The 541,516-nt window shown below is 54.8% G+C and overlaps 4 protein-coding genes and 1 pseudogene across 5 annotated transcripts; 1 reads left to right on the forward strand and 4 right to left on the reverse strand.

Moving 5' to 3' along the window:
• Positions 1 to 6,979: 6,979 nt before the first annotated feature.
• CACNG3 (calcium voltage-gated channel auxiliary subunit gamma 3) lies at positions 6,980 to 97,334 on the reverse strand. Its single transcript, XM_066383426.1, has 4 exons — positions 96,498 to 97,334; positions 16,862 to 16,945; positions 12,744 to 12,884; positions 6,980 to 7,974 (listed from the first exon to the last, which is right to left on the reverse strand). Exons 1-4 carry the CDS (start codon positions 96,706 to 96,708, stop codon positions 7,463 to 7,465), a joined length of 948 nt encoding a protein of 315 aa, XP_066239523.1. The 5' UTR covers positions 96,709 to 97,334; the 3' UTR covers positions 6,980 to 7,462.
• A 32,855-nt stretch (positions 97,335 to 130,189) lies between these two features.
• Positions 130,190 to 462,132, reverse strand: PRKCB (protein kinase C beta). 2 transcript variants are annotated; one of them, XM_066383413.1, is made up of 17 exons: positions 461,777 to 462,132; positions 460,765 to 460,796; positions 304,709 to 304,791; positions 280,948 to 281,059; positions 277,482 to 277,610; positions 231,089 to 231,245; positions 227,928 to 228,062; positions 222,134 to 222,230; positions 212,252 to 212,398; positions 189,309 to 189,482; positions 172,488 to 172,579; positions 170,297 to 170,359; positions 164,721 to 164,859; positions 161,030 to 161,110; positions 160,632 to 160,739; positions 155,204 to 155,344; positions 130,190 to 130,372 (listed from the first exon to the last, which is right to left on the reverse strand). In XM_066383413.1, the coding sequence occupies exons 1-17, from the start codon at positions 461,944 to 461,946 to the stop codon at positions 130,220 to 130,222; spliced, it is 2,013 nt and encodes a 670-aa protein (XP_066239510.1). In that variant the 5' UTR covers positions 461,947 to 462,132; the 3' UTR covers positions 130,190 to 130,219. The 2 variants fall into 2 exon arrangements, with proteins under 2 accessions (XP_066239510.1, XP_066239509.1); XM_066383412.1 differs by lacking the exon at positions 130,190 to 130,372 and adding an exon at positions 135,767 to 137,332.
• LOC136403983 (RNA transcription, translation and transport factor protein-like) lies at positions 406,416 to 407,416 on the forward strand. Its single transcript, XM_066383427.1, has 2 exons — positions 406,416 to 406,658; positions 406,692 to 407,416. The coding sequence occupies exons 1-2, from the start codon at positions 406,474 to 406,476 to the stop codon at positions 407,239 to 407,241; spliced, it is 735 nt and encodes a 244-aa protein (XP_066239524.1). The 5' UTR covers positions 406,416 to 406,473; the 3' UTR covers positions 407,242 to 407,416.
• Positions 462,133 to 522,544: 60,412 nt separating the features above from the next.
• CHP2 (calcineurin like EF-hand protein 2) lies at positions 522,545 to 525,572 on the reverse strand. Its single transcript, XM_066383428.1, has 7 exons — positions 525,376 to 525,572; positions 524,978 to 525,050; positions 524,790 to 524,870; positions 524,519 to 524,649; positions 524,068 to 524,129; positions 523,635 to 523,757; positions 522,545 to 523,445 (listed from the first exon to the last, which is right to left on the reverse strand). The coding sequence occupies exons 1-7, from the start codon at positions 525,440 to 525,442 to the stop codon at positions 523,392 to 523,394; spliced, it is 591 nt and encodes a 196-aa protein (XP_066239525.1). The 5' UTR covers positions 525,443 to 525,572; the 3' UTR covers positions 522,545 to 523,391.
• A 6,015-nt stretch (positions 525,573 to 531,587) lies between these two features.
• LOC136403982 (UBX domain-containing protein 8-like) lies at positions 531,588 to 533,158 on the reverse strand (annotated as a pseudogene).
• Between the last annotated feature and the right edge of the window lie 8,358 nt (positions 533,159 to 541,516).

Below are 541,516 nucleotides of genomic sequence, written 5' to 3' on the forward strand. Positions count from 1 at the left end.
GGGGTGAGAGTTGGGAGGAAAAGGTAGTAAGGGTTAAGGCTGTCAAGATATTTACTGTCGGGAATTGACGTACGTGATCGTGATCGTGGGGCTCGCTGGGCACACCCGAAATCCACGGGGCAGGCCGTGGCGGGGTGGGGGGCGTCCTGGAGGGGCAGCAGGCGGTGGTGCTCCCGTCCGTGGGGCAGCAGGTCCGTGGCTTTCAGGGCGGCCTCCGTTCTGACCCCAAACACTTCACCTGATGGCACCAGGCCCACCCAGGTGACTGAGAATCAGGCGCTTGACTGACTTACGGTCAGCTGGTTGTGGATGGCAGCAACGCCATGGACCAGACTTCTTCCCAGCAACCCCCAGATCAGCGCGGAATGGAGGAGCCGGGCCCCCCGCCTCACGTCGACCGGCACACTGCTCCACCAGCACTTGCTGAACTAACGCACGGTCACAAGCTAGCGTTCACTGAGCAGTCAACAGCTGACCAGCATGGTGTCTATCCATTTGCTTACCCTTCCCAACAAACTTTATAAAGTCAGTCTCACCAGGACCCCAGGACCTGTGTCCCACCTCCGGGACCTCAGTGCTGTTGGCCGGTCAGTATTTCCTCTTCTCCTTTCCCCGGGCAGGTGGCTGGTTTTCCCATTGCTGTCCCTTCACATCCACTGTAACCACACAGCTGTTTTGTTTTCTTTTTATCAATGAATTATGAGCAGAGAAGACACGGATCCCTTCCAGGTGGCAACGTGTTTAAGAGTCAGTTTATCACCTTTCTTTTCTCCTCGTCATTGTGACCAGCAATGTCCGGACAGTGGAGCCTCTACCAGCTTGGGACTCCTGAGGGGAGGGGGGATGGGGGGGGGGAGGCAGCGTGAGCAAGGCCCCGGCTGACCACACTGAGCACGCAGCATGGGTTTGAAGCTACGGATACTTGGGTGTTGTTCCCCCCCCCCATAGCCCACTTTATCCTGATTACCCCATGTTATAGATGGAGACGGTGAGGCACAGAGAAGTCGAGTGATTTGTCCAAAGTCACACAGCAGGAAACGGGGAGCCATCTCTCCTGCTCACTAAAATGAGGGCATGTTTCAAAATGAATGTGAAGCGATAAAAAAAAAAAGAGAGAGAGAGGGAGAGAGAAGCCTTTGCCATGTCACTGGCTCCTCCATCACGATCATTGAGTTTGCATCTCATTTGCCTAATTGAACAACTTTCTTTGACTTGTCGTTTGCTTTTCTGATGTTCTCGTTTAATAATAATAAAAAAATCAAACGCTTCTTCTTTTTTTTTTTTTTAAATCGCTTCATATTCAGTTTGAAATATCCCCTCATTTTTTTGTGAGCCACCCATATCGGTCCTTGCTGTTTAGGAGTCTGAAGAGACCCCGGCTGCCATCTTTTTTTCCAAGGCTCGGTCCTTCGTAGCTTCCCCATCCTTATACTAGTTCTTAATGTGGAGCGTCCCCCCCCCCCCCAGCTCCCCTCCCCCCCTCACCGGAGAGGCTCGGCAGTGTCTGGGGACATTTCTGGTTGTCACCATTCGGGTGGTGGTGGGCAGAGGTCAAGAATGCTGTTAATTCATGCACAGGTCACCTCCCCCTTCCCCCCAAGATAGAGTCACCCACGCCCAGATATCAGAAGTACCGCTCTGGAGAGGCCCCTCTGCGGCTGCAGGGAACCGCACCTGCGGCCTGGCCGGCTTCCTTCCACGGTTTGCACCTGGAGCCTTGGCTGGGTTGCTCTGAGTTAGTCAATTAATTAAGTGCACACAGCAGGGGACGTCAGGGCTGGGACCGGTCTTCTGTTTGACATTTGCCTCACCCATCCGGAGGAGGAGGAGGAGGAGGATGTGGTGAGAACTCCCCGCTCCAGCGAGCGCTGACACTTCACCGTGCCAGGGAGGGAAATGCCAAACTCCTGGTGACAAGCCGCGGAAGGATCTCGCCAGGCTGTGCGCGTGGGCCGGGGACTTGCCGAGCAGGAGCCTCCGTGGAGGCAAAGGCAACGGGCCGCGCGCTTGGCGGAGCGTCATCCGAGCTCTACGTAGAGGTTGGGAGAGGACTGAGCAGCGGGAAGCGGAGGAATAGGAATGGGGTGGCCCCAGTGAGTGACTCCCCGGCTTGGTTCCCAGACGCCCCTGAGCGCGCTTTCTCGCCGACGATGCCAGGCCCTCGCGGGGTGCCCTTGGTCACAGGTCTGGGTGCTGCTGCTCCAGCCAGCTTTGCATTTTCGGCAGGAATACAGACCCAGTTTCCCCAGATTTTATCATTTCCAAGAGAAACCAAACATCTTGGATCTTAGGTGAAACTTCCCGTATTTTTTCCCCTAACTTTTTTTATTTTGATATAACATCAAGCCTATAGGAAAACAATGATATGAATGGTATAAAGAGCTCCTATATCCTTCACCCAGACTCACTGGTTGCTAACATGTTGCCCCATGGGCTTTATTATGATAAGTTCCCTATGTTTATAAACCAGCTACGGACCGAGCTACACGAGAATGTGAACGGGCTTTTTGGCCCTTGAACTCTCAGCGGGTGATTTCTGAAACTCAGGGTCGTGTCTGACAAATGTCTCAAGAATCTCCACACGGGGGTGGGGGGGGGCTGGACACGGGTGATTTTACATTTTCCTCCACATGCTGCTAACGGGCAGCTAGGGCTGAGAACAGCCCGTCTTGGTCCCTCACGGTCACTTCATTCCCTTTATTGGCGGCTGGTTTAGGGGTCCACACCTGACCCTGTTCTGGCCAGAGAGGTTAAGGGGAGAGTGTAATGGAGTGCTTCTGAGACAGGTCTCTTTCCTCCTGAAGACCCAGGAAAGGGGCAGCTCTTCCCACTGGTGTTGCACCCGGATGTGATGGACGCTGGCCTAAGGGTGGGAGGCTAGAAGGACGGGGAGACGTTGGGGTCCTTAAATTCATCTTTGCACGACTACATGAACGAACCTCGAGGACCCTTTATCCTGAGGTTCCTTTTGATGGAGGATGTGTTTTCCTCGCTGTAGCTGCGTGGTGGTGATGACTCGTCACCTGGCAAAGGCACACGCCTGGCTTAGAGGATGCTGAGTGTTCCCGCCATCGACTCTCTAGCCCCAGGTGGGCGGCGCGTTTGGTATTTCCAACCCCGGAGTCCAGATGGTACCATGTGACTCATTCTCACTAGTTGAATGTGACACGGAGTGGGGTTCTTCTGGGTCAAGGTGATGAAGGTTTGGTGCCTGTTCCTTCATCTTCTCACCGCCACCCCCCTCCCCTTCCCTCCGTCTACTCAGGTGGATAAGGTCAGGGCCACCCTGAAGCCACGAGATGGCAGGGGGAGGCGGCTGGCTGCTGGGGAGGAGGGGGCTGTGGGACATCCGGACAATGGGTTTCACAGCTGTCCCTGCCTCAGAGGTTAGGATCGAATGAGACAGAGGACAAGGAGCTCATGGCGCCTTTCTTGGCAACCACGGGGGGACCTGGTGAATGTGCTTACTTTTGGACGGCAGTTTGGAGGACTAGGCTGACCGGGATCCTGTCTGACAACTGGGAGTGGTCATATTAATATTTATTTATTTTATTTTTATTACTTTTTTCCCCCGAAGTTAGAAGCGGGGAGGCAGAGAGACTCCCGCATGTGCCGGACCGGGATCCACCCAGCATGCCCATCAGGGGGCGATACTCTGCCCATCTGGGCTGTTGCTCCATTGTGGCCAGAGCCATTCTATCGCCTGAGGATGGAGGCCATGGAGCCATCTTCAGTGCCCGGGGCCAACTTTACTCCAATGGAGCCTTGGCTGCAGGAGGGGAAGAGAGACGTAGAGAGAAAGGAGAGAGGGAAGGGGGGAGAAACAGATGGGCACTTCTCCTGTGTGCCCTGGCTGGGAATCGAACCTGGGACTTCCACACGTCAGGCTGATGCTCTACCGCTGAGCCAACCAGCCAGGGCCATATTAATATTTATTTGATGCTGCCAGCTAGGTCCTGCTGAGGACTCTTCAAGTAGAGGCACTCGGAGGGCCCTGTGCCCAAAGCCTCACGAAGACCAGAGCTAGATGGTACATAAGTGAGGGTCCTCCTGGGTGTCAGGGCCTGTTTATCCCCTCCAGCTCTTCAGCCTTTGCCGACGGGCTCTGTCCCTTGGTTTCCAGGCCGACGTCCGGCTAGTCCAGGCCCTGGGACCTTTCTCTCCATCCTCCCAACTCCCCGGATGCCCTGCTTTGACGGACGTTCAGCTCCCAGTGCTGCACGCTGTTCCTCCCCCCCCCACAGGACTCACCAGCGACCCGGCCCATCTCTAAGGTCGGTGCCTCGTCACAGGTCACAGGGCCGGGAGCCACTCTTCCCAAAGCGCGGGACGAGATTACTGGACGTGGCGCCCGGCCAGGCACTAGAGAGCGCCAACCCTCGTAGAGAGAAAGTGCTCCGTCTCCAGGTATCCTTCGAGCCTCTGCGTAAACCAAGGGGCGTGTCTTCTCTGGTGTGAGGGCACCTTCAGCATCTTTCTAGCATTTGGCTTATATATATATATATATATATGTCCTGCTTACCAAGAGCAGGCAGCTGGCCCTCGGCTCCGAGCGGGCAGCAGCTAGAATATGGCGTGGTTGTGTGTATTGTATTTATTTTCCTGGTTACCATTCCCCCCTTTTATTTTGTGATAGAGACCCGGGGGGGGGCAGATAAGGACAGACAGACAGGAAGAGAAAGAGATGAGGAGCATCAAGTCTTCGTTGCGGCACCTTAGTTGGTCATTGATTGCTTTCTCATATGTGCCCTGACGGGGGGGGGGGGGGCTTCAGCCGAGCCAGTGACCCCTTGCTCAAGCCAGTGACCTTTGGCTCAAACCAGCAACCTTGGACTTTAAGCCAGCGAGCTTTGGGCTCAAACCAGCGACCATAGAGTCATGTCTATGATCCTATGCTCAAGCCAGCGACCCCGCACTCAAGCCGGATGAGCCCGCGCTCAAGCCAGTGACCTCGGGGTTTTGAACCTGGGTCCTCCGTGTCCCAGTTTGATGCTCTATCCGCTGTGCCACCGCTTAGTCAGGCTCCAGTCCCCTTTGGATAAGGGTGCTGTCAAGCTCCGTGTCAGGGTGTATTTATTCAAGTAGGAACCAAGTCGATTCACAGAGACACAGGAGGCAAATGCCCGTCAGTGTGGATATAACACTTCGCCAGGGTTACAGTCCCGTCACAGAGGTCCGGAGGGAACCAGTCGAGTTAGGAAGTAGAGGCGTGGGCAGAGATGCTCGCCCTGCTCATTCGCTCCTGAGACACCGGCTCCCCTCGAGCCTCTATGCCTCAGCCGCCAGAATGCGGATGGTAATTCCCGCCACGCCCGGGACCGTTCTCAGCACCCGGTGGGAGAATCTGACGTGTGTGCGTGCCGTTCGAATGCAGTGGTCCTTCAGTGTTAGGATGAATTTTTACCAGCCTGTGCTCGACAGTCAGATTCGCCGTGTGAGGGTGGCTTCCTAGGACTTCTATCCAGCTGGGGGCGGGTGAAGTCTGGGTAAGTCATGTCACCGCTCTTGCCTCAGTTTCCCCCTGGGGAAGCGGGAGACCGCTGGGAGGCTGAGGTGATGTGATTGATGGGCGCACAGTGCCAGGGCACAGCTTGGCACGCAGCAGGGGGCAGGGAAGCGTGAGCTGTCGTGGCCGTGACCCTGCCCCACAGTGACCTGTGAGGGGGCTGTGCCACCAGGGCCGGGAGGCAGGTGTCAGCAGAGGGGACAGCGATCTTCCTCCACTTTTCTTCCGAACCCCCTCGGAGCCTGTGCGAAGCACACCCCTCTCCCCAGTACAGATCCCTTCCAGCGCTGCCGCTGGCTGTGGGTCGAATGGTGCCTCGCACTGCCCCCCCAGATCCATATGTTGAAGCCCTGGCCCTCCAGTGTGATGGTGGTCGGAGATGGGGCCTTGGGGGGTGATTAGGGCTAGAGGAGCTCATGAGGGTGTGTATGGCCCTTGTGATGGCCTTAGCAGCTTTGTAAAAAGAGGGAGAGAGAAGGCACACTCGCCTCCTTTCTGCCATCTGAGGACAGAGACGGTGGCCATCGGCAAGCCTGGAGAGGGGCCCTCATCAAGAGCCCAACTGGCCAGCACCCTGATCTTGGACTTCCAGCCTCAAGAACTATGAGAAATAATTACCTGTTGTGAAAGCCACAGCTGGAGCTGACTGATGCTATGCTTATTTGGTCTAGAATCTATCCAAAAATTTATACATTTATACCTCTATATCTATATCTATATCATCTATATCTAATTCTATAGCTAAATCTATATCTATATCATCTATATATCTATATCATGTATATCTATATCTGTAGCTATCTATATATGAATCCATATGTATACACACACATATATAACTTACAATATGCTAATCACTCTTTTTTTTAATGTTTTTAAAAAATATTATTTATTCATTTTAGAGAGGTGAGCGAGGGAGAGAGAGAAGAGGGGAGGAGCAGGAAGCATCAACTCCCACAGGTGCCTTGACCAGGCAAGCCCAGGGTTTTGAACCGGGGACCTCAGCGTTCCAGGTTGACGCTCTATCCACTGCGCCAGCACAGGTCAGGCACAATATGCTAATCATTCTACATGTGGTGTTTTATTGAGGCCTCACGACTCTAGGGAGGAGAGCTCCCTACCGTGTTCCCTGTGAAAGAGGAAGAAGCTGAGGCTGGAAGGTTGGGCGGAGTTGCCCAAGGTCCTAGGGCTACTGGGTGCAGCAGCCCGGTTGTTTGGGAACACATGCTGGCCGCCAGCTGGCCTGGGGGTTCAGGCGAGGGACACGCCAACTCTGATATTGGTGAGGATCACCTTGCTGGCCTCCAGAGGGGAAGGGGGACCCTTCCTGTTGGCCCCAGGGTGGATGAGCAAAGGTCCGGCTTCCTGTTCAGCCGCAGGGCGGAGAGTTTGTGCGGGAAGTACCCGTAAAGCAACAGAACAGCTCAGCCCGGTTGGTTACAAGGCAAAACCTTTAATCACATGAGTGCTTATTACATTAAGCTGCTCCGGGGCTCAGACAGCTTTGATTTCTGGTCATGTTCTTTCCTTTGTTTTAAATGTATTTAACACGAAAAGGTGAATGCCTCCTCAGGACCTGAGGATTTGTGAGTGGACAACAAGGACAAGTGTCTGGGGACCTGGGGACCCCCCCCTCCCCCTCAAGCCACCGCCTGTGACTTGGAGCGAAGTCCTCTTCCAGGGAGGGAAGAACGGGGGGTCCTAACGGTAAAGAAGGAGAAACACGGGGCGCAAACACACGGAGAGGAACGGTGTCAGGGGGCGGGCTCAGAGGTCCGGGCGGCACAGAGAGGGCGGGGACCCGGAGGGTGAGGGCGGAGCGTGGGCGGGGGGCGGGGCTTGAGTCCATTTGGTTTCATTCTTTGTAAAAAATAATAATAACCATCATGAGGACCATGCCATGCAGCCTCAGAGACGCCCGCGCCCTCCCCGGGGCCGCGAGGGCCGGAGGGCGGTTCAGACGGGCGTGGTACGCCGGTTGGCCAGGTCGTTATGCAGCGACTCCTTGAACTCTTTGGGCGTGGAATTGTGGAACTGTAGAAAACCATGGTCCCGGTCCGAGTTGAGGAGGGTCCCCATGGTGATCTTGGAGGGGTCCCGGGAGAGGGTGAACATGGAGATGTCGGTGGAAGGGATGGTGTGGAAGCCTTTGCCGATGGGCGACAGGTCCCGGGACCTGGGCTCGGTGGAACGCGAACTGGACCGCCGCCGGAACCGGTACCGGTAGGGCGGCAGGCGGGCGAAGGTCGATTTCTTCAGGAGCTCCGAGTGGGACTTGGCCCGGAGCTGCTGATGTTTCTCGATGTAGATGTGCACGGCCACCACCCCCACGATCTCCGCGATGATGAAGGAGAAGGCTCCGAAGTAGAAGGACCAGCCGTACGAGTAGCTCTTCTTGGAGTCCCGCTGCCCGGGGTCCCCGGCGTTGGCCGATATATACACTATGATGCCGATGATGTTGCTTAACCCTGAGAGAAAGGGAAAAGAAAAGGAAAAAAAATGCATCTTTTATATATATATAACCTCCGAGGTTGCCGTCGACTGGAAGTCTTGAAATATTTATACAGAACGCATGCGCTGTCGACAGGGAGAGAGAAGGATGGGTTTGTGGCTGGAAATCCAAGCCGGCTGGGCTCTTCCGCACGGTCTGCCCCTTGGGACCCGCAGAGTTCCGTCCCAGGGGGGTTTGCCTCCACCTACAAAAGACACCCGACTCCTACAGCAAGTGCACAGAACTCGGAACACCTGCCTTTCCCCTGAGACACAACCCGCTCCGTTAAAACACCACCTTCGGCAGGGAGTCCCGAGGACGGTACAGTGAATGGGGTGCAGGTCCCTCGCCATTAGCAGGAGGGACGGACGTGTCAATGCCATTGGAGGAGAAGGCAGGAAGGGGTCTACCGGAGACACGGATACGAGGGTTCAGGAGCCAAGGGAGAGAGGTGAGTAAGCCGCTGCCCTTTGAGCGGGGTGACATTCGAGCGGAACCCCGAAAGTTGGAGAGGGGTGAGCCGCCCCGAGACGCAACACTGTTGAGGGTGGAGTGTGCGAGGAAGAGTGACTTCCGGGGGCTTTGGCGGGACTAGGCGTGACTTCCGGGGGCTTTGGTGGGACTAGGGGTGACTTCCCGGGGCTTTGACTGGACTAGGGGTGACTTCCGGGGGGCTTTGGCTGGACTAGGGGTGACTTCCGGGGACTTTGGCGGGACTAGGGGTGACTTCCGGGGACTTTGGCTGGACTAGGGGTGACTTCCGGGGGCTTTGGCTGGACTAGGGGTAACTTCCGGTGGCTTTGGCTGGACTAGGGGTGACTTCTGGGGGCTTTGGCTGGACTAGGGGTGACTTCCGGGGGCTTTGGCTGGACTAGGGGTGACTTCCGGGGACTTTGGCGGGACTAGGGGTGACTTCCGGGGACTTTGGCTGGACTAGGGGTGGCTTCCGGGGGCTTTGGCGGGACTAGGGGGACGTGAGTGGCATCTTGCGCTGAAAGCGGGGGCAGCAGAGAGGACAGGTGTAGAGGAGAGATTTGGGCACACTGGGTTGGGAGTGCTGGTCGGGAGTCCGGCTGTCGCTGTCCAGTGGACATGCGAGGGCCGGGGCTGCAGCGTGGGGGCGCTCAGGAGGCGCGGGGAAGGCACCCCCCTCCAGGGTCTTTATCTGCACGGGATGAGATGCTGCTGCAGGCTAGCTGTTGTTGGAGCCTCGGGAATTGGGGAACACGAGGTTGTGGTCCCCGGTAGGCACGGTCTGCCAGCTTCGTGTCCCCAAGTGTCAGTGGAATAAATAGCACAGGCAGTAGCCGAGGGGGCCGTGGGAGAGGAACTGCTTCTCCAGGGAGTGGCGAGAAGACACAGGTAGAGCCTGGGGTCCGGGACGGTGCTCCCGTCTGACCCCTTCCCCACATTATTGCTCTCAAGGCGAAATGTCTCTCTTTGTCCTTTTGCCCCAAGGGCCTCTGCGGGGCCTTGAAACCAACGGTGGCTCCGAGAGCTTGGTACCTTTGCTGGCATTTTCCTCGCCTCTCCCGAGTCGGACCACCTGCAGGAGCGTGCTCAGTGGAGGCTGTCTCTCATTCCAGTTCCAGGCACCAGTTGGTAAGTAATCATTTTCAGTGGCCTCCTGAGTCTCGCCTCCATTCCGGAAGCACCCCCACACTCCTGCTGGGGATCCCCAAGACCTTACCACGGCCCAGCAACCAGAAGGTTAAAGCCTGGCCTAGCGGGGGTCCCCCCGCCCCCGGCCTCTGCTCCTGGGCTACCCCTCTGGCTGGCTGGTGTTCATATACTAAGGGCATGAGAGTGATCTCCAGCCCCACACCATCTAGGACTTGCCCCTTGAGGTCAGGGCCGGGCACTGCTTCTACCCAGCGCCCCCCGCATCACTCTTCACTGAGCAGGCAGGCAGCAGGTTCTGGTCCCCGAGCGAGTCCCCACACGGGGCTGGCACCGGCGGCTGCTGGGCTGCAGCGCCCCCTTCCCATACGGAGCGGTGTCTCCCCCTGCAGGTGGGCACACGCAGTACTCTTATGTCACCATGGACGTGGGTACACTAAGGAGGAGAGAGCAGAAGTCACAGGGATTTCCAGGACTCCCTCTGCTAGCAGGGAGATGGGTCAGGTTCGGGAAGCTCCAGATGGAAGTCTTGCCGGAGTGGGGGGTGGAGAAAAGTGCAGAGAGAGGCTCCCACGTCAGACAGGTTCAAGGAGGCAGGGGCGAGGCCAGCTGCCGCCGGGTCCGAGGGCACTCGCCGCGCATCGGGCGCTGCGCCCAGTCTTCGCGTGCGCCATCTCGAGCCATCATCGCAACAGACCCTCTTTAAAAACTAATCACCGCTCTTTCCCAGATGAGGACACAAACAAAGGCACAGAGGAGGTAGGAACGTCCTCAGTCCACGCAGCTAGGAGGTGGCGGAGGTGGGATTCGAACCCAGGACGGCCCCTTAGCCAAGGGTGTGTCTAGAGCTCGCCAACCAGGCTTCAGGAGAACACACGGTCAGGGAGACGTGGCTTCCTCCCTGCTACCAGCCGGTCAGCCCCCGGAGGGGCGGGAGCTAGTTCCGTTGTGTTCCTGGCTACAGCCCCATCCACCCAGCCCAGAGCCTGACCCGCAGCAAAGAGCGCAGGGCACGTGGGCGGGGCCCGTGGGAGAAGCGAGGGGGCACGAGAATTCAGTGGGACAATGTGTCAACTAGCAGCTGCGGTGCATCGAGCGGTGGCTGTGGGCCGGGCAGCTCTGGGCACTCGAGGCCAGCACCTTTCATCCTCTTTTAACAGCCTTCAGACGGAGAGAGCCACTGTTTCCCCCATTTCTCAGATGGGGAAACTGAAGCTCAGCAAGGTCAAGAGACTTGCCCGAGGTTGCACAGCTGGGATGTCATCGGGCCAAGGTTGGCTGCAGGCAGCCAGCCTCTGAGCCCGTGCCCTGTAGTATGTCGCTTAGTGCCTGGCGCAGAGTAGGTGCTCGGGAGAGGGGTGTTGAGTGCTGATCTGAGGTCACAGACCCTTAGACTAGCTGAGCCAGAAAGAGCATCGGAGAGTGCTGAATCTTCCAAAACGCTCATTTCATAGGTGGAAAAACTGAGGCTCTTTGGCTCCCATAGGATCAGTGGGGGAGCAGAGGGGGGGCTAGGATTTGTCCCCAAGCTCCTGGCCCCTCCTGAGGGCTTCCACCACCCGTCCCTCCTGTTCCCCAGCTCCCCCCTGGGAGTATCTAATCGGCCTGACATCTCTCGCAGTCCCTTTTGTGAGAAGAAAGTTGCTGGTGACACACTCTTCCCTAACAATGCCCCCAGGGGACAAAATAATGATCTTCCCCCGTCTAGGAATCCCGCCCGTGTCAGCACAGCCAACCCCCCTTCGGGTCAGTCGGAGGAGCTGACTGGTCAGCAGGCCTGGTCGGGCCACCAGGGGCACACGCGCCTCCAAGCAGCACAAGTCCCCTGAGCTGGTCAGTTGTGACCATCTGTCCACACAGAGCATAGCCGGAGTGGGGCCACGGTCACTTTGGGGGTGACCACATCCCCGGGGCAAGGCGGCAGCTTTTATCCACCATGGTCTGCGGCTGGAGCCGGTTCCCGGCGACCCCGAGCGGGAGGCGGGGGTCACTTCCTCAGCCCCCAGAAGAGGGACCGGCGGGGAGGACGAGAGAGAGGTCCCGGAGGGGCCGGGGCGGCACCACTGCTGCCCTTCCAGAACTAGAAAGCGACACTCTGTGTGCTTCATTCCGCCCGCCTGCAGCAGCCCCACGAAGTGGGGAGTGTTACTACCCCCCACTGGCCAGCTGAGGAAACCCAGATGCAGGAAGTTGGTCATGTTCCCGAGGCCCCACAGGGGGAAGCCCGAGTTCACACCCAGGAGGGTGAGCTGCCCTGACCCACCGTTTTATCCTCTTCCCCCTCGTGTTCCCATCCCGATAAGTAGTCTGCCATCATTGGGCGAAGCTTGAAGGTCATCCCTGAAGACGCAAGTCCCCTTGTCCCGCCCCCTGCCTTGTTCTCGGCTCTTCCTAAAGCATTTCGTCCTGATGGCCGCGACCGGAGGGCGGGGTGGAAGGGATGAGGCGCGGAAAGGGAATCCTGGGGGAGAGAGAGGAAGATGCAGGCAGCGGAGGAGCGATGAAGACGAGGGGAAGAGAGAAGGCTGAGCGGGACCCTTCCTTACCGCGGCCTCTCATCCTCCTGACCACCCTGGGCCACCTTTGTCAGGGCTGCCAGGGACCGGCCCATCTCCCCTGACAGCACCTGGTGCTGCTGGTGTTTATCTCATTCCTGGAGACTCTTTGAACCACAGGAAGGTTCGAGCACTTGAAGAGCTGTGAACAGCAGTTAACCGGCAAATACGTACCTCAAAGGGCCAGAGACAGTGTATGAAGAGGCCCTGTGGACCCCTTTCAAACATATGGACCCAGGTTCTCCGGCCACGCATAACACACACAGCTCACGCCCCTTGCCCCTGTGTGCAAGCGTGGACGCACACTCTCATTCATCCATCATGCCTTGTCTGAGTGACCTCGCCACACTGCTGTTCCTGTCTTTCCCTCACGCCTCCTCAGCTGGAGCAGCTGCCAGCACCTCGGGTTCTGCTGAAAGCCCCTGGACCTTGTCTCGACGTAACGAGTCGAGAACGTTTCCTTGTTCTTTCTTCGGAGGGAACCCTGACTGGCACCGCCTCCCCCCGTGGCCCTGGCTGGGATTGGCGACTGTGCAGATCCCGGGGCGGGGGGCAGGGACCCGGCGCTCACCTGCAGAGACGAAGAAGATGCCCGCGCTGAGGATGACGTTGTGCCGGCTGCGGTGGAACTCGCTGGCCGCCACGCAGAGCCCGCCGAAGAAGAGCAGCGTGACGCTGAGGATGGGGAAGACGCTGGAGGCCCTCACAGCCCCTGCGGGGGGAGGAGAGCGGGTTCACCTGGTGCCCGGCCTGGCCTGACCCGGCCCGTCTCTGGACCTGCCGGCCGCAGGCACGGGGACGCCCGAGGGGAAACCAGCCTGTGGGCAGGGACAGAGCCTCTGTCTGACACGGGCATGCGACCAGCGCCGTCGCCCGGGGGCCCAGGGCGTGGGCTCCTCTGCAGCCACCTCCTGAAACTCTTAATCATGTTAGCTTTAAATCTGTGTTTTAGAAGGACGTCTGATGGGCCGGCGCAGCCACACTGGGGTCTGAGAACCTCGACTCATGGGCGTCCCCCCACCCCCACCTCCCCTTTCTCTTGGGATGTGTCCTCCGTCGCCCACATCCCTGCCCAGCCGGTGTGCACGGCCACCCTTCACTCTTGGTGGGGGCTGGGCGCGGACACAGAGAGAATCAGGGCTGGGGGCAAGCCCGGGTCCCCTGTGAGGGTCTCCTGTGGGGGTCCCTGTGCAGCAGGGGGTGTGATATCAAATAGCAAACATAAGACACCTGGCCAGGTTGTGAGAGAGCTGGCAGAGGAAAGAGAAGGTTTGCTGTGGCCCCTTTTGAACCAGGAGCTCAGGACTTTCATTCAGCACTGGGCCCTGCAGACCTGTCACCAAGCCTGCCCCGGGGACCCCGTCAGACCATGTGCTAGCTGTCCACATGCGTGTGGACTCTTTCCCCGGGGACCCTGTCAGACCACGCGCTAGCTGTCCACATGCGTGTGGACTCTTTCCCCGGGGACCCCGTCAGACCATGTGCTAGCTGTCCACATGCGTGTGGACTCTTTCCCCGGGGACCCTGTCAGACCACGCGCTAGCTGTCCACATGCGTGTGGACTCTTTCCCCAGGGACCCTGTCAGACCACATGCTAGCTGTCCACATGCGTGCGGACTCTTTCCCTGGGGACCCCGTCAGACCACGTGCTAGCTGTCCACATGCGTGCGGACTCTTTCCCAGGGCACACCGGCATCTGCCCCGTTCTGGGTGGGTGTGTACATCTGAAATGTGCAGCGAGGAGTAGCTGTTCTCTAAGGGGTTGCGGTAACCGTTTGGTGACTGGCTGGTGGCCACCTCCACTCTACGTCACCGATGCTGTCTGGGCAGATGCTCACTGGTGACGCGTGTCTGCCTCACACACCGGATGGCCGCTGCTGCCGTCTCTTCCAGTCAGCTGGTGTCCACTCCTGAATTTGTTTTAGCACAGTGAACACGGCTGGCTTTGGAACCAAAAGGTTGGATTGACTTCCTTGCCAGTTTCTCCTTCCCAAAGATGGGAGCTTCGGACCGGGGCGGGGGGCTTACTGCGGTGTAACTGCACCCTCGGCGGCGTCTGGGCACGGCTGGCCACGCCCTGTGTTCTGTTATGGGGCAGCCCTGGTCCCCAGGACCCGTGAGAGAGTACACCTCTGCTGATGGCTTATATGTCCCTCCCGACAGCGCAGGAGAAGGACGGAGGGGACGGCAGAGCAATCAGCATGCACAATCCCCCTCCACTGCAGAGTGGTCACATCAGGGACCGGCATCGTGGACCCAGGAGGCCAGAGACCCCGGCAGGAGCATGCCCCTGGCCCTGTGGAGTTGGGTGGGCAGTTTCCCCAGCAGGAAATCTGTGTGCTGGTTTGAGGTCCCTTCTGAACCCTAGCCTGGCTCTGTGGCGAATGGCGCAGCCTCGGTGGACTGTGGGGTGGACCCCCCCCCCAGCTTTACAGAGGAGAGAGAGAACATTTTATCAGGAAAAGCAACAGCCCGCTCCAAAGAACTTAAAATCAGTTTTTCAGGCTGTGAAAGAGAAGTCGCAGTTCCGTGTGGTTTCCAACAGTGCATACATCACCAAGTTTCATCGAGTAGAGAAGAAAAACAACTGATGAGCGTTCTGGAAAACCCCCCACGGGGTATGACTTTAAAGTCCTTCTCGTTCGAGGGGTTCCAGTAATCTCTGTCACCCCGAACTTCCGTCAAGACGCATCTCTAACAGTGGCTTTTCTTCCCTACACCGAACCTTCTTAGGCTGCGGCAGAAGTGCATCCTAGTGGGTGTGTGGGTAAACCCCAGTGCATCCTAGTGGGTGTGTGGGTAAACCCCAGTGCATCCTAGTGGGTGTGTGGGTAAACCCCAGTGCATCCTAGTGGGTGTGTGGGTAAACCCCAGTAAATGGATAAGGGCTGAAAAGAGATAAATGGTATGTTTACGCTGTAAAAATTAGCTTAAATATGACCGTTTCTTTCCGATTGATCCCCCTGCCACCACGTACATTGTTACGTGATTAAAGGCTGGTGCATACCCACAGCCCATCTGCAGACTGGCGAGATGAATAGAGCTAAAAACGATGTTGATTGTAAAAAGTACTCTTTTTTTTTTTTTTTTTTTTTTGGTATTTTTCTGAAGTGAGAAGCAGGGAGGCAGAGAGACAGGCTCCCGCATGCGCCCAACCAGGGTCCACCTGGCATGCCCACCAGGGGGGTCCATCTGGGGCGTCGCTCTGTTGCAACCAGAGCCATTCTAGTGCCTGAGGTGGAGGCCATGGAGCCATCCTCAGCGCCCGGGCCAACTTTGCTCCAATGGAGCCTTGGCTGCAGGAGGGGAAGAGAGAGACAGAGAGGAAGGAGAGGGGGAGGGGTGGACAAGCAGATGGGTGCTTCTCCTGTGTGCCTTGGCCAGGAATTGAACCCATTACTTCCACACGCCAGGCCGATGCTCTACTGCTGAGCCAACCATCCAGGGCAAACGCACTCTTCTTGAGTGATGAGTTACACCCACAAATCTGAATAGGACCATTTCTCAAAGTTTATATTTTGACAGCCTTTAAAAAAACCCAAAAACTACATTTCACACTCCCTTCTAAGACAGGGTGGGGCAGAGGTAGGTTTACAGCCATGAGTGTGCAAAACAGTTGATTCTTCTATTCACAATTACTAACTATTGTACTGATTTCCCTGTGAACAACTGTGCACCTGCTGTGCCCCACCCTGTGTAGTCAATGCCTCAGAGTTCTCCTTCCAAAGGAACTGGATCCATACGGCCATCAAAGACGTTACATTGGACTCAGAGTAAACCCCAAGTCCTCCTGCGCCTGGGTTCGTGCCAGGCCTGTATCTGCGGCTGGATGTCCCTGTGGCTCCTCTCATGCAACAGAAAGAGAGCTCACAGCATGGCTTCGTGGTGACGGGCAGGGCCTGGGGCTAAATGTGTGCTTAGCTTTCAGGACCCTGTCCCTGTTCCCCACCCCCCGTCCGATGGGTGCCACGATGGTCTCGTTTCCGACCAGACAAGGAAAGTGAAGAGAGGGAGAGCGGAAGCCGTGTGGCCCCAGGTCCAGCCGGGTGGGCAGGGAGTCCGTGGGGAGGAGAGGCCCGTGCTGACCAGGACCCGGAGACCTTGCTCGAAGCCGCCCCACTTTGCGGCCTCCCACATGCTGTCTTTGCGACTGTCCCTTGTTGTTTCTGGGTGATGGCCTTGGGCCCATCCTGTTTGGACACTGGCCCAGGCCCTGCCCCAGTAGGGTTGGAAGGGTTAGGAAGTCATGGAGCGATAAAGCGATAAAGCGTAGCTTTGTGTGTGTTCCCTGCTCAGATCACACCCCTCAGGACCTCTCCCATTAGCACCCCAGCCGCTCCAGCACTTTTCCTATTAGCACTTCAAACAGGAGGGTGAGAACTTGCATTCCCACGAAGGAAAATGCCCGTAAATTCCCTCCCAGCAGACAGACGAAGAACCTTTTAGTTTTGACGCACGCAGGCAGACAGACAGACACCGACTTCTCCTCCTATTTCTAGTTCCTGGAAGTGAGCAGCTCAGTTATCAGCACCGCTTGGCGCGGCCCCTCACGGCTCTTTCGCACGTGTCCGTTTCCAGGGGTGGGGACGAGCAGCCTCCCACTCAGACGCAGCGGGGTGACCACCCCCAGGGCTCCCTCCCCCACGCCCCCCCACACACACCTGGGAAGACCCGAGAAGGGGAACTTACGGAGAAGATACTCGGCCGTGTCCTGCTCGTAGTCAGCATCTTCTGGGAAGTGATCGATTTTCTTGCACACCCCTCGGAAAGCCCCTGTGGAAACCAAACGCAGTCCTCAGCGGGGGAGAAGACGGGGTCTCCGGGGGCCCAACCTGGCCCTCACCCACCAGGGGGAAGACCCATCCCCAGTTCTTTTAGGTCAGGGGTCCCCAAACTTTTTACACAGGGGGCCAGTTCACTGTCCCTCAGACCGTTGGAGGGCCGGACTATAAAAAAAACTATGAACAAATCCCTATGCACACTGCACATATCTTATTTTAAAGTAAAAAAACAAAACGGTAACAAATACAATATTTAAAATAAAGAACAAGTAAATTTAAATCAACAAACTGACCAGTATTTCAATGGGAACTATGGGCCTGCTTTTGGCTAATGAGATAGTCAATATGCTCCTCTCACTGACCACCAATGAAAGAGGTGCTCCTTCTGGAAGTGCAGTGGGGGCCGGATGAATGGCCTCAGGGGGCCACATGCGGCCCGCGGGCCGTAGTTTGGGGACCCCTGTTTTAGGTTATTTATTTATTTTACAGAGAGGAAAGAGAGAGAGAGAGAGAAGGAGGGAGGAGCAGGAAGCATCAACTCCCATATGTGCCCTGACCAGGCAAGCCCGGGGGGATTTGAACCGGCGACCTCAGCGCTCCAGGTGGATGCTTTAGCCACCGTGCCACCACTGGCCAGGCCCCATTTCTGGTTATTGCAGGACATGCGTCGGTTGGTCCACCAGTATCTTTCTCAGGGCACAGAAAGAAGACCAGTATGGGGTGGTGTGTGTGGTGTGTGTGGGGGGGCTGATTCTGTTTCCCAGCTTTTGCAGTATTCTGGGGCTCATTTAGAAGAGCAAAGAACTGTGAAGCAGAGGCACTTGTGATGAGGACTGTCTTCTCTTTTCCCTGGTTTCCCAATTAGCCTGAGGAAGCCGGGGAGGGAAGCAGAGTCGACAGATGTCAGTGACCTTCCCAGCGCGCGGACGATGAGACCCGGGCGGGCGCAGCACGTTTGCTTGTGCTCACCCGGGGTCAGGAGTGGCACTGGCATGCCCGTCAGGACCTGCCCACTCCCGGGTGTCCATCCCAGGCCTCCCGGGAGGAGCCCCGCACCCCACCCCCGCAGCCAGCTCGGTACCTGGCACAGGACCCGCCCCTGCCCCGCCCGCACCGGGACCGCAGTTTGCGGGGCTCTGCGGTTGGCTGCGGGGCGGGGCGGCTGCGGGGCTCCCCCTTGGGGCGGCGCAGCGCCAACCACACCGCCGCATCTTGGGAAAACTGACTGTCGGCCTTTCACTTCCTTTTCTCTCTTCAGCGTCAGCTTGACTTAAGTCGTTGTGGGTGTTTGATATTCGCTGTGGGTGTTCGTTAACTACCCAATTAACCCGTCTCTGGGGGCAGCGAATGGCTCCGGCAGTTCTTACACATGACAAACAGCTGCGGGACTTCTCACCGCAGACATCGCGGGACTGGGCGCGCTTGCGAGGACCCCCACCCCCATCCCACCCACCCACAGAGGGTGCCGGGCGGCAGTGCCCGACAGCGGACAAGGTTTAGAATCACGCGGGGCCAGGCTTTTACTGTAAGAATGAAATAAAGTGAGATATGACGAGATAGTTTTTTATTTTTGCATTCTCCAGAGGAGGAAACCGAGGCTCCGTGCGTTCAGCTGTTTCTTCAAGGACAGTGCTCTAAGTGACGCCAGTGCTCTAAGTGACGCCCTCCAAGCGCCCGTCCGCCTCTGAAGTTCCTAACCATCGTTGTGCATTGCTCTTCAGCAGGTTTTAGAGTCGGAAGCAAAGTCCTTTGCCAGGTGACCTCCTGATAGCGTTGTGGTCCATCCACTGCTATCGAACGGGACCAGTGGCTTTTCCACCAACCGTGCTTTTCCCAGGGTATCCATCAGGGGCCAGAACAGCGCAAGGGCAGTGGCTGTGGGACCACCTATTGGGAGCTGTCTTAACATCCTCCGACAGAGATCTCACGAGACGAAAAGGCTCAGCTGAAGACGTAAGGCAAACCCTACTAAAAACAGACCAGTCAGAAGTGGGTGGTGACAGGGACCTACAGGCAGTGCCTGCACCTGTGTGTGTGTGTGTGTGTGTGTGTGTGTGTGTGTGTGAGAGAGAGAGAGAGAGAGAGAGAGAGAGAGAGACCTGGGCCTTCCCCAAGGCGGCCCAAGGCGGCTTAGAACGAGCCAGGACTTAGAGCCGGCAAACACCGTAGCTTCCAGAGAAACACCACCTGGCTCTGGTGGTCAAAAGTGGCCCACCACCTGTTTCCTTCACGGTCCATGAGCTAAGCATAGTTTTTTGTTTTTGTTTTCTTTTTTGCATATTTACATGGTTGGAAAAGAAATCAAAAGAAGACCATTTTTTCATAGCGTGTGAAAATATATGTATATATCTTATATATATACATATGAAATTACAATTTCAGTGTCTGTAAATAAAACAGCGTGGAAATATAACCGTTCCCGTTGGTTTACAAGCTGAGCTGCGGCGGAGATGGCAAAGCTGAAGACAGCCCCCTGTCTGGCTAAGAAGGCGTTTGCTGGTCCCTGGTCTACAGATTTCTGTCCCACAAGGGAGCACCAGGTCTGAGAAGGCAAAAGAGAGCCCAGGAGAGTCTGGGCCTTCCTGTGGCCCGAGAGAGAATGGGGGGGGGGGGCGTTTCTAAAACAGATAACGTCCAGTGTCAAGGCTTGTGGAATGGTGTGCGTATTGCAGTGGTCTCCAACCCCTGGGCCACGGACCGATACCAGTCCGTGGGCCATTTGGTACCGGTCCGCAGAGAAAGAATAAATAACTTACATTATTTCTGTTTTATTTATATGTAAGTCTGAATGATGTTTTATTTTTAAAAAATGACCAGATTCCCTCTGTGACATCCGTCTAAGACTCACTCTTGATGCTTGTCTCGGTCACATGATACATTATCCGTCCCACCCTAAAGGCCGGTCTGTGAAAATATTTTCTGACATTAAACCGGCCCGTGGCCCAAAAAAGGTTGGGGTCCACTGGCGTATTGGGTTTTTTTGTTCTGTTTTACTTGTTTTAATTTTTATTGATTTTTTAGGGAGTGGAAGGGAGACAGAGGCAGAGAGAGAGAGAGAGAGAGACAGACAGAGAGAGAGAGACAGACAGAGAGAGAGAGGGAGGAGACCTTGATCTCTTATTCCACTTACTCGCCCCGCCGTTGGTTGACTCTTAGATGTGCCCAGATTGGGGAACAAACCCGCAACCTCGGCTGGTCATCGGGACAACGCTTCTCCCAACAGAGCCCCCCCTCCCCCAGCCAGGGCCTCCTAGGCTGTATTTTTTTTTTTTTAATGGAATATGTTTCTGCAATTTAAAACTGAGGATCTGTCACACGAACGCCTGATCTGCGGCTTCCCTTTCAACAAGGAGACGTTCCCCGTTTCCATGCGGTAACAGGGCCTGGCCGGTGGGGGCGTCAGCAACCCCCCCACCCCCATCCCGGCTGGGCACGAGAGCCCCAGCCAGCCGGCCGGGGTCTCCACCTCGGCCTCCGTCTCTCGAGGGGGCCCATCGCCTCCCCCCTAACCCGTTTCTTCTTCTGCAAAGTGAAGACTGGAATAGTCCCTTCGTGGAGCTGTCAGGAGAAGGAACGGAGACGGTGAGGGAAGAAGTCACAGCACCCGTCTCCGTTCTCAGCGTGTGAGGCGTAACTCGAATCGGGCGGTGACGTGAAGTGCTCGGGACACACCGTCGTCCCCGGCGCGTGGCGGGAGCTTCGTACATTTTAGAGACGACCGCCGTCGATTTCAGTAAGCGTTTTAGGACCAGAAGAGCCAGATGGGAGCCGTGTTGAGATTTTTTTTAAAAAAAGCGGTAGAAAAGGAAAGAGAAGCAAGGATTTCCCCCGAGGATGACTCCTCGCTGGAGATGAAGCTGCCGGTGCCTCAACTCACGCACCGTGGGAAAGGGAGCTGCCTTGGCCGTGCACCCAGATGAGGAGCACGTTGCTGGCTCCCAGAAACAACCACGGCTTAGCATTTCTGGTCCGTTTCCTGTCAGGCTTTTTCTCCTCCTGGGCTTTCACGTACAAATGGTTTTTCTAAAACTGGGATCACACTGTTCTTCTCAATGACACAGGTCTCATGTGTTTTTCCTCCTGCAGCTGTCGATCTAAGAAAAACCGGGTTGGGGGCGGACTTGGTCATGAACCGCAGAGGACGGAACAGAGAGAGAGGCTGGCAGTGGAGACCTGGCCAGGGTGGGTGGGGTGAGACCGGGAGGCAGAGGCGAGCCCCGTCCTGGCACGGCTGACCGAGGAAGAGGAACAGAGGTGGTGGCCAGGGGGACAGATCCAGCAGTTATGGGCCAGCGGTGACGGGAGCCCAGGGGCTGGGCACAGCTGACCCCAGCAGCCCGGGGACAAGGTTGAGAATGGGAGACAGACATTCTCTCAAGTGTTGAAGTGTCATCGCAGAGACTGGCTTTGGGGTGACAGCCACTTCACCCTGAGTAGAGACGGCAGGGCAGATGGTTCACCTTGATGGCTCAGACAACGGAAGAACACTTTCTTCATATGTATGAGGAAGGGCACCTCCTTTTTATTTTTTTTATTTTTTTATTTTCTGAAGTGAGAAGCAGGGAGGCAGTCAGACCGACTCCTGCCTGCACCTGACCGGGATCCACCTGGCACGCCCACCAGGGGTTGATGCTCTGCCCATCTGGGGTGTTGCTCTGTTGCAACCAGGAGCCATTCTAGTGCCTGAGGCAGAGGCCATAGAGCCATCCTCAGTGCCCGGTCCAACTTTGCTCCAATGGAGCTTTGGCTGCAGGAGGGGAAGAGAGAGAGAGAAAGGAGAGGGGAAGGGTGGAGAAGCAGATCGGCGCTTCTCCTGTGTGCCCTGGCCGGGAATCGAACCCGGGACTTCTGCACGCCCGGCCGACGCTCTATTGCTGAGCCGACCGGCCAGGGCAGGGCACCTCCTTCGTAAAGGGTTAGCCTTAGAGGTGTTCCCTTAGAACCAAGGATGAGATACAAATGCCCACCCCCACCAGCTCAGTTATACACAGTGCTACAAGTTCCAGGACACGAAGAAACACTACAGGACGAAGAATTATAAGCAATATATTATAAAAAAAAAAAAAAAAAGACAGGATGAAATGGTTGTTTTTTTCTAGGTGATCGAATAGTTGGTCTACTTGGGCAGCTGAATGCTATTTCCTTGAAGAAAATTTTAGAGCGAATGGAAGAGCTCAGTGAGGTGATTTCTGGTAAGATATTCAACCACACAATAAAGCTGTGGTGATGAAGTCATGGTGGCCCTGACATTGAAAAATAACATGTCCTAGGATAGTTTCTCAACACAGAGGAATATGACAAAGAACACCGGAAGCAGGTCATTATCCCGTATTCAGATAACCCCCGTAGCATGAGAAGAATATATATATATATATATATATATATATATATATATATATATATATATATATATGAATAGATCTATGTACACAATCAGAAAATTCAGTCTCCATAGAAAGGCGGAAAATGAAAACTGAAAGCATCTCCCTCATCACTAAAAAATTCTCTCACCTAACGAACGACTTACGAGAGCGATTTTTGTGAACTGACCGGTTGAGTGACATCAGCGTGAAGCCGAGATCCGCGGGTTAATTGAAAGGTAATCCGAGTAAGAGAAGCACAGTGCTTCCGGCAGTGTGTGCGGTGATGAGACAGCCAGTGAGCGAGAGAAAAACTCAGCGGCTCAGGGTGTTAGAGGCTCACGGGTGGCCGGTCGGTCCCTCCGAGGCAAGGGGTGAGGAGGGGGATGGGGCCCCCCGGAGTGCCGGTCTGGACACGGGGCCGTGGCCGTTGGTGGGTCCAACCCCTGTCCTCCTTCCCCCCTTTCTTTCATCCGACTCTCTTCTCTTCCTTCCCCCCGAGCTCAATACGCACCCACCACCCACCGTGTGCCAGAGCTATCGTCTGTCCTGAGGACTTACCCGTGGCCAAGACAGAGAGAGAGTCTGGTCCTCAGAACTCACACTCTCGTGGGAAAGAGAGTCTGACTGGCGGGTAAATGAATGGGACCCCTGTGCTTTGAAGGAAGCACTCACTGCGCACTGGGTGAGGGCCGATGGTGGGCATTTGGGGGAGGGGAGGCTGGGTGGGGGCACTGGAGCTCAGGCCTGAACACGGAGAAGGAGCCAGTGGTGTGCGGAGCCAGGGAAAGGGCTTCTTCCCGAGCAGGGGCGGCCGCCGGGGCTGACGCTCGGAGGTGAGCGTGGCCTGGCTGTTTGAGGAACAGAAGAAGTGAGATCCGTGGGCAAAGGGGCCTCTGGTGGCAGTTTCCCCAGGCCCGGCAGCGGCCCTCCTCACGGTTCCGTCGGCACTGGGGACCGTGGAATATTTAGGACGTTGGATTGCACGAGGACCGAGGTCAGTTCTGTCTCTTCCTTGCCGTTGGGGTGGCCTTCAGGACCCATGTGGTCCTGAGCGGCTTCCCCACCAGGGAAGGGGTGGGGGGGAAGTCTGGAAAATGGAACGTTCACGGTTTAACTCTTAAAACCCGTGTCACAACACGTCCAGGAAAAGTGGCACTTCGAAGTTCCGGGGCTCAGGCTCCAGTCTGACCCCAGCCTGGTCCTGGGACATGGCCAGCAGCAGTCACCGAGGGGGGTAAGGCTGTTCGGCTGTGACTTCTTCCAAGCGAACCAGATCCTTGCCGTCCGGAGGGAAGAGAGGCCGCCCCTTCTGCAGCAGTACGTGTTTGACCTGTAGAGGGGTCATGTGGCACAGTGGTCGCCGCACAGGCTTTGGGACCCTCAGGCTTGAGCTTGACTCTCTGTTCCACTCGCTCCTGGGTTGGCTGAGTTCCTAATTCCCCTGAGCCTCGATCTTCTTCTCGCTAACAGATCGATAAGAGGCCCATGGTCGGGAGTTTTCAAAGAAATCGTTCTCTGGTCAGCTGTTTGTTCAGATGCCCTCCGTGCGGGTCTTCCTCACAACCCCACAAAGCTGGCACCGCTATTGGGCATAGAGCCCAGTGTGAGGAGCGTAGGTTCTGGGACCGGACCACCTGGGTTTCGGAGCCGGCCGTGCCAGGTATGAGCTGCAAGTTACTTAACTTAGTGAGCCTTGTTTCTCCCTCTGTAACCCGAGCGTGACAGTGGCATCTAGCTCACGGGGTTTTCTCGTGAGGATTAGAGGGGCAGTGTTTGCCGAGTGCTTTAGAGCGACGCTTAGCACATGGTAAGTATTGTGCGAGGGCATGTTAATTTGATAAGTACACTTATTGAGGGGGAAACTGAGGCACAAAACCCAGGTCTGTCTAACCCCAGAGCCTGAGCTCTGAGAAGAACCCTGTGGATCATCTAACACAGCGACAGGGCACCACAAAGAGGTTAACAAGGAACAGCTGTTCATGTCACTGCTGCTGCTATTTTTGGGCTTGGGGGTGGGAGGGCCCCAGTGGGCATCTGGAGGTCGTGGTCTCCTGTCTGAACCCTCGCAGGGACACACACACAGACATGCAGACCTCGGTGTGCGGGTGCTTGCGTGTGGTGTGCACACGTAGGGGACCGCGGGCAAGGAGCCCAAGCAGGCGTCACCCTCCGGCAGGAAGAGGCTCCGACCATCTGCGACGCCCAGTCTGGGCAAAGGCTGGGCAGAGCTTTCCTGGGTCATCCAGAGACGGCTCTGCATCGAGTGTTTTCAGCCCCAAGTCGGAGCTGCAAGGCCTGGGGAAGGGGGAGTGTCACCCAAGGCTCAGTCTTCCCACGTTTGTGGTCTTGAAGGGAGACCTTGAATGGAGGGGGGGGCAGCTGTACCCCGGATGTCCCTCCTCCAGTGGAAGGAGAGCCTCTCGGTGGTCTTTCCGGAGGGACCCTCCTGTGCACAGCCCACGCTGATGGTCCTGGGACAGGACTGGCCGGTTGTGGCACCAGCCGGTCCTACAAACGGACACTTCTTCTGAGCGGTCTCTGGATAGTGACCACGCGCTCAGAGTGAGTGGACAGCCCCTCACCGGCCCACCCAGCCCCACAACGGTGCCCAGAACCTGGCTCAGCCCACACAGGTCCCGGCCTGCCCCACACGGTGCCCAGAGCCTGGGTCAGCCCACACAGGTCCCAGCCCGCCCCACCCAGCCCCACAACGGTGCCCAGAGCCTGGCTCAGCCCACACAGGTCCCACCCAGCCCCACCCAGCCCCACAACGGTGCCCAGAGCCTGGCTCAGCCCACACAGGTCCCACCCAGCCCCACCCAGCCCCACAACGGTGCCCAGAGCCTGGCTCAGCCCACACAGGTCCCACCCAGCCCCACCCCACCCCACCCAGCCCCACACGGTGCCCAGAACCTGGGTCAGCCCCACAACGGTGCCCAGAACCTGCCCCACCCCACCCAGCCCCACACGGTGCCCAGAGCCTGGCTCAGCCCACACAGGTCCCAGCCTGCCCCACCCCACCCAGCCCCACACGGTGCCCAGAGCCTGGCTCAGCCCACACAGGTCCCAGCCTGCCCCACCCCACCCAGCCCCACAACGGTGCCCAGAGCCTGCCCCACCCCACCCAGCCACGAGTCCCGCTGGGGCACCCGAACTCTCGGCTCCCAAGTCCTGCTCAGAGCCCCCCATCGAGGCTGACCGGAGACCAAGGCCCTGGGTCCAGCAATCAGCAATATAGGCCTTTGTGTTAGGTCCCCATAGCGATAAATTTGCCTTCAGAAGTCAGGAAATGGTAAAATAGATAAGTTTCTCAATGCCCCCGGGTGTTGGGTTAAAGCAGGCAAAAGTAACCACCTGACCCAGGGACGTCGGGTGCCTGGGTGTTACTCACAGGAGATCTTTATTGTCAGAGGACAAGGACACCATGACGCACGTGCTCATGTGATCTGCACGTGGACGGAGCAGGGATGGAGGGGACGGGGAGACGAGTTGGAAAATACTGACGATGCTTAGTCCCCCCCCCCCAGATGCCCACTTCCTCGGGGCGCCTGGGATTCTCAGAGCTCTCCATGTGGTAGGTCTAACTGTCCGGCTGAGCTGGAGAACCATAGCTTCCCAGTGAATCCACTCAAAAAGAGGAACCCTATTTCACAAAACAGTAATGAACTTCCGAGATGTGCTTCCAACCTTATCTTGGAAGTAGAACGACCACTTGTCGAAACATGTTAATGTTGTCTTATCTTCTCTAAGGCTGTGCTATGGTCAACATAAAGGGAGGCCATGCTGCTATTTTACGGGAAGGGGTCATCTTATTAATTTTTTTTTTTTGGATGAAATTACGTGACGGTCCATCCACTAGGTCAGTGGTCCCCAACGCCTGGGCCGTGGACCGATACCGGTACCAGTCCGTGGGCCATTTGATACCGGTCCGCAGAGAAAGAATAAATAACTTACATTATTTCAGTTTTATTTATATTTAAGTCTGAACGATGTTTTATTTTTAAAACATGACCAGATTCCCTCTGTGACATCCGTCTAAGACTCACTCTTGACGCTTGTCTTGGTCACGTGATACATTTATCCATCCCACCCTAAAGGCCGGTCCGTAAAAAAATATATATATTTTTGTATTTTTCTGAAGCTGGAAACGGGGAGAGACAGTCAGACAGACTCCCGCATGCGCCCGACCAGGATCCACCCGGCACGCCCACCAGGGGCGATGCTCTGCCCACCAGGGGCGATGCTCTGCCCCTCTGGGGGGTCGCTCTGCCGCGACCAGAGCCACTCTAGCGCCTGGGGCAGAGGCCAAGGAGCCATCCCCAGCGCCCGGGCCATCTTTGCTCCAATGGAGCCCTGGCTGCGGGAGGGGAAGAGAGAGACAGAGAGGAAGGAGGGGAGGGGGTTGGAGAAGCAAATGGGCGCTTCTCCTATGTGCCCTGGCCAGGAATCGAACCTGGGTCCCCCGCACGCCAGGCCGATGCTCTACCACTGAGCCAACCGGCCAGGGCCAATTTTCCTTATTTAATGGCTGGGTATTATTATTTTAATGTTGGATGATCCAAATGAGGGTGAGGTGGTCACCATAATCACTTTCATGCTTCTGAGAGTCTTTCTAACCCTGCCTTGGGGGGCAGTACTAGTCAAGGACTCGTCTGGTTCCCAGAGCACAGAGGTTGTGGCGGGGGCTCTGGGGAGAAGGCTGTGGCCTCTTTGTCTCTGCTGCTCTTAGCTGGGCTCTTGTTAGGAAAGAGAAAAAGCACATTCTTGGGTCCCCTCCGTGACGCACCGACTTCGCTGGAGTCTGAGACCCTGTGCTCTCTGTAGCAAGCACCACAGGGTACCAGCACCGTGTTCTCTAGCCAGGTGGACACTCGGTCAGTCCCATGCCCAGAGAACTTGGCTCTGGGGGTATTTGAGACTTGGCTGGAAGACAAGGTGAATCGAGGGGGTTTGGAGGGTTTGCACAGAGGGATTCCCTCTGATTTAGATCTGAGGTTGAATTCATAGGAGACATGTTTGCGGTCCCTCAGCAAGTGAGCATCACACGACCCTTGTCCTTGGCCTTCACGTTCACAGGTGCCAGCAGGCTTTGGTGCCATCCCCAAACCCAGCTCTGCACATGGTCACAGGGACACGCCGACACGCATGGTGCAGCTCGGAACCGGTCTGTCCCTCCTCGGCAGACCCTCTGTTTGTCCTCTTCACCCCCCCGTAAGTAGCATGTAAATGGCACGGTTACACTATACTGTGGGTGGGTGGGGTGTGCAGGTCAAAAGATTATTATTACCTTCCATAGGTTTTATTTTTTAGAGCAGTTCTAGGTCCACCACCACACGAAGCAGAAGGTGCAGAGATTTCCCGTACACGCCCTGCCCACACGGACACAGCCTCCCCCACAACTAACGTCCCCGCCAGATGGTGCATTTGAGACAACGGAGGAACCCACACGGACACATTGTTCTCACAGAAAGTCCGTCGTTGACATTAGGCCCACTCTTGGTGCTGTCCACTCTGTCGGTTTAGACAAATGTATCCTGCCATGTACCCATCAGCACAGACTCCTACAGACTCATTTCACTGCCCTCACGATTCTCTGCGCTCTCTGTGTCCATCCCTCTGTCCCTCCCAACACCTGGCCACATTCATCTTTTTTTCCTATCTCTATTGACTTGATTTTTTTCCAGGATGTCATGTTCGTTGGAACCACGCAGTTACGTATGTCGCCTTTTCAGATAGGTTTCTTTCCCTCAGTCCGATACATTTCAGGGTCCCTCCCCCCCCATGCCTTTTCATAGCTTGGAAGCTCGTCTCCTTTGAGCACCGAGTAACAGTCCATTGTCTGGGTGGACCACGTTTATTTATCCATCACTTCCAGAAGACCAGCTTGGTTGCCTCCAGGTTTTTGTAATTATGAATAAAGCTGCTATAAACATCTGCATGCAGGTGGTTGTGTGGACGTTCAGAGCCAAGCATTTGGGTAAATATCAGGGTGTGGGACTGCTGGATCATATGGTGAAGAGTATGTTTAGTTTTGTGAGGAAATGCCGAACTGTCTCCCTGTCCCGTTTGGCATGCCTGCCAGCAGTAAACGAGAGAGGGCTCCTGTGACTTCATACCTGTGTCAGCATCTGGTGTTGGTGTTCCAGATTTTGGCCATTCTAGTAGGTGTGTAGTGGTATCTTGCATTTTCCTGATGATGTATGGTGGGGGCCATCTCTTCAAATGCTGACCTACCACTCATGGGTCTTCTTTGGTGAGATGTCTGTGACTGTCTTTGGCTTATTTATGAATCATGTTGATTGTTTTCTTGTGGCTGAATTTTTAGTTCTTTGTATATGTTGGCTAACAGACCTTTATCAGATGGATATTTTGCGAGTATTTTCTCTCGGTCTGTGTCCTGTCTCCTTGTTGTTTGTTTTAGTGAGAGAGAGAGAGAGAGAGACAGAAATAGAGACAGAGACAGACAGACAGATAGACAGGAGGGGAGAGAGATGAGAAGCATCAACTCGTAGTTGCAGCACTTTAGTTGTTCATTGATTGCTTCTTATACGTGCCTTGATCGGGGGCTTCAGCTGAGCCAGTGACCCCTGCTCAAGCCAGCGATCGTGGGGTCATGTTGATGATCCCACACTCCAGCCGGCGACCCTGCACTCAAGCTGGAGACCTTGGTGTTTCAAATCTGGGTCCTCAGCATCCCAGGTCGACGGTCAGTCCACTATGCCACCACCTGGTCAGATTAGTCTTCTTGTTTTTTTGACACTGTTTTTACTAAGGTTATTTTTTAAACCCTAATGTGGCACTTTCTTTTAAAAAAAAAAATCCAAAAGAAGTGTTTTTGTTGTTGTTGTTGTTCTTTGTTTTTTAAAGTGGCATCTCAACTGATGAGCCATCTGGGCTCAGATTCCTGCCCTCGGTAAACACGTTACAGAATCGAATCCACAGAGCTGGAGCGTATGTTTAACCGTCTCCGGAAAGCCATGGTCTCTGACACTTTGTGCAGGCTGACTCCTCTCACCTGAGAAAGGGGAGAGAGGGGGCTCCCGGACCCCTCACCGGGCTACCCTGGGCCAGTCAGCTCGGCCAGGCACTAACAGATCTGCTCCCAAGCAAATTCATTCCGGGGGGTGGGGGTGGGGGGCTGACATTTATCCAGTGCCATTGACTCTCTCCTATTCATTAAGCATGGGCAGTTGCTATGGCAACCACGAACTGCACCTGACACCCAGGAAGAGTTCTGGCGTTTGGAGCCAACACCACACACGCTGGGATGCAGTTCTGCCCGGGAGAGCCTGGCGGCCTCCCTCCCGCCTCCGTGGCTCCCTGGCTCCTCCCCGGCCTCTGATTCCGAGGGGCTCGAGGTGGGGGACGGCCCCCCACCCCAGGAGCTGAGCGGTGCCCCAACCGAGCAACTGTGCATAGGTGATTTTGGAGATGGTTGTCTGAATAGGTAGGTATTGATTTAGAGACAGCGCAGTCGTGACTATAGATCTGGACATAAATATGTTTCAGGGAGCGTAAGACAAGATGGAGGTCACTTTCTTTTTTAAATTAAAAAAAAAAAGTACTGATTGATTTGAGAGAGAGAGAAAGGGAGAAGGACAGACAGACAGAAATATCGCTCTGTTCCCTGTGTGTGCCCTGACCTGGGATTGAACCCACAACCATGGCGTATTGGGATGGGACGCTCTAACCAAACTGACCTATCCGGCCAGGGTGAAGGTTACTCTCCCCAGTGGGCACCTTTGTGGGCTGGGGTGAGGATAGAATTTGAGTGGCAGAATCAAGGATAACTTTGGCCTTTTATTCTTTCTTTCTTTCTTTTTTTTTTTTTAAGTGGATTATGAATGAGTTTTACTGTTTTGGCTCCAATTCCCTATATTTTCAAATTTTAAAAATTTTCTAAAAACAGATGTAATATCTAAGAAAATGTGGAGCGGATCACCGCCTGGCAAGGGTTTGTGTTTTCAACAGAAACAGCCACGGAAGGGAAAAGCGAGGCGATGGGCGTGCGTCTGACAGGGAGGGACAGGCTGCAGGGGGGAAAAGGAGACAGACACGGGCACTCAGCTCGTCCTGGCAGGTTCCCCTGTGTGCCCAAGGGCGACTGACCAAGGGCACGGGCACTCAGCTCGTCCTGGCAGGTTCCCCCGTGTGCCCGAGGGCGACTGACCAAGGGCATGGGCACTCAGCTCGTCCTGGCAGGTTCCCCTGTGTGCCCAAGGGCAACTGACCAAGGGCACGGGCACTCAGCTCGTCCTGGCAGGTTCCCCCGTGTGCCCGAGGGCGACTGACCAAGGGCACGGGCACTCAGCTCGTCCTGGCAGGTTCCCCCGTGTGCCCAAGGGTGACTGACCAAGGGCACGGGCACTCAGCTCGTCCTGGCAGGTTCCCCCGTGTGCCCGAGGGCGACTGACCAAGGGCACGGGCACTCAGCTCGTCCTGGCAGGTTCCCCCGTGTGCCCAAGGGTGACTGACCAAGGGCACGGGCACTCAGCTCGTCCTGGCAGGTTCCCCCGTGTGCCCAAGGGTGACTGACCAAGGGCATGGGCACTCAGCTCGTCCTGGCAGGTTCCCCTGTGTGCCCAAGGGCAACTGACCAAGGGCACGGGCACTCAGCTCGTCCTGGCAGGTTCCCCCGTGTGCCCGAGGGCGACTGACCAAGGGCATGGGCACTCAGCTCGTCCTGGCAGGTTCCCCTGTGTGCCCAAGGGCGACTGACCAAGGGCACGGGCACTCAGCTCGTCCTGGCAGGTTCCCCCGTGTGCCCGAGGGCGACTGACCAAGGGCACGGGCACTCAGCTCGTCCTGGCAGGTTCCCCCGTGTGCCCAAGGGTGACTGACCAAGGGCACGGGCACTCAGCTCGTCCTGGCAGGTTCCCCCGTGTGCCCAAGGGTGACTGACCAAGGGCACGGGCACTCAGCTCGTCCTGGCAGGTTCCCCCGTGTGCCCAAGGGTGACTGACCAAGGGCATGGGCACTCAGCTCGTCCTGGCAGGTTCCCCTGTGTGCCCAAGGGCGACTGACCAAGGGCACGGGCACTCAGCTCGTCCTGGCAGGTTCCCCTGTGTGCCCAAGGGCGACTGACCAAGGGCACGGGCACTCAGCTCGTCCTGGCAGGTTCCCCTGTGTGCCCAAGGGCGACTGACCAAGGGCACGGGCACTCAGCTCGTCCTGGCAGGTTCCCCCGTGTGCCCGAGGGCGACTGACCAAGGGCACGGGCACTCAGCTCGTCCTGGCAGGTTCCCCCGTGTGCCCGAGGGCGACTGACCAAGGGCATGGGCACTCAGCTCGTCCTGGCAGGTTCCCCTGTGTGCCCAAGGGCAACTGACCAAGGGCACGGGCACTCAGCTCGTCCTGGCAGGTTCCCCCGTGTGCCCGAGGGCGACTGACCAAGGGCACGGGCACTCAGCTCGTCCTGGCAGGTTCCCCTGTGTGCCCGAGGGCGACTGACCAAGGGCAGGGTGCCCACGAGGCCTCAGCGCCGTCACCGAGGACGGCTGGGCTGGGCTTCTCTGGAGCCTCTAGAAACAAAGCCTCCGCTCTCTCACCCGACCGAGGCACGACGCGACTGACCACGGCCACCCCAGTCAGACGGTGTGAGTCAGCCGTGACTGACCACGGCCACCCCAGTCAGAGGGTGTGAGTCAGCCGTGACTGACCACGGCCACCCCAGTCAGAGGGTGTGAGTCAGCCGTGACTGACCACGGCCACCCCAGTCAGAGGGTGTGAGTCAGCCGTGACTGACCACGGCCACCCCAGTCAGAGGGTGTGAGTCAGCCGCCAGGAGAGGGTCAGCCCGGGGCTGGGAGGTCTGCGGTCCAGGCCCTTCTTCTTGCTCGGCGGACTCGCTGGACGGCGACGCCTGAACTGAGCGGACCTGAGCGGCTAGTCTTGCTCGGATCGGACCGTGCTTGTGACGACTTTGAAGCATTGCTGCAGAGCGAAGACCGTGTCCAATGGGAGGCCGCTGCCCAGAGGGGCTGAGCCGTCCGTGGTGAATGTGCCGTGCTTCTCTGAAGCCTCAGCGTTCTGGTTCCTGACACACCGTGCACCCGGGACGGAAGGAGCAGTGACGGCATGCCACCCGCTCCCAGTCCGAGTCCTGCCACCCGTTTCAGTCTTTGTCTTATATTTTTCTTCAAGTCCACTCACTTTCCTTTTATTTATTCATTTTAGAGAGAGAAAGAGAGTGACAGAGAGAGAAGGGGGGAGGAGCAGGAAGCATCAACTCCCATAGGTGCCTTGATTGGGCAAGTCTGGGGTTTAGAACCGGCGACCGCAGAGCTCCGGGTTGCTGCTTTATCTGCTGCGCCACCACAGGTCAGGCTAAATCAACTCTTTTTTTTTTTTTTTTTTTTTTTTGTGGGAGAGAGAGAGAGAGTCAGAGAGAAGGACAGATAGGGACAGACAGGAAGGGAGAGAGATGATAAACATCAATTCTTTGTTGCGGTTCCTTAGTTGTTGATGGATTTCTCATATGTGCCTTGACCAGGGGGCTACAGCAGACCGAGTGACCCCTTGCTCAAGCCAGCGACCTTGGGCTCAAGCTGGTGAGCTTTGCTCAAACCAGATGAGCTCGCACTCAAGCTGGCGACCTCGGGGTCTCGAACCTGGGTCCCCCGCATCCCAGTCTGACACTCTATCCACTGCGCCACTGCCTGGTCAGGCTAAATCAACTCATTTTTTAAAAAAATTAAACTTATTTTAAAAGGAGATTTTATAACCCGACTGTAAATGGGAAGCGAACCCTCCCGGCCACAGGAAGAAGGCGAATGCAAAACTAAATACAATGAAGACAAAATGATATGATTAAACCCAGCGAGAGCCTGTGAATTGAAAAGCAAACCACTTTCTTGCCAGATAGCTTATTTACTGCTTCGTCCAGACACCCGGCCCCAGCCTGGCAGATGTCACGAGAAGCCTGGGAGGGTGGGGGCTGTCGGGTCGCCCTCCTAAGTAGAAGAAAGGGGCTAGGTAACCCCCTTCTGTCTGGGATAAAGCAGCGTTGGTTTTCCATGCCTCGAGGGGCACCATGAACGCTGCCCTGGGTGTGGTAAAAGCAGCCTGAATTTGCCCAAAGCTACCTCGTTCCCACCTGCACAGGAAATCTCCAGAGCAGAAAGACCCTCGGGCAGTGGTTCTCAAAGTGTGAGCCAGGGGGCACCATTGCGCCCTAGAAGATTTCCAGGTGTGTCCTGTGATATTCCAGAGAAATACGTGCCTGTTGGGGACCAAAAAAACCAACAGGGTTTTTGGAGTTTAGATTTTTGGGGGACAGAGGTGTGGGGAATTGGCTGTGAGCTGACAGTCTGCCCAACCCCCCACCTCACTTGCCTGATTAGGTTGCAAAAGGCTGTTAAGCTGTGGTGCTGGATTGTGTACACTACCCGCCATGTTCCCCGGAAAGACTGGAGGCAAGTTTCTTCTATCCTTTGTTTGGTGTCAAGTTAAGATGATATGTATGGTGGGGGTTTTCTGCACTCAACACAATTAAGAGTAAAAAGAGAGGAATTATTCGATGTATTGACGAGGAAATGAGAGTTTGCCTTTCAAATAGATGCCCAAACATTGAAGAAATCGCTAGGACACATCAGGCTCACGTTTCTCATAAACACAAGAATGAAGATACTTAACACATTTGCTCAGGGACCTGCCGAATTTACTAAATCTTACTAAGAATGTTCTATATATATAAAAAGATAACTTTTTGTCGTTTTTTATTTTTTAACCCCTCTTTTTTTTTTTTTATAAATTCTAAAAAGCATAACTCAAAATATGTAACATAAAAATGTTTTTTAATGTCAGAATAAATTTAATTTTGTTGTATTTATTTCGTTTAATTACCATAAAAGCACGCTTGGACTTTATATATTTTTTCTTTAATATTTGATTTAATTATTATAACATATTTCTCAGAAAGTTGTATATAGTGCGCCTACAATGACTGTATTTGTAGGATTTTAAAGGCGCCTCAACTTCAAAAGGTTTGAGAAGCACTGGCCTAGAGCCTGGGTTGCTGGACACCTTGCCACTGTGTAATCGCCGGCGGGCAGGGTGCCAGGAGTTGATCTGGGCGGGGGCGGGTCCCGAGGAACTGGGCTCTGGGCTGGAAGTCAGCGCTCACTCATCCCCTTCATTCCAGAGAGTGCCTACTACGTGCGATTCCCCGTACCCGCCCAGGGGTCAGAGGATCAGGAGATGAGCAGAATCTCACCTTTGGGGTGGGGTAGGGGGAGACAAGGAACAAGGTCATTACAGGCACCGTGACGGCCAGTCGCAGTCACGGGGCGGGGCGGGGGGCGGTGAGGGACGCCTCCAGCAGGCCCCGCGGAGGAGCTGAGTCCCCGAGGCTGCGCTGAGCGTGGGCCAGCCAGCCGTGCTGAGGACAAGAGGGAGACAGCCTGCTGGGGTGACCAGCGAGCACAGGGCCCCACAGGCTGGAGGCCAGCCAGCCGCTCTGAGGACAAGAGGGAGACAGCCTGCTGGGGTGACCAGCGAGCACAGGGCCCCAGAGGTGGAGTACCTTCCTCCTGAGCAGTGCTTCTCACACTTCAGGGGCTGCCGAATCCCCCGGGGGCTCATTACAGTACAGATTCCCCGGCAGGTCTGGGGGCGGGGGGCTCACGCACATGCCTTCTAACTGGCTCCCAGGAGATGCTGAGGCTCTTTCTATTCCACTCTGCCCCCCACACACCCCACTCACAAGTGTCCCCGAGGGAAGCTTCCCACCTCCTTCTAGCCGCTGGTGCCACCGACAAGCACAGACACCCCCTCCCAGGGTGGTGGGGCGTGCAGTCTCTCCGGAGTCCAACCCTGCAAACACTCAGATGCCCAGAGCCAGGCTGTGGTCTCTCCGGACCTCACTCTGCCGGGGCCACCCGACTGACTGCTGAACAGAGACGAGGGGACCCGTTCTCTCCAGGGCTGTGGCCCTGGCTTCCTAGGTAGCCCAGCCTGGGTCCACTTTTATTGTCCCTTGGGAGCTGTGGCTCCTCCACTGTCCGCCTGTGGTCCCGGGACCAGCCCGACCGAGGAGCAAACCTGCCTCCCACCGCCTGAGTCCTGTGGGATGCAGGGTGTGTCATCTGAGTCCTGTGGGATGCAGGGTGTGTCGTCTGAGTCCTGTGGGATGCAGGGTGTGTCGTCTGAGTCCTCTGGGATGCACGGTGTGTCGTCTGAGTCCTCTGGGATGCAGGGTGTGTCGTCTGAGTCCTGTGGGATGCACGGTGCGTTGTCTGAGTCCTCTGGGATGCAGGGTGCGTCGTCTGAGTCCTCAGGGATGCAGGGTGCGTCGTCTGAGTCCTCAGGGATGCAGGGTGTGTCGTCTGAGTCCTCAGGGATGCACGGTGCGTCGTCTGAGTCCTCTGGGATGCAGGGTGCGTCGTCTGAGTCCTCAGGGATGCAGGGTGCGTCGTCTGAGTCCTCAGGGATGCAGGGTGCGTCGTCTGAGTCCTCAGGGATGCAGGGTGCGTCGTCTGAGTCCTCAGGGATGCAGGGTGTGTCGTCTGAGTCCTCAGGGATGCACGGTGCGTCGTCTGAGTCCTCAGGGATGCAGGGTGCGTCGTCTGAGTCCTCAGGGATGCACGGTGCGTCGTCTGAGTCCTCAGGGATGCAGGGTGCGTCGTCTGAGTCCTCAGGGATGCAGGGTGTGTCGTCTGAGTCCTCAGGGATGCACGGTGCGTCGTCTGAGTCCTCAGGGATGCACGGTGCGTCGTCTGAGTCCTGTGGGATGCAGGGTGCGTCGTCTGAGTCCTGTGGGATGCAGGGTGCGTCGTCTGAGTCCTGTGGGATGCAGGGTGCGTCGTCTGAGTCCTGTGGGATGCAGGGTGTGGAGCAGGAGCCTCAGGAGAGCCAGCCTGGCTGGGTAGCCCACTGGTGTGGAGCTCAGGCCCAGGACCCCGCCAGCCCCAAGTTCAAACCGGCCTCTGCTCCTTCTTGCCATTGCAACCTTGTCCGCATGTCTAAACATCTAGCTCTAAGGTTCAGTTTCCTCAGCCAGCAAGCTGGAACGCCCAGTGAAATGAGATAATATAAACAAAGCCCTCAGCAAGTCCCTGGTGGGACACAGGCTATGTGGGCAGCAATAATGACGATGGTCAGGACGCGGCCAGCTGGGCACCTGCAGGACCTTTTCAACCATGTGCGTTCATTGATTCCCTCGTTCACGCTCTGGTTCCAGCCGGGGAAGCTGGCCTGGTTTGTCAGGACGTCTGTCTTCCCACGTCTGTGATCTGGGCATGTCTCTCCGTGTCCCATTGGTGAGGACACTACCGGTCAGGGAGGTGGAGGGAGCGATTGAAGGGCCACCCAGTCAAGTCGCTGAGCTGAAATGTGAACCCAGCTCGGTGTGTTCCGGTTCTCCGTTGGGCTTGCAGAACAGGGCCTTGGAAGGTGTGCCACCCAGCTGGGCGGAACCATCACTCACTCGCAGGAGGGAACAAAGCCTGGGTCAGGTTGGCAGGGGGGCTTCCACGGGCGGGCTGACGTCCCGGGTCTCCGCTGGGCGGCTGGGAGACAGTCTGGGAAGGCAGCCGCAGGTGGATGGATCCGTGGTTACCCCAGTGAGCAACATGGCTGCCGGCGCCCTGGCGAGGAGGCAGGCCAGGACCTCCCCGCGGGAGCTTTGCCTCACGGTGGACGCACGGCACAGACTCACCGAGAGGGGACCTATTCCGAGCAGGTGGTACTGCTCAGTGGTGGGAAGCTCGCCAGAGCACCGGGGGTTTGGGCTGGGGCAGGAAGGAGAGGCCGAACTAGGGCCTCAGCCAGGGCGCTGATAGGGGAAGGCAGGGAGCATGTTTTAGGGGCGGGCACAGCCCAGGCTGATGGGGAGGGCTCTCGCCAGGGATTGGAGAGGACGGCTCTGCCTGCTCTTGATGCGGGGTAAGATGGATGAGGTCCCAAGAGTTGCCAAGAGCCTCTGGCTGGGGAAGCCCTCAAGGGTTTGACGCAGCCCGGCTCCCAGGCTGTGCGCCCTGGGTCAGTGTCTGACACTCTCTGAACTTCAGTGCCCTCCTCTGTACAGTAGCAATAGTGAACGGTACAACCGCCCCGGTGCACTGGAGCGTTAGATGAGGCCACGCCTGGAAGCACACAGCACGCTGTCCCGTGCAAAGCGCAAGCTCAGTCATGTTGTCAGTTCAGTGATGCTGGTGACGGCGAGGGTGGCGGTCAGAGTAGGAAGGCGCGAAGGGACAGGTGTGTTCTGAGCGCGGAAGGACACCGAGGAATCCAAGGGTCCCTGCCTTGAATTTGGAGAAAGAAGACCTTTCTCCCAAAACCTGAGACAGAGATGGGTGAGCCGCGGTCGGAGATGCGGTGTGAGCGGGCCGCGCGCTGAGTGGCCCGGCCTCGGGGAGGGTCGGGGGTGGCTGCTGAGTGACTAGGGTTACGCCCATACATCTCTGCCGGTTGAGAAGCGGCGGGGATGCTCAGTTAGGAGAGTGCCGTGCGGCCTGGGACGCTGGAGCCCCCGCTGGGGCGTCACCCCACGTTCTGGGTTGCCGGGGAGGGTCCGCAGCTCCCTTACGGGGCTGAGCGCCCAGGCTGCCTTCTCCGTCACCCCCATGGTCAGGGTTCAGGGCCCGCTGCTCCTCTCTCCTCCTCCCCATCGCCTACAGGGCTTCCTGACTGTGGAGGGAGGGGCTCCTGGACGGCATGCAAATGAGGGAGGGGGTGGGGGCAGGAGGACAGGGAGGCAAAGAGGAGAAGGGTGGGGAGGAGGGGGAGGGAGGGCAGGAGGACAGGGAGGAAGAGGAAGATGGAGAGGAGGAGGAGGGGTGGGAATGAGGAGGGGGAAGGAGAGGAGGGCATGGAGGAAGAAGAAGATGGAGAGGAGGAGGGGTGGGGAGGAGGGGGAGGGGGAGAAGGAGGGAGAGGGGGAGGAGGAGGAGAAGGAAGAGGAGGAGGAGGAGAAGGAGAAGGAGGGGTGGGGAGGAGGGGGAGGGGTGGAGATGAGGAGGAGGAAGGGGAGGATGGGAGGAGGGGGAAGAGGAGGAGGAGGGCAGGGAGGAGGGGGCGGCAGCAGCGAGAGCCCTTGCTGAACTTCCCGCCTTTCCAAGCGCGCTGCCACATGGCTGCTGGGGCGTGGTGGAACACAGGGACAGGCTGCGGCGGCCCACACACGCAGAGCAGTGCGGTGGCTAACCCGCCTGGGGGAGAGAACCGGCTCAGGCGGCGGGAGGGCCTGTCTCTAGATCTGTCCGCCGGGGCGGGGCTTTCTCCCTTGAGACATCAGGGTGCACTGGCGCCACGGTCGAAGGCTCTCACTCACCCAGGCAGTGGGTCTGGGGTCAGCCCCCACCCGGCAGGCTGAGGGGAAGCCACACCTCTGTGACAGGGCCAGCTTTGTGGGCTTAGGACTGGAGCCGTCTTCTAGGGTCCTCTGCTTAGGAGAGTCCCGTCCCTGGATTAATAACAGACCGAGCTCTCCGCCACGGCAGGGCCTTCCCCCCCTGTGGTTCCCTCTGCCTGGAATTCATTTCCTCCATGTTCGCACCCGGCTGGCTTCATCTTCCAACGCAGGTCTCAGCTCGAATGTCACCTCCTCAGAGAGACCCTCCCTGCCTGCGATGGTGGGACACGAGCTGATTCACTGTTTGAGGAGATCCTTCTCACTGCCCTGTGGAGACATCACGTCGCACAGCGTGCTCTTGCCCCACTTTTACCAAGCCCAGCGGGCCCCCGCACCCCTGGGGGGAAGCCTGTGGCTGTCATTTGTCTGCTCACTCAGCGGGCACTGCATCAGGAAGTGTGTGCAAAGCCCGCACAGACAAGGGACAGGCGGGCCTGCGGGAGCTAAGCTGGAAGCTTATCTGCTGGTTCTCACGCTGAAAACCTCTCACGGCTGGAAGTTTTCTAATAAGGGAAAAATTGTTCTAACGAGTGTCAGGAGGCCTGGGCTGGAATTCCGGCTCTGCGGCTTGCTGGGAGGACGCTGGGCAGGCGCTTACCCTCTCTGAGCCTCCCCGACGAGCTCACGGGGCTGCTGTCGGGAGAAGAAAGTGTCAAGTGTGGGAACGTTGGTTCACTGCCTTCTGCCTTCTGCTCCTACCTGGCCTAAGCTGGAGCCCTTTTATTCCAGGGGTCGGGAACCTCTCTGGCTGAGAGAGCCATGGACGCCACATATTTTAAAATGTAATTCCGTGAGAGCCATTCAAACGACCCGTGTACATTACACATTATCCAATAAAAATTTGGTGTTGTCCCGGAGGACAGCTGTGATTGGCTCCAGCCACCCGCAACCATGACCATGAGCGGTAGGAAATGAATGGATTGTAATACATGAGAATGTCTTCTATTTTTAACGTTATTTCTTTTTTATTAAAGATTTGTCTGTGAGCCAGATGCAGCCATCAAAAGAGCCACATCTGGCTTGTGAGCCATGGGCTCCTGACCCCTGTTTTATTCTTTGTTGAACGGCCTTAACTTTGTGCACAGTGGGGAGAGAACAGAGCGGGGGGTGGGGGTTCACACCCTGGCCCTCAGCACCTGATTCCACGGCTTTATCAGGCGTGTGACTTCACGCAGGCTGTTTGGACATCCCTGTACCTCAGTTTCCACATCTGCAGGACAACAATAACAACTCACAGAGCTGCTGTGGGCAAGCTGAGGACATGCGGTCAAGCCACCGGCCCTCGGTAAAGGGTTAAAATCTATTTGCTTTACCACAGATGATGTATTCATCAGCTGAGTGCTTATCACAGTCTCAGGCCTGGACCAGAAGGTCCAGAGAATAGAGACGCAGCCCAGGGACACGGACGGCTGGTGGCGATGACGGATGGGAGGGAACAAGGCCGTAGCCGGCGGAGCTGCCTCGGCCGAGCCATCCTCAGGGGCGGAGAGGGAAGGGGGTCCGCTGGCCCTGTCTGGCCACCACGGGCACTGGGCAGGCAGAGAGCTTAGGGACAGTCACGCCTGGGCATCAAGCAGTGTGTGTGGGGGTCTGCACCTCCCCGAGGGCGTGGACCGCGAGCGTCGATGGTATGGCAAGCGTGTGGGGGTCACTCACCATCTAACCCGCCACGTGTGTTTATCCCGTCTATACTGGCCTTCCTCTGGGTCCCTGGCTCATCTGTTTCTTCAAGCAATGTTTCCTGAGTGTCCACGAGGTCGAAGACCGTGCCCTCCGCCCGGAGTTTCAGAGGCAAACACGTGTGACCCCCCCCCCCCCACACACACACACATGGAGAGTTCAGAGGTGGGGGGAGGGGCAGACAGAGCAGCAAGCCTTTGCCCTCAGATTAGATGACCAACAAAGGGAGGTCCTTCTATCTCAGGCCAAGGGCTGCTGGAGGGATGAGGGTCTCCCCCACCCATCCCCACTCCCTGTGTTGAGAGATGCCACCCACCCCCAGAAGTCGAGCCACGATGCTCAAATGCAGAGAATGAGAGCCCCTGCCCTTCACCCAGCAGGCGGGCTAGGATGTCTTTCCTGGACACAGCATATTCCCGGCTGCATTTTATTGTTATATGTGGGGACTCCTGTTCTTCTAAGAGGTGCCGGCAGACGTGGAGGGGCTGGGACTCTGTCCCTCCTCTGTGTGCAGGGACTGTGCTGGCGAGGACCGGGGGCACACAGTGCCCAGCAGAGCCTAGGACTTCAGAGTGTGACTTGAGTGTTGTCTTGGTTCGTGTTTCCCAGGACCCCGACTCCCGGAGACGTGCATGCCGGATGTTTACCGGGTCGGATCCCGGGAACAACCCCCCTGGGGTAGCAGGGTGCCCTAGGGAAGCAGAACTGGACAGAGGGACGATGGAGCCGTGACGGGGCTGTGAGGTGGACTCAGCCGGTGGCAGGGGACTCTGGAGTGGGGCTGGCAGGGTGGAGATGTTCTGAACGAACGCCCACCTTGACGGGCCACCAGATAGGGTTGCCTCTGGGAAGGACATGTGACCGTGGCTGCGGCAGCTTCCTCATTCCCTAGGCGGTTCCCAGTGAGGAGCTCAGCTGTGAATAGGCTGTGTCAGCTGGAAGGAGGAGGGCTGAAAGGGACATCTTTATGTGTTTGTTCGTTTTGTATTTTCCCAAAGTGAGAAGCAAGGAGGCAGAGAGACAGACTCCCGCATGCGCCCGACCGGGATCCACCCGGCACGCCCACCAGGGGGCGATGCTCTGCCCATCTGGGGTGTTGCTCTGTTGCAACTGGAGCCATTCTAGCACCTGAGGCAGAGGCCACAGAGCCATCCTCAGTGCCTGGGCCAACTTTGCTCCAATGGAGCCTTGGCTGTGGGAGGGGAAGAGAGAGACAGAGAGAAAGGAGAGGGGGAGGGGTGAAGAAACAGATGGGCACTTCTCCTGTGTGCCCTGACTGGGAATCGAACCTGGGACTTCCACACTCCGGGCTGACGCTCTACCACTGAGCCAACCAGCCAGGGTCTATGCTATGTGTTTGTTTTTAATTTGAGAGAGAGTGAGCAAGAGAGAAACATCGATTTGTTGTGCCCCTTACTTATGCAGTCATTGGTTAATTCTCGTTTGTGCCCTGACCAGGGATCGAACCCACAACCTTGGCATATGGGGACAACACTCTATCCACTGGGCTACCCTGCAAGGCTTGGAGGGGGATCTCACTGGTGCGCCCCCTGTCACGCAGACCGGGGTGCCCATTCTGGCTCCACCACCTACTTGCTGAGAGACCTTGGGTGCGTGAGCCCCCAGGAGCCTCACTTCTATCTGTGAAGTGAGGCTGAGGCCAAGACGGCTTCCTAGGGCCCGTGAGGGGCTGCGGGCGCGTCCCAGCACGGAGTGTCGGACCTAATGCAAACCTTGTCACTTGTGGGGGGAAGCTCCTTGCGGGGGGGGGGACAGTTGAATTCTGAAGGCACTGTGACACCTCAGGCAGTGGTATGGGATGAGAGAGGTACAAAGGAAAGTTAATAGCCCAGGGGCGAGAAAGAGCCCTGACTACCGGGGGTCCCTGTCTTTTGGGGTCGATGCCAGTGCCCCCTTCCCTCTGTTCCCCACTCCTGCTACCCAGGACACTGGGACCAATCGATGCCTTTCTGCTTCTGAAAGTGCTGCTCCGCCCTTTCTACCTCGCTCAGCACAGCCGCCTCATCAGCCGGAGGAGGAGAAACGGGAAGGCCAGAAGGAAGGATAGGGACCCACGCTAAAGGCCAGAAGGAAGGATAGGGACCCACGCTAAAGGCCGGATGGAAGGATAAGGACCCACGCTAAAGGCCGGAAGGAAGGATAGGAACCCACGCTAAAGGCTGGAAGGAAGGATAGGAACCCACACTAAAGGCCGGAAGGAAGGATAGGGACCCACGCTAAAGGCCAGAAGGAAGGATAGGAACCCACGCTAAAGGCTGGAAGGAAGGATAGGGACCCACGCAAAAGGCCAGAAGGAAGGATAGGAACCCACGCTAAAGGCCGGAAGGAAGGATAGGGACCCACGCAAAAGGCCAGAAGGAAGGATAGGGACCCACGCTAAAGGCCAGAAGGAAGGATAGGGACCCACGCTAAAGGCCGGAAGGAAGGATAGGAACCCACACTCGCGTGGGGCAAAATCTAAGCCCCAGTCCAATGCGGAGACGCCCCGAAGGGCCGTGGTCACCGGGTCGCCAAGAAGAGCCCACTGGCACGATAATTCCCACACCGCCGAGAAGCGGGGACGCAGCAGGACGCATGACACCGGGTCGGGCACGGAAGAAAATTCACCTGGGTGGTGCCACCCAAAGCCTCCTCCCAGGTGGACCTGGTCAATGCTCCCTCAGGCGGCCGAGAGCCGGCCGAGGCCCCCCCCCCAGCCCCCCCCCCCTGAGCCCACCGTCTTTTTGTTGTTGTTCGGACTAGACAGTCCGGCCTCTGAGAGCCAGAGTCTTAGGGTCCAGGAAGCCTGGGCCGGGAGAGGACGGAGGAAAGGAATGAATCAATCGACCACTTAGTTCATTTGGCAAATCCTGATTGAACGCCCTGTAGTGGCCGGGCACTGCCCCAGCCACCGAGGTGACCATGTTGGATTGAAACTTTCCCCAAACCCAGTATGTCTCGTTAGAAGTCAGGGCGCATCGTGACCGGAAGGGCCCTGAGAGAGGCTGACAGGTCACCGTGTAGAGGTCAGGCTGCTGGTGACACCGCGTGCTACTTGTGCGATTCCACTGAGCCGTGGGCTTGAGGCTGCCCTTCCCTGTCTGCACGCCACACTTGAACTTCCAAGAAAGTTCAACAACTGAATCGTTCTAAGTATTAAAAAATATGACAGTACCCTTTCCCACGTGTAATTAGAAAGAAACAATCCTTAAAACATGTACAAAAGAAATACAACACAGGCTGACATTTTTCTAAGTCACCCGGGGCCGATGACAGCGTTGGTCAGTTTTGGACGAGCCGATCTTATTTTGAAAAAGGCCTTTGTCGCTCAAGCCAGTGACCATGGGGCGACCCCGTGCTCCATCTGTCCCCATTTTTGTCGGTCTGTCCCTGTCTGGCTGTCTGTCTCTCTCCCCTTCTCTCTCACTAAAAAATGAAACAGAACAGAACAAAAAACACAAAAGGAAAGGCCTTTCTCTTTCTCCACCTCCTACCTCGTCTTGCCCAAAGCACAACGAAGGGGCTTGGAAAACGGCAAACAAAAGCCAAGAGGGCCCTGTGTCCCTGAATCTCCCCGAAGCTGGAATGTGGCCCAAGGGGAGCGGCTCTCTTGCAGGCGGACGGACACAGCAACGAGGTGACTGCAGCTACAGTCCGTGCTAAACAGAAAACCAAAGAGGACAACGGGCCACAGACGGGGGACTGGGGGCAGGAAGGTTCCCTGAGAGGCTGACATTTAAGGGAGTCCCACACGATGAGACCAGACGGGCTTTCTAGGCAGCAGAAGGGCAAGGGTCAGAGACTGAACAATAGGCCAGAGTGGATAAAGGCCAGTCGGAGTGGCTGGAGGAGAGTGAGGTGGTGGGTGTGAAGCAGGAGAGGGGGGTGAGGGGCAGAGCAGGCAAGGCGGGCACAGTGGGCATGGCAGGCATGGTGGACACAGTGGGCATGGTGGGCGTCTTCACCCTTAGCTGCATCTTGCCTCCCCTCGGGGCGCTTTTAAAAGAGATACCAGTTCCTTGGCCCACTGTGTTCATTGGAGTCCATATAGAAGTGAAATCGTATGGTACCTGTCTTTCTCTGCCTGGCTTATTTCACTTAGCACAATGTTCTCCAGGTCCATCCATGTCACAAAAGGTAAGGTCTCCTTCTTTTTTACGGCTGTGTAGTATTCCACTGTGGAAATGTACCACCGCTTTTGTACGCACTCGTCCACTGATGGGCACTTGAGCTGCTTCCAGATCTTGGCTGTTGTAAACAATGCTGCTTGTTGCTGGTGGTGCTGGTGTCGGCCGATGTGGTATGAAGAGGGCGTTCTATTGAGTTGTACACTTGAAACCCATACGGTTTGATGAACCATGTCAACCCGATAAATGAAAACCCACATGTTTAGAAACCTTTTTTTTTTCTTTTTTTAAAAATCTTATCTAGAAAATTAAATTCAACAGGGTGACATTGATCAGTAAGAGGACATCGGTTTCACTTGAACTGTTGATGGTGTTGTGTGCCCATCACCCAAAGTCAGATCGTTTTCTGTCACCATATCATTGTCCGTGTCCTTCTTTACTCCCCTTTCCCCACAGAGATACATTAAAAAATAAAGAGATACCAGTGCCGGGAGCCCCCACAGCGGCATGGGGCGCCCAGGCCGGGGTGCGCGTGAACTCCGCTGGTAACCCCGCGTACAGCCCAGGGCGAGGGCCACAGATGGGAACCCCAGGTGCCCGGAGTTTTCTTAAACTTGTACGCGCGTCCCAACTGCGGAGGAGCTTGCTGAAATGTGGGTTTTGATGAGCAGGCTGGTCCAGGAGCTGCTGCGACGAGGAGGCCCGTTGGAGAGAGCCGGGGACTCGGCTGCGGAACCCTCAGCAGAAGGACAGCGAGACCTGCTGGGCGTGTTCCGAAGACTGCTCGTCCACGAGGGAGAGGACGGAGGCGCGGAGAGAGGAGCAGGAGGTAAGGGGTGAGGAAGCCGAAGGGGAGGCTGAGTGACGCCCTGGCTCTCTCTCTGTCACCTGAGGTCCTAGGGGCCCTGAGCACCGGGAACCCCGAGGGAGGTTGGAAACCGAAGCGGCCATCCTTAGCTATGTCGCTATACTCAGAACTACCCCCTGGGGGACGTACTCACCCCCCCCCCCAGGAATGACCTTCTGCCCCAGCTCTATGCCCCAACCACAGGGACCTCGGGGGCAGAACGGAGGGGCAGAGAGACCAGAAGAGCGCACAGTGGTTTTAAACTATATGAGAACGAGCATCTGTCGTCAGCCTTCTCTTAGAGAAGGCCACGCGGGCCACGTACCCAGGTGGATGCAGCGTGGTGTCCACGCGGAGGCCTGACCCTGCTGGATGGGTGAGGATGTCCCAGCCCCGGTCCCTGCCTGGGGGGGAAGCCTTCACACCAGACCCGGCAGCCCTGAAATGAACCGCCAGGAGCCAGCAGAGCAGAGGATGGGGCACCCCTTCTCACACAAGGGGGGGCGAAGTCCTTCTCCGCCCACACCCCCGCTGTGGCCACCGGGTGGGGGGGCGGCGGGAGGACACCACGCCCCTCCCAGCACGGCGCAGGCGCACAGAGAAGTTGTTGTGTCTCCAAGGCTCGGTGCCTCCCAGAGCGAATCCCCGCCCCTCCACAGAATCGAGATCCCAGCTTCTCCGGAAACTCACAATCCAGGCTAGAAATAAAAGTGAACTTTGTTTCCTTTCTTTTGCCCTGGCCGGATGGCTCACTCATTTGGTTAAAGCATTGCCCCAAAGCGCAGGGGTTGCTGGTTTAATCCCTGCTCAGGGCGCACACAGGAACAGACGGATGTCCCTGTCTCTTCCCTCCCCCCCACCTTCCCCTTTTGCTAAATCCAACATGTAAGTATAATTAAGAGTGAATGCTTTCTGCGAGACAATGCTTTCACTTGACCCAGTGTTATGCAAACATTTTAGTATGCGGGGACCCCTTTTCAATATGAAAAGATGGTCAGGGGCCCCCACATAATTGAATTGTTGTATTCTTTCTCTTAACAAGACAGTACCAAGATCCAGGTCCCAAACTGGGATTCCGAAGGCCATGCTTTGCCAGAGGATGTATTTTGGTAAGGTCCTACAATGGTTTAATAGGATTGACAATCATAGCCAAGATTTTTTTTTGTGTGTATTTTTCTGAAGTGAGAAGCAGGGAGGCAGAGACACAGACTCCTGCATGCGCCTGACTGGGATCCACCCAACATGCCCACCAGGGGGCGATGCTCTGCCCCTCTGGGGTGTTGCTCCGTTACAACCGGAGCCATTCTAGCACCTGAGACGGAGGCCATGGAGCCATCCTCAGCGCCCAGGCCAACTTTGCTCCAATGGAGCCTTGGCTGCGGAGGGGAAGAGAGAGACAGAGAGGAAGGAGAGGGGGAGGGGTGGAGAAGCAGATGGGTGCTTCTCCTGTGTGTCCTGACCGGGAATCGAACCTGTTACTTCCACACGCTGGGCCGACGCTCTACCACTGAGCCAACCAGCCAGGGCCTCATAACCAAGATTTAAAAACAGCTGAGTTCACACAAAGATCTAGATTCCTGGGTCCTTCCAAAAAATGAGAAGACCCGCCAACAGCAGGCCCACCTTTCTGTCACAAACACATCATGTGACTTCCACCAGCACCCCCCCCCCACTTCCCTGAGCATAACCCACCTGGCTCTGTTGGCACCTGATTTTGTGACTTGTGTCCTACAGTTTCAAGAGCCCATTTTTGACCCAAGAAGTCCTAGATCCGCAAGTTGAAAACCAAAAAAAAAAAAAAAAAAAAAAAAAAAGCTCTTTAGCTGGAGCTTAAAAGGACTTCGGAAGTAATTCAGATAAAAAGAGTTTTGTCATAGCTGGAGAGAGGACTCAGCAAAGTGAGAAGGGAGTGTAGAAATAACCGCAGCTTTTCCACCTGGGGCTCCTCCTTGATGTGAGCGGCCCCTGGTTCTCCGAGGGGGCGCGTTGTGCTCACAGTCCTGTCCGACTTTGATCTCCTCAGGCAAACGGGATTGCGAGTGCCTCAGAAAGACCGAGAAATGTGAGGCGTCGCTCTGTTCTGTGTGGGGTGCCCCCAACCTCAGAGAAACCCGATCAGCAGCCAATAGGTTCAGGGCATCTGTCTCCCCTCCTTGTTCTACCCCTGACCCACAAAAAAGAAAGCGCAGCAGCAACGTAAGTCAAGAGCCTCTAAAATGAAGGTATCTGCGAGCAGGGGGGAGGCTAGGAGAAACCGTGTGGAAACGGATTAGAATCGGAGACACGAGTATGAACTCGTGTTTGGGTTAATCCAGACACAAATAGATAAGATAGACATAATTATAGATACGTCTACTATGCCTAGGGGCTGGGAGGCACACAGCCATTTCCAGGCTCTGTCTTGCCAAGAGGTAGCGAGAAGCAACAGTTTTCTGGTAGCAACGAGCGCAAAAGCGCTGAGACCTGGGTCTCTAGTCCCGTTTCTCCAGGAAGAGGAACCGGGACGACTTGGAGCAGTGACTTCTCCCAGGAGTGGGGCCAGGAACCTGCAAGATGAGCCTAGAATAAAGGATGTGTTCAAGATACGAGCCGGTGAGGGTGCGTGTCCACGGGGAGACGGGAGCCGACGGAAAGCGGTCCAACTGGCCGGAGCTGGGGCAACCTGAGCAACAGCACCAACAGTGGCATCGTGGATTGCAATCCCAGGTGCCAAATAAACGTCAGCGAGCCCACAGTGATGTAGATAAACACATGCGTAAAAGAGGTCGCCGGGGAAGAAGAGACAAATCTCCTACACAGACGAATCCCAAATAACTTATGTAGCTTCTCCTACCTGCTCAGGGAGGGGGGCACCCCCCCCCCCTCTCCTCAGGCCTGGGCTGTGCACTTTACATCCTGGGAGGTGTCATGAAGAACATTCTTAAATGAGAGTGCTTTGGGGAAGGAAGGAAGGAAGGAAGGAAGGAAGGAAGGAAGGAAGGAAGGAAGGAAGGAAGGGGAGGGGGAGGGGGGAGGGAGGGAGGGAGGGAGGGAGGGAGGAAGGAAGGAAGGAAGGAAGGAAGGGTAGGGGGAGAGGGGAGGGAGGGAGGGAGGGAGGGAGGGAGGAAGGAAGCAAGGAAGGAAGGGGAGGGGGAGGGGGGAGGGAGGGAGGGAGGAAGGGAAGAAGGAAGGAAGGAAGGGAGGGAGGGAGGGTAGGGGAGGGGGGAGGGAGGGAGGAAGGGAGGGAGGAAGGAAGGAAGGAAGGGTAGGGGGAGGGGGGAGGGAGGGAGGAAGGAAGGAAGGAAGGAAGGGTAGGGGAGGGGGGAGGGAGGGAGGGAGGAAGGGAGGAAAGAAGGAAGGAAGGAAGGAAGGAAGGTAGGAAGGAAGAAAGGGTAGGGGGAGGGGGGAGGGAGGGAGGAAGGGAGGGAGGAAGGAAGGAAGAAAGAAAGAAAGGGTAGGGGGAGGGGGTAACTGTTGGGGAGAAACCACGTCCTCAGCCGGGACGTCCCTCAACATCAACAGGGAGGCCGTGGGGCCAGCCCGGCCCCTGGGTAGGCTCTGAGGAGAACGGCACTGTTGTGTGGTCCTGTTCTCAAAACCCCACAGCCCCCGATGTGAGTAAGCATCGGAAGGATACCGGACACAGCCCCACTGCGGGACAGCGGACAGTGTCCATACGTGGCCAGTACGTCTCAACACTGTCCAGGTCATCAAAACCATGGGAAGTCTGAGAAACCGTCACAGTGGAGAGGAGCCGAAACACAGCATGGGACCTGGAACAGGGAGAGGAACAGGCGAGGACTCAGGGACTCAGACCGGATGACAGGGTTGAATAGTCACGCATCAATATGGGTCCAGGTTTCCTCGGTTGGAGCGGCCGTGTCAGACCAGGGCAAGGTCTTAACTGGAGGTGAAGGAACCCTCTGGGCTGTCTTCCCAGCTTTTCTCTCAGTTGAAAGTTTATTTCAAAGTCTGCTTATTTATTTACTCAGAAATTATAGTTCCAAAAATCCCATCATAAGAAAATTTTATGAATAGGCGTCAGAATTTATTTACAGAGGTTTGTGTGTACCTATTGTTTTTCATCGGAAGCAAACGACATACCCAATACAAAGGGATTAGCTAAGGAGGTTACGGCACAGCACACAATGAAATACTGTCCAGCCCTTAAGCGAAACGATGAAACGTTTGTTGATGTAGAGAAGATGGTCAGAATGCTGTAATATATGATAAAGTACTTTTTGGTTAAAAATAAGAGATAACTATGTAGAATAAAAAAAAATGTGACTGTAGGTACTCGCTGGGGATGCTATCTGGGCTGAGAACATGAGGATTATCACTTGTTACTTGCAAACTGATTTTTACTTTCTAAGTTTTCTGTAGTGAATAATGCGTTGCTTCTATAGTAAAACAAGAAAAGGAAGAAAGAAAAGGAAAAGCAAGTTACCAAAGGCTAGAACCCTGCCTGTGGCCAGCAGACTCCAGTGCCCCTCACGGGACTGGACATGGACAGAGATGCCCTTCAGACATGGAGACGCAGAGACCTGACAGGTTCTGAGGTGTGCGTCCGAAACGGCCCGTTCCTAAGCGGCTGGGGGAGCTGCTGCCTCAGGAGCCACTGCGGTAAATGAGCCACAGGGTCCCCATTCAGAAAGGGATGTGCAAGCTTCCTCCCTGGCTATCCCGCAGATTTCTAAGGAAATCTATTGGGGGGCGGGTAGGGAGGTAGTTCAAGAAACTGCCGTATTCTGTCACACAAGGTTTAATCATCAGTACGAACCAGCCAGCACCAAAGCCCCTTTACATCCTGGGAGGTGTCATGAAGAACATTCTTAAATGAAAGTGCTTTGGGGAAGGAAGGAAGGATGGAAGGAAGGAAGGAAGGAAGGAAGGAAGGGAGGGAGGGCGGGAAGGGGGAGGGGGGAGGGGAGAGGGAGGGAAGGAAAGAAGAAAAGAAGAAAGAATGAGGGAGGGAAGGAGGGAGGGAGGAAATGAGGGAAGAAGTGAGAAAGGAAGGAGAAAAAAAGGGAGGGAGGGAGGGAGGAAGGGAGGAAGGAAGGAAGGAAAGAAGGAAGGAAGGAAGGAAGGAAGGAAGGAGAAAGGGAGAGAGGGAGGGAGGGAAGGAGGGAGGAGGGAGGGAGGGAGGAAGGAAGAAAGGAAGGGGAAGGGGAAGGGAAGAAGGAAGGAAGGGGAAGGGGAAGGGAAGAAGGAAGGAAGGAAGGAAGGAAGGAAGGAAGGAAGGAAGAAGGAGGGAAGAAGGGAGAAAGGGAGCGAGGGAGGGAGGAAAGGAGGGAGGGAGGGAAGGAGAGAGGAAGGAAGGGAGGGAGCGAGAGAGGGAGGAAGGAGGAAGAAAGCGATAAAGAACACCTGCCCAGGCCCTGAGGCCCAGGCCGGAATGCTCAGCCCAGGGTGACAAGCAGCTTCGGGGCAGGATGCAGTGTTTCCCTGTCTCCGGCCACTGGAGAAACCAGAGCTCTTTCTCAGCGCAGGGACTCCGTGGCTGACCACGCACACCAGGCCCCGGACCCTTACAGAGCTCTCCCATCACAGCCCCTCCCTGTCCCCCTCCGGCCAGCTTCCCTGACGGCTCTCAGCGGCGGTGCCAGAGGGTCTCCGTGTGTGCCGCCTGCTGAGCCCGGGGCTCGTGGACCTGCCGGCCTGCCTGGCACGTAGCAGGCTCCCTACAAACACGGGGAGTGAGTGAGTGGACAGACGCACGCCTGCCGTCCTGTCTGCCGCTCTCGTTTCCTCTCCGAAGTTGAGAGGGTGTCTCTTCCGGCCGGAGGCCTTGCTCCCTGGGACCCAGCCGTCCTCTGGGCTGCCAGTACCATGCCCCCTGAGCCTCTTCCAGACAAGCTTCGGCCTCCACTCTGGTATAAGCGGGGTCTGGTGTGGGGGGGTATGCCCCCCGGGTAACCCGTGCAGCCAGCACTGAGGGCGGCCGAGGCCCACTGCGCCCTCAGCTCCTGTCCTTGTCTGAGGGGCGGTGGCAGGGAAGGGCCATTTGCAGACCCTGAATGACCAGCAGACTTTGAACAAATGACGAAGTCCTCTCTGGCCCAGGCGTCACCTCCTGGGGACATTTGTGACTCCATAGGTACCCGTCCACCCCTCTCCCCTCTCCGATGGCAGTCTGAGCATCCTGCTTTTGTGACAGCAAGCTGATGGCACTGTCCAGACGCAGGCGTCGCCGCCATGTACAGCGAGGGTAGGAGGAGGGCTGACGCCTCACTCTCCACACTTCCGAGGGGGCGGGAGAGGGGAGACAGCCGGGGAGCCTGCCAACCCTACCCGACCCGGAGACAGCTGCTGGGCACCCCACCGTCCCCGGCACCCCCAGCGTCCCCCTCCGAGAGGGGTTCAGGCGTGTCCTCAGAGATAATAGCGGTGTCGTCCATCCTGAGCGGCTCCTTGGTGGCTCTTATCTCAAAAATAATTGATAAAAAAATTTTTTTTCTTGCACAGCTGGGTGTCTGGTGAGGAAGAGGTTTAATTTTGCGTCCTGCGGAGAAACCGTTGATGGATAGTTGTGGGCGAGCTGCAAGTTCAGAGGCCGCGTTGACCGAAGGAGATCAGGATGTAAAGTTCTGATGCTGTTGGGGCCCAACGGCCAGGTCACGGTGGGGGAGGGCAGTGCCGACCTGCTGGACAGATGTCACCCCCAGGGCGGAAGGAGACAGGACCGGAGTGAGGTCATCAAGAGGAAAAGAGAGCCATGGACCGGCGGGCACAGGGAGCCCCTCGCCTGGCCACCCCCAGGGCAGACTCGACCCTGAGTCTACGGGTCTGGGCGCCTCGCTGTGGCTTGAAGAGCCCCCTGCGGACCCTTCCCCGTCCCCAGCTTGTCCAGAAGAGCTTGGTCCCGGGAGGCCGTGCTTCGGATGCCGGTCCTGGCTCTGTCCATCGTCGCCGTGACCAGGAGGGTCACCTCGCTTCTCCCAGCCTCAGTTTCCTTCTCTGTCAAGGGGGGACGATTTCAACACTTCTCTCTTAGAGTTGTTGTCAGGATTTAAGTGAGCAATTATTGTATGAGATGTGCTCAGAACAATACCCGGCTCATAAATCACTCCGTCACATGACGTGACGAGTGTCAGCTGTTTTTTAATGACTCACCCCCTAAAGCAGGGGTCCCCAAACTTTTTACACAGGGGGCCAGTTCACTGTCCCTCAGACCGTTGGAGGGCCGGACTATAAAAAAAACTATGAATAAATCCCTATGCACACTGCACATATCTTATTTTAAAGTAAAAAAACAAAATAAAATGGGAACAAATACAATATTTAAAATAAATAACAAGTAAATTTAAATCAACAAACTGACCAGTATTTCAATGGGAAATATGGGCCTGCTTTTGGCTAATGAGATGGTCAATGTGCTCCTCTCACTGACCACCAATGAAAGAGGTGCCCCTTCCAGAAGTGTGGCGGGGGCCGGATAAATGGCCTCAGGGGGCCGCATGCGGCCCGCGGGCCGTAGTTTGGGGACCCCTGCCCTAAAGGACCGCAGCCCCCTAGGTAGAAATTGCTCGGTCTCTAGAGACAGCTCTGGCAGGGGCAGGCTGAGGATACATGCAGGACTTCCCTGTCCCAGGAGGCAGGCCAGGAGGCTAGACAGCAGGGAGATATATTCCGAAGCCAGCATCCCCCGGGGGTGGGGGTGGGGAGGGCACAGTGGGGGGGGGGCAGTTGTGACACACAGTGGACTCCAGAGAGCACAGCCAGGCTCCAGTTCCGGCTGTAGGACCAAGAGAGCTGCCCTGACCATTTGGACCCCATGACGCTCCCTGGAAACTTTGGGAGAGACCCAAGGGAAGAAACTGGGCTTCCAGCCCACCTGGCAGGTGGAGGTCCGAGGCGTGGCCCTGGACGGGGCGTTCCTGTGCACAGATGGCAGCGACCCACCTGCCTCCCCCCACGGGCACACAGGGGCAGTTAACCACCTTGCCCCCCTCTGTCCCCAGTGCCCGGCACCCAGAAAACACCGTGTCTACCCTTTGAATCCGTGAGTGCATGCGTGCACAGATGAAGAAGTGCTGTGTATCTCTCTAAACCTGTTGAGACCGAGGGTCTCATTTAATTTCATCATAACATGATCGCCTTAAAAAGTGTGTAGGGCAAGTCACCACGTAGGGCACCGGCTGGCAGGGGATTCTTTCCCGGCAAGACCCCGGGTCTCAGACCTCTGGTTGTTCATTCTGCTCTGGCGTGCTGCTTCTATGACGCCTCTCATTGTGTTTGTTTTGCCAGGAGTTGAGGACGATATGGTTCTATCACCATCAACTGCCTAGACTTTTTGGGGAGTTTTTGTTTTTTTGGAGTATAGAATGTCACTTGACCTCCTTGCCAAGCATCCTCCGGCTATGAAGGCAATTATCCCCTCCAGTGCCCTGGAACCTGGACGCGGGGCCCACCAGAGAGGGCACACTTCTCCCTGGCCTGCGGGCAGCTTTAATGAACAGCGCCGGGAACCCGCCGCTTGGGCTGGGGGGGGGGGGCGGGTGGCCAGCAGGGACGGGGGGGGGCGTGTCCCTTCATGCTGGCTCTTCCGGGGAGTCCTCATTCCCGAGCCAAGCCACCTGGAGGGGAGACATTCTGGTGTCTTCTTCTAACGTCCTCTCTAAGCGAAGACTTGGTGGACGAGCTCAGGGAAGCGATGTCACTCCCTAGGTCCGCCTTCTCACTCCCGCACCTGCTGCCCACCCGGCGCCTGGCGCTAGGTTTGCGGGGCAGCACGCACCTTTTCAGAAGCAGCAAATCTTCTCAGAAGGGAGATAAGGCAACAGCAGTTTTCGACGACAACACATTTCTGCCGCTGGGGAAGAAGCTGGCGGTCAGATGGATGGGGTGAGAGTCAAGAAGATTGGAAACCTCTTGATTCGAGAGTGCTTGTTTTTCTTTTCTTTTTTTCCCCACCCACGATGTTTCCTGTATGGCTCTCAGAACCAGAGGCAGAGTCCAGGGGTGACAGAGAACCCCACTTTCTAAAGCCTCCTTGCAGCAGGGACTCTCAGAAGCATCTGTTTACTGTTGAGGGTGCCACAAAAGTCCTATTATATAATCAGGGCTGGTTCTGTTCTCACTCAGTTACATGCTGACATACTTTATTGCGGGGGGGGGGGCGAGGAGGAGTGAAGAGCCCTATTGTTGTCCACCCTATGGATGAGGAAACCGGGGACCCTGAGAGGTCAGAGCCTCTGGCTCCAGGACTCACAGCCGCTGGTACAGAGGCAGATTCAGACGTTGGCCGTGCAGCTCCCAAGTCCAGGCGCTGACCTGGCTCTCGGGGGGCGGGCGCGGGCGTGACAAGGCAGCGGACACCAGAGACGGAAGCTCAACATTGGAGGGGCCTGGGGGTCACCCAGTCCAAGTCTTTTATGTTTAAAGAAGGAGATGGGGGGGGGAGCCTCCCAAGGGCACGACTCGTTCTAGGGCACAGGGTAAGTAAGGGGCAGTGCTGAGACTAGAGCGAAGATTTCGCTGTGCTCTACAGAGAAGACTTCAGTAATTTCCTGACAGACCCAGGCCCTGGCAGTTCAAAGGACGAGAACTTCTTGACTGAGGAGGGGGACCCATGGAGGGCCAGGTCTATGCAGCCATGGTCCAAATGTTCCCAAGAGCCGGGTGTCCAGCACAAAGCGCCCTGGACGTCCACATGGGGGAACAGGTGTTGCCCTTCTGCCTGCTGGCTTCCGGGTCCCCAGAGAACGCCTCGGCTTGGTTTCCCTTCCGACACACAGGTCTTCACGTCCCCTCTGTCCCCTCCACTTTCCTCACTCCATCTGGGGGGAGTCTAGACTCATCCGCCCCCCCCCAACCCATTTTATATTCTTTTAGGATTTTTGTTCGGTTTGTTCTGGGTTCGATGGTACCCATATTTCTTAAGACTGACTCAAAGGAAAAAAAAAAAAGCAGTTTGTTAAAATAGCTGCGTTGCTTTTAAACAATTTGTCCACCTACTCACTTTTTCTTTTCGGGAGGCAGAAACCGAATATAGATTTGTGGGAGAGAGAGATACAGAGGGAGCCGGAGGAAGGGACAGAGAGAGAGAAAGCAGGGGCGAGGGGCGAGGGGCGAGAGGAAGTGGACGGGCAGGGCAGGGACAGAGAGAGAGAAAGCAGGGGCGAGGGGCGAGGGGCGAGAGGAAGTGGACGGGCAGGGCAGGGACAGAGAGAGAGAAAGCAGGGGCAAGGGGCGAGAGGAAGTGGACGGGCAGGGCAGGGACAGAGAGAGAGAAAGCAGGGGTGAGGGGAGAGAGGAAGTGGACGGGCGGGGCAGGGACAGAGAGAGAGAAAGCAGGGGCGAGGGGCGAGGGGCGAGAGGAAGTGGACGGGCAGGGCAGGGACAGAGAGAGAGAAAGCAGGGGCGAGAGGCGAGGGGCGAGGGGAAGTGGACAGGCAGGGCAGGGACAGAGAGAGAGAAAGCAGGGGCGAGGGGCGAGGGGCGAGGGGCGAGAGGAAGTGGACGGGCAGGGCAGGGACAGAGAGAGAGAAAGCAGGGGCGAGGGGCGAGGGGCGAGGGGCGAGAGGAAGTGGACGGGCAGGGCAGGGACAGAGAGAGAGAAAGCAGGGGCGAGGGGCGAGGGGCGAGGGCAAGTGGACGGGCAGGGCAGGGACAGAGAGAGAGAAAGCAGGGGCGAGGGGCGAGGGGCGAGAGGAAGTGGACGGGCGGGGCAGGGACAGAGAGAGAGAAAGCAGGGGAGGGGCGAGGGGCGAGGGGCGAGAGGCGAGGGGCGAGGGGCGAGGGGAAGTGGACGGGCAGGGCAGGCACTAGGCCAGGCGCTCGGCTGGGGACACTCCTCCCTCTCTGCTTCCGATCCAGCTGTGACCCACGGCCAGGCTTTGTTTCTGTCAGAAAGGAACCCGGGGCCAGCTCCCTTCGGTCCTGAACTCACGGGTCCCTAAGCACGTCGTCCCGTTGACTAAAGAGAAAGCGGGCCCCTCTCTGGGTTCCCTACCTGGGGCTCCGGGGGGCCGGCTGCACTCGGGGTGGGGATTCCTGCTGACTGTGTGCCCCCGTCCCTGACGCTGTCCGTGAGGACCAGAGGCAAGGACGGCGAATGCTTGTTCCATCCCCTCCCTTCCGGGGCCACGCTTAGTGGCCACCTTGCGCACCCTGAGCGCTCTGCCTGTGTCCAGGGGCCTAGCCTGTCACCACCACCCCCTGTCCCCCTGTGTCCTTTACTTCCGCAATGACCACCCCTTACTTACCTGAGTCTCTCTCTCTCTCTCTCCCTACTGCTCACCCTCCACCCCCAGTCTGCCTCCCGGCTAAAGGGCTCCCTCCTTCACCGTCCCCTCCAGCCCCAGGCTGACCCCCGCTCACCCGCCACTCACTCCCGGTAACAAGAGTTAATTAACGTTTCAGTCGGCTCTTGGGGGGGGGTGCTCAGGGCCGCACACGTGATGTCGACAGTTCACGCAGTCCTGATCGCGGCCGCAGGAGGCTGGCGCTCTTACGGTCTCGGCTCTTCCTCCTCAGTGGGAGGGGAAGCCTGCCAAAGCCCAGAGAGGCCCAGCAGCCTGTCTCGGGTCACACAGCCGGTCAGGGGTGGAAGCGGGCCTTGAACCCAGGGCCGGCCGGCTCCCTATGCCACGCTCCTAACCACTAAGCCTTAATAATAAATAGCTCAGCCCTACCACACCCAGCTTTCACCAACACAACGTTTTCTAAGGAAGATCCTGACACAGCCTCTCCGCCAGGTCCCTGTCTCTATAAGTCTCTTGGTGGTCTTCTCCTGAGTCCCGAGAGCGACGGCTTCGTGGACCAGCCCTCCGCCTGTGCTGAGGGTACCACGTTTTATGGGAAATACCAGCCTGTTAGGCAGGGGGACGTTCCTACCTGATCTTGGTGCCAAGGACAGCGGTATACATATATACATCCACTCTGGAATTTATATATACATTTATAAATTTACATATCTATTTATAAATTCTGAAATGTACTTATTTGAGCTATTTCTTGAACACACTAAGTGGCCGGTGCTGTGATAGCCCCCTTCACAGGCGTTATTTCATGCTACCTTCAAAATAACCCCGTGGCCGCAACTCTTACGCCCTTGACGGTGAAGAAGCTCAGACGTGGTGAGACGGAGTCGTCTGCACACAGACCAATGAGCCAGACTACCGGTCTGCGAGCCCAGGTCTCCGACGGAGGGTCTTCGCAGCCACAGGTGTGAGCCCCTGGCTGGCCACACAGTCAGCCGGGCTTCCCCTCGCCGGGGGCGGGCAGGGGGTGGCGGCGAGGAAGCTGGTTCCCAGGAAGCCCTATGACCCCCCCACCCCACCCCACCCCTTAGCAAGAAGGTCGTTTCCGACAAGATGCATGTTCGGACTCATGCTGGGCTCAGTTCTGTCCCACTTTTTCTTTCTTTAACAATTTTTTTTTTATTTATTCATTTTAGAGAGGAGAGAGAGAGAGAGAGAAAGGAGAGAGAGAAGGGGGGAGGAGCTGGAAGCATCAACTCCCATGTGTGCCTTGACCAGGCAAGCCCAGGGTTTCGAACCGGCGACCTCAGCATTTCCAGGTCGACGCTTTATCCACTGCGCCACCACAGGTCAGGCCACTCACTTTTTCTTTCTTAGTCCAGTTTTAAAAAATCGGGCCTTTGTGTCTCATTTTGCATACCAGGAAATCACGTGCGTCCACTCTGGGACCGGGTGAGCATGCGCGGACAAGTGTATTTATCGCGTCTGCATTTTGAATGGCGGAAGGATTTCGGACGCACAGTAGGTCCTCATTAGATCACTGGTGATATTTGTTCTAACCCCCCCACCTGACGTCCTAGATTCTAAATCCCCTTCCCCTTCCCAACACGGGGCCTCCCAAGTTCTTAGCTACCACCCCGCACCTTTCTCGGCCAGCGAGGGGTCGCCGCCACGACGGCCGGTTTCCCCTGTTCTTGGTACTGTCCTAAGGCACGTGCAGGACTCCGCTAGCCCCACAGCCCACCCCCCGCCCCCGAGGTAGTTACGGTCCCCTTTTCCAGATGAGGACAACGGAGGCACAGAGGAATCAGGTCACTTGAACAAGGTTCCGTGATAGGAAGTCGAATCAGGACTGCCAACCCAAGGCGGTCCGGCGGCCCAGCCCGGTACCCGAACCACTGTGCCATGGCCCCCGCGGCTCCAGGGGCAACAGGCGGTCTCCCTGCAGCCCGAGAGGAGAGCCAGCTCGGCTGGTGGCAGAAGGGAGGCAGGGATCCGGGCGCAGTGGGGATGTGGGTGGCCGCCACAGTGCTCATGGTTGGGGCTCACAGACTCATCCCAACCCTCTGAGCTGCGGGGCTCCCCCGCTTGTCAAACCAAACCGGCTCTACAGATTTCGGCTTCCAGCCTGCCAGCTTGAAAGTCTCAGCATTTCAGCTGCTTCAGAATTATAAAAGCCTACAAATGTTAAGGTGCTTTTTTTAGAGTTAAAAAAAAAAAAAAAAAAATGTGTCTTTCCCCCCACCGCCCCATAGCAATCTGAAGGGATTTTTTTTTTTTTTTTTTTTTTTTTACACAGATTCTTGCCAAATGTGTATTTTTAAAGATTGAATTTGGCCCAAGACCAGAAGGGGAAAATTGGGGAGGAACAATACTGAGAAGGTTCTAAGGCACATCCGTAGAGGAGAGAAGGGAGGCTCTCTCATCTCCGCAGAGCCCCGGGGGTCTCCCGGGATGCACGCTGTTCATTTCAGCTTTCTTTCTGCCCGGAGGGACAGAGTGTTTCCTTCGGACACTGACACTTCCAGCTGGTTGGGTGGCCCGGAGGACATGCGGTGGCGGCTTGACCAGGGAAGATCACCCTTCCTGCATGGGATGCTCCCTGCTCTGCAACTGCCACCGAGAGCCCAGATGGCTCTTCGGTCGGTGAACAAAGTCACTGCATCAGGCGCCAACTCCATCCTGGCTAATTAAGTGTCTGGTGAGTGAGTGTGTGTGAGTGTGTGTGTGTGTCTCACAGATGCTCCCCAGTGTGAATCAGCTCAATCATCGTTTCGCAGCGTGTCAGCTTCAGATTGCAAACATCCACCGACAAATAGGAGCCCTGCTTCCTCCCAAGCTGGGGTGGGGGGGGGACCGCTCACAGGAGTAGGGAGCCACAGATGTTCCGTGGCGCCCGCCGGCGGTGCCAAGCGCACCCGGGCCGGGCTGGGCGGCCGCGGGACAGGATGCGGCCTCCGGCCACGAAAGGGTCTCCCACAGAGAGTCCGGCAGAGGAGGAAGGCACGGAGACAGGAGGGACGGAATTTGGTTTCTTCCTCCGGAGCCCTGGCCTTCTGGGCAGCTTAGCGACCTGGCATTCCACTGGGGAGTGGGCCGAGAAGCTGAATATTTAAATGCGAACAGCTGCTACCAAGGCCTCCCTCCCCCCAAGGCAGTGCCAGGGGAGAGATGCTTCAGAGGGGCCAGAAAGATCTAGGTTCAAACCGTAGGGCCAACCCTCCCTAACCGAGTGCCCTTGATAAGTCACCCAACCTTTCAGGACCTTGGTTTTCTCATCTGTGACGGGGTAATCATGGGACTTTCCTGTTGGGTTGCTGTGAGAATTAAATGAGACCGTGTTTACTGGCAGCAAATGCTCAATAAACAGTAGCTGTCAACCTCCTCCTCCTCCTCCTCCCTGTCATCCTCCTCGTCGTCATCGCCTCCATCATTTCTAGCTCTAGCCAAGTCACCCCGATCCTGCTACGTTCCATTTCCCTCTCTGTCCGATGGGCGTAACGATGCTTACTTCACGGAACTCAACAAACGTTTCTTAACTTCCAGCTCAGTGGCCAACACATAGGCCGTCAGCAGGTGTGAATTTATTTTCCTTCTCCCATTATTAAACCCCTACAACTTCCCTTTAAAATATAATCGAATTTAGTTATTGAGAATCGGCATTAGCCCAGTGTTACTACTACACACGTTCCCCCGGGACCCGTAAGCCAAGGGGCACGGACGTTGACCCGTCCCCAAGGAAGCGGTGTTCTCGTCGGCAGGAGAAGACCCCGGACAGGATGGTGGTGCCCCCCCTTCACCAGGGAGACCAGGGGGCTTGGAGGGTCTCAGGAAATTTGCTCAAGGATCACAAGGTGGTTTCCAACCCAGGTCATTCTGACTCCAGAATCCACACTTTTAAGCAGGACTATCGAGAAAATGGGGAAAGCGTAAAACCAAGTGTTCAACTTTCTCTTAGTGGCAGCAGAGAGAGAGAGAGAGAGAGAGAGAGAGAGAGAGGCAGAGAGGAAGAGAGAGAGGAGGAAGCTGCCTGCTGAGTTGGGTGCAGGCTCAAGCAAACACATCAACCTAGTGTGCGAGGGGGCCTGCAGGCTGACTCACTCACCGACTTCCCAGTTCCCTCTGAAGAGGTGAGGTCCTACCTGGAGCTCAGGTGCACTCCAAGCACCTTCTAGAAGACTATTCTCTCCTCCGCTGCGAAAGGAAGGGATTGGACCGTCCGGGGTGAACGTTCGGGTCACTTAGAGCTCCGGCAGCGCAGTCTCAGCCAGGCATCTCTGGGAGAAACCCCACGCGCAGTGGGACTTCTTGGAAACCCAGCAGAGCTGAAGCAAATCCTACCAAGACCACCTACTAGCCGTGAGACCTCGGGCAAGCGAGTTACACCTTCTAGGCCTCGGTTTTCATTTCTGTAAAGCGAGGATGGCAGTGAATGGGATCTGCCTCCCGCCTGGCGGTGAGACTGCACAGGGAGACGGGCACTGGCTCAGCCCATGGGGCGTCCTCCACAGATGGCTCTGTTGTTCTTTGTGCTGTTTCAGAGCAGTGCCCCTGGGGGTCAGCTTGGAGGTGGCGACTGAGGATGCAACTGACCATCCAGGGCGGGTTCTGTTTGTGCTTCCGACCCATTCCAGAGCGTCTCCTTTCAGAGAAAAAGTCTTTGAATCTGTGTGTGGGTGGTGGGGTGGGGCGGGGTTTTGTTTTAATAGTTAAGACATGTGCCTAGGCTCTGGCCAGTTGGCTCAGCAGTAGAGCGTTGGCCCAGCATCTGGAAGTCCCGGGTTCAATTCCTGGCCAGGGCACACAGGAGAAGCGCCCATCTGCTTCTCCACCCCTCCCCCTCTCCTTCCTCTCTGTCTCTCTCTTCTTCTCCTGCAGCCGAGGCTCCATTGGAGCAAAGTTGGCCCCAGGCACTGAGGATGGCTCCATGGCCTCTGCCTCAGGTGCTAGAATGGCTCCCATTGCAATGGAGCAACGGCTCAGATGAACAGAGCATCACCCCCTGGTGGGCATGCCGGGTGGATCCCAGTCCGGCGCATGTGGGAGTCTGTCTGTCTGCCTCCTCCGCTTCTCACTTTGAAAAAATACAAAAAAAAACCCCAAACCCCAAAACAAAACAATTACAATGAGATACCACCTCACACCTGTTAGACTGGCTATTATCAACAAGACAGGTCATAACAAGTGTTGGAGAGGCTGTGGAGAAAAAGGAACCCTCACTCACTGCTGGTGGGAATGTAAACTGGTACAGTCATCATGGAAGACAGTACAGTGGTTCCTCAAAAAATTAAAAACAGAAATACCACGTGACCCAGCAATCCTTTTACTGTATATCTACCAAAAAAAACAACAACAAACCCTTGAAAACATTGGTATGCAAAGACACATGTACCCCCCTGTTCATCGCAGCATTATTCACAGCGGCCAAGACATGAAAACAACCAAAGTGTCCCTCGATAGAGGATTGGATAAAGAAGAGGTGGTATGTATATACCATGGAATACAACTCAGCCACAAGAAATGATGATACAGTGTCATTTACAACAACATGGATGGACCTTGAGAACATTATATCGAGTGAAATAAGTCAATCAGAAAAAGCTAAGAACTATATGATTTCACAGATAGGTAGGATATAAAACGGAGACTCCTGGACGTAGGTCAAAGTGAACTGGTTTACTTGGGGGAGATGGAAGAGGGGAGGGGGGTAAAGAGGGACAAATATATGGTGACAGAAAATGATCTGTCTTTGGGTGACGGGCACACAACACAATCAACAGTTCAAATGCTATAGAGATGTTCACCTGAAACCGATGTCCTCTTATTGATTAATGTCACCCAAGAAAGGATGGAGTCAGACCTGCATCTATCGGCCGGGAAATGTGTCTGTGTGGACTCGGGCAGAGAGCGACCGCAGACTACTCCGGCCAGGGTGACTAAGTTTTAAAAATTGAACTACGTCTTACCCCCCCCACCCCCACCCCCACCCCAGCATGCACACGTGCACGTGTGTCCTCAGAGCGGAGAGGGCTGTGCAGGAGCCACAAGGAACTGTTAACATCCGTTACTTTGGGGAGTGGGGGTGGAGCAGGGTGTGTTATTACTTCTTTTTCTGCTTTTGGATAATTTCGCAGGTTGCTGCAAATCCATGTTACATTTATAATTTTTTTTGAGGAGAGAACTTCATCTTTATTTAAAGACGTTAGCAATAAATAAACGACGGCGTGCTGTAACCCGGCGACACTAGAGATCGCATCACGAAGGATTTTCTTTCTCCTCCTCCGCGTCCCTGTGGGCGGGGCCGTGCCTCTCACCTGGGCGAGTCTAAGGGCAGCACGGGGGTGGGGGGGCTCCCCGGAGGTCGTGCGGGGCGCCGTGAGGGACTGAGTGCGTGGCACTGCCTCGCAGCCAGTGTCTGGGACCCGACTCCTCAGGGAACCCCTTGAACTTGAAGTGAGTTGACACACAGAGGGGTCTGCGGACGGTGACACGCTCAGCTCGCCTCCCCTCCCCCCACGGAGCGACGCTCTTGAACTTCTCCTTTCAGTGGCTTCACCGTCGACTCGGCTAGGCGAGAGTCGAAGTGGCCAGCTAGCCAGTCACATCGGCAGATGACACTTCGCTGAGAGGCCTAGTGACTTTGCCAGGTGACAGCTGGGATCACCCAAGAGGACCTGTCCCCATGAAAACATGCCAACCGGAACACGGGGAGACTTTAAATCTGGGTTAAAAAGCCCCAAGAGCAAAACTTGTTGCTCAAAATGGCATTTGGCGAGCTGCCTTCAAAGAGCTCTTCCCAGCTTCTTAAAAAATACATGAAAAAAAAAACACCCACCAAAAAGAACTCAGGGAGCTGAAGATGAAAAGCTTAACAATTGAAGACTGAAAGATAGTTTAATGGCACGTTTTTCAAAGAAACGACAACGATAAATGCAGTAGGAGACAAAATCAGAAAATGGGGAAAAGAAAATAAAAGGTAGATAAAAAAAACCAACAACTATAAACAGTCACACTGTTCAACGTTATCCTAAAACATGCACACTCATCTATGAAGAGACTGATTTTCTAAGAAACAAAAATGACCTCAGAAAAGGGCCCGATGTAAACAAATAAAACACTACAGGAGCCCTCCAAGAATTATTTTCAGAAAGGTCCCAGGCCCAGGGGTGTGTAGGAAAGTGGCCAGGCTGCGTCTTCTATTTCAGAAAAAAACAACCCATTGTATCGAGCGATGACAACCCCGGTATCCAAACTGGACAAAAATCACATGCAGAGGGCGGCAACCCACGGACAAGCGTCCCTGAAAAATACAGAGACGACCCTCAATTTAACCTATTGACGTTTCCATTTTACAGCGTTACAGTATCAAAAAGGAAAATGCTTCCAGAAGGATTTGTTCCAAGGATGAATGATAGCTTGCTCATAAGAAAGGTATGAACCCAACTTCTCCTGGTAACAAATCATAGGAGAAAATGCTTGCGATCTCAATGGGGATACGAGAAGCTAAACCTCCATACCCAACTGAAATTCTCTTCTTAATAGTTTTTTATATTTTTTAGATTTTATTTATTTTTAGAGAGAGAGAGAGAGAAAGAGAAAGGGGGAGGAGCAGGAAGCGTCAACTCCCATGTGTGCCTTGACCCGGTCAGCCCGGGGTTTCAAACCGGCGACCTCAGCGTTCCAGGTCGACGTTTTATCCATTGCACCACCACAGGTCAGGTCCCAGCTGACATGCTTGTTTAACGAGCCATTGATAGAAATCATAGCATGATCAAGAAAACCTGTTGAAACCAATAGCCAACACCACAGCTTCTTGGTAACTTTGAAGAGCAGTTCATTTTAGGGGAAAGCAGAAATCACCCCAGGAGTTTGCTAAAATTAATTGCTAAGTTTGCTTAAACTCTGAGCTTTATCCCTAGATCTGGAACCACACCCTGAGAAACATGGTCTACAAGTGTTACAATTGCAGTTAGGAGCAAGGCATGGTGGTCATTAAGCGGCCCTCTTGTTCAACACTCTTCTGTCAGCCTCGGTCAAACAAAAGAGAGGAGAAAAAAATACGTTCTATTTATAATTTGCAGGGGACATGATTATTGACCTGTAAGATCAAATGAAATTAATTACAGTGCAGTGGGTACCAATAAGAACCTTCCAGCAGCTTATAGATACTCACAGCTTGATAACGTACATACCAATCATATTAACCACTTAGAACAATGTCCTGAAAAAACCAAAAACCATTAATGTTAGTGATAGAGAATATAAAAGCTAGGCACAGGCTGGAATGAAGAAAATGAACAACCACCGTAAAAAGATCCACAAAGAATCATTAATAAGTTAGAGAGAGATACTATGTATTAAATGAGGAAGACGGCACGTTCTAAAGATGTCAATGGCGCCCGAATCATGCCGTTGATTAAATTTTATTAATAATATTCCAGGTTTTGCTGGCCGCTTGACAGAATGGTCCAAAAATTCACTGGGCAAATCACGACCTGAGAACTGAGTTGTACCAAGAGCCTCAGGAAACGGTCTTAGTTCAAACCGCAGGAGGACAGGACCTCGGACATAGCACTCGAGATGAACAGGAAAGACTGCAAAGTCCAGGAAACAGATCCGGATCTATGATTCTATGTGTTCGGGAATTTCATACAAGGTCAAGGTCGTCATTCAGCTCAATGTGAATGCGCGACGTCCTGGTTCACAAGTAGCTTCATTGGCACTGTGGGCATTTCACACGGCACAGAGCGCAGGTCCTGGGAGTTTCCCTGCTCGCCTGTAACCAATGCGGGAGGGAATGCACACGGGGGCGGCCGAGGGGTGAAGCGTTCAGGGCGGCTGTGCCGCGAGCCCAGCGCGGGTCTCCGGCCGCGTCGCTTCCCAAGCGTCCACCAGACGCGAGGTGACATCACAGAAGGGGCAGCCGAGGGGTGAAGCGTTCGGGGCGGCTGTGCCGCGAGCCCAGCGTGGGTCTCCTGGCCCGTGTCGCTTCCTGAGCGTCCACCAGACGCGAGGCGACGTCACAGAAGGGGCAGGCGTGGGGGGGGGGTCCTGATCTCCGTCTGTCCCACTCTTTACTTGATGTTTGACCTAGAGCAGGGGTCCCCAAACTACGGCCCGCGGGCCGCACGTGGCCCCCTGAGGCCATTTATCCAGCCCCCACCGCACTTCTGGAAGGGACACCTCTTTCATCGGTGGTCAGTGAGAGGAGTATAGTTCCCATTGAAATACTGGTCAGTTTGTTGATTTAAATTTACTTGTTCTTTAATTTAAATATTGTATTTGTTCCCGTTTTGTTTTTTTACTTTAAAATAAGATATGTGCAGTGTGCATAGGGATTTGTTCATAGTTTTTTTTATAGTCCAGCCCTCCAACGGTCTGAGGGACAGTGAACTGGCCCCATGTGTAAAAAGTTTGGGGACCCCTGACCTAGAGCAAATTACTGAAAGAAATCCGAGCCTCTGTTTCCTCGACAGAAAACGGGGAACCGGCTCCCGGGTCCCGCCTCGCCCATAAAGCCATGAGAGAAAGGGAGGTCATTGACGAAAGCCCCCTCTAGAACAGCCAGGCGCGGGTGACGGTGGAGTTGACTCCACTGGGTGACGGCCGCTGAGCCTCCTCCCAGCGTAGGGTTCAGAGCCCGGGCTGTGGCAAGAGACCGCTCGAGTTCCTGGGGGGGTCCCAGCGTGGACCCCCTGCGGGTCTTTGGGAAGATGACTTCCTCCCCCTGCACCTTGGTCTTGCCATTTACCAGCTGTGGGTTCTTGGGCAAGTTACTTAACCTGTCTTTATTTTGGCTTCCCTTATCATTAAAAGGGTGATGACATCTCAAAAGTTGTGACGAGGAGTAAATAACACACACGCACGCACACACGCACACGCACGCACACGCGCGCGCGCCCGCGCACACACGATGCTGCTTTGAATATGCCTGACACACATAATAACTGGTAGATAGTGCTTGTTATGTATCATCATCATGACCTCTGGAGAGCGACGTCCCCTCTCTCCAAGCTCAGAGCACAGGACTCAGGCCTCAGCCAGTCGGCCCCTTCGGACCCCTAGTCTACAGTGATTGGCTCGAGACAGGGCGTGTGATCTAATCACAGTCCGTGAAATGCAACGAGACTTTTCCTTAGCGGGAAGGAAACTCCCCGTCTTATGGTGGATCCCAGCATAGGAGAAGATAGCGCTGAGAGCTGCTGTTGTCCATTCTGTATCCCTGAGTCTCTCATTGTTGAAGGAGCCCACTCAGGGTCCACTGTTGTTGGTCACATCTTCTCAATGATCTCCTCCACCCATGAGAGACTCAAGAACACAACAGCTGAGCCTCCAGCTGGACGGGGCAATCAGAGGGTCCTCACTCCCCTCCCCTGGAACATACATTCTGCCCACTGGTCCCACGGTAGGCGTTATTTCCAGGACAGAGCCGTGAGAGAGTGAGGTATTGTTGAGACCCTCTGGACTGACTACTGAGCTCAGTTAAGGCCTCTGTATAAGCTTTTAGGATTCTAGCAGGCAGGTACAGAGATCTATTTGTCTTGCAACCACCCAAGACATGCCTTGTAGGTAAGTTCCCTTGTTTAAAACACCGGCCACCTACCCATTTGGGGTGGTCTGCCTTTGTCTTCGGTCTCTCTTTGCCTGCCACGTACAGGGACCAGTTTACGCACCAACGCTGGTCACGACTCAGAAATGGAGTTAACCGGCCCTGGCCGGTTGGCTCAGTGGTAGAGCGTCAGCCTGGCGTGCAGAAGTCCCGGGTTCGATTCCTGGCCAGGGCACACAGGAGAAGCGCCCATCTGCTTCTCCACCCCTCCCCCTCTCCTTCCTCTCTGTCTCTCTCTTCCCCTCCTGCAGCCAAGGCTCCATTGGAGCAAAGATGGCCCGGGCGCTGGGGATGGCTCCTCGGCCTCTGCCCCAGGCGCTAGAGTGGCTCTGGTCGCAACACAGCGACGCCCCGGAGGGGCAGAGCGTCGCCCCCTGGTGGGCAGAGCGTCGCCCCCTAGTGGGCGTGCCGGGTGGATCCCGGTCGGGCGCATGCGGGAGTCTGTCTGACTGTCTCTCCCCGTTTCCAGCTTCAGAAAAATACAAAAATACAAAAAAAAAAAAAAAAAAGAAATGGAGTTAACCTAGAGGAAGCAGAGGAAAGAATGGCATGAGAGATAGCGTGCCTGTGAATTCGACCCCTGCACCAAGCCATGCCTTTACGATTCACGTATGTGCCTATAGAGTCCTCTCTCTCTCTCTCTCTCTCTCTCTCTCTCTCTATCTCTCTATCCAGCTAAGTCTATTAAAATGGGGTTTTCTGTCACTTGCAACTGAGTGGATTCTAGATGACGCAACAGTATTTGACCTCAGACAAAATGTTCCCAAATTCTCCGCAACAGATAGGCTCTTGCTGTTAACAGAAACTCTGCACTTAGTATATTTTTGGTCCTCAGTGGGGAGTCAATTATAAGTGACGATCCTTCATCTGGATGATGGGCATTTCTAAGGACGAAAACAGCACTGGCCTTTGCCGCATTCTGGTTGAGAGCACAGGGCTAGAGACAAGTCAAGAGCTTCGAGCCCGCGACCTTCACGCAGCAGCCCCGGGGCTGGAATGAAAATTAGTCAAAGCCGTCATTTCAAATTTCGAAAGGTCACCCTTTTTTTTTTTTTTTTTTTTTTATTATTCATTTTAGAGAGGAGAGGGAGAGACAGAGGGAGAGAGAGAGAGAGGAGAGACAGAGAGAGAGAAGGGAGGGAGGAGCTGGAAGCATCAACTCCCATATGTGCCTTGACCAGGCAAGCCCAGGGTTTCGAACCGGCGACCTCAGCATTTCCAGGTCAATGCTTTATCCACTGCGCCACCACAGGTCAGGCCAAAAGGTCACCCTTTATGAAGAGATTCTTTCATGTTCACCCCCCCCCCCCCAAAGCAGACGATCACTCAGCAATGGAAGGAGGAGGGCTAAAGTCACCGGTTAGGCACAACTCGCTTCCCGTGGTCCAGCCAACTCAACTGTGCCCAGTTAGATGGGCCGTGACCTCCTGACCCAGCATCCAGACCTTCCCCATCCACTCATCTGTCACGCAGAACCTCCCCGAATGACCCTTCACTGGTTGTCTCTTGTAGAATGAGCAGAGAGGGGGGTGTACGTGTTGGACTGTTTCTTGATCAAAAAGCATAGCTCTCCATATGGGAGTAATTAGCAAGACGTCCCTTCTGGGTTCTGAATCAGTGTGTCCAGTGGTCTTTCCTCTTAACCCCCCGGCTTCAGCTCCAGGGGAAGCTGCCAGTTTACATGTTCTCATGTGTTCTCACATGTTCTCTCCCTACGAACTTCCCTAAGGGACAAGGCATCACTGTCCATCCAAAGGCGTGACAGCCAGACGCGTGACAGCCACCTGACTTCATGTCTCCTCATCGTTGACATACAACCAACAGGAAATCATGTTGATTCCAACTCTGAAGCGTCTCCTAACGCCATGGCCAACGGCCCCACGACCTCCGCCGCCTGTAGGGAAATGTATCGTGGCTCCTGCATGTTTCTGCATTAAGGCCTTTTAACTGGCCTTCAGATATTCCTCTTCGATTCCCTAATCCGCTGTCCACACTCCAGCCAGGACGAGACTCAAAAAATAAAAACCTTAGACCTCCATTCCTGCTGTTTCCTCTTCCTGGACAGCCCTCACCCCTTTCTCTCTCTAACGCCCCTTCACCTTTCAGCTTTTTTAAAAAGAAAATTGTAGTTTTCCTTTTGTAAGATTCTTTCCAGCCCAGGGAAGTAGCTTGAAGGTTCAGGGGAAAGGCCATGGAGTCACAGCGTTTCAGTTCAAATTCTGTCTCCCATAACATATGTGACCTTGGGCTGATTCCTCAACCTCTCTGTTTTCTTATCTGTACAGGGGGGAAGGCAAGCACTGTTAAAGAATATCACAGGTGATCATATAAGTTACTTAACGTCATAGCGAGCACGTCAACAGAATGAGAAGACAACTCACGAAAGGAAGAATGTCTCCATCAAGGCTACATCTGATAAGGGGTTAATATCCAAAGTCAATGAAGAACTTGAACAGCTCAACACCACAGCAACCAAACAACCCAATTTAAAAATGGGCAAAGGACCTGAGTAGATACTTCTCCAAAGAGGACGTACAGACGGCCAAGAGACATGAAAGGGATGCTCAATGTCACTGATCATCAGAGAAATGCTAATTAAAACCACAAGGAAGTAGGTATCCCCTCACACCTGTCAGAATGGCTAGCATCAAGAAGTCAACAAACCACAAGTGCTGGCGAGGGTGTGGAGAAAAGGGGAGCCCTCCTGCACTGCTGGTGGGAATGCAGACGGGTGCAGCCACTGTGGGAAGCAGCGTGGAGTCACCTCAAAAAATTAAAGATGGAGCTGCCGTATGACCTAGTGATTCCACTTTCGGGAATTTATCTGAAGAAACCCAAAATACTAATTGAAAACAACGTATGCACCCTTTTTGTTCTCTGCAGCGTTGTTTGCCATAGCCGAGATCTGGAAGCAGCCCAGGTGCCCCTCGGTGGACAAGTGGATACCAAAGCTGTGGTCCGTTCCCACGAGGGAATACTACTCGGCCGTACAGAAGAAGGAAGTCTTACCCTCTGCAGCAGCACGAGTGGACCCGGAGAGCATCACGCTGAGTGACGTGAGCCAGGCAGAGAAAGACAAGTACCCTGTGATCTCACTCGTCTGAGGAATCCAATGAACAGAATGAACTAACAAACAAAACAGAAAGGGACTCACAGGACAGAGAGCAGGCGGACGGCTGTCGGAGGGGAGGCGGATTGGGGGGCTGGGTGAGAAAGGTGAAGGGGTTAAGCAAAAACAAAAACAAAAACCAATACATCACCTCACAGACACAGACAGCAGCGTGGTGATGACCAGAGGGGAGGGCCAGGGGAGGTAGAGGAGGACCGGGGGGATAAATGGTGAGGGAAGGGGACCTGACTTGGGGTGGTGGGCACACTGAGGATGTATCATAGAACTGTACACCTGAAACCTGTTTAATTTTATTAACCAACATCACCCCAATAAATTCAATTCAAGAATAATAAAAAAATAAAACATCAGCTCAGATCACACGACTCCTCTGTTTAGACCTCCGATGGCGGGTCTTCCCCTTCTCTCAGTGGGGGCTGCCAGCTCCGAGCCCTGCTGGCCTTTGGGGACCGGAGAACTCCCTCTCGTGGGGACTGAGCGTGCCTGACGGTGTTGGGCAGCCTCCTCTGTCTCACCCGCTGGATATCAGCATACCCTCCCACCCAAGGGACCCTGTCGCCAGACGTTGCCAGATGTCCCTTGGCAAGGGGAGGGGAGCAAAGTCAGCCTCTTTAGCATGAACTCTTTTTAAAAAAAAACAAAAAACTTTATTTATTGATTCCACAGAGACAAGGGCGATTCTCGTCCCGGGAAGGATGGGGTGGGACTCCTGAGATGTCATCGTGTGCACGCCTCAGAAGGGTAGAACTTAAAACTCATGAAGTGTTTATTCCTGGAACTTTTTGTTTAATATTTTCGGACCGTAGGTAATGACAAGTAGCTGACACCCTGGACAGCCAAACCGCAGACAAGGGAGAGACTACGGAGAGAAAGGGGAGCAGGGAATGGGAAGCATCAACTCGTAGTTGCTTCATGTTAGTTGTTCACTGCTTGCTTGTTGTAGGTGCCTTGACCAGGCAAGCCCAGGGTTTCGAACCAGCAACCTCGGCATTCCAGACCGAAGGCCTATCCGCTGCGCCACCACAGGCCAGGCTAGCGTGAACTCTGGACAAGGTGTGGTCATCTTTAAGGTCCTTCCGGGGTCACATGCTCACCCAGAAAGCCCGGCTAGGGGGTCAGTTCTACCCAAACCACACGGGCAGAGAGGTGAGCAGATGACAGGGCAGCACAAAAAGAAAGTGGGGGTTCTGTCATTCTCCCCTTATCAGTGAGGGGTACGCCTCAGGGCCCCCAGCGGATGCCTGGGACCGTGGACAGTCCCGACCCCTACACACACTGTGTTTATTCCTACACACACACAGAGAGAGTTTTCCTCGTAAGGAAGCGCTTACGGCTTCTCTTGGGCCTGTCCAAATTGTCAGAATCATTACGCTTGCACGTTGGGGCCGTTATTAAGTAGAATCAGGGTGACTTGAACACACAAGCACTAGGACACCATGATGACAGTCCGTCGGATAGCTGACACGGCTATGAAGTCACTAACGGTGGGTTGTGTGCACAGCCTTGTCACCCCGGACACAGGGGCGGTTCTCGTCCCGGGAAGGATGGGGGGGACAGCCTTGTCACCCTGGACACAGGGGCGTTCTCGTCCCAGGAAGGATGGGGGGGCACAGCCTTGTCACCCCGGACACAGGGACACAGGGGCGGTTCTCGTCCCGGGAAGGATGAGGTGGGACAGCCTTGTCACCCCGGACACAGGGGCGGTTCTCGTCCCGGGAAGGATGGGGGGGACAGCCTTGTCACCCCGGACACAGGGGCGGTTCTCGTCCCGGGAAGGATGGGGGGGACAGCCTTGTCACCCCGGACACAGGGGCGGTTCTCGTCCCGGGAAGGATGGGGGGGCACAGCCTTGTCACCCCGGACACAGGGGCGATTCTCGTCCCAGGAAGGATGGGGGGGACAGCCTTGTCACCCTGGACATAGGGGCGTTCTCGTCCCAGGAAGGATGGGGGGGCACAGCCTTGTCACCCCGGACACAGGGACACAGGGGCGGTTCTCGTCCCGGGAAGGATGGGGGGGGGACAGCCTTGTCACCCCGGACACAGGGACACAGGGGCGGTTCTCGTCCCAGGAAGGATGGGGGGCACAGCCTTGTCACCCCGGACACAGGGGCGATTCTCGTCCCGGGAAGGATGGGGGGGACAGCCTTGTCACCCCAGACACAGGGGCGATTCTCGTCCCAGGAAGGATGGGGGGGGGACAGCCTTGTCACCCCAGACACAGGGGCGATTCTCGTCCCTCCTGGGAAGGATGAGGTGGGACAGCCTTGTCACCCCGGACACAGGGGCGGTTCTCGTCCCAGGAAGGATGGGGGGGACAGCCTTGTCACCCTGGACATAGGGGCGTTCTCGTCCCAGGAAGGATGGGGGGGCACAGCCTTGTCACCCCGGACACAGGGACACAGGGGCGGTTCTCGTCCCGGGAAGGAGGGGGTGGGACAGCCTTGTCACCCCGGACACAGGGGCGGTTCTCGTCCCGGGAAGGATGGGGGGGACAGCCTTGTCACCCCGGACACAGGGGCGGTTCTCGTCCCGGGAAGGATGGGGGGGACAGCCTTGTCACCCCGGACACAGGGGCGTTCTCGTCCCGGGAAGGATGGGGGGGACAGCCTTGTCACCCCGGACACAGGGGCGTTCTCGTCCCAGGAAGGATGGGGGGGCACAGCCTTGTCACCCCGGACACAGGGGCGATTCTCGTCCCAGGAAGGATGGGGGGGCACAGCCTTGTCACCCCGGACACAGGGGTGATTCTCGTCCTGGGAAGGATGGGGGGGGGACAGCCTGTCACCCCGGACACAGGGGCGGTTCTCGTCCCGGGAAGGATGGGGGGGGGACAGCCTGTCACCCCGGACACAGGGGTGATTCTCGTCCCGGGAAGGATGAGGTGGGACAGCCTTGTCACCCCGGACACAGGGGCGATTCTCGTCCCGGGAAGGATGGGGTGGGACTCCTGAGATGTCATCGTGTGCGCGCCTCAGAAGGGTAGAACTTAAAACTCATGAAGTGTTTATTCCTGGAACTTTTTGTTTAATATTTTCAGACCGTAGTTAATGACAAGTAGCTGGAACCCTGGACAGCCAAACCGCAGACAAGGGAGAGACTACGGTACTGTTACCAAAAAACAGGAAAATGGGTGCGGAGCCGGCAAAAAGTATGAGCAGACAGGAACAGAGATCCCTGATGGCACCCCCAACCCTCCCATCTGTCCCCCGTTTCTCTCTCTCCCCGGAGCTGGCACTGGGGACTGGCCAGGAGAAATGTTTGCTCAGTGACGCCCCACTCGTCCCTTCCACTCCCCACATTCTCCACCGGCACCCACAGATAAAGGTAGATGCTAGCTGATACACTGAAACTCCCATCCACCAGAATGTCACCTCTGTTTTCCTCATACTCCGCCATGTCTCACATGGAAGGAATCTTGCCACCAAACCTCAGCCTTTTTACCTTTCTGTGGAGTCGTGGGGGTGGGGGGGAGCTTTGTTTGGTGTTTGTGAACAAAGACACAAGGCATGATGAATGGATCCTTCGGGCCCTGTCGGACTTTACATCAGCAGGGCTGCATTTTAATCAAAGGCGTGTCTTTCCGCGCCCCCTTAAACCTGGCCTTGCCTCCTGCATCCCGGGGACGGGGAGGCATCAATGGCTAACTCAGCTGCAACTAAAGAGAACTCAAAAGCAGAGTGACCGGAACCCTTCAAGGGACCGCATTTCATCTCTCGGTGGAGAAGAAAAGACAGGACTAGAAGGAAATCTTCTGAGAAAAGTATAAAAATACCTCCTTCAGTTTCTCTCTCTTCAAACTTAAGGCTTGTCAGCAGAATTAAAACCCGGCTAATAACAGAGGCTCTTGCATTTTTTGGTCTCAGGATGCCTTTACTCGTGTGCAAATTATTTTTTTTAAGACTTTATTTATTCAATTTTCAGAGAGGAGAGGAGAGGAGAGGAGAGAGGAGAGAGAGAGAGAGAGAGAGAGAGAGAGAGAAGGGGAGGAGCAGGAAGCATCAACTCCCATTTGTGCCTTGACCAGGCAAGCCCAGGGTTTCGAACCGGCAACCTCAGTGTTCCAGGTCGACGCTTTATCCCACTGCACTATCACAGGTCAGGCTCGTGTGCAAAATCATTAAGCGGCTGTTCATGCGGGTTACGTTGATCAATATTTTTTTATATCAGAAAAAAAAATGTTAATACTTATGTTAAATTCATTTGAAAATAAGGATAAACTTGATGGCATGTTAACATGAAGAGCATATTTGTATGAAAAAATAACTATATTTTCTACAACCAAAAAGATAAAAAATAAAAAGGCAAGAAGCACGGCATTTGTTTTTACGTTTTTATTTGCAAAGCTCCCTAAGTGTCCGGCTTCGTGGAAGACAGGCAGACTGCTCTCTGCGCGTCTGCGTGCAATCTACCGAGAAACGCTGTTTCCGTTGAAGTGTCTGAAGGAAACCGAGCTCAGACAGATACGTGGGTGGCAAAGCGGACTGTGGGAATGGCGTCTGAAGATGACAGTGGCTGGTCTTCTCGGCTATGACACCAACACTCGACAAACGGTAGTGTGTTCAAGACCAGCTGCCATGTGGAACCTGAAACTGATTTAATTAATTTTTCATGCTCTAGCACATTAAAATCTATCGTTCTAGGCCCTGGCCGGTTGGCTCAGCAGTAGAGCGTCGGCCTGGCGTGCGGGGGACCGGGGTTCGATTCCCGGCCAGGGCACATAGGAGAAGCGCCCATTTGCTTCTCCACCCCCCCCCCTTCCTCTCTGTCTCTCTCTTCCCCTCCTGCAGCCGAGGCTCCATTGGAGCAAGAATGGCCCGGGCGCTGGGGATGGTTCCTTGGCCTCTGCCCCAGGCGCTAGAGTGGCTCTGGTCGCGGCAGAGCGACGCCCCGGAGGGGCAGAGCATTGCCCCCTGGTGGGCAGAGCGTTGCCCCTGGTGGGTGTGCTGGGTGGATCCCGGTTGGGCACATGCGGGAGTCTGTCTGACTGTCTCTCCCCGTTTCCAGCTTCAGAAAAATACAGAAACAAACAAACAAACAAACAAAATAAAATCTATCATTCTAATCCACTTCAACTGACTCTCCACCCACGGATAGCTCTGTTGCATCATACATTGGAAAATACTGGTTCACTGAGTTACATACCAGGTTTCCAAATTGAGCGCATGTAACTACACGACGGTGAGAGAGAGAAAGAGAAGGAAAACACCCCTTGCGCACAAGAACAGAGAGAGGCAAAATTACAGTTGTCACTCGAAAGTTCGAATCTTATCTTTGGCCACAAATACCTTCAGCTGCATTCCTTGAAGTGACAGTCTCCCACAGCTCATTTCTGAGGAAAATGTCGGCCAGATCCTCAAGCCTGAAGAGCCACAATTTGCCAGCTGATTGTTGGTTCCGGTAAAATCAGTGTTTCACGGGGGGGGGGGGGGGGGGGGGGGGGGGGGGTGAGCACATCTCGCTTAGCCCACAACTTGGCCGCACAAGCGTGTGCGTCCGAGACCCACAGCGTGCATCGGCACGCAGACCACACGCTTTCCCTACGCTTCCCGTTTTGATAGCTACAGGATTTGAGATTTACTGAAACTTAATAAAGTTAACTTGTTTTTCCTTTTTTTTGTATTTTTCCGAACTGAGAAGCAGGGAGGCAGAGAGACAGACTCCCGCATGTGCCTGACCAGGATCCACCCAGCACACTCACCAGGGGGCAATGCTGTGCCCATCTGGATCCTTGCTCTATTGCAACCAGAGCCATTCTAGCACCTGAGGTGGAGGCCATGGAGCTGTCCTCAGCGCCCGGGCCAACTTTGCTCCAATGGAGTCTTGAATGCAGGAGGGGAAGAGAGAGACAGAGAAAAAGGAGAGGGGGAGGGGTGGAGAAGCAGATGGGCGCTTCTCCTGTGTGCCCTGGCCGGGAATCGAACCCGGGACTCCTGCATGCCAGGCCAATGCTCTACCGCTGAGCCAACCGGCCAGGGCCAATAAAGTTAACTTTTTTAACTGCCTCACCAAGGACTTTTCAAAGCGAACCTAAGGTCTCCTTCGCTCTGAGTGAGGGGTGGTGGTGCAGAGAGTCTGGGGTCACAGCCTCTGTTTGGGCCGGGGTCCCAGCAGCATGGCTCACGTTGTCCTTGTCTCATCAGTGCACACGTCAGTGCAATGAAAGAGGCGAGTAATCTTATTACTATGAAACAGTTCTGATGTTGAAGACCCCCATGACATGGTCTTGGGTGGGGCCTCCTCATCCCCCCCCCCCCGGGGCCTCCTCATCCCCCCCCCCCGGGGCCTCCTCATCCCCCCCCCCCCGCCACCCCCTCTCCTCTGGAGGTTGACAGCACACTTTGGAGACACTGAGCTATATGTACTGTATGTCCCCATGTATAAGATGCTCCCATGCATAAGATGCACCTTAATTTGGGGGCCTGAAATTTGAAAAAGGAAATGTCTTACATAAAGTGATTGAACTCAAGTTTTATTCATCATAAAATTCATACAACTCCTCATCATGAGCTCGGAATCGCGCCAGGCATGTTTTGGACATGGGACATGGGAGTCAGAACTCCCATCCATGAGCTTGTCCTCGTCTGTGTCTGATGATGAAACACCGTCTTCAACAAGGAGCGCAGAAACAAGCGCGGAAAAGCGGGAAATGCAAGTAAGAACACCTACTGTCACTGGATAAGGCACACTCAGTTTTCAGACCCCAAATTTTTTGAAAAAAGGGTGTGTCTTCTACCTGGGAGAATGCGGTAGACAAAACATCAGTGTTTAGGATCCTGGCTTTCAGGCTGAAAAGACCTGGGTTGACTCCGATCTCTCCCACGCCCTAGCTTGGCAAACTTGGGACCGCTCCCTCCTGTGAGTTTCGTCGGCTCGCAGGGAAAGTGAGCCTCAGACCCCGCAGGGCTCTTGGGGGGACTCAAGGGGATTAATGCGCTTGAGCACTCAGTAGACACTCGCTATTGCGGTTCCTTTACGATAATGGCTCCCCAGTGCGGCTCACGCAGGTTTCCTGGGGGTTCCCACCTCATCAGCCAATAGGAGAAAAGGCAAGCAACACACACACAGCACCACCAGAGACTCTGAGTGGGGTTTCCTGGTTGGGCCCCCACCCGCTGTGCTGACTCTGGGAGGCAAAGACTTGGGAAGTTACTTGGGGGACGAACAGAACGGGGGGGGGGAGAACCGTGGCCGGGGTGGTGAGTCTTTGCTGTTGGCAGAAGGCGCCACCGATGGGCACATTCTGTCTGGCTGTTCGTCACAGGAAGAGGGCAACGGCCAATGCCAAGGGAGGACCGAAACGTGCCAGGCGCGATTCCAAGGGGTGTGCAGACATGAACTCATTAGAACACAGAGGAGGAGACTGAGAACACAGAGAGGTTCAGTCATGGGGCCCAAAGTCACACTGGATGTGGCCGACCGGGGATTACAGACCAAGCCATCTGGCTCTAAAGGCTGAGTGTTTTTTTTTTTTTTTAAAGAACTGTGTATTTTTTTTTTAAGGGACAGAGAGAGAGTCAGAGAGAGGGATAGACAGGGACAGACAGGAATGGAGAGATGAGAAGCATCAATCATCAGTTTTTCGTTGTGACACCTTAGTTGTTCATTGATTGCTTTCTCATATGTGCCTTGACCGTGAGGCTACAGCAGACCGAGTGACCCCTTGCTCAAGCCAGCGACCTTGGGTCCAAGCTGGTGAGCTTTGGCTCAAACCAGATGAGCCCGCGCTCAAGCTGGCGACCTCGGGGTCTTGAACCTGGCTCCTCCGCATCCCAGTCCGACGCTCTATCCACTGTGCCACCGCCTGGTCAGGCAGGCCGAGTTTTTTTTAACTATCACATGGCACCAAGGAAGCAGGGGACAAAAATAAAAATAAATCAATGAAGGAGAGCTTTTGCAGAAAGTTCACCCCCCCACACACACAGAGCTTATGTTTTAAAAGTCCAGTTGGGTTCTAAAACAACCGGTTAAAGAAATACTTTGAGTTCATAAGAAGCTTCCGAAAAAACGAAAAGTGTCCCCCCAAAGCCACAAAAGTGCGACATAACCAGACATACAGCAAGACTTTGAAAAATGGCTTAAGTGTTAGAGGAATAGACTCCATTTTGGACGTTTTCCTTGGGATGACTCAGGGATTGTCACGGGGAACCCCCGGGGGGGGGGGGAGAAAACGTCACCCTAGAAAACAGGGTAGTTTTGCCTTAAACGTCATCTACATAATCGAACAAGGACCCCTCGTTTTCCAGACCAGACTTCAGAATTGATCTGTAGCCCCAACGTGGACGGCGGTCAGCGTTAGTCCTGGGGCAGAATCCGAATGGAGTGAATCTGGACAACAACAAAGTAAAACTGCAACTCACAGACGCAGGTAGGGGGAAGGGGGCGGGGGTGTGGACACCCTCGACCTATCCAGTGGGAAGCTAAGATGTTCTAGTCGAGGTAGATGGCAAAAGAAATGAAGATTCGTGTTATTTATTTATTTATTTATTTATTTTAGAAATTAGACAGGTAGTCAATGCAGAGGGCAGAGTGAGTGAGCTATATCCTCCCCGATTACGGCAGGAAGTCAATAGATGGCGAATCAAGAAATAGAGGATACAGTTCCTGTTTTTTTCTGATTTACTTATTTCACTTCGTATAATGTTATCAAGATCCCACCATTTTGCTGTAAATGATCCGATGTCATCATTTCTTACGGAGTGAGACTAAAGAGACATTGATAAGAGTGTGTGGTGGTTACGGGGGGAGGGGGGAGAGGGAGAGGGCAAGGGGGAGGGGCAGGGGCACAAAGAAAACTAGATAGAAGGTGACAGAGGACAATCTGACTTTGGGTGATGGGTATGCAACATAATTGAACGGCAAGATAACCTGGACATGTTATCTTTGAATATATGTATCCTGATTTATTGATGTCGCCCCATTAAAAAAATAAAATTATTAAAAAAAAAAAAGAGGATAAGCATATTATTGAGAGATTTGGATAGAGCCACCAGAAGAGCCAAGTCAGAAATGGTTAAAAAAAACCCACAAAAGTTTGCTGTGGGGAGTAAGCTCGGGTGTAAGGAGGCGTGAGAGGCGGATGCTGGCCAGCGAAACCCCTTCTCTGGGATCTGATGTTTTAGACAGCGTATGTGACTAAAAGCCGGAATACATTGGAAGATCATTTCTTAAAGCTTCTGATTAAAGTCTGAAGAGTTTGGACTCGAAGGCAAACAGATAACCTTCCTAATCTCTTCAATTTAGTAGAGCAGAAAAATAGGAGAACGATACATATTAGATACTTACTGGGAGAATATAGGGAGGGGGTACATTTGTAACTATGTAAACACAACAAATTAAAATCAATTAAAAAGGCCCTGGCTGGTTGGCTCAGCGGTGGAGCGTCGGCCTGGCGTGCGGGGGACCCGGGTTCGATTCCCGGCCAGGGCACATAGGAGAGGCGCCCATTTGCTTCTCCACCCCCCCCTTCCTCTCTGTCTCTCTCTTCCCCTCCCGCAGCCGGGGCTCCATTGGAGCGGGGATGGCCCGGGCACTGGGGATGGCTCCTTGGCCTCTGCCCCAGGCGCTAGAGTAGCTCTGGTCGCGGCAGAGCGACGCCCCCGGAGGGGCAGAGCATCGCCCCCTGGTGGGCAGAGCATCGCCCCTGGTGGGCGTGCCGGGTGGATCCCGGTCGGGCGCATGCGGGAGTCTGTCTGTCTCTCCCCGTTTCCAGCTTCAGAAAAATACAAAAAAAAAATCAATTAAAAAAATAAAAAGATATTTACTAAGCTGTCAGGAGCTGTCATTTGGGGGGCCATGGGAATGAGATTGTCCTGAAGGTAGAGGGGAAATCTTGCCTTATCTATTTTTGTTTTAAAATTTTCTATTGGAAATGTGGGGTTTTTTTTGTATTACTTTTATGTTAAAAGTATTTTCACTAAGATATACAATAGGAAAAATATGCCACTCAAAAGAACAGGACAAAAATTAAATTCCCAAGTTTTGTGTGTGTTTGTTTTTGTACAGAGAGTCATGTGTAAGTCACTCAATTTGTCTGCGTGGATTTCTAGAGACAGGTTATTATCCTGGTCTCCCCCCCCCCCCTTAAGGATTAGAAGCCGGGAGGCTGGATTCACGTCCACTCCAGCCCCCAGTGCTACGTAGGAGGTCACCTCTCCTCTGTGCACCCGACACGAGCTTTCTAGTGCGTTTGGCAAGTGGTTTTGGACAACCTGTGTGAGGCCGGGTAACTTGAGGACACACAGCCCTAAGAGAACATTTCTGTGACGAGGACCCTTCCCCTGACTACTCAGGACCCCACCAGGCTCCAGGAACATCCCACACTGTTCATCTGGGAGCACTCCTCACCACCTGCCTTACTCGGTTAGGAAATTACCAAAGACAGGAACTTGTCTCCTTTATTCCATGCTGAATTCTTAGCGTCCAACCCAGTGTCTAGCACATAGGAGATGCTCAAAGTACTTTTATTTTGGCAACATTTAGAACTCAAGAAAAAAAATAATTATGGACCCTCGTGATGCTTACTACTGTGTGCTAGGACTGCTGCTAATTTCTGCCTTTGTAAAGGGAGTTTTTATTGGAAAGAAGTCATGGGGGCCCTAGCCAGTTGGTTCAGTGGTAGAGCTCTGGCCAGTGTGTGGATATCCCCAGTTCAATTCCCTGTCAGGGCACACAAGAGAAGCACTCATCTACTTTTCCACTCTTCTTCCTCTCGCTTCTTTCTCTCTCTCTCTCTTTCCCTCCTGCAGCCATGGCTCCATTGGAACAAGTTTTCCCTGGGCCCTGAGGATGACTCCACGGCCTCTGCCTCAGGTGCTAAGAATAGCTCAGTTGCTGAGCAACAGAGCAATGCCCCAGATGGACAAAGCATCACCCCCTAGTGGGCCTGCTGGGTGGATTCTGGTTGGGGCGCATGTGGGAATCTGTCTCTCTGCCTCTCCTCTTCTCATTAAATAAAAAAAAAATAAAGAAAGAAAGATGTCATTGATCTCTGGTAAGAGCTAGGAATTGTGCCCCAGATTTAATTCTAGCATGTGGGAATAAAACTTGCAACCCCCAAATAAATCTCTTTGACATAAGGGGGGGAAAGTACTTATAGAGCAGGTGACACAGGCTGGATGTCCCCCCAAATGCAGACCACTCACTTCTCGCCTCCTAAGGATCTCTGAGCTGGGCCGGGGGGACCAGCACAGAGAAGATGCCCGTTCGGCCCGTGAAGGGTGGGAGCCTGTGAGTCAGGGAGGAACTGTTCAGCGGGACAATGGCTCTAAGATTCAGTAAGCATTAGAATTTCTACATTGTTGCCATTTTTTAAATCCACCCCCCCCCCCCCCCCCCCCCCCCCCCCCCCCGCCCCACAATGAGAAATACACTCCTGAAAACGGTCCGGTCCGGGCTTGTCTTCAGGGGAGAAGACAGCCGTGCTGGAGGGAGGGCGCTCCTCCTCCGCTGGGCCCAGTCTCAGAGAAGGGCAAGGGTGAGGCCGGCGGAGAGCTGACCGCCTTGCCTCGGGGAGCAAGGGACATCGCAGGACAAAGCGCTCCTTCCGCCAAGCAGCAGATAACGCAGGTGAGGAGAGGCCTCCGTCATGGCAAACTCGAAAGCCTGTGACTGCTGGGCACCGAGTCCAAGTCCTCACGACCTCCTTCAAGACCTTGCCCGCCCTGGCCCAGCACCCGCGGATGAGCCCCCAGGCCTGACCTCATCCCTCCTCTTCCACCACCCTGGCTTCCTTGCTGCTGAACACCCCAGGCACAGCCCTACCCCAGGGCCTTTGCATTCACTGTCCCTTCTGCCTGGAGTGCTCTTCCCCCTGAGGGCCACCTGGCTTGCTTCCTCACCTCCTTCATATTTGGGGTTAAAGTCACCTGCTCAGGGAACTCTGCCTTGACCACACTATTTACCATTTCACCCTCCTTCTCACTCAGCCCATCTCGCCGCTGTGGGACGGTCTGCAGCCAGTCCAGGGCGCTGGGCTAGAGCTCTCCACCTCCTAAGCCAATGGAATGTCACTGCAGCCGAGCCCCGGGGACTCTTAACTGGATAATTGTCTTTGGGGAACGGGGGCTGGGACCGAATTTCCTTTGGTTCAGACCTTCGTTATCTCTTGGAAGCCACCTTCCCGCGGCTTGGAAGCTCATCCTTCACTCACCACAGAGCGAGGAAGCAGGAAGGAGCAATTAGGATGCTCTGCGGCAGCACTGACTCAGATTAACATCCTTCCCTCCTGATTTGATCTATTTTTTTTCCTCTCTCTCTAAACACCTAGAGCCCTTTGACTGCGAGCCAGGTGTGTCTTTCGTGAAAAGCCGTATTTTGAAACACCGGCAGGTACTATTCACGAGTCCGTATTTTAAGGCATTTCAAGCTGATAAACAGTTCATTGGCTCCGCCGTCCTGTAATTGGCTGAGGGTGAAAAAAAGTTGCCAGAAATATGCACCTACATTAACCGCTCTGTGCCAAAACCAACTTCCACAGTTGACAGTAGGATTTCATCATAGGTGAGGAGATGGAAGACACCCGTGATTTTCTGAATTGCTCTCATGGAACAGGCGGGCGCTGCAGTTCCAGGCGGCTCTACGTGACGCCGAATCACGCACGCTGGAAAATACAGAAGGGTGGAGCTTCTGCTTCCTAAACACGAGGCAACTAAATAGCTATAGAATCTGAAGCCCAAAGAACAGACACAGGGTCTGCCGGACGTGAGCACAACGTGTCCACACAACAGGTACTTTCTTCTTCCCTTCCCCAAGTGGGCATCGGGGGATGGAGGTATGCAGGGAATTTTTAAGTGAGATCAGGAAATACTCCGGATAATCTTTGAGGAGAAGATGGAAAATAAGGGACGGAGAAATACTGTTGATGTTTTCTTTATTTTTATTTTAAATGAGAGGCAAGGAGGCAGAAGGACAGACTCCCACATGCGCCCTGACCAGAATCCACCTGGCAACCCCCGTCTGGGGCTGATGCTCTGCTTATCTGGGACCACTGCTCAGCAACTGAGCTATTTTAGTGCCTGAGGCGAGGCCGTGGAGCCATCCTCAATGATCAGGGCCATCTTGTTCAAATCATTCGAGCCATGGCTGTGGGGGAGGGGGGAGGAGCAAGAGAGAGAGAGAGAGAGAGAGAGAGAGAGAGAGGAGGGGGAGAAGTAAAGAAGCAGATGGGCACTTCTCCTATGTGCCGGGACCAGGAATCGAACCTGGGATATTTTCAAGACTGTGTAGTTAGACCACTTCGAACTACAGGCTCCTGCTGTAGTTTCCAACCGTTGTGGCAGGGGTCGGAGGATGCTCTTCCGAGGTGGTGTGTAAGCCCTTAAGAGCAGGAGAGCAATTGTTGGAGATCAGTACGGGTTCCTGGGAGCAGCTCAAGGCGATTGGATCACCCCAGGCGACAAATTCAGTGTCTATCCTTTGCACATCTACTATACAGCAGGCTCTGGTTTTTGGCTGGCGGTTCAGAAAAATGCGGTCAATGAAGAGTAGTTCGATGACGGAAAGGCATTTAATAATACTTCTCTACAATATGCAGATTCCAAGGTGGCTTGATGGTGTCAGGTCTCGCCTGCCCCAATTTGTGGATGGCTCAGGCCGGAGGCCACTAAGAACTAGGTCTGGTGGGTCCTCTGGTTTACTGTAGGTCTGGCGGGTGCTTGGTGGTCTTCAGCGACGGCGCTGGCTCTCTGAGCTTTGCGTGAGAATCAGGTAGCAGATCCCTGAGTCACAGAGTTACAACCAGGAGTCTTGACTCCCGCCTGACACACAGTCTAACACAAAGAAATCCAATAAACCAGGGGTCCCCAAACTTTACACAGGGGAACAGTTCACTGTCCCTCAGACTGAGGGAGGGCCAGACTATTAAAAAAACTATGAACAAATCCCTATGCACACTACACATATCTTATTTTAAAGTAAAAAAACAAAACGGGAACAAATACACTATTTAAAATAAAGAACAAGTAAATTTAAATCAACAAACTGACCAGTATTTCAATGGGAACTATGGGCCTGCTTTTGGCTAATGAGATGGTCAATGTCCGGTTCCATATTTGTCACTGCTAGCCGTAACAAGTGATATGACGCGCTTCCGGAGCCGTGACGTGTGTGTCCCGTGTCACCAGAAGTAGGATGCGGATGCATCCTGTGCTCCTCTCACTGACCACCAATGAAAGATGTGTCCCTTCAAGAAGTGTGGCGGGGGCGGATAAATGGCCTCAGGGGGCTGCATGAGGCCCATGGGCCGGGCCGTAGTTTGGGGACCCCTGCAATAAACCATGTGGCCAAGTTCAGTCCGCAGGGAGTGGGGCAGCAAGTTCCCCATTTTCAATGTAGAATTTGCCAGAATCTCCAACAGTGTGCTCTCCCACATCCAGTCAGATTCTTTGAGAAAGAAACTCTTCTCAATTCTAATGATTGCTGTTGCATTCTTTTTTTTTTTTTTTTTTTTTTTTAGTTTATATTTGATCTCCAGAGATGGTACTTTTGTTTGTTGCAGCCTAGTGCTACAATATCTACATCTTGTTAGTTTTTACCATTGCTTTTCCCTGACCTCGCTTTCTGGATTTAGAATAAAAATTGGCAACAGTTGGGATTATTATTATTATTATTAGTGCAGTATTTCTAGTTGTTGATTGGTTCGGAGCCAGTGACTGACAGTAAACTCTGACACAGGAGTGGGCGGGTTGAAGAAGAGCCGGCCCACCAGGCTTGGGGACTAGGTGTGGCAGTTAGGGTGAAGCTCTAGGCCCAGGTCCCAGCACTGCCACCAACCAGCAGATGGTGCCTGGGTGACTTGACTTCTCTGGGCCTCGGATTCCGCATTGGGGGGAGCAGGCCCACAAGCAGCATGCAGGGCTATGAAGAGGTTCCGCGGGATCTTTTTATCCAAGGACGTGGAGTGCAGTGTCGAAGGGCAGCACGGGTAGGAGTGGAATCCCAGCTCCGTCTCTTACTAACCATGCGCCTCTCTGGATCCCTGTTTCCTCATCTGTGGTGGAGGGGACGACAGAAGTGCCTACCTCCTGATAAGTCGCGAGGGTTGAATACGACCGGTCAAGTGCTTACTGGGCACAGCGCCTGGCACACGATAAGTGCCTGCTGCACACGTCAGTAAAGACTCAGGGTTTCGCCTGGAAATGGGCAGCCTCCGCCCGCCTGGATGATGATGACAGCTGGGCTCAGAAAAGGTGCTCGTTAAGTGTCAGCCTCTTCTTCTTTGCACTACATCCTTGTCACCTCTTTCTGGGATTCTCGCAGCCCACCCTCTCCTTCTACAGCTTCTTCTGAAGCAGACGTGAGGGTTCACATGGGTGTCGCACCTGCTCGCTGTCCCCAGGAGGAGGGCAGACCTACGCTGGAGGCAGGCTCCTCGTGCAGACCTACGTGCAGACCTACGCTGGAGGCGGGCTCCTCGTGCAGACCTACGTGCAGACCTACGCTGGAGGCGGGCTCCTCGTGCAGACCTACGCTGGAGGCGGGCTCCTCGTGCAGACCTACGTGCAGACCTACGCTGGAGGCGGGCTCCTCGCGCAGACCTACGCTGGAGGCGGGCTCCTCGCGCAGACCTACGCTGGAGGCGGGCTCCTCGCGCAGACCTACGTGCAGACCTACGCTGGAGGCGGGCTCCTCGTGCAGACCTACGCTGGAGGCGGGCTCCTCGTGCAGACCTACGCTGGGGGCGGGCTCCTCGTGCAGACCTACGCTGGAGGCGGGCTCCTCGTGCAGACCTACGCTGGAGGCGGGCTCCTCGTGCAGACCTACGCTGGAGGGGGCTCCTCGTGCAGACCTACGTGCAGACCTACGCTGGAGGCGGGCTCCTCGTGCAGACCTACGCTGGAGGCGGGCTCCTCCTGCAGACCTACGTGCAGACCTACGCTGGAGGCGGGCTCCTCGTGCAGACCTACGTGCAGACCTACGCTGGAGGCGGGCTCCTCGTGCAGACCTACGTGCAGACCTACGCTGGAGGCGGGCTCCTCGCGCAGACCTACGCTGGAGGCGGGCTCCTCGCGCAGACCTACGTGCAGACCTACGCTGGAGGCGGGCTCCTCGTGCAGACCTACGTGCAGACCTACGCTGGAGGCGGGCTCCTCGCGCAGACCTACGCTGGAGGCGGGCTCCTCGCGCAGACCTACGTGCAGACCTACGCTGGAGGCGGGCTCCTCGTGCAGACCTAGGAGGCAGTTCGCAGGGGCGTCTCCCGCCTGGCCGGGAGGGTTTCTAGTCTAGACTCTGCTGCTCATCTGCATCGCTGGGGGCAAGCCTCAGTCGACCCCCTCCCCACATGCTAGCCATATCCTGAATTCTCCTTCTGCTCACTCACCTCTGCCTTTTCTCAGTTTCCACCAGACCAGCTCCCCTGCTTCTGGCACCACAAGTGTCGAGGCTTCTAGGGTTTTGGCCACGCCCCTGCCTTGTACACACTGGGTTTTCTCTGACACGCCTTCTGCACCTTCCTGTCTTCAATCACCCCCTAAGTGTCATTTCAGGTTTCCCCTGCATCCTAAGCTCTATATCTGTAATTCTTAACCTTTTTTTTTTTTTGGAGTATGACACTCCCGCCATAGTAGCGCACATGCACGCATGTTTCTTGAAGTTTCACGAGCGTCCTAAACCTTATTAATGGAGCTACATGAAGGCATACCTCTATGTAGAGTCCCCAGACCAGCTGCCTGTGTGGTCCTCCATCTTGTCACCCTCACCCACCCAATGACGGTGCCTGACTGGGTCTGCCTTCTCTCTCTCTCTCTCTCTCTCGGGTCATTTCTTTTTATTGAGATCAAAACTGGACACCCCCCCCCTCCCAAAAGCTTTCTTCTCTTGCCAGTCTCAATGAATATTTAGTTCCTGTGTCCCCGAGCTGGGGCTGCCCTTTTTCCTGGGGACCCTGCGAGGGGAGGGTCTGTCTCGTGGATGGTCTTCACCCTCTCCATGTCTCAGGAGAGCTAAGTGAGAGCCCCCCAGGAGAGAAAAGAGGGCCCAACGGAAAACCCGATCAGATGATGGATCCACGATGACAGCCAGCAGCACAAGAACAAGACAAGCAATTGGACGGCCTTTCTCGATGCTCTTGAAGAGGACAAATGGCACCTTCCAGAGATCAACTGTTATTCTAGGTCTCTACCCACCTGTTCAGTGAGATGGGGCAGGGGGCAGGGAACTTCACTTCTCCTGTGACTATTGTAGGCTTTGCCAGCTAGACACCCGAATTGAGGATACCATGTAGGTATATATAGCTATGTAGATATATATGTATATATACATATATATACACATATATACGTATGTGTGTGTGTGTGTGTGTATTTCCACACATTCTTTACTGGCAATATTCAAAATCATAGATGCTAAAATTCAAGTCTTATTTTTATGTGTTGTGAAATTATTATGTGATATTATTTAATTTTTTTTTTTTTTTTTTACCATTTAGAAATGTACCAAATATTCTCAGCCTGCGGGCTGTACAAAAATAGGCCGTGCACTGGACATTGGCCGATGGGCTGCAGGTTGCCAAACCCAGAGAGTCATGTCTCACATTCTGTACAACGTTGACTCTTAAATGTCTAGAATTTTAGAGACAAAAGTCTGATGTTGTGTCTAACTCACCCTGTTTCTTTGATGAGTCTCTGATCAGTGGAGTATCAAGGTGTCACTCTTTGATCTTTCAACAGTTGATGTCTGGGCCCTCATTTCTTTGATGATACTTTGGGCAGGTTTCAGAACGTTCCAGTCAGTTTTGGTGGTTAACATTTCCAGTTGTGTATCTGACTGCAAAGTTATAGCCCCGATTCCCCCCCACACACACCCCTTGTTTCGGTCCGAGCACCTTCAGTGAGCTGTAGCCGGGAGCACGGATGGAAGAAAAGGCCACAGTGCCAACTGGCTGGTGAGGGTACCGAGCTCTGGTGTCCACTGTTATTGCTTCTGCAGCCGTCACTGACGGGCAGGACTCGGGGTAGCAGGGCTCTACTGGCTGACCGTCTGTGGAGACATCGGTTACTGGAGGGCCCTCGGGGTGGGGGGCTTTCCACAGCCCCTTCTTCGACGTGTGCTTCCTGAGTCTGGTCCAGCCCTGCCCACCCCCCACTGGCTCCTGCCACTAGCAGCTCATGGCCCCATGCAGCTGAGCCTGCCCCGTGAACATCTTTAGAAGGCCCTCCCTTCTTTGGATAGACTCAGTTCTAGACCAAGGGGCATGGTTTGGGGAGCTGAGCACGGGATGACCCTCGGCCAGCCCCTGGTCGACCCCTAAGCCGGGCCATCCTGGGCAAGGCAGCGTCCCCTTAAACATCGCGCAGCCCTGGCTAGGGTCTTCTTGCCTCGCGGGCTGCCCTGCTGAGTGGGATGCTGACGCCGTGGCTCAGGCTCAGCTACTCACCCCAGGATCCACTAAAACCACAGGACCTCCTCACCCCAAACAGACGGCGTCGTTCCCAGTCTCCTTCCAGCCCCGCTGTTTCCCTAACTTCCTTGCTGAAGTAGGCGCACGCGCACATGACCGGCAGTGCTAACAGGTGTAGACCACGAATGGCAGGCCGGTCTCTTTGTTTGCCCGGGCACCACCCTCCGTCAGGATGAACAATTCTTCTCGGAGCCATGGAGGAACTAGAAGCATGGGGCGGGGGGGGTGGGGGTAAGGATCGCGGTCTAAGAAAGCTACATCATTCCTCTTAGCAAACAGATACTGTCTACACGGCGAGAATCGAGGCTGCCGGTCAACCGCTAACGCAGAGGCGCGAAGGGACGCGGGGACCACAAAGAGAACGAAGCCGGAAAGCCTTGGCACTCATGACTGTTGTCTTCATAGCTGATGGGTGAGTACTCTTCTGCTCAGAGGTCAACCAGCCCCCAAGGTCTCATGGTGAGAAAAGGGGCGGATCCAGGTAAGAATTCCTGTCGACCTGACTCCAAAGCCCCCGCTGTCCGATACTCCCTGCTGTTTCTCATAAATTATTAAAGGTCCCTTTGCTCCGACACCGAAAATGTGGGCCGTGGCCAGGCCGTGGGGAGAGAGCAGCACGGGTGATCGGCAGGCTTCTCTCTGACCGGGAAACGGCGGGGGTCCCGCCGCGGGCCAGAATCTATATAGTTCTCAAGTGGTCAGAAACACCCTCCTCTGAAAATACGCAAGGAATTCGGGTCAGGTTTTACCCAGCGTGTCAAGTGAAGCAACCAGCAGAATGACCAAGCCGCTTCAGAAGAGGATGTCATTTATCTTTTTCAGTGAAAGTATCCTGAAGTGAGATCGTTCAGTTAGATAGAAAACTGATGAATGTCTTAAGAGGGTAGGCAATAAATCCACAACGTTTGCGTGTCTCTTCCCCTAATGGGAGGAAATCATCTGCATCTCTACGGAACAACACCACCAACAACGAAATGTATGTGCCTTCTCTGAAGCTTTCTACAAGTCAACGGTAGAACTCCCCACCTGGGCTTGCTGTCAGAGTCAGAGCTACATCGGGCCAAGCTCCATTTCCCGAGAGAATCAGAAGGCCTCCCCGCCCCTTAAATAAGCTGGTTAGACATCGCTCTGTGAGCACGTCAAAAGGACACACGCTCGTCATTTTTTGCCCCAACTTCTGGTTTTATTTTTTCACGATGCCCGCTGGTCACCCAACACCGGTTACCCAGCCGTGGGATGCGAATCACTTGTCTCTATTCTATCTAATCCAGAAGACACAACTTTACAGAAGTATTTTTAAGCCCTCCGCTTCCTGCGACGGGTAGAGTCTTAGAGTCAGACGTTAGGGGGGCTGAGTTGGAGACAGAAAGAAGAGGCCTCGGTCCTTTCTACCAGCCGTGACGCGTCTAGAGGGGAGGCCTCGGTCCTTTCTACCAGCCGTGACGCGTCTAGAGGCAAGATTCAAAATCTGTCAACAGCAGTCAGGCACAAGCCGGAGCCGGGTCCTCGCGGCCTTGCTGGGCCAGCTCTTAACCATTTATGTGAGGGGGTCTAACAGAGGGAAGCCCTTCCAGGAAGGGGGTGAACGGCCCTGTGGAAAGCAGGGTTTGAGCAGGGTGGGGTGGGGAAGAGACTTGGGCCAGGAAGTGTTCACCAACAGGTAGGGACATATTTTAACATCTTCATAACTTACATGGCTATATCGACACGTGTTGGATGAATGCTAGTCAGACTCACACCCTTACCCCATTCCATCACCGCCCCAATCCTGACCTGCTTCCCGGACACAGTCAAGGTCACTCCCCACGACCCTGCCTTGAGGCTCCAGCCGGCTTCTCTCTTCTGTCGGCCCCTTGGGGCTTTTTTTTTTTTTTTTTTTTTGTATTTTTCTGAAGCTAGAAACGGGGAGAGACAGTCAGACAGACTCCCGCATGCGCCCGACCGGGATCCACCTGGCACGCCCCCCAGGGGTGACGCTCTGCCCACCAGGGGGCGATGCTCTGCCCCTCCGGGGCGTCGCTCTGCCGCGACCAGAGCCACTCTAGCGCCTGGGGCAGAGGCCAAGGAGCCATCCCCAGCGCCCGGGCCATCTTTGCTCCAATGGAGCCTTAGCTGCGGGAGGGGAAGAGAGAGACAGAGAGGAAGGAGAGGGGGAGGGGTGGAGAAGCAGATGGGTGCTTCTCCTATGTGCCCTGGCTGGGAATCAAACCCGGGTCCCCTGCATGCCAGGCCGACGCTCTACCGCTGAGCCAACCAGCCAGGGCTGCCCCTTGGGCTTTGAGGGACAAGGAGGAACAGCGCAGGGGGAAGGGACAGGGGGAACGTCAGGAGGAAAGGAGGAGAGTCCTGAGGCGTTCTGCACCCTTTTCCAAGGGGACGGGCCGCGTTAGAGCTAGGGCAGCGGGCAGTGGAATGACCACTTGGCGCTGTTTTGAAACTCGTGCTGCCAGCAGGCCAGGATCTCCGTCCTGACGGAGTTTGGATTCTACCAGGGGAGGTAAGAGGGAGGAAACGCAGGGGCCCATGCAGGAGAAAGCCCCTAGCCCTGGGCGGGACGCAGGAAGCCGCTCGGTTGGCGCTGTGTCCTTCTCTCCCCGCGGTCCTCACCTCCTCTTTGCAGCTTTTCCCCCAGAAGGCTTCTGATCACATCAATAAAGCTGGAAGCCCATCTGGCTGAAAAAGTCAACCATCTGGAGATTTGGAAATATGGAGGAACTTCTCATGACTGGCTAATTTTTTTTTTTCTTTTTCAGTTTTCAGCCAGATGTTTGATGTCACCCAGCCCCATCTGGAGCAGAAATAGCAATGTATTGAAACTCTTTTCCATAATTTTAATTATTTTCCTGTCCTAAAATCCTAAATGAGCTGGGTTTTTTTTTCTCCCCCTTTTGTAGGGATTTTTAGTGAATTTAAAAAGTGATTATTGACTGATGAAGAGGAATTCGGTAATCAAATGTGAAAATATAAAGAAATTCGAATGAAAAAGGACCTTTCAGATCATTTCCAGGGCTCAAAACTGGCAGCCATGGCCCAAATTCAATTACAAGGCGAGTTTGATTTGGCTGACACCATGTTTTTAAAAAGTCGAATTAGTTGCCCATGTTTTGAAAAATCAAGAGATTTTTATATCTGGCATTTTAAAACTTGGAATATTGGGCCAAATTGGTACACACTGCCCCAGGGGAAAAATCAAGTTAAGCTGAGTAGTAATTGTCCCTCAGATGGACTTGTGCTCACTAATTTGCCACAGTCCTCAGCACTCTATATTGTCTCCACACTGAGACAAAATTTTAATTACCGTACTTTTTTATCTTTTGCAAGACAAAAAGAGAGAGAGACAGAGATAGAGAGAGAGAGAGAGAGAGACAGACAGACAGACAGGAAGGGAGAGAGATGAGAAGCGTCAATTCTTCATTGCTGCACCTTAGTTGTTCATTGATTCCTTTCTCATATGTGCCTTGACTAGGGGGCTACAGCAGAGTGAGTGACCCCTTGCTCAAGCCAGTGACCTTAGGCTCAAGCCAGCGACCATGGGCTCAAGCCAGCGACCATGGGCTCAAGCCAGCGACCTTGGGCTCAAGCCAGCGACCTTGGGCTCAAGCCAATGACCTTGGGCTCAAGCCAGCGACCATGGGGTCATGTCTATGATTCCATGGCTCCAGCCAGAGACCCCGGGGACTTGAACCTGTGCCCTCCGCATTCCAGGCCAATGCTCTATCCACCACGCCGCCTCCACCCTCCCTCTTCTTGAACGCCGTGCTGCTCTCCTCTCCCGTAACACTGAGTCCAGAGAACTGTGAAGCGCTTTCCTCACTCTTGCCGTTACCCGCCTAGTCCACACCCGCGTGGAAATCTAGGTTTGGGACTCCCTGATCTCATCTGAAGCTCTCGTTTCAGATTCAGGTAGACTGAGGTCCGAACAAGGAAAAAAACACGCGCAGTCCACGTAACTGTCCGTGACGGGCAAGCGATTAGCCGCTCGGTGGTCCCCACCCCCCGCGGCCGGTGCCGAGGTCTTTCCGCTTTCTAAACGCATCACTCTGACTGTCTCCAGGACTTCGAGAGTTTTTCCTAATGAGACACCACACATCAAACATGCTGTCATTCAGAGTCACGGGCCGCCACCGAGAACCTCCGAGGCTGGGGCACCACACCACCAATGCTTTGCCTCCCCCCCCCCCCTTAATGAGTCAGGCATTCTTCGTTGTGGTTTCTCAGTGTGGGTGTCTCTACATAGGTGGGTTGGGTTTTTTTTTTTTCTCATTCAAAGCATGTCCTTTGCTGCCTCCGAGTTTGCGCCCGTCTGGTGGCGCCCATGTCCCTGCCGACGCTGCACAGGCGTGCCACGCGCTCCAGGGTCGGGGGCACCAGACATGAGAACCCCCAGGCCTCTGGGCATTCTCACAGGCTCGTGTCCGTTCCAGCAGCAACCTCTCCATCAGAGATGGAGTTCATGTTCTCCAGCAAATGCTCTGAGAAGCAACCAGGCTTCGGTGAACTAACTGCTTATTGCAGGAACGTGACCTGGGGGGGGGAAAGGATACAACGTCTCCAGCCTCAGTTTCCTCAGCTGCAAGATCAGGACGATAACCATACCTCTACCACTGAGCGCCCTGATGATGCAAGTCAGTATTTTACAAGTCTTAGAACAGTCTTAGCCCCGAGTCAGTGTTCACAGAAATGACATTCTGGTGAGTGAGAGGGATGGAAACTGGAAGCACGCTGCTTCTCTTGCTGAGACGAGATCCCTCCTAACACACCTTGTCATTCCCGAGCCCACGGCAAATGCTCAGCACGTGTTGCTGTACTGTCATAAATGCTTGGAGGAATTTTTAGAAAATTCAGACTCCAGTGATCCACTGCAGACCTACAGAAGCAGAGAATCTAGTCATGGGGCCCGAGGATCTATTATTTAAAGCCCTTTTGTGTGTGTGTGTGTGTGTGTGTGTGTGTGTGTGTGTGTGTGTGTGTGTGATTCCGATGACTAACCACATTTGGGAGCCGTTGATGTATTTGATTATCTTTCTTATGCTTGAATAGGTTTGGTGGTGGGGAGCTCATCACCTCTTAAAGCTTCCCATTCTACACTGGATCCATTTTTATATTGAGGTAAAACCTGTTTACCCTTACCTCCCACTTCTAACCCCCTTGGGGCTACACAGAACATTTCAAATCTCTTTCTCACATGACAGCTCCTCAGATATTTGCAGACAGCTGTCATATCCCTGCTGAGCCTTCTCTTCTTCTGGGGAAAAAAAAATGGCTACATTCGCTCATGGTTCTTAAAAAAAAGTAACGATGAACTGATCCTTCTAATTTGATATCTAAAAAAAGAAGGTTCAAGACCTCTACCCCAACCCCCTAGTTATCTTTTGACACTTAACGGAGCAGAAAAGCAAATGAGGATGTTGAGGCTCTGGGAGAGAGGAGACACTGAACAGGAGATGGTTGTCCACCTTCACTCCATCAGAGCATGGGTCTGTCTATTGCATGCGTCTGCCCATGCAGAAATCAGCGGTGCTTGGCAAATTCCTTGGGCATCTGATGTAGTCAGTCCATGAAGAAAAATCTTGGCTTCAGTTTCAGCCAGGCCCATCTAGATGTTAGTCATGTGGGTGGACACATAGCTAAAATTTTATTATGAGTCATTAAAGTTTATGTATCTTACTGTATTTAATACTTCAAAAAGGTAAACAACAACAACAAAAAAAGTAGCCGGACTGAATTGCATGGAGGAAATGGCAACAAAGTTTCTCTGAAGAATTCACCTGACCACGAACATATCTCAGATTCATTCAGCTCCTACTTGATTCTAATCCTGACTTCTCACAGAAGGCCTGCGTGGGGCTCCCACTCCTGTACACACTTGTGGGCACAGGACATGATGTTGGAGAAAAAAGAAACCATCGGTGGAGAAATGCTAAGGCTTTAGGAATCTTAGGACCTGAAAAGGGAAGCTACAATTGGTGTTTCATTGTGCATTCCAAGGTCTAGTTCCAAGAGACAGAAAAATCAAAAACAACTGAAACATGGTCTACTCTTCCTATGTAGACATGGGTAGGAGTCTCAGAATTTTTATGCCATCCCTAAAATCATGTAGGCATCAACACATTCACAACAATCACAGCTTTGCAAAAGATAACTCAGTTCCTTATTGTCAAAGTAAGGAAGCAAATTATGAAATTACTCGAAGGTAAGTGACTTCGTCATTCCTAATCACACATGATCGCAAATGTTAGCTTTTTGTCAATGTGTAGGAAGGAATTACTCTAGAATTTCCATCAGGACACTGAATGCAGTATGAAGTTTGGACAGGGCTCACTGAAAGACCATCAATTCCAAATGAAGCGTTACCCAGATTCAATAAACTGAGGGTTGAAGAAGGTCACCACCGCCTTAGCCAAGGTCAGACAGACAGCGTGCAGCATTACTCGGGTGTTCTGACTTCATGTACAACAATCCTCCTGCCGTTCAAAGTGGTCCCTTTCCCACCTGGATTTCCCACCAGTTGCAAACTGGCATGGGAAACAGACTCAAGCGTCGTCAAGTCTTACAGCCAGGAGGGTAGGTGTTCAGAGTGTCAGAACATGGGAAGAAGGCCAGGGAATGAAGCAATATTCCACTAGCAAGTGATGTCAGAGCATGATTCCCTCAGCAGCAGACAACAGTGCAAGTTCTCAAGAGGCCCTGACAAGTGCCAGCCAGCGAGAAGGCAGGCATGAGGGACCACAGGTGAGCAGGGGAGAGAGAGCACAGAGGGAACCCGGGTTTCCTTACCCATCATTCTGACGAGCTTCACAGGTGCCCGAGAAGCCCAAGGGCACCCCCCGCTAACCCTCTCATCCAGGCCCTTCCTCTCAGCACTTAGGCTCAGAGAGCTCTGATCGGCTTCTCTATCCAGCCCTTTGCCCAGTGGTCACGAGAATGACTCCTGCTGGTAGTGGAGGAGGCAAGTGGAACAGTGAGACAGGCTCCCCACGAGCTGGACATCCTAAAATCGATCAGTCCTCTCCACTGTCATTGAGAGCTCATTCACAATTTTAAAAATTAGAAGCAACAAGGGACCATCCTTGGAGAATCGATGATGCAAGGATCATGGAAATCGATGTTTTGGTTTTGGGGGGTGGTTTAGGAAAGAAGACAGGTGTATACCCAATCCCGAGACTTTGGTTTTGATTCCAAAATAACAACATGTGTATTAATAAGGAAATTTTCTTAAAATGTGTGTGTGTGTGTGTGTGTGTGTGTGTGTGTGTGTGTGTGTGTGTGTAGGGATTCATATGCGTGAGTCTGGAACAGGTTGGCAATGGAAGTTCATGAAAATATCTAGTCAGACCAAACTCAGAAGAGACTGATAAGATTATGCTGAGAAATAAGGAAATAGCTTAGAGTGTATCATGCTAGGTCAGGGAGTCTCTCTCTCTCTCTCTCTCCCTTTCCCTCTTTCTTCCTCTCTCCTACCCCCAACCCTGAAATATAATTTAAGCAGAGCCAAAGACCCCCATCTCAAGCCAGATATTAAAGCAGTCAACAATATGCTTAGGAATTTCTGTGTAGGAAGACTTTTCTCAATTGCAGAAGCTGCCCAGAGTGCTGCAAAATGTAATCTCATGAAAGCTTATACCCAAAACGGTCAGGATCCAACCCTTCATCCCACACAACACAGCATTCTCCTTGCTGGGAACAGTCTGGACATCTGCACCTTCTCGGCAATAATTTGAACCATTCTTCCCTCTCACCCCCCCCTGCCCCCCCCCCCGTTTACTGCCTCGACCTCTCCCAAACCCCCAGTGGAACATCAAAATACCAGCAACTGGATCATTAGGCGCCATTGAGAGGAATTTGTAAATACCTTCTAGGCAGCAGGTCCTCCAGAGCCCCGAGTGTGTCATGACTTCCTCGTTCTTCCTGCTGGTTTCATTATCACTTGTAGATTTAGTCCTGCACACGCCTCTGGAATATAACCAGTAGTCCGTGCCCACCGCAATGGTCATTAAGCTAAAAGCTGCGAAGGCTCCCACAGTGGTGATCAACATCTGGATACCTCTGTCACACATCCTCATAATTCTTCATGGTATTCTGAATGGCTGGGGGTGGGGGGTGGAAGGGGAAGTTCAATGCCAGAGGGGGGGGGGGAAGAAATCACTCTGCCGCCGGGTAACCTAGGACAAGCTCTTCCAAACAGTCAGGTCTCCTTCGGTCGGCATCCACAGGGACTTTGGGGAACGCTGGGATTTCCTGTCTGGAGCTCTCTCCAGTTCCCTGGTTGGCCTATGGCCCTCGGGAGGGTGCAGGTTCCAGGGGGTTGGTCCGCATCATTGCTGCCTTCGGAGGGCCCCTGGGTTCCTTTCATTCCTCAGTAGCTCGGTTAAGATGAGAGTCCACGCAGGGCATGGCTCCCGAGCTGAGAGCTGCCAGCTCGGGTCTGAGATGTGCCTGGCTCCTCTTACAGCCCCGGGAGACTCAAGGCGAAGAAATCCAGAGAGGTGTGCGTGTGCGTGTGTATGTGCGCGCGCGCGCGTGCGTGCATGTGTGTGTGTGCGTGTGTGTGTGTGTGTGTGTGTGCGCGCGAGAGAGAGAGCGCGTGTGCTGGGGGTGAGGGCGGATGGCAAAAAATAGCTCTGCTGGGAGGCGAGTGGCTGCGAAGAATGTTCGCTGCTTCCCCAGCCTCCCAGGAAGGCTCTCTGCCTGCTCCGCACTCCTCCGCTCAAACTGGAGAGGGGACCGTCCTGGGGCGGGGGCCGGCGCTGTCCGAGGAGGGCAGAGGTCCGCGGTGCTGAGCGGACAGCTCCCTGCCCGGCGCCGAGCCTCCCTTCCCCTCGCTTGGCCTCGCCTCCGCCTTCCCAGCGCCCGAGCCTCAGGTCCGTGGTGCTGAACGGACAGCTCCTACCAGCCTATCACTCCCGCCGCGGCACCCCCACCTTCCTAGCGCCTGGGCTAGAGACCTGCTTAGGCTAGAGACCTGCTTAGGCTAGAGACCCGGGCTTCCTCTCCACGCCATCCCCCTCACCCCGCCCCCCGGGCCCCCATCCGGCCCTGCCCAAGCCAGCCGGCCCACTGGCTCTGTCTAGTCCAGCCCACACTGCGCGCAAAGTTTGGGGAGCCCGGGGTAGTCAGAGCCCCGCATCCGCTGCGCTGCAGCACACTCCTGTTCCTCCGCTCCCGCAAGGGTTAAGGAAAGGGGAAGGGGAGAGAAGCCCGCAGCACGCTCTGCTGCGCTCACAGCTGCACCCGGCACAGCGTTCCCCACCCCCCAGGGCCTCCCACCCCCACCAATGAGCTCGGCAAGTTTGCCTTTTGCTGCGGGTGCTGCTGGAGCCCACTGGGAAAGACCGAGTCTTCTTAAAGGGGCCTGCGACTCCATCCAGAGGACCGACGGTTCTATGGCTCACTTGGGCGGGCGCAAAGTGTTGTCACAGGCCGGCACATCGGTGGATAGTCTGTCCTAATTTGGTTCCCCACAAAACAAGCCAATATGTCTACCCTCCTTTCTCTGGAGGTCTGGTTCACACCAGGGGACAACGGGCTTAGATCAGACCCTGAACTACTCGGATATATTTCACCATGTATCCCTAAAAGACAGAAGTAGCTAATGGTATACAGACTCTGTTGAACACATACCAAGGATTTGGGGGAAGGAAATGGGTGTGAGATCTCTGAATATACCTCATATATTTGAACATTCCTACCTGGGGGAGGGTGATGGGTTTAAGAAGGGGGGAGTCACTGAAAATATCAGATTCCTTCTAAAGGTCCCTGGGAATGTTCATTTGTTAACATCCTTGACTAAGTTAGACCAGAAGGCAAGTCAAGTTAAGTCCTACTTTCCTGGTTCATCCAAAGTGCAAAGCCATTGCACACCCAAAGTTAGTGAGACTCTCCCTTAAAAAGAGTCCGTGTTGCCAAAGGATCAGCATTTAATCAGCTTTTTATTTCTGTGCGTTCTGGAATCTGCATGAGCACTCATTGAGTTAACTAAAAACAGCCCCTAGACTGCCTGCCCCCCCCTTCCTGCGGCCTGATGGGATGAAATGGGTACCCACAGGCCAGTGTTTGAAATCGAGGCTGCTTGGGTTATTTCTGTGGTCCCTGAGAGGTGCCCATAACCACCTGTCATGTTTGAATGTGGTTTGACTAAACAAAAACATAATGGGAGATAGTCACCTAGCTCCCGGTGCCGTCTCTGGCTGTCTGAGAGAGTCCACACAGACGGCTTAGTAGCAGCAACGGGTGGAATAGTTCTCCGTGCAGCTCACGACTTCTTGGTGACTTTGCTCCTTTTACTTTGGTGCTAAGGTCCCTTGAAGTGTACGTTCCCGGTATCTATAGATAGATATGCATGCACATGCACGTATAGATGCAAATATAGTCATGAGGCAATCGTGTTTGAATGTTTACCTGTGCCGTGCTCAATTTAATGACAAGTTCTGAGTCTGTTGTAGAAGTAAATCAGGCGTGTAAAGTATGTCCGTGCCTGCCCACAGGGGGTGCGGGCCACGTGAATGTGCCCGCTGTAAATGCGTACCTGTTTGCCTGTGAGGGTGTACATGCCTAGGCACAGGGTATACTGTGGGCTTGTGCACCGGTTTGGAGCTTGACTGCCGATGCGTGGGTTGTGGTTCACAAACATTGATTTGTGAGCAGGAAGTAGAAATACTAAAAAATTTGACACTAACTAAAATGAATAATAGGAGATGGGGGTGGGTGGAGAGAGAGAGGTGTACAGGGCCTTCTTTAAAGGATTTTCTTCCCTAAAAAGAAAACTTGCTTCTCAATTAAAAACAAAAAAACCCACATGGAACATGGAGGTGAAATTGGTCTTTCGTAGGCGGGGTTATTAAACGTGAAAGTTTTTCTTCCTCCCCGCCCCAGAAACGGAAATAGCATGAAATAATTAATAATGACCAAAACAGCCATTCCAGAAGCTGAGTTTTTTTTTTTTTTCCTCTTCCTTTTCTTACTTCAACACAGATGAGAAAGGTCTTTTCTCAAAGAAGCAGGGCCACATAGATAAGACATCAACGGGCTTGGGGTTGAAGGCGAGTGTGTGCCAATCGCTCCGCTCGCCAGCCCAGCCCAGCAGGAGAGAAGGAACAGCTCCCTTCTCCACCCCCTCAGCTCTGTCATTCAAACCCAGACGGAGGGGACGAGGGACGAGGTACGAGGGACGAGGGACGTTGCCCAGGAGGCACTGCGGAGAGGAATCGGGGAGCCAGGTGGGGATAGCCTGGGGTTGGGGGAAGGGTCAAGAGCTCACACCGACGAAGGTGACGATCGTGGGTCAGGATGTGCAGTGTCGCTGCAGGACAGGGAGGGGACCCTGTAACAGGAACGGAGATCCGTCCTGAGCCTTTGCCAGCCCTGGCCCAGGGCCGAGGCTGAGCTGATTGGAGTGTGGGTCGGTCTGAACCCGCAGGTGGGGCACGTCAGAACACCTGACCTCCGTGGGAGGGAGAAGGCGGGGATGCCGTCAGTCAGCTCCCGGTGACGCCTCCCCACTTACTTACTAGGGGGTGAGCTCATCGTTTCATTCAGTGAATGTGTGGGTGTGCGGAGCACGGGTGTTCAGAACCGGCTGCTCCAGCCCGCAGAGGGCTGTGTTTCGCCACTAGAGGGCTCTTCCGCCAGATCCATCGGGGACCCAAGAGACTCCGAGCAGAATCTATCCCTTCCTTACAGTCATTGATCCAGGCTTCCTTCTCTGTGTCTCCGGACCCCCTTCTCCGACCCCACGTGGGTGGCCGGAGACTGGGAGGCATTTTTAGACAGCTTAGAACTGACATCTGATTCTCTTATGTTAAGGCTTCCCCCCCCACCCCATTGGACGTTGACTACCTGCCTTTTTTTTTTTCAGTTCATCCTCCTAGAATCACCCTCATCTCAAGAAGGGACAGTCCGTCCCCACCACCACCACCACCAAAAGTGGTTTACGGAGGAGGACTGACAACCAACTCAATTCAACAAATGCCCCCCTGAGTGGCGACTATGGACAGGGCATTCTGCTTAGCGCTTCGGAGAATACAAAGACTTGGTCCCTACCGCCAAGGAGCCGGGTCCATAGTAGGGGATATTTTGTTAGTCCATTTTGGCTATAATAATAGCAGAACCTTGCTGGAGCGACTTTAAGAAACTGGGGGATTTGGTGTAAGGATGGGTCCGTGTTTTAAGAAGCCTTGGGGGGCAAAGTCACCGTCAGGACTCTGCCTGGAGCGGACAACCAGGGGGTAAAAGCCAAGGGGAGTCATGGTGGTCACTCCCTTCCCCCCAGGGCTGCCTGTTCTTATACTTTAGATGAGAAAAAATTGTTTTTTCCTTCTCTACTCTTCAATACTCAAGGTGTCAGCTGGGCTTTAAGATTTCATGTCATCTCTATTCAAAAGACTCACCCAGACGACACTGGGCAGTATTACTCCCACATAAAAATTTCCAGGAGAGACAACTGATGGACCTACCTTTGTGTCACCTGCCACTTCCCGGCCCGACCGGCGGTGTTCCCGGTCAGTGTCGCGCAGGATACACACACAGCCATCGGGACCGGTCCCCGGGGGTTGGGGAAGGAAAGGCCGTTCTCAGATCAGGAGCCCTCTCGACGACACCTCCTCTGGGTGGCGCCCACGGGCTCAGCAGCCCCACAGGCGTGAGGAGGCGCTGTGGCAGAATGTAGGAGCACACCAGAGATTTTTGGAAACCTCTGCGGGCAGCGGAACCGGGCTGGGCGCCGGTGGTACCGAACCAGCCTCTCACCTTTGTCTGTGCCCTTCTTCCGAGGGCCGCAGGTTAAAAGAGAAGAATTCTTCGGAGGGTAAAGGCACCCCCGTGGGTGTCAGTCAAGGAGATGGTGAAATCACCCAAGTCCTTACAAGTTCTGTTCCTGCTGCCGAGCCAAGCGGGGTGTCGGGAGCAGGAGGGCGCTGGGGGGCTGGGGGGTGAGCATCCCGACGTGACCCAGCGGACGGCCAGACACACTGTCCGCCGCTGATGGAGCGGCTGGCGGCTGGAGCACCTGATTGAAAGTTACAGAGATAGCCAACAGGTGAGCTGGAAAGGGTCTACGACTACCTCTAGAAACCCGACAGAAACGGAACTGCGCTCACCTGTGGGGAGGAAACCCGGAGTGGGGTCAGGACCGCTGCCTTTCCTTACAGCTCCCTTCAACCCTACTTGATTTTTTTTTAATTCAAATTCGTTTTTGTTAATTCAAAAACGAATGAAACCAGGGAGCAGCGTGCCACCTGCCCACCCCTCCCAGCCACCTCCTGCTTTTATTAGTGCAGAAATGCCGGGTGTGTCCCACGATTTATCCATCTCTCCCTCCGCCTGGAACGCCCTTCCCTGAGATAGCCTTCTTGGAAAAAAAAAAAAAAAAAAAAAAAAAAAAAAATTGAAACAATTGCTAATTTACCTAGAAGTCGCTGCCGCAGTTGTCACGGTTCTGTCCTTCGCTTCATTCACACCTGAGCTCAGTGTCCCCTGCTCGGAGAGCTCCCCTTTCACGGCTCCGTCTAAAATCACACTCCGCACAGCTCCCCGCCCCCCCCCCCCCGTCTTCTCACTCTGCTTTGCTTTTCTACGCAGAACTTCTCAGTACCTGACACTTTCCTCGGCACCTAGGCACACGTGTGCGGAAGGACGCTCAGATGTTGATGCGTTTATGTCTCCTCCCCATCCAGGGCACACAGGAATTCACGGGGACAGCTGGCTTGTGTTGTTCGCATCTAACTCACAAGACCCTGGAACCTCAGGGTGGGGGAGGCACTCAGTGAGCATGCACGTAGCCAAGGTGACAGCATAACTGACTGCGAAGTGTCCCCCGCTGTCACAGGCACTGGCACACCGGTAACGAGCGAGAAGGACCTTGTTCTTGCCCACCTGGAACTCGTGGTCCAGTGGAGAGGCCAGAGATCACTAAGAACTAAGAACAGCCGTGGCGGACACTGAGGCCTGGACCCCTCTCCAGGGGTGGTACACTTACAGCCATCACCGTGACCCTGGGACCCCCACTGTCTCCCCCCCGGCTGCCCTTTCCCGGAGAGAAGCTGCCTCCTTAGCCTGCAGTCCATGTGTGGCTGACGCCAGGGCACTGCCCTCCTGCCAGAGGCAGCCGCGGCCCACATTCTAGACCAGGGGTCCCCAAACTACGGCCCGCGGGCCGCATGCGGCCCCCTGAGGCCATTTATCCGGCCCCCGCCGCACTTCCAGAAGGGGCACCTCTTCCATTGGTGGTCAGCGAGAGGAGCATAGTTCCCATGAAAATACTGGTCAGTTTGTTGATTTAAATTTACTTGTTCTTTATTTTAAATATTGTATTTGTTCCCGTTTTGTTTTTTTACTTTAAAATAAGATATGTGCAGTGTGCATAGGGATTTGTTCATAGTTTTTTTTTTTTATAGTCCGGCCCTCCAACAGTCTGAGGGACAGTGAACTGGCCCCCTGTGAAAAAAGTTTGGGGACCCTTGTTCTAGACTCCTCCACGGAGCAGGCCGGCGCCGGACTTTCCCTGGGACCCTCGTCTCGTCGGTCGTGTTCCCTGCGGTTCTCACACGTTCGTGCGCACCGGGACCGACTGGACAGCTGGTTAAACAGCAGGTGCGCTGGGTCTGCCGCTAGGGTTTCCAGGGTGGTGCTTAACAGTGTCCGTGTCTAGCCAACGCCCAGGGGGTGCTAACGCTGCTCCTCTGAGACGTCGGGCTGCCCTTCCGTGGGCTGTGTCTCACGCTCCCTGCTAGACGCCACACGCCTCTGAACCCCTGCCTCAGCCTCTGCTTCAAGGGAACTCTGCCTGAGACGGCAGCAGGAGGGCTGGTAAACACTCCACCCGGGGCGGGGTGGGGGGGCAGGTCTATCGTCATGGAAGGTCACGGAGAGAAGGCTTCACAGAGGACGTTCCATTGAGACCGGACCCTTAAAGACAGAAAGCCACGTGAAGGGCCGGGCCAGGTGTGTCCCAGGCGGTTGGACTAGCATGTTCAAAGCCCTCCTACGTGAGGATTTTGAAAAAAAAAGAGGGAAGAAGCTTCGTATGACTGCAGGGTACTGTGGGGTTAGCGGGGCAGACCCTTCCGGCTTGAATATTTCGTACAGATAAGATGCCTGGTCATGAATACTCTTCCTGAAAATAGCAGAAGCCCGTTAGCTCTTGCAGAGAATGAGACTGCCAAATAATTCCCAAGCCGGATGGATACGTAGCCGCCTGTGACTATTAAACCCCTAGACAGGTAAACTGCTTACAGATCTCGGAGCCCTGTAGGAAGCCCTCTTTCCCACATTCACTGCAGATGAGTCCCGGGAGGAAGATGGACATAGAGGAACCTTCCAGAGGGCAGAGAGAAGGAAAGGAATAGATAAGGGCGTTCCTCCTTGTAGCAGGAAATTGCCTCCACTTTCGGGAGAGAAAACCTTTGAAATCCTGCCCAGCTGGGTTGGACAGTTTCTGTGAACTTGTGAGTGCTGTGTGTGCCTCCGTCTCTGTTTTTCAAAGGAACTCTGGTGACCAGGTGGCATCTGAGTTATTAAATGATGGGTGTGGCCCTGGCCGGTTGGCTCAGCGGTAGAGCGTCAACCCAGTGTGTGGAAGTCCCAGGTTCGATTCCCAGTCAGGGCACACAGGAGAAGCACTCATCTGCTTCTCCACCCCTCCCCCTCTCCTTTCTTTCTGTTTCTCCTGCAGCCATGGCTCCACTGGAGCAAAGTTGACCCAGGTGCTGAGGATGGCTCCATGGCCTCTGCCTCAGGTGCTAGAATGGCTCCAGTTGCAGGGGAGCAACACCCCAGATGGGCAGAGCATCGCCCCCTGGTGGGCATGCCGGGTGGATCCCGGTCAGGCGCATACAAGAGTCTGTCTGTCTGCCTCCCTGCTTCTAACTTCGAAAAAATACAATAATAATAATAATAATAATAATAATAAATAAATGATGGGTGTGCTGGCAGGCAGCAAAATTGTCTTTTTGTTTATTTTATTATTATATTTTTTGTATTTTTCCAAAGTGAGAAGCAGGGAGGCAGAGAGACAGACTCCTGCATGTGCCTGACCAGGATCCACCTGGCATGCCCATCTAGGGCGTTGCTTCGTTGCAACTGGAGCCATTCTAGTGCCTGAGGCAGAGGCCATGGAGCCATCCCCAGTGCCCGAACCAACTTTGCTCCAATGGAGCCTTGGCTGCAGGAGGGGAAGAGAGAGACAGAGAGGAAGGAGAGGGGGAAGGGTGGAGAAGCAGATGGGCACTTCTTCTGTGTGTCCTGGCTAGGAATCAAACCCGGGACTTCAACATGTTGGGGCAATGCTCTACCACTGAGCCAACTGGCCAGGGCCAAATCCTCTTTTGGTTTAGAGCAGAAGAAGACTCACCCAGACCTGCAGGACAGGGCCGCACACTGCCCAGAAACCCCGCCCTCGGAACAGGGCAGGTGGTGGGGCGGTCACTCTTCTTTTTGGGGAAAGGTGACTGTGTCCCTGCATGGAAAGACATTTGCTGGCACAGGGGTGAGGACTGTTGCAAAGACTTCCAGCTGCTTACCCGATCACCCCCATTTCTTTTTTTGTTTTTAAACTAATACTGTGGTTAAGAGTCCACTTTATCCGGTTGAAAGAGCATTATGTTTCTCCCAGCCTTCCTGGACGATAAGGGTGCCCTGAAACAGAACTCTGATCGACCACGTCTAACTAAAAGTTGCTTTCTGAACTAGCGCCAAAAGCTGGAAACAACTCAAGTGTCCGTCCACAGAGGAGGACTGCAAACACACGTGTCACGTCCACCCAGAGGAACAGCATTCAGCCGTAAATAAATAAGTAAATAAATGGCATTTGGACACAGGCTTCAATACGGAGACATCGCGCTCAGTGAATTAAGCTGGACACCAAAGGAGAACTTGTGGATGATCCCACTCAGATGAAATACCGGGAAATAAGCAAATTCCCAGAGAAGACGGAAAGTAGATGAGAGGTTATCAGGGACCGAGCGGAGCTGGGAATGGGGAGTTGATTGCTTAATAGCTCAGACACTGTTCGGTCTGCAGAAAAGTTTTGAGAAAGAGATGGTGGTGATGGGCGCAGAGCATTGTGGATGGCATTGCCTGCCCCTGAATTATACACGAAAGATGGCTAACACGGGAAGAGGGGGAGAGGAAGTTCTCCGGCCGTCTGTGACGTCCCCTGCAGGGGGTTGGCCGTCGGACATTGCCACACGCGTGTGCTTTGCCCCTCCCTCTGTTCCCATCAGAGGAGCTGGAGGTCAATCTGTCATCGTGTCACCCCTAAGGTGCCAGGTGCACGTTTCGGTGGCTGAAAAGAACATGAGATTGAAGACGCCCGAGTCTCTCGTGGCGTTAGGGCACCACCTCTCAGGGCCAGGATGGTGGATCTCCAAAATTATTGTTACCTGACCAAAAAAAAAAAAAAAAAAAAAAAAAAAGAAAAAAACCAGACTCCTTCATTCACTTCACCCCTGTTTGAAGTTCAGCCGCCCAATAGAATTCCCAGCTATGCAGATGGAGAGAGGGATGTGAGAGAGGCAATCTATTGGTCAGGAAGCTTCTCGGCAAGGTTGACAGACACCCAACACAACGCGTCGGAAATAAACAGAAGCAAGCCCCTCAGAGCGCAGGGCTCCAGAGCACAGGTGAGATGCCCCTGGGTGACCGGACCCGGGGCTGCCCCTTCTTGTCCCTGTCACCTCTGCTCCAGCTCCTTCCCAGCCTGCCTCTCAGGCTTAGCAAGAGCGCCTGGGCACTGCCTAGCAGCCCCGGGAGAAAGGGGACAGTTGTCTATTCACAGGTACAGTCCACGTCTTGGGGCTGGTTTCTCATTGACCCATTTGAATCAGGTCCACTTGAATCGATCGTGGTGGCCAGGAAGTGAGATGCCCTGATTCTCAGGTGTCCGGGCTATGTTTCTGTCCCCAGACGCAGAAGGCGGGGGAAGACGGGTCCCCCCTTCGTTTGTGCAGACGGTGAGCGGGTGAGGGGCTAATTCTTTACGGGAGTTTGAGGGTGCTCTTCCCGCAAGGGGAAGCGATGGTGGGAAGTCAACGCAACAAGGTGTGCGCGGCGCACGGCAGACACGTGGCTGCTGAGCGTGTGGGGCCTCCGGGCCGGGTTGGCTCATCCAGCAAGTACCTGTTTGTCCGTCCGTCCGTCTGGGAAGCTTGTTTGCCAGGCCCACTGCGTGCACGGAGGACACGGCAGGGTCACAGCAGGGAGCAACACCTACTTGCCAGGGGAGGGAGGTGGGCAGCGGGCATGTGACCAAACAAACAAAAAAAACCCCACGCAGGTCGTGACCAGAGCTGTGAAGACGATACAATTGGGTAAAGTGACAGGAGAGGGTGAGCAGGGTCAGTGGGACAAAGATGGCCATGGGTGGCGTGTGTCAGGAGGTGACCGAGTTGGGAAATGGCAGTGGGGAGGAGGGGCCGGCCCGGAGGGCAGGGAGAGCTGGGAACACGGACCCAGCAGAAGGGTCAGCAGGCACCAGCAGGCACCAGCGCCCAGCAGTAGGGTCGGCAGGCACCAGCAGGCACCAGCGCCCAGCAGAAGGGTCAGCAGGCACCAGCAGGCACCAGCGCCCAGCAGAAGGGTCGGCAGGCACCAGCGCCCAGCAGTAGGGTCAGCAGGCACCAGCGCCCAGCAGAAGGGTCAGCAGGCACCAGCGCCCGGCAGTAGGGTCAGCAGGCACCAGCGCCCAGCAGTAGGGTCAGCAGGCACCAGCGCCCAGCAGTAGGGTCAGCAGGCACCAGCGCCCAGCAGAAGGGTCGGCAGGCACCAGCGCCCGGCAGTAGGGTCAGCAGGCACCAGCGCCCAGCAGAAGGGTCAGCAGGCACCAGCGCCCGGCAGAAGGGTCAGCAGGCACCAGCGCCCAGCAGTAGGGTCGGCAGGCACCAGCGCCCAGCAGAAGGGTCAGCAGGCACCAGCGCCCAGCAGAAGGGTCAGCAGGCACCAGCGCCCGGCAGAAGGGTCAGCAGGCACCAGCGCCCGGCAGTAGGGTCAGCAGGCACCAGCGCCCAGCAGAAGGGTCAGCAGGCACCAGCGCCCGGCAGAAGGGTCAGCAGGCACCAGCGCCCGGCAGAAGGGTCGGCAGGCACCAGCGCCCGGCAGTAGGGTCGGCAGGCACCAGCGCCCAGCAGAAGGGTCAGCAGGCACCAGCGCCCGGCAGAAGGGTCAGCAGGCACCAGCGCCCAGCAGTAGGGTCGGCAGGCACCAGCGCCCAGCAGTAGGGTCAGCAGGCACCAGCGCCCAGCAGTAGGGTCAGCAGGCACCAGCGCCCAGCAGTAGGGTCAGCAGGCACCAGCGCCCAGCAGAAAGGTCAGCAGGCACCAGCGCCCAGCAGAAGGGTCAGCAGGCACCAGCGCCCAGCAGAAGGGTCAGCAGGCACCAGCGCCCAGCAGAAGGGTCAGCAGGCACCAGCGCCCAGCAGAAGGGTCAGCAGGCACCAGCGCCCGGCAGAAGGGTCAGCAGGCACCAGCGCCCAGCAGTAGGGTCAGCAGGCACCAGCGCCCAGCAGTAGGGTCAGCAGGCACCAGCGCCCGGCAGAAGGGTCAGCAGGCACCAGCGCCCGGCAGAAGGGTCAGCAGGCACCAGCGCCCAGCAGAAGGGTCAGCAGGCACCAGCGCCCAGCAGAAGGGTCAGCAGGCACCAGCGCCCAGCAGAAGGGTCAGCAGGCACCAGCGCCCAGCAGAAGGGTCGGCAGGCACCAGCGCCCAGCAGAAGGGTCAGCAGTAGGGTCAGCAGGCACCAACGCCCAGCAGTAGGGTCAGCAGGCACCAGCAGGCACCAGCGCCCAGCAGAAGGGTCAGCAGGCACCAGTGCCCTGCAGTGAGAATGAATAGGACTTGTGGAAGGACAGGAGGAGCGTGCGGTGGGCACCTGATGAACGAGAGGTCAGGCCCCCGCCAGGGAGGTCGGGGAGGGTGGGGTGGGGGAAGGACATGTGGAGCTACGGGCCTGGGAGGCAGAGTTTATTTCACCCCTCAGCTCTGGAGAGCCGTTGCACCATTTTAAGTAGGGGTGTGCTGTTACTCTATCTATATACTTTGGAAATTTTACTCTAGCCACGGAGTGAGTGAAGCCGCTCCAGGGGCCAGAGGAAGGACGAGGAGACGAATTAGGAGGCCGTGGCCTTACCTGGGCTAGACGTCCTGGCATCCTGGACCACGGCTGTGAAGGGAGGACGACCTTTCTCCTGGGGGCGGTGGGGACACTGAGAGGTTTCAGCTGAGAGAGACATGACCAGGTTTGTAGAGACACGTGTTTTTAGTGGCGCAGCAGAGCCTGGGCTCCACTCCGTGGGGTAGGAATTGTAGCAGAGACCAAGAAGACGGCAAGGGGCCTTGGCTGGTTGGCTCAGTGGTAGAGCATCGGCCCAGCGTGTGGAAGTCCCGGGTTCGATTCCCGGCCAGGGCACACAGGAGAAGCGCCCATCTGCTTCTCCACTCCTCCCCCTCCCCCTTCTCTCTCTTCCCTTCTCTCTGTCTCTCTCTTCCCCTTCCGCAGCCATGGCTCAACGGAGCAACACCCCAAGTGAGAAGAGCCTCGCCCCCTAATAGTCGACCTGGAATGTTGAGGTTGCTGCTTCAAAACCCTGGGCTTGCCTGGTCAAAGGCACACATGGGAGTTAATGCTTCCTGCTCCTCCCCACCTTCCCTCTCTCTCTCTATCCCTTTCTCTCTCTCCTGCCTAAAGCGAATGAAGTTGTAAAAAATATTAAAAAAAATAAAACTATATATATGTGTGTGTGTGTGTGTGTGTGTACATAGATATGTGCATTCCTATAGACGAGTGGGTAAAAGTAGGTTTACCATCGCCTGTGTGGAAAAAAAACGGGCGAGTCATGATTATTAGAGTAGCTTTATTAACTGGAAAGAATGTCACGAGGTAACTGTAGACCAGTTTTTGCCTGCCCCACCTGTATTTTTTATTATTATTCATTTTTAGAGAGAGAGAGAGAGACAGAAAGAGGTGGAGAAGGAGCAGGAAGCCTCAACTCCCACATGTGCCTTGACCCGGCGAGCCCGGGGTTTTCAAACCAGTGACCTCAACCTTCCAGGTCGACGCTTTACCCGCCGCGCCACCACAGGCCAGGCCCCGTCTGTCTTTTTGCAGAGAAACAAGGGAGAAAGGAGGACCCGTCGGATATCAGACGCCTGCGCCCCGTTGATTGAGCTGCCTTCTTCCCCAGAACTTTGTCCCGACTGTGTATTAGTTTTAATTAACTTTTATAAATTGCTCTATCATCTTTTAGCCAGCCTAGAATTCACATCGATGTATCCTATCAGATGAAGGTTTCATTTGGCTTTATTGATCCCTCCCCCCTCCAAATATATTAATCAATTGTCCCAGCAGCGTGGATCGGGTATCTCTTTGCCACTTTTATGATCTAATAAAGTCAGGCCCGTGAAAGATGGGCCCCGAGCTGTCTGCTCTATTGATCTACGTTCCAATACTTGCGCGCGCTCCGTGTGCTGTGTTCCTCGGTGAAACGCTACAGCTCATCTTAAAATCCGTATCCAGCGCGTCCTGGGGTAACTCTCCTCTAGCCAGTTGCCGTTGGCTATGTATCCTTCTCTCTGTCCAATTCGCCCCCTTCCCGCCAAAGGGAAGCAAACAGAACAGACTTCAGTCATCGTCTGGCAGGAGCGGGGGGAGGGGGCGGGGGGGGGGGCGGGTACTCCTTAGAATTGCAGGAACCGTATTTTTTTAGGAATTAGTGACTTTATTAACTAATCGTTCTTTAATTCCATTCATCTGATTTTGTTTTAAACCCTCGGTTTAGGAAATGGCTGTTGTTTCCTCATACACACACACACACACACACACACTCCGCCCTGACCCTCGGTTTAAACGTGAGGGAACTGCGTTTGGTTCCTCTTCCGTCCTACTCTCCATCACCGGGCTACTTTATATTTAAGGTCCCACGACACGTTGGAGGACGGTGTTTTCTTGTCGCTGGGATTTGCCCGCTTGCTAGAATAGCTGGACCTCCACTTCCTCTTCTGACTTCTTGCGTTGGACGCTTCATCTAACTTCCGTCTTCCTCTTTTTTTTTTTTTTTTTTCTTTTTCTTTCAATGAATGGAAACCACTGTGGCGGCCCTGCCCTCTCTGTGTCCCCCGCCTACTCTCTCTCTCTCTCTTCTTGAGTTCAGAGCCCTGCCACCGGGGCTGCTGCTCTGCGTCCCGCCCTGTCATCCTCCAGCTGCGGGAGGAGAAGCAGGGTCAGTCCCGACGGATGTGCCCTGGTCAAGGGGAGCGGCTCAAACCCTGGGTGCCGGCGGGAGGAGGTGCCGCTCCGGCCACGCCCACGGCGCAGCTGCTCACGCCCCGGCCACATGGTGGAGTCTCCCGGTCCACCGTCTCCCCTTGGTTTGCTCCGTGGAACGGTCAAAGCCGACCAGATTATGTCACCCACCCCCCTATATAGTTTTTAAAACGTTTGGATTTCTCTTTTTTGTAAAAAAAAAAAAAACGACAACAACACATCCACGTTCTTCACCTTGGGCAGCAAGGCCAGTGGGGTCAGCTCCTCTCTTCACCCTTGTTTCACACCCTGTTTTTCTTGTTCGCTTCAGGCTGGTCTCCGTTTTTTTTTGTTCTTTTTATTTATTTATTTATTTTTAAAGAGAGAGAGAGACAGTCAGGGACAGGCAGACAGGAAGGAAGAGAGATGAGAAGCATCAGTTCTTCACTGAGGCACCTTAGTTGTTCATTGATTGCCTTCTCATATGTGCCTTGACCTGAGGGGGCTCCAGCCAAGCCAGTGACCTTGGGCTCAAGCCAGCGACCTTTGGGCTCAAGCCAGCGACATTTGGGCTCAAGCCAGCGACCATGGGGTCATGTCTATGGTCTTGTGCTCAAGCCAGCGACCCTGCGCTCAAGCTGGTGAGCCCATGCTCAAGCTGGCGACCTCAGGGCTTTGAACCTGGGTCCTCCGCATCCCAGGCCGACACTCTATCCACTGCGCCACCGCCTGGTCAGGCTCTTTGTTGATTCTTGAAGGTGCCAAGTCCTTCCTAATGACCCTGGCTTTCCTCTTGGTGTTTCTGCTGCTGGAGGCTCGCCCTCCAGGGTCACACGGCACTGATGTCAGGTCACGGTCCTCCAGGCCGCGGTCTCAGAGGGGACCAGGGACAGCGCTGGGATTGCTCCCAGCTTCCTGTCTCTCGGCCACGGCTGTAATCAGCGATGCTGTTACTTACTTCCTTGCCTGCTTGCTCGTTTGCTTGTCACTCGGCTGCCACCCTGCAGTGCCAGACCCTCCTCGGTCCTCTTGTCCCAGTGTCCCCCGGGACCTGGCACGGTGTGTGGCACATCACAGGAGCTCAACGAATAGATGTTGGACCAGTGGCTCAGTGAAGCCAGGTCCTGAGCAGCCTAGCTGTGCACATCTACACACTTGAGCGCCCTGAGGTCAGTTCCACGCCCGAAAGAACAATGACAACACCATGGAGGTGTTTTGAGCAACCGACACAATGATTCAAGGGAGAGCCCTTGGCTCTCTCTCTGGCTCCTCCACAGCTCCCAGGGCCGTGTGAATTTTTTCTTTTTTTTAATTTAGTGAGAGGAGAGGAGGCAGAGAAACAGACTCCCGCATGCACCCTGAGCAGGATCCCCTAGCAAGCCCACTAGGGGGCGATGCTCTGCCATCTGGGGCGTTGTTCCATTGCTCAGCAACTCAGCTATTATAGTGCCTGAGACGGAGGCCATGGAGCCATCCTCAGCACCTGGGGCTAACTTGCTCTAACTGAGCCAGGGCTGTGGGGGGGAGGGGGAGAGAAAGATAGAGAGGAGGGAGAGGGGGAGGGGTAGAGAAGCAGATGGGTGCTTCTCCTGTGTGCCCTGACCGGGAATCGAACCCAGGACATCTACATGCCGGGCCGACTCTCTAATACTGAGCCAACTGGCCAGGGCAGGAGCAGCATACATTTAAAAGCACTGGTAGAGTGGAAGGTGTTGATTAGCTAAGATGACACATTGTAGGACTGGGGTCTATTCAGCTTAGAGTCAAATCAGACTGATCTTTTTTATTTTTATTTTTATTTTGACCAGGGCCCAGGGATTGATCTTTTTTTTCTTCTTTTTTTTTACAGGACCTAATTCACAGGAACTATTCCCAATGACAATCATTTGTTCACCTCTCTTGTTGTTCTGGGAACTGACTGGGGTTCGCTGTGTGGTTCTTGTCCTGAGCTCACCCTGGGGGCAGTGACACGGAGGCTGGGGGTTGGGTGGGGAGTCATCTTAAAGGCTGCCCTACTCACACTCACGTCATTTGTGGTTGATACTGGCTGGGAGCACCTACCCGTGACCTCGCTGTGGCCTGGGCTTCCTCACAGCATGGCAGCCGGACCCCAAGAGTGGCTGTGTGTCTCAGGACATGGCGCCAGGGGGAAGCCCGGTAGGTTGTCCTAACCCAGCTCTGGAAATCCAGAAGGCATTCCTTCCGTCACAACCTGTGCGTTAGAAGCTGGTGAATTCGGTTCTCCGACTTGATGGGACAGGCGTCAAAGTGTGTGTGGGCATCGTGAGACCACCCAACGAGTCCTACTGAGAGAAGGCCGATGTCTGGGACGGTCAGCGAAAGTGCGTGCCGCTGTCCCACGGCTCAGAGCATGTATGTCCGCTCGTCGGGGCCCCTCTCTCCTGCCAGGTGGGACGGTGATCAAGTTGGGGCGCTGGCTTTGGAGCCACGGAGGCTCAGACTGCCACCTACTCCAACCCCGTGACTCTGGGTGAGTTTGCTAACCTCTCTGGGTCCCTTCTCTGTGGTAAAAGTATCACCCGTGGCGAGTGAGATATCACCCCTGGGGAGCAGCCACCCTGGGGTGCTGACTACTCTGGGCCCCGACATCCTGCCCACGCCCGCGGCTGTTACAGACGCCCCGACTGGGCTGGACGTGAGAGATGCCCCCTTCACGGGTGAGCGCGGCGTGGGGCGGACACCTTGCCCTCGCCCGACTCACCACCAGGACCTGAGTTCTCTGCTCTCCTCGTGGTCCGTGCAGCTCTCCTGTGCGCCCCCCTGACGGCTGGCTCCCCGGCTGCTGGGGTGGGTGGGCATGGCAACAGCCCACTGCGGCCGGCACGCGGCCAGGGACTCGGATCTGGCCGAGTGGGCGCGGACACTTTCTCCCCAGAAAAGCTGCCTGAAGCACAGGCTTGGGGAGGGGACGGTTAAAAATAAAGAGTGGTCGTGTGCAGTTTTGAAAAACGGTGGGGTGCCTTTGATTCTCTCGTTTCGGGAGGGGCAGGGGGTCGAGGTGGGGGCGTCACTGTGCTTCCTGTCCCCGGAGCCCGGGTTCGTGGGCACGCCCGGAATCGGGCAGCTGCACCTCCTGCCTCACAGCCGTGGTCCCATCACCCGAACAGCTCGCGTTTCAGTTGCTCCTCAGGGCTTTGCGAACCAGCAGCCGTTTGTCCTTATGTCGTTTACCGCCCACAGAGATTTCAAGCGTTAGACACGTGGCACGCTTCCGGAAGCGGCCACTCGCTCTGGAGTTTTCCCCGGGGCTCCCCGCTATCTGTGACCAGCCAGCTCCTCGACATCAGCTATTTCCTTGGCTCCGACAGACCTCCGAGTCTGGTGTTTATCCCGCTGACTCCGGCTCTTCCTGCTCTCCCAGTGCCCGTGGAGCTTACACAGGGCGCGCACACGTGGTGTTCCCAGAACCACGAGCTCAAGTGCCGTGTGGGAACCCGGCCAGGGAGACACCTCCGCTCCCTGGAGATGTCAACTAAGGATTGGGGGTCAGCCAATCTACCCAGAACGGCGTGCCTCTGAAAGTGGCAGGGCTGTGTTTGAACCCAAGCAGGAGCAGTTGGGTGGCTCTCAGTTGGAAGTGACAGAAAATCCACTTGGAAGGAAGGGAGGGAGGGAGGGAGGGAGGGAGGGAGGGAGGGAGGAAGGGAGGGAGGGAGGAAGAGAGGGAGGAAGGAAGGAAAAAAGAGGGAGGAAGGGAGGGAGGGGGGAGGGAGGGAGGAGGGAGGGAGGGAGGAAGAGAGGGAGGGGGGAGGGAGGAAGAGAGAGAGGAAGGAAGGAAAAAAGAGGAAGGAAGGAAGGGAGGGAGGGAGGGAGGGAGGGAGGGAGGAGGGAGGAAGAGAGAGAGGGAGGAAGGAAAAAAGAGGGAGGAAGGGAGGGAGGGAGGGAGGGAGAAAGGGAGGCAGAAAAGGAGGAAGAGAGGGAGGGGGGAGGGAGGAAGAGAGAGAGGGAGGATGGAAAAAAGGGAGGAAGGGAGGGAGGGAGGGAGGGAGAGAGGAAGGAAGGAAGGAAAAAAGAGGGAGGAAGGGAGGGAGGGAGAGAGGAAGGAAAGAGGAAGAAAGGAAGGGAGGGAGGGAGAAAGGGAGGCAGAAAAGGAGGAAGAGAGGGAGGGGAGAGGGAGGAAGAGAAGGAGGGAGGAAGGAAGGAAGGAAGAAAGGAAGGGAGGGAGGGAGGAGGGAGGGAGGAAGGAAGGAAGGAAGGAAGGAAGGAAGGAAGGAAGGAAGGAAGGAAGGAAGGAAGGAAGGAAGGAAAGGAAGGAGAGAAGGAAGGGATTGAATGGCTCCGGTACACTATGCCTGGGTCCAGGGGCTAGAAATCCATCTCTCAACTCTGGTTCCCCGACATTTTCAGAGCAGCTCTGTCCTTGCGGTGACAAGATGGCTTTTAGCATCTCGTAGCTGAACACCTGTCCTCTCACCAATCCCGGTCGAAAAGACAGAGCTTTTCTTTCCCAATAGTTTTTTGTTTTTTTTAAATTTATTCATTGATTTTAGAGACAGAAGAAAGGAGAAAGAGAAAGACAAAAATACTGATCTGTTTCTGTGCGTGCCGTGACCAGGGTCGACCTGACAGTCTCTGCATATCAGGACCGTGTTCCAACCAAGTGAGCTACCTGGCCAGGCGATAGCTGTGTTTGTGTGTTTGTTTAATGCCAAGGACATGATGACTCTGGTGAGAATCAAGCCACTAGTCATCTTAGAGGCAGTCACATGACTAGATGTTAGGGGACAACACACACTTGAAACCCTGGGGTGCGATAGCTCCGCCTGAGCCACCGTCACTGAGAAGTGGGGGCTGGGTGTAAGTATCGCAGAGAATATGGGTGTGCTCTTTCCAGATGGAAAATGTCCATCACCTAGGCTAGCAGACAAGTTTATTGCCTGTCTCACTGGCTTCAGAGCTCTTGAGACTTTTTCCTTAAGAGTGAATAGGAGACCCTAGCTGGTTGGCTCAGTGGTAGAGCGTTGGGCCTGGAGTGTGGAAGTCCCGGGTTTGATTCCCGACCAGGGCACATAGTATATAGAAGCACCCATCTGCTTCTCTACCTTTCCCCTCTCCTTTATCTCTATCTCTCTCTTCCCCTCCTGCAGCCAAGGCTCCATTGGAGCAAAGTTGGCCTGGGCACTGAGGATGGCTCCATGGCCTCTGCCTCAGGTGCTAGAATGGCTCTGGTTGCAGCAGAGCAACGGCCCAGATGGGCAGAGCATCGCCCCCTGGTGGCGTGCCGGGTGGATCCTGGTCGGGCACATACGAGAGTCTGTTCTCTCTGCCTCCCCTCCTCTCACTTCAGAAAAAATACAAAAAAAAAAAAAAAGAGTGAGTAGGGAAACACTTTAGGGTCTAGACAGATCTGCCCCTACGATCTTCGCATCCAGAAGAAGGTGACTACAGTCTGGATTTGTAGAAGACACCTGTTGTTATTGTCTCCCAGAACCCGTTTTTTCCCTTCTTTTTACAATTACACCACCATTTTCTTCCAGGAAACCCCCCAATCACCCTGTAACTCAAGGGGACTGTCTCTCACCTCTACACTACGCCAGGGATGACCAGATGACCTGGCCCGGTAAATGTGACCTCTAGCTCCATGGCTCAGACAATTAAGTTAGAGATGGGTAGTTAAGCCAAAGCCAGTCAAGCTTAGTTCCACCACTTTTATTGGAACTAAACGTTCCTTTCTGCTGGTATGACTGAGCTCTGGGGACAGTGGCTGGCGCTCCTGAGGCCACCAAGGAAACGAAGCCACGGAGAAAACCCGGTGACGGTAGAGAGGGACAGCTTTCTGTACCGTATGAGTCTCTGAATCCACTTGTACCTGAAGCCAAACAACCCAAGACCTTTTCAGTTCCTGAAGCAAATAAATGATCGTGTGTTTTTATCTTCTGTAAATCACTCCAGTACGAAGTGGGTTTTGCTACTTGCATACTTAAGGGAGTCCAACCGACACATTTCATACCCAAACAGGGGTTGGGTTCCCAAAGGGAATGGCAGAAGGGTGCCCCTCAGGTTTATCCAGAGGGAGGGGGAGAGGGTACATGGTCCTCATGTTTTGGGGAGCTTGGTGTCTGAGGGCAGGGGGCCTGTGGAGTGTCAGAGAGGATCCATCCTCCACCTTGACCCTTGAGGCATTGCCCAGGTGTGGGGACTTCTCTTTGCAACCCCCGAGAGTTACTTCAAGGCTGATTAGCCATCAGTCCCTGTTCCCATTTATTCTACCTCTCTTCGCTGAAGCCGTTTTGGAAGAAACCAACTCCTGAACCTTTTAATGTGGGTCTGAAACACGCAGGCTGTAGGGCCCACAGATCTGCATTCAAGCCTTCACTTGGTCGTGTACCAGCTGTGTGACCTTGGTCAAGTTACTTGGCATCTCTGGAACTCAGTTTTCCCATCTGCAAAATGGGTTTAATAGTGACACCCGGCTCCTGCCGCTTAGATGAGGCCAGCATGAACTTGACAGGGATGGAAACCGATTCTTCACTCCATAGAAGCTCATTCTTGATCGAGCAGGCTGCGTTTCCCCCAGAGCGTGTAGTTCTGTCTGCAGCTCAGTTTGAAATCTCCCCCCTTGCTGTGTGGTCTTTCTCGCCCTGAACATTTTGAGGGTGGATATCACCACAGGTAACTGACACTATCAATCAGCGTGATGAGTGGAGTGCCGTCGTTAGGGACTTAGGCTTGGAAACTGGACTGCCTGGGCTAACACCCTTCCTGGGGTCATACCTCTGTAGACTTGAGCCAATGGCTCCATCTTTCTGTGACTCAGTTTCCACACGACACGGGGTGACAGCCTATCACCTGCCCCAGTGGGATCGAGTAGATTAATATTTGCAGAGTGTTTAGAATGGTGACTGGCTCAGGGGAAGGGTCTGCCAGGGCTCGCCCCCATCTATGTCTTTAATGCACGTCGACTACAGGTGTGTCCCAGCGGCCGCGGGCCAACGTGGGGCGGGGGGAGGGGGACGCAAGCAGCTCTGCGGTTCGGGACCAGGCTTCGCTGGGCTCTGTTTGCCCACGCCTTCTCGTGGTCCTTCTTATCTCAGCATCGCTCAGCGACCTACAGCCTTGTAAATGCACGGTTAGGCGACAGCTCTGTGGCCATGCCCACATTCTGTGTGGGCTTCAAAAAAGAATGTATGGGATTCATTAAAAATTTGTAAGGGCAGCCTACGTGAGCGTCTGGCTCTTAACACGTGCTGTTCTGTCTTGGGCAAGTTACCTAACCTCTGAGCTTCCCTGTCCTCCACGGTGCCAAGGAAGTGCCCACCTTGTGAGGGTTACAGTGAGTTACTGTCGCAAAGTCCTAGCATAGGGCTGGACACATTGTAACCACTAAATTAATATACTGTCAAGAGTTGTGTCCAGTTCCTAAATTCTGAAAATATTTATAGAAAGCCCCTCCCCAAATACCCTTAGAATTCTAATGAGAGAGCCGGAGACGTCTGCCCACGGATCTCGTCCATTATTAGAGCATTCAAGCTGGTCACCTGTGAAACGTATCTCTCAAAGGGGCCTATTTAATCTGCACAGCCTAGAGTTTCAAAAACTTACAATTCGTGGCTCATACTTAAAATCGGGACATTTCACAGAGAAGTCTAGGTTTCCGCCTCTCTTGCGGAAGGGACGAACGGGCATCGCTGGGCAGCCTGCAGGCTGTCTCCCGGAGTGGACGCTGTGGTGGCGGCTCCCTTGGGAAAGGGGTCACCGGGTCCGGAGCTCTGGCCTCACAGCGCTCCGTGTTTCCGCCCCCAGAACGCCTCGTGCGTCCGCCTTACCTGCCTGGCTCCGCCCACAGCGGAGACAGTAGCCAACACGCGCAGGAAACATTCTGTATTTCAGACACTGTCTCGTGCCATCTCCACCACAGTCCTCAGGGAATAGGGTCATAATCGTCCCCTCCCATCGTAAGGATAGGAAGGCATGGCTAAGTGACTTTCCACAGGTGTGCAGCTGACACGTGGCAGAGCCGAGAGCTGGACCCCCGGGCCCCGAGCCTGAGTTCTCACCACTGTGCCACACTCTCTCCAGGAACCCCGCGTGCTAACCTGCGGACGGTTTTCCAGGGTGGTGTCACTGAGACGGGAACATGTCCCAGGGTGTCGATACCTGGTTCTCACGGTCATGCTGGCCAGGGAGGGGGCACTTAGTCATGGATGCCCAGGGTCACGACGTAAGTCACTGGGTGTCTAATGCGCCCATTGCCCTCGACGTCGTCAGACTCACCTCTGATACCCAACGACAGGCCCGCTCAGATGATAAGCTCCTCGTTGAAGACACTGAACTTGGAGTGAGAGTTTCTGTCCCACCTTAGTGCCTCCCACCTCAGCCCCTGAGTTGCAGGGCATGGAGGGCAAACGCACCCCAGAAGCTGGCCCCTTCTGCTCACCCCGTGCAGCCACAGACTCCGCCCTCCCTGGATGGCTGTACTCACTCTCCAAAAAACACGCGGAGGCCCTGACTGGTTGGCTCAGTGGTAGAGCGTCAGCCTGGCATGTGGAAGTCCCAGGTTCGATTCCCGGCCAGGGCACACAGGAGAAGCGCCCATCTGTTTCTCCACCCTTCTCCCTCTCCTTCCTCTCTGTCTCTCTCTTCCCCTCCCGCAGCCAAGGCTCCATTGGAGCAAAGTTGGCCCGGGCACTGAGGATGGCTCCATGGCCTCTGCCTCAGGCGCTAGAATGGCTCTGGTTGCAACAGAGCGACGCCCCAGATGGGCAGAGCATCGCCCCCTGGTGGGCGTGCCGGGTGGATCCCGGTCGGGCGCATGCGGGAGTCTGACTGCCTCCCTGCTTCTAACTTTGTAAAAAAATACAACAAAAACAAAAACGAAAACCACACTGAGAAGGAATGCAAGGTGACATACCCCTAGGCAGGTGTTATGTGTCTTTTATTTATTTCTCTTTAAATGTGTGTCTCTTTCCCGATTCATATAAACATCTCACCATGGCCAGGAAGTCCCTGTGGGCCTCCGCCTCAGAGCCTGCTCATTAGTATTATTGGTTGATGAGACATTCCTCCGTTTTCTGCGCGGCCCGTCCAGCCAGATTCGGTGAAGCTTTCTTTCCTGAAGTCTGTGTTACAGAAACAAGACATCTCATTGCCCCTCCCTTTTTTTTTTTTGCCAATGAAGTTTGATGATAATATTTGAAGATGTTGTTTCCAAAATGCAACTCGCCTTTTATTCCCAGTCCCGAGGACTCACTCATCGACCAGCCAGTCTCCGGATCTTCTCAGAGCACGTCTGTACCCGAACGGTAGCTTTGGAGAGAGAAGCCCGACAGCTGCTCTCAGATGCTTAACATTTGAAAATAAACTCACGGAAGACAGGAGAGGAACAGATGCCCGTGAGTTCTGTCCCTTCTCTGTAGCGTCCCGTCGCTCTCTGCGGCGTGAGACATACAGCAGTTGGAGCCAACCCCGGGCAGGTGTCACTGTGAGGGGGAGGTTGTCCCTCTGCCCCAAACCACACAGAGCCGTGGCTGTCTTCAGGGGCCCCACAGGAGGGCTGCACCCACAGAGGGGGGTGGGGTCCTGGCTCCTACTCCCGGCTAGTGGGGACGACACCACGAGGTGAGGGGCTCAGTGGCCCCTGAGTCCCTGGCTGTCACGGTGGCCTTCTGAGTGTCTTCTCGTCTGGCTTCCTGGGACGGTTGGGAGAGAAGAGAGACTTCATCGCTGGCTGCACTTGCCTGGTCGCACCCCCCACCATGGAGGTCTTGTTTCCAGAATTATTACACTTGGGTCAACTTACCCATAACTGGTTCCGACTTGAGGCTACGATCTGCTGCTCCACACCGTGGGTATTATCTTCTTGGGGATGTTCTATTCTAACAAATGACCACCGACTGGATGGCTTAAACAAGGGAAATGTATTGTATCCCCTCAGGTCTGAACACCAGCAGTCCAGTTACTGAGCTGCCAGCAGGGCCAGGACCCCCCGGAGGCTCTGAGGGGGAATCTGTTCCTTCCTCTCCCCTGGCTCCTGGCAGCTGTCTGCATTCCTTGGCTTGTGGCCGCATCCCTTTTGCCTCCGTCCTCACACCGCCTTCTCCTCCGTGGCTGTGTTGCCTTTCTGATAAGGATACCGGTGATGGCATTTAGGGCCCACCCTGCCAATTCAGGGTCCTCTCCTCATCTCAGGATCCTCAGTTTAATGTGATCTGCAAAGAGCCTTTTCAATCTTGCAAATGAGGTGATTTATCTATTTATTAATTTATTTATTTATTTTACCAATTCCAGGGTTAGGACTGGCTATCTGGGTGGCCATTCTTTCACAGGCTCCACCAAGCTCTCCTTCCCACGGCCGACGTCCTCATCCCATTCCGCCTCTGGTAGCTTCCAGTCCAGGCCTCTTCCCTTCAGAAGAGGCACACGGTCCTGGGGGGGTGCCCAGGGGGTCTCTAAGGAGACTGGTTGCTGGGGCGGCTGAAGGGTACCAGTTGGGCTGTGGTTTTTTTCAAATCAGTCCCCTTCCTTCTCTGCATCTCCTTTCTTCTCTCTATGAAGATGGGGGTGGTCAAGGTCAATTCACCCCTGCTTCTTGCCCCCAGCCCCACCCCCACCCCCACCCTGGAGGCACTGTTACAATGGCCTCCGATGACCTTCCGGCTCTTTCCCCTTTCCCTTACAAACCATGTTCTCTAAGGTCAGTCAGACCATCTCGGTCCTTAATGCTTCGAGTCTCTACAGAGACAGACGAAAGGCTCTCCTGGTGGACGTCCACATCCCGGTCACCGAAACCTCTGACTACGTTAGCTCGCGTGGGGAGAGGGACTCGGCCGATACCGTGAGCTCTAGGGAGACTTTCCTGGATTCTCCACCAGGGAGGCAGGAGGGCCCTCGACGGAAGAGATGTGACGGCACAAGGCAGAGGTGACAGGGATGTGCTTTGAAGACGAGGGGTGGGCAGGCCCTGAGCCAAGGCCTGCGGGTGGGCAGGCCAGGGACACGGGTCCTCCCCGCCAGCCTCCCGGGGGAGCCGGCTCCGCGGACTCCTGGACTCCGGCCCGAGGAAGCTGGTCTCGGACTTCCGGCCCCCAGAACTGTTAGAGAACAAACGTGTGCTGTTTGAAGGCAGACCGTCTGCGTCCACCTGCGGCAGCAGCAATAGGACGTGAGTCCAGTGTCCGGCGGGCTCTCACGGAATATAGAACCGAGTCAGACTTCTTTATTTTTTTATTTTATTTAAAAAAAAACATTTTTTTCCCGTTGATGAGAGAAAGAAGCACCTAGTGGTTGTTTCTCTTATTTGTCCCATTCCGCTGTGCACTCAGGACGGGGGCGGGGGGAGGGTCGACCCCTGATGCTTTATCCACTGAGCCACCCAGCCGAGGCCAGAGTCAAACTTCTCACCAAGGTCTGCAAGTGCCTACAACCTGGCCTGCACCTTCCTCTGCGGCCTCCAGCTCACCGCTGTGCCCAGGGCTCACTGTCCTCCGGTGACATGGGCGGATCCCCTGCGGGCCCAGGACCGCCGCGGGCCCTTGACGGACGCCCTCTCTGTCTGGAATGCTTTACTCTGGCTCCTTGTCACTGAGTTCACACTCTCGCCTTCTCCAGGGGTGGGGCCTTCCTCGAGCATTCGGGGTACACGTCTGACAGTGCGCCGTCTGCACCTGCTGGTGTCCGCCCCGCCCACCGCCCCGCCCTCTGCCCTTCCCGCGCGGCTGGCGTCCGCAGTCACCCTGCAGATCACCAGCTGCGTGGGAACGCGCCCACGCTATGTTGCTCATCAGGAACAGTCCCTGGTCCTAGAGAGAGATCTATTAAATGAATGGATGAATGAATAAATGAATGAAATATATTAATTCTTTTTTTAATATTATTTTTATTTATTTTATCTTTTTATTAAGTGTGAGGGTGAGAGGCAGGGAGGCAGGCAGACAGACTCCTGCATGCGCTCTGACCAGGATCCACCCAGCAAGCCCACTAGGGGGCGATGCTCTGCCCATCTGGGGCCACTGCTCTGTTGTTCAGCAACCAAGCTATTCTAGTGCCTGATGCAAAGCCATGGAGCCATCCTCAGCACCCGGGGCCAACTCACATGAACCATTCGAGCTATGGCTGCAGGAGGGGGACAGAGAGAGTGATAAAGATGGGGGGAGGGGCGGAGAAGCAGATGGTTGCTTCTCCTGTGTGTCTTGACCAGGAATCACACTCAGGACTTCTACATGCCCCACTGACCCTCTACCACTGAGCCAACCAGCCAGGGCCGATATATTCATTCTTGTTCAGGTCCAATGATTGCCCCTCTGCAGTCATGGGCTGCCTGATACAGTTCAGCCTTTCTAACGCAACAACAAGAAAATCACCCGTGAGCCCAGGTTTGAGCCGGGAGATGACAGAGCATGGGTCTGGAGGCACTTCCTGCGTGCTCTTCTCTTCCGCACTCCCCCTTCCTTAACGACTGTTAAATATCCCCCCTTCTCACCTACTTCCCCTGTGATACAGCCCTCCCCTGGGCTCTGTCCACGTGGAACGAGTAGACTTCCCTGAGGATGACCTTGGGGTCAAGGAGGGTCAGGGAGTCCTCAGCTAACGTGGCCACGGGTCCAAGAACCAAGGCTGTTTCCGGGGCTCAAGGAAACTCCTTTGTTGTGAGACCAGGAGCCCTTCAATCTCATGGGTCTAATAAGGGACGATTTCTGTTTTGTTCATGAGGTGCCTGAATCTTTGGATCCAGGTAAAAGCCACTTCCCTTCAGCTGAATGGCGTCAGTCTGACCACCCACAGCAGCTCAGGAGCTCCGGGTCAGAGAAGGATTAATAGTAGTGTCCAGCCTGACCAGGCAGTGGCGCAGTGGATAGAGCGTCGGACTGGGATGCGGAGGACCCAGGTTCAAGACCCCGAGGTCGCCAGCTTGAGCGCAGGATCATCTGGTTTGAGCAAAGCTCACCAGCTTGGACCCAAGGTCGCTGGCTCCAGCAAGGGGTTACTCGGTCTGCTGAAGGCCCACGGTCAAGGCACATATGAGAGAGCAATCAATGAACAACTAAGGTGTTGAAACGAAAAACTGATGATTGATGCTTCTCATCTCTCTTTGTTCCTGTCTGTCTGTCCCTATCTATCCCTCTCTCTGACTCTCTCTGTCTCTGTAAAAAAATAAAAAGAAAAAAATAATAGTAGTGTCCACTCCCACCTCCACGTCACCTGACCTGGTGAACCGAGGTTGGGCACCTTTACTGGGCACAGGGCTAAGGCCTCCCTTCTCTCTCATGCCCTCCCCCAGGTGATGGCTCCTGACACCCAGGGGGTGGGCACTTCTGACATGGCTCCCCATAGTCTCTGCCTTGCCCGCTTATGTCCTTGTGTAATCCCTTCTTCCTAAGTGAGGGCTGGATCTAGTGACTTGCTTGAAGTAAGCCGAGTGCAGTGGAAATGATACAATGTCTCTCCCGTGTTTCATTTACCAAAGAACGAAACTTCCCATTGACTGGTAGTCTCACTCTTCTGCCCTCCCAAAGTTTGGACACTGCGATGACGTGAGCGGCCCCTTTGGAAGGCCCACCTCGCGCGAACTGAGGACAGACTCCGGCCAAGAGCTGGGGAGGAGCGGAGGCTCTCCGTGGGACGGCCCACAGGGAACCGAACCCTGCCAGCAACCACGTGAGCAAGCTGAGAAGTGGCTGACACACCGAGTGCTCCTTCAGGTGAGACCACAGCCTCAGTCAACACATCGACTGCAGCTGACGAGGGACCCTGAAGCAGAGGACCTGGCTAAACTGTGCCTGGATCTCCCACCCAAAGAAACCACGAGCTAATGAATGTAACTTGGTTGGGGGGTAATTTGTTAACAGAGATCAATAGGTAATCCAACCCACACGATATCTAGGGAATTCTCCAATCCACACACCCCCACCCCACACTTCGAGATATCAAGTCAAATCTTCAACTAGTAATGAGCTCTTCCATCGACGGGCACGGTCCTCTGTGCGTGCACATCCTTCGTGGACCTCGCGAGGACCTCGGTTGGAAAGAGAAGCGAATGTTCTTGCACCTCCTGTCCAAATACCACTGCAATCGTAACCTTGACCCCTGGCCTCGTTTGGACAGACTACTTAACTCAACAGTTTATGAGACAAAACCCATAGAGGAGAGAGTGTGGTTCACTCGTGGGGCCAGCATTCTACTGTTTACATCTCTCCTGTTTGGGGGAGATGAGAGCTCCCTCTGGGAGCCAGCGTGGCTGGTCCAGGAAGCAATGGGGGGCACAGTCCCGTGCGGGCCAATGCAATGTAACCAGCCAAGAGTCGGAGCCCGGGAGAGTGGCCTTTCAGCTATTAGGTTTGGGTCACCGTTTCTCTTGCTCTGCGGCCCTCCCTGATGTGTCCAGCATCTCAGCGACGTGAGGTCAGGAAAAGAACCGTGGCAGGCACACCCCCTGCCGAGTCAAGGGTCTTGTCCACCCTGGTTTGAAGGGGCTGACACCATCGGTTCTCGGGTTGGCTCTGGTTCTCCAGCTGGTGAGCCTGACCTCTGGCACTGGCTCTCTGTAGGTTGAGATCGAAGGGTCCAGTCAGGAAGACTGACTCCCGTGACTCCTGTGGCCTGAGCATGGGGATGCCCAGGACGTCCCTGGCAGTTTCTTTACCACCTGTCTTATTTCTTGGCTGCCCTCTAAGCTCACAAACCTTTCCGTCGGTAGGCTGTGCCGTAGATGCAAAATGGGCCACGCATTTTCCTAGGCCCGTGCCCATCGACTTTGGCAATGTGTTTGTACAGTGCCCCCCACCCACAGGTGGGCGCTGTCTCCCCTCCCCCCGAATTTGGCTGAGGTGAGAACGGCACACAGGACAAGCCGAGGCTTGAAAAGTGCTCGTGCGCTGGGGTTCGCTTCCCACGACTGCTCTTTGGGGTCCTTAAAGCCACCACACGAAGAAGTCTGTGTTCTCGCTGGGGACGTACAAGAGCATTTCTGGGGCAAAAACCGGTACCCCCAACTGAACTTCCCTTAGACCAGCCAGTATGTCAAACACGACTCATGTGAACGAGACCGTCCTAGCCCACCTAGGTCACCAGCTGACCTTCAACGGACTGAGGATGCACAGCGAGTCCACCGGAGGTGAGATGGCCAGTCCTAGCCCACCTAGTCACCAGCTGACCTTCCCGTGGACTGAGGATGCACAGCGAGTCCACCGGAGGTGAGATGGCCAGTCCTAGCCCACCTAGGTCACCAGCTGACCTTCAACGGACTGAGGATGTACAGCGAGTCCACCGGAGGTGAGATGGCCAGTCCTAGCCCACCTAGTCACCAGCTGACCTTCCCGTGGTCTGAGGATGCACAGCGAGTCCACCGGAGGTGAGATGGCCAGTCCTAGCCCACCTAGGTCACCAGCTGACCTTCCCGTGGACTGAGGATGCACAGCGAGTCCACCCGAGGTGAGATGGCCAGTCCTAGCCCACCTAGTCACCAGCTGACCTTCCCGCGGACTGAGGATGCACAGCGAGTTCACCGGAGGTGAGATGGCCAGTCCTAGCCCACCTAGTCACCAGCTGACCTTCAACGGACTGAGGATGCACAGCGAGTCCACCGGAGGTGAGATGGCCAGTCCTAGCCCACCTAGTCACCAGCTGACCTTCCCGCGGACTGAGGATGCACAGCGAGTCCACCCGAGGTGAGATGGCCAGTCCTAGCCCACCTAGTCACCAGCTGACCTTCCCGTGGTCTGAGGATGCACAGCGAGTCCACCGGAGGTGAGATGGCCAGTCCTAGCCCACCTAGTCACCAGCTGACCTTCCCGCGGACTGAGGATGCACAGCGAGTCCACCGGAGGTGAGATGGCCAGTCCTAGCCCACCTAGTCACCAGCTGACCTTCCCGCGGACTGAGGATGCACAGCGAGTCCACCCGAGGTGAGATGGCCAGTCCTAGCCCACCTAGTCACCAGCTGACCTTCCCGCGGACTGAGGATGCACAGCGAGTCCACCCGAGGTGAGATGGCCAGTCCTAGCCCACCTAGTCACCAGCTGACCTTCCCGCGGACTGAGGATATACAGCGAGTCCACCGGAGGTGAGATGGCCAGTCCTAGCCCACCTAGGTCACCAGCTGACCTTCAACGGACTGAGGATGTACAGCGAGTCCACCGGAGGTGAGATGGCCAGTCCTAGCCCACCTAGGTCACCAGCTGACCTTCCCGTGGACTGAGGATGTACAGCGAGTCCACCGGAGGTGAGATGGCCAGTCCTAGCCTACCTAGGTCACCAGCTGACCTTCCCGTGGACTGAGGATGTACAGCGAGTCCACCAGAGGTGAGATGGCATGGCCAGACCAGAAAAACCAACCACTGAAATGGTTCCTTTTAAAAGACACTGAGTGCGGGGGGTGGGTGGGGGGTGTCACTCAGTATTAGGTGACTGGCTATGCTTTCACCAACGCGTCCTCCTGCTGGACTTGGAGTCCATGAAGGAAAAGGACTGTCACCCATCAGAAGTTCAAATGGAGGCCCCTGGCGTTTGGTGGTGAGCTTGGCAGTGAAGCAGCGGGCACCTCTGTGGACCAAGCACAAGGCAAAGGGAGCCGGGGCTTGAACTGATTCTCACATGGGTCTGTTTGCCTAAGGTATCTCTGGGGCGGCCCCACATGCCCACCTGTGGGGAGCCCACCTGTGGGGAGCCCACCTGTGGGGAGCCCACCTGTGGGGAGCCCACCCTTGTGGTGTGCCCCTCTTTCCAAGAACAGCTTCCACTTTTTATTCAGAGCTGCCCCTTGCCCACTGTCCACTCCCGCGGTCCGGGCGGCACTCAAGAGGTGCCGCTCAGGATGGGTGCAGAAGGCAGTCCCCAAGGGGACACACCCAGGGGCCCCTGCTCTGGGAATTCTTGTCTTGTGAATCCCCTCCCCTCCGGTGTGGGTTGGACTTCTTGATTTCTCTCTAATGAACAGAAACCGGCAATATGATGGGGTGCCCCTTCTGAGGCTGGGTTACTTCTGACATGAGTGGCTTCCGGATTAGGTGCTCTCGCTTAAAGCGGTCATCCCGGCGAGCCAGTGGCCGCGGCCAGAGGCACCCGGCCGAGACGCCTACCAGTCGAGGAACTGAGGCTGTCAAAGACCACGTAAGTAAGCTTCAAAGGAAGTTCCCCTCGCCCTCCCAGTTGACCTTGCATTTGTGAGACGGCAACCGCGGCCCATAGCTTGACCACAAACCCGTTTCCCGCCCACAGACATTCAGAGGTCATAAATAGTCGTTTCAAAATTTTGGAGTAATTTGTTACATGGTAACGGATATCTAATAGAACTCAGGGCTGGCCGGTCAAAGCCCCTCACCCACCTCCCCTCTCTGCCCCAGACACCTCGCTTGGTTCAGAGATGTACACGTGACCCGGATGAGCCAACCAGAGGACCGTGCAGAACTTCTGTGGGACGGAACCGCAGGAGGACTGAGGAGAGGGTGGGAATCCTGCCGTCTTCCTGCCCCTGTGAACGTGGAAAGTCCTGTGCTCTCCCGCGGTCTGTCTCTCCGGAACCCAGAGCTCTGCCCGGCTCAGAGCAGGTGCTCAGTGTCTACGAACTGAAAGGCAGCTCTACCTCCAGCAAAGGGAGGAAATACGACAGTTGGCACGGCACGGGGAGGAATCCAAAGTCACAGAGCAACCTCTTCCTATATAAAACGTCTTAAATGGGACATGTCATCCCACAGCGATAGAAGTCCGTGCCTTCGTGTTTTCTAAGGGTGCGGTGTCGAACACCCCGTTTTCCCCTGTACGGCGGCTTGACTCGGCGCTACTGGGCAGAGCGTCTAACACTCCGCCGAGCGCCGGAGGATCAATAGCGCTCCACCGTCTCGCCGCTGCTCCACCCACCGGCGTCTTCCGAGGAGCTGAACTCACCTGGAGTCAGAGCACCCCGGGGGGCCAGGTTTGTTCTTTTCTGCCACCCACTGGCCTGGGCAGCTCCAAGGCCCGTGCCAGAGGTTAGATGACTACATCTATCAGACAGAAAACATCAGCATGACTTCACTCAGAGACGGCAGCAGGCTGGACCCCGTGATGCAGTAAGGCACTTCTCTGATCTCAGGGGGAGGGAGGCTCCTTATCATGCCAGCAGCGTGGGGAAGAGCTCTCCCTTGTCCCCCCCCTCCTCTTCCAGCCTCCGTGGACAAGGAGAAAAGGACACATATCCCCCCACCCCACCCCCTCCGCTTTTTTTTTTTTGATGATGATAAATTAGGGAAAACAGTCAAAGGCAAGTGGTTTTTTACAGACAATGGCATCCTCCTAGACCACAGAGAAGCGGTGTCTGCACCCACACCAGCCTCCTTGCCGACTTCTGTGGTGGCTGGAATGAGATTTTTGTGACCCACTTTGTGCTTGAGGATTGCATTCACGCAAGCCACACCGACTGGGTGACTGGGTAGGCGCTCCGACTGTGGGCACAGGAAAACACGGAGGTGACGAAGCTTGGGACTTGCAAATGTCTCAGCCTCAGATGGCTACAGCAGTCCCGTAAGTGGATACAAAGGGGAGACAATAGGGCAGGGTGGAGACTGCAGTAAAACGAGAAGGAGGCAAACATGATTCAGTTCTGCCCAGGACTGCCAGTCTTCTGATTTTCTCCAAGTGAATCACTAAGCCCAGAAATTTAAATAAAATATCTCACTTTTTAGAATGTTGACAATGATTTCAGTTAAATACAATTTTGTGCACACATGAAACGAAGCTCACTGGCCACATCAGCCTACAGCTCTGCTCTCCAGCCTGCAGCCTTTGTACCAGAGTTTATTATTATTTTTAAAAAAAGTAGACAAACAAGAGAGTTTGCATATATTAACTCAGTTTAATCATATCAATTCTTAAACAAACAAACAAACAAAAAAAATTTCCTCCAAGAGACAATAGTTCACAGTAACTGCAAAGCTTACTGACATTTCTTTTTTAAAAAATACTGGTCATGCTCAGCATTCAAAGAAGATATGGTAGAATAACTGTAAAAACGTTTACCAGGGACATCAGCCGTCGACTTTAAAAATTACAAATACAGAAGCATGTTGGTATCAAGACACAAGTAGTTTTGACACGGTCTGTTCATTTGATGAGTTTCTGGGAGTTTTTTGGAAAACTGGTCCTCTAGGCTCGGATAAAGTGCTGACTCTAAACTAAACATGGTTTCCAAACTTGTAGAAAAGGAACTCGCAAGCTACACAGACAAAGAAAAGCCCTCTGGGACAAGCTCTCCACCACCAGCGGAATGCCAGCAGGTGCACCATGACTCCTGGAAGACGAGAAGCCACACGGGCACACACACACACACACACACACACACACAGCCTGAAGTCTTGGCCCCTCCCAATCCCCCACCCCCCCCCCCCCCAGGCCAGGCAAAGGGAGCGTGCGTTCACCCTACACGTTAATGACAAACTCCGGGTTAGTATAGGAGAAGCCAGCAAATTCATTTTGGTCCAAGTTCATGATGAAGAGCTTGTCCGTGGGCGTGAGCTCCACAGGCTGCCTGGTGAACTCTTTGTCGAAGTTGGAGGTGTCCCGCGCGTCCCTCTGCCAAACGGAAAGCAGACGCATTAACACAGCACAGGGGGAGGAAGGACACAGAGCCGGAACGCGCCCGTCACCCAGGGAGTCGGGGACGCGGGTGGGCGGAGTCAGAGAGAGCAGCACGTGCGGCCCACCCCACCCCACCCTTCAGGTCACCTCCTGTGTGGGCAACTTGCTAGACATTTTCTACGAAAGAAAGGAAGATTAAAAAAAGAGAGACAGTGAATTTCTTTAAGGAGTGTTCTACAGTGGGGTAACGTGTTCTGTTTTCTTCGGCTCGGAGAAGAACTGGGTTTGGAAACGACTTCTCGCCCTGTATAAGGTTACAGAGTTGGTTAGCACTGGGTCGAGTGTCGCACAGAAAACGACCCAAAAGCGATCCTCCCCCTGGCTAAGATGACCCTTTCCTTAAGAAGGACAACAGCTGTACAACCACTCAGCTCCCCCGAAAAGGTCAGAGTGGATTGTGGGGAAATGGGATTTCTGCTTAATGGAGGGAGCTGGCCCCTGTCCACCCTACATACATTCCCTGGTGCAATCCACCCCCAGACTGCAGTGTGGGTCTTCATCTGCCAGAGGGTCTCTACGGGAGGATTATAGCTTGTACCTAGTCAACAAACTCTAAGAAACAAACCCAAAGCTCACAGGAAGGTCTTCGGGGCAACGGTGAAAACAAACAAGCTCAATGTTCCTAGTTAATCTGGCATTGGTGGGGGGAGGGGGCAGGGAGCAGGTCATTCATCCCAGCCCGGGCCGGTGTCCCCGGAGAACTAGTATGGGCTCAGAACCACCTCTTCCGTCCCTGTGATGTTCTCAGGTCTCTGTCAGTCTCTCCTCTTCCTCTCCTCACTACCCACCTGGGGGCTGGGAGAGCTGGAGTCCTCACCCCCACCCCATGGTTCCTCACGAGGAAACCGAGGCACAGGAAGGAAGGGTCAGGGACTTGCCTGCCCAAGATCACTCAGTGGGTGAGTGGTGTTTTTTTTCCACCTGACCACATCGTTCCTAATTAGGTCTCATCTCAACCCCACTGATTAAAGGACAGGCTCGATGGCTGGGTTATTATGGGACAAGAACGTATAGCCCTTGCTGGTCCTGGGCAGGTCGCCTGACTCAGGCCAGCGCCCCGTGTCAGACTCGAAAGAGGGAGGGTCAGTGAGGACCGGCTGACTTGCTAACGTTGGCCAACCACCCGCCATCCGGGTGTTAGGTTTGGCCTCCAGTGGGCACTGACTGATGAGGATTTCTCATTACTGGGCTCATTCCCCTTGGCAAACCACCTTCTCACAGAAGTGCCTTCTTTTTGGCCACTCTGTGGAGATGGGTGGAATGTCCCTATGGAGTCCCCTCCCCCCTACTTCTTCTTGCTGTGTGCGTGTGGGGGTGGGGGTGAGTGGGACAGCAGGATATACTTCAGTCAGTGCAGCCAGAGGGCAGCAGGCTGAGGATGGCTGTGGGGTTGTCTTCTGGATGGGGGCCATCTCCTGCCACGCCCCTCCCACTCCTGTCCTGTCCATCTCCTGCCATGACCCTCCCACTCCTGTGTCCTGTCCATCTCCTGCCACGCCCCTCCTACTCCTCTGTCCTGTCCATCTCCTGCCACACCCCTCCTACTCTGTCCTGTCCATCTCCTGCCACGCCCCTCCCACTCCTCTGTCCTATCCATCTCCTGCCATGCCCCTCCTACTCCTGTGTCCTGTCCATCTCCTGCCACGCCCCTCCCACTCCTCTGTCCTGTCCATCTCCTGCCACGCCCCTCCCACTCTGCTATGTCCTGTCCATCTCCTGCCACGCCCCACCCACTCCTCTGTCCTGTCCGTCTCCTGCCACGCCCCTCCCACTCTGCTGTGTCCTGTCCATCTCCTGCCATGCCCCTCCCACTCCTGTCCTGTCCATCTCCTGTCACGCCCCTCCCACTCTGCTGTGTCTTGTCCATCTCCTGCCACGCCCCTCCCACTCCTCTGTCCTGTCCATCTCCTGCCACGCCCCTCTCAGCCGCTGTGTCCTGTCCATCTCCTGCCACGCCCCACCCATTCCTCTGTCCTGTCCATCTCCTGCCACGCCCCTCCCACTCCTGTGTCCTGTCCATCTCCTGCACGCCCCTCCCACTCTGCTGTGTCCTGTCCTGCCTGCTGTCTTGTCCTGGGCCGGCTCAGGCACATGTGTTACTTCTTGTGTTCAGAGAAGAACTGGAATGCCACCTTCTCCTTTATCATCGTTGCTGCGTGCCTCTCTGGACGCCTCCAGTCATCATTTGCATCGTTTGAATGCTCGGCACGGACCTCGCCGCTGTCAGAAACAGACTCAGGCGTGGCCTCTCTCCAGGAGGGCCGGGTCCTTGTCTGTGTCTTCACTCCGGTGTCTGCAGCGCCAGGAACGGGGTTGGGCGCACAGTGTAGGCTGGCCACAAGCATTTGTTGAATGAACAAATCAGTGAGTGAAGAAGATTTAACCAAGGAGGAGCCTCTTCACTTTTCCCTACTCAGAGCTGCTCCTGAGCCAGAGACCTCACCTCATGGCAAAACCACGGTGACTATTGCCAGGGACCCAAGGGTCTCTCGCACATGGGCCACTGTCTGCTTTGAGCCCGAGTATGGACTGAACCCCATGAGGCCGGTGCGAGGTCCCGCAGTTCGATGGATAGGCGTGGTGGGTCCCAGCGTGCCTGGAGCCTCCTGCGGTCTCCCTGGTAACACGGACCCGTGCCCTCTCCTGCCTCCGGGCCTCTGGTAGACACTCCTTTCCCGCCGGCCCCAATGTGAAAGCCCTCCCCCATCACTTGTGCTGGTGATGACTTACACTCCAAACAGCCACAGGGTCCAAACAGGACTTGCCATTATGGAGTGTGTCCTGGGGAAGACCCCCGCAGCCTATATACCCCCGCATTTTACCCTGGATAGCAGGAGAGCATGGGCCACTCTTGTTAGGACAATTCCTTTCGAGCTGATAGTACCTGAAGCCTCGTGGGAATAGTCTCGCTCATCCCCAGGAGGGTTCGTGCCACTGGCCTAGCTGTCCCGAGAAGGTCACTGAGATCATGGTCCTGTCCTCTCTGAGAGGAGGAAAGATTACTAAGAAGACTGAGAAGTGAGAAGAGGGCCTCGGATCCTGGTGGACAATCAGCCATGGCTAACGTGGACTATGTTTAAGTTTCTTTGGATTGTCTTACTTCGTTTTCTTTTTTTATTATTATTATTCTCCCCTAATTTTAGTTCTTTTTGGAAAATCTCAGACTATTCTAGAAGCACCAGGCCAGGTCAAGCCAGGGGACAGTGTGCCAGAAGGACAGTGTCTCCCTGAGGGCCAGAAAGGGGTTCTGAATGGTGTCTCCCCCACCCCAACAAGAGGTGAGACTCGGCACTCAGAACTGGGCGGTAAAGCCAGGCCCCTGCCCCCACCCGGGGTGTCCGTCTCTGCTCAGGTCTTGACAATGCTGTTCTGTTTAAGCGTGGAGATAGCGCCTTCGGCCTTGTGGAAGGAAACCCAGCCCAGCTACCATCCGGCCTCTCCTTCCCCGCCCGTCACACTGCAGGACGGTCCCAGAAACCTGGGTTGGGAAGAGGCTGCTGCACCTTCTGCTTCAGCTCACACTGTGGTGTACAGAGAACGCAGGACCCCGAGGACTTCTGAGGACGTTTTCTCTTCTCATGAAGACTTCCCTGGCTAGCCCGGAGACTGCTGATCTTGAGGTCACATCTTGCTTTTGGCGGCCTGTTCAATGACTGCCCTCCGGACGGCACCTCCCCGGCTCCCGCTGCATGCCCAGCACGGGCCCGGCACCCCGTCCACGCTCGGGGAACGGTGGCTGCGTGAGCGACGGAGGGCGGGATGCACGCATGACAGCGGAAACAAATAAATTAAAACCGCTCTTCCTGGGTGAACCTGCGGTACCCCCAGAGGTGGCCTCGGTGGGAAGCTCTGCGTCTCGGCCTCCTCTGCACCCGACGTGCTGATAGAAGAGGAAATGGCAGGAAGTCTGACTAATGACTCCTCACGAGAAGGCTCCCCTGCCCAACCTCAGTGAGGTGTGTTAGGAAAGAGAGACTTTGGCTTGAGTTCCTATTTCTGCAAACTATCAAACTTTTGGAAAATAATGAGAACAATTTGGAAAATGCAGAGCACAGTGTATACATATAGGATATTCTTCCTATCTATTTATCATCTGTCCATCCATCCATCCATCCATCCACCCATCCACCTACCTACCTACCTACCTACCTACCTACCTACCTACCTAGCTCTATTGGTCTCTAACGTTGCCTCAGATGGTCTGTCAATGCTCAGTGTTTCCCTATGGTCTTTACCTCCCCAAGCGCACATCCAAAGAGAGGCCCGGTCGCCCAACAGCTGGACCAGGGACCTCGACTGACTTGCCTGTTGGTGGGCACGGCTTGGAGATGCCAGTTACAAAGCAGCAAGGGTCCTGCGCCCAGCGCCTGGCAACCTGGGTCTGCATCCCAGCCGGCCGGCTGACCTTGGGCAAGTCACCTCCTCTCTCCAGATGCCAGTCTCCCCAGCAGGGGAGGGGGCTGGGCCCCAGTCCCCTCCTTTCCTCACCTCCTCGGCTTGTTACCTGGGACTTCACGTTTGCTTTGCCCAGGGTCTAGCCGGCCACCACAAGGACCGTGGCAGGGATGGCCCCGACTCTGCCGTGAGAAGAAGTGGGAGGAGCAGAAGTGGGGGTGGGGGGTGGGGGGCGAGGGACAGCAGCGGATCCAAGTCACGTGAGAAGTGGGAGGGGCAGAAACGGGGGTGCGGGGGTGGGGGGCGAGGGACAGCAGCGGATCCAAGTCACGTGAGAAGTGGGAGGGGCAGAAACGGGGGTGGGGGTGGGGGGGTGAGGGACAGCGGATCCAAGTCACGTGAGAAGTGGGAGGGGCAGAAACGGGGTGGGGGTGGGGGGGTGAGGGACAGCGGATCCAAGTCACGTGAGAAGTGGGAGGGGCAGAAACGGGGTGGGGGTGGGGGGGTCAGGGACAGCAGCGGATCCAAGTCACGGTGTTTTCAAGATGAGAGGTCTGACTTTAAGGACATTTGTCAGATTTTTCAAGTTTCCCTGATGGTCTCTTAGAAGCCCCGGAACTTCCGGAAATCACTCAACTGGTGATAAGAATTCTCCTGAGGCCTGAGCGTAGCAGGAGGCTGGGGGGGGGGGGGGGGAACCACTCGCTGCTTAGACAGAAATGGGATTTCTTTCACTCAAGGGCTTTCCCCGAGCTGCTGGGGCTCATAAAGTGGGTTACTAGAAAGAAGATTCCATCCACGCTGGGAGGAGGAGTGAGTTTCACAAGAAAGCCAGGAGCCCCGGCCCTGCTCCTAGCTGGCCCCCTGAGTGTGGGCTGTGGACCCTGATATCACTGGACACCTCTGGTCAGCTCCCCCTCCCCCCACCCCAGGATGGTCCACAGCCTCAGCCTCCTTGCCTGGCTGCGCACTGGGGCTCAGAGCAAGCCCTGGCTTGAGTCATTTCTGTCCCCAAACCTGGGGAGCCCCACTATATAACTTTGTAGCTTGGGGTCACATTTTCCAAAGAGAGCCACTCTCCCTTGACAATGCCTTCCTCCTTCTGTTTTTCATGTCTCTCGAGGCTAGAAGAAAAACAGCACGTCACCCCCCACCCCCACCCCCCGCCAGAGACAAACAAACATGTCCACAAACACCCTGCGAAACAACACTGGGGACAAGAACACCGCGCTGGGGAGAACCAGTGTTTTCTCAGAGCACTTAATTAACGTCCCGAAGCCAACAGCCAGCCCAGCCCACTCCCCTCTGCCTGGGGGGGGGGGGGGGGGTCCGCCAGGCTCCAAAGCAGTCTTTTGTAAATCAAAGTCGGTCACTGCGGTTAGTCACATGGGGGCACATATTTCAAAGCATGTGTGACAAAGTAATTTTTTTTTTTCATTTGAACAACAGAAACAAAAACCCAAAGCAAATCAAGTTTGAAATGTAATGTAACATTATTGTCCTGGGGGGGGGGACCTCGCTAGAGTGACCATGTCTTTTCAGGACGTGGTGCCAAATGCCCTTTCCAGTCGTTTGGGGATGAGGGTGACCAGGGACACGTGGGATCAGAAATCACAGCCTTGACGTAGCATCCGAGCTGGTTGCCTGTCCTCTTGAGGTGCTTTAATAGATCCAAACTGTCTAAAGACACGGGGCTGGCATTTTATAAGGGTTTAGATACAAAATCTCCTTCACTTTTGAGTTAAAAAAAAAAAAAAAAGAAATACAATTTTATTTTTAGCACGCTCTTTTCAGGGCTCACGGTGCCTCCACGCCAGGCGGGAGAGAGGGATTCCCTCTAAGTCAAAGCAACCATCAACTTGGGTAACCAGACAAGCACCGGGTCCAGAAGCAGCCAGCATACGGCTGGCGTCTGATCTTCCACTCACTGGGTTAGGAAGCATCGAGATTAGACGGTTGGAGTTGGAGAATGAATAAAAATGGCCGTGCAGGGAAAAAAAAAAGAAAAGAAAAGAAAAAGGAAAAGGAAGCAGGCGTTTTCTTGATGTAGCTGGCATGCGGACGAAATAAATCGCGAGAGGGCTTTGATCACGTGCTCATTATGCAGGGGCCCTTTGGACTGGCCATCTGCATAACCCCATCTCACAGAGATGCTCCTTCCCAACGACCTGGGGACATCTGGGCGCCGAAACGTACATGGTCACTCTAGTCTGTCTCATCAGCAAAATAAACATGGAGGCGACGTGGCGATGGAAAACACAAACAAACAGAAAGGTGTCACCATAATTAGCCGTGGAGCCTGGAACCGACAGAAATGAAGGACGGAGACCAGCACAGCACTTAGCTCTTGACTTCGGGTTTTAAAAACTCAGAGTTAACAAAGGAAAATCCTTCGAATTCTGACTGGTCAATATTCCTGATGACTTCTTGGTCGGGAGGTGTTAGGACCGGCGGATGGCGGGTGAAAAACCGGTCGAAGTTTTCAGCGTTTCGCCCACACTACGAGAAGGGGGAGAAAAGAACGTGGTCGTGGGTGGAAACAAAAACAGAACAGGACCAAACCCAACCGGGCAGGGGGGCTCTCCAATCCCTTCCCTTCCACCGTCTCACAGAGGTGGTTCCGGTGACCAGAAATGAGAGCCGCATAAAATGCCAACTTCTCATGACCTTCGGGGGACATGAATGACCTTGGGCTCCTGACCTTCAGTTTCTGTAGCTCCTGAGCTGCCCCCCGGGGGTGTCCTTCTGGGCAGTCAGGAGCTGGATGGCAGAAGCATGAGATGGTGGGGCGAGCGGCATGTGTCACATTCCCCGCCCCCTCCCCTGCCAGGAGTCAGCCAAGCTCTCCCGTGTTCAAAGAAATGGAATTAAGGTTCCGGAGATGTTTCATGAGGCAAAAGATGCAAAGGAAGGACCCCGCTTATACGTCACCTGGGGGGTGGGGGGTGGGTGTCTTAACTTTGAGCAGCAGGTCCCTCAGAGCGCTGTCCCCGGCTCTCAATCAGGGACCGCGGACACATTCTGGCTCAGCAGAGACAGGAGGTGACAGGCTCGAGTTACTAGAGAGAGATCCTGAGATCTGGGTTTGGTGCCTCCGATGCCCGAGCGCCCACGGGGCCCCGTGAGCTGGATGCGTTATTGGCCTTTCCTGATAAGGCGCCAGGCGGTGAGCAGCCACCCCTCTCTCTGGAGGGGAAGGGACGGGCAAGGGAGGGGATGTCAGGGCTTGGGGAGGCGCTCGGGCTCTGGAGAGGAAGCCACCGCCCCTTCTCACCCCTCCTGCGGTCCTTCCATGTGCAAAGGTCCCGGTCTGAGGCAGAGTTCTGACACACGTGTGTGAGCATGGGTGGACACGTGCACACTCGTGCATGAGCGCACACGCCAGACACACGCTACTCGTGCATGAGCGCACACGCCAGGCACACGCTACTCGTGCATGAGTGCACACACAGGGCACACGCTACTCGTGCATGAGCGCACACACAGGGCACACGCTACCTCCCACCTAATGAGAAGGGACGCGGCACTTTCTGAAGTACTTGGTTGTTCAGCAGCAGAGCCCATGGGCACTCCATGACACAGTTCCGTTCCCATGACAGCGACGCCACCCAAATTTGGGTGTAAGTCGAAACACGCCCTAGCGCCTACGTCACTCACCTGTCCTCACACAGCTGTCACATCATCATCCAGAACGTAAAATAAGCAACACAACTAAGCCACAGAAAAAGAGAAAGGGCGCGGGAAATATACCGGACCGCGTGTTCTTCTGCCGCGCGCAACCAAACGAGTCCGCCCACGCCGTCCATAAGTGAGACCCGAACGGCGTAAGCCGGAACACTCACGCCTCAACTTCTTTTTTGAAGCTTTTATGGGAGTGAGCGCCATAAACTCAAAACGCCGTATGTGGAGACTGTGGTGGCCTGAGGACGCCCCTGTACGGCAGGCAGACACGGTGTCTGCAGGCGGCAGCCACAACCTAGTAACACAGCAGTGGAGACGGTGGTGGCCTGAGGACCCCCTGTACGGCAGACACGGTGTCTGCAGGCGGCAGCCACAACCTAGTAACACAGCAGTGGAGACTGTGGTGGCCTGAGGACCCCCCTGTACGGCAGGCAGACACGGTGTCTGCAGGCGGCAGCCACAACCTAGTAACACAGCAGTGGAGACGGTGGTGGCCTGAGGACCCCCTGTACGGCAGACACGGTGTCTGCAGGCGGCAGCCACAACCCAATAACACAGCAGTGGTTGTTGGAGCGATGGCAGCTGACACTCACTAGCCCTCTGCTAGGGGACCCAGACCCTAGAATTCTCCGGAGGAGCATTATCTCATTGAAGCCCCCCCCCCCAGTGACCCCAGGCGGTGGGTTGTATTATCACCGTATGGAACAGATGAGGAAACAGGACAGGAAGGTGACCAGGTCTGTTGGAGGGTCACACGGCTGATAAACGGCGGAGCTGCAATGCGGGGTCAGGTCTGCCCGGCGTCAGAGTCCGAGTTTCCGGGGCCAGTTTACAAGACTGGCTGACCCAAGGCCGGTAAGTTACTGAATAACGGGGTGAGGTGGGGTGGGGCGGGACCGGGAGGGGGGAGGAGCCAAGGGTCGGCACGACGAGGGCTCTGGTGTGAACGGGACGAAGAAAGCAGGTAACTCAGGGAGCTGAACGGTGTCCGTCTCGGCTACCGCGACTTGGAGGGACCGGTGAGATTCTAGGAGGCGACCCGAAGGGGTGAGAAGCAGAGGTTCTGGGAACCTTCCCCTCAGGAAAGGGGTCTTGAACAGAAAATAAAATTGTTTTTAAATACAGAGCGCACAGGGTGCACAAGAGATAATAATAATAATAATAATAATAATAATAATAATAATAACAGGAATAAAACCCCTGCGCAGTTTCCAGGCAACGGGCAGCTGACAACGGCCAGGTGTTCTACCTACATTACCTTCTAATTCGCACAACCGCCCGGCCAGGCAGGCATTTTGGTTCCCATTGGCCCATGAGAAAACTTCCCCTAAAACTAAGTGGTAAGAGCAGAGCCAGGAGAGATCACATCAGATAAACTGGGGATGGAGAGGAATCCCCCCCAGAAGGGAAGTCAGCAGGGCAAGCCCCCCTCTCTCTCTCAAGCCCCCCCCCCCCGGTCGTGGAGGGCAGAGGTTCTGGGGGGGTGTGCAGGGGACTAGCTTGCAGACAGCGGTGGCCTCCCACTCCGTCCGGGTTCCGGGGGAAGGAAGCTCATGCGGTCACAGCCGGCAGACCACGGGTTTGATCCGCGCCCCCCCGGCTGTGCAACCAGCTCTTAACTCTGGGCTCGGTCTTGAATGCCTCTTTAGTGAACCAGCCCGATTTTCACTCCCCTCATAACGCAGGAGACTAGGACAGCGCCCGGTGCCCGGCCCGGGCTTGGCACGTCCCCCCTGTGAGTATCCTCTCGTCCTGGTCGTCTTGTTTCCTCCGCAGACCCCTCCCGACAGCCTGTGCTTCCTCTAACGGGGTGTTTTCTGGATAAGTTGTGAACACTGAGGAGACCGTCGGGCGTTGGTAAAAGGCTCATGTCAGACTTAAAAGAAATATACTTGAGCCCTGGCTGGTTGGCTCAATGGTAGGATGTTATTGGCCCGGAATGTGGAAGTCCCAGGTTCAATTCCCGATCAGGGCACACAGGAGAAGCACCCATCTGCTTCTCCACCCCTCCCCCTCTCCTTCCTCTCTGTCTCTCTCTTCCCCTCCTGCAGCCAAGGCTCCACTGGAGCAAAATTGGCCCAGGCACTGAGGATGGCTCTACGGCCTCTGCCTCAGGCGCTAGAATAGCTCTGTTGCCAAGCAACAGAGCATCAGGCCCAGATGAGCAGAGCATTGCCGTGGTAGGGGCTTGCCACGTGGATCCTGTCTGGGTGCGTGTGGGAGTCTCCCCGCCTCTCAATGAATATGAGCAAACAAACAAATAAATGAAATAGATGAGCTAAACTGTTTCAGCTTTTTGATCTCTTGGCTTCTGGTCTCAGAAAATGAGAAGTGGCCCCCACCCCCAATCCCACGATCAGGACTTGGAGTCTAACAGACGGTCTGTCGGCCGGCAAGGGGGGAAATGCTCACAAGAGGACGGAACTTTGGGGTCAGTGATGTGTGGTCAGGACTGTCCAGACACTTTCTTTATTCATTTTCTCAGCCTAGAAATATTTACTGAGTATCTGCTGTGTGCCGATCATAAATTTCACAGACCCACGCCCGTGGAAACTCTGTCCTACTGGGGGAAAAGGCCACGCACACACAAATAAAAATATAACTGGGAGTGGAAATACCTATCTTAATGGAAGGAGGTTGGTGATATTAAGAAAAATAAAGCCAGGTCAGAGACAAAGAGTGAAGAGAATGCCCATTTTGACGAGCAGTCAGCTCGGAGGAAATGCCCCGTGTAAAGTGAGGGTGGGGTCGTCTGAACGTCTGGAGGAAAAGCAGTCCCGGCAGAAGGAAGAGCCAGTGCAAAGGCCCTGAGGCAGGAACTCACACGCCACACTCACCACACAGCAACGAGGCCCCTGTGGCCAGAGCAGTGACCCAGGGAGAGAGGGGCCAGAGAGAACCCCCAGAGGCAGGCCACGGAACTCATGGCCCCGTGAGGACAGAGGATTTTCACGCCGCCGAGTGCTGCGGGGAACGCAACGGCTCTGGTGTCCGCAGGACCCTGGGAGCCGCGCCCAGAAGAGGCCAATGGGCCGGGCAAGGGCGGAAACAGCAAGGCCAGGGGGGGAAGCTGTTGCAATAATGCAGGTAAGAAATGAGGGAGGCTTGGAGGAAGGTGATGGAGGGGGCCATGCGAAGACACCCTCGGTTTGGGGATGCACTGGGCGTGGAAGTTCACGAGGTTTGCTGATGAGAGGAAGAGACCCCAACACTTCTGGCCTGAGCTACTTGGTGAGGGGCGCACACGTGGGATAGAGCAGCTTTATGGGGGAAACCGAGCGTCCGTTTCCATTACGGTCAAGTTTGGAAGTCCAGTGGAGATGGAGACACATTGAGTGGAACCCTTCACTGCTGCCAGGGGACCGTGGCGAAGCAGACGCTCTACTGACTGATGGCAGAGGCCCTCGGGAGGGCAGAGGGGGCTGCCACCATCCGCAGGAGGGAGACGGTGGCCAGCGTGGTGGGAAGGGGACCGTGGCGGAGTGGACGCTCTAGACTGATGGCAGAGGCCCTCGGGAGGGCAGAGGGGGCTGTAACCATCCACAGGAGGGAGACGGTGGCCAGCGTGGTGGGAAAGGGGCTGGGGCGGAGGGGCTGGAGACCCTTCGCAGGGACACAGGGGCGAGAGAGATAGAGAGAGAGAGAGAGACCTGCACGTGTTTCTCTCTTCAGCCTGGGTGCCGGGACCCAATCCAGCCAGTCCAGGAAGCCTGTGAGCTGAGACGCAGAGTCTTCAGGGGACATTTTTCTTTACAAACCATCCATTTCAAAGCAGCCATGCAGAACGGCTGCTGTGTTGCTGGGACCTCCCCAGGGGCTGCCACCGGAAAACAGCTCGGGGCGGCTGGGAGCCTCCCTCCATCACCCCCCCCCCCTCAGAAAACAATGGAATCTTTTCAGGGAGGAGGCGGGGAAAAGCTGCAAGGACAAGGGTCACGCAAGGGGACACGATACAAGGGGGAGCGTGACGTCCCTGCTAATCCTCAACTTACGGGGCTGCCAGATCACAGCCTCCCTCAGCGTTCCCATGATTTCCAAACAGCTGTCACCAGCTGTCAGCGTCAGGAGGGCTCCCTAAACGGAGGGAGCCGGCAGCCCTGGGGAGGCGCGGCCGGCAGGACCAGCTGTGTCCGCCCCGTGTCTGCCCCGCCCTCCGTCCTCGGGACAGCAGGCAGCTGGGTGGCCGGGATCTCAGGGCAAACGCGGTGGGGACCACACCTGCCTGGGCGGACTCCCCACCCTCACTCAGATACTCCAAGAACATCCAGCTTCCTTGTCATCAAGACGCACCACTAGGGGTCCTGGAACGAGGGCGGGGGCCACACCAGCCAGGTTCTTTAGATCGGGGGGGCCCCTCCTCCAGGGGGGAAGAGGGTATAGGAAGGACTGACTGACCTGTGGTTCCGGGGCGGCCCTGCATTCTGACCCTAGACAGCCTGCAGCATTGGTCTGTGAGCTGCTGCGTGGGAGCTGTGCTTCCTTCTTCTTCTCTCCTTTCTAATTTCTGTTTGTGTTAATAACAGCTGAGGCTCGCTGTCCAATGTGGGGTTGGCTCAGGCACCGCAGCCACAGGGTTCTGTCAAAGAGTCCACAACCTGGACATGTCACACTTCTCTGTTCTGCCCGGTGACGGCTCTCCACGGCCCAAAGCCCGCACTCCCGTGCGGCTGGCCAACAGGACCGCCTAGGAGTGAGCCCTGGCCCTCTGGGAACGAGCCCGGCTCAATGCTCCCAGCCCCCAGCCCAGCCACCCCCAACCCTAACACACCCCCCGCTGCAGTGAACTCCTGGTTGCTAGGGACACTCACGCGCTCTCTCCTCCAAGCCTGGGCACCCTGTCGGCTCCGCCAGGAACGTCGGCCTCCCGCCCCGCCCTCCCCTCCCCCGGGCACCCTCTCCGTCCCCAACAGCAGTCAGTCACTTCCTCCGGGAGGCTTTCCCTGGACCCTCCTCTACACTCCCGGGTTTATCCCATCTGGACCCAGGATGTCTGTTCATCAGAGAACTGTGAGAAGGGGGAAAATAATTTTTCTTTAAAAGCAACTATCAACCATTAGGGGGAAACAAGTTAAATAAATAACGACAGGCCTATTTGATGTATCACCAGGCAAAAAACGCTTTTAAACATTAAAAGAAGATGCAGAAGAATATTAAATGACATCGTGCCGTATAATGACTAACGGCGCACAGGCTCTGTTCCCATTCTATGAATTATGTACACAAACGCGGATGTGGTATCTGGGTGTATGTGACACGCGCTCAGAGACTGGGAGACTTCCAGATTGCTTCTCCTTGATCTTCTCTGCTTGATTGTGGTTTTAAAATTTAAATAACAATCAGTCATATTTTTTTTTTTGTAGTAAGAAAAAAAACTATGTTTTTTTCTTTTTCTGAAATGAGGAGAGGGGTGGCAGTCAGACAGACTCCCGCATGTGCCTGACTGGGATCCACCGGGCATGCCCTCCAGGGGGCGATGCTCTTCCCATCCAGGACATTGCTCTGTTGCATCCAGAGCCATTCTAGCGCCTGAGGCAGAGGCCATGGAGCCATCCTCAGCGCCCGGTCCAACTTTGCTCCAATGTAGCCTTGGCTGTGAGAGGGGAAGAGAGAGACAGAGAGGAAGGAGAGGGGAGGGATGGAGAAGCAGATGGGCGCTTCTCCTGTGTGCCCTGGCCGGGAATCGAACCCGAGACTTCCACATGCCGGGCCGATGCTCTACCTCTGAGCTAGCTGGCCAGGGCCAAGAAATAGAGCTATTTGAAATGAAGGAGTTATTGCCCTGGGAGAAAGAGGGCAAACAGAAAAAGAGGATGGGAATATTCGGCCAGATTGCTAAGGTCTGTCTGAGGCTGTTTAATGGGCCTCCTCTCAGTTGAAACCACTCCAGTCTCCCCAGCGGTTGCCCTTGTGTGCAGCTCGGGGGGATGGGGCGGTAGGCTGATGTTGAGGTCCGGGGCACCCTCTGCCCGGCCGCGTGCCGTGCGTCAGAAACGTCGTGACCCATGGGGGGCCCAGGCCTCGTGATCGCAGAGCTCATGGTCGAGCAGAGGGGGCAGACGCACGCACACAGGCCGTGGCGTGGTACCTGGGACAACTGCTGCCACTGAGCACAGCGGCATGGGACGGAAGGAGGGCCAGGGGGACTTCCCGGCGGTGACATCTGAGCTACGTGGGATGAGAAGGAAGGGGGCTGCCTCTTTGAAGGAGGAAGGAGAGAGCCCAGGGAAGTCACGGAGGTGGAAAGAGGGCACGGCTCACCAGCTTGAGCTCAAGGTCGCTGGCTCAAGCAAAGGGTCACTCGCTCTGCTGTGGCCCCCTGGTCAAGGCACATATGAGAAAGCAGTCAATGAACAACTAAGGAGACTAAGGAGCTGCAATGAAGAATTGATGCTTCTCATCTCTCTCCCTTCCTGCCTGTCTGTCCCTATAGATCTCTGTCCCTTTCTCTTCTCTCTCTCTCTGTCTCTGTTACACAAAAATAAAAATATAAAAGAAAACGCGAAGGCAATGTCTACGAGAAGAGGCCATCCTGAGGTTACTGCTGCCTCGATGTCAGAAATCCCAACAGCACGGTGGGGAGAAGAAGCCGGACTGCTCCGGGCAGAGGACAGAACAGCGGACCATCGAGGGGAGACGGCAGGAACCGGGCAGCTCTCTCAAAAGAGCGCAGGACCAGACAGGGCAGCGGCCCCCGTGGCCGGAAGGAGGGAGCGCATGTCGAGGGAAGGGACGCTGACACTGAGGCAGGTGGAGCATGCGTCAGGGTGGAGGAGGAAGAACCAGGAGAGAGTCAGAGTGGACACCTGCCGGTCTGGCCCGCCCGGCAGGCACTCCATCTTTCTCTAGCGATGCGTGCTTCCTTTTCTCCGAGCATCCACTTCTCCCCTCCCGAGACGTCCGGTCTGGGTCACAGGAGGACTAGTCCCTCGTCAGGTGGCCCCGGCCTGCCGGTCAGCCCACTCGCCCCCCCCACCCCACTATAGTGAGTGCTTTAGGGATGACACTCCCTGGCCCAGTGTCTCCCCGTGAGCTTGCGTTCCGGGCTGCTGAGAAATGGAGGGAGAGGGAGTTCTTATTTTGGCAGAAGTTGCCAGGATCATGGACGTCCGTCGGGAGCCGCTGGGTGCCTAGAAAGCCCGTGAGAATGAAGAACGAAGTCAGCACAGAGGCGGGCCACCCCAGGGGTCCAGAGACACGATGCCTTTCATCAGTGCTGAGACCCTGACTCCAGCCGTAACTGAGTATTTCCAGAGATTCTGTCGTTCTGCGATGCCAGCTTGAGTCAGGTTCCTATCTGCAACCAGAAGAGCCGTGGGTAACAGAGAGAGAGAAGCCGTGGGCACAGACCAGACAGAGGCCACGTGCAGAGGAGACGGGGGGGGGGGGGGCGCGGAGCAGGGCGGGCGGGGAAGTCCGACGTGGTGGGGGTCCTCCAGAGGGAAGGCGGTGGCCACGGAAGTCAGGGTGACTGTGCCAGTGCCACCCACCCCTGGGCGCCCGCGAGCCTTCGTTTCCCCTGTGACGCAGGAGTCGGGGAGACTGGACCTCTGACCAGGGAGACTGGACCTCTGACCAGGGGGACTGGACCTCTGACCAGGGAGACTGGACCTCTGACCAGGGAGACCGGACCTCTGACCAGGGGGGGCTCTCAGCAGAGACCAGGGAGACTGGACCTCTGACCAGGGAGACCTCTGACCAGGGAGACCGGACCTCTGACCAGGGAGACCTCTGACCAGGGGAGACTGGACCTCTGACCAGGGAGACTGGACCTCTGACCAGGGAGACTGGACCTCTGACCAGGGAGACTGGACCTCTGACCAGGGGAGACCTCTGACCAGGGAGACTGGACCTCTGACCAGGGGAGACCGGACCTCTGACCAGGGAGACTGGACCTCTGACCAGGGGAGACTGGACCTCTGACCAGGGAGACTGGACCTCTGACCAGGGAGACTGGACCTCTGACCAGGGGAGACTGGACCTCTGACCAGGGAGACCGGACCTCTGACCAGGGGAGACTGGACCTCTGACCAGGGGAGACCGGACCTCTGACCAGGGAGACCGGACCTCTGACCAGGGAGACCTCTGACCAGGGGAGACTGGACCTCTGACCAGGGAGACCTCTGACCAGGGAGACTGGACCTCTGACCAGGGAGACTGGACCTCTGACCAGGGGAGACTGGACCTCTGACCAGGGGAGACTGGACCTCTGACCAGGGAGACCGGACCTCTGACCAGGGGAGACTGGACCTCTGACCAGGGGAGCCTGCGTCTGTGGAGGCTCAGAGGGCGCAGGCTGCGGGCCCGTCCTCACTCAGCTGCTGAGCAGCACACACAGCTGCAGCTGGGATCCTGGGTGCGTCTGACCCGGTCCACACCCTCACTGTCTCCTGGGGTCCCTCTGCTCCTCTCCCCCCACGCTCTCCCCTGCTCGGCCCACCGAGCGGACACCGGGACAAGAACCACCACCCGGGCTGGGGCGGACGGCGGCAGACCCCACGGAGCCGACGTCGTAACTGTCCACTCAGCTGAGCCCCGTCACCCACGGAAGCATTTCCACTCAGGAGCGACCGAGAGCGGCTCGAACCCCATCTCTGCGCAGCCGAGGGCAGGAGCCGCGAGGAGAAACATCGCCGAGGCCCAGACGAGGGCGCTGGGGGTGAGGACACAGGGGTTGGAGTCACACCGGCCCTCCGACTTCCCCGGCGGTGTGACCGGGGGGCAAGCAAGCCGCCTCGCCTCGCTGAGACCGTTCCCCTCGGGGCACAGAGGAGAGACTCACAGCGTCTGTTCCGTGGGGGGGTCGCGAGGTCCGGGACACAGCGGGCTCTGCTCTCGAGCAGAATGGAGCCCCTTCAGGGAGCACAGGCCTGGTCCGTCTCCCCGTTCCTGGCGCTGCTCACACAGCCGGCGCCCACTCAGTAGAGCGTCTGTCCTCTTGCCCGGCCTCCCCGCACTCCCTGTGCAGGTCACGCAGGCCGCCCAGGAGCTAAGCTCCCCTCCTCCGGCGCCTTCCGAGTCTCCACGTCTACGACATGCTTCCGTGGCGACGGCTCGACACGCGTGCTGAGAGCTTCACGCTTCTCCCGGGCACGTGACCTCCCCGTCCACCGGCTCAATTCGAAAATTTTGACTTCAGCCTTGGCCAGTTGGCTCAGCGGTAGAGTGTCGGCCTGGCGTGCAGGGGACCCAGGTTCGATTCCCGGCCAGGGCACACAGGAGAAGCGCCCATCTGCTTCTCCACCCCTCCCCCTCTCCTTCCTCTCTGTCTCTCTCTTCCCCTCCCGCAGCCAAGGCTCCATTGGAGCAAAGATGGCCCAGGTGCTGGGGATGGCTCCTTGGCCTCTGCCCCAGGCGCTAGAGTGGCTCTGGTCGCAACAGAGCGACCCCCGGAGGGGCAGAGCATCGCCCCCTGGTGGGCAGAGCATCGCCCCTGGTGGGCGTGCCGGGTGGATCCCGGTCGGGCGCATGTGGGAGTCTGTCTGACTGTCTCTCCCCATTTCCAGCTTCAGAAAAAAAAAAAAAAAATTTGACTTCGGTGTCGGGAGACGCCTCCCAGTCAGGCACCCCCTGGCAAGGGACAGAGGAGCGTCCGTGGCCCCAGAAACCTGTCACTTCCGACCATCCCAAGGGAGGGCCCAGTGAGGGCTGCGGTTTTGGTGGGGGCTCCTCCGCGGGCGGGGGTGGATGGGGTGCGGTCCACGCCAGCAGACTCCCCTCGGCTCCGTGTCCGAACCGGCTCCGGGCTGCTTGTTAGTCAGTGTGTGAAAAACGCAGCCGAACACTTGGATTAAGATCTCTGCAACCCCCACGCTCCGGATCACAGAAGGCACACACCGCGCTGCGCGGGGGAGGGGGAACGTCTCCTCCTGAACGAGCCTGTCTTGAGCCTCTCAATTCCCCGCGGCCGGGCCCTGCCTGCGTTCGGAGGCTGCTCAGTGTCTGCCGCCTCCGTCAGCCTGGAAATCTCAGCCCTTCAGGAACAAGTGGGGCCGGCGTCTTCTCAACGCCCGCCGGCGGGTTGGTTGTATGAGCTGTGAAACAGGCTGCGTGTTTGGGACAGATATTTTTAAATAAATTTAAAATCATTAGAATTGCCAGAATACTTGGTCTTTTTCTGTCGTGTAACAGGCACCACTGGCCGGTATGATCCGAGCTCGCCGGCATGAGGATCATCGACACCTTCAAAGGGACCCCAACCGCTCCGAATAATCTTCCCAAGGACCCGGGGCCAGTTCCCCTCCCGGCTCTGCCACCTGCTCGCTGCTGCTGCTCCTTTGCAAAACTCCTCGCCTCCCCCAGCTCCGGGCCCTCCCCCACAGCGTGGTGACAAGGACACCAGCCTCACGGAGCTGTGACAATAAGCGAGGCAGGGACCGGAAGGCACGTACGACCCGTGTCCGGCACAGACGCGGGCCCAGGATTTCTCCCACTGTATTTGAATAGCAGGTTTTATGAGAATTATTCCAAATCCCAGTTTCCCCAAAACGTCCTGCCCTCTTGAGCCTTCGGCCCTTCGGGGCAGCCGGGTTCTCTTCTCCTCAAGCAGTCCTAGGAAAGTACGAGCGAGGCTCCTTTCTGAAGCCTGGCACTTGGGTTCTAATAGCCAACATGACAAAGGTCACACGTTGGTGGTTTCAATTCAGAAATGTCAGCACCTCCACCGCACACGGAGACACTCACACGGTGTAAAAGGGCAGATGTGTTTGGAGGGGAATGTCACCCGGGCAGAGTGCAGCTCATTAAAGCAGCGCTCGATGCCTTTGACCTCCGCGGCACGAACAGTGTTTTCGGATGACAGAATTACCCGGAAACCAAGCTCTGCCAGCCGCTCTGGTTCCTGCAGCCAGGCTGCCTCCGCGCTCCCGGAGGGTACGGCGCGCTCTGCGATCAGACGCCGGGTGCGGTGTGTTGGAAAGGCATTCGGCGGACGGCTGGAACACGGCAGGGTGGGGACAGGACCCGGCCTCCTCTGCGGTGGGAGTCAGGCTTTCCTGCCGGGCAGACACCTCAGACTCCTAGGGGGTCAGAGATGAAGGTGGGGGCTGGCCACACGAGCGGGAGCGAGGGGCTCGGTCTGTCGTGTGGGGTGTCGGGGTGTGAGGTCCGACAGCCAGGCTGGAACGGGAGGAAGGGGGAGGCAGGGAGGTGCGCTCATCACGCTGGGATGGCCGTGCGGCTGCCCGTGATGACAGGAGGTAGGGTCAGGGCTCTTCTCCACGTCTGCTGCCCCTTGAGCTGTCCTCCGCGGCCGCTGCCCAGAGGGGACTGGCGATCCCAATGGTCGCACTTCAGAACCACACAGGGCCTGTTTCCTCCTGGGGCGCGGCTGTGCACACGCCCTAGCGTTTCAGACTCCGCAGACGGTGAGGAAGCGGCATCCCTGTCGCTGCCTCCTGCCCCCCTCTCAGCCTTCAGTTTGCCACGTCTGTGCCAGCCGGGCAGACTGGTCCTGGCAGGCGCTGGACCCTGGAGCCCAGGGGTGCTCCGGCCTCGTTCTCACAGGGAGCCCTGCCGCCTCGTTCTCACAGGGAGCCCTGCCGTCCGTGTTAAGACTCTCCCGGACTTCCTCACGAAGGCACTTTATAAACACTGCGTGATGCCATCAAAATCTCCGTCGGGCTTCCCGATGCACACACACTACACGCGTCAGCATATGTTGTCGTGTGAGGTCACACAGTATCCCCCTCCAGGTTCTCCGATGAGACACGCTCCCCCTCGGTACGACCTCAGGGAGCCTGGGACGACGAACGGCCCAGCCCAGCTGCAGGAAGTCCGCGGTGACAGCCCTCAGCACCCAGAACCTCCCACAGCACCACGTAACGGATGCTAACAGGAGGAAGCTCCACCCACTGCACCGCTGTGCCCTGCCCTACAACGGGGGGGGCGGGGGGGCTGCATGGACAATGTCAGAAGGGAAAGGCAACACACTGCAGGAACTGAGAGAGGCTGGTTCTGGTCAGAGGCTGAAGCTGGCCCTGGCCCATTGGCTCAGAGGTAGAGCGTCAGCCTTGCATGTGGAAGTCCCAGGTTCGATTCCCGGCCAGGGCACATAGGAGAAGCGCCCATCTGCTTCTCCACCCCTCCCCCTCTCCTTCCTCTCTGTCTCTCTCTTTCCTTCCCGCAGCCAAGGCTCCATTGGAGCAAAGTTGGCCTGGGCGCTGAGGATGGCTCCATGGCCTCTGCCTCAGGTGCTAGAGTGGCTCTGGTTGCAACAGAGCAACGTTCCAGATGGGCAGAGCATCGCCCCCTGGTGGGCATGCCAGGTGGATCCCCGTCGGGCACATGCAGGAGTCTGTCTGTCTCCCCGCTTCTCACTTCAGAAAAATACCAAAAAAAAAAAGGAAAAGAAAGAAAGCTGAAGTCAGGGAGGGGCTGGACTGTGGAAGTCCCCAAAAGCCACCTCTGCTAAGGAACAACAGAGAGTATTCCAGGGGGCGGCAGAGAGCCGGGGGTGGGGTGAGGAAGGCCTGAAGCAAGAGAGAGTGAACGCAGGACGCACGTGAAAACCGTCCCCCGTGCTCTGAGATCACACAGCAACGCCTGTGGATTCCAGCCGTTTCCAGGGACCCTCCGGGAACAGCCCCGTGCCACCCCAAAGACGCCAGGCCACCAGGGTGGCTTAAAAAAACCCCATCTGAAGTTATTTTCACGACTTGCAATAAGAGCGCCCGTCGCTGGTGTTTGAATAGACTCCTCGGTGGATGCCCACGTGCCACATTCTACCTAGTGGCACCCATGAATCGGGGCCACCAACAGATCCAAGCTTGTGTTTTCACCTCCCAGGAGGCATGCAGGACCCCACAGGCACTGGCCCTGGGGGAAGGTGCGAGGGAAGGGGCACTGGGAAACCCTGACAGGAGGGGGGCTCCCGGGTTGGCCTCCGCCCTGGGAAAGCCACACGCTCATCAGGTTGCATCAAGCGAGTGGGCGGCGTGTTCGTGACCGTGACTCCTAACTCAGTCTGAGGACAGCAAGGGCAGTGCCCGCTGCCCCTGAGAGCCGGTGGGAGAACATCTTCAGAGTCGACGGCCCAGTCCGGTCACGGCACTTTCAAAGTTATTTGTTTAAACACCTGCCGGGGAATTCAAGACACCGGCCAGTTGAAAACTACCATATCTACCCAAGGCACCACGGCGGAGGGACCCTGCTGACCATTACTAATTATTCTAATCTTTTTCGTCATCCAGAAGAACAGCGACGTCTTTCCTAAGCGCCTTCTGTGCGCCAGACACCAGGCTACACCTTTCATCGTCATTACTGCTTAGCGGGAGCGGTCAGGAGGTCCAACCCATGAGAATGGGTTCTGGCTGCAAACAACCAGAACGGGTGGCACTGGCTGAATGTCAACCTGACGGGGAGCGATCACGACCCCAGAGGTTACAGAACGGACAGTCCGTGGCCACCTAGGGCTCAGGGGTGTTTGATTTGCCGGCACTGTGTTTCATCTTAAAAAAAAAAAAATGTGTTGCTAATCTATCAAAAAATAATGAGATTTCACATAAAAACCCTGAATGAGGATGGAGCCGTGCGGTGCCTGCCTCCCCCGGCACGCACGGCAAAGCGGGCGGGGGCCCAGCCCCTGGCTCACGGAGGGTGCTCGGGCCAAGGCGGCTGGTACTATCCTGGTTAATAGACAAGATGACAATACCGAGGGGTGGCCGGCTGACGGACGCGTCCAGCTGTCCAGCTGGGCATAAACACCTGCCGAGCCTCCCGGAGAGCTTGTCCGCCCTGCGGCTTGGCCTCTGCTCATGCCAGCCCCTCAGTCCTCATCTTCATGACCCGCCGCCACTCTGAAGTGTCTGAGTCTATGACCTCCTCCTGATGGCCGCCAGCCCACACCCAGACTGGGCAAGAACCGGTGTCTTCCCCTTCAAGAGGTTTTTCTCCTGGCCACACCCTTCTGGCCTCTGCCTAGCACCCCCACCCCCGCCTCAGCGTCCCACCTCCCTGGTGTCCCACGGCAGTGGCCCTTGGCCTGCAGCGGGCACCAGGTCCCACGGGGGGGCCCGCCTTCGGAGCCTCTGATGTCCCAGGTGAGCCTCTGGTCTCCCAGGAGACCACGCTTTGAAAGCTGTTGCCCTACAACCAAAGCCTGAACCCCAAATGCTACGGGGTTCCAAAAGCTGGTGGGACGACAACACCTGCGTCTTCCCGTCTGGCCAGATACGGAGGGTGACCTGCGCTTTGACGCCGGATGAACGGCCCCACAGAACCCCACTGAGCGGCGGGGTCCCGCCTCCGAGTTTCCTGAACGCACCCCCCACCCAGTCTTCTCTCCTCGATTCTGATCTCTTTCCAGATAGTTGAATACGAGGGACGTGACGTGACAGCCTGTGTGATGTACGGGCCCCTCCCCACCCCCAGCCGCACACAAGGACATTGATTACCTGAAGGAACAGCATCGGCAGGGGCTCGACACTGTGTCCCCGCACAGACGCTGCACCTGAGACTCTGACAAGAGGTGTGACGCCGCGGACAACGGTCACTGCCCACTGGCCCGTGGCGGGCACACACCCTGAGCGCTTTACTCGCACAGCGGTCCTCCCGTGAGAAACAGTTACTATCACGGGGTGACAGATGACGAGTCCCAGGAGCCGAGAGGGGACCTGGCTCCTCCAAGTTCACCATCTCCAGAATAATCGAGATTGTTCGTCGGACCCGCGGCGTTCACCGAGAGTCAGACACCACTCGGGAGATTGAGCTCCAGCAGGTGTCTGCATTTCAGAGAGGCGTGGGTCACCTGGGGGCACCGAGAGGTGATGTCATACGGGACACGCGAGCAGGTGTGTGTGTGTGTGTGTATGCGTGGTGGTGGTGGTGGGGGCAGCGTTTAGCCCGGAAATCACCGTGCCACCGTGGGAGCATTAACCAGCATCTGCCAATGTCTGGGTGGAGGACCCGTGACAGAGGAAGAGGCTTTGGGTGACAGAGCGGGACCCGGGGATCGTGGCTCTGGGAAGCTGACTTGCTCTCCATGTAAGTTTACGGCAATTAGAAGGACCACACACAGAGAAACAGGCTGCCTAGGGACCAGGAAGCGTGCACAGAGAAACAGGACTCACTGGAGATGCTATGTTCTAATTACTCAGGATGCGTAGGAGGGGGGGGTGTGTGTGACGACTCCCCCTGGGGGGCTTTCTTAGCCCACCTGCCCCGGGCCCCAGGCATCCCGGTGCCTCTGACGGGGTCAGGCTGTCTGAATCCTGCCTCCATCACACGCTGGCTGAGGGACCAGGGACGGAGCATTCAAGCGGTCAGGGCCTCCATTTCTTCTCCCATTATAAGGAGTAACAAACAGGTCGTCATGTTACATGTGACACGCTTCCTATGGTGCCTGGCACACAGGGAGTGGCCCAGAAATTGATAATAGGAATGATTAATAACAATAATAATAATAAAATTTGTAGCATTCCCATGGTCATTTCCCCGTTTCTGTGACAATAGTTACAGTCCCCTTTCGGCCTCAGTCGGCGGTTTTCCAACCCGTGGTGAAGTCACCGGGTCTCCGCTCTACTTAATCTAACAAAGACATATCCCCCCCCCCCCCCCCAGCAGCGTCACCGATCTGATTAATTCTGGTGCTGCCTCGTCTCCCTGATGAGTCTTTGGGGACGGGACACCCTCACGCGTGCACGGTGGTGGGAAGACGAGACTCCCCCCCGTCACGGAAGTCATCTCCACGTCCTAGCTGCACCCAGAGCCCCCGGGGAGGTCCGTGAGCCAGTCAGCTCCTGCTTCTTTTTCTCTCCCTTTGGGGGCAGCGGGGGAAGGGGGGGGGGGCTCCCATGGACTGCCCGAGACAGTGTGCGTTTCAGAATTAAATTTAAATACTGTCGAGACAAAACAACATGACCTTTTCAATGTCAGTCTGAAGAGAAAATGACACCGTGGAACCAAGAAAAGAACAAGGGGCCAAATTAGATACCACCCCCCCCCCCCGGCCCCGTCCCCGGTCTGAAAGTGGGTCTGAATGCCGCTCGCCAAAGAACCAATGCCCGAAAGCCTCCAGCAAAGACAGTGACAGTAATTGAATTGATGAAAACAAAAACTCAATAGTTATCGTCTTTCCCACATTGCGAGCCACCAGGCTGCACGGAGGAAATCTACATTTTTTTTTCTTCTTAGTTGCAGTGACTTTGTGCTGAAATGCGAGCAAGCCCGGCGGCCGCGTCCATGTCCACGTCCACCCCTCCGAGCGCAGGGAGGGCGCCCGCGAGGGCCGGGGGAGGACACGTCCACGCCCACCCCTCCAAGCGCAGGGAGGGCGCCCACGAGGGCCGCGGAAGGGCACGTCCACGTCCACCCCTCCGAGCACAGGGAGGGCGCCCGTGAGGGGCGGGGAGGACACGTCCACGTCCACCCCCCCCAGCGCAGGGAGGGCGCCCACGAGGGGCGGGGGAGGGCACATCCACGTCCACCCCCCCCCAGCGCAGGGAGGGTGCCCGAGGGGCCGGGGGAGGGCACGTCCACGTCCACCCCTCCGAGCACAGGGAGGGCGCCCGTGAGGGGCGGGGAGGACACGTCCACGTCCACCCCTCCGAGCGCAGGGAGGGCGCCCGCGAGGGGCGGGGAGGACACGTCCACGTCCACCCCTCCGAGCGCAGGGAGGGCGCCCGCGAGGGGCGGGGGAGGGCACGTGGCGAGCAGTGTGGCTGGCGGTCGGGGGAGGGGAGCTGGTCTACTTACGGCCTTGGGCTTGTACGGAGGCTGAATCTCCTTGCGCTCCAGCTTCTCCCAGTCAATATACCGGAAGAAGGCGTGCTCCTTGATGTCCCGCTCACCTTCCGGGCCGCAGCCCAGACGTTTGCCCGGGTGTTTGGTCATCAGCTTGCAGAGAGAGAGAGAAACGTTTGATTTAATGCACTTCAGAAGAGGACGTGGAAGGCAGAAAAGTCCTCCTCTAATAAACTAGGGAGGAAAGGGTGTTCAAGAGCCCCCAACCACCTGACCAGGTGGTGGCGCAGTGGATAGAGCGTTGGACTGGGATGTGGAGGACCCGGGTTCGAGACCCTGAGGTCGCCAGCTTGAGCGCGGGCTCATCTGGTTTGAGCAAAAGTTCACCAGCTTGGACCCAAGGTCACTGGCTTGAGCAAGGGGTCATTCAATCTATTGTAGCCTCCTGGTCAAGGCACATTGAGAAATCAATCAGTGAACAATCAATGAACGCAGTGCTTCTCATCTCTCTCCCTTCCTGTCTGTCTGTCCCTCTCCCTGTCTCTCTCTGTCTGTCACAAAATAAAGAGTCCCAACTCAAACTAATACAGAAAAGTACTGAATGTAAGTAAACTGTATCTATTGCTCACAAAAATGAGGGGGTATTTCAAAAAGAATATGAAGCTATAAGATATCCCTTCATTTTTGTGAGCAGTGTATAATTAAGCAATAAAAGATTCTGAAAAAGAAAAAGAGCTTCTCCCCCCCCTCCCAACTAATTTTTAATTTTTTTTGCTTTTCATCCCAGCAATAATTTCCTAGCCAGGGCGTTATAATAAGAGCTTCCGACAATAACACCTGCGGTCACGCATCCCAGAGCAAGATCCCTATGGTTCATCCGAGCCCCAAACTTGGAGTCAGAAATGTCACACGATGAATTCCGGCTTAAGGAAAAGTCTTAGGCAATTACGGCTGCATTTAATGAAAACAGCTTCAATATCTTCCCATGTCCCCACCACCACGAGGAAACTAGTCTAACCCGGGCAAAGGCCACATCCGTTCGGACAATATTTGCATTTCTCAGTTAAAGCCCTTGTGCAAATAACAAAACGGAAGAAGAAAAAGATTACCCAGACGGACTCGCGTTTCAAGTCATTACTTTCTGAAAGCTGATTAAACAGGCAAAACCTGGCCAGCGGCCTGCTCTGGTATCACCCACCTACCAGGCTCCACCGAGGTTGCCCTGACGTTCCAGGTAAATTACTTAATTATCAGACCCCTGCATCTTGGGGTCTCTGAGCCCCGTGCTTCAGAACAAGAACAGATGCTCCACGAGGCAACCAGACAGGCTCCCCTCTCGTCAAGGGATCCAGAGCAGCTCGAACATATCTGCCCCTCAGAACAGCACGCAGCCAAAGCCCAGAGTGGAAACGAGGGAACGGTGAGGAGAAGAAAAAAAAAAAAAACAACCAAAAAATAAAGAACCCATGAGAGTTGCATCAAGGGATGAAACAGAAGTGACTGAGACAGACAAGGTCCCAGACGCTGCCCAGGGTCGACCCAACCCCGAGCAGCCCGGGCGATGTCAGAATCTGTAGTTTTATTTTTTATTTTTGCCCAAGATTTGCTGACCGTGGGGAAGGGAGGAACCCAGACAGTCACACCTACTCTGGGGACCTTCGGCCTGGCTGACTCCTGCTCAGCAGGTAGTTTACCATCAGAAACCGCCCCCATCCACACTGGGACTCCTCTGCGCCTCGTCCGCCGCGGGAAAAGAACTGGACACCTGACGTTCTAAGCTACTTCTTTCTTGAGGGGCATGATCTTTCCTGATTCTGAAAGTAGCCCCGTGAGCTGGGGATGTGATTTTGTTTTGTTTTGTTTTTCCCATTTGAAGGACAAGGCAGTGGACACTCATCCAGAGCTTAAGCAACGAGCAAGGACTCAGGGACGGTGTGAGTGGCAGAGCTGAGATCGGAGGCTATCTCTCTGCCTAACTCCAAAATTTGGGCTTTTTAAAAGAAATGGGAGCCGTTGGGGTTTTTTTTTTTCCCTGAGATAGTTGGGGCTCAGCTTGGCCAGGAAGGGTCTACGAAGGGTGAGCAAGCTGAGCCACGCCTTGCTATCCGTGCGGGATTAGGAGGAAGGGAAGACAGGGCTGGGACGTCGTGGCCACGGGTCCCGCCACCACGAACGCTCACGCCCGCGCCGGGTCTGCGCGCCGCGCAGGCTCTGCGCCCACGGCTTCCCAGCCATCGGCCCGCCCGTCGGCGTCATCCCAACAACACTTCAAGGTCTTAGCAACTGTGACCCTCACCTTCCAGACAAAGAGACGGAGGCCAGGAACGTAGCCATTTGTCCCAAGTCACAGAGCAAAGCGGCAGAGAGCCAGGCCCGGCCTTGAGCAGGTGGGCCGGACCCAAGGCTTCGCAGCCCTGCCCTACGCCGTCCGTCCCCGCTGGTGCTGCACGCCGAGGTGTGGCCCGCTGGGCTTCTCCCTGCCTGACCTGGGTTCTCAGTGGGAGTGGCCATCGGAGCAAATATATATACAGGCCCCCCCCACCCCCACCCCCTTGGCAGAAAATAGGGTCTTTCATAGGATGGATACAGAGAGAGCATTTTCCACTGGATTGGGACTGTAGGAAAAGGCAGGCTTATTTTTCATGTTAAGGAGAAGGATGCCAAGCCGAGGAAAGGCGGTGCAGAAATACCCAGCACCAATGCCTGGCTCTGCCCGGGTCCTGCCTTCCTGCCACGTGCCCGCAGCTACGCAGACAGCTGGAGCTCATCAGGGCTCCCACGCCTCCGATGGCCTCCCGGACGACTCCCCTGGGGCCGGCCGTTCAGGAGGCGGGAGCCATGCCTTCCTTCTGCGGAGGCTCACACCTTGAAGAAAGGGGCCCCTCCTGGACTCAGCCCACTCACCTCAGAAAGGTCCCCCAACCCCAGTCTTCAGAAAGTCACCCCGGTGAACCCTGACGGTGACGGGTCCCACAAGAAGAGGAATCTGCTCTCTCCCGGGGAACAACTGCTAATTGGAGCTGAAACCGAAGGCAGCTGACCTGGAAATCGCCTCTCCTCCATGACCCACTTAGAGCCCCCAGCTGTCCAGGCCGGGTGGGGAGGAGGCGGAGCGTGGCGGGGAAGGTCCTGAGCGCGCACTGAGCACCTACTGTGTGCCGGCGCCACCCAGGGAGCTTCCTCTTCTGCTACGTCCTTGCACGCTCTCACAAACTCTGTTCAATGAATACCGTGCTTCCCTTTTAGAGGTAAAGACACAAACCCCCAGAGATACAAAGACAGCAACTCGCTCAAGCCCACGCACCCAGGAAGCAGAAGGTCTAGATTTGCAAAGGTGGCTCTTGATCTCCAAAACCCCCTCCACCATCCAAAAACTCCTGCCACGGGGGGGGGGGGGGGATGCAAATTTAAATGCCAAAAAAGGCCTGGCAGGTCACTCAGCCGTGCCAGGGTCCCTAACAGGAATAGTTATAGCTCAAGGGTGTGCGGGCAGAGCCCCGGGCTCTAGGCTAAGCGGTTCACATATCCTAACTTCTTTGACCACCACGGAGGCTGTGTGTAGTCAGTCCCACGGCTCACTTTCCCTGATGCACCCAGGAGGTCAGCCCGCTTCCCTGTGGTCAGAGGGTTCATCGTGCCAGCATCAGGACTGGAAGCCAGACAGAACTGGGTCGGACGGGGATTTTCGCGACGGGAGAGGGCTCGCTCTAGCTGAAGGGGGCACTGGCCTCCCAGCCGGCCGGCCGATGCTTCGCGGGGATGTTGGGTCAGGATGAGGCTGCATCTTTTTTCAGAGAAACCGGAAAGCTGCATGTGTACGGGCAACCCCGATTTTTGAACGTTGGCGACCACCACACAAACTGGAAGCTCAGAGCACGCCCCCCCCCCCCCGTCCCCACGTGGAATGCACAGGGTCTGTGCTGTGCTGGGGTCCCCCCTGGGCTCCCCGCCCCGCACACACTCCGTTCTGCAACAAGCGGCCCTTCAGCTCCAGTGCACCAGCGGGTCTCAATCCTCTGCCCCGCCCCCTCCCCTCAAAGACACTGTTTCTAACCAATGCGCTTGCAGGTGTTAGAGGAGAGTTCGCCTGGGGCTGCCCAGGGCTGTCTGCACGGTCACCCAAGGCAGCTGAGACGCCAAGCTTAGCTGATGGGCTTAGAGTAGGAATTTCAGTCTGACCCAGTGGCTTCCAGACTGAGAGGCTGGGCCACACTGCCCGACTCCCGTTTTTCTTCCCCTTGGCCAGCCGGCCGGCTCCCCCGGCACCGGAGGGCTCAGGAGAAGCAGGGCTGGGCGGGGCAGTGGTAACTCTGCCAACACCCCGGGACGCAGGACCCGCAGGCCTGCGCGATTCAGGGGCGCAGCTGGGAACTCGTGAGGAGGCCCAGCCGCGCTCCGGCCTGAGGCCCGCCCGCACCCCGGACTGCGCCAGAGTAAGCAAGCCCTTCAGACGGGGCGGGCGGCATTTCTGGGCCGTATTCCCCGAGGTCTCACCGTGTGGCTGACACCCTCTCGTCACCGTGTGGGAGTCACCCCGTTTGGATAATCTATTTAAAGGCACGCGGTTTTCAGGCCACGTGGGGGCCTTTTCAGAACACAGAAGCACGTGAGGTCACCCCGGCGGCAGCCCCAGGTGAGGCCCACTGGCCCCGGGGACTCGCCGTCCCGGTGAGCGCGCCTCCCGGCCGAGCCCCAGACGCACAGCAAGCTGTCCTTACGGGTGTCCCGCCTTCCTCACCCGCGCGATTTGCCTCCGCTGCACGCAGACAAACGTGCGTGCTCTCCACCGTGTGTGTGTTGGGGGTGGCGGTCACTGAATTTGGGTCAGCTCATCTACAGAATCCCTCAGAAGAAACACTGCCTGAGAGTTCTCGCAAACAAAAGCCACGTGCTCTTAGTATTAACCACACACGCGCGCGCGCGCACACGCGCACATGCACACACACACACGCACGCACACGCGCGCACACACGCGCACACGCATACACACACGCACACACACGCACGCACACACACGCACGCACACACACACGCACACACACGCACACACGGGGCAGCGCCAGATTCCTGCCACCACGCTCCCTCCCACACCTTCCTGTGGGTTCCAGCTCCGGGCACAGCCTATGCCCTTCCCGCCTCACTCCAGTACGTGTCCCCCTCCCAGTACGGGCTGGAGACTGCAGCCTGGCCACCAGCAAGCTGCTGTCCGGGGCGGGCGGGCTTCCCCAGGCAAAGCCCCCTTTCCCTGGGAGGCAGCAGGTCCGAGCCAGGGCCAGGGCCTTGGTGAGTGGGGTGAGGGTGGGGCTCAGTCCCTGCTCCTCCTCCTCCTCCTCCTCCTCCTCCCTGGGTGCAGCCCCCTAGAGCAGGGCCCGGCCTGAAGCACCCACCCCCACACCCCCGCGTGTGGAGGTCCCGGCCCGAGCGTGAGGAGCGCGCTCACCCCTTTGCAGATGGCCACCGCCTCCTTGGACATGGACTTGGGATAAGCCACGTTGTGTTCCATGATGGACTGGAAGAGCTCGTCCTCGTCCTCCCCTTCGAAGGGCGCCTGCGGGACAGAGGACCAGGCGGGTGGGGGACGGCTCCCGCTGACCCTCCCCAGCCACCCCCATGCAGCAGGCCCTGCCTCCCTGGTGCCCACGGGGAGGCCGCCCTCCGGGGCTTCCAGCTCAGGGAAGATGAGGACAACGGCCCCCGGGTCAGGGTCGCCCCGAGGAAGCCCCAGAGGCTCAGACTCAGGAGCAGGGTGTCTCTATCAAGCTGAGGCTCTCCTCTAAAGAAACCACACAGATGGGTGGCGGGGAGACTTCCCCTGCAAATCGCTTAAAATTCAATTACCTGCCCTGCCAGCATCTCGTACAGCAGCACTCCGAACGCCCACCAGTCCACCGACTTCCCGTAGGGCTGGTAAGCAATTATCTGGAAGACAGAAGGCAGTCCGTCAGGGAGGAGCGGCTCCCCGCACAGGGAGAGTGGCCACCACTGGGCGCGGCGGGGGGCGGGAGGGGGACAGGGGACGGGCTTTCTCTGCCTGTCACCTGCCTCTTGTGGAAGCTTCAACGGACCGTTACAGCCCCAGATACTGGCCACTGTCTAGAACAGTGGACAGGGAGCCTGGTGTCCACTCAGGCTGTCTCCTCACCCACAGGAACAAGGATGTCCTTTACAAAGCTCCCTGCAGGTGGGGACACACCTGGGGTCGTCACCTGGCCTTTCTGAGCCGCTTAGTATGGTGTGTGATTTTAAAAACTTTCCATACACTGACTGCTACCTTTTTAAGGAGAAAACCTGCCTTCGTTGATCGTTATAAAAGTAATAGCTTTGATACAACGTGAAGATACATATCACTACTGAACTGTACATTTAGACATGGTCAATTTCCTGTTTTTTATTTACCAAAATTTTAAAAAAGCCTTAGGTTGAAAAAACGTAATAGCAATTATTAGTATTTTACAATTTGTTTTAAAGTATCAACAAGTTCAGGAGAATACAATGAAAATCGCCCACAATCCTTTATCAAGAGAATAATGATGACTGCTATTTGGTCTATTTCTGTCTAGACTCTCTTCTATTGATACATATTAAACTCTGCGTGCGTGTCTGCATTTTACATAAACAATCTGATGCGTGGGGTGCGAATAAAGTACTTGATTCACTTAAAATTCCCATGTTAATATCAGTCTAGCAACATAACCAGGTTGACCTTTATATAACATCCCATTAAATGGCTATACAAAACCTATTTATATTTTATCAATTCCCAATGGATTGAGGTTTCTTCTGATGCTGCAGGACCGGTCCTTACAACTAGACATTTCGACATTTGTCCAATTATTTTTCTAAGATAGAGCCCTAAGATGGAAGATGGCATGGAAGGTAGCCCCCTTCCTCTTCCCTGAGGGTGCTCCAGCTTTATAGAACTCCGTTATAAGTTTCTATGGACAACGGGATTTTAAGTGCACAAATAAAGTGATACATTATTTCCCTCCTTCCCCCCCCTAAAAAAAAGATAAATTCCCAGAAGTAGAATGCGGAGATCCAATGCTACAGTTTTCATTGCTTGTGATACTTATTACCAAATTGCGAGGGCAGGGCAAAATCCAGAACTGCCGTGACCCTCGGTATTTCAGGATGTGGCGTGTAAAAGTATCTATCCTAGGGGGTCAGAGGTGAGAGGGCAAAGGTGTGACGGGCCACCCAAGGTCTGAGGGTCGACCGTCCTGACTCTGGACCCCGGCTGCCGCTCCCGGTGGTGTGGCCTGGGAAGATGTGACCTCACTTCCTTCTGTCTCCGCTTCCTCGTCTCCCGAGCCACGAGGGGATGTCACGGGGTTTCATGGGGAGGGCGGAGGAGTGTGTGCTGCAGCGTGGGAGCCCTCCAAGCATCTGCTATTACTCAGCAGTCCTCTGACTCAGCCATGCTCGCTGGGCTCCGTCCACGAGACCGAATGAACCCGGACTGTTCTCGAACGCCGCCTGCCCCCACCCCAGCCTCCTCCGCTCGCTCGCTCGGATCAGAAATTCAGAAATACCCCCGAAGAGAATAAACTGTCTGGAGGACCCAGGGGAAGCCTTTTATGAGCATGGACGCCTCTCGTGGAAAGTGTTTTCACACTTTTAAAGAGCTTCCTGTCTCACTTGGTCCTGGGGCACCCTAAGGACTTAACCCTTTTTACAAAGGAAAATGGAGCCGAGGACGTGAATGCACTTGCCAAGGGCAGTGTGGTCAGTGGGGGATGGCGAGGCCAGGACGAAGGCAGGACCTGCGGCTGACCCTGTCCGGGAGGCTTCCCGGGACACAGCTCGGGCTTCTCGGCATGCCCGCCAGCCTCACAAGCACCCAGAGGCGGCTGGCGGCCACGGGCACGGTGCCACCCCGCAGGGACTCCAACTCAGGTGATCCAGGGTGATGCCCGGGCATCCTACAGTCTAGAAGCTCTTCAGGGGACTGTCAGGTGCAGCCAGAGCTGAGAACCAGGGGTCACTGAGCTCACGGTGGCTGCGGCTGGAGAAACTCCATCTGCCGTCCTGACTAGCGAGCGAATTGTCAATACACCGGGGTCTGCCACGTAGGGGGAAACTCCATGGGGTCCTAAACAGGGATGAATCCTTCTAAAGGATGGCTTTTTAATGCCCCCAGTAATGCACAAATACATTTACACTGAAAACTGTAAACAGCACACCGATCGAGCTAGATTTCCCGTCACCGTCCCCTTAACCTCTGTGGTGGCCCGTGCTATACAACCTGTCACCTTCACAATGTTCTGTGCGGTGTCTTTTCCACAAATGGTATCCTGGTACGTTCATCAGTCTGTACCTTGATTTAATTTCTCTCTTAGCTGTATGTCTCCAAGATCTTTATATATAGAGATATATATATCTAACTCACTCTTTTGAGCTGCTGCCTGGTGGTATTCCACACCACAAATAATTCAGTCTGGGGCCCATTCCCCGACCGACAGCCGCGGGTCAAGTCCTTACACACAGCTGAACTCTGAGCTTCATAAAAGCTGGGTAGTATTTCCTACCATGAATCGACGTGGTAGCTAACCATTCCTTGATTGGCAGTGGAAGAGGATGTCTGCTAATAGCAGTGCTTCAGGGAAGAAAGAATTGTGAATACATAGCCTTCCACCCATGTGTGCCTGTATGTGTGTGTGTGCTCACACGTGCGTGCACGTGTGTGCACGGGCATTGTAAACTAGGCTCCTAGAAGAGGACCTGCTTTGGTTAAAAAAAAAAAAGAATGCAAGTTTTAAATTTTGTGCCAAGTTATTTAGTTACACGGGGCCTTCTGTCATCATTGTTCTGTATCCAGTGACAGTCAAGAAAAGGAATTCTAGAACGTCCATTTCCAAGAGTCTGTGCCACACTCTCAGTGCCGTTCCTTAAAGAGCCCAGTAACAGATGGCACAGAAAGTAACCTTTCTGGGCACCAATCCAAAAAGAAAAAAAAAAGGAGCACTATCCTCTGGCACAAATTTTTTTATACCATGACGCATTGGGGAAACTCGTTCTGCAGCTGACCACTTCCTTTGGGAAGAGGGGGACTCTAGAATGAAACCTCTCCCCTATCGTTTGTATCTTCAGCACCAGGGGTGGCGGGGTTGCCAAGTCCCCCCCCAGGATTCAGAACAACTAGCGCATACCTCTTAGGACACATTCCGTGTCATCTGTCAGCCCAGGGGACCTCCCGCTCTCTTCTCCCTCCTCTGAACAAGCATGTCAACGTCACAATTAGGAGGTATCACATGGCCGTGAGTCACAGCAGCTTGACGAAGAATGTTACTGATGTGTGTGTGTGGTGGATGGTTCTGAAGAGTTTTATTTAAATTTTCTCCCAAAACTTGATGTATTTTGGGCCCAAGCTTCTGGATGTGTGCTAAGTCCATTAGCATGTGTGATCTCAAAGGAAGGGTTCTGAGTGGAGGAGAAGGACCAGCCGGGGTCCCCCCTCCCCAGCTGTGCCGCGGCCAGCCGCCTAGGGAGTGGGGAGACCGTGGTGCGCGGGGCCCCCACCAGCGCTCACCTCGGGGGCGATGTAGTCCGGCGTGCCGCAGAAGGTCTTGGTCGTGGCCCCGTCCCAGATGTTCTCCTTACACATGCCGAAGTCGGCGATCTTGATGTGGCCCTCGGAGTCCAGCATCACGTTGTCCAGTTTTAGGTCACTGTGACGAGCACGAGAAATTAGGACCTTCAGACACGTGGTCGATTTTAAATTGACCCAACAGCCACTCATCTTCTACAAAACACGGGGCTCAGTGTGGTGGGGGGAGGGGAAGAGAAGTGAGTATGAACCTCCGATAGCTCAGAATGTGGCAGGAAGATCAAGACAGTTGCCAGACCAGGCGCTGAGGATGGCTCTGTGGCCTCCGCCTCTGGCGCTATAATGGCTCTGGTTGCAATGGAACAACGCCCCAGATGGGCAGAGCATCGCCCCCTGGTGGGCATGCTGGGTGGACCCCGGTCAGGTGCATGCGGGAAGTCTGTCTCTCTGCCTCCCCGCTTCTCACTTCAGAAAAATACAAAACAACAACAACAACAAAAAAAACCCAAACAAGATGGGGGGCCACAGACCAGCTCTGAGAAGAGAGACTCACAGACCACTGTGTGAAGGGCAGAGGGTCCACAGGAGCCTGGCACGCATGGACGTGTGTAACCGACGGACCCCTTCTCGCCCATGGGAAGATACGGTTTTCACAAAATTACTTTTTGTGTGTATCTCAGAGGATCACAGAGGAGGAACCATGGCAGAGAGAACGTGACTGCATTCCAAGTGCTCCAAGCTCTCCCAGGCCAGTCCTAGGACAGAACCAGGAGTTCCCCTGGATCCTTCTGGTCAAAAACTACTTGCTGCACACCTGCTCCGTGGCCGGTCCTACGCCTGGAGCTGGGTACACATATCGCGAGCGAGATAAACGAGCAGCCTGTTCTCGCTCAGATTCAAGTCCAGTATATGGAGAAAGACAAGTGTTCAAACCTATCAACAGAAATAGACTGCTCACAAAAATGAGGGGCTATTTCAAAATGAATACAAAGAGATGAAAAAGAAAGAAGCATTCATTTTTTGTTTTTTTTATTAACAAGAACATCAGACAAGCCAACGACAAGTCAAAGAAACTTGTTGGATTATGCAAATGAGATGCAAAACCCACGTTGATCTCGTTGGTGACAACGCACCATACACAAGGCTGAACGGACTGGAGGTCCGCCCCTTCCCTGAGCCCCTCATGTTTGTGAGCAGTGTATTACAGGCTTTGCTGGCTGGTAGTAAGTGAAGAAAAAGGACGAGGAGATGTGAAGCGGAGGAGGTCATCGGGAGCTTTAACCGAAAGGGTGTGCGCTACACTGTCGTTCTTTTACGTCATCTGTGTGGATGAGCAGAGCGTGATGTTTCGGGGAGCCCTGCACATTCCCAGCATACTGAGTCACACCCAATGCCAACACACTTTCCTCCTCCCTTAAAATACCTCTGCCCGGTCAAGACGGTGGGCCCGACGGCCTTCAGACCAATAGAAGTCCGACCGACTTCCTGAGACGTCAGGGGACCCACCGCTCAATTCAGATCTCTCCCTCCCGTCGTCTCCCCCGGGGGGGGGGGTGAGGAACAGCTGGGGTTTCTGCCTGCTCCGGGGTGCCTGGGGCGCACGAGGGCCTCCCCACATTCCTCCGAAGGACCCGCCCTCCTCCCCTGATTCTCCAGTCATACCACGTTGTTGGTAGTGCTGACCCTAACTCCCGGCTCCAGGTTGTGTGGGCCGGCCCTGGCCAGTGGGAAGACCCCCACCTACTCGGTGGGTCACAGTGCTTGTTTTCAGAAGGGCCACATGACCCAGTACCGGCTCATCAAAGGCACTGCGCCTCCGCTCCGGCAGGCTGGGTGTGCCATCGCGAAAGACATCGTCTTCCATGGGGACTGCCCAGGTGACAGGATGTACGTCTAGGGGCGCCGGGGGTGGGGGGCCACCAGACTGCGGGAAGACAGCTAGAAAAGATGAAGCAGGGCCCGGCTGGAGGGACACAGTGAACATCCTAACGTCACCTGAGCCTCTGGCTCCGTCCAGGCTGAAAGTCAGGTCTGCCCCCTTGGACTTCTCAGGATGTCAGACCCAGAAAGCCTCTCTTTGTTTGAATTGAGTTGCTGTCACCATTTTTGAATTAAAAAAAAACCCACAAAACAACACAACCTGAAAATATATACTGGCATCTCCTATATTCAAATCTGTGAGGTCTCCTCTTCCAAGGAGAGGGTCGCTTGCACCCGCTGTTGGCCGATGGCCGCGTTCCTTCCCTGGGGCGCTGTCCAGGGCACCACCCACTTTCCCGCCTGGTGCTTCACCTGCAAGCCAGGTGGTCTCGGAAGGCTGGCTTGGAGCTCAGAACAACTGGACTGTGCAGAAACTCGCTTCCCCCAAACACACCCGTCTCTATGTGATTTGATTGACAGTGACCTTCGGCATTCTCCTCATCAGGACCCCATTCTCCCAAACAAGTAGCCGGGGCAACCGGAGAAGTGATCCGTTTCCATCTGCTACACACAACAAGCTTCAGGGGCCAAGCGGGTCTCAGGATAGAGGATACCTCAGTGATAGTCTCTGGCACACAGGAGTGTGTTTTGAGAGCCTACTGAATTCTTTTGTTCAATGTAAAAACAAACAAAACAAACAAAAAACCCCAAAAAACAACCCTCATCTGACGCTAACTGGCAGGAAGGCTCTTCCGTCTTTCCCCCCGCCAACCTCACCAGCCGCGGTCCTCAGACAGGGCAGATCGGACACACTTCCGCATCCTCTTTACCTAAGATCTGTCCGTGTAAGCAGAGGTCTTAAATGAAAGAGGGCGGGGTCTGTCACATTCCAAAGGACCTGTCCACTCCTTCGGGCAAATCTCAATGAAGTTAGGAAGCCGGACATCTTCCGTCACGCGATGTTTTTTCACGGTTTTAATTTCGTCATCGATTTCAAAAACTCCCGTCTCCATCGAGATTCTTACATGCGAGCCACAAAAGCCAACTCTATTTCCACCTAAAAAGGAATCTTCTGAAGGGGGAAGGGTGGCTCACAGAGTCTCCGAGGAGGCCGAGAACCAGAGCCGGAGTGCTCTGAAGCCAGGAAGAGCGCCTAACTGCAACAGCACAGAGCTGGCCGGCCACGCCCCTGCCGACACCCCCCGCCAATGCTTCTGCCAGGCTCAGACGCCGCCCCTGGTTCCCAGGGGGCCCTAGTGCGGGAGTCTGAACGTGGTTACTGAGAACCACTGCTCCTGTGGCCCCTGGGAACTAGAGACAGCGGACGACTGCGGCCCATCCTGATTCTGCAGTCTCTGCTTGCTTCCCGGGTCACTAACTCCCGATTCGCGGCCTTGGCTGAGGGTGACAAGTGTCAGGAGCTGGGTTGTGTGCCTGACCTTTCGTTAGGGGGCCTCTGAAAGTGTCTGCATTTTAAATCCGTTCAGGAGGACACGGACTGTGTTCCCACACATCAATGAAAGGGGTTCAGAGGCGGAGTGGCTGACAAGCATGATGAATACTTTTAAATCCGTTCAGGAGGACATTGACTGTGTTCCCCCACATCAATGAAAGGGGTTCAGAGGCGGAGTGGCTGACAAGCGTGATGAATACCCCCCTAAAAACACGTAAAACGTGGGGGAAGAACGAAGGCCTGTGTCCTGAGGCGAGAGAACTCTGGGGGCGAGCATGGTCTCAGCGCCTCAGATGCTGGTCTTCGCGTTGTCTGACCTGCATCTCAGATCCCCGCCAGACGGGAAACCGAACCCTGGATCCCAACTCAGCGGACGACGATTCTTATTTCTCTCTCCTGGGTTCTCCCCTGGGAGGAGACTTTCTTGCGAGAAGCCTGCAGTCCCACGCTCCGTCTTCTCGGCGGCCCCGAGCAGCTGGTTCTGATCCCGGGGAGGGCGGTGCGTCCCGCACGGGACTTGGGCTCTGACGTCAGCAGCAGGTCAGGTGAAGATGATGTGGCCTGAACGATTACCCATCAGCCCTGCTTCTTCGGTGAAACCAGAGGAAGCCACTGGCTTGAATCCAGGGGTCGCCATGTCCCCCAGAAGAGAATGTGCACCTGCAGGTGCCAGAATCACACCCACCCAGCCCAGGAGGCTCCCAGCACGACGGTCACAGGGGACACTGAGGGAACCAGAGGCTCCCAAGTCCCGCCTCACGCTCACACGGTCTCAGACGGCCCCTGAGGGCGCACACGGGCAGCGTGCCACACTCCTCGGAGCTGGCGTTACTGTTATGCTCTCTGTCCCCACGTCCTCGCGAGACCCTCCCCCCGGGCCGGTGACTCCACTGCTCTGTCCGGCCTGCGTCCCTTCATCACCAGGGTGAGCGGGGACTCGACACATTCCGGATGTGAGCACCCCTCCCCGACTAGACATCGTATCGCCACTTCGAGGGGTGCGGAGATGCCCAGGGCTCTGCAGGCTCTCTGGCCAGGCCCCCACCTTCTATCACGCCACCCACCCACTCCCCACCCAGCCTGCCTTGAGGCCCCAGGGCTGATCCCTGTTAGTCCCACGTCCTTCCATTGCTCTACAGGGTCTGGGACACGGAGGTCCCCTTAACTCCTCAGACCCCCTAGTCCCGAGCTGTCTGCAGAATGACGGGCAGCCCGTCCACCCGGCACACGACGCTGCCCCAGGACGTGGCTCTGTTCCCCACGGCAGTCGTCACTCCCTGACCAACTGCATCTCGACTCCGTGGGTCTGTCTCCCGGCGCTAGAATATCAGCTCTACAAAGGGAGGAGGCTTTGCCTATTTTTTTCTCTCTCACAGCTCTATCCCGACCCCTTAGAGCAGTGCTTCGCTCATCATAGCAGGCTTTTGATAAATGTTTGTCAAATCGATGAATGGAATGGACTTCTGTGGCTCACCATGGCCTTTTCAATAGACCTCCCACCCACGCCAAGTGCCCTCCGGAAGCCCCTGGCCCCTGCCAGCCTCTCTTGCATGACAGAGCAGCCCAGGCCGACGCTGTCAGTGCTGTCTGCATCCACCTGGTGTGACCGTGCGCCCCAGACTTCCTGACAAGCCGCGGCCTGGGGCTCGCCCGTCTGCCTGGCGTGACACATCAGCCGGGATGACTCACACGGCCATGATCACACACCGGCTCCTCCCACACAGGGCCCGTCCCGAGCCCCAGACCTAGTCCCGCCCTGGAGGGCCAGCTCCTCAGATACCCATTTCTAAATGGTGGCCGCCTAGTGAAACAACCCAGCTCACTTCCTCACGAGCAGGATCTACCCTCCCCTTCGCTGGCTCCCCGAGGGTGGGGTCTGGGGTCGGCGGGCGAGCCTCCTCCTCTTAGAGCAAACCGGCTCGGGCCGGAGGTGCCACACTGCCTCCCCCCCCACACCCCCGTCGGTGGGGGTCCAGCGAGATCTCCCCTCAGCGCACAGAGCTGCCCGAGCTCTGCCAGGGGCAGTGGGCGGCGCCGCCTGGGAGAACACATGCCCGAGTTAGCACAGGAGGGTTCCTCCCCCACCACCGAGTCTAATTTTAAAAGCAGTCAGAGGAAGAGGTAGGGGAGGGGAGGGCGGGGGGGGGGAGAGGAGGGGGCGGGTCGCCCGGCCGGGCTCACCTACCGGTAAATGACACCCTTGCTCTGTAAGAAGAATAGACCGATGGCGATTTCCGCAGCGTAAAACCTGGAATTAAAAAAAAAAAAAAAAAAAAAGAAAAAAAAACACAAAGTCCATGGAGAAGTTCAAGGACACCATACGCTTTTGGCAGCTCTCAGAATTCAACACAATACGGAGACGGAGATGGGAAACCAATGTCCCTCCAAGGGTGGTCAGCCACCCACCTCATACAACAAGGCGTGGGCGTGTGGAGGGAGGGGGTCCGGAGAGCTACGAGGCTGCCCGAGGGCCGGGGTGGGGGTGGGCAGGGGCTCGGCCGCTGTCTAGTGGGAAGGAGGCCGTGGGAGCCGATGGACTAGACGGAGAAGAATCGTTCCAGATGACACCAAGTCCAACTAACTACCTCCATCGTGACCAAAACCACAGCGGCCACCTGTGGGAGGCTGGCCATCGACCGTGGAGGCCACGGTCATGATTTAATAATCATTTGGGGTTATTATCCGATTTCATCTCAGTAACAATCCTATGGGGTGGGTCCTGCTCTTACCTCCCCGCTCCTCCAATGAGGACCTTGAGGCTCAATGACATAAAATAACTCGGCCGTGGCCCTGGCCGGTTGGCTAAGCGGTAGAGCGTCGGCCTGGCGTGCAGGGGATCCGGGTTCTATTCCCGGCCAGGGCACATAGGAGAAGTGCCCAATTGCTTCTCCACCCCCCTCCTCCTTCTTCTCTGTCTCTCTCTTCCCCTCCCACAGCCAAGGCTCCATTGGAGCAAAGATGGCCCGGGCGCTGGGTATGGCTCCTTGGCCTCTGCCTCAGGCGCTAGAGTGGCTCTGGTCGCGGCAGAGCGACGCCCTGGAGGGGCAGAGCATCGCCCCCTGGTGGGCAGAGCCTCGCCCCTGGTGGGCGTGCCGGGTGGATCCCGGTCGGGCACATGCGGGAGTCAGTCTGACTGTCTCTCCCCGTTTCCAGCTTCAGAAAAATACAAAAAAAATAAAATAACTCGGCCGGGTTACACAACTGGTAAAGGACACAGCGGGCAGGGGAAAGCTCCCCCAGAGGACCCAGGGTCCGGGAGAACCAGAAAGCCCAGCCAGTTACACCACGGGGGCTGGGCAGGGCTCTGGGTCACTGGGTCATGTATCCTAATAATATGAGTGTGTGTGTGTGTGTGTGTGTGTGTGAGAGAGAGAGAGAGAGAGAGAGAGAGAGAGAGAGAGAGAGAATGGATCGGGACCTTCAGACCTGGAATCCATTCGCTGTTAGGAGTTAAAGAGCAGAAGCAGCCCTGTCGTCTGGCTGGAACTGTGCTGTGATCTACGCAGGGCAGGATTTGGCAGCCCGGAACTGCAAACCCTGCAGAATGTGGCGTCCACACCCTTGGCGGAGGGGGGACGGGCAGCAGCCCCGGGAGGGACAGGATGGGGCCCTGGGGGCTTGCTGCAGGGACCATGAGGTCTTAGCCAATGCCCTGAGCGAGGTGACCACCGCTCATCCTAGGCCGTGCCACGTTCCTGTTCACCCACAGCAGGGGAGAAACACGAGGACACTATGTTCTTACGAGACCGGACGGCGGCCTTGTGGGCTGAAGGGGACAGAATGGACGCAGCAGGGAGACAATATTTCCGAAAAGCTGACTCGACTCGGTCTCCCCACGCCGGGAGCACAGAGCGCAGCCCCCACACGGTCCGGTCCTCAGCCCCGGGGAGCAGGACAGGTCAGGGGACAGCGGTGTAGGACACCGATCAGGAGCAGAGGTTTGGGTCAGAGTCCTGCACCTGCCTCACACCAGCTCTCTGACCTTGAGCCAGTGTCAGGACACCGTTTGGGTCGAGCACAGAGCGAGCCCTCAAGTTGCACTGACAGATGGATCATGAAACAAAAGTCACAGGGGTGGCCCCCAAGGGAGCTAGAGGCCTCTCCTTCCTGAAGAGCCAGGAGCAAGCGTGAGGCACGGAGCAACAGCTGTGGTTTTCCGAGCGCGTGTCAGGAGAGAACGCAGCACCCACACCCGTGAGGCAGAGCGCCCCCCCCCCTTGCAGGCCACACCCTCCCTCACGAACAGGAAGCGCAAATCTCTATTCGGCTACAAATGCAAAGAAACGAACAACTCCCCACCCCCCACCCCTGACCCCTGGCCACAGCCACCCTCCTGTGAATCCCAAGGGAAAAGGCACAGCGAGGTTCCCACTTACACGGCGTGAGGCTCCTTAAACCGGCCGACCTGCTGGATGTGGTACATCAGGTCCCCGCCGTTCACATACTCCATCACAAAGTACAGCCGGTCCTGGGGGAAGACAGCAGATGGCCACGTCAACGCCTGTCGTCACCCGGGCCCCAGCGCGGAGCGGGGACGGGCTGGGGCGGATGATCAGAACCGCCAGGACTCCTCCAGCTGCCAGGCCCAGGGGTTCCCCACACGCAGCGTCTGTGCCACGGGACGGACGTGGGCGAGAGCGCACAGGTGCTACGTGAATCTTCTTCTCAAGTTTCTATTCGTTTGCACTAAAAAAATATAATGAGCCCATGAGTTCTTTTGGGACCTGATAGGTATTATCATTTAGGAGAAATTTTAGGAAAACATGGGAGATATTAAGTAAATCCTATTAGAGTTAAGAGGCGGCCTATTGAGGCCCTCCACCTGCCCCCCCACCCCCGCCCCCATGATTTTCATGTCCTGCTATTCACAAGCTCGTGTCGTTACTTCCCAGAAGAGACAGGACCGACTTGTGACACTACCTGACTTCCAAGACTGGGTCATACAAGACAGGACAGTTTCCACTTTGCTCTCTGTGAAGTCCCTGGCTCTGGAGGGAGCCAGCTGTCCGGCGAAGGGGGACACTTGAGCAGCACCATGGACAGGGACACGCGGCGGAGAGCCGGGACCTCCTGCCTACAGCCGGCGCCAACTTCCAGCCACGTGCGGGCGCCATCTTTGGAGGCGGAGCCTCCAGCCCCGTCAGCCAGTCCCATGGCGGCAGCCCAGCTGGGAACGGGGCTGCAATTTTTTTTAATTAAATGTATTGAGGTGACGTGGGTTAATAACATCACACAAGTTGGACAACTGTATCATGCATCATCTGTATGTTGCATTGTGTGCTCACCCCCCCCTCCAGTCTCTTTCCATCAGCACCTGTTTGACCCCCCGTCACCCTCTGCACCCCCTCCCTTCCCCGTCGCTCGGTAACCACCATACTGTCGTCTGTGTCTATCAGTTTGTTTTGTTTTTTCATTTGTTGCTTTCTTTTCTTACATCCTATGTGAGCGAACTCATAGGGCTCCGTCCTTTCCTGTCTGACTGACTTCACTGGGCACGATCAAGACCTAACTATATGTAGGAGACCCAACGTCCACGGAAGAAAACATAGGGAACTGAATTTGTGGGCCTCGGTCTCAGAGAGGATTTTAGGAATTTGACCGCAAACACCAAGAAACTAAAAGCATATATATATATATATATATGGATGGGGTTACATCAAGCTACAAAGCTCCCGCCCGCCCAGAGGATATCAACAAAATAAAAAGGCCACCCACCAAACGGGGAGAAGAGATTTGCTAACAATACCACCAATAAGGAGCTAATATCCAAAATCTATAAAGAACCCATACAGCTCAACAACAACAACAACAACAAAAAAAAAAAACCCCAAAATGAGCCAATTAAAAAATAGGCAGAGGACCTAAACAGACATGTTTCCAAGTCGAAAGACAACACTGAGACCCCCGAAGCCAGAGCCACCCAGGGAAACCCCACTACTGACCTTCCAGCTCAGACACTGCGACATCACAAGTGTTTACTGTCTTTGTAAGACACTAGGTTTTTAAGTGCTTGATAATAAATCACAGTGACTGCGAATCAGTCAAGTTTGACAAGCAGTGCTACTTTAGGAGCGCACATCTAGAACTAAAGAACTTGGGCCAGAAGAAGAACTCTATACCCCAGAACAGGGAAAATGTTTCAGCCTGTCTTGCAGGGGAGACGTGAGCGGCTCCCAGTCACTGTGTTCACCTCGGCTGCCTCAGCCTCATTCCTGCACCGGGACCAGCACGGAGGAGCTGCCCAGAGAGGGGAGCCAAGAGACGTTATCTGGGACCCAGCTCTGCTCCCTGGTCGCTGGGTGTACTCGCAGAAGTGACCAAACCCCTGGGTCTCCGTATCTGGGAAACGGAGATAATAACTGAGCACTGCCCTGGCCAGTTGCAACGCTCAGTGGTTAAGAGGGTCGACCTGGCATATGGACGTCTTGGGTTCGATCCCCAGTCAGGGCACACAGGGGACGCAACCATTTGCTTTTCTCCTCCTCCCTCTTTCCCTCTCTTTCATCTCCTTAGCCAGTGACTCGATTGGTTCGAACATTGTCCCCGGGTGCTGAGCAGAGCTTGGTTGATCTGAGTGGGTCAGCCTCAGGCACTTAAAATAGCTTGGCTGATTGGAGCATCGGCCCCAGGTGGGGGTTGCCAGGTGAATCCCGGTCAGGGTGCATGTGAGAGTCTATCTCACTGTCTCCCTTCCCCTCATTTTTTAAAACAAACAACTCCTGAGCCCCAGTGTAGTTGCTGGATTCAATGAGACAGACATGTGTTTGGTCCTTGGGCAGCACCTGCATGAAATCCACCTTCTCACCCTCCATCTAAGGGTGTTTGCTTCTCCTCTTCCTAGAGACTGCCCCTTGGGTCAAAGCACTCTTTTCTATCACGTGATCAACTTGGAAAATAAAAGAAAGGAGCGGAAATGATCAGAGTGCCCTACAGAGCACACGAGGTGTCGTTCTGTGAAAGGTGCTTCTAGGTGACACATATTTATGTGTCCATGTGGCTGGGCTGCAATGTAACAACAGGCTTGCTGTCCAAAAGTTGCAAAGAGACTGAGCTGGGCTGTAAGACCAAGAGCAAAGGGAGTAAAGAAGTACATTGTGACATCAGTAAAGCATCTGAAGTCCTTTTCCATGACTCACTAGCTTGTGTGACACTGAGCGGTCACCAACCCTCTTGAACCGCCAGCCGTCTCCTCATCTGTAAGTGGACACTGTTCACCGGCCCCGCAGAGTACGAGATGACACAGGGGATGTGTCTAAGAGGATGTCGGCCATGTAACCAAATGTTTAAGTCGCCATTTAAAAAACAGCCTCCTAACGGGGCACAGAGCATCACCGTCCACAGAACATCGATGCGAGCATTTGTTCAGTGTGCGCCGCGTTTCTAAGAAGTCAAGTGGCCGCCATCGTGAGATCAAGTCACCCTCGTGGAAGCACTTCCTGTGTGACTGAGCTAAGCGCTTTATATCGTTGGTCTCACTTATCTTTCTGAACAGCTCGCCGTGACCGGTGTCACCTTCTGCCCCCTGTCAGGACACGCACGTTGACGCTCAGAAAGAACATGACCCAGGACCCGTGGCACGTAAGCGGCAGACCCAGGGTTGAACCCAGGCAGATCGGTCCCAGCGTCTACACTTGCAATCTCTTAGTCCGGGCCTGCTGTGTAAGGTTCTGAGCTAGACACTGTCCAGACGCGTGGGCACGCCCTCCCCTCTCGGGGCGTCCAGACCAGTGGGGGAGAGAGGACGCAGGGGAGAGACTGGCGGGTCTCAGGGAGCAACACAGGAAAATCGATTATTTTTGAAATGCTGGGACTTTCTCAGACCAATACAACTTCACCCCCTCTTGACACCTCTAATGAGAGACTGAACGATCAGTTTTGTTCCCAGATTTAAAAAAAAAAAAAAGGGTCCCGTACAAGTTAGTGGTGGAGAGGAGACAGCCAGCCAGCACTGTGGACACCCAGATCCTGCTTCTTTGGGGGTTGGGGGGGGGGCGGGGTGTTTGATAGAAATTAAGCCTAAAAATAGCATCTGTCTTTGCTGCCTGTCGAAAAGAATCAACACTCTTGCTTTTAAAAATTATTTTTAAAACGAGCAGATGGACCGACCACCCAGAGAGACGCGAGGGAGAGATTGCACTTGCTGGCTTTCTGATTGGGGAGAACTCAACTCCTCAGTCAGAAGTCCAGCATGGGAGCTCCATGTGGGCAATGCCACGCTCCATGGCCTTTCTCTCCCCCCGAGCGGATGCAGGGAAACCCCGAGACTCATCGTCGCTGGGTTTTACACTGAGTCTGACGCTGGCACACCCAGGCTCCAGCTATGAAACGTTCCCACCGGCATCTCCCGGTCTTTTCATCGTCCGAACAGAGGCTGAACGCTGCCCACGCGACGCCAGGCGCCACGCCCCTGCCGGGGACGCCGCCGTGAATTATCCCGGATGCGAGGGAGTCCCCAGAGGAGCGGGGAGACCGGCCACGTCCCCCACAGCAACGTTCTCCCACGCGGGGCGGGGAGATCACTGCAGCTGGGCTACGGCTGCACAGGACTTGGCTTGGTCCTGCTGTGTTTATTTAAACGTGTCCCGAGGAAGACGAGAACCAGCGTGTGGGCCCCTGGTTCCAGGGCGGCTGTGGCTGAGAGCAGAGGGCAGGTCGGGTGCCCGGACGTACAGAGGGCAGGAAGGAGGAAGGCAAGGCTGACCGGGTGACGCCTCACTGGTACAACCACCCACCCACACTTCACTTTCCCAGGACCCCACGGTCTTTCTTGCATCTGTCCGCCCCATTTACAGAAATTCACTTCTTTTTAACATATTTTTATTAACTTGCTTTCTTTTTTTTTCTTTTTTGTAACAGAGACAGAGTCAGAGAGAGGGACAGATAGGGGAAGGGAGAGAGATGAGAAGCATGGATTCTTTGGTGCAGCACCTTAGTTGTCCATTGATTGCTCTCTCATATGTGCCTTGACCGTGGGCCTTCAGCAGACCGAGTGACCCTTTGCTCAAGCCAGTGACCTTGGGTCCAAGCTGGTGAGCTTTGCTCAAACCAGATGAGCCCGTGCTCAAGTTGGCGACCTCGGGGTCTCGAACCTGGGTCCTCCACATCCCAGTCTGGCGCTCTATCCACTGTGTCACCGCCTGGTCAGGCTCCTTTTTGGGTTTTTTTCTTAATGTAAACACAAATATTGACAAGTTGTAAAAGTGAAAATGTTCTAGTGAAGTCATAAATGGAAGTCTGTTGTTTCCGTAGGACGTGAACACACGGCTGGAGCCCTCTGCTCCTGGCTCCGTCCAGCCTGGCTTTGGCACATCGATCCCCAAAAGGACTTATTATTATTATTTTTTTACTAATGTTGTTTGTCTGTGGCCCATCGACTTCATCTCCCTCTCAAAAGTAAGGAGAGTTTTCACTTTGGAAAATGCTGTCAGAGAGGGACCTCGAGCCAACGGGGAGCAGAGAAGTGAATTCTAGAACTTTCATTGAGCATTTGTTTTTGCAAGTCATGCCTGAGGTGTCAAAGGGGCAACACTGATGAATAAGATGCAGGCTTTGCCCTCAGAATTTTGGCTAAAAAATAAATAAATAAATAAAATATTATATATATATATATATATATTATACACAACGAACTCAAGCCATGATCTGAAATAGAACGGGTTAAAGACACTACCTGAGACACAGGGAGCTTCCTGGGGCTTCGGCCAGTGAAACTTTTGGCTCACTCCCCGCCTCCGAACCTCACATGACATCCACAGCACCCTGGAATCGGACTGACACCCCCTCTTCCTACAAAGTTCCTTCAAGGTCTCAAAGGACCTTTTTTACAGTCGCGTGCAGCAGCTCTTGTTTAGGACCTGTGTGTCATATCTCACGAAGATCAGAAAGTATCTGATGAGTATCAAGGCGAGGCGCAGCCTGTCTGTCTCTCTCCCACCTGCCCACTTTTCTAAAGAGGACCTGTCACAAGTTCAGAACCTCAGCTCTCACCCCTCTGGGCTGACGGGCGTGGACTTCCACGGCTATCCTTCCCCCTTCCCTCGGGAGCGCCAGCCTGCTCTGGCCGGCTACAGGACCTTCCCACGCGGGCGTTCCCCCAGCTGCCGGCCGTTGCACACTCAGGACGGCATGCTCACCAGCCTTCTCTTCCAACCAGCCGCCTGCCGAGATCTCAGCCTTCCTGCCCTGGGGTCATCGCCACTGCTGTGACTCCTCCGAACACGTTGTCCTCCGCGGCCCAAGCACAACCTGACTGGCTGCTTTTAAATCTCCTTTCTTCTTTCTCTCTCTCACGTTCAATCAGCAAACAAATACAATTCGTGTCCGTCCGTCACTGCCTGGTGCGAAAAGCTTGGGACAGAATTTCCCAAATTTGGAGCGTGAGTGTGAGGACGGCCTGATTTAAAACACGGACGGTGGCGTGGTTGACTGCGGAGTTCACACGGGAGCCCAGGACGGGGCAGGGAATCCAGATGGTCATCCTTCCTCCAAGACAGCGGAGAGCGGGCTGGGCCAGCACTGCCCATGCAACTGCCAGGGGACACCTGCCAGTCTAAGATGCCGCGGACAGAGAAAATGAACCACGGGCAACTCGGAGAGCAGGCACCATGCTCTGAGGTGGGTGGCCACACGTCTTTACCTACTGAACGATCTTTAATGACCTCCCATGCGGGCCGGTGAATTAACCCTCTATGTATGCCAGGGGTCCCCAAACTTTACACAGGGGGCCAGTTCACTGTCCCTCAGACCGTTGGAGGGCCAGACTATAAAAAAAAAACTATGAACAAATCCCTTTGCACACTGCACATATCTTATTTTAAGGTTAAAAAAAAAAACGGGAACAAATACAATATTTAAAATAAAGAACAAGTAAATTTAAATCAACAAACTGACCAGTATTTCAATGGGAACTATGGGCCTGCTTTTGGCTAATGAGATGGTCAATGTCCGGTTCTGTATTTGTCACTGCTAGCCGTAACAAGTGATATGACGCACTTCCGGAGCCTTGAGGCGTGCGTCCCGCGTCACCAGAAGTAGTACTGTACGTGAGCGATGCCGCGCTTTGCGGTGGTCTCACTGGCCACCAATGAAAGAGGTGCCCCTTCTGGAATGCGGCGGGGGCCGGATAAATGGCCTCAGGGGGCTGCATGTGGCCCGCGGGCCATAGTTTAGGGACCCCTGATGTAAGCTGTTCCTCTTACCGCTCAGATCCACCTGTTTCTCTCAGAAAGCTCTGCAGTGCGGCGGTTAAGGTGAGCGAGTCCTGGGTTCAAGTCCCAGCAACCCTGTTGACTCTCCCTGAGAACTTGCATCAGAAACTTGAACTCCCTCTGCCTCCCCGAAGGAGGTGGCAAGGGCTCTCTCCTTCCTACGGGTGCTGCAGAGACACGTCAGATGGTGCACGTCAAACCCAGGCACACCCCTTTCTTTCCTCTGTGGCCCACAGCCTCAGCATCACTATCAGAACTGGTGCCCCCGGAACCTTCTTCAGCTTTCAAAGCCTTGACCTTCCACACAGAGAGCAAGGTTCTCAAGAAGGTCATCTCTCTTCTTTAGAATTCCATGGACCTTTGATTACTGAACGCATGTGCAAAGGCCACCAATAAGAAAGCAGAGAGGGCCCTGGCCGGTTGGCCCAGCGGTAGAGCGTCGGCCTGGCGTGTGAAAGTCCTGGGTTTGATTCCTAGTCAGGGCACACAGGAGAAGCACTCATCTACTTCACCTTTCCCCCTCTCCTTTCTTTCTCTCTCTCTCTCTCTCTCTTCCCCTCCTGCAGCCAAGGCTCCACTGATCAAAGTTGGCCCGGGTGCTGAGGATGGCTCCATGGCCTCTGCCTCAGGCGCTAGAATGGCTCTGGTTGCAACAGAGCGACCCCTCAGATGGGCAGAGCATCGCCCCCTGGTGGGCGTGCCGGGTGGATTCCGGTTGGGCGCATGCGGGAGGCTGTCTGTCTGCCTCCCTGCTTCTCACTTAAGAAAAATACCAAAAATAAAAATAAAGAAAGAAAGCAGTGAGAACAGGGCTGTGTCTCCTCCAGCCCAGCCCAGATCTATATGCCTTGGTTGCATTCTTGGGTCCTTTCTTGCATCCAAGACCCCCGAGGGGTGCTCGCTGCCGAAGGCGCTGACCCCGCGAAGCCCTCCCGGCCTCCTGTCCCCCTCCTTCCCTCTCCGAGTGCCGTGTCGGCCCTGCTGCAGCGGGCGACATCCCGATCCAACTCAGTCTTCTCGGACTCAATGGCGCCTCCCACCTGCTACGAGAAGCAACGACTCCTTCCCTGTGGCTACGGCCCCTTCCGGAAGGTTCCTGCCGCGTCAGCAGTGGCCAGCTACCGGCGGACGGTGGCAGGAAGAAGACATCCGACCTGCACGGCAGTGACCAGATTCTCTTTCTTCTGAGAGTGTCTCAGAAGCCCGGGAATCCGGCGGCTAAGGCGAGCTGCCCAGGGCTAAGGAAAGCCATGTCACCATGACCGGAGAGACACACAGACCAGGAGGTGGCAATGGAGATCTATTCCAGAAAACTCCGAAGTTACAGATTCTAGTTCTGCCTGAGGCTCAGGTACGTCTTTGCCTTTGGGTTGGTTCCTTCCAACAAAACCCTTTTTTACAAAAAAAAACAAAAAAAAAACCAGAAAGTTTGGAGGAGGGGGTGTTCTGCTTCTTGCCACCCGACCGTCACCGCCGGAGGCTGTTGCCAGGGCCTCCTCCAGCAGCGCCCACACAGCAGGCCGTATCCTTGGAAACCTCTGCCCACCCCAGCCCACCCTGAGTCGCCGGGACTTTCCCGGACACTCTCAACAGATGGGCCCTCAAGGGGGCCAGCTCGACAAAGGGCCACCCTCCTCTCCCCCGACACCACCCGCCTGTCCCCTCCGGCAGGCAGGGTCACCGTCCCTCCCAGCATGCCTTGCAGCTGAGTTCTCGCTGGGCCACGGCTGCCGATTTGGGAAGTAACTGCTGTCCTTCAATGACTCATACAATATAATTCTTTTTTCTTTCTTTCTTGCTTTTTTTTTTTCCCAAGAAGTGCATATGTTCGATTGAAAAGAAAACATTTAAAATAGATGTTTTTGCCAAGGAGACTCAACCGACTGTGCCCACTGGCAGTTGGGACGTTGCATGAATGTGCCGGGCTGACCATGACCCCGGGGAGAGTGACATCCGGGGTGTGCCCACGTGCCAGGCAAGGGGTTCTCTGGCCGGGCTTTGATACTGCCGGTAAACCCCCCCTAGTTAGCGTGACTCGTCTTTTCTAACCCCCACTTATTAAACCCACTTGACGGATGATGGAGCCGGTATCCAGAGCGATTAGGTGACTTCCTGGAGGTCACTCACCCAGCCAGGTGTCACACAGAACCAGAACAATTCCCCGAAGCCTCCCTCACCCAAGACTAGCTCATCGAATGACCGATCCTCTCAAAACCCAAAGCCCTCCCGCCGTCTTCTGCATCGACCCGGGTACTAACGTCGGCCGGCTCACGGCACTCTCGACACGGGGAGGTGTTCTACGGTAGACACGTTTGGAAACAAGGACATTCACCCGCGGTCCCCTCCCTGGATCAAATCGATGTTTTCCTGGGTCTGTGTCTCTCTCTCTTTTTGATTCTCTCGCATATGCACGTTCGATTTTAACACATTTAGGATCATCTCTCAAACAGAACTTAATATCCTACGTCTCCTGTTAAAACTGCGCCGTGCGTAGATTTTTCAGAGGTGTTTTCATCCCGTGGTCTAAGAATACACCTGGTGTTAACTCTGCTTTTCCAAACAAGTTTTTTTAGAAATTAAATCTGCATCATTCTACGAAGGACAAACGTTGTTTTCTCTATCGGTAGGTTCTTGTGTTCCCTTCTATCAACTCTGACTACCTTGAAGATTTTTTTTTTTTTTTTCCTACGGAGGATCTTTTATCTCTCGAATTCTAAGTCTCCGGCAAGACACACGTTATGAAATCTGCCACGTTATATCAGATTTGTCCAGTGTTTTTCAAGGTAGCTGGTTCATAAAGAGATTCTGGGTCACAAAATACAAAATGACAATCCACTCAGGCTACAGTAACCCCTTCGCTGCTCCGGAGACACGGGACGCGTGCTCCCCGCCTGGGGCGCTGACACGCGGTCCTCCCGCTGTGGCGGACACTGTGGTGGCCCCAGGTGCTCAGAGGCGTCGCTGCCCTACTTGCTCTGCTCTCTGCTCAAATGTCACCCTTACCAGAAAGACCTTCCCTGGTCCTCCTATCAAAAAATAGCATCTCCCCGTCCCAATCCGTCCATCTCCGTTCGTTTCATTTAGTTTTGTTCTTGGTGTTGTTGTTGTCCTCTCTGTCTCCCCTGTTAGGACAGGGGCTTTCTCTCGTTTTGTCCACGGATGGACCCCTCAAAAGGAGGCAGCTGGGTCCTGGCACATTTCTGTCAACAGAAAGACTCGCTGACGGGGTTAATAAGCGTTAGCGTCCTCTGGGTACTGGCGGTGACAACCAGAGTTCTAGGGACACCGGCTTTAGAGATACTGCCTGTTTCAGTCCGGGCTGCCTCCTCGGGGGACCCCACCCGGGACGCAGAGAATGCGCAGTTCTGGAAGGTGAGGGTGAGCCGGGTGACGGCCTTCACAGGCCTTTCCCCAAAAAAGGGGTGTCCCCTCCCTGCTCCCCCGAGCCACACTAACAGTGGTTGCTCAACACGGGCGGCACTCCCTACATTTCACAGCCTCTTCCCCCACAAATCTTTCTGGCACGGCCGTATCCTCGTGGCGTAAGGAGGGGACTCCTTCACGGCGGAAAGCACGCTGGCAGGGGCCCTGGGACACCTGTCACTTAGCGATTGTGTCACTTAGCCCAAGCCTCTTCATCTCTCCGAGGGTCCAATTTCCTCTGTGCAGAAATGCGAACGGTCATCGCTGTGTGTAGTCTTCTTGTAAAAAATTAGGTGGGATCGTGAAGGTAAAAGTAGCTTATAAACTAGAGAAAGGAAGGTGGAGTTCAGGCAGAGCCCGGGTGGCACGATGTCTCTGGGTCTGGGGTCCTCACGTCTCACGCAGCCCCAGGCCAGGGCCGCCACCACCCGTGTGACGCGCAGGAGGCCCCGAGCGGTCTCTGAGCACCGGCGTCCGTCTCTGTCACCCGAGGACAGTGGCAGGGCCCCCCCGGGAGCGGTGTCGGGAGGCCGGCAGGAGGCTCCGTGCGCAGAGTTCTGCCCCTGCTCCGCACGCCGGGGACGCCGCTGGGCTGGCTGTGCCTCTGCTGTGGTTTCTACACCACTGGGAAGGCCCTCGTGGTGGCCACTCAACGTCCAGGCGGAAGCGTGCGGCTCCGAGTTCGGGGGGCCTGAGACCCGGCGCCGTGTTGAGGAAAAACGACCCGACACCCCCCCCCCAGATCTTCAGTCTTTCCACCTGCAAAGCAGGGATGACAGACCGCCCCCCTCGGATGCCATTATTTTGGGGGAGCCCAGAAAGAAACAATGTTTTTGAAGGCCCACAGGATGGCAGACACTCAGACGGGCAGTCAGCTGCCCTGAGAGATGGGAACACTGAGGGGTGGAGCACCACCCACCTGCCTTCACGAGCAGGTGGGACATGAGCATGCCCCCCGAGAGCTCGGGCCCCGGCTGAGCCCGGAGACGGCAGGCTGGTCCTGGGGCGCCTGCCCACGAATGCCAGGGGGGTGCCTACGGGGTGATTCACACTCAGCACAGTCACAAGACCTCCTAGTCGAGGCTACTGTAAAGCCTCTTGGAAGCCTGGCTTGCTGGGTTCAAATCCTGGCCCTGAAATACCAGCAGTGTGGCCTCAGTCTCCTCATCTGTGGAATGGGGATGATGACAGGTCCGTCCGAGGCCTGGCATATGGCTGCTGGTCGTGAGTCCTGTGCCTCACAAGTAGCAGGTGTATGTCTTCCAAACCAATTTATGTGCAACTCAGCTATACGAACTTAGCCAAAACAGAATGGCGCCCGCCTCTGGGTGAGGGGGGCACGGAAGGGGCATCGGCTCCTCCCTCTCCTATTGCCAGTTCCCTCTCCACCCCGGACAGCACAGCCCCTGGACACAGGGTGACCGCACGGGTGGACCCTCCCCACGAGAAAGCACCGTGTCCCACCCAGCCCCGCTGGTCTGCAGCCTGCGCGTCAGCCCCAGCACGGGCTCCGCCCCACGCGAGACGTCCCCACGGCTGCACTCGCACGTCTGGGCTCTCCCCGGCGCGTGACAGCCCCCCGAGGGGGACCCGCGCTCACGCTGCAGTTTCCACGGGAACCCAGGCCCCCCTGCCTCCTTCCCGGCGGCTCACTGGTCGAGGGGTCACCTCCCGTTTCATTGATCGTGGGCAACACAGTCGGTTACAAATGAAGAGACGGAACGTCCACACATGGGCGTCACGGAGGACCCACGTCGACGCAGCTGACGGAAACGGAACACAGGCTCCCCGCGAGCCCCGCCCCCACCTCGAGAACCAGACCCCTCTGTCTGCGCCGCGGACGGAGACCGCCCTCCGCCTGCCGCGGCCGCTGAGTCCACTCGGGGACCCGCGATGGGAAAGGAGAGGCTGGGCGGAGGGGTCTCGAGGTGGGAGGGTCCGGTCCAGTCCCGTCTCGGCCCCCCCACGGGAACACCTCAAGGCCTTCGCCGCCCAGACCGGGGACGAGAACGCCCTCTCCCGTCCTTGCCAAGTCCCCGCACGACGCGAGTCCCGGCTGCTCACGCCGTATTTTCCTTCGCCTCGACGCTCTGACTCAGAAACTTTATTTTAAAAGCACACTTGGCCCTGGCCGGTTGGCTCAGTGGTAGAGCATCGGCCTGGTGTGCAGGAGTCCCGGGTTCGATTCCCGGCCAGGGCACACAGGAGAAGCGCCCATCTGCTTCTCCACCCCTCCCCCTCTCCTTCCTCTCTGTCTCTCTCTTCCCCTCCCGCAGCCGAGGCTCCATTGGAGCAAAGATGGCCCGGGAGCTGGGGATGACTCTGTGGCCTCTGCCTCAGGTGCTGGAGTGGCTCTGGTTTGCAACAGAGCGACGCCCCAGAAGGGCGGAACGTCACCCCCTGGTGGGCATGCCAGGTGGATCACAGTCGGGCACATGCGGGAGTCTGTCTGACTGCCTCCATTTCCAGCTTCGGAAAAATGAAAAAAAAAAAAATTAAAATTAAAAAAATAAATAAAAGCACACTTTAGCCACCTTTGGAGCATAATATTGAAGCAATTCATGGAAACCGGTAAATAATGGGAAAAGATCGGGCATGTGTTCTAGCCCGAACTGGGAGCTACACGAGAGAATCTCGTGACGTGTCATCCAAGGACTCCAACTAGTAAACAGAAACAGGGGCCCTAGAGCTTGGGCCTCGACCTCCTCCCAGCGTTAATGAACGAATGGACACAGCCCCCCAGCATCAGGGCTGCCAACCTCACACAGAGGGAGGAAGCCGGACACGGCTGGCCTGCAGAGGAAAGAACACCCAGCCACCCGCAGTCTTTGCCAAGGCCACCAAACCAGAGTCCGACCAAGTCTCTGGGTCCAGCCCCCGGTCTGCAGGAAGCTCGGGGGGCCGAGGATGCGCGTGGAGGGGCCCCAGCACCCTGCGATTGGCGAAACCCAGGCTGTGAGACCAGGCAAGGGGTCAACGGCCTGGACCGCCGGCAGGCAGGGAGAAGGGCCAATCAGAGAAAAGGAGGGATGGGATGGAGCACGTGGTCACTCCAGGAAACGAAGTATAGAACACGTCCGATTTTCTTTTCTTTTCTTTTGTTATAGGGACAGACAGACACGAACGGAGAGAGATGAGAAGCATCAATCATCAGTTTTTCATTTTGACACCTTAGTTGTTCATTGATTGCTTTCTCATATGTGCCTTGACCATGGGCCTTCAGCAGACCGAGTAACCCCTTGCTGGAGCCAGCGACCTTGGGCTCAAGCTGGTGAGCTTTGCTCAAACCAGATGAGCCCGCGCTCAAGCTGGCGACCTCGGGGTCTCCAACCTGGGTCCTCCGCATCCCAGTCCGATGCTCTATCCACTGCACCACGGCCTGGTCAGGCCACGTCCGATTTCTAAAGACAGAAGAGATCCGACCACAGCGATAGACGAGAAGGACACGCAAGGCAGTCAAGCGACCCCCTGGGGAAGATGGGGTGAGATCGCCGAGACACTTCGCGGGGGGCTGCCAGGTTCTCCTGCTCAGCCTGGGCGGTGGCCGGAGGAACTTAACCCTATTCCTCATTCCTAACGTCGATGATTCAGCATCTATTTGGTGTGGTTCTCTGTATTTTTTTTTATTCATTTTTTTTAATTATTTATTTATTTATTCATTTTTAGAGAAGACAGAGAGAGGGAGAGAGAGAGACAGAGAGAGAGAGAAGGGGGGAGGAGCTGGAAGCATCAACTCCCATATGTGCCATGACCAGGCAAGCCCAGGGTTTTGAACCGGCGACCTCAGCATTTCCAGGTCGACGTTTTATCCACTGCACCACCACAGGTCAGGCTTTTTTTATTCATTTTTTAGAGAGGAGAGAGAAAGGGAGAGAGAGAGACAGAGAGAGAAGGTGAGGAGGAGCTGGAAGCATCAACTCCCATATGTGCCTTGACCAGGCAAGCCCAGGGTTTCGAACCGGCGACCTCAGCATTTCCAGGTCGATGCTTTATCCACTGTGCCACCACAGGTCTATATTTTTTTAAATAATATTTTTAAATTAAGCTTTTTACACTGCTGTCATAAATTGAAAAAAAAAATCTCACAAAAATTAGGGGATATTTTATAGCTTCATATTCATTTTGAAATACCCCCTAATTTTTGTGAGCAGTATATATAACATGCCTGGCTGGTGGTGGTGCAGTGGATAGAACATCAGCCTGGGACACTGAGGACCCAAGTTCAAGCTCCGAGGTCGCCGGCTTGAGCACGGGCTCACCTGCTCGAGAGCGGCATCACCGGCTTCAGTGTGCGATCATACCCATGACCCTGTGGTCATTGGCTTGAAGCCCAAGGTCACTGGTTTGAAGCCGAAGGTGGCTGATTGAGGAAGGGGTCACTGGCTTGGCTGGAGCCCCCCATCCCATCAAGGCACGTATGAGAACCAATCAATGAACAACTAAACTGCTGCCACTACGAGTTGGAGCTTCTCATCTGTCCCTTCCAGTCTGTCTGTCTGTCTATCTCTGACTCTTTCTCTTGCAATATATATATATATATATATATATATATATATATATATATATGTATATATACAACATAAAAGCAAAACAATGACCTAGAAACTGCTGTTTGCCAAAGCTCGGGACCTAAAGCTGGTATTCTCTCTGTTAAAAAGGTGTTAGGAAAATGCTGTGGGCAGGGCAGCACCAAACAGAAGCCTCCTCCTGAGGTCCTCGGAGAAACGTCAAGTGAACTGCGAAGGGGAGCATCACCAAGCTCCCCCCCAGATCGCCTCCATATTTCCCCGGAAGCACCTTGCCCAGCAGCACCAGCTGCTCACGTCGGCAAACAGGACCCCAGCTCCTACCCCTGCCGCAATGGAGCGAGGGATGTTCTTGTAGCTCCTTGTCACCCAGCAGACCCCAACAAGAGGCTGGGGGACCAGTCCCCACGGGGAGTACTGTACACATCTGCATAAAACGTTTCCTCCCCGGAGCCCCCGTGGCCGGGAGGCTCTCCGGGATCGGGAGAAGCTGGCTTTCGGCAGAAAATCCTCCCGTCACCCAAACGCAGACACCGTGTGGCCATCGGGCTACAATCTGCAGACCCACCCCCTCTCCAGGTCCTGTGGTCACATGGTCACAGCCCCTGTTGCATTATTATTATTATTTTTAATTATTCTTCTGTTCTATGACCATAACTTCTCAAGAACAGCAACGAGATCACGCAGCTCCACACGACAGGACTCGGGCAAGGCCCAGGCTGAGGCTTGTGGAATAAACCACTAACAGCCATCGAACACTTACCAGCTGCCGCGAGTTGTGTTAACGTCTTGCTCACCTGTAAGCTCATTTCCTCCTCGCAACAACGTAGCCTGTAGCGACTATTACCTCATCCATTTCTACAGATGAAACCAAAACGGTAGCCCAAAGAGGTTGTATCATCTGCCCAAGGTCATTCATCCAGTCAGCGACGGAACCAGATTTGAACCCAGGTCTCTCTGACCTCAGAATGTATCAAAAGACCGTTCAGAACCTAGAAAAGCAGCTCCAGCTCCGCCCCTTTTCCGCAGGGCAGCTCCGGGCCTGGCGTGCGGTCTGCACCGAGGAGACCTCCCGCGTCCAGGTCAGGGTCTCCAGAGGCTGGTGAGCTCAGCCTGGCCTCACAGAGCACAGGAGGTGGTGACGGTGGACAGAAGGGGAAGCCTCTGTCCGTCTCAAACCACGCGTAACATCGCGCACGGGGGTCGGGCTCCAAGATCAGCCCGGAGGGGGAGAGCTGGATGGAGTCAAAACCATCGTGGAAACTCCCTTAAAGCATCTTTAAGTCACAGGGCCACCAGTCCTCTGAAGTCCCACCGGCAAGAATGAACTTTGTCCTCTTTGCAATAGGGGCTCTGGCCTCCCCACCTCCTTCAGTGTGGAGGCCGACATCTGATTTCAAAAGGGACAAGGCTAAGAGGTTTGGCTAAGAGGTTTTTAAAGGGACGTCCCTTGTTCTCACAGCATCACAGTCACAGTCAGCTGGAGTCACAGTCAGTAGCCAAGAGTGCACAAACGGCCCCTTCTCGGGAGCCCCAGCTCTGAGCTCACTAGCCCCTGCCTCGGACCCCGTGCCCCCTGCCCGAGCAGTCCTCCAAGGGCTGTGTTCTCGGGCAACCCCTCCTCCAAGGAGGTCCGTGCTCCCTGCAGAAGGCCCTGGAGCATTTAGCCAATGGGCCGCCTGGGACCACGGACAGGAATGACGTGGGGACCTCTGCCGTCGTCCCCACCTGCTATGACATCTCATATCATGAGACCCAAGTCCCGAGCTCCTGTCCCCGGCTCACCTCTGGCCGTCAGCGGAAGGCCCTGCTCTGCGGGTGATAAAACCAACTGCCCGAGCCCCTTCATCTCTCTGTTGAGAGAGCAGCTTCCCAGCGGCCACCTCGGAAGTTCTCAGCGGCCTCTCCCGGGCCCCAGCTCTCCCTGCCGCTATAATGGGAAGGCCCCGGGTGTCTCTTTCTCAGATCGCTCTGGCCGAGGCCCGGTGAGGCCGGGAGGGGGAGGTGGAAGGGGAGGAGGACGGGGCCCCGGCTGAGTTACCATGGTCTGGAAGCAGGAGTGCAGCTGGGTGAGGAACGGCGGCTTCCCGGGCAGGGCCAGCACCCGCTTCTCCACCATGGTGCACTCCACGTCGTCGTCCTGGATCACCACGTCCTTCTTCAGGATCTTGACGGCGTACAGCTCGTCCGTGCCCTTCCGCTCCGACAGCATGACCTGGGCGGGGGAGGGGGAGAGAGCCGCGGGTCAGGGCGGTCGGCGGGGGTCCCGGGGCGGGGCGGTCGGCAGGGGTCTCGGGGGTCCCGGGGCGGGGCTGGGCGGGGGCGGAGCCAGGGCAGCTCCCGTTCCCGCAGAGCCTCTCCAGGCCTCCTCCGCACACACGCCTTCCGCTGACGCTAAAACGAGAGAGGACATTTTCCAGAGACCTCGCACGGGTCAGCGCTGGACCCCAATCAAGAGAAGCAGTTCGGCCCTGGCCGGTTGGCTCAGCAGTAGAGCGTCGGCCTGGTGTGCGGGGGACCCGGGTTCGATTCCCGGCCAGGGCACATAGGAGAAGCGCCCATCTGCTTCTCCACCCCCTCCCCCTCCTTCCTCTCTGTCTCTCTCTTCCCCTCCCGCAGCCAAGGCTCCATTGGAGCAAAAGATGGCCCGGGCGCTGGGGATGGCTCCTTGGCCTCTGCCCCAGGCGCTAGAGTGGCTCTGGTCGCAACAGAGCGACGCCCCGGAGGGGCAGAGCATCGCCCCCTGGTGGGCAGAGCGTCGCCCCTGGTGGGCAGAGCCTCGCCCCTGGTGGGCGTGCCGGTGGATCCTGGTCGGGCGCATCCGGGAGTCTGTCTGTCTGTCTCTCCCTGTTTCCAGCTTCAGAAAAATACAAAAAAAAAAAAAAAGGGAAGCGGTTCCAAGGGCAACGACTGAGGATGGATCCCTTTGGGGAGAGGAATCCACGCCCAGCAAACCCAACTGGAATACAGACCCCCACGAGGGCAAGTTCCTCTGCCCATTCTGTTCCCTGGAGTAACCCAAGACCCTGGAACACCACCAGGCACACAGGAGATGTTCAATAAATATTTGTCGAAGGAGCTTATTCCTGGTAAAACTGAACGCGGGGCTCTTGTTCCCGTATTCATTCAACTGTTTAATATTCGTTAGGAGCCCGGTGAGCACTGGGGATGCAGCAATGAACAAGCAGGAACACTCTCGACTCCGCACTGCAGAGAGGAAGAAAGACTTCAGGCGGAATGACGGGGGTGCTGAATGTCTTACTTCCACCTCTTCTCCGATGGTCCTGGGGTCCCCTCCGTGCAGCTGTGGTCACAGTCGGGGCAGGATAGTCAGTGGGGCTCACGACACATCACTCTTTCCACTGGCTGTGGCTAGGCCAGAGGGGACACTGACCAGCAGGTACCATTCCTCTTGGGAAGAGCTTTCTGATTGGCCAGTGGACCCACTTGGCCACAGCTGATTGGTAGATAACTGGCCTAAGCTGAGCCAATCAGACCCTCTCCCTAAGAACTGGCAATTTGGATAGTCCCAAGTTGTCAGTCCCGAGGCCCTGAGCAGAGGACACACACACACACACACACACACACACACACACACAGGTCCGCCTATGGCTTATATTTTGCCACACACAGCGCAGAATGGAACAGAGGTGCGAGGACAGAACAGAGGTCCGAGAATGAGCAGGGACCCTGCTGTCCAGTCTCTCAGGCTCGGCTGTTCCCCATTAGAAAGCTCCCTACCCCTCCAATAAAACCATCACTGATGACCTGTGGTGGCGCAGTGGATAAAGCGTCAACCTGGAAACGCTGAGGTTGCCGGTTCAAAACCCTGGGCTTGCCTGGTCAAGGCATATATGGGAGTTGATGCTTCCTGCTCCTCCCCCCTTCTCTCTCTCTCTCTCCTCTCTATAATGAATAAATAAAAACAAAAACAACAAAAAAAAAAACCATCACTGATATCAAAGTGAAATTGGTTTGAGTGGATTTATGTTCCTAGAAACAGCCTGTAAGACAAAAATGACAGCTTGCGTAGCTCAAACCCTTAGAATAAACATACTGATTAAAGAATAATCATAAAAATAGTATAAAATTTTATCAAGGTCACCCCAATAAATCCAATGAAAAAACAAAATGAATGAAAAATTCAGGAAGCCAAATATCATGAGGTAACTTAACAAACAAGGCAAATTCCGTGCTCAACCCGGCAGCAGAAACCCTACACGCAGGGCAGACTCCACGCTCTATAGGAAGGGCAGTGCCTCCTGCCTGGGTCGGAACCCAGTGCCTGGGGGCGCTGGTCTGCGATACAGACACAGACCCGACGGCCCCCTCTCATTCAGAAGCAGCGCTGGGCGGCGGCCCAGGAGCCAGCCTTCTAACAGTCTCCTCCCTCCTCTCCAGTCGAATCACTGAACGTGGAGCTGGGAGGAACTCCGAGGTGCTGTCAGAACGGATCCGTTTACTCCGGTGCTTGGGAGCTGTCCGTAAGTCAAACCATCTTCCTAATGATTTCTCAGCAGTCATTCATGGGGTGAGAAGGGAATTTTCCTTTGCCCCTTAATAGTCTAATCAGGCTTTCTTTTTTTATGTTGAAATTAGAGTTGACATACAGTATTATTTCAGTTTCTGGTATAGGACCTAGTGACTCAACATTTCTATACCTTAGGACGTGACCTCCAGCGAGTCCAGTGCCCAGGGGTCTGCGTACAGAGTCATTAGGAAATTACTATCTGCCCTATGCCGCACTGGACATTCCCGTGACTTCTGTATTTTATAATGGGAAGCCTGGATCTCTTATTCCCCCTTCAACTTTCTCAAAGAAGTTGCCACACACACACACACACACACACACACACACACACACACACACACACACACACGGGATATGACTCAGCTATAAAAAGAATAGAAGTTAGTCGTTTGTGGCAGCACAGATGGACCTAGAGGGAGTCAGGCTGAGTGACAGAGAAAGCTCTCCTTTTCGACAAGAACCTCCCTGCCCTTCCTGGACAGCTGCCCGAGAGCTTCCCCGGGTCAGAGAGGAACCGATAATTCCGTGGTGGTCTTAAAACATGCCTGTAGATACTTTTCTGAGGCCCTTTCCCCTTGAACCTGGGCAGGGCTTTGTGATGGGCTCAGTGAACAGAACACAGTGCAAGTGACCCCCCCCCCCCTCACACACACACACATGACTTCGAAGGCAATAGCTTCTGTCGGTTTCCCTTGGGACACCTGGGAAAGGAGGCCACAGAACGAGACCACGTGGAGAGGCCCTGAGACCGCGTGGGGAGGCCCCGAGACCGCACGGAGAGGCCCTGGGACCGCGCGGAGAGGCCCCGAGACCACATGGAGAGGCCCTGAGACCGCGCGGGGAGGCCCCGAGACCACGCGGAGAGGCCCCGGGACCGCGCGGAGAGGCCCCGAGACCACGTGGAGAGGCCCCGGGACCACGCGGAGAGGCCCCGGGACCGCGCGGGGAGGCCCCGAGACCACGCGGAGAGGCCCCGGGACCGCGCGGAGAGGCCCCGAGACCACGCGGAGAGGCCCCGGGACCGCGCGGAGAGGCCCCGAGACCACGTGGAGAGGCCCTAAGACCGTGTGGAGAGCTCAGCGCCTGACGGCTCCAACCGCAGCTGCCCCAGGTCCAGCCCCTGCAGGAGGGACCTGAATCACTATCCGCCAGCAGGCACCCCAGTTTTCTGACCCACAGGGACGAGGAGAGATGACAGGTGACAGTGAGTGGTTTCAATGTCTGAGTTTGGGGGGTGATCTGTGAGTGTGACAACAAACATCTAAGGTCATACTGATGTCACCCAACACTGTCAGCTGTGGCCCCTGTCACCTTGGTTTGTTTAATTCTTGGGTTTGGTTTTGTACTTTTTTTTTTTCAATTAATTCTTTAAAAAAAAAAAAAAAAAAAAACTTCAATTGAGTGAGACACTAGAGAAAGAACTCACTCTGTCTTCTAAATGTGTCACCTTTCCGGGTCTTTCCATGCTCTGTAAGGCTGACCGATTAACCCACTCATTCAGCCAACACTGACCGGTGTCTGGGGTGAGCCAGGCACCGACAGGCATGGGGGAGGCAGGATGACAAGCTCCCTGTGCTCATGGAACTCACATACCAGCCCAAATCATTACCTGCTTCAACTGCGACGAAACCCCTGAATGAGAAGTGTGTGGTGTTCTCTGAGTGTTTAAACTGCAGGACTCAGTGGTCAGTAAAAGACGTGATGGTTGCTTGACCAGGCGGTGGCACCGTGGATAGAGCGTCAGCCTGGGATGCTGAGGACCCAGGTTCGAAACCCCGAGGTCAGTGGCTTGAGCCCAAGGTCACTGGCTTGAACAAGGGGTCACTCGCTCTGCTGGAGCCCCCCGGTCAAGGCACATGTGAGAAAGTAATCAATGAACAACTAAGGTGTCACTTCTCATCTCTCTCCTTCCCGTCTGTCCATCCTTGTCTGTCCATCTCTCTCTCTTTCTCACTTAAAAAAAAAATAGGTTGACATACAGAAAGAACTCAACACACTGTTCGTCCTGGTTGGTGAATACTTTACCTCCTGAGGTTTCTCCTAACTTTTAACTTTCACCCATTAAAGACACCCTACCATGTTCTAGGACATCTTCCCCCCCCCCAACTTTGTAAAGTAATTTCTATCTAAGTTATCTTAAAGACCCTAAGTTTAATTCTCCAAAGTGTACTATTCCCATTCCAACTCTGGATCACATTTTCTAAGCATATAGATATCCACACACACATAGATGCAGTTACATTGTATTTATACGGTGGTCCCACTGATCGAGTATGAAGTAGTCATGCAGTTTGGGGAATCAAATGCACTTGTCTCCAGAAGCAATCCAATCAGCAGCCCAGAAGTGATTTCTGGCTTCAAAGAGCTCGTTCTGGAGCAGGATTGGGCAGACGGGCTATCGAAAGTAACTCAGGAAAAACTGAAAAGCCATAGGATGGGGGAAAAAGACATTAGCTGGGAGTTCCTAGTGCGATCTGGTCGGGCTGAGCCCTGCATGGATACAGTCTGGAAGGTGCCTAGACAAGAATCAGAGCCACCTGCCACGGCACTCGGAGGATACAACGTGGTTATTTCATGATGTTATTACATAAGGTTGTCCACACTTAGAATACAAGCTCTTTACATGGTTACATATTGTATATTCTAGCTATATGACATTCTGGGAAAGGCACGACCGTGGAGACGGTGAAGAGATCAGCAGTTGCTAGGGGCTCGGGGGGGGGGGGGGGCGGAGGCATGAAGAGGCAGAGCTCAGAGCTCGGAGGGGTTTCAGGGCAGTGAACACACTCTCTATGACACTGGATACATTCTGTATCTGTCATTCTATATCTGTCCAGACCCACAGAATGGACATCATCAACAGCAAACCCGAAGGTCAACTGTGGGCTCTGAGTGATCGTGATGTGTCAGGATAGGCGGATGGATTGTAAAACATGGACCACTCTGGGGTGGGGGCTGTTGACAATAGAGGAGGCATGGATCTGTGTGATTTGATAAACTGAGTCTTCAGATCAGTGGTCAGGCTGACAGGTGTTCCTAAGAGTTCAATCTTTTTAAACGGTGCCAAGATGAACTCACCCCTTCGATGTAATCCAGTTGACTTTCTGCCCACTAGCAGCAGAGAAAGCCCACGGAAGTCCGAAACAGAGTTTAGAAGGGACGCCCTTTTTAGCCTAGTCATCGCTGGCTCTTGGGGACTTGCTCCCGGAAAGCAAATGTCACTACAGCCTGGGGAGAAATGACTCAGAGGACTACGGGGAAGAAGGAGGAGAGGCAGAAGGATAGAGTTCCGCTGAAACGCCTAGCCCCTGTGTTTTAAATAAAGACGGCGAGCTGGATTCAATAAGAAACGTTTCACTGTTTGGGAAATGCAAAAACAACGGTACTCTTTCAAAATTCCGGGCTGTTACCACTTCTAATATTCATATCACAGAACTGATAAGCACAGAAGTAATAGGTATCAATTCCAGTTATTGACCTGTTCTTTTCAGCTAAAATCAATGTTGCTGCACGTGCTGACTCAATTTCCTTTGAATCATATGTTATATAACACAAAACTAGATGGTTCAAATAAAAGCAGATTTGACTTTCTTTTTTTTTGACAGTTCCCAGGAAAACAGACCAATAATTGATGCCTTTTTCCAACAGAAAATGCAATGAAGTTCTTAAGGACCCGTCATTCATTTCAACCAGGCTGTGCCCACAAAGCCGGTTTCCCTGCAGTCTGGTCTGTCCTGGGCGCACAGGCCAAGCCGCCCCCCGTGGTTGGTGGGTGCCGCTCCGGACTCCGAGTGCCGCGGGGGTCGTGCGGCTTCCAGGGGCCAGACTGCCTGGGTTTGAACCCGTATCCGCTGCTGCACAGCCATTAGTTCCCACCTCTCTAGGCGTCCAGCTCCTCCTCCATAGCGTGGAGATAATCACGGCGCCCACCTCATAAGATCATTGTGAGCCCTGGCCGGTTGGCTCAGTGGTAGAGCATAGGCCCGGCGTGTGGAAGTCCCGAGTTTGAGTCCTGGCCAGGGCACACAGGAGAAGCACCCATCTGCTTCCTCACCCCTTCCTCTCCCCCTTCTCTCTCTCTTTTCCTCTCCCACAGCCATGGCTCAAATGATTTGAGTGAGTTGGCCCCAGGCACTGAGGATGACTCCATGGCCTCTGGCCTTAGGTGCTAAAATAGCTCAGTTGCCAAGCAATGGAGTACTGCCCCCTAGTGGGCTTGCCTGGTGGATCCTGGTTCGGGGCACATGCCGGAGTCTGTCTCTCGGCCTCCCCGCCTCTCACTTAATTTAAAAAAAAATTTTTTTTTAACAAAAATAAATATATAAAATAAGATCATGGTGAAGATTAAGTGAACAATGCATAGAAAACACTTGGGACAGTCCTCAATGCTCAAAATACATTCCCCACCCCTGCCGTGGTTGTCAGTGAGGTCAGTTCAGGATGAGAAACCAGACGGGGTGTGGAGGACCTGAAATACACTGAGGCACGTTTGAGCATAGAGACCGCTTGTATTTGCACATTCAGAATATTCACCACAGTATCAGACGATCAGAACCGGCAGGTTTCTGCTCGCTGGTTTGTTTCAGATTGCGGGTTCACGCCGTTAGTAACCGGGAACTCATCTGGACAGAGCTGTGTGTTTCGGGATCAGCACACAGAGATGCAGTGGAGGTGGGTGCGGAGGGCAGGAACCACGACAGCACAGTAATTGGACCCGTGGCCATGAATTATCTCCCGAGACGGGGCTCCCATGCTAACAGACAGGCGCTTCTGGTCTTTCAACGAGAGGTCCAGATTTAACTCTGTATTATATTATATTTCCCCCCAAGCTGCCAGACAGCGCTTTAAAGAATACGCAGACAGAGGCTGCCGCTCTGGCCTGGGTACCAGACGGGCCAATGTTCTTGTCTTTTCCTCAGGGAGACTGCACCGGCCACACTGGCTTTCTGAGTCTGTCCTGTCACCTCCCTGATGGCTGCACAGAAAAGTGTCCCTGCCCCTGGGCCATGGTGGACGGCATCACGGGCGTCCGTGAGCCATACTGACTCTATAGCCTCTCCTCTCTGGGATTTAAAAACTCTAGGATCGTCTTGATCCGGGAATTAGACACCGAGAGCTGAGACGTGACACACGGCTGAGGGAGGTGCACGCCCCAGAGGCAGGATGACCCAGCAGGCCCAGGACGGAGACGATGCCAGTCCAGCCTCTGGGCGCGGGGAGATGCACCTGGAATGTGCCCCGCCCTTCCAGTAAGTGCCCCCTTCGCTCACTCGGACTGGGCAGTCTGCTCCCTGCAGGGCAGAGGGCTGTACACCCTGAGTTCCAGATAGCTCACTGTCTTTGATACATTTTGTTGTTGAGGAAAATGGACCCTGATAGTTCTTTGTGTTGTCATTTACTATCTTCTGAGGAGTAAGTGTAGGGGACACTGAGACTGAGTCAGTTGCGTCCGTGAGAAGAGACCTGGGAGAATCTGGGAGGAGAGAGGGCCTCTCAGGATTTGGGAAGATGAGTTGGCAAAAACACAGACAATCAGGCCCTGGCCGGTTGGGTCAGTGGTAGAGCATCGGCCTGGCGTGCAGGAGTCCCAGGTTCGATTCCCGGCCAGGGCACACAGGAGAAGCGCCCATCTGCTTCTCCAGCCCTCCCCCTCTCCTTCCTCTCTGTCTCTCTCTTCTCCTCCCACAGCCAAGGCTCCATGGGAGCAAAGTTGGCCCGGGCACTGAGGATGGCTCCATGGCCTCCACCTCAGGCGCTAGAGTGGCTCCGGCCACAGCAGAGCAACGCCCCCTGGTGGGCATGCCAGGTGGGTCCTGGTCGAGCGCATGCGGGAGTCTGTCTCTCTGCTTCCCTGCTTCTCACTTCAGAAAAATACACACACACACACACACACACACACACACACACACACAATCAGAACCACAGACAAGAGGCTGAGGGCTGGAAGGAAGGGGCAGGAACTGGGGTGGAACCCCAGAGAAGGCAGGAGACCAGGATCAGACAGCAAATGTCCCAAGGTTCCCTGGAAGAGGAGGAAGGGAGCAGGGAGCACAGACCGAGCTCTCTGGGACCCAGGTGACAACGGGGCTCCCCGCATGGGGCAGGGAGCTAGCGAGCGGGCTGGAGGAAAGTGAGGTGCTTGTCTGCAGGGTCACACAGCCACAGCGAGGTGCTCGTCTGCAGGGACACACACACAGCGAGGTGCTTGTCTGCAGGGACACACAGCCACAGCGAGGTGCTCGTCTGCAGGGACACACACACAGCGAGGTGCTTGTCTGCAGGGACACACAGCCACAGCGAGGTGCTCGTCTGCAGGGACACACAGCCACAGCGAGGTGCTCGTCTGCAGGGACACACACACAGCCACAGCGAGGTGCTCGTCTGCAGGGACACACACACAGCCACAGCGAGGTGCTCGTCTGCAGGCACACACAGCCACAGCGAGGTGCTTGTCTGCAGGGACACACACACAGCGAGGTGCTTGTCTGCAGGGACACACACACACAGCGAGGTGCTTGTCTGCAGGGACACACAGCGAGGTGCTTGTCTGCAGGGACACACACACAGCGAGGTGCTTGTCTGCAGGGTCACACACACACAGCGAGGTGCTTGTCTGCAGGGACACACAGCGAGGTGCTTGTCTGCAGGGACACACACACAGCGAGGTGCTTGTCTGCAGGGTCACACACACACAGCGAGGTGCTTGTCTGCAGGGACACACAGCGAGGTGCTTGTCTGCAGGGACACACACAGCCACAGCGAGGTGCTCGTCTGCAGGGTCACAGAGCCACAGCGAGGTGCTCGTCTGCAGGGTCACACAGCCACAGCGAGGTGCTCGTCTGCAGGGTCACACACACACAGCGAGGTGCTTGTCTGCAGGGACACACAGCCACAGCGAGGTGCTTGTCTGCAGGGTCACACACACACAGCGAGGTGCTTGTCTGCAGGGACACAGCCACAGCGAGGTGCTCGTCTGCAGGGTCACAGAGCCACAGCCGGCGTGCCCGTGTACATGTGCAGGTGTGTGCGGATCCCCGCTGCTGACGAGGTTGAAATTAGGACAGACTCCCACCGCGGGAGCGCCAAGACCTTGGAAAAGGCTGTTGTCAGTGGTTTAAAGTAAGCAGACTTTCATCTCCTCGGGCAGTTTCTTCCTGTCGAAACTCAGTGCTGTGCTGCGTTCCAGCAGAAGACGCTGTCATCGGGGGCTGTGAGCTCGGACTGCTGTCTTGTGCTCAAACCCAAAGCCCACGCGACTCACCCAAGGAGGATTTATGGGGAGACAGGTTTGGAGGTTCTGAGGGACATTCTGGTGGGGTGCTGGTGCCAGCATCCAGAACCAACCTCACCAAACACACTTAGCACAGTGTGTGTGTGTGTGTCTGTGTGTGTGTGTCTGTGTGTGTGCGCGCGCACGCTTGTGAAAGGGAGATGTGATCATTTTAGGGGCACAGAACCCTGTTTTAATTTCTTTTAGAATCACAAGAAATAGATACACATTTAGGTGGGAGAAAAGGCTCTCTAACATAGAACATTAATATATTTGTCCCCATCCTAACACAATCAGAAGATAGAATTTTTAACTCTTTTTCCAAGTGAAAGGAGGTACCCACAGATGTCCTTACTCAGCTCTGTCACAGTTTTGAAATTGCTGTCTCAAAAAAAAAAAAAAAAAAAAGATTCGCAGTTGGTGGAGATGAGTGGACCCCAAAGTAGAGAAGTGGGTGATGGGAAGAGGCCACTGGAATTCACAAAGCTGAGGTCCAAGTCCCGGTCCTGCCTGTTGCCCGCTGCCTGGTCCTGGGGAGCTCACTCAACCTCTGCGACTTACAGTTTCCACAGAGGCATACAGGGTCCTCAGGCTACGAGTCTCAACATAGGATGTTTCCAGCTTACGACGCTCAGTCCCATAAAAACTTTAAAAAATTGAGATGTGAGTGTTCTGGCTTATGTCATTAGCGTCGTACTCACAGACTACGTGGGTGAACCACTTTGGTTAGGAGACGTCATCCACCTTCCAGACGAGCCTGGAATAATTCTCTAAGAAGGTGGGGAGGTCTGCACCAGATCCTGCACCCTCTACGTCAGCTGCTTCTCGAGATGAGACACCCGTCGTACAGGTAGGATCATCCCCAGTGTCTCCTGCCTGTTCCTTAGACAATCCTGGTTCACCTGACCCAGTGTCTCCAGCACCTGCTGCAGGTTCTCCTGCCTCTCCAGCTCCCTCCTCCCCATAGGTCCCTCTCTCCCACCTTGCAGTGTCCCCTCCAGGGTGCCAGCCAACCACAGGGATAAAGGGAAGGATGCTTTTTTATCACTCATTTTTTTGGTCATTTTTTTCTGTTACTACAGTACAGTGCACAGGACAGTATATTTATGTCCTTTTCCTTTTTTCTATGGCTTAGTTGTGTTTTTATGTTCTAGATGATGATGTTACTACTGTGTTAGGATAGGTGAGTGACTAGGCTAGGGTGTGTTTCGACCGACTTACACCAGAATTCAGGTTACGTCACTGTCGCGGGAATAGAGCTGTGTCGTCACCCGAGGACCCCCTGTCATAGGGTTAATATCAGTAACTGCCTTGCAGAGCCGTGGTGAGAATTAATGTGATGTCATGAATGTGAATCCAGGCTCCCTGGCAGTTAGTATGAGCTCAGTACAAGTCGGAGGCAATGGGGTGGGCGAGTGGGACGGGAGGCGGAGTTAGCGAGGGTTAGAAACAGGGAGGGGAGGGTAGAAGAGACACCAGCAGAGGAGTCGCTGCACACGTGAGGCAGGGCTGCTCCACGCCCCGGAGGAGCCCGTGAGCTGAAGCCTGCCCCGGAGACACGAAGAGCAGAGACCAGCAGAGTGAAGCCCAGTCTCTCAGGATTCCTCCCAGGAATCCCTGCTGACGGCTCCAGGTTCCAACGCGTGCTGACACACAGATGGGTGAGGGGCAGGCGCAGAGGGGCGAGGGAAGAACAGACAGCCCGGAGCTGCCGTCACCACGGGCATGCGGTTTGTCTCACGGCAGAGGCTCCGAGAAGCACCAGGAGAGGCGTGAAAACTCTGCTTAGCACTTAAAAAAGGAAGACAGAGAGGGGAACGTGAGGAAATCAGAGGGCAAAAGAGTGGACCTCCCCAAATATATCTGCAGCACGGGGAGGTGACCACCGTGTAGACCAGGGCGTGTTCAGTGTCTGCAATCAGGAACCCACGAGAACACACACATCTGAGCACACATAGCTGGTCAGTTAAATGCCACTCACTAGCTGTATGGTTTTAGCAAGTTATTTCCCCTTTCTGCATCTCACTTCTTCATCACCACCACCACCATCATCACCACCACCATCACCACCATCATCAGCACCACCACCACCACCATCATCACCACCACCACCACCATCATCACCACCACCATCACCACCACCACCACCACCATCACCACCACCATCACCACCACCACCACCACCATCACCACCACCATCACCACCATCATCAGCACCACCACCATCACCATCATCACCATCACCATCACCACCATCATCACCACCACCATCATCACCACCACCATCATCACCACCACCATCACCACCATCATCACCACCACCATCATCACCACCACCACCACCATCACCACCACCATCACCACCATCATCACCACCACCACCACCATCACCACCACCATCACCACCATCATCACCACCACCATCACCACCACCACCATCACCACCACCACCACTATTATCACCATTATCACCATCAGCACCACCATCACCATCAGCACCACCACCATCACCATCACCACCATCACCACCACCACCACCATCACCACCACCACCACCACCACCACCACCATCATCAGCACCACCACCACCACTATTATCACCATCATCACCATCATCACCACCATCACCACCACTATTATCACCACCACCACCACCACCACCACCATCACCACCACCATCATCACCACCACCACCACCATCACCACCACCATCACCACCATCATCACCACCACCACCACCATCACCACCACCACCATCACCACCACCACCACTATTATCACCATCATCACCACCATCACCACCACCATCACCATCAGCACCACCACCATCACCATCACCACCATCACCACCATCACCACCACCACCACCATCATCACCACCACCACCACCACCACCATCATCACCACCACCATCACTACCATCATCACCACCACCACCACCATCACCACCACCACCACTATTATCACCATCATCACCATCATCACCACCATCACCACCACCATCACCATCAGCACCACCACCATCACCATCACCACCATCACCACCACCACCACCATCATCACCACCACCACCACCACCACCACCACCATCATCAGCACCACCACCACCACTATTATCACCATCATCACCATCACCATCACCATTACCACCACCATCACCACCACCACCATCACCATTACCACCACCATCACCACCACCACCACCACCATCACCATCATCACTACCACTAGGACATGTGGTCCAGGAGGACAGATCATTTTGAATGTTTTGTTTACAGTCATGTCCTTTGTACCTAGAAGAGTGCCTGGCACATAGTAGATGCTCAATAAATGTTTCTTAAGTGAACAAATCCTTAAGTGTGCCCGTCAGAAGGCAGGTCCTATAAGAGTGGGAAGTCCTCCCTGGAATGGGAATCCAATTTTAGTCCCCGTTTCTCTCCCTCGTGTCTTCCCTCTGCTGTCATGAGCAGCCACCACACCTTGGATGCAGATTTGGGGTGTTAGGAGCTAGGCAGTCACTGATAACTAAGAGACAGGTGTTTCTGACGTGGCTGAGGGCAGAAGTCACAGTGCCAAAGGAGGGGCGTGGGCAGGAAGTGAACATTTGCAAACCTGAAAACAGCGGCTTGAGTCTCTGGATGGAGTCAAGGAATAAAGGACAGAGAAGGGAAGGTCAAGGTCACAGGAAAGATTCTTAAAGGTACAGGAAATGTTGAGTGTGCCCCTCACCTTGAGGAAAGAATACGGGGACAGAAAAGATCAGAGATGCTCTGTCCCTTCCAGAAACGAACAAAACCTGTAGCGAAAACACTTCGTGTTCTGAGAAATACCACAGTCACTGAAATGCCAAATGGTCATTGTGAGCGGAAGACCTTAAGATGATTTTTCACAAAATGCGGTCCCTGGACCAGCAGCAGTATGAAGACAAAAATTACTTTCCTTTTAATAAGCTCTTCGAAAGCTCATTAGAATGAATATATAACAGGCAGGTCAAGCCTGTGGGTCTCATCTAAGTCATTGCTTCAGGCAATGCTAGGAAGAAAAAAAAGGAAGTCAACTAAATCAACTGAAAGAAAAATACTTAAGATAGTATAAAGCTGCTATCTGTATGGCATTAAAAAATTTAAAAAAATACACAGCTGCATGAATAACTAATACTTCGGAAACTTGGCCAAGGCTGGGCTCAACCCTGCCACACAGTCTGAATTTTGAGCTCAAGGAATGTGTGTCAGCACCTTGGAGAGCAGCACACAAGGTTCCATGTCTCTTAGGAGGGTCCCAGTGGAAGGGGCCCCACCCTCACCCTCAGTGGCATGCTTAGTGACAAGCAGGCCCCCAAGCCTGAGCTGAGAAGGTTAAAGATTTTTGTTTGTTTGTTTTGTATTTTTCCAAAGTTAGAAGCGGGGAGGCAGACAGACTCCCACATGCGCCCCACAGGGATCCACCTGGCATGCCCACCAGGGGGCAATGCTCTGCCCATCTGGGGCATTGTTCCATTGCAACCAGAGCCATTCTAGCGCCTGAGGCAGAGGCCATGGAGCCATCCTCAGCGCCTGGGCCAACTTTGCTCCAATGGAGCCTTGGCTGCGGGAGGGGAAGAGAGAGAGACAGAGAGGAAGGAGAGGGGGAGGGGTGGAGAAGCAGGTGGGTGCTTCTCCTGTGTGCCCTGGCCGGGAATCGAACCTGGGACTTCCATACGCCGGGCTGACGCTCTACCGCTGAGCCAAAAGCTTAAGTTTTTGTTCTCACCCCTCGGCTTCTGATTTCACAGCATCTTAGAGGTACACTGGGCAACAGGCCTGAAGTGGGGCTTCCTGACGCGATGCATGTCACTCCTGGGCCGCCCAGTTTCTTTTAAAAGCTCCCCCCCCCTTTTTTTTTCTTTTAATTTCAGAAACTCACTTCTTCCTACTTGATCTATTCCTCGCTTTTGCTAGGCTTCAAGAAAAGCAGCACCCACCCCTGGAATGTTCCCCGATTGGAACACAGGAAAATATCACCGAGAGGAAAAGAGCTTGACGTCTTCTGTGTGTGCGCGCGCGCGGAAGGGGGGGGGGGAGATGGGATACATTGGGAGTTAGTTCTAAAGGGGAAGGTCAGAAGTTCTCTCGGGTCCCCAGGAAAAACTCCAGCAGAAGCTGAGAGTAGGGAGTGTGGCTGAGACCCCTGGCTTTCCCCACCTAAACTGCTCTCCCAGCGCCCCTGGCCGGAGGCTCGCCCCGAGGCACGGCCGTCTGACTAAACTCTAACACCGGGGAGGCAAAAGCGATGGGTGCCACGTTCAAATGAAGACTTTGTTCTAATTCCATTTCATTTTAATTTTTTTAAAATCATTTCTCTTTCTCCAAACCAAAGACTTGTAAGAAGCAACTTGTGCCTCCTCCACACACACACACACACACACACACACACACACACACACACACACGCCCGCCCTCGGCATGCAGACAGAAATCAAGGCCACAGAGACCCACGGAGGCACGCGAGATGGAGAGAGCCCGGGCCCCTGAACCACCATATGGGGAGTGTGGGCGAGGCCGGGAACACCCACCCCGTCCTGGAACAGGGTGCCGATGAGCCGGTACACATCGGGGGAGGGAGGGAGGGCGGGGCTACAGCATGCAGCCCGGCTAACAAAGGAGCTCAGGCGTCCCGGCTGCCACGCAGCTCTGCCGAGCCTGGACGGGGGTGCGGCCAGAGGGAGAGAGGAGACATTCGGAGATCTTCAGGGACTCCTCGCGTATTAGCTGGTCCCCTCGGTCTAGCTCGAGCGCGCCCTGGGCTCTGCTAGGGGAACCTTCCCGGGCTCAGCTCCCGCGGGACCTCGTGCCACTCGTCAACGCAGCAGCCCGTTAGAGCTGTGTGACTGTTTTTTCTTTTATTCATGTGTCCACCCCCATGGGGTTTCAAAGTGTGCGTTTTTCAATATGCACAGGCTAGCGGACTTATCTGTGCTCTTCACTGTACCAACGTTTGACCTGACAGTGGTCAAAAACAGCGAATTCTGGTGTAATGACACGTACGCTGAAGAGTCGAGGGGGCCACTGTGCCTGTATCCCCAACTTGCTCTGAAATGCATGAGAAACGGTGTTGGGGACCGAGTAAATAAACAGGGTATTTTTGCACTCTGGACAGAGGTGGCTGGGCCCAAACCCCACCTCACCTGCCTAGTTAACAAAGAGCTACACCTGATTCTCATCTGTCTCACCCGTGTTCTCCGGAGGAGGCTGGAAGCTAGTTTCTTATTAGTGTAAAGTAGATTTGGATGGTATGGTGGGGGTTGTCTTTGAGTTGCCTTGGAAACTTAATTGAATTTCCGATGGACCACATTTTTTCTATGAATAAAAGTGGATGTGTTTCTGGGAGCAGGGACCTTAAGGCTAAGGAACAGAGTAGGGACTGTTTGCCGTGGCGTCCTCCTGAACTCGTGTGTGTGTGTGTGTGTGTGTGTGTGTGTGTGTGTGTGTGTATCTTTATGTCCCTATCATTTATTTCAATTCCATACCTCTTCCTGTTCAAAGACCCCGTAATAGACTCGTCGTGGCTGGACCGCGACAATTGGCACCCATACGTGTGGCCATCGAATAAGGGAAAGAGGAGAGGTGATGGAACTCCCCAGAAGTGTGCACACGAAGTAAGTATAAAGCTTCTGGAGAGTGAAGCTTTTCAGTAGAGTTTGGGGGAAGAGTATAATAATAAAGTCACACGAAGTAAGTATAAAGATTTTAGAGCCTGACCTGTGGTGGCGCAGTGGATAAGGCGTCAACCTGGAAACACTGAGGTTGCCGGTTCAAAACCCTGGCTTGCCTGGTCAAGGCACATATGGGAGTTGATGCTTCCTGCTCCTCCTCCTTCTCTCTCTCTCTCTCTTTTTCTCTCCCCCCCCCCTCTAAAATGAATAAATAAATAAATAAAAATTATTTAAAAAAAAAAGATTTTAGAGAGTGAAGTTTTTAAGTAGAGTTTGGTGAGAAAGTATAATAAGAAATAATTCGGGAGAAAAATAAATATGGGAGTTGTAGGATTGAAAGTGAGGGACCTTTTTCTTCTTGTACAAATGTTTTTATTTGAGAAGAAGCTGTTTGAACAGAATGAGGTAGAAACAGAGGAATGTAAATATGAGAAAAACTCGGAGTCTGAGAATAACTCGGGAGACGAGACTATCACAGCTGTGGCCATTTTAAACTCTGTGCCTCCACAGCTCTCTGCTCCCAAAGTCTTTGTCTCAGACCCTTGGAGATCCCCTCTCCAACAAGCTTTGGATCAGGCTCGAGATGCAGGGTAAAAAATGGAGGAATTCAGCAATATTAGGTGAAGTCCTGATGAGCAGCAATATCAAGAATTTGTTTCACGGCTGATTCCGGCAGTGAAAAGAATAGTGATAGAAAAAGAAGTTTATATCAGAATATGCACTGATGTTGGGACTTCATACATGCAAGGTCCTGCTTTTGCCACATCCCTAAAGGTGAGGATTCCAAGAATTTTTGATAAAAGGCAGGACAAACAAAAGAAAGAAGGTCAGGGAAATACTTCTGCCTGTGAATCTTGTTTCCAATGCGGCAGCTGGGTTGGGCCCAGACTGACGGAGGCTGCAGCCCAGGGGGAGGTAAAGCAGGGAGGTGAACGGGGAAGCCTCCCCCCAACCCTGGTAAACTAGGTCTGCCGAACAGCTGGGGTTGAGGCGGAGGCTTTCGGTGGCCCACCACTCGGCATGATTAGTCTAGGCCGCCAGTTGCAGCAGCTATTAGAATTTGGGATTTAGTAAATAAAAAGATATGAGTTTGGGGAAATTATAGCTTTTTCCCATTATTCTCTAACTTTCTCTAAGCTATCATTTTATTTCTTTCTTGTTCCGTGCCTGGAAAGAGGGCGAAGGCAAAGCCTGTTTGGACATGCCTGAACAAAAATCTCATACGGCCGACTTGAGATTTTTCAAGAGAGATTTCTGTTTAGTATTTATCCTCCTTACCACATTGCTATTAAAATAGCCCTTAGTAAGATCAAGCAGGCCACATTCTAATCTCTAAAATCCCGGATTTCACTCTTGATTTGTGTGTGAAGTCTCTGTTTAATGTCCAAAGGTGTCTGTTTTCAAGGCCTGAATTAAGTTTATGCATGCAAAAATTGGAAATGCCGGCTCTAATATTGTAAAAATAAAATATCATCCCTACAAATTAAAAAAAAAAAAATTTAATTAGAACAAGTAAAGCACACTCATTAAAATTTAAATAAAATGAAACCTAGATCCTAAAGACTTCCTAATTCAGCCAAACTGCTCCAAGCTAAAGTTGCTGCAGCTACAAAGCTTGAAGCAGGGTGGATTTGCTTAACAAAGGTGTAAGTTTTTTTTTTACTCTTTGAATTGTCTGTTGACTGATTGGGTAGAAGTGTTCTGATGGGTGTGGGAATGTTGCTTGAAAGTGCATTTGCTGTATTTTGTTGGAGGTTGGCATTCAGATGGGTGTTTCTTGCCGTTTTTGAGGTCAAGGTGTTGTGAAATGTACTCAATAAATGCTTAAAGGTCAATTGTAAAAAAACGGGGAGGAGGGGGTCAGGTCCTGGAACTCCTGCAAATCTATTTACTTTGAAGAATTTCTTTTGAATGCTGATGTACAGGAGATGCCAGGCCTCTTTCTTTTGCAAACTTCTACCCTCTTTTATTTGATCCAGTTAGTAACACTGTTTTATCTCTTTCTGAATAGCTCCAGATGTACAGAAAGGGTTTATATAGGCAGATGTGGACTCTCAAAACCCTCAGCGAGATCTTCTGAGCATGGCTTCTGAGGTCTGTAATGACCAAGAGGAAAAGAAAAGGCAGACAAAGCCCAAAAGAGATCAGGAAAAATACCAGCTCCTGGCACACATCCTTAAAGGCTCCAATGCCCCAAAGGGGCCTCATAGGACTCATCAGGGCCCTGCTTCAAAAGTGGAAAGGAAGGTCATTGAGCTAAAGCCTGCCAGGCTTCTCGGCCCCCACCAAGGCCATACCTTTGCTGTGGGAAGAAGGGACACTGGAAGGTAAGCTGCCCCCTCACTCCTCTAAGGGAGGGTTCAGTCTCTTCCAGCCCTGCTCCAGCCACCTGTGACCTGACCTTGCCCAGCCTGCTGGGACTTGCCACTGAAGGCTAAAGGTGCCCTGGGCCATCAGCCCCATCTCATTTCTCCATGGATGAGCCTGGGTATTTCTTCCAAGTGGCAGGTAAACTGATCTCATTTCTTGTGGACACGAGGGGCTACTTACAATGCCTTGCCTGAATATTTGGATTTTTATTCATCCCTCGAAGATCTCTGTGGGTGTTGATAGTCTTTATTTTCTGCTGCTTTGTTTAATATATAGTGTTTCCTTTACTCCTCCTGCCTTAATGCCCCATGCCTATTTTAGGCTCAGACCTGCTCCTAATTTAGATGAATTTACCTCTGCCACCCAGCACAGTGTATCCCAAGGTTCTCTTCACCATTGCAGAGCTCCAGGGAAAGCACCCTGGGTTCATCTCTAAAACAGAAGCTCCATCTCCATACATGCTGCAGATGGCTTCTCCAGTCTACCTGAATTGTTACCAGCTAGAAGCAGTGGTCACTGGGACTTGGACTCTAGCTGCAAAGTGTGGCAATGTGACCATAACTGCAGTGCCTTGTGGACTTTTCCTGAATGTGTGTGACTCCCGCTCCTTGGGACAGTTCTCAGACTGAAGTGGGGTTGGGTTACATTTACAAATAATGAAAAGCAGTGATGGTGTCAACATGAACTTGGTGAAATTACATTAACATGTTAAGGACATTTAAGACTGTAAGAATTTTATTATAGATCCTGTTGTATTAGTTAAAAATTTGCTTGATAATCTAATAAGCTTTAATCACTTAATTGTATTAGGATACTTGTTATAGTATCTGTTAGCATTGGTTATTTCAATTTTGTTGTTTCTTTTATAGTTTTCCAGTCTGCCTCCACATCGGATGCATGGGAATTCAGATGAGTATGAATCACAGCACACAAATTGAAGTTTTAAAAAATAAAAATAAAAAGGGGGATATGTTGGGGACCGAATAAATAAACAGGGTATTTTTGCAATCTGGACAGAGGTGCTGGGCCCAAACCCCACCTCATTTGCCTAGTTAACAAAGAGCTACACCTGATTCTCATTTGTCTCACCCGTGTTCTCCGGAGGAGGGTGGAAGATAGTTTCTTATTAGTGTAAAGTAGATTTGGATGGTATGGTGGGAGTTGTCTTTGAGTTGCCTTGGAAACCTAATTGAATTGCGACGGACCACATTTTTTCTATGAATAAAAGTGGATGTGTTTCTGGGAGCAGGCACGTTATGGCTAAGGAACAGTAGAGACTGTTTGCCGTGGTGTCCTCCTGAACCCGTCTGTGTATGTGTGTGTGTGTGTGTGTGTGTGTGTGTGTGTGTGTGTGTCTATATATATATATCTTTAAGTCCCTATCATTTATTTCAATTCCATATCTTTTCCCGTTCGAGGACCCCATAATAGACTCTTTGCAGCTGGACCGCAACAAAACAGGTTAACCTAGTGACACGCAGATGGACAGATGTGTCATAAAGCCCGTGTGGCCCCACGTTAACTGCAGAATCAAGGTGAGGAGTATTGTGGATGATCACTGTATCATTCTTCCAACTTTTCTGAACTAAAAATATATGTATATATATATTTCCATACTAAAATGTTGGGGGGGGGATTCAGTGAGGGTAGAAACCATGAATACTAAGTGGCAGGAAGAGTGCTGAGAACTTTGTAATACATTAATTAGTTCATGTTATGATCTCATTTTCTTAAAGAGGGTGCTTCTCTGTGCTGGGCAGCCCTCATGGAGGCCAAAGCTGTGATATTCTCATCTTCCGAGTTGTTCTCAGACTCTAAGTTTTCTCATATTTGCATTCCTCTGTTTCTACCTCATTCTGTTCAAACAGCTTCTTCTCAAATAAAAACATGTGTACAAAAAGAAAAAGGTCCCTCACTTTTGATCCTATAACTCCGGTAATCACACGAAATCCCCGGAGGTAAATTCCGGAAAAGTGTCATGTCCGGCAAAGCGGGAGTCCGTGGCTCACGGAAGCATCAGAAACTGAGAATGAGAATAAAAACTACAATATTTTAAAAAAAGAAAAAACATCCATTCAATAAGGGAATAATGTATACATCTGAACACTCTGTAACAAAAGTTCTAGCCTGACCAGGCGGTGGCACAGTGGATAGAGCGTTGGGCTGAAACATGGAGGACAAAAGTTCTAGAAGGCATGAACCCCAAGGAAGCCAGACCAGCCAGCCAAGAAGCCCCACTCTCGTAGGAGGACGCCTGCAGGTGCACCCACTCCCCTGCCCGGGAGAGCCGGCTCCCCCCACAGTTCTCCTAGAAAACGGCTCTGACCCAGGGCTCCCTCCTCCGGCTCTCAGTGGCTTTCCCGCTGGCTCTCTCCCTTGCGTCCCCCACAGGTCTTAGTTCACCAACGACCGCGGCGCCCCAGAGCACGTGTTTTCTGGGCCAGGTCTGATAACAGCGGACCTGAGGGAGGGCAGGGGTCAACAGATGACCCCCGAGATCATCTCCAAACCTTTGGAAGGGGACAGCGACGGCCCCGCCAAGGTCTTCCCTGGAAGGGGATGCGTCTGTCTGCCTCGCGAGGCCGCCGGATGTTAACGGCGGGCCGCGGCGTGTAAAAGCACGCCGGTGGAAAACCGCGGCGTGGCGAAACCAGGGGGTGATGAAGGATTACCACTTGGTGCGCGGGGTCACGTCGGCCGCCCAGTGGGGGGGACAGGAGCTACAGGTCACACGTGTGGAAGCAGGGACACCGCTCAGGGGCGCCCGCAGTGGTCCAGGTGCCGTATATGGTCCGGGTCAGGGTCGCATCGGTGAAGAGGCAGCGAGGACAAGTCGGTGGGTGACGTGCTTTGGAGAAGCACATGTCAGGACTCACTCATCGATTATGCGGCCCGGGGCACGAGCCAGGGGAGAGGAACCCAAGGGCCACTCTCATATTTTCTCTGGAACTCCAGGGAATGGAGAAGCAATGTGTATTTTTTTGCCCATCTGAGTTCAGGGTAGGAGATTTATCCTAGACATGTTTGCGGCACACAAAGGGATGAAACGGCTCAGATCAATACTACACAAGTCAGGAATGCTTATAACACCATCTCAGCTGCAGTCAGACGGCACCCCCCGGGGTCTATAACCGTATCCGGAACCACAGAACGAGTCCCAGGGTCACCCTTTCCAACTGTGCGGCTCGGTGAAAGGAGCTGGCTCCGTTCTCGGCTGCAGGAGCAAACTTTTCCAAGAGGCAAACCTGATCACGTTCCGTCTCTGCTTAAAAACTTCCAGCGGCTCCCCACGGCACTCATTGAGAATACAATCCAAACTCCCTATCACAACTCGCAAGAGGCTGTGTACGACCAGGCCCTGCCCGTCTCTGCAACCTCACACCCGACTACCTCTCCCTCATTCATGACATCTTGGCCCCCATGGTGCCACATTCCACCACCTGCTCATGGTGCCCGGAATGTGTGAAGCCCCACCCCCACCCCAGGACCTTTGCACATGCTGCTCTCACTTAGCTCTCTGAATGCACAGCTGGCTCATTCTCCTCCTCAGGGCTCAGTCTGTATGTCCCCTCCTCAGACAGTCTAAGTGGGCCCCCTTCTGATGTGTTTGCAGCACAGCTTGCTAGTCTTTGCCCTCAGCATCCCCTACACCAGGGGTCCCCAAACTTTTTTCACAGGGGGCCAGTTCACTGTGCCTCACACCGTTGGAGGGCCGGACTATAAAAAAAACTATGAACAAATCCCTATGTACACTGCACATATCTTATTTTAAAGTAAAAAGACAAAACTGAAATAAATACAATATTTAAAATAAAGAACAAATAAATTTAAATCAACCAACTGACCAGTATTTCAATGGGAACTATGCTCCTCTCACTGACCACCAGTGAAAGAGGTGCCCCTTCCAGAAGTGCGGTGGGGGCCGGATAAATGGCCTCAGGGGGCTGCATGCGGCCCGCGGGCCGTAGTTTGGGGACCCCTGCCCTACACGCAGTAGAGAAGACCTATTTACTTCCTCCCCCTCTCCCTCAATGGACTGTAAACCCCCCCTTTGCTAACAGCAAAGGTCTCTGCCCGGTTAGCCCTTTCCTCTGGAGCGGGCGTGCCCCGGCCGCACCGTACCTTGCCGAAGCTGCCTTTGCCCAGCACCATCAGGAAGTTGAAGTCACTCAGCTTCATCCGGTCCCTGTTCCCATTGTTGTCAAACTTGGCGACGGTGTTGGTCGTCTTCTCCTCCGGAGCCTTGGTGCCCTGGCCGATCTTGGCCCTCTGGAGGGGGAAGCACAGAGACGCCCCGTTAGGGCTCGAGGATGCCTTTGCAGGGAAGACCCCCGTAGACACCGCACACTGGGGTTCCTCCCCGCCTCTGCCCTGTGAAAAGCCTGGCCAACGTCGGCTCCACAAGGCTGAGACCTGGGGGCCATCCTGGGTACCTCCACTGCTCCCACAGCCCTCCCCTCTCACCAGGAACGGCCACTTCCTGCTCCTCGCGACCTCTAGAGTCCACCCTCTTTCTACACCTCCCCCTACAGCCAGCACCTGTCACCACCTCTCCCACGGACAGTCCAGCTTGGTGCCCGCCACTCTGGGCTTCACCTGCAGCCAGAGGGAGCTCCCACTTCCGCACAGCCAACCGAGTCAGTCACCAGCCACCTGCTTAAAAGACTGCAGGGGTGACCCATAATTTTTAGGATAAAGACCTCAAAAACCAATTTGGCCTAGCATGATTGGGCCCTACCTGGCTCTCCAATCTCACCACTTCTTAGGGTCCTTCTTCTCTGCAACCCAGATTCAGGGCCTTTGGATGAGCTTAGTTGCCCCCCAGTGTCACTTCCTCAGGGAAGCCCTCCCTGATTTCCTGTGTCTGGACGAGGTATCTTCATTTGCTCCTGGCATCCTTTTCACTTCCCATTTATACTGGATGATAACATGTCCATCCACGTGTTTCCCCCGGTGCACTGAACACTGCGAGGACACACACTGCATCTCATTCTCCACAATTTCCCGCCAACTAATATACATAGTTTCTGGCTAAATGAATAAATGAATAAATGAATGGGTGAGACCCCTGTCTGTCCCCAGTGCCATGGGGGAGGGACCTTCTCAGGCGAGCAGCAGAACGGTGACTCAGACAGCAGGGAGGGCTCTCGAGCAAGGAGGGAAGGGGAGACCCAGCAGTGAGACCTGCAGCCGCCAGGACCTAGTGACTGGATGTACTTCCAGGCGTGAGAAAACTGTGGCATTATGAGCGCAGCTTAGACTCCCGACTCGGGCAAGGGACCAGCTGGATAAGCTGTGCCATCCGGAGCTCTCTGTGCTTCTGTGCCCGACCTTCCCAGACCTCCCTGTCTCACAGAATCAATCACAGGCCACAGGTCACCTGACCCCTCTGCACCTGATGATTTCATCCCCTTCCCCTTGCTACCACCACACTGGCCTCATTGCTGTTCTCTCAAAGCACCAAACACACTCCTGCCCCAGGGCCTTTGCACTTGCTGTCTCCTGCGCCTGAAGTTCTTTCCCCTAGAGCTCCATCCCCTCTAAGAGAACTCTTTCCTAAGTGCCTGACATGAAATAGCCCTCAGCAATCTCCCTCCCCCTTATTCACTTCATTTTCTCTGTATCTCTTATCACCACCTTAAAAGCCAGGTATTTATATGTTTCTTAATTTATTGTCTTTCTTCTCCCACTAGGAAAACAATCTCCATGAGGGCTGCCCAGCACAGAGAGGCACCCTCTTTAAGAAAATGAGATCATAACATGAACTAATTAATGTATTGCAAAGTTCTCAGCACTATTCCTGCCACTTAGTAGATGCTTGGTGGATGGTCGATATTCTTATTGTTGCATTATTCACTTGTCTTTTGAAGACAAAGAGGCAACAAAAATCTTTCCAAGGTTTCAACTATCAGGGAAGATTCATTCATTCATTCATTCATTCAAGAAATACTTATTGAGTGCCTGTTACATGCCGGGAACTGCCCTAGATTCTGAGGAGCCACCAGAGAGCAAAGCACACACAGACACTGAACGAGCTTGCATTCCAGCAGGAACTGGAATGTGCCCATTCCTCTGCCCTGTGTCCAAACTGCACTGAGGAGTTATCCTGGTAAAGAACTGGAGTCAGCAGCAGAAACAGTCTTCATGGAGCAGAAAACAAGACACAGTCCAAGAACTAAAGCGCTCTTGTGTCGGCCGGAGCACAGAGCACACACGGCAGACACAGTCTGGGCAGCAGCCAGAGCCTGGGCGGCAGCCAGAGAGTCAGAAGGACCTCGCCAACCCGTCCGGAAGCTGGCGCTGACTCTGAGCACCCAGGGTTCCCAGAGGGCCTGGGGTCATCCTATCACACTGAGAAGGCCACTCTGGGTTCAGCAGAAACCCATTCAGAGGAGGCCAGTTTGGAAACCATTCGGAAGTGGCTGTGGTCACCGAGGTGAGAAATGGCGGGTCCTGCCCTCGGCGTCTGCAGGGCAGACGGAATGAAGTGCCCTAGTCGGGAGACAGACGTAACGGGCTGCATGTGGACAGGTCAGGAGGAAGGCTCAGCTTCTGTCTGAGCACCTGGGAAGACCGGGGTGCTTTCCACGGAGACGAGATGCGAAGTGGAGGAGGGGCAGGTTTGGGAGCGTGGGCCAGGAGGGAGGGGGCTAGTCTGATTTCAGAGTCAGTGGCTTAAAATGGCAAGGGTCATGTCTCCCCATGGGTGTGGCTCCATGGTCTTCATTCCATTCGTCATGCTGACAACGCAGCAACTGCTCTTTCTTAGAGAGAGAGAGAGAGAGAGAGAGAGAGAGAGAGAAAGAGAGATACAGAGAGGGACAGAGAGGGACAGGCAGGCAGGAAGGGAGAGAGATGAGAAGCATCAATTCTTCATTGTGGCACCTTAGTTGTTCATTGATTGCTTTTTCATATGTGCCTTGACCAGGGGGCTACAGCAGAGTGAGTGACCCCTTGCTCAAGCCAGCAACCTTGGGCTCAAGCCAGCGACCTTGGGCTCAAGCCAGCGACACTGCACTCAAGCTGGTGAGCCTGCGCTCAAGCCAGAGACCTCGGGGTTTCGAACCTGGGTCCTCAGCGTCCCAGACCGACGCTCTATCCATTGCACCACCACCTGGTCAGGCCATCTTTTTTTTTTTTTTCTTTTTGTAACTCAGGTTTTAAAGACTGAGGTAGATACAGTAAAATGCCTAATTCTAAGGTGTTTAGTTCTGTGAATGTTGACAAATGGATACATGCAACTAATCCAAACCCCAGTCAAGATACAGAACACTTCCGTCACCCCCGGGAAGTCTCGCGGGCTCCTCCCCACACAGGGAACCCCTATCCTGACCTCTGCCCTCAGGGGTCAGTTCTGTTTGTTCTTGAACTTCACCTACCCGGGGTCAAGGCATATGACATAAGACATACATAGTTGGTCTCCGGCCAGTTTTCCTGAAACCCGTGGAATTTCCCGGGTGATAGCAGCTGCCAGGAGCACCTTCTGTTCTAGTATTTGGTCTTTGGTCCTCGTTCTTAGCATAGAGCTCCTAAAGCCCTTGGAATTTCCTGGGTGATGGGAGCATCTTCTTCCTAATAAGGGGGCTCTTTCGTGGGCTCCTGACTGTCTCCTAAGTGGAGGCTGGTCCCAGAAGGACCAAACCATGACCAAATACTTGGAAGTGTCCACCTCCACCTTTTGGGGCTGGAGTCGTCGAGTTAATAACTGAGAGCGCCTATATGATGAAGCCTCAGAGAAGTCCCTAAACAACGGGGTTTGCAGAGCTCCTGAGTCGGTGAATACATCCCCACGCCGGGAGGGTGGTGTACCCCAACTCCACAGGGACAGAGCACCTGCACCTGGGACCCTCCTGGGCCTGTGTAGCTCCTCACCCAGCTGTTCGTCTGTATCCTTCTTCACCTCCTTTATCACATCATCAGCCAGTCTAACAAAAGTGGCCCCCTGACTTCTGTGAGCCATTATAGCAAATTACCAAACCTGAGGGGCGGGGGGGGGGGGGTCTTGGCCAAGCCAGGCAGAAGAGTGGGAGGCCTGAGACCCACTCTGTGTGATTGGAGCCTCACGTGGGTGCAGTCTCGTGGGACTGCTCCCTTCACCTGTGGGGTCTGTGCTAACTCCAGGTAATGGGTGACAGAATTGAATTAAATTGTAGGACAGCTGGTCGGTATCTGCAGAGAAGGGGAGCAGTGCAGGCTGTGGAAAACCCACACTTGAACCGAAGCACTGGGAGAGTGAAACAAGTCTTCCTTTTTAGAGGCTGCCTTTAGCATCTGGCTTCTTTGGCTCTCATGGTAACATTGTTGAAATTCATCCCAGCTGTAACATTGTTGAAATTCATCCCCGGCTGCTGCATGACTCAGGGGATTGCTCCTGAGGACTGCTGAGTCATGTTCATCATTTGTGTTCAGCCCTGCTCCCTCGGACAGGTGTTTGGGTTACCTCCCTTTCTGGCTACTAACAAAACTGCTGGAGACAAACCTGGCCAAGTTATTTTCTAGTAAGATATGTTGAGATGGAAGTGCGTCTGGGCCAACCTAGTGTAAATACCCAGTAAGCAGTTGCCCAAGTGGGTCTGGCATTAAGAAACAATAGATGGAGCAGAGACAGAGATTTGGGGCTTACTGGCACAAAGGGGGTAGTTAAAACCTTCAGCTGATCAGGGAGAATGAACATTAGAGCCTAAGGTAGAAGGGGACTGCTGTTTGGGGCCGCGTCCTCCCACCATCCCTAGACCTCGCCTTCCAGCCCCCGGAGCTTTGCTTCCCAGGCTGTCTGGAACAAAATACTCTCTCCCCTTCCCGCCCTACCATCTCCTTGCTGACTCAGGGCTCCTCCGATGCACACACTCCCTTCTCCGACCTGTGAAGATCCCGGTCCTGACTGTCCCTGGTCCCCAGCCCCCGTGCCAGCCCTTCGGTTTGCATGCCCATCCACCTGCGGGTCCCGGCATGCCCTGTAGCTGAAGCATGACTGAGGAGCTCAATAGCCCCCCCAATTTCTCCGAATGACTTGGCTTAAAGAAAATTTTTTTTTCTGTCCTTCAAGGAGCAGCCAGTGGCCAATAGCTTCATCCCTTAGTCCTGCAGGTGACCCTGCTTTGCTCTGAATGTGGGGCCAAAAGTCCTCTCTCCATACTTCACTGCAGTTTGCTATTGTGACTTTTCTCATAGATACATGCTATATAAACCTATAATGTTCTATGGCCACCGCCCACAAAGTTCATGTTGAAATCTTGACCCCCAGTGTGATAGCATTGGGGTGGGGGGCTTTGCAAGGTGAGTAGTTCATGAGGGTGGAGCCCTCATGAATGGGATGAGTGCCCTTATAAAAGAGACCCTGAAGAGAGCTCTCTCATCCCTTCCACCATGTGAGAACAATGGGAAATGTGTGTATGTATGTGAACAAACACAGTATATATAGGGTTTTGTATGATCAAGTTTCAGGTATCCACTGGGGGTCTTGGACATACCGCCCACATCTAAGGGAGCACGACTATAGATCTGGCAACACTGGGCCCATCCAGTAAGGCTTGGTGTCTCTGGATGGGACACGCCCTCTATAGGTTACCACAGTTTCCCACATGCCCTGCTGTCTTACACCAAGCTTTCCCCCTTCTTCTTATCTGCCTGGCTCCTGAAAACGTGAGTTTGTGACCCCGGTACATGAGCCTTGGAGGACAAACACTCTGTCCTGTGTCCCCCTGAAAGTCCCCAGTGTGAATCCTAAGGAAAAAAGACATGTACTCAGATGGGCTCCTGGTAGCTAACGGGGCTCACAAACAAACAAACCCAAAACAGAGCCTAGCCGCCATTTATGTACAGGGACCTCTCAAGCAAACTGCAAACTGCACTGAACTGTGTTTCGGCCATGAGCTCACTCTTATAAAAGAGTTCTTGGAGGAGTCCCAGTTCGACCAATGGGATGGTGGCTCTCCCCATCCAATCAGAGCTGTGCAGCTCAGACCAAGCCAGAGAGGCCCTATTCTGACCAATCAGGACAGTGCCTTTAGACCAATCAAACTGTGAGGATTCTGAGTTCTTATTTGCATGAGGGAAAACCAATCAGGGGCCAGGGGCGGGGACTTCTGTCTTATATAAAAGCCGGCTCGCGGGGCGCTAGGAGCATCTACTTTCCACGGCAGACTCCCTGGGGCTGGAGCTGAACCACCAAAGAGATCTTGCTGAGCAGAGCAGAGCAGACGACATCACTGTGTAGCTCTTTACACCAAATCCAGTTTCCTTCTTCTCTGCACCCCAGGTTCCCGTTGAATCCGTGCCAATGACCACTGGTTGATACCAATAACCTCATTGCCTAGCAGGTGCTCCATCAAAGCAAACGTTTTTGAACGGAGGCTCCTGGTTAAAATCCTCCTCCTCCATCTTGCTGGGCTGACTCTGCCTTCAGAGACGAAGACACTCACGGTCACCTCTCCTCGTCTGGGATTTGGAGGCCTACCTAGACCTGGGTGCTTACAGAGAAAGCTGCACTTCTGAGCCTGTTTCCAGGCTGTGTGTGCTGGGCAGAGTGAAGGCCCCCCCAGCAGCCTGCCTCCGGGGATTCATTTCAGATACCTAAGGCCTTTCCCGGCTTAAGCTGGACTCCTCTGCCATCCCCACCCCTGCAAGGGGCTCCCACAACGCGCCCGACCAAGCCGGTGGCGGTAGGGACTTCTGATGGCTCCGAGTCCCCAGGAGATGTTCCCTGACCCACAGGCAGCCCTTTCCAAGCCGGGCGCACGTCCCGAGCTGTATTTATCCCAAAGGGAACTGATCATAATGACAACCGGACACTTCAAGGCTATGACACACCGGACTCTGTTCTAAGCGTATTACGTCATTCAATCCTCACGCGACCTTACGAGGTAAGAAGCCTTGAGCCTCCATTTTACAGACGGAGAACTCAAAAGCTCAGAGCTATCAAGTAAATTGTCGGTGGCACTCAGTGAGGAGTGGGCAGAGCCTGGGATTCGAAGCCAAGCAGCCTGGCTCTGAAACCACCGGCATAGAATAGGTCAGTGGTTTTCAACCGCCGGTCAGAAATTTCGTATAAACCCAATGATTATAGACTCTGTAATCTTCATACGACATCAGGGTGGTTCACTCTTCCGCAGACCAGCACCGGTCTACAAATTGGCAGTGGAAAAACAGTAGAAGGGGCAACACTGCACAGATGCAGTCCCATGTGTCCCGCCAAGACCCTGCGGTTCACTCCTCCTGACACCGGGCTGCTATCCGGGACAGCCGTGGCCTGCCTGTGCGCCCATCTCCTGGGTGCCTGGGTAAGCACAGTCCAGGGGCAGGGCGCGTTGGAAGTGCTGGCGAGTTAATTCCCCTGCAAGCAGCTCCCGGCCACAAACAGAAAGGAGCAGGCGGAGTTTCAGCGTCCTGTCCCTCGACTAGAAAACCCTGCAGCACACACCAGCCCCCTGCGGGATGAGACCCCAGCTGCCCACGGGGGGGGGGGGGGGACCTGCTTTCCGGGGTCCCCGGACTGCCCTCCAAAGAAACCACATGCCCTCGCCTCCTTACAGTCTGCTGCTGGGGACACTCAAAGCAGGACAGTGACCCATTGTGGGACGTCAGAAAGTGGTTTAGCCTCTCTGGGCCTCAGTCTTATTGGTAAAAAAAAAAAAAAAAAAAAAAAAAAAGGATAAGAGTATCTATCATTCAGAGCTGTCATGAGGACTGAATTAAATGAGTTAATATTGCTAAAGCACTTAAAGTAATAAATGGCATATAGTCAGCATTTTATGAAATGTTTTAGAATCTGAGAAATTTTTTTTAGAAAAAAAAAATGTCCAAAAACCTATTCTGAACCATCCAAAATGGTGCCTTTGCTTTCCCTGGCCCATCAGCAAGCCCACAGTCATAAGAAAGCTCCCAACGGAGCCCCCCTCTGACCTCCAGAAATGTACCCCATGTGGCAACTGCACACCCCGCTCGCCCGACCGTGAAATTCTACGACTCTAACACCCACAGCTCGATTTTACCGTCACTCCCAAACTTCTCCAGGTAAGAGACTTGAAAGTCATTTCTGAGTCCTTCGGGGTGCTAACTGGTTATCACACCGGGATTACACATTTCTCACATTCAGGGTCAACTGAAATTCCTCAGTGTCTCAGAACAAATTGGAGACCTGTTTAAAATCAACAACGACGGCCCGGAGCGGTTGCAGTCCAGGCGCCCAGAGCACCTGCGGGATCCGGCTACAAGGAAGGGGACACGCTTGGTTCCACACGGACAACGCAGCCCGATACTTCAAGCCAGAACCTGGAGCAGACACCTGTTCTCTGCTCACGTAGGAAGCGTGTTCCTTGGTGTTCTGAAATGTCCCCCGGCCCCCCGCTGTGCTAGGACAGAAGAAATCATTTTTGCAAAATTGAGACTTCATTTTTATACAAGAAAATACCGCCCTTGTTTTCGTTTTGTTTTGTTTTTTTTCTCCCCCAGCGATACACTGTAACACAGCTGCAAAGGGACACATCACCAGGAGGGAGCGGGAAGGAGATGGAAATGTTCTCCGGAAGGACTTGTTTTTATCGAACAGCGTCCAGTCCTGAGCTCTCCTGGGCTCGGGAAGTCCTTCCATCAACTCCTTCGGTCTTGTGCCAGGATACGAGAATGGCCCTCAGCTACCAAGTTCGGCGGAGAACGACTCGTCAACTCAAGGCCAGCATGCTTAGGCCACTTGTTTCCAAAACACGATACCCCACTGGGTCAGAACCATTGCCCATGGTCCAGGTTTTGTGGAGGGCACAGGCTCCAGACAAGGGTCAACATTCAAGTGTTATTTCGGTCAAGTTCAGGGGAAACTACCATGGCCCTGGAAAGAAAGGCAGTAGCCTCGCTGAGGCCAGCACAGCCCTTCCATCTGGTCTGCCACCTGCCTCCCCAGCCTTACTTGACCTCCCTCTTGGCTCTCCCTGCTCTCCCCACACTGCCTTTCTGTCAGGCTCACATAGCTGCTGTAACTCCTCACCGCAGGCCCTTTGCACATGCTGTCCTCACTGAATGGAATGTTTTTCTACTTCCTTCCTTGAATAACTTCCACTGTTGTTTCCTTAATGACATCATCCCTGTGCTCTCCAGCAAGGTCACATTTCCCTCTTACGTCCTCCAAGTACCATGGACCTCTCTTCCACAACACTTTACTTGGTCGTATATTTTTTTATTTGCTTGTGTGATGAGCTGATGACTAACAATGGCAGTCATCTGTTTTGTTTTCACTATTTCACACTTATTTTTTCAGAGCCCGTAAACCATCACGGCTTATCTAGAACTGGTCATTTTCCCGTCAGACTCGGCATGCGGAGTGTGCGTGAACAAAGCTATGTTTTCCCTCGTGAAGCCGCTTTGACATCGCTCAGGACACAAGTAATAGAAAGAACTCAAACCCACCTTCCCAAAAACGTTCTCTTTGTAACCGGGATGTTCCTACAGACCGGTGACACTTCTATTCATTTGGCCCCACAGAAGGGAAGGTTGTTTTTTTTTCTGAGACAGAGGCACAGCCAGCACTAGGACCAAAGGTCAGAGCCAAAGTCAGGGCTCTTATTCTTTAGGGACACACCCAAAATTCACGGAGTGACCAGCACAGTCAGCGCCATCTCTCAACACACAGCACCGTCCTGCCAATACACGCAAATCCAGATTCCACCCCTCACCAAACCCCGCTGACTCAGCAGCCTCCAAAATAGTCCACGACTCTGTCCACTTTGACCCTCCTGCATGACCACCCCAGCTGCAAGCCACCACCGACACAACCTAGGCTTGTGAACGAGCACTTCCGAGACAAAGGTCTGAAACTGCATGAAGACCGGAAGGCAGGGAACATTTCCTTAGGGTCTTGAAGGTTCCATAGGAGTTTTCTGGGAGACACAACATGCACGGCAAAGGCCCAGGGTCATGAAGGCCTTGGGAGACAGCACGCCCTACGTGGGGGAAAACAGCACAGAGGCAAGGGTTCCCCCGGCGCCCGGCGACGCAGAGAGACGGGCATCTCACCTCGAACTTCTGCCGCAGCTCCTCGTTGCCCTCGCTCCCCTCGGGCGGCACGGGCACGTTGAAGTACTCGCCCTCCTCCTGACTCAGCAGCTTGAACCTACGGGAAGACAAGGGGCCGGGAGAAACCCCGTGACTCGGCTTCACGGCATTTTGTTGCTTAGAATAAGAGAAGGGGGCCTAGGAAAAGCTCTACTTTGAATACCACATCGAGGGCTTTTGTTTGTTTGTTTTATTTATTCATTTTAGAGAGGAGAGAGAGAGACAGAGAGAGACAGGGGGGAGGAGCTGGACGCATCAACTCCCATATGTGCCTTGACCAGGCAAGCCCAGGGTTTCGAACTGGCGACCTCAGCATTTCCAGGTCGAGGCTTTATCCACTGCGCCACCACAGGTCGAGGGCTTTTTTTGTTTTGGTGTGTGTGTATATAGCCAGGTCTGCCGCCTATTTTTATTTCTGTAACTATTCTACGGACATCAGAAAAATGTGCCTTCCGCGCTTATAGGACGCAAGGTTCTCCGTTTCTCTCCCCACCCCCCCAAGCCACACAACTGTCTTAATCACACCATTCATTACTCCAAGCTTCCCCCCATTTCCCGTCCATGAAGGGTTCTCTTCCTGTGAAAGATCGCTACACGGATGCCCATGACGACGCAGTCCCTCACGCTCTCGCGGCTCTCCAATTTCACGCACACCGGCAGCATGCCGGCCGGGCAGGCGGGCGTCGGGGTGATTGTGGACTTCACCCCAGGGTGCTGCGGTTCTCTGTGGGAGCCCTCCCCAAGCGCCCATCCTCTGGAGAAATGGAGTCCCTTGTGGTTAGGGACGCGAGCCCTGGAGTCAAACTGTGTCTGGGTCGGAGTCTCACCTCGGTCTCTGCCGCCCAGGATACCCTCGGCTACGTGGGTTAGCCTCCCTGAGTCTTGATTTGTTTTCTCGTCCTTAATTGGAACCGAAGCCTCTTTTTCCCGGGATTATTGTGAAGCGGGATGTGATGTATGTGAAAATGATAAGCACAGTGCCTGGCACTGAGCCAGCGTTCGATAAAAGGCACCTCGCCATCACCACTGATGTTATTATAAATGAACACAATGGCTTTGTTGTTGTTTTTTTCTGACCACCAAGAGTTTTACACCTAGTCAACGAGATGGGAGTGGGAAAGGGAAAGTGACATTCCACAGACGTGCCAGTCAGCAGGCGGGAAAGAGAGCCCAAACTCCTCACTCCCAAAACAGGCTTCCTCACCAAAATTTACAATTGTCATCACATTTTTTTTTCTCCCATTCACAAAGTATCTTAGACATCTTCTTCTTTTTTATTTTTAATTCAGTGAGAAGAGAGGAGGCAGAGACAGACTCCTGCATGTGCCCCAACTGGAATCCACCCGGCATGCCCACTAGGGGGCGATGCTCTGCCCATCTGGGGCTGTTGCTCTGTTGCTCAGCAATCAAGCTCTTCCTAGCACCTGAGGTGGAGGCCATGGAGCCATCCTCAACTATCTGGGGCCAACTCGCTCCAAGGGGCCATGGCTGTGGGAGAAGGACAGAGAGAGAGAAAGAGAGAGAAGCAAGAAGAGAAGCAGATGGGTGCTTCTCCTGTGTACCCTGACTGCCAATCAAACCCTGGACATCACAGGCCAGGCCGACGCTTTACCACTGAGCCAACCGGCCAGGGCCTCAGCAGCTTCTAAAAATAGGGGCTAGGTGACTCAAAGCAGAGATGACCATCAGAGCCTCCACATTTAATATTCAAACCTCTCCTTCCAGGAAATCCCCACTGGCATTACCGAAAGAAACACAAAGACGGGAGAACATCTGTGACTTCTTTGCTAGAAGTCAAGAGCAGGTGTTCTCCGCACAGCAGGGACTTCTGGGAATTTCCACAAATGGAAGTCATAGTAAAGTTTGTGTGGCAAACTTTATTCACCTTTGTGGATTTCACTAACTCTGGATATTATTATCTAACACTTTTCACTGAATTCTCTCTCTCTTTTTCTTAACCGTTTGAGCAGTACGAATGTTCTAGTATGTACGTTCTGGTGCCTCCTGACCATCCAGAGTACGATCGTATACAAATTTTTATTTTAAAACTGTGTAAGGCAACAGTAAAAAAAATTCAAAGGTATGTTCTTCTTGTTTCCATAAATTGGTTATCAAACAAACATGATTTTAAGTTAATAAAACTGGAACAGGAACTAATTTCATTTTATGGAAAAAAAACAACAACACCTCATTCCCGGGGGGTCAGCGAGCATGAAAAAACTCACTAGTCAAAGGGTTAATATAATAAATTCCCTTTGAAAAGACATTTGATATCTCCTGTAAAGCAGGTCACAATATCACTTGTCACAAATACAAAGTAACCATAAGAATATAAACAATAGACAACTCAACTGTTACCCAAGTCCCCATAGAGAGTAGAGCTTCCCAAAGGGTCTGAGACCAGTGCCCACCTTCCTTGTTAAAGTGGGAGGCCAGCCAGCCGCCCGGGCTGTGACTCAGCCCTTGCTCCAGCCTGTCCACTGCTGTAGATGCTCCCCGCCCGGGAGTCACTGAGTGGCTGCCTTGGTTATCAGCTCAACGGCCTGACCAGGCGGTGGCGCAGTGGATAGAGCATTGGACTGGGATGCAGAGGACCCAGGTTCGAGACCCCGAGGTCGCCAGATTGAGCGCGGGATCATCTGGTTTGAGCAAAAAGCCCACCAGCTTGAACCCAAGGTCAGTGGCTCCAGCGAGGGGTTACTTGGTCTGCTGAAGGCCCGCGGTCAAGGCACATATGAGAAAGCAATCAATGAACAACTAAGGTGTTGCAACGCGCAATGAAAAACTAATGATTGATGCTTCTCATCTCTCTCTGTTCCTGTCTTTCTGTCCCTGTCTATCCCTCTCTCTCTCTGAAAAAAAAAAAAAAAAGATTGCAGAAGGTTATCAGCTCAACTGTCCCAGCATCACAGTGCATATCTCCAAGTCACCCGCATTTTACTTAACAATGGCCCCTCAAGCACAAGAGTCGGGAAGTTGACAAGGTGGATATGCCCCAGAGAAGCCATAAGGTGCTTCATTTCAACAAAAAGGTATGTGTGTAGGAAAAAAACACGGCATCTATATAGCTTTTGGTGCCATCTGGGGTTTCAGGCAACCGCTGGTGGGGGGGGGGGGGGTCGTCTACCTAAGAAACAAAGGGTAACAGTAGAAGCAGGCTGCACAGGAAATTGAAAACCCAACTGCAGACCTTGAGGAAGCAGCAACAGCTAAAACGCACCCTGTCAAAACTGGGAGGGAAAAAAAATGTATTCCCTCCGATGCCCGTTCGTTATCTTGAAAGAGCGGAGAAAGTTAAGAGAGGAAAAACACATCAGCGAGCTAGTCAACCGAAATTCAAAGGCAACCAACAAAACAAACCCACAGGTAAAGAGGGAAAAGGAACACAGCATTAGGACACACATCTCAGAGCTGGTTCTTTGGGGGGGGGGGGGGGAAGGAATAAAACAACACAAAGACAGATGCACCTCTGGAAAACAAGGGGAGAGGAAGGAGGCGTCAGACACAGAAGCAGAAACAAAGAGGAGAATCCGCCAGCAGACACAGAGCAGAGCGAGGGCGGGAGCATCAGCCGAGGGCCTGAGGCGGCCGCTCCACATCTGGGGGGGCTGTCACGGCTGCTTCTGCGGTCTCGGCCACATGGCCCCCCTCAGAGCACAGAGCAGCCGCGAGAGCTCACCCCCTTCCGCACGGCGTCAAACTGAGTCTCCGCCAGGGGCTGGGACTGACCTGAGACCACAGGTGTTAAAAGAGGAATTCCTGGGACAGGAATCCAAATCTCTAGAATTTGGTACATTTAGAGTGAAGACAGCATCAGAGGAGAGGTCTTGGCCCTACAGCTAAAGAGGACTTTTATCTGCAAAATCTGGAGAATGGCTTTTATTTTGCAAAAGGTTGCTTATAACTCTCATGTCATCCATTTCACAGCTATTCCAAAGGGTGGATTTGGGGTGGGGTGGGGGTAGGGGGGGTAGGGATTCCTGTAATTATCCCTGGTGAATGGAATCACGTCTGCTGAGAAGGCCGTACGTAGTCCAGAAGGGTGATGTGCTTCCCCAAAGGTCACTCCGCATCCGTCCCGTTAGGAGAGCCAAACTCAAAACCTGACTTGTCAGCCGTCTGGGCCTTTGCCAGCCCTTGTATCAGGAGGCGGAATGGGATGTGTGTGTGCTTGGGCTCCGACGGTACGATGACCTGGAGCCAAACTCCAGCCCGGTCACTATGAGCTGTGCGCCCCTCATGCATTGCCTGACCTCTCTGGTCGCAGGACTAAGGCTCGCCCCAGAACTGCTGGGAGAATTAAAGGATCATTAAAGTGTAAGTGCAGGGCCCTGGCCGGTTGGCTCAGTGGTAGAGTGTCAGCCTGGCATGCAGGAGTCCCGGGTTCGATTCCCGGCCAGGGCACACAGGAGAAGCGCCCATCTGCTTCTCCAACCCCCCCCTCCTTCCTCTCTCTCTCTCTCTCTTCCCCTCCTGCAGCCGAGGCTCCATTGGAGCAAAAAGATGGCCCGGGTGCTGGGGATGGCTCCTTGGCCTCTGCCCCAGGCGCTAGAGTGGCTCTGGTCGTGACAGAGCGACGCCCTGGAGGGGCAGAGCATCGCCCCCTGGTGGGCAGAGCGTTGCCCCTGGTGGGCGTGCCGGGTGGATCCCGGTTGGGTGCATGCGGGAGTCTGTCTGACTGCCTCCCTGTTTCCAGCTTCAGAAAAATTAAAAAAAAAGTGTAAGTGCAGAAAGAAGTACTTGGGACTTCCTCCTGAGCTGCTGTCCCTTATCTCCAAGCCACTCTGGAGACAAGCCAGGCACTGGGCCAGGAAGAAGGATGTGGCCCCTGTGGAGACAGCCCCGCGGGGCCACAGGAAGGAGGAGGAAGAGGATGGAGTGAGAGCAGAGGGGCTCTGGTGTCAGCATGTCTGCCCCGGACTCGACACACCGTCAGTGAGGAGAATGCAGCACACACTCAGAACCTATCTGAATAAAAGCCCCCTTTCAAGGCGGAGGAGAGACCCGGCCTTTGCGAGGGGACTCGTGCAAAGGACGCATGGTCCTGAGGACCGCTCTGCTTTGATTGGCTCTCCCTTGTAACTGGAAAGGCCCTGAGACCACCCAGAAGGGAGAGGACTGCTCTTAAAGAGGTCAGAGCAGCCCCTGACCCCCCACCCCCCCCAATAGAAAGCGCCAGGTCGGACCATGTTCTGATCTACAGACCCACCCGGACAGCCGGGAAACGAGCCGTTGCCAAGGAGACTGACTCAACTCTTTGCTGGGAATACTGGGCAAGGATTTTATTTATTAATTTTGCTCTAAGAAGACACCAGAGCAAAAGCCCCCCAGAACAAAGGACACAGTTGGGCCGACCATGCCAGCCAAGACCCTGCACTCTGCGGCCAGGCCTGGCAGCCCCTCCCAGTGAGGGAGGGTCTTGTTCAGGAGAGTCAGCAGATGGCACGTATCTTCTGGGTGAACTGTGAGAGGCACTTCAGCGGCCACGGGGCCAGTCGGCCCAGGTAATTATGTAAAGTGGGGCCAGTGTGAGACGCTAGGGAGTGGTGGGGACTGTGGCCCATAAAACATCCTGTCTAGGGAAAGTCATTCATTCTTTTTTTTTTTTTTTCCTCTCTCTTTCTCTCTTCAGCACAAGGATCAAATAAAACCTATCTGTGCGGCCAATCCAATCCTGCAGCCCTCCCCCCGGGGACTCTGCCTCAGCACCGCCCGTTTCGGAGGACGCGCCCGAAGCCCCGGCCGGCTGCCTTACCAGCCGTCCACGCCGGCCTTCTGCAGCTCCGAGATCCCGAACGACAGGGAGCCCATGAAGTCGTTGCGGCTGGTCAGGTCCCAGTCCCAGATCTCCACAGACAGCCGCCTGTCCTTGTCCGACTCCTTCAGCTGGCTGGAGAGACAGGGCAGGGAGACGTCAGCACAGGTCACCAGAGCCCCCGCGGCGGATGAGACACAGGCGAGAGGGCAGGGCCCGCGGAGAGGGACGTCTCGGGGTGACAGGGCGGGGAGACGTCAGCACAGGTCACCAGACCCCCGCGGCGGATGAGACACAGGCGAGAGGGCAGGGCCCGCGGGGAGGGACGTCTCGGGGTGACAGGGCGGGGAGACGTCAGCACGGGTCACCAGACCCTCGCGGCGGATGAGACACAGGCGAGAGGGCAGGGCCCGCGGGGAGGGACGTCTCGGGGTGACAGGGCGGGGAGACGTCAGCGCGGGTCACCAGACCTCCCGCGGCGGATGAGACACAGGCGAGGGGACAGGGCGGGGAGATGTCAGTGTGGGTCACCAGACCCCCGCGGCGGATGAGACAGGGCCCGCAGAGAGTGACGTCTTGGGGTGACAGGGTGGGGCGACGTCAGCACGGGTCACCAGACCCTCGCGGCGGATGAGACACAGGCGAGGGGACAGGGCGGGGAGATGTCAGCGTGGGTCACCAGACCCCCGCGGCGGATGAGACAGGGCCCGCGGAGAGTGACGTCTCGGGGTGACAGGGCGGGGAGACGTCAGCACGGGTCACCAGACCTCCCGCGGCGGATGAGACACAGGCGAGGGGACAGGGCGGGGAGATGTCAGCGTGGGTCACCAGACCCCCGCGGCGGATGAGACAGGGCCCGCGGAGAGTGACGTCTCGGGGTGACAGGGCGGGGAGACGTCAGCACGGGTCACCAGACCCTCGCGGCGGATGAGACACAGGCGAGAGGGCAGGGCCCGCGGGGAGGGACGTCTCGGGGTGACAGGGCGGGGAGATGTCAGCGCGGGTCACCAGACCTCCCGCGGCGGATGAGACACAGGCGAGGGGACAGGGCGGGGAGATGTCAGCGTGGGTCACCAGACCCCCGCGGCGGATGAGACAGGGCCCGCGGAGAGTGACGTCTTGGGGTGACAGGGTGGGGCGACGTCAGCGCAGGTCACCAGACCCCCCCACAGTGGAAGAGACACAGGTGAGGGGACAGGGCCCGCGGGGAGGGACGTCTCAGGGTGACAGGGCAGGGCAGGAAATCCATTCTTCTCCATCCCCGACGATCCCCCCGCCCCAGGAGAGAGAGCTTTGTTCTGCATGACCGACTGGGCCCTCAGGCCGAGGGCCTCGGCCAGCGCTGAGAGGGGCCCTTCTGGCTACTTCTGTGGCCTTCCTCAGGGCCTCAGAGGGCTCGAGGCGTTCTGGGCATGTTGCACACGCCGCTATAAGCCACACGGGCGGCACTGAGGTCGTCTGTGGGTGTCTGCGCACGACACGTGGGGGGATGGGACGAGGACAGTCTTGCTGTGGCTGGCCCGGGGGGGAGGGAGGCTGTACGTCCCGACACAGCCCCTTGGCTGAGGCTAGGACAGGACCCCCAAGGGGCCTCAGGTGGCTTGAGAGAGGAAAGAGGGGGTGAGGCCACCCTCAGGAAATCCTGCTTTGGGCCCGTGGCCCCTCAAGTCTGGCTGCCGACTCTAGCTCTGCCCTGGGTTGGCTGTGGGACTTGGGGCCCGTTCTCAAGCCCCCACGGGTAAAATGGGAGGAAATGACCAGCGGAGCTAGGCCACTCCATACGGTGCTTGTCATACACGGTATATGGTCAGGAGACATCGGCCATCATCACATCACGGACACTGGCTGGCCAAGGTGTACCAAACAGCCGAGATGATGGCTGTGCGTCCCCCAGCACTGTGAGCGTACTAACCGCCACTGAACGGCACACCCGGGTACCTGGAGCCCCGGCCAGGGGAGACCTTCCACGGGAGCTCCCAGCAGGCTGCGGGCTCAGCATCTCCCATGCCTTCGGCCCGAGAGAGGTCAGCACGACACCCAGGGGGCGTGTGGGGACCCTGAGCCCCCCGCCATTCGCCTTCGCCTAGCAACGCATCGCCCGTTCTCCGTGCCACCCACTCCCCCACACCACACACATTCCCAGCATGGTTGGAAAAAAAGTAGGTCCCAGTGCCTCCTTGGCTTGCAACGCAGAAATGCAGATGGAAGGGAGGAAGAGAAGGAAGGACAGAGCGAGGGAGGGCGGGAAGGATGGAGGGAAGGAAACAGCAGCCAGGGGAGGAACGCCCCGATCTCAGGGGGCCCCCCCGCCACCGCCCACCCCCAGGGGAGGAACGCCTCGATCTCAGGGGGCCCCCCGTCCACCGCCCACCCCCAGGGGAGGAATGCCCCGATCTCAGGGCCCCCCCGTCCACCGCCCACCCCCAGGGGAGGAACGCCCCAATCTCAGGGCCCCCCCCGTCCACCGCCCACCCCCAGGGGAGGAACGCCCCGATCTCAGGGCCCCCCCCCGTCCACTGCCCACCCCCAGGGGAGGAACGCCTCGATCTCAGGGGGCCCCCCCGTCCACCGCCCACCCCCAGGGGAGGAACGCCCCGATCTCAGGGGGCCCCTCGGCCACCGCCCACCCCCAGGGGAGGGACGCCCCGATCTCAGGGCCCCCCCATCCACCGCCCACCCCCAGGGGAGGGACGCCCCGATCTCAGGGCCCCCCCCATCCACCGCCCACCCCCAGGGGAGGAACGCCCAGATCTCAGGGGGTCCACCGCCCACCCCCAGGGGAGGGACGCCCGGATCTCAGGGGGCCCCCCGTCCACCGCCCACCCCCAGGGGAGGAACGCCCCGATCTCAGGGGGCCCCTCGGCCACCGCCCACCCCCAGGGGAGGGACGCCCCGATCTCAGGGGGCCCCTCGGCCACCGCCCACCCTCAGGGGAGGGACGCCCCGATCTCAGGGGGTCCACCGCCCACCCCCAGGGGAGGAATGCCCTGATCTCAGGGGGCCCCCCCGTCCACCGCCCACCCCCAGGGGAGGAACGCTCAGATCTCAGGGGCCCCCCCGTCCACCGCCCACCCCCAGGGGAGGGACGCCCTGATCTCTGGGGCCCCCCCGTCCCCCGCCCACCCCCACCCCGTGAGGGGGCTGCGATGATCCCGACTTACAATCTGAAGGTCTCGTTCCACTCGGGGTTGAGGGAGCACTTGATCGTCTTGGTCTTCTGTTTGCTCTCGCTCTTGGGGTCAGGGATGAGCTTCAGTTTCACGTAGGGATCGGACAGGCCGTTGGGGTCCATGGGGACAAGGTTCTTAGCATCTCTTACTGAAAAAAGAAAGAGCGGCGTCTTCAGGAACAGTGAGTGCCCGGAATGTTCCAGGGCCGGCCAGCCATGGCCGTGCGCCCCACGGAAGGGCGTTTAGCCACCACACTTACTGAAGGGGAATTTCAATTCATGAAACCGATAAGATTGGCTCTACACGGCGATAAAAATTGACTTCTAACTTTTCTTAATTCTCTCCCCACCCCACCCGCCAGATGAAGGGTTAAGTTTCCGGAAGCTTGTTCTCCACAAAGGCTGCGAGGAAGACCGCCTTCTTCCATTCAGCACCACGTTTACAATGTGTCCAATGTTCCTCCATGCTACTGTAGCACACACGTTGTCAGCGCTTTACTTTCGGCCGAAGACCATGCCATTCCTCGGACAGGCCGGGTTTCGTGGGCCCGTTCCTCGGCGGGTCAGCATGCAGGCTGTTCCCACTGTCCGGCTCCTGTGAACAGCGCTGCTGGAAACATCCGTGTTCCCTGACACCAAAGGTCACGAAGCTGTATGATTCCACCGATACGGAATGCCCCACCCAGGTGCATCTCATAAACAGAAAGCAGACTAGCAGTTGCCAAGTTACCAGGGGCTGGGAGGGCAGAGGGGGGGGGGGATGGAGAGTGGTTAATTAATGTCCATGGTCTCCCTTCCAGGCGATCAAAATGTCTGAGCTCTAGATCAGGGGTCCCCAAACTTTTTACACAGGGGGCCAGTTCACTGTCCCTCAGACCATTGGAGGGCCACTACATTCAGTGCTCCTCTCACTGACCACCAATGAAAGAGGTGCCCCTTCCAGAAATGCGGCAGGGGGCCGGATAAATGGCCTCTGGGGGCCGCATGTGGCCCGCGGGCCGTAGTTTGGGGATGCCTGCTCTAGATAAAGATGATGGCTGTGCGCCCCCCAACATTGTGAGTATACTAACCGTTCACTATCTTATAGCTGAACGGTACACGCTGCGAAGGGTGATTTTATGTCACGTGAATTTTACCTCAATTCAAAAATTAAAAGCTAAAACAGAAAGAGTTGTCCGCTAAAACCAAGGCACACCCATCACCCGCGTGTATAACACACACACACACACACACACCCAAGTACCCCAACGGCCCGGAGAGAGCGGGGCGGGGCACACAAGGGCCCCACCCTCGGTCAGGAACACTCGGCGTGAAGGAGGCTGCAGGACCCGCGGAGAGGAGGGCGGAGGCAGAGGGGTCAGCAGGGCAGAGGCTGGCCGCAGCCAGGTGGACTACGACATCAGCAGGCCGGAGGGACAGAAAGAAGCTGACTGGCCGTTGGTTCGAACACCAGTCACGTCAGCAGCCACGGGAGGGAAGGAGAGGAGGAAACGGACATTGTACAGATCGAAGGATCCGGCGTCCGTCATCTCGGTTCATGACAGAAAAAGCCGAAGGAATGCATACAGTAGCGATTGAATCAAACGATCTGCCAGAGGCTAATAATATACAGTGACTCCTTGCGGGCACGCAAAGCACGATTCAACCTCGGAAAATCTATTATTAAAAGAGTCGTCTTGATGCTTCCCGCTCCTCCCCTCCCTCTCTCTCTCTTTCTCTCTACTCTATCTCTAAAAATGAATTAATTAAAAAAAATTTTTTTTTAAAAAGAGTCGTCATAGGCCCTGGCCAGCTGGCTCAGTGGTAGAGCGCCGGCCAGGCATGTGGAAGTCCTGGGTTCGATTCCCGGCCAGGGCACACAGGAGAGGCGCCCATCTGCTTCTCCACCCCTCCCCCTCTCCTTCCTCTCTGTCTCTCTCTTCCCCTCCCGCAGCGAGTCTCCATTGGAGCAAAGTTGGCCCGGGCGCTGAGGATGGCTCCTTGGCCTCTGCCTCAGGCGCTAGAGTGGCTCTGGTCTCGGCAGAGCGACACCCCAGATGGGCAGAGCATCGCCCCCTGGTGGGCGTGCCGGGTGGATCCCAGTTGGGGGCATGCAGGAGTCTGTCTGACTGCCTCCCTGCTTCTCACTTCAGAAAAAAAAAAAAGTCGTCACATTTACAGTTCAAAGGAGAAAATGACAAGATGGTAGCCATTAGCTGGAAACAGCACATTCCATCCACAGGAGAGGCTACTGAGACCACAGCACCAGCAGGGCAAAGGATAATGCCAGCCCGTCCCACTCGGGACAAGGACAGATGTCCACGACCTCCGCCATTCCTCACCGTGGTCTCTAACTGTCCCGTCGGCGCAGCGCAACCATGGAAACAGAAGAGGGCACGGTGGGGGGTAAGCACCCCCTTACTTCCTGCAGCTGTTGCTGACACCCCATCAGTCACCTCCGACCGGAATTCATCATTCCAAATCTGACACCATCTTCCCAGTTCAATTTCATGGACCCCCACGGTCTCACGGCACCCCTTAGTTTTCCAGCTGGTTAACTCTAGGACCCCAAAGCCACCAGACTCTCAGCACCAATCACCCCACTGAGCCCCGGAAGTTCTCGCTGCCTCTGCTCCTTGCCTCGACTCCCTTCGTCCCAGATGAGACATTAGTGCATTGTCACCACTCCCTCGAAAACACCCTCAGCTCCCTTGCTCATCTGACTTTCCAGTTAAATCCAAATCTCTTCCCTTTATTTTTCTACATCCAAACAACGGACCATTGCTGGAGGAACATGTGTGTGTGTGTGTGTGTGTGTGTGTGTGTGTGTGTGTGTACACACATATATATATTCATCTCATGAATACATGAGATGACAAAGGGCTGGGTGGCTGTCCAATGAGTGACAAGGGACCGGAGGATGCAAACTGTCGTTTCCTCCACGCAGACGCTGGCAGATGGCACTTCCTCCCGGTTACCCGCAGGCTGAATTCACGCTCCATTCCAGCCTGCCCGGGGGACGCCTCGTTCCTGCACCAGACGCAAGCGCGCTCGCTGCCTGCGATCCAGCCGAGTTCCATAAACGGGCCCCTGCTATGTGGGTCGGCGTTCTGCTAGGCGCTGGGGTCACAGGGACAGCAGAAGATGTTGGTCCTGTCCCCCAGGAAGACAGAAAACCAAAACGACTCAGAACAGAGTTGATCTCTAACGACACTGCGGCCAGGGTGCACGGTGCTGTGGATACAGAACTATGGGGGGGGGGTCCGCATCTGGCCCCCCCATGACTCCACATTTTTAGAATCTCAATTTGTTGCTCGATACAATGGAGATGAGACATAACTCACTGGGTTGTTATTATAAAAGAGGACAAGCGGATAAAGAACAGACACGTTGGGCACAGAACCCGGGACCTAGGAAACGGTCAATAAATGCTAGCCGTATTACTGCCATTTCATTTCGTTATTATTATCATTATTATTTACTCACAGCCTTCCTTTACTACACGTGTCCGCTGTTCCTATGATGTTACCGTTACCGAATGGACTCGTATCCCACAGGACCTCCTGTGGTTTATCCCCTCGAGGATAACGCCGCGGACCTCTGCATCAGAACCCTCCCAGGGGTGCCTTTGAAACCCGTGCGTGCAGCTGAGCCACTCACAGGCCGTGAGACGGGATCCTGGGACCTCCCCACCCCCCCACCCCCACCCCGCAGACAGACTCGGATTCAGGACCCACCCAGCCACCCCCACCCCCGCAGACAGACTCGGATTCAGGACCCACCCCGCCACCCCCCCCCCCGCAGACAGACTCGGATTCAGGACCGCGCAACCTGCTTCTCTAACCAGTTCCCCCATGAGGCTCAGGCACACGTTAAAGCAAAGCCTTTCGCACATGAGAGAACCTCTCAGACCGTCTGTGCGTTTTCTCCGGAGAACACTGATTCTTCAACCGGTGTGCTACCAAGATTTCTCAACTCTGCCACACCTGTGCCTGTTGTTCCATCAAGGGCACGGACCTCTTTGTCCCTTAGAATGTCAAATAAAATAATGACAACGGCCAACGCCAACAAGAGCCGTCTGGTATACAGAAGTCAAACCTATACCTATGTTATGTCAGAGCAGCAATAGTAATAATCATACTCCAGTGTGCCGGAGAGTTTCAGTAGTTAGCGTATGTGAGGCACGAGATTAAAAAAAAAAAAGGTTGAACATCGCTGACACAGAATACAACCTCTTTTTCTTGAGTCTTCCAAGAAAACTCTCACGTGCCAGTTTCTAGGCTGGGATCCTGGAATGACACATCTATCACATAGTAAGCTGCAGAAAAAAACACAACTTGAGACGCTCTGAGCTGCCAGGAACCTGTCTGGTTGACCGGCAACACAAAAATGCAAGTGGGAACAGCTCATCCCTCTCCTCTCTGCTGAGGCCCCGCCCCTTCCCCCCGTAGGACCGACCCCCCCAGGACAATCACAGGGACCACCTTCTCCTTGGCTCTCCTGGGGTGTTCTCTGCACAGTCAGGGTGTGCTGTATTCTTGAGCCAACCCCACAACGAATGGTTTATGATGACCTGTCCTTGGGCAGCTGAACCAAAGATCCCAGGTGGAGGTCATGACCTGTCCCTCTCCCAACCCTCACGGGGGTCCCTTCTTCTACATCTGTCCTTTGTGGGTCCGTCCTCTACCAGGGCCAAAAACTTCCGTGGAAAGGAACGGACCGCAGTTGTCCCCGGGACCTGGTGGCATTCACACCGCCAAGACCTGCGCGGCCAGGATACCCGCTGTCTCGTGAGCAGGTGACAGCAGCTGCAGGCTGAGCCAAAGGCCTGTCCCTCCTCCAGCTTCTCAAAGTCAAGTCACGCGTCCCAGCGGCAAGAGAGCCGCGCACGGATCGAGGGAGTGTCTCTCTCGGTCACACTTTGGCGAGACGGACTTTGATTTACTTTTCTTGATACGCGCTTCTTGACGCTCTTGGTTGAAATCCAGCCGGCCAGCTCAGATGGTAACAAAACGCTTCACACAAAACTGACGTAGCCACCTTCCTCCCACCCCTGTCCCGGCCCCTAGCACTGGTGGACGTTCGTTCGCTCCATGGACAAGAGACAAGCGTCCTAATCCAGGGAAGCCTGTGCCCCTCGGACGTGACGCTGGGTGGAAGGGCTGTCCCCATCCAACGGTCTTCAGAGCAAACAGGGCCTCTGCCTTCTGGTCAGAGTGGCCTAGGACAGCGGTGAAGCCCCAAAAAGATGTCTCTAATGTTAAGGAGTTTCCTAAGGAACGTTCTCCACCGAGAGAAATTACCTAGTCTCCGCCCCCGGCCCCCAATTCCACTTCCTACTGGGAAAGTCTGGATAAGCACGCTGCTGTAACGCCTTTGTCTCACGCGGGGTGGACCCGGGGCTCCCCCTCACTGATTCCTTTGGAAGGTGCGTCAGGAGACGTCACTGGTCCTCACCATGTGTCCCAAGAACATAAAGTTATTCAAAGCAACACCCACCAACACTCGGGTGCGTTTGAAGATGTTTGCAACACGGTTGCGTTTGAAGATGTTTGCAACATGGTAAGAAGTAAGACACCCCGAGTGCCCTCCACCGGGGAAGGGCCACACAGTCTGTAGCAGACCCACACTGTCCAACGCCGTGCACGGTTAATAACTCTGGGCTACCGAGAGGCACGAACATGTTGAGGAATGTACAAGAGGAAGACAGGTGATGACAATATAACTCATGCCTCTTTGTTTAAGAAGAAGGTCCGAGGCCCTGGCCAGCGAGTTCAGTCGGTGAGAATGTCACCTCACGACACCAAGGTGAGGTTATGGATTCGACCCCCGGTCGGGGCACACAGGGAAGGGCCAATGAATGCACAACTAAGTGGAAGAATAAAGGAATGATTTCCTCTCCCTCTCTCTCTCTCTCTCTCTCTGTAAAATCAATCAATAATTTTTTTAAGTTTTATTTTATTTTATTTTGTTTTTTTAAAGAAAAGGGGCCCTGGCCGGATGGCTCAGCGGTAGAGCGTCGGCCTGGCATGCGGGGGACCCGGGTTCGATTCCCAGCCAGGGCACACAGGAGAAGCACCCATTTGCTTCTCCACCCCCCCCCCACACCCTCCTTCCTCTCTCTCTCTTCCCCTCCCGCAGCCGAGGCTCCATTGGAGCAAAGATGGCCCGGGCACTGGGGATGGCTCCTTGGCCTCTGCCCCAGGCGCTAGAGTGGCTCTGGTCGCGGCAGAGCGACGCCCCAGAGGGGCAGAGCATTGCCCCCTGGTGGGCGTGCCGGGTGGATCCCGGTTGGGCGCATGTGGGAGTCTGTCTGACTGTCTCTCCCCGTTTCCAGCTTCAGAAAAATACAAAAAAAAAAAAGGTCTGAGGAGAGATCAGTGGTTCCGTGGACGAATCTGGGATGTGGGACTAGCTGCTCTATTTCCCGACTGGCGTGCTTGTTCTGTGCACGTTGTCAGAGCACGTCCCTGTCCTCAGGAAAGACGCACTCAAGCTCGCAGGCGTGGATGAGAGCCATCATTCCCACAGAGGCAGCCCAGAGAAAGGATACAGACACTCGTATAAACACGTTTCTTAGAGAGGCTGAGACGCCGCAGGGGGCACAGTATAAACAATCGGTAAGTACAGATGTTCCTGTACTCTTCTTGAAACTTTTTTTTTTCTAATTTGGAGACTATGTCAAAATAAAAAGCTTTTAGAAGTTAGATCCTGCAAATCTTCAAGAGAAAGTTACCATAACATTTTTTTTCCCCTACAAGGTCTTATATGAATGTAGATATACAGAAAAGGATATGGAAGGACACACCCCCAAATTGACTTCAAGTCACGGTGACGTCTGAGGACGAGGTGCAGGGGTTTGGTTTGGGGGGTTGTGGGCAAGAGAGCCGTGAGCCTTATCTCACACGTTGTGAATTTATTACGAAGGAAATGCATTATTTATTGTGTACTAATACTTTTTAAGAACCCAGTGTGCATACTTCTGTTCTCCCAGCATCCATTGCCTGGCCTTCAGGGGCCCCGTTCTGATTTTCACGGAACAACTGAGTCTGCAGAGTGAGCATTAAAAACTCACGGTCCGTGGCCCTGGCCGGTTGGCTCAGCGGTAGAGCGTCGGCCTAGCGTGCGGAGGACCCGGGTTCGATTCCCGGCCAGGGCACACAGGAGAAGCGCCCATTTGCTTCTCCACCCCTCCGCCGCACTTTCCTCTCTGTCTCTCTCTTCCCCTCCCGCGCCAAGGCTCCATTGGAGCAAAAGATGGCCCGGGCGCTGGGGATGGCTCTGTGGCCTCTGCCTCAGGCACTAGAGTGGCTCTGGTCGCAATATGGCGACGCCCAGGATGGGCAGAGCATCGCCCCCTGGGGGGCAGAGCACCGCCCCTGGTGGGCGTGCCGGGTGGATCCCGGTTGGGCGCATGCGGGAGTCTGTCTGACTGTCTCTCCCTGTTTCCAGCTTCAGAAAAAAAAAAATAAAAAATAAAAAAATAAAAAAAAAACTCACGGTCCGCGCCTGACCTGGGGCGGCGCAGTGGATAAAGTGTGGACCTGGCACGCCGAGGTCGCCGGTTCGAAACCCTGGGCTTGCCCGGTCAAGGCACCTACGAGCAGCAACGAACCACGACAGTGAAGCAGCTAAACTTCACCACCCCCTTCCTTTCTCGATAAAATCAATAAATAAAACCTTAAAAAGAAACTACGGTCTGCATCCCTGAGCCCTCGGTGAACGACGCAGAGACCCAGGGCGGCCTCGTGGCGGCCGGTCGCACACCCTCGGCGCGCAGCCCAGGATCATAGCAGCAGCAGGGCTGGAGGGGGACAGACTAAACACATGAGAATCACCTCCTTCTCTTCCAGTGACCTCCTGGGGGCTGACCGCTGACCCTGGCCTTCGGCGAACCCCAAGCCCCTCCCCGCTGCCCTGCCACGCCTCTTTGATCGGTATCCCCTTGACTCCCGTTTATTTATTTTAACCCCAAGGTTCTCTGACGCGGTGGCTTTTGTGAGCACCGGATCCACCCCAGCCCCTCTAACTGGCCATCCCCGATGACCTCATCTGATCGGCTGTGACGACGGAGCCAGCCTGGGACCGCCGGGCAGCCCCACGGGCAGCATCGACGTCACCCTGAGCACGTCGGGGCCAGCGGCTCCTAGAACAGCTGGCTCCCTGTCACTGTTGGCAGTGACACAGCTGTCACATGTCTGATTATCGCTGTTGAGACAGACTCCCAGCTGGGAAAGTCTCAGAGTCTGTCTAGAAGACAGTCTGTGAGGCCACGGCCAGGGAGTGGATGGTAGAGGGCTGGGACTGATGAGTCAGGAACTGAATTAGCAGCAGTTAGACTGTGGCGTCAGGAAGACCTGGGTTTGAATCCTGCTTCTGCTCTAACTAGGTGATCTTATTTTCATTATTATTATTATTATTATTATTATTATTGAGAGGCGGAGGCAGGGAGACAGAGACAGACTCCCACATGAGCCCCAACTGGGATCCACCTAGCAAACCCCCTTCAGGCCAATGCTCTGTCTATGTGGGGCCGCTGCCCCATTGTTCAGCAACCAAGCTATTTCAGTGCCTGAGGCAGAGGCCATGGAGCCATCCTCAGTGCTTGGGGCTAACTTGCTCAAACCATTTGAGCCATGGTTGTGGGAGGAGAGGAGCAAGAGCAAGAGAGAGGGAAGGGGAAGTGGAGGAGAAGCAGATGGGTGCTTCTTCTGTGTGCCCTGACCAGGAATCAAACCTGGGACTTCCACACGCTGGGCTGACGCTCTGCCACTGAGCCAACCGGCCAGGGCCAGTTTAACTAGGTGATCTTAGTCAAAAAGACATCTCTGAGCCTCAGTTCCTGTCTCTGAAAATACTGGTAAACCGCGCACAATGCAAGGGGTTGCTGGGTGGCCATACCGCCAGTGTATCCAGGACAGCAGCCTCCGTCTCTCTCTCTGTTATCCTTCTGCTCTGCAGGGTCCCGGTTTGGACCAATACCCTGACCAGAGAGGGCAGCAGCGTGAACGGAGGCTGCTGAAGCACAGGGCAGAGGTTGACCCAACGTGATTTCCTTTTTCCTTTGAGGGACTTTAGCTCAAATGATCTCCCGCTTACCAAGGTCCAGTTCAAGGCTCCAGGAGGGTCTGTCTGCCGTGATCTCACACAAACGAGCTGGAAGAGGCATTCTGGAGTCAGGTGGGACAGATCCACGCCTCGTCACTCTGGCCCCTCTCTGTGCCGATCCAGCCACCTGCAGTCTCACCTGCCGCCCAATCACCCCTCATCTTTCAATCAGAGTTGACAGGCAGTATTATTCTATATGAGTTCCAGGTGTGCAACGTAGTGGCTAGACCATCACACCGTTCATAAAGTGATCCCTCGGACAGTGCCAGGACCCACCTGGCGCCGGGCGTCGTGAATACCACCACGATCGACGATACTCCCTCCGCCGCACCTGACGTCCTGTGACGACGCAGTGACTGCCGATTGGCTCGTCCTCATGCCGTCCCCTCTGTCATCCAACCTCCCGACCTCCGCCCATCAGGCAACCCTTAGTTTGTTCTTTATGTCTGAGTCTGTTTCTCTTTTGTTTGTCCCATTATTTGGGGGGGGGGGTGTTGGTTTTTTTTAGAGTCCACATACAAGTGAAATCGCACGGTCTTTGTCTTTCTGTATGTGACTCATTCAGCATAACGCCTTCTAGGCCCATCCAGGTTGTCACAAAGGGCTCGGTGTCCTTCTTCTTTGTGGCCTGGCAGTATCCCATTGCATAAATGTACCAGTTCTTCTTATCCATTCATCTATCGATGGACACTGGGGTGGCCTCTTCCACGCCTTGGCGATTGTACATGACACTGCAATGAACATGGATTGGGGAGCGTATGTCTTTTCGAATTAGTGTTTTGGATTTCTTCGGATAAATACCCAGAAGTGAAATTTCTGGGTCATACAGCAGTTCCATTTTTAATTTATTAAGGAGTCTCCACACTGATTTCCACAGGGGCCGCACCAGTCTGCATTTTCACCGACAGTGCGCAAGGGTTCCCTTTTCTCCACGTCCTCACCAGCGCTCGTTAACACAGTTATCTTTTATCCTTTTACTTTCCTGCTCCCTTTATACCAATTTTTTTTACCTAATCTTAACCCCCTGATCCCTAAATGCTTTCTTTTCTTTCCTAACCCTGTCCAAAAGCCCTCAAATCGCTTTTGACCAGAAACATGAAATGTCTTTACCCTCCTGTCTTTTCAGCGATACCCTGTCTGCACACCTCTGACCTCTGTGATTACGACAGAGAGTCGCCCCCAGAGAAAAGAGTCACGCATAGCAGCTCGACGCCACTGCTCGCGAATGGTGTCCAGCCACAGCTGGGCCCTCCCCCCTGCCTGTCAGCCCGATGGGGGGGTCCCTAGTCAACACCCCCATTCCCCAAGAAGCAACTTCAAGAGCTCGTCACGTCTAAGCTCCCACCTGCTCTCCACTCCCTCTCGCTCATAGTACCTGCTTGTGGTACCAATGTCTACTTCTGTGAGGTTTTCACCAGAAAATGGGGGCTGAGCAACTTCAGGAGCATTTGGGGGGAGGATTTAATCAAGTTTCCCTTGCAAGCTAATATATCGCCAGTTTTGTGGATACTAAACTAAACAGTTTTATGGATTTTAGTATCACTTCAGATTCATTTTTGAAATATCCCGTGATTTTTGTGAGCAGTATAGAAAAGAAGGTGATTCTCATATTGAAAGGTCCAAGCTTCAAGATAGAGACAGTTAGTACTTTTTTTATTTTAGGTGAGGGGAAGGGAGACAGTGAGGCAGACTCCCACATGCACCCCAACTAGAATCTACCTGGAAACCCCATCTGGGGCCAATGCTCAAGTATCGAGCTATTTTTAGCACCTGAGGCTGATGTGCTCCAACCAAGCTATCCTCAGCACCTAGGGCCACTCTTGAACCAATTGAGCCACTGGCTGCAGGAGGGGAAGAGGAAGGGGGTGGGGAGAGAAGCAGATGGTCGTTTCTCCTGTGTGCCCTGACGAGGAATCAAACCCAGGACGTCCAATTTGCCTGGCCGAGGTGCTACCACTGTGCCACCAGCCAGCGCCATGGTACTCACTTTAATTATATTATTTAACTTACTATATCCACATTTTTGCCAATCTTATCTGTCAAAGACCGACCACGTATATTTAAAAAAAAACCTCCTGTTATGGTTTTGCCATAAATGTCTCCTTTCATTTCTGGCAGATTTTGCTTTGTGTGTTTTCTGACCCTGTGTTATTCGAGGTTCGTGCCTGCCTTTTCGTCTGAGATTTTTTACCTTTCCTAATTAAAAGATTCTGATTATACAGTTTATCGTTTGTCTTGAAGTCTCCTCTGCATACAGGTTCTTCTCCATCTGCCGGGGTCTCTTCTCCGGGAATGTCTGGTATCCGTGTGCGTGCGGAGAGAAGCTGCTTCTCCTCTGCAGCTGCCGGTTTTCTCATCACCATATTCCTTCTTCGTTCCCTGTCCTCTGCGCCTTCACTCAGCTCGTCTCCCTATTACCGGTGACATGCTCCGTGGTGGGCACGCCTCTGTGGACTGTCTCCATGCGTCTTCACTTGTTTTAGTGCTTTAAGCAACTTCCCAGGGTCCCTCCTGCTTACGCCTGCCTCGCCCGCTCCGTTTCCATCTCCGTCTGCTGCCTCCTTCTCCTGCACGCCAGCTCTCTCCACCTGTCCCTGCCTGTCCCTCTCTCTCTCCGTCAGTCCTTCCGTCCGTCCCTCTTTCCCTCCCTACCTCTTATCTTCCCCCTCTCTTTTATCGGCTCATTTTCCCGCCTGTGGCAGTTATTCACTTTTTAAATCAGCATGCAGTGTCACTGAATTTTTATTTTAGTGTCCTGTACAGCCCTTTGAGTTTTAACCCACGCCCAGGCTCCTGTCACCGCCGCCGGACCAGGAGACAGAACCGAACCATTCTGTCACTCCGGGAAAATCACCAGGGCCGCCTCTCTGCGGTCGCGAGCTCCACCCACCCTCAGCCCCGGGCCACCGCCGGCTGATCTGGCTCCCGTCACCACGGTGTGGGCCTCTCCGGAATGCTCTGTCAACGGCCTCATGCAGCGCGGATTCTCCTGAGACTGACTTCCCTCCCTCGGGGTAACCACGCCTCTGAGAGCCATCCACGTGGTGCGAGGGAACAGCTCGCCCCTTTCTATCCACAAGCAGCATCCCACGGTCCGGATGCCCCGGTGTGCTGACTCACTCACCTGTCGAAGGGCGTTGGAGTGGCTTCCGGCTTGGGCTGACTATGAATAGCGCTGCTAGGAAGTTTCGTTTCTCTAGACGAGTAAATCCCCAGGAGTGGGACCATGAAGTCAGATGCTACGTTGTACGTTTCGCTTGATGAGAAAGCACCCAGCGTGCTCCCAGAGTGGCTGTGCCCTTCTGCACGCCCGCCACAGGGACCGACAGGCCCCCCGGTTCCACACCTGCTCCCTCCCCCAAGCTGTAGTAACAGTGTTTGCACCACCGCTGTGCCAGCCATTCTAATAGGGGTGTGGTGCTCCCTCACTGCGGCTTTTGTTTGCACTGTCCTGAATTCGAATGACACTGAACATCTCCTCGTGAACGTATCTGCCGTTCTTACCGGACCCTTGGCGATATGCTTGGCTGAGATTTTGGCCCATAGTTTTGGTGGGGCTGTTTGTTTTCCCTCCTGATGACTCTGAGAGTTCTTTGCTCTGGATACAAGTCTTTGGTCTGATGTGTCATTTGCAAATATTTCCTTCCAGTCTATAGCTTGACTTTTCATTGTAGAACAGTGTCTCTTGGCCTGACCTGTGGTGGCGCCATGGATAAAGCGTCGACCTGGAACGCTGAGGTCACCGGTTCAAATCCCGGGGCTTGCCTGGTCAAGGTACATGTGGGAGTGGATGCTTCCTACTCTCCCCCTTCTCTCTCTCTCTCTCTCTCCTCTCTAAAATGAATAAAATCTTTAAAAGGGAGAGAGAGAGAGAACAGTGTCTTTTGCAGAAGTTTTTTATTTTATTTTAATGAATTCCATTGTATTATTTCTTTCTTTCTATGAGTCATGTTTTGAGTGTCAGATCTAAGAGCTCTTTGTCTTAACAATGTTCTCCTGTGTTTTCTAAAGCGGTATACCCTTCCACTTGACATTTAGATCTACGATCCCTTTTGAGTTCAGCCCTGTACAAGGAAGGGGGTGAAGGCTGAGGTCTGTCTATAGCTGGGTGTCCGATCACTCCCACACCATTCGTTACAAGACTGTCTTTTATTACTTTCATTTGCTTTTAACACCTTTAAAAAACATTAATCTGCCATATTTGTGTGAGTATGTACCTGGAGTCCTCATTCTGTGTCATTCAGTTTTTGTGTCCATCCCTTTGCCAAAACCACATGGCTTCATTACTTGAGCTTTATCCAGTACGTCTTACGAGTGAGTACTGTGATGTCTCCAAATGTATTCTTCATCTTAAAAAAAAAAACAAAACCATTTTGGCCGTTTGAGTTTCTTTTGTCTTTCCAGATAAATTTTAGATTCCCTTTATCCACATCAACAAAGAATTCTGCTGAGCTTGTGACTGGAATCTCACTGAGTCTACAGGTCACTCTGTGAGAATTCACAGCTTTACTCTGCTATGGGGTCTTCCAGTCCATGAATAGGTACATATCTTTCTATTATTTAGTTATTCTTTGATGCCTTTCAGTGTTTTGTGATTTTTAGCATACAAATTCCAGACACGTCTTACTAGATTTACATCCTAAATAGTTCAAATTTTTAGAGTTAATATAAATGGGTTTTTTTTTTTGGGGGGGGGGGGAGGTTTGGGTTCCTAATTGTTAATCTGTAGAAACAAAATAAATTTTTATGTGTTGACCTTATATCCTGCAATTTATCTAAAGTCGCCTATTAGTTCTAGGAGGGTTTTTCTTTCTTTTTGTTTTTATTTTTTCTTTTGGGTAGATTCTTGTGAATTTTCTACATAGCCAATCATGTTTTTCCTGTGTTGAGGGAGAGTTTTATTTTCTTATCCCAATCTGTATTTCCCATCTTTTATTCCTTTTTCTTGTCTCATTTCACGCCAGGCAGCCGGACAGGAAGGAGAATGGAGTGGTGAGGGCAGACACCTTTGTCCGGCTCCGCAGTTTAGGAGGAGAGCACGCAGTCTTTTATTACTGGTTTAGTTGTTTCTTTCTTTTTGGTGGATGCCCTTGATCAGGTTAAGGAAGTTCCTTTCTGTTTCTAGGATGCTGAGCAATGTATTCACCGTAAATGAGTATTAAAAGTCTGTCAAATGCCTTTTCTGCATCCATTCCTATAGGTTCCTGTGGCTTTTCTTTCTTTACATTATTAAGATGGTGATGACACCAATTAATAATTGACTTCTGAATGGTGCACCAGCTTTGCATTCCCAGGATAAAACTCATCTGGTCGCAGCATATTAGCTTCCTACGTGTTTCTGGATTTGATTGGCTAACGTTTTATTGAAGATGCTTATCGTTACTTTTACAGGGGAACGCTGATCTCTAATTCTATTGTTTCTGTCTGGTGTTGGCATCAGGATAATGCTAGCCTCATCACATCGAAAGTCTTCCTTCTTCTTCTCTTTCTGACCCGGCAGGTGTTATTTCTTCCTTTACGTGTTTACTAGAATTCCACAAGACACAACTTCGTTTCAAGCACTTCTTCATCTGTTGCCACAAGGGCTGATGTGCTGTAATTTTCATTTTCTTTCATTGGTTCAAAATATTTTCCGATTTTCCTTGACACGTTAATTTTTCACACTTTCCACAGGGCTCCAGTCCCATGGCTTTCCCTTCTCCTGAACACCCTTCCCTGAGCCTCCCGGCATGGCCAGCAGCTCTCCACTGGACGGCTGTGCAGGGTGGGTGTCTGCTAAGTCCGAACACATCCTCTCCAAGTGAAACCCTTTGTAGTTTGAGGAAACTTACTAATATCATTCACCGTGAGACTAGGTCAAAGGAGAAAAGTCATACAGTAATCTTTAACAACGACCAAAAGGAAAGTTATGTAACTCCACAACCATTCTTTCTTCTAACTCTTAGAGAAGAAAGAAATGGATGGGTGCTTTCCTTGGTATAATAAACATACCAGAAGCCCTTCATCATGCTTACTGCCAAAACCTGAGGCATGTCTAGTTCCGTGAAGACCACATTCAAATCAAGAATGTCCACTGTAGCCCTGGCTGGTGGACTCAGCAGTAGAGTGCCAGCCCGGCATGTAGATGTCCCGGCTTTGATTCCCGGCCAGGGCACACAGGAGAGGCACCCATCTGCTTCTCCACCCCTCCCCCTCTCCTCTCTCTCTGTCTCTCTCTTCCCCTCCCGCAGCCAAGGCTCCATTGGAGCAAAGTTGGCCTGGGCGCTGAGGATGGCTCCATGGCCTCTGCCTCAGGCTCTAGAATGGCTCTGGTTGCAATGGAGCAACTCCCCAGATGGGCATAGCATCGTCCCCTGGTGGGCATGCTGGGTGGACCCCGGTCGGGTGCATGCGGGAGTCTGTGTGTCTCCCGCCCCCCCACCTTTTCATTCAGAAAAATACAAAAAAAAAAAAGTATGCCCACTGTTACCGCTATAATTTAACATCATCATGGAAGTATTAACCAAAGCAATGACGTAAAATAAATGTTGATGGGAAAAGACTTGACGTGGGGTGGTGAGCAGAAAAAAAGTAAAAAGCATCAGAGGCTGGGACGGTGAGAAAGAGGAGACGGATTAGTGAGTGCCGTGCGACCTGCATCCTAAAGAAATTCCTCAACGCTTCTGGCAGGCGATGGGCACGCTCTTTTCTCATTCGCAGTCCTGATACATTCTTCCCATTTTTAACTAACTCCTAGTCATACAGTGAAAATCTGGAAGAAGGAGAGGTTAAATATCTGGTCTCCTCTGAGACTTGAGTTACTTTTTTAATTAGAATAAAAGTGTCCCTCTGAGAGAAAAGGTCTCCGGACTATTGGGAGGCCCCTCGTCTTGTCTCGTGCACATAAACTGGAATTGGATACAATCAGCACTCCAACCACCCCCCCAAGGGTCAGCATCTGAGACCCCGGAGTTCTGAGTCCGTGTCCCTGCAGACACTGGGCAAATGTTGTGCTCTGTGACCGGGCTCACCTTGGAGCCACAAAGGTGGAAAGTTTGGGTGTTCTGCCACCCACTAAAACCCAGCTGAGTGTCACCCATTCTCTGCAAGACGCCCCCGGTCACTCGGGGTTCTGCAGGCCCTAAACTGTGACTCTGTAACGACACCAACCCTGGAAGACCAGAGAGGGCTCAGCTCCTGTGGGAGGATCTGAGAGTTCATCTCCCTCTGACGTCTCACCAGCCCAGTCTCCGAACGGCTGGCACGCCCCAGCAGGGAGGGCAGTGCCCCCGCTGGGCTCCGTGGGGCCGCAAGACAGCGTGTGTGCGGGCTCGAGGCAGGAAAGGAAGGTGCTCTTCAGACCAACGTGGAAAACAAGCATCCACCTGCCCGTGAACACCTGTCCTCCCCCCGCGCTGGCGCTGAGCTGGGGGAGGGGGTTCTCGCCTGGTGCTTCGGCCCGACAGTTTGTAAGACCCCAACAGGCCACTCTACTCTTGTCTGGAGGCCACCCGTACCTCAACGGGAGGGCACACCAGCAAGACCAGGCTCCCAGCTTCTTCGCCCACATCCTCAGGACAGGAGCCAGGACAGGGCGCCTGGGTCCCCACCCACCCCGGGTCCCCCACCCCCCTGGGTCCCCTCCCGGGTCCCCACCCTCCTGGGTCCCCCCCCCGGGTCCCCCACCCACCCCGGGTCCCCCACCCCCCTGAGTCCCCCACCCACCCTGGGTCCCCCATCCCCCTGGGTCCCCACCCCCCCCGGGTCCCCCACCCACCCTTGGCGCTGAAGAAGTGAACTCGGCCCGAGTGCCGAGCGGGTGGCGTTCCCACCCTCCACGCAGGGGCCGCTGACAGCGCTCTGGGCGCTGCTGCACAACGTGATGGTTTTACACGATGAGGCATAAATACTAACAGGGGGCCCGGGAGCGGCTGAATCGCATTGTGGCAGCTTAATTGGGACATTCTATCAAAGCTGTCGGCTGGCGCTCCGCACAGCCCGAGCAGCAAAGGCCAGAAGCCCCACCGTCTGCTCCGTAAGTGATGGCTTTAATTTCCAGAGAGGCTCGGGACAAAAGCCTCCCGGCTCCCAGGCAGGCGGCTCACCGCACCTCTCCAGAGAAACGGGGCATGCTTTCTCATCTCTTCAACGGGCTCCCTGCTCCGACTCCATCACTGAATCATGAAATGCTTCAGACTTTTAAAACCCTGACAGCCACATTCTCATGCCACGCCCCCCCCGCACCCCCCCAACCTGGGGCAGCCAGAGGGAAGGGCTGTCATTTGGAGATAAGTTTTCTGTTTCTTCTACTGTCACTCAGGGGGCAATGAAGGAAGAGAACATCTGTTAGGAGGAGTCCCAACAGAGGACTGTCCCCCCTTGAGCACCGTGAGACAGTCTCAGTGACACAGAGGGACAGGAAGTGGGGAGGTAACCTGCTGACCCATTCAACCTCAGTGGGAGGGAGGGAGGGAGGGAGGGAGAGAGGGAGGGAGGGAGGGAGGGAGGAAGAGAGGAAGAGAGGAGGGAAGGAGGGAGGGAAGGAGGGAGGGAGGGAGGGAGGAAGAGAGGGAGGGAAAAAGAGAGGAAGAGAGGAGGGAAGGAGGAAGGGAGGGAGGGAGGAAGGGAGGAAGAGAGGAAGAGAGGAGGGAGGGAGGAAGGGAGGGAGGGAGGGAGGAAGGGAGGGAGGGAGAGAGGGAGGGAGGGAGAGAGGAAGAGAGGAGGGAAGGAGGAAGGGAAGGAGGGAGAGAGGGAGGGAGGGAGGGAGGAAGGAAGAGAGGAAGAGAGGAGGGAAGGAGGGAGGGAGGGAGGGAGGGAGGGAGGGAGGGAGGGAGGAAAAGATAGCTGGGTGGGTAGATGAATGGATGAATAAATGGATGGATGAGTAAAGCCATGGGTTTTAATAAGCCTGAAGGAAACTGTCATCCTTCCCACTTTTTTAACAAGTTTACCAAACTATTCATACGTCAAGGACATTGTAGCACCTACTGGATACTCCCCATACTCCCCCATTCTGCACCATTTCTTTCACGCACGCACGCGCACACTTGCATTATTCCAGATACTTCCGAACGGCATCCCCCAGGTGTGGGCTAACCAGCACTGACGGCAGCCTCTGCGCCGAAACCCGGCCTCGGAGGCCCTTCGATACGCCTGGTTGTTGACTCAGTTGCTGGGCTGCGGAAAGGTCCAGAGAGGGTGCCAGGGCAGCAGGGACCGAGGGGGTGGGGGGGACAGCATGCTGGGGGGGTCACGGCTGTCTGCCAGCCGGTACCGGTACCCGCGTGCTCAGGAAGACGCCCAGACGGCACTGAGCCGCCCACGTGGACCAACCCCGGCCGTCTGTGAATGGCGTGCACGGCAGGGTGTGGGCTACACCCCTTCTGCTCCACCCGACGCCTCTGCCCGAATGCCAAGCTCGGCTCAGGTGCCTTCTGGGAACCGAGCCATCAGCGGCGCTGGGAACAACCCCCACGCGCTCCTCTCTGCAGCTCCGACCACTGGACACCTGGGGCTGAGGAACACGCCCCTGTAAGTGATGATTCGTCTCTCCTTGCTGCCACTCATACCCTGAGGCCTTCCCCACCCCCAGCCCACAGGGCAGCCGTGAGTCACCCGGGCCTCAGGGGAAGCTCGTCCAGGAGGGACCGGGGACAGAGGCAGCACACCCCTGGCTCTCCAGTCCTGAAGGCTCCAGGCTCCACCTGCTTCCCCCTCGGATGCCTACAAGCAGAGGTCCGGGATGCCAGCAAGAGCCCAGGGTGAGGGGAGCCCCCTCCGTCACGACCTGATGTGTCCCCCTTTTCTGCCGACTGAACCGACACCTTTCCTTCTTCAGCCAGAAAAGCCAAAGCTCCTGGGCGTGTTCCCTCAGAAAACAGACCCCCCCAAACCCAGGTGTGTCCCCGAGACGAGGCAGCGTGCGTGCGTGCGTGCCAGGCCCCAACGGGCTGAGCTGGCACGTGGAAGCACGCACGCCCGGTTGGCAGCAAGCTGGACGCCTCCCCTCCCCTCGCAGCGTGAACGGAGCGGCGCTGGTCCGGAGAGGGGCTCTCCATGTGGGGTTTCCAGACCAGCAGCAGAGGGACGCCCGGGAACTTGTCAGAAACGCAAGCTCTCGGGGCTCACCCCCAGGCCTCCCCAGTCGGAAGCTGTTGGGCAGATAAGACTTTTTATGCTCACTTCGTTCAAGATGCCCACATGGATGGCCCTCGCCTAGGTGATAAAATATTAATAATGCCCTTCTCGCTCGGGAAGGGGCGTGGTTGTGCTAATGTGTGTTGGGGGAGGGGCTTTCCTGCCAACAGGTTTTAGAAGGAGGAGCTAGGAGGCCACCTTAGGGAGGGCGCCCACGTTCGTGTAGAGAGGAAGAGGCCATGGAGGCAGGGCAGGGGGCCCACCTGGAGGAGGCGGCCAACGTGGCGGAATGGGGGAAGGAGAAGCCAGTTCGTGGAGGAGAAGGAGATGGGGAACAGAGTGGATAAGGCTGGTGAGGTGGAAGCCTTTGATTCTAGGAAACTCGGATGAGTCAGTAGCTGTGTGAGCCCTGAAGGAGTGGGCCTCGGAGCCCAGTGTGTTTGTGGTTGACGCGCTTGCTGAGTGTGAGTCTAGAATAAAGGACAATGGACCACCAGCTTTTTTGGCTCATCTGTTTCTCTACGATCTGTCCAGATCAAATGCGAACCTACACGGGCCAGGCGGCTGTGATGGTGCCCGCGGCTACTGGCCAGACAGAAGCCCTGGGGTGGAGCCCAGCCACCTATCTGTCTTAGCACGCCTTCTAGGTTCTCCTGACGCACACTCGGGTTTGAGACCCCTCGCTCTCGGCTGCAGATGTCCGGGAGAACTTCCCGGGTATTGAGAATGTTTGCAGTCCGTACAGAAGCCCCTTGCCCCGGGTGGCTAAGGAGTATTTGAGAGGCGGCTATTGTGTCTGGAGAACTGTTACCCACTTTATTCATTCTCCTCCGTTGTGAGTTTAAAGAGCCACGTGTGGCTAGAGGCTGCCGCCCTGCTCGGCGCAGCGTGGATCGCTGCGTCAGCCTCCTGCTGTCTCCCACGACCTCCACCCTCTTCTTCCTCCAGGCTCGCCTCTGAGCCGCAGACGAGTTCATCTTCTTAAAGCACAGACCTTATCATGTCTGTCCTTCTCACAAAAAACCCTCCGTGACTCACCAGAGGCCTGCAAGTCTAAGCCCGTGTTCCTGCTGTGCTTTTTTTAGGAAGCCAGAAATGACTTATTCCAAATAGGATAGAAATAAAGATTAAACCGTAATAGGAGCAAAGAGCTCTTCCTAAGAGAGCCAAGTCCTGCTCTATGTGCTATTCACAGTACATCATCTCGTGTATTTCTCACAAAGCTCTTATGATGCGAAGAGGACTGATTCCCATCCCCCCCCCAACACTCACTCACACACACACACACTTTCCTGGCGTGAGAACTGACAGCTGAGGAGCTCGAGTGACTCGTCCAAGGTCACGTAGCTAGTAACCGCAAAGCTCGGATTTGCTTTCACCTCCCCCGTCTCTAAGGTCTGCAGCCTTGACCAGGACATTACACTGCTCCTGAAGGCCTCTGAGGGCGTCTCTAACCGACTCTATAACTACAGCCTGGGTGGTTATTTAATCTAGGGTCTCCAGTTCTGCGGCAACAATCTGTCTTAAACACATTCCCTTTGCTCTCCTGGAACGAGCAAAGAGCTGCCACCTTCAGATAGATAGATAGATACCTGGGGAGGTTCCTTCAGGGAGAGAGAGCAACGCATTTCTCCCCCCAAATAGCATCCTTCCTTCTCGGTGGGTCTACCTGGCACACGTGACTCATCAGGGGGTGAAAAGGAACGAAGGGGACGAATACCGAACTCTTAGACGGACACACTGAAACCACAGCAAAACTGTTCAAGGCAGGTGCGCGGCCAACGGAGGGGCGATGGGCAGGGTTTGGGCCAGCAAAGGCTCTCCCGTCTAGAAGGACCCTACTCCTCACCCCCACGGCGGGGCCGACAGACAGACAGACAGACAGCACACAGCAGCTCAGTCTCAGGTCCAGGACCCCCAGTTTGAAGTTCCATCTTCTTGAGAGTGGTCCCCAACCTTTTTTGGGCCACGGACTGGTTTAACGTCAGAAAATCTTCTCATGGACCGGCCGTTAGGATGGGACGGATAAATGTATCACGTGACCGAGACAAGCGTCCAGAGTGAGTCTTAGACGGATGTCACAGAGGGAATCTGGTCATTTTTAAAAAATAAAACATCGTTTAGACTTAAATATAAATAAAACGGAAATAATGTAAGTTATTTATTCTTTCTCTGCGGACCGGTACCAAATGGCCCATGGACCGGTCCCGGTCCACGGCCCGGGGGGTTGGGGACCACTGTTCTTGAGGACCACCAGCCACTCTCAGCACTGGAGTTCAAGCGTGGAGTCCCGGAAGCTGAGTCGCTGAGGGACAGCGCGAAGGATACATTCAGACCTCGAGCCTCATTTCGACGCCACCCCTGCAGGGACGACTGTAGGTCAGAAAACACGGCCCGGAAACCCAGCTGAGGCCCTGGGTGGGGGGTGGGGGTGGGGGGGTCTCTCTGGGTTCCAGCGCTCTCGGCGGAGCTCAGCCCAGAGCGGCAATGACGCGTGTGCAAGGCGGGAACTGCGAAGACCCTGCGAGCCCCGCCCGTCGCTCACGGCTGCGGCCAGAAAACCACGGCGGGGACGGAATCCTTCTCAAGCGGCCTTGGACCAGTTTACGATCGGTCGGCCGGGCAGCGACAGGTCCACCTTGAGGAGAAACGGGAACCGAGCGGCAGAAGCCTGGAGACATCTGTGGGAGACCTGAGGGGTGACCGCTCGCAGTCCGTCCCCCCGGCTCGGTCCACGTCCGCGCGCAGGGACGGGAAGCCCTCTGTTCTGAGAAGGTGCCCTGGGGAGAAGCGGTTATTCATCTCACGGAACAGCGGTCAGTAAGATCCCCACACCCGGGGCAAACGTGGGCGCGCCCTCCTGGACTCCCCAAGATACTTCTTCACAAACAGGACAAGGAGATGAAGGACATGGTGCCACACCTCTTGGAAACCACTCGAATACTCTAAACAGCAGGGGTACTGGTCACGGCCTGTTCTAGCTCCTTCCTACTCATCCCCCCCCCGGGGGGAGGACTCCCCCCGCCTGCAGAGGGAGGGGTGTCTGTGGAAAACCCACTCGGCTCCATAAGAGCACGTCTAGGTCCCAGGACGGGTCCCTGAAAATAAAAAACAAAAACCTCTTATCAAGATCTCCTCCTGGAGGTGGGACCAGTACCTCCTTCCAGACTGGGCCAGGTCACCGCTGCACCTGTTTCTACCCACCAGGGCAACGCGGGAGACCCCACAGGTGGGGACGCCAAGAAAGAGTCCACAGAGTCCCACCAATGTGAGCAGAGTCCCAAGGCCGTTAGGTGGTTCTCCAGGATAAACGTCCATCAGAGATGACACGCTCAGGAGAGGCCGCTTATCCCTGCCACGCTGACAGCGGCGTCTTCTGGGCCGACACGTGCAACAGAGGATTCACTCAGGAGAGAAGCCGCTCGGGGGCGGCACGAGCACCAAGTCCCCCGGCCACAGAGCCCACCCGCTGGCGCATGAGAGGTTCCAGCACCCGGGGGAGAAGCCCTGTGCGGGTGCGGCGGGTGCCGGAGACGGCACCACCAGTCACCCGACAGTGCCACCTGAGGACACACCAGAGACCCGCCTTCGGACGCGCCTCCTCCTTGCTGGGAGCCCCCTGGAGACCAGGCGTGCCAAGACGTCGGCGGGCATGCCTGTTTCCACAGAGCTTCTCTGCTCAGAACGTACTTTATAACTTCCCCGCTGTCTTTCCCATTCATCGTCTCCTCCCACTGACACGGAAGTTTCAGGAGAGCAGGGGAGTTCTGGCTTGTTCAGCAAAGTATCTCCCCTCGCGCCTAGGACGGGGCGGACACATGTCAAAGGACCCGTAACCATCTGTTGAAGAAAACAGTGCCCGTGAAGAACTCCCACTTAGCGCTCTCTGGACTCCCAGGCCCACAACCGCATGCGCAGGCGAGGGCTCTCCTGCTGGGCGATGGGAACCACATGACCCAGGCGTCCCTGTCACGCAGCGTACACGGACATCCGACATGAGAGTGAGGTCATCCTGCCCCGCGCAGCCCCAGGGAAGCCAGCCCAGCTCTGAAGAACTTCCCAGCGGACCCACCAAACTGAAAGAAAGTTTGTTGCCTTGCCCCCACCACCTGTGGTGTAATCTGTTACACAGCAAATGCATACTGATACAATTGCTGATGAGACGGGACAATGTATCTTCTCCCGCACGGGGACACAGGATGCTTCCTTCACCTGCCTCATGAAGCTGCTCCCAGCCAGCTTTCTCAACAGAGCAGGTGTATTCAAAGTCCGGTCAGCCTCAAGTTACAAAGAGAGAGAGAGAGAGAGGGAGAGAGAGAATCTAAATGTTTCGATTGCTTTGTCCTTCCAAGATGCCTTTTCTTTACTTTTCTAACAAATTGCCCAGTGTAGAGAGTTCTTTTCTGTTTTCCCCTCCTGGGAAGTTATTTACTTTTATGGGCTTCTTTTGGGAAATAAAAATCAATACTGGAATGCAAGTGATACATTTTACTTTCCCGATAATGAAAGCTAGAAAATTAAAGGCCCCGAGGAACAAACCCCTGCGCAGGAAAAGGACAGAGAATGCAGCCCCAATGTTCTTGCATGAACGTGTTATAAATCGTGACCACTGTCTGCTCACTGTGACCTGCAAACCACCCGGGGGAGGACACAGAGCCATTGCGAGGAAGGGATGTCTTCATACTGGGGGAAGAGCGGGTGCAGGCACAACTCGTGTGCCCACAGAAAAGTACTTCCAGGTAACCTGCCGCTCTGTGATTCGCCACTCTGGAAAATCGAGTATGTCAGGGACTTCTTTGTGTGTGTCTCAGTCACACGCTTGCTCCCTGGCTGAACAAGTAATTAATGAGCATTTATTATGTGCAAAGCCTGGTGATACAACACTACACAAGCCACACATAGCCGGTGCCTTCACAAAGCTTACTACCCAGGTAAAAAAAAAAAAAAAATACAAACGTGAAACAAAGTGTCTTAAATTTGGTTGCCGGCGAGCAGACTCCGAAGTGGAGGTCTGAGGGGAACGCCCTTAGGAAGGGCCCTCCAGGATTGAAGGGAGCAAGACTCACCAGGCGTTCAGCGGCCACCAGTGCCAACCAGGGCCTCAGCCGGTCGGTTAGAGCGCGCGCTCGCTCGCTCTGTGGTTGGAATGGCCCCTCAGACATGTCTCCCACTGGGGCGGAGGACGGGGCTGTGGTGCCCGGCTCCCACCAGTGAACACTCAGTCCCTGGGGGCGGCTACCCCTGCAAGGAGGGGCGCAGCCCTGGACAAGGCAGCTGACTTCAGGGAAACTCCTGGAGAAGAACGGAACCGGGGGCTTGCAGCAGAAGAGGCTCAGTCCCGACAGGGGGACGTGGGTGGCCCAGCACAGCGTCCACTACACAAGGAATCATGATACGTCTGACGTGTGTTGGAAGTGTGGCCATTCAGAGCACAGATCAGGAGGGACCTACCTAGGACCACGGGTTAGTGTGTCACTGTGGTCTTTGCTAAAGGTCGTGGACGGCGGAGCTAGGTAAGAGGTCACAGGCTCTGGCTAGCTGGCTCAGTGGTAGAGTGCTGGCTTGGCGTGTGGAAGTCCCGGGTTCGATTCCCGGCCAGGGCACACAGGAGAGGCACCCATCTGCTTCTCCACCCCTCCCCCTCTCCTTCCTCTCTGTCTCTCTCTTCCCCTCCCACAGCCAAGGCTCCATTGGATCAAAGATGGCCTGGGCGCTGAGGATGGCTCCATGGCCTCTGCCTCAGGCGCTAGAATGGCTCTGGTTGCATCAAAGCAACGCCCCAGATGGGCAGAGCATTGCCCCCTGGTGGGCATGCCGGGTGGATCCCAGTCGGGTGCATGTGGGAGTCTGTCTGTCTCTCTGCCTCCCCACTTCTCACTTCAGAAAAACACATACACAGACAAAAAAAAGTCACTATCAGAACTCACTAGGCGCTGGACCCTGGGTAGACCCCGCCACAGGCTCCCCCCTTCATCCTCGCCCTGCGTCGGGGGGCTGTGTGCCCTCTCCACCAGGCAGACACGGAGGCCGGGACTCCCAGGGGTCAGCTCACCTGCCCTGAGCCCCACCCCTCGCGCGTGGCAGACCTGGGAGGTGGCCGCCTCTCTGGGCCGCCTGTCCCCCTCCCACGCACCCTGGGCCCTCTCACCACGCCCCTTCCCTCCGCTCCGCCCGGCCGTCCTGCTGCTCCACGTCCTCCTGAGCCACCTCCCACGGCCCCTCCTTTCACAGCGACGTTTTCTGAAACGCCATCTACACTTCTCCTCCCCCGGCCCCTCCTTTCACAGCGACGTTCTCTGAAACGCCATCTACACTTCTCCTCCCCCGGCCCCTCCTTTCACAGCGACGTTCTCTGAAACGCCATCTACACTTCTCCCCCCCCCCCCGGCCCCTCCCTTTCACAGACGTTCTCTGAAACGCCATCTACACTTCTCCCCCGGCCCCTCCTTAACACCTGGCACCCCCCCTCACCCCTTCACCGGCCCTGACCAAGCACCGTCCGAGCCCCTGTGTGAAGTGATCAAACCCAGTGACTGTCTGCACCCTCAGCCAGGCTGCTCCATCGTGACCGGCTGGCAGCCTCTCACGGGCCAGCCAGACCTCCATTCCTGAACTCTCTCCCCTCCCCCCCCCGGCTCTGGGGACCCTCAACCCTCTGGTCCCCCTTTTTCCTGCAGGAGCACCGTTTCTTCTCCTTTGCTGCCCCCTCTCCCTCCCCGGAGCCCTGAAGCGGCTCCTCCCCCAGGGCCCCAACCACGCTGCCCCCCCACACACACTCTCAGACCCGACTCGGCCAGGGGCTGCGGCTTCCGCTCTCCCTGCGGACGCCTGACCTGTAGCCTCGGCTCTTGGCAGAGCTGGAGCCCCGTCCGCCCTGGACACGTCGCCCGTGCAGCCCCGGGAATTTCACACTCCGTCCGCACAGGCCCTCGGAGCGAGCTGCTTTGATCAGACGGACCCTGAGTGTGCCCACCACCCATCTGCACGTCCTCCTGAGCCACGAACCCCACTGAATCCGCGGCTCCGCCCTCCTCACCCCCTTCCCCCACCTCCCTCCGCCCTCATCTGTCCGTTTCCGCTGCCGCGTCCCTAAGTCAACGACGTCCCCTTCACCCGTCCTCCCGACACCCTTCTCCCCCATCGTCACCAGGAGTGACACCAGCCCTACAGAACCCTGTTCAAAACTCCGAGGACACAGGAGCAAGATCTTCTGTGACCTGCCGGGGGTCGGTCGGCATCACAGTGACACTCTGTGGTCTCAACACACTGGAACCCCCTGTCGCCTCACGCCCCAGGGCCTGCCCCCGTATGCTTTCAACAGACAGCCCACCCACGGGCTCACTCTTCCAGCTCCTTGGTCCCTCGCTCAGCAAACACCTGCTGTGCACCTGCACGGGCCAGCCACAGGCCAGGCACCAGCACGCGAGACTGTGAAACTGCGGTCCCTGCTTGCCTTCCACCGCGCGCAGGGACACGGGGAAGAAATGAGTAAACAAAGGGCACGGTAAGTACACGTCACACACAAAGGGCACGGTAAGTACACGTCACACACAAAGGGCACGGTAAGTACAGTCACACACAAAGAGCACGGTAAGTACACGTCACACACAAAGGGCACGGTAAGTACACGTCACACACAAAGGGCACGGTAAGTACACGTCACACACAAAGGGCACGGTAAATACACATCACACACAAAGGGCACGGTAAGTACACGTCACACACAAAGGGCACGGTAAATACACATCACACACAAAGGGCACGGTAAGTGCACGTCACACACAAAGAGTACGGTAAATACACATCACATACAAAGGGCAGGGTAAGTACACGTCACACACAAAGAGCTCGGTAAGTACTGTCACACACAAAGGGCACGGTAAGTACACGTCACACACAAAGGGCACGGTAAGTGCACGTCACACACAAAGGGCACGGTAAGTGCACGTCACACACAAAGGGCGCGGTGAGTGCACGTCACACACAAAGGGCACGGTGAGTACACGTCATACACAAAGGGCGCGGTGAGTACACGTCACACACAAAGGGCACAGTAAATACACGTCACACACAAAGCGCATGGTAAGTACACGTCACATACAAAGGGCTCAGTAAGTGCACATCACACACAAAGGGCACGGTAAATACAGGTCACACACAAAGGGCACGGTAAATACACGTCACACACAAAGGGCACGGTAAGTGCACGTCACACACAAAGGGCACGGTAAGTACACGTCACACACAAAGGGCACGGTAAGTACACGTCACACACAAAGGGCACAGTAAGTACACGTCACACATAAAGGGCACAGTAAGTACATGTCACACACAAAGGGCACAGTAAGTACATGTCACACATAAAGGCAGTGTGAGAGGAAAAGGGGACAGAGATGGACTGGGAGGGACTTCTTGGGACAAGGTTCCGGGGTGGCCCCTCTGAGAAGGTGACACGGAATTGGGCCACTAAAGGGGTGACCACGGGGGTGGGCCCCAAGGAAGCGCAGTGCAGGTTGAAGACAGAGCGAGGGAAGGAGGAAGGAGACAGTCCCTTGGGGCAGCAGGGATGAAGGCATCACGGAAGAGGACGGACAGAGAGACAGGCGGCTGGAGAGAGGGGCCGGGACAGACCCTGTCCTCCTGCAGGCTCTCCGCGCGGGGTGGGGGGCTCGGGGGGTCCAGATCTCAACGGAGAACTCCAGAGTCTCATCTCAGCAGGGGAGCGATGTGGTCCAATTTCCATTTCACAAGGATCCCTCCCTCCAGCTGCGTGAGAAGGACGGACCTCACAGGGCGAGAGCCCATGAACGCGCCCTTGCGCCCTTCCCAGGACAAGGCGGACAACACGCCCCCTGAGCCCTAGCCCGGGGCGCGCGGCGAGCTCTCCCTGGTCCAGCACGAACTCCCTGCCTTTGGCTCTCTCTGTGCAGCCTCTCTGGCCCCGGCCCGGGGGGCTGCCGGGGGGCTGGAATGCATCTCTGATCAGCCGCACCTCCCACGCCAGGTCCCTCCCTCCATGGGGGGCCATCGCTTCACCCTCAGGCCCCTTTCCCTTCCGAGTGAGCACGCGCCCCGCCTCTCCTGGTGAGTCCTGAAATAACTGGTGGGGAGGGTCCCACACACAGAGCCTCACGCACAGTGCTGGCCGACGGCACACTCGGAGAACGGCAGACAGAACGAAGGCCGGCAGGACAGAACGGGGTCTCCCCAGGAGCACGTCTGTGTCCCCCCCCCCCCCCCCCCGGAGCTCTGCGCGCAAAGGGTCTGGTTTAGAACCGGTCCCCTCCAGGTTTTCATTCAAGCCCCACGGCGCGCTGGCTGCGGGAGTGACAGGGAGTACGCAACATCCTCATAGGATGGTCATGAGGATCGTAAGGGGCCACAGAGCACGGGGTCCCTTCCCCTTCCCCCAACTGTCCCCGCTGGGGAGGACCAGGGTGGCACAGTCCCAGTCACGGACCCGTGACTGCAGAATGCTTGTTGACCAGGTTCTGTCTTCTTGCTCTGATTTCTGCTCTAAACAAACGTCTGCTGAGCGCCGACCGACAACACCGCTCCAAGCGCCTCCTGCGTTTCCTCCACTGCAAACGCACTGAAGGAGCCCGTGGGGAGAGTGGGTCCGGTCCCGGCCAAAGTGTCCCCCGCGCTCCGGTGACACTCTCGTAGCAAGCCCGGGACGCAGGCCTTTCGCATCAACTTTCAGACCACAAGACCCCGTCTACAGCCCCTCCCCGGGGACCCAGCGGGCAGTGCCCCTGGAGACAGGTCCAGTCCAGGACGTGCCCGCCCATCACCCCGGCCCGGGGGCCCTGCAGCGCACGAGCCCAGGGGCTGTCTCTGGAGCTGGTGACGGGCAGAGACAGCGATGAGCCCACGTCAGTCTGGTGCCCGGAAGCCTGGACAGCAGGCTGGGCAAACTCACAGCCGGGCAGGAGGACCGCACGGCGGGGAGACGGAGCCCCCGGGCATCGGGAAGCACGCTCCTCCTCGCGTGAGTCCCGTCCCGGTGTCTAAATCCTCACTTTGCCACAATGGCTAAGGACGCAGACAACCTGGGGTCAAACGTCCCTTTCTGCCCCTTCCTCGTCAAACAACCCTGGGCCGGTCAGCTCAGTGCCCTGAGCCTGCGTTTCACGGAGACAGAAATGTGTCCACACAGGTGAAGAGGGCAACACTGCGCCTGACCCTAGGCGGCCCCTGTTTCCCAGCAGCTTGTATTGATACTTAGGGGTACGTCCTCCCCTGCGTCCACGGGCAGGCGCTGAGAACATGCCCCAGGCAGTTTACCACCGGCCGGTCCACAACTTCCTCCCCACAGCCGGGGTCACTTCCCCTTCCTCCAGGCAGAAGGCCGCTTGGGTTGATAGTTTCCAAGCTGCAGGTGAAGACAGTGGGTTAGACGGGAAGAAATCAAATCAAAGGATCATTGATCTTCAACTCGGGTGGGGGGTGGGGCCGGAGGAGACAGCTCTTACTCTAAGTCACCCCCCCACCCCCCAGGGAGATCCATTCCCGGAGCTGAAGCAGGTACCAAGGTTGGACCGTGGAGGCCTGCAAGCCAACCCAGCCAGCTGTCCGTCCGTCCGTCCGTCCGTGGGCTGGCTGCCGCGCCCCAGGAGGAGGAGGGACAGACAGCAGCGGTCAGTTCCGCCCCTCCCCCCCTCCCCAGCACGCATCCGAGCCCAGCAGGCAGCGGATGGGATGATGGCTCCCAGCCCTGGGAACGCTGGCTGGCTCTCTCTCCAGCCTCCAACCAGCAGGTGTCTGAGAGGCTGCAGCAGCCGTCAGGGTCTGCCCTCATTAAGAGACCAGCCCTGGGCAGAAAGGATGGTGAAATGAACTGTCAGCTTTATCGGCTTCCCGGTGAGAAGGGGACAGAAGCCCCCAGAGCTCTGAACCCCAGGCCCAAGCCAATGCAGGCCTCCCGCTGCACCTTGTGTGCACGGCACACTTGACTCCGGCTCCGTCAGGGATTTGGGGGTCGGGTGGGGGTGGGGTGTCCTGGGGCTGGGGAGGGGAGAGGGGGTGTCTGCACAGCAAAGCCCACACGGCAGCCTCTGCCCTCCAGGGAAACAAGACCTCACTCAGTCAGACCACGGCGCTGCAGGCAGCAGGCCCACACTGTGCCAGGACGGACGGGTGGCCGACAAGAGAAAGCGGAGGTGACGTCACACGCGAGGCCAGACGGAGAAAACTCCGAATATTTCCCAGGGACTGCGCCAGGCAGCTCCGGACGCATCGCATGCAGGTCTCGTAGGAAGCGTGTCCGAGCGCATCAGCCGCTCGGGAATGAGCTGTCAGCGCCTGGGCAAGGGCTTCCTCAGAAACACGCCGGTCCCTCTCTGGGAAGAGCTCCCGCGTGCTGTGACGGACACGCACACCCTCCCTGGCCAGGCTTGTACAGTCCTCGTGCTGTGACGGACATGCACACCCTCCCTGGCCAGGCTTGTACAGTCCGCGTGCCGTGACGGACACGCACACCCTCCCTGGCCAGGCTTGTACAGTCCGCGTGCCGTGACGGACATGCACACCCCTCCCTGGCCAGGCTTGTACAGTCTGCTTGCTGTGACGGACACGCACACCCTCCCTGGCCAGGCTTGTACAGTCCTCGTGCCGTGACGGACATGCACACCCCTCCCTGGCCAGGCTTGTACAGTCTGCTTGCTGTGACGGACACGCACACCCTCCCTGGCCAGGCTTGTACAGTCCTCGTGCCGTGACGGACACGCACACCCTCCCTGGCCAGGCTTGTACAGTCCTTGTGCTGTGACGGACACGCACACCCTCCCTGGCCAGGCTTGTACAGTCCTCGTGCTGTGACGGACATGCACACCCTCCCTGGCCAGGCTTGTACAGTCCGCGTGCTGTGACGGACACACACACCCTCCCTGGCCAGGCTTGTACAGTCCGCATGCCGTGACGGACATGCACACCCCTCCCTGGCCAGGCTTGTACAGTCCGCTTGCTGTGACGGGCGTGTGGACACGCACACCCTCCCTGGCCAGGCTTGTACAGTCCGCGTGCTGTGACGGACATGCACACCCCTCCCTGGCCAGGCTTGTACAGTCCGTCGTACAGAAGCCACAGGTTCCTTCCCTCTCCTGGAGGGATTACAGTCTCTCAGTGGAATGCGGACACCCACACATCTCTACGGGAAGGCGGACCTGGGTTCAGATCCTGCCCCAGGCACTCAGGAGCCGTGTGACCTTCACCAAATCATTTCCCCTTTCTGGGCCAAGTCACGGCCGCTTTCTGTGCTTCCGTGTCCTTCCTGTGGGGAATGGGGGCGATCACAGTCTCTATCACACAGGTATTCTATGCTATTGATGCATGTAAAAGTGCCCTGAACACCTGACACCTCTGACAAAATAGAAAGTCAAAGGGAACTACCTGAGGAGGCTCTGGCCGGTTTGCTCAGTGGTAGAGCATCAGACCAGTGTATGGAAGTCCCGGGCACACAGGAGAAGCACCCATCTGCTTCTCTACCCCTCCCCCTCCTGCTTCTCTCTCTCTCTCTCTCTTTCTCTCTCTCCCCCCATCTCCTGCAGCCATGGCTCAACTGGAGTGAGTTGGCCCTGGGCACTGAGGATGGCTCCATGGCCTCTGCCCCAGGTGTTAAGAAGAGCTTGGTTGCTGAGCAACGGAGCAACAGCCCCAAATGGGCAGAGCATCGCCCCCTAGTGGGCTTGCTGGGTGGATTCCGGTCAGGGCGCACGTGGGAGTCTGTCTCTCTGCCTCCCCGCTTCTCACTTAAAAGAAAAAAGAGAGAGAGAGAGAGAATTACATCATCTAGAACGGCGTTGCATAAACAGTGGATCTTGACACAGTCCTCGACAGTCAGTGACATCAAAGAGTCAAGACCATTTTTCTCGAAGGAATGAGAACAGAACGGGACAGGACAGGAGGCAGCAGGGGGGGAGGTGGACAGCCACGGATGCCACGCTCCCGGGCCACCCCGGGCACCTTGCTGGGTAAGGAAGCTATTGCAGGTGGAGTGCTGCCCGGGGGGAGATGGGGAGGGGACACTTGAGCCACGTCACGCGGTGCTGGAAGCTATGGGTTAGGGCCTAGACGGCACAAGGCTCAAGGACCCGAGAACTGAGAGACTCCGTGGTACCTGAGACCCGTCTGCAGGTGCGTAAAGGGCTGCCACGCACCTGGATGGTGCGACTGAGGGATGAAGCCAGCAGAGGCGTCACAAGTTCATTCCTGTCCCCTGTCGGCAGCTCGGTGCGTCTGGCCTAGTGGGTCCCCCACCGACTCCCCCCCATCTGCCGGACCACTGCTGCTCCTCTGACCTTCTGACTTGCCCATTCAGACCTTCCCGTGCCCGGCTTCCCCAAGCCTGGGTGAGGGCCACCTCCCTCCGTAAACCCCTTTCTCCAGGGTCCTCAGAGCCGTTCTGCTTTCCTGAACGCAGGGACCTCGACAAGCCCGGCGTCCACGACACCAGGTGGGGAGCCCGTTTCCCGTGAAGACCGGCCCCTGCCCCGCGCTCAACCTTGTTAGCATCCTGCCGGTGCCCGGTGCCCGCCGGTGCCCGGCGTGCCCCGAATGCCCAGGGAGCGCCTTCTCACTTGTAAGCAAGGACACTTTCTCAAAAGACTGCTCGTCTCTCCCTCTCGCCTGGTGAACGCCCCCCACCCTCCCCCCAGCCTGCGCTGCCCAGAGCGCTCCAGGAGGCAGAATGGGGGGAGGGGCTAGGTGCACGGGCCCTGGAATCAGAACAGCCCCGGGTTCGAATCCTACGTCTGCCCCTTGAAAACGGGGTGACTCTGAACGAGCTGTCAGCCTCTCCCGGCAGCAGCGTCTCCTGAAACTCGGGGTAAGACCTCAAAGGCCCGCGGTGAGCACCCCAGGGGACGGCCCCTGGCGTGCGGGGAGTACACGCTGGCTGCAGCTACCACGGGAGCAGCATCTGTGAGTGACGGGCTTAGAAACCGGGTCCCCCAAACACCTTGCCTGGGCAGACGCCCCCTCTCAGGCCGGGCCAGACAGAGCCGTGTAGCCCCTCGAGCACCCCCAACGCCTCACCACCCTACAGAAGACCCGTCCGGGTCAGACAGAGCCGTGTAGCCCCTCGAGCATCCCCAACGCCTCACCGCCCTACAGAAGACCCGTCCGGGTCAGACAGAGCCGTGTAGCCCCTCGAGCATCCCCAACGCCTCACCGCCCTACAGAAGACCCGTCCCCCGGGGTTGGACACTCTCCAGCACGCGTCACAGCCGAGGAGAGCGGGGCAGAAGTAACGAGAGCAGGCGTTTTCTGAGGGGGCCCCTGCCCACGGCTCTCCCCGCCTACCCGCGACAGGCAGGGCCTCTGGGAGCTGGACTTCTCTCCCGGGAGACCACGTGCTCACCCGGTCACTCGGGTGGAAATACAAAGGCCACGGAACTGGAATCTCCAGATTTGGCAACACAGGCAAAAATGAGCCGGGGAAGCCAATCCGATCAGAGGACGAGCAAACACCCGTGGCGACCCCTGTGGCAGGCGGTGTTCTGAGCCCCTGCCCGCAGACCAGCTGCGGGATTCTCTCCACGACCCTCTGAGGGGGGGCCTTCCCTCGCCTTCCCTTCCCAAGCTACCCGGCTCTTCCTGACCTCCCTCGCAGAGAGGGTGGCCAGCAGCAAGCTAACCCCGCTCCCGGCCACAGCAACGCCGAGAGAGAGAGAGCACCTTTTCCGTCCACCTGCTGCTGCTCGCGACCGAGAAATCCAGCAAGTGGCCCTGACCGGTTGGCTCAGCGGTAGAGCGTCGGCCTGGCATGCGAGGGACCCGGGTTCGATTCCCGGCCAGGGCACATAGGAGAAGTGCCCATCTGCTTCTCCACCCCTCCCCCTCTCCTTCCTCTCTGTCTCTCTCTTCCCCTCCCGCAGCCAAGGCTCCATTGGACCAAGGATGGCCCGGGCACTGGGGATGGCTCCTTGGCCTCTGCCCCAGGCGCTGGAGTGGCTCTGGTCGCAGCAGAGCGTCGCCCCCTGGTGGGCGTGCCGGGTGGATCCTGGTCGGGCACATGCGGGAATCTGTCTGACTGTCTCTCCCCGTTTCCAGCTTCAGAAAAATACAAAAAAAAAAAAAAAGAGAAATCCAGCAAGCATCTTGGCCTGGCCAAGGACGCGTCTGCCTCTCTGCAAAAGGACACGCCCGCCTGAAGAGGTGGCTTCACGCCCAGCCTCCGAGCCCAGCAAACACGGGCTTGCGCGCGCCCAAAGGAGAGAAACGGGCAGGTGGGGGTGGGGGGTGTCGGGAAGACGGAGCCCTGGCCCTGCGTCTCCGTCTCCTCCGGCGTCCGGCGGGAAGAGCAGTGCTGAGGTCGCCGGTTCGGAGCCCTAGGCTTGCCTGGGGACAAGGCGTACGGAAAGCAATCAATGAACGGCTAAAGTGAAGCAACTACGAGTGGGTGCTTCTCGCCACCCCGCCCCCTCTGTAAAGTCAATGCGTAGGTTGGGAAGAGCCGCCCGGACAGCTGAGGCCGCGAGGAGGCTCCCACCGGCGATGCCTGTACCGATGGTCACGGCGCAGCCGCCGCGCAGGAGGTACGGGAGGAGAGGGAGCTACGGCCGACGCCCACCGTCACCAGCCCCCCGAGGAGGGGTGGAGGCAGGCTCGGCGATGCCCCAGGGCACAGCGCTCTCAAACCGACACCTGGCGGGTTCACGTCTCAGCTCCGCCTCTTCCTCTCTTCCTCTTCCTCACCGTGTGACTTGAGCAAAGTCTTGAACCTCCCTCTCTGCCTCAGTTTCCTCGCCTGCAACACGGAGACGATGCTAGCAGCTCTCTCTCTCCTGGGGCTGCTGGCAGGACATGAGGTGACCGGGAAGGGCTTCGGAATGCCCCCAAGTCAGCCAGCTCTCATTAGGGCCTGGCCTTCACTGTCCTCAGGGTCCTTGTTCTGGTCAGCAGTATAGCAGTAAAGACTCGCCCTTCTATCTCGTACCCAGGCCGCCTCTTCCAGGGAGCCACCTGGGATACCTCCGGCCCATACTGTTCCCGCACGAGGCCTACTGGGCCCCTGTCTACCGACCAGCCTCACCCCCACCCGCATCGCTGGGGGGCTCCCCGCCCTGTCAGTTCCTGCTTGGACACGCCACCTCCCTCCCCTCCACCCCCCCAGGGCCTTGGTCTGTCGCGTTCCGTCCCTGACTCCCAGCAAGCCAGCTTCCTCCTGCTCACCATTCAGGGTTCAACCAGAGGCCTCGTCCCCGCCGATGACCCGCAGGCCACCACCCCTCATCACGTCACCACCTTATTTTATTTCTTTAGGACCTCTGTCACCCTCTGAAAGTCCTGGGTCTGCTTATTGTCCATTTCCACCGTGAGCGAGAAGGGCAGGCACGAGCACAGACGCCGGTGTGTCTCGTCCACTCCACAGAGTGGAGACGCAGGAGCGGGGATGCGAACCCAGGCCCGAGGCCAAAGCCCACGCCCAAGCCCGGGGACCACGGACTCCGTCGGCCTACGGTTAGCACGGCCTTGCAGCCAGCCAGCGGGGAAAGCGAGCCGGGGACACGGACTGGGAGAGACGGAATGCCTTCTCCGCCGGGCGGCAGGGGACCACGGCCAAGCAGGGACAGGAGGCTCTGGGTCATCTCACGTGAACGGCTCGAGCCCAGCGCTCAGACTGCACAGTCTCCCTGCAGGGCATGTGGGAGGCCGGGGGGTTCGGGCCACACAGGACAGGGGACCCCGGCCCCCGTGGCGCGGACAGCGGAGCTTCCTGGCCGCTGAGGGGCCCTGGCCGAGGTGGGGCTGGGTGGCTGGCAGCGCCCGGGGCACAGCCCACCTGCGGCAGGAGCAGAGCACGGGCAGAGCCCGCCACCTGGCAGAGCAGAAACATCGGCCCGTCCTGTCGCCGTCCGTCCATCCGCAGCGAGGAAGTGGAAGGTGCGGACAGACCACCCGGGGGTTTTGCTGAAATGTGGATTCAGAGCAGGTCCAGGGGGGTGGGGGGCGGAGAGCCTGCCTTTCTATCCCGCCCCGGGTGTGGTGATGCAGACGCCACAGGCCCGCTGACCCCGACCACGCCAAGGGCTGCCGACCTATCCCGCAGGTGACCTCCCAGTAAGAAACGGAGGCCTGGGGCGGCCACGTGGTGCGGAACAGCACGGGAAGGCCCCGGAGTACGTGAAGTCTGTGAGTCACAGCACCGGGTCCCAGAGGCTGGAGGGGGTGAGGGCGTTAGTGTCAGCAGCCCGGCAAGGGACACAGAAAAGGACCCGCTTCCCTGGCAGATCGGCGAGGGCCACGCTCGTGACAAAAGGGCTGCAGAAAAGGCACCACGTGGCAAACACGATGAGGGTCAGACAGCGGGCCCAGCTCACGAGACGGAGGCTACACACGTCACACACCTGTGACCGTGAAAACCCCCCAAACAGCCAGGCAGAACCCGGGCCCAGCTCATGAGACGGAGGCTACACACGTCACACGCCTGTGACCGTGAAAACCCCCCAAACAGCCAGGCAGAACCCGGGCCCAGCTCTGCCCGGGCAGCAGAAGCCCCGGCAGTCTTCGGAGTCCGACTCCCTGCCCTCGGGACCAGCCCCCGGACATTCAACTGCTGTGATTGCGGAAAACATTTACTCAAAGTGGTTTTTCCTATGAAGAATTATCCTGGGTTTTTTTTCCCCCCCCAAAATGATAAAACGTTCTAAGTGTTTTCTGCAACCAGAGAAACAGTCCCTAAGACACAGAAGGGGGCGACAGCGAGCCCTTCGCCGCCCAGCCTCTCTCCATCCCCACGGCCGCACTCCTTAGCAACCTCGGCCCTCCCAGTCTGGCTGGCAGCCTTCCACACCTTGCTTCCCCCCCTTCCATAAAACACACCAGCACATCTTCACACCTCGGGACTGTCGGTGGCGGCTGCTTACTTCTTCGAAATGAGATCCAGCTAAATATATTTTTATGCAACCCAGTCCTCGCACTTAATAATGCATTCGGACGGCCCCCCTACCCTGGTCTCGGGTTGGCGGATGCTTTCGGTAAGAGCGATAGAGCAAATGTTGTAGGCTCTGCAGACCACACCGCTCAAGGAACTCACCGTTGTGTCACCAAAGCAGCCAGAGACAATACGGAAGTGAATGGCTGTAGCAGTGTGCCAATAAAACTATATTTATGAAAACAAGCAGTGGGCCATATCTGGCCCATAAGCCATCGTTTGCCAACACCTGCCCCCCCGGGGCATTAGCTGCAATTCTGGCCCTTTGGTGTTTCCTTTCGGTTGTTAATTATTTAGAATTATTATTATTTAAACTTTTAAACTTTTAAATAAAAGTATTATATGGAGTAGACAATCTATGTAAAAAATATGCAATCATGATGACATGATGATACAGTTTGATCAAAGTGAATACCTCTGTGTAACCAGTTCCCACATAGAAAAATAAAAAATAAAAAAGACAACCAGCTCTACAGATGTCCTTTACAACCATTTAAATTCACTGTTTTCAAAAACGATGTCATATAGTCCCATAAAATGGATACATCCTAAGTAGGTGATTGCAATTGTTTGCCACTGCAAACTAAACACCAATAAACCTGCTCATTCTGGACTTTATTTCCTTGCAAACTGGTGTTTTACTTCAATAGGATTGATTTCCCACTACTCTAAGAGCCAAAATGTGTATACGTATACAGATTTTTAAAAATACTGCCTGACCAGGCGGTAGGTCAGGGGATAGAGCATTGGACTGGGACACGAAGGACCCAGATTTGAAACCCCGAGGTCGCCCGCTTGAGTGTGGGCTCACCAGCTTGAGTGTGGGGTCGCTGGCTGGAGCGTGGGATCATAGACATGACCCCTTGGTCGCTGCCTTGAGACTAAAGTTCGCTGGCTTGAGCAAGGGGTCACTGGCTCAGCTGGAGCCCCCCCCCCCCATCAAAGCACATATGAGAAAGCAGTCAATGAACAACTAAGGTGATGCAACAAAGAATTGATGCTTGTCATCTCCCTTCCTGTCTGTCCCTATCTGTCCCTCTCTTTGACTCTCTCTGTCAAAAAAAAAAAAAAATACTGCTGGCCCCACAACATCAACGACAAGTTGCTGTCCTGCAGATCCTGGCAGTGCCCCCCTTTGATGCAATTCAGCAGGAATTTTTAAGAACAGCAACCGGCTTGACCTGTGGTGGCGCAGTGGATAAAGCGTCAACCTGGAAATGCTGAGGTTGCTGGTTCGAAACCCTGGGCTTGCCTGGTCAAGGCACATATGGGAGTTGATGCTTCCAGCTCCTCCCCCCCTTCTCTCTCTCTCTTTCTCCTCTCTCTCTCTCTCTGTCTCTCCCTCTCCTCTCTAAAAAATGAATTTAAAGCCCTGGCCGGTTGGCTCAGTGGTAGAGCGTCGGCCTAGCGTGCGGAGGACCCAGGTTCGATTCCCGGCCAGGGCACACAGGAGAAGCGCCCATTTGCTTCTCCACCCCCACCCCCTCCTTCCTCTCTGTCTCTCTCTTCCCCTCCCGCAGCCAAGGCTCCATTGGAGCAAAGATGGCCCGGGCGCTGGGGATGGCTCTGTGGCCTCTGCCTCAGGCGCTAGAGTGGCTCTGGTCGCAATATGGCGACGCCCAGGATGGGCAGAGCATCGCCCCCTGGTGGGCAGAGCATCGCCCCTGGTGGGCGTGCCGGGTGGATCCCGGTCGGGCGCATGCGGGAGTCTGTCTGACTGTCTCTCCCTGTTTCCAGCTTCAGAAAAATGAAAAAAAAAAAAAAAAAAAGAAAAGAAAAAAAAAAGAAAAGAAAAATGAATTTAAAAAAAAGCACCTCTTACCTAGGAGTGTGCCTTAAAAAAAAAAAAATTAAAAAAAAAAAAAAGAACAGCACCCGTGCACCAGCATATCCCGAGGTCTGGGAATTTGGGGCAGAGGTCTGGGCTCTACCATTCCGATGAGACTTCAACATTTAGGGAAGAAGAGAGGGAACACGGAGTAGAAAGATGTCAGGTGCCTCCATCTCCTCACATCAACTCCAGGTCCTTCAGTGTCCAGGACGCCGACCCGCCACGTCACAAGCCACCGGCCTCAGAGGAGGGGAGGCAGCGGGTCCCGGTCCAGCCCCAGGGGTGCCGGCAGCCATCTACAGCGCCCCAGGAGAGACGGGGAGCGTGCCGTAGGGGAAGGCACCGGTGACGCAGCTTCTTCGTTACGACAGCACTGAAGAGAAGCAAAATCACGTGTGCGTCTTGCTGAGTTTGTTTCAGGGAGTTTTCTCTCCCGTGGGCACACAACAAAGTGTTTTCTGCAAACCTATTTTACTGCATTGCAATTTCTTTAAAAAAAAAAAATCTAACCACTATGAAGTGGGATGTCATCAAGGGAATCTTGGGTACCGTGGTGCCCCCCTTCCCAGAGCTCCTGGGGGTGTGAGGGGTGCACCACAGAGCACTGCTCTTAGGGTGGTCTTCCCAGCTTTACCCAGAGTCCCAGGGGCAGCTGTGACAGCAAACAAGAGAACAGACTCGTTAGGGGCGGCTGCCCAGCAGTGCGCACCTGACCAAACTGGGCCCCGTTCGCTTGAGATGAGGGCGCTTCCCTTAGATACATCCTTCCTCAAAAGTTAAAGCAAAGCTGTTGGCCTGACCTGTGGGGGCGCAGTGGATAAAGCATCGACCTGGAAGGCTGAGGTCGCCGGTTCGAAACCCTGGGCTCGCCCGGTCAAGGCACATAGGACAAGCAACAGGCCAGCCAGCCATGAACAAGTCAAGTGAAGCAACGATGAGTGGATACTTCTCACTCCCCCCCCCCCTTCCTCTGTAAAAGCAACCAAAAAAATTTTTGAAAACTAAGCTGTAAATAAGTTCTGAGCTCTAGTTGATGCCAAAGCACAGTATGTGGGGGAGGGGGGGGACTTCACGTCTCAAACTCACTTTGGAATGTATCAAAAAACAGTAGGATGATGGATGGGTGAAGAGTGAGATGCAGGGATACTGATTAAGAAACAGAATGACCGTAGCAGCGGGCTCGCGGGGTGGGCACGTGGTGTTCCTGGGAAGACGAATTTAACTTTGCTGGATGTTGGACATTTTTCATAAGAAAAGGTTGGGGGCCGGTGCGGGGGGGTTGCTAACCAGCGGTGTGTGTCTAAGGAAGAGAATCCGCAAGAACTGGGTCCTGTCCCCACCCTGTGGGGCGTGGCCTCGGGAAGTGACTGCTTTTCCCTGGACCTCAGTGCCCCGGCGGTCCAGGGCGGGGGCGCTCTGACCGTTCTGTGCGACGCCCCTTCCGTGGTGGACAAGGGCGGCGAGTGGCCTTCACTCTGTTCTACAAGCTGAGCCGCCTTTCCCACGGCAGCCTTTGGGCAGGGACGGCTTGGAAGGCCGAGGCTGCCCCCTGGTGGACCCTGGCAGCCTGACTGATGAACGCTTTCTGTCCCTGCGGCTGCGTGCCCGAGCCACCTTCTTGCGGTAGGAACCCGGCTGGCATTTTCTTCACTGCATTTCTGTCCTCCTTCCCTCTTCTTTCTCCCTTTTAAAGCAGAGAGCCAGCTCAGGGCAAGTCGGTGGAAGGGGGGCGGGAGGGAGAAGAAACAGCTTTCAGGTCACTGTGGCCCTGCGTCCAGAACTCCAACGAGAAACCACACTGAAGAAGGGGAATGTGTGGACACAGTGTCTTGAAAAAACTCAAAGGGCGGTGAATTTTAACCTGAAAAAGAAGGAGGTTCCCCCCCCCCCCGGCTGAGCAAATAAAGACGAGGAAAGATCCCAAGGGTCCCAGGGAACTGGTGAGACCCCTGTGACGTTCGTCCAGGCAGAGACTTGTCTGGCCCCTACTGTCCACCCCAAGGGCCTGGGAGGCGCTCGGCCAGCACTGGAGACCCTACTCACATCGCTGACTGAGGAAGCGGCTGGCCGGGGGGAGGGGTTGAACGGCCGGGGGGAGGGGCTGAACGGCCGGGGGGAGGGGCTGAACGGCCGGGGGGAGGGGCTGAACGGCCGGGGGGAGGGGCTGAACGGCGGGGGGAGGGGCTGAACGGCCAGGGGAGGGGCTGAACGGCAGGGGGAGGGGCTGAATGGTCGGGGGAGGGGCTGAACGGCCAGGGGAGGGGCTGAACGGCAGGGGGAGGGGCTGAATGGTCGGGGGAGGGGCTGAACGGCAGGGGGAGGGGCTGAATGGTCGGGGGAGGGGCTGAACGGCCGGGGGAGGGGCTGAACTGCGGGGGGAGGGGCTGAACTGCGGGGGGAGGGGCTGAACGGCCGGGGGTGGGGGGTGGGGGGAGGGGCTGAACGGCCCCGGAGGAGCCCAGGCCCCGAGCACGGGGCAGGGGAGCCACTCGCAGCCGCTCACGGCTCACAGCCTCCCGCATCCCGGCCGTTCCCGGCCCCCACGCTTCCGGAGCCGCGGCCCCTCCGCCCGGGGTGCACATTGTCACCGGTGAGAGCGTGGACCGTGGAGCCAGCCCGCCGGGCTCCGATCTGAGACCCACACGCGCTGTGTGCCTCCCGAAAGGCAGCCAGCAGGCTCCGTCCTCGGCTTCCTGGCATGTCAAGCAGGGATGATATTAGTACCGAAGACAGAGGACCACTAGGATGACCACGGAGCTGACCTGCTTGCAGAGCTCCCGTTATCTTTCTCTTTTGCCCCGACACGGTTCTGCCCCATCCGGACGACGCCCGTCCAGACCTCTCAGACTCCCCCACCCACGGCGTCCTGCGGAAAGTGCCAGGTGTCCCCTGGCCGGTGGCTCCCAGGCCCCGGCACACAGCTCGCCACAGGGCGCTGTGATGACCTGTGTCTGTCTCTGCCGTGGGTGGTCAGCTCCCCGAGGGCCGCTCCCAGGCAGCAGGTACAAACCCTGACTTCAGTGGCCACAGGACATCTAAGGAGACCTGTCAACCTCTCAGTGACGCGAGAGCCTGGTGCGGCCTCCAGGCGGGCTGGGATTTCCGACGTGCGTGTGACACTCAGAGCAAACAGCCCAGGGTCCCAGGCCAGGGGGAGCGGAGAGTCTAACACTGAGCGAGCCTCCTCGGCCTGGATGAAGGGAGGAAACTCAGCCAACGCCACAGGTCCCTCCCGGCCCGGCGTGGCGGGGAGGGCTCCCAGGCCGCCTTTAGCTCTGTGATCTGTCTGGCTGAGATCAAGGAGCACCAATCATGAGACCAGGAGGGTGCTCGGGAGATCAGAGGGACAGCCAGGTGTCCCGGACCCTGCCCAGCGCCCTCCACACCAGCCAGTGAGCTCATCCCCCGGCTGCTGATGGCTCTCAGTTGCTCCCGTGTCCAGACAGTCGACCTGGGCCACACAGAAGCCCCCTAGCCCGGGCGGCCACACCAGCCCCCGCCTCCAACCCCAGCAGCCTGCAGCAGAGACGAACTGTCTTAGTAACAGAACACCGGGGACTGGGAGGCTCGAACAGCAGGCGTTTTGTTTCTCACAGGTCTGGAGGCTGGGAGGCTCAGATCAGGGTGCAGGCTAATTCAGGTCCTGGGGAAAGCCCACCTCCTGGCTTGTGGCCGGCTGCCTTCCTGCTGCGCCCTCACATTGGAGAGAGAGAGAGAGAGAGAGAGAGAGAGAGAGAGAGGGAGACACCTTTCTCTTCCTTCTCTGATAAAGCCTCTACTCCCGTCCTGAGATCCCTACCCTGATGGCTTCTTCTAGCCCTAACTACCTTCCAAAGGACCCCCTCCAAGTCCCCTTTCTCTGGGGGGGGTGCTTTAACATACGCCTTTGGGGAGACAGCACTCAGTCCACAGCACTGACCGAGCCTCCCGGAACAGCCCTCTCGCCCCGAGGAAGGACTGTCTGTGCCGGGACGCTGGGTCCACACCCCCCTGGCACCAGTGAAGCCAGTCTTCAGCGGAGACCACACTCTCGTTCGGCCTCTCCCTGCCCTGTCCTCACCCCACCCCACCCCGTCCCCCGTCCCCCGTCCCCCTTGAGCCGTCCCGATCAATCACTGGGACAAAAATCTCCACCTCGGCTCTATTTTTAGAGAACTGCCATCAGCGCACCAGGCTCTTCCACCATCAATCAGTCAGCAAGCCCGTGCCCAGTACGGACCGTGCCCAGCGCGGGGAGAGCGAGAGCGACACACGCAGCGCACAGCAGCCAGCAGGCCAGGGTGAGTCTCACCGGATCTCAGCGTCCCCCTCCAAACGACGGCCACCGTGCTACCCCTGTCGGACGGTACAATATCGAAGTGCCCAGAAAACCACGGCCGTGCGAGGAACACGCAGGCTAGCTCCCTGGGACTGCTGTCAGCACTCTGAGAAGGACGCCCCTCTGCCCCCTCCTGAAAGGAGCCCAACTCCCCTCGCTTTCCCTGTGATGGGTGGCGTTGTGTCCCCGCCCAAAGGAGGAACACACCTTAACCCCAGAACCTGCAAATCTGACCTTATTTGGAAAGAGGGTCTTTGCAGATGTAGTCCAAGTTAAGACGGGGTCATACTGGGTAGAGGTGGGTCCCTAATTCAATGACTGGTGTCCTCATAAGAGGACACCTGGACACACAGACACACAGGAAAGAATACCGTGTGATGATGAGGCAGAGCCTGGAGAACACCATGGAGGGGTGGCGACCACCAGAAACAAAGAGGGGGACAGAGACCACCCCCCTCAGTGCCCTCCAGAAAGAACCAGCCTTGGTGACCCTTTGATTTCAGACTTCCAGCTTCCCGCCCGCTCAGAGCATAGATATCCGTTCTTCTAAGCCAAGGGTCCCCAAACTTTTTACACAGGGGGCCAGTTCACTGTCCCTCAGATCGTTGGAGGGCCAGACTATAAAAAAAAAAACTATGAACAAATCCCTATGCACACTGCACATATCTTATTTTAAAGCAAAAAATCAAAACAGAAGTAATACTGTATGTGAGCGACGCCGCACTTTGCATCCACATACAGTGCTCCTCTCACTGACCCCCAATGAAAGAGGTGCCCCTTCCGGAAGTGCGGTAGGGGCCAGATAAATGGCCTCAGGGGGCTGCATGCGGCCCGCGGGCCGTAGTTTGGGGACCCCTGTTCTAAGCCATCCCATCTGTGGTATTCTGTTAGGGCCGCTCTAGCTAGGAAAGGAATAGTCACAGGCATGTCCTGGGATTTCCTGAGAGTCACCAGCCAGAGCACCTACATGATGAAGGGGAAAGACTTTAACCTTGACTTTGAAGGAACAGTGCATTGTACCGGGTAAAACAAAGACTCCCCTCACCAAGGAACGTCTGTAAGAGGTAACTCAGCTAAACCACCAAGGGAATAAAGAAAGTGCGGGGTGTGCGTGCAGGGACCTGAACTCAACAGTAACCTAGACTACCGTGCTTCAGGGTCAAACAGACCCACGTGACAGCGAAGAGTGGGATTCTCCAAGCCTGCTCGCTGACCGGTACGATAGTACTGCTCCTTAGCTCAGCAGAGTTACTGAAAAAAAATTAATTTTTTTTTTCAGAGACAGAGAGAGAGTCAGCGAGAGGGATAGACAGGGACAGACAGACAGGAACAGTGAGAGGTGAGAAGCATCAATCATCAGTTTTTCGTTGTGACATCTTAGTTGTTCATTGATTGCTTTCTCATATGTGCCTTGACTGTGGGGCTTCAGCAGACCGAGTGACCCCTTGCTCGAGCCAGCGACCTTGGGCTCAAGCTGGTGAGCTTTGCTCAAACCAGATGAGCCCACGCTCAAGCTGGCGACCTCAGGGTCTCGAACCTGGGTCTTCTGCATCCCAGTCCGACGCTCTATCCACTGCGCCACCGCCTGGTTAGGCAAAGAATTAAATATTTTGCTTGTAAGTGCTTTGCACAGTGATCGACACATTCAGAATTCAAAGGTCAGCTATGGTATTATTATTATTATTATTTATTAGTGGAGTAAACTCTTGGAAGCATCTCTGAAACTCAGTAGCTTCGTAAAGTGAGCATCACAGATATTCCACAAGGTGGTTGCGATGGGATACTACGTTCAGCTTTTTTTAAATTGAGACGTAACTGACATGCAACATTGTGTAAGTTGATGGTTGCACAATGGGTGGATCTGATACAATTACAGATTGCAGCAGGGTTGCTGCTCTCCGTCCCATGGGGTAATTATCATTTCTTTATGTTTGTGGGAACAATGGACAGAGCTCGAGGACATCGTGATAAGTACGGGTTGCAGCCCTGTGCATTCGGGGGGCTCCGCCAGTGTCCTTCACTAGTGACAGCCGGCACAAAGGTTCCTGCGTTCCCTGAGCCCGTGTCGTTCCCTGAAGAGGACGGTAGAGGGCAGCAAGATCTCATTTTCGCCCCTTCGGGCCCCGGGAAAACCAGCTACTTGGGAACAAGCGGCTGCAGGCTGGTCTCCCAGAATCCCACGTACACCCGCAGAAAGGAGCCGTTCAACGACAGGCTCGCCGGACGTCACCGCCTTCCATCGGAAGCGGGGATTCTATTTTATAGGGATAGTTTTCAACGTTCCTACGTCGCAGGTGAGGCCCCCCCGGGGCAGCATGTCAGAGCTCCTCAACTATCCCGGGGCCTCAGAAACAGACCCGTGTTTGCAAAATCAACCCCTTCCTCCGTTACCAAGTCATCAACCCTTAATGACGATCGTCAGCTGTCACTTCCCGTTCTCGACCAGGCCAGCGCGGTCTCACCTCGGCCTTACAGCCGCGCACGCCTTGCCCGGTGCAGTGGGCCTGGGTCTCCGCCTGGCCAGAGCGAGTGTCTGTGTGGGAGCCAGCAGTTTCCGGAAAGACCCGTGCGTTCCATGAGTGACAGACACCGTGCTCCTCTCTAGTCCCGGCCTCCCTGCACCTCCTTCTAATCGTGAACTATTTCAGAGACACCCAAAGAATAGAGAACAGCCTGCAGCCGCCTCCCACCCACATCAGGTGCAAGACAGAAGGGTTTCAAAGCCCCGGCAAGTCCCCAGGGACGCCCGCGGCCCCCTGCACTCCCCGCGGTGTGACCCCTCTCCCAGAGATGAGGGGTTTCTCAACAAGATTCTCTTCTCCCAGCTGGAGGCATCTGGGAAATCATCGGGCATCCCTGCTACCTTAATAAAGGCAACCGGAACGGCACCCTCTCAAAAGACACCGAGAGAGAGACAGAGAGAGAGAGAGAGAGAGAGAGAAGGGGCGAGAGGAGCGGGGAGCCTCTGAGCGTGCCGGGGTGTTTCTAAGGACGCCTGAGGGCAGCAGGGCAGGGATGTACGGCCAGTGGGGTGGGGCAGCCACACAGCCCCACCCGGCCCTCCACGGCCTCCCTGACACCGCCCGCTGGGCACCTACCGACAACGATGAGGACCTCCCGCTCGATGTGCGCCTGGATGTAGATGCGGCCGCGGCGCTCCGTGTGGTCCGTGCCGCAGAGGCTGGGGACGTTCATCACGCAGCGCTTGTGCACGTTCATCATGCAGGCTGCGGGGCGGAGAGGGCGAGGCTCAGGGTGGCGGGGCTGGGGCGCGGGCCCCTCTCTGTGCCCCCCCGGGCAGGCAGGGCCCCTCCTGTCCCCTCTCCTCCTCTTCCAAGCTGCTGAGACACCCCCCACCCCCAAGCCTGGCCAAAGCCAGCCTGCCCAGCCGGGTCACGGCGAAAGGGCTTCTCCAACTATCCCCACCCACCCACCCAGGCCCTGACGGATGGAGGAGGTAAATCTTGGGCACCCTCCCAAAGGCTCGGGGTGCGCCCTGCACACCAGAGTCCCCAACTTCAAAGCCAGGCGGCAGGGGACACGGGTGAGGGAAGACATTTGTGCAGCAGGACTCGGCACCGGATAACCCGGCTGCCCTGACCCGGGCTCGGCTGTGGGAGGCGTGTGACCTTCCACACAACAGCCAGAGGCTCCCCCCATTGGGGACATAAGTGTGAACCCTGATTTGTACGTGACATCTCCCGATTTTAAATGCTGACAGCGAATAGGTCGAGTTCCCTGGAAAGAGGCTGTGAAGGGGCGTGGTGAGCAGGTTTACCTGAGCCAGGGAGGGCGGGGCCGGGGGTGTATGTGAGCCGGGGAGGGCGGGGCCGGGGTGTATATGAGCCGGGGAGGGCGGGGCTGGGGGGGTGTATATGAGCCGGGGAGGGCGGGGCCGGGGTGTATATGAGCCGGGGAGGGCGGGGCCGGGGGGGGGTGTATGTGAGCCGGGGAGGGCGGGGCCGGGGTGTATATGAGCCGGGGAGGGCGGGGCCGGGGGTGTATATGAGCCGGGGAGGGCGGGGCCGGGGTGTATATGAGCCGGGGAGGGCGGGGCCGGGGGGGGTGTATGTGAGCCGGGGAGGGCGGGGCCGGGGGGTGTATATGAGCCGGGGAGGGCGGGGCCGGGGGTGTATATGAGCCGGGGAGGGCGGGGCCGGGGGTGTATGTGAGCCGGGGAGGGCGGGGCCGGGGGTGTATATGAGCCGGGGAGAGCGGGGCCGGGGCTGTATGTGAGCCGGGGAGGGCGGGGCCGGGGGTGTATGTGAGCCAGGGAGGGCGGGGCCGGGGGTGTATGTGAGTCGGGGAGGGCGGGGCCGAGGGTGTATGTGAGCCGGGGAGGGCGGGGCCGGGGGTGTATATGAGCCGGGGGGGCGGGGCCGGGGGTGTATGTGAGCCGGGGAGGGCGGGGCCGGGGGGTGTATGTGAGCCGGGGAGGGCGGGGCCGGGGTGTATATGAGCCGGGGAGGGCGGGGCCGGGGGTGTATGTGAGCCAGGGAGGGCGGGGCCGGGGGTGTATGTGAGCCGGGGAGGGCGGGGGCCGGGGGTGTATGTGAGCCGGGGAGGGCGGGGGCCGGGGTGTATATGAGCCGGGGAGGGCGGGGCCGGGGGTGTATGTGAGCCAGGGAGGGCGGGGCCGGGGGTGTATGTGAGCCGGGGAGGGCGGGGCCGGGGGTGTATGTGAGCCGGGGAGGGCGGGGCCGGGGGTGTATGTGAGCCGGGGAGGGCGGGGCCGGGGGTGTATGTGAGCCGGGGAGGGCGGGGCCGGGGGGTGTATGTGAGCCGGGGAGGGCGGGGCCGGGGGTGTATGTGAACCGGGGAGGGCGGGGCGGGGGGTGCACTGAGGCTGAGCATCGGGGAGCTCCCGGACGCAACGACCCCTCAGAGTTGTCCCGAACGGAGACCAGAAAGCTGGGCCTTTGCACGTCCGCATCCGCCAGCGTCGGCCATGAGCCCACCCCGGGAGGGGCACCATCCTGGGAGAGACCCCTGGGGCAATGCCCCACTAGGGGCGCAGCGGGGAACCCACGGTGGCCGGGGGCAGAGTCTGGGGGCCGTGGGCCCTGAGAGCATGTGATGAAGCCCCGTAGTATTCATCATAACTAATGACAGGAGAAGGATTTAGGTGCAGGTGAGAGGAACAAAACATGTCTTCACACTGACCCCGAGCCACCGGTGTCACAGGGGTCACATGGTTTGGAGACCCTGTCTCTGTCTCATGGCCTTGCTCCCTCTCTGTACCCCTGCACGAGCCTGTGTGAGTGCCTCTCTGGGTCACCCCCGAACACCCTGTCCGGGGGTCTGTCTGTCCCTCCTCTGGCCTGAGTGTCTGTCTCTCTCTCTCGCTGACCCCCTCTGTAGCTCTCGTCCCCTTTCCTGTGCCCAGGGACGTCTGTGTGTCATTCCCCCCCCCACGTCTGTCTGTCTGTCTGTCTGTGCTGCAGGGCATTTCCCCACCTCTCTCTCTCCGCCCCGTTCACACTGCGCTGTGCTCTGTCCCTCTGTCCCTCTGTGAACCCCTCCTTCTGTTCCCCGTGACCGCGCAGCCTGCTGCTGGCCAACAGGCCTGGGGGGGCTACCGGCACCCCGAGTGTCCCCGTCCCTTTGCAGTAAGAGCCCTCGAAGCCTGCCTGTCCCCTGCACCGCGGGCCGCTCGGGCCTCTGCTCAGGAAAGAGCACCCCGCCCCCACCCCAGCCTGGCCCACCCCGGCCTGGCAGAGAATCAGTCGCCACCCTCGTCTACCTCAGCCGGGGGGTGTGGTGAGAGGCAGGCCCGCCCCGTGCGGAGACAGCCGGGCCCTGCACATCCGTGATGGGAAATGGCTGCGATGGCCCCGATGTGTCCCCGCCTCCCTGTGTCCACACCCGTGAAATGCCCTTTTCCACACTGAGTGGGACCCTCGCCCCGGGACTTGCTTCGGTCCACAGGACTTGCTGTCTTAATGCACTGGGACCAGGCAAAAGCCGTGTGGGCAGGCCCAGGCCAGCCTACTGGGGATGGAGGACATGTGGCCCGTCATCCCCACACCCCCAGGGACAGCCGGGGCTCTGGACAGGTGGCCCGTCATCCCCACACCCCCAGGGACAGCCGGGGCTCTGGACGGGTGGCCCGTCATCCCCACACCCCCAGGGACAGCCGGGGCTCTGGACGGGTGGGTGAGGCCATCCCCACACCCCCAGGGACAGCCGGGGCTCTGGACAGGTGGCCCGTCATCCCCACACCCCCAGGGACAGCCGGGGCTCTGGACAGGTGGCCCGTCATCCCCACACCCCCAGGGATAGCCGGGGCTCTGGACAGGTGGGTGAGGCCATGCAGGCCCAGACAGCCCCCGCCAACCGGCTGAGCCACCCTCCGTGCCTGGGTAAGCGCAGCCCAGACCCGCCGGACTGCCCTGCAGAACCACGGGCTAACTGAGTGGTCACTGTTTCCAGCCACCACAGCTCGGGCCGCACACAGCTGGCCCCGCAGCGCCCCCAGAACTTGGGAGAAGGCACCGCAGGCGACCCTGGCCACCCCCCAAGCCACGAGGAGGCAGCCGGCCGTCGAGGGGCGAGTGTACTCACTGTCACATTTCATCCCCTGGTGGATGAGTCCGTACAGCAGGGACCCGCAGTGGTCACAGAACGTGGGGCTGGAGTACGTGTGGATCTTAAACTTGTGTTTGCTCCGGGGGTCCTGAGGCCGAGGGAAACAGACAAGAGAGGCGAGCGTCAGCGTGAGGCGCGTGGAATTCGCTCTGCCCGGGGTGTCGCCGGAGAATGCGCCAAACACGGGGAGGACCATCCCGGGAGCCCTGCGCCCAGAAGGGCCGCCTGATTCGCAGAGGGTGGGTCACCGAGGAAGAAGCTGCAGGTCCCCTTCCGGCCCCGGCACGCTCGCTGTGCCCACAGATCTCCATCCGAGAGCCGGCCTCCCGGTTCCTGCCGCAGCACAGACTCCGCAGACAGCAAGAACCAGGTGACAGGCGTGTCCGTCACACGAGTCCGCTGGCTCCTCTCTCCTCCCGCTCCCCTTTAACCTGAGTCGGGGTGTGAGGCCATGTGCTGGTACCTCACCCCCCACAGAGCAGAGCTCGGCGTCCAGTACGGAAACCGCAGGGCATGGCGGAGCCCGGTAAGACTTCCACCCACGCCCACTCTTCCCTCTAGTGACAGAGTCCCCGAGGTTTAGGCCAAAGTCCGTTTCCCAGCCTCCCTTGCAGCTGGCGTGCCCGTGTGACTGAGCTCTGGCCAATGGGACATGTGGGGGGAGGGCCACTTCCTTTAGAAGAAAGTATCAGCACCTCCCTGGTCCCCTCTGCCCCTTCGCCTTGGCCGGGAGACACCGCGCATCACCGTGCACATTACTTGTGTGTGTGTGTGTCTGTCTGTCTGTCTGTGTGTGTGTGTCTGTGTGTGTGTGTCTGTGTGTGTGTCTGTGTGTCTGTGTGTGTGTCTGTCTGTGTGTCTGTCTGTGTGTGTCTGTGTGTGTGTGTCTGTGTGTGTCTGTGTGTGTGTGTCTGTGTGTGTGTGTGTCTGTGTGTCTGTGTGTGTCTGTGTGTGTGTGTCTGTGTGTGTGTGTCTGTGTGTCTGTGTGTGTGTGTCTGTGTGTGTGTGTGTGTCTGTGTGTGTGTGTGTCTGTGTGTGTGTCTGTCTGTGTGTGTGTCTGTGTGTGTCTGTGTCTGTGTGTGTCTGTGTGTGTGTGCGTGTGTGTGTCTGTGTGTCTGTCTGTGTGTGTGTCTGTGTGTGTCTGTGTGTGTGTGTCTGTGTGTGTGTGTGTCTGTGTGTGTGTGTCTGTCTGTGTGTGTGTCTGTGTGTGTCTGTGTCTGTGTGTGTCTGTGCGTGTGTGCGTGTGTGTGTCTGTGTGTGTGTCTGTGTGTCTGTGTGTGTCTGTGCGTGTGTGTCTGTGTGTGTGTCTGTGTGTGTCTGTCTGTGTGTGTGTCTGTGTGTGTCTGTGTCTGTCTGTGTGTGCGTGTGCATGTGCGTGTGTGCGTGTGTGTGTGTCTGTGTGTGTGTCTGTGTGTATGTGTCTGTGTGTGTGTGTCTGTGTGTGTGTGTGCGTGCGTGCATGTGTGCGTGTGTGTGTGTTTCCTGCTAAATGAAGTCGACAGCTCTCAGAATGAAAGCTGAGCCCCTTCTCCCCAGCATCACCCGCCGAGAAGCTGGGCAGAGAAAGACATCGCTCCTGGGGGGCAGGCCAGTCCGAGGAGGAAAGCGGGCACTGTCTACTCAGCAAAAGTACAAAATGTTTCCTTTTATTCCTTCTGGACCCCATCACCCCACTTCTGGGATGGATGCTGGAGGTCGGCCCTCCAACACAAGAAATAATATATGTTCGTGGCTGTTTTTTTGAAGTAGAGGTTTTTAAGAGCAAAAGGTTTCAAACAAGCCAGGTGTGACTGGCGAGAGTGGGGGGAGCACTATTTACACCGGCATGCGGCTGCACGAGGACACAAACACTACGCCCAGGTAGGAAGAACAAGGAACCCTTCTGCTCTGACGTGGAGCACTCTCAAGGGTCGATTTTTAAGTGAAAATGAAGAGAAGGGGGGAAAAACCCCAAGGTGCAGAAGAGTGTAGGTCTCATGTTGCAGTGTTTTGTGAAAATGTGAGAAAGGATACAAAGTGTATTTACGTGCCTCATCGCAGCACTGGGGGAAACGCCAGAAGGGTGCGCTCACTACAAGGGGGCCTAAGCAGAGAGCGTGTATCTGCAGAGGGGGGGGAGCACCGTGCCTGGGGTGTCAGCTGTTCCCCTGGGGGCCACGGAAGTCCCCCAGCAGGTCCCGCCGCGGAGGGAAACACAACAGGGACCGCTGTGCCCCCAGGTGGCAAGCAAAATGCCAAGAATTCCCAGGAGACAGACGTAGGGAAGCCTTCCCTTGGGGTGGCAGGGGACTGAGATTTCGAGAACATGAAACGTTGTTTATACAATGTCAGAAGCTGAGTGACACTGTGGTTTGGTGCAGATCTTCCTGGAGAGACCACAGAGCAGGTAACTGTCCGTGTGTCACCTGGTCGGCCCCAGCACGTGACTCACCACACCTTCTTCCGCCCACCCCACCCCTTCGGCAAATAGCCGACAGTTCCATCGCTTGAAGGACAAGAGTGACATGTCAACTTCAGCCGAACTTTAAATATGATTTCCCAGGTTAAGATCCAGAGTCAGCGTGGACGTCAGGGGATTAATTCGTCACCGTGCTCAAATGGAACACCCAGCTCTGGCAGGGACCAGGCTTTGGGACTCCGGGGGCAAGTCACTGAACCCTTTTAAATATTCACTTTCTTCCTCTGAACATGGGGCCGTGAGAGGATCCTATCTCGTTCCCACACTGATGAGAGAGCACAGTGAGTGGCTGCCGGACACCCTCGTTTAGTAAGTGTGCGGGGTTTTCAGGAATCTTCTGTCCGCGGCCCTTGTTCCTGTTTCAGTTCCCAGTGTTGCCTCTCTCCGCATGACGGGTGACAGCTGTCTGCTGCTTCCCCTTTGTCCTCGGGTCTGTTCCTGCTGCTGTATTTAGAGAGTTCTCCCCAGACGGCCCTTCCTTCTCTTACGGTTTCACTTTCTACACTGAGATCGCTCTCTCCCTTGCAATGTGTTTCAGCAGGGGCTCCGAGGACAGACCTGTGATTTTCTTTTTTATTTATTTATTTATTTATTTATTGTATTTTTCTGAAGTTGGAAACGGGGAGGCAGTCAGACAGACTCCCGCATGCGCCCGACTGGGATCCACCTGGCATGCCCACCAGGGGGCGATGCTCTGCCCATCTGGGGCTTTGCTCTGTTGCAACCAGAGCCATTCTAGCACCTGAGGCAGAGGCCATGGAGTCGTCCTCAGTGCCTGGGCTAACTTTCCTCCAATGGAGCCTTGGCTGCAGGAGGGGAAGAGAGAGACAGAGAGGAAGGAGAGGGGGAAGGGTGGAGAAGCAGATGGGTGCTTCTCCTGTGTGCCCTGGCCGGGAATCGAACCTGGGACTCCTGCATGCCAGGCCGACGCTCTACCACTGAGCCAACCAGCCAGGGCTGTGATTTTCTTTTTCTTTAGTGCATGGTCAGCCGTCACCAAGCCATGGAAGGAATGCTCTTCTTCCCACTGGCTGGACACGCCTCCTTGATTGCACCCCAACTTCTCCTGTGTCCTTTGTTCATCTCTGAATTTTCTCTTATGCTCCACTGGTCTCTCTCTCTATATTCCCACCTCAGTGACATACTCTTTTTTTTTTTTAATTTTTTTGTATTTTTCTGAAGTAAGAAACAAGGAGGCAGTCAGACAGACTCCCACATGTGCCTGACCGAGATCCACCCGGCACGCCCACCAGGGGGCGATGCTCTGCCCATCTGGGTCTGATGCTCTGTTGCGACCAGAGCCATTCTAGCGCCTGAGGCAGAGGCCATGGAGTCGTCCTCAGTGCCCGGGCCAACTTTGCTCCAATGGAGCCTCGGCTGCAGGAGGGGAAGAGAGAGACAGAGAGGAAGGAGAGGGGGAGGGGTGGAGAAGCAGATGGGTGCTTCTCCTGTGTGCCCTGGCCGGGAATCGAACCTGGGACTCCTGCATGCCAGGCCGACGCTCTACCACTGAGCCAACCAGCCAGGGCTGTGATTTTCTTTTTCTTTAGTGCATGGTCAGCCGTCACCAAGCCATGGAAGGAATGCTCTTCTTCCCACTGGCTGGACACGCCTCCTTCATTGCACCCCAACTTCTCCTGTGTCCTTTGTTCATCTCTGAATTTTCTCTTATGCTCCACTGGTCTCTCTCTCTATATTCCCACCTCAGTGACATACTCTTTTTTTTTTTTAATTTTTTTGTATTTTTCTGAAGTAAGAAACAAGGAGGCAGTCAGACAGACTCCCACATGTGCCTGACCGAGATCCACCCGGCACGCCCACCAGGGGGCGATGCTCTGCCCATCTGGGTCTGATGCTCTGTTGCGACCAGAGCCATTCTAGCGCCTGAGGCAGAGGCCATGGAGTCGTCCTCAGTGCCCGGGCCAACTTTGCTCCAATGGAGCCTCGGCTGCAGGAGGGGAAGAGAGAGACAGAGAGGAAGGAGAGGGGGAGGGGTGGAGAAGCAGATGGGTGCTTCTCCTGTGTGCCCTGGCCGGGAATCGAACCTGGGACTCCTGCATGCCAGGCCGACGCTCTACCACTGAGCCAACCAGCCAGGGCTGTGATTTTCTTTTTCTTTAGTGCATGGTCAGCCGTCACCAAGCCATGGAAGGAATGCTCTTCTTCCCACTGGCTGGACACGCCTCCTTCATTGCACCCCAACTTCTCCTGTGTCCTTTGTTCATCTCTGAATTTTCTCTTATGCTCCACTGGTCTCTCTCTCTATATTCCCACCTCAGTGACATACTCTTTTTTTTTTTTAATTTTTTTGTATTTTTCTGAAGTAAGAAACAAGGAGGCAGTCAGACAGACTCCCACATGTGCCCGACCGAGATCCACCCGGCACGCCCACCAGGGGGCGATGCTCTGCCCATCTGGGTCTGATGCTCTGTTGCAACCAGAGCCATTCTAGCGCCTGAGGCAGAGGCCATGGAGTCGTCCTCAGTGCCTGGGCCAACTTTGCTCCAATGGAGCCTCGGCTGCGGGAGGGGAAGAGAGAGACAGAGAGGAAGGAGAGGGGGAGGGGTGGAGAAGCAGATGGGCACCTCTCCTGTGTGCCCTGGCCGGGAATCGAACCCGGGACTCCTGCACACCAGGCCAACACTCTACCGCTGAGCCAACCGGCCAGGACCTTACTCTCTTAACATATCCTGGGTTTCTAAAGAATATCATCCAGCAACATGCCTTTTGCACCCGCCACCCACCCCTCCGCCGGCATGGCTGTCTGCCTCAGAACTTCCACGGTTATTCCCACCCACATATTCTTCCAGAAGCTACTGGAAATGCCGACCTCTGCCAACCCTGCGTACTGTCCCGCCTACAGCAGCACCCAGTTCAGTGGGCAGGAGAGGAGAGCATCTGGCCTCAGGCCTCCCACCGGCCCTGCTGCAGGGACCAAGGTCTGGTCAGCGACAGTGCAGTTGATCAAGAAGAGCCGTGGGCCAATCTGAACTCAGAACAAGGAACTGTGTGGAGCAGGTGCTGGGCTGAGCTAAGGGGGAGGGGGGCGGAGGAGGGGGTGACCCGGAATCCGGGCTGGCAGCCCAGAAAGGAGAGAGAGAGAGAGAGAGAGAGAGAGAGAGAGAGAGAAACATCACATGTGGAACTTGACTGTATGTCCTTCTCAAAAAAAAAAATAATTTTTTTTCCCCCTCAACTCTTCTTAGTTGTCATTAATGCTAAGCGAGTCTTCAGCTTTCCAGGGTATGCTGTTCCCACCGGCGACCTCAGTTCATTAACTAGGTCGGAGGTCCCGACCCGGCTACGCCATCCATCCTCCCCGGCATGTGCGCAAACCTCCTGCAGAGACGTGTGCCCAGGCCCTGGGTGGGCCTCCCAGCGGGGGCAGCCACCATTTCATGGCGATGGTGTGCTCCTCAGAACGGCAGCCCTGAGCCAGCCCCCCCTGAAGGCAGCCCCACGCTGGAGCCCATGCCTGACCATGCCCTTCGGGTGGGCTTACACGCTGCAAGTCACCGCAGACCCCGGCCCGGCCCACCCGCCGGACACGGCCTGGGCCCTGCAGGCATCCGAGTGTGTAACTCCCGCACCAATCCCAACTTTGACCGGCGTAGCAACCACAGGAGGCCGGAGTCAACACGCTGCCTCCATTCACTGAGCCCCGGAGGGCCCGTGCCATCACCCCCTCAGGCAGAGGGGCGAGCCCTCCTTCTCCTGAGTTTCCACGGGGAAGGCCAGCGCCCCACCCCCGTGGCACCGAGGCCCAGAGCCCTGGACCTGCAGATCCAGCCCCAGGTTGGGTCCTCGGGGTATGTGAAGCCACTAGCTTTCCAGCAAGTGAGTCCAGCAGGTGGACCAGCCAGGTTCCCCTCAACCTGCCAGAGGACCCAGTGCCCACGGAGAGGCGGCCAGTCCCGGGTGTAAACTGTGAGGCTCCAGGGTGGGGGGCCCCCCCGATTCAAACGCCAGCTCCCCTGCTCGTGAGCTGTGCCTTCTGTTCACCGGCGGTCACGATGAGATTCCCTGCCTGGGATGGTGACAGTGACCGAATTGCTTAGAACCTTTGCTGACACAGAGCAAGGCGCTCATTAAAGAGGTCTTCCGTCAGGGCGTCCCCAGGTGCCCGGAGTTGTCACTTTTCCAGGAAACCTCCCCTCTGCTCCCCGCTCCTTGAACTTCTAGATTTCCTGGGCCAGTTTGTTCCCCTCCGGCAAAGAGCCCCGCCTTCTCTCCCCACTCAGTCACCAGACATTTGTCAAGCGCCCTGCATGTGTCCAGTGCCAGGGGAGCAGAATCGGACACAGGGTCTGCCCGCCTGGGCTCCCAGCCGAGCTGAGAAAAGACAGTGAAGAAAAAAAGCACAAACGGATGCTTTCAAGTGCTGGGAAGGAGAGGTCGTGGGGCTCACAGCGTGGAAGGGGAGAGATTCCGCTGGACAGAGAGATGAGAGATCCAGGAGGAGGGGGTGTACCCGGGGCTGAAGCCACCCGGCCGGGGCTCTGGGTGCAGTCCAGCTGCACGGGGTCCTGCTTTGACCCCCCCCCCCATGGGCCTAGCGGACACCAGCCCAACTCCACCCACCGGCCTGGCTCCCAGTTCCGCCTCAGCCCCGTGCCCTGACCCCAGCTCAGACCCCTCCGCCCCCACGGGAGGGGACTGAGGAGAGCGACCATGAGTCAGCCTCTACAGCTAGGCAGTCCAAGTTCCATCCCGGCTTTGCTGGGAACTTCCAGTCTGGCAGCCTTGAACAAGCTGCTTCAGACATCTGAGCCTCGACGATCGATCTCACTTCCGAAACGGAAAGAAGAGCCGTCGTGCGGCGAGACACGACGGAAACGGAGCCCGCACTGCGAGGCCAGGCTGCCCGGGACCGAATCCCAACGCCAGGATTTCCCAGCTCTGTGACTTCAGGCAGGTTCCCTGACCTCTCTGTGCGTTGGTTTCTTCCTCTTTAAAATAAAAATAACAATAGCTCTGATCCCCATCGGATGGTGAGAACTTAACGAGTTAATATTTGTCAAGGGCTTGCAGCACAGTGCCTGGCTCTGAGTAGAATGCCGTATACAAGCGTGTGCTGAACAGAATACGATAAATGTCTCTGCTTCCTAAACTGGCAGAAATTCATGAAATCACGACGGGTCTGTGCTGAGCGCGGTGACTGGCGTGCAGCGTGCACCTGCTGCTGAAGGCTAACTGAAAATAAAAACTACCTCTGTGACCTTGGCCAAGTCACTTTCACTCGCTCTCAGTTCCTCCTTCAGAAAACAAGGGGGTCCAGGGGGAGGGGGCACTCCCCAGGGGGCTTTTCAAGTTCTGACAACCTGGGTGGTCCAGGCTGCTCGCAGAGGGGCCCCGCCTCTTCCTGTGGAGGCCACAGTGTGAATTTGTTGCTCACAGTAACACAGCCGTGGGTCAAGGAGCAGCCACACTGTAACAGGCCACCCGCCCTCCTGTTATAAACGAATCCTCCGTCACCCACAAAACACCCCTCCTTCCCCTGCGGCCCCGTGGGCCAGCGGAGGGACAAGTGGCACAGTCTGCACACCCCTCTCTCCCCGTGGAGTCGGGGCTCGCCCAAACGCAAGACGAGGACACGGGGCCCCTCGATCTGTGCAGATGCTGCTGGCTTGATCTCTGGGTGCAGGGCAGTGCCCAGCTGCCCGACAGCCGCCCGCCACAGAGGCCCTGGCGTGGAGGCCGAATCCCAATGCAAGGATTTCCCAGCTGTGTGACTTTGGGCAGGTTCCCTGACCTCTCTGTGCTTTGGTTTCTGTGCCCTGGTCCCTCCAGGGTCAGGGCAAGTTCAAATCCAGACTCGGATTCTTACGAGTCGTGGGACTTGGCAAGTCGGTTTCCTCTTCCATAAGAAGGGTTATCACACACACACACATACACACACGTGCACGCACATGTGCGCGCACACACACACTCCCCGCTGCACTTCAGAGGAGCAGCGGAAACCTTCGCGTCATGTTGGGCAAATGAGTTTGTAAAATTTGTATTTTTTGAGTTTGCTCACTTTTAGTGTTAAAAAATGGCGCTGGGCAGCGCTCGGTATATGTGATCTGTGAAATTGCAAATGACCTTCCTGCTTGGGAAGGGCCCTTGTCTGGCTAAGGTTGGCAGGGAAAGAGAAGGAAGCCATGTTTATGGCGAGGAGCAGAAGGAGGGGAGAGCAGGCAGGGTGCTGAGGGAGAAGCCATGTTGGCAGAGTGAGAGCAGAGAGCATGCAGGGTGCTGAGGGAGAAGCCATGTTGGCAGAGTGAGAGAGGAGAGCAGGCAGGGTGCTGAGGGAGAAGCCACGTTGGCAGAGAGAGAGAAGGTGGGCAGATGGGGAACCGGAGCTGAGGGGCTCTGGGATCTCTGCTGAGACTGGTGGGGCCTTGAATTCCAGGAGGAACCAGAGAAGAGTCTCCTGGTTGTGGAACCGGAGAAGGTGTCCGTGGCTTTGGGAGCCCTGAGTGAAGGGGAAGTGTTTTCCCCGTGTGTTTGCTCGTCGGCTGGTGCGAGACTTGAATAAAGGAATGACCCACCAGTTTTTGGCTCCACGGTTTCTTTACCGTCTGCCCGAACCCCATGAGAACCTGCCTGTGCATGGTCACGACGGCCGTGACTACGGGCCACACATGTAGAAAAAACGTGAAGGGCGAGGGGGCTGTGACGCCCCCATCAGCGCCTGGGTGTCTGCCCCCCACCAGCTGTGCAGGGTCTGGTTCTAACGGCCCCGACCACCACTAGACACGGGCTCCACAGAGAGGAGAGGCCTGCGGAGGCGGGCGAGTCTGCACCTAACCCCTCGTCACCCTTTACCGAGAACGTCACTGGGACGCGCTCTGCTCAGCGAGTCACTGGAGACCTATCACGTGCCGCGTGCTGTCCCCACTGCAACTGGGACCTGATTGAACAGCAGACACCGACCCCACCGGCTGGGGTCTATGCCCATGGGGCAGAATAATAATGGTCATTGTTTTGTTTTTTAGTTTTTAAAATGTATTGATTTGAGAGAGAGAGAGAGAGAGAGAGAGAGAGAGAGAGCGAGAGCTGTTCCTGCGAGTGCCCTCACTGGGGATCGAACCTGCACCTCTCCACCTCAGGATGACGCTCTCTAACCATCTGAGCAATCCGGCCGGAGTAACGGTGGTGCTTATTATTATAGTAACAGCGGACACAGGTCAGGCACTGCCCTCAGAGCTCCCCATGTGATGAACGCATTTGACCCTCGTTGGAATGGGTTGGTTATCCCCCCTCGCTTCACCAGAGAGAAAACTGGACCACAGAGACGTTAAGCGAGCTGCCCAAGGTCACACAGTGACCTTGTGATTTGCATCCAGATTCTGGGCTCTTGGTCACACCACGTCGTACCCCTGTGACGCGGGACAGCAGGAAGAGGTCTGCGGTCCTATCGGAGTGCGAAACAGGAGGGCTGACCTGGGCAGGGAGGTGGGGGAGGTCGGGGAGGTCGGGGGAGGCGGGGGAGGTCGGGGAGGTCGGGGAGGTGGGGGAGGGCGGGGGAGGGCGGGGGAGGGCGGGGTAGGTCCGGGAGGGCGGGGAGGTCGGGGAGGTGGGGGAGGGCGGGGGGGGGGGTGGGGGGGAGGGCGGGGGGGGGCGGGGGGGGGTCAGGGGTGGGGGTGGGGGGAGGTGGGGGAGGGCGGGGTAGGTCGGGGAGGTTGGGGAGGGCGGGGGTGGGGGGGGTGGGGGGGTGGGGGGAGGTGGGGGGGTGGGGGGAGGTGGGGGGGGGTCGGGGAGGGCTTCCCTGAAGAGCTGCAGCCCAGAGGCTGAGCAGGAGTCACCTGGGGTCCTGAACCTGAAATCCCCTGGGAGGTCCAGGGTCAGCCAGAGACTCTGCGGGCATCTGGCTGGGTCGCGCCCGGGCACCAGTGTTTGCCTGTAAAGCTCCACAAATGACTCAGCAGGCACCCAGGAAGGACTGAGACGCACTGGAGGCAGCGGGAAGCAGGTAGAGAGGAGTGGCCCCCCAGCAGCGGGGCAGCACCTGGAAGTGCGGAGGGTGGGGGTCGGCTGGGGCACGGGGAGAGGCAGGAGGGAGCAGAGGGCGGGGAAGGGAGCCGTCAGCGAGGCTGGAGGCGTGGACGGCCCGCAGCACGCAGGGCCTTACCACAGGGTAGACCCCATAACCTGTCTTCCAGGGGGACGTGAGAACGACACGGACACCAACGACTGGGGGCTTCCAACGCAACGGGACACCCACGTCTGCTCACGGGCCAGCCCGGCAGAGGGTGGGGTGGGGGGTGTACGATAGCCCTGCTCATAAGCCACAGCAAAGAGGACCGACTGTGTCCCAGGAGCAATGGGAAGCCACTGACATGTTCTCAGCCGGGACAACAACACGCTCATGTCCATCTGTTTTCAGAAAGATGGCGCCGCAGCAGCGTGGCAATGACAGGCCCGTGGGACAGAGAGGAGGGGTCAGGGGATCGGGGCAGGGGGCTGCTGTCCCGGGAGGAGGTCTTAGTGGAGTCGAGACGGGGCTCCTCTCCCTGAGGATGAAGCCGTGGGCGGCAGCAGCGTGTCGTGACAGCACAGAGCGGCCTCCAGGGCCGGGGCAAGTTCAAATCCAGACTCTGATTCTTACGAGTCGTGGGACTTAGCAAGTCGGTTTCCTCTTCCATAAAATGGGCGTAAGAGAGTATCTGTGTCACGGGGGGAGGATGCCGCGAGTTAGCGTATACAAGTCACGAAGAACAGCACCTGGCACAGGCTAAGTGCTACGTGAGCGCTAGCTGTAATTATCACGTCCGGGGTACCATGGGAGTTGGCGACGCAGGGATGTGTGGGTAGGGGAAGTCGGGGAGCACAGAGGACGAGGCCCCCCCCCAAGTTTACCATTGCTCAGTGGGACTGGGGAGGCGCACAGTCACAGGGTAAAAAGAAATTCGAGACAGCAGGTGCGTGAGGATGGGCTGAGTTAAAGAGTCAAGGAACAGAACTAAGTAAGACCTAAAGGCCCACGCAGGCCCACGGTTCCGGGTCGAGCAAGCAGTGACATAATACACCAGGCACTGTTTTCAGCTCTTTGCATATAGTAACTTATTTAACACTCACACAGCATCCCTATGAAGTGGGTATATCATCAGCTTCATCTTAAAAATAAAGAAACAGGGGCCCTGGCCGGTTGGCTCGGCGGTAGAGCGTTGGCCTGGCACGTGGATGTCCCGGGTTTGATTCCGGGTCAGGGCACGCAGGAGAAGCGTCCATCTGCTTCTCCACCCCTCCCCTTCTCTCTCTTTCTCTCTCTCTCTCTCTCTCTCCTCTTCCCACAGCCATGGCTCCATTGGTTTGAGCACATCGGCCCCGAGCACTGAGAATGGCTCCATGGAGTCTCTGCCTCAGGCACTAAAAATAGCTCAGTTGTGAGCAGGCCCCTAGATGGGCAGAGCATCGGCCTCAGATGGGGTCACTAGGTGGATTCCGGTCGGGGCTCATGGGGAAGTCTGTCCCTCTATCTCCCCGCCTCTCACTTAAATAATTTTTTAAAAAAGAAAAAAGAAAAGAAACAGGGACACTGAGAAGTTAAGCGACTTAGCCACAGTCACACAGTCAGGAAGAGCACAGCAGGTGTCATACTCTTCATGAAATCAAACTGCAAGACCACCCACCTGAGCCTGCACAGTTCCTTCTGCCCTGACCCCCAGCCAGCCACTGGAATACCAGAAGGAACGGTACAGAACTGGGAGACGCCATTGAGCCCCCGAAGCAGGGCGAGGCGCCAAGTCAAGGCTGGAAGTGCTTCAAAGGCGCTGCAGCGTACAGAACAGGTGAGAGAGGCTGGGGCGGAGGGGAGGGCGGCCTGGCCTGGTTCTCCCCATGGAGAAGGATGCGAGTGGCCGCGTCTGGGGGTGGCCGGCCGGCGGCGTGGGGGACTGGCCGAACACAGGAAGCCCAGCTGAGTCCCTGTGGACGTCTCTGCAGTCAGCCCAGGGGGACCGGAGTTTCCTCGTTGACACGCAGAGCGGAGAAGCCAACCCACCTGCAGATCCCGCTGCACGCAGGAGGCGCCACGTCCAGCAGGGGGCGCCGCGGGGGCGGGTTCCTCGCCAGGGCTGCGCCTGGGGGGTGAGAAGTGGGCGACACCCAGCCCCTCCCTGCACTTAGGGCTCCCCATCTTGGCGGACTGTTTGTTCTCTCCCTAACTCCCCGAAGAAGGCTGATTTGAGGAAGCCTACATCATGGCCACCTTCTCCCTTGCTAGGCAGGGGGTGAGGGGTGCGGCTGCTGACAGCCCCGACCGGCTGACACACGCAGACGAAGGCTGTCAACCGGGGGGGTCCGCAGATCGAACGCAGCCTGTACGGGTTACACGTGCTCTCGGATACACTGCCACAGCTGGAGTTCTCGAGTTACGTGTCAGCGTCTGAAATCAGGAGGCTCAGACCTCTCTCGGCAAACCGGAAGATCTGGGCGTCGGTCCCTTAAATAGCAGGCGGGAACACAGAGATGGAGCTGCCTCGGGGGCTGCCCCGTCCGGAGAGGGTGCCCGGGCACCAGAGGGGCGCTGGCTGTTCCCACGCACTTGACTGCTTGATGGACCTGCCCGGTCTGGCTGGCTTTGAAGTCAGACGTCCAGAGAGATGGGATGCGGTGCGTCCTTTCAAAGTCACGTGGCCCCAGACGGAATACTGGGGACAGCAGGTGAACACAAGAGAGGGTCCACTGTCCAGTTCCACGGGTATCGAGTTCAGAGGCAGACACGCTTTCCCATAGTGGCTGCACCCTCCTGCCTTCCCCCGCCCCCACCCCAAGAGAGTGCCAGGGTTCCAATCCCCCCACGTGCTTGCCAATACCTGCTGTCTTTTGGGTTTTGTTTTGTTCTTTTTTAAAGAGTCATCCTGACAGGTGGGAGGTGATATCTCACCAGGGATGTGATTCACCTTTCCTGACGATGGAACATTTTTCCTTCCTACCTGTTGTTGTTGGCTCTGTGCACGTCCTCTTTGGAGAAACGTCTCTTTAACTCCCTAACGAATTTGGCATTTTCCTCAAAACAACAACAACAACAAAAAATGGAACTACTATATCATCCGGCAACCCTGCTTCTCTGGGTGTTTATCCAAAAGGATTGAAATCAAAATCTCCAGATCTCAGCACTCCCATGGTCACTCCGAGGTGTGGGGACAACCTCAATGTCCCCCGGCAGATAAGTGAATAAAGAAAACGGGGCTTATCCACACAACAGAGTATTTCTCCAGTTGTCAAAAGAAGGAACGTCGTGGGCAATAGGACCCAGCAGGGAGGACCCGGGAGGACCCTGCGTCACCGGCCGCAGGAATAGGAGTCTGAAATAGCCAAACTCACAGAGTCCGAGAGTGGAACGGTGGGGGCCAGGGGCTGGGGGAGGGGGCAGCGGGGCATCAAGCTCCTCATTCCGCGACAGGAACCACCTCGGAGGTCTGCGGCACACACTGCGCCAGGGCCAGCGACCCCGTCCTGTGCGCGTTTAAATGTGTGTGAAGAGGGCAGACATCCTGCTATGACGTGTTACTTCCACAGCGGAATGAAAATCAGTCGTTCAGTGGAGAAACCACAAGAGCTGTTGACCTTGAAGGGCGGGGCTGGAGGGGCAGAGAGCTCGGAGGACCCCCGGGACTCGGGCTGCCGGAAAACGTCACTGGACAAGAATTCCTCAAGACGGGCGCTTTCCGAGCAATAAAGAATTTTCCAAACCCATGTGACCAGCCCAGACTAAACCCAGAAGCTTCAAATCCAAATTCTAGAAGAGGAGGTCAGGTCGTTCAAGCTGAGGGCAGATGTCCACGTGCACTGGCCCCACGGGGCTGAGGTTGTGGGGACACAGAGCTCCTGGGGTGTGTATCTAGACGGGCAGCTCCCCGAGGAAAGGGCTGTCTGTGCAGGGGGACGGAGCTGAGGTCAGAAGGCAGTTAGTTTGGGGTGCAGGGTAAGAACAGAACACCTGGGAGCCAGGCCGCCTGGGTTTGGGTCGTGGCTCCACCGTGCACTGGTCATGAGCTCTTGGGTAAGCCACTTATTCTCTGAGAACCTCAGTTTCTTTATCCGTAACTTGGGAATGATAGCAATGGTGCTTACCTCATACGAGAGAATAAAGAATAAATAGTTATTACACATGTGCCCTGGTCAGATACGCCAGTTGGTTAGAGAGTCACCCTAATACACCAAGGTTGCAGGTTTGATCCCCAGTCAGGACACAGACAAGAATAAACCAATAAATGCATATATAAGTGGAACAAATCTCTCTCTCTCTCTCTCTCTCTCTCTCTCCCTTTCTCTCCAAAAATCAATAAATAAATTAAAACCTTTTTAAGAGTTATTATATGTGGTCCTGGCCAGTTGGCTCAGTGGTAGAGTATCAGCCTGGCAGGTGGACATCCCGAGTTCAATCCCCAGTCAGGGCACAGAGAAGAAGACACCATCTGTTTCTCCACCCTTCCCTCTCCCCCTCCCCCTCCTCTTTCTCTCTTGCCAAAAAAGGGAGGGAGGGAAGGAAGGAAGGAAGGAAGGAAGGAAGGAAGGAAGGAAGGAAGGAAGGAAGGAAGGAAGGAAGGAAGGAAGGGAGAGAGGGAAAGGGGAGGGAGGGAGGGACGGGGAGGGAGAGGAGAGGAGAGGGAGGAGAGGGAGAGAGAGAGAGAGAGAACTAAACATGTGCTCTTACTCCTGTTTCTGGCACAGAGCTCTTAAAACCCTTGGCACTTCCAGGGATGGCAATGGTAAGATGACTTTGGTTATGTTAATGATGTGACTTTTAGAAAGCACATTGGATGGGGTGGGGGGGCTGGTTGCCACAGGAACCAAGCATGTGATTACAGGGTTGGAACTTCCAACCCCTCCCCCTGACTTCCAAGGAGGGGGAGGGGAGAGCGCCTAAAGATCGAATTCAATCCCCAATGGCCAATAATTTAAATCAATTGCACTGATGGGATGGACCCTCCACAAAAAGCCAAGAGAATGGGGTCTGGAGAGCTTTGGGCTGGTGGCCACGTGGAGATGTGGGGACAGTGGTGCCGGGGAGGGCGTGGAGGCTCTGCGCCCCTCCCCACACACCCTGCCTGCGCCCCTCTTCCATTTGACGCTCCCCAAGTTACGTTCTTTTGTAATCAAGGCGTCATCTGGTGAGGAAATGAATTTCCTGAGTTCTGTGAGCGGCTCTAGCAAACTAATGGGACCCACGGAGGAGGGTCGTGGGAACCTCTGGTTGACAGCCAGTCTGTCACAAGCGCAGGGGCCACCCTGGGCTTTGGAACTGAGATCCTGAGTTGAGGGGGTCCCTGGAACCTTTCATCCATCGCCGGCCAATCAGAAGCACCGGTTAACAACCTGGGCTTGCCACCGGTGGAGCACGGAGCCCTTAACCTGTGGGATCTGATTCTCTCTCCCTCTCCTTCCCTCCCTCTCTCTCCCTCTCCTTCCCTCCCTCTCTCTCCCTCTCCTTCCCTCCCTCTCTCTCCCTCCCTCCCTCTCTCTCCCTCCCTCCCCCCCCCCAGACAGTGTCAGAATGGAACTGAATGAAAAGACACCCAACAAGGTCTGAGAATTGCTTGGTGCTGTGAGGAACCCCTCCCTTCTTCCCGCCCCCCACCCCCCATTGGAAGTGGTGACCCAACACCAGCCAAGAAGTCACTAGCTGACCAAGACACACGAGACAGCCCATCAGAGACGCGCTAAATACGCCCAGATCAGAAGCACCACACACAGAACTACGAGAAATAATAAACGGTTGCTGTGTTTAAGCCACCGAACTTTGGGGCAGCTTGTTACGCAGCAGAGCCAGCTGATACAGGTGACAACGAGAAGCACTTTGTGTTTGAGTCCAGAGGCCCTTGTCCCTGAAGCTCCCTCCCTCTGTACTCAACGTCCCTTCCGTGAGCCCTTCTCTGGTCCTGTTGCTGACTTGGATTTCTCTCACTTCCAATGAAAAAAATAGTCACGAAGCGTTACTTTTTCTCTGAAACCTGATACTGTTTAAAAACAAACAGAAATGCTTCATTCCACTCAAGTTTAAAATGATTTTTTTTTTCCAGTGAAGTCTATTAAGGCTGTGGGGTTTTGGGAGAAGAAACATTTCTTGGGAAATGTTCTCATTGCTCTCGTGGGTAATTCCCTTAGTCTGGTTTTCAATTTCTTCTTCAGAGAAAATTGGCAATTTGAAATTTCCTAGAAAAAAACCCGTCCATTTATTTCTAGCGGATGTTCAAAGACATTATGAGCATTTTATCTACATAATCTTTTTAATATGTAAATATGACATTGCCTTTCTAAATCCCTTTTCTTTTCCATTTAGTCTGCAACATGCAACACAGAACATCGTTTTAAATATTTTTTTTTCATAAAGTGAGACCCGATTCAGACACTCGGCCTGCACACCTGTCACCCGTCACTGACCTGATTTAGCGATGGAGTCGGGGTGGAGGGGGACAGAGCATTAACCAGAGCTTTTAGTCAGTGTCTTCATTATAAACCATAAGGAGTTATTTCTAAGACCACAAGTTTTGAAGAAATTACTTTTAGACAACCTTGCTAAAGAATCTTTTTGTACCACCTGGGACAGACCCCAGCCCACTCAATAAATGTTATTATTAGCTATTGTCCCTTGGGTCAGAGGGTCATCTCCGGCCCTTCGTGAGCTCGGGGAGCCGCCCGCAGCTACTAGGAATAATTCAGAAACCATGCAGAGGGCGCCTTCCTAGTGCCAGACCCCATTCTGAATGTCGCTCCATCAGTCTCTCATCGAACACGGACCCAAAAAGGATGAGTTAGGCATTATCCCCCTCCCACACACACTTTGAGGATACAAAACCTAGTGTCATAAATCTAATTATTTCTCCCCAAGGTAACAGGAGTAATCCAGGGCAGTGCTGGAATTTGACAGACAGATTCTCTGGCTTTCGCCACGGAACCTGAGGTTTTGGGTCAAGTGATTCCCCGGACGGACGGACATGCTCTGGGCAGAGTAGAGAAGCATCAGCACAGTCATTGTCCAGGCGATGGTGGAACAGCTGAACGGCCCGCAGAGACACGGACACTGAGTGACGGGCACCAGGCTGACACGGATACTGCGTGACGGGCACCGGGCTGACACGGATACTGCGTGACGGGCACCGGGCCGACACGGATACTGCGTGACGGGCACCGGGCCGACACGGATACTGCGTGACGGGCACCGGGCCGACACGGATACTGCGTGACGGGCACCGGGGCTGACACGGATACTGCGTGACGGGCACCGGGCTGACACGGATATTGTGTGACGGGCACCGGGCTGACACGGATACGGCGTGACGGGCACCGGGCCGACACGGATACTGCGTGACGGGCACCAGGCTGACACGGATACTGCGTGACGGGCACCGGGCTGACATGGATACTGTGTGACGGGCACCAGTGTGACGGGCACCGGGCTGACACGGATACTACATGACGGGCACCGGGCCGACACGGATACTGCGTGATGGGCACCGGGCCGACACGGATACTGCGTGACGGGCACCGGGCTGACACGGATACTGCGTGACGGGCACCGGGCTGACATGGATACTGTGTGACGGGCACCAGTGTGACGGGCACCGGGCTGACACGGATACTACATGACGGGCACCGGGCCGACACGGATACTGCGTGACGGGCACCGGGTCGACACGGATACTGCGTGACGGGCACTGGGCTGACACTCTCATGAAGCGGGTTCATCCTTTTGCTGTTGATCCCTTTTTATTTTTATTTTTATTTTTTGTTTGTTACCCCTTTTTCATTTTACAGATTAAAAAGTTATTACAACAAACTGACGTGGTTGGCACTGATATTCCAGGCTCTAGGCGAGGAAACGGCCACAGAGAGGGGAATGGCACACCAGAGTGTGTCCCTCGTGAGCGACCGGCACCGTTGGACACTGACCCTGAGTCCGACTGCAGTCCACCCTCTCACCCACCACCATCTCTGGGCATGATCATCACATTGCCTAACTGCCCGCCGGTAGCAGCAGGTGGACTGGTCAGCCGGGGATCACGCACAGGGGATAAGTGAGGTGCGCTGTCTCAGTGCGGCCATCGATGACCCTCTGAATGACACCAAGACCCCTGTGTCTTTCACGGAGTCCATTGTGACGGTCTCCAAACATTCTGCCCCCAGGGGCCTTCTGAGTCAACATGACCTGCAGGAGACATACCAGCGATCCTCCCCTGCCCGTGAAGAGCGAAGTCTACTTCTCTGCCATCTGGGCTTGTCCAAGGGACGACTTTACCCACTGGGACATTATCAAACACGATGTGCAGGCTGAAAAGGCACTTAGGCCTGGGGCAGGCTTTCTTGTTCTTCCCGGAACCCTGAGCCCACCACGGGACCGAGCCACAGCTGGCCAGCTGCATGGATGAGGACCCAGGGAGAACCAAGCCTCCCAGGCCAATAAGGTGCTCACTGCCCGTCATGTGAGTGGGGGTCATCCCAGATCATCTATCCAGCCACCAGAGGGCCACAGACACGGATGAGAACTCTTTCAGGTTTGTGTCCAGGAGGGCGGGGACTCACCTTAGTCCCAGCCCTCGGAGACAACCTCTCTCTCTCTCTCTTGTTCTGAGAAGATCTCTCCGGAGGCTGTGTACGTGGGTCAGTACTGTAAGTGTCCATGCGTAATGTGCCTGAAATGGCTCAAGAGATGGCAGAAGTGAGAGTTCCCGGCCAGGGAAGGGGCCAGAGAGAACCAGGAGGACGCCAGTCGGCGACCAGAAGCACCACCACCCAGGAATTCCGCTACTGCGGGTCCTCCAACGGTGGGTGCCCACACAGGTCTGTCCCCACTGACCCTGAAGAACTGGCTGAGTAACTGGGCTTCCTGGGACGGTGCCTAGTTCACAAGTTCCTGGGGCACCCTGATATTCCGTGACCTGGAGTCCGGACCTGTCTACGGAAGACAAAGTCCTCATCCCCAGCCTGTCTGCTAGCTCAGACTGGCCGAGCGGAGGGGAGAGGACGGAGCCCGGCAGCTCCCTTTCTCCCGGATGGAGACGGTGCCCGCTGCTCCACAAGCCTGCCCACACCAGCTGCTCCAAGGTCACGCAGGAGGAGTCGCTCCTTCAAACCTGCGGCGGCCTCGGGGGGCAGCCAGGGAAAGAGCCTGGTCAGATTGGGGAACAGGTGCGCACAGATCTTTAATCAGGCCTCCGACCACGGACAGCAGAAACGGGTCAATGAACTGAGAACCAAGCCAATTCAGTCGTCCGGACCAATTCATCATCCTCCTTGGTGCCAACCAGCCTTCTTTGGAACCATGTCCAGAGACGGGCTCGTCCCACGCAGGCTGCCCAGTGCCGGGCACACTGGCTGCTGAGGGTGCCTCCTGCTCTCCCCATGCCCGAGGCAATGGGCCGCGGCAATGACGGCAAAGCTCCATTCATACGAAGAGGGGGTCCCACCCCTGATGGAGCCTCCACCCGGCTAGGAAGAGCTGCCAGGTGGCAGGCAGAGACCTGCTAGTTCTTCAGACTCACTCCACAGATGTCACTCCACAGACGTCTTCCCTTGCTGCCTGCTTACGTACGTAGTCACCGCCATCCACTGTCATCGTCTTCACCTTCTGCACCTCAACGGCCCTTGCGAGGTACCAGGCGCTGTCCTGAGCGCTTCTACAGCCGTTGACCCGTTGGGTACTCATAACGACGCCATATGGTAGGGGCTGTTATTGTCTATTTTCAGCTGAGGATTCCAAGGCACAAAGAGATGTAAGGAATTGGCCACAGGTCGCAAATGGAATTGGCCATTTGAGCCAGTGAACGCTTGACTCCACACGGCCTGTGGTTTCTCGCTCGCTCTCTTCTGAGGGACCATCTCTCTCCCCACTCTCAAATGACGGGTAGGTACGTGGGCCCGCCTTTCCTGCCCAGGAGCAGACACATGACCAGGTCTGGCCAATCAGCATAGCCACCCTTCCGGCTCCGGGTCACCCGTGGTCCCGTGAGATGTCAGCTCTTCTCACTGGGGCTGCAGCCATGAGAACACATCAGACTCAAGGTGAGATGGTCACCATCATCCCCTGGGAGAAACATTTTTCTGAAACCACAGCCCAAACAGGAAGGCCGAGCCAAGACACGGGCAGATCCCTGAGGACCTCACTTCTGGTCCCCGGAAGCGGATGTCTGGGCTCTCCAGCTCCAGGGACCGAGGATTCCCCTTCTCGCACGAGCCGGTCTGAGCTGAGTTGCCGTCTTAGGCCACAGAAGACGTCAACAAACGCAGAGGCAGGGAAAAGTAGCTTTACAGTTGTTTGCATGGAAAGTAAGACAATAATGAATAAACCATAATGCAAAAACAGACGTGTGTGCTCACAGCTGTGAACCTTCGTCTGCCCACCCCTGTGGACACAGCCTGTGGGAAACACCATCTTCCTGGCCGCCCCTGAGTCTCAAGCCTGTGTCTGCACGAACAGTCAGAGCTGCACAATGGACCCAGGCTGTCCCCCCACACTTCCCTGCCCACTGTCCCGGGGATGGGACGAGGCCAGGCAGTGTGACCTGAGGGCCACGTGACAAACGTCCCGACCTCGTCTCTGGGGAGCAGACAGGCTGGAAAGGACTGTGGAGGCTTCCGTGCAGCTCGCGGTCCTTAACCCCAAGTACCAGTTCCCGAGCAAAGTCGCTGCGGCAGGAGCGCCAGCGTGTTCGTGTTGCCATGGCAACAGCCGTGCCCTGGATTGCAGGGACGTGGCAAACGGCCGTTTGTAAAAGGTTAGCAAGCGTTAAACAAATTCAGTGACACCGGGTCGTCCCCACTCCGAGGGCGGCTGTCAAGTCTACGTGGGTAAGAACAGAGCAGTAACGCGCCACAGTCGAAGCAGAAAACCCCAGGCAGCTGGGCCCAAACAGGAGCAGAGCAAGACACCTAGTGTGATAGCTGCAGGCACGGGCACCCTGATCGTAGCGCGTTGCTAGGCAACGGAAGAGTGGGCGTGGTGGAAGGTCCTCCTGGGGAAGTTTCAGCTGCGTGGAAAAGAACACCCCCAGCCTGACCAGGCGGTGGCGCAGTGCATAGAGCGTCGGCCTGGGATGCAGAGGACCCAGGTTCGAGACCACGAGGTTGCTGGCTTGAGCCCAAAGTTTGCTGGCTTGAAGTCCAAGGTCACTGGCTTGAGCAAGGGGTCACTTGGTCTGCTGGAGCCCCACGGTCAAGGCACATATGAGAAAGCAATCAGTGAACAACTAAGATGCCACAACAAAGAATTGATGCTTCTCATCTCTCTCTCTCTCCCTGTTTGTCCTTACCTCTCTCTCTCTCTCTCTCAAAAGAAAAAGAAAAGGAAAGCACGCCCCACCACGAGCCTTCCCCGAGCTGCTCCTGAGCTCCTTATCTCCCAGGCTCAGTCTGGCATGAAAGAACTCAGAGGTGGCTCAGCGGCTTATCAGCATCACCAGTGACTCAGGTTCCCAGCATGCCGGCGTGTCCCCCTCCCTGTCCCAAAGGGCTGTCACCGCCACCAGCAGGGCCAAGAAAGAGCTGTCTTCTCTTATCAGGAAGGGAAGTCTCCGCCACAAGCCTTCCCCAGGCTCTCCCGCACAGGCCGCTGAGCAGACTGTGGTCCCTGCTCACTCACTGGCTACGAAGCGGTGTGGGAGGGCAAGCTCTCGGGCGTTGTCAACGCCTAGCGGGAAAGACGGCCCCTGCCAGAAAGAACAGAGCGAGCGCCCGGAACGGCTCTCGGGCGGACAATCACCCGCGTATACCCCAGACTTCAGACAAACTCCCGCCAAGAGTTTAGCCATCACCTTATCATATCCATCCCATCATTCCCTTTAATATGTTCCTTAAATCAGTATGTCTTTGGTTTTCCCTAAATACCTTTATTTACTCAGCTAGGCAATTTTATATCCTACCATTAACGCAAAATCCAACCCATGTTAAAATCAATTCATAATTGATTAAAACAAATGATCGGCCTGCTTTGCCTAGACGCCTCCCTCGTCCCACACTGCAGTCCTGCTGGAGGACGCGCAGACACAGGACAAGGTCGTTTCCTCTGAGCTTCTGGACCCTGCTGTCAAGAATTCTCTAACAGGCCCTGGCTGGCTGGCTCAGCGGCAGAGCGTCGGTCTGGCGTGTGGAAGTCCCGGGTTCAATTCCCGGCCAGGGGACACAGGAGAAGCGCCCATCTGCTTCTCCACCCCTCCCCCTCTCCTTCCTCTCTGTCTCTCTCTTCCCCTCCCGCAGCTGAGGCTCCATTGGAGCAAAGATGGCCCGGGCGCTGGGGATGGCTCCTTGGCCTCTGCCCCAGGCGCTAGAGTGGCTCTGGTTGCAACAGAGCGACGCCCCGGAGGGGCAGAGCATCGCCCCCTGGTGGGCATGCCCGGTGGATCCTGGTCGAGCGCATGCGGGAGTCTGTCTCTGCCTCCCTGCTTCTCACTTCAGCAAAATACAAAGAAAAATTTTTAAAAAAATAGAAAAAAGACTTCTCTAACAAAGACTATACAGTGCATGCGTGGTAAGGTACTATTCTAACTACCTTTGCACAGTAGGAGTAACAATGTAGCCCCTGCCCACCACTGCCCATGCCTCAGCCCTCAACATGAGAACACATTTATGGAACATACATAATTTTATTACTAATATTACCCCTACTAATTTAATTAAAAAATTCTTATAAAGACATTGAGCAAAATCACAGTAGGAAAAGTATAAGGTTTCCTGTATAATCACACAAACACCCCTCTCAAAATATTTTGGTTTTTGTTTTTACCATTAAAATGAAAAATGTCAGCCCTGGTCAGTTTGCTCAGTGGAAGCCTGGTGTGTGGAAGTCCCGGGTTCGATTCCTGGTCAAGGCACACAGGAGAAGTGCCCATCTGCTTCTCCACCCTTCCCCCTCCCTCTCCCCCCCATTCTCTTTTGCATGTTCTCTCTCTGTCTCTCTCTCTTCCCCTCTTGCAGCCATAGCTCAAATGGTTGGAGCCAGTTGGCCCTGGGTGCTGAGAATGGCTCCATGGCCTCCACTTCAGGCACTAAAAGTAGCTCGGTTGCCAAGCAACAGAGCAGCGGCCTCAGATGGGCAGAGCATCGTCAGGCAGGGGTCTTGATGGGTGGATCCCGGTCAGGGCACATGCAGGAGTCTTTCTGTCTGCCTCTCTGCCTCTCACTTAATTAAGAGAAGAGAAGAGAAAAGAAAAATGTCTCTTAAGGCTATAAGGGCCACTACATGTCTTGGAATGAGACCATCCCACCTTCTTTGACTCAGGGTCCCCATCACTCACATTCACCCAAAAGAATGCACAGATGGTGGACCAAGAGAGGTGACCAGTGCTGGTTACTTACATCGGAGGCTGGACCTTTGTCAGCGCCGGGGCAGGAGAAAGTGACAAATTCATGGCACCGCTTGTGTACAACAAAACAGCAGACTGCAAAAGAGAAAAGACCAGCATGAGGGAGGGATGAGGGAGAGAGGAGGAGGAGGAGAAGGAAAGGGGGAATCAGGTGGTTCAAACCTGGGCTTCACGACAAAGAAAGGCTCTATCCCGGAATAAGCAACAAACTCTTTGGTTACACCGATGTGACATCTTGCAAATCACATAGTTAAGTTTCTAAAGTAACTAAGGGTCAAAAGATCACATCGACTCAAAAGGACACTCCTCTCCCTGGGCGGTCACTCCGGTGGCCCAGCTTGGGGACAGAACGCTGCCTCTCAGAGCGGGCAGCATGTGAAGCAGCTGGTTTGTGTTTAGGGTCATCGTGCGTAAGAAATACGCGTATTTAAACACTAGACTCGCACGTAGGGCGCTGCAGAGAATGCAAAGGGCCTGCAGAAACGAGAGGCCAGCCCACGCCGCCCCGGTCTCAGCCAGGAGCAATGTCCCAGACCAATGTCCCGTCAAGTGGAAGAAGAATGGAAGAAATACCCCGCGATGTTTACGTTGTTACATTTCTTGTTTGCAACCAAATACATACATACATACACTGTATCTGAGTTTGTTTGAGCTAAATACATCTACACATGGCCCTGCTATCTGGGGACTGCATACTTGGGTTAAGGGAGAACCAGAGAATGGATACAAAGTAAAATGGAAATTTCTGTTCAACTCTTCTTTTACAGCTTCTTGGTTCCGATCACCTTAAAGAAACTCTAGACCAGAGGTCCCCAAACTTTTTACACAGGGGGCCAGTTCACTGTCCCTCAGACCGTTGGAGGGCCGGACTATAAAAAAACTATGAACAAATCCCCATGCACACTGCACATATCTTATTTTAAAGTAAAAAACCAAAACGGGAACAAATACAATATTTAAAATAAAGAACAAATAAATTTTAATCAACAAACTGACCAGTATTTCAATGGGAACTATGCTCCTCTCACTGACCACCAATGAAAGAGGTGCCCCTTCCGGAAGTGCTGCGAGGGCCAGATACATGGCCTCAGGGGACCACATGTGGCCCGCGGGCCGTAGTTTGGGGACCCCTGCTCTAGACCGTGGGTTCCTGGTGGATGGGATGGGTGCCACGCTGCAGGGACAGAATGTTTCCTTTAATTCTATTATATTTTTCAGTAAGAGTTTATAGTTATTATTTCTGTATCAGTTTCAGGTGTCCTGATGGTTGCCAGAAAGGAGGGGAATGGGGAGATGGTTGAAAAAGGGGAAGGGCGTTAAGAAGTACAAACTGGTCGTTACAGAATGGTCATGGGGAACATAGTCAATAACATTGTAATAACTGGATGGATGGGGCCAGGTAGGTCCTGGAACCATTGGGGGGGACACTCTGTAAAGTATATGATTGTCTAACCGCTGTGCTGGGCACCTGAAACATCTCAGGCAATGTAAACAGAACCGGAAAACTCAGGACGACGCCAGTGATAGAAAGGGTTTGGGCAGCACTCCTCTGTGGCTGCTGACATCACAACACACACACACACACACACACACACACACACACACACACACACACACCCGCCCACGGGGCGGCAGGATTGTGAAGGACCCCACCGCCCAGGGAGTGCGTTTGCCAAAATAGTCAAACTCAAACCAATCAAAGCATCTTGATCCAGCGTCCAATTTGCAGAAAATACAAAAGACAGTGCCATGTATGACATGACACCGCAGGGAGGCACTGGATGAGAAGGAAAAAAGAAATACACAAGAAAGTGGGAAACTCTAAGACAACCAAACAGTTTCTTCCACAGATAAACTGCAAGCGGACAGGAGAGGCTCTCAGGGCAGTGACTCACGCTCATCCTGCAGGATACTGTGGTGGCGAGCTCCCTGACCAAATGTACCACACAACGAGTGAACCCCGATATAAAACAATGGCCGTTCGTTAATAATAACGTCTTGATACCGGCTCGTCGATGGTAACCAACGTACCACACTCACACGAGGTGCTTGCTGATGAGAGAACTGGGGAACGGGGATGGGAATGAGGTTAAGAGAGTAACATTGGAACATGATACCTTCTAATCAATTCCTCTGCAAACCGAAAACTGCTTCCAAGAGAAAACAACAAAAAACTCCTCCAAAGAACGAACGAACTGTCCCTTCCGGCCAAGACGGCGGCTGGGGTCAACTCGGCACTCTCACCCTCCCACAATCACGTCGAAACCACAGCTGAACGACAGACCAGCCGTCGTGCAGACCTGCCTGAAACCCAGCTGAACAGGAGTCCCGCCACAAAGAAGGTGAAAGGAAGAAACCACATCGAAGGCAGGTAGGAGGGCGGGAGGGGCAGCGCAGGCTGGTCCCACAGCCACGTCCGGCAGATAAAAACCGGGAGGGACAGCTCAGCAGCAGAGGGTCCCCCCTGAGGAGTCCAGGGGTCCCAGCCCCACAGCAGGCGCCCCAGCCCAGGGTTCCAGTGTCAGGAAGAGCAGTCCCATCACTTCTGAAGGTCAACACCAGCGGAGACAGCGGCTGAGGGAGACGGGGGGGGGGGGGGGGGTGCTGGCCTCCCAGGCGGCTCTTCCTACAGGGTCTGCACATGGACTCGGGCGAACTCACTCGGTCTCACTCCCTCTGAGCTCCAGCTCAGGGGCAGCGGCTTGAGAGGCAACGAGACCATGCAGGGAGGAACTGAACTGTCTGGCATCACAGCGAGAGCTGGAGGGCCTGCCTCCCCCACAGACTCACACAGAGCTGGCAGGCAGGCACCATATCTGAGTCTCCATCAGTCAACCCAGCTCACACTGTCTGCCCCGCCCTGGTGACTCCCTGAGACCCCACCCTACCCCACTGGTGGGCCCACCCAAGCAGTAGCTTCGCCACAGAATAAATAGCCTGTTTTGGCTCATGCTTCAGGTTGACCTAAAATTTCTCAAACCAGCAGCATCAGACCTCTGCGAACCCCATGCCTTCTGCTGAGTGGCCCCAGCCCTCACACCACCACCAGCATCAGACCTCTGCGAACCCCATGCCTTCTGCTGAGTGGCCCCAGCCCCCGCACTACCAGCAGCATCAGACCTCTGCGAACCCCATGCCTTCTGCTGAGTGGCCCCAGCCCCCCCACCACCAGCAGATCAGACCTCTGCGAACCCCATGCCTTCTGCTGAGTGGCCCCAGCCCTCACACCACCAGCAGCATCAGACCTCTGCGAACCCCATGCCTTCTGCTGAGTGGCCCCAGCCCTCACACCACCAGCAGCATCAGACCTCTGCGAACCCCATGCCTTCTGCTGAGTGGCCCCAGCCCCCCGCACCACCAGCAGCCAGCGCTGGCTCGCAGCTTGGCATCTCCTAGGCACCTCCGAGCCCAGCAGAGGTAGCCGCCATCTACAGATCGCTCTGCAGCTCATGCAGGGGGGCAGCCCCAGGCAGAACACAGGCCCGCGGCTGACCTTGACCTGCACCTCCCAGGAGGCCCCAGCGCACCCAGCGGGGAGCCTCAGACCATGTCATAGCCCCGCCCGAACACACCTCCACAAGTGACACACTCAAGAGCCCAACTCAGCAGGCCCCAGGGTTCTGCCAAAGTTAAGTCCCACTGCCAAGGGTCCCGTGCTTCACAGCCGGTCCTCCGCAGTGGCTGTCGTGGCGGCCAGACCTTGCAGCCAATCAGCCTGGGTGTAAACCCCTCCCACCCACCGATGTGCCAGCAACAGTCAAGGATCAGCCACCACAGGAGGGTGTACGCAGCCCACACGGGAGGCGCCCCCGGAGGGCCCAGCTGGGGTAGACAAGACGGCTGGGCAACTGGACTCAGGGTGACCCTGACTACGCAAGGCCACTCTACCCAGCCTGGAGCAGCTCTGCCCAGCACGCTGAAACAAGCACGTCGTTCTGAGGTGTCGGCAGGGGCAGGCGGGTGGAAGGGGAAGGTTACCAAGAAGGAGCAAAAATAACGTGAACATCAGATCTCTTGTCAGCAGTTTTCAATCCTAGAATAGGACAGGGCAGTATCTTCAGAGGTTTAGGCAAATCCATTTTGAACCGAAACCAGCGACAAAGCTTTCAACTAAAAGTACAAAATAAGACGTTTCCAGAATACAAGAACTTAGAAGTTTTATTTCCTACAAAAATAAAAAAGTATTAAAGTATATACATCTTGCAAAAATAATAATAATAATAATAATAATAGGTATAAGAAACAGTGGTGATACCCTGGCCAGATAGCTCAGTTGGTAAGAGCATCATCATGATACGCATAGGCTGTGGGTTCAATCCCCGGTGAGGACACATATAGGAATAGACCGATGTTTCTCTCTCCCCCTCCCTTTCTCTCTCTCTCTCTCTCTCTCTCTCTCTCTCTCTCTCTTCTTCCTCTCTCTAAAATCAGTAAATTAAAATTTTTTTTAAAAAGAAATAATAATGAGATAACAAAAAAGATGCAGGAATTGGGGGGTGGAGGGAAACTCAGTCATAAAAAATGGGGAGCCCTGGTCAGTTGGCGCAGTGGTAAAGTATCAACCTGGTGTGTGGGAGTCCCTGGTTCGATTCCCAGTTAGGGCACACAGGAAAAGCAACCATCTCCCCTTCTCTTTATCTCTCTCTCTCTCCCCCCTCCCGCAGCCATGGCTCATTCGACGAAGTTGGCCCTGGATATTGAGGCTGGCACCTTGGCCTCGCCTCAGGTGCTAAAATAGCTCAGTTGCCGAGCAACAGTCCTAGATGGGCAGAGTATCACCCTCTAGTGGGCTTGCCAGGTGGATCCTGGTTGGGGCACATGCAGGAGTCTGTCTCTCTGCCTTCCTGCCTCTCACCTAATAATAAAATTTTTTTATGGCTTTTTTTTTGTGTGTGTGTATTTTTCTGAAGCTGGAAACGGGGAGAGACAGTCAGACAGACTCCCTCATGCACCCGACCGGGATTCACCTGGCATGCCCATCAGGGGGCGACGCTCTGCCCCTCCAGGGCGTCGCTCTGTTGCGACCAGAGCCACTCTAGCGCCTGGGGCAGAGGCCAAGGAGCCATCCCCAGCGCCCGGGCCATCTTTGCTCCAATGGAGCCTCGCTGCGGGAGGGGAAGAGAGAGACAGAGAGGAAGGAGAGGGGGAGGGGTGGAGAAGCAGATGGGCGCTTCTCCTGTGTGCCCTGGCCGGGAATCGAACCCGGGACTTCCGCACGCCAGGTCGACGCTCCACCACTGAGCCAACCGGCCAGGGCCAAGAAATAAACTTCCACTGTTTTTTTTTAATTTATTTATTCATTTTTAGAGAGGAGAGAGAGACAGAGAGGGAGAGAGAGGAGAGAAAGACAGAGAGAGAGAGAAGGGGGAGGAGTTGGAAGCATCAACTCCCATATGTGCCTTGACCAGGCAAGCCCAGGGTTTCGAACCGGCGACCTCAGCATTTCCAGGTCGACGCTTTATCCACTGCGCCACCACAGGTCAAATAAAAATGTTTTAAAAGGAAAAGAAAGAAAAGAAATGGGGGTGGGGCAGGGCTCCGAACTAAAATATGTTGACAGTCCTGTCTGACTCCCCAAGAGACTGCAGACCTTAAGAAAGTGCACACAAGACATTATAAGTTCGCATATGTGTGTTAACGATTAGGAATAAAAATAGAAAGATGATGCATAACTTGCAGGCCACTAGACGCTAAATCTGGAGGAAGAAAACTTAATCCGACCATTATCTCAAAAGAGCTCCCGCGTGCCCCAATTACGTATATCCCCGTTTCTAACTCTCAGACGGCAACTTGCGCATTTCAAACTCTTCTGTCCTCTGCAATTTCTCGGTATCTGAGGTGGCAAGGGAATCTCATTTGCCATTTTTTTTTCCCCCTCAAATGGTAAACAGTTGTCCCGGCACCTTTTATTGAATAATTCATCCTTTCTCCCCACGGACTTCAAACGCCAACTTTATTATATGCTAAATAATTATACACGCTGGAGTCTGTCCCTGGGCCTTCTGTTCTGTTCCACTGATCTGTCTTGTCGCACAGCAATATAAGGTTTAATTATAGCGGCTTTATAATATATTAATCTTGGCAGGGAGAGTCCCCCCCTCCTTATCCTTATTTTCGACATGTCCTCAGCAATCGCCGCCTGCTGGATGGTTCCGAGTGAACTTCGGAACCAGCTGATCGGGCTTTCAAAACTGCCAGTGGGATTTTTGACTGGAAGTGCGTTCACGTCCGTCTCTTCACCCAAAATAATTCATGGGAACGTTGACTGAAGCCGTCTTAAATGCAGAAGTTTAAATATTTTATTTATTGGTTTTTTTTGTTGTTGTTGTTTTTTAGAGAGAGGAGAGAGAGAGAGAAGGGGGAGGAGCAGGAAGCATCAACTCCCATATGTGCCTTGACCAGGCAAGCCCAGGGTTTCGAACCGGCGACCTCAGTGTTCCAGGTGGACGCTTTATCCCACTGCGCCACCACAGGTCAGGCTTAAATGCAGAAGTTTAAATGGAAGCTAACATACTTTTACAACACGCCTATCAGGAATTCCTGGCTAGAATTATTGTATGTCTCTTGACAGGGTCTTGAATTTTCTCCAGAAGTGGTACACATTTCTCCTTGACTCTTCCTTGAGGGATCCTCCTTTTTCATGCCACAGCGATTTTAACATTTTTTTCCCCCATTTTGTTTGCCAACTGGCTGTCGTTGACAAACAGGGAAGCAGTGAGTTTGCAGAAATGCACATATATTTTGTAAGCGTTTTTTAAGACGTATCGTGGTTTCTGCGGGTTTTCAGTTTCCTTTAAGTTTTCCAGGTAGAGCAGGGGTCGGGAACCTTTTTGGCTGAGAGAGCCATGAACGCCACATATTTTAAAATGTAATTCTGTGAGAGCCATACAACGACCCGTGTACTTGACGCATTATCCAGTAAAAAAATTATCCGGAGGACAGCTGTGATTGGCTCCAGCCACCCGCAACCATGAACATGAGCGGTAGAGGAAAGGAATGGATTGTAATACATGAGAATGTTTTATATTTTTAACGTTATTATTTTTTTTTATTAAAGATTTGTCTGCGAGGCAGATGCAGCCATCAAAAGAGCCACATCTGGTTCGCGAGCCATAGGTTCCCGACCCCTGAGCTAGAGCATCATAGTATTCCAAATAGTAAAATTCTTTTTTCCCTTTCTGATCAGTGTCCCTCTTTTTTTAAACCCATATCCTATAGTTACACCTAGAACTTTCTAAACAACGTGGGAACAGAGCCCCCACAGCGGACAGTCCCAGCCAGTCCCGAGCTTCTCACCAGTCCCCCGCCCCCATCTTCTCAAACTAACTCTGTAATTTATACAGTTCCTCGGATGTCACCATGACTCCATTGTATTGTTACTCTCTTTTTATTCCCCCCACCCACAGCTCTGTCTTCGTTGTTGTCTCTTTTTTATCACCCTATCTTTGAAAGGAAACCATGTATCAACTTATCAATGCTACTGTTTTCTTTCCTACTTGATTACTTGCTCCTTTTACTTGCACTTCTTTGACTTAGCTGTGCTACTTTTTCCATTTGTATGACTTGCCTACGTACTGATTAGGCGTGTTGTGAATACTTGTTTTAAGCTTCTCCACGGCCCACGATGGTTTTAACTTCTTCCTCAACACAGAACTGCTTAGGAAAGGTTCTGTCCCGCGCCCCCTGCCCCTGACCCTATTCCCCGGTTTATAAGTAGTTGCTTAGGTCTAGACCAGGGGTAGTCAATCTTTTTATACCTGCCGCCCACTTTTGTATCTCTGTTAGTAGTAACATTTTCTAACCGCCCACTGGTTCCACAGTCATGGTGATTTATAAAGTAGGGAGGTAACTTTACTTTATAAAATTTATAAAGCAGAGTTAGAGCAAGTTAAAGCATGTAATAATAATTACTTAACAAGTACTTTATGTCGGATTTTCGCTAAGTTTGGCAGAATAAATCTTTATAAAACAACTTACTATAGTTAAATCTTTTTATTTATACTTTGGTGGCTCCGCTACCGCCCACCATGAAAGCTGGAACGCCTCCTAGTGGGCGGTAGGGACCAGGCTGACCACCACTGCTCTAGACCTTTCTTCACCGTATCAGTGAGGATCTTGTTCATCCTTCCTCTCTTTGAGGGAGGGATGGGGGCTCATCTCTAAGCGGCATGGTGTCTACCACAACCCCTGGTGCCTAACTGAGGTGTTGTAAATAAATGTTTGGTGAGGGAATGGACAAAACGAATGAGGGTCACAGGTCACAGGAAAATGAAGCCCAACCCCCTTCACAGCAGATGTGCCCCCCGGATGGCATCCACCTTCCCCCACCGCGGACGGGGCCGCAGCCCGTGAGCCGCTGACCAGGTCTCTGCAGACAGCCTTCCCGCCGGCCACAGAGGGAAACCACCTGTCCCCCCCCCCCAAGGTGCGGTCAACATGCCACGTGACCTGACTACACGTCCAGCGCCCTCTGCAGAGACGCCCCGCTGGGGGTCCCTCCCCTCCCCCCGCGACGCGAGTTTCTGCAACGCAGCGGACGTCGCATTTCCCGTGAAGCGAAGCCCATTCAAGGAACAGGAGCGCGGCTGGCCGGCTATTTAAGGAAACAAACGAAACCCTCCTGCGATACAAATAAACACCCCCTCGTTTCTGTTTGGCGGATTCAGGGTAAGACCAGCTTTCCCTAAATAAGAGGCAACACTGACGGAGCGGCTGGGGGAAAGAAAACAAAAACATATACCAGGTCGCACTGACAAACAGGTACCTGGCAAGAGCCGAGAATTCTTCGATGTGTCAGGTTTATTCAAAAGCTCCTTGCAGCCCTGGCCGGATGGCTCAGTGGTAGAGCGTCGGCCTGGCGTGCAGGAGTCCCGGGTTCGATTCCCGGCCAGGGCACACAGGAGAAGCGCCCCTCTGCTTCTCCACCTCTCCCCCTCTCCTGCCTCTCTGTCTCTCTCTTCCCCTCCCGCAGCAAAGTTGGCTCGGGCGCTGGGGATGGCTCTGTGGCCTCTGCCTCAGGCGCTAGAATGGCTCTGGTTGCAACAGAGCAATGCCCAGGTGGGCAGAGCATCGCCCCCTGGTGGGCGTGCCGGGTGGATCCCCATCAGGGCGCATGCAGGAGTCTGTCTGTCTGCCTCCCCGCTTCTCACTTCAGAAAAATACAAAAAAAAACAAAAACAAAAAACAACTCCTTGCTCAGCAGGGAACGACTGCTTGCAGCCCACAGCCCTGGACAAGTGTGCCAGGCTTCTGGTTTAAAACCTGGACATTGTAAAATGAGTGTCCAGTGGAGAATCACCGCTCCCCCCGTGGCTGGAGGAGACTGTTCTCACCCCAACTCCCTGCCAAAGACAGTCTCTAAGGCACCTGGGAGCACGTGCACGAGTCCACGCCGTACACAGGGGGTGAGACGTGCTCCGTTTTTCTCTCTTCTGAGTGTCATCCGTGTCCCCCACGACACTCAGCCCCGGCGGCACACTGAGTCACCTCGATTTTTAAAAACAAGCCGACGCCGCTCCGGGTCCCGCCCCCACAGCCCCTGATTCACTGGGGGTAGGGGGAGCGGCTGAGGTCAGGTGCCTCTCAAAGCTCCCAGGTGATCGGCTGGGGAACTGGGGAAGAGCTGCTGCTCATCTACACACGGCACCCACTGCCTCTTCCCCCCGAGGTGACACACCTCAGGGCGGGGGGGGGGGCGGAGGGACCGTTCCTTCTCAACGTGGAGAGCTCCATCCCTCTGTTTCCATGGCTCCGAGTCATCTCCTCGTGTGAGCGGCCGCCCTGGTGGCTCGATCCCACAGTCCTGCAGGTGCTGGCGAGGAGAGCTCCCCGGCTCGGGCTGGAGAGGGGGAAGGCAGGCCCACCGCCCTGGAGCACCTACAGCCAAGCCCTACGGAGGGAACTCGCCAGCCAGAGCGACCAGGAGAGAGGAGAATCTGTGTTTATATTATAAATTGTACTATAATATAAATTATATATTGTATATATAAATTATATTATAAACTTGTTTATACTATAAATAATATTGTAAATATTATTTACTTTATAATGTCCCCACGCTTATTCAATTAAGCAAGACAAAGCCATGAGGCCAACAAGAGATGAAGCAGTGGTCCCAGGTAACTAAGCCACCCCCCAGAAGAACGCAGCTGCCCCCCCAGACCCTGGGGAGACAGACAGCCCTGGGCAGGACAGCAGCAGGGGGCACCCTGTTCCTCCGGATAGCAGGCGGAGGCTGTTCTTGACCCCCTGGTTCTCCGCCTTCCAGTCAGGCCCCGAAGCTGAGGGCAGTGGGACACACTGACTCAGGCTTCCGAGGAAACACCAAGGTGCCTTCAGTCCCCGGCCGTATCCACCCAGAGCCAGGCCCAGAGCGCTCGGCCCAGAAGAAGGCCCGGCCCCAAGACCAGGTGTGGCGGCCCTCTCCCGTTTCTGCCGACCAGCACCCCTCCTCCCTGCTTCTCCTCCGACCAGCACCCCTCCTCCCTGCCTCTCCTCCGACCAGCACACCTCCTCCCTGCTTCTGCTCCTTCTCCTCCGACCAGCACCCATCCTCCCTGCTTCTCCTCCTTCTCCTCCAACCAGCACCCCTCCTCCCTGCTTCTCCTCCGACAAGCACCCTCCGACCAGCACCCCTCCTCCCTGCTTCTCCTCCTTCTCCTCCGACCAGCACCCCTCCTCCTGCTTCTCCTCCTTCTCCTCCGACCAGCACCCCTCCTCCCTGCTTCTCCTCCTTCTCCTCCGACCAGCACCCCTCCTCCCTGCTTCTCCTCCGACCAGCACCCCTCCTCCCTGCCTCTCCTCCGACCAGCACCCCTCCTCCCTGCCTCTCCTCCTTCTCCTCCAACCAGCACCCCGTCCTCCCTGCCTCTCCTCCGACCAGCACCCCTCCTCCCTGCCTCTCCTCCGACCAGCACCCCTCCTCCCTGCCTCTCCTCCTTCTTCTCCGACCAGCACCCCTCCTCCCTGCCTCTCCTCCGACCAGCACCCCTCCTCCCTGCCTCTCCTCCGACCAGCACCCCTCCTCCCTGCCTCTCCTCCGACCAGCACCCGTCCTCCCTGCCTCTCCTCCGACCAGCACCCCTCCTCCCTGCCTCTCCTCCGACCAGCACCCCTCCTCCCTGCCTCTCCTCCGACCAGCACCCCTCCTCCCTGCCTCTCCTCCGACCAGCACCCCTCCTCCCTGCTTCTCCTCCTTCTCCTCCGACCAGCACCCCTCCTCCCTGCCTCTCCTCCGACCAGCACCCCTCCTCCCTGCTTCTCCTCCGACCAGCACCCCTCCTCCCTGCTTCTCCTCCGACCAGCACCCCTCCTCCTGCTTCTCCTCCTTCTCCTCCGACCAGCACCCCTCCTCCCTGCTTCTCCTCCGACCAGCACCCCTCCTCCTGCTTCTCCTCCTTCTCCTCCGACCAGCACCCCTCCTCCCTGCTTCTCCTCCGACCAGCACCCGTCCTCCCTGCTTCTCCTCCGACCAGCACCCCTCCTCCTGCTTCTCCTCCGGGGGTCGCCCTCGCTGAGCCCCCGTACTGGTGAGCCGGTGGAGGCTGCCCTCGCCTGCTGGCACCCGGACGGAGGACCGCGGCCCCGGTGCCACATTCAGGGGTGGGCACGCGATTCCAGCCGCCCTGCATGGAAGACTGGGCTTCTGGGCGTTGGCTCCTCGCCGGGAACGAGGGCTCGTGTCCCGGGAGTGCGGCGAAGCTGGAAGGAAAATGAGTGTCCATCTGCCAGCTCTATCACCGCGAAGGAGAGGCTGTTCTGAGAACGGAGCCAACAGAGAGAGGACTGGGGCCAGGAGGTGTCCAGTGACCACCCGGCGGGAACCTGGACCCAACGACTTTCCTATACAAGTCAGCAAGTCCCTCTGTAACGAAGCCAGCTAGAATGGAATCGCTGTGTTCTTGAGACCAAAAGACTTACGACGGATAAACCCAAGGCTATCGAGACGAGGGAGGCTGGCCGGTGAGGGCCCCCTTCTCCCGTGTTTCCTGTCTCCGTGTACAGAAAACCTCTTTTCCGTCTACAGCCATACCACCCTGAACGCGCCTGATCTCGTCAGAAAACCTCTTTTCCCTGCTTCAAGGGGGCTGCGGTATCAAGCGCACTCAATTCAATCAGGGGCGGTGACTTGAGCAAAGTTGAGATACAGCGATCCAGACGTCCTTAATTCCGAGGGGATGAAATGCAACAGCATATTAAAAAATTAAAAAAAAAAAAACCAACAACACTTGAACAGAAACAATAAGCCTAACAACATGGTAACGGGCACAAAGGTTCATCCAAAATATTCCCTATTGCTTTTGTTATTATTACTCCTGCCACTAATAACAGCCTTCCTTCCCAGGGTGAATTCCATCTACGCAGCTGAACCATGTGCTCTGTCCACCGCCACATCCCCAGCGCTGGCAAACACCGGGAGCTCCCTCATCTCTAACTGACTGACCGGTGGGTGCAGATTGGAAGCCAACCACCACGTCCTCCCACCGGCTCCCCCAGCATGCCCCCTCCACCCCACCGAACATTTCCAGTTTCCTCCCAGGGTCTCTGAGCACACAGGACAAAGTCTTCTTTCTCCCCAGCAGGCTCGGTACCCTGAGGCACAGGAAAAGTCAGAGCAAAAAAAAAACCAAAACAAAAAAACAAGTCCTCGTGATGAAGATGTTCCACTGGCTTTCTTTTTTGGTATTTAAATAAGGCAGCTGAGGGTGGAAATTTTAAGTAGAGAAAGAGAAACTGGGTGGGGGAAATGAGGGGGAAATGACAGGAAGTGTGGACCTTGACGATGGTGATCTCAGGAACTTTCAGGGTCCTGTTCCTTGGATAATGCTGTCTTTTCTAATATTTTTAAAAATAATATAAAGCCGGTCCTGGCCGGTTGGCTCAGCGGTAGAGCGTTGGCCTGGCGTGCGGGGGACCCGGGTTCGATTACCGGCCAGGGCACACAGGAGAAGCGCCCATGTGCTTCTCCACCCCTCCGCCGCACCTTCCTCTCTGTCTCTCTCTTCCCCTCCCGCAGCCAAGGCTCCATTGGAGCAAAGTTGGCCCGGGCGCTGGGGATGGCTCTGTGGCCTCTGCCTCAGGCGCTAGAGTGGCTCTGGTCGCAACATGGCAATGCCCAGGATGGGCAGAGCGTCGCCCTTGGTGGGCGTGCCGGGTGGATCCCGGTCGGGCGCATGCGGGAGTCTGTCTGACTGTCTCTCCCTGTTTCCAGCTTCAGAAAAATGCAAAATAATAATAATAATAATAATAATAATATAAAGCCAACGAACGAACTTTCACCGACCCCTGAGGTACCACTTGGTACAAGAAAACATCATCTTAGCTGTCCGGGTTTGACAGGTGCGTTCTACCCACGTAATTAATTACCCCCACAATCGGGACGTGGAACTTCCGCCAGCCCAGGGGTTCTCTCGTGTCCCCTTTTACGACTGACCCTCTCGCCCCACCCCCAGCCCGTGGCAACCACGGAGCTGCTCTCGGCCCCCACCGGTTCACGGAACCATACTAGGCGCGCTCTGTGTCCGCCTCCTCTCACTCTGAATAATGTGTTAATTATTGATTACGGCTGCCGGTTTCAGTAGTTAGTTTTAATTGATGAGTAATAATAGTCCCAAATATGGTTATTCTCAAGTTTGTTTATTCATTCATATGTTGATTAATATTGGAGGGGGGGGGTACCCCCAGGTTTGAAGCTATTGGAATAAAACCCGCTATGAACATTTATTGATAGGTCTTTGCGTGGGAACGTCATTTCAATACTCTCGGTAAATCTCTATTGTAGAAGTAAAAATGACTGTGTCGTAGGTTAACTCCATGTTTAAATTCAAAAGAAAGTGCCATGGTTTTCCAAAATGGTTATACCACTTAATTTATTTATTCTTTTTAAAGAATGAAAGCAGCCCTGGCCGGTTGGCTCAGCAGTAGAGCGTCGGCCTAGCATGTGGAGGACCCGGGTTCAATTCCCGGCCAGGGCACACAGGAGAAGTGCCCACTTGCTTCTCCACCCTTCCACCGCGCTTTCCTCTCTGTCTCTCTCTTCCCCTCCCGCAGCCAAGGCTCCATTGGAGCAAAGATGGCCCGGGCGCTGGGGATGGCTCCTTGGCCTCTACCTCAGGCGCTAGAGTGGCTCTGGTTGCGACAGAGCGATGCCCCAGAGGGGCAGAGCATCGCCCCCTGGTGGGCAGAGCATCGCCCCTGGTGGGTGTGCCGGGTGGATCCCGGTCGGGCGCATGCGGGAGTCTGTCTGACTGTCTCTCCCCGTTTCCAGCTTCAGAAAAATGAAAAATGAAAAAAAAAAAAAAAAAAAAAAAAGAATGAAAACAATCTATTGTTTTTAAATAAGTTTCTATGTCTGCTGGAGTCTCGGCAGGAAATGGAATTCTCCCTGGATGTTCAAGGAGAGACGCTGACAACTGTCACCACACCTAGGACGACAGCCACAGTCTTGTGAAACCATGTCACGAGAGCCCACAGGGAGCTGGAACCAAGGACGAGGGACGACCTGCCAGGAGCCCCGTCATGGCGGAGGGGCCGGAAACGGAGGGAGGGAGCTGAGTGTGAACCTGCCTGCTGGTCCCCGGCTGCTCATGAGCCTCAGTCCGAGTGGAGTCGGCTGGCAGGGGTGCCCACAGCGAGCAGTGCCCCCCACAGGGGTCCGCCTCCGAGGACACAGGACTGAGCGAGGAGGGGTGGAGAACGGCGGCCCCGGAGAAGCAGAGGAGAGACGCCCTTGTCCTCAGAGGAGAGAAAAAGAACAAAGACCCGATCTGCAGTGTCCCCAGAGCCAACACGCAAGCGACGGCCCTCTCGGGTGACGGACCCAGGCGGTTACCATGGCTGCTGTTGGCACAAGTACAGCCATCCCTACGGCTTCGATTGCTTCCACTGCTGATTCTACGAAATCAGTGGCAGCAGCCAAAACTGTCTACTGAGCGTTGCTACCGGAGCCCCCTTACCCACAGGGGATGTGTTCCAGGACCCCCAGAAGGTGCCTGAAACCACGGGTACCCCCTGTTTTTGCAAAAGTGGGACATCATGCTACGTTGCTTCTGCGAACGGCCTGTATCGGTCCAGTCGTGACTTTCTGGGTAAAAGCAGAAGTCCTTCTTGGGTTTCTTTCAGTAGCGTCAACTGTAAAAAGCAGGGTATACTCTTCACTCTACTCCGTTTTGACTTTAGGAAGGTTTCGTAGGAACCGCCTACTCTCACGGGGCAGGGGCGGCCTGTGTCTACTGTGCTTTTCTTATACACGTTCACACTCCTCACTTAAAGGAAGCCCCTCGGTGTACGGCTTCTCTGTGGCATCTCCGAACTGTCGGCATCTCCACTCTCGTGCTTTGGGGCCATTATTCAGTAACCGATGGATTGCTTGAACCCCAGCACAGTGACCCCATGACGGTCCATCCAGTCACGGGGGCAGCTACGACGTGGCTAAAAGGAGAGAAATGTCTATAGCACGGACACATCGGACGAAAGGGGTGATTCACATCCCGGGTGGACCGAGCGGGACTCGCGAGATTCCGTTCCACGACTCTGAATGGTGCCCGAGTCAAATTTACGGATTGCTGATTTCTGGAATTTTCCATCTAGTATTTTCAGACCCCAGGTGAGGGCGAGTGACCGACCCGGGGGGGGGGGTGAGACCGCAGGTCAGGGGGGACGACTGCACCTCCCAAGCACATGCGAAGCCGGAGCAGGGTCAGCTCACGGAAGCCTCACAGCAACCACAGAACGGAAGTCCGTATCATCCCCCACTCTGTGTGCAAGAAAAGCTGAGACGTGTTGAGAGGTTCAGAAAAACTGCCCAAGAAACCCCCGAGATGGGTCAGGCCTTACCCAGGCCTCCACACTGCCTGCGCAGAGGACGGTCCACAAACTCAGGCCCCAGCTTGCTGACCCCCTGGGTAACAGGACAGGCACTGGGCTCCTTAGTCTCCTCATCTGCAAAATAATGCTGCCTGTTTGTCCTCCCCACCTCCCCCACACACACACATACCCCCCACACCCTCCGGGGACCATTGTGAGAACTCAACACAATAGAGCAGGTCAGCAAACATTTGTTCTTTGAGCCCCAGGGGCTTTGTAACAAACACCATGATCTCTAACCCTGGAAGGGCTGCAACAACTCCTTTCCAATAAGGAACTGGGGGCTCAGAAAGACTCACCGATATCTTTTTTTTTAAAGACTTTATTTATTCATTTTAGGGAGGGGGGAGAGAGAGAGAGAGAGAGGGAGAGAGAGGGAGAGAGAGAGAGAGAGAGAGAGAGAGAGAGAGAAGGGCAGAGGAGCAGGAAGCATCAATTCCTATATGTGCCCTGACCAGGCAAGCCCTACGGTTTCAAACCAAGGACCCTCAGGGTTCCAGGTCGACACTTGATCCACTGCATCACCCCAGGTCAGGCGACTCCTCAAATCTTACGGCCACTTGCCAAAGATTAAAGAACTCGTGAGAGAAAGAGGAGGGATCTGAACTCAGGTCTACCTGTCCAAAGTCACCCTCTACCCTTCGGGGAAGAACAGGGAGGGTAAGTAAGTGTGCAAAACATCAGGGTGGGGCGCCCTCCCTCTGAGGTCCACGCTTCCGCCCGCCAGCCGGCCGTCTGGCTCCGGCCGGGGCCGCACGCAGCAGCAGCAGCAGCAGCAGCGAAGCCTCCGCGCCCCCAGGCAGCCAGCACCAAGGTGCTTCCTTCCTTCGCCAAGTGCTCCTACCAGCAGCACCCGTGCCCCAGAGCCCAGGGGTGGCCGTGGCCTTGGCCGCCACCCACAGAACCCCGCCACCCTCTCCTGGTCTTCTACAGTGAGTCTGTGCCTCGGTACCCAGAGGTGTCGCCGCCCTCCGGGGTGGTCTCCGGGCCAACCTGAACCTTTGGTTTCCTAAGAACTCCATGAGGGTCTCAATCCAAACACACAAGCCAGCCTGCGGTCCCGCGACTCAGCACTCTGGTCACGTCCGCGTGCCCTGTCACTGGAGCCAACCCTCATCCTCAATGCACTTTGAAATCTCTCTCGCTTTGTACTCTGCCAACGGGCTCCAATGTTTCTGCGCCGGCATTGACAGGCGGCAGAGAGGAACATGTGAGCCACGCGGGTTGCAAAAATAGCCCGGAACTTCTCAAGGAAGGGGCCGGGTCGTGGGATATGACAGGCAAGCTGTTCTGCATAACAAAGCACTGTGTCCCCAGAGTCAGGCACAAGCCCCCCCCTCCCCCCACACACACACACACCCAGCCATCAATCAATCACTCCCTGAAATATCCTGTCTGTAGGAGGACGAGAAGGTTAACGGTGAGATCAGCGGAGCTCCGAGCAGACCGCTGGGGTGGACTCCATCCAGTGGGGAGTTCATTTTCCACGGACAATAGGTCAGCCGTGCTTGGGGTTAACCCACCGAGGTGATAAATGGTGGTGGAAAAGAGAGGAAGAAGAAGAAGAGGAGGAGGAGGAGGAGGAAGAGGAGGAGGAAGAGGAGGAGGAAGAGGAGGAGGAGGAGGAAGAGGAGGAGGAGGAGGAGGAGGAGGAGGAGGAAGAGGAGGAGGAGGAGGAGGAGGAAGAGGAGGAGGAAGAGGAGGAGGAGGAGGAAGAGGAGGAGGAGGAGGAGGAGGAGGAGGAAGAGGAGGAGGAGGAGGAAGAAGAGGAGGAGGAAGAGGAGGAGGAGGAGGAAGAGGAAGAAGAGGAGGAGGAGGAGGAGGAGGAGGAGGAGGAGGAGGAGGAGGAGGAGGAAGGCGGCAGCAGCCATCATGGCTAACATCTATGGATGGTAGCCGTCCCGAGGGCTAACAAGACTGGTACACTGCCTACCACATGCCAGGCACCGTTCTAAGAGCTTCACACAGGTCACCCCGTGTAACCCTCACAACCGTGAGGGAGGAATAACTAACATCCCCATTTCACAGAGGAGAAAAACAAGGCATGAGATGGTCAGTAACTGGACAGTCAGGCTGGAACCCCAGCCTGGAGACCCCCGGAGTCTTTGCTCGTGATGGCTACAGCTCCACCTCACACTCCCACCCCACCCCCCGCCCCCAGGAAAGGACACTCACCCTAGGTCCCTCCTGCCGGGACGGAGGGCAGTCGGTCTCTGCTGATCCCTGAGCTGTCCGGGGAGACGACGCACAGAACCTCTCTCTCTGGACCCTTCACAGAACCTCTCTCTCTGGACCCTTCACAGAACCTCTCTCTCTGGACCCTTCGCCCCTAGGAACGGCCTGAGACCCACGGAGTCCTAGCCCGTAACTGACCACCCACGACCGACCGGGCACCCCCCACCCCGAGGGAGTCGTGTCACCCCCCCACCCCCCCCTCCCGCTGAGGTCGGCTGCGCGGTGTCCTCTACGGCGAGGATCAAGGAACCCAGAAGACGGAGACTGGACGTGGGCAGCAAACGCAGGGCCCGGCGTGCAGACGGCGCGGCTGTAGAACTGTGCGCCCGAAACCTGTGTACGTTGGTCGACCGGCATCGCCCCAAATAATTCAAAGGAAAGGGGGGGAGAATGATATTTTTTGGAAAAGCAGACTGGAGACCCACTGATGTGGATTAAAAAAATAACAATGCCTTTCTTGCCTAATCCACAAGTTTCCTGTGGGATGAAATAAAATGTCTGTGATAATACTGAAAAAAAAAAAGATAAGCAGTCTCAGTGAGTTGGTGGTCTCCTGCCCCCCCCTGCCCCCCCCCGGCAGTGCCTAGCCTGGCTGCTGGGACAGGAGCCCCCCGCCCCCCCCCCGGCCTAACTCCTGCAGAAACGATCCTCCTCCTCCGGATCCTCCTCCTCCGGGGCTCGTGCCCCTGGTTTCCCACTGGGCTCAGCCAGAGGGCGGGGGGCAGGCTGGGCATGTCTTCCCTTCTTCCTTCCCTGGACGTGGCCATTGGGAAGCGGCTGCACCCCCCTCAGGACCGGTCCTTTTCTGAGCTCTCCGCCCGTTTCCTGGACATGCCGGCTCCTCCCCGGAGGTGCTCGGTGATACCTCCGTTCCGCCTTCTTCACGGAAGCCACCCAGGGACGGCTGCTTCCTGCTGGGACCCTGACGGGTGCCGTCACATGTCCTACTCACTTCTCCCCAAATCCTCCTGCGGCGAGGAAGGTGTTCCTGCCTGTGCCCTACATTCCCCCCCATGCTATCCCCCCCCATGCTATCCCAACCCTCCCCCCATGGGCGTTTAGACCCCTTCTCCACCTTTAAAAGACTCAGACAACAATGATCATTAATTCTCTGCTTCGAAAGACTGCCCCCCCCGACCCCACTGCATTTTCTGCAGGTCACCCCCCCCCCCAACCAGTGACGATAGGGAAGCTACTTCTGTCCTCTCTCTGGGGGTGGGGGGAGGAGCTGGGGACCCAGCCACGGCTGCTGTCTGAAGGAAGGGTAAGAGGGGACGGTGGACGTCACTGCCGAGGTCGGCCAGGAGTCCACACGGTGGGCGGCCTAGGCCACAGAACCTCCGTGCAGGAGACAGAGGGGTGTCCTTGGCACCAAGCACCCTGGAACCGAACCAGCTGCCAGTGTGCAGGTCAGAGACCCCTCCTCCTGGAGCTATTGGGGGGGGGGGCGTCCGACAGCAGTGGCTGTAAACCGGCGGCCCGGGGCTCCTGGGACCAGCTTGTACTGTGTGCTTCATAAAGACACACCGCTGCCAATAGGCTAGACGTAAGATCGGAGAGGGCGTGGTTTTAAACATTCGAACTTCTGGCTTTTCTTTCCCCCAAATTGGAAGTTTTAGCAACGACGGGTCCGTGTCCCCCACAGGATGACAGAGCGGCTGGACCCGAGTTCACCACTAAAACGTCAACTGCGGCCCTGGCCGGTTGGCTCAGTGGTAGAGCGTCGGCCTGGCGTGCGGGGGACCCGGGTTCGATTCCCGGCCACGGCACATAGGAGAAGCGCCCATTTGCTTCTCCACGCCCCCCGCCCTCCTTCCTCTCTGTCTCTCTCTTCCCCTCCCACAGCCAAGGCTCCATTGGAGCAAAGATGGCCCGGGCGCTGGGAATGGCTCCTTGGCCTCTGCCCCAGGCACTAGAGTGGTTCTGGTCGCAGCAGAGCGATGCCCTGGAGGGGCAGAGCATCGCCCCCTGGTGGGCAGAACGTCGCCCCTGGTGGGCGTGCCGGGTGGATCCCGGTCGGGCGCATGCGGGAATCTGTCTGACTGCCTCTCCCCGTTTCCAGCTTCAGAAAAATACAAAAAAATTAATAAATAAATAAAAATAATAATAATAAAACGTCAACTGCACGAGGGCAGGGACCTCCCGTCTTCCTCTCCGTTCACGGCTATGTCCTGTGCCTGGGCACAGAGAAGGTCCTGGATACACACGGGCCAAACAAAGGAGCAGTCAATACCGTCCCCTGTCCGAGGGGCTTGCTCTCCCCACTCCACGGGGGTCCCTGCCTGGCTCAGCCCCTCCCTCACGTACCTGCCTCGGCAGGTGGCCGCGTTTGAAACACACCCCACCCCACCCCCAGCCAATGTATAGCGCAGGGTCTAAAGGCAGGCGAGATGCAGCCCTCTCCACCAGAAAGGAAAGATCAGAGGAGGAGAGAACAAGGACATCGGAAGTCCTGGTCACCTGCACAGAGCAGATGCTCCGTGCCAAGCACCGTTCTACATGTTTTCCACGTGCCGGCTGCTTTCGTCCCCACCACGGCCACGTGGGAGGTCCTGTTAGAACTCCTTCTGTGCAGAAGAGGGGGGGGTCACAGGGACAGCAAGCCACGTGTCCACGACTGCACAGCAGGAGGCGGGAGGCAGGGTTCCCGGGCAGGCGGTCGAGCCCCCCCCCCAACCCCAGCACACCGCCCTGACCAGGAGGGAAGAGCCAGGCAGGGTCGACCTCCAGGGCTCTAGTCCTCAGAGTCGGCACACCAGTAACAGTGCCGGGTGTGGAATTCTGGGTCTTCGCCGCCGGAAGCGGTGACGACCCGGGTTCCTTTCATGCATCTTCAGCTTGTTCGATGGGAAGCCACTCTGAGGAGATGCCCCCTTTATGGGCTAAAGATGTCCTCCGGGGCCCTGGCCGGTTGGCTCAGTGGTAGAGCGTCGGCCTGGCGTGCAGGAGTCCCGGGTTCGATTCCCGACCAGTGCACACAAGAGAAGCGCCCATCTGCTTCTCCACCCCTCCCCCTCTCCTTCCTCTCTGTCTCTCTCTTCCCCTCCTGCAGCCAAGGCTCCATTGGAGCAAAGTTGGCCCAGGTGCTGACGATGGCTCTGTGGCCTCTGCCTCAGGCACTAGAATGGCCCTGGTTGCAACAGAGCGACACCCCAGATGGGCAGAGCACCGTGGGCATGCCGGGTGGATCCCGGTCGGGCGCATGTGGGAGCCTGTCTCTTCGTCTCCCTACCTCTAACTTGATAAAATAAATAAATAAATAAAAACTAAAATTATGTTCTTTTCATATCAATAAAAACTTCTAAGCCGGGACTAACCCAGACCAGAAGGGCAAACGCTGTCAAGGATAAGAGCGTAAACACGTCAGGCCCTGTGGGCCACAGTTTCTGTCACAACTACGAGCCTCCATCCTTGGAACACAAAAGCCACCCACAGAAACCAACAGTCATGGCCGCGTCCCCGTAAAATCCTGTTTACAGATTCAGTCCGTGGAGCCACACGCCACAGGTGACCAGCACCGCCCAGGAGGGTGACCGGCTGGACCAGCACCGCCCAGGAGGGTGACCGGCACCTGCCCCGGACCAGCACCGCCCAGGAGGGTGACCGGCACCTGCCTCGGGCCAGCACCGCCCAGGAGGGTGACCGGCTGGACCAGCACCACCCAGGAGGGTGACCGGCTGGACCAGCACTGCCCAGGAGGGTGACCGGCTGGACCAGCACCACCCAGGAGGGTGACCGGCTGGACCAGCACTGCCCAGGAGGGTGACCGGCTGGACCAGCACCGCCCAGGAGGGTGACCGGCTGGACCAGCACTGCCCAGGAGGGTGACCGGCTGGACCAGCACCGCCCAGGAGGGTGACCGGCTGGACCAGCACTGCCCAGGAGGGTGACCGGCTGGACCAGCACCGCCCAGGAGGGTGACCGGCGCCTGCCCCGGACCAGCACCGCCCAGGAGGGTGACCGGCTGGACCAGCACCGCCCAGGAGGGTGACCGGCGCCTGCCCCAGACCAGCACTGCCCAGGAGGGTGACCGGCTGGACCAGCACCGCCCAGGAGGGTGACCGGCGCCTGCCCCAGACCAGCACCGCCCAGGAGGGTGACCGGCTGGACCAGCACCGCCCAGGAGGGTGACCAGCACCTGCCCCGGACCAGCACCGCCCAGGAGGATTCTCTGCGATGAACAGAATTGTCCCCATGACGGCACCGTCCACTTGAAACGCAGCGGGTGGAGCTGAGGAATTGAATTTTTCATTTCATCTGACATTAATTAATTTTCGTTTAAATGTAAGTGCCTCGTGTGGTCTGTGGCTACCACGTGACACGGCTCAGATACAGAAGCTCGTAACTCATCACATCCTCACAACAGCCCTGGAGTCACAGAACGCCAACACCCTGCCACGCGCAGAGGCGGCCGCTGGCTATGGTGCGGGTGCCGGGAGGACGGCAGTGTCCGAGTCAAAAGCAACCCCGGAGGGGCGGAGGCGGGTGAAGGTCGGCGGAGGCCCCGGGCGCAGAAGACAGTCTTGGGCCCCTTACATCAGAAGGAAGTGTCCAGTGGGGGTTTTGCGGGGCCCTTCAGGAGTCGGGGCCCGGGGTGCACGCCCGGGGCGCCCGCCGTTAGATCCGCCTCTGCCAAGGAGGGTGACCTATTTCTGTGGCCAGACAGAGGAAGAAAATCACGTAGAGATCAACAACATCTCACTCAGACAAAGTGGGGGAAGGGGACCCCTGGGGTGGCAGCCCCCGGGCAGCCCGTGGGAATACTCAGAAGTGAGCCCCTCGCTGACCTTAACGAGGCTCTTCCCCAGGGGAAGCAAGGCTGCCCTTAGATCAAGCAGGCAGACACGTGCCAGCAACACCCCCACACCCGAGCACCCAGGGACATCAGAGAAGACCACTTCCCACCACAAGGGGCACGGCCTCCAGACCCCAGCCGAAACCACCCCCACCCCCGACCCCGAGGGGAGCGGTCACCCCCACCTCCCGGCCCCTGACCCCCGACCCCTGACCCCAGGGGAGCGATCACCCCCACCCCCCAACCCCTGACCCCGAGGGGAGCGGTCACCCCCGCCCCCCAACCCCTGACCCCGAGGGGAGCGGTCACCCCGCCCCCCGACCCCTGACCCCGAGGGAGCGGTCACCCCCGCCCCCCAACCCCTGACCCTGAGGGGAGCGGTCACCCCCCAACCCCCGACCCCTGACCCCGAGGGGAGCGGTCACCCCCCAACCCCCGACCCCTGACCCCGAGGGGAGCGATCACCCCCACCCCGACCCCGACCTCGAGAGGAGCGGGACAGGCACTTCTCCTGACTGATGGGCCGCAGAGGAAACAGCAAACACTCTTTTTGTTTTTAATCTTCAAAAGGAAAGTTTTCGCGATCCAATGAGTCCGTGTTTCGGATTCGGTCCTCGGCTAATGACCAGAGCCACCGCGGGCGGGAAGTTCCCCATGTGCTGGTCACCGGCGGAGGGAGAGCCACAGCGACGGCGAGTGGACATCGTGGCCGTCCGCTCTGATTCCGGGCTTGCCACGCGCCGGCGCCGCGCCAGGGGGCACGTCCTGTGAGAGGACACCCCTCACGTCCCACGGTAGCGCAGTGCAGAAGGGACTGTCACTGTCCCCTCTGCGGAAGGGAGGCCACGGCGGACGGGAGGGGAGAAGGGACTCCCCGCTCTCGCGCAGCTCAGGGGGGTGCGGCCTGGGTTCAGGCCCTGAGGCGTCAGCTCCGGCCCACGCTCCTCATCGAAGGCCCGGACCGACCGCTGGACACGGAATGACAGACAGGACGGAGGTGGCCTCGCCCGGATGGGGAGAGTGGACGGCCAGGAGCGGCTGTCAGACGCCCGGTGGGGGCGGAGACACCAGCCCGGGGGAACGCAGGAAGGAGACCGAGCCTGGACTTGGCAGAGAGGAGCGACCAGGGCGCGGGTCCCGGAGAAGGGACGTCTGGAGCGCAGGTCCGAATGGCGGGTAAGACGTTCACCAACCAAAGAGCATGACAAAGAGGGTTCCAGAATCAGGAGAAGCACATCCAAGGTCCAGAGAGAGAGAGAGAGAGAGAGAGAGAGGGAGAGAGAGGGAGAGCACGCGCCCGTTCGAGGACCCAAACGCAGCACAGTGTGGCTGGAAACCAGGCTCGGGAGAGGGAGGTGGGCAGGACGGGAACCTGAGGGCAGCAAGGGTTCAAACCAGGGACAGGGACAGCGGCAGGAAGAGGCACCGGGTGGGTGAGAGGGGCCACGGCCGGGCACGCGGAGTCACACGCCAGCACCCTGTCACGCACGAGGCCGCCGCTGTCTACGGTTTGGCTGCCACCACAGAATGGACGGTTCTAACTCTCGAGGGCGGGGAAACTGAGATCTACAGCTCAGAGAAGAAGTCAAGACTTGAGACAGGAGTTCACAGTCCTGCCTCGGAAGGCAAGGCGGAAACAAGGGGACGGACAGACAACGGAGACCAGCTGTGCAGACGTCTGCGGTTTCTGCCCACCCAGCGTCCAGTCCAAGTGTCAGCAGCACTTTGCTTTTCCTTTTTTATTTATTTATTTTTAGTGAGAGGAGGGGAGGCAGTCAGACAGACTCCCGCATGCGCCCGACCGGGATCCACCTGGCACGCCCACCAGGGGGCGATGCTCTGCCCATCTGGGGCGTTGCTCCATTGCAACCAGAGCCATTCTAGGGCCTGAGATGGAGGGAGCCATCCTCAGCACCTGGGGCCAACTCGCTCCAATCAAGGCATGGCTGCAGGAGGGGAAGAGAGAGAGAAGGGGGAGAGGGAGGGGTGGAGAAGCAGGTGGGAGCTTCTGCTGTGTGCCTTGATCGAGAATCGAACCCCGGACATCCACATGCCAGGCCAACGCTCTACCACTGCGCAAACTGGCCGAGGCCCACTTTGATTTTTCTTTGCAAAACCACTTCTACCCACGCTCAGTCCTAATCTTGGCTTCCAAGGTGGATGGTAGGGGGCCAGCGGCCAATGAGATAGATGACTACATCGCCCTGGCCCCTGGGATTGGTTGAGGAAGGCACACATGATGCAAGACAGGCCAATGAGAAGGATGCTACACACTTCTCCTGGGAATTTCAAGAAAGAGGCCCTCCCTCACTCCTCTGACGACGCTACACTGAGGGCGGATAAACTGGGACCTACCAGCTGCCGTGGTCTCATGAGAGAAGACCCTGCCAGAGAGGAAAGCAATGCAGAAGAAAGCAGCGTCAGCCAGGTGTGGACAGAGTCCGATGGCTGGATCACCCCTTACCTGCAGCCAGCCACCCCAAGATTCTCAACTTATGTGATCCGACCTTTTTTTTTGGTATTTTTCTGAAGCTGGAAATGGGGAGAGACAGTCAGATAGATTCCCACATGTGCCCGACCGAGATCCACCCGGCACGCCCACCAGGGGCGATGCTCTGCCCACCAGGGGGCGATGCCCTGCCCCTCCGGGGTGTCGCTCTGCCGCGACCAGAGCCACTCTAGCGCCTGGGGCAGAGGCCAAGGAGCCATCCCCAGCGCCCGAGCCATCTTTGCTCCAATGGAGCCTTGGCTGCGGGAGGGGAAGAGAGAGACAGAGAGGAAGGGGGGGGGGGTGGAGAAGCAAATGGGCACTCCTCCTGTGTGCCCTGGCCGGGAATCAAACCCGGGTCCCCCGCACGCCAGGCCGACGCTCTACCGCTGAGCCAACCGGCCAGGGCCCAACCATTTTATTTTATTTTTTTATTGAAACTAGTTTGAGTCGGGTTTCCTGTCCCCTACAAACTGAAATACTGAGACACATGGGAAGGCTTAAAATCGGGTGGCCGACGAAAGGAGAAGAGCCCGAGAACAAGAAGGAGAGGCAGCCACCAGAAGTAGAAACAGAGTCGTCACACCAGGTGTCACAGAAAACCTAGAAGGGAGAGAGGAGTTCTAAGGCCGGACCGCCCTCAGCAGCGTCAAACGCCACAAGGAGGACGAAGCTATAGAAGGCGACGGCCGTGGTCCTCGTCTGGGAAACCCCAGCTGCAGATCCTAGAAGGACGATTGATGTACAAGGCGATTCCAGGGAGCACAGGACAAGGAAGGGCAGGACGCCTATCCCAGGAAGTGCTTTCAAGCAGGACACCACTTCGGGACAGTGGATGTGAGCCGTGCTGGGGAACCCTAGGAAACACAAGCCCCAGAGAGAGTTATCCCCCAACTCCCAGCTGGGGCAGGGGGCACTGAATGGTCCCTCCCCACATTTCCAGCCTAGCACGCACTTGGACAGCCTGGGCCAACGGCCAGAGCAAGCCTCTGGCAAACAGACACAGGGTGACGCGGCCAGGCGGGAGGCAGGCAACGAGCAGACCACCCACAGCGTCAGCTACAGAACGGTGCTTTATTCCTCTGCACCTCCCCGTCCTAACCTCACCTGTGACGGGGGAGGGGGGGGTCACCTGTGACACGGGGGGGGAGTCACCTGTGACACGGGGCAGGGAGGAAGTCTCCTTGGACTGTTGTGAAGACTAAGTGATGATAAATCCAAGTCCATCTTCAGCCCGGCAACCTGCAGAGAGCGCTAATAAACACGTGCTGATCTTTTTCCTTTTGGTGACCTTTGGGGGGGGGGTAGGGGTGGGGAAGCCATGTCGACACAGTGTTACAAAAAGCAGAACCAGTCAGCTAGAGGCAGCCGAGAGTCCAGACCATTACATTAATTGGAGGTGGCAGCAAACCCAGGAGACTCCAGGCTAGAGAGATGCTAACAGCTAACGTGCTATTTAAACAGCAAGCAAGCGGGCGTCGTGTCTGTGCGCCAAAGTCCTGCATTTAACGAGGCTTTTCCTGCGAGGCGCTGCCTTCCCTGCCTTCCCACCACCCCTTTGTGAAAAACACCGGCCACTCCCGCCATTAGAGACAAAACCGCAACCACCTATTCACTGCCATTTCTTTGGTTCGAAGCCCAAGCTGCAACAGTGAAAAATGGAAGAAGATCAAACAGAGAAGAAAGAGAGGGGGGTGGCAGAGAGACTCAGAAATTGCCCCCCCATGGTGTCAGTATTCCCCCAAAATTGCCCCCCCCATGGTGTCAGTTTCCCCAGCTCTCAGAGTTCCTCCTTCAAGACGGGCCAGGGTTGATTCTACCAGGAGCAGGGACCGTGGCCAGGGAAACAATGGAGAGTCCTCGGAGGCGTGTACACAGCACACCACGGTTCGCTTCAGAATACTGCTTCCTGCATCCTCGACACCCGGCCGGGAGTAAGGGATGCGTCTTGAGTGAGGCCGTTTATTTTGTGACTCTTTTAACAAACACGGGTATCAGCGCATACAAGGAGCCAGGCACGCTTTCCGTGTTTCACAAACACGGACCTGTTTAACCCTCCTAACGATCAGGTAGGGCAGGGGTCCCCAAACTACGGCCCGCGGACCGCATGCGGTCCCCTGAGGCCATTTATCCGGCCCCCTGCCGTACTTCCGGAAGGGGCACCTCTTTCATTGGTGGTCAGTGAGAGTAGCACAGGATGCGGATGCTGTATGTGGAGTACTGTATGTGGTGGCACCGCAAAGCGCGGCGTTGCTCACGTACAGCACTACTTCCAGTGACGCGGGACACACACGTCACGGCTCCAGAAGCGCGTCATATCCCTTGTTACAGCTAGCAGTGACAAATACGGAACCGGACATTGACCATCTCATTAGCCAAAAGCAGGCCCATAGTTCCCACTGAAATACTGGTCAGTTTGTTGATTTAAATTTACTTGTTCTTTATTTTAAATATTGTATTTGTTCCCATTTTGTTTTTTTACTTTAAAATAAGATATGTGCAGTGTGCATAGGAATTTGTTCATAGTTTTTTTTATAGGTTCGGCCCTCCAACGGTCTGAGGGACAGTGAACTGGCCCCCTGTGTAAAAAGTTTGGGGACCCCTGAGGTAGGGGAAGGTTGCCCTGATGATCCTCGTTTTGCTAGTGAAGAAAAAGTGAGGCACAGAGAGCTGGCTGCTCCCAAGGGTGCACGCAGCAGGTCCGTGGCAAAGCCAGGAAGGGGAGCAAAGGCAGCCGGGTGGGTGGTCCAGAGACGGTCTCTGAACCGCTAGGTCGCCGCCACCTCGAAGACAAGCTCCTCAACCCTGGTGGCAGAGCATGTGGTAAGGCAATACCGTTTCTGCAGGCATGTGGTAAGGCAACACCGTTTCTGCAGGCATGTGGTAAGGCAACACCGTTTCTGCAGGCATGTGCTAAGGCAACACCATATCTGCAGGCATGTGCTAAGGCAACACAGTTTCTGCAGGCATGTGCTAAGGCAACACCGTTTCTGCAGGCATGTGGTAAGGCAACACCGTTTCTTCAGGCATGTGGTAAGGCAACACCGTTTCTTCAGGCATGTGGTAAGGCAACACCGTTTCTGCAGGCATGTGCTAAGGCAACACCGTTTCTGCAGGCATGTGGTAAGGCAACACTGTTTCTGCAGGCATGTGCTAAGGCAACACTGTTTCTGCAGGCATGTGCTAAGGCAACACTGTTTCTGCAGGCATGTGCTAAGGCAACACTGTTTCTGCAGGCATGTGGTAAGGCAACACTGTTTCTGAAGGCATGTGCTAAGGCAACACTGTTTCTGCAGGCATGTGCTAAGGCAACACTGTTTCTGCAGGCATGTGGTAAGGCAACACTGTTTCTGAAGGCATGTGCTAAGGCAACACTGAAAATAGACAAGGAGGAGGAGGAGGAAGAGAAGGGGAAGAGGGGGGAGGAAGGAGGCGGTGACAAGGGAGCAGGAAGAGAAATAACAGTAGCCAATAATAGCTAACATTTACGGAGCATTTCCTAAATGCCAAGTGCAGGGAGGGGGGCGGGAGGGGGGGACGTGAAGCAAGGAGAAGAGTCACAACCATCGATCAGAGCACGCCAGGAGGTAGGGCCATTTCCGAGACGAAGACACTGAGGCCCCCAGAACGTGGTGCCGCCCACCGTGTGGTTGTTCAACCAGAAAGGGGGAGGGCGGGTAGGGGAAGCCAGGTCTGCCCGACCTCCGGGGTGGCGGAGCTGTGAGTCTAAGGGGCGGGGGGCCATCTACCTGGTTTCATTGGCCACCATTTCCCCGGCGATGGCCAGATGGAGGGACGAGTACAAAGGGCCGCCTTGGGGCTCATCCAGAGGGTGGTACAAAGACTGAAGTGAAGGCTGGGGAGAGGGGCTTTGCTGTCCGCCCCCTTCCACCACCACCACCTCTGCCACCCAGGAACAGCCCTGGGGACTCAGTCTTGCGAGAGGACCAAGTCCTGGCAGGTGCTTCAGCCAGAGGAGGCCCACGGTCTGCAGAGAGCCCGGTGCCATGCCCTGGGCTGGAACTCGCTGCCAAAGACTTTGTTTCTTTTGTTTGTTTGTTTGTTTGTTTTGTTTTACAGAGACAGAGAGACAGTCAGAGAGAGGCATAGACAGGGACAGACAGAGAGGAACGGAGAGAAATGAGAAGCATCAATCATTAGTTTTTTGTTGTGACACCTTAGTTGTTCATTGATTGCTTTCTCATATGTGCCTTGATCGTGGGCCTTCAGCAGACGGAGTAAACCCTTGCTCGAGCCAGCCACCTTGGGTCCAAGCTGGTGAGCTTTTTATTCAAGCCAGATGAGCCTGCACTCAAGCTGGTGACCTTGGGGTCTCAAACCTGGGTCCTTCTGCATCCCAATCTGACACTCTATCCACTGCACCACCACCTGGTCAGGCCAGAAGACTTTATTTTGATGGCATGTGTGCGTGTGTGTGTGTGTGTGTGTGTGTGTGCGCGCGCGCGCATGTGTGTTTTGTCTCTTCTCTCTGGGGACACCTGAGGCTTTGGGTGGGAACTCACCTTTCTCAGAACAATAAAAAAAAATACAGAAACAGAAAAACAACATTTCCTTCCCTTTTCTACTCGTCCAGAGCCTCCTAGGTTTAGAGGCTACGTACTTACTAGCTCAACTCTACTTAGAATCCAAGGGGCAGCATCGCCGTACTTCACCGCGGTCTGCTGACCCGTGTTACGTCTGAACGTTTTTTTCCTTATTCACTTCCATGTTATTCACGTCGAAAACCACTGTACATTTTCTACGGGCTCTACTGTTAACAGTATTTCTTAATTCAATAAGCAACCCATGGATACGTTCCCCTTTCCAAAGGTTAAATTGGTTTTACCAAAAAAAAAAAAAAAAGTCTAATCCCTAAGCTTTAGAGCTACGGGGCCTCCCCTCACAGAAGGTAGAGGACCATGTTCCGAACATTTCCTCTAATTCTCTTTACTCTATGCCCCTTTAAAATCTTGACTGTGTCATTTACCCCACCTGGGATTTATTTTTTAATCTAAGAGGTGAGTTAGGAATCAAATTGGACATCCATCCCTGTGGTCACCCAATTACGCCAGCACCGTTGATTACATAAACCATGCTTTTTCCCCCCACTGGTCCAAAATGTTACCTTTTAAAAGACATTAACCGTCAGTCCCCTTGGGGACCCGGGCTTCTTATGTCCCAGCTGGAAGAATTTCAGCAATTACTTGAAATGGGTTTCAGAGCGTTAACAATAGGTATTTTATCTTTTAAAAGACATTTCTAAGAGGTACTTCCACGCACCGTGGGCGGGCGCATAAATTGGCCCAGCCTTTGGGAGAGCAATTTAGCAATACCAACGACAACCAAAAATGTTCACTTCCTCAGCCCTAAGAACCCCGCTTCTAAGAATTATTTCACAGAAATCCTCACCGAATTTCCCAAGAATGTTCACTGCTGCGCTGCTCATAATAACAATAAAAAAATATATATTTTAAGGAAATAATCCAAAAAATGCCCATCAATAGAATATTGGTCAAATAATAAGTATAAATACAACCTAAAAAAATAGTAATAATACGGTGGCCTCCATATTATGAAATCCATTAAAAAATAAAGTAGCTCTAGCCTGGCCTGTGGTGGCTCAGTGGAGACACATCATCGACCTTGAATGCTGAGGTCACCGGTTCAAGACCCAGGCTTGCCCGGGCCAAGGCACATATGACATGCAACCAGGAAACAACTAACGTGACACAACTATGAGGTGATACATCTCGTGTCCCCCCTCTGTAAAATCAATAAATAAAATATTTTTTAAAAATAAGCTAGCCCTAAATAAGGAATAGATATAGATAAAAGTCCAGGATTTAACAGGTTAAAAAAAAAAAAAAAGATCTGCTAGCTGACCAGGCAGTGGCGCAATGGATAGAGCATCAGACTGGGATACGGAGGACCCAGGTTCGAGACCCCAAGGTCACCAGCTTGAGCGAGGGCTCATCTAGTTTGAGCAAAGCTCACCAGCTGGAGCCCAAGGCCCCTGCCTTGAGCAAGGGGTCACTCAGTCTGCTGTAGCCCCCTGGTCAAGGCACATAGGAGAAAGCAATCAATGAACAACTAAGGTGTCGCAACAAAAAACTAGTGATTGATGCTTCTCATCTCTCTCTGTTCCTCTATGTCTCTGTCACAAAAAAAAAGATATGTTATAAATATAATATACACATACATATATACGGTATATATATATATATATATATACCATATATATATATGATCTGACTTCATTTGTTAGTTTTATATGCTTATCTATTCAAATAAAATATTTCACAGGATAACACGCCCAAATGTTACATCTTACAGGCGTCCCCAAACTACGGCCCCCGGGGCCGCAATTTGGCCCCCTAAGGCCATTTATCCAGCTCCCGCCACACTTCCAGAAGGGGCAACTCTCTCATTGGTGGAGCTCAGTGAGAGGAGCACTGTATGTGGGAGCCCTCCAATGGTCTGAGGGACAGTGAACTGGCCCCCTGTGTAAAAAGTTTGGGGACCCATTATAGAGTCTATAAGGTGCAGACTTTCTGTCTATATATATTACATGGTCCTACATTGTTACGCTTTTATAATAAGCATTTCTTTGGTGACAAAAACTCAAATACACTTGGTGATTAAAAAATTACAAAAATAAAAGTGGCGAAAACCGCCTGTGACTGAGGTGAGACGGCCCTACTCCCACCGGATCCATGAGGAGCCCACAGCCAAGAAGTCCACGTAGGAACAAAGATCAAGTGGGAAGAAAGCAAAGTGCTTCTCTGGTCTGTGGTGCAGAGGTCACCGGGGCCCCCTCTGCAGCAGGAATCACCCCCTCTCCGGCCGGGCCTTAGCGGTTTGGTCTCCATCATGCTGTCTCTACCTCGTCCCTTCCATGAGAAGCCCCTGGTCACCTGTGGGCAGTTCAGGGCAGAGGTGACAGAGGAGAGGTGAATGCCTCATTGGCTCCTCCCGAAAGCCGTGGGCAGCATGCAGCACAGGTGAGCCAACAACTGACCCGGGACTTCCGCCCCAGCGCTGGACAGCCAGGGGCCACACCCTCTCTCGCCCTCTGCGTCCGTGACTGACAGGTGCTTCAACCATCAGGGCTGCGGTTCCACAGGGAACGCCTCCACCCGCCTGAGGGGCACACGTCCCCAGAGACAGGGAACACCGGGCCAAGCACAGACACTGCTCTCTGTTGGAGATGAGGACAAGAAGGGGGCCCCAGAGCCGCTACAGAGCCCGCCCGAGAGCAGCAACAGACTGAAGTCGTCCCACAGGGAAGGCTGGACACCACGAGTGGGCGTGGAGAGGCACACTCAGAGTCCATCAGAGAAAACGCTGTCAGGAAACGGAGCCTCGGGCAAGGATGGCCGATTCCACGTAATAATCATACTAATGGCTAGCATTTATTAAGTGCAAGTTTATTCTGTGTCTGGTATTGTTCTAAATGCCCTACATCAACTCACTGAATTATCTGTTTGTTTGTTTGTTTGTTTATTTGTTGAAGTGAGAGGGAGAGGAGGGGAGATAGAAAGACAGACTTCCACATGCGCCCACACCAGGATCCACCCAGCAATCCCTATCTGGGGCCAATGCTCGAATCAATCAAGCTATTTTTAATGCCTGAGGCTGCCACTTGGACCAACTGAGCTATCCTCAGTGGCCGAGGCCAATGCTCAAACCAATTGAGTCACTGGCTGTGTGAGGGGAAAAGAGAGAGAAAGGGAGATGGAGGGGAAGAGAAGCAGATGGTCACTTCTGTGTGCCCTGACCCAGAATCAAACCTAAGACATCCATAGGCCAGGCCAACAGTCTATCCACTGAGCCAACCGGCCAGGTCCTGTCGTGTTACAACAACCCTATGATATGAGTATTTTAGTCCCAATTTACACGTAAGGACACTGAAGCATGAAACCAGCCCAATATCACACCGTAGACAGCGCAGCTGAGTGGAATCCCTGCTGTTTTGCCAAGTCAGAATGTGTGTGAGCTCATCACTGAGAACTTTCCACCTTCTTTCACCCTTCCCTTTACCTCTCATTTCTACCCACTCTCATAAATGGAGCTAGCAAGTTCACCGCCCCCCGTGGAGAAAATGTCTCGCCATGGGTCTTCATGTAAGATACCCCCACTGAGTACTGAACAGGCCAGGAAGTGCCCAACGGCCACAGAGCCCACTGCCCCTTCTCAGGAAATCCTGCAGCACGAGTCACAGAAGCTCCTGACACATAAAACTAACAGAACTCGCGTGGTCACAAAAACAAGCCTAGGAGGCCTTCCCTGACACCTCCCTTCTGGCTACCCGTATACCTCCCACTTGGTGAATCTTCCATTTATGCGTTCCCTTAGTCCTTTGTAGCATTCATTACCTTTTTGAAAAAAAAGGTTTTATTGATTGATTTTACCGGAGGGTGGACAGCGAGAAGTATCAACTCATAGTTGCTTTACTTCGGTTGTTCACCGGTTGCTTCTTGTATATGCTTTGACCGGGCAAGCCCGGGGCTTCAAACCGGCGACCTCAGCGTTCCGGGTTGACACTCTATCCACTGCCCCAGCACAGGCCGGGCAGCATTCGTTGCCTGTAATGTCGGACCAAGCTTAGGGCCAAAGGAATCTCTCTAAGAAGCAGAACTCCAAGCCAAGGGCAGCCAAGGGGGGAAGCCTCTCTACAAGTCCTCAGCTCACAGGTCAGGGGAGACGTGACCTACAAGCCAAGTGGAGAAAAGCTGGGCTGGGCTGGGAAAGGTCCACCACAGTCCCTGGACGCCGCCCCGGAGTCAGCTCTGCTGTAGCCCATGACGCTGTTTCCTCGTCAACCCGACAACCTTGTGCCCTGCACGGAGCCCGGTTCAGGACATGGTAGAGACTGTCTGATTTCACTTAGAGATTCACTCAGCTCCCAATAACTACGTCTTGCAGGCACACACACACACACACACACACACGTGCACACACTCTGCTCCAGCCCACACTGAACTCTCAAGCACTTCTCACACATGCATCTCAGTCTCCCCCCCACCCTCCAGCCTTTGCACATGCAATTCCTCAGCCCGACACCTCCCTCCCCCAGTTACTTTGGGCCTTGCTAACTGTATCCACCCATCCATGAGTCTCAATAGATACCGCTTCTTCCTGGAAGGCCTCCCTGACCTTCTTAGTACATCCTCTCAGAATTGCCTGGGCACACACCAATTGTGGCATCTCCGCTTTGTTCTGCTGTCATGCCTGTCTACATCTCTGTGTCCCCAGGTAGGTCATGAGTTCCTTAAAGGAAAGAATAAATAGGCCTGGGCCAGCTGGCTCAGTGGTAGAGCGCTGGCTCGGTGTGTGGATGTCCTGGGTTCGACTCCTGGTCAGGGCACACAGGAGAAGCAACCATCTGCTTCTCTATCCCTCCCCTTTCTCTCTCTCTCTCTCTCTCTCTCTTTCTCTCTCTTTTCCTCCCAAACCCATGACTCAATTGGTTCGAAAACATTGGCCCCGGGCAATGAGGATGGCTTCATAGATCCTCCACCTCAGGTGCTAAAAATAACCCGGTTATGAGCATCGGCCCCAAACGAGGGGTTGCCAGGTGGATCCCAGTCGAGGCACATGCAGGAGTCCATCTCTCTATCTCCCCTCCTCTCCCTTGGAAAAGAAGGGGGAAAAAAGAAATAAAAAGACTAAATATCATTGATTATTATAATTTTAGCACCTGATATTCAAGGACTGTGTCGAATGAATGAGCAAGTGAACAAAGGAAAGAGGGAATGAGTGATGCTCCTTCCCTGTCCATCTCCCGCGGCCTGCCCGCCAGGGCGAGCTACACCCAACCACCCACAAACTCCTGAGACCGCAGGAAGAAAACCACACCACCTCAGAGGCCCTCCAGCACAAGTGAAAAAGCAGCAGCTAAAATTAAATGCCATTTCCAGCAGGACGAGGCGCTCTCAGCGGACAGTCCTCAATGAATTCAAACAGGCTCTGAGTGTAACACCCAGCGCTCTCTCCGAACCGCTGGGGGCGGGGGGGGGGGGGGAGTCCAGGGCTGGCTGGGAGGAGCTGATGTCCCAGCTAATCTAGGAAGGTGTGTGTGTGGGGGGGGATGACCACAAGGAAAGAGCAGCTCCCACCCAGTCAGTGGCCAGACGAGCCACATCTTTCCAAAGAAGCTGGGAAACTTGTCTGTGGCTTTTAAACACACCAGCCGCCAATCTGACCGGTTGGCTTTCTCTGGAGTAAATCACGCTGAGAGATACACGGCTGGGTGGGGAAGGCGCAGGCTCTGCAGAGCCGGGCTTGGGGCTCGGCCTCTCTCCGGGCGAGCGCCTTCGAGCCAGTCCGTCCAAGCCCTGTGCCTCAGTGGACCCCGGGGACGGCGGCACCGTGCAGGGTGGGCGCCTCGATCAACGCCATCGGCACGCACAGAACGCTCCGCGCCGGACCGCGTGCGGCCAGCGGTAACCACGTGCTGACCCCGTGGCGCCCGCCCCTACCCCTGCCCGCGCCGGCTGCGCGGCGGCCAACACGCCGCGGCTCCCGCGCCAGCTTCCAGCTTCCCTCCGCCGCGCAGACGGCATTTCCATGGCGATAACCTGCTCCACGAGAGCGACTGTCAATATTTACTATTTTTCACACATTTCAGATTATTTGGGTCTAATAATCTAACTGGCACTCTCCGCTGCTTTAGAGAACGCCAGTGGGGAGAGCCGGCCCTGGGGGAACACGCGCAAAAGCGCCCCGGGCAGCAGGGACACGCGGGAGCCCCGTGCGGCCACAGATCAAGAGACCTCGGGAAGCTCAGCTCACAAGGACACCTCCCCAGATGCTCAAGCCCCCAGCCACCCCGCCCTCCCCCCCGGGAAAGGCCACGCATTGCAAGGACGGCTCATGGCAAAGATACTTAACACCCTTCCCCCTTCCCCCATCCCTGTCCCTGTCCCTCCCCATGCAGCCCCCACCCACACAAACACAGGTCCTCTCAGAGATTTCTAAGGCCTTGTCCACACCCACACAGAACATGAGAGCCCTCCGAGTTTTAAAAGAGAAACACCCGACACACGTGCACGCGCGGGCGCGCGCGCACACACGCACACACGGTTGGATAATCAGCACAGCCACACTGTGCCTGCGCGGGTGGGGGGTGGGGGGGCGCTCCCCTGGGATGAGGGGGCTCCTGAAATGTCAGCTGAGCCAGGGAGGAGCTCTGTGACTCAGGCCCTGACTCACTCTCACCCCCACAGGGAGGGCTGCACAGCACTCTCCATTCACGGCCTGACTCAGGCACAAACCCCGCTCTGGGGGGGGGGGGGGACACTCGACACTCATTCAGGCACAAATGTCAGTGCCCAGCCTCGCCAGAGTCCCGGAAGAGGCCGAGGCCACGGAGAAGAGAAGGCAGGGCCGGCTCCCACGTACCTCCCTCCACGGGACACACAGTGACCACAAATCAATGTGACAAGCGCCACCAGAGGGGAGGGGAGTCCAGAAGCCACTCAGAAGACTGAAACACTTGACTTACAGAGAACTAGGAAGTGTCTGCATGAGAAAATTCATAACCAAAAAAAATAAAGAAGGAAAGACACAGACCACAGGGGTTAAGTTGCAACACGGGTCAGATAAGGGGTCAGTATCCACCTTATACAAAGGCAGTCACTATCAGTCAGTAAGAAAAAGCCCACCCCAAAAAAAGACAGAGAAATATGAGGCAGGAATTCCCAGAGAAAGATATCCCAAACAGGCCACAGGCACAGTGAAGATCAAGGAAGTGCAAATTAAGACAAGATACTTTTCTCGCCTGTTAGATTGGCAAAAACTGGGGGGGGGGGGGGGAGTTCTTAGTGCTGGCAATCATGTGAATGAATGATGCGTGAATTAATAATGAATGAGTGGATGGATGGATGAATGGATGAATGATGGATGAATGGGTGATGGATGAGTGATGGATGGATGGATGATGGATGAATGATGGCTGGCTGGATGAATGAATGAATGAATGAATGAATGGATGAATGGGTGAATGATAGCTGGCTGGCTGGCTGGCTGGATGGATGAATGAATGAATGAATGAATGGATGATGGATGAATGGGTGATGGATGAATGATGGCTGGATGGCTGGATGAATGAATGAATGAATGAATGAGTGGATGGATGGATGAATGAATGAATGATGGATGAATGGGTGATGGATGAGTGATGGATGGATAGATGGCTGGCTGGCTGGATGAATGAATGAATGAATGGATGATGGATGAATGGGTGATGGATGAATGATGGCTGGATGGCTGGCTGGATGGATGGATGAATGAATGAATGAATGGATGATGGATGAATGGGTGATGGGTGAATGATAGCTGGCTGGCTGGCTGGCTGGATGGATGGATGGATGAATGAAAAAGTAAAACCATGGGAAAGCACCTCCTGAGGGAAGGAAGGAAAGAATGACCGTTCTCCTACTGCTGGGGTCCCCGTCCCTCCCCCGGTGTGCTCTGCACACGACAGACGCTCAGCCACTCTGCAGACTCGGGTTGAACGGGGGAAGTTCTGCTCCCAATCCGAGCGGCACAGGACCTCTGTCATGCCAGCCCCCTTCCCTGTGGCTCCTCTGCGGCCCGGGGCATGACTGCAGGTAGGCTGATGGGTCTGGGCGCAGGAACTGGGGACAGAGCGAGCCACCCAGGGACCACGGCTGTCAGGAACTGGGGACAGAGCGAGCCACCCAGGGACCACGGCTGTCAGGAACTGGGGACAGAGCGAGCCACCCAGGGACCACGGCTGTCCTCAGCAGAGGGCACAGGCATTTCTCTCCCTTGCCCACAGAAACAGGGGTCGGAGACACGGGGGATTTGTGTGTGGCTGTCCCCTGGAGAACAGGGAGAAAACAGATGAAGAGATGAGAGGTGGGTCGAGCAAGGAGGTGCCTCTGCTTGGGTGAGACTGCAGGAAGATGCCACCCCCCCCAAGGCAGGGCCACGCCTTAGAAAAGGGCCCGAGGACTCCACGACATGAGGAGGCCCCTTCTCTTCCACCCAAGCGTGCAAACAGCCTCCACACTGTTTGCTGGGGGCCCGGCACTGAGCTAAGACCTTCAGGCACCTTGTCTCTGCAGCCCGCTCACGCCCACTTCACAGAGGAACTCAGAGAGGTTCCCCGGCGCCCTGGAGGCTGCACAGCGTATCCACGGCAACACTGGGACTTGAACGTGGGTCTGCCTGACTCCAGGACCCCCTCCTCTTCCCCACCCCACGTGGCTCTTAGCCGGCCCGGGACTCGGAAGCCAGCTCTCAAGGAGAAAGTCCTGCCCCGTGGTGGGGTTGGAACCAGAAGTAAGTTCACCCACTCGATTAAAAAGCAGGAGCTTAACGAAGGGACTCGGTGGGCCCGACGTCTGGGGGTGGGGGTGGGGGGAGTCACGTACCCCTTGGGGCACCAGGACTTTGGAACCTGGGTTCCTTCTGAGCTCAGGTGAGCTCAGGTGTGGCCCGTCCTGCTCCCGCCCACATCTGTTTCCTCTAGACGATAAACAAGAAAAAAAATACAAAAAAAATCTTCTAATCAGACAGCCTGCTGCTGCTGCTGGCAGAAGCAGGAAGTGGGCAGCCTGGGAGGCCACATCCGCCCCCCACAGCCAGGCTCCCTGGGACATCACGGGTGGTGGCCACGCCACAGGCCGGTCCCCGGGGCCGGGGGAGGAAAGCAAAGCGGGGCCCTGAGTCCCACCCCGGGGCGGCCACGGGGCCTGCAGAGTCAGGGTGCACTGGACCCACCGGGCTCCAACCCTCCTAGACGTCACAGAGACCTGGGGTCTAACCGTGAGACCTCAGGCAGTTGACTCAAGGCCTGTGGCCTCAGTTTCCTCACCTGTGAAATGGGGATAGAGCAGTGATTCCCCCCTCCCCCGGACCCCCCAGAGAGTGGCGTTAGGGCTGGGGCGAGGGCAGGGACACCACCACCTCAATCGTCAATCAACGTCGCCCCTCCCCGACCCCCAGCTCGGACCCTAAATCAGAAAGCACGGCAGCCGGTCCGCCTAGTTTGCTGCCGTAGCTGCAGCCAGGACAACCGTGTGTGCCACGCACAGTGCTCCTTCAGTAAACAGCGGTTGAATCATTAAATGGCAGGTGCTTGGGGGGGAGGGGGAGAGGTACGATGTAATGAAAGGGAGGCAAAGCAAGGAGAGGAAGGGAGAGGGAGAAGCGTGGCCCCCCAGGAAGGCCCCAGCCGCTGGTCCACCGGGAACCATCCGCCTCCCTGGGAGCTCCGCCCACAGGAGGACCTGGCGGTTTTCCCTGGGTCAGCAGGACTGAGAGTGCTGTCGTCAGGAGGGGGTCCCGCTCTCCCTGGTCTCTGGGCTTCAGCCAGAGCTGCTCCTACTCCCTTTCCTAAGAGGAGCAGCCCTGTCTTCCTCCCCCGAGTTGCAGTCTCCTTCGTTGCCCCCAGCACCCACCCGCTGACTCCCAGAGCGTGCGGACATGCCAGCCTTCCCCTGCGGCCTCGCGCAGGGCGACCTCTGGGCCAAGGCCAGGTGTTTACGCCTGCACCGCGGTCCCTAGGACAAGGGGCCTCTGTCACCCATCCTGGGGAAACTGCGCTGTCAGTACAAACCCAGCAGCATGCCTGCCCCAGCCTGGACCCGATCAACTAGGACCTTCCCACACCCACGATCTCTCGCACAAGGTGTGTGGTGCTTTAAACGAGGTGCTTTGGGGCCACCGGGTGATCTGCACTCAAATCCCGGCCCCTCCACCTATACCAGCTGGGGAACCTTGGGGACGTTAGCTCACCTCTCCGTGCCTCAGTTTCTCCGGTTCTGAGAAGAGGAGAACGTCTACGGCCCTGACACCCTGAACGCACCGGATCTCGTCCGACCTCGGAAGCTAAGCGGGGTCGAGGGCCCGGTTCCTACTCGGACGGGAGAAGCGGATAACACTACCTACCTCACTGGCTCACTGTGAGGACTCAGTGAGATCATTCCCACCAAGTGCTGCAAGCAGTCAAGAGTCTGACTTCTACACAGTGGAAACCCACTCGAAGCAATTCAAACAGGAAAGGCCTTTCATCTCTGGGAGGCCCGGAGACGCTGGCCGGGAGCCCACACCACACCACGGCCGGGAGGAGGAAGGTCTAAGCCACAGCACAGACCCCGGCCGGCGGAAGAACGAACCGCAGCCACCACGCGAGGGCCCGGCCAGGCGGGCCGCACCACGGACGCACGTGGGCCCAACACCGCTAGCGGCCTTTCCACTGCGGACCGGGCCTCGGATGTACCCGCCGCCCTCTCCAGAACGGATCACACGGTGCCCCTCCTTCCCGTCACTAGCAGCCAGCTCAAAACCCAGCACGGCCGTGGCCCCTGGGCAGACCCCACCCCAGGTGGCACGTCTGTGCTCTAGCTCCAAGGGAGGCAGGAGGGTGGGTTTCCGAATCCTGCGTGAAGAAGGCAAGGGTTGGTGAGGTGGGAGATTCCCACAGGGGAAAACGGTATCCGAGTGTGAGGCCTCCTCAGAGTCACGTATGTTCACGCGTGTTCTTGTCTATGTCTCAGGTATGACATTCAAGATATAATATGATAGAGATGAAAAGTTCAAAAAAATAAAAGCGAGAGCGTGTGAGGCCAGAAGGTGTGACAGTTGTCCCCTCTTAGTTCTTGGCATGCCCCCCGGAATGTACACACTCAGTAGCAGCTACCGCTCCCAAACGCCTCTTCTGGGCTCACCGGTTACCTCTGCAAGAGGCTGCAGTAAATCCTTCCCGCCGTCCTGCTAAGTCCCAACCACACTCCTCCACGCGCCTCCGGAGACTGCTCCGGACGCTAGCACCCAGAGTCAGGGCCGGGCCGAGTCGTCCCCACGACCTCAGGGGAGCGGGTGCCAACCAGCTGGGGGCCCCGACTCACAGAACTTCAGGAGGCCCTGAAGGGAAGGTCACTCTGTCCTGCTGTCCCGTTCTGCAAGTTTAGAAATCAAATCCTAGAGAGGAGAAAGGATTGGGCAGAAGTTGCCCAAGCAAAGTCCTGGCAGAAACAACACGAGGATTGTGGAAAAGGAGGAGGAGAGGAACGTGCGTCCAGATTCCCCACCGGGCACCCGGCACTGCCCCGCAAGGTGCCCTGAGCCAGGCTGACCGAGGGCTGCACCCGGGGGCCCATCTGGAACAGAAACAACACTGCCCGGTGCATGGCAGTCTTGGAGGTCATGAGGAGAAGCCGCGGAAGGTTCTAGCAGAGGACCCCTCCCCCAGTGCTCTGACGGGGTGTCCTAGCCCCTGCTACTCGAAGTGTGGTCCCCAGAGCACCAACATCAGCATCACCTGTGAAGTTAAAAATGCAGAACCCCAGGCCCTGGCCGGTTTCTCAGTGGTAGAGTGTCAGCCCGGTGTGTGGAAGTCTCAAGTTTGATTCCCGGCCAGGGCACACAGGAGAAGCGCCCATCTGCTTCTCCACCCCTCCCCCTCTCCTTCCTCTCTGTCTCTCTCTTCCCCTCCTACAACCAAGACTCCATTGGAGCAAAGTTGGCCTGGGTGCTGAGGATGGCTCCATGGCCTCTGCCTCAGGCACTAGAATGGCTCTGGTTGCAATAGAGCAACACCCCAGATGGGTAGAGCATCGCCCCCTGGTGGGCGTGCCGGGTGGATCCGTCGGACACATGCGGGAGTGTGTCTCTCTGTCTCCCCTCCTCTCACTTCAAAAAAATACACAAACATGCATGCATGCACACACAAAACGCAGAACCCCAGGCCCCTCCCCAGACCTGCCAAATCACAAGGCAATTTGCATACACATTAAAGTTTGACAATCGCTGCCCTAGTCCGTCAAGAGGAACAAGGCTGCTGAGAGGCCGCAATGATCTTTTAGGCGTCAGACACTATGCTGAGTGCCTTATATAATCCTTATCTCACTGGATCCCCTTAAACCTTTGAAGCAGACTTTCAGGGCCCCACTGTACAGATGAGGAAACTGAGGATGAGACAGGAAATGGGGCTTACCCTTCACCGCCGGGTCCACCTGGTAACCCACCGCTACTCAGTTCTTGGGGTGGCCTGTCAGGTCCCCCAGGTGGTAAGACTGCCCCTGCAGAATGCCTCTCTCCAAAGCTGCCTCCACGACAGGTATGAGCCTGCCCTTCTATCCTCTGACGCCTTTTGAAATGCATCCCTGACCTCGGGCAGCCGGCGAAGGTGAGCAGAGAAGGCCTGGGCCTTTGAATCCACTCTGCTGCTCATCCCCACACTCAGCTGCCCCGTCTCTAAGAGGGGGAGATACACTCTACATCCCCCGGGAGGACACACATCCCACGCCTGAAGTCACGCTGGGGACACGGCAGGGTGCGTTTCCATGGCCATTCACCCGCCACTGCCCTGGACACATGCCCTCCCCCCGGGGGAAGCCGGAGCCAGCGGGAGCCGGGGGTGTGGTTTCTTGTCAACGCCCTGCTTGGGGTGTCCACAGGATACTGGCCGGGGTGAGGAACGGACGCCAGGGGGACCAGCAGGCAGCCAGCGCCTCCAACCAGGGCGGTGCTTCTGCTTTCCACCAGAGAGCCCACTGTTGAGTCTTCGCCGGCACATGGCACCTTCTCCACGGACCAGCGGCACCGCCCCACGCGCTAGGATTCCACAGCTCCCGGTCTGTGGCACCCGGAGAGCCGAGAGATCCCTCTATAACCAGCCCCACCAGAGAAAGTCCACGGCAGACGCCTCCGCCCTCGTCAGACAGTGCCTGCTGGACGCGGGTCCTGTGCGGGCACAGCCTGCCGCCCCCCACAGGGGTCGTAGGTGCCCGGCCACCCACCTGTCCTCCCATCGTATCAGAGAAAGGGGTGTCACCGCTGGGAGAAGCGGGGGAGGAAAGCTATTAAAGTCCCAACGGCGGCAGGTGAAAGATCACAGACATCGTTTCCGCAGCATCCCCATCGAGGGTAGACCACCCCCCGACACCGGGGAGCCCCCACCCCGGGTGCGCCCACGCTCGCCGCAGACAGCGGGAACGGAGTGAAGTGAAGGCCGGTCGTTCCTGGTCTCACTGCCGGGACTGTCCGGGAGTGACCCCCCTGCAGCGCCCGGCATGGTCAGACCCTCCAAGGTCCGGTCACTCTACCAACACGGCCGCTGCCCCCTGCCTCTCAGAGCCAGCCCCACACTCTGCCCCACAATCCCGCCATGCTCCTGGTCTCACGCCCACCTCCCCGCGCCCCCTCCAGTCACACCTGCTCCGCTCCTCAGTTCCTTCTCATCAGCGCCCTCTCACTGACCCCTCTGCCCCCTTCTCTCTGTCCCCCCTTCTCCCCTGTCCTCGCTTCTCCGCCTAGGACACCTCTGGGAAGCAGGGACGGAGACACAGCGGCAGCCGTTCCTTAAGATACTGACCCGCGACCAGTCAGTTAATTCCCACTCGTCTCAGTGAACCGGCTCTCTGGGAAACTGACCCAGAGCTTCGCCAGGACGCAGAACGCTGTGAGCGCTCACGAGCGGTGACGGAGGAAAATGACTCAACTTCTCGACTCCGGTCCGACAGGACCCATCTCTGACCCCTGCACACTGTCACCCTCATGGCCGTCCCACCGGCCAGCCAATAACAGGTGTCAGCAAGAAGGGGAGCCGGCTGCAGAGGAAGGCCTGCACGCCAGAGCCCACCTGCACCCCTAAGCCCCGCCAGGCTGAAATGTGGACAAGACAGAGCCCTTTGAGACCACGGGGACCCTGGCTTTCCCAGCACGGGCCAAAACGCCCTCACGTCTGACTTCATGACTCAATCATCTGTCATTCTGCCGCGCTCACAGCAGGGTGCATTAAAAAAAAAAAATCTAAAGATTTGACTTTTTAAAAAAAAAAAAGTTTAACAAGTTAATTTTCTAAATTTAAAATGTTTCAGAAAGAAGCATCAACCCCCAGAAGGATCATTTCGAAGCTATATAAAAGCTTCGAGATGACATCACACAGTGCTAATTATACAGGCTTGAGGCCGATGGAGGCTTCAGGCAACTTTTCCGGATACACTTAGAAATGTTCACCATATGTGGATACTATGTGAATAGACAGACCACCTTCCGGATGGACTCAAGTCCCGCCCAGAGATTATCGGGAAACGGGAAAGCAAGTTCAGAGACCTCAGGCAAGCTCAGAGCTCTGTGGTATCCAGGTTCACGCCAAATTTTCCTCCTCCAGTGAGATTATTTCTAAGAGGAATACTATCTGAAGATGAGAGCTGAGAACAGACCAAACCCATCAGGAGTTTATAGATCCAGATGGCACCCAGGTGTCAACTCTCTGGAAGCCCTGGGGCTAAATCTTAGAACCCACCGCCTCCCCTATGCGGGAGCTCTTTCCTTCCACATTGTGGAGAAAAAGAGACTTCATTCATGAACAAGATCCTAGAGAGTGCCTGGCCTGCAGCACACCCACAGCAAAGGCTGGTTCTGATGATATTCATGATGAAGATGTAAAAGGCAGTGAGAACCAGCAGGCTGGGGGGGGTGGGGGTGGCACAGGGGACAGGGAGGGTGGTGCAGGGGACAGGGAGGGTGGCGCAGGGGACAGGGAGGGGAGCAAGAAGTGCACTCCCAGCTCCCAGGTGGTCATGCCTGTCACTATCTCATGCAAGTGTTGTGTGGCTCGGTGGGGAAAAAAAATGTTTTTAATTTTTCTTAAGTGAGAAGCAGGGAGGCAGGCAGACTCCCACATGCGCCCCAACTGGGATCCACCAGGCATGCCCACCAAGGGGCGATGCTCTGCCCATCTAGGGCATTGCTCTGTTGTTTAGCAACAGCGCCATTTTAGTGCCTGAGGTGAGGCCATGGAGCCATCCTCAAAACCCGGGGCCAACTCAATCCAACAGAGCCTTGGCTGCAGGAGGGGAAGAGAGAGATAGAGAGAGAAGGGAAAGGGAGAGGGGTGGAGAAGCAGATGGTTGCTTCTCCTGTGTGCCCTGGCCGGGAATCAAACCCAGGACATCCACACACCTAGCCAACACTCTACCACTGAGCCAACCAGCCAGGGCCTAGGTGGAAAACATTTAAATCACTCCCCGCAATAACTTTGCCTATAAAAATATATCCTTTCTTTCTGAAATGTCTTATGCATCCCAGAAAGCTTTATTTACCTTTTTAAAGGCACATGGTCTGTATGTTATATAATCTTTGGATATACAGGATTTGTATGTATGCAACTGAAATAAAACACAGACACACCTTATCGTCTTTACAACAACGCCCCAAGGTAGAGACCCTCTCTTCCTGTTTTACGGCTTCAGAACGGCTAACAGTTTCCATGCCACCAGGCTGGTAGCTGGCAGGGCAAGGCTTTCAAAGACAGTGCCCGTGACGTCCGCGTCCAGGACCCGTCCTCCGCAGCCCGGGCTCTCTGTTTCCGTCCCTCTCTTCCTGGCATTCGTTAGCTCCCGGTCTCGTTCCCAGAACCGCTCTCGCCGCTCCAGGGCAAACCAGAGGAGGGAGAAGACCCTCACAGCCCCCCACCGGACGATCCCTGGGAATCACTTTTCTCCTTTCCTGAAATCAAAGCGCAGAAGCAGCCTTGCAGCTCAGCCAGAGGGAGAGCAGAAGTTAAGGTTCCTCCAATCGAGGAGGATCGAGGCTGGGTTTCCAAAAAGGAGTTTAAAGCCAGGCTTCCCGGGTGTTTTTATGGGAACAAAGAAATGGGCCCATCCTAGGAAGGCAGCAGAAAGGGAATTAACTTGTTTAAAGAGCAGCTTTGAGGTGCTTTCTTTTATCCCCCCCCCCCAAAAAAAAAGAAAGAAAAAAGTGGAGTGAACGCTCCAGTACCCTGGGGCGGGGTTAGCGGCTCTGCACTCTGTGGGCAATGCCAGAGGCTCCGAGACCCCGGTCCCTGGTGGAAGAAGGCGCGACTAGGAGAGAAGACAGGGACGGACGGAGTGTGGACGCCGCTGCTGTCCCTATCCCTTCCAGCACCCGGCTCCCCCGCGCTCCACGGCCCGGGGGTCACACATCTCCGGGACAAACGCCAGTGGGTGAGAAGAAAACCCACCTGCACCCAGATGCCCACTACTCCTCCGATGGCATCTGAGACCCGGCCTGCCGAGTGCAACTTTTTTTTTCTTTCTTTTAAGAACCACTTTCCTGTAGACGCACGCACGCACGCACGCACGCGCGCACGCACACACACGCACGCACGCGCGCACGCACGCGCGCACGCACGCACGCACACACGCACGCACGCGCGCACGGCGGAGGCGGCCCCGCCCACCCTCGTGGTCAGTACCGGAGTTGCCCGCACTTCCTGGCCCAGAGGGTTGCGGCCGCACCCTCTCCTGCGAGCGAGCGAGCGGGCGGAGCGGGAAGGGAGCCGGTGGGCAGGAGCTGGCAGCGGCTGCAGACCTAAAGGAGTCATTTTTTTTTTTTCCCATGATGTCCTGCAACGCCTTCAGGCTGCTCCCTAAGAAGGGTGTTTGCTGATTTCAGGCTCGGGCGTCTTTGTAACCATCCCTTTTACCTACCTAACTCTCTGACGGGTACTAACCGTGTCCCAACGGAGTCCCTTCGAGATTCTGAAATGAACAATGCTGGGACGTCCCTGTGGCATTCTTCTGTTTCCAATATGTGATGACTGCTGACATCAGCTTCTCGTCTCACTGACTAGCACATCCAAACCACAAAGAGCAGGGTGGCTCGCACCAACCCCTCACTCCTTCCTGGCTTGACTGCCTCAGATTACCACAAAGTCAGCGTGTTTGGGGCTGCTGCTTGGCCATGGACCGTCTTGATCACACCGAGAAAGCATATCACGGAGAAGGAACAGTCACATTTTAATGAGTACATTTTTTTTTTTTTTTTTTTTGGCAGCATCTGCGAAGGTGATCCTATTTTCCTTTTAACCTATCGATTAGATGTATGGATAGGCTTCCTAACAACAAGCCATCATCACGTCTCTCTAGTCTAGAATGACCTTTCCTTGAGCACGATGCCTTGTTCTTTCAACATCCAACGGGTTCCATGTGCCCAAGTTGTATTCAGGATCGTTTTCTCTCCGTTTCTCGGGGGGCGGAGACGAGACGGGGACTGTTCTCACCTGTGTCGTGCTGGTCAGGTTTCTGCATCTGTCTGATGCGAGGTCAGAGGGGAGACCTGAGATCCTGAGATCGTTTTCTTTTTTCTTTTTTCTGGAGAAGTCTTGTTTTTTTAAAAAAAAAAAAATTGAAAGGATCACTTGTCCTGGAGGTTCTGCTGGTTGGTATGAACACTTTCCTCACTTCCTCCTGTGCTCGTGGTCAAGACCAGAGCCCGTAAGCCACAGCCTGCCCGCCCGCCTCCTGTTCCTATGAGCAGTTTTCTCGGACCGTGGTCGTGCCCACTTCCTGAGGAATCGCCTACGGGCGGCTTTGATGCCACCGTGGCAGAGCAGACTCGTGTCTACCCATCACCCCACAAACCTAAAATATTTACTATCTCCCCCTTATAAAAAAAAAAAAAAAACTTTTCCGACCCGTGATCTCTTTTATGGGAGACACGTGTGGGCATTTCTGTTTTCTTCTCCTTCCCAATTTAATACCAGCAATGAACAACAGTGACCGCTGGAGTTCTGCAGAGTGTCCAGCGCAGATGGGCCGGGCTCCTTCCAGGTAGTAAAGCACTGAATCCACACACTCTCTGCCCTGCGACCCCCATTGGACGGTGCGCAGACGGAATAACCTGGCCCAGGCTGGGGGCGGGGGGGCAGTGGGCGAGCTGGGACCCGAGTCCGCGTGTGCCGAGCGGAATGGCCGCTGTCTCTGTCACGACCGGTGACCTGATGACCCCTCCTCTGCACTGACGTCCTTTCTCCTTCCGAGTTTGCGACCTGTTGCCATTTTATAAATGTAGAACTTGTATTATAGATTCCTTTTATAAATAGTTACTTATATATTGATAGTATAAATGCTTATTGGTATATCTTCACTTTTATAAGGGATTAATCACACGTAGATCTATTGTATTCGCTTTCTGTGTGTTCTGCTCTGTCCTGTTTTCTGGGACTCGTTCTTAGATCACCAACGCGATACTTTTTATATGTTCTCATGCTACGTTGCATCACCATGCAATCCAGCACAGACCCTAAGGCCCCGTTTTAATTCCACATTCTCCCTCCTGCCTTCCTGGGGTTTCTTCTGCAGAGTTTACCCCACACTCTCCCCTCTTACCTCGAGTGGAATGCTTATTTAATGCCCAGTCTTTCTTGGTTGGTTAATAGCTTTAAAAAGTATTTAAGACTATGAACTCGGGATAGATTAGACACTGTCCCGTAACTTGTGATCTATCGTTTATCAACAACCGTAGCACATAGCCTAAAATAAATACTTTTGGTTTTTTGTGACACTTTTTATTTTGAGATCGTTGTAGATTTCCATGCCATTATATATATAGATAGATAGATATGATATATATATATCATATATATATACAAAAACAATAGAGAGATCCCGCATGTCCTTTACCCAGTTTCTCCCAAAGGTAACACCCTGCAGAACTATAGCGCGATGTTTCAGCCAGAATTCTGACACAGCTAAGCTACAGAACATTTCACAGGGACCCTCTGGGTGGCCCCTTGGCGGTCACATGCATTTCTCTCCACCCTCATCCTCTCTCCACTCCTAGCAATCACCAATCTGTTCTCCATCTCTGTAATTTTGACGTTTCAGAAATGTTTTATCATGGTAACCATAGTCACACAGCGTGGGACCTTCGGAGACTGGCCTCTTCCTCGGCATAGCTCCCTGGTGACGCACCAGGCTGCGGCATGCACGGGTAGCTCGTTCCTGTCCAGGACTGCCTAGTGTTCCGTGGTGTGGACGTGACACGACTTGTTTAGTCATTTACCTACTGAAGGACGTTTGGGTTGTTTCCAGCTTTTTGGCAGTGGTGGGATTCAGCCGGTTCACACCAGTTCGGCAGAACCGATACCTGATTTTTTGTTGAGTTTGGCAAACTGATTGCTACTGGGGCACTTGTCATCAGGGTTCTCTCTAAGGTGGGCACCTGGGCCACTGTCCAACATGGAAATCACAAATCTACATTCCCTGCTCTTTTTTTTTTTTTTTTTTTTTTTTGTATTTTTCTGAAGTGAGAAGCAGGGAGGCAGTCAGACAGACTCTCGCATGCGCCCGACCGGCATCCACCCGGCATGCCCACCAGGGGGCGATGCTCTGCCCATCTGGGGTGTTGCTCTGTTGCAACCAGAGCCATTCTAGCACCTGAGGCAGAGGCCATGGAGCCATCCTCAGCGCCCAGGCCAACTTTGCTCCAATGGAGCCTTGGCTGCGGGAGGGGAAGAGAGAGACAGAGAGGAAGGAGAGGGGGAGGGGTGGAGAAGCAGATGGGTGCTTCTCCTGTGTGCCCTGGCCAGGAATCGAACCTGGAACTTCCACATGCTGGGTCAATGCTGTACCACTGAGCCAAATTACACTTACTCTTTTTTAACACTCATCTGTGCAACAGCGTATTCTAAGCATGCGTAATATTCATTTCATCCATAGGTGAAAAAAGTTTGACAGAGTTATGCTTGTAATATTTATTTATTCATTTCATAAAACTCATCATACCTTCAATGAAATACTACATTTTAATTCCCCTGCGTTTGTTACTTCAGTAAACAAACATATAACATAAAGAGAAAACGTGCCAAACACCGGGGGGGGGGGGGGGCTGTCGTTAGAAATATCTTTTTTTTCTTTTATTTTTTTGTATTTTTTCTGAAGTTGGAAACGGGGAGGCAGTCAGACAGACACACCCACCAGGGGGCAATGCTCTGCCCATCTGGATCCTTGCTCTGTTGCAACCAGAGCCATTCTAGCGCCTGAGGCAGAGGCCACAGAGCCATCCCCAGTGCCCGGGCCAACTTTGCTCCAATGGAGCCTCGGCTGCGGGAGGGGAAGAGAGAGACAGAGAGGAAGGAGAGGGGGAGGGGTGGAGAAGCAGATGGGTGCTTCTCCTGTGTGCCCAGGAATCAAACCCGGGACTCCTGCACGCCAGGCCAACGCTCTACCACTGAGCCAACTGGCCGGGGCCGGAAATATCTTAAATAACAGTTTTATTGTTTTTTTGGTCAGGTATCATTTAATATTTTTTCATTAAGACTTTAAAACTCTTTCTTTATATCACAATCTCGTGTTGTGTGCCTCTTTTGTTGTTCTTATTTAAGTATTCAGTGCCTGAAATAATAAACTACCTTGCAGTATATAATTTTTTTTATACTTAAAACGGTCATTAGGGCAGAGAACCGGTGGTTAAATTATTTGAATCCCGCCACTGGCTTTTGGCTATTATAAATAAAGCTGCTGTGACCATCTGCAGAAAGACTCGTGAACACTGGTTTGCATTTCTTGGAGATAAATACTCTCAAGAGCGTGATTCCTGGATCTTATCATTGTTGGAGATTTAGTTTTGTTTTTTGTTTTGTTTTGTTTTCTACAGAGACAGAGAGTCAGAGAGAGGGACAGATAGGGACAGACAGGAACGGAGACAGATGAGAAGCATCAATCATCAATTTTTCATTGTGACACCTTAGTTGTTCATTGATTGCTTTCTCATATGTGCCTTGACCACAGGCCTTCAGCAGACCGAGTAAACCCTTGCTCAAGCCAGCAACCTTGGGTCCAAGTTGGTGAGCCTTACTCAAACCAGATGAGCCCACGTTCAAGCTGGCGACCTCAGGGTCTCGAACCTGGATCCTCCGCATCCCAGTCTGACGCTCTATTCACTGCGCCACCACCCGGTCAGGACATTTAGTTTTTTTAAGAAACTGCCAAACTACTCCCAGGGTGGCTGTCCCCTCTATACGCCCACCGGCAGTGCCGAGGAGGGACCCGGGTGGACCACATCTGCATGACCGTCCGGAGTCACCGCTCCTTCCTTAGGCTGTTCCGATAAGCATGCGTGATATCTCGTTGTGTCTTGTGCATGTTTGTGTGACTGTGACTGTCATGTTACGTGCTTATTTGTCACCTGGGTCTCCTCCTCAGCGAAATGTCTATCTCTCTCTCTATCCTTCTCTCTCTCTCTCTCTCTATATATATATATATATCCAGGCCCTGTCCTTGCCAAAAAGGTAAGTTATCCTGGGCCCTGCTCTCTTCCCGTTTTGGTGATGGTCAACTCCGCTTTCTCAAGCCGAGGTCGGAGGGCAAGACGATGTGCCCGGCCCCAGATTTCTCGCCCTGCTCTCGCCCTAACCCAGACCCCTCCTCCCTCCTCACGGCCGGGTCTCTGATGCCGGGTCACCCTCACACCCCAGTCCCTTCGGTCTCCCCTGTGCACCTCACCCGGGCACGCCAGGCAGCCCAGGGTTCCGTTACCACCCACAGCGCCCTGCACGAGCCGAGCCGGCGTGTCCGCGAGCTGCCCCCTCTCGGCCCGCACGGAGGAAGGCGAGGGCGGCAGGCAGCCTGTGCTCGTCTCAAAACGCCGCGCCTGCGCAGGAGCGGCTGACGTGTCCCCGCCACAACCGTGGGTCTCTCGGTCTGGGAGCAGGGCAGCGGGAGAGAGGCCAGGGGTCCTTCTACTGTTTCCGGTGGATCCTTTGTTTCGAAAGTGATCCTTTGGGGTGAGGGGACCCCGTTCAGCCCCGTCTGCCTCACGGCGAAGGGAGTTTCCAGTGAGAGGCCAACAACTATGTGTCCGTGTTCTCAACTGTATTGCTTCTCATTTTTTGGGTTTTTTTTTTTTAATTTAAGTATTTGAGGGCAAAGTTGGGAATGCTGCCTTAGGGACTGAGAACCGAATGTGATTTTCAACATATGCCAAGACGAAGGTCTTTCCTTGGTCTCCGCCAGCTTCCGGAGCGGATGGCGGTGGCAGGTCCTGCCCTGGCTGAGCCAGTGTACGCTCCCCTAAACCATCCGACCCGAGCTTGCCGGCTCCCCTCTCCGATGGCTCCTCGAAGTCACACCCGGGAAGGAAGAAACACATCTGGCTCCGCACCCACTGTGGCGGCCAGAGCAGAGCTGCCCCGCGCAGCCCCCGTGGGCAACGTGCCACCTTCTCAAAACGTCCCACGGCTGGTTAGACGCCCACAAACACCCTCTCGCCAAGGAGCAGCCCCCGTGGGAACCCTGCAGGCGGATTTCTGCACACCTGACACGAGACACTGACCACCCCGCCCTTCATAGCTTTGTTTGCAACGGCCCCAAACTGGAAGTGAGCTACAGCCGCTCAGCAGAGGGCTGGCTTAATAAATTGTGAGCTGCCCGTACAACAGGGCTCTGGGCGTCCACTTCTCCATGCACACGGTGGCTCTCTGTATCGATATGGGAGGATCCCAAGGTGCAGGGGGAGGGGGAGGAGGAAGCATTCAGGAAGTCCAGCCCGGCAGGAGCTCCTCCTGCCACCAGCGAGGACACCCCACAACGGAGAACACACGTCAGTCGTAACCCCACCCCCACCCCGGCGCCAGCTAACCCAACAAAGTGGAGGGATACAGGTTGTCATATGTCACCTCTCCCCGTGGAAACAACGGGGAGTCGGAGGGAAAAAAACACCATCTCTGGAAAGACCCCCGGAGCGGAGGTGGGGTGCGGGTGGATGGAGGACAGGCGTCAATGAGGAACCGTAAAACCACCTACTTTCTTGTACTGTATTTTCTTTTAAACCATAAGATTATATTACAAAAAAAAAAAAATCTATAGATTGTAAAATACTCTATTAAAACTTTTTTAAAGAGATTTTTGATGTGGAGGAAGACGTCTGCCCAAGGCTGGAGGGACTTCACCGGCATCTTCGCTCCTTCTCGGTGTCCCTGGGGCGGGTGTGGCGCCGATGCGCCCGCGGGTAAGCGCGTGCGGCAGGACGGAAGGTGGGCGAGCTGCCTCGTCCACAGCGGTGGGGGGCTCTGATGCAGCCGGGGACGCTCAGCGATGCTCAGGACACCGCCTGGTTGCCTCCGCACGGCTCCCAGGCCTGGCCGCTCGTTCTAACCCCCTGAGCAGACCTTTAATAAAGACCGCTGCTTGGGCCTGACCAGGCGGTGGCGCAGTGGATAGAGCGTCGGGACTGGGATGCGGAGGACCCAGGTTCGAGACCCCGAGGTCGCCGGCTTGAGCAAGGGGACACCTGCTCTGCTGTAGCCCCCCGGTCAAGGCACATATGAGAAATCAATCAATGAACTACTAAGGAACAGCAATGAAGAATTGATGCTTCTCATCTCTCTCCGTTTCTGTCTGTCTGTCCCTATCTGTCCCTCTGTCTGCCACAAAAAAAAAAAAAAAAAAAAAAAAAAAAGGCTGCTGCTTGGGTCCTGCCTCCAGGCCGGACCTCACTGTCTGAGGGCAGGGCCAGGGCCCTGGGACTCTTCAAAGGTCCCCGGGTCACTAACACGCAGCCACCACAGATGGCACCCTTTTTTGTTATTGATTTTAATTTATTATGTTTACATATAGATCCTAATGTTGCGTTGAATGCATCCCCCCCGTATTCCCCTCAACATCTCCCTTGTCCCCCTCCCCACAGCGCCCTCCCCCCTTCCCTTCAGGTTTATCCCCTCCTATCATCCCCTTCCCTCTGTCCTCCCTTCCTCTGGCCCCTTTGATCCCTCCTCCGTCTCAATTCCATTCCTCAGTTCCAACTGTTCATTGGATTCCTCAAATGAGTGAGGTCATATGATAACAAATGGCCCCTCCTGATCTGTCAGCTCTGACGTGAGGTTTCAGAATCCGGACGTAGAAACACGCCCTCCCGGTGCCTGTCCAGCCAGGTCCAGCCAGGTCCAGCCAGGTGCGGGACCAGCGGCGGTTCCAGGCGGCCCTCCCGGTGCCGGTCCAGCCAGGTCCAGCCAGGTGCGGGACCAGCGGCGGTTCCAGGCGGCCCTCCCGGGGCCTGTCCAGCCAGGTCCAGCCAGGTGCGGGACCAGCAGAGGTTCCAGGCGGCCCTCCCGGGGCCCGTCCAGCCAGGTGCGGGACCAGCAGAGGTTCCAGGCGGCCCTCCCGGGGCCTGTCCAGCCAGGTGCGGGACCAGTGGTGGTTCCAGGCGGCCCTCCCGGGGCCTGTCCAGCCAGGTCCAGCCAGGTGCGGGACCAGCAGTGGTTCCAGGCGGCCCTCCCGGGGCCTGTCCAGCCAGGTCCAGCCAGGTGCGGGACCAGCAGTGGTTCCAGGCGGCCCTCCCGGGGCCTGTCCAGCCAGGTGCGAGACCAGCAGTGGTTCCAGGCGGCCCTCCCGGGGCCTGTCCAGCCAGGTCCAGCCAGGTGCGGGACCAGCAGTGGTTCCAGGCGGCCCTCCCGGGGCCCGTCCAGCCAGGTGCGGGACCAGCAGCGGTTCCAGGCGGCCCTCCCGGTTCTGGTCCAGCCAGGTCCAGCCAGGTGCGGGACCAGCGGCGGTTCCAGGCGGCCCTCCCGGGGCCTGTCCAGCCAGGTCCAGCCAGGTGCGGGACCAGCGGCGGTTCCAGGCGGCCCTCCCGGGGCCTGTCCAGCCAGGTCCAGCCAGGTGCGGGACCAGCAGTGGTTCCAGGCGGCCCTCCCGGGGCCTGTCCAGCCAGGTGCGAGACCAGCAGTGGTTCCAGGCGGCCCTCCCGGGGCCTGTCCAGCCAGGTGCGAGACCAGCAGTGGTTCCAGGCGGCCCTCCCGGGGCCTGTCCAGCCAGGTCCAGCCAGGTGCGGGACCAGCAGTGGTTCCAGGTGGCCCTCCCGGGGCCCGTCCAGCCAGGTGCGGGACCAGCAGCGGTTCCAGGCGGCCCTCCCGGTTCTGGTCCAGCCAGGTCCAGCCAGGTGCGGGACCAGCGGCGGTTCCAGGCGGCCCTCCCGGGGCCTGTCCAGCCAGGTCCAGCCAGGTGCGGGACCAGCAGTGGTTCCAGGCGGCCCTCCCGGTGCCGGTCCAGCCAGGTGCGGGACCAGCGGAGGTTCCAGGCGGCCCTCCCGGTGCCGGTCCAGCCAGGTGCGGGACCAGCGGCGGTTCCAGGCGTGCCCACCACCCAGACACACCCCTCTCCTCCTCCCCAGCCATCGGCCCTCCCCGAGCAGGGAAGGGGCGCAAAGCACTTGCAAGGGCCGGGGACAGAGAAGAAAGCTGACAACGCTTTCCAGGAAGTCAGAGCTCCGTTTTCTAAATGCGGCGAAACACACAGCTATTCCTGAGAGTGTGGCTCCCTCACTCCTTCCCGCCAACCACCCTGGGTCCTTCCTCCTCCTCTCTCCTCCCCACGCACAACCCGAGGGCCGCGATCAGAAATCACACGGCTGCTCCCCCTGTGGAGCCTGCGGGCTGGGGGGCGTGTGGCCTGTCCCCCCGTCCCCCGTCCCCACCGTCCCTTCCACCCCACTGTGGCGCGTGCTCGTCCACAGAGATCAGCGCACTCCGAAAGGGGGGGCATCCTCTGGCAAAAAATGTCACTCCGCCAGCTCTGTGCCAGGTTCTCATTCGACCAGGTGTGTAAACTTCGTTCACCCCCCTCTGCACACAAAACAACAGAGAGCCCTGTGCGGCCCGGGAGCTGACAAACCAGCGCTGAGCCGTGTGTGCAGTCTGGGAGCTGACAAACCAGCGCTGAGCTGCGTGTGGGTCCCGGCAGGGCCTGTGGATCGAATTCCCAGAGGTCCGCTGGGGACACTCAGGGCTCTGTTGCTTTTGGAAGCACGTACCGCGGGGGCCGCGTGTTTGCACCGGCCGCTGGCAGCGCAGAGGGAGCTCAGCCTGGGCGTGGCAGGCCTTGGGCTCTGCCCTGTCTGCCTGGGCCTCGCCGGCACTGGTCGTGTCTACGGGTCACCGTGTCTACGGGTCACCACACCGAGGAAGGTTCCCAACTTCCTGTGGTGGCTGGAGTCCAAGTGGAAGGCTACAGGCTGCAGAAAGACCCAGGAGGCTGACTTGTTTCTTAAGAGACATCAGGCCTGGAAGGAGGTCAGAAAGGTCGACGCCACTCGGCGCACGCACGAGAGCCGGCAAAGGCAGAATGGGAAACTGCGTCGCCTCCAGCGCTGGGGGACCCGTGCCTCATCTACGACGAGGACGACGGTACCACGCAAGCCTTCGGGCCCGTCCCTGGAATGACTCTGCGGAATGGGAGCACACTGAACAGTTTGCAACTCGCTCCTGGTGGGCGTGGGGGCCGTGCCTGCATTTGGACTAAAAGCGCTTCCCGCGAGTCAGATGATCCGCGAGGCAGTTGGCGTAGAGCTGTCTCCCGGAGAGGAGCTGCAGCCGCCCATGCAGTCGTGGCTCAGGACCGACCTCAGCAGAACCCTGAACAGCCCAGAGCCTAAGCGCCCTCCCAGCTCCCTGCAAGAAGCTTTGGAAAGAAAGGAGGGAGGGAGGGAGGGAGGGAGGGCTGTAGGTGCCCAGAAACCAGCAGCTGAGAGACGCCCACAGAAAAGAACCACACAGAAGAAGCCTGCAGCAGGAACCAAAATCTGTGCATCCCAGAAAGGTCAAATCAGGTTGGACAGCTAATTTTGAATAAAAAGGGCAGTGAGGGGGGGAAGGAAAATCCCACAGCCATGCCACCGGCACTCACACCCACCCACTAGTACTCATCACCACCACCCCAGTCTAGATGACCAAACATGCCCCCTAGTTCTAACCCGAAGGGGGATAAGTGGACAAGATGGGTAAAAATCCTATAAACTGAAACTATTTTAGAGACTTGGTCACTGTAACCAAGACCAGCACATTTCCAGAAGAGAGCACAATTTCTAAGAATCGGAAAGTAAAGATGATCTTCCTCTTACATTACCATTCCAGGAGCAATTATTCCTTGAAGGAGGCACTCCCGAGGCGATCCCACGAGATTTCTCTGCGGACGCACCCCAGTCGTTTCCAGCAAGCAACACCACCACGCCTGAAGCTGACGGCGCTTAAAGAGGGTTCAGGGAGTCCCAGAGAGCACAAGAGTGGAAGAGGGAGCTTTGAATGTCCTAAAAACCGAAGAAACACTTTTTTCCCCAACGTCTAAAAAAATCAAACACTTCTCTTAAAAATGCCAGACACTCGGAAGGCAAGGTGTCCCCAGAGAGGGGCTGTGGCAGAATTTCCTTCACACTTCCCTACGACCACCTCATCCCGTTTCTCCACATGTGGCCTAATTGGAGAAAGAAAAGCATTCATACCGAAATGATAGCAGACAGAATCAAGCAAGGCCAGGAATAAAATCCTCCACTACTCAAAGGGAAAGTTCCATAAAAAGAAGGTCAAGTGGAGGGACAGACAGAGGTATGAATGGATGGATGGCTGATGGATGGATGGATGGATGGTATATGGATGGATGGATGGACGGACGAACGGACGAATGGATGGATAAATGGATGGGAGGATGGATGGATGGATGGATGGATATCAGTTCATACAACCTTCAAAGTCAGATCTCTATAAACCAGGCTATAATGACAGAGCTGAAGATCTTCATGTGGAAAAGCATTCATTTTCTGCATGAAAAGTACTGATTTTCTGCGTTAAAAAGATGTTATTCCCAATTGTACATGCTCTTTCGCCTTGTTTTCCTCCCTGATCTCCAAATCACGAAACCTAACTGAATCAGTTGAGCGGCTGTTGGCTTCGCCTGACCTGTGGTAGCACAGTGGACCTCAAATGCTGAGGCCGCCAGTTCAAAACCCTGGGCTTGCCCAGACAAGGTACATATAAAAAGCAACTACTATAAGTTGATGTTTCCCACTCCTCTCCCCTCCCCTGCCTTTCTGTCTCTCTCTTTCTCCTCTCCCTCTAAAATCAGTAAGTAAAAATCTGTAAGTTCCACTACTGAAGTATTTAAAGAAAAAAAAAAAGATACTCTTGGCTTCAATTAATAGAATATCCAACTAAATGCTGCTTAAACAGAGGGGCTTATTAATAAATCTTACACACACACACACACACACACACACACACACACACACACACACACTCAGGTGTGAAGCAGGAGGTTCCCAGGGCTGTATCAGTGACTTGAGGGGAGGGTGCTAGCACTCCACCCAGGTCAGTGTCACTGCGGTTCTAGGCACCTGTTTAGTCAAATGGTAGTCGCCCATTATCTGCACATTTGACAAGCACTCTGGAACGGGTTGGAATGGGAAACAAGTTCTGCTCTCTTCCACTGGCCCAAACCAGGTCCCCTGCCCACGATTAGACCAGTCACTTGAAGGGGAAATAGAATCATCATGGACCATGCATACTTTATCTTTTGAGTGAACTGTCCTTAAACAAAACTAGAAACAAAAGGGAAATGGCTGCTGGATGGGCCAATATCTCCTTCTGCTGCCACTTCCAAATCCTCAGCCACAAGCTCCCCCCCCAATCAGAACTGAACCCTAATAACACGCATCGTGTGCCCTCGCGAGCAATTCCAATTACCTAATTTCCTCTGCCATCAACTTTTCCACCTTCATCTCCTTAGCCTCTTACTCACAGACCTGCCCCCCTAAAACTAGCTCAAAGCAAAGAAAGACATTTGTTCTAAGAAAACAAGCCGTCTCCCAGAACCTGGGGCAGTAACCAGGGCTCGGTGTCTCGGCAGGGTCACTGGGGACCAAGGCAACCACTTCTGTCTCTGGTCCCGATGGCCTCTGAGCCTGCCCACCCCTGGCCTCTCTGCAAGTCAGCTTTCTCTGGCACTTGGTGCACATCCTCAAGCCCCTGAGATGGCACACCCTTGCGGTCTGGTGTTGACGAAGGCTAGATGACATCTATCTCCATGCCAAGTCCAAGGCCCCAGAGAAAGATCCAGGAGCCGCGGCTGGTCCATCAGCAGCCAAAGGCAGGAATGCCCGGTCACACAGTTCAAACATGGAAGCTGGGGGCCACCCCAGGGGGCAGGGTGGGGGGTGGGGGTCTCTTGGCCAAAATGTAGAAAATGCTCAGGCCTCGAAGTCCTAAACGAATTGTACAAGCTCTCTTTGAAAGGAACATCTAGAAACATCAGCCTCCAAACCCTAGCAGGCCAGAGGACGGAAAGGAAAAGCAGCAGTTACCCCAGAATGGCCATCTGAGCTGCTCATCTTCCAGCAGGTGACACCGCTGGCAGCAGACAGCTGGAGGGGACGGAAGAAGCCATACCGGTAGGCACAACCTCCCTCTCTCCCCCCCTACCCCGCCTCAGGTTGGCTCCGGCCCCAGGCCCTTTGCACATCCTTCCACCCACACACCCAGCCACATGCATCCGCACATTCCGGGCTCCGCTCCGGGCTCCTCTTCGCCGGGATGCTCTCCCACACAGGGGTCCCTGCCTGCCTCCCGGCGCTCCGTTTCCACGCACATGTCTACCTCAGACGGGCGCTCGGTCTATTTTAAGCTCCCGTCGCCGTCTGCCATCTGTCTCGTCTGGAGGCCTCGCGGTCCGCCAAGAGGAGAAAAGAGCCGCGCGTGGAAACACAGAAACAGATGTCTGGTCCCGGTCCCCCCATGAGCTCCGCACCTTGGGACAACCGAGGCACCCTTCCCACGGTTGACAGAGAAAACTCCTCCTCCCTTGGTTAGTTCTCAGGGCGGCTGGGAGCATCAAAGGCTAGACAGTGAGAAGGCAGGGACCGTAAGCTCTGTGGTGGCATCTTCGCTGACCCCTCGCCATGGCAAGGAATTGTCTGAAATGTATAAAGAACTTACAAAATGCAACGCAAAAAAAAAAAAAAAATCCAATTCAAAACTGGGCTAAGGACCTGAATGGACACTTCTCCAAAGAAGGACATCCAGATGGCCAACAGACGTATGAAAAGATGCTCAACGTCATTAATCAAATTAAAACCACAATGAGCCTAACCAGGCAGTGGTGCAGTGGATAGAGCATTGGACTGGAATGCTGAGGACCCAGGTTCAAGACCCCGAGGTCACCATCTTGAGCCTGGGCTCATCTGGTTTGAGGAAAGCTCACTAGCTTGGACCCAAGGTCGCTGGCTCGAGCAAGGGGTCACTTGGTCTGCTGAAGGCCCACGGTCAAGGCACATATGAGAAAGCAATCAATGAACAACTAAGGTGTCGCAACAAAAAACTGATGATTGATGCTTCTCATCTCTCTCCGTTCCTGTCTCTCTGTCCCTATCTATCCCTCTCTCTGACTCTCTCTCTGTCTCTATAAAAAAAAAAACAACAAACAAAACCACAATGAGATATCACCTCACACCTGTCAGAATGGCGCTCATCAACAAATCAACAAACATCAAGGGCTGGCGAGGGTGTGGAGAAAAGGGACCCTCGTGCACGGTTGGTGGGAATGCGGACTGGTGCAGCCACTGTGGGAAGCAGTGTGGAGTTTCCTCGGAAAACTGAAAATAGAACTGCCTCATGACCCAGCAGTTCCTCTTCTGGGAATGTATCCAAAGAAACCTGAAACACTAATTTGAAAGAATGTATGCACCCCTGTGTTCACGGCAGTGTCATTTACAACAGCCAGCATCTGGAAGCAGTCCAAGCGCCCATCAGTGGGTGAGTGGATACAAAAGCTGGGGTCCCTTCACACGGTGGAATACAACTCGGCCATAAAAAAGGAAGGAAATCTTACCTTTCGCAACACCTGGCGAGTATTGTGCTGAGTGAAGTAAGCCCGTCAGGGAAAGACAGTGTGATTTCACTTAAACGTGGAGTCTAATAAACTAACAAAACAGAAAACAGAGTCATAGAGACAGAGAACAGCTGTCAGAGGAGAGGGGGGGTCGGGGGGCTGCACGAAAGAGGTGAAGGGATGAAGCAAAGAAAAAGAAAACACCTCATAGCCACAGACCACCGCGTGGTGATGACCAGAGGGAAGGGGGTGGGGGTGGGGGTAGAGGAGGGCACGGGAGGAGGTCGTAAATAATGATGACAGGAGACCTGACCTGGGGTGGGGGACACACAACGAAATAAACAGATGACACATGATAGAATGAATCGCACACCTGAGATCTATCATTGTATGAACCAATGTCAACAACAACAACAACAAAAAAACTCAATAAAATTTTTGGGGAAAAAAAAAAAAGAATCAATGGCTTCCTTTACTTCTCTGAGCACAGACACGCTCACTGCCACGGGGGAACAGCCCAGGCCAGACTGGGAATCGTCACGTCCATCCTTGGACACGGATGCTTGGCCATGGTTACCGTGGAAACCAGCTCTGCCCCTCTGCTTCCTGGACCGGTCCTGAGCCAGCCCCAGCCCCAGCCCCAGGCGAGCAAGCTCCAGCTGCCTTCAGCGGGGACAGGTAGACGGTCACGGGGCGTGCCTCTTAATAACACTGACCCAGCAGTGGTACCCGCCACAGGTGTCCCCGTGAGCAGCCAGCGGAGGCGGTGCTGACCAGTAGCACCACCAGCAAGTGTTTGATATGTGGATCCGTCCGTAACCACCTTGTGAGGTGCACAGCAAAGCACCAAAGGTGTTCCTTTGGAGACATCACAGCATCCAGGTAGAAGGAAGAAATCTAGAAAGACCGACACTGCAAACCAAATTTCACTTCTTCCCTAGAATCTGCAGGAGACGGGTCATCAAAGTGCCCTTCCAAAGAGCCGTTCATTCGAGTGGAGGGGGAGGAGCGTCCACCTTGAACACCTACCTGCCCATCCCCACCCAGGGTGACTGCCTCAGCCAGTCGGAGGGCGGGACCTGCCCGTATCCGCCCCCCACACTCCGTGCCATCTTCCCTCGAGCTGTTCTTCCCCCCCGATGAAAGCTTCCCACACCCAGAGGACGCCAGCTGCCCTCCCGCGTAAGGGCAGTGACGAGGAGGTCCGACAGTCACGGGAACCTGCAAACCCCACTCCGACCGCGGCAGACGGCAGGAAGGAGCATGGCTGATGCAAAACGTCCCAGAAGGTTTCAGGGGGCCCCCTGGGGGGAGAGTCGCGTGTCACAGAGCACTGCCCCCCCCTACGACCACCTCAGCCCCCTCCTCCTCACTGCTGCCTCTGGAAGGATGGCCTCGGGAACCCCCAAACGTCCTCCTCCTTTGCAGAACAGTCAGCCACGCCTCTCTGACAACGGAGGTGCCTGAAGAAAAGGGGGCCTCCCCTTCTCCCGGAAGCTTAGTGTTTTCCCGAGAGAAACGAGTGCGATCCATGTTTCAGCCAGGAAACCATGTGTTGAGCCTCTGTGGTACGCCGGGCCCTCTCCGAGGCTCTGACGCGCCCCGCGTGCACAAGCTGTGCAGGCGGTGCGATCGTCTCCGTGTGCTTGCGGGTCTGATTGTGTGTAAAAGTGTTGCGTTGACATACACTGCGTTGGGGAATTTCTCTGCTCCAGACATGGCTTCCTATCTTACTTCATTCCTCACAACCCCCTGTGAGTTCTTCGTTCCTCTCTGACGGAGGAGAGAACGGAGGCTCAGAGAGGTAGATAACCCGCCCAAGACCACACAGCGGGGAAGCAGCACGGTTCGCACCCACCCCCCAGGTCTGCCTGCTTCACAAGTTCACAGGCTGGGCCAGCGGCTCCCGCGGCCACACCCGCCTCTGGTTTCTCGTTGCTCAATAGTCCCCTGCGCCTCCACAACGGGCCCCAGACTCTGCAGCGTGACACGTCAACCCTCCTGACTACTTTCCAGCACGGCTTCCCACAAGGGCCTGTCCGCCGCCTTCCTTCCCGTCACGGGGAGGGGCTGACGTCCTGGACACCCGTGTCAGCTCGGGGCCACCCGGTCTGCAGCATCCGCTCATCCACCTGTCCGTCCTCGTTCTCGTCCATCCTGAAACTCCAGCCCCTCCGGACAACCGACCTCCTTCAATACCCGACACGAAGGCCACCTTCCCACGTTGGCTTTTGAGAGAAGAGCCACGGACGTCCCACGCCAGGTGAGGGCACCACATTAACATTGTGGATGGAGGTTATTATTCTAGGTTTTTAAAACACCACCTTCTCCAGGAAGCCCTCTCAGTGCCCCTCACAGAGGTGTGTTTTCCAGCCTAACCCGGCCCCAGCCCTTGGCACAACGGGCATCTCTAGACAGTTCCTCTGCCCTTAACCGGAGTCAGCTTCCCATAGGACGCCCGCGTTCCGGTCACCGGAGGGTCCCCCACGTTCCGCAGCCCCTTGCGCAAGCGCTTGCTCAATAACACCTCTGCTGAAATCACTCTGATCTCCGCTTTCATTTCTACACATTTCAACAATATTTCCAAAGCCAGCGTCCCCGGCCTGGGGCCCACCCCTCTTCTCACCGGGGACCACATGAATGTGAGCTCTTGTGGAAAACTCAACTCCTGTGACTGTACTTACCACTGATGGTCCCCCGTGTCTGGGAGCAGCGCCCCCACCCCACCTGATCCCCAAGGCAGAGAGCCCGGAAGCCCCTGCGGAATCCCCCCTGTCCCCCCCACACACACACCCAGTCCGTCCCGAGATCCCTTAGGAACACTCCCTAGCCACCTGTCCGGTCCTCCGGCCGTCGCTCCCTGCTCACTGCAGTCTAGGTGACCTCACGTCCTGCCTAGAGTCTCACCCCTGCCTCCCAACCCAAGTCCCAGTCTTGTCACCTAGAAACTCATTTTTCGGCGACAGCCAGAGTGGTTTCTAAATGACCAATCTGATCGTGTACAGTATTAAAAAAGAACACCTTGGCCCTGGCCGGTTGGCTCAGCGGTAGAGCGTCGGCCTAGCGTGCAGAGGACCCGGGTTCGATTCCCGGCCAGGGCACACAGGAGAAGCGCCCATCTGCTTCTCCACCCCTCCGCGGCGCCTTCCTCTCTGTCTCTCTCTTCCCCTCCCGCAGCCAAGGCTCCACTGGAGCAAAGATGGCCCAGGCGCTGGGGATGGCTCTGAGGCCTCTGCCTCAGGCACTAGAGTGGCTCTGGTGGCAACATGGCGATGCCCAGGATGGGCAGAGCATCGCCCCCTGGTGGGCTTGCTGGGTGGATCCCGGTCGGGCACATGCGGGAGTCTGTCTGACTGTCTTTCCCTGTTTCCAGCTTCAGAAAAATAGAAAAAAAAAAAAAAAAAAAAGAACACTTTAGGAATAAAATCTACTCTCCAATGGGACATTCAAGCCCTTTATAATAGGGTTCCTGCCCTCCCTGTCCGAAACCACACCCCATACCCTGTAAACATAGACAGAGATGCTCTGTGTCAGCAGACATTCGGCTCCTCGATCCTCCTGTGCCTCGGGACACACCACTTCCTCTGCCCAGAACCTCCTTCTCCTTCCTCTCCCCCCCCCCCTTTATTTAGTTCAGTCTATCATCTTTAAGGCTGGACTTCGAAGTCGCTTCGTCCTGGACGCCTTCCCGATGCCCGCACCTGGGCGCCTCCACCCTGCAAACCCCCAGGTCCCCCACTTCCGGCGCTCACAGCACGCATGCCCAGCCGGCCGCAGCGCCCGCCTCCTCACCTGTCTCATCCTGGACCAGATAGCACTTCTCTAACAGCAGGGACTGCACCAATCATGTTCACTGCGGGGTGCCCCCCCGCACCGGGCACAGCTGGCACTCAAGGAGTTCTTCCGTGGATGATGAATAAGGCAGTGAATGCATGCACCGGGGCTTTTGAAAACTCTTGCTGAAAATGCTCCCGCAGGGTAATATTTTGAAGGCTGGGAGCTGCCTGGCAGACTGAGCTCCTTTGTCGGAGTTCTTAAATAGTCTTCCCATTCTGGGGGAGAGACAGGACATCTCAGGCCGGGGTGCTGGGACGTCGCACCGCAGGGCCGACTCAACAGCGAGAAGAACGGAGTCCCTGGCATTCAACTAAAAATGGTTGGGCTCTGAGCTCTCTCTTCAAGGGAAGAGCCAACCTTAAGAACACATATGTCGTGGTTAATGTTAAAAGGAGTGAGCGTCCATGGCCATCGGTGACCAATGACCTGAGATGCCCAGTGGCCTGGGTGAATGAAAAAGGAAAGTGAGGTCCCTGCCTGGCGGCGATCCACTGGGACGTTCCCAGGGCCAAGGACAAGGATCCCCATGGAAGGCAGGCACCCTGGCAGAGATTTTTATAAGGAGAAATAGCCTCAAAAGGGACGATTTCAAAGCTGTCTATTTGGGGCACTTTCCGTTCCGTTCCCCTTCCCCAATCCTTCGAGAAGCTGGGGTCCATCCTTCCTCCACTGAGGGCTTGGGGTTCAAGGTAAATTAAAGATGGTTTAAAGAACCATATCCAGAATGTATGAACTCAAGGTCAGAGGTGCACCTTATCTAATGGTCTGCAAAGGGTCCAAGGAGACAGCCAGCCTCACAGCCCGCCCGTCAGTCTTGCCCTGATCTAGAAGGAGGAGATGATATGCACCCATGTGGGAGTATGGAGCATCTATATCAGTGGTGGTCAACCTAGTCCCTACCGCCCCCTAGTGGTGGTCAACTTGGTCCCTACCGCCCACTAGTGGGCGTTCCAGCTCTCACGGTGGCCGGCAGCGGAGCAACCAAAGTATAAATAAAAAGATAGATTTAACTAGAGTAAGTTGTTTTATATAGATTTATTCTGCCAAACTCAGCGAAAATCCAACATAAAGTACTTGGTAAATCATTATTATGATATGCTTTAACTTGCTGTCACTCTGCTTTATAAATTTTATAAAGTAAAGTGACTTCCCTACTTTATAAATCACCATGACTGTGGAACCAGTGGGCGGTTAGAAAATGTTACTACTAACAGAGATACAGAAGTGGGCGGTAGGTATACAAAGGTTGACTACCCCAGGTCTAGATCTTACAATCAGGATCGAGGGATACCATGGTCTATTAGGAAGTCCGGAACAAAGATGAATATTAGAGTCTCACGTCTGGACCTTGAGCGATCAACGACGTCACTAGAGAAACCTGAAACGGGTCCCCAAGAGGAACACACACGCAGAAGCTCGGTTGGATGGTGGTCCCTGGATCAGAAGTTCTGGGGCTCCCCCCTCCTTCCTAGCACAGAGCAGTAGTAAGCACCTCCCACCCACCCCGCTGATATTCACTGCGGCCATGCAACTTGCTCTGGCCAGTGATACGTGTTTGGCAGAGACGGAATCTTCCAAGGAGAACACTTCAAGAGCCACTACGAGACCCGCCAACGTCCCCTTGTCTTTCCCCGATGGAAACACTTGAAGACAGACAGCCTCCGTTGGCCGGGTCCCTGGTGTGACCACATGAAGCAACCCCTCCCACCCCGCTTGAGCCAAACCATGCTGATGATGGTTGGAACTAGAAACAACGCCAGGAACTGCAGCGCTGCCAACATCAGCTCAGCACTAGGAGAGACTCTGTCACCGCGAGAGCCGTCCAAATGTCCCACGTGGAGAGCGGTATGTCAGCAGCTAAGAACTGGACGGTCCCCAGTGATATGCCATGAAGGGGATCCAAGCATTAGACGGATACAGTGAGTGCTTCCTGAGCCTTACTTCAATAACAATACCACAGATCCTTCTGAGGAAAGATCCCTTGCCCACTCTCGGTCCGTATAATTCCTGAACTCCACGAATACCCACAGCTGGCCAATCAGAGCACTGCTTTCTCGCTGGCCAAGTCCGGTCCAGTGAGAGTCAGCCACAGAGATGCAGGTGCTCCTCCTTGCATGAATTTGATGGCACGGGAAAGAGGCGGGGGTGGAGCTTCCGCAGACACCCAGCCGCTGAGAGTGGGGACGACTCCTGCATCCGAGAGTGGAGCCCGTAGAGGAGAAGGAGTGAGAGAAATCGGGTCCTGGTAACGTCAGGAACCCCTGGATCAAATTAGATCTGGAGGCAGACACACCCTCGGACTTTCCGGTTCTATGATGCAACAAACCGTCTTCTGAACTAAGTTAGTTTGAGTTTTCTGCCACCTGTAACCAAGATCCCTGCCTCATGCAAAGGGTGGTTGGAATGAATGAAATTGAAGGTCCCATCCCACCCTGAGACGTAAGATGCAGATGTCAGCCTTGGTGAGAGATACCCTCAGCATGAAAAGACACAGGTAGCTGGGGGGGTCAGGGGGGCTATGTTATTCTAAAGAGCAGGCAGATCCTGTAAGATTCGCCAGGTCTGTACAAGTTTAACCCATGTCTGCCTACACCAGTTAAAGGTCTATATATACCCTCTGGGTGCTCGCCAAGGGAGGCGGCTCACGTAGACGTCAGCCACCCTCCCTACAGCGTAGCCCTGACCGTCAATCCAAACACGTCTCCTGACCCATCCATATGGTGCGGCACTGGGGACAGTGGGGGGAGGGGGGGGAGAAGGGGGGGGAGAAGGGGAGGAGAAGGGGGGTGGGGATCCGGAAACTGCAAGAAGAGCAGTTTGCAGCTGTCACAACAGATGTGTCCCTCAGACGTTGTGCGGTAATGACCACCACGGGCAGCGTGTGTCCTGCAATGTGGACTCACACGGGAGGGGCCACAGCCCTCCTAGGGGCTCCTGCCACACTCAGATGTAAACAGACAGCGCTACTAAACAAAGCGGTATTATCCTTTATAAGTCCTAACAGAGCGTCGATGCTGTCTTCTGCAGACGTCTTTGCTTTGGCCCACAGCGTGCCTTTTTCTCTTTCCAAAGAGTGAAATTTTACATGAAATCCAGCTTCCTGGCTTCCCTGGAAAACCCAGGAGAGCCGGCAGCCCTGGGCTCACTCTCCGGGGCCCCTCGGACAAGGCCAGCAGCTCGCCGGTCAGCACGGCCACACTCTGAACCTCCCACTCACCCCTCTCACTCTCCGGGCCCCTCGGACAAGGCCAGCAGCTCGCCGGTCAGCACGGCCCCAGCCCGCCACACTCTGAACCTCCCACTCGGCCCACCCCTCTCACTCCAGCCTCCCGCCGGGATCATCCCAGACTGGGGCTTTCAGTCCTTTCATACTTACCTGTGCGTCCACACAGAAATCGGGAAAACGTCATTTTAATCAGCCAATGTCCTTTTCGAACATTGGATTTCAATGTTTTCGTGATCTGCCTGATAGGGTTCCACGCACCCCACCACCAAAGACGGGTCGGCAATGAGCCACCAGCCGCCGTGCCCCCCCCCCCGGAACCTGTGTTCACCCCGTTCCCCAGCCCACTCGGCCCCTTCCCCGAAGCCTTGGCTCATTGGACCCCTACGGAGTCTGCGAGATTTGAGATTCGGTTAAAATGTCTTCCCCCCCGGGAGGCCAGCCGTGATTCTGGCTAGCCCGGGAATTCTGGCTCAGGGCAGAAGCTGCCCCGCCAGCCGCCCTCCTACTGAGAGCACAGACCCCACCCAGCTCAGGCCTCCGTCTGCCCATTCAACCTAAAGCCTCAGGAAACCAACGGCTTCTCCAGGACAGAGACGGCATCTCTCGCACCTTAACAATGGCTTCCTCGCTCCCTGGGCGCCTGCATTTTCCCCCGCCTTGTTCACTTAGCCCCCACCAAAGCCCCTTTGAGGTAGGTCCCCTTGATGTCTCCGTTTGGAAGATGAGAAAACTGAGGCTTCAGAGTCTCTACCTCCGAGAGTGGTTTTCTCAACTGCCCGCTACCAGAGCTGCACTTAGAAGGGGACAGAAACAGCAGGGTGGGACAGACACTTCCAATGTCTGCAGGACTCTCGAAGGACTGGCTTTCCCTTCCTCCACCCCCTTCCCCAGGTTCTGGCCCAGGTCCTCCACCCCCTTCCCCAGGCTCTGGCCCAGGCCCTAGGGCGCCTGGCATGGGCTGGCCCACCCAGCTCAGTCCCCCCCCTACCAGGGCCTCAGAGGACCCCCCCCACCCCACTCCGGGCTCCCAGCGCCGCCCGACAGGGGAGCTGAGTAAGCTTCCCCACCCCCACCCCCACCCCACGTGAGCCTTTTCCAGCAGCTCCGCTTCCCTCTGAAATTACATTAAATTGTTCCATTAGTGTCAAGAGAGGAAGATGCATGATACTCTCATGAATTTCCTTTTTTAAAGAAAGTTATCTTCAGAGCCATGCTCGTGATGACTGCTTCCAGAAAAGGGAGAGAGGTTATTCGGGGGCAAAACGTATTCGCAGAGAAACCACAGAATCAGTCTAAATGCCGGGGTTTATTCCAGTCGGCTTGCCTGCATCAATACAGATGTGATAAAAATGCAAAGTCCCAGAATCGGCCGGCACAGACATTTCCCCAGAAATGACACAGAACAGCCAACGAGCAGCGCATGAAAGAAAGGAGGCGTCGCCCGCTGGCCAGAGTGGAAATGCTGATCAACCCCAGCGAGACACCACCTCACACCCATTGAGACGGCTACCAAAAAATAAAGAAAGAAAAGAACAGGCATGGATGAGGACGTGGAGAAATTAAAACCCTCACGGACTGTTGGCTAGAAGGCAGCATGGCGTCGCCAGTACGGAAAACAGTACGGAGATACCTCAGAAACTTACAAGTAGCGCTGTCCTATGACCCAGCAATGCCACTTCTGGGTGGAGAGCCAAAAGAATTAACAGCAGACCCTGGCCGGTTTCCTCAGTGGGCAGAGCGTCGGCCCCACACACGGACGTCCTGGGTTAGATCCCTGGTCAGGGCGCGCAGGAGAAGCGACCGTCTGCTTCTCTTCCCTCCCCCCCCACACCCCCATTCTTTCCCTCTTCTCCTCCCACAGTCAGCGGCTCAACTGGCTCGAGCTTTGACCCCTGGTGCTGAGTACAGTTCAGTTGATTTGAGCATCAGCCCCAGAAAGGGTTTGCCAGGTGGCTCCTGGTTGGGGTGCATGAGGGAGTCTGTCTCTCTCTCTCTCCCCCTCTCATTTAAAAAAAAAAAGAATTAAAAGTAGAAGGCCCTGGCCGGTTGGCTCAGCGGTAGAGCATCGGCCTGGCGTGCGGGGGACCAGGGTTCGATTCCCGGCCAGGGCACATAGGAGAAGCGCCCATTTGCTTCTCCACCCCCCACCCCCTCCTTCCTCTCTGTCTCTCTCTTCCCCTCCCACAGCCAAGGCTCCATTGGAGCAAAGATGGCCCGGGCGCTGGGGATGGCTCCTTGGCCTCTGCCCCAGGCGCTAGAGTGGCTCTGGTCGCGGCAGAGCGACGCCCCGGAGGGGCAGAGCATCGCCCCCTGGTGGGCAGAGCTTCGCAGCCCCTGGTGGGCGTGCCGGGTGGATCCCGGTCGGGTGCATGCGGGTGTCTGTGTGACTGTCTCTCCCCATTTCCAGCTTTAGAAAAATACAAAAAAAAAAAAAAAAAAAAAGAAAAAAAAAGTAGACTTGAGGAGATGACCCATGTTCATAGCAATATTATTCACAAAGGCCAAAAGGTTTCAGAAGGAACAAGAATATCCATCAATGAATAAATGGAGAAACAAAATATAGTATGTACACACAACAGAATATCATGCAGTCCTGTCTGAGCGGTGGCGGTGCGATGGGCAGAGCGTCCATCTGGGACGCTGAGGTCCCCGGTTGAAAACTCCAAGGTCGCCAACTTGAGCGCAGGCTCACCAGCTTGAGCGTGGGAGCATATCATGGCTGCTGGCTTGAGCCCAAAGGTTGTTGGCTTGAACCCAAAGGTCACTGGCTTGAGGCCCAAGGTTGCTGGCTTGAGCAAGGAGTCACTTGCTCGGCTGGAGCCCCTACCCCCCACCCCCTGGGTCAAGGCACATATGAGAAGCAACCAATGAGCAGCTCAAGTGACACAAGTACAAGTTGATGCTTCTCATCTCTCTCCCTTCTCCCTCGCCCTCACTCCCTTCCTCCTTTTCTCTCTCTCTCTCTCTCTCTCTAAAAAAAATATATATTTATATATATATATATAATGCAGTCTTTCTTGTAGCATTCTGACACATGCTACAAGGATGAACCTTGCAGACATTATGCTAAGTGAAATAATAAGCCAACCACAAAAACACAAATACTTAGATGAGGCATCTAGAGGTCACGATCGCAGGGAGAGAGTGGAGCAGGAGCTGCTGGGGCCCGGGGGGAGGGAGGAATGGGCGCGGTTGCTCAATAAGCCGGGTGTCAGTGTTGCAAGATAAGAAGCCTTCTGGAGAGACGGGTTGCACAAGCGTGTGAATGCACTTAACACTCCAGAGTGTCCCGTCGGACAAGGTTAAGATGGGAAACTTTTGTTATGTGTATCTTATCAAAACTTTTTAAAGATCGTGGAGGTCAGTAAGTATCCTTTCTTTATGATAAAATGGTCCAACCCAGAAAGGACCCCAGGGAGAGCATCACCGTCACCGGAGCCCTGCGGAGGAGAGGGCTTCTTTGGGCTGTGGCTGAGGAAGGGTTGGGGGCCAGCCGTTGGGAGCCCGACTGCTCATCCCAATAAGCCTCTGACTTCGGGTCAGAAATCTCGTGGGAGCGCCTGCATCTCCCTCCACACACATGCAGGCACGCACGTCGTGGTAGGGACCTGGAAACACATCGCGGTAGGGACCAGGGAGCACGTCGCGGTAGGGACCAGGGAGCACGTCGCGGTAGGGACCCGGAAGCACGTGGCGGTAGGGACCCGGAAGCACGTCGCGGTAGGGACCAGGGAGCACGTCGCGGTAGGGACCGGGAAGCACGTGGCGGTAGGGACCAGGGAGCACGCAGCGGTAGGGACCAGGGAGCACGTCGCGGTAGGGACCAGGGAGCGCGTCGCGGTAGGGACCAGGGAGCGCGTCGCGGTAGGGACCAGGGAGCGCGCAGCGGTAGGGACCAGGGAGCGCGCAGCGGTAGGGACCAGGGAGCGCGCAGCGGTAGGGACCAGGGAGCGCGCAGCGGTAGGGACCAGGGAGCGCGCCGCGGTAGGGACCAGGGAGCGCGTCGCGGTAGGGACCAGGGAGCGCGTCGCGGTAGGGACCAGGGAGCGCGTCGCGGTAGGGACCAGGGAGCGCGTCGCGGTAGGGACCAGGGAGCGCGTCGCGGTAGGGACCAGGGAGCGCGTCGCGGTAGGGACCCGGGAGCGCGTCGCGGTAGGGACCAGGGAGCGCGTCGCGGTAGGGACCAGGGAGCGCGTCGCGGTAGGGACCAGGGAGCGCGTCGCGGTAGGGACCAGGGAGCGCGTCGCGGTAGGGACCAGGGAGCGCGCAGCGGTAGGGACCAGGGAGCGCGTCGCGGTAGGGACCCGGGAGCGCGTCGCGGTAGGGACCAGGGAGCGCGCAGCGGTAGGGACCAGGGAGCGCGCAGCGGTAGGGACCAGGGAGCACGAGGGACCGGGAAGCACATGGCGGTAGGGACCCGGGAGCGCGTCGCGGTAGGGACCAGGGAGCGCGTCGCGGTAGGGACCAGGGAGCGCGTCGCGGTAGGGACCAGGGAGCGCGCAGCGGTAGGGACCAGGGAGCACGTCGCAGTAGGGACCCGGGAGCGCGTCGCGGTAGGGACCAGGGAGCACGTCGCAGTAGGGACCAGGGAGCACGTCGCGGTAGGGACCAGGGAGCACGTCGCAGTAGGGACCAGGGAGCACGTGGCGGTAGGGACCAGGGAGCACGAGGGACCGGGAAGCACGTGGCGGTAGGGACCCGGGAGCGCGTCGCGGTAGGGACCCGGGAGCGCGTCGCGGTAGGGACCAGGGAGCACGTCGCGGTAGGGACCAGGGAGCGCGTCGCAGTAGGGACCCGGGAGCGCGTCGCGGTAGGGACCAGGGAGCACGTCGCAGTAGGGACCAGGGAGCACGTCGCGGTAGGGACCAGGGAGCACGTCGCAGTAGGGACCAGGGAGCACGTGGCGGTAGGGACCAGGGAGCACGAGGGACCGGGAAGCACGTGGCGGTAGGGACCCGGGAGCGCGTCGCGGTAGGGACCCGGGAGCGCGTCGCGGTAGGGACCCGGGAGCGCGTCGCGGTAGGGACCCGGGAGCGCGCAGCGGTAGGGACCAGGGAGCGCGCAGCGGTAGGGACCAGGGAGCACGAGGGACCGGGAAGCACGTGGCGGTAGGGACCCGGGAGCGTGTCGCGGTAGGGACCAGGGAGCACGTCGCGGTAGGGACCAGGGAGCACGTCGCGGTAGGGACCAGGGAGCACGTCGCAGTAGGGACCAGGGAGCACGTGGCGGTAGGGACCAGGGAGCACGAGGGACCGGGAAGCACGTGGCGGTAGGGACCCGGGAGCGTGTCGCGGTAGGGACCAGGGAGCACGTCGCGGTAGGGACCAGGGAGCACGTCGCGGTAGGGACCAGGGAGCGCGCAGCGGTAAGGACCAGGGAGCGCGCAGCGGTAGGGACCAGGGAGCACGTCGCGGCAGGGACCAGGGAGCGCGTCGCGGCAGGGACCAAGGAGTCGCGGTAGGGACCCGGGAGCACATGGAGGTAGGGACCCGGGAGCACGTGGAGGTAGGGACCGGGGAGCGCGTCGCGGCAGGGACCAAGGAGTCGCGGTAGGGACCCGGAAGCACGTGGAGGTAGGGACCCGGGAGCACGTGGAGGTAGGGACCAAGGAGTACATCGCGGTAGGGACCCGGGAGCACGTGGAGGTAGGGATCGGGGAGCGCGTCGTGGTAGGGACCGGGGACCAGGAAGCAGCACACCAGGCTGCTGCTCCGGCAGCTCTGAACTTCCAGGGCCCAGAGAGAGAGAGAGGGACGGCTCACGGGAGACCCACAAAGGAAAGCGGGAAGACCAGGCTGGTCCCGCCATCGGCACTCCCTCCATCCCCTCCCACTCCTGGGAATCTAAGCTGCCCAAGCTAATTTTTAGAGCTCTCAACTTTTCCTTCTCCTTTAGTCAGAGACTGAAAATGGTGAAAAGAGAAAGGCCCCAATGCTGGCAAAAGCCATCTCCACGGTCAGTTCTGGACAAGCAGAAGCCATCCTTGCGAGGGGCGGGAAACAGGGAAACTCCTTCACACAGTCATTCGCCCAACAGGGTTTATTATTTCCAATGGCAAAGGAGACACGATCCTTGTCGGATGCAGGAAACAGACAAAAACTAGTAAATTTTGTCCGGTGAAAGTTAAAAATGATTAAACACAACGTACAGAAAATGCTTTGAAAGAAACAAATTCGTCACACTGATGGAGGGCAAGGGGTGTGGGGGGGGGGGTGTCCTTCTGTAGCAGCTCTGTAAGTTGTACACTCAAAGACCATCCCCCCCCTTCATTCTTACCAAAATTATTCCTGATATTGTTCAATGTTCCCAGATAAAAATATCCCAACTCCCAGCCTCAGTTTCAGTTCCGGCCAATAAGGACACAGACAGACTCCCTGGGATAGTATCACTGTCCCTTCTCAAGTAACAAAGACAAAGCCTTGCAAGGAAGAGTTTTGGCCATTCCTATATTCTTCACGCCTGGGATGTAGAGTAAACGTATGGAGCTTCTGCAGCCATTCTGTGACCATGAAGGAGGAGGAGGGGAGGAGGAGGGAGGAGGAGGAGGGGGAGGAGGAGGAGGAGGGGGGAGGAAAAGGAGGAGGGGAGGAGGGGAGGAGGGGAGGAGGGGAGGGGGGAGGAGGGGGGAGGAGGAGGAGGGGGAGGGGGAGGAGGGGGAGGGGAGGAGGAGAAGAGGGGGGAGGAGGGGGGAGGAGGAGGAGGAGGGGGGAGGAAAAGGAGGAGGGGAGGAGGGGGAGGGGAGGAGGGGGAGGAGGAGGAGGGGAGAGGAAAAGGAGGAGGGGAGGAGGGGAGGAGGGGAGGGGAGGAGGAGAGGGGAGGGGGAGGGGGAGGAGGGGAGGAGGGGAGGAGGGGAGGGGAGGAGGAGAGGGGAGGGGGAGGGGGAGGAGGGGAGGAGGGGAGGAGGAGAGGGGGGAGGAGGGGGAGGAGGAGGAGGGGGAGGAGGGGGAGGGGAGGAGGAGAAGAGGGGGGAGGAGGGGGGAGGAGGGGGAGGGGGAGGGGGAGGAGGAGAAAGCTACCAGGAGACTAGTGGAGCGGGAAGAACAAAGGAGCCCAAGTCCTTAACGATGTAATTTATCTTCTCTACAAGTTCTGGTTCACCAACATCCTTACTTACCTGCCTTGACTTTTCCTTTGTGTTCGATCCTATTTTCTTATTGCTACAGTGATGGGCAGTATGTGGCTCTTACATAAAAAGAAAAACTAACTAACCCTTTGAGCCGTCAGTTTTCTGGTAACCCTTGGAGTGAGAACGTCCATGAACGTTTGTACTACTCAAAGGGTGGAAAAAAAAAAAAACACTTTATTTTGAAGCATAGAGATACCTGGTTAATCTGGTGATGTAGCAGAGGTCCTGAAAAATGCATGCGGGGACGCTATCCTGTATTTTTTCTCAGGCTCCAGACCCAAATTGAAGACTTTTTTTTTTTTCCAGATTCTTTCATGAACCTCCGTCTTCACAGCGCCTGCACAGAGCCTCTTCTCAGATGTGTTTTCAGAGCAAGGTTACTGCGCTCGGTCTTGGCTGTATCCTAGGAAACATTCTCAGAGTAACAGAGCTCCGGCTCCTTTCAGAAACACCTTCCCCCGGCGCACCCTTCACGATGGACGCCCCTAACGTCAGTCACACTGGGGTTGAGGCTTGAAAACGTATTTGATGGATGATACAGTGACGTGACCTTGTGAACAAACACGTGTGAATGTAAGCAGCAAAACGGATGTTTCACCTTCAAGAGAGTCTCCTTAGAAATGTGAATAAAAACAGAACAACAGGGCAGAACGGAACTCCTTAAGAGGTATTACCAGAGACATTTCCACGCCCTGACAGAGTCATTGACCTGACGTGTTTATTTTCCTTCATTTCAGCCTCTCTCCACCATTGGGGTGTTGAATCCTAGTTGATTCAACAGTTATTCAAGAAAGCAATTTTCATTTCTTCCCGTGACGTCTGGCTGGAGATCTGTCCCATTCCGTCCTCACAGAACCGACAGCAGAACGAAGAAGAAGTCCTTCTTCCTGCCCTGAGTCCGCTCCGTTACGGAAACTTCTTCCTATGGCGCTGACTGAAACTTAGGGGAGAAAGTATGAAGTAGGTCCCCCCTTCAACCTACTTCCCGGGTTTCCATGGAAACCCGCTCAGCTTCTCCCATCAGCACCATCCCATTTCCCTTTATAGCCTGTGGCCCCTCCCAGCCCTCCAAGGATGGGAAGCCCCCCACCCCCAAGTCAAAGGGCTCCTCTTGTCTGGAGGGTCACAGTGCTCCTTCCCTCATCCAGATCCATCCCTTCGGCTCTGGGGGGTGTCTTTCCCTGTTCATCAAGACCCCCACCCCCGCAGATTCCTCTCACTACACTCCCTTGGAAGTGATTCCTCCACCTCATCAAAACATCTTGGGCCGATCATTCCAGCCGCCGCTCCCCCCCCAAACACAAGTCAAAAAATGCAAGATGCTTTCACTGGTCCACGGCAAGCCTTCCAGTTGGAGTTGGGAGGGGGTTTCCAAGGCAGACACGGAATTCTTTCTCGCTTTGAAGCGGCTTCAGCAGGGCCCCCGCCCCCCACCCCAGAGCTCCTGCCAGAAAGTGGAAGGAACACCTGACCATCTCGCTGGGCCTCCAAAGCCCTCCCTCAACCGAGCGTGGGCGAAGGTCAGAGCCTCCCGTGTCCAACGTGCCTGCCCCATCTGGACAACTGCGGGTCAGTCACAAATAAACGGCCTTTGGCCAGGGACCGCCACCTGGCAAGCGGCTCACGGGCGTGCTGCGTGCTGCCTCTGTCACTCAAATCCATCCAGGCCAATCCCATTCGTAACGCAGACCCAGGGTCCCCTCCTAATCCCTAAATGGGCAGCCTTCCCAGAGCTGCCTGTTCCCGGCCAGGCCATATGGACAGGGAGCTTGACCAGAACCCCAGGAAGGGCTGCCCTGCAGTCAGGACGTCCCCATTTCTAACAGGGCACCAGAGGGGGCCCCATCCTGAGCCCCCATGCAGTCATGAGACAGAATAAGGATGTTCCTGACCTGCAGCCATGGCGCAGACCCCAAGGTGGGGTCTTCAGTAAACAGGCAAGGTACGCTGACAGACGCACCTCTGTGCCGTGCAGAGAGAGAACGCTAGTGCAGACGGTGCGTGCAGGTGATGGTGGCTCCCCGAGCACACAGAAGGGACTGGGAACAGTCCCTGGTAACGGGAGACACGCGGAGTCAAGGCTGGGAACTGGTCCATAACAGGGGAGACACGCGGAGTCAAGGCCAGGAGAGACTTCTCAGGGTAAACCCTTCCGCACCTTTTCCTTTTATTATTATTATTATTACTTTGAACGGGCACGTGTATACAGCTGTTGGAAATTCGGTTAAGGGAGCTCAGGGACCCATGTGACCCCAGAACGGCACACAAAGGTCTTGCTCACAACCCCCCTCATCTCAGTTTCCCGACTTGAAAGATGTTCACCATCTGTTAATGATGACAAGCGGATTTCAGAGTGATGCGTCTTCATTTTGGTCTCTTAATCTTAGCTTAAACCACCTATCCACGTGGCTGAAAATCTGCGGGAATTATCGAAGCCAGCATGCTCGCGGTTGACTTTGTTCCTGCCTCGTGGAATGGTGGGTGGGTTTTATTTTCTTCTTCTCCGCTGGTCTTCGTGTTCTATTGGGTTCTATAATAGGTAAGGATGTGAAAAATCTGAAACACATTTTTTCTAAAGTCTATTTTTCTAACTACAGTTGACACACGATATTACATTAAATTCGGGTGTGCAACACAGTGATGAGACATTTATATTCCTGACAAAGCGGCCTCCCCGGTAAGCCGAGGACCCATGCGGCACCATGCATAGTTATTAAGATATTTGACTATATACTCCCTGTGCTGGACTTTACATCCCCGTGACTATTTTGTAACGGCCCGTTTGTACTTAAACATATATTTTTTAATTAAAAATATATATAAAGACTCCATCTTAGCCTTCTGCCCTACGCACTCCACTCCCCTTCCCAGGCAAGGCAGTGGTGCCCAGACCACAGGACCTCACAGTGAAGGCTTTATTTGGGGGACAGCAGATGGGCGTCCAGGAAAGCTCCCCGTTTTTAAAAGGCAGGATTTTAAAAGGCAGAGCTGTAAAACCTCAGCGTAAAAAAAACAGCGAGGCTCTTCCTTCAGCCCTGCAAACAGTGCTGCATATTCATTGGAAGGACTGCATTAGTCTAAGGAGCCCCCAGAGACTGGGGCTCCTGGGGAGGGGGGAGGGAGGAGGAGGGAAGGAGTCACAGGGGAGGAGGAACAGAGACAGGGAAAGAGGCCACCAACGGAACCTGCCGGCAAACAGGCCAAAAACCGTGTCACAGCCAGAGAGGGGCCACCCAGAGGGGCTCCATGACTCATCAGCCACGTGAGAAGCAGAGATGAAAACCAGGGAAGCAGCCAGGACCCTCATCACCAAGCTCGCCTGGCCCCCGCCGGTCCTGTTCGATGGTTTTGAAGGGACATGGATGCCCCCAAAGTTCAGGCCTGGTGGGCATCACCAGCAGGGTCCCCAGCAAAGATGGACAGGACCACAGAAGAAGATGTCACGGGCAGGCTCCGCCCCCCCCCCCCCCCCCCCCCCGCCCCTAGAGACGAGGCATAAACTGGTCAAGCGAAACCCAGCCGCAGAGGGTTGTGACTAGCACGAACTGAGAGCTTACTATCCTAAGGGCTATCTAGGTCTTAACTCATTTAAATCTGGGTCCTATTGCTGTTCCCACGTTTGGATAAAGAAAAGGAGGCATGTTCATGGGGGTGTAAAGCACAGCGCAGGGAAGAGAGTCAGTAATATTGTAATAACAACGGACGGTGCCAGGTGGGTGCTAGAAATATCGGGGGATCACTTAATAAAGGATACGACTACAGCCTGACCTGTGGTGGTGTAGTGGATAAAGCGTCAACCTGGAATGCTGAGGTCGCCGGTTCAAAACCCTGGGCTTGCCTACCTTCTCTCTCTCTCTCTCATTCTCTCTCCTCTCTAAAAATTAATAAAAGTAAAAAATTTAAAAAAAAAAAAAAAAAGGATACGACTACCTAACCATTATTCCGTACACCTGAAACTAATACAAAATAACTGTAAATGTAAAAAAATTATATATATACATACATATATATGCGTGTGTGCATATATATGTGCATGTGTGTGTGTGTGTGTGTGTGTGTGTATATATATATATATATATATATATATATATATATATATATCCATCCTTTGGATTAAATGGAAAAAAAAGAAAACGAGACACAGAGAAATAATTCGCCCAAGGTCACCCGACTAAAGGGGGTGCCCAGACTCAAGAGCACATCTCACTCACTCCAGAGCCCACAGTCTAGGTCACCACACCATTCTGCTTCTCCCCCATCTGGCCAAGCAGCCAACTCAAACCAGACCTTTAAAGATGGTGACCTATGACCTTGTGCCAAAGACCTTCCAGGTAACCACAACGGGCCAATCCACAAACGCCAGCGGCAGGCTACATGTGCTGTGCCCGTTGTACAGATGAAGCAATGGGGGCTTAGGGACTTGAGGATACGCCCACCTCCTGGGGAGGATTCTCCCCCTCAGGACAAGAAGGGAGACTGGGGCCATCTGCCCCCAGCAGGTGGGGCACAACTTCACCTGAGGACACCAGAGTCAGGGAACGGCTCCCTTGGCTCCCTTTCGTTTGGCAGTGCCCGAAGCCAAGCATCCCCCCCCCCCCCCCCCCCCCCCCCCGCCAGGCAGGAAGGATGAGACGAAGGACAAAGAGAAGGAGCCAGGGCGGCGAAGAGGAGCTTCCTCCCCCCGCAGCGGCACAGATGCTTGCTCACGCTCCCTCTCCTAAGCTCCAGAGCCTTCCAGGTGAGCAAGTCTGACGGTGACTGTCCTTGTCACATCGGCTCTTTCCCCACTCACAGATGACTTCCCTAAGGCTTCGGGAAAGAGGGGCGGGGGGGGGGGGGACTCCCTGCTTCTTCACCCAAGAAGGGACAACCCTCAGACCCGGAGAAATAATCCGCCCAAGGTCACCTGACTAAAGGCGGGGGGGGGGGGGGGGGTGCCCAGGCTCAGGAGCACGTCTCACTCCAGAGCGCACAGTCTGGGGTCACCACACCATTCTGCTTCTCCCCACCAGGGGTCCCGCCTGGGGACTGCCTCCCCCCACCCCCAACAGAACTGCAGAACTGGGGTTCTGTGATCCCTTCCCTCGCTCCGGATCCCTGGTGACCGGCTCCAAGCTGAGCCAATCAGATTCTTCCTCGGACTTGAGCACGGAAGCGGAGAGGCACGCGGATGGACACCAGGCAGATAGGGGAGGTCGGTCCGTCCTCGGTCTCCTGTGCAGACACGGAGAAAGCGGGTGTGCGCCGAGTCCAGAGAAGGAATACAGATCCGGGAAGGAGAGACAGAAGGTGGATGATGAGCCCAGAAGTCTTCCAGCCCCCGGGGGCTCTTCGCTCTCACCCTTCGGCCAGACTGACCGCCCCTGGGTCCCACGCCACGTGCCTGCATCCTTATACTACTAGATCCTCTTCTATTATAGCTCTAGCTGATTTGAGTTGGTTTCTGTTACTTGTCACCCCCCCAAAATAAAAATTGCTTAACTAATGCATGCACTTCCCTCTCTCTCTCCCTCCCTCTCTCTCTCTCTCTCTCTCTCTCTCTCTCTCTCTCTCTGCTGGGACATGAAGATGTCTGGTTAATCCACCCAGGCAGCTGGAGATATGTAGGTTCGCTGGAGAGAGAACTACAAACCCACTTGGAGTAGCGGCAAACGAGGTAAGACCCGGGTGGAGGGAAGGGTCCAAGTAAGGTCCGTAGAGGCAGCAAATGCGGACTAAACACCTGTCGAGCTAGGCTGTGCTGGGAAGGAAACAGTGACGGTTCAGCGACAGACCCTGCCTCTGAGCAGCTTCTGGTGGAAGGGAATGACTCCCCAACAAAGCCATTAATCAGACATAAGAGGGAAAATGCAGTGAAGGGTTAAAACGGTCGATGCTGGGCAGCAGGAGAATTCTGAGACATCTAGCTCCCTGGGGGACTCGGGGGCTGGGCGGGCAGGTAGAGCACACCCCAGCACATCTCCTTTGAGAGAGGAGAGCTCCAGGGGACAAGGAGAAGACTAACTTGGCTGCACTGAGTCTGGCGGGAGGAGGAGGGCGTGAGACTGAAGAGACGGTGGGCAAGGGCGGCGGAGAGGTCCTGTCCAGGCACAGCGCCTAGCCCGTCACCGGGACACCGCCTCCCCGGTGTCCGCCACACCCACAAGGCCGTCTGCCACGCCGCCGTCAGTAGCGTTCCTGAAAATGACTGACTTTTTAACCGGAACGTTTTGAAATGGAAATCGTCAGAGAGAAGCTCAACACAGACCATAATAAACCCCGTGGCCCAGCCATTCCGCTCGCAGGTCAGCGCCCCAAGGACCCTGGAAACAGGTTCACAGAAAAACTGTCCACGAATGTGCACGGCGGCCCTGTTCATCACCGCCCAAAGCCGGGAGCAAGCCCAGCACCCAACAGCCCATGAGCAGATCAACAGGACGTGCGGCATCCGGAGGGACCACGCCTCGGCCACGAAGAGGACCTCTGACACACGTGCTACCATGTGGACGAACGCTGAAAAGCATCACGCTGAGTAAAAGAAGCCGGGCGTCGTATGACTGACTCCACTTGGATGAAATAACCAAAACAGGCAAAAATCTAGGCACTGGAAGTCGGTCAGAGGTTGCCAGGGGTTGGAGGGTGGCAGGGAGAAACGGGGAGTGATTGACAGTGGGTATGGGTTGTTGTTGTTGTTGTTGTTTTTTATGGGGGTGATGAAAGCATTCCGGAATGAGATCCCGGCGGATGGTGGCGGGACAACAGCATTAATACAGAAAGCACTGAGCTGCGCACGTTGAAATGGAAACATCATGAAGGTGACGGTATGTGAATTTCAGTAAAATTGAATCATTTGATAATCAACTTTTTTTTTTTTTCATGGAAGGAAAAACCAGGCTTTCTTCACATAACTAGCAGTCAACCATCAGAATAAACTCGATGAAGACAAAATAACGGTCGTTCATCCTGGTTGGACACCACCGCCTGCCTGAGGCCCCTCGCCTGGGCATCTCCGCCTCTCTATTAGGGGCGGGGGCTGGGGTGTTAGTTAGAGAGCGGTCCCAGCACCGAGGAATTAACTAACAGGCTCACACCAACCTGACGCTTCCCCCTTCGCCCCAGCAGAAGAATTTGAAGAGAATGGAAAAGGACCACGCCTCCCACCATGTTCATGACCAGTGCCGGGTCTTAGGTCATGTGTCTCCTGCCCCAAACCCCACGGACACGTTGGGAAGCTCTGCTCGAAGAAAGGGGGGACGCTGATGTTAACGGGTTGCCTTCTCAGTGCCAACCTTTGTGCTTGACACCCTGCGTCAAACTGTGACATGCATCCGTCTCCACAAGCATGTGGCCTCAAGCCCACAGAGACAGGAGGGAGCCGAGGGGTGACAGGAGGGAAGGAGGGCAATTTAGTGAGAAAGGTGACACTGACTGCGGACATCAGGATGTGCTGGAGGCAAAAGGCTTCAGGAGAGGGGCCAGTTTGCAACCACACTTTTCCTCGGAAACGAACTGAATGTCTGTGCAGACACTTCATCCCCAACGTGACGGTATTCGGAGGCGGGGCCACATAAACAGTGATGTACCCTCCTAGGAAGAGACCCCCCCACACACACAGCACTGGTCTCCTGTCTCCTCCTCCTCACCATGTGGGGACACACCGGGAAGAGGGTCCTCCCTGAGCCGGCGTCCTGATCTCAGACTCACGCCCGCCTCCGGCACGGCGAGAAGGTGCCGTCTGCTGTGGAAGCCGCTCGGTCCGGGTCCTGATGCAGCACCCGCGCTGACTCAGGCGGGCACAGCACGACAGTCTGTGCCGGCAAAGCCTGTGTCTCAGACACCCACCGACACGGAGCGTGGACCGTGGACCGTGAAAGTGCCAGGGCAAGGGACGTATCGTCAGGTTGGCAGTCTGGATTCACTTGTCCCACAAACAGAAAGCATGCCCGCTGTGTGGCGGGCACTGTCCTGGGCGCTCTGCACGAAGCAGAGGAAACCCTTGCCCGCCGGGAGCGCCTATGCCAGCGGGCGTGAGGTGGGCATGCGGATGATGTGCAGAGGAACAGGAGGGACTCGCGGGGGTGGTCACCTGGCGGGGGGCACCGGGCTGCTCCCTGCTGTCGTCCCTCTGTGCACCCCTGCGGTATGGTTCCTCTATCCTGGGAGGTGACGGGTGTTGGGAAATAGAGGGAAAGCTCACACCCCTTGGCATGGCATGCCAGGCGCTTCGGAGGTCTGGCTCCCTGCCCCCCACCCTGCGCCCACTTCCTGTGCTGGAGCCACCCCCGGTGGGGACTCCTGGTGGTCCAGCCTGCTTCACAGACGCCGTTCTTCTGTCTGTCTGTCCTCCCACGTTCTCTGCCCCGCCTGTAAGACCCCAACAAACCCATCTATGGGGACCCCTTCTTCAAATCACTACTACCCACCTCCGTGCCACTACGCAACAACGGCCCCTCCTCGGCGGCGGGCTGTCCCGAGTGACCCCGCCTGGTGTACCTCAGACCTCAGCGGGGTCCCGGCTGTGGGTCTCCCTTCCTCCCCCACCCCCCACGCCTTCTCCCCCCTTCAGGTTTGTCCCCATGCCCGCCTATGCTCTATGGAATGTCCCTTCCCACCTGCCGCCCCCACCTCCTAAACCTGCTGCCCCTGTGCTGCCCCTGCAGACAAGCCCGCGGAACCCCGCTCCTGAGGGAAGGGAGACGGGAAACCTGCTGCCCCTGTGCTGCCCCTGCAGACAAGCCCGCGGAACCCCACTCCCAAGGGAAGGGAGCCGGGAGACCAGCACACTGTTGCCCGGGCCAGGGAGCTCAGTTGGTTAGAGTGTCATCTCAGCACACCACTATTGTGGGTTCGATCCCCAGTCACGGCACATACAAGAATCACCAATGAATGCATAAACAAGCGGAACAACAAATCGATGTTTCTTTCTTTCTCTCTCTCTCTCTCTCTCTCTCTCCCTCTCCTATTCTCTGTCTCTCTCAAATCAATTAATCAAATTTTAAAAAATAAAAGGAAAGTTAGACTGACACGGTTAAATCACAAAACTTCTGCCGCTTCAGGCCTGAGTCAGTGCTGCTGGGTCCCGGCCAGGTGAGGCCGGCTGGCCTGGGGTGTGGCCGGCTGGCCGGGGGCGTGGCCGGCTGGCCTGGGGCGTGGCCGGCTGGCCGGGGGCGTGGCCGGCTGGCCGGGGGCGTGGCCGGCAGGAGCCATGCCTCGGGCTGGGACTGAGGGGAGTTCTGGTGGAGCTCGGTGGGAACCCCGGTTCTTCTTACCGGTTCCCAGCCTCCCCAGACACAGCCCACACTCACGAAGCCAGGCTCTCTGGTCTCTGAGCTAGAAGGGCAGCTCCCTTCCCAGCTCCCCCAGGTCTGCGGTGGACGGCAGGACCCCAGAGCGAGATAGGGCCCCCCCCCATGCACGTCATCAAGAGCCCGGGCGGCCTAGCTCGTGAGACCGTGAGACCCCCTCCCCCGGGGACAGTGCGGCCCTGTCGGGGTCCCACCGTGTGGAGTGAGCGTTGATACCGGACGCTGAGAATGTCAATCAACCCCTACGACACACAGGACAGGTGGCAAGAAACACTCATCTAGCCCACAATGTCAGCGATGCCAAGGTGGAGAGATCTCGCTCTAACTAAACCCTTCCCCCACCACACACCCGGAGAGCCACCTGGCCGAGCACACGGCATTTCCGGCTGGAGGAATCTGGGGGCCGTGGCTCCGGGCCTTCCCTGAGGCTCGGGCCTCTACCGCTTCTACTCAGCTGCCGCCTAGCTGGCTCTGGGGCCCTCAGAAAAAGAGTCCAGACTCCCTCCTCCACGGTTTAATACATGATCAAGGCGGCATTTCAATTCTGTGGGAAGTGACAGGTTATTCAATAAACGCTATTGGGACAACTGGCCGACCATCTGGTACAAAATCAAGCTCGAGCCTCACTCCCTCCTGAAACCAAAATAAATTCCAGACGGAGTAAAGATTTAAGTGCAAGGGGGGAGAAGAAAAAAAAAGCTAGTGCAGTATAAGAAAATATGGGAGAATTGCTCTATAATCTCAGCAAGGGGGGGGGTGTCTTTCTAAGTAAGACACATGTAGGATACATGAAGAGAAAGGAGGGGGTCATAAATTTGGCTATTTAAGAGTTTCTAAATATCTGCCAAGTAAAAAATTCCACAATCAACTGATTTTTAATGTAGAATAACAATTTTTAGGCCCTGGCCAGTTGCCTCAGTGGTGGAGCGTCGGCCCAGTGTGTGGAAGTCCCAGGTTCGATTCCTGGTCAAGGCACACAGGAGAAGCGCCCATCTGCTTCTCCACCCTTCCCCCTCTCGCTTCTCTCTCTCTGTCTCTCTCTTCCCCTCCCGCAGCCAAGGCTCAATCAGAGCACGTTGGCCTCAGGTGCTGAGGACAGCAACATGGCCTCTGCCTCAGGCACTTAGAAGAGCTCAGTTGCTGAGCAACAGAGCAACAGTCCAGATGGGCATGCCATGTGGTTCCCGATCAGGGCGCATGCAGGAGTCTGTCTCTCTGCCTCTCCTCCTCTTATTAAATAAAAAGAAAAAAAAGTTATATACTATTATATATAAAACATATGCCAGGGAAGAGGCATGTTCTCTCATAAATAAAAAACCTATTAAAATCAATAACCATGTGAAAAACAAAATAGGCAACAGATAAGAGACAGGTCACAGAAAGAGAAATATAAAACGTTCTCATGCTTATAAAAGGGTTTTCATCAGCAAAGACAGGCACGTGGAGATGAAATGCCCCAGCGGGAGACTCGTTTCTCACGGACGAGGTCGGCGAGTTCAGGACGTGTGACAATATTCCGTGCTGGCCACGATCTGGGCACAAGCCGCCTGAGGGAAAGGCAAACAGCCCTGCTCTGGCAAACCGTGCGCCCTCACTAAACCCCGTTCCGCGGCGCAGAGCCTCTGTCCAGCGGCCCCCCAGGGCGGCAGCCCGCCCTCCCTGCCCACGTAGCCACGCCCACGACCACGTGGTTCGCTACCCGGTTGTTTGTAAGAAGCAGACTCGGGGACTCCAGTGCCCATCCTCAGGGGGGGACACTTAAACACATGACCGTGCATTCCTAAAAAGGAAAGACTCTGAAACTCTTAAAAACAAACGAGGCCGCTCTCCGGACCGGTCCCCACGAGGCGTCGTTAACAGGAAGGGCGGTGTGCAAGGCGCGCGTTCCAGAGCGCGTTTCCACCGAGCGAAGAAAAGCGGACGCGTGCGTGTCCAGAAGCCACTCAGCCCCCTGGTATTTCTGAGGCGCGCCCAGTGTGCCAGGCTCTGTTCTAGGAGCCGAGATGGGTGCCCCCAGGAGTCAGTTCTGTCCCTACAGGCCTCGGTTGCCCGCGCTTGGGAGGGCTCACGGGAAACCCATCACACGGGAGGGAGGGCTCCGGGTTGTCCAATTTGGCAAATAAAAATAATGCCACGCCCGCTTCCGATCTGAATTTCATAGAAACAAACGGCGGATAAATTTCGTAGCACAAGTTGGCCCTAGGCAGTACCAGGGGACGTGCTTATGCCAACGTCAGATTTCAGTAGGCATCCTGTGTGAAGGGGTGCCCCTCCCCGGAGGGGCAGGAGCGGGGAGGAGGGAGGCAGCATCCCAGATGAGAGAGAGCTCTCCGTTCCCTGCTACTGCCCGCTGCCAAGTGTTGCAATGTTTGGAATTATCACCGGGCGCATCTATCGCTTTTATTATTATTAAAACTGACACAAATGAGTCAGGGAGGAGAAGGTCCATCAAACCCAGGCCCAGCTCCACATAAGCTGCTATTCCTGGCCAGCATCGGCCCGGCAGCCTGGCACAGCCCGGCAGTCTGGCACAGCCCAGGGCCGGCGGCTCCTCTGAACGGGTCATGCTCAGTCCCACGCTCCAGCCACACGATTGGCTTTTTAAAAGAGAGCCGAGGCAGGGAAAGAGACACAGAACGCAGGGGGGAAAGCACCCCGGCATACCAGCATCTCGCCTTTTCCCAGAGGACAGCGGGACACAAACCGCCACGTGTCTTCACGAGCCCGGCCTGAAGGCTCCTTGGGGCGTCTGGGGTCAGCTCCTCCGTGCCCACCCTGACCTCTTCTCAGGGGAGAGTTCACCACCCCAAGAGGGACAGTGCACTTTAGGTCAAGATCCTCCCACCTTTACGCCCCAAATACTTGCTGTGTGCACTAACCGATAACTGATGGTCTATGAAATCCCGGACTAGATGCTGGGCCCTCTGCTAAGCGTTTGTTTGTTTTTTAACCAATAAGAAGTCGTCTAATGATCTCAACAACCCCGAGAGATGGATGCTATTATTATCCCTTTAATACGATACGTGGAAACTGAGCCACAGAGTGGCTCAGCAACTAATGAAGATCACACAGCTCATAATCAGCAGAGGCCTGGGATTCGAACCCTTCACCACCGTCCAGGTGAACAAGGGTTCATTCCACGGAGCTCAGGGTTCCTGAGAAATCCTCTCGCCTCCGCAGGGACACGGACCAGCTAACGGTCAACAGTGCTAAGTTCTAGAAGACACACAAACAAGGACTGGAAACAGGCCGTTCTTTCATTTATTTATTTATCCAACGAATACTTAACAAGGGCCCACTCTGCTCCTGGCACTGTTCTGGGCACCAGAGAACGAGGCTGCCCACAGGACAGACAGATCCTCCGCCCTCACGAAGCTCCCGGTCTTGTCGACACATCCAGGAGGGGTTTCAAACCGGACGTCCCCGCGGCCTGAGGAGGCGCCAGTCCAGCTCCAACGCAGAGCAAGGACTCGGCGTCTGAACAGCAGTCCAGGCAGAGAGGACCGCAAGCCGCAAAGACCCCGGGGGAAGCACGCGTTCCGTTTATCCCCCAACCCCAAGAACCCGTCCATCGCCCGGCCGGCCGCGGGGGCTGCATCCGCCTCCGGGCCAAACGCCAGGCTTCAAACTGCGCGTGGACGCTGGCCTTTCCTCCCCCCCCCCCTCCCCCAGGCTGTATCTGCAGGATCCAAGGCAGAGACGGTGTCACCATCACCGTCACCTGGCCGGTCCCAGGCACCTGCTTGCTGATTAACTTCTTCATTCTAACATCCTCGCAATGAAGGCACTGCGGCTGCTCAGGCTCGGACCAAGCGCTGAGAAAGAAATGGGGTGGCCACCCCAACATCCTGGGTACACGGAGCAGACCGTGCAAACAGGAACGGAGAAGGACCAGGACCCAGCACGGAACCAGCAGGATCGGCAGGTCTCTCCCGTTCCACCCCCACCACACACACACACACACACACACACACACACACACACACACACACGGGTTCTCGTCCTTCCCCCACGCACAGAACCTAGTCTTTTTATCCTAAGCACGCCTACAACACCAGTGCTCCTCACCAATGCCCTGGGAGGGAGAGAGGGAGGGAGGGAGGAGGGAGGGAAGGAGAGAGGGAGGGAGGGGGGAGGAAGGAAGGAAGGAAGGGAGGGAGGGAGGGAGGGAGGGAGGAAAGAGAAGAGGAGGGGAGGAGGGAGAGAAGGAGGCAGGGGGGAGGAGGGAGGGAGGGGAGGAAGGAGGGAAGGAGGAAGAGAGGGAGGAAGAGAGGGAGGGAGGAAGGAGGAAGACAGGGAGGGAGGGAGGGAGGGAGGGCTCAGAAACAACACGGTGAAAGTTTGCATCAGGAACCTGGGCGCATCATCATCAAGAGACGACAGAGCTTCTTGTTCTGGGGCAGAAAGGACCAGTCAAGACTGAGCCTCCAGAGCCAGAGAGCTTAGGCTTCAGGGACGAGCGAGAGGTTCGCTGTGGGACCCCTCTGCTCAGGCTGCTCTGCCTCTCAGCGCCTCCATCTGTAAAACGGGCACTTTTCTGATGGTGCAAATACACCTCACAGAACACTGAGAAGGTCAAATCACTTGGGGGGGGGGGGGCCGCTGGGTGCAGAGTGAGTACCGTCTTCATTGCTAACCCCTCCCACTCGCCCTGTTCGCGCCGTTTCATGGTTATTATAAAGATCCAAATTGAAGGTGAATTCTCAAAAGACTTCTGATTTTCCTACTTAAGCCCGGGAGCAAATTATGTCCCTGCCACATAAGAGGGGCCCTCAAGGGGAAATTGTGTGAACCCTCAGCATTAACCTGGTAGCTTTTCGGTAAATATAAAAGTAATCTAAGATTGGTTTTTCTTTGTTTTGTTTTGTTTTTTAAAGGCAGAGACAAGTCCTTTCTCCCGGCCCCCAACTCTTCTCCTTTACCCCCAGAAGTCCAGACTGCAGAGAGGACTGAACAGCACCCACCCTGGTCAAGAGCCCCGCCCCGCACACGGCCCCCACCCCCACCCCGCCCCGCACACGGCCCCCACCCTCACCCCCACCCCCACCCCGCCCCGCACACAGCCCCCACCCCCACCCCCACCCCCACCCCGCCCCGCACACAGCCCCCACCCCCACCCCCACCCCGCCCCTCCACCCCCACCCCCACCCCGCCCCGCACACAGCCCCCACCCCCACCCCCACCCCCACCCCGCCCCGCACACAGCCCCCACCCCCACCCCGCCCCGCACACGGCCCCCACCCCCACCCCGCCCCGCACACGGCCCCCACCCTCACCCCCACCCCCACCCCGCCCCGCACACAGCCCCCACCCCCACCCCCACCCCCACCCCGCCCCTCCACCCCCGCCCTTCCGCGGCCCTCCACCCCCACCCCCACCCCCACCCCCACCCCGCCCCGCACACGGCCCCCACCCCCACCCCGCCCCTCCGCGGCCCTGTGAAGCTTTTTATCCACCGGCTGTGAGCTAAACTCAACTCGCTGCCCAGGGGTCAAAACTCCAGCGGGCCCACGCCTCTCTCCAAGGTCACCTCATGTCTTATTTTCAAGGAATATTTATCGGGCACCTACTACGTGTCGGGCGCCCTCCCCACACACAGCCGCAGCGTCCTCTGCACCTGCTGCAGTCGCTTAGACGATGAATTTGTCAAACCACTGTTCCTTCGTGGCCTCCAATGCCGGGACCAGGTTTCTTTTTGGTGGCGCCCCTTGAATCTTGGGGACCTCGGAGAAGGTGCTGCTGCCAGCCCATTCCTGCCCGGGAGACTCTGGGCGGGGGGGTAACCCGTGGAAGCTCACACAGTCGTCTGCAGCCCGGGGAACCCAGCAGGCTGGTCCCCGGGCAGGTCTGGCAGAAGCGACCCAGCTTCCCATGGGACTCCTCCTTGGCACTGGGGGGGGGGGGGCGGAGAAGGCTGCCCTGTCTCTCTTTCAAAGAAGGCATTTCGCCCCTGGCTCCCTCCTCTCCTGATTCCCTCATCCATCCATCTACTGTCTCTCCCCTTCCGCCCCGAGCTGCTTCCTGCAGATAAAGCCCCCGACCACGTCCAATCTGCACAGAGAGCCGGCAGCCGGCAGGCTCCTGGGGATGGGGGGGGGGGGGGCTGCAATCACGCAGCAGGCGCACCCGGGGAGCTGCCGATTTCTTTCCGCAAGAGCACCCATGTGTCCTCCTCGCAGAGGAGAGATCCCCGTGGGGAGGGTGGCGGCAGAGAGCGAGGGGGTCTTGCCGCAGCCGCACAAACCGTGAGCAGTTCGGAAAAATCATATCCCAAACCCTCTACAGCTGAGCCTCCAAGTGACAGACACAGTCGACATTCCCAGACCACCCTCGGGACTCGCGTTGGGTGAGGAATGCATGTTCGTGGGGTACAGCAGAGGTACCAGTTTCCATGGAGGGGAAGTGGAGGTACCGTACCTCGCTCAGCTCAGGAATCCCCAGGGCCGAGGAGGTCACGGAGGACTAGAAGCGGGGCGTGTGCCTGCCTGGCTCCCGGGTCAGATACCACCCGGAATCTCCAGGCAAGTTTGACCCGCACAGGCCTCCTCCTACTCGGCAGGTCCACCCGCAGGACTGGGGGTTAGACGGGCACCCCCCGTGCAGTCTACAGTTAGACACACGGGTATTATTCACTGTGGCACAAAAAACTGGAAAGAGCCTCATGCCTGTCAGCAGGGAACCAGAGGGGACATCTGGGACGGGGCACACGGTGCGGCTGCTGACACGAAATACGGCAGCTCCAGATGGGCCCGGAGAGCTCTCCGATCTTCGCTGCAAGCTGAACTAAGTGCTAACGGTGCTACTACAGATTTCAGAAAGACTCGTACATGAGCCATCAGAGAAGGGAACCGAGGGCCTGGGGACGGGAGGGGAGGGGACTCTGCTGCTCCTGTATACCTTGCGGCTTCTGTATATGTTTTTTTTTTTCTTAAGTGAGAAGCAGGAAGGCAGAGACAGACTCCCGCATGTGCCCCAACCAGGATCTACCCGGCAAGCCCCCTATTGAGCATTGCTCTGCCATTATGAGGTCATTGCTCCGTTACTCAGCAACTGAGCTATTTTTAGCACCTGAGGCTAGGTCACAGAGCCATCCTCAGTGCCCGGGGCCAACTTGCTCCAAACAGAGCTATGGCTGCAGGAAGAGAGAGACAGGAGGAGGAGGAGAAAGGGTGGAGAAGCAGATGGTCGCTTCTCCCGTGTGCCCTGACCAGGAATCAAACCCAGGGCATCCACACACTGGGCCACCGCTCTACCACTGAGCCAACCGGCCAGGGCCCTGTATATTTTGTCGTTACTGTTTACCTTGTATGTCTTGCTTTACCTGTAGGATTTCAATTTTTGCGTTACATATTCAAAACAAACCGTTTTAAAGGATGACAGCAAAGTAGTAACAAATTAAAATACCTGGGAAGAGATAAAGAAGGTTGAGTCGATTAAGATCAACACAGGCATGCACACACATAATTCCCTATAAATAGTAATAATTTATATATACCTCCGTCCAAATGGCTTTACAAAATTGATAATTTAATTAGTGAGTAAGGTTTCTCCACCACCACGGCACACTAACACTGTGGACTGGGCTGTTTGAAGCTGTCCAGTGCATTGTGGGATGTTTCAGGAGGCTCCCTGGCCTGGGTTCTCCAGTGCATTGTGGGATGTTTCAGGAGGCTCCCTGGCCTGGGTTCTCCAGTGCATTGTGGGATGTTTCAGGAGGCTCCTTGGCGTGGTTCTCCAGTGCATTGTGGGATGTTTCAGGAGGCTCCTTGGCCTGGGTTCTCCAGTGCATTGTGGGATGTTTCAGGAGGCTCCTTGGCGTGGTTCTCCAGTGCATTGTGGGATGTTTCAGGAGGCTCCTTGGCGTGGTTCTCCAGTGCATTGTGGGATGTTTCAGGAGGCTCCCTGGCCTGGGTTCTCCAGTGCATTGTGGGATGTTTCAGGAGGCTCCTTGGCGTGGGTTCTCCAGTGCATTGTGGGATGTTTCAGGAGGCTCCTTGGCGTGGTTCTCCAGTGCATTGTGGGATGTTTTAGGAGACTCCCTGGCATGGGTTCTCCAGTGCATTGTGGGATGTTTCAGGAGGCTCCCTGGCCTGGGTTCTCCAGTGCATTGTGGGATGTTTCAGGAGGCTCCCTGGCCTGGGTTCTCCAGTGCATTGTGGGATGTTTCAGGAGGCTCCCTGGCTTGGGTTCTCCAGTGCATTGTGGGATGTTTCAGGAGGCTCCTTGGCGTGGTTCTCCAGTGCATTGTGGGATGTTTCAGGAGGCTCCCTGGCCTGGGTTCTCCAGTGCATTGTGGGATGTTTCAGGAGGCTCCCTGGCCTGGGTTCTCCAGTGCATTGTGGGATGTTTCAGGAGGCTCCCTGGCGTGGTTCTCCAGTGCATTGTGGGATGTTTCAGGAGGCTCCTTGGCGTGGTTCTCCAGTGCATTGTGGGATGTTTCAGGAGGCTCCTTGGCGTGGTTCTCCAGTGCATTGTGGGATGTTTCAGGAGGCTCCTTGGCGTGGTTCTCCAGTGCATTGTGGGATGTTTCAGGAGGCTCCCTGGCCTGGGTTCTCCAGTGCATTGTGGGATGTTTCAGGATGCTCCCTGGCCTGGGTTCTCCAGTGCATTGTGGGATGTTTCAGGAGGCTCCCTGGCCTGGGTTCTCCAGTGCATTGTGGGATGTTTCAGGAGGCTCCCTGGCCTGGGTTCTCCAGTGCATTGTGGGCTGTTTCAGGAGGCTCCCTGGCCTGGGTTCTCCAGTGCATTGTGGGATGTTTCAGGAGGCTCCCTGGCCTGGGTTCTCCAGTGCATTGTGGGATGTTTCAGGAGGCTCCTTGGCGTGGTTCTCCAGTGCATTGTGGGATGTTTCAGGAGGCTCCTTGGCGTGGTTCTCCAGTGCATTGTGGGATGTTTCAGGAGGCTCCCTGGCCTGGGTTCTCCAGTGCATTGTGGGATGTTTCAGGAGGCTCCCTGGCCTGGGTCCGCTAGCAGCAAGTGTACCCTTCCAGCTGTGAGCAGCATAATGTCTCCAGAGGTGGCCAATTGTCAGCGGGAGGGGCGGGGGAGGGGGTCAAACTGCCCAGATTACATAACAGGGTCCTGATGAGCACTCACACTGCCTTTTCTCTCGCATTCTGAACACCGTGCCAGTGGATAAACAAGTACAAACGAACCGAAGGGATTTACAAGGCTTGTGTCAAATATCTACACACACACACAAGCACACACACACGCACACACACACAGAACACACACACACGAGCGCACACACGCACATACACACATACGCACACACACACACACATACACACACGAGCACACACACACGAGCACACACACACGAGCACACACACACATACACACGAGCACACACACACGAGCACACACACACGAGTGCACGCACGCACACACACGAGCACACACACACAAGCACACACATGCACACACACAAGCGTACACACACGAGCACGCACACACACACACCACACACACACTCACACACACACATACACACACAAGCACACACACGCACACACACAAACGCACACACACGAGCACGCACACACACACAGAGCACACACACACTCACACACACACACATACACACATGAGCACACACACACACACGAGTGCACGCACGCACACACTCACGCACACACACACGCGCGCACGAGCACACGAGCTGGACACTGGCGTCTGAAGGCTGAGAAGGCCCGTCCAGCCTCCCGTTGACCTCGGGTGAGTTGATACGGGATGTCTGTAAGCAGAGGCATGGCCCTCGTTCTCAGCAGAGAGATTGGAGGAAAATGTCTTCCCGACGCTGAAAGAACGGGGGATGTACTATTTGTTGTTGGTCTTGCCGACCGATAAGGAACGGAATGTCCCTTACTGTCTGTTCCTTGATAAGTATTACCCCTGACCTTCCATACCCTCTGCAATGCCAACCCATGTTGGAAATGCCAGCAGCAGCCAGTCCGTCCCGACCCTGCCGCCTGAAGGCCACCCCACAGCTGACACCCCCGTGCCTCCCTCCCAGAGAGCAGGCGGAGGAGAAACAGCTGAGCTGAGTCACGGGCGTGGCAGGGCTGAGTGGCAGGTTCCCACGTGGGCAGGAACTCCCACAGGGGCCCCACCAAGAAGCCACCAACAGGACCAAGGACAAGTATGAGCCCCAAGGAGAACCCCCTCTCTCCCAACACCATTCATTTAAAAAAAATAAAAAAGCCCAGTAAGAACTGTCTTCCGGACACTTGCTACGGTCCAGGCACAGTGAGAAGGACGTCACAGACATTTCTCCACTGGGTTTAAGGAATAGCTGCTATTATATACTCGGATTATTATCTTTTAATGAGTTTTCTCCTCCCTGCAGCTTGCCTCGGAGGACACCGAGCAGGGAGAGAGGGTGGGTGAAGACACACAGATGGCTGCGCTTGAAAGAGAGGCAGGGCCTCTGAGAGAGAAGCAGCTGATGAGCTGCTCGTTTCACAACGGAAGATGGAAAGGCAGACGACAGTATCCGAGTCCGGTCGGTTGCAGGAAAACAGTCAGTCTCAGGACGTGAGCATCCGGGTGAAAGCTGGTGGCTAAGAGGACCCCCAACAGGTGCAAGCTGAATATGATTAGGGCTCCTCCCCCCCCCGCCACGCCCCCCTCCAGAATAGGACATGTGCATTTAAATTCACCCCAACTACCTTTCTCCAGGCTTATAAAATTGGTCAGATCATCCCTCTACAAAGTCTAAAAAAGCAAAAACAAAAAACAAAACAAAAACACAAAAGTGTTCCCCACATCAACGAGCTGTGGTCTTTGGATTCAAAATGCCCTTGCAAGCCCACAGGAAACGCTGTTCTTGTGAATCACATCGCAGCGTGCAGTCCCCGCTTCCTTCAGGGGGAGAATGAAGCCATCTGGCAGGAGGAGAGGCTCTCTCCTCGCTCAGGCCACTCCCCTGCCCTGCCCAGGGCTCTGGCGAGCTGGTCACACCTGCCGCCCTCTCCCCCAGGCCCATCCCACTCCAAGGTCCATCCCGCTCCAAGGTCCATCCCGCTCCAAGGTCCATCCCGCTCCAACGGAAGCCCAGAGCCTTATCCTTAGGGGTCCTCCAACCTGCTTACACCTCTGGCTGTTCTCCACCCCCTGGGGGGTTGCTTCTATTATGTATGTAATCGACACCTGGCACACAGTAGGCACTCAATGAATATTTATTGGATAGATGGGTGGATGACTGGATGGATGAGGAGTGTTCCACCTGACCCTTAGATGCCCTTCCCAGCCTCTCACTTGGTGGCCTAGGAAGACTGCCTGTGCTTCTGAGTACTCCTTTTATTCAAAAGCTAATTATTGAGGCCCTGGCCCACTGGCTCAGTGATAGAGCATTGGCCCAGCGTGTGGAAGTCCTGGGTTTGATTCCCGGCCAGGGCACACAGGAGAAGCACCCATCTTCCACCTTCCCCATCTCCTTCCTCTCTGTCTCTCTCTTCCCCTACCGCAGCCGAGGCTCCATTGGAGCAAAGTTGGCCTGGGCACTGAGGACAGCTCCATGGCCTCCACCTCAGGCACTAGAATGGCTCTGGCCGCAACAGAGCATCACCCCAGATGGGTAGAGCATCGTCCCCTGGTGGGCATGCCAGGTGGATCCCGGTCAGGCTCATACGGGAGTCTGTCTGACTGCCTCACCGCTTCTAACTTCGGAAAAATTAAAAAAATAAATAAAAAGCTAATTGTTGAGCATTAAAAAAATAACTTACGCCTGACCTGTGGTGGCGCAGTGGATAGAGCATCAACCTGGAACGCTGAGGTTGCCGGTTCAAAACCCTGGGCTTGCCGGGTCAAGGCACATATGAGAGTTGATGTTTTCTGTTCCTCCCTTCTTTTCTCTCTCTCAATAAAATTCTGGCTCTAAAACCTTTAAAGGGAGGAGAGTAGACTGGGACAGGGAAGAAGTCAAAGCTTGAAAAACTGCTTTCACTCGTGCGGATGAGTTGAACGTAACTAGGTAGAATTATCCGCATATAAAGACAGACATCAAGCAAAGAGGCATGATTTAGAGGGGGAAAAAAAATCACAGTTCAAATCGATATGGTTCACAAGAGACTTGGGAGAATAAAGTGACACAAAATCAAACTGAAGAAATGAGAAAACTGTCCTGAGTCAAAATATTAATCTCAGACACATAAAATTTAAGGCATGAAATATATATTATACGGGATGCAATTGGGTGTTCATATTTATAACAAGAACATCAACAATAACAAAACCAACAGCAAGGTGCAGTCCACATGCCTGGCATTACGTTAATAAGCATTTACATCGATTATATCATGTCATCTAAGTATCCAAAATAAAGTGACCCCGGCGTTATCACCAAGCGGTCAGGAGAATCTAAAACTGGACCGTCCTCTGTTAAGAGTGGCCAAGAAGGACTTTTGAGCTCTGAATGCACAAAGCAAATTTTGTTTCCAAAAAAAAAAAAAAATCTCAAGATGGGTTTAAAAAAATCACTACCATTGTGGGAGATGAGCGTACTGTCTAGTCTTTGATAACTCAGGAGATAGAGTTAAAAGTATACAAAGGCATTCAGCTCAATGCCTTTAGGAGGACGTCTTAAAAGTAACTGAAAAAAAGAATGAAGCCTAAAGCAGGAATTCATATGTCAGGAAACAGAATTGAAGAATAAGCGTCAAGAGTGGTTATTCGAGGGGGGGGGGTAAAAAACGGTAATTCTGGTTTACAGAATTAAAGAAAAATTTCAAAAAACAGCAATAGGAACTTACAAAAATAAGAAAAGAGGCAGAACTGTAGAGGGCATGGAGGTTTTCCCAGTCAATACAAAATAATGTATGCAGCATTATCCTAATAGATTAGAAATTCCATTAAATTATTATTTTTGGGAAAACATATTTGAAAGGATACCAATAATGGTTATGGGGAAAAAGTTTTAATTTGTCAAATAACCAATCCCAGAAAAGACCAAAAAAAAAAATGTTTTATTTGGGGAAATGGCAAATTCACTCAAACCATCAATGAACACGATATATCCTTTGCCACTTAAACACTTAATAAGTTAAGAAGGAAGAGAAAAAAAAAACACACAAGTTTCCCAGATGTTTAGATGAAAACAGCAAAAACCTGTTGAAGACAGCAGCAGACCAAAAGAAGTTGAACGGTGGAAAAATTTCACTCACGAATGCAGAGACTCAAAATCTCCTAAATCTAATAACACAAATAAACTTCACCCAATAACATCGCAAAAGAATAATGCCAGAATGAAATAGTAACCAAAAAAAAAGGTCCAAGCCCTGGCCGGTTGGCTCAGCGGTAGAGCGTCGGCCTAGCGTGCGGAGGACCCGGGTTCGATTCCCGGCCAGGGCACACAGGAGAAGCGCCCATTTGCTTCTCCACCCCTCCGCCGCGCCTTCCTCTCTGTCTCTCTCTTCCCCTCCCGCAGCCAAGGCTCTATTGGAGCAAAGATGGCCTGGACGCTGGGGATGGCTCTGTGGCCTCTGCCCCAGGCGCTAGAGTGGCTCTGGTCGCAACATGGCGACGCCCAGAATGGGAAGAGCATCGCCCTCTGGTGGGCAGAGCGTCGCCCCATGGTGGGCGTGCCGGGTGGATCCCGGTCGGGCGCATGCGGGAATCTGTCTGACTGTCTCTCCCTGTTTCCAGCTTCAGAAATATGCAAAAAAAAAAAAAAAAAGGTCCAGACATTGTTTGGCTGGTTTACCTTAAGCCTGTGTTTTTCAAACTCAACAATATTCCTCTGTGGGAGAAAACTGAAGTAAGGATTGATTATACCCAGCACTCAAGAGAATTTGGAAATGCACGTTCTCTCGGTGAGTGTGCAAAGTAGCTACAACTTCTCCGGAGAACCATCCGGCAACAAAAGCCTTTATAAGGACCACCATACTCTTCGACTTGGAAATTCCAATTTGGGGCAATGCACTGGATTGTGACTCCAATCACATGCCCTTTGGTAAAACCTTCTGACACCAGCTCTGGGGCTCACCACGCCCCACACTTTGGCCGACATTGACAGAAGCAAACGACACAAACACAAACTTGAAGAAAAGTGTGTGCGGTCAGAGGCCTCCACTGGCTCCACCCTGGACCAGAGAACCGCCTGGCCAGACCGCAAACCTGCAGAACTCAATAAATAGTTGTTCTCCGCTGCTAAGCGGTGGAATGGTTTGTTACGCAGCAAAAACTAACCAATACATGAACTTACGCTTAGGGAATATTCAGAAACAGCCATCCACAACCATAAGTATACAAAGATGTTATTTATAACAGTGGTTAAAGAAGGTTAAATTTTAGGGACTGCGTCAGGTAAGTTTTGGAATTTCCAATCAATGAAAATCTGTATAACTATTTAAAAATCCCTTGTAATCAATAACTTGATGTGGCAAAATATTATTTACCATACATCCCTCAGGGCAAAAAGGAGGTTACCAAAAACAGGGTACAAAACTGTCTTTGTTTTAAAAAATGCATTAAAACGTTGGAACGGCATAAAAACGTTACAGGTGTCCCTCGGTGAACACGATGGGTTTTTTTTTTTCTGTGATTTGTTCTTTCCCTGCGCTTTTCATATTTCTGCATCGTTCATGAGCCAAGGCCTCAGGAGCTGAACCCGGGTCCACAGAAGACCACGGCTGGAAAATCAGATAAGGGGTAGTAATCCAGGCACGGACGGATGTCAGCAAATCCTTCTCGTATACCCGCTGTCGCACCAGCCTCGGCACGCTGCCGGCCAGCACAGTGGGGAACGGCCAGGAAACGCCAGCTAGGACCGGCCGGCCGCCACGATGCTGGCACAGGCCTTCAGGCTGCGGACGAGGGATTCACTCCAGGCCCCGGCCGGTTCCCTGGCTTCTCCTTCCGCACCGGAAGTCTCATTCCCCCTCCCGCCTCACCCTCTGCCACCCCCTTCTTACCCTCCCTCTGCTCACTCTCCACCCGCTGTTCTGAGAGCCCCTTCGACGGGACGAGGACCGGAGGGGAGGTGTCCAATGACAAAGCACATCGGAGGAGGTCCTGGCGTGGCTTCCTGACACACAGTCTGACCCCTCCGCCCCCCCCCCCCCCGCCTCCCCCCCCCTCCAGTTCAAGAACACACAGGAGCCCTGGCCGGTTGGCTCAGTGGTGGAGCATCGGCCTGGCGTGCAGGAGTCCCGGGTTCGATTCCCGGCCAGGGCACACAGGAGAAGCGCCCATCTGCTTCTCCACCCCTCCCCCTCTCCTTCCTCTCTGTCTCTCTCTTCCCCTCCCGCAGCCGAGGATCCATTGGAGCAAAGTTGGCCCGGGTGCTGAGGATGGCTCTGTGGCCTCTGCCTCAGGCGCTAGAATGGCTCTGGTTGCAACAGAGCGGTGCCCCAGATGGGCAGAGCATCGCCCCCTGGTGGACATGCCAGGTGGATCCCGGTCGGGCGCATGCGGGAGTCTGTCTGACTGCCTCCCTGTTTCCAACTTCAGAAAAATACAAAAAAAAAAAAAAAAAAGAATACGCAGGAGACGCCGTTCCGGGTCCATCCTGGACCACTGAGTGACCAAGGGAGGAAAGGGTTCCGATCCTACGAAAAAGAGAGTGGCTGACCCCGCCCCTGGTTAATAAGCGGGTTCCACTCTCACGGCAGGCATGGTGGAGGTCGGACCTGAGTCAGAAGGCGGCCTGGGCTCGGAAGACTGAGTGGGGCCCTGTCTGGTTCGCATGCTGATTGGATACGGAACCTGCCAGCTCACTCTCCGGGCTGTCTTTCCTCCTCCGCAAAACGGGTCCGCACCCCCTCCCCAGGGTGAAGCTCCTCCCCCTAAGAACTGATCTCGGTCTCATACGGTCAGCGCCACCTGCCAGCGGGCAGTCAGCACGGAAAGGTTGAACAAAATAAATAAAACTACCTCTCTGCTCTCGGAGGACGTCGTGTGGACCACAGATTTGGACACGGGAGGGCTCTGGGTGTAGGAATCACGTTACCAAGATGACATACATGTTCATGTGTTTTGTTTTGTTTTGTTTTACTAACAGGAAACAGAAATCACATTGTCCTGGAAACAACAAGCCCCCCCCCCCCCCCCCAGAGAAAAGCTCTGGGGCTTTTGCCAAACGAGGTTTGAGCATCACCAAAGTAAGAATTAAAGCTCATGACCTTAAAACGCTGTAATCTGCCCAATCGGCCAACGCGGCCTCCTAAAGCCACAGAGCTGTTTTAAATCACCGCAGTGTCAGCCTTTACAATCTGGGCTGTCAGGCACAAAAGGGCAAAGGGGTGCTATTTCACAACAGTCTGACTGAAGTGGATAAAAAAAAGAAAGAAAAAAAGTGAGCTTTTCCAACACATCTGTCTACCACCAATTAAAAAACGCTGAGGGCTGAGGTCCCGGACCAAGACCTCTCCGGGGCTCCGGACAGCAGGTGCGTCTTTATCCCTGAGACCGAGGGAGTGGTGCCACTATCAACAGGCATTTGCTGCAGCTAATGTCACGGGGAGAGGTGGGACCCGGCCGCCTCCCACTTGGCACACACTGGAAAGCTGTTGGTGATACAGCTCCCGGAGGGCGTGGGCAGGGGGGGGGAGGGCGTGGGCAGGGGGGGCCCGTGATTTTCACACATTAAAATGAAAAGCACTCTCGCTGCACAAGAAGGTAGGTTGTGGGCTGCCGGCCAAGCTAAACACTGACAAAGCCCCTTCTGGTCAGAGAATGCAAAATCTCTGCGCTGTCTCTGGTGAGAGCTCCTTCCCTGGGTCCGTGTGACCGGCAGACACGTGGTGGCACCTTCTTCCACAAACACCTTCATTAAGATGCTCATCAAACACTATCCAGAGCAACACAGCCCCTTGCAATTGGGTGCTGGATCTATAGAATTAAAATCACAATGCTGATTGGATATGGAACCTGCCAGCTCACTCTCTGGGCTGTCTAACTAACCAGTTCCTCTGATTAAAAAGTCATGCCTCAGGCCCTGGCCGGTTGGCTCAGTGGTAGAGTGTCGGCCTAGCGTGCAGGAGTCCCGGGTTCGATTCCCGGCCAGGGCACACAGGAGAAATGCCCATCTGCTTCTCCACCTCTCCCCCTCTCCTGCCTCTCTGTCTCTCTCTTCCCCTCCCGCAGCCAAGGCCCCACTGGAGCAAAGTTGGCCCAGGTGCTGAGGATGGCTCCATGGCCTCTGCCTCAGGCGCTAGAATGGCTCTGGTTGCGACAGAGCGACGCCCCAGAGGGGCAGAGCATCACCCCCCTGGTGGGCGTGCCGGGTGGATCCCGGTCGGGCGCATGCGGGAGTCTGTCTGACCACCTCCCCATTTCCAATTCCAGGAAAATACAAAAAAAAAAAAAAAGTCATGCCTCATCTGTGTTGAACTGGGGATTCTAGGGGGAAAATAATAATAACACTAAACAAACTCCTGTGCTTCTTGGAGATGTGCAATATTATCTTTAAAAATGCCCCAAGACCCTCTCGCCGCATCACCGGTGCCGCCGCTCCTCGCCTCTCCTCTCCGGCCGAAGCCGGGGGGGACCAGAGCGAGAAGCCGGGATCATGTTCCGACGCAAGCTGACGGCCCTCGACTACCACAACCCTGCCGGCTTCAACTGCAAAGATGAAACAGAATTTAGAAACTTTATTGTTTGGCTTGAAGACCAGAAAATCAGACACTACAAGATTGAAGATAGGGGTAATTTAAGAAACATCCACAGCAGTGATTGGTCCAAGTTCTTTGAAAAGCATTGTATCACTTCACATCCTCATGAGAAGAGGTATCTCACAGATGTTAACTGTCCTTTCAAGATTCAAGATCGACAAGAAGCAATTGACTGGCTTCTTGGTTTAGCTGTTAGACTTGAATATGGAGATAATGCTGAAAAACACAAGGACTCAGTGTTGGATAATACAAAAAATGCTGACAGTGCAGCCAAAAATGCAGAGCCATTGATCAATTTGGATGTAAATAACCCTGATTTCAAGGCTGGTGTCATGGCTTTGGCTAACCTCCTTCAGATTCAGCGTCATGACGATTACCTGGTGATGCTTAAGGCAATTCGCATTTTGGTCCAGGAACGTCTGACACAGGATGCAATTGCTAAAGCAAATCAATCAAAAGAGGGATTGCCTGTTGCTTTAGACAAGCATACTCTTGGTTTTGACACAGGAGATGCAGTTCTTAATGAAGCTGCTCAAATCCTGCGATTGCTGCATATAGAAGAGCTCAGAGAGCTACAGACAAAAATTAATGAAGCCATAGTAGCTGTTCAGGCAATTATTGCCGATCCAAAGACAGACCACAGACTGGGGAAAGTTGGAAGATGAACATTTTAGTATTTCAGCCTCTCACCTACGTAGTACAGTTGGGAACCATGTACACCCTGGTGTATGTTTCGAAATCTAACGTCACATTTTCATGGGAAGAATCTCAGAAAATTGAGTATGTTCTAGAGATTTACCATCATTGATTTTTCTTTAATAAAGTTCGGGAAAGTGGGAAAAAAAAAAAAATGCCCCAAGAGACAGAGGACCTGAATGGACACTTCTCCAAAGAGGACACACAGATTACCAACAGACATATGAAAAGATGCTGTGTCACTCATCGTCAGAGAAATGTAAACGAAAACCACAAGGAGACATCACCTCACAGAACGGACATCGTCCACAAACAGCAAGCGTTGGCGAGGATGTGGGGAAAAGGGAACCCTCGTGCACTGTCGGCGGGCATGCAGACTGGTGCAGCCACTGCGGGGAGCAGTGTGGAGTTTCCTCAGAAAATGGAAAACGGAACTGCCTTATAACCCAGCAGTTCCACTTCTGGGAATGTATCCAAAGAAACCCAAAAGAGTAATTCGAAAGAACAGAGGCACCCCTGAGTCTGTTGCATCATTATGTACAAGAGCCAAGAACCAGAAGCAACCCAAAGGTCCACCAACAGCCAAGTGAATTTAAAAAAAAAAAAAAAAAAGCTTGGCCTGACCTGTGGTGGCGCAGTGGATAAAGCATCGACCTGGAAATGCTGAGGTTGCTGGTTCGAAACCCTGGGCTTGCCTGGTCAAGGCACATATGGGAGTTGATGCTTCCAGCTCCTCCCCCCTGTCTCTCTCTCTCTCCTGTCTCTCTCTCTCTCCCTCCCTCTCTCTCTCCTCTCTAAAATGAATAAATACAATTTAAAAAATTTAAAATAAAAAATAAAAAAAAGCTGGATACATATATAGAAGGGAATATTACCCAGCCATCAAAAAGAAGGAAATCTTACCATTTGCAGCAGCATGGATGGACCTAGAGGATATTGTGCTAAGTGAAATAAGTCGGACAGAGAAAGACAAATGCTCTATGATTTCACTTATCTGTGAAATCTAAAGAACATAATAAATGAACAAACAAACAGAAACAGACTGATATGTGGACAGAACAGACTGATGGCTGGCAGAGGGGAGGGGCTTGGGAACTGAGGATAAAAACTTAAGAGATTAAGAAGTACAAACGGGTCAGTGCCCTTCGGGACACTCTCCCCAAATCTGCCTCTCGCTTCAACAGTGTTTGGACGGAACAGACCCAGGGACCCCGTGCTTCCAGCCCCCCCCCCTCCACCCTCGTTCCAGTCACCACCTTCAAAACCACCTCCGCCATCCTCACCCTCCGAGACCAGCCAACGCTGTTTTTGACCTTAACTCCTCACGGCTGAACAACCGGGAACTCCCCCCCCCCCATCGTCAGAAATTATTCCAGCGAGGTGGAAGCTGCCGTCAACCGCCGGGGCACCCTGCGTCTGCGGGCCCTCCCACGTCCACCTCTCTCCTGCAGAAGGCCTGGGCCGCTTCTCCAGAGAGCTGGCGAGAAGCAGCAGGACGTCTCTTACAGGCATCTCTTAAAACACGGAAAACCGGCCTGGTGGCCGCATCCTCTTACTGAGATCATTCAAGTAAGAAAGTACAGAACAACTTAAGACTAGGTCGCTGAAAGGCACGCCTTTTGCGGACGCTGAAATATGTATCACCCTGAGATGGCAGACGCTGGTGAGGGAAGGAAGCTTATGAATCAGGTCTCAGTGCCGTCCATCAACAGGGAGAGGGGCCGGCGGTCTACAGAGACCAGTGGCGGACAGGCAAGGGGGCAGAATGGTCATCTAATGTGACCCTTACAGGTGAGCTCCTGAACAAGAGAGGAAGGACCCCCAGGAAGCAATGATGAAGAACCAGAGGACAGCAAGCTCTGAACCCCAGAAGGGTTGCTGTTTCTCCATGGAATGATGTCCCCCCCCCCAAACAAAGCCAGGTCCCTCTGCAGTCAGGAGGAAGAGGGCGTGTTCAGGAGAAGCCAGGCTGGAGGGTAACAGTGGGAAGAACCAACAAGGGACTCAAGGAGGCTAGGAGCCGGGTATGCCCCGGGGGAGGGCAGTGGCCCTGGAGCTGGCCCCTCAGCCCTCGGCCGAGAGTTACTAATGATGAAAACCGGGGTTGGGAAGTGGCCGGCCTCCCAAGTCCTCAGTGCAGCCCAGATCACTTTGCTTCCAGAGATCGTTCGGGGTCCCAGGGAGAGTCTCTCCTGGCTTCTCCCCCCACCCCCCCAAAAAAAGAAAGTGGCAGAAGACAGACCAGGTCCACAGAGGCATTCTGTTCGGAGTGACAGCTGTCACAGACAAGGCAGAGGACCCTGTGGGATTCGGGAGGAGAGCAGGGCTTTGACCCGGGCAAGGACTGTCTCCCAGGGGTCGGGGCAACTTTTACAACAGACAAAGGCACCTAGGAGGTTTACAGAGAGACAAAGAGGTCTACTGCAGGGAATTAATTTCTTGATTCAGGCAATAAAATTGGAGAACAAAAGGTCAGTATGTTCCTTCTGAAATATCAGCTATGGATTTTGATATGTCAGCTGTTGAAAGATCAGTAAGGATTTTCGAGGGAGCTGTCGCATGTAGAATTCCTTAGAACTCCCTGAAAGTTAAACAGATCCGTTCATTCACTGATCTGTTCACTTCAGGAATGTCATCGGTGTCGACGACGCGCCAGGCGCCCTTCTACTTACTGGAACTACAGACGTGAACAAACAACCTGTAGCCCGAGAGGAGAATCCGCCATCTGTGATGAACAGCAAACAAGTAAGTACATGATACAACACCAGCGAGTCACAGGCGCTACAAAGAAAAGGAAGAAGGAGTCATCGAGGGCTGGGGTGTCCTTGTCCACGGACAGCTGACAGGTCAGAGAGAATCAGTCCACACGGCTGGGTTACGCTGCCGTAGTCACCACACACAGAGAGAGGCGAGGATTTCCTTTCCTCTCATACTGTCCGTGTTGCCAGACCAGCTCGGGGACCTTGTTCTGTGTCTCCAGGATCGGGTCGATAGAGAGTCTGACACGAGTACTGAAATGCTCCGACACAGAAGTGGCACACTGCACATCACTCTGGATGACCACTCGCTGGCCTGAGCTAATCACGGGGCCCTAGTCACCCACACGGGAGCCAAGAAGTGCGAAGCCGAAGACCGGAACCACGGAGCGGAGAGCGTTAGCCATGACGGAGGGTGACAGCGAAACAGAGAGAGTAACAGCGGCAGCCCCTGATGCGGACTGAGTCACATAACCTCGTGACGGGGCTGCGAGGCAGACGCCCATTATTCTCACAGGCATCTCGTCTTCCAGCTGAGGAGGGGGAGGCAAGGAGAGGTTTATAAAACCAGCCCAGTTCACAGACTTGGGAGTAACTGAGTTGGGATTTCAACCTAAACAGGACTGCTCCAAGGTCCTGGTCTTAACTCTTATACTCTGTTAAAGATGGATGGATGGATGGATGGATGGATGGATGGATGGATGGATGGATGGATGGACGGATGACCAGTCATGCTGACTGGCAATTAGAGCATTTACTAGAAAAATAAGCGAGCTTGACTCATGAACCACCAGGTCTTGCATTTGTCCACCTATCATGATCATCCATCTACGTACGTCTCCACTTACATTCTGGACAGCTCCAGCCATGGAAAAGCTGCCCAGGGGTCCTGAGCAGACGGCCACAGGCCCACCCGGGCGCCCTGAGCACACGGCCACAGGCCCACCCGGGGGTCCTGAGCACACGGCCACAGGCCCACCCGGGGGTCCTGAGCAGACGGCCACAGGCCCACCCGGGGGTCCTGAGCACACGGCCACAGGCCCACCCGGGGGTCCTGAGCTGACAGCCACAGGCCCACCCGGGGGTCCTGAGCACACGGCCACAGGCCCACCCGGGGGTCCTGAGTACACGGCCACAGGCCCACCCGGGGGTCCTGAGCACACGGCCACAGGCCCACCCGGGGGTCCTGAGCAGACGGCCACAGGTCCACCCGGGGATCCTGAGCAGACGGCCACAGACCCACACTGCTGCGCCATGTGCTTGCCAGTGACATCTCTCTGGCCACCCCATAACCACAGGCCTGCGACCCAGTCCCCACACAGAAGCCCTTTCCTGGCATGTAGGAAGCAGTAGTCCTCACACACAAAGACGGGCAAGCATGCCAGCCCGGGGTGGCCCAGACAGGCTGTGGTTGGGCAGAGCAGACCGATGGGGGGGGGGCAACCAGACTGGTGGTTGCGGCAGGGCCAGCGGCACCTGAGTCAGCAGCACCGGGCGGTGAGGGCTTCCCCTTCTCGGGTGCCCGCACCCTCTCTGATGGAGCGTCGTCAGCGAGCAGGACTCTGCTTACCAACGGCATTCAGCTTCTGGGACAGAGAGAGCATGTGGAAAGGCCGCAGAAAGGGTGGCCTGGAATGTTCCACTCCAGGGACGTGGGTCTTTCTGCGGCCCATGGGGACCCACCATCTCCCAGAGGAGGACTTGTCTGCCCGCTCATGAAGCCACCAGGCCGAGCGTCCTCGAGCTGAGCCAAGCTGGGTCTCACCGACTCAACCATCGACACACTCACTCCGATCCAGCACCTGTCCAAGGAGGCAGGCGGAGTCAAGGGGGAGGACCAATGTATCGGTGAGGTCACCGCAGTCAACCAAGGACGGGAGGACTTGCCTGGAGTCCTCCTCTAGGTCGGCCACGCCCCCGCCAGGCCTGGGAACGTGGGGAGCTGATGCCCCGGAGAAAAAGGGGGGAAGCAGAGTAGACAAGTCAGAGCCGGGTAGTGAGCTGGAGGACCCAGGTGCACCCGAGAAGAGAAGGCCCCCGGGCAGGGGTGGGGGACACAGCTTGGGGGGTGGGGCCAAAGCCACATAACTGCTAGCCACACGGGCGCTCCGGCCCGGCAGCCGCCGAGAAGGCCTTGGGGGAGCTCTGGGATTTGGAGGTGAGCCCCAGCACCGTCTCTGGGAAAGGATGGGAAGAGGAGGACATACATCGCCCCGGTGACCCGGCTGAAAGCAGACCTCCCTTTCCCCACGTCCCACGAGGCAGGTGGAGGACTGGGTCAGGCTGAAGGAGGATGTGCAGAAAGGAGAGACAGGCACCCAGGACAGGGGACCATGTGGGGGGAGGGGGGTGACAGGCACAGAGGACAGAGACAGGGCAACGTGAGGCACAGACGGAGAAACGGTCACCGTGACAACGATCACCCTTCACGACCACATGCTGAGGCCAAGCAGGCCGCTCGCCCCTCAATGGACTGCCGTCCAGCCTTCACCAGGACTCCCAGCAGCCGCCGCCGCTTCAGGGTGGCCGTCCGCCGCGCGCCAAGTCCCACCGGCTGGGGACGTGAACCTCTGCGTGTGTCTCGTTCCAGAGCTGGGCTTCTTGGAGTGACAGAAACAAGGGAGAGAGCCGGGCAGGAGCGCCTCGATCCGGCGACATCTCAAGGCGAACCCCCATCGCAGAGCCGGTCACATGCCGGCCAGTGGCAAAGCTGGTGGGCGGTGAGGGGCACCTTTTGGTAGAAGGCTCAAGTTAAAATCCCAGCCCCGTGACCCTGACCCAACCCAGCAGCCCCTTCGGATCTCAGTTCCCACCTCTCTCAGACAGAAATCATAACGTCGTCTTCTCAAAGGGCTGCTTTGCAGAGGAAGAGAGAAAACTGATGCAGTGCAACACCATCAGCGCCGGGCCGGCACCGGCCGTCGCTCAGTAACAGGAATAGAATCAAAACAGAAATCCTCTTAGACCAGGGCCACGGCGTGACAAGTCCACGTGGTGAGGGCTCGGAGGAGCTCAAGGGTTCTAGAAAGTTACACACACAAAAAAAAAAAACACTGTGCCTACAGCTTACTGTTGTCTGAAATAGGCGTCTCCCAGCACAGAGCGGCGTTTCTTTTCCATTTAAAAACAAGACACCGGCAGGGGTTGAACACCCCAAGGACATCAGTATGAAGACAGACGTTCCAGACCAAAAAATCAACGAGGAAACAGCAGCCCTAAATGACACCACAGACCAGAAGAATGCAATCCTCATTTTTAAAGCGTTTCACCCCAAAGCAGCAGACGATATATATATATTTTTCCAAGTGCATGTGAAACATCTTCCAGGACAGACTACATGCTAGGCTACAAAACAAGTGTCAATAAATTTTAAAAATTAAAATCATATAGGCTTCATTTCTGGCCACAAGGGTATAAAACTAAAAATCAGTTGGGAGAAGAAAACCGAAAAGCAGACCCAAGGAGGCGAAGTAACAGTCTATGAAACAATGAATGCGTTCACAATAAGATCAATCGAGCCCTGGCCAGTTGGCTCAGTGGTAGAGCATTGCCCAGCGTGTGGATGTCCCAGGTTCGATTCCTGGTCAGGGCACACAGGAGATGTGGCCATCTGCTTCTCCACCCCTCCCCCTTCCCTTCCTTTCCCTTTTTCTCTCTCTTTCTCTCTCTGTCTCTCCCCATCCTGCAGCCAAGGCTCGATTGGAGTGAGTTGGCCCTGGGTGCTGAGGACAGCTCCATGGCCTCCGCCTCAGGCACTAAGAAGAGCTCAGTTGCTGAGCAACAGAGCAATGCCCCAGATGGGCAGAGCATCGCCCCCTAGTGGCCTTGCAGGGTAGATCCTGGTTGAGGCACTTGCAGGAGTCTGTTTTTCTGCCTCCCCCCCCCCTCACTTAATAAATTTTTTTAAAAAGAAGGAAAAGCATGTGAATTTCACTGCTAAAGAAATTATGAGAGTCAAGAGGGAAGGGTCACATCATTGGCCTGGAGCCTGGAACACAGCAGGCCCCAATAAATAACAATGATAATAATAATGATAATGACAAGAATAATCATTATTGTTGCTGTTGCTAGTATTACTGTTATTGATGCCTTTGAGTGACCCTTTACACATACTATCTCACACCATCTTTAATAGCCCCTGAAAGACAAGAAGTAGTGAGACATCCTTAGTTTGCTAATGAAGAAGCTGGAATCCAGAGATATTTAATAACTTGACCACCAAGATCACCCATCTGTTGAACCTGGGCCTCCAAATCCAGGTTTGTCAGATGGGTACCTAATCTTTATTCTGCTGCCAATATTCGCTGAAGGAATGAGTGACCCCAGGGACGGAAGGGCTGTTAGAACGCACCTCCCCCCCCAAAAAAAAGGAGATGTTCAGGTTCCCAGGTCCTCAGGATGTGTGGTCAACCAGAAAGCCAAAAGGGGAAGACTAAGGAAAGGTTCACATTTTTTGCATGAAGTCACATTTGCAAAGAGGTGCTTGGGCAGAGAGGTGAGGAACTTGAGGTTGGTTTGCTTTGGGAAGGAAAATATAACTCAATGACCAACGCTAGTTCCTGGGTCCGCGTGTATGTAACGTGGAAGAAGTGTACAGAACTGCAGATGGGACTGGCTTCCCAGGAGGAGGCCTGGGGCCACTGGGGGGTGGACACGGTGCCACCAGCACAGCGTGGATGCCAGAGCCAAGGAGGGGCTCGGTCCCACTAACACTGTGACCTCGAGTATAAGTAACTGTTTCCGCACCTGTAACTGCTGTCAATGGGGCAGCCATCAGCCACATGTAGCCGATGCGGTAGGTCAGACTGAGCTATCTTATACGTGTAACCTGCACACCAAATTCTGAAGGCTTGGTATTTTTTAAAAAAAAAGAAGTAAAATATTTCATTAATAATTTTATGTCGATTACATGTTGATATCATATTGGAGATACACTGTGTTAAAAAGATAGGGTCCAAGTTAGCTTCGCCTGTGTCTTTTAGCTTTTTTTTTTTTTTTTTGTATTTTTCTGGAGTGAGAAGCGGAGAGGCAGACAGACAGACTCCCGCCTGCGCCCGCCCGGGATCCACCCGGCATGCCCACCAAGGGGCGATGCTCTGCCCATCTGGGGCGTTGCTCTGTTGCAACCGGAGCCATTCTAGCGCCTGAGGCAGAGGCCATGGAGCCATCCTCAGCACCCGGGCCAACTTTGCTCCAATGGAGCCTTGGCTGCGGGAGGGGAAGAGAGAGACAGAGAGGAAGGAGAGGGGGAGGGGTGGAGAAGCAGATGGGCGCTTTTCCTGTGTGCCCTGGCCGGGAATCAAACCTGGGACTTCCACATGCCAGGCTGACGCTCTACTGCTGAGCCAATGGGTCAGGGCCTCTTTTGGCTTTTTTAATGCAGTTACTTAGACCATTTTAAATTATATGTGTGGCCCGTGTTATAGTTCTATGTATGGCTCATGTTATACTTCTTCTGGACAGCACTGATCTACAAAATGCTGACAGGAGGCTGACGTGAAGTTCAAAGATGTCATTTGCAAAGAGCACTAGGCGTCCAGTTTGGTCTTCCATTTCCTCCCCCACCTCACCTCTGAGCCACCGGCGGGTCCTCTCGGGCCCCTAGCCCCACCCACGTCTCCCCAAACGCATCCCATCTCTCTCACCACCTCTCACCTGGATGTCTGCAGCTGTCTCCTGACTCCTCTGCCTCCCTCCGTCCCAGCCACCTGACCATCTATTCTGCGCTCAACAGCCAATGGGAGATGTTCTAAATACAACAGTGGTCCTTCCCGCCCTCACATAACACCTGCCATGGCATGGCCTCCTGCTGCCCTCAGCACGGGACTGTATCCTGGCTGAGAGGCCCCCTGGGATCCGGCCCCGCCCGCCTCTTCCCCACCGAGCGCCCACTACGTCCCAGCGAGGTGACCACGCCGGGCTGGTGCCCTCCTCACGGCCCCCTACACCGTTCCTCCCCCGGCCCATAGTGGACTCTCCCCCCAGTCCACACGGCTGCCTCCTTCTCATCTCGCAGCCTCGGGCCACACGGCAGCAGGTGAGAAGGTCTTCGCTACCTGAAGCGGCTGCTCACCACACACGGGGCAGCCTTCTCCCGACTCTGCCTCTCTGGGACCTTATATCACGAATTCAATTCCTGGGTGTTTTGGAGGGCTTTTATTTTCTTTTCCAATTTTCTAACTTGAGTATCGTCTGTCTTCTGGCTAGACTATCAGCTCCGTGAGGGGCAGGGACCTGTCTGAACCAGCCCATCGCCACAGCCTTGCTTGGCAACTAGAACGTGGACGGCGCCCAACAAAAACCAAGGGAGCAAACGGGGGGGGGGGGGCGTCAGCCGGAGCCGCGGAGGAGTCGGGGGCCGGAGTCCCCAGAACCGTCCGCCCAAGCTGCCCCCCACTCCAGCCACGGCCCTTCTGGGTCTGAATCCAACAAGAAACTTAGAGCAGGGTCTCCAAGGGAGATGTGGACACCATGCTCCCAGCGGCGTCGTTCACAACAGCCGAGAGGAGATGCGACCCAAGGGTCCCCTGGCAGACGGGTGGGTGACACACCGTGGTCTCACAGCGACAACGGAATACCGTGCAGCCTCGCCCAGGAAGGAAACGCAGACACGTGCCAGACTGTGGACAAACCTGGAGAGCAGCTCGCTCAGTGACCTCAGCCAGTCACAGAGAGACGAGCCCTGCATGACGGCCCGTGGGTGGGTGACCCAGGCCCCGTGGGTGGGTGACCCAGGCCCGTAGGTGGGTGACCCAGGCCCCGTGGGTGGGTGACCCAGGCCCCGTAGGTGGGTGGCCCAGGCCCGTGGGTGGGTGACCCAGGCCCTGTGGGTGGGTGACCCAGGCCCGTGGGTGGGTGACCCAGGCCCCGTAGGTGGGTGGCCCAGGCCCGTGGGTGGGTGACCCAGGCCCCGTAGGTGGGTGGCCCAGGCCCGTGGGTGGGTGACTCAGGCCGTCGGCGCGGTGGCCACCAGGAGCCGGGGGAGGGGGAGGGGGATGGTTTCCAGCAGGGCTTCACAACGTGCATGTCCTCACCACACCTGTACTGGACGCTTAAAATGGCTCTGAGGGCAAGTTATTTTTTTTAACTTTTTAAATATTTTTTAAAACAATGAAATGCCTGCCTCGCCCAGGGAACAGAGTGTAAAGCTGCAGCCACATCAGCTGAAAGAGGGGAAACTACTTGAACTGGGGGGTTGAGCCAGGAGAAGAGGAGCCGACCTCGGGTCCCGTCAGCTGCCCTGTCCGGTCCTTGGCCTGCACCCTGGGAAGGTGGACACAGAGACCCGCAGGCCTGGCGCCCATGAGCACCAGGGGGGAGGCGAGAGGAGAGTCAAGCTCTGTCAGCAGCACTACCGAAGATGTCTGGAGATTTACCTGCTCTGAGGACCTGATTAGGGATGCAGGCAGGCACAGGATGCTAATCAGAGCACTGCTCGGAGTAACTAACGAGAAATGGCAAACACCCTCCGTGGGCATCCTCGGGCCATTCTCGGGGGGCACCTTTGAGCAAAGTGTGGTCAACCATACAAAGACGACACATGAATAAACGACGACGAGATCTGAATGACAAAAGGGCAGGTTCATCTGTCACGGTGACCCCATTCCTGTGTGAGACAGACAGAGACAGAGAAGGAGCACCCTGAAGGTGTCGCGTGGTGAGAAGGGGGGGACTATTTGTTTTGACAGTATTTTATAATGCTCTGTAATGACTATGTACCGCTTCAGCAAATGAGAAAGAATTATTGTAAAGAAAAAAGAAAACAAACAATATTTGTTAGGGAACACTAGGGGATCCCAGAGAAAATCTGAGTCCCCTCAGAGTGAAATGTATTCTGGCACAGAAAGAACCCCCCAGGAAGACACAGAAAACAGAAATCTGCACGGTTATGTAATTCAGAAAGGCCGGCGGAGGCTGCCTGACACCCGCAGAGACCCGAACAGACCTTCTGGAACTCAAACCAGGGCACAGAAAACACAAGCAAGTAACAGGACCCGTCCGGAAATCAGAGACACACGTGAGCCTTAAAAGAGGATGACGCAGGAAACAAGAGTTCTAACTCCCTTCACGTACCGGCACCAACACCGGCACCGGCCCGGGGTCAAGACGGGGGTGTGTCTCTGGGCTCCCTCCCCACCCCCTGCCAGGGACGCCCCTACAATGAAGCTAATGCCAGGAGGAAAGAGCCCTTCTATTCAGCCGTCACCTGTGTCACCTGTGTGAGCCAGGTCAGGCGGCCCCCCTAAGCCGGATGAAAAGACCCACCTGGTCCAGCTTCCTGGGTGAATGCTGAACTGGTGGGGAGACACAGTCGTGTCTCCTAGTCCTGTGACTCTCGGGGCCGGTGACAGGTAACAAAACCAGGATAGTTTACGAGTACGCCTTCAATGCCGGGCACTGTTTTAAGTACTGGCCATGTACTCAGTCTTCTCAAGGATTCTGTTATTATTATCCCCGTTTTAGAGATGAGAAAACCGAGGCTCAGAGAGGTTAAGTAATAACTCGCCCAAGGTCACAGAACTAATGAATGGCAGACCTGACCTGCAGTGGCACAGGGAATAAAGCCTCGACCTGGAATGCTGGGGCGGCGGGTTTGAGAGCCCCGGGGGGCTTGCCCAGACAAGGCACATTGGAGAAGCAACTAGGAGCTGATGTTTCCTGCTCCTCCTCCTTTTCTCTCTCTCTCTCTCTCTCTCTCTAAAATCAACAAATAAAATCTTAAAAACGAAGAAGAAGAAAGAAGGAAGAGGAGGAGGAGGAAGAGGAGGAGGAGGAAGAGGAGGAGGAGGAGGAGGAAGAGGAGGAAGAAGAGTTAGAAGAAGAGGAAAAGGAAGAAGGAGAAGGAGAAGAACTGTTATTATTATTATTATTATTAATGACCAGCAGGGCCAGGACTCCAGCCTGGGCCGCCTATGCTCTGTCCACTCTGCAGTTCTCTCTGAGAAGTCCAGAGGGCCACAGACGAGCGTTTCCCCCGATGACGCTGACATCTGTGTGCGAGGGACGATCCCCAGAAGGAAGTTCCGTGGAGAGAACCTCAGGGTCTCCTGTCACTGCACCTCGGCCCAGGCTCTGGACGAAGCCCGAGCTCACTGGGGGGAACCCCTCCCCCACCCCACCCCCAGGACCCCCACTACTGCAGCCCGTGGCCCTCAATGTTCTCTACACACCCTGCGGGGTGAAAACCAGCCCTCAGCAGGGGCCATGCTGTGCTGCGCGCACACCACTGGGCCACACTGCCTCTTAAGGACAGAGCCCGCAGGGGGGGTGACCGGCCAGACCTCCTCCCCCTTCTTCCCCAGCTGCAGGACCCCTGAAAGCTAGCTAACCTCTCTCTACGCCTCCCTCCCCTGGCTGGGAGAGAGAGATTAACAGCATTAAATCTCATCACTCACAGATTTTGTTTTGGCAAATACGCTGACTTGCTAAAACTTAACCCCCCATTTAACCCCCCAAATCAATACTCGTGGTCCTTTTGTGAGCGTTGGACGCGTGCAGAGCAGAAAATCTGAGTCACCTGACACATACACGTTTCCCGCCGCTGAGGTTGGACCGAACGAAGATCCGCCTGGTTTTCCGTGTGCGGGTCGTAAACAAGCCTTCTTTGTGGGGGATATTGGGGGGGAGGTTGGTTGTTGTTGTTCAGTTTTTGTGCTTTTTATTGGAAACTCAGTGGTGTAAAATGCTGCCCCCGCCCCAGGGCGTATTACATAGGGTAAGAAAGATACAGGTATTAGATAAGCTTCCTCCAAGCACAAGTCCCAGTGCCTGACCATGGGTTCCACGTTAAGTCAACAAAAGATACTCATTAAATGTCTTAAAACAGAAATACCCGTATCTATTAACAAAGATGCCCTGGCCGGAGGCTGGCAGAAACCTCACGCGGCACGTCCCTGGGAGCCAAAGGGTGAGCGTCCACTCACTCAAGTCTTTGCAGTGACTTCACAGAACCAGGACAACTAACGGAACCGACTGGACCGCATAGGCCTGTCGGTCTTAGAGGAGCTGATACCACGAAGGCACTCAGCCCAGTGCTCTGACAGCGCGCAGAGAGAGCTACGGAGGGAGGCACTCTCCGTCACCCTCTGTAGAAAGTTTGCATCTGAAGGCTGAGAGGGAAGATAAGAGACCTGTGGCCACCCACAGACCAAGCAGCATTCTCGACTTCAGTGGGACGGGACAAAGGAGCGGCCCAGATAAATGCCTGGAAAATGAGGTTTGATGGCATTCACAGATTAAATCACAAGGACCCTGGAAGAACCCTGGAGAACCAGAAAACCACTAAGAGGTACACGACGTCATTCTGTGGGGTTTTTTTCCTAAGATTTTTTTAAAGATTTTATTTATTTATTTTAAAGAGGAGAGAGAGAGAGAGAGAGAGAGAGAGAGAGAGAAGGGGGAGGAGCAGGAAGCATCAACTTCCATAGGTGCCTTGACCAGGCAAGCCCAGGGTTTCCAACCAGCGACCTCAGCGTTCTAGGCTGACGCTTGATCCACTCTGCGCCACCACGGGTCAGGCCATTCTGTTTTTCAAAAAAGGGAAAGAAACAGTGGATTCTGCAGACGAGAGAGCCGGCATCAGGCGTGAGCCGCAGCCAGCTCGCCCCATTTCCTTCCGTGTGAGTTCTGCTCTGTGTTGTGTTTGGACGGTTGCTAACCGGGTGGACAAGGGAAGTGTGATATGGACCGCACTTCTCGGTGTGGGCAAGGCTTTCCTCGCTGCGCCCGCGAGGGTCTCTTGAGAGAGTCGGAAAAAGGCGGTCAGTCTTCTCACGTGCAGCTGGGTACCAAACGGGCCTATAGGAGGGTCTGCCGCTGTGGCCCCCTAAGTACACCGATCTGCACGGTGGTCTCACGTCCACCTTCTCCCCCACCCCCCGCAGGGAGTGCAGCCCGCGAGTGAAGGAACAGCAGCAGTGTGGGCAGTGTCTCCTGCACCTGGCATGGTGCCCGGCACGGACAGGGGCTCGGAACACTGTGGTGTGCAGGACTGGGTGAATCCATGAATCCACGTCAACCTGAGGAGAGAGCCCTGTGGAAGCACTCCCAGCAGACACGCCTCCAGAGCCAGGCTGGCCACGGGAAACGAGGCCCGCGGAGAGACCGGAGGAACGACCCCTCCCCAAGGCGCCGGCCGGCCGCTGTCCTCGGGTCTAGCCCGGGCGCCTGACCCAATGCCAAACCTGGACGGCCAGCGACCACGGCCTTTCAAAAGGCACCTCAATCCAGGTGGAGGGTGGTGAAGGCCGACGTTTCCTAATGGGTTATTAAATACGTTTAACATTTTTTTTTTTTTTTGTATTTTTCTGAAGCTGGAAACGGGGAGAGACAGTCAGACAGACTCCCACATGCGCCTGACCGGGATTCACCCGGCACGCCCACCAGGGGCAAAGCTCTGCCCACCAGGGGGCGATGCTCTGCCGCAACCAGAGCCACTCTAGCGCCTGGGGCAGAGGCCAAGGAGCCATCCCCAGCGCCCGGGCCATCTTTGCTCCAATGGAGCCTTGGCTGCGGGAGGGGAAGAGAGAGACAGAGAGGAAGGAGGGGGGGGTGGAGAAGCAAATGGGTGCTTCTCCTATGTGCCCTGGCCGGGAATCAAACCCGGGTCCCCCGCACGTCAGGCCGACGCTCTACCGCTGAGCCAACCGGCCAGGGCCAATACATTTAACATTTTAACTCTTTCCAGTCGAAACAGAAACACGTCGAGGGCGAGAGTCCGTCCTGGGACGTCACCCGGGGAGCTCCGCTCAAGGGGCACCCTCCCTCTTCGTCCTCAGTCCTGTCTCTCTTAGTATCTTCATCGTGAGACTTGTAGAAAGGATCAAAGGGGCCCCGTGGGGAAACAGCTCACAGCTGAGAAAGGCAGGGACCGCGCCGGGAGGCAGAAGGAGGGTCTCAAACATGCCCAGCAGAGAGGATGTAACACCAGCAACTATCACGTCCAGAAACCAAATTTCACAGGTCCAGGAGCGCGACTTAGGGGACCAGGTTCTCCGGGGAAGTGGTTAGGAAACACTTCAGGATCTCATCAGGCAGGCAGCCCAGGGAGCCGGCAGTGGGAGGGAGGGAGCTGCCACAAAGTAGTGCAAGGATTTTAGCCAGACTAACTGAAATCTACCCTCTACCTCATCAGCCTGATTGCAAATCGGCCGCCCCTGTCTTGTTTGGTCCACAGGTTGTTTTTAGTTTTGTTTTAGTTTTAAAATAAATAAATAACAGCCCTGGCCGGTTGGCTCAGCAGTAGAGCGTCGGCCTGGCGTGCGGGGGACCCAGGTTCGATTCCCGGCCAGGGCACACAGGAGAAGCGCCCATTTGCTTCTCCACCCCCACCCCTCCTTCCTCTCTGTCTCTCTCTTCCCCTCCCGCAGCCGAGGCTCCATTGGAGCAAAGATGGCCCAGGCGCTGGGGATGGCTCCTTGGCCTCTGCCCCAGGCGCTAGAGTAGCTCTGGTCGAGGCAGAGCGACGCCCCGGAGGGGCAGAGCTTCGCTCCTGGTGGGCGTGCCGGGTGGATCCCGGTCGGGCGCATGCGGGAGTCTGTCTGACTATCTCTCCCCGTTTCCAGCTTCAGAAAAGTACAAAAATAAATAAATAAATTACCAATACTCTGAAATTAGAAAATTTCTTATCAATATTCTAATTTCCTATCTCTTGCTCTCAAATTAAAAAAAAAAAATGAAGAGATTCTGGCAACACGACTAGACCTATATGGCTGCATTGGCAACCACTGGCTTGAGCGGAGAAGCAGCCACCCCCCCGCCCCTGGGAGGTGGGACATGCTCCCTCTGGTGTTGCCACAGTCCCCACCACTCCCTGTTGTGCCCCATCGCCAACATTGTCAGCTGCCCACTCTCCTCATAGGCAGACTATTCATTTCCTTACGGGACACCTAAGAGAACACATACACTCGCCTGACCAGGCGGTGGCGCAGTGGATAGAGCATCGGACTGGGATGCGGAAGGACCCAGGGTTGAAACTCCGAGGTCGCCAGCTTGAGCACGGGCTCATCTGGCTTAGCAAAAAGCTCACCAGCTTGGACCCAAGGTCGCTGGCTCAAGCAAGGGGTTACTTGGTCTGCTGAAGGCCAACAGTCAAGGCACATATGAGAAAGCAATCAATGAACAACTAAAGTCCCACAACGAAAAACTGATGATTGATGCTTCTCATCTCTCTCTCTCTCTGTTCCTGTCTGTCCCTCTCTCTGACTCTCTCTCTGTCCCTGTAAAAAATAAATAAATAAAATTAAAAAAAAACAACACATGCACTCTTCTGCACCCATATCCCTCAGAAAAGCCGTATTCAAAACAAACAAAACAAAAAAAGTGTTTCAAAGAAATGATGCACGTCTCTGTATAAATGAAGAGAACTCTTACGGGTTAATAGACTGGTATTTCTTCTATTGAGACTGCTTCCTGGCTCCTACAGGAAGCTGAATCTGTGACCTGCCACCCAGAACGTGAGACACGATGCTTTGTCTCAGGCGACAGGTGGACGGCAGCCGACGTGGGGCCGGGTGGTCAGATCCACTGTTTATAAAGGTGCACGGACAAGCTGGAGAACGGGGGGCAGGCTCAGGAACTTTTAGTTCAAGCAGACGGCGGAACTCGATGCTGTCACACTGTTTTCCAAGCCAGTCCGTCCTGACGTGGAAAGACAGACACTTGCTGGTGACATCAGAAGTCTGCGGAACGAAACGCTTAGCCGGACGCTACTTTGGTAAACACGGGATGAGTACGTGTGGGTGTCGGTGTGTACTTGTTAGGAGCCCAGGGGAGCAGTTTTCCGGTCCCACCTAGAAATCCAGAGATCCTGGAAAGTTTCCACATTCGTGACAGCCAAACATAAGATCAGGAAATGACCGAGTGACTCGCAGAGGCGGACGGTGGGAATCCACCGTAATGAGAGAGGCACGTGCGCTGGCGAGTGTCTGAAAATAATCTGGGTGAGGGTGAGTGGGCGTGTAGGTCTGAGAGCCTCAGAGAGCCTCGCCAGCAGACAGGCTGACAGCGGCTGCCCCTCGCTAACATCTTTTGGGGTGTCTCTGCCCATCCCTGGCAAAATTCTCTGACCCCCTAGAGGGGCGGGACCCCCAGCTCTAGTGTCTTCTGTGTCCATACCCCCACACCGCCGCTGAAGGCTCGAGGGTGGGCACCAGAGCCAAGGAGGGGCAATCAGATCGTCCCAGGAACTTGGCATCAGACACGGGAGAAGCTACCTGTCCCGGCGGGGAAGGCGTGACAACAACCCGACTGCGCGTGGTTCACCCAGCGCCAGGATCGGCTGGAAGGACCGGGAAAGAAGAGCCGCTGGACATGTTGGCACAAAGGAACCCACACCCAGAGACAAGGAGCAACTGAGAGGGCCCAGCTGCCCGGGCCCCCGACGGTTGTCCAGCCTGCCCAGTCGCCCCCGTGCCCTTCCAACGCACACGGCACCTCCAGCTCCACGAATGGCGGATGGCGGCTCCGAGACGCTCCCGCCCACACAGCTGTACGCACGCAGGCGTCACGGGGAGGAGACTGTTTCCCTCTCCTGCAGACCCTCCGAGGGAGGTCCCAGGTCAGCCCCGCCCCTCTTTGCGGGGTGAGGTCCCAGGTCAGCCCCCGCCCCTCTTTGCGGGGGGTGAGGTCCCAGGTCAGCCCCCGCCACTCTTTGCGGGGTGAGGTCACAGGTCAGCCCCGCCCCTCTTTGCGGGGGGGGGTGAGGTCACAGGTCAGCCCCCGCCCCTCTTTGCGGGGTGAGGTCCCAGGTCAGCCCCCGCCCCTCTTTGCGGGGTGAGGTCCCAGGTCAGCCCCGCCCCTCTTTGCGGGGGGGTGAGGTCACAGGTCAGCTCCCGCCCCTCTTTGCGGGGGGGGGTGAGGTCACAGGTCAGCCCCGCCCCTCTTTGCGGGGTGAGGTCCCAGGTCAGCCCCCGCCCCTCTTTGCGGGGTGAGGTCCCAGGTCAGCCCCCGCCCCTCTTTGCGGGGTGAGGTCCCAGGTCAGCCCCCGCCCCTCTTTGCGGGGTGAGGTCCCAGGTCAGCCCCCGCCCCTCTTTGCGGGGTGAGGTCCCAGGTCAGCCCCCGCCCCTCTTTGCGGGGTGAGGTCCCAGGTCAGCCCCCGCCCCTCTTTGCGGGAGTGAGGTCCCAGGTCAGCCCCGCCCCTCTTTGCGGGGGTGGGGGGTGGGGACTGGAGCAGAGATGGTTAAGGAAGTTCACAAAGGCTGCCCAGGTAGGAAATGGCAGAGCCAAAGATCTGAATCCAAACAGTACGGCGCCAGGGGCCGCTCATTCAACCGGGGGCTGGTCCGCCTCCTGGCTGAAGTCTGCCTGAGCGGATTTCCATCCCTTGTGACCAAAGAGCCCGGCCTGAGACACGAGGGGCGGGGCCCCGCGGACTTGCGGGAAAGCGGCCACCTGGAGGGAGTCCCGCCGGTCCCTCCTGCTACGCTGGCCAGCGGAGGACCAGCTCCTGCGGCGCGGGTGGCTGCAGGCACCGGGGAAGCGCCACGGGGAAGCCACGGGGATGCGGGTGTAGCGTCCCCTGGACTAATCAGTCTTGAGCACCCACAGTGTGCCAGCCACCGTGCCAGGTGTCAGGGAAAGAGCAGAGAACACGACGGGCAAGGACTCTGCTCTCCCAAAGCTCAGCTTCCCGAAGAGGGAGACATACCCACCATTTCCCACACGGCGGACTCCTTGTCTGTGGGAGTCACGCTCCACGCAGCGGCTTGGAACCGAGACAGCGCAGACCCTCTCTGCACCGCTTTTCCCTGGGCAGGCACACCTGGGATGAAGCCGAATTTATAAATTAGGCACGGTAAGAAACCAACCCCAATAACGAGTGATACCCTCAAACCGTCGGAGCAACGGACGGTAATGAACGTTGGGTGAATGTGTGGTCCTTCTCGCTCTTGAAAACATCTCACTGTGCCGTTCCCAGCCTCCTTCTTGGCGATGCCGGATGACACGGTGCCCGCGTGAGGGGACAGAGGGAGAGAAGGATGGCTCTGTGACCTAGCCGTGCGCTCCCCCCCCAGGGGACCCAGACACAAGTGCTGTGGTCACGCCACCGGGGGTCTCACCGAGACGCCTACTAAGTGACGGGACGGGAGGAACGGACTAGAGCGAGGACGGCGCAAGTTTTCCCCACGCGGCGCGGCAGGACGCGCAATCCCACACGTGTGAATGGTCGACTCCTGACATCTCCCGTCTCCTGTGTTCAGACAGCGGCTGAGCCCCAGGGAACGAAGCCATGGGGAGTGGCAGAAAGGGTGAGGGGCGGCGGGCGGCCGCGGCCACGGAGGCCGTGAAAGAAACACAGAGTGGACGGGACGAGAGTGTTGAAAGGAGTGCTCAGCGGGGCAGTCGGAGAAGGGGTTCTCAGAGGTGCCTCCCGGGCGGGGACAGAAGGACAAGAAGGGGTGACGACCCTACGGGAGCGTCAAAGAGGGGCCCTGAGGTGGCAGCAAGCTCGGCGAGCGCGGGGAACAGAAAGAGGGCCCACGGCCGGCCGGAGAGCCCATCCGCTCCACGAGGCCTGTGCGGCCCCTCAGCGTGCCCGGCGTGTGGGAAGAAAGGCCTCCCCGCATCAGTCCCTGGCCTCGGGGTAACCCAGAGACTATGGAAGAAGTCAGGGTGCTGGGTTTCGAAAACGGCCGCTTCTTCATGCCTACCTGTGTCCACACCCGCTGCAACAGGCCCTCCGGCCCCCTCCTCCAGAGGTAGGGCCTGTGTCCCCACCCCCACCCCCACCCCCACCCCACCCCCCGGCCACTTCGTGAATCTGGGACAGCCTGTGACTTGTTTCTGGCCGGTAGAACGCAACAGAAGTAACAGTGTTCTTATTCTGCGGCTCTGCTCCTGTGTCTTTTCTATCCAGAAGCCAAGAAAACAGCTCTCGCTCGGTCTTTCGGCAGAGGTGGCGGGGCCGGGAGAGCAACGGCCAGTCCACAGTGCGTAAAGCCTCTGCTTAGGTACACTTAGGTGCCCAGAGCATCACGTCAGGGCCGGTGTGCGTCACATGGCCACGCTCCACCTCCATAGACGTGAAAGTACATCCCCCCTGTAAGCAGACACTCTAGGCCACATAGCAATGAACAGGGATGCGTGATCCACTTACAGGGAGAAAGCAAATCACTGCGTCAATAACCTAATCTAATCCACCACAGTGACCTTGGGCAAGTCGTCCCTCTTCTCTCTCTCTCTCTCTCGGTCTGTGAAATGAGAACACCTGCTCCAGAGTCGAGCTCAGTAAATACGAGTGTGGCATCTCCTTCTGAGAGTCACTCAGGGCTGCCCAAGCCCAAAGACAGAGGGACCTTGGTAGACCGGTCGTCGTCAAACATCTGGTCCAAGATCTGTAACCAGCCCCAAAAACACACCCCCGTAAATGGGACTCTTCACGGGAGATGGGTGCTGTACTCCTCTCTCAAATCAGCCACCGTCCCCTCTGGGATGCTCACGTCACCACATGATGGAAATGCCCTGTTCTAGGGCTAAAGAGAAAATGGAAGGGAATGGTCCAAGGAACCGACATCGTAGACATCCCTGTGAGGAATGTAAACCAGGGCTCAGCAGCTTAAATAACTGTGCTTCAGTTTATCAATAAAATAGGGACAATCAATGACTTCACGTCCTAGGTTACTGTGGAGGTTAAACGAGGTAATTCCCAGGGACGACTTAGGACGGTGCCTGGCCCCAATAAACAGTTCAGTCCAGAAACTCTCGTTTATGCGGGTACACGCCCCAGAGTCGAGGTGTTCATCCCGTACGAGGGAGTTCTTGCTTATACCAGCTGTGTAAGTCGGAGTTCCACTTCTCTTTCCCCTCCTGCCACTGGGGCAGGGCACGGCTCCCCGGGAATCCCACAGTGGTGCCCTAACCTGCCTCTCTCTATCCAAAATGGATTGTCGATGCCTTTTAAAGCATCAAATAAAAAGTGCAGAGGTCATTTCTGCAAGCGATGGGTGGATGGCTGGCATCAGTATCCAAGGAGACCCCGCCAAACGGACCGCCCCCCCCCCCGGAGAGGATCTCCATCCGTGACCCTTTGGAGCTGGGTCCCCTTGTTTTATGTCCGGTGGATGTTTTTAGCAACAAAGCTTGTTCCATCTCCTTGCTGGAGTAATGTCACCAATTACTTGGGAAAGACATGAATAATTAAACAAACTCCTCTCTCGAGACGCCAAATGGAAGTGTCAGAGTAACAGTGAAAGGTTGCAGGTAACGGCCTCCCTGGGATTTACAGCAGCTGGGTTTATTTCTAAGTCTGATTCAGCTTTCAAAGTTCACCCAAACAGAACAGATTGTGACCCGCGGGGCCCTGGCCGATGGCTCAGTGGATAGAGCGCCAGCCCAGCATATGGATGTCCTGGGTTCGATCCCCGATCAGGGCACAGAAGAGAAGCAACCCTCTGCTTCCCTCCCCCTCTCCCACCCCCTTCTCTCCTTCTTCTCCTCCTGCAACCAGTGGCTTGATTAGTTCGAGCCTCAGCCCCGGGTGCTGAGGATAACTTGGTTGATCCAAGCACATCAGCCCCAGGCACTAAAAATAGCTCGGTACTGGACCATCAGCCCCAGACGGGGGTTGCTGGGTGGACCCAGTCAAGGTGCATACGGGAGTTTGTCTCTCTACCTCCCCTCCTCTTACTTAAAAAAAAAAAAAAAAAAGCCTATTAAAATGAAATGTCATCTTCCTCCCTATCATGACGTAGGGAGGACACAATGAAACAAAACCAGGGGACACTGGTCCAGTCACTCTGCAGAACCTGGACCACATCGACTAACATGTGAAACCTGCACGGCCTACGGCCAAGCCTTCTTTTCCTCCGTAAGGAGAGAAGTACTTGCCTGTGGGTGAGACGTGCATAGGACGCTTACCGAAGTCCTGTTTGCAATAACCACCCCCGAAACAAGACTCTAAATGCTCCTCAACAGGGGAACGCCAGTGTGCTGCTGAGGAGCACGTGTCCCTCCAGGCGCCACCCTGGCCTGTGGCTACCACTCTGTGGCTACCGCTGAGCCCAGAAGGTTCCGGGAGAGCCATCACCACCTCAAAGAACACAGATCCAGGGCCTGGTCCGGGACAAGCACTGTCACCGGAGAAATCTACAAATACGGGTCAGGAACGGGAACAGGAACCAGCCAGGCTGGGAGACCAAGGTCCCCTCCGGGTCCCACTGTCTGCACAGCGTGACAGGCATCTGCTTCTCCGCTGTGGACGGGAAAGGGGCCCCCCGTGCTGAACCTGACGGGCTCAGCGGAGGCCTGCACAGGGCCTTGCAGACTCAGAGACCTAAAGTGACCACACAGGGTGGTCTGGAATTAAAACTTTCTAACTAACAGCAGTTCGTGGTGGGTGGTCATGTCCTAGGCAGGTAGCTGTCTCTCACAGAGGTCAGTGCTGACCCTAGTCTAGCCCAGTGGTTCTCAAAAGTGTACGCCCGAAAAGATTTCCAGGTGCACACTATGGTATTCCAGAGAAAGATGTGCCTGTTGAGGACCAAAAAACCAACAGGGCTTTTGGAGTTTAGATTTTTGGGGGACAGAGGTGTGGGGAATTGTCTGTAAGCTGATAGTCTGCCCAACCCCCCACCTCACTTGCCTGATTAGGTTACAAAAGGCTGCTAAGCTGTGGTGCTGGATTGTGTACACCACCCCCCATGTTTCCCAGAAAGACTGGAGGCAAGTTTCTTCTATCCTTTGTTTGGTGTAAAGTTAAGATGATATGTATGGTGGGGGTTTTCTGCACTCAACACAGGACTTGTGTCTGGGTCCCCTGGGGGGAGCGCACGGCTAGGTCACAGCGCCATCCTTCTCTCCCTCCGTCCCCTCACGCGGGCACCGTGTCATCCGGCATCGCCAAGAAGGAGGCTGAGAACGGCACAGTGGGTGGGTGTGAGGGGGTGGGTGTGAGGGGGTGGGTGTGAGGGGGTGGGTGTGAGGGGGTGGGTGTGGGGGTGGAGGTGGGTGTGAGGGGGTGGGTGTGAGGGGGTGGGTGTGAGGGGGTGGGTGTGAGGGGGTGGGTGTGGGGGTGGGGGTGGGTGTGAGGGGGTGGGTGTGAGGGGGTGGGTGTGGGGGTGGGGGTGGGTGTGAGGGGGTGGGTGTGAGGGGGTGGGTGTGGGGGTGGGGGTGGGTGTGAGGGGGTGGGTGTGAGGGGGTGGGGGTGGGGGTGGGTGTGAGGGGGTGGGTGTGAGGGGATGGGTGTGGGGGTGGGGGTGGGTGTGAGGGGGTGGGTGTGAGGGGGTGGGGGTGGGGGTGGGTGTGAGGGGGTGGGTGTGAGGGGGTGGGTGTGAGGGGATGGGTGTGGGGGTGGGGGTGGGTGTGAGGGGGTGGGTGTGAGGGGGTGGGGGTGGGGGTGGGTGTGAGGGGGTGGGTGTGAGGGGGTGGGTGTGAGGGGATGGGTGTGGGGGTGGGGGTGGGTGTGAGGGGGTGGGTGTGAGGGGGTGGGGGTGGGGGTGGGTGTGAGGGGGTGGGTGTGACGGGGTGGGTGTGAGGGGTAGGTGTGAGGAGGTAGGTGTGAGGGGGTAGGTGTGAGGGGGGTAGGTGTGACGGGGTAGGTGTGACGGGGTAGGTGTGACCAGAAGGGTGGATGCCTTCGGGGTGAGGAGCCAGGGGGGTTGGACTCAACCCGAATCCTTAGAACTTGGTAGGGGTCCGAACTCAGAGAGAACTGGGCGGAGAGTGAAGATTGAGTCTAAAAAAGCAGTCTTTGGCACGGCACCCAGAGTCGTTCATAATCTGGGCATAAATCAACCTTTCCAGAACCTTCCCTCGGCTCCCTCCAGCCAGAGGTGCGGGGGGGGGGGGGGGGCACCGGCCACGTGAAGCGCGGTGACCAGCCCGAGAAGAGCCCCTTCTGACCCATCCGGTTTCTTGCATGAAGAGCCGGCAGAAGCCTTCGCCGTGAGAAAGAGCCTGTGGCCACTAGGGTGGTGGAATGGAGAAGCAGCAAACCTTGTGTTTTCTGTGGCAGCACGACACCCCAAAACACAGGTTTCCGTGTCAGTGATCTGTAGGGCCTTTCTCATTTCCAGGACTTATCACAGTCTATACAGGTCTCTTTTTTTACCCCCTTCACTTGTTTTGTCTGCCTTCCACGGGAATGCAAGTCGCCCGAGGCGTGTCGCTGGGCAGGCGCCCGACAATGGCGTGGTCAGTGCGGGGATTCAAATAATTTAACCACCAGTTCTCTGCCCTAATGACCGTTTTAAGTATAAAAAAACAAAATACCAAGAGGTAGTTCATTATTTCATGCATTTGATACTTAAAAAATAATAAAAGAGGTACACAACACTAGATTTTTAAAGAGTTTTAAGTTATTAATGAAAAATAATTAAATAATACCTGACAATAAACAATAAAACTGTGATTTAAGATATTTCCAATGACAGCTTGTCACCACCTGGGTCAGGGGTCGGGAACCTATGGCTTGTGAGCCAGATGTGGCTCTTTTGATGGCTGCATCTGGCTCGCAGACAAATCTTTAATTAAAAAAATAATAATGTTAAAAATATAAAACATTCTCATGTATTACAATCCATTCATTTCCTACCGCTCATGTTCATGGTTGCGGGTGGTTGGAGCCAATCACAGCTGTCCTCCAGGACAACACCAAATATTTATTGGATAATGTGTAATGTACACGGGTCGTTGTGAGGTCAGGAAGTAAACTTCCCTCCTTTTAATCAAGTAGTCAGCTAGCTAATTGCAGAAACCCTCTTGACGAAGAAGATGGCTAAAAGAAAAGAAGATGAAGAGTATCGTACTTTTCAGCAGGAATGGACAGAGGAATTTGCCTTTGTGGAGAGAGTAGGTTCTGCAGTGTGTCTAATATGCAATGATAAAATTGCATTGATGAAACGGTCAAATATAAAGTGGCACTTCGACACACGCTATACTACATTTGCATCGAAATATCCAGCGGGGGACAGCAGGAAGAAAGCATGTCAAGACCTTCTGTGCAGAGTGCAAGCTAGTCAGCAGCAACTCCATGTTTGGACCCAACAAGGTGACTGGAATTCGGCTAGCTTTGCTGGTGCTTTAGCAATTATGAGAAACGGAAAGCCATTCACAGATGGGGAATATGCCAAAACATTCATGCTTGATGTTGCCAATGAACTTTTTGACGACTTTTTGATAAAGACAAGATAATCAAACGAATAAAAGACATGCCTCTGTCGGCAAGAACTGTTCACAATCATACCATCATGATGGAAAATCAAACTGAGGCAACACAAGTGAAGGACATAAATGCAGCACCATTCTTTTCTCTCGCTTTGGATGAGTCAACAGACGTAAGCCATTTATCCCAGTTCAGCATGATTGCAAGGTATGCTGTCGGTGACACGCTACGTGAGGAAAGTCTTGCTGTTTTGTCTAAGAAAGAGACAACAAAAAAAAAAAGAAAAAAAGAAAGAGACAACAAGAGGGGAGGATTTATTCAAGTCTTTCACTGAGTTCGCTAAAGAAGTCTACCGATGGATAAACTTATTTTGGTGTGTACTGATGGTGCTCCATGCACGGTGGGGAAAAACAGAGGATTCGTAGCGCTTCTTCGTGAACATGAAGAGACCCATCCTAAGTTTTCACTTCATCCTACATCAGGAAGCGCTTTGTGCTCAGATGTGTGGCGAGCAGCTTGGTGAGGTAATGTCACTGGTCATTCGGTGGTCAAGTTTATTGTTGCCCAAGCTTTAAATGATCGCCAGTTGGATGAAGTTGGGAATAATTATTCTGATCTGCTTCTACACAGCAATGTGTGTTGGTTGTCAAGAGGGAAGGTGCTCAGCTGTTTCACGGCTTGTCTGAGCGAAATTCGGACTTTTCTTGAAATGAAAAACGTCAAGCATCCTGAGTTCGCTAACACTGAGTGGATCCTGAAGTTCTACTATCTCACAGACATGACTGAACATTTGAACCAGCTCAATGTGAAAATGTAAGGCATTGGAATTACAGTCTTATCCCTTCAACAAGCAGTGTTTGCATTTGAAAACAAGCTGGAACTCTTCATCGCTGACATTGAAAACAGGTCGTTTACTACACTTTGAAAAACTGGGAGAGTTTAGAGATGCATGCACAGCAAGTGACCCTGCTCAACATCTTGATCTCCAGCAGCTAGCGGGCTTCACATCTAATCTCCTGCAGTCATTCAAAGCATGCTTTGGAGAGTTTCGTGAGCACACTTGTCTTTTTAAGTTCATCACCCATCCACACGAGTGTGCAGTGGACAGCACCGACCTGAGTTACATCCCCAGTGTCTCCATCAGAGATTTTGAGCTACAAGCTGCTGACCTGAAGGCCTCAGACATGTGGGTGAATAAGTTCAAGTCACTGAATGAAGATTTGGAAAGACTTGCCCGACAGCAAGCAGAGTTGGCGAGCAAACACAAGTGGGGAGAAATGAAAAAACTTCAACCCGCGGACCAGCTGATTGTCAAAACTTGGAATGTGCTTCCCATCACATACCACACACTGTAGCGTGTGAATATTGCTGTATTGAAAATGTTTGGCTCTATCTATGCATGTGAGCAGTCTTTCTCACATCTAAAGAACGTTTAAGACCAACCTACGATCACGTTTAATGGATGGAAGTCTCAACGCCTGCATGAAGCTTAACCTCACCACGTATCAACCAGACTACAAAGCCATCAGCAAAACCATGGAGCACCAGAAGTTGCATTAATGGTAAGAAGTACTTTATTCATCATTGGTTAGCAACAGCATAACAACATTGTTAAAAAGAATTCAGAGACTTATTGTACTTTAAAAGTGTTGGTCTTACATAAAATGCACACATTTACTTGTATTTAGTGTTAAACATATTGTATGGCTCTCACGGAATTTTAAAATATGTGGCGCTCATGGCTTTCTCAGCCAAAAAGGTTTCCGACCCCTGCCTTGGGTGTTTGGTGCTTTTTCTCTTTACGTTATATGTTTGTTTACTGAAGTAACAAACACAAGGAAATTAAAATGTACTACTTCAGATCCTGGGCAGTTGGCTCAGTGGTAGAGCGTCGGCCTGGTGTGTGGAAGTCCCAGGTTCGATTCCTGGTCAGGGCACACAGGAGAAGCGCCCATCTGCTTCTCCACCCCGCCTCCTCTCCTTCCTCTCTGTCTCTCTCTTCCCCTCTTGCAGCCAAGGCTCCACTGGAGCAAAGTTGGCCCGGGCACTGAGGATGGCTCCATAGTCTCTGCCTCAGGCGCTAGAATGGCTCCAGTTGTAATGGAGCAACATCCCAGATGGGCAGAGCATCGCCTCCTGGTGGGTGTGTCGGGTGGATCCTGATTGGGTGTATGCGGGAGTCTGTCTGACTGCCTCCCTGCTTCTCACTTCAGAAAAATACCAAAAAAAAAAAGTAATATTTCATCCAAGGTATATATAATGAGTTTAATGAAATGAATAAATAAATATTACAAGCATAGCTCCATCAAATTCTTTTCACCTGTGGACAGAATGAACATTATTACAGGCGCTTAGAACACGCTGTCGTGCAGATGAAAAGGGCAAGGAATGTAAATCTGTGATTTCCACGTTGGGCGGCTGCCCGGGCGCCCAGCTGAGAGAGAGAACCCTGATGACAAGGGCCATTTTAACAACCGGTTCACAGAACTCAACAGAAAATTAGGTATCGGTTCTGCTGAACCGGTACAAACGGGCTGAATCCCACCCCTGCGCATGTTGATTACTACTTTGCATGCGTTCTTTGACCCTCCTTCTGTCCCTGAATGGCGGAAATAAATCTCCCGGGTGAGAGACGTCCTCCTTCTCCAGGGGGGGTGGCTGACACAGACACCCTGACCGCCGCAGTGAGGAATCCAGGGTCCCAAAGCCTGGGTAAGCAAACCTTGTTCCTTCTTACTAACTTGCTCTCCCAGCCCAAACTTTGCTGAGATGCCTCCCTAAATGAGCACCCAAACCTGAATTTCTTTGTCCCCTCCATTCTTCACAAATTGATCATTTCCTTGTCTAAGGAAGAAGTCTAAACCGCTGACTCGTCCGTCCTTTCTCTGGCCGGCATGGATGCTCCCCTGGGCTCACGTGTTAAATTGGCTCTTCTCCCGTCCATCGGGTCTTGTATCAATTTTCTCATGGAGCCCAGCCGTAAGCACTCAGGAAGGGTGGGAAGGGGCTGCTCCCTGCCACCAACAGAGGCCACCAATTCCCCTTGTGTGTTCCCCGCTGTATCCGCAGCACCTCACACACAGGGTAGCTGCTCGATAAGTGTTTTTGATCTTGAAGGTGGGGAGACTTCCAGAGTTCAGCTAAGAACCGTGGTACCTGTGGGCAAGCTCGACCCCTGAGAGAAGACAGGGGTTGGGACAGGGAGCTGGCAGTGACGCTGGCAGGGGACCGCCCCCTGTTCCTAACGCAAAGGGCACAGCACCCTGAGACTTCACAAGGACCCTTCTCGGAGGCTCTGTGGGTTGTTCACAGGCTAACACCCTCCACGGCAGGAGGGGGCCTGACAAAGGAGAAAGGGAGACTCTTTTATTACAAACGTTCAGTCTCAACCCTCAGCTTAACTGAGATTTTACTTCGTATCCAGGAGGTTACAAAATTAAGAGCACTCACTTCCGCTTTTATTTTCCAAATAAAAACAAACAAACAAACAAAAACCAGAGAGCAAACAAAGGTACTGAACTCTGAACTTCCTCTCTTTTAACCACAACGTACCACTGCTGACTTACTTAGGTAAGATGATTGGCCAAGACGTGATAATCAGGCACCTGGTCGGTGCTGACCGCTCCCATCCGGCACTCTGCCCGGAACGCCGCCTGCGGATGTCCACCCTTGAAGGGGGCCGGCGCAGGGGTCCTGGCGGGAAAGGGACTGGACTGGATCGGCCCACAGCTGCCGTGGGACTGCCCGGCTCGGCCGCCCGGGGCAGGCCTCTCCCAGGCCGAAGGAAACTGCGCCGGCCCTGGCGGGCCGCTCTGCGGCGCACACCCACGGGCCGGTCCCCTGAAGTGAGTCTGAACCCCGGGCACAGCGGCCTGAGTGTGGGCCCCGGCGCTGCCCCCTCGGAAGCTCGGTGATGTGGGGGAACTGGTTTAACATCTCTGGGCAACCGTCTTCCCGTCCGTCAGAAAGAAAAGAAAGAAGGCTCTTGTTTCGGGGACGGTCAAGCGAACTCCAACTGGACCCAACCTCGCCGCTCGCTGCAGGGAACACGTGGACCTCTGGACAAAATTGTTGTTGTTTCCTTGGCCCCGGGCAAGTAAACAACAGAAGGCAGGTTCTAGAGGGGACGTGGGCTGAAGCTTGAGAGAAGAGCAGGTCGTTTGGCAGCTGACCCCGACATTGGGCTGCGGTCGGCACCCGGCACCGAGCAGCAGCGAAAACCTCCCAGCGCAAAACCCCAAGTCTTCCGCCCGCGGAGCCAGGAGACAGGGGCCGGTCGGCCGCAGCTGCTGGACGGGGCGCAGGGACGCCCGGAGGAGGGAAAGCCGGAAGGGAGGGGCCCCACATTCCGTATCAACTCTGCCCGAGTGTCCGGCTGACTCCTGAGCCAGGCAGAGCTGACCTCTGAGCCGATCCCCCCGCAAGACGCCCGACTATCCAAACAGCGGCCAGAGACAACGGCGTCCACACTCCTCAGACACACAACAGACTCCGGAGTCTCCACACCATGGCGCCGAGACTGTCCAGAAAACAATCTGAACCTACTCAACGTTATGAAAAAAGACAAAACAGGAAAATATGACCCGATCTCCAGAGAAAGTCTCACCCGCCGAGGAGAACAGGGAGGGCTCACCCCGGCTAGGCTGGGATCTGACACTGGATGAGGGAGGCAGCGGCACTCACCCCGCACAGGACAGAGACCCCGCTGGGAAACGGTTTCCGCAGCGAGAGAACTTATTATCTGACAGAACAAGTCCCCAGAGACTGCAGGGTCCTCTCGAGGTTAGCCGTCCCGGGCCTCAGTGACATCGTGAAGGAGGGACGCGGGTCCCCTGCATCTTTCCACACGGCCACGCCCAGCGCGGCAGCCTTGTCCCTCGTGGTCCACGGGGAGCTGCCGCAGCTCCAAGGAAGGACGTGAGACGCCTGAAGACAGATACACACTTTGTCCCGTGTCCCCTCGCTTCCTGCTTTGTAAGGTGCCCCGTGAGGCTGTGTCCCTCGAAGCTTCTTCCTTCAGCCTTCTTGGGACCCACAGGGGAGATACTGATGACATTCCGCTGATGGCAGGGAACTAATTGGAAGGATCCCCCAGTCTTTAATGACCCTGGTTAAGCCTCCAATTAAGCTAACCCAGGAACCACATACCCCGAGTTAGGGTAGGTGGTGAGAGGGCTGTAACTCATAAGGGCTACAGGGTCTGTCAAAGGCATGGTAAGACCAACCCCAACGCATTGATGGCTCAGGACCCGCAGAGACCAGCTCCATCCAACATGGCGACTGATTCCACCTTGCAGTCACCACTAGCCTCGTTAAATGCTCATTGTGATATATTAGCATGCTAAACGCCCCTTCCCCACCCCCCCACCCCCCACAGCAGGATGAGAAAACAGAAAGCCCATATAAGGACACAAAATGCCCAACGGGGCTCTTCTGAGAAGTCTCCACCCCTTTCCCAGAACACTCCTGAATGCTCCTCCCCCTTATTGAATGTCCTACCCCTGGATGAAAGGAACCTCGACAGAAGCAGTCAGTGCCCCCAGGGAGGGGCTGCCAGGTCCCTGGAGTAGCCCCCCCTCCCCTTGCTGTCTCATTGCTTCAGTAATAAATTCACTGTCACTTTAACTCTAAGCTGGCTTGGGTTTGAACTCTTTCCTGCTCAAAGCCAAGGATCCACTGTGGGTCGCGGACCGTTGGGTGCCCGGACCTCGGGAATGCCTACATCACACCTGCCTGCCTCCACACAGCGCATGAAGCTGTTCTGTTATTAACAGCCAAAAGCATCCTATCTGAAACCAGAGCTGGAAAGCTAATAACAGATGCTCTACATAGAAGACAAGCATAAAAAAAAAAAAAAAGACAATGAAAATTAAAATGAGTAAATTCTGGCAGCTCAGAACCCGAGGCTCCTTCCTCCTTCTTTATTTAAAAGAGAGATTAGCATGCTTTAGAAAGATGTTGAAGACATAATAGCATGCCAGGGAGACATTCCCCTTAACAACCAGAAGGACTAACAGAGAACTGAAGAAAAACGCAACTATGTAGCACTCCAGGCTGTTTAATGTCATAGACAATTAACATTCTTTGAGCACCACCGGTAATGTATTTTATGTATTTTGAAAAGTACAGCTCTCCAGCCTCCCACCCTCCCTCCCCCACCCCCAGCAGGAACTCGCAAATCTTGACCTCAGCCCCTGGTTCCTCTTGCGTCCCCGACTGCCCTGTGGACATGGACACCTGGATCACCCACAGGCACCTCTCTCTCCAACGCAACAGGCAGCCAGTGCAGAATCCACTGTCCGCATCCCCTAGCTCCCTCCTCTCCTAGAAATGTCTACTGATCTCGATAGGATACGCGTGTTCCTTAAGGCAGTGGGTCCCCAACCTTTTTTGGGCCACAGACCGGTTTACTGTCGGAAAATATTTTCACGGACCGGCCTTTAGAGTGGGACGGATAAATGTATCACGTGACCGAGACAAGCGTCAAGAGTGAGTCTTAGACGGATGTAACAGAGGGAATCTGGTCATTTTTTAAAGATAAAAAACATTGTTCAGACTTAAATATAAATAAAACGAAAAAAAATGTAAGTTATTTATTCTTTCTCTGCGGACTGGTACCAAATGGCCCATGGACCGGTACTGGTCCGCGGCCTGGGGGGTGGGGTCCACTGGGTTAAGGTATCCAAACAAGATCTTCCGCAATAGCCAACTATGTTCATACCACGTCTGTGAGCCAGAGCCCGGCACAGGGCTGCTGTGCCCATACACACACGCACACACACGCACGCGCGCGCACACACACTGCCATGTCTGACCCTCGCGACTCTGTGAGGGAGGTCCCGAGTCTCCCTGTTTACTCCTTCTGAAATGGGGAAGCTGAGGATAAGACGTCCACCTGGGGCAGCGGGACCCGACCCCAGATCCGTCTGACCTCCCTGTCTCCCGACTGCACCAGGCCAGTGGAGACCATCAGGCACGAGCTCCTCAGCTGGCCTCTCCACGTCCTCGACTTCCCACCCGTTTTCTTCTTCGTCCCTTTCCAGCCACGCTCTCCCCTTCCACCGCCCCCTTTATAAAGATGTCGCTGTGGTCCTTGCCTTTCCTTGACCGCTTCTTGGTCAGCGGGTCGTAGGGCTGTGAGCGCACCCCCTGGAGAAGAGTCCTGCTCACTCCTCAGTCCTGGAGGTCTGTCGTGACCCTGTTCCAAGTTCCCCTGCCGTCTCTCCGCCCCTCCGCATGTCTTTTCCAACGTTCACCTCCCCAGGGACTCAGCAACCTCCTGGAAAAGCACGTCCCTTGTCCCTCCTGCTTCCCCCTCACCTGGCCGACTCTTCCTCGCTCTTCTGCTGAGTCTGCTTCAAAACTCAGCTGAAACGTGGGGTCCCGTGCAGCCTCCCCCGGGGGTCCCGGGAGGGCGCGCGGCTCCCAGCGGCCTCTCCTCCGCCAGGACAGCGCGTTGTCACGCTGCGTCACAGATACTCGGTTTGTGGACTTTCCTACGAGACCAGGGGATGCCTGAAGGGCAGAAACAAGCCTTATTTCCTGATACTTCCTGTTGGTCAAAGAAGTTTGTAAACTGTGATTTTCACGTTTGCTCGCTTACAGTTTGCACTGGGGGCTGGGCAGCGCCAGGGATGTGTGGTCTGTGACATTGCAAACTACCTTCCTGCTCGGGAGGGGCCGTTGTTTTGCTAGTGTTTGCTGGAGGAGCGGTTTTCAAGCCAGAAAGTTTTGAAAAGAGAGAGAAGAGGCAGAAAGAAGCCATGTGTGCAGAATGAGAGAGGAGAGAAGGCAGGGTGCTGAGGGAGAAGCCATGTTGGCAGGGAGAGAGAAGGTGGGCGGATGGGGAACCAGAGCTGAGGGGCTTTGCGAGCTCCGCTGAGACTGGTGGGGCCTCGGATTCCAGGAGGAACCGGAGAAGATTCTCCTGGTTGTGGAACGGAGAAGGTGTCAGTGGCTTTGGGAGCCCTGAGTGAAGGGGAAATGTTTTCCCCGTGTGTTTGCTCATCAGCCAGTGCGAGACTTGAATAAAGGAATGGCCCACCAGTTTTTGGCTCCACTGTTTCTTTTTTTTTTTTTTTTTTTTTTTTGTATTTTTCTGAAGCTGGAAACAGGGAGAGACAGTCAGAGAGACTCCCGCATGCACCCGACCGGGATCCACCCGGCACGCCCACCAGGGGGCGATGCTCTGCCCACCAGGGGGCGATGGTCTGCCCCTCCAGGGCGTCGCTATGTCACGACCAGAGCCACTCCAGCATCTGGGGCAGAGGCCAAGGAGCCATCCCCAGCGCCCGGGCCATCTTTGCTCCAACGGAGTCTCGGCTGCGGGAGGGGAAGAGAGAGACAGAGAGGAAGGAGAGGGGGAGGGGTGGAGAAGCAGATGGGCGCTTCTCCTGTGTGCCCTGGCTGGGAATCGAACCCGGGACTTCTGCATGCCAGGCCGACGTTCTACCACTGAGCCAACCGGCCAGGGCCGTCTCCACTGTTTCTCTACCGTCTGTCCCAATCCCATGAGAACCTGCCTGTGCATGGCCTCGATGGCTGTGACTACTGGCCCTCCAAGTCCCCTTGTGCATGAGCGGTGGCCACATGTGCCAGCTGGACCACCCTGTGCCATGACCAAAGTGGATTTTGGAAAAGATACACGGATGTAGACCGCACCTTGACATACCCCCTTCTGTGCCGTCGGCACAAACCAATCGGGTCTCCTGGCTGAGCCCCTGAACCGTGAGCTTCGGAATCAGACACAGCCTGGGTTCATCTACCTCTCTGCAAACACGTCTTAGCGTCGAGAGCTGGACCCGTTCCTTAACCTCCCTGGGTCTCGTCACCTGCCTGAGTTAAAAGGAGACTTTCCTCCCGGGCGGGCTCCCGACTTTACCTGAGATCGGGTGTGAAGCGCTCAGCTGGGGCCTCGAGCAATGAGAACGGATCTCAGGGGAAACTGTGTCACGCCATGGCCGTGTCCGCTGTACGGGACCCCTCCCTCCCCAAGGCCGCAAGGACGTCCACAGTGCTCACTCTGGCTGCCCGGCCCAGGTGTTCAGACACAAGGAAATCAGCTGACCACCAAGACCTGAGACCAGAAGCCACGTTCTGAAGTCCTTGTTTTATGGATAAAACCCCACGGATGGGCAGGCTCTCTCAGTGGGGGGGTGGGGATGGGGGGAGACAACTGAATGAAAATGTCTTCTCCTGCTAGAGAATTTCCGTAGTCGGTCGAACTGTGCCGGCTTCGCCCAGCGCTGCGGCAAGCAGGCAAGCACGCTCTCCCGCCCCCCGAGAGAGGGCCACGGAGTGCCCTCAGAGCCTGCCCGGCCACTGTCCTGTCTCTCTCCCTGCCGGGGCGTCCCCGCCACACGGCTCTCCCCACCAGAAGCTGACTCAGCCTGACCTGAATTCAAGCAAGCCTCTGCAATGCGTGGGCAAATGCCTCGTCCACCTCCCTAAGCCTGTGTCCTTCCCAGTGAATGGGAATCATAACCACAGGAAATCTCCGTGGAGGGGGCGGAGGGGGAGACTCAAAGGAACGAGGTCTGTACAACACCCGGCTCTCGGCAAGCCCCTCCAACAGGAGCTGTCTTTGTCACCGTCATCCCAGTGACTCCCATCCGGTCACCACCACCATCAGCAGCCTCTCTTCCCATCTGCTCCGTAGAGCTGCGTGCGGTTTTTAGACCGTCCTAAACTCGGGGCGATGCCGGAACCCTAAGTCTGTGCAACTCCGGAAGCTGTCTGAACTCCCTGTCCCTCGTGTTCTCCGCATGAGACGGGGAGAGCAACGGCAGCGACTTCGCAGGGCTGGGGTTCGGGTTCAGTCCCTGGGTGTGAAGCCCGTGTGAGAGCACCAGGCACACAGTCAGCACTCCGTCCACGTCCGCTCAGCAGCTGGAGCTGGCAACGTCTACAAGCCAGACGTGAAGATGCCCAAGACATGGAAGATTCCTGGCCTGTCTCCCCCGTTGGTGGAGATCTTCCCAGGGACTAGGGAAGAACACAGACAGACCCTCAGGTGGGCTAGATCGAGCTGTGATTTCTTTTTCTTTTCTTTTTTTTAAAGAAGATTTTTTTTTTTAATTCATTGATTTTTAGAGAGGGAAAGGAAGAGGGAGAGAGAGAGAGAGAAATTAACACTGATTTGTTGTTCCGCTTATTTCTGCCTTCGTTGGGTGATTTACATGCAACCTTGGCGTACCTGGGACAACGCGCTAACCGATGGCGCTACCTGGCCAGGGTTCGTTTCTGTCTGGACCTTGGCTGTTTTGTCTCCTCTGAGGAGCCCTGGCTCTGCTGCGGCTCTTGGGCCTCAAATCAGAGAAGGCCACCAGGGAGACACAACGAGGCCAGCTGTCACTCGGGCCCTCGCCGGTCGGGGAAACCAGAGGCTACACACACGGGTTGAGTCATGGCTCTGGGACGTCTCCGCGGGGGGGCTGCCCTCCGCAGAGTGCAACCACGGGGACAAGACCCGCCTCCCTGATGTCCCCGTCTCTCCCGGTGGCCCTGGGCAACCCCCGAACACCTCCCTCTCCCTCTCTCGGTGCAGTTCTGCCCATGAAACACTTCTTTCTCAACCCACAATACCCCAGAAGAACCAGCTCCTTCTCTCTGCAGGAGCGTGACAGCTCCCTGTCGGCACTCACAGCACTCGATACTCCACCCAAGTGACAGGTCCGTCCACTAAGGCCAGCAATCCCATTTAAAAACTCTTATCTACCTAACCGAGTGGTGGCACAGTGGACAGTGTCGACCCGGGACACAGAGGACTCAGGTTCGAAACCCCAAGGTGACCAGCTTGAGCGCGGGCTCACTAGCTTGAGCTCAGGGTCATTGGCTTGAGCGTGGGATCATAGACATGACCCCATGGTTGCTGGCTTGAGCCTAAAGGTCACTGGCTTAAGCCCAAGACCGCTGGCTTAAGCAAGGGGTCACTCACTCTGCTGTGCCCCCACCCCCGGGTCAGCGCACATATGAGAAAGCAATCAATGAACTAAGGCGCCGCAAGGAAGAATTGATGCTTCTCATCTCTCTCCCTTCCTGTCTGCCTGTCCCTATCTGTCCCTCTCCCTGTCTCTCTCTCTCTCTCTCTATGTCTCTCTCACATAAAAAATAAATAAATAAATGAACAATACAACACCGTTTAGCCTATACCTTAGAATTCTATTTGAAAATAATAACTTTCATTCATGGCCTGGTAAAGCTCAAAGAGTAAAATCAAAATAATCTTGGGAGGTTATGATGGGGTAAGAACAGAACAACCAACGATAAAGAATCCAAAACAGCCTGACCAGGCAGTGGTGCAGTGGATAGAGCGTCGGACTGGGATGCGAAAGGACCCAGGTTCGAGACCCCGAGGTTGCCAGCTTGAGCGCGGGCTCATCTGGCTTGAGCAGAAAGCTCACCAGCTTGGACCCAAGGTCGCTGGCTCGAGCAAGGGGTTACTCGGTCTGCTGAAGGCCCACAGTCAAGGCACATATGGGAAAGCAATCAATGAACAACTAAAGTGTTGCAACGAAAAACTAATGATTGATGCTTCTCATCTCTCTCCGTTTCTGTCTGTCCCTATCTGTCCCTCTCTCTGACTCTCTCCTGTCTCTGTAAAAAAAAAAAAAAAAAAGAATCCAAAACAGCCTGACCAGGCGGTGGTGCAGTGGATAGAGTGTCGGACTGGGATGCGGAAGGACCCAGGTTCGAGACCCCGAGGTCTCCAGCTTGAGCGCGGGCTCACCTGGCTTGAGCAGAAAGCTCACCAGCTTGGACCCAAGGTCGCTGGCTCGAGCAAGGGGTTACTCGGTCTGCTGAAGGCCCACGGTCAAGGCACATATGAGAAAGCAATCAATGAACAACTAAGGTGTTGCAATGCAAAACTGATGATTGATGCTTCTCATCTCTCCATTCCTGTCTGTCTGTCCCTGTCTATCCTTCTCTCTGTCTCTCTAAAAAAAAAAAAAAAAAAAAAAAAAATCCAAAACAATGCCCTTGTATCATTTCTAAAAATAGAGACAGCCTTGGCCCTGGCCTGTTGGCTCAGCGGTAGAGTGTCGGCCTGGTGTGCGGGGGACCCGGGTTTGATTCCCGGCCAGGGCACATAGGAGAAGCGCCCATTTGCTTCTCCACCCCCACCCCCTCCTTCCTCTCTGTCTCTTTCTTCCCCTCCCGCAGCCGAGGCTCCATTGGAGCAAAAAGATGGCCCGGGCGCTGGGGATGGCTCCTTGGCCTCTGCCCCAGGCGCTAGAGTGGCTCTGGTCGCCGCAGAGCGATGCCCCGGAGGGGCAGAGCATCGCCCCCTGGTGGGCAGAGCGTCGCCCCTGGTGGGCGTGCCAGGTGGATCCCGGTCGGGCACACGTGGGAGTCTGCCTGACTGTCTCTCCCCGTTTCCAGCTTCAGAAAAATACAAAAAAAAAAAAAAAAAAATAGAGACAGCCTCGACCGCCCCCAGCCAACTGCATGAGCCCCCAGTCCTCTAGTCCAGACACTTCGCGATGATTTCCCTACCAGGCGGACCATGACCCGCGGTGAGAACGACATGTACGTGTGACCCACTTCACGCGTACCTAGGCACGCGTGCACGAAACACAGCTTTCTGAAACGATTCTTCTCAGGCTTCCTGAGGCTGATGCAAGCCCACGCCTTCCCCTCTGTTTTGTTCATGGTGTTCATCACCTCCTCAACTGATTTCAAGACCCTCTAATGAATAATGATCCACAGTTAAAAAAAAAAAAAAAAAACACACACACACTTAGAGAAATCCAAGAAAATCCATCCCGGAGCAGAGCTGCAATACGGTGTCAAGATGAACGGCAACCAGGCATCGCCGTCATGGCGTCCAGGTTCAGAACACAGGTTGGAATCTCCGGTAACTCCGAAGGCTACGGTCTAAGGAAAGTCAGGTGGCATGCTCCTCCCTCCCGGTAGCTGGATGACCTTGAGCAACCCCTTCCCATGTCCCCAGGCCTCCCTGGGCTAAGGCTCTCTGAGAACGGCAGTCTAGATCCAGCAAGATACAGTCTATGAATCTAGAAGGCGTCTGAATCAGCTTTGTGAAGGGACCCATGAAACCTGGCGGGCTTCCTAACGATCCAGGAGGCACCGCTTGGAGTGCACCTCTGAGAGAGAGTGAAGGTACACACTGGACCCCGTGGTGCATCCCCGAGACCCCGCACTGGACCCCCTGGTGCATCCCCGAGACCCCGCACTGGACCCCACGGTGCATCCCCGAGACCCCGCACTGGACCCCACGGTGCATCCCCGAGACCCCGCACTGGACCCCACGGTGCATCCCCGAGACCCCGCACTGGACCCCACGGTGCATCCCCGAGACCCCGCACTGGACCCCACGGTGCATCCCCGAGACCCCGCACTGGACCCCCTGGTGCATCCCCGAGACCCCGCACTGGACCCCACGGTGCATCCCCGAGACCCCGCACTGGACCCCACGGTGCATCCCCGAGACCCCACACTGGACCCCATGGTGCGTCCCCGAGACCCCCCACACACGCCTGCAGGGTCAGCACACACCCCCAGCCTCGGGAAGTGTGAAAGCCCAACGTCTTGCAGCTGCACCCTCCATTGTAGAAAGAGGCTGCCTTACCCACGGTAAAGCCACCTTCTCAAGAGCAACCCACGTCCTGCGGGTCCCCATCGTCCCAATGCCAAGGGGCCGTGACAGCTCCAGCCCCAAGGATTAGCTTTGGCCTCTACTACAACTATTGAACCACAATTCACCCTCCCCTTCCCTGCGACCCTCAATCCCTTATAGCCCTCAATCCCTTATAGCCGTTGACCCAAAGAGCGGCTCCCCAGGAAGCTCCCTGGGCGCACATCTGCATCGCTTAAAGACAAAACAGCCGTGACATTGGCCAGAGTCACCGGCAGAGAACAAAGCAAGAACGGTGTGCCCTTGGTGACGCTTCCTCAGGGGCAGTGCTGCAAACGGCCCTTCTCAGAACGACCCTTTCATGATCAGCCACGTGTCCTCTGCCTGCCCCATCTCCCTCAGGCCCCGTGGCAGCCCAGGGAGACCGGTTCTGTGTCTTTACCTTCAAGTCACAGAGAAGGAAACCGAAGAGGAAAGAGGTGACCCCCCAAAAAAAAGGTCGACCAGACGACCTCGCATGTGATCCATGGAGGGGAGGAGGTCTGACCTCACGGCCTTGACCCCCTCCCCCCTCCCCCCTCCACCGCACTAAGGTGATCACACATCTGCCACACAGGACGACGATCCGCCCACAGGTCTTCCTCAGATCCCTCCCTCCTGTTCTGAATCTCAAGCTCTCAGTCGAGTTCCCAGTGCAGGGCCAGACCCGGATGGAGGTAATGGCAGCCACGGTGGAAGTGTCCGGTGGCGGCGGCGGTGGAAGCATGTCCTGCGCTCTAAGCTCTGCGCCGAGTCCTTCGGGAGCGGCTCACCCGGCCCCGCCCCGCCCCCACGAGGCAGGTGCGCTTACAAGGACCGAGCGCTGAGCGCTGACCTGGAGCTGTGGAGCTGCCGTAGACTCCAGTGCGGCTCCGCCCCTGCGCGCTCTCCTTCGGGATGTGTTCAGGGAGCTGAGCAGTCACAAGCGCCTCCCTGAAACTGGCCTGGTAACTTCCCAAAGAAGCCGGACACGAATCGCAGCTTCTCCCGTCTGAGAGGAAGCGTCTGTTCCTCTGTTTCCCCCTGGTTTCCTGGAAGGCTTGGGACTGGCTCTCTCTAATGCAGCGGTCCTCAACCTGTGGGTCGCGACCCCGGCGGGGGTCGAACGACCAAAACACAGGGGCCACCTCTCTCTAATGCAGCGGTCCTCAACCTGTGGGTTGCGACCCCGGCGGGGGTCAAAAGACCAAAACACAGGGGTCACCTCTCTCTAATGCAGCGGTTCTCAACCTGTGGGTCGCGACCCCGGTAGGGGTCAAACGACCAAAACAACCTCTCTCTAATGCAGCGGTCCTCAACCTGTGGGTCGCGACCCCGGCGGGGGTCAAAAGACCAAAACACAGGGGTCACCTCTCTCTAATGCAGCGGTTCTCAACCTGTGGGTCGTGACCCCTGGGCGACCCCTGCGTTTTGGTCGTTCAACCCCTGCCGGGGTCGCGACCCACAGGTTGAGAACCGCTGCTCTAATGGAATAGGACAGAAGGGACAGCATGCTAATCTAAGCCCAGGCAGCAAGAGGACCCGGTGGCTCACGCGTGCACAGGGTGGGACACATCCACCCCCGTGGACCAAGCTCAGGCCAGCTAGCCCGCAGGGAGGCGAGCCACCCACCTGGAGAAAGACCCCACTTGCCTCAGGCATCCCGGCTGAGGCTCCAGCCAGGTGACCCTGGCCAAGAACAGCCAATCCCTGCCTAGACCCTAGACCGGAAGGACCACCCGCTAAGCTCAACCCAAATTACTGACCCACAAAAAACTGGGGCTAAATAAAATGGGGGTTATTTTAAGCCACGAAGGTTTGAGGTGGTTTGTTCTACATCAATAGGTACCTGGTGATTGAGGCGCCCAGTCAAATATCCAAAAGCAGAACCACCAAAGGAGTCTTCTACCGGACAGGTGACAAATCAGCAAGGGGAAAGGGCGGACCGGGTGCCCCTATCCCTGACTCGGAGAGTGGCGCTTTTCCACTGTGCCCCAGAAAGCAGCAGAGGCTCGGGTCAGACTGGTTGGAGAACTGGAAATCCTGACAAGAGCCATATTGTCCTCACAGCACAAGCAAGCAGAGGGCTTCTCTATTTCATTCTGCGGGCACACACACACACACACAGACCACCTTCTCCCCGACACACACCCTCATCTGTTTGATAAGATACGGGGTCTAGAGTTCTCCGTCCTACCGAAGTCAAGTGAAAGATGAAACTGGATACACCACCCCAAAGGACGGAAAAGAGAGATCAGAGACCGTGGCTTTGGGGACAGGAGCAAGAACACGGAGCTGGTCGGTGTGTCCCAGGACCTCTTGCGGTTGGCATGGCTCTGTGCCTCGGCGGTGGCCAGCAGCAAGGGAGCCGACGTGATGTGGGTCCCTCCCAGGCCGCAGTGGCTGTGAGATCAGAATGCTCCCTTGTGCTCCCCCCTCCCGCCCACGGAGAGGAGCCCAGACAACCCCGTGGAAGGCTGCCTGACCGGGGTCCCCAGCACTGGTCCATGCCGTGAGGGAGAAGTTAAATCCCTTTCTGCCAAGCCCCAGAAGTCAGGCCATCTGTCACAGCAGCTTTCAGAGATGCGTCCTGAGACTTGAACTATAATATAGAACTTTCACAATCCCAGCCCGAAACACGGAGCAGGAGGAGCTCAAGTTTTCCGGGTGTTCACAAAGCTAAATTACTGGGTGGGGAAACTGTCACCACGCCCTGGCTTCCTCTCGCTACAGGTGGCGGCCAATGGGCCAAACCGGAACAGGAAGCAGAAATCCCCCCCAAGAAGGCACACGGCACCGTCCCTCAATGGACGACTCTGGCCGACTTAATCCCGTGTGCAAAACGGAAACCCCAGCTCACATTCCTCAGCGTCGGCCACAGTGCTTTTCGAAACTCTGTGCTTTTTACACATTTTCAGTCGAGTGTAACACACATCACAGAGAAGGGGGCACAAGCCTAGCGCTCAGTGGACCTTCATGGTTTGAATGCGCCATGTGGCCAGCTCTCCCAGGTCAAGAAACAGACCGTGGACGACCCCCCCAGGGGCAGGGGCCCCCTCATCGTCCCCACCCATCCCCCCCACCCGAGGGCGATCCCTGTCCTGACCACGGTCATCTGCGCGACTTTTGCCAGTTCCTGAACTTCAAGCGCGGGGAGTCATACAGAACGCCGTTTTCTGAGTGGGCACTTTCAGCTGACGAAATGGCCGGGAGAGTCGTCTACGCCGCGTAGCGCCGCGCCTGTCCACGCTCCCTGCCGTGTAGCCGTCCACTACCCCGCGGCCGGTGGGTGCGGAGGCAGCGTCCTGTGTACACGAGGCTAAAGGAGACTCCCTTCGCTCCCGCCCACCAGGGTCCACGATGAGCCAAGGCACAGACCTCAGGGGAGAAGCCGTCCACCTTCCCCGCGCCCGAGGTTCCGTCCACCTTCCCCGAGGTTCCGTCCACCTTCCCCACGCCCGAGGTTCCGTCCACCTTCCCCGAGGTTCCGTCCACCTTCCCCGAGGTTCCGTCCACCCTCCCCACGCCCGAGGTTCCGTCCACCCTCCCCACGCCCGAGGTTCCGTCCACCTTCCCCGAGGTTCCGTCCACCTTCCCCACGCCCGAGGTTCCGTCCACCTTCCCCGCGCCCGAGGTTCCGTCCACCTTCCCCGCGCCCGAGGTTCCGTCCACAGTGAGGACGGCAGCCATATCTGCAACCTTCTGCACGATCACTGCCTGGAAGGCTCTCGTGAGGGCGAATATTATTGACTCAAACAAAAATGATCAGAGCTTGTAAACAAAGAAGTGATATACTCTTTATAAAAAATAAAAAATAAAATCACAGATAGCCTGACCAAGTGGTGGCGCAATGGACAGAGTGTCAGGCTGGGATGCGGAGGACCCAAGTTCAAAACCCCGAGGTCGCCGGCTTGAACACGGGCTCATCCGCCTTGAGCAAGGTCACATTCAGATTGAGAGCAGGGTCAATGGCTTGAGCGTGGGATCATAGACATGACCCCATGGTTGCTGGCTTGAGCCCAAAGGTTGCTGGCTTAAAGCCCAAAGTGGCTGGCTTGAGCCCAAGGTCACTGGTTTGAGCAAGGGGTCAGTCTTCTGGAGCCCCCCGGTGAAGGCACATATGAGAAAGCAATCAACGAAAAACTAAGGTGCCACAATGAAGAATTGATGCCTCTCATCTCTCTCCCTTCCTGTCTGTCCTTCTCTGTCCCTCTCCTTGTCTCTCTCTCTGTCTCTAATATTAAAAAAAAATGCATCTCATCCCCTTCTTTTTCAAACATCTGGCCATTTCGCTCACCCCCATACACCCCACTTCAAAACAGTGACAACAACCACTTCCTAGTCACTACCTGCCTTCACACAGTCCAACCCCCCCCCCCCCCCCCGTGACATACGCTTGTCTCCCACCAGGTCCCCCTCCTGCCCCCTCCCGCCCCCTCCTTCCTGTGCCTGTTCTCTTCAACCCTCAGCCCGTGCTACGCTCGGCCTGAAACACCCTCCCCAGCCCCCACCCCTTGTCAATCCGGGAACTCCTACTCCCGCTGTAACATTGTTCCCAACTGTCATGCCTCTGTGGAATCTTCTCCGCCCCTCCCAGGAGAAAGTATATATCATCCAAAGGATGTTTACACCTTCCATGTAGCACTTCTCATTCATGTATGTATCAGAACTAATCCGCCTCGATCTGGTCTTCCCTCAAAAGACCAGGAAGATCTTCAAGGTCAAAGACAGTGTTAACATTTATCTTCAAAGCCCATATTATAACCAGACATTAAACCATATATTTTTTCTAAGTTATTTATTAATTGCTGCTCTTCTTCTACTAGAATGTAAATTCCATGAGGGCAGGGACTCTTATCTTGTTCACTGTTTCTGTTTCAGTGTCTAGAACAGTACCTGATACATTGTCGGCACTCAATAAATACTTACTACTGAATCAATGAATGAATTGGTGGACAGATGGCCACATGGAGAGGAGAGATGAATACACGGATGGATGGTGGGTCGATGACAGATGGGTGGACAGCCAGGTGAATGAATGGATGACACAGAGACACCAGAAGGGCTGGGTGGATAGATGGATGGGTGGGTAAAAGCAAGATCATGTTTCACCAGCCCAAGGTCACGACATCATGGAGCGACAGAGCAAGGATTTGAGATCAGGTTTGTTTGATTTTTGAGCCTGCACTCTCGAGCCCAATTTACAGCACATCTCGAGCAGCCCACAGGCTGCTCACTGGGCTGTGGCAAGGTGAAAAGATCGAGTCTAGAGTCCTCCTCAAGGCCCTGGCCGGTTGGCTCAGCGGTAGAGCGTCGGCCTGGCATGCGGGGGACCCGGGTTTGATTCCCGGCCAGGGCACATGGGAGAAGCGCCCATTTGCTTCTCCACCCACCCCCCTCCTTCCTCTCTGTGGATCCCGGTCGGGTGCATGAGGGAGTCTGTCTGACTTTCTCTCCCCGTTTCCAGCTTCAGGAAAAAAAAAAAAAATAGAGTCCCCCTCAAGATCATGGTTATTGTTGAGCTAGGTTAATTGCCATCTACTTGGCAAATGCCAAGATTTCAACAAGAGGGGCCTGACCGGTGGTGGCGCAGTGGATAGAGCATCGACCTGGGACGCTGAGATCCCAGGTTCCAAACCCCAAGGTCGTTGGCTTGAGAGCAGGCTCACCAGTTAGAGCATGGGATCATCAACGTGACCCTACAATCACTGGCTTGAGCCCAAAGGTCACTGGCTCGAAGCCCCAGGTCTCTGGCTTGAGCTCAAGGTCGCTGGCTCGAACAAGAGGTCACTGGCTCAGCTGGAGCCTCCCGGTCAATGCACGTAGGAGAAGCAATCAATGAATGCACAACTAAATAGAACGATTAAGTGAAATAAAGAGTGTATGCTTCTCACGCTCTCTCTCTCTCTCTCTCTCTCTCTCTCGCCCTCCCTCAAATCAATGGGAAAAAAGCATTTTTTAATAAATTAATTTAAAAAAAAGGATGGGGGCCCTGGCCGGTTGGCTCAGCGGTAGAGCATTGGCCTGGCGTGCGGGGGACCCGGGTTCGATTCCCGGCCAGGGCACATAGGAGAAGCGCCCATTTGCTTCTCCACCCCCACCCCCTCCTTCCTCTCTGTCTCTCTCTTCCCCTCCCGCAGCCGAGGCTCCATTGGAGCAAGGATGGCCCGGGCGCTGGGGATGGCTCCTTGGCCTCTGCCCCAGGCGCTAGAGTGGCTCTGGTCGCAGCAGAGCGACGCCCCGGAGGGGCAGAGCATCGCCCCCTGGTGGGCAGAGCGTCGCCCCCTGGTGGGCGTGCCGGGTGAATCCCGGTCGGGCGCATGCGGGAGTCTGTCTGTCTCTCCCCGTTTCCAGCTTCAGAAGAAAAAAAAAAAAAAAAAAAAAAAGGATGGGCACTCCTGAATAAAAGCGACCATCCCCTCCAGCTCCTGCCGTTGCTGTGTCTTTCCATCCTCGACACCATCACACTCCCCCCGACGCCAAACATTTCCGGGGAAGACAGAGAACTCCGCTTCCCTGTGGACAAGGAGGAACAGCGGTACACACTCCAGCCAGAGGCAGAACCGGGCTCAACCGCAGGTCAAAGGGGTGCCGGGGGGTGGGGGGGGACAGATGTACAGGGAGAAGCTAATATCTCTGTAAGTTCTTCTAACTCCCTGTCGTTCCTTTGTAACAAAACCCGAAGAACATTTACGAAGCGCCCATAAGTGTGTTAGCTCTTCAAGGCATCTCGGCACCAGACGGAGACCTTCTCCCGGGTGAATTCAGAGGGTGGAGAGAGCTGGCAAAGCGTCTTCCACTGTGGGTGTGGACTGAATGCCGTTCATTATAAAACTTCTTAACACTGTCTTGCAAACGAGAGGAAACACCGCCTAAGTTAGTGGTGGTCAACCTGGTCCCTGCCGCCCACTAGTGGTGGTCAACCTGGTCCCTACCGCCCACTAGTGGTGGTCAGCCTGGTCCCTACCGCCCACTGGTGGTGGTCAGCCTGGTCCCTGCCGCCCACTGGTGGTGGTCAACCTGGTCCCTGCCGCCCACTGGTGGTGGTCAACCTGGTCCCTACCGCCCCCTAGTGGTGGTCAACCTGGTCCCTACCGCCCACTGGTGGTGGTCAGCCTGGTCCCTGCCGCCCACTGGTGGTGGTCAACCTGGTCCCTGCCGCCCACTGGTGGTGGTCAACCTGGTCCCTGCCGCCCACTGGTGGTGGTCAACCTGGTCCCTGCCGCCCCCTAGTGGTGGTCAACCTGGTCCCTGCCGCCCACTGGTGGTGGTCAACCTGGTCCCTGCCGCCCCCTAGTGGTGGTCAGCCTGGTCCCTGCCGCCCACTAGTGGGCATTCCAGCTTTCATGGTGGGCGGTAGCGGAGCAACCAAAGTATAAATAAAAAGATAGATTTAACTATAGTAAGTTGTTTTATAAGGATTTATTCTGCCAAACTTAGCGAAAATCCGACATAAAGTACTTGATAAGTAATTATTATTATATGCTTTAACTTGCTGTCACTCTGCTTTATAAATTTTATAAAGTAAAGTTCCTTCCCTACTTTATAAATCACCATGACTGTGGAACCGGTGGGCGGTTAGAAAATGTTACTACTAAGAGAGATACAGAAGTGGGCGGTAGGGATAAAAAGGTTGACTCTCCCTGGCCTAAGCAAAAGGAATGAATGGATGGACGTAAAACAGCAAACACGGGTCCAGGGTGAGGACGGGAGTTGGGAGGAGTGCTTGGTGCTCCCCCTCCAGGGGCTCCCAATGAGCTCAGCCCGGCTCCTGCTCCTCCACAATGTCTGATTCTATCTCTTCACACCAGCCCCCCCACCACTGCGAGCCTTGAACGAAAGGGACGTCGGCTCATCAGCTGAGCTACGAGCGAAGAGGAGATGAAGTTCTGCCGCGTGGAGAGAGCCATCTGAAAGCAACCATGTCTTTCTAACTAAATGTTCGCCTTACTCGCAACCACGGCACGGCACGGAGTGCGTCAGGGCCCCTCCTCAGGACGTCGGAGAGGACCCCCCCTGCGTCGTGTTCCCCAGGACGTGACCACGTCCAGCGCTGGCTCCCTGACAGCTCAGACTTTGTCCAGGCGCCTCAGAGAACAGGGAGTTTGGTCTCCATTTCTTATTCTCAGCCCAGAGAATATCCCCTGAGCCCACCCCCAACCATCTCATCCAGGCTAACACCCTATTGTTGCACCTGGGCGTTTCCTTCGGAGCACCTGCTAACCAATGGGAAGTGAGTACTGGTCAGTGACGTGCAGAATGTCTCACCTCCCTCCTTACACTGTTAAACCCCAGGACAATAAGGACTGTCTCGGTGCCACTCACCACCGGGCAACGGATTGCCTTCCTAAGTAAAGATGGAAAGTACGACCTCTGAAAATCTAGCTGATACAACGTAAGTTCCTTCGAAAGTTAATTAAAAGATATATATTCTTTCTGACACTGAGAACTTAATGAGTGAATGCTCTCTGGAAGAAAGGGAGGGAGGGAGGGAGGGAGGGAGGGAGGGAAGAAGGGAAGGAGAGAGGAGGGCAAACAGCTGTATGGGAAAAACATACAAATTTCCCATCAGGTTTTCAAGTAGCCGTCATGCCTCCAAATGCCGTACGTAAATACCGGAATTTATATACGCTACACAAAGGCCAACTGTCCATCTATGGACTGTCACACGATCTCAATGGAGAGACTGCATGAGTACATTCAAACAATCCATGAGACCAGAGCCAATGCCAAAATGACACGGGACAACACTTCTGTGTCCGCCAGAGGCGACGAGCTAATTAGCTGGTCTCTGCACTCACCCGGGAATCCGCCGGACCTGGAGCTTGGACAACAACAACAAGAGTGGATTTTAAATTGTATTTAGTAATTCAACAACCTATATAACTAAAAAGCATCCAAAGAAGATGCATATATTCTCAAAACGGTGACACACTCATCTGTTTACAAATGTTTGTGTACACACTTGTGGCCTTGTGGCGGGGAGGTGGGGAGGAGACAGAGGCAGAAACAGAAAGACAGGCAGAAAAGCGGGGGGGGGGGGCAGAAAGAGACCCCCGCAGCAAGAATGTGCATAAATTATTTTCAAACCTTCAGTTTCTCTTTTGACCAATAACCTTCTCTTTATCTTTTTCTCTATTGACCCAGACGCATCATAAACATGACGTATCTGGTTCTGGGCGGTCCCCGAGAGTACCATTAGTACACAGAAACAATGTATCTTTTTAATTAACTTTCAAAGAAACTTATCATCAACTAGATTTTCAGAGGTCATAGTTCCCATGTTGCCTTAGAAAGGCAAGCTGCTGCCCCGAGACAAAGCTTCCGACTTTCCTTGAGTACAAATTGACGGGTTGCCTCTCCAACAAACCGGCTCTCCTTTCTAAGACCCAACATCAACCCATCTATAGACTTTTTATTTCAGTTGCCACTTTGAGCCTGAAATCCCACTTCAGGCGGGGGAAGAAAAAAAAAAGTCAAACCATCAAACGCCAAATCCAAAAGCCTCTGTCTGTCTTTCATCCACAGAGAACCCCGGGACACATTCAGACTAAGCCAGAAGGTGAGTGGAGTTTCACACCCAGTGCTACAGGGACTGCTTCTGGGAGAGAGAAAAGCAGGGCAATTGAGCCAAGCTCCAGTAATTGGCAACCCGCTGTGGTGGTGATTGCGCACACACACATACGTGCATTCACACACACACACACACATGCACACACACGTGCACGCACACACGCATGCCTTCTTTATGATTTTACCGAGAAAGTTCAACCTGACATGCAGAACATATCGTATTATTCGTCTGTAGGAAAAATGATGCGGAAAGTATATACAATTAACCTTTGATTCGTCTTTGATGGGTGTGCTGTTGTTGTTTTGTTTTGTTTTTTAAGTGAGTATTCTCACCTCTCCTAACAACAGACAAAAAGGAACTGGTTAGTCTATAGAGCTGATGTTGACGAGACAGCCAGGGTTGGATCTATGCAACGCTCCGGGGTTTTGTAAGAATGATTTCTATTAGAAGGCTTGAACGCATGTTTTCTGGTCTACCCAGGAAAGGGCAGCCCTGGTCTCCTCCCTGGCATCACCGGCGCTGGGTCTTCATAAGTCATCAAGTCAGTAGTGTCCCGGGCTCTTCGGCCGACTCCATGGCACACGGTCAGACCGTTCTCACATGGACAGGGGCGAGAACGGCCTGGCGGTCGGGGCCCTGACACTGGGCTGAGCGCTCCCTGGTGCTCCCCAAAGCCTCTGAAGAAACGTACTTGGTAAGAAAAAAAATTAAAAAAAAAAAACCCTCTACGAAGACAAAAGAGGCACAGTCATCTAATGAGTTCCAGAATGAACTGCGTCCACGGTTTCCGGCAGCTAATCAGGTGACAGTGATCGCCTCGCTCAGCGTCACGGGTACTTAGTGTGAATACGTCCCTCGTACCAGCACCCTGGTGCTCCTCGCCGCAGCCCCGTGAGGCAGGGATTACTGGCCTCGCGTTGCAAGTGAGGAAACTGAGGCTGCTGCAGCTGGACGGCTGGGCTGCCCAAGGTCACACAGCAAGAAGGCGGCTGGGCGGAGATCCACCCCAGCTCGCCCACTCCAACCCCACGCTGCGAACGCTGAGTACGTGTTACTGCCTTCCTCTTTCTACTGAAGTGACTTCCTCTTAGAAGATAATAATAATAATAATAATAATAACAACAACAATAATTCTTTCTCTCCACCGAAATGCAAAAACTTCTTGGGAGCAAGAGCCTAATTCCACCCACAGGGCATCTGAACGATAAGAAAAGCACACAGGCAGCTTCCAAGCGCCTCTAAAGAAGGCTTATCTGGAAGGTTTGGGGGGTGTCCCACTTCTAATCCAGAAATGAAACAGTTTCATAAGAAGGAACCAGAGCCCCAGTCTCCTGAATGCACCAGCCAAAGATGACGTCACCAGAGACATCCTTAAACTCCCTCTCAAACTAAAAAAATAACAAAACAAAAATAACTAAAAAAAATAACAAAACACACAAAGGGAGAACTTACGCGGCAATCTCGAGTTCTGTCCTCCAGCGGGAGGAAGGCTGAATCCTAAGCCCCCCCCCCCCCGCGAGCACGCAGAAATCCCTGACTCCCCGTGGCCTGTGGGGTTTGCGTCCCTCCTCTCAGCCCACCCCAGCGCCCCCCGTCTCCACGATGACGAGGGCACCACCCCGGAGCTCAGAGGTTCAGGGGCCTCCCGGCCTCATGACCATCCTGCACGCCTCCTGGCCACGGTGCCGGGGGCTGCACGCCTCCTGGCCACGGTGTCGGGGGCTGCACGCCTCCTGGCCACAGTGCTGGGGGGCTGCACGCCTCCTGGCCACGGTGCCGGGGGCTGGATGCCTCCTGGCCACGGTGCCGGGGGCTGCACGCCTCCTGGCCACAGTGCCGGGGGCTGGACGCCTCCTGGCCACAGTGCCGGGGGCTGCACGCCTCCTGGCCACAGTGTCGGGGGCTGCACGCCTCCTGGCCACAGTGTCGGGGGGGCTGCACGCCTCCTGGCCACAGTGCCGGGGGCTGCACGCCTCCTGGCCACAGTGCCGGGGGCTGCACGCCTCCTGGCCACAGTGCCGGGGGCTGCACGCCTCCTGGCCACAGTGTCGGGGGGCTGCACGCCTCCTGGCCACAGTGTCGGGGGCTGGACGCCTCCTGGCCACAGTGTCGGGGGCTGCACGCCTCCTGGCCACAGTGTCGGGGGGCTGCACGCCTCCTGGCCACAGTGCCGGGGGCTGCACGCCTCCTGGCCACAGTGTCGGGGGGCTGCACGCCTCCTGGCCACAGTGTCGGGGGGGCTGCACGCCTCCTGGCCACAGTGTCGGGGGGCTGCACGCCTCCTGGCCACAGTGTCGGGGGGGCTGCACGCCTCCTGGCCACAGTGCCGGGGCCTGCACGCCTCCTGGCCACAGTGTCGGGGGGGCTGCACGCCTCCTGGCCACAGTGCCGGGGGCTGCACGCCTCCTGGCCACAGTGTCGGGGGGCTGCACGCCTCCTGGCCACAGTGTCGGGGGCTGCACGCCTCCTGGCCACAGTGCCGGGGGCTGCACGCCTCCTGGCCACAGTGTCGGGGGGCTGCACGCCTCCTGGCCACAGTGTCGGGGGCTGGACGCCTCCTGGCCACAGTGCCGGGGGCTGCACGCCTCCTGGCCACATCTCTCCTCTTCTACTGTCGAAACGGAGCACCCCGCTCACAGACACCCCCTTGCTTCCAGCAGGGAACACGGCCTCTTGAGATGAGCACACGCTCCTTGGCCCATGGCGTGGGGAATGCCGTCACGCTCCGGCTAAAAGCATACAGGCAGAAGCATCTCGTGGCAACGTCCACAGCGATGGCGTCTCTCTTGACCCCTCTCTCTTGACCCTTTCCTTCCTGCTGGCTGTAATAAGGATGCGCTGTGATAGCTGGGGCGCCTATCACCCCTTCTCGGACCGTGAGATCACTGTCACTCCTGCGGCAGTGGAGCAGAAAGCTGAAAGGGACCCAGGGCCCCCGGCCTCTGGGCTCCTGACTTCAATGCGAGAAGAAAAACCTTATGTGTATATTCTCTAGACATCGTTGATCCCATTTTAATGAGACTCGCTGTCAGAGGATATAGGTGGTGCCAAAAACACCTAGATAAGGAGCCTCCTCTACGCTTCGCAACTCAGTCCCAGGTCACGCTGAGCCTACCTGAGGATAACCTTCCCCCCCTCTTCCTGGATGTGCCCAATCTGAGCATCTCAATTTCAGGGGCTGCCCCTCGGCCCCAGCCCCTCCCTTGCTTCTTCTGACTCCGGCCCCAGTGAAGGGACACAGCCGTGACACGGGTGACCAGATGCTCACAGCTGCCTTCTGACTCTCACCCGGCTTCCGGCTCCATTACAAAGCGACCCAGCAGACCACCGGGTCTTCTCTCACACCAGGTACCCCCACCACCGGGCTCATCTGAGGACAACCATCCTAAGAGCTGCTGATTTCTGACGGCTGACGGCTTACCACGTCTGAGCTCTGCTTCCAGCATCTCCTACATGGCAACCACCGTGAGGCGCTCAGCGACATGTTTAAGGCAGGCAGTGGCATTGGGCCCATTTTGTAGATGAAGACCCCAGAGGGTCAATGCCATGGCGGGGAATCCAACTGCCCGAGAGCCCGGGCACGTGCCCACCGCCCCGCGCGGCCCCGCAGGAGAAGGGGCAGAAGGAAGGCGCGAGGAAGACTGTTAAGAGCGGGCAGCGGCCGCGCAGGGGAAGGGGCAGAAGGAAGGCGCGAGGAAGACTGTGAGAGCGGGCAGCGGCCGCGTGTCCTCAGGACACTTCATTCTGCTTCCCTCTTGACCGCTCCAGAAAACCCCTGCCGTTTCCTCCTGCCGCCCACGTCTCATCCCCTGCACATTCTGGAGTGACCTTCGGAGCAGGTGGGCCAGGACAGCAGCAGGAAAAACGTCCCAAAGTCACCCCCGCCCTCAGCGTGAGACAAAGACAGAAACCGACTCTCGGGACCAAACGGCAACCTCAAGGACCCTGTGCTTTTCGGCACCGAGACGCCGGGGGGTCTTTTGTTGAGAGGTCCAAGTTCCGGAAATAACCCAACTGTTTTCACCAGCACCTCAGCCGTTGGGATTAGGGGGAGTTCTTCCAGTTCAGCACGTGAAACTGGGGGGGGGGGCAGGGGTGTCACCATCTTGTCAGAGAGGCTGCGTGGGTCCGCAGGGGTCAGGGGCTGAGCTGACCCTGCCCCAGATCTCAGGTGAGAGGACACAGGAGTCTCAGAAGACAGCGGTGCCAGGCTGCCAGCTTTCTGTGCCGCGGACAATGCCACCCACACTCACGGGGATCACTTTACTTCTCCCTGGAGGGTGGAGGCGCTCCAACCACGCTGTCAATCAGGACTAAGTCACATAGCTGGCTCTTGAGCCCTTCAATGCTTTCTTCTCCCGATGGAAACCCAGCTCACCAGCATGGTCAGTGTGCCTCTAAGACACACTCTAGAAATGTGACATTCCTCACCAAACGCAACCACATCCAGCCCCAAAACTGGGAAGGGAGTGAAGGAAGGAGAGAGGGGAGAGGGGTGTGCCTTCTAGAGCAGAAGTTGCATGAAAATTCAAATGCCTACAGAGGCCAGAAAGCATGCCTGGCTGGGATCGACAGAGACCACGTGGGGGGCCTGCCCCTCTGTGCAGCCAGTCTCAGCTCCAAATGACCTTTCTAACCAGAAAGGGGAACCAGGTCTCGCCACACACGAAGGTAGACATTCAGATATGTATGTGAAATCTTCCAGTCCTAAAATGTCAACATCACATTCAGAAAAACATCCTGGACAGTGATCTGGCCCTGGAAAGCGAGTTTGCAGCCAGAGACCACCGGGGCCACCGTACATATGGTTCAAAGATGCTGCCAGGCCGGGCCTCCTTGACTTGTGGGTCAAGGATCTCCAACCAGAGGCAAGCATCCAGGTACCTGGTCACTGGAGTCCTTCCCTATCTAGCCAGAAGATACAAAGGGTGACTTAAACCAAGATCTGAGAAGCTCCTCTTTCAGGGGGCCCAGGAAACCAGCCCACCGCCATTCTGTGGGTCTGCACGGGGAGGGGGGGGGGCAGGGAGGCAGCCACCTGCGGAGACCTCTGTGAGGCAGGCAGGAGGCAGGACCGCGCTCTGTGAGCTGAGGAACAGGGAGGAACAGGGAGGAGGGGTCCTCCAGAACCAGGACTGACCAGGTAGGGTAGGTTCAAGAGACCGTCTGACTCCTGTGGTGCCCAGAAGTGAGAAGTGGGGGAGGGGTACGTCCTCGGTAGTGAGGCCTCCCACTCCACCCGCCTTTCCCTTGGGTGGAGCATCAGCCCATGTATACACCGCTTAAAAGGCCCCTTCTGGGGTGAAGAGTCCTAGCTTGGGAGGTCACTCTGACAGATGTGATTTCCTCTCTCTCTCTCTCTCTCTCCTGAACTCAGTCACTTCTAGAAAGTTCTTTTAACCATTTCTTCTCAAAAAAAAAAAGGCATCCCAGTGTCCCAAAGCCTACCTTGACACTGGAATCCTTGCTTCCCGAAGCCCCTGCAAAAGCAGAAGGAGGCAGGTCAGGCAGCTGGAGGGACCCAGCCACCACCTAGTCCCCCCCCCCCAAAGTCATTGCCCTTCCTCCCGCCCTCTACGCACCCCAGGTGCAGCCTCCCAGCCACAGGCGGGTGCCCAAGAGTCTTCCGCCTTTGAGGGAGAGGGGGGAGGGAGCTCGATGGTGTCCCCCACCTCCCCTCAGAAGGAAGAGGACAGGCGGCTGCGACCACCAGGTGGCGTTTCAGTGGGGGGGGGTCGGGGGGCGGAGGGTAGGCGGGAGATCTGCCCGCAGAGATGCCCGAGGACCCTCGGGGAGAGAGAAAAGACGCAAAGAGAGCGAGGTGGGAGAGCCCCGCGGCGGCGCTCTCAGGGGGCCTGGCTGAGGGGAGAGGACGTCCCCGTGCCCAGAGGGGCAGGAGGGGAGAAAGGGGCCCGCAGCGACATGAGAGGGAGAGCTAGGGAGCGGAAAGGGGAACCCAGGCTATCAGGGAGGCGCAACGAGAGAGAGAGAGAGAGAGAGAGAGAGAGAGACGGAGAGAGAGAGAGAGACGGAGAGAGAGAGACAGAGAGAGCCGAGGGCGCTGCCCCGGGAGGTGCAGGAGGAGGAAAGGGTGCCCGGTGCCCGCAGGGAGAGAGGACACCCAGGGCGCTGCCCCGGAAAAGAGGGATTGGGGTGAGGGCTCCTGGGGCCCGGAAGGAGGTAACGAGATAGGGAACCGGGGGCAAGAGGGCACTCCCTAAAAGGGACAGACCCCACATCCCCAGCGGCCCCGGGGCGCTCCGGAGGCGGCTGGGAGGGCGAGGGCAAGCGGGCGCCTGGCGGCCGGCCGTCTGGAAGCCGGGTGTGGGCCGGCCAGCAGGGAGCCCGGGCCGGAGAGTGGGAGCGGGACGGCCGGGTCGCGGGGCGAACGGAGGGTCCCCGCGCGCGGCAGTGCCCTCGGGGCCGGGCAGGCGCCCCGCGCGCGCGCGCGCGCTCTCACCAGATGAAGTCGGTGCAGTGGCTGCAGAAGGTGGGCTGCTTGAAGAAGCGGGCGGTGAATTTGTGGTTCTTCACCTCGTGCACGTTCTTCTGCCGGAGGGCGCCTTTGCGGGCGAAGCGCACGGTGCTCTCCTCGCCCTCGGCCGGCGGCCCCGCAGCCGGGTCAGCCATCTTTGCGCGCGGGACGCGGGAGCACGCGTGGGGCAGCCCAGGGGCGCGGGGCGCCGGCGGCGGCCGGGAGGCGCGGGGGAAGGCTGCGCTGCTGCCGCCGCGGGGCCGGGCGCTTCCCTGCGCCGCTCTGGCGGCCGCGCGCGCGGGGCTGCGGACGGCACTCGCCCAGCTGCCGCCGCTCGTCCAGCTGCGCTCGGCACCGCTGGCCCCAGCTGCGGGGGTGGGAGGCGGAGCCCCGGCCGGTACGCCCCCCTCATTTGCATCGCGCACAGGCCCCGCCCCGCCAACTGCTTTACATATTGGCACCTAGAGGCTCGGGGCCTTGGGGTGGGGGGTGGGAAGCGTTCTCAGCCGCAGCTCTGCGGCGTTGGAACCGAAACCTGCGGTTCTCAGACTCTCCAGCCTCGCCCCTAACTCGCCCTCGCCCCGGAGTGGCTTGAAGGAGAGGTGCACCCGCGGTGCCACCCGGGGAAAGAGAGCGGAAGGACCCGCGGGAGGCTGGGAATGGGGAGTGGGTAGGGTGGGCGCGACGGATTCCACGCGACCTCTGCGAAGGGTACTGATCCGCCCCCCAGCCACCCCACTGGCCATTCCGCGAGCGCCTCCAGGAGGGACGGGCTCCCGCTGTCACTCACTCGGGAAGGTCTGTGACTCCGCACACTTACACACGCGCGGACTGCAGAGGTAGAGGAGGAGCAATCTTTAGGTTATATATATCTCTCTAACTCCACCACAAAGAGAATTCTTGGCTTTGCTCGCCCGACCGATTGGAAGAGAACTCCCTACCGGCCGTCCATCCTCTCTACAAAGGGACTCGGTTTCCTCGACTGTGAAATGGGCTAATGGGGAAGGGAAATTGAATTAAGTCAGCATTTCCTCAACTTTGTTTATTCCTGACCCATCTTGACAAATGCTGGTCATCTTTGGGCACTTAATGGTGGGGGGGGGAGAGGAGCGGGGGTGGGGGGGGGAGTCTATCTGATTTCTGAGTTTGAATAGTAACTATTAAATCTCGCCAAATGCTGCCACCTGCCCAAAACAGCTGCATTTGGGGCTTCTTTTATTTGTTAAGAAAGATTTACAAATGATATTTAGAGGAATGTTAAAGACACACCAACATCCAACTGGGGCTCTCTCCCCGATGGGAGGGTGGAAGGTAGTCAAAAGGGTAATAGCAGGCCCTGGCCGGTTAGCTCACCGGTAGAGCGTCGGCCTGGCATGTGGGAGTCCCGGGTTCAATTCCCAGCCAGGGCACACAGGAGAAGCGCCCATCTGCTTCTCCACCCCTCCCCCTCTCCTTCCTCTCTGTCTCTCTCTTCCCCTCTTGCAGCCGAGGCTCCATTGGAGCAAAGTTGGCCCGGGCGCTGAGGATGGCTCTGTGGCCTCTGCCTCAGGCGCTAGAATGGCTCTGATTGCGGCAGAGCATCGCCCCCTGGTGGGCATGCCGGGTAGATCCCAGTCGGGCACATGTGGGAGTCTGTCTGACTGCCTCCCCGTTTCCAGCTTCAGAAAAATACAAAAAAAAAAGAAGGGGGTAATAGCTGTCTACATGAGGGATGCACCGTCCCCCACATCCGTGAAGACTGCACGGCACTGGACTACACACTCCTTCAGGGCCGCTGCCCACGTCTCACCCAGCCCCAAGCTCCGGGCCTGCCACCTCCTAAGAGCTCAATAGATGTGGGTTAAATGAGTGTGTGAACAAATGAGTCAATGAAAAACTTGAAGGAGAGCACCCCTCAACCTCACTCGTGTCCAGTCGGTGTTCAATAATGATAACTGTCAGGAGCTAGATGGCTGTCAGATATTTGCACTGTCTTCTTGAGTCCTCCCAACAACCCTGTGTGAGTCTGGTGACGCATTGTGGACAAGGATGGTGAGGCTCAGAGTGATCAAGATAGACAACCCGGCCCTGGTTGGTTGGCTCAGTGGTAGAGCGTCTGCCCAGCATGTGGATGTCCCAGGTTCGATTCCTAGTCAGGGCACACGGGAGAAGCACCCATCTGCTTCTCCATGCCTCCCCCTCTTGCTTCTCTTCCTCTCTCTCTCTCTCTCTCTCTCTCTCTCTCTCTTTCTCTCTTTCTCTCTCTCCCCTCTTCCACAGCCATGGCTGGAGTGGAGAGAGTTGGCCCCAGACACTGAGGGTGGCTCCCTGGCCTCTGCCTCAGGTGCTAAAGAAGAACTTGGTTGCTGAGCAATGGAGCAATGGCCCCAGATGGACAGAGCATTGCCCCCTAGTGGGCTTGCCGGGTGGATCCTGGTGGGGATGCATGCGGGAGTCTGTGTCTCTCCTCCTCTCACTGAATAGTAAAAAGAGAGAGAGAGAGAGAGACAACCCAAGTCACGCTGCCGTTGAGTGGTGCTCAGGCTGGTCTACCTACAAGTCACACTGGAAATAAAGGGACAAAAGGAGGCAGGATGACGTCGAGCCAACAACCCTGAACATGTGACTAAGGAAGCCCCTGTCCCACTCCGATGGGACTTGCCCAGTGGCGAGTCATTATTAGGTGGCCTGAGGACAGCAAACCTGTGATATGAGAACATCCCTCCCCACACAGTTCAAAGGTAGTGAGCAAAAAATAGCATTTGCTTTTTGAGGTTGACGTGTTTGAGAAACTGGACGTGGCTGTATGTTATTTGTCCTTTGACAGGCTCTGTCCCCTCCCAGGGGACACTGCTGTGGAAGTTGCTTTCCTTTGAACCCACATCCTGCTTTTTGAATGAAGTTCTTGGATGGCTTTGGTCTGTAACAACAAACAGTAACTTCATGGGCCTGAACCTAGGGATACAGAGGCAGGTGGATCCCACTGAGCCACTCCATTCCTAGGGGGGGGGCTGTACCATCTGAGAACGAGGGAGCACAGGTCCCATTCCACCCAGATCCCTATGGGGCCAGGGCTCTCAAACTGGTGGCCCTGAAATACATTTTTTAGCCAGCCCAGTAAATTCTTTTTTGTACATTGTATAGAATTTTACCTAATTATCCAGATTCTGACTTCTCTAGGTAGGAAAAAAAAAAAATGATATGGTTGCATTAAGCATGCATTCCTCCGTTTGTTCATTCATTGGTCCACTCCTTCAGCGATGACTTTATTGTGCACCTGTTACATGCTATTTCACCCATTGTTCAATAAAATAGAAACATCCTTGCCTTCATGGAGCTTACAGTCTCGGGGTGGGGGGTGGGGAGATGAACAATAAAGAAACAAACTAAAATCTATCCTTGGTGGTGTAGAGGTTCACGCTGTGGAGAAGAAATAAAGCGTGGTAATGGAATGAAGACAGAGTGGCCAGGGACACCCGTTGTTACCAGGGGACATCTAAGAAGAGACCCGAATGAAGCGAGGAGGTGTCTGAGGGCAGAATGTTCCAGACAAAGGGAGAGGTACACACAGAAGACGTGCAGAAGGGGCGTGCTGGGCGTGTTGAAGAAGTGGCCGGGAGGCCCCTGCAGCTGGCATGGAAAGAGGAGAGAGAGCAGGTGCCAGATGAGGTCAGGAGGGTGGCGAGGTCTTGTAGGCAGGATCGGGGTTCGGATTTCACCCCTGCGGATGGGAAGCCACGCTGGAGGGTTGAGAGCAGAGGCGTGGCTTGATCTGGCTTAAGTTCCCCTTAAAGATTAACCTCAATGCTCTTTGGAAATAGAGGGAAGGGGAGAAGGAGTAGGAGCAGGGAGAGCAGTTGAGGTCATTTGAGTAGATGAAGCAAGAAGTGACAAGATGGCCCAGTGCCACATGCAGCCAAAGGGCAGCAGCTCCCTACGGGTTAGGCCCAGGCACTCCTGGTCACCAGAGCCCCCGTGTGGTCCACTTGAATTATAAACAAAGGAGGCAGCGAGATCTCAGGTGGCTCTGGCTGGAAATGATGTCCAAGGTCCAGACTTCAGACTTGCTGTCTTTTATTATTATTATTATTATTATTGATTTGACAGAGAAACATTGATTTGTTATTCCACTTATTTATGCACTTATTGGTTGATTCTTTTGTGTGTGTGTGTGTGTGTGTGTGTGTGTGTGTGTGTGTGTGTATGACAGAGACAGAGAGAGGCAGAGGGAGGGACAGATAGGGACAGACAGACAGGAAGGGAGAGAGATGAGAAACATCAATTCTTTGTTGCGGCTCCTTAGTTGTTCATTGATTGCTTTCTCATATGCCTTGACCGGGGGGGGGGGGGGGGGGATCCAGCAGACCGAGTGACCCCTTCCTCAAGCCAGCTAGTGAGCCTTGCTCAAACCAGATGAGCCCACGCTCAAGCTGGCAACCTCCGGGTTTTGAACCTCGGTCCTCCACATCCCGGTCTGATGCTCTATCCACTGCACCACTGCCTGGTCAGGCCCATTGGTTGATTATTGTATGTGCCTTGACCAGGGATCAAACTAACAACTCTGGAGTATTGGGATAACGCTCTAACCAACTGAACTACCCAGCCAGGGCCAGACTTGCTGTCTCTATTAGTTTTCTGTGGCTGCCATAACAGAAAGTCATAAAACTAGCACTAAAAATAACAGAAATGTATTACCTCATAACTCCGGAGACCAGAAGGCGGAAGTCAGGTGTCTGAAGGGCCCTACTCTTTCCGGGGGCTTTAGAGAAGAACCCTTCCTTGCCCCTTCCAACTTCCGATGGCCGTCAACATTCCTTGGCTTCTTTATCTTGTCATCACATCGCTCCCTTCTCCGCCTCCATCTTCACAGCTTCTCTCTGTCCGTCTCTCTTCTCCTCTTCTGTCTGTCTAATCTCCTCTGTGCATCTCTTTACCAGGACACTAGTTATTGGATTTGGAGCTCACCCAGATAATCTGGAATGATTTTTTTTTTCATTTCAAAAAATTCTTATCATAATTGCATCTGCAAAGGCCTTTCTTTTTTTTCTCAATAGTGTAGCACTCACAGATTATGGGAATTAAGACACGAACAGTCAAAATACTACATGCGTAAACCACCCCTGGGCGAGTCCCTGGCTCCCTCGGTGTCCCCCCGTCGGTGAGATTGGGGCAGAGATGCAGTAGCTTGCCTCTTGAGACTGTCCTTCTCAGGCCACACGCTCCAGAATAGTGACCACTGGCCCCGCGTGGCCACTGAGCCCGTGGGATGTAGCTAGCCTGAACTGAGACGCGATTGCAACTATAAAACACGCCACAAAATATCAGGTACGTGCTTAAGATGACAAAGAATGTAAAAACGTCTCGTGCATAATTATCTTGATTACATGGTAAAGTCATCATATTTTGGATCTATTGTGGGCTAAGTCAGATTTTTCTCTAAAATGAATTTCCCCTGTTGTTTTTCTGTTTGTTTGTTTGTTTGTTTTATTTTTTTAATCTTTTTTTTTTCTTTATTCATTTTTAGAGAGGAGAGAGAGAGAGACAGAGAAAGAGAAGGGGGGAGGAGCTGGAAGCATCAACTCCCATATGTGCCTTGACCAGGCAAGCCCAGGGTTTCGAACCGGCGACCTCAGCATTTCCAGGTCGACACTTTATCCACTGCACCACCACAGGTCAGGCTGTTTTATTTTTTTAATGTGGTTACTATAAAATGTAAAATTATGTATGTGGCTCGCCTTATTTTTCTTTGGACAACTTGGTTCTAATGAATTGATTTAAAAGTAATTAATTAATTAATTTTTAAAAACGAAATCATATAAATAAAAACGCACCTCTATTCTCTCTGGTAGGAGCAGTGGTGTCCTGACTGGGGGGCTGAGGCGTCTGCACTCAGGGGGCCCACTCACAGGGCTGTTCAGTGGGTGCTGGCTGTCAGCGAGAGGTCCCTCAGGGCTTTTAGCCAGGGCCTCGGTTCCTTTTTATGTGGGCCCCTCCATTGGTATCCAAAGCTCTCTCGTAGCATGGTGGTGAAACCCCAAAAGTGAGTGTCCCAAGAGATGGAAAGTGAAAGATAATAGTTCTGTAGACTGACACAGTGTCATTTCTGACATGCTATATTGGTCAAGCACTCTCAGAACCTCTATACAAGGGGAAACCTTGTGTCTCAATGAAAAGCACTTCAAAGAATTGGGGCTCCGTAGGAGGTCATGAAATATTCCTCAAAATTTTGCCGGAGTAGGAGCTCATGAAATATTTCTCAAAATTTTGCCTGACCAGTGGTGGTGGTATGTTGGCTAGAGACTCAATCTGGGACGCCGAGGTCCCAGGTTTGAAACCCCCAGGTCACCAGCTAAATTAAACGCAGGCTCACCAGCCTGAGCATGGAATCATCGGCATGATCCCATGATCACTGTCTTGAGCCCAAAGGTTGCAGGCTTGAAGCCCAAGGTCACTGACTTGAGCAAGGGGTCACTGCCTCGGCTGGAGCCCCCAGTCAAGGCACATCTGAGAAGCAACAATGAACAACTAAGGTGCCACAACTATAGGATGATGCTTTTCATCTCTCTCTCTCTTCCTGTCCTTGTCTCTGTCTGTCTGTCTCTCTTGCAAAAAAAAAAAAATTATCAGAATTTTTAAATGTCATCATTCTTATCTCACATATGAAGAAACAGAAATTTGAAAAAGTTAAGCGATTCTCAAAGTCACTCTAAAACTGCTACTGCTGCCTGACCAGGCGGTGGCGCAGTGGATAGAGCGTTGGACTGGGATGCGGAAGGACCCAGGTTCAAGACCCAGAGGTCACCAGCTTGAGCGCGGGCTCATCTGGTTTGAGCAAAAAAAGCTCACCAGCTTGGACCCAAGGTCGCTGGCTCGAGCAAGGGGTTACTTGGTCTACTGAAGGCCCACGGTCAAGGCACATATGAGAAAGCAATCAATGAACAACTAAGGTGTCGCAACGCGCAACGAAAAACTGATGATTGATGCTTCTCATCTCTCTCCGTTCCTGTCTGTCTGTCCCTGTCTATCCCTCTCTCTGACTCTCTCTCTCTGTCTCTATAAAAAAAAAAACAACAAAAAAAAAAAAAAACCTGCTACTGCTAATAATTAAAACTTAACATTAAGAAAAGAAAAACAGGGCCCATTCAAAGGAAAAAATAACCGGCAGAAACTGTCCCAGTGAAACACCAGGTGGAGAATCTACTAGACAAAGACTTTAAAAAAGAGATACTTAAAGATGCTCAAAGAACTAAAGGAAGACATGGAGAAAGTCAAGAAAATGTCAAAAAAAAAAAGACAAAAAACTAAAAAGAAACAAAACAAATTCTAGAGATGAAAAGTACAGTAATTGAAATTTAAAATCCACTAAAGGAATATTCAAAGGCATATTTGAGAATATAGGTGAAAAAAGTTCGTGGACCTGAAGATAAGATGATTGAAATTACAGAGGAACAGAAAGAAAAAAAGATTGAAAAAAGTGAACAGAGACTAAGAGACCAGTGGGATACCGTCAAGTAAATCAACATATGCACTGTGGGAGTCCCAGAAGAAGAAGAGAGACAAAAATGGCAGAAGATTTTCAAAGAATTAATGCTGAAAACTATCCACGTTTGATTATAGACATGAATAGAAAATAGAAACTTTGGAGGCCAGAAGGCAGTAGACTGATATATTCAAAGCGCTAAAACAAAACAAAAAACTGTCAATCAAGACTCCTGTAACCAGCACAACTGTCCTTCAAATTGTGAGGGGGGAAAAATGAAGAAACTTCTAGATAGCCCTGGCCGGTTGGCTCAGCGGTAGAGCGTCGGCCTGGCGTGCGGGGGACCCAGGTTCGATTCCCGGCCAGGGCACATAGGAGAAGTGCCCATTTGCTTCTCCACCCCCACCCCCTCCTTCCTCTCTGTCTCTCTCTTCCCCTCCCGCAGTCAAGGCTCCATTGGAGCAGGGATGGCCCGGGCACTGGGGATGGCTCCTTGGCCTCTGCCCCAGGCACTAGAGTGGCTCTGGTCACGACAGAGCGACACCCCGGAGGGGCAGAGCATCGCCCCCTGGTGGGCAGAGCATCGACCCTGGTGGGCGTGCCGAGTGGATCCTGGTCGGGCACATGCGGGAGTCTGTCTGACTGTCTCTCCCCGTTTCCAGCTTCAGAAAAAGTACAAAAAAGGAAAAAGGAAAAAAAAAGAAAAAAGAAACTTCTAGATAAAAGTTTAGGGACCTTTTACCACTAAGCCTTCCCTGCAAGAAATGCTAAAGGGAGTCCTACAGGTTGAAATGAAAGGGCATTACACAGTAACCCAAAGCCATACGAAGAAATAAAGATCTTAGTGAAGGCAAACATATGGGTAATTATGAAAGCTAGTGTTATCATAGAAATGGTTTGTAACCTCCCTTTTCTGTTTTCTACATGAGTTAAGAGACAAATACACTTATTTTAATGAAAGAATTATTAATTAGCGTTATTGTAACTTTGGTTTGTAACTCCACATTTTGCCTTCTACATAAGTTAAAAGATTAACACATCATTAGAAAAGAAACATTCGTTTATGTTTTTGAACACATCATGTATCAAGATGTCATTTTGTGATGTCTGTCACTGAAAGAGGTGAGAACAGAACTATACAAGAGCAGATTGGTAGGTTGTACATGCAAGTTAAGCTAGTACAAATACAAAGTAGGGCTATTTAACTTTAGGATGCTAATTTGTAATGCCCAGGATAACCACAAAGAAAACAGCTATAGACTACACAAAAGGAAATAAGTAGGGAATTTAAATGTTTTCCAGGGGGAAAATCAGCCAAACATAAAAGAAGACAGTCATGCAGCAAATAAGGAATAAAAAAGCTATTAATGGCATAAAAGAATAATTAGCAAAATGACAGAAGTCCCTTCTTATCAGTGATTTCTTTCAGTGTAAACTCCCCATTCAAAAGACAGAAATTGGCAGCATGGATTTTTTTTTTATTTTACTCTATTTTATTTTATTTTTAACAAGAGAGAAAAAGAGAAAAGTGTGTGTGGGGGGGAGACAGACAGGAAGGGGTAGAGAAATGAGAAGCATCAACTCATAGTTTGCAGCACCTTAGTTATTCATCGATTGCTTCTCATACATGCCTTGACCACTTGACTCCAGCTGAGCCAGTGATCCCTTGCTCAAGCCAGAGACCTTGGGCTTCAAGCCAGCGACCTTCAGCCTCAAGCCAGTGACCATCAGGTCATGTCTATGATCCCATGCTCAAGCCGGCCATTCCACGCTCAAGCTCGTGAGCCCACTCTTGGAAACCTCAGAATTTCGAACCTGGGACCTCAATGTCTCAGGTCAACACTCTATCCACTGTGTCACCACTGGTCAGGCTGCAGAAGGGATTTTTAAAAATATGATCCAACTCTATACAGTCTACAAGAGGATTAGTTTAGATCCAAAGACACAAATAGGTTGAAAATGAAAAAATTGTGTGAAAGCAGGATCTTGAAGAAATATTTGTATGACCAATATCTATGACCAATGTCATAGCAGCCTTGTTCACAGTGGTTACAATGGGGACGCAGCCCATCCACAGAAGAACGGATAACTAAAATGTGGCATACGCATACAATAGAATGTTACTCATCCCTAAAAGGAAAGAGACTCTTACATAAGCTACAAAGTGGATGAACCTTGAGACATTATGCTAAATGAAATAAGCCAGTTACAAAAAGACTAACCTTGTATAGTTCCACTTCTATGCTGTATCTAGAGTATTCAAGTTCATAGAGACAGAAAGTAGACTAGTGGTGGAAAGAACGGGGAGTTGTCATTTAATGCAGTGGTCCTCAACCTTTTTTTTGGGCCACAGAACAGTTTAATGTCAGAAAATACTTTCATAGACCGGCCTTTAGGGTGGGACGGATAAATGTATCACGTGACCGAGACAAGCGTCAAGAGTGAGTCTTAGACAGATGTAACAGAGGGAATCTGGTCATTTTTTTAAAAAATAAAACATCGTTCAGATTTAAATATAAATAAAACGGAAATAATGTAAGTTATTTATTCTTTCTCTGCGGACCGGTACCAAATGGCCCACGGACCGGTACCGGTCCGCAGCCCGGGGGTTGGGGACCACTGATTTAATGGGATGCTGAGTTTCGGTTTTGCAAAATGAAAAGAGATCTGGAGATGAATGGTGGTTATGAATGTACTTTATACCATTGAACTTTTAAGATAGTTAAGGCAGTAACTTTTTGTTGTGTGCATTTTAACCACATGGAAAGTGGAGCGCATGAATTAATGGGTACAGAATTTCCATCTGAGAAGACGGAAAAGTTCTGGGGATGGATGGTGGTGATGAGTGTCCAACAATGTCAACGTCCTTAATGCCTCTGAACTGTACAGTTTAAAATGGTAGGATGAAAAACGGTACACTTTGTTTTATATACTTTACCTCGATAAAAAAAAATAATAAAGTAAATGAATGAAAAACCCACAATTGATTGGATGCTCACATCGAACCAGAGCCGACGCTAAATAAACCCTTTCCATGTGCGGATGTCTCACGGGGTGACGGTACGATTTCTGTGTTACACACGGGTGAGGAAACTGAGCTACAGCGAGGCTGAGTAACTTCTCCTGGGTTCCGGGTTAGAAACTGGCCGGGCTCTGACTTCTACCCAGGTCTTCTGAGTCCAGAGCCCGTGCTTTAACCACAATCGCTTTTTGCATTACGTCCCTTGGGAAACATATTCTGGTAAGATGAGAACACTCCTGCCTAGAAGAACTGGACTAGAAAAGGTAACCAGATATCGCTAATTTTGTGTGTGTTCCAATATAACACACTATATACAATAAGGTGGATTAATTTTAAGCCTACAGTAGAATATGGTTTGTTTTGTATTTTTCTGAAGTTGGAAACGGGGAGGCAGTCAGACAGACTCCCGCATGCGCCCAACCAGGATCCACCCGGCATGCCCACCAGGGGGCGATGCTCCGCCCATCTGGGGCGTTGCTCTGTTGCAACCAGAGCCATTCTAGCACCTGGGGCAGAGGCCAAGGAGCCATCCTCAGTGCCCGGGCCAACTTTGCTCCAATGGAGCCTCGGCTGCGGGAGGGGAAGAGAGAGACAGAGAGGAAGGAGAGGGGGAGGGGTGGAGAAGCAGATGGGCGCTTCTCCTGTGTGCCCTGGCTCGGAATTGAACCCAGGACTCCTGCACGCCAGGCCGATGCTCTACCACTGAGCCAACTGGCCAGGGCCAGAATATGTTTTTACATATATCTACATCGATGTACCTTCCACCAGATCAAAATATAGTAAAGTTCTAGCTCCCCAGAAAACTCCCTTGTACCCTTTCCTAGAAAATAACCCCTTCAGAGGGAGACACTCTCTAATTTGTATCATCATAAATCAGGTTTATTTCATTAAAAAAATTTTTTTTGAGTTCTGACATAATATCTGTAAGATAAAATTTACATCAAATACTACATAATATGTCACTTATGTAGCATCATATATGTAACACAATGTTTTTAAATTGTGGCATAATATTTGTAACAAAAACATGTAATAAGTTATATGTAACATAATATATGTAACCAAATGTACCGTCTTAATCCTTTCTTTTTTCTGGGATGAGATCTTTCAAGATCTACTCCTTTAGCAACTTTCAAATATACAATACAGCAGTTGTTTGCAACCGCCTGTCTGCGGACCCGTGATGGTCTGACAGAAATTTTGTGTGTGTTTATAATCTTCATAAAACATCAAGGTAGTTAACTCTGTCACAGACCAGCACAAAATTTCTGGCAGACCAGGACCAGTCCACGGATTAGTGGTTGAAAAATACTGCACAGTTGGCCCTGGCCGGTTGACTCAGAGGATAGAACATCGGCTCGGTGTGTGGACGTCCCAGGTTCGATCCCCAGTCAGGGCACGCAGGAGAAGCGACCATCTGCTTCTCTCTCTTCCTTCTCCCCCTTCTCTCTCTCTTCCCTTCTAGTAGCCAAGGGACTCTAATTCCCTTCGAGTCACCCTCGGGTGCTGAGGATAGCTCAGTTGATTCGAGCTTTGGACTCCAGATGGGTGTTGCCAGGTGGATTCCTGTCAGAGCAAATGCGGGCATCTGTCTCTCTATCTCCCTTGCCTTCACTTAAAAAAAGAAATGAAGGAAAGGAGGGAGGGAGGGAGGGAGGGAGGGAGGGAGGGAGGGAGGGAGGAAGGAAGGAAGGAAGGAAGGAAGGAAGGAAGGAAGGAAGGAAGGAAGGAAGGAAGGAAGGAAGGAAGGAGACATTGCGGTTGGCTCAGTGGTAGAGCGTCAGCCTGGCGTGCAGGAGTCCTGGGTTCAATTCCTGGCCAGGGCACATAGGAGAAGCACCCATCTGCTTCTCCACCCTTCCCCCTCTCCTTCCTCTCTGTCTCTCTCTTCCCCTCCCGCAGCCAAGACTCCATTGGAGCAAAGTTGGCCTGGGCGCTGAGGATGGCTCCATGGCCTCTGCCTCAGGTGCTAGAATGGCTCTGGTTGCAACAGAGCGACGCCCCAGATGGGCAGAGCATCGCCCCCTGGTGGGCGTGCCGGGTGGATCCCGGTCGGGCACATGTGGGAGTCTGTCTGACTGCCTCCCCATTTCCAACTTCAGAAAAATAGAAAAATAAAAAATAAATAAATAAAAAGAAAGAGACATTGCACGGTATTATTGACTATACTACACATTACACCCCCAGAACTTATCTTATAACTGGAGGTTTGTAGCTTTGACTATTTCACTCAGCACTGCCCCCCAATCCTCTCAGGCCCTAATCTACTCTCCTGCGTCTATGAGTCTGGCTGTTTTAGATTCCACAGATGAATGAGATCACACAGGATTTGTCCCTCTCTGTCTGCTGTATTTCACTTAGCACAATGCCCTCGAGGTCTATCCAGGTTGTCACAAACGGCAGAGTTTTCTTCTTTTTTATGCCTGAACAATATTCCGCTGTGTATAGATCCCACATTCTGTTTATCCATTCACCCATCGGCGGACACTTAGCTCGTTCCCGTGTCTTGGCCGCTGTAAATAAAGCCGCGATGAACGTGGAGGTGTAGCTATCTCTGCCAGATGGAAGTTTCATTTCCTTTGGACATGGACCCAGAAATGGGACCGCTGGGTCCTGTGGTAGGTAGTTCTGCTTTTAATTCTCTGAGGGGACCCCCCCCGTGTCGTGTCCACCGTGGCTGCCCCAAACTCCGGGCCCTTGAGCGGCGCACCAGGGTTCCCCTTCCCACCACATCCTCGCTTACCATGTCTTATGTTTTTGGACGACAGCCATTCGAACAGGTGTGAGGTGACATCTCACTGTGGTTAAGTACAGTAGTGTTATGTACGTTCACGCTGCGTGCAGCCCACATCCAGGGCGCTTTTCATCTTGCAAAACTGAAACTCTCTACCCCTGGCTTAAACAACGCTCCACGCCCCGCCGGCCCCGTTTCCTGGCTACCATGTTTCTCCTCTGTGTCTATGAACTTGACGATTGCTAGGGAACTCAGCGGAGTTGAACTGCACCGGATTTATCTTCTCATGACCGGTGGTGGTCTGACTTAGCCCATTCAGGCGGCTGTCCCACAGACCAGGTGACTGAAACAACAAAGATTTGTTTCTCAGGGTTTTGGAGGCTAGAAATCTAAGATCACGGTGTCGGTATGATCAGGTTCTTGATGAGACCTCTGTTCCCGGTCATTTCTTCACATGGCCTTTTTTTGGAGAGAGAGAGAGAGGGGAGAGTCTTGGGTCTCTCTTTTTTAAGATAAGGGTGTTAATCTCATCACAGGGGCCCCGCCCTCATGACCTCATCTGAACCTAATTACCCAAAGGTCCCTCCTCCATGGACCATCCCAGTGGAAATTAGGGCTTCAACAGATGAATGGGGTGGGGGAAGGGAGGAACAGACATTTCATCCACAGCGCTGGCTCATTTCACTTTGAATAATGCTTTCAAGTTCTGTCCACTGTTACGGTATGAGAGCTTTTTTTTTTTTTTTTTTTTTTTTTTTTTTAGCTAAGACCATAGATTCATCTTTCTTCTTCTTCTTTCTTCTTCTCCTTCTTCTTCTTCTTCTTCTTCTTCTTCTTCTTCTTCTTCTTCTTTTTCTTTTCTCTCTCTCTTTTTTTTTTTTTTTTTTGTATTTTTCCAAAATGAGAAGCAGGGAGAAGACAGAGAGATAAACTCCCGCATGCGCCCGACCGGGATCCACCTGGCACGCCCACCAGGGGGCGATGCTCTGCCCATCTGGGGCATCGCTCTGTTGCAACCAGAGCCATTCTAGCGCCTGAGGCAGAGGCCACAGAGCCATCCTCAGCGCCCGGGCTAGCTTTGCTACAATGGAGCCTTGGCTGCAGGAGGGGAAGAGAGAGACAGAGAGGAAGGAGAGGGGGAGGGGAGGGGTGGAGAAGCAGATGGGCGCTTCTCCTGTGTGCCCTGGCCGGGAATCGAACTTGGGACTTCCACACACCGGGCTGACGCTCTACTGCTGAGTCCACCTGCCAGGGCCTCATCTTGCCTGTTCTTGAACTTCATATAACTATACACCACGCAGTTTCTGAATATTTTAACTCTCTGTGTCAGTAAGATTCATCTGTAGTTTTTGTATATGTCAGTGTTTGTTCTCATTTTTACTGCCCTGCCTGAATATATACCACAGTGTGCTTGTCCAGTCCCGCTCAATGACCACGTGGGTGATGTCCAGTTTGGGGCTGCTCTGGAAAACTCCACAGTGAAATCCCTGGGTAGGTCTTTTGTGAACAGAAGGCAGTCATTTCTCCTGAATCACTCAATACCCTGAAGTGAAGTTGCTACAGCCAGTGACTTGAAGTCCTGTAGCCTTAACTCCAGACAGCTGGGGCTGGTTGTGGCCACCGTGTGCTGTGGTCAGGCACCTGCCCCAGGCCCTGCGCTGAGCCCTCCTTCAGGGAGGGGGCTGCGTGTCCTGCGTCCCCTCCTCTTCCCCGGGGTCTCCGGCACTGCGTCCCCTCCTCTTCCCCGGGGTCTCCGGCACTGCGTCCCCTCCTCTTCCCCGGGGTCTCCGGCACTGCGTCCCCTCCTCTTCCCCGGGGTCTCCGGCACTGCGTCCCCTCCTCTTCCCCGGGGTCTCCGGCACTGCGTCCCCTCCTCTTCCCCGGGGTCTCCGGCACTGCGTCCCCTCCTCTTCCCCGGGGTCTCCGGCACTGGGTGGGTTCTCAGCGCCCGGCAGCAAACAGGAAGTCACTGTGGGTAACACTCTGTGTCATAATGAACACAGCACAATTCAACCCAACCTTCAGGTCAGGAGAAGGTTGTGTTTGGTTTGCTGAATTCTAGAAAAGGAGACTGAGACAAGGAAGCCAGGAGGGCACACATGGCAAGGCCAGGGATCCCCCAGTGGGGGCCGTGCTCCCGTGAGGGTCCCCTGGTCCTCCTTGCAGCAGGAGCAGCACAGGGACTGCAGCTGGGGTCCGAGGGCAGGCAGGCGGCGGCTGTGGGGTCCCAGGGCGGCTGCCTCCTCGTTCGTTCCGTTCCGGGGGCTGTCGCGGCTGCTCTTTCTGTGTGAGACGTGTCAGAGCGGCGCTGAAAACCCACCGGCCCCCACCTGGAACTTTCTCCTCTGTGTGTTCACAATCATTGAAAGCAAGTGAAATCAGGCATGTCTCTTTCTGTGAGATCCAGTGAGACCTGGTGCCAAGTGGCAGCAACACTGGAAGCCATCTCAGGGTCCCCATTTTAGGGATCAGGATGCTAAGGGTTACCTGAATGAGGAATACTTTCTCTTTCTCTCCCCCCACCCCCCATCCCTCACCATGATGTCGTCTGGAAAGAGAAACAGGGAAGTCTCTCTGCCTAGAAAGTCTGACCTGGGAGGGACAGAGAGCTTTGTCCGAAGCCTTCCTTCTTCACCTGCCGTTTCTCAGGCAGGACCAGGGCTGGGGTGAGCAGAGGGAGGCATTCAACTTGAGCCCCCAAATTAAGGGGCAACAAGAAGAAATCAGTGAGATACATAATAGCTCAAGGCAAAAGATTTAAAATTCAAAACTAATGCAAAACAAAAAACAACAACAAAAAAAAAAACAAAGACCATGATGATGAAAAAAAACAACTTTTTAAGCAAAAGTAGGCTCTGATTGCCAGGATGAGGGTGAGGTGAGTAAGGCCACATGGAGTGAGCGCAGAGGTAACCCACCGAGAAGGAGTCCGTGAGCTCATGGGACTCGCCTGGGACAAGCCATTGAGAGGGAGCCCTTGTGCGCTGTTGGTGGGGAGTAAGTTGGTGCCAGCCGCTGTGGAAAGCAGTATGGGGGGGGGGGGTCCTCCAAAAAATGAAAGAGAACTTTCATATGATCCAGCAATCCCACTTCTGCGTATTTATCCGAAGAAATCCGAAACACGAATGTGAAAAGATAAGTACACTGCCGAGACCAGCTCCGCCGTGGGCATGCCCGAGAGGACGGCGCCGCAGGACGTCAGAAACAACACACACAAGACACAACAGAGAGGCCCTGGCCGGTTGGCTCAGTGGTAGAGCGTCAGCCTGGCGTGCGGAAGTCCCGGGTTCGATTCCCGGCCAGGGCACACAGGAGAAGCGCCCATCTGCTTCTCCACCCCCCCTCCTTCCTCTCTGTCTCTCTCTTCCCCTCCCGCAGCCGAGGCTCCATTAGAACAAAGATGGCCCGGGCACTGAAGATGGCTCCTTGGCCTCTGCCCCAGGCGCTAGAATGGCTCTGGTTGCAACAGAGCAACGCCCCAGCGGCCCCCTGGTAGGCGTGCCGGGTGGATCCCGGTCGGGCGCATGCGGGAGTCTGTCTGACTGTCTCTCCCCGTTTCCGGCTTCAGAAAAATACAGGGGGAAAAAAAAGACACAACAGAGAGAAAAGGTGGGTCCAGGGGACTCCCGGCCTCTAGGACCGAGAGCCCAGATCTCTGCAGCCTCATCGTGTTTATTGGTCTCTTGGCTTATCAAGCAGATTAGCAGAGCCCGGGTCACGTTAGTCCACAGTGGATTCAGGTGCAGAGAAAGCTGACCCTCCCCTCCCCCATGCCCCCCAGGCACGTGGGAAAATGGCTACCGGGATCAGCTGCTTCCTATAAACAATCCTCGTAGCGCTGGTGGGGGCAGCGTTCCGCCCCCGCAGGACTTCGCGTTCAAAAGTCCGGGCCCAAGACTCTGCTCGAGGCTGCAGTTGAATCTCTCGGCCATTTTTCTACAGTGCACCCCTATGTTCACGGCAGTATTATGTACAATAGCCAAATACGGAAACACCGCAAGTGCCCATCAGTAGGTGAGCAGATAAAAAGCAGGGGTACAGCCCTGACCAGATGAGCATCGTCCAGATAGTCAAAGGTTGACAGTTTGATCCCTGGTCAGGGAACATATAGGAATAGATCAATGTTTCTGTATCTCTCTCTCCCTTTCTCTCTCTCTAAAAATCAATTTAAATAAAAATTTTTAAAGTCAATGTACATACATACAATGGAATATTACGCAGTCATAAAAAAAAGAGTGAAATCAACATGGGTGGGCCTGGAAGGTATTATGTTCAGAGAAATAAGTCAGATAGAAAAAGACAAATATCATATGATTTCACTTACATGTGGAATCTAGCCTGACCAGGCGGTGGCGCAGTGGATAGAGCATCAGATTGGGATGCAGAGGACCCAGGTTCGAGACCCCAAGGTCGCCAGCTTGAGCACGGGCTCATCTGGTTTGAGCAAATCTCACCAGCTTGGACCCAAAGTCACTGGCTCGAGCAAGGGGTTACTCGGTCTGCTGAAGGCCCGCGGTCAAGGCACATATGAGAAAGCAGTCAATGAACAACTAAGGTGTCACAATGAAAAACTGATGATTGATGCTTCTCATCTCTCTCCGTTCCTGTCTGTCCCTATCTATCCCTCTCTCTGACTCTCTCTTTGTCTCTGTAAAAAAATTTAAAAAAAAATTTTTTAATAAAAAATTGAAAATAAAATCAACAACAAAAGCCAGAAACTAGCTCACAGATACAGAGAACATTCTGATAGTTGCTAAAGGGGGAAGAGAGTTAGGGGGCTTGGTGAAAAAGGTGAAGGTATTAAGAAGTATACATTGTGCCTGACCAGGTGGTTGCTTAATGGACAGAGCGTTGTGCCTGCATGTCAAGGTCACGGGTTCAATCCCCAGTCAGGGCGCATACAAGACACAACCAATGAGTGCACAACTAAGTGGAACAAGTTGAAGTCTCTCTCTCTCTCTTTTTCTCTTTCTGTTCCTCTCTCTCTCAAATCAATGAAAAAAATGTTTAAATGTTAATATTTAAAAAGGCAGGCCCTAGCCGGTTGGCTCAGTGGTAGAGCGTCGGCCTGGCGTGCAGAAGTCCTGGGTTCGATTCCCGGCCGGGGCACACAGGAGAAGCGCCCATCTGCTTCTCCCCCCCTCCCCCCCTCCTTCCTCTCTGTCTCTCTCTTCCCCTCCCGCAGCCGAGGCTCCACTGGAGCAAAGATGGCCCGGGCGCTGGGGATGGTTCCTTGGCCTCTGCCCCAGGCGCTAGAGTGGCTCTGGTCGCAACAGAGTGACGCCCCAGAGGGGCAGAGCATCGCCCCCTGGTGGGCAGAGCGTCGCTCCCTGGTGGGCGTGCCGGGTGGATCCCGGTCGGGCGCATGCGGGAATCTATCTGACCGTCTCTCCCTGTTTCCAGCTTCAGAAAAATACAAAAAAAAAAAAAAAAAGGCATTGATAGGTTTTAATCATTGATAGGTTTTAATTATTATCGTTATTGCTGCTACTACACCCATCACAAGTATGGCTCCAGGAGGGAGGATTGTTTCATCACTGGGTAGAGTGGGGACCTGCTGTTCCCATCCCTGACTCTAGGAAGCCTTTCCCGGTGTTCGGAGTTTACACTGGGTCTTCCTCACCTGTGACTGACATGCTCAGCTGAGCTGATCATTGACCCTGTCCTGTATCCTGTCATCTGTGTACCCGTCCCTCTCCCCGGTAGCCTAGGACGTCTGTAAGGGTAGAAGCACTTGTATCTGGCTTACCAATCTATTCTCCTTGGGGCACAATGCCAGCTACATAATAGCTACTGGAACTATATTTATCTTTCTGTGTGTGTGTGTGTTTTTTTTTTAGAGAAAGAGAAGAAGTGGGGGTAGAGAGATGGGAAGCATCAACTCATAGTTGTGTTATTTTAGTTGTTCATTGATTGCTTCTCATACGTGCCTTTATGGGGTCTCCAGTCAAACCAGTGACCCCTTGCTCAAGCCAGCGACCTTGGGCTCAAGCCAGCGACCTTGGGCTCAAGCCAGTGACCTTGGGCTCAAGCCAGCGACCTTGGGCTCAAGCCAGTGACCTTGGGCTCAAGCCAGCAACTATGGGTTCATATCCGATGATCCTGCACCAAGCCGGTGACCTCAAGGTTTTGAACCTGGGACCTCAGCGTCCCAGGTTGATGTTCTATCCACTGGGCCACCGCCTGGTCAGGCTATATTTATTATCTTACGTGAGTAAGAGCTGATGTCCGGAGACCCCTTCTCAATCCTTCTTCAACTGAGTTGCACCAAATGGGCCGGGGGTGAGGACAGAGGGGTGCCAACATTCCTTTCAGCCTGAGCCACACAGTAATAAAATTATCGTTACTCTTTCTTTTAGCGCTAACATTAAATTGGGGGCTCCATATGTGCTAAGCATTGTTTAAACCTTTTCATGGATTAACTCATTTAGTCCTCATGATAACCATAGAGAGAGGGGGTAGCATTGTCCCCCCTTTCCCAGAAACTGAGTCAGAAGAGCCACTTGTGTGCCCAAGATCACTCAGTCACTTGAACAGTAGTCTGACCCCAGAGTCAACTACGAAGCACTGAATTAGCCCCTGGTTGCCCGGTCCCTGCCACCCACATCCGTGAGATGGTGCCCGCTCAACACCCCCAAGCAGTCATTATTCAGTCCCTCTTAGACCCAGAGAGTGCCCAGGGCCAGAGCTTATAAGGAGGAGGAGATAGATTTTGTCATCTCTCTGAGAAGCTACCTGACTGATCCCTGCAGGTTTAAAAAAGCCTCTTTAATATAACAAGTCCCTTTGTCCTGGAATTCTCGTCTACGCTTGGCCGGTCAGCTGAATCCTGAGCCGGGCGAGCGGAGTGCCCATCCAAACCCTTTCTTCCCGACGTGGTGCAGTGGGTAAGACAGGGAGGTCCTACCATCACCCGCATGCCAGGTGCAGAAGAAGCACACATACGGCTCAGTTCAGGGGCACTGGTTGCGTACCTTATCTGCTCCTGGGTTTGTATCCGTGCACGCCAGGTTTGGGTGGCTTTTTAAAAATAGATATTATTGAATTTATTGGAGTGACAATGGTTGACACAGCGCCGTAGGTTTCATATGTACAGTCCTCTAACGCATCGTCTGTATATCGCACTGTGTGTTCGCCAACCCAAGTCTCTCCTCCTGTCACCATGTCTCCCCTTGTCACCATCTCCCCCCTTTCCCTCGGGGCATCACCAGACTGTGTCTGAGTTTTTTGTTTATTATGGTTTTTATTTTCTTAACCCTTCCCCTTTTTCACCTAGTCCCTCAATCCCCCTCCCCTCTAACAGCTGGGTTTGGCTGTTATTTGTTTGTGTTAGAGAGGGACAGGCCGACAGGAAGGGAGAGAGATGAGAAGCATCAACTCAAAGTTGTGGCACTTCAGTTGTTCATTGATTGCTTCTCATACATTCCTTGATTGGTGGAGCTCAAAGCTGAGCCAATGACCCCTTGCTCAAGCCAGCAACCTTGGGCTCAAGCCAGCGACCTTGGGCTCAAGCCAGCAACCATGGGGTCATGTCTATGATCCCATGCTCAAGCCGGTGACTGCAAGTTCAAGCTGGAGAGCCCACGGTCAAGCCGATGACCTTGGCATCTTGAACTGGGTCTTCAGGCATCCCAGGTCAATGCTCTTTGGGTGTTTTTCTCCCCTTCTTTTCAAAGTGAGAGGAGGGGAAATAGAGAAACAGACTCCCACGTGAGCCCTGACCAGGATCCACCCTGCAAACCCCATCTGGGGCCACGCTCGCAACTGAGCTATTTTTAGCACCAGAGGCATAGTTTTCACAGAGCCATCCTCAGTGATTGGGGGCCAATGTGCTTGAACCAATTGAGCCATGGCTGTGGGAGGGGAAGAAAGAGCAAGAGAGAAGTGGGAGGGGGAGGTGTGGAGAAGCAGATGGTCACCTCTCCTGTGTGCTATAACTGGGAATCGAACCTGGAGACTTCCACATGCCAGGCCAACACCCTACCACTGAGCCAACCGGCCAGAGCCTCTTTGGGTGTTTTTTTAAACAAGCATTAAGGGTTCCAACGTAGCATGTTTTCCTCCCACTGCCCTGAATTCTTGAGCCAACAGGATAGAATAGAATGATACAATATTTTAATTGAAAAATGACTTTCTCTTAGGCCCATTTTTTAGAACACTTAATATGCTCATATTTCCAAAAGTCAAAATGACATAAAAAAAGACAAACTGATTATTGAGAGGCGAACATCCCGCCCCAGCCACTGTCTCTGCTCCTTGGGAAATACCCGTGTTTATTTATTGCTCAGCCTCTTGTCCATCTTTCCACATTGCCTCGATTAAATTTACTGTCGAAACATAAGAAAATGAGAATACATATTTTCATACATTCTGCTTCCCCCTTTCTTTCTTACACAAAAGATAACATACTATGTACAATATTCTGCACTTTTTTTTTTTTCTATTTTTCTGAAGCTGGAAACGGGGAAAGACAGTCAGACAGACTCCCACATGCGCCCGACCGGGATCGACCCGGCACGCCCACCAGGGGGCGATGCTCTGCCCCTCTGGGGCGTCGCTCTGTTGCGACCAGAGCCACTCTAACGCCTGGGGCAGAGGCCAAGGAGCCATCCCCAGCACCCGGGCCATCTTTGCTCCAATGGAGCCTTGGCTGCGGGAGGGGAAGAGAGAGACAGAGAGGAAGGAGAGGGGGAGGGGTGGAGAAGCAGATGGGCGCTTCTCCTGTGTGCCCTGGCCGGGAATCGAACCCGGGACTTCTGCATGCCAGGCCGACGCTCTACCACTGAGTGTACTTTACTTTTTTTACTTAGCCTTTGCTATTAGAGCCTAGAGAACTTCGTTAATTTCGATGTCTCTGCCTCCTAGTCCATCTGAGGATGGACCTAGTTAGAGACACCAGCTCCTCATGGGTGAACACTCGGGCTGTTTCCAAACTGTGACGACCACGGACGGTGCTGCGACACATGACCTTGGACGTTCTTCCTCTCCCCACAGCCGTGCGTGCATCTGTGGAATAATCCCCAGGACTAACCGCTGGGAGGTCACAGGCTAAGTGCATTTCGAAGGTGAATGGATGGTGTCAGCTTGCCCTCCACGGGGGCCATACAACCTCCTGCCCTCACACCACTCACAATGACAGTGGCTGACCACCACCACCACCACCCCCCCTCCAGCCTTACCGACGAAGCCGTGAGGCCCTTCTCTCACTCTGCCAACCCGCTAAGTGATAAACGGTGTCTGGGTGCCATTTCAGTTTGCATTTATCTTATTACGAATAACGCCGGGCATCTTTGCGTGAGAATAGTGTGTGGAAAACAGTTTTATTGTGAGTAATGGAGCTCATTAGGGTTAATTCAAGCGGATGAAGGGGAAATTACCACGAGCATCGCAGAGGTGGTTCACGCAGCCAAGAGGAACAGTGTCCCCAGGTTCCGGGAGAGACCGGGTCTGGAAAACAGAGAAATATGAACTAGCTTCCTTCTCTCCCTCTCTCTCTGCCTCTCCACCCCCCCCACACACACACACACTTGTTAAACCAGCCTCCCACCCCTAGTATATTTGTCACAGTCTTTAGGCCACACAGGCGTCAGCATACCTTCTCAATTGTAACACCCAGGAAGGGATTCTCACGGGTCTATCTTATCTGCAGCACACCCCTGGTCCAAGCTGCTGAGAATGAGGACGATCAGGAAATGCGATTCCTGGGGGCCTGCCCATCACAGAAGCCGGCTGGACGCCCAGAGGAGCCCTACTGACTGCTCCTTTATTCACTGCCCCTCCCCCATGTGGGGCCCTGCCAAAAAAAGACAGAGGGCCTCTAGTTTTGGGGCCAGGGCCCCATTTGGGGGACAGGGCTTTTTCCAAGCCAGATGTGGTCATTCCATTTCCCTTTCCTAGTGAGGGGGGTTTAGGAATAGACTCTTAGTACCATTCTAGCCAATGATACAGAAGAACACATTCCTTGGGGCTAAAAAACAGATAGGATGGCAAGATGGGCCCACTCTCCTGTTACTGTAACTTCTTGTGTTTGCGTGCGATTCTATCAGTTAGCTTTGTGGCGTGACAAACCCGCCCTGAAATCCAGTGACTTCATACCGAATCATTTATTATTTCCAGTGACCTTGTGGGTTGGCTAGGTGGTGTTCCCATTGTGGGCTAGCTCAGCCGGAGCTGGGTGGTCTGGATAGAACACGGGCTCTCTTCATGTCTGAGAATCCGCGAGCCGATTGGTCTAGACCAGTGGTGGTCAACCTGGTCTCTATCGTCCCCTAGTGGGCGTTCCAGCTTTCATGGTGGGCTGTAGCGGAGCAACCAAAGTATAAATAAAAAGATAGATTAACTATAGTAAGTTGTTTTATAAAGATTTATTCTGGCCTGACCTGTGGTGGCGCAGTGGATAAAGCGTTGACCTGGAATGCTGAGGCCGCTGGTTCAAAACCCTGGGCTTGCTTGGTCAAGGCACATATGGGAGTTGATGCTTCCAGCTCCTCCCCCCTTCTTTCTCTCTGTCTCTCTCTCCTCTCTAAAAATGAATAAATAAAATAAAAAAAATTTAAAGATTTATTCTGCCAAATTTAGCAAAAATCCGACATAAAGTACTTGGTAAGTAATTATTATTATATGCTTTAACTTGCTGTCACTCTGCCTTATAAATTTTATAAAGTAAAGTGACTTCCCTACTTTATAAATCACCATGACTGTGGAACCTGTGGGCGGTTAGAAAATGTTACTACTCACAGAGATACAAAAGTAGGCGGTAGGGATAAAAAAGGTTGACCACCCCCGGTATAGAGAGAGTTAGTGGGGGGGTGGGGGGGGCTCCTTTCTATTTTATCAAGGAACTACGCCCACTTTATAAAATAGCGTCTCAAGTTCCAAACAGCAAGGGGGTGGGGGGAGCTCCAATGTACGGACACTTTTCAAGTGTCTTCACATGTCTCCTTACAAACTGTCCCATGGACCACAGTGCGTCCCCTGGCTAACTCCTGTTAGGTGGAGAAATGACTATATCTCTTGATGGGAGGAGCTTAAATATATATATATTTTAAAAACATATATAAAAATATATATATGTGTGTATAGTATAGCTATCCCGGCAGCCTGTCCCGGTGACGCCTAAAACTCTAGCCACCTGGGGGCCTTGGGGGGACACGAGTCTGAGGGTGGCAACGGGAAGGTTCTCAGAGATGACGCTGAGCCGGCGGGTTTGCTAAGCCTGGGGAGCTGCTCCCTTGGAAGTCCTCACTATGTGGGATCACTCATGTTCCTTGCTGTCTGAGATAGTTACATTGGTGTTGCCTGACCTTTGCCTATCGGTTGACGTGTTGGGGGAGGGTGGATCAGGTCTCCGACAGCAAGGGACGGCTCATCTGCAGCCAGAGGTCCTAAATTGGTTGAATTAAAAAAAAACAAAAAAACAGCCTGACCAGGCAGTGGTGCAGTGGATAGAGCGTCAGACTGGGATGCGGAAGGACCCAAGTTCGAGACCCCGGGGTTGCCAGCTTGAGCGCGGGCTCATCTGGCTTGAGCAAAAAATAAGCTCGCTAGCATGGACCCAAGGTCGCTGGCTCGAGCGGGGGGTTACTCAGTTTGCTGAAGGCCTGTGGTCAAGGCACATATGAGAAAGCAATCAATGAACAACTATGGTGTAGCAACGAAAAACTGATGATTGATGCTTCTCATCTCTCTCCGTTCCTATCTGTCTGTCCCTATCTATCCTTCTATCTGACTCTCTCTCTGTCCCTGTAAAAAAATTAAAAAAAAAAAACAAAAAACAATCAAAAACACCCACACACGTTCTTGTGAAGAAGTCTGGGCGGATTACCTGCTCACAAGAGCCACCTTTCAGGGGTGGCAGAAATCAACTGCCACTTTGAGCGCCGTTAATATACATATTAGCACGTAGAGTTTATGAGCGGGACAAGCAAGGCTCGGGCCTGGGGTCCTAACATCCAAATACACGCGTCCACAGTTACGGGGAGGGTGTACACTGCACGGTGTGTGAAGACAACAGAGGTGACGATAGACCTTGGGTGACCAAGCCGGTCATGCCATCTGACGTGTGAAATACAGTCCCGAGGGACACAGGAAAGAGGAAAGAGGAGGAGGGTGTCATCGGACTGTCATCGGACTGTGGCCGAGAGGGTCAGTGCAGGAAGGGCTACAAAGAGATCGTGAAGTTTTTGTCAGGGGGCCCCCTTTCGGCGGTGTTGATGGGACGGAAAGCAGACCACAGGGAACTGAGGAAGGGAACAAAGGGGAGGAAGGAGGGACCGTACACACAGACCAGGACACACGTCCATAGCACACCCACTTAAAAAAAAAATTTTTTTAATTAGGCCCTGGCTAGTTTGCTCAGTGGGTAGAGCATCAGCCCAGCATGCAGATGTCCCCGGCTCAGTCCCCGGTTCGATCCCCGGTCGGGACACACAGGAGAAGTGACCGTCTGCTTCTCTCCACCACCCTCGCCCCCTCCTCTCCCTCTGCCCCTCCTGCAGCCAGTGGCTCGGCTGGTTCGAGCATCAGCCTCAGGCGCTGAGGACGGCTCAGCTCGAGCGTCAGCCCCAGATGGGGTTGCCGGGTGGACCCCGATTGGGACACATGGAGGGGTCTGTCTCACTATCTCCCCTGCTCTCACTTAAAAATATATATATATAAATTTAACTTAATGGGGTGACATTGGTCAGTAAGACGACACAGGTTTCAGGTGAACATCTCTATAGCATTTGAACTGCTGGCTGCATTGTGTGCCTGTCACCCGACGTCACATCACCCTCTGTCACCATATATTTGTCCGTCTCTCCTCCCCTCAACCACTTCACTTTTATCTAGGTCCATGAGTCTCCGTTTTCTACCCCAGCTGCGTGTGAGATCGTACGGTTGTTACCTTTTCCTGATTTACTTGTTTCGCTCAGCGTAACGTTCTAGCGCTCTTGACTAGGTAGGTGTCTGTCTCATCGTCCTGACTTAAGCCAGCTGGGCGGGGGGCATCAGGGAGGTGGGTTTACGGCCCTTTATCACTGAAACGTCAACAGGGAGCCAGCGTCAGACACACCTGGCTGGATTCAGGGCGCACACGGCCGGACGGAAACCCCGTCTTCCTGGCCATGGCGTGGTCCTGCTCGTCTTCTCAGAAAGTCTGTCTCCACCTGGCAAAGGAAACAGCCGCCTTCCCCGTGGCTCCTGCAAAAGCCTCAGGAAACATGCTGAATGGTCCAGCTCGCTGACCTGACCTCCCTGAACCCAGCGCTCTAGCCCAGGAGGCAGTGTTCCGACCGGCCAGACCCTTGTCAGCCCTCCCTCCACCTGACCACTCAGGCTGAACAAAACTCTCATGAAATACCAGCCTCTCCAGGCGGTGGCGCAGTGGATAGAGCATGAGCCCGGGACGCTGAGGACCCAGACTCGAGACCCCAAGGTCACTGGCTCTGAGCCCAAGGTCGCTGGCTTGAGCAAGGGAGCTGCCTCGGCTGGGGCTCCCCGGTCAAGGCGCGTATGAGAAGCAATCAATGAACAACTAAAAAGTGCCACAACAAAGAGCTGATGCTTCTCATCTCCCTGCCTTCCTGTCTGTCTGCCTGTTTCTCTCTCTCACTAAAAAAATAAATAAATAATGGAAGTGATGATTTTCTAAAAGAAAAGGGGGGGGGGGGTGTATAATAGAACTATTAAACAGGACACAAAAAGCAAGGAAAATTTGATAAATTCAACCTCATGAAAATTAAAAACATGAAAAACCTTGTTAAAAGGATGAATCTGCACACTACAGACTGGGAGGAAATATTTGTAAACTGTGTAACCAGCAAAGCACTGATCTCTAGAAAGTGCTTTTGAAAACTTTCAAAACTCAACAATAAAAATAAAAAAATAATTAGAAAGTGGCTAAAAAATATGACCAGACACTTCACAGAAAAGGACACACACATGACAACTAAGCATGTGGAAATATGTTCACTAGCCATGAAATGCAAATCAAAGACAGACTGATACATCACCACACACCTAACAGAATAGCTAAACTTTAGTTCTTTGGGGTTTTTTTTAAAGATTTGATTGACTTCTAGGGGGTTGGGGAGAAGCGGGGAGCATCAGCTCACAGTAGCTGCTTCTTATATGCGCCCAGACGAGACGAGACCAGCCCAGGGTTTCGAACCGGCGACCTCAGCGTTCCAGGTCGATGCTTTATCCACTGCGCCCCCGTGAGCCAGGCCAGAAGAGCTAAACTTTAAACACAGCGGTAGCACCAAATGCTCACAAGAATGCAGAGAAACGGATCCTTCACACATCACTGGCAGAAACAGAAAATGGGACAGCCACTCTGGAAAAGGGGATGGCAGGGTTTTTTGGGTTTTTTTACAAAACTAAATCAACTTGAGAACTTTGGTCCATCAAAGGACACAGTCAACAGAATGAAAAGGAAATCTACAGACTAGGAGAAAGTATTTGCAAATCATCTGCCCGATAAGGGTTAATATCCAGAATAAATATACAGAGATAGATAGATAGATAGATAGATAGATAGACAGATAGATAATCACTACAACTCAACAACAAAAAAAAATTTTTAAACCCAATTTAAGAATGGGCAAAGGAGCCCTGGCCGGTTGGCTCAGTGGTAGAGTGTCGGCCTGGCGTGCAAGAGTCCCGGGTTCAATTCCTAGCCAGGGCACACAGGAGAAGCACCCATCTGCTTCTCCACCCCTCCCTCTCTCCTTTCTGTCTCTCTTCCCCTCCCACAGCCAAGGCTTCATTGGAGCAAAGTTGGCCCGGGCACTGAGGATGGCTCCATGGCCTCTGCCTCAGGTGCTAGAATGGCTCTGGTTGCAACACAGCAACGCCCCAGATGGGCAGAGCATCGCCCCTTGGTGGGCATGCCGGGTGGATCCCGGTTGGGTGCATGCGGGAGTCTGTCTGACTGCCTCCCCTGTTTCCAACTTCAGAAAAATACAAAAAAAAAAAAAAAAAAAAAAAAAAAAAAAGAATGGGCAAAGGTCACGAGTAGACATGTCTCTGAAGATGATATACAGGTGACCAATAAACAGGTAAAAAGTTGCTCAGCATCACTAATCATCAGAAAAGTGCAAGTCAAAAGCACAGTGAGATACTGTCTTACACCCAATAGGATGGCTACTGTTAAAGAAAAACAAACAGGAAACACCAAGTGTGGGTGAGGATGTGCATGTAGGTGGGCCTGTGAGATGGCACAGCTGCCATGAAAAACAGCATCAAGTTTCCTGAAAACATTAAAAATAGAAGGACTCTACGATCCAGAAACCACCCATCCGAGTCGGCACCCAAAGGCATAGAAAAACAGGGTCTCAAAGTGATCGTTCTGCACATCCCTACTCATGGCAGCCACAGCCACAGTGGAGTCAGACAGACTCCCGCATGCGCCCTCAAGACGTGGAGGCAATCCAGGTGTTCGTCAACAGGTGAACGGGTAAGAAAGCGCGGTACACGCCTACACAGGGGACTGTGACTCAGACTTCAGGCGGAAGGAAACCCTAACACAGGCGACAACATGGGGGAACCCTGAGGACAAGTAAAGTACCAGTCACAAAATAATAATAAAAATAAAACCTGTGTGATTCCACTAGTGTGAGGTGTGTCGAATAGTCAGACTCGGTGCCTTGCCCCCCCACGACGTAGCATCAAGCTGTCTTCCTCTCCCTCGCCGCCACGCTCTGACGCAGACGAGGAGGAATGCCTGTGGTCCTTGGCCGTGGGCAGCGTGAGCTCTGAGACGGATTTAGAACACCCTGGGTTAGAACTTACCCGCCTCCTCGTTTGTGCCTCCTGCTCCTTATCCTTATCTGCCGCTGTGGCATTTCCCCAGATGCCCCACCCGGCTGGCTGCCTTTCCGAGCCTCCTTGCACGGACTCTGCATAACATTTTCCTGAAGGGTCTGAAATTTGAGTAGCAGTGAGGACTCTCTCCATCGCAAGCGACAGGATCTGAATTTAAACTGAATGAAGGGAGTGCTTTTTGGTTTTGTTGTTTTTTTGTTGTTGTTTTTTTTCAGGATTTTTAGAGTCCTGTAACTGAAATATTCAGGGCTAGCTCTGTCCAGTTTCAGGCACGGTTTGATCCAGGTTCTCCAACATAAACCACTGCCTTTTTCACCTCTTGGCTCCGCCTTCCTGGGCTGGTTTCATCTGAAGCCAGGCTGTGCCCATTAGGGGCCCTGGCAGCTCAGAGCACAGTCCTACCTGCTCAGCTAAACCCCAGAGAAAAGGGAGTCTTTCCGTTTCCCCTGTGGTTTCAACGAACGCCCCAGCCACTCTGGCTCCCGGGGGCTGCCATAATGAGTCACCACAATGGGGTGGCCGAAAGAGAAATCTCTTCTCTCCCGGTCCTGGCGGCCTGCAGGCTGGAGCCAGCGTGCTCCAGAACCGCACTTCCTGCGGAGGCTGCAGACGGGTCCATCCCGGCTTCTTCCCGGTCCTGGCAGCTGGCGGCCTTTCCTGGGCTCGTGGCCGTAGCTGTCCCCTCTCTGCCTCCATCTCACACGGCCTTCCCCTCTCCTGTCTGCCTATGAGGAAGAGCGTCCCTGGATTTCGAGTCCACCCAGGTGACTCAGGTGACCGCTTCATCTCAGGAGACATGTAGTTACAGCTGGAAAGATGCTTTTGCCAGAGAATGTCCCATTCACAGGGGTCATGTATTAAGACGTGGATGCATCTTCTTTTTGGGGGGGGGAGGGGCCAACATTCCACTTCCTAAAATGGACATGGACCCTATGTAGTCTCAGAAGTCTCAGCTCCCAGAAGGTCCCCAGGACTTGATTTAATGCTATGCTGTCACTGTCTTCTAATATGTCGTGGTTGAGCAAGGGACCCCTCGGTTTTGTGTTGCTCTGGGCCCCATAAATTATGCAGCTGGTCTTGGTCTGAGAAGCAAGATAGACGTTGAGAACTCTTTATTTGGGATCGACCCCAGGCCCCACATCCACGCCAGCAGGCCCCTGGCTTACCCACCCTGACCCCTTCAGTCTTGAATAAAGACGATGAAGGGAACAGGAGGTGCGATAGAGCATCTAGCTTAGGATATCAGGGAAGGCTTCCCGGTGGAGGCCACCTGTAGACTGAGATATGCGGTATGAAGAACTAGCTGGGCAAAGAAGTGAGAACACACTGCAGGCAACGGGAAGAACACATGCAAACAAGCGGAGGCGAGAGAGAGAGAGAGAGAGAGAGAGAGAGAGAGAGCGAGAGAGAGAAAGGAGGACAGCGGCCCAGGCCGACCCGGCTGGTTAGAGTCCCGTCCTGAAGCTCAGAACTCGCCGTTCCGGTCCCCAGTTGGGGCGCAGACAGGAGCAGATGGATGTTGTTTCTGTCTGTCTCTCTCTCCCTTCCTCTCTCGCTCTAAAAAAATAAAAATAAAATAAAATAATAAAGATGGCTTGTCCGTCGTCCTGTTGAGAGAGACAGAGCCAGGCTGTCAAAGGTGCTGACCACAGGGGACGTTCCCCGCTGGGCTGGATGGCGCTGCAGGGTTAACCAAAGCGGTAAGAAGTAGACAGACCGTCTAGAATGACAGTCACTTTCTACCCAGCTTCTTGTCACTTCCCCTCTCCGGTTTGTTCTGCCTGGTTGGCCAGAACTGGACCAGGGCAACGGTTCCTCTAGCTACTTCCTCTCCCTTCTGAAAGACAACAACACCAGCAAGAAAAAGAAGAAGAAGAAGAAGAAGAACCAGCCGGAATCTCAGCGTCTGGTGAGCCAAGGAAGGTCACCTGCTGCATCCGTATCACTGGGCCACCCTGAGCTGAGAGTTATTGCAAATAAGTGGGGAGAGGGTGGCTGCATCTCCCCCTCCCCTAAAAGTGCTTTCAGGAGCTCTGGTGGCCGTTCAGATTCATGTGTGTTCGTCAAGGTTGAGCTCCCACCTCACTCCTTGTATCAAATTAATCCCAGACAGAGCAAAAAGGTTAAAGTAAAAAAAAAAAAATAATAAAGAAATAAAACAAAAAGAAATCAAACGATTAGAATACTAGAAAATGAGGGAAATGTTATAATCTTGGAAAGGGGAAGCTTTCTAAGAGAGACTCAGACCCGAGACATGAGAAAAAAAAAAAGATTGGTAAATTTTAATAGAAAAAGAAATGTACATTTCCACAAGGGGAAAAGAAAAGATACAAAAATCAAAAGACAAATTGTAAATTAGGAAGACTATTCACAGCCCTTGGCCGGGTGGCTCAGGGGATAAAGTGTCAACCTGGCACACCAGAGGTCATGAGTTTGACCCCCTGTCAGGGCACGTGTGAGAAGCAATCAGTGAGAGCACTACTGAGTGGAACAATTAAGTGAAACGAGTTGACGCTTCTCTCTCTCTCTCTCACACACACACAGACACACACACACACACACACACACTTCCCTCCCCCCTCTCAAATCAATGGAAAATTTCTTTCTAAAAAAAAGAACATTCACTACGTATATAACAAAGCCTAGGCTAAAAATTCCTCTTAAATCGAAGAGTTTGGCCAAGAACTCAATAGCAAAATAAAGCTTACAAAGGACAAGAAGAACAAGGAGTTTACAAGTAGAGAAATTCACGGGGTTTGTAAGCATGTAAGGAGGAGCTCAATCTCACGTCGATCACAGGCACACAAGGGGACCCTGTGTCCCCCGTCAGACCAACAGAGTGAGAAGACGGACAAGACAGTAGGTTTGAAAGGATGTACAGACACCTGCACACACTGCTGGCCTGCTCACATGTTGGCACAACCTCTTTGGAAGGAAATTATGAAATAACTACAAAAATTTTTAAATGTAAAAGAAAAAAAAAAAAAAGCACTGAACCGGGAGCTCTCATTTCAAGCATTTGTCCTGGACATAATCTCAGATCTGAGTCAAGATGTTTGCCCAGGGTCAGTGTTTGGTCATTGTTTGTAGCAGCAAAAATGGGAATTAATGTTTCCCAGCCAATGGGTAAGAGCTCATTGTATTCCAGAGCTTCCATATGAGAATATTAAAAAGCCACTTTTTAAAATGAGGTGGGGCCCTGGCCGGTTGGCTCAGTGGTAGAGCGTCAGCCTGGCATGCGGAAGTCCCGGGTTCGATTCCCGGCCAGGGCACACAGGAGAGGCGCCCATCTGCTTCTCCACCCCCCCCCCTTCCTCTCTGTCTCTCTCTTCCCCTCCCGCAGCCAAGGCTCCATTGGAGCAAAAGATGGCCCGGGCGCTGGGGATGGCTCCTTGGCCTCTGCCCCAGGTGCTAGAGTGGCTCTGGTCGCGGCAGAGCGACGCCCCGGAGGGGCAGAGCATCACCCCCTGGTGGGCAGAGCATCGCCCCTGTGGGCGTGCCGGGTGGATCCCGGTCGGGCGCATGCGGGAGTCTGTCTGACTGTCTCTCCCCGTTTCCAGCTTCAGAAAAATACAAAAAAAAAAAAAAAAAAAAATGAGGTGGATGTATAAGGGCTCTGATATTAAGCAATTTTTAAGAGATATTGTTGGAGGCATAAAACTCTGGACATGATACACCCACTAGTGTAAAAGATGCCAAGGATGAAAGAGAGAAAGACCAGAGACAGAGACCGAGATGAGACAGAGAGAAGAGACAGACAGAGACCATACACAAAACATGTCTGGATAGTTACATAAGAAGTGCTTGTAGGCCCTGCCTGGCCAATTGGCTTAGCAGTAGAGCATGGACCCAACATGTGGATGTCCCAGGTTCAATTCCTGGTTAGAGCACCCAGGAGAAGTGACCATCTGCTTCTCCACCCCACCCCCTCTCCCTCTCTCTCCTTCTCTCTTCCCCTCCCACAGCCATGGCTTGATTGGTTTGAGCACATTGACCCCAGGCACTGAGGATGGCTTCATGGAGCCTCTGCCTCAGGTGCTAAAAATAGCTTGGTTGTGAGCATGGCCCAAGATGGCAGAGCATTGGCCCCAGATTGGGGGTTGCCAGGTGGATCCAAGTCACGGTGCATGTAGGAGTCTGTCTCTCTATCTCCCCTCCTCTCACTTGGAAGAGAAGAAGAAAGAAGGAAACCGAAAGTAGTTATTATGTCTCTGGGGATGCAGGTCAAAGAGAAACTTGATTTTCATTCTATATACTTTGTTACTCCTTGAATTTATTATTTTTCTATAATACTGTTAATGGAAAATACTAAGAGGATGGAGATGACTGAGAGGGGCAAAAGAAAGTAAAACTCACCCACGATTTTTCTTAAGAAACTCTTTCTTTTAAATTTTATTTTTTTAACTGATTTTAGAGAGACAAACATTCCTTTCCTGTCCCACTTATTCATGCATGCATTGGTGGGTCCTGGTGTCTGCCCTGACGGGAGATGGGACCCACAACCCACAACCTTGGAGTATCCCATGACACTCTAACCCACTGAGCTAACTGGCCGGGGTCCAAACTCACCCGCCATCTTAACTCTAAAAGAATCTTTACGAAGAAAAATAATAAAATCCCCTCCCCTGAGTGAACCACTGATAAGCTTCTTCCAGAACTGTTTCTGTGTTCATACAAATTTCTGCTTTAAATCGTGGACTTGTATCACCCCCCCCCCCTCTTCTCACCACTGTCTCTCCTTCACCCAAGCAAGCAGCCAGCCAGCTTAGGGGGAGCGGGGAGGGGGGGTGTTAGTCCTAGAGGAGGTTTGGGAGGGGCAGGTCTAAAAAGCCAGACTTCTTGGCTTTTGTTCCAAAAAACCTAAGCCCACAGGAGAATGTAGAGGGTTTGCAGAAGATCTAGGGGTGGGGGTGGGGGTTCAAGAATAAAGTCACTGAAAAAGATAAACAGGGTTTCTTTTCTATTTTACAACCGGTCTGAGGTCCGTGGCCATCGCGGACACGCGTGACTTTGCCTCCCTGGGCGCAGAGCAAAGCCTGAGAGCTGGCGTTGTCAGGAGGCGTGCACACATTCAAGTCGGCGGAGGGGAAGTGGGGGACGGTGGAGCAGGAGGAAAAGGAAAGGAGAACTTCAAGCCGATCGAGTGCTAAAAATACCCCGAGGGAGCCGCTGAGTAATAATGAGATCGGATAAGAAGAAAAGAACTTTCCATCAGTGCGAAGGACGGGAAGAGGCAATTCACAGAAAAGAAGGTGCAGAGTGGGTGATCAGCAGAGGAGACCGCTCTCAAACGCCCGTTAAGACAACCGTGAGACAGACTGGCGTGATCACCCCCTGCCATCGGACTGGCATGTCAGGGAGAGGCTGACCTGTGGGCGCCTCTGTGCAGGGGAGGGAAGGGCGCCCCCTTCTGGGGAGAAGCACCCATTCCGGGTGACTGGGGGGGCGCATCCTGGGTCCTCTACCAGTCCTGTTCGTCCCCAGCCTGGTGTGTTCTCTGCCAACACGCCTGAATCCCGCGGTGAAAATATAAAAATGGTTCAGAACGCCCGGTGTCTAGGCAGCTGTGGGAAAACCAGGCGTCGCCTGCTCCTCAGATAACCTTTCCTGTGCCACTGAGGGTCTTCACACTCTGATTCTGAACAACAGGGCTGTCCCTCTCCGTCTTCATCGGTCAGCTTGCAGCCCTACTGTCCCCATGGGCCAGGGGTCCCCAAACTTTTTACACAGGGGGCCAGTTTACTGTCCCTCAGACCGTTGGAGGGCCAGACTATAAAAAAAAACTATGAACAAATCTCTAAGCACACTGCACATATCTTATTTTAAAGTAAAAAAACAAAACAGGAACAAATACAATATTTAAAATAAAGAACAAGTAAATTTAAATCAACAAACTGACCAGTATTTCAATGAGAACTATGCTCCTCTCACTGACCACCAATGAAAGAGGTGCCCCTTCCGGAAGTGCGGTGGGGCAGGATAAAGGGCCTCAGGGGGCTGCATGCAGCCCAGGCAGGGCCATAGTTTGGGGACCCCTGCCGTGGGCTATGAGAGAAGTAACCGCACTCTCCCGGGTCCCGTCTCCCCAGTGGTGTGGCGGTATTTCTCGTTCATGTTTCTTAAGAACCTGCACACAGTAGGCTCTTCTTTCCCCCAGGTGTTTCATTGTTCTTTATGATTTTGTTAGTTTTCTCTTTTTTCTTGGCGTTATGATTTTATTTTATTTTATTTATTTTTGTTAAGCGAGAGGCAGGGAGGCAGGGAGGCAGACTCACGTATGCAGCCCAACCCGATCCACCTGGCAAGCCCTCTATGGGGTGATGCTCTCTGCCCATCTGGGGCATTGCTCTGTTGCTGGGCAACCGAGATATTTCAGGGCCTGAGGTGGAAGCCATGGAGCCATCCTCAGTGCCAGGGCCGACTGGCTTGAACCATTTGACTTCAGAAGGGAGAGAGAGAGAAAGAGAGAGAGAGAGAGAGAGAGAGAGAGAAAAGGGAGGGAAGAGTTGGAGAAACAGATGGTCACTTCTCCTGTGTTCCCTGACCAGGAATCAAACCAGGGACATCCACACACTGGCCCAGCCAACGCTCTACCACTGAGCCAACTGTCCGGGGCCGGCGTTATGATTTTAAACGGCAGACTTACCCCCTTTACTTTTTCTATCTACGGAAGCCAGCCTCATTGATTGTTTTAATTCAGGTCTTTGCCAGGGACAGGAACCAGCATGGACAAGCTTCATGAGAGCAGCAGGCATTAAACACAAAATTCGGGGAACCGGGTACACTGCAGATCACGCCAGGCAGCCCAAGCAGGGCCCAGCGGGCCAGGAGCCGGGACACCCGCAGGGCTCAGCGGCCGGAATGCACGGACCTCCTCCCTCCAGCGCTGCCGCAGCCTCCGCTGGGGCCAGGGGCGCGGGGGCCATTCCAGAGGAAGGGGAGCTGCTGGACCACCATGCTCTAGAACTGGCGTCCGTACCACAGACATTATTATTATTATTATTATTATTATTATTATTATTAATTATTCATTAGAAGGTGTTGAGAATGGGTTGGTCTGAATGGGAAGCGGCGGACACGTCCCCGGTCCCGTGATGGAGCTGTGCAGACCAGACTGCACAGGCCGGCCCCCACCCCCTGCCCTCCCAGGGGCTGGGTCTCTGCCCCTCAGAACCCCGAGTTCCTTTGCACCCACTCTTCCAGGCCAACCGCCCCGCTTCTTTGGCTGCGGTCTTGCTCTGGTGGACCAAGGCGGCGGGCGGGGGGCGCAGAGGGAACCCGGGGAGCAAAGGGGGCCTCCTGACCTGGGCGCTGTTTTCCCTTCTGCACACAGCGGCGCAGGCCTGCCCCCTGGTGGCCGCCAGCAGATCGCCTCCGGGCGGAAAGGACTCGGGACCCCACGCAGGGTAGGGAGGAGATGCCGGCTTCAGAACACGTCCCCGCGCCCACCGAGGACTGGCCCTGGGGTCCCACCAACCTACGTGTACCCCCCCAGCTCCGCCACCAGCCGCTTCAAAAGCTGGGACATCGGTACCGGTTTCCTGGCGCTGCCGTAACAAACTGCCACAGCTGGGTGGCTTTAGAACAATATAATCAGAAGAGGTCAATAAGTAACTTATTTGAAAAACCCAGAAATGTGTTGTTTGTTGTTGTTGTGCCGTTCTGGAGGCTTGCCACCTGAAATCGAGGTGTGGGCAAGACCCCTCTCCCTCTGAAACTTGTCAGGGTTCTTCCTCACCTCTTCCTAGTTGCTAGTGCTTTTCTGGAAATGACAGCCCCTTGATAGACTATTAAGCAATATAATTAAAAATTATATTGATCATCCTGACCAGCGGTGGTACAGTGGATAGAGGATCGGCCTGGGACGCTGAGGGCCCAGGTTCGAAACCCTAGGCCCTGGCCTGTTAGCTCAGTCAGTTAAGAGCATCATCCCGAAACAAGGTTGCAGGTTCGTTTCCCGGTCAGGGCACACCGGAAATCAGCACGACTGAATGGAACAACAAATGGACGCTTCCCTTCCCCTCCCCCCCTCTCTCTGTCTTTCTGAAAATAAAAAATAAATTAAGCCCTGGATGGATGGCTCAGTCAGTTAGAGCATCCCCCGGGAGCTGGAGGTGGCCGGTTCGACTTCCTGGTCAGGGAATATACAGGGGCATGTTCTTGTCCCTCTCTCTCTCTCTCCCTCCCTCCCTGCCGCTCTGGAAAGAGAGAGAGAGAGAGAGAGAGAGAGAGAGAGGAAGAGAGGAAGGAAGGAAGGAAGGAAGGAAGGAAGGAAGGAAGGAAGGAAGGAAGGAAGGAAAAAGTATGATTCCAAAAGAGGAAGAGGAAAGCTTATTGTCTAGTAAAAAACTAAATTTTTGTTACATTCCCTCCACAGAAGCAGACCTCACCTTGGGATTGGTCTTCCTCCTGCTATAAAAATGACCTCCCCAGAACCAAGAGGAATCGTCAGAACCGGGCTGGTCCAGCTCAGCAGTTCTCAAACATGAATGTGCACAACACTCACCCCAGGAGGCAGGTGAGAAGGCAGACCCATCAGAAAGCTAGAACGGGAACCTAAGTCCATCTCATTCTACCGCCTGGCTTTTCCCCGCTGTTCTAGTGAGTCCCAGTGCCTGCGCCCGGCGTGGTCCTGGGCCCTGGCGTGGTCCTGGGCGCGCTCCTAGTGCCCAGAGCAGACTTAGCCCGGAAGGTGTCTTCCTTTTCACAGCGTCTCCCTGTGACCTTGGTCGTCTCTTCCAGCCAGAAGAACCCGGCCCCGATTTTCCAATCCTCAGGCCTACCTAGTCCTGCTGGCCTCCAAAATTCTTAGGAAGGGATATTTTTTGCAAAAAAACGGTGGTGGCTTGTTGGTGAGTTTGCATTTTGCTCTCAGTCCTTCAAGATTCCTTGCCTTTCGCCGAAGAGAGAGAGAGAGAGAGAGAGAGAATGTGAGCCAGATTCTCTCCTAACGCTTCGGATGGCCGGGTTTGTGCTCCTACGTTCTTGGGGGGCCGTGGGTTTCTGACAAAGGATGTCCTGACAGTTCTTCCAGCCTTGACATCGGAGGCCCTGGGAGTCCAGAGGTGCCCTGAGGTGTGTATGAGAGAGAGGGGACTGACGGGAGGACACTGCTTTCTCCCGGGACAGAAGTGGTCATCCCTCGATGGCTCCCATCCAACACGCGGGCATCCCTTCGAGGGTTCGTTGGAATGGACAATCAGCAGCAGCTGCCCAAGCTGCTGGCGGGGGCGGGGGCTGCGCTGGGCTCCCGCTAACGAGCCCTGATTGGCACCACGTTCAAATGCAAATCGGGGTCTTTGTTTCTTACCAATAAACTTTTTTTTTTTTAAAGCAAACCCCGGGAGACTGAGAACTTCAGCTTGATTGTGAATCTCACTGGGTGTTTTTGTTTTTATTCCTTCCATGCGTACCCCAAATCTTGATGCTCACCCCGTTTTCCCAGTCATCCAAAAACATTCTTTTTAAAATAATTTTACTTATTTATTTTAGAAAGAGAGGAAGGGGGGGAGAGAGAGAGCAGACAGAGAGAGACAGAGGCTGATCTGTTGTCCCCCTTATTCATGCACTCACCGGGGGGCTCCTGTATGTGCCCCGACTGGGGATCAAACCCACCACCTTGGCGTATTGAGATGAAGTTCTAACCAACTGAGCCACCCTGGCAAGGGCTCCAAAAACGTTCATTTGGAGTAGACCTTTGTAAAGCCAGAAGCCAGGGCCAGCATCAGAGCAGCCCGGCCCATGCAGGTTCGCATTGGATTCGGACAGTTGGTAAAGAAACAACGGAGCCACAAACTGGTGGGCCATAGTCTTTAATTCTAGCTTGCACCCGGCGGGCAAGTAAAAACACACACTGGGCTCCAAAACCCACTCACATTCAGTGCTCACAAAGCTACTGACTTATCCGAGTTTCCTAGAATCAAAGGTTTCTAGCTTACCAGCCTTATTCTCCTCAGTTCCCCATCTCCTTCCTTATCCCAGATACAAACTCTACACAAACTGGCATCTCACTCAGCACTGTGCCATCTTGGCTGCTTCTCCTGGCCACATGGCCTCTTTCTGCTCTCTGCTCTGCTCCCTCTGCTCTCTCATGCTAATCATCCCAGGAACCAAGAGCGCAAGCTCTCGTTCTGCCCTCATTTTATAGTGTAGAAATCCAAACCTTTAATCCAATATACAAAATAGGGAAGTCTCTAATACAAAGTCACTTCTCTGAGGCATGATGGGATTGTACCGCCCCACATCAAAAAGGGTGGGAAAGGCTTAATCCCAAAACCAACCCCCAGGCTACAAGGATTCTCAACACACATTAATATCACCTGGGCGACGGCCTCACGTGGGCAGCACCATCTTTAACAAAGTGAGCATAATATATTTTATCTGCCCAACAACCTTAAATTGAAAAGAACCAGCCTGACCAGGCAGTGGCGCAGTGGATAGAGTGTCGAACTGGAGACGCAGAGGACCCAGGTTCAAGACCCCGAGGTCGCCAGCTTGAATGCGGGCTCTCCGACTTGTGAACGGGGTTGCTCGCTCAAGCATGGGATCCTAGACATGACCCATGGTCGCTGGCTTGAAGCCCAAGGTCACTCACTGGCTTGAGCAAGGGGTCACTCGGTCTGCTGTAGCCCCCTCCCCCCCCATCAAGGCACATATGAGAAAGCAATCAATGAACAACTAAGGAGCCTCAATGAAGACTTGGTGTTTCTCATCTCTCTCCCTTCCTGTCTCTCACAATTTTTTTTTTTTTTTTAGAGAAACAGGGGCTCAAACCTGGATGGGAGTGGGTGCAGGCTCCCAAGGCCTGGCGAGAGGGAGCAGAGTCACCACCAGTGTTAAGAAAAGATGCCCTCCTGTGCTCACTTCTCTGCAAATCTCAAGGAACTTGCCAGTTCCATTTCTGAGATGAAGAGACTTCCACATTTTAGTCTGAATCTCCACTGTGACGAACGAAATTCGACTGCATAAATTTTAAAATCTGATTGGTTTTATTCAACAATTCATGGACCAGGCTGCATCCAATCTAGCAGACAGCAGAGCCGCGGGAGGCAAGCGATTCCACAGGCAGAAGAGAGCCGTTGCGGGGGAGAGAAAGGTGGGTTATTGCGAAGTCAGTTCCCTCAAAGGCAGATTGCCTCCTCACTCCTGCTGATCAGGCGGTTTCCGCCTGACTGGTCTGAGATGCCATTTCTGGGAGAGGCTGAGAACGTAATTAAGTAAATAAGTCTCAGGTGGGTGATGTTGCGGCTTAGCATAAGCCATTCCATTTGGGGACTCTTTGTCTTTTAACATCATCATGTCAAGATGTTACCTTAAGATGTCCCTGAGAACAGTACTCCAGAGAATAACAGTTCCCTGCCCACACTTTCCCTGAACAATCAGGATCTAGCTGAGGCGCCGTGGGTGTTCCGTGCTTCCCGCCCGGGGGACACGACTGCTTTGGCGTGCAGCATAGTGGCCCGTTTCTGCAGCCATCTCTTCTCCCATCCTTTTCCCTCGAGCTATGGAGTGTGCCCTCCCAAGACCAGTCTGAGGGGACAGAGTCCGGTCTGATGACTGAACAGTTAGATCCGTGCGGCTTGTTTTCATCAGAGCAGGAGAAGCTGCTAATGCCCGGCTGGCTAACTAAGGCAACTAGTTGCTGGACCCTGTGACCGGGTGGCCCCCCCCCCCATGGGAGGCTGGTTAGGTGCGCTCATCTCTCTCTCTCCCCTCCGGAACCTGTGCCCCGAGACCCAGGGGTTCCGGGGTGGGAACGGAGGCCATGTACCTAACACAGAACGAAAGCACACACTTCTCCCCACCCTACATACCGTCCTGCATTTGAGGCTGAGCTCTGCCCAGCGGCAGCTCTGTGACCTGTACCAAGGTCCTTAACTTCTGACACTAAGTTAATAAGTTCTGATAACCCACTACCATTGGACCAGCTGGTCCTTGACTTCTGTAAGCATCAGTTTCTTCTTCAGGAAAACAGGGGTGATGAGTGCGCAGTGGATTACTTCTGGAATGGCCACCATAATTCTCTCCCACCCCCTGGCCATACGTTCAGTAGGTCACTTTGTTCCACCGTCTGTTGTAGCCATGGGACTTGCTTGGACCAGTGGGACCTTAGCGAATGTGATACACGCAGAGGCTGGCGACACGCTTACACGTTAGGACTTCCTCGCTCTTGCTGCTGAGAACCCCCTGTCCCCTGTCCCCTGCCACCATATGAACAAGCATGGCTGGATGAGGAGGTACGCGGCTGTCATTAGACCACCCGCCGGATCTGTGAGGAAGCACAGGACTGCACAGTTCAGCTCTAGCCAAGCCAGCCCAAGTCAGAATAAATTCCCAGAAAAAAAAACACAGAACTGTGAAAATCATAAATGCTTGTTGTTTTAAGACACTAAATTTGGAGAAGTTTTGTTATACAGCAAAACTGACTGATACACATTTTCTCGCCCGGGTGATGTTTGAGCCTTGAATGCATGTGGATATAAAGTGCTCCGACCAGTGCCTGATACATGATAAGTATTCGACCCTATTGATCTGTGAAGCCAGGGTCCTGGGAAGCTGCTTGACCTCCATGCAAGCAGAGGGGACAAGGACAGAAACTCTGCTTATGTTAGCCACTGCCCAGGGCCTGGTTCTCTCCCGGGGCTGGCTCAGAGACCCTGTACGGGCACCGCCCGGCACTGCCGATCTGTTGTACAGGTTGTGAGCGTCCCCCTCCAGTGCCATCTAGTGAGCCACGTCGGCAGAGTCAGCCCGTGGGAAGGGGCCGGTCCTTGTTCTCCAAGGTCACCGGTGAAAACCTGCCACTGCCCATTTCAGACCCGACGAGTGGCACCCCACTTTGACCAATGGAACATTGGCATTGTCCCAGCCACGTGATCTGACAAAGAGCGTCTTCCCCATTCCCACGAGTCCGCAGGTCCAGAAAGAAACCTTGGCTGGAGTGGACCCCCGTAAGGACCACTCACACCCACACCCCATTCCCCCGTCCGAAGAGCAGCCTCCCAGGTGCTCACACACGGGCTGTGCCCTGCAGAGACAGACAACATGGAGTTCCCCACTTCTCTCTCTCTCCCTGGCTTTGGAAGGAGGCACAGGAAACCACAGAGAGGAAGCCCTAGCTGAGCCTGTCCCTGGTGGTGAGGCTGTCTCTGCTGGAACGGAAGGTGCCACCTCCTGAGGCTGGCAAAGCGCCCCGTTCTCGGGGTGCCTGGCGAGAGAGAGGGGTGGCTTCTGCACGGAACTGGCTTGCCCCCATTGCTGCCCCCCTACAACCCGCTTGCTTCTCCTACCACTGCACAGTCTGTCATCAAAGCAGCTCCGCAGGACCTGGCCGGTTGGCTCAGCGGTAGAGCGTCGGCCTGGCGTGCGGGGGACCCGGGTTCGATTCCCGGCCAGGGCACACAGGAGAAGCACCCATTTGCTTCTCCACCCCCCCCCCCTTCCTCTCTGTCTCTCTCTTCCCCTCCCGCAGCCAGGGCTCCATTGGAGCAAAGATGGCCCGGGCGCTGGGGATGGCTCCTTGGCCTCTGCCCCAGGCGCTAGAGTGGCTCTGGTCGTGGCAGAGCGACGCCCCGGAGGGGCAGAGCATCGCCCCCTGGTGGGTGTGCCGGGTGGATCCCGGTCGGGCGCATGCGGGAGTCTGTCTGACTGTCTCTCCCTGTTTCCAGCTTCAGAAAAATAAAAATAAAAAAATTTAAAAAAGCTCCGCAGCCTGACCTGTGGTGGCGCAGTGGATAAAGCGTCAACCTGGAAATGCTGAGGTCGCCGGTTCGAAACCCTGGGCTTGCCTGGTCAAGGCACATATGGGAGTTGATGCTTCCAGCTCCTCCCTCTTCTCTCTCTCTGTCTCTCTCTCTCCTCTCTCTCTCTCTGTCTCTCTCTCGCCCTCTCTCCTCTCTAAAAATGAATAAATAAATAAAAATAAAATAAAAAAACAGCTCTGCAGGTGGCATGTTTGTAAGAGCCACCCGTTGAGGCCAACCCAAATCTCCCTCAATGGTAGAAAGGATTAAAAAAAGAAGTGTGGGTTTCATTCACACAATCGAATGGAATGCCACAGAACAGTGAAAATGCACAAACAGTTCACATGGTCACATGCCTACATTTCACAGATATAATGTGGGGTGAAAACACACAAAAATATACTTGAAGAAATCTACATAAAGTTCAAAAACAGGCGACCTTGAGTTGCTCCAGCACTCCAACCGGTGACTCCAGCGCTCAGGCCAGCCGGTTGAGCCCCGCACCGAAGCTGGCGACGGGGTTTCGAACCTGGGACCTCGGCGTCCCCGCTCGATGCTCCACACTGCGCCACCGCCTGGTCAGGCACAACCTTGCATTTTATTCCACTGCATTGTTGGACCCACTTCCAGTCTCAGGGAGAGGCTACAATGTAGTCAGACCAGCTAGTAGGAGATGCGTCCACCAGGGGGCGTCTCTAGACCTCCGAGAGGGGTCTACTAGGAAGAGCATAAAAGGGACAGAACAGCGTCTTCTCCATCAGAGGTCAGCAGTCTATGGTCAGTGAGCCAAATCAGTCCGCCACCCTGCAAGCCAAGTTTTATTGAGAACAGCCGCGCCCATTCGTTTACATTCTTTTTTTTTTTTTTTTTTGTATTTTTCTGAAGCTGGAAACGGGGAGAGACAGACAGACTCCCGCATGCGCCCGACGGGGATCCACCCGGCACGCCCACCAGGGGGCGAGGCTCTGCCCACCAGGGGGCGATGCTCTGCCCCTCCGGGGCGTCGCTCTGTCGCGACCAGAGCCACTCTAGCGCCTGGGGCAGAGGCCAAGGAGCCATCCCCAGCACCCGGGCCATCTTTGCTCCAATGGAGCCTCGCTGTGGGAGGGGAAGAGAGAGACAGAGAGGAAGGAGAGGGGGAGGGGTGGAGAAGCAGATGGGCGCTTCTCCTGTGTGCCCTGGCCGGGAATCGAACCCGGGACTTCCGCACGCCAGCCTGACGCTCTACCACTGTGCCAACCGGCCAGGGCCTTACATTCTTTCTATAGTAACTTTCGCACTGCAACGGCAGAGTCATTGTAATAAAGAGATAACCCAGAAAGCCAAAAATATTTACTATCTGTTTCTTTGCAGATAAAGCTTGTGACCCCTGGTCTAGAGGCTCCTCCAGAAATGGTCCATGACAGTGACCCATCTGAGAAGGAGCTACGTCCTACATCAATAGGTGCAAGACAACACCTCCAACAACTCTAAGAGGGGGTGATGTACAGATTAGGACACGGAGACACAGCAGGGCTAAACAAACTTCCCAGAGTCCCACAGCCAGTGATGGTTGGAAATAAGATTTAACCCGAGGTAATCTGGTTCTGGAATCTCCGTGGTTGGCCACCACTACAATGCTTCCTAAAACTTTCATCAAGGGAAAACAAGAACCGAAAACAGTCCTGTACAAAGATTCATCCTCTGCAATTGCAACCTAGGAAACTAGGAAGAAAGTGATACCTATTGATTACAACAAATTCTTTAGTAAAAACACGTGGGGGTTTTTTTGTTTGTTTTTGTTTTTCCTGAACAGAATTTATTATATCCAGAGATGGGGCTCAGTCCTTCTTGGCTGCCGCCTTCCTCATGGCTGCAAGGACGTTGCTCAGCTCCCCTCGCTTCCTCTTGGCACGGATGTGTGTCCCTACCCTTTTCTTGATGAATTTCAGGGCTCTCTTGTCTTTGGAGACCTTGAGCAGCTCCATGGCACGCCGCTCATAGGGAGCAAAGCCACACACTTCTCGGATCATGTCCCGCACAAACTTGGTGTGCTTGGTGATTTTAACCTAAAATTTTAGAGACCCTCATATATTTCTATCAAGTGTAAGGGCAGAGTCAAGACATTATCAATCGTATAAAGCTGCAAAAACATTTTCCACCAATGTATTCTTTCTTAGGACCCGGCTAGGCAGTGTGCTCTATCCAAATGAAAAACTAAACTCCCACGAGGGAAGCAGAGGTCCAGGAGAGAGGAAAGAGAACCCGTGGGATAAGGATGGAAGGGACCCACAGTGTGTAGGAGACAGAGCCTGTTCAGACTGAAGCAAGGAGACAGGACATCTCCCCGGTGGGACCCGGCATCGGTTAGCTATTGCTGTGTCATGAATCACCCCCCAAAATTAGCTGCTTAAAAACAAGAAACATGTATTATCTCCCACAGTCTCTGAGGGTCAAAAACCAGGGAGATGCTTCTGGGTCATGGGCTTCCATGAGGTTACAGTCAAGCCGAGGTGGTGGTCGTCCGAAGGCTTGACTGTGGCACCAGGACCTACTCATCCGCAGGGCGACAAGAGTCCTTGGTTACGTGCCCCGAGGGCCTCTCCATAGGGTCGTTCCCCCAGAGTGAAGATAAGACAGGGGACAGAGACCAGGACAGAAGCCACAGCATCTCATATTCTAATCTTGGAACTAACCTGTCCTCATTGCTGCAGTGTTCTCTTGGTTCCAGAGACCAACCTAGTACAACGTGGGGAAGGACATCATTCCATCTTTATAACAACACTAAGAGGCAGGTGTTGTCGTCGTCGTCGTTGTTGTTGTTTTAGAGAGAAGGGAGGCGCAGACAGATACAACACTTCAACATGGCTGCTCAGTTCATCCCTGCAACCAAGGTGCCGGGATGTTAGGTATGGACTCCTGCCCCAACCGTTTTCGCAAACTCCCTGTGTTGGGGCAGGGTCACTCATCTGTCATGCCCACAGGGAGCAGAGTCACTCATCTGTCATGTCCACAGGGGGCAAGGTCACTCATCTGTCATGCCCCTCAATTCCCTCACCTGGGAAATACGGGTAATAATAGTTCTCGTTCCATGGAGTTGTTCTTATGTCAGTTACAGTTTGGACAGTGCTCATAACCGTGCCTGGCACACAGAAATGTTCAATAAACTGAGTAAATAAACTTGTCCTGGGACACTGAGCCAGGAGGGAGTAAAATGGGATTTGAACCCTCCCAGAACTTTCTTCTTTTTATTTTTGTATTTTTCTGAAGTGAGAAGCGAGGAGGCAGACAGACTCCCGCATGCGCCCGACCGGGATCCACCCGGCATGCCCACCAGGGGGCGATGCTCTGCCCATCTGAGGCCTCGCTCTGCTGCAACCAGAGCCATTCTAACACCTGAGGCAGAGGCCATGGAGCCATCCTCAGCGCCTGGGCCATCTTTGCTCCAATGGAGCCTTGGCTGCGGGAGGGGAAGAGAGAGACAGAGAGGAAGGAGAGGGGGAGGGTGGAGAAGCAGATGGGCGCCTCTCCTGTGTGCCCTGGCCGGGAATCGAACCCAGGACTTCCACACGCCAGGCCAACCCTCTACCACTAAGCCAACCGGCCAGGCCAGAACTGTCTTTCTTAACCACTGTGAAACCCATAGTGTTAAAAAAAAAAAATTCTTTAAGGTGTAATCTGGAAAGCAAGCCTCCTCTCCCCTGAGCTCTGTTCCCACTGCTCAGAAGTAACCAGTATTCAGTTTCTTGGGTGTTCTCTGTGAAATTAGTTACATGTATTGCTTGTAATTCTTCCAATGGCCAATTTTAGAGCTTAAAAAAAAAGAAAAGACGTCAGTGTTCACTCCCTACCAGACTCTCTATCACGGTGTAAGGAATATCTCTAGAGAACTCTACAATGTATCCATCTGCTCTGAAGAGCTATGTTCTCTGCTGTGGGACGGAACCCAGGAGAATTCTTGGCACCCAGAGAACCACAGTCCGTAGTTCAGGAGCTTGACCAAAATGACACGTTAGAAATGCCCGGGCTTGTTTTATATTGCTGACACGAGTTGGTTCGGGACAGCGGGGTCAAAAGCAGGTTTAGAACACAGTTTTTCATGCACTAGGTTTACATATTATGAACAAACCATTTCTAGGCAACCCCTCCTCAATACTCTTCTTGGAGGAGGATGGGAGTGATGGCACAAATTATAGGGAGGTAACTCTCCCAGCACAGTATCAGATGGGAATTGTGTTCAGCTACCAGCAACAGAGATCCGGTGACGGCGGGTTAAACAACTTAGGGTTTATTCTCTGATGGAAAAGATACAAAGCTATTTGGGGTTTCCGGCTCCTTCTCAGAGTCTTCGCCTATAACTTCAACCCTCCAGGTCAAGGTTATTTGTGTGTTTGCCCTAAGACTACGGTGTTCATGTTCTGGGCAGGCAGAAAAGAAAGAGCAAGACACGAGAAGGATGTCTTTTGTGGCTGAATTATCCCTCTTCAGAGAGCTAAAACAAACAAACAAACAAACAAAAAACCCTGCTCACATAACTGCAAAGGAAACTAAGAAATGTTGGTGTTTCTCTGGGCACCTCAGCGCTCCAAATGAAAGCCGCTTTCTATTGTTACAGATGGGGGAAAGAGAGGGGCTCTGGGAGGCACCTCGCCGTCTCTGCGTGGGGTCCCCTGTCCAGGAAGAGGTGTTATTGTGCTTAAAGTAGGCACAAAGCTCTTCATGGTCCCCTAACTCGTTGCCCACCTAGAATCTCCCGGCTCCATAAACGACACCGTTCTCTAACCAGATGCTCAGGCTGCCAACCTTTGAAGCATTCTTGGATTCTTCTTGTACCTTTTCCCCCCAACATGGGAAGCATGGGCGTGTTTTGTTGACTCTGACCCCCTGGACTGTGACCCATGTCTTTCTAAATAAATCTAACCTCCGCCGTCACCATCCCTGTCCAAGCCACCCCTCTTCCTACCTGATCTTCCTGCTGCCACTGTTTAAAAAAAAAACCACAATTTAATAGCAGGTCTTCGAGATTTCCCAAGACCTGCTGAATCATAATCTTAGCAAGGAGACCCAGGAAGCTGTGTCGTAACACAACACAACCCTTGGGTAAATATTTTGTTACTATTATTATTAGTAAATGCATATAATGAAATTCACTGTTGCAACCAGTTTAAACTCGGCAATTCAGTAGCATTGTATACATTCACAGTGTTGGGCAACCGTTGCCACCACCTGGGGTTTAGACCTTTTTCATCTCCCCAGTGGAAACACCCAGGCTCATTTAGCATTCACAGCCCGTTCTCCCGCCCCCAGCCACGAAACTGCTTCCTGTTGCTGTGTCTTTGCCTGTTCTGGCCATCTTATATAAATGGGATCATACAATATGTGGCTTTCTCTCTTTTTTTTTCTCCTCAAGAGAGAGGGAGAGAGAGAGAGAGACAGACAGATAGGGACAGACAGACAGTGACAGACAGACAGCAAGGGAGAGAGATGAGAAGCATCAATTCTTTGTTGTGGCACCTTAGTTGTTCATTGATTGCTTTCTCATATGTGCCTTGACTGGGGGGTGGGGGGACTTCAGCTGAGCCAGTGACCCCTTGATTAAGCCAGCCCCCTTTGACTCAAGCCAACGACTGTGGGGTCATGTCTATGATCTCACGCTCAGCTGGCAACCTCGGGATTTTGAACCTGGGTCCTCAGCATCCCAGATCGATACTCTATCCACTGTGCCACCGCCTGGTAGGCATAGGTGGCTTTTCTGTCGCCCACCATGGGCGATGCTCTGCCCATCAGGGGGCGATGCTCTGCCTATCCTGGGCGTCGCCATGTTGCGACCAGAGCCACTCTAGCGCCTGGGGCAGAGGCCACAGAGCCATCCCCAGCGCCCGGGCCATCTTTGCTCCAATGGAGCCTTGGCTGCGGGAGGGGACGAGAGAGACAGAGAGGAAAGCGCGGCGGAGGGGTGGAGAAGCAAATGGGCGCTTCTCCTGTGTGCCCTGGCCGGGAATCGAACCCGGGTCCTCCGCACGCTAGGCCGACGCTCTACCGCTGAGCCAACCGGCCAGGGCCTCTTTTCTTTTTTTTTAATTTCTGAAGCTGGAAACGGGGAGAGACAGTCAGATAGACTCCTGCACGCGTCCGACCGGGAACCACCCGGCACGCCCACCAGGGGCGACGCTCTGCCCACCAGGAGGCGATGCTCTGCCCCTCCGGGGTGCCGCTCTGCCGCGACCAGAGCCACTCTAGCGCCTGAGGCAGAGGCCAAAGCCTTCCTCCACTTGGCATAGTGGTTAAATAGTAGTCCACTGTGTGGCTAGAGTGCCTATTGTTTCGTTTGGTAGACCACAGGGGTACTCCCACCTTCTGGCTACTGTGAATATTGCTTCAGTGAACAATCTAATACAAGTTTTTGAACGTCGGTTTTCAGTTCACTGGGGTGTGTACCGAAGAGTGGAGCTGCTGGGTCACATGGTGACTCTATGTTTAAGTTATTAAGGAACTGCCGTACCCTGCTTCCCGTCTGTCCCCTTCTTTATTGTTCACTCAACAACCAGAATTACTTCTTTCAAATTTGTAACAGATGATGTCTGACTTTGCTTACAACTTTCCAATGGCTTCTCATTTCTCTCAGAATAAACTCATTATACTGGCTTATATGATAGGCCTCTATCTCTTTCTCCAATGCCTATCTTAACTCTTGCTCCTTGTTGGCTAAATTGTTTTCTGTTCCTGCCTCAGGACCTTTGCACTTGCTTTACCTCCTGACCTCTCCCTGTTTGACTTGCTTTCAGCCTGTATACCCCACCTGAAGTATCAACTCCTTAAAGAGGCCTTCACTGACCACCTTATCCTGATGAGCCCCACCCCACCCTCAACCACTGCCTATAAAATCACCCTGCTTTATTTCTTTGAAGCGTGTATCTTTCTTTGAACTTACCTTTTTTATATACAGTATTTATCTGTTGTTGGCCTCCTCTCTAGAATATGAACCCCCATAACAGTGCGACTGTCCGTCTGTTAACCCCTGGAACGCTTGCATTTAGCTCAGTGCCTGGTACATCTGAGAGTTCATGAATACTAATAACTAGTTAAGCAATCACTCACTTGAAACAGTCTGAAAACATTGCTCAGAGATGGGAAAGGCCTCGGCAGAGATTTCAAAGAGAGGTGGGTGATCTGCGTATTCATGGAATAACTTTGACGAATTAACTTTTCTGCCGGGGGTACAGCAGACCTCTTGTCTTCACTACCCTATGAGTAGACGCAAATAGAATTATGAGAATTCCTACAAAATTGGAAGAAAGTCCGAGAGAACGGAAACCACATTTCTCTGCAGACCGACGGCTGCACGATTCAGACCACCGTGGACTTGACCGCGGAGCGGCCGCCTGACCTTGAGGCCATGGCTTCCCATCCACGCTGCAGGGTTAATAAAAGTACCTCCCTCGTGGGTGTATTGTCAGGACTGCATGAGGTCCAGCTCTGGAGGCCTCGGCTCAAGAAGAAGCCGCCGTGAGGATCGTGCCTCTATGGTGAGAGCTCAGAACCAGACACGGAGACGGAGACGGAGGTGGGCGCGCAGGGCTCATGGGGAGGGGCACCCGGGAATGAATGGGGAGGAACAGGACGGGCCAGAGGGACCCTCAGCCGCCACGCACGTCGGGCTACGGGCCAGCCACCCCAGCGGGAGTTCTGACCCAAGGCGTCCCTCGACAGAGCACCGTGTGCCAGACTCTTGCACCTTGCTCAGTCCCCAGAAGAGGGGGGGCTTCGGCTTGAACGCCAGACTCCGTGAGCCCCCGCGCTCCCTACAGCTGAGGCCAAGTCCCTTCCCCAAGGAGCTGCCGACCCCCCCCCCAGGCCTCCCAGACACGGTTGACTGATTCAGGGTGTTCACCTGGTTATAAAGAATGCCTCGGTGGACCATCTGTTGATGCACCCGTGTTTACTTTGTACAGCCGCACGCATTCACTTAGGATACATTCCTAGAAACGAGAATTCCGACTCAAGGAGTGATGGCCCTGTTTTAAGGCTTTTGATTATATTATAGAAAAGCAGACGGAGCCTCAGAGGAATCGTGGTCTTGCTTAAAATCAATAGTTTTGATATGCCCTTGGACATGTAGATTTCCTTTGTTAAATGCATGGTTCGTATCTTTGTCTCTAGGACGTTCATCTTTTTTCCAGTCGGTTCCAGAGAGCTAGTTACATGTAGAGGACATTAACCCCCTTATTGGATATTCATAATGTAAAGAATTTCCTTTCCCTTTCAATGTTTTATGCCGCTTATAGATGTACAGAAAAAAATATTTTTTTTTTTTGTATTTTTCTGAAGCTGGAAACGGGGAGAGACAGACAGACTCCCGCATGCGCCCGACCGGGATCCACCCGGCACGCCCACCAGGGGCCACGCTCTGCCCACCAGGGGGTGATGCTCTGCCCCTCCGGAGCGTCGCTCTGCCACGACCAGAGCCACTCTAGCACCTGGGGCAGAGGCCAAGGAGCCATCCCCAGCGCCTGGGCCATCTTTGCTCCAATGGAGCCTTGGCTGCGGGAGGGGAAGAGAGAGACAGAGAGGAAGGAGAGGGGGAGGGGTGGAGAAGCAAATGGGCGCTTCTCCTATGTGCCCTGGCCGGGAATCGAACCCAGGTCCCCCGCACGCCAGGCTGACGCTGTACCGCTGAGCCAACCGGCCAGGGCCTAGATGTACAGAAATTTTATTTTACTTTTATACGGTTAACCCTCTGATGGTTTTCTTAGAAAAGCCTTGGGCACCTTGAAGTCACATTCAGATTCACTGGCTTCCTTGTACTAAACAGTTTGTTTTACTCATCCCCACCCCCTTACTCGCCAAGGATACATTCTGAGCCCCCCCCCATGCCTGAAACTGCATGTAGTCCTGAATCCTGTAGATACCATGTTTCCCCTGTATGTACGTACCTATGATAGAGGGGTTTGTTTGTTTGTTTTTTACAGAGACAGAGAGAGAGTCAGAGAGAGGGATAGATAGGGACAGACAGGCAGGAACAGAGAGAGATGAGAAGCATCAATCATCAGTTTTTCCTTCGGACACCTTAGTTGTTCATTGATTGCTTTCTCATATGTGCCTTGACCGCGGGCCTTCAGCAGACCGAGTGACCCCTTGCTCGAGGCAGCAACCTTGGGTCCAAGCTGGTGAGCAAAGATGAGCCCACCCTCAAGCTGGCAACCTCGGGGTCTCGAACCTGGGTCCTCTGCATCCCAGTCCGAAGCTCTATCCACTGCGCCATCGCCTGGTCAGGCTAGAGTTTAATTTATATGTTAGGCACAGTGAGAGATGAAGAAAAATAACTCCTAATAAAATAGAACTATGATAACGATGTACTGTAATAAGTTCTGTGAATGCGGCCCCTCTCTCTCAAAAAACCGGGCGGGGCTCAGTTTGCCCGTCTTGTGACGCTGTGGGAAGGCACAGCGACCACCTGTGCCCAGTCCGTCGCCAACCCTCACGTGCCATAAACGGCATGGTGTCCCTCGCTGCAGGGCACCCCTTGCTGACGTCCCTCAGGCTCAGGGTTTCCGGGCACGACCCGTTGTCATCAAGGGAAACAGGTTTCCTGTTCAGGTCCCCTTCCCACAGACGTCACGCCTGTTCCATCTTAACTGAGCACCTACCACGCCCTGTGGCCTCCCTTTTGCATTATGAGGTGTGACTGACCGCAAAAAAATAAATAAATAAATTCTTCTTTTTTCTTCTTCACCATTTCACGGGGAGAAGATTCATTCTGACCATAGATCTGAGCGGCCTCCGCACACAATTTCCCCCTGAAATGAACGTCACACTTGTGAGTGGAGGACATTCATTAACATGCACAGCATATCGTGTGGAGGTGGTACTCGGGGACCAGACAGCACGAGGGGTTGCCTGGTCTTGTGCTTTGGTGCTGACGGTTGCGCTTCCGAGGGGTCTAAAAAAGGAAATTACTCTGACATTTCCAAAGTACGTTTTTTATAGGCCTGAGAACAGTGGGCAGAGCTCGGATAAGGTAAAGATTGATCTTGGCTCAGAAAGCTGGAGGCCTGGGACATGGCTGCCCACGGTGAACGACCAGTTAGTATAGGGCCCCTTTTTCATTCACGATAGAGTCTGAAAATGTCAGATTTTCATTTTTCTTAGCCTCTCTGATAGCTAGAGGTGTCCTCGTCCTGACCCATGACAAGTCAAGGGTAGTCTTTCAGGGAAGGTATCATTATGGGGAAAATTTTCCTCGATGATTAAAACAGAGACATAAAAAGACTTTTCTTGCCTGACCAGGTGGTGGCGCAGTGGATAGAGCATTGGACTGGGATGTGGAGGACCCAGGTTCGAAACCCCAAGATCACTGGCTTGAGCGCGGGCTCACTAGCTTGAGCATGGGGTTGCTAGCTTGAGCGTGAGATCATAGACATGACTCCATGGTCACCAGCTTGAGCCCAAGGTCGCTGGCTTGAGCAAGGGGTCTCTCGGTCTGCTGTAGCCCCTCCGCCCTGTCAAGGCACATATGAGAAAGCAATCAACGATTGTCACAACAAAGAATTGATGCTTCTCATCTCTCTACCTTCCTGTCTGTCTGTCCCTATCTGACTCTCTCTCTCTGTCTCCGTCAAAAAAAACACTTTTCTTTAGCCATCCAGACGCCCTTACTGTTCCATCAAGGATGTGATGGCTAGAGGTCCAGCAGCCATTCTGTAAACACGAGTCAAAAAACCTGAGAATTAAAAGTCAAAATGGACAAAGGAGGAGGGAAGGTAAAAGAAGACCTTGGATCCTTAAAATCGTTGAGCTACTCAACTACTCTCAGACCACCTACCACCAAAAACGCCCTATCACGTGAGACCATTGTCTCGATTGTCTAAGGCACTTGATTGTCTAATTGGCAATTTTGTTATGTGTAGCGGAAACCAAACTACCTAGCATATAATTATCTGTTGATTTTGCCTGCCCACTATACTGGTCCTCTTCTGCTGCTACCTTAGGGAATCAACACACTACGCACATGCACATGCACACACACACACACACACACACACACACACACACACAACCACGCATTTAGTTCAGGTGAGATCCACTCTCCATTTCCTGGGGTGAGCATGTGACCAGGCTGGCCAATCAGAGTGGCACACCCACCTGGCCACAGGGCGTGGGCTGAGGTTGACCTCTGGGAGTCAGGACAGGACTGTTTGGAGAGAGAGATGGTCTCTTGTCGTTAGGACTGCTGCTTAAGGAGGAAACCAACACACAGACAAGCAAGGTTGAGACAGAAAAAAGACTCCTTTCCGATGACATCACGCAGCCCTGAGGACTCTGAGGCGCCTGTCTACCTTTGGACTTCTCTTTCAGTTACAGGAACCCATAAACTTTTATTCTCCCATCAGCCTTAGGTTAACAAGGGAAACAGTCCTGACCGGTACAGACCAGAGTCCTGGTTTGCAGATAAGGCCGAGGGGCCGCCGCTGAAGGAACGCAGGGGTGGGGCGGAGAGGGAGGCGGGACGAGGACGGCCTCCCAGGTCACTGTCCCTCGTGCGTGGCTTTTTCACAGGTCACAGAGGAAAGGGGACCTGCCTGGCAGGACTCACACACTCAGCGACCGACAGTAACAACGATACAGGACGGTCTGACGGGCCACACGACTCGCCCAAGGTCGTTTGGGACGGATTCTCAGGGTGGGGTCTGGACCGCAGGAGTCACGCCTGCATATTGCCTCTTAAACAGGAGGCTTTTATTGGTCCTGGCTGGGTGGGGCCGAGGACAGCTCAGTTTCCCTCTAGCTGAGGGTCGAGTTCAGCATCCTGGACGATTTTCCTGATCAGTTGGGAAGAGGCGCGGGCGGCCAGCAGTAGGTCGGCCCCGTGCGACTACTGGGGTCCTTGTAGTGTACCCCGTTCCCTCCCCGGGGGCCCCTGCACACCCGGGCTCAGGTTCACCCACCCTGGCCAGGAAGGGGGCTGCATCGGGAAACCCCCACCTTCCCTTCAGGAAACCGGGGGAGATGGCTTCTTTCAGGAAATGCCAGGTCCGCAGAAACGCTTCCCAGAGGCTCTGGCGGAGCAAGCCGGGACAGCTCCGGGGCCCCTCCCCATGCCACTCTGGGCGGCCCCCCTCAAGCCAGCGTCCAGGGCACAGGCCTCGAGTTGCCCCCAGCCCCTCCCCTGAGGACTGCTATCTTATCCCCACCTGTGGGCACGCTCACGGTCTCACCAGGTCCGGACACAATGTCAGGTGAAGGCCGTTGTTTCTAGCATGTCCAGCACCTGTCATCACGCCCTGACGCTTGTCCCCGGACCTGACCCGGTGGGTGGACATCATTTTGGTGGCCAACCTCCACCGAGTCCAGTCTGACCAGCGGCTGGGCTGGGTCGGGTTGTGCAGCCACCGATGGCTGTCCCCAAAAGGGTCCCCACGAAACACAGACTCCACCCAGGACCCCTCCTCACAGCTCCCCTCGGCCCATGGCTCCCCCTCAGCATGGGCAACAGGCCACCCCATGTGAGATGTTATTACAGTGGTGACTCCACAGCTTTACTTTTTTTTTTTTAATTTTATTTATTTATTTTTTACAGAGACAGAGAGAGAGTCAGAGAGAGGGATAGACAGGGACAGACAGACAGGAATGGAGAGAGATAAGCATCAATCATTAGTTTTTCATTGCGTGTTGCAACACCTTAGGTGTTCATTGATTGCTTTCTCATATGTGCCTTGACCGTGGGCCTTCAGTAGACCGAGTAACCCCTTGCTGGAGCCAGTGACCTTGGGTTCAAGCTGGTGGGCTTTTGCTCAAACCAGATGAGCCCGCGCTCAAGCTGGCGACCTCGGGGTCTCGAACCTGGGTCCTCAGCATCCCAGTCCTATGCTCTATTCACTGCGCCACTGCCTGGTCAGGTGACCCCACAGCTTTAAACCACACTGAGTCCCTCCTTTGGGTCACCAAAGAGAAGCTCTGTTTGGGGCAGTTTTTAACACTTGCTGATCTTCCTTTGTGACATTTATGATGGTGGTGGGGTTCCTCTGTATGTCCTGGATTTTTATAGTTACTGTATTTTTTGTAATTGGGGCTGATTTCTAACGTGCAGGGGTGATACTCAGTTTCCCTCGTAAGCTCAAATATGTAAATTTTCAAGGAGCGCATTCATACACAAATAATAAGTAAAGAAGGGCAGACCGTAGAAACTGCGCGGTAACAACAACGAGCACGGTATCCGGATCTCTGAGATTTGGTAACCGTTGCTTACAGCCCAGAGGCCCCCCATCTACAAACACACGGACAGTTCTGGGCGTGAGAGCCAAGGGCCGATAGTGGGAGAGTGAGGTCCACACAGGTGGGCTACCACAGCCGGACACTGGCTGTCTCTCTGCGTGACAAAGGCCCCTGACCTCCTGCGCTTGGGTGGGACCCGAGGGGGGCTTTCCTGCACGCAGCACGCGCCCGTCCACCAGAACGGCAGAGGGGCTTGAGGACCCCCAGCCTTCCGAGAACCCTCAGGATGTCAGGAGCTCTCGGAAGACCTTTCCTGAGAGCCTTGAGGTCAGTGCTTTGTGGACAGGGGGGAACCTCTCACGGACAGTTCCCACTGGGAGTCTGGCTGGAAGCCGTAGGTCAGTGTTTCTCTTTACTAATTTATTTATTTAGTTTAAACGAGAGGAGGGGAGATAGAGAGACAGACTCCTGCATGTGCCCCCAACTGAAATCCACCTGGAAACCCCCATCTGGGGCCGGTGCTCGAACCAACTGAGTGAGCCACTGGCTGTGGGAGGAGAAGAGGGAGAGAAGAGGGAGAGGAAGGGGAAGGGAAGTAGATGGTCGCTTTCTCCTGTGTGCCCTGACCGAGCATCAAACCCGGGACGTCCACAGGCTGGGCTGACACACTCTCCACTGAGCAAACTGGCCAGGGCTCGGTCAGTGTTTCTTAAAGTTTGGTCTTTGGATGTCTAACATCAGAATCTCTTGTTTACAATATAGATTCTCCTGCCAACTCGGGGAGCTCTCAAACGGGGCTCAGGGTCTAAACTTTTTAATCATGGTATTTATCATCAACAAAATTTGAGAAACAGCCTGACCAGGTGGTGGTGCAGTGGATAGAGTGTCAGACTGGGATGCCGAGGACCCAGGTTCGAGACCCCCAAGGTTGCCAGCTTGAGCGCGGGCTCATCTGGTTTGAGCAAAAGCTCACCAGCTTGGACCCAAGGTCACTGCCAGGCTCGAGCAAGGGGTCACTCGGCCTGCTGAAGGCCCGCGGTCAAGGCACATATGAGAAAGCAATCAATGAACAACTAAGGTGTTGCAATGAAAAACTAATGATTGATGCTTCTCATCTCTCTCCGTTCCTGCCTGTCTGTCCCTATCTGTCCCTCTCTCTGACTCTCTCTGTCTCTGTAAAAAAAAAAAAAAAATTTTTTTGAGAAACACTCTCATGGAAAAATAGACCAGTTATAAAGAAAGTCAGTATCTATCTATCTATCTATCTATCTATCTATCTATCTATCATCTATCTATCATATCTCTATCTCTTTCTCTTTTATTTCTCTCTCTGTATACAAATTTCCCCCCACACTGCCTGGAAAAAATAGCAACTCAGTGAGTTTTATACACTCCTCCCCCCCCCCAAACACACACACGCCTCTAATAGACCCAGAGACTAAACAAACACCCCTCGATCCCAAAGTCTTTGTTCACGGGACAAAATCACAAAATCCCCTCAGAAATCAACCACCACCCTCCTTGCTTCCTCCCCCCCCCCCATGCGACTCCTCTGTCAGAATCACACTGCAGTCAGAACAGGAAGATTGAGGTGGGGTTCATCTGCCACCCCAGACAATGCCTAGAGCCCCACACATGTGCGGTCTTTATCCTCATGACCTCAGCTGCCCCCAAGTCAGAACTGCCAGGACTCGTACGTACGGTCGCCTGATCCAGGGCTTCCTCAGAGCGTCCCGCCGGGTCCCACAGCCTCGGGTGTGAGCCCGTGTTCTGGAAGACCTGATACATCCAGGGTTGAGCCTTCCCCACAAATGCCCTGACACAAGGACTTGAGCAGCTGTTGATTCGGGGAGTGACCCAGGGAGAGACGACAGGGACGTGACAGTGAGATGGGAACAAAAGGGGACAACACTGAGGGCTCCAACCAACAGGTGCTCGCTGTGGGCGGAGGTTTCTGAGACTGAAGAGACTACGCCTCTAAAGCATCCCACCTGGGCCCTGGCCGCTAGGCTCAGTGGTAGAGCGTCGGCCTGGCGTGCGGGGGACCCAGGTTCGATTCCCGGCCAGGGCACATAGGAGAAGTGCCCATTTGCTTCTCCAATCCCCCCCTCCTTCCTCTCTGTCTCTCTCTTCCCCTCCCACAGCGAGGCTCCATTGGAGCAAAGATGGCCCGGGTGCTGGGGATGGCTCCTTGGCCTCTGCCCCAGGCGCTAGAGTGGCTCTGGTCGCAACAGAGCGGCGCCTCGGAGGGGCAGAGCATCGCCCCCTGGTGGGCAGAGCATCGCCCCCTGGTGGGCGTGCCGGGTGGATCCCGGTCGGGTGCATGTGGGAGTCTGTCTGACTGTCTCTCCCCATTTCCAGCTTCAGAAATAAAAAATTTAAATAAATAAATAAATAAATAAAGCATCCCACCTGGGCCCTGCCCACTAGGCTCAGTGGTAGAGCATTGGCTCGGCATGTGGAAGTCCCAGGTTTGATTCCCAGTTAGGGCAATCATCTGCTTCTCCACCCCTCCTCTTCCCTCTATCTCTCTCTCTCTCTCTTCTCCCACAGCCATGGCTTGAATAGTTCAAGCAAGTTGGCCCTGGGTGCTGAGGATGGCTCCATGGCCTCGCCACAGGTGCTAAAATAGGTCGGTTGCCAAGCAACGGAGCAGCAGCCAGACTGGCAGAGCATCCCCTGGTAGGGGGCTTGCCAGGTGGATCCTGGTCAGGGAGCATGTGGGAGTCTGTCTCTCTGCCTCCCCGTCTCCCACTTAATAAAAAATATATATAATAAATAAATTGTCCCACAGGAAGGGCGAAGAAACTGAGTATTTATCCACAATTTCCATCTGTCGTTGGTCGAGAACTGCTCCAAGGATCGTTAACTGCCTAGCACTTCAACCCGCCCCTCACACGGGCCATGTGTACCCGCAAATGCCAGCAGAGTCCTCAGACAGTGTCACCCATGCTTGTGGGATGAGGCCCCTGAGGCTCCCCCCAAAATTAAAACAGCACTACCGTATGGTCCAGCGGTCTCACTTCTGGTTGTGTCCAGAGGAAACGAGGTCAGCACCATGAAGAGATAGCTGCAGCCCCGTGTTCATTGCAGCACTGTCCACAGTGGACAAGACACGGACACGGCCCACATGTCCATCGACAACAGATGGACGGGGTGGAAGGAAATCCTACCCTTCGTCACATCACGGATGCACCTGGAAGCTTTATGCTAAGTAAAATAAGACAGCCCCACAGAGAGGAAGACGGCATGACCCCTGTCACACGAGGCATCTAAGAGTCAAAAGTAGAGGAGACCAGCAGTTTTCAACTGGCGTGCCACGAAAATTTTTTTTTAAGGCTTTTAAAAAAAAATTTTTTTTATTCATTTTAGAGAGGAGAGAGAGTGAGAGAGAGTGAGAGAGAGAAAGGGGGGAGGAGCAGGAGGCTTCAACTCCTATATGTGCCTTAGACCAGGCAAATGCAGGGTATTGAACCGGCGACCTCAGCATTTCCAGGTCGATGCTTTATCCACTGCACCACCACAGGTCAGGCGTGCCACGAGAATTTTTAAAATATGTGTTGACCTCTTTTCTCTTCGATTGTCAAATTTTAAAAAAGTGACAACAGTCAACATCACAACAGCCATCCAAGTGTGAATGAATCAAAATTATACCTCCTTTTTTAGTCAGATGGGCAAAGAAAAATTTTTTTGGTGTGCCACAGAACTTTAGTACTTTACGTGTGCCATGAGATGAAAAAAAGGTAGAAAATCGCTGGAGTACACAATGAAATGGTGGTCACCGGGGGACGGGGGACAGCAAGCTGCTGTTCAGCGGATACAAAGCTACTGCACCACAAGGTGAGCCCAAGCACTGTTCCACGTACGACACAGCGCCTGAAGTGAACAGGGGGTCGTGCACTTAAAAATGTGTTAAGCAGTGTTCTTACCACACACAAACCACTCACGGACAAAGGGATAAATCTTTGGAGATGACGGAAGGTTGATTACCTTGAAGATGTCCAAAACCCACCGACAGTCTACATTAATTATGTGCCGTGTTTGCATGTCTGCCTACGCCTCACTACAGCTGGGGGAGGGAACCCTCTGTAGTGCGGTATTAGTCAAGCCTGGCAGCTCGTATATCAACAAAGGGTTAATGACAGGGTCTCCTCAGTGGAAAAGCCCTGCTTCTTGCCTTTGCCAATGTCTGTAGTGCCTATATGCCCACCACAGCCAATCTCAAGAGGCCAGTGTGCCATCACTAAAGCAGACTTAGGAGCCTGACCAGGCGGTGACAGTGGATACAGCGTCTGCCTGGGACCCAAGTTCAAAACCCCGAGGTTGCTTGCTTGAGCATGGGGTCATAAATATGACCCCATGGTTACTGGCTCGAGCCTAAAGGTTGTTGGCTCGAGCCCAAAGGTCACTGGCTTGAGCAAAGGGTCACTGGTTCAGCTGGAGCCCCCCCCCCCCCCCTCAAGGCACATATGAGAAAGCAATCAGTGAACTAAGGTGCCACAACTACAAGTTGATGTTTCTCATCTCTCTCCCTTCCAGTCTGTCTCTCACTCTTTCACTAAAAATATAAAAAATCATACAAAGCAGAGTTAGGAAGACAGGAACACAAGTTTGGGCTCTCATCTTGATACAAGTCAACCCCAGCATGCAGTGTCTCCTATAACTACAGCCAAGTGCTTTTCTGCAGACCAACAGTCTTGTGATTTTATGTGACTTTCACTCTTTCTGTGATGTCTCAACGTTGGAACATGTTACCATTAAAAAAAAAAATTGAATCACTTCCCAAAACTTTGAATGATTTCATACTCTAGAAAGGTATGTTTTTGTTTATTGTTTTTATATCACCTCTCTCCCCACCCACCCAAATTACATGAGCATGCACCCATGGGACCAAGTGAAAACCCATTAAGAAGACTTCACGAATCCATCCATTCAGCCAACTTCCACAGTAATGGATCTCTCCTGTCTGACCAGCACCATCCACCCCCTTCTTCTGATAACAGCACTTCACTGCTCTTTAAGCAATCAACCCTTACCCCACCCTGAGTCCTCAGAACCTACTTCCTGGCTCTTGCAGTTAGCAGACACAACACAGGCCTGGCCAATCAGAACATTCCATTCCCCTGAAGAAGGGACAAGGTCCCAGGGAGCTAATGACACTCTTTGCTTGAAGTTACTGAAAAATAAAAATCCGTTCCCACTGGGTTACTGAGGAAGCCTGGAGCCACCAGTGGCCACCCTCCACCAAGAAGAAGAACCCCTTCGAGAATTAAGCCAGCACGACAGAAATCTGAGTTGAGAAATGAAAAATAACTGAGTACAGATAGCGTCATCCGAGAACTCTTGGATCGAGCTGTGTCTGAAGTCACTTCCAGACTTAGTCACTTCCAGACTTCTACATGAGCCCATCAAAACCCTTTCTAGCTCAAGTCCCTTTGATTTGGGATTTTGGTCACTTGCAACCAAAAGATTGTTGACTGATTGGCAGATCTGAGATCCAATGGGGTTAGACTTTAGTATACTCTCCAGTTGTCTCCTTGACCCTAACCAGAGCTCGGTGTAGAGTAGGACTGTGCTTGATTGGAGCCCGTCCCCCCACGGGGGCCGAGGCCTGGTCTTCGAGCTGGTCGGACGCACCCACAGGGTCACTTCAGGATCCGGATGCTCATCTTCTGCTCAATATTCATCTTCTCCAAGGACTGGTGGGGAGGGGAGGTCGTCAAGGGGACGTCACCTCGGTAGCCCTCTCTTCTTCCAAGCTCCTCTCCCGTCCCCACGGCCCCACCATTCCCCCTCTTTCTGCCCCGCACCTTCCAGCTTCATTCCCTGTGTCCGTCTGTCCTAGGAACTCACGCTGTCAACCCCTCGGGCCCCAAGGGCACGCTGACCTTGGTGAACTCCAGGAAGGACACAGCCCCGTCCCCGTCCTCATCGGCCTCCTGCACCGTGCGGTCCGCGATGCTCTCCAGCTGCTCCTCTGTCACCTGCACCCCAACCATCAGCCGGAGCACCTGGGAGGTGATGGAGACCACGGGGCCATAAAGAGGACGGAGACACAGGGACTGCTAGCGTCGTTCCCCCAACGGAAAAGTCATCAGCTATCTTGTAACCCATCCCTCCTCCGTGGTTCGCGCCACTCCAATCACGTCCCACCGTACCCACCAATAATTCCCCCTCAGCCTCCTGACCTCCACCCCCGAAGTGCCAGGTGCACCACCCCCTTCCCCAGCTGCTGCTGTGGTAACCAAAACCGAAAACTGTCTCTGGACAGTGGCGATGTCATTCCGGGATCACGTCCCTCCCTGCTCCGGGGCTCCCAACCTGCAGCATCTCGTGCCTGGAGATCTTTCCGTCGCGGTCCTGGTCGTAGAGCTGAAATGCAACTGGGAAGACAGTGGGGGGTGGGGGGAGAGGGCGGGTCTTCCCTGGTTCTCTTCCAGCCCAAGGTCGCCCTGGGGGTGGGAGGGGGGAGGTCTTCAACAGGTTTACCAAGGGAGTGGGAGGTGCCTGGGGCCTCTCACTGGTGTGGAAAATCTAGCAGGGGTCCCCAAACTTTTTACACAGGGGGCCAGTTCACTGTCCCTCAGACTGTTGGAGGGCCACCACATACAGTGCTCCCCTCACTGACCACCAATGAAAGAGGTACCCCTTCTGGAAGTGCAGTGGGGGGCCAGATAAATGGCCTCAGGGGGCCACATGCGGCCCGCGGGCTGTAGTTTGGGGACGCCTGATAGGGTCTCACTTGGTGGGTGGGGATGGCCTTCCAACTCACAGCGAAGTTTATTCATTCTGCTGTTGAGAGGTTCAGGTTCCTGGGGGTCCCGGGTTCCCGTGTCCTCCTCATCCACGGGTCGGAAATGAGCCAGGACTCGGACAAAGCCTGGGAATTCCACTCGCAGGTTCCTGGGAGGCGCGGGTGGGGGGAGGGGGAGGATGGAACCGCCGCAGGGTCACCTGGGCCTCCTTCGGCCTCCCTCCCTAACCCCGTCGCCGGCTCACAGGAGCTCGCCCCCACCCCCTTCCCGGGGCCAGCGAGGTCTCACCCATCAGGAAAGAAGCTGTCTATGATGCGATCCCCCAGGGGGTTCACGGCCAGCGCCCCGATCTGCTGCAGGTCCACGCGGCTGCAGAGCAAGTCCAAAGTGGACAGGGCAGAGACGGAGACGGACGGTCAGGAGAGCGGGACGCGGTCAGAAACACAGCGGGAGGTCCCAGCTGAGCTTCCCCTCACCTCAAGTAGCCCTTCTTGTTACTGTCCAGGGCCCGAAACCGGTGGTAGAGGCGGACCAGGCTGGCCTGCGAGACTGCGGGCGGGAAGACGGGAGGGTGACGCCCGGGCGGCCGGCGGCGGCGGGTCCGGGCTGGCCGGAGGGGAGGGACGAGGCCGGGGGAGGCTCTCCGCGCCCCCGCGCTCCTCTCTGGGAGACCAGGGACCCCAGCCCACCTCTGCCATCCGGGCTGGAGGACAACTGGGTGTCCGCAGTCTCGGGAACGCGGCCCCGCCTCAAACCCTAGACGTGCGGCCTCGGGGTACCGCGGCCCTGACCCCGAGATCGCGGCTCGGACCTCCCGGGCTCGCGCCTCTCTCCCCCAGCCCCCCAGCCCCACCGGCCCCGGCGCCCCGCTCACAGCCCGTCTCCCGCCGGATGCTGTCCGCGTCGGGGATCAGCGCCGCGTGGGAGCCGCGGGAACCCATGGCGGAGCCGCAGCGATCTGTCCTCCTGCCCCAGCGCGGCCGGCCGCTGGGTGGCCCGGGGCCAAAGGCCAGCCTGGCGGGGACCCAAGTTCCTGAACCCCGGCGTTCCTCGCCTCCCACTCGCGACCTGAGCGAAGAGAAAGCGACGCCCTGAGTGGCGAGGTCAGAGGGCGGCGCGAACAACGAGCCGTTTTATGGCGAGGTGCCAAGGTCGGCGCGGGGAGAGGCTGGGGCGAGGCCGGTCCCGCCCGCCGCGCGCCCTCCCCGAGCCCCGCCCGCCCCCCTCGGGTCCGCGTTCCCACGCGCGCCCTCCCCGGGCCCCGCCCGCCGCGCCTGCCCCCCTCGGGTCCCGCCCGCCGCGCGCCCTCCCCGAGCCCCGTCCGCCCCCCTCGGGTCCGCGTTCCCACGCGCGCCCTCCCCGGGCCCCGCCCGCCCCCCTCGGGTCCGCGTTCCCACGCGCACCCCCCCCCGGGCCCCGCCCGCCCCCCTCGGGTCCGCGTTCCCACGCGCGCCCTCCCCGGGTCCTGCGTTCCCACGAGCGCCCGGGCGCCCAGCCGCCACCTCCTGCGGGCCCACCTCTCCCCGCCCCGGCTGTCCCAGCGCCCCTGAGGAAGACTGAAGGATACGACCTTCTTCCTCTGCGGACAGAATCCAGGTTCTCTGGAAAGAGCTTGGCGGCTGGCGCGGTGCGGGTAGGGGACTGGCCGCGTTGCTCCCAGTCCGGAATGACCCCAGCCTGGGCCTCCTCCCCAAGCAGGAGGGCCAGAGAGAGAGAGAGGCATTAAGGATTCCCAAAGGGCTGAAGTGGGTAGGGTCCCGAGGCACAGAGGGGTCGGTGGGTTAAGTAGAAAGAGCATTGAATCTGGGGACTTGATTCCCAACTCTTTCGTTTAGTCTACTGTTGTAAGGTACCAAAAAGCTGCAAAGTAATATTGATATTCTGGGAGGAAAGGTTAGGCTTTCCTGTCAGGCTTTCCTGTCCTGTCCTTCCTTTAGGGAGGGGAGGGAGAAGAATGTAGAAGTTTCTGGCTTGCAAGAACAATGGGTCATTTAGTTTCAAATCTAAAGTAAAGGTTAACCAAGAAACTTCTTCTCTTTCAATAGGAGGCAGAATTTACATACCACCTTGCATTGATTGTAGTTCCTCCCCCTCCCTGGAATCTTGAGGGTAAAATACCTCTAGGCTAGAGAGGGACAAGGTACCCTGAAAGATTTGTAAATATCTTTGATTGTGTTACCTTAAAGGTCTTAATGTTTCTTTGTGTCCCCTACATAAATGTTATAATCTTGTTAATGTGCCATAATATCATGCTCTCCCCCGCCCATGTGTGATCAAGGGTATATAAGCAGCCCCTGAACTATTTTTAGCACTGCACAATTTGGGCCTGATGCCCCGTGTCAGCCATATGCGGCGGGCATATTTAAATTTTCCTCCTTTAATAAAACCCTTCAAGCCCTGGCCAGATGGCTCAGTGGTAGAGCATCGGCCTGGCGTGCAGGAGTCCCGGGTTCGATTCCTGGCCAGGGCACACAGGAGAAGCGCCCATCTGCTTCTCCACCCCTCCCCCTCTCCTTCCTCTCTGTCTCTCTCTTCCCCTCCCGCAGCCGAGGCTCCATTGGAGCAAAGTTGGCCCGGGCGGGCGCTGAGGATGGCTCTGTGGCCTCTGCCTCAGGTGCTAGAATGGCTCTGGTTGCAACAGAGCAATGCCCCAGATGGGCCGAGCATCACCCCCTGGTGGGCATGCCGGGTGGATCCCGGTAGGGCGCATGCGGGAGTCTGTGGGAGTCTGTCTGACTGCCTCCCCGTTTCCAAACTTCAGAAAATAAATAAATAAATAAATGCCTTCAAAATTTATCTGGACTGGGTGTCTCTACGTGAACTCGATGAAGTGAGGTACGGTGCGTTTCAGAATCTGGGGTGCAGTACTTTATAACACTACTAACATTACTGTTTGTTTAATTGAGTCAGTGTTTACAAATCAGGAGACGAACAGAACTCCAGACTCCCAGCTTCTGAGAATCCAGAAGTCTGACATTACTAGGCCTTCACTGCTCCTGGGGCCCCTCAGCTGCAGCTGGGGGGGGGGGGGGGGGGCGGGGATGCAGCTGTCAGGTTTCAATGGAGCACGGTGGGCTGTCCTGGTGCCACCAGTCCCCGCCGGCCCAGGTCACTCCCCTCGGTGCCCCAAGGGCCTTTGGTAGCAGCTCCAGGCTGGGAATGACTCAGAGCAGGGACCAGCCCTCAGGGATGCAGGGGACCACAGCCGGAGAGGGTGACATACAGCAGTGTGATGCATAAAGGAATGGTGGTGACAACAACATGAGCTCTCATTGCTCAAGCACACCTGCGTTAGCTCACACCTTCACAGCACCTGCTGAGCTATCTTCTTCCCCCTGTGAGGTGTGTGGCAGAGGCCGCCCCCGGGGACCAGGAGTGGGGACCACACGGCCCCCCAATGGGGCAACAACAAGTTTTTATTCTTTTTCTGTATGAAGCACAGTTATACACACAGTACACGACTAGATAAAGTACATCAGTCATATTGAAATTTCATGGAGAGGTGTAATGATAATGAGGGTAGAAAAGTCTAGAAATGCTCCTTAGGTGGGGACAATAATTAAGAAAAGGCTGGGAAACTTAGTCCTTGTTGGGCAAATAAAATATATTATGCTCACTTTGTTAAAGATGGTGCTGCCCCCATGGAAGCCTGTGGCCCAGGTGATTGCTTGGGATGGGCGTGATTGTATTCATGTGTGTTGGGGGCGGGCTGTGGGCAGGCAGGATCCTTGTAACCTGGGGCTTGGTTTTAGGACTAAGCCTTTCCCACCCTTTTAGATGTGGGGTGGACTTTGTATCAGAGACTTCCCTATTTTGTATATTGGATTAAAGGTTTTGATTTAATGTACCATAAAGTGGGGCAGACTGGGAGCTTGCTCTCTCAGTTCCTGAGATTAGCATTAGAGGACAGAGCAGAGAGGCCACGTGGAGGAGGCCAGGAGAAGCAGCCAAGATGGTGGAGTGCTGAGGGAGAAGCCAGTTTGTGCAGGGAGAAGGAAGGAGATGGGAACAGAGGTGAGTAAGTCTGGGGAGCTAGAAACCTTTGATTCTAGGAAACTCGGATAAGTCAGTGGCTTTGTGAGCACTGAGTGACTGGGTTTTGGAGCCCAGTGTGTGTTTTTACGTGCCTGCTGGGTGCAAGCTAGGATTAAAGCTAATGACCCACCAGTTCTTGGCTCCATTGTTTCATTACCATCTGTCCGAATCAAATGCAAACCTGCATGGGCCAGGCGGCTGTGATGGTGGCTGTGCCCACTGGCCACACACCCAATGATTAAGTAACTGGTGTAAGAAATGCTTGGTTTCCTTACACACACACACACACACACACACACACACACACACACACCCCTCCCCAAGGACTAAAGCTTCCGGAAGAGCACAGGGCTCCCTAATGAAGCCCAGCACCACTCCAGTGCAAAGATGGGCTTAGGTTCTGAACCCCTGGAGGAGGTACGGGCTCCCTGGGACGCCGCCGTAGTCACCCCGGGCCAGTGTGGAAGGCTGATCTTGGAAAGAGCTTCTACAACCTTTATGTCTGAGTCAGCGCAGCTTTAAGTAAATCGGGCCCCAGAGAATAATTAACTGCTCCCATCTCCACACCGTCCCCAGCCCACAGGAAAGCACTGCTGGAACTCACCCTTGCTTCAGGCACACAAACAGGGTTTAATCAACTTCACAGTCCACCTGGTCGCATCTTTTCAGGGCATTGGAAGGGGTGATGTTTGGGGTAGGATTTTATCTGCAGAATTGAATAGACTGGATTCAGGCAAAATGTTTTGTTGTTGTTGTTGGGTTTGTTTGGGGTGTCTTTGCTTTTAAGCTCCATAAAATTTGCTAGCCATTCTTGATGAAGCAATTCTGAGACGCAACAGGGAAAAAAAATGCAGATGCCAGAGTAGTCAAAAAAATACAGAATTCGGCCCTGGCCGGTTGGCTCAGCGGTAGAGCCTCGGCCTGGCGTGCGGGGGACCAGGGTTCGATTCCCGGCCAAGGCACATAGGAGAAGCGCCCATTTGCTTCTCCACCCCCGCCCCCCCTCCTTCCTCTCTGTCTCTCTCTTCCCCTCCCGCAGCCAAGGCTCCATTGGAGCAAAGATGGCCCGGGCGCTGGGGATGGCTCCTTGGCCTCTGCCCCAGGCGCTAGAGTGGCTCTGGTTGCGGCAGAGCGACGCCCCGGAGGGGCAGAGCATCGCCCCCTGGTGGGCAGAGCGTCGCCCCTGGTGGGCGTACCAGGTGGATCCCAGTCGGGCGCATTAAGTATTTTTTTTTTTTTTTGGTATTTTTCTGAAGCTGGAAACGGGGAGAGACAGTCAGACAGACTCCCGCATGCGCCCGACTGGGATCCACCCGGCACGCCCACCAGGGGCGAAGCTCTGCCCACCAGGAGGCGATGCTCTGCCCCTCCGGGGCGTCCCTCTGCCGCGACCAGAGCCACTCTAGTGCCTGGGGCAGAGGCCAAGGAGCCATCCCCAGCGCCCGGGCCATCTTTGCTCCAATGGAGCCTTGGCTGCGGGAAGGGAAGAGAGAGACAGAGAGGAAGGGGGGGGTGAAGAAGCAAATGGGCGCTTCTCCTATGTGCCCTGGCCGGGAATCGAACCCGGGTCCCCCGCATGCCAGGCCAACGCTCTACCGCTGAGCCAACCGGCCAGGGCCCATTGTTTTGTTTTTAAAAATCTTAGTCTAGGGCTAGGCTCTGGCCGGTTGGCTCAGTGAGTAAAACATTGGCTCGGCATATGGATGTCCTGGGTTCGATTCCCAGTCAGGGCACACAGGAGAAGTGACCATCTGCTTCTCGTCCCCTCCTTCTCCCCCTTCTCTCTCTTTTCCCCTTTGCAGCCGGCGGCTAGATTGGTTGGAGCATGGCCCTGGGCACTGAGGATGGCTCAGTTGGTCTGAGTGTCAGCCTCAGGCACTGAGGATGGTTTGGCTGACTCAAGCATTGGCCTCAGGTGGGGGTTGCCGGGTGGATCCCGGTCAGGGTGGATGTGGGGAGTCTGTCTCACTAGCTCCCCTCCTCTCACTTAAAAAAAAAAGGCCCACCTGGAACTTTGTAAATGTTACAATTTAATGCAAGTCAAAATTATATATACATCTAATAATAAGAAAAAAAACAAAAACAAAAAAACAAACAAACAAAAAAAATTATATATAAATCTTAAACATTATTTAAGCAAACTTTAATACAAACCTATCAAAAAGAACTTTAAAGCTTTAAAGAGCTTTGGAACCTCTTTAAAGTTCAATTTCCAGAATTATAGCAGAATAAACATTCGTCCTTATGAGACTTTGAAGAGTTTGAATTCGTTGTGTGGCAAAATGGATTCGAAAGGCAGAAACCAAAGCCACAGGACTTTGTTTTCCAACATAAATGATGTCAGCTAGGAAAAATGTAAATTATTGAGTGCCTTACGGTATCCACTTCTATGTAGTTCTCACCTGGCACGTTATGAAAGGGCACATTCCAAAAATTGTTATATGCAGAGAGCAAGCTTTCTCTAATCCTTTATGTCCATATATTCCCACGAATATGTTTGCTGTCTTGAGGTGTGGCATGACATTTGTGTGTGTGTGTGTGTGCGTGTGTGTGTGAGTGTGTGTGAGAGAGAGAGAGACAGACAGACAGAGAGAGGGACAGAGAGGGACAGACAGACAGGAAGGGAGAGAGATGAGAAGCATCAATTCTTTGTTGCAGCACCTTAGATGGTCATTGATTGCTTTCTCACATGTGCCTTGACTGGGGGGAGTACAACAGAGCAAGTGACCCCTTGCTCAAGCCAGCGACCTTGGGCTCAAGCCAGTGGCCTTGGGCTTCAAGCCAGAGACTTTGGGCTTCAAACCAGTGACCATGGGGTCATGTCTATGATCCCACGCTCAAGCCAGTGACCCTGTGCTCAAGCTGGTGAGCCCGCCCTCAAGCCAGCAACCTTGGCATTTGAACCCGGGTTCTCTGCATCCCAGTCAGTGCTCTATCCACTGCACCGCCACCTTGTCAGGCTGTCATGACTTCTATGTGACTCCTTCATTATTCTGTAAGGCAGTGTGGCACGACTGGCTTTATGTAGGGTGGGCAGTTCACCTTCCTTAACTAGTTGCTCTGCTCTGTCTCTTCCACGTGGAGTCCAGTATCCACGGTCACTCCTGTGTCCTGCAGGGACCAGCCCCCCTCCACTTCCAGACCCCTCTGGGAAAGGAAATAGCAAGGCTGCCCAGGGATAGGTGGTGCCCACTTTTCATCGTCCACTCAAACAAGACGTGTGAACGGCATGACTTGAAAACCTTCCCCTCGGGACGCGTCCCCCCGACACCGGAGAGCAGCAGGGCCGACTTCTTCGGCTGTTCCGGGAGGTTCTTCAGTGACTCGGGAGCCTCCTGAGAGGTCTGTTCAGCAGGTGGTGAGACTTGGGTTGAAGGCGCAGGCAAGTTCTGTCTCTTGGCTGCCGCTGGGTCGGACGTGTCCGAGGTGCCCTGACTCTCTCTCTCTCTCTCTCTCTCTCTCTCTCTTCTCTCTCTCTCTCTCTATCTCCCTCTCTCTCTCTCTCTCTCTCTCTCTATCTCCCTCTCTCTCTCTCTATCTCCCTCTCTCTCTCTATCTCCCTCTCTCTCTCTCTCTCTCCTCTCTCTCTCCTCTCTCTCTCTCTCTCTATCTCCCTCTCTCTCTCTCTCTCTCCTCTCTCTCTCCTCTCTCTCTCTCTCTCTATCTCCCTCTCTCTCTCTCTTCTCTCTCTCCTCTCTCTCTCTCTCTCTCTCGCTATCTCCCTCTCTCTCTCTCTCTCTTCTCTCTCTCTCTCTCTTCTCTCTCTCTCTCTCTCTCTCTCTCTCCCTCTCCCTCTCACTGTCAAGCACCAGGTCCTCATCACCCTCAAGGCTGTGACTGTTGCCTGACTTCCAGGTTGCACTCATCAGCTAGTAAAAGAGCTGTCCAGTTTTTTCTATTGCATTTCCTAGTGAGCTTGCAGAACACTTTCTGGGTATCTGCTGGCCTTCTCACCCTGTGCCTCCTGTTGTTTTATTTCTCCCACAGGCTTTTTTTTTTTGCCTTTTCTCATCCTTCTCTTCTTCTTCCATATAAACATAAGAAGATTTAAATGAGTGAAGCAATGAAATACTCACAGAAGCAAATCCAGCCGCACAGCAAAATTATTTTTCCATTCCTCTTGATCACTGGTGGCACAGTGGATAGAGCATTGGCCCAGGATGCTGAGCTCCCCGGTTTCAAATCCTGAGGTCGCAACTTCAGCGTGCGGCCAGGAGGCTTGAGCGTGGGTTTGCCAGCTTGAGTGCGGAGTCACTGGCTTGAATGCGAGATCATCAGCGTGATCCCGAGGTTGCCAGCTTGAGCCCACAGGTCGCTGGCTTGAGCAAGGGGTCACTGTGTCAGCTGGAGCCTCAGGGTCAAGGCACATATGAGAAGCAATCAGTGAACAACTAGAGTGCTGCAACTACAAATTGATGCTTCTCATCTCTCTTCTCTCTCTCTCTCTCCCTCTCCCCCTTCCTGTCTCTTGCTCCCCCCTTCTCTCCCTGAAATCAGTAAAAGAATAGAGAATGCTTTAAAAATTATCTTTAATTCCTAGATTCGGGATTCCGCACTGGAGGTCTACAGCAGAGGGGGATAGCAGAGAGGAGAAAAATGCCATTGTCCCCATGGGATGCCATAGAAGCAAAAGCCCTGTGTCCAGGTAGAAGGAACCTAATTTTTAAATGAGCAAAAAAGCTTGAACACACATTTCTTCAAAGGAGGTTTACAAATGGCCAACAAGCACATACACACTCAACGTCACGAGTCATTGAGGAAATACAAATAAAACCACACGGAGATATCACTTCCCACCCACTTAGACTGGCTAGAAATGAAAACAAAAGAAAAACAACGGAAAATAACAAGTCTTGGCCGGGATGTGGAGGTTTGGGGAGCCCATCTACGTCGCTGGCAGAAACGTATAGTGACAGTGACGTGGCGGTGCCAGGAAAACAGTTGGAGACTTCTCAGTAAGTGACCCAGAACTTATCACGCAAGCAACTCCACCCCAAAGAACTAGAACCAGGGGTTCAAACAAAAACCTGGATGGGAACGTCCGGATCAGCATTGTTTACAACAGCTCCCAGGTGGACACAACCCAAGCGTCCACTGGTGAAGAACGGATAAGGGATGAAGGAGATGCGGTCTGTCTATTCAATGGGACATCTTTCAGCCGTAAACAGGGAAGAGGCGCCAGCACATGCACGCCACCACCTGGTTGAACCGTGGAAATACGACGCTACGTAAAATAATCGAGTCACAAGAGACCACGTGTTTTATGATTCCGTTGATTATGAAACATCAATCCTAGGCAGGCTGTAGAGACAGAAGGTAGATCAGTGTTTGCTTAGGACTAGGGGAGCCAGGGGAAAGGGAGTATTGTGAACGGGTATGACATGTTTTGTGGGGGGTTTTTTTTTTGAGGTGATGAAATGCTCTAAAATTGACGATGGTGATGGCTGCGCCTCTCCGTGAACAGACTAAACTTACAGAATAGTACAATTTAAAGGGCGATGTGTATGTTCTGTGTATTATGTCTCAACAAAGCTATTGAAAAAATAAGTCACTAAAACAAGAATAGCCAGGAAAGCTCTGGAAAGTAAAAGGATTGAGGTTGAACCAGCTTTTTAACAGATTTTTAAATATTTTGAATAGACTATAAAAGTACAGTAACGTATGTGGAAATAGTGCAGGAATATACGGACAGATACGGAACAGAAAAGAAAGTCAGAAACAGAGCCCCTCCCCCACCAAAATGGGAATTGGGGATGTGATAAAAATCACATTTCAAATCTGTGGGGGAGATGTGGGCTGCTCAATAAATGACATTTGGGAACCTGCTTTTGGGGTCGGGGGGGGGGAATAAAGCTGTACTCCCACCTTCTTATATCAAAATTCATTCCAGATAAAATAAAAGTTTAAGTGCAAAACGAAACTATCCCATAGCAGGGGAACTCTGACATAGATTTTGTTATAATCTCGAACTGGAAAAGGTCTTTCTAAACATGACATAAAATATAGAAACCGTGGAGAAAATATTGGCCAATCAGACTGTGTGGAAATTAAATCTCCGTGTGAGTATGTGCAGGTGTATCTACATGCGGCCAAAGAGACGAACTGGGAAATATTCAAGTCTATATAAAAGATCATTTTAGATGACAAAGATCTCATAAAGGCCCTGGCTGGTTGGCTCAGCGGTAGAGCGTCAGCCTGGCGTGCGGGGGACCCGGGTTCGGTTCCCGGCCAGGGCACATAGGAGAAGCGCCCATTTGCTTCTCCACCCCTCCCCCTCTCCTTCCTCTCTGTCTCTCTCTTCCCCTCCCGCAGCCAAGGCTCCATTGGAGCAAAGTTGGCCCGGGTGCTGGGGATGGCTCCTTGGCCTCTGCCTCAGGCGCTAGAGTGGCTCTGGTCTCGGCAGAGCGACGCCCCTCTGGCAGAGTGATGCCCCCTGGTGGGCGTGCCGGGTGGATCCCGGTCGGGCGCATGCGGGAGTCTGTCTGACTGTCTCTCCCCGTTTCCAGCTTCAGAAAAATACAAAAAAAAAAAAAAAAAAAAATCTCATAAAAATTAGAAGGACAAGGACAAACCAATGAAAGGGAAAACAAAAAGACCCCATTAGAAAACAACGAAATAAAATGTGAAATAGATATGAACAGGAAGAGGCTCCACTTCACAAAGTTTATAAATCCAAATTAAAACAAGAGACTGTCTTTATCGTGGATGGGGTCAAGAGGGCCAGGCCCCGGGCCTTGAACATCAAGTAGGCGAGAGTCTATTATCTCTTGCAGGGTCTTGAGAGAGCCGTGTAAGGCTGCAAGGGTTATTTTAAGGCTAAGACACCCGTTGGAGGGCTTTCAGCTGGGGAGTGAGATAAAACAGTTTCTGTTGTAACCGTATCACAAAAATCATGCCAGCTGTTACCTACAGATTAAACTGAGGCCCAGCGGCAGCTGGGAGGCTGTCTCAGTGTTCAAGTAGGAGATGAAGGGAGTAGCCATGAAGGTGGAGAGAGGGGGGGGGTCTTATGTGGGTCCCATTTTGAAAGCAGAGGTCGGAAGATTTGCTGATGTGTTTGGATGGAAGGAGGGAGAGAAGGAGAGGCATCAAGGAAACCGCCAGCATTTTGCTACTAAACAACGAAGTTGTTATGCATCCTCATAAAGATAATACACAGTTAGCCCTGGCCGCTTGGCTCAGTGGTAGAGCATTGGCCTGGCATGCGGGGGACCTGGGTTCAATTCCCAGCCAGGGCACACAGGAGAAGCGCCCATCTGCTTCTCCACCCCTCCCCCTCTCCTTCCTCTCTGTCTCTCTCTTCCCCTCCTGCAGCCGAGGCTCCATTGGAGCAAAGATGTCCCGGGCGCTGGGGATGGCTCCTTGGCCTCTGCCCCAGGCGCTAGAGTGGCTCTGGTCGCAACATGGCGACGCCCAGGATGGGCAGAGCATTGCCCCCTGGTGGGCAGAGCGTTGCCCCTGCTGGGCGTGCCAGGTGGATCCCGGTCGGGCGCATGCGGGAGTCTGTCTGACTGTCTCTCCCCGTTTTCCAGCTTCAGAAAAATACAAAAAAAAAAAAAAAAAGATAATACACAGTTAATTGGATATGGAAGTTTGGGTTTCAAGAGAGAAAGTGAGACGTTCTATATTTGCTATGTTGTGTTTTTCGTTCTTTTCCTTCCCTTCCCTTTACTTGTTTCTTTTCTTTTTTCTTCTTTTTCCAAGTGAGAGGAGGGGAGAAGAGACAGACTTCCCCATATGCACCCCAACTGGGATCCACCTGGCAACCCCCGTCTGGGGCTGATGTTCTGCCCATCCGGGTCCATGCTCACAACTGAGCTTTTTTTTTTTTTTTTTTACAGAGGTAGAGATAGACAGGGACAGACAGACAGGAACGGAGAGAGATGAGAAGCATCAATCATCAGTTTCTCGTTGCATGTTGCGACTTCTTAGTTGTTCATTGATTGCTTTCTCACATGTGCCTTGACCGCAGGCCTTCAGCAGACCGAGCATCCCCTTGCTGGAGCCAGCGACCTTGGGTCCAAGCTGGTGAGCTCTTTGCTCAAGCCAGATGAGCCCGCGCTCAAGCTGGCGACCTCGGGGTCTTGAACCTGGGTCCTTCTGCATCCCAGTCCGACGCTCTATCCACTGCGCCACCACCTGGTCAGGCACACAGCTGAGCTATTTTTAACGTCTGAGGCAGGGGCTCCACAGAGCCATCTTCAGCACCTGGGGCCAATGCATTCGAACCAATAAAGCCATGGCTGCAGGAGGGGAAGAGAAAGAGAAATAGAGAAGGGGGGAAGGGTGGAGAAGCAATGGGTGTCTCTCTTCTGTGTCTTGACCAGGAATCAAACCCAGCGCATCCACACACCAGTTCCATGATCTACCACTGAGTCAACTGGCCAGAGCTGTGTTTTTATTTTCATTCATCACAAAGTATTTTCTAATTTCCTCTCTGATTTCTTTGACCCATTATTTGTTTAAAATTTGTGTTTAATTTCCTCCTGGTTGTTAATTTCCCAGTTTTCCTTCTCTTACAGATTTCTAGTTTCATTCCATTGTAGTCAGAAAGGATACTTTGTATAATGTCAGCACATTTACATGTATTGCATGTAATTGTATACAGTGTGGAGTAACATATGAATTATCCTGGATAATGTTCCAAGCGCACTTGAGAAGAATGTGTTTCCTGCTGTTTTGGGGACAGAGTGTTCTATAGATGTCTGTTCAGTCTAGTTATTTATGATGTTGTTTCAAGTCCTCTATTTCCTATTGATCTGTCTGGATGTTCTATCACATATTAGAAGTAGAGTATTGCCGCATTCAACTATCATTGTAAAACTATTTTTCCCTCCAACTCGGTCAGTGTTTGTTTCACTGTATATATATATAGTTTGGGAGCTCTATTGTTTGTTGCATAGAAACATTTTTATACTTGTTCTAGCTTCTAGTGCAACTGTTTTTATTGTGCAGTGTATAATTGCTATAGATTCTTGAGGAATGAACAGGACTATGCACTTGGGAATGACCAGTGAAATTTGATAAGACCACCTGTGATGTGAATGAAGGGAGAAGACGGCCCAAGACTCAGTGCCGGGAGCCCCTCAACGTATAGGATTTGGGAAGAGGAGGAGGAATTGGTAAAGGAGAAATTTTTCAGCTCTTTCTCCTCTTATGGGACCACCATTGTGTCTGGCCCATCATTGACCAAAACGTTATGCAGCGTGTGACCGTATTTTTATATTTATTGTCATTACACAGTGCGTGACCACCTTTTATATTTGTCATTTTATAGTTGCTGTCATTACGCAGTGCGTGATCGTATTTTTATAGTTGATGTCATTACGCAGTGCGTGACTGTATTTTTATAGTTGGTGTCATTACGCAGTGCGTGACCGCCTTTTGTAGTTGTTGTCATTACGCAGTGCATGATTGTATTTTTATACTTGATGTCATTACGCAGTGCGTGACCATGTTTTATAGTTACTGTCATTACGCAGTGCGTGACCATGTTTTATAGTTGTTGTCATTACGCAGTGTGTGACCGTGTTTTGTAGTTGCTGTCATTACGCAGTGCGTGACCGTATTTTTATAGTTGCTGTCATTACGCAGTGTGTGACCATGTTTTATAGTTGATGTCATTACGCAGTGCGTGGCCGTGTTTTATAGTTGATGTCATTACGCAGTATTGACTGTATTTTATAGTTGATGCTTTCAGCTATAATTATCTTGAAACTCCAAGTAATTATGCTGAGTGAAAACCAGACGTCTCAAAAAGGAGTACAAACAGTGTGATGTCGTTTATATAAAACTCCACAAAATACAAGCTAATCTGTAGTGACCGAAAGTGGCTCAGTGGCTGCTATGGAGGGGCAGGAATGGCGGGAAGGGGCAATGACATCTGAGGGACACGGGGGGACTTTTGGGCGTGATGATTCTGTCCACTGTCTGGATTCCGTGGTGCCGGCTTCCTGGGTGCCAGCAGAGATCAAATCTTATCAAACTGGGCACTTTCAATATGTGCACTTTGTCAGTTATACCCCAAAGTGTTTTTAATTTCACCATTCTTCTCTATTTTTTATTTCAGTTTTGTTATCGTTTATAATATAGACATCTATGCTATTAGGACGGGAATTATGTATATAACTGATCAATAACTTTATACATATTTGAGTAACTTTCACGTTGAAAGAGGTGTGAGATCACAAAGGCTTGAGAACTACCCGTTACAGCCACGGCAAAACCCACACACTTAACTTCTGCACTCTACTGCCCTCTGCTGCCCGCGGGCTGCGTGGCCACCCTTGACCTCCCAGACTAGCCCTCACAATTTTAATGAGGCAAGGTGAATCCAGGGACAAAGAATTTTTAAATGTTTACTTTGTTGCTTTTTAGAGAGAGGTAAAGAGAGAGAGAGGAAGAGAGAAAGAGAGAGGGGAACATTGATCTTTTCTTGTGTGTGCCCTGACAGGGGATAAAAGTGGCAACCTCTCCACTTTGGGAGGATGCTCTAACCCAGGGGGAGTCAACCTTTTTATACCGACTGCCCACTTCTGTATCTCTGTTAGTAGTAACATTTTCTAACCGCCCACCGGTTCCACAGTCATGGTGATTTATAAAGTAGGGAAGTAACTTTAGTTTATAAAATTTTTTAAAGCAGAGTGACAGCAAGTTAAAGCATATAATAATAATTACTTACCAAATACTTTATGTTGGGTTTTCGCTAAGTTTGGCAGAATAAATCTTTATAAAACAACTTACTATAGTTAAATCTATCTTTTTATTTATACTTTGGTTGCTCTGCTACCGCCCACCATGAAAGCTGGAATGCCCACTAGTGGGTGGTAAGGACCAGGTTGACTACCACTGCTCTAGCCAATGGAGCTATCTAGCCAGGGCTTGGGGCAGAGAATTTTTATCCAAGATTTGCCTAGAACCAACTTCTTCTAAACAAAATACACACACACACACACACACACAACCATGCATACACATATACACACTCACACATACACCCACGTATATACATAGACCCACACATAACGCATATACACACGCATGCACACACTCACCGCAGTCGGCAAAGAGCGGAGGGACATCACAGCGCCTGCTACACAGACAGATCCTGCTCCACAGCACAGTTGCTCAGCCAGCTCAGGTGGTTAGACTGTCATCCTGACAGGCCAAGGCGGTGGTCAGGGCACATACAGAACTCAACCAATGGGCTAGGGGGGAGGAGGGTTGTGAGGAGGGATTGAGCGAAAAATAAAAAAGAGAGAGGGCCCTGGCCGGTTGGCTCAGCGGTAGAGCATCGGCCTGGCGTGCGGGGACCCGGGTTCGATTCCCGGCCAGGGCACATAGGAGAGGCGCCCATTTGCTTCTCCACCCCCCCCCCTTCCTCTCTGTCTCTCTCTTCCCCTCCCGCAGCCAAGGCTCCATTGGAGCTAAGATGGCCCGGGCGCTGGGGATGGCTCCTTGGCCTCTGCCCCAGGCGCTAGAGTGGCTCTGGTCGTGGCAGAGCGATGCCCCGGAGGGGCAGAGCATCACCCCCTGGTGGGCAGAGCGTCACCCCTGGTGGGCGTGCCGGGTGGATCCCGGTCAGGCACATGCGGGAGTCTGACTGTCTCTCCCCATTTCCAGCTTCAGAAAGAAAAAAAAAATTTTTTTTAAAAAAAGAGAGAGGAAATTCATGAACACGGACAGTACTGTGGTGATTGTGGGGGTGGGGAGGGGTGGGGAGGTAGAAGAGGGTAATGGGGGGTGGATGGTGATGGGCAGAGACCCGGCTCGGAGGGGTGGACACAATACAGTGTACAGATGATAAGTTGTAGAGTTGGACGCTTGAAACTTATTGTTCTGTTAGCCGGCGTCACCCCAATAAAGTCCATAAAAAGGAAGATTCTATTTTTTTCTAAAAAAGAAAAAAATCAACCAATGAACCCATAATTAAGTGAAACAACAAATTGGTGCTTCTCTTTCTCTCTCTAGAAATTAATAAATGAATTTTTTAAGTTAAAAAAATAACAGAGCTACTGTGTAGGAGAGCCACCATACTTTGAACCTGCTTCTCTGCTCGCTTTCCACCTCTGATTGACGCATACCCGGGGTGGGGGAGCCCTATATTTTTAACAACCGGCTCCCCAAATGCAGATCTGACCTGCGTGTTGGTTGACGTTTCTGTTCATATGAACAACAAGGAAGAGGAAAATGGAGCAGCAAAGACATATTTTGGAACTTTGATTGTTTTTATTGTTTTGTTGTTTTGCCTGTGTTTTTATTGTCTTTGTCCCTTTAAGTCTAGGCAATCAACAAAACAACAAATCCAGCCCTGATCTATAGTGTCTGCTGATTTCCATGGTGTAAATACTCCCACCACGGGCTGATGTCACCTGCTGATGTGAAGTCCCTGAGCACAGAGCTAGGGACCTGGTGCACAGTAGTAACCGCTGTGTCGCATTGCCACCTACAGAAACCACAGATGTACAGGGTCTCAAGGCCAAAGGGAATGGTAAAATCATCAGCAGTATATGCATTACGTTTGTTGTAAATGCAGTCCATTTCATTGTCAAGTTATATGATGTAATTTTTAACGGAGGCTGTAATGAACAGACCGCTCACAAAATTTCAGGAAATGTAACAGTGGGCTTTCAGGAACTCTGCACACACAGGGATGTGCCACCCAGATCAAGAGATCTGACCAGCCTCCTGGCGCCTCCTTGTATCACACTAACTGCTTCTTCCCTCTGCCCTTCTGGGAGTAACCAAGAGTCTGACTTCCAAAATCGGGGCGGGGGGGGGGGTGAATGTGGCGGCTTTTGTGGTTCATCCATGGGGAACCATACACCTGCATTTGAAGTGTTCCACCAGCAGCTTCTCGTGAGGCAAAGACAGAACACTCCTCCCAAACCCTGTCCTGGACACTAACTTCCCTCTCCTCCTTTACAAGGAGGCCGTTGGGTACTCACAACTGGGGTGGGAGTGAGAGAGAGAAATGCCCG

Source organism: Saccopteryx leptura, chromosome 4, assembly GCF_036850995.1.
Source record: "Saccopteryx leptura isolate mSacLep1 chromosome 4, mSacLep1_pri_phased_curated, whole genome shotgun sequence".
Lineage (NCBI taxonomy): Eukaryota > Metazoa > Chordata > Mammalia > Chiroptera > Emballonuridae > Saccopteryx > Saccopteryx leptura.

Excerpts from the sequence above, each read along its gene's own strand:
- PRKCB (XM_066383412.1), bottom strand. The coding sequence starts at position 461,946 with ATGGCTGACCCGGCTGCGGGGCCGCCGGCCGAGGGCGAGGAGAGCACC. Across the intron at positions 228,063-231,088 it reads TGGAACGAGACCTTCAGATT|CCAGCTGAAGGAGTCGGACA; the intron begins GTAAGTCGGGAT and ends CTGTCTCTCCAG. Across the intron at positions 161,111-164,720 it reads CGGACTACATCGCCCCCGAG|ATAATTGCTTACCAGCCCTA; the intron begins GTGAGCGCTGGT and ends TCTGTCTTCCAG.
- LOC136403983 (XM_066383427.1), top strand. The coding sequence starts at position 406,474 with ATGTTCCGACGCAAGCTGACGGCCCTCGACTACCACAACCCTGCCGGC. Across the intron at positions 406,659-406,691 it reads TGGTCCAAGTTCTTTGAAAA|GTATCTCACAGATGTTAACT; the intron begins GCATTGTATCAC and ends TCATGAGAAGAG.
- CHP2 (XM_066383428.1), bottom strand. The coding sequence starts at position 525,442 with ATGGGTTCCCGCGGCTCCCACGCGGCGCTGATCCCCGACGCGGACAGC. Across the intron at positions 525,051-525,375 it reads CATCCGGCGGGAGACGGGCT|TCTCGCAGGCCAGCCTGGTC; the intron begins GTGAGCGGGGCG and ends TCCCGCCCGCAG. Across the intron at positions 524,650-524,789 it reads GACAGCTTCTTTCCTGATGG|GAACCTGCGAGTGGAATTCC; the intron begins GTGAGACCTCGC and ends CGCGCCTCCCAG.
- CACNG3 (XM_066383426.1), bottom strand. The coding sequence starts at position 96,708 with ATGAGGATGTGTGACAGAGGTATCCAGATGTTGATCACCACTGTGGGA. Across the intron at positions 16,946-96,497 it reads GAGGACCTGCTGCCTAGAAG|GGGCTTTCCGAGGGGTGTGC; the intron begins GTATTTACAAAT and ends TGGTTTCCACAG. Across the intron at positions 7,975-12,743 it reads CATCTTCTTCGTCTCTGCAG|GGTTAAGCAACATCATCGGC; the intron begins GTGAGCGCCGGG and ends CCTTTCTCTCAG.